This window comes from Hyla sarda, chromosome 2, assembly GCF_029499605.1.
Source record: "Hyla sarda isolate aHylSar1 chromosome 2, aHylSar1.hap1, whole genome shotgun sequence".
Lineage (NCBI taxonomy): Eukaryota > Metazoa > Chordata > Amphibia > Anura > Hylidae > Hyla > Hyla sarda.
The window spans coordinates 29,416,867-29,993,582 of NC_079190.1; the positions used below are offsets into that span (position 1 = coordinate 29,416,867).

General features: G+C 45.1%; 1 protein-coding gene across 9 annotated transcripts; it reads right to left on the bottom strand.

The window, feature by feature from the left end:
• Positions 1–79,810: 79,810 nt before the first annotated feature.
• SLC36A4 (solute carrier family 36 member 4) lies at positions 79,811–392,407 on the bottom strand. 9 transcript variants are annotated; one of them, XM_056561446.1, is made up of 12 exons: positions 392,253–392,407; positions 363,948–364,059; positions 360,831–360,921; positions 358,587–358,675; positions 355,734–355,829; positions 347,158–347,242; positions 343,222–343,431; positions 341,386–341,484; positions 331,249–331,418; positions 326,364–326,533; positions 262,654–262,734; positions 196,461–196,574 (listed from the first exon to the last, which is right to left on the bottom strand). In XM_056561446.1, the coding sequence occupies exons 1-11, from the start codon at positions 392,296–392,298 to the stop codon at positions 262,679–262,681; spliced, it is 1,224 nt and encodes a 407-aa protein (XP_056417421.1). In that variant the 5' UTR covers positions 392,299–392,407; the 3' UTR covers positions 196,461–196,574; positions 262,654–262,678. The 9 variants fall into 9 exon arrangements, with proteins under 9 accessions (XP_056417419.1, XP_056417423.1, XP_056417417.1 ...); XM_056561447.1 differs by lacking the exon at positions 196,461–196,574 and adding an exon at positions 238,351–239,697 and having other exon boundaries at positions 262,654–262,725; XM_056561445.1 differs by lacking the exon at positions 196,461–196,574 and adding an exon at positions 238,351–239,697.
• Between the last annotated feature and the right edge of the window lie 184,309 nt (positions 392,408–576,716).

Genomic DNA, 576,716 nt, shown 5'->3' on the forward strand with positions numbered 1-576,716 from the left:
TCTCTTTGTGCACTTTATGGTAGTTTATACTTTCTTGCAGTGTTATTATTGGGCACTGTATGGCAGTGTTATTACTGTGCACTTCATGACAATGCTTTTATTGGGCCCTTCAAGGAAGTGTTATTTATGTGCATTTTGTGGCAATATTATTATTTTTGGACACCTTATGGCAGTTTCAGTACTGGGCACTTTATGGCAGAGCTATTTATGTGCATATTATTTTTGGACACCTTATGACAGTATTAGTACTGTGCATTTTATGACAATGCTATTATTGGGCATGTTATGGTAGTATTATTGTTGGACACTATTTCATTTTGGGGGGCATTTTATGGCGCTGCTATTATTGGGTACTATATGGCAGTGTTGGGCACCATATGGCAGTGTTAGTACTGTGCACTTTATGACAATGCTATTATTGGGCATTTTATGACAGTATTATTATAAGGCACCTGATGGAAGCATTGATATTGGGCACTTTATGCTTTTCCCGGGGGGGCATGGCATTGCTATTATTGGTTACTATGTGGCAGTGTTATTACTGTGCACTTTGTGGCAATGCTATTATTGGGCATTTTTTGGCAGTGTTTTTACTGTACATTTTATGTCAGTATTATCATCAGATACCCAATGGAAGTATTAATATTGGGCACATTATGCTGTTTTGGGAGCCTTTTATGGCATTGCTATTGATGGGTACTATATGGCAGTGTTATCATTGGACACATAATTGCAGTAATGTTTGGCACTTTATGGCAGTTTTATTACTGGGCACTTAATGGCAGCGTTACTATTTGCCACTTTATGGTAGTGTTATTATCAGGCACCTCATGACAGTTATATTATTGAGATCTTAATGGCAGTGTTACTATTTGACACTTGATGGTGGTGTGCTGTTATTAATGGCCACCTTATGCCAGGCACTTTATGGCAGTGGTGAGTTCTTTATAGCAGCGTTATTATTGGGCAGCATTATTGGGCACTTTATTGTTCTGTTATAATTGGGTAGTTTACTGTTATTTTGTTCACACCTTATAGCAAATATTCAGCATATAGCACGCAGTATATTGCCAAATTATTCAGTTTTTTCACTTATTATTCTGTTGATATTTTAAGGAAGATTCGGGCCGAGACCTGTAGACTGTTTAATACCAAAAATTACAAATGCTATCACCGAATGACAACCTCAGCTCTGCTACTTCTGTGGGAAAAGCCATGGTAAATCTGGGTAGACGTACGTACAAGGGTTTATGCACATGGTCATGTACTGTATAGGATAGATAAATCTAATGTGTATGAACAGCTGTAGACAAAGCCTCAGATGTCCCGCTCTGAAAAAAATGCACTGGACGTTAGAAGGGTTATCCAGGAATAGAAAAACAGAGCTCAGTTCTTTAAAAAATAAGATACAGCACCACCCCTTGTCCTTGGTTGTGTCTGGAATTGCAGCTAGGTTCCATTGAAGTGAATGGAGCCAAGTTGTAATACCACCCACCACCTGAGAATGGGTGTGATGCTGTTTTGGGAAGATATAAGCTCTGTTTTTCCTATTCCTGAATATACCTTCGATAGGCGTTAGCCGGCTGTATAGTTCGGTTGTATTCCTCCATACACATAAATGCTCGGCTTGGGTGACAATTCATGTGTTGCCAATGGGAAGAGGAGAGAAAGCCGCTGCCAATCTCCATCATTGGCATCTTGAGCGTTGGCATTTAACATGCTTGATCTTACTCTCCCCGGACATCATCTGTGGGTGGAGAGTTGGGAGTCCACCATACACTTTAGACCAGTGGTCTCAAACTGTGGCCCTCCATATACAGCAAAACTTCAACTCCCAGCATGCCTGGACAGCCAACGGCTGTCCGGGCATGCTGGGAGTCGAAGTTTTTCAATATCTGGAAGGCCAGAGTTTGAGACCACTGATTTAGAGGGATGGCACACCTACTAGAGGTTTGGCTGACTTTTCTCTAAAATGTATGGGTTTCTTAAAGGGGTTATCCAGGAATAGAAAAACAGAGCTAATTTCTTTCAAAAACCTCTCCCCACCTGTCTCTATGTTGGGTGTGGTTCTGCAGCTCAGTTCTATTGAAGTGAATGGAGCCAAGTTGTAATAACACACACAACCTAGGGACGGAGTTGGAGCTTTGTTTGAAAGAAATTAGCTCTGTTTTTCAATTCCCGGATAACCCCCCCTTTAATTCTACATATGTACTGCTTTATTATATAGGGCCTGTCAACTTGCTGCATGGGTAATGACATGCCTACAGACCTCTCTGACATCATCAACGACCCCCAAAATACTTATATACGTGAATTGTCGGTTATGATTTTACAGCAATTTCAGTCACACAATTGAATAGAACAGATTGTGTTCTTATGTTGTATTATTATGGCACCATGTATGTAAATGTACCCATGTAGTATGCCAAGCCGGCCCATGTTTTTTTTGGTCCGGAAAAGTGATGACCACACATTAGTGTATATTAACCCAAAGCCTGGAGTGGGGCCACATAGAAGAAAAAATATAAAGGACGTACAATACTGTACATGAGAGTAGGATCTGGCTGACAGCCTGGTAGATCACCACTTGTGATGGTCAAATTAGAGACACCTGCGGGTTGGCTCAACAATGTAGTTCATAGCATGGGTTAGGAGCCTGGCACCAAAGAAGTGTAGTCAGGTCACAGGCACAGGGTCAGGAGGCAGGCGGCAAAGTCGAGTCACAAGCTGGAGGTCAAAAACACTAGTATGGCACAAACTCACAAACACTTTCTCTAGGGCACTAAGCACAAAGATCCGGCACCATATTAGGGAGGTGCCGAAATAATATAGAGTCCTCCCAGAGAAGAACCAACTATGGTCGTACTGGCCCTTTAAATTTAGCAATGCCAGCGTGCACCCTAAGGGGAGGGGATGCGTGCACCGGCGAAGGAGGGCAGAGGAACTGCTGGGCGCAGAGCAAGATAAGGGGATGCTCGGGACTCGCATGCGGGCGCATCCCACATAGCGAGTCCCAGAACCGCCGCGGGCACAGGATGGGAAGCGCTCACAGCCGGACGGAATGGCCGGAGTATTGCCCCTAGCAACACCCGGGACACGCGTACGGCCGCGTCCCGCTTTAAATCAATGATCTGCAGCGGTGTCGCGGGGGGATAAATAGCCGATAACTTCTACCGGAATATTGCTATAAGTTATCGGCTATCGGCCCTAACCTACACCAATTATCGGTATCGGCCCTAAAAAAACGATATCGGTCGATCCCTAATTCCTGAGTATTGAACTCTTTTTTGGGGGAGGGGGATTTAGGCCCATGAAAGCTCTTTAGACTCATCCTCTACACTCCAAACTCCATACTCTACTTCTCTTTATTGCCTTGCGCTGCACTCCATGGAACACCGACTACCTTTCTTGTCTATACAGGACTTCCTAATCACAGCGAGAGGATTGGTGACTGAGCAGGGACTTCCCCCTTTCTAGAACCATCTTTACCATGTATGGGTGTATAATACAGTATAATACCCTTGGATATTTACTCTGCCATAATACAGTTTAACTACTAGAAGATTAGAAACCATATGCATTGCTTTTACATACACATTTACAAATATGAAACAATATAATTGTAATAGAATTGCGATACAGTGAAACACCAATAAAGTTCAGGTGTTAGAGGTCGTGTCCGACAATTTGGATAAACATACGTAGTGGAACACTGCATAGAGACTAAGACTTCTTTCTATTGTTTCATCTTCTGTTTGGCTCAAAAATCTGCACCAAGAACAACCACAAAAAGGTATTTCAGTGAGACGACCCCTATCTATTGTCCTTCAGGATATATGGACATCATAGAGGAGGAAGTCCTTCAGCTCCTGACCCCTCGCCGGTCAGAATGAAGAGACATTTTGTTAGAGCTGCCCCCACTTCAGTAGACCCAACCTGTCCATGTATCATTTTTTATGGTTGGCATATAATTCTCCGCATCCCCCTCAGTGTATTAATGACTAATACATTACCAGATATCTCATCGTAACTCAATGAACGAGAAGGAATCAGAAGTTAACATCGCAGCGGTTTTTTATACCATATTTCCTAATATCCATGGCCATTGATGTGGTGCTTACAAAAGACGACAATACTCTACAGTATATCTGTATTACAGTTCTTGGGGAAACGATTGTATCGCGGTTTATTTGAACTATTTTTGTATGCCATAATGTTAATACTGAATGATTTCCCATTAAAGAATGCAATGTCCTTGCTGCTTTTCAGCTGGTCTGTGCTTTTGTGTTGTAAATTCTATCTCAACAAAGCCAAAATGAGAAACCTTTTTCTACAGCGGATAACTGTATAGTGCCTGGTGTAAAGTATTTAATGTACAAATGTGTCCTCACATAAATCTCCTTTAATTTATTTAATGATAGCCCTTGAGATTCCTGACAGTTCTGCAAATGTCATTGTTTGACTAAAAATGACTCCTTACCAAAGAGAACCCAGCTGTAACTCGTGGCCACTAGGTGTCTCATATCTGTGCAATCTGAGGTTCACTGTCTGTTGTTTGGGGAAATCTGTCTCTGGTAGCAGAAACAACAAAACATGAAAGGTAAATCAAGGCTTCCCTCTCATCCAAGGATCAGCACCCAATGTGGACTAAATTCATTATTATTTCCCATTTTTCAAATAATAAAAAAAAAACACATTATAAAATAATGATTATGATCCCGCACATTACAATAAACCAAATGCCAGAATTGGTTTTAGTCACATTATATATATCAGAAAAAAATGTATTTAAAAAAGTGATGAAAAAGTCCCATCTAAACAAAAGGGGTACAAAAGTGGGACCGATATAAAACTACAGATCACAGTGCAAAATGGAGCCCTCATACAGTTCTGTATACTGACAAAAAGGAAATGTAAAGGGGTAATTTTAAGCATACATATTTTGTCAAAAACGTAATATAATAATACAAAAGGTATGTAAACAAACATGGGTATTTTTTTTATTGCAAAAGAAAGATTACATGTCAGTTTTACCGAAAGTCCCCCAAAAGTTGCAAGATTGAAAACACAAAAATAAAAATTTTCTGTGTCCTAAAGGCCAAATAGGCTGTGTATTTAAGGGGTTAAGGCGGTTATCCAGAAATAGAAAAACAGAGCTGATTTCTTCTAAAAAACAGCATTACCCCTGTCCTCAGGTTGTGTGTGGTATTATAACCTGGCTCCATTCACTTCAGTGAAATTGAGCTGCAATACTACATACAGGACAGGTGTGGCGCTGTTTTTGGAAGAATTCAGCTCGGTTTTTATTAATCCTGGATAACCCCTTTAAAGACACAATGTCAACAACACGTGTTGTTGTGAAATGCCGGAGATCTCCCGCCATACATCTCAGGATATTTGGAGTTTAGAGATAAGTTGAGAAAAGACACATCTGTGTTAAAGAAAGTTTTGCAACTTTTTACATAATTTGTGTTAACATTTCTGACCCTTTTTCAGAATCTCTTTTTGCTGGATGTGAATGGAAACATTCTTAAAACTTGAGTTGCTGTCAAGTCTATTGAGCTGTCATTGTGTATTCACACTGAAAGCTAATGTGTAGCTGTAATCTATGTTATTGTTCTGGTTTCCCCATAGACTTTAACAGAGAACACTACTACTTTTTTTTTTATGCAGTTTGCTATTAAAAGTTTTTTTTAGGAAAAGTTCTATCTACCATCAAGTTAAAAGCAAAGCAAAAAAACAAATTTTTTTTCATGCAGTTACGTGACACTTTACTGCCATATATCTATTGTCACGTGTTGTATATATATATAAAAAGTGACAACGCGTTGTGTTTATATATATATATATATATATATATATATATATATATATATATATAAAGTGACAACGCATTTCGCAAAGGATCCCTTGCTTCATCAGGTCAACCTGATGAAGCAAGGGACCCCTTGCGAAACACGTTGTCACTTTTATTGAATAAAGAAGGAATCACTATTATCACACGCTTCCTGCACTTTCATTCTGATACCCTGGACCCGGAAAGAATCAAACCCTCTAAGGTACCCCTTGTGCATCACTTTTCGCTTGCTGGACAAGCACCTGCAGAGTTACTCCAGCATCAGTGCAATTTCGTACCAGACCGACACCTCGCATGTTCGGGATGGATGCATGGCTGCCAGGAGGAGGACTTCCACACTCAACACGCAATCACATCAGTGTTGTTCCTGTTATAGCACAACATTAAAAGGTGAGAGTACACACATCACCAAGCTTTTTCTTTTTCTTTCTTTTTCTCTTTTTTAAATTTTTTTTAATGTTTTTAAATTTTTTTTCCAACCCATATATCTCAGTAACGGCACTTAGATAGCGCCCCCTTTGTTCCTATTTTTCAATTTTTTACTGCATAAATATGCAGAATAAAATTCACATTATTCAAATTCATATGAGTGCCAAGTTTATTCATCTTGTAGAGAGAGAACACATCAGTCAGGGAGGCAGAGAGAACAGATGACAGCACAGGAGAGCAGTAAGGATGAGCAACTTATCACTGCTGGGGCTTAAGTATGTGTGCCACCCAGCTTTACCAGTCTCCTAAAGAGCTCCAATATGGCTGCTTTACCAGACAGATAATCTCTTCAGAAAGTTGGGAATTATTGTCAGCCCTGCACTGTGTACTGTATGCCACACAGCTTTCCCAGTCTTCTGCAGAGTTTCAATATGGCTGCTTTACTAGACAGATATTCTCTTGAGGACACTGGGAAAGCTGGGGAAGTACTGTGAGCCCTGCATTGTTTACTGTATATCAGACAGCTTTCCCAGTCTCCTGAAGAGGCTGCATTACAAGACAAATATTTTCTTCAACTTACTGGGAAAGCTTGGTGGCAGGCAGGACAGAATGTAAGGCTTACAGTACTCCCACAGCTTTCCCAGTCTCTTAAAGGGGTACTCTACCCCTAGACATCTTATCCTCTATCCAGAGGATAGGGGATAAGATGTCTGATTGCGAGGGTCCCGCCGCTGGGGTATGGTATGGTAGAATGCGGCATCCCCCTGTAACGGCTTCCGGAACCGTTAGAGGCCCTCAGGCTAATACCATCCGGACCATGGGGACGTAAGATCGTGACGTCACGACTCCGCCTCCGTGTGATGTCACACCCAGCCCCCTCAATGCAAGTCTACGGGAGGGGGCATGACAGCTGTTTTGTTAAGCAGCCACATATATGGAGTTGCTCCCTGTTCAACAATATGAATACAGTGGTCCCTCAACATATGATATTAATTGGTTCCAGGAGAACCATCATATGTTGAAACCATCATATGTCGAGTACGTATGTCTATGTAAAAATGGTAATTGGTTCTGGGGCCTCGGAACCATTGTATGTTGAATACATATCTCTATGGGAAACTGCTAATTGGTTCTGGGATGACCATTGTATGTGAAGTGTATGGGGAGTGTTTAACAAACCAGGGTGCCTCCAGCTGTTGCACAACTACAACTCCCAGCATGCATGTACAGCCATTGACTGTCTGGGCATGCTGGGAGTTATAGTTTTGCAACAGCTGGAGGCACACTGATAGGGAAACATTGATGTATGGGGTGTATAGTGTGTCTATGTATTGTATGTGATGTGTGACATCGCATACAGTACTTTACAGTTCTTTAAATACCTTCAGGGGGGACAGAATGTCCTCAATTATGATCCTGCTGACAACAGCTCTATAGGAAAGGAAGGGGAGGGCAGCCAGCAGCTCATTGGATGCCTGCAGCAAGATGCTGCAGGCTATTGGCTATAGCTGCACTGGGGGGGCGGGGCTTACACGGAGCTCACAGTGGATGCCTGTATGAGATAGCAGGACAGCATGTGAGTAACAGGAGGCAGAACGGGGCACACGGGGCACATTATACAACTATCTGTCAGTTACTGAAGTTGTCAGCGCTGTCAGATAGCTGTTTGTACGATGGCCCCGACACACAGCAGCATCATATGTCGATGCTGCCTTCAACATACGATGGGCTCTGAGAGGCCATCATATGTTGAAATGATCACATGTCGAGGACATCGTAAGTCGGGGGGTCACTGTATATTCTTACAAGGTAGCTGTCAATCTGGAATTAGAAAATGAAAGCTACCAGAGCTTACAGTAGTTCACACAGTATTATGAATACTGATACATTGGCCCTGATTTACTAAGAGTGTTGCGTAGTTTTCTTTGTGGGTTTTAATTCCCTACAATTTGTTTTCCATGGTATTTACTAAGGTTTCCCTACATTTTGCACTTTTCCCTACATTTTGCTTCTTTTACACATTCTCTGATCTGTCGGGTTTTTCTCAGCTCAAATCCACCACATTTTCTGTGGAAACCTTAGTAAACATGTTGTTTTTTTGTGAAAATGTCAGGGACACGCCCCATTTTTGCAGCCATGCCCCCTTTCCCCGGCGGTCACGCCCCTTTTTTTAGGAATTCTCACTAAAGTGGAAAGTTAGGTTGCATTCACACCATGTTTTTGCAATACAGTTCCTGTATATGTTTTCTATGTGAAAACCATATGGAACCGTATTCATTCCCTCTCCACTGAAAACCGTATGCCAAAAGATGCATCAGGTTGTGTCCGTTTTGCATCCTGTACGGTTTTGTCAGTTTTTTTCCCTGTACCCAAAACCGTAGTCTACCACGTTTTTTGGTCCGGGTGAAAAACTGTATTCAACCGTATACGTTTTTTTTAACATGGGAGTCAATGGGAACCGTACAGAACTGTATGTGCATATGGTTCCATACGGTTTTCACCATACGATTTTTGACTTTGTACAGTTTTTTTTCTTGGAATTTCAATCAAACAATTGAAACTTTATTCAAAATAAAGTGAAAAGTTCAAAACGTATATGTTTTTTTTCTTACAAAACGGATGCAACCGGAAATCATTTTTCAAACCGTATACGGTTTTTAACTGTATACGGGTTGAAATTTGTACACACGTTTTGATACAGTTTAGTCAGGTTCTGAGTAATCCGTTTTTCATAAAAAACCTGATACGAACTGTATTGCAAAAACGTGGTGTGAATGCAGCCTTAGTCTGGTCTTTTTCAATTCTGACGCAAATTCTGGGGCACATTCTGGAGCAGAATCTGGTGCACAACCCAACAAAAGATGTCGGGTTTACAGTAGTAAATCAGGGCAATTGTAACAAACCCACAATCAAGTCCTAAATATTTTTAATGATTTTTAGGCTCTTCTATCTACTGACAAGAAGAGAGAAATCAAAACACAAAGTATATTAAAAAGGTGCAGAATTTTATATTATACAACTCTTAAGCTTCACTTATATTAGATCAGAAAGCCACCATAAAAGGAGTTACCCACACAGTGGGGTCTGGGATTATTAGAAGCCAGTGCAGTTTTTGATGCAGTATTTTCAGCCAAAGCCAAAGGAATAGACACATATTTCTTCCCAATGAATACATTTCTAACACAAAAAAAGAATCCTGTGTATGAAACCACACTTTAAAGACTGTGGATACATTTGAAAAGGGGAAAAAAAAGATCATTATATATGTCTGAATATGTCAGATTCTTCTGACCAGTCCAATTGTACACAGCCCATCTAATTCTCCCCTACAGACTGCCTTGCATCTGTTCTCTTTTCTATCTACAGCCTGAGTGTGCTGCCCTCCATGTACGCTTTCCCCACTATCCAAACTTTGATCTAGTGTGTAATCTCTACTGTTCTCCAACACTGAGAGAGCCGCACGTCTGTCTGATCATTCTATAAGACGCAGTTAGATAGTAGGAAAATTCTACAGGAGACTTTTTAGAAAGTTACATTCAGAAAACAAAGGAATAGTCTATAGCCTTGTAGTAGTGTGGGAGATCAGCTCCGTAGAATCAGTCTAATCATGGCAAAAGAGCACTCAGAGAAAGGGACATGGAACATGGACAAGGCTTCTCTTGTTTATATTTTTTCAGTAACAAATTGTCCAGCACCAACTATACAAAATCTTCCCTCTCTGTACAGGTGACTTGCTACCAGCCACTCATTACAACAGTCACTAAAAATGTGTTAGTCACACTTGGTAAATATCTCCTTTTTAAGGCTGATTACCTCTGGACTCCAGCTCTCATTAAATGTTCTCAGTGCATACTTGGTTACACTTTTTGTAAGTCCATTATTATTCAGCTTCAGCACCTGCGCTGACTTTGTGCCAAAATCTGGATGAAAGGCCCCACTACCAAGCCTACATTTCATCACATAGAAATCCAGACCCAATAAAACTTACCTCTTCTTATACACGACGATGAGTTCACTGTACTCCAATGGCCTCCATAGTCACCAGATCTCAATCCAATAGATCAACTTTGGGAGGTGGTGGAACAAAAGCTTTGTATTCACCTGAGAATTCCCTGTGACATAGTTCACACCCCTTTGTAGTGTCTAGGGGGGGGGGGGGAGATTTGCATAATATTTTAGATGTTGTTCCCAGGCGCAGCCTTATGTCACATCTGAAAAGTGACTCAGTGGATTAATTAAACCCGAGATTAATTTCCCCCATCAGTATTAAGGACATCCCTGTGCCCCGAAAGATCTTTTCAGGACACAAGGATGCCCCGGTTGGCTCTCTCCTGCCCCGCATTACCCTTAAAAATGCAGGGGCTGCCGGGAGGTAGTGCACGCAGGGACGTCACGGCTATAGGAGCGGAGGAGCGGAGCATCGAGGAGGAGGATGGGTGTTGGCCAGCGGTACGTCAGCTTTGGTTGCCCGACCACCGGAGGAGCGGTGGTCTGAGCACTGAGGTGGGGCAGTACACAGACATACAGCCTCCAGCCATACACTGTATATGGCTGGAGGCTGCATGTCTGTGGGGGCCACTGCAAACCTAATGTGGGGGAACTATACTGCAAACCTAATGTGGGGGAACTATACTGCCAACCTAATGTAGGGGAACTATACTGCCAACCTAATGTGGGGGAACTATACTGCCAACCTAATGTGGGGAACTATACTGCAAACCTAATGTAGGGGAACTATACTGCCAACCTAATGTGGGGAACTATACTGCAAACCTAATGTAGGGGAACTATACTGCCAACCTAATGTGGGGGAACTATACTGCCAACCTAATGTGGGGAACTATACTGCCAACCTAATGTGGGGGAACTATACTGCCAACCTAATGTGGGGGAACTATGCTGCCAACCTAATGTGGGGGGAACTATGCTGCCAACCTAATGTGGGGAACTATACTGCCAACCTAATGTGGGGGAACTATACTGCCAACCTAATGTGGGGGAAACTATGCTGAGTACTTAAAGGGGTAGTCCACTGCCCCAGTGTTCGTAATATTTTGTTCTGAACGCTGGGTGCGGGCTGTGGGGGGTTGACACGCCCCCTCCCATAGACTTGCATTGAGGGGGTGTGGCCCTCCCGAGACTCTGGATCTGCCCCTGCCTGTATTGGTAAATGAAGTCACCTGTGAGAATAAAAAATAAATGTTTCGTTTCTCACTGTGTCACAAATAAAGGGCTGCATGTTGAGGTACTTCAAAATATGATTCATATGTGTAAAAAAAAGCACAATGGGGGACATGTATCAAAGATTTTACCCCTGTTTTGTGTGTATTTTGCCCTTTTTTTTTAGCATTTTTTTGCGCACGTTTTGGTAGAGCATGTCCTCCAGATGTGGCTGAATCAGGGTACCTTGGAGTGACATCTATAGTACGCATGGATTTATTAACTGTGTACTTTTCCTTTACACCAAAAATTTTGCCGCAAGAGCTGTTTTTTTTTGCGCAAATATAAGCCATCTTGGACTTAACGTAACAAGATGCTCTAAATCATTGATTCTATTTTCCAAAGAGTGGATTGAGGAGATTACTATATTTACCCGCAATTTATGAAGCTCATTGCGCTTGATTGATAAATTTAGTTCTTCTGCGCATAATTTAGAATTCGGGAAAAGGGGTAAACTGCTTCTACTATACACAAGTAATGATACATGTCCCCCAATGTCTATATACTGTATAAGGGGGAGCAAATAGGAAGGAAATTAAAAATCAACATAGCAAACCTATGTGATGACAAAATGTGCTCAGTGCTAAAGACTTAAGGTTTGTGGAAAGAAGTAAGAGATAAATCAATATTCCTCCCTCTCGGGATAAGCATGGCCAACTCATAGATCCATCAAAGTTCTTTTGTTCAAGCATTTTCTCCCTGACCGCTTCTCTCCGGAGCTGAAGAACATCCTAATTGATACAGAATCTTAATTTACTGATATTCTGATGGGATTCCAGAAAATGTTTAGGGACCGGTGGCCTCAGTGAATTGTCAATTTGCACTTGTTAATACTCCTTCTAAATTCTATTGTGATCCACAAGGGCTCCAATGTCTTCAGGGCAGATAATAGTAGGGCTGGGCGGTATATTCATACCGAATACCGAATTTTTTTGGCTGCACGATATGAATTTTCCCCAATACCGCAATACCGGTTGGGCCCCTCCCCCTCGGGAATGTATTATCAGCCCAGCGCAGCGCTGTCCCCACATCTGCAAAACTACAACTCCCAGCATGCCCGGACAGCCAACGCTGGAGGTCCGCAGGTTTGAGACCACTGCTGTACGCTGTATCCCTATGCCCGGGCTGCAAAAGACACAGAAAATAAACTTTTAACTCACCCACCTCGGAAGCACGCTGGGGACAGTGGGAGGACAGCCGTCAGCCTATCACCGGCCGGAGCGATGTCCTGCCCCGGCTAGTGATAGGCTGAGCCCACTGTCATGTAAGAAGCCGGCTTCTTACATGACAGTGGGCTCAGCCTATCACCGGCCAGGGCAGGGCAATGCTCCGGCCGGTGATAGGCTGACGGCTGTCCTCTCCATCGCTCCGGCCGGTGATAGGCTGAGCCCATGGTCATGTAAGAAGCCGGCTTCTTACATGACAGTGGGCTCAGCCTATCACTAGCTGGGGCGGGACATCGCTCCGGCCGGAGATAGGCTGACGGCTGTCCTCCCCCTGTCCCCAGCGTGCTTCCGAGGTGGGTGAGTTAAAAGTTTATTTTCTGTGTCTTTTGCAGCCCGGCATAGGGATACAGCGTACAGCAGTAGTCTCAAACCTGCGGACCTCCAGCTGTTGCATGCTGGGAGTTGTAGTTTTGCAACAGCTGGAGGTCCGCAGGTTGGAGACCACTGGCGTACAGTGAGTTCCATTGCCGGTGGCCCCCAACAAAGAGGAGGAGGGCAGTGCATGACATCTGTGAGTAGTACCCCGCTGGGCTAATCATTAATTGGGGGGAGCAGAACAGCGCGGGTCACATGATTTGGGGGGGGGAGCCGAACACCGCACGCGGGTCACGTGATTGGGGGGGGGGGGGTTGGGGGGCAGAACAGCGCTGGCGGGTCACATGATTTGGGGGGGGGTGAAAATACCGTTATATACCGTGGAACCGCCGTAAGTTAAAAAAAAATACCGTGATACACATATTTGGTCATACAAAATCCTTAATTCCGCCATTGGGAAGGGAATTCTGGACAAAGAATGAACTACCCAACTGTGACGCACAATAGAGATATATTATTTATGCCTAAATTACTGGGAGATGTTCTTTCAAATTTTTTTCTATATTAAAAATATATTTATTGCAGCAGTACAGCTATGGGGTCCCATAAGCCCCCTACTTGTACCAATATTTACATAGATTACAGTTAAAGAACTGCTGCGTTCCCTTTGAGACATCCTCAATGTTGGTATATCGATGATATTTTTTTGCCATCTGGACTGGGAATACACAATCCTTTGAGCGCTTCTTGGCAGAAATGAATGGTAGAAATTCAGAATTGCAATTCAAAATGTGTTTTTCAATTACTCTACTGACTGATCATAAAACGCTCCGTACATATTATTCCAAGAGCAAACTTATTATAAAGCAAGAACAGAAGACAAGGAGAAATTCAGTCCAGAGCATCCTTCAAGGACCGAGCTACTAAATGTTTACTTTTATCTGTTGATAGTGATGTAGATAGATAATAGATAGATAGATATGAGATAGATAGATAGATAGGCAGTGTGACGTTTTCGGCCTCGGCAGCAGGTGCCGGTGTAGTGAAGAATTTTGTGTCTGGAAGCGTTCTCACACTGCCACTATAGCCGGCCATTCGGGACTTCGTTGCGGCCGGTGATTGGCTGAGCACAGTATGACTCGCCGACCACCAGCAACCAGGAAGAGGATCGCGGCGGAGACCGGAGTAGGTTACCGGAGGCCCCGGGGGAACGAAGGAAGGTATGTACATCTTTTTTTTTTTAATGCTGACAGTATGGGGACAATTTTTATATTCTGGAGTTCTCCTTTAAATGCATAAGAAAAGATCGCAGCACACATAGAATTTAATGAAAAGAGCCTCTGTCCAACTGATAAGCATGGGGGTGGATCAATCATGCTTTGGGGTTGTATTGCAGCCAGCAGTGCAGGGAACATCTCACGAGTAGAAGGAAAAATGTATTCAATAGAATTTCAGCTAATTTTGGATGCTAACTTGATCTGTGAAAAAGCTGAAGTTAAAGAGAGGATGGCTTCTACAAATGGATAATGATCCTAAACACACCTCAAAATCCACGGGGGATTACATTAAGAGGCGTAAACTGAAGGTTTTGCAATGGCCTTCACAATCTCCTGACCTCAACATAATTGAAAATCTATGGATAGACCTTAAAAGAGCAGTGCGTGACAGACAGCCCAGATATCTCAAAGAACTGGAAGACTTTTGTAAGGAAGAATGAGCAAAGATACCTCAAATAAGAATTGAAAGATTCTTGGCTGGCTACAAAAAGCATTTACAAGCTGTGATACTTGCCAAAGGGGACAGTACAAGATATTAACTCTGCAGGGTGCTCAAACTTTTGCAGATGCCATTTTTTTTCGTTTTCTGTTATTTTGAAAGTGTAAATGATGGAAATAAAATCTAACCTTTGTTGACATATTATAAGAATATCTAATCTGTAATTTGATGCCTTTTGGAGATTATTCTATCTTTCCTTGGCTTCTTTATGCACATTAATACAAATTTTTACCTGGGGTGCCCAAACTTTTGATCCCCACTGTAGATAGAGAGACATGAGATAGATAGATAGATAGATATGAGATAGATAGATATGAGATAGATAGATATGAGATAGATAGATATGAGATAGATAGATAGATAGATATGAGATAGATAGATATATATGAGATATATAGATAGATATGAGATATATCCAAATAGGCAGCAGCACACACGAGGTAGGTGAAAAAACGTAGCAAAATTTATTGCATCATCATGCCAGTGTACAGAGAACAACGTTTCTGCGGCCTCTCTGGTCTCTTTCCCCCCAGTAGGTGTAGACAGCAGAGTTAGTCTCCCCCCCCCAGTAGGTGTAGGCAGCAGAGTTAGAGTCCCTGACCCCAGTAGGGCTAGGCAGCAGAGTTAGTGCCCCCCCCAGTAGGTGTAGGCAGCAGAGTTAGAGGCCCCCCCAGTAGATGTAGACAGCAGAGTTAGAGTCCCTTACCCCTCAGCAGGTGTAAGCAGCAGAGTTAGAGTCCCCCCCCCAGTAGGTGTAGGCAGCAGAGTTAGAGTCCCCCTCCCCCCAGTAGGTGTAGAGTTAGCGTCTCCCCCCCCCCCCAGTAGGTGTAGACAGCAGAGTTAGAGCCCCCCAGTAGGTGCTGGCAGCAGGGTTAGAGTCCCCCCCCCCAGTAGGTGCAGGCAGCAGAGTTAGAGCACCCCCCCCCCCCCCCGCCAGTAGGTGTAGGTGGCAGAGTTAGAGTCCCCCCCAGTAGGTATAGACAGCAGAGTTAGTTCCCCCCCAGTAGGTGTAGGCAGCAGAGTTAGAGGCCCCCCCAGTAGGTGTAGACAGCAGAGTTAGAGTCCCCTCCCCCACAGTAGGTGCAGGCAGCAGAGTTAGAGTCCCCCTTCCCCCCAGTAGGTGTAGAGTTAGAGTCCTTTCTCCCCTGTAGGTGTAGACAGCAGAGTAAGAGTCCCCCCAGTAGGTGCAGGCAGCAGGGTTAGAGTCTCCCCCAGTAGGTGCAGGCAGCAGAGTTAGAGTCCCAGCCAGTAAGTGTAGTTGGCAGAATTAGAGCCCCCCAGTAGGTGTAGACAGCAGAGTTAGAGTCCCCCCCCAGTAGGTGCAGAGTTAGAGTCCCCTCCCCCGGTAGGTGTAGACAGCAGAGTTAAAGTCCCTCCCTAGTAGGTGCAGGCAACAGGGTTAGGGTCCTCCCCCCAGTAGGTTCAGGCAGCAGAGTTAGAGTCCCCCCCCAAGTAGGTGTAAGCGGCAGAGTTAGAGTCCTGGGGGGCAGTAGGTGTAGACAGCAGAGTTAGAGTCCCCACAGTGGGTGTAGAGTTAGAGTCTCCTCCCCCCAGTAGGTGTAGACAGCAGAGTTAGAGTCCCCCCCCCCAGTAGGTGCTGGCAGCAGGGTTAGAGTCCCCCCCCCCCAGTAGGTGCAGGCAGCAGAGTTAGAGCACCCCCCCCCCCCCCCGCCAGTAGGTGTAGGTGGCAGAGTTAGAGTCCCCCCCCCCCCCAGTAGGTATAGACAGCAGAGTTAGTTCCCCCCAGTAGGTGTAGGCAGCAAAGTTAGAGGCCCCCCCAGTAGGTGTAGACAGCAGAGTTAGAGTCCCCTCCCCCACAGTAGGTGCAGGCAGCAGAGTTAGAGTCCCCCTTCCCCCCAGTAGGTGTAGAGTTAGAGTCCTCTCTCCCCAGTAGGTGTAGACAGCAGAGTAAGAGTCCCCCCAGTAGGTGCAGGCAGCAGGGTTAGAGTCCCCCTCCCCCCAGTAGGTGCAGGCAGCAGAGTTAGAGTCCCAGCAAGTAAGTGTAGTTGGCAGAATTAGAGCCCCCCAGTAGGTGTAGACAGCAGAGTTAGAGTCCCCCCCAGTAGGTGCAGAGTTAGAGTCCCCTCCCCCGGTAGGTGTAGACAGCAGAGTTAAAGTCCCTCCCTAGTAGGTGCAGGCAGCAGGGTTAGGGTCCTCCCCCCAGTAGGTTCAGGCAGCAGAGTTAGAGTCCCCCCCCCCCCCCCAAGTAGGTGTAGGTGGCAGAGTTAGAGTCCTGGGGGGCAGTAGGTGTAGACAGCAGAGTTAGAGTCCCCCTCCCCCCAGTAGGTGTAGAGTTAGAGTCCCCTCCCCCAGTAGGTGTAGACAGCAGAGTTAAAGTCCCTCCCTAGTAGGTGCAGGCAGCAGGGTAAGAGTCCTCCCCCCAGTAGGTGTAGGCGGCAGAGTTAGAGTCCTGGGGGGCAGTAGGTGTAGACAGCAGAGTTAAAGTCCCTGTAGTAGTTGTAGAGTTAGAGTCTCCCACCCCCAGTAGGTGTAGACAGCAGAATTAGAGTACCCCCCCCCAGTAATTGCAGGCAGCAGGGTTAGAGTCCCCCCCCCAGTAGGTGCAGGCAGCAGAGTTAGAGTCCCCCCCCCAGTAGATGTAGACAGCAGAGTTAGAGTCCCTTACCCCTCAGCAGGTGTAAGCAGCAGAGTTAGAGTCCCCCCCTAGTAGGTCTAGACAGCAGAGTTAGAGTCCCCCCAGTAGGTGTAGACAGCAGAGTTAGTCCCCCCCCCCCCAGTAGGTGTAGGGAGCAGAGTTAGAGTCCCCCTCCCCCAGTAGGTGTCCCCTCCCCCCCCCCAGTAGGTGCAGGCAGCAGGGTTAGAGCCCCCCCCCCCCAGTAGGTATAGACATCAGAGTTAGTCCCCCCCAGTAGATGTACGCAGCCGAGTTAGAGCCCCCCAATAGGTGTAGACAGCAGTGTTAGAGTCCCCCTTCCCCCCAGTAGGTGTAGAGTTAGAGTCCTCTCCCCCCCCAGTAGGTGTAGACAACAGAGTTAGAGTCCCCACCAGTAAGTGTAGTTGGCAGAGTTAGAGCCTCCCCAGTAGGTGCAGGCAGCAGGGTTAGAGTCCCCCCCAGTAGGTGCAGGCAGCAGAGTTAGAGTCCCCACCAGTAAGTGTAGTTGGCAGCGTTAGAGCCCCCCGCCCCAGTAGGTGTAGACAGCAGAGTTAGAGTCCCCCCCCCCCCAGTATGTGCAGGCAGCAGAGTCAGTCCCCACCAGTAAGTGTAGTTGGCAGAGTAAGAGCCCCCCCAGTAGGTGTAGATAGCAGAGTTAGAGTCGTCGTTCCCCCCCCCCCCAGTAGGTGCGGGCAGCAGAGTTAGAGTCCCCACTCCCCCCAGTATGTGCAGAGTTAGAGTCCCCTCCTCCAGTAGGTGTAGACAGCAGAGTTAGAATCCCCAACCCCAGTAGGTGCAGGCAGCAGGGTTAGAGTCCCCCCCCCACAGTAGGTACAGGCAGTAGAGTTAGAGTCCCCCCCAGTAGGTGTAGGTGGCAGAGTTAGAGCCCCCCCAGTAGGTATAGACAGCAGAGTTTGAGTCCCCTCCCCTCAGTAGGTGCAGGCAGCAGAGTTAGAGTCCCCCCAGTAGGTGCAGGCAGCATAGTTAGAGTCCCCCCCAGTAGGTGCAGGCAGCAGAGTTAGAGTTCCCACCGGTAGGTGTAGACAGCAGAGTTAGAGTCCCCCCCCAGTAGGTGCAGGCAGCAGGGTTAGAGTCCCCCCCAGTAGGTGTAGACAGCAGAGTTAGAGCCGCCCCCCCCCCCCCCCAGTAGGTGCCGGCAGCAGGGTTAGGGTCCCCCCCCCCCCACAGTAGGTACAGGCAGCAGAGTTAGAGTCCTCCCCACAGTAGGTACAGGCAGCAGAGTTAGAGTCCCCCCAGTAGGTGTAGGTGGCAGAGTTAGAGTCATCCCCAGTAGGTATAGACAGCAGAGTTAGTCCCCCCCAGTAGGTATAGACAGCAGAGTTAGTCCCGCCCAGTAGGTGTACACAGCCGAGTTAGAGCCCCCCAATAGGTGTAAACAGCAGTGTTAGAGTCCCCCTTCCCCCCAGTAGGTGTAGAGTTAGAGTCCTCTCCCCCCCAGTATGTGTAGACAGCAGAGTTAGGGTCCCCACCAGTAAGTGTAGTTGGCAGAGTTAGAGCCCCCCCCCCCCAGTAGGTGCAGGCAGCAGGGTTAGAGTCCCCCCCCCCAGTAGGTGCAGGCAGCAGAGTTAGAGTCCCCACCAGTAAGTGTAGTTGGCAGAGTTAGAGGCCCCCTAGCAGGTGTAGACAGCAGAGTTAGAGCCCCCCCAGTAAGTGCAGGCAGCAGAGTTAGAGTCCCCCCCAGTAGGTGCAGGCAGCAGAGTTAGAGTTCCCCCCAGTAGGTGTAGACAGCAGAGTTTGAGTCCCCCACCCCGGTAGGTGCAGGCAGCAGAGTTAAAGCCCCCCCCCCCTAGTAGGTGTAGGTGGCAGAGTTAGCCCCCTCAGTAGATGTAGACAACAGAGTTAGGGTCCCCTTCCCCAGTAGGTGTAGACAGCAGAGTTAGAGTCCTCCCCCCCAGTAATTGCAGGCAGCAGGGTTTGAGTCCCCCCTAGTAGGTGCAGGCAGCAGAGTTAGAGTCCCCCCCCCCCCCCAGTAGGTGTAGGTGGCAGAGTTAGAGGCCCCCTAGCAGGTGTAGACAGCAGAGTTAGAGCCCCCCCAGTAAGTGCAGGCAGCAGATTTAGAGTCCCCCCCCAGTAGGTGCAGGCAGCAGAGTTAGAGTTCCCCCCAGTAGGTGTAGGTGGCAGAGTTAGAGCCCCCCCAGTAGGTGTAGACAGCAGAGTCAGAGCCCCCCCCCCCCCCAAGTAGGTGGTGCACCCAGCAGAGTTAGAGTCCTTCCTCCCCCCCCCAGTAGGTGCAGAGTTAGAGTCCCCTCCTCCAGTAAACAGCTTACATTAATGTGGTCTGAAATGGCAAGAGATACTCAACCCCAGGTGCAGTTGTGCACCTACGCTGGGGTGGAGCTTCTGCACTTGTGGTCCATTGCTATGGGCGATCCCCAGCATAATATGCATACAATGGAGGATGCCTGCAGATGGTCACAAGTACCACACTGGCATCCTACACCAGATAAACGTGTGGATGCTGGAAATTTAAATATTAAACTAATGGCAGGCGATCCTCAACCCCAAGTGCAGTTGTGCACTTACGCTGGGGTGGAGTTCCTGCATTTGTGGACCACAATATAGGTTCACTACTGTGGTAGATGTATACAATGACACACTCATCCTCAAAAATAATGTAAATTTGAGACATTAGTCAGTATATCCTTATATGAAGGACATACCTGAGCTCGCACACCAACGCCAAGGTTTCTCAAGTGGTACGGGAGCTAACTCTAACCTACCTGTGCATGATAAGCAAAACCAGGAACCAAATTACAGCAGCATTAGGTCCGACTTGTAGACTGCTCCCCGATTAACTCCAGTGTGACTAAGCAGGACATACATGAAGGACATACCTGAGCCCGCACACCAACGCCCACAGTAGGTACAGGCAGCAGAGTTAGAGTCCCCCCCCAGTCGGTGGAGGCAACAGAGTTAGAGTCCCCCCCAGTAGGTGTAGGTGGCAAAGATAGTGCCCCCCCCCCACCCAGTAGATGTAGGCAGCAGAGTTAGAGCCCCCCAGTAGGTGTAGACAGCAGAGTTAGAGTGCCCTCCCCTCAGTAGGTTTAGGCTGCAGAGTTAGAGTTCCCCCTCCGCTGAGTAGGTGTAGAGTTAGAGTCCCCTCCACCCAGTAGGTGTAGACAGCGGAGTTAAAGTCCCCCCCCCCCCAGTAGGTGCAGGCAGCAGGGTTAGAGTCCCCCCCCCCCTCAGTAGGTGCAGGCAGCAGAGTTAGAGTCCCCCCAGTAGTTGAAGGTGGCAGAGTTAGAGCCCCCCCAGTAGGTGTAGACAGCAGAGTTAGAGCCCCCCTCCCCCCAGTAGGTGCAGAATTAGAGTCCCCTCCCCCAGTAGGTGTAAACAGCAGAGTTAGAGTCGCCCCCCCCCCCCCCAGTAGGTGCAGGCAGCAGGGTTAGGGTTCCCCCCCATAGTAGGTACAGGCAGCAGAGTTAGAGTCCCCCCCCCACAGTAGGTACAGGCAGCAGAGTTAGAGTCCCCCCCAGTAGGTGTAGGCGGCAGAGTTAGAATCCCCCCCCCCCCCCCCCAGTAGGTGTAGACAGCAGAGTCAGAGCCCCCCCCCCAGGAGGTGCAGGCAGCAGAGTTAAAGGCTCCCCAGGAGGTGTAGGCAGCAGAGTTAGAGTCCCCCCCCACCAGTAGGTGAATTCGGCAGAGTTAGAGTCCCCCCCAGTAGGTGTAGACAGCAGAGTCAGAGTCCCCCCCCCCCTCCCAGTAGGTGCATGCAGCAGAGTTAGAGTCCCCCCCAGGAGGTGTAAGCAGCAGAGTTAGAGCCCCCCCCTCAGTAGGTGCAAGCGGCAGAGTTAGGGTCCCCCCCCCCCCCTCCCCTAGTAGGTGCAGGCAACAGAGTTTTCCCCCCTCCCCACTTCCCAGGTTCAAAATAAAAAAAAGTAATGCTCACATGATGTCCCACACAGTGATCTTATCCTCAGCAGCAGGGACCCACATCTTTCTTCCTCCACAGTGCAGGCGCCGATGAGTGACATCATCGGTGCCTGCGCTGCATGGGGGTGGAGGTCATGTCTCCTCTATGTAAGTCACAGATGTCACTCACACAGAGGGGTGCCTTCGCCTGTATGTGTGTGTATCGCACATACAAGAGAAGGCAGTGCTGTCTGCTGGGGATCCGGGACTAGTGTCCTGGAACCACAAGAGCGGCGGCAGCGGGCCCTTTACCTGTCCGAAAGCACTTGTGGGCCCTTAGTAGCTTTGGTGAAAAGGGACATTAAAGTGGTACTCCAACCCTAGACATCTTATCCCCTATCCAATGGATAGGGGCGATAGCCGCGATCTCAGCTGCGGCACCCCAGACATCCGGTGCACAAAGCGAACTTTGCTCCATGCCAGATGACTGGCGATGCGGGGCGGAGGCTTGTGACATCACGGCCACAACCTGCTCATGCCGTCACGGCCTCACCCCCTCAATGCAAGTCTATGGGAGGGGACGTGACATCACAAGCCTCTGGCGCTGCACCCGATGCTCTAAAGGAACGCCGGGTGCAACAGGGAGATCATTGGGGTCCCGCCGCTGGGATAGGGGATAAGATGTCTAGGGACGGAGTACCCCTTTAAACCAGGACCCTTGCAGGTGCCTTCTGGCCTGGAGGGAAAGGGTAGGTTTGTTGGGGGGCCTCTCTCTCCTACAGGAGATGGACTGTATCCTCATGCACATTTATTTTTAGTGTGACATGTTTACACTTTTCTTGCACTTGAGTGATTTGTGTACGTTCCTTGGCTCTTATGTTAGTGCAGTTTAGTGAAGGCGAACAGTTTGGAGATCACTGTTTTAGTCCAAAATTCAATTGAGAAAATGAAAGAGAATACTACATGGCAAGTGACATTATACAACCTCAGTATACACGTGCACTTACATGGATGCCGCCCGCAGGTGGAACTGGAAGAAGTTTCTTCATCCTAGAGGAGAACCAATGCAATCTAATATGTATCACAGCTGAGGCTTTACTACATTTGCATCTGAATCTAAGCAATACACCAAGAGCTAAGCAGAAGCAAACTATCAGGATAAGGGAAGAGATTTTTGCTGTTGATATATTCAGCTCAGAGCCTCCATGTGTTACTACAAGACATACAATTCTTCCTGCGCCAAAGTAAACTTACCATAGAAATTGCATATCTTCTATTTTTGGTCCAGGTTGCAGCTATTTGCATACATTGGCATAAATAATCTCCTTTTTTGAAGAATGTATCTGGAATTCAGGAAGCAGTTGACTTCAAAGCAAATATACATTTCACATTACCGACATGCCTTCACCATATGGTTCCTTTGATATTGAAGAAATGAACATTTCGTATAGATATAAGCCATGTTGTAAATCAACCTTGAATGTACTGATTCCCAAATAATGGAATGCTCTTTTTTTCCGAATTTGTTACTATTTTCTGATTAAAATTTTTTAATTTTTTTCTGATTATTATGGGGGCTATTTTGTTTTGTCCAGTTTTTTTTTTTTTTTTTTTTTTATTACAGCATTTAGAGATATGCTTTACAACAGGCCCCATGGACATAGGAAAGAACAGACTGAAGGTGCCCCATTTGCATGAATGGAAAAGGTGCCTGAGCATGTTCAGTGGCCTTTTCAGAGGTTATTCTAGAGGGAGAGGGGGAGACTGAGCTGTGAGCAACAGTTATTGTGTGCATCTCTTATCTACACATTAGTGTCACCTTTCACTGTAATCTTGACTGTGTTGGACACTGTTGGGAAGTGATTTGTTCAGAACAGGAAGTGTCAGCCTAATTTTAAGTCCTAGTGGCCAATTTGGGGACTGCAATATTTCAGTATTATACTGTGATACCACATATGTTTTTGTTTATTTCTATTTACATTTTCTTTTTTTAATGGGAAAAGGGGTAATTTAAACATTTATTAGATCAAGGTGCATGTTGTAGATGTGCGACCATGTCTGTTTTTTCTCTATTTGAATTAAACATTTATTAGGTGGGGGCTTATTAACATTTGTTAAATTTTTTTTATTTTTTTCTAAATGTTTTTGTCCCTATTACATGCGTTCTTTTGATTGCAAACACTGTTTAATGCCGTACCATAGCATAGCATAGTATCAGTGTTATCGGTGCTCCATTACTTCAGGCTGCTGAGGCTGTCTGTATGATCAAGGTACCAATCAGACATCAGAAAGGCAGGTAAGGACCCTCTGGCCATCATCTCAGCTGATCAGTACCCGGTGATTACCCTGTGGAGGTTGCCCAAATCATCTACCCCCCCACCCCCCCCCCCCCCCCCACCCCCAAAAAAAAAAAAAAAAAAGCATTAACACCAGTAACTTTGACTTTCAGATCCTGCAATCAATGTTGATCACAAGATCTAAAGGGTTAATGCCAGGTATCGGCATGATCCCCAATGCCCCGTCTTAGCAGTCAGTCCTTGCTGCCTGTCCTAATAGCAGCCATTACTCACATCTATGAGGTGAGTGCCACTCCTGCTCTCGCGTCATAGGCTGTTAAGTAAATATAGTTAACTCATTCCCGCCCATGATCTAAATATATGTCATAGAGCGGGAAAGCATTAAACAATAGGTCCTTTGCTGATCACACGTTCCCTTTAAAGCTGCCTCTAAATGAGTGAAGAACCGCCATGTCTGGAAGTCTGATCATCCCATTTCATCTCACGTTTCGGTGTAACATGATATATACTATGTAATTAAATGTTGTATACTATGTAATTATATGTTGTTGTTTTTTTTTTTTTTTATTTTACTTCTAGATTTCCAATAAATTTTAATTTCAGTTTCATACTTTAAAGAAAATGTTATCTAAAATTAAAAAAATGTCATTTAAAAACATGAATGGATACATTTTATATTTAAATTAATTACCTTTGAGTGTAAGTTTCTTTAAGTTTAAAGGATTCTCTCTTTGATGACAACCAAGTAATTTATATCCCAGTTAATGAATTTGTTGCCGAGATTCCCCTCAAGCGACGGCAAATTATTGACTCTTAAAGTTAATAGATTCCTCACAGATTTGCAAAACTTCCATTCGTTTCAATGCAGAGTCACTGTGTGTACTCATGCGAGTCTCTGTTTTTAGGAAATGTCACTCCCTACTAATGGATGTTTTCAGAGATTTGAGATTTTCTTCTAGACATACATACATGTCTAATAGTGTTGCTCGCGAATATTTGCAATGCGAATTTTATTTGCGAATATAGCACTATATATTCGTAATTACGAATATTCGTATTTTTTTTTTTCCCACAGTACACATCACAGTGATCATCCCTCTCTGCTTCCAGCTTGTGTGGTGTAAAGAAGGCTCTAATACTACTGTGTGAGAAAGGTGTGCGAAATTTCGCATATACGAAAATTTGCATATGCTAATTTTCACATATGCGAAATTCTGCTTATGTTAATGTATGCATATGCTAATTTTCGCATATGTAAATTTTCGCATACGCGAATTTTCGCATATGCAAAAATAAGACGAGAATATTACGAATATGCGAATATTCGCGAATATATGACGAATATTCGTCCATATATTCACAAATATTCGCGAATTCGAATATGGCCTATGCCGCTCAACACTAATGTCTAACAGGTTGTGGGAGCCTACGTATAGTAAGCAAAGGGGTCCTACAACTACTGTACCCTCTAAGCTGTCCTGAAATGTTGAAAACCCCAAAACGTCCAACCCACTTTTATTACGTTTAATAACCTTATAAGTATGTAGAACTTTTTTCCTTCCAAATTCCCCATGACCACCATTGCCCAACACAAGCAGGAAAGTAAAGAAAAAATAAGTACAAACTCCCCTGCTTCCATAATTCCCATAAACTGTAGTAGAGTGAGCCTCATACATGGTACCAGTAGGTTTCTCTCCTCTTTCTCCTCCTTACTGCAGCTGTGGCCCACCTTCGAATGCTAATCAGGGTACATTGGACCACCCAATAAGTGAGGAAGTGTTTGGGAGATTAACTTCTAGGTCTCGCTCACATCCTCTTTGTTCCCTACGGTGCATGTGAACATCGGCAAAATTTAAAAATGGGAAGAAAAAATATGCACTCACGAACAGGTCTGGACTCAATTGTATGTGTTACGCCGAGCGCTCCGGGTCCCTGCTCCTCCCCGGAGCGCTCGCGGCATTCTCCTGTCTGCAGCGCCCCAGTCAGACCCGCTGACCGGGAGCGCTGCACTGACACTGCCGGCGGCGATGCGATCCGCATAGCGGGGCGCGCCCGCTCGCGGATCGCATCCCAATCTGCTTACCTGTCCCGGTCCCCGGCTGTCATGTCCTGGCGCGCGCGGCTCTAGGGCGCGCGCGCGCCAGCTCTCTAAGATTTAAAGGGCCAGTGCAATGCTAATCGGTGCCTGGCACAATCAGTGTAATTAGCTCACCTGCTCCAGGCCTATATTACCTCACTTCCCCTTCCCTGCATTGCCGGATCTTGTTGCCCTTGTGCCAGTGAAAGCGTTTTGTGTATGTCCCAAGCCAGTGTTCCAGACCTTCTGCCGTTGCCCCTGACTACGATCCTTGCTGCCTTCCCTGACCTTCTGCTACGTCCGACCTTGCTCTTGCCTAATCCCTTGTACCGCGCCTATCTCAGCCGTCAGTTGGGGTTGAGTCGCTATCGGGTGGAACGACCTGGGGGTTACCTGCCGCAGCAAGTCCATCCCGCTTTGCGGCGGGCTCTGGTGAAAACCAGTAACCTCGTAGACTCCGTTCACCTGGTAAGGCCCACGTCATCACCCCACTGACACAGAGGATCCACCACCAGTATCCTCACAGTACCCGGATCCTGACAGTATGTATGTTTTTTAGCTAACATTTAAAGGGGTACTCCACTGCCCCGGCATCCGGAACATTTAGTTCGGAGCACTGGGTGCGGGCTGCGGGGGTCATGGCCATGCCTCTCGTGATGTCACACTCCCTCCCATAGACTTGCATTGAGGAGACGTGGCGTGATGTCACGAGGGGCATGGTCGTGACGTGATGATGCCCGCACCAAACGTTCGGAACTAAATGTTCCAGCCACTGGGGCAGTGGAGTATCCCTTTAACCGGGCTGAATCCTGATTGATTGTTAAATTGGTGGGGTCAACTGCATGTTAGGACTTTTTCACATATTCGGCAGCCATCTTGGGGCTCTAACAAAGAAGCACATGGTTGGGGGCCATCTTTGTTTCCGTTAGTGTGCACACTAAGCCCCAAAACCATAACAGATCTACAGGAGACATTTGGTGCAGGTGACTGCTACTAAAGGGGATCTACGGCTAAATACATTTAAGGGTTTGTTTACTTTTATTCCACAATTAGATTGTATTTCCAAAGGGTTCGCTCACGTTCTTTTTTGCTATCTGCTATTGAGGCTAGTGGCAGGTTTATCCTACTTATATAGTGCCTACCTTCAGCATCACTATGCGACACTTGTGGACAATTGTTCCATTCAATTAAACATTTGCTTAGATTGTCGAAACACACGATGGATGGGAAGCAGAAGAATCTCTAGGGACCATCAATAAAGTGGCCCTTGCAATGTCTACACAAGTGTTTCCCAACCAGGGTGCCTCCCGCTATTGTAAAACTACAACTCCCACTGGGAGGCACCCTAGTTGGGAAAAACAGACACCATGTTTGCGTCTACCCTTATGCGAGTTAAAGGGGTACTCTGGTGGAAAACATTTTTTTTTTATCAAAAGAAAGTTAAACAGATTAGTAAATTACAATGTGTACTCAAGTAGAAGACAGACATGGTGCACATCTACAATCTTGCACAATGATCCAATTGCTTCTCAGCATGATTTAAAAAACTAACAGGTTGTTAGTATATACGTTTTGATCAAAAAGTACAAAGCCCACTCGCCACGTCAAGGCCACCTATTTAGAGTGGGTCCCTAACGTCCCTAGAATAAAATGGCGTAGCACCGGGCGGCGACCACCACAGCCGCGACACCAGTGCCCACAGGGGGAACGACAGACTGGCAGAGCGGCCCCAACACCACTCAAACCAGTCCATGGGTCGCACCTCCCCGCAGACACGGCGCCACGGCAGCAACGGACGCCGCACAGCACCACACCAGTGTGAACAGGATGTTATAGCACACTATACCCGCCCAACCCTACATAAGTAGTAGTTAGCTACACAAGGGCCATTTCTTTCCTAGCAGCCTCCCAGTCTGACTGGGAGGGCATGGTAAGTGAGCTATTACACCTCGTTCACACTAGTGTGGTGCTGTGCGGCGTCCGTTGCTGCCGTGGCGCCGTGTCTGCGGGGAGGGGGTGCGGCCCATAGACTGGTTTGAGTGGCATTGGGGCCGCTCTGCCAGTGGGTCGTTTCCCCCCCGTGGGCACTGGTGTCGCGGCTGTGGTGGTCTTCGCCCGGTGCTACGCCATTTTATGCTAGGGACGTTAGGGACCCACTCTAAATAGGTGGCCTTGACGTGGCGAGTGGGCTTGTACTTTTTGATCAAAAATGTATACTAACTACCTGTTAGTTTTGGAAATTATGCTGAGAAGCAATCAGATCATTATACAAGATTTTAGATGTGCACCATGTCTGTTTTCTACCCGAATTCATACTGTGTTTTCTATCCTCTCCTTTTTTTTGTTTGAACATGTGCTGCACTCTTCCCCACCCCCTCAGCCCAACCCTATATAAGTAGTAGTTAGCTACACAAGGGCCATTTCTTTCCTAGCAGCCTCCCAGTCTGACTGGGAGAGATTGGTATGTGTGCTATTGTTACGCCGAGCGCTCCGGGTCCCTGCTCCTCCCCGGAGCGCTCGTGGCGTTCTCCTCTCTGCAGCGCCCCGGTCAGACCCGCTGACCAGGAGCGCTGCACTGACATTCACGATGGGGATGCGATTCGCATAGCGGGACGCGCCCGCTCGCGAATTGCATCCCAAGCCACTTACCCGTCCCGGTCCCCGGCTGTCACGTTCTGGCGCGCGCGGCTCCGCTCTCTAGGGTGCGCGCGCGCCAGCTCTCTAAGATTTAAAGGGCCAGTGCACCAATGATTGGTGCCTGGCCCAATCAGTCTAATTAGCCTCAACCTGCTCCCTGCTCATATAACCTCACTTCCCCTTCACTTCCTTGCCGGATCTTGTTGCCTTGTGCCAGAGAAAGCGTTTAGTGTATGTCCATAGCCTGTGTTCCAGACCTTCTGCTGTTGCCCCTGACTACGACCCTTGCTGCCTGCCCTGACCTTCTGCTACGTCCGACCTTGCTCTTGCCTTGTCCTTTTGTACCGCGCCTGTCTCAGCAGTCAGAGAGGTTGAGCCGTTACCGGTGGATACGACCTGGTTGCTACCGCCGCAGCAAGACCATCCCGCTTTGCGGCGGGCTCTGGTGAATACCAGTAGCAACTTAGAACCGGTCCACCAGTACGGTACACGCCAATCCCTCTCTGACACAGAGGATCCACCTCCAGCTTGCCGAATCCTAACAGTAGATCCGGCCATGGATCCCGCTGAGGTGCCGCTGCCAAGTCTCGCTGACCTACCCACGGTGGTCGCCCAGCAATCTCAGCAAATTGCCCAACAAGGACAGCAGCTGTCGCAGTTGACCGCCATGTTACAGCAACTTCTGCCACTACTACAGCAGCAACCATCTCCTCCGCCAGCTCCTGCACCTCCTCCGCAGCGAGTGCCCGCTCCTAGCCTCCGCTTGTCCCTGCCGGATAAATTTGATGGGGACTCTAGACTCGTGGTTTCCTGTCTCAATGTTCCCTACATATGGAGATGTTGTCGGACCAATTTCCTACAGAACGGTCTAAGGTGGCTTTCGTAGTTAGTCTTCTGTCTGGAAAGGCCTTGTCTTGGGCCACTCCGCTCTGGGACCGCAATGATCCTGCCACAGCCACAGTCCAGTCCTTCTTCGCTGAAGTCCGTAGTGTCTTCGAGGAGCCAGCCCGGGCCTCCTCTGCCGAGACTGCTCTGCTGAACCTAGTCCAAGAAACTTCTTCCGTAGGCGAATACGCCATCCAGTTTTGTACCCTTGCCTCAGAGCTAGCCTGGAACAATGAGGCCCTCTGCGCGACCTTCAAGAAAGGGTTATCCAGCAACATCAAAGATGTACTGGCCGCACGAGAAATTCCAGCTAACCTGTCTGAACTTATCCTTTTGGCCACCCGCATCGACAAGCGTTTTTCTGAAAGACACCAGGAGCTCCGCCAGGAAAAGGACCTTGATCTCTGGGCACCTCTCTCCCAGTATCCTTTGCAATCTACCCCTGTGCCTCCCGCCGAGGAGGCTATGCAAGTGGATCGGTCTCGCCTGACCCATGAAGAGAGGACTCGCCGCAGAGATAAAAATTTATGTCTGTACTGCGCTAGTACCGAACATTTCTTGGTGGACTGCCCTATTCGTCCTCCGCGTCTGGGAAATGCACGCACGCACCCTGTTCAAATGGGAGTGGCGTCTCTTGGTGTGAATTCTGCTTCTCCACGTCTCACTGTGCCCGTGCGGATTGCTCCTTCTGCCAACTCCTCCTTCTCAGCTGTGGCCTTCTTGGACTCTGGTTCTGCTGGAAATTTTATTCTGGCCTCTTTGGTTAATAGGTTCTGCATCCCGGTGACCCGTCTCGTCAAGCCGCTCTACATTTCTTCGGTCAATGGAGTGAAGTTGGACTGCACTATGCGTTACCGCACAGAGCCCTTGCTTATGAGCATTGGACTGCATCACGAGAAAATTGAATTTTTTGTTCTGCCCAACTGCACCTCTGAAGTCCTCCTCGGTCTGCCATGGCTCCAGCATCATTCTCCCACCCTTGACTGGACCACCGGGGAGATCAAGAATTGGGGTCCTGCTTGTCACAAACGATGCCTCACATCTGCTCCTCATAGCCCCCTTCCTGGTGACACTCTGCCCCGTGACAAGCTTCACCCTCTGCCCCCCCTCCCCATTCCCACTTCTTCTGGATTACCTGCCGCTGATGTAGCTACCCAGGACTTCTTTTTGTTCCGGAAGGAAACTCAAGAGGCGCCTATGTTCTCGTCTCATTTGAAGGGACAAGGAGACAAAAAGAGGGGGAGACCTAAGGGGGGGGGTACTGTTACGCCGAGCGCTCCGGGTCCCTGCTCCTCCCTGGAGCGCTCGCGGCGTTCTCCTCTCTGCAGCGCCCCGGTCAGACCAGCTGACCGGGAGCGCTGCACTGACATTCACGATGGGGATGCGATTCGCATAGCGGGACGCGCCCACTCGCGAATAGCATCCCAAGCCACTTACCCATCCCGGTCCCCAGCTGTCACATTCTGGCACGCGCGTCTCCGCTCTCTAGGGTGCGCGCGCGCCAGTTCTCTAAGATTTAAAGGGCCAGTGCACCAATGATTGGTGCCTGGCCCAATCAGTCTAATTAGCCTCCACCTGCTCCCTGCTCATATAACCTCACTTCCCCTTCACTTCCTTGCCGGATCTTGTTGCCTTGTGCCAGAGTGTATGTCCATAGCCTGTGTTCCAGACCTTCTGCTGTTGCCCCTCACTATGACCCTTGCTGCCTGCCCTGACCTTCTGCTACGTCTGACCTTGCTCTTGCCTTGTCCTTTTGTACCGCGCCTGTCTCAGCAGTCAGAGAGGTTGAGCCATTACCGGTGGATACGACCTGGTTGCTACCGCTGCAGCAAGACCATCCCGCTTTGCGGCGGGCTCTGTTGAATACCAGTAGCAACTTAGAACCGGTCCACCGGTACAGTCCACGCCAATCCCTCTCTGACACAGAGGATCCACCTCCAGCTTGCCGAATCCTAACAGTTATTACACCTTGTTCACACTGGTGTGGTGCTGTGCGGAGTCCGTTGCTGCCGTGGCGCCGTGTCTGCGGGGGGGGGTGCGGCCCATAGACTGGTTTGAGTGGCATTGGGGTCGCTCTGCCGGTGGGTCGTTTCCCCCCCCTTGGGCACTGGTGTCGCGGCGGTGGTGGTCGTCGCCCGGTGCTACGCCATTTTATGCTAGGGACGTTAGGGACCCACTCTAAATAGGTGGCCTTGACGTGGCGAGTGGGCTTGTACTTTTTGATCAAAAATGTATACTAACAACCTGTTAGTTTTTGATATTATGCTGAGAAGCAATCAGATCATTATACAAGATTGTAGATGTGCACCATGACTGTTTTCTCCCAGAATTCAGATTAGTAAATTACTTCTATTTAAAAATCGTAATCCTTCCAGTACTTATCAGCTGCTGTATGCTCCATAGGAAGTTATTTTCTTTTTGAATTTCCTTTATATCTGACCACAATGATCTCTGCTGACACCTCTGTCTATGTCAGGAACTGTCCAGAGCAGGAACAATTCCCTATAGCAAACCTCTCCTGCTCTGGACAGTTTCTGAGACAGACCGAGGTGTCAGCAGAGAGCACTGCGGTCAGACAGAAAAGAAATTCAAAAAGAAAAGAACTTCCTCTGTTTTATACAGCAGCTGATACGTTTTTTAAATAGAAGTAATTTACAAATCTGTAACCAGTGTATTTAAAAAAAATGTTTTCCACTGGAGTACCACTTTAAGAGCAAACTGTTGAGCTTAGCATCTCGATAAAAACCAAAGCAAATCAAAAGGCTCCAGTCCTAGCATCCTGATAAGACTCATGAGGATCACTGTTCTATAGGATAGTGTATTACAGACAACCCAAATAATGTGCTACAACCCTATTGCATCCTTCACTCAAGCTATGCTATTCAGGATAAGTGTCTGCATTTCACCATCTATAATCTTTTATCTAACTTGATTTGAATGAATAAAATATGTAAATTGGTCGTAGTATCGTATCCATGGAAATTCCTTTAATACCATCCACCTCTCTCATTTATATAGTATATACTCATACCTTAAATTGATTTTACTTGTCTTTCAGTATTTTGAAATTAACCACAGTAGACGAATAGACACGAAGAATAGGGTCTCGGTAACATGCATGGGACTGGTAGGTAGAGGTCCAGTTTTCTGTCAAACGAACAATTGATGGATTTTAATGCAAAATTCTGATTCCACTATAAGTGCGGTATCCAAGTGCGGAACACTCTTGTCCACCTGCCCTGTCGGGTGGATGTCCCTTTATGGTGTCTGCTCTGGTCCACAGCTCCAGGTTACATTATCATGTACAATTAACCTACATATATAGGAACCAAAAGAAAGTAAATCCAACCGTACGGGGACTACAAACACTAGACACAACTTATTTATTCAACGCCCCGCACACAATAATGAAAAACAACAAATGTCTTGTAAATTACAGTATAATAAATTTCATTGAACACATATTACATATAAAATTGATAGCCCCAAATATTCCCATAAAATACAAATACACAAAAGACAAAGTTGAAGTGGGAGTGGTAATTAATAAAGATGGAAATGCAAAAATAAACATAAAACACCACCACTGCGGTACACAAAGACCAGTGAAGGAAATACAACTATTCAGTGCTCAACTATTGCACATAGATCCCCTATATATCCAAGGTCCTTAGTCTTAAGCCATACATCAATAATTACACAAATGCCCATATCATCAACAGTATATTTACCTGGCAACGGTCACTTGTTTTCCCACACCTCACGCTCTTACGCGGGATTCCTCAAACCGGACAAAACTGTATCAAAACGTGTGTACAAATTTTAACCTGTATACGGTTTGGAAAAAATGATGTCCGGTTTTAAGAACAAAACGTATAAATTTTTAACTTTTCACTCCATTATGAATAAAGTTTCACTTGTTTGATTGAAATTCCAAGAAAAAAACGTTTGGTTCGGTGTTCCAAGAAAAAAACTGTATGGTGCAAAACGGGTGGAACCGTACGCACATACGGTGCTGTACGGTTCCCATCTGTTTTTCACCCGGACCAAAAACCGTGGTGGGTTACAGTTTTGGGTAGAGAAAAAACGGACAAAACCATACAAGATGCAAAATGACACCGAAAGTTTTTTCTTGGAATTTCAATCAAACAAGTGAAACTTTATTCACCGTTTGGCATACGGTTTTCAATGGAGAGTCCATGCATACGGTTTTCAATACAGTTTTCACATTGAAAGCAGGTTGTCAGTCATGTCAAGTCTAAAGCTTCAGGGAGAACAGAAGTCTTACGGGCCACATAGCCAAACCACGTATAAAGTGAGTGAAGATCCTCCAGCCACTCCTGTTCATACAAGTCCGCCCTGGCAGTAAGCATCCATATTGGATTCCACTCAGTGAAGTAGCGAAAGTCAGTGATAGTCAGCTTCCAAGTCAAGTCTACCTCAGTCAATTCTCAGTCAGTCCAGTCTAGTCACGTCAAGGTTAGCTAGTCAAGTATGTCAAGTTTAGAACAATTCAGTCGAAAAAGGACTACAAGTACCAGAGTGGCATTAAAGCAACTGTGGTTACCTTCTGCATCCTTTAGCCAAATTGCACTACAACTGAACTGCATTGTCTGTACCATCTTGCTGCAATTCCTTATGTAAAGTTACAAGTGGTTTCCCTAACCTTGCATTTGTGGTATTCTTTAACCGGCCCTTGGCACCGGCAACTGCTTTACCTTGGAGTGTGGTAGGTTAACACTTCTGGCGTCACAAACATTTACCTTTGTTGCACCACCCTATACTCTACAATACATGCCAACAACCCCAGCTCACCACATAAGCAGCTTCTTGGAAGAGGTGTTAAGCCTTGCATGCATAGGGCAAAATGGGGCAATATTGTATTGTGTCAGTGGGTTTAACCCCTCATGGACCTTGCCAATTTTTTATTTTGCGCTTAGTTTTTTCCCCCACTCCCTTTAATAGCTCTTTTTTTTTTTTTACTTACACACCCATATGAGGGCTTGTTTCTTGTGGGACCAATTGCACTTTGTAATAACTTCATTATTATTCCATTATGTGTGCTCCAAAACAAAAAATATTTGTGTGTATTTATATTTGTGAGATGAAATTGAATTAAAGCTGTGACAACGTGCGCTCTGGCCACTCACTCTGGCCGTGAGCACTTTGTCCCCTCTCTTCCCCAGCCGGTGGGGCTGGGATTTGCATCGCAGGACGCGCCCGTATGCAAATCCTAGCCCGTCACTCACCTCAGTCGTCTGCTGCTTCCTCTCTGGCTTCCTAGGGCGCGTGCGTCCCAGAGTTCTTAGATTTAAAGGGCCAGTGCGCCCGTAATTATGTTTTGCACCTGAGTCACACTTATAAGTTTCTGCACCTCCTACATACCCCTGCCAGATCTTTATTTGCCCCAGTGCCATAGTGAAAGCATTATACTGTGTTTCCTTGCCGTGTACCAGACCTTGCATTCTGTGACCTGACTGTGTACCTTGCCGCCTGCCTACTGACCTTCTGCTACGTTCCTGTTTACCCTCCTGTGCCGCCTTCCCTGACCTCCTGCTATCCAGACTACGTCCTGTCCCATCCCTTCTGTACCTTGCATCACCTCAGCCACCTGTGTGGTCGAGTCATGCCAGGGGTAGCAACCTGGGTGCTGCCTGCTGCAGCAAGACCATCCTGCTTTGCGGCGGACTCTGGTTTTCACCTTAGACTCCGCTCCCTGGCACGCCCGTGTCATCTGCCACACAGGTCCAGCGGATCTACTACCTCTCCTGTTATAAAAACTACTGTGGTCCAGCGGATTAACTTCCTCCCGAGTTCCAGTCGACTGCAGTGAGTCTAACAAAAGCATTTTGCAAATTACAGGGGGGGCTTTTTTTTTACACCATTAACTGTGCGGTCAAACTAACATCTTATCTTGATTCTTTCGATCGGTGCAATTACAACTCTACTCAGTTTGTTTAGTTTTTCCATGTTTTACTACTTTTAAATAGTAAAATAAAACCTATATGAAATAGTTTTTATCAAAATGCTAAAATAAAATTGCTGTGTACTTAAGGTCTTAGCTTAATGTGGTAAACCAGCTTGGAGTGGGTCACCTTTCTGTCAAGGGATCATAGAAGCAACCACTGTGGTTGTATAGGGCTGCTTAAAGGGGTACTCCGGCGCTTAGACATCTTATCCCCTATCCAAAGGATAGGGGATAAGATGCCTGATCGCGGGAGTCCTGCCGCTGGGGACCCCGTGATCTTGCACGCCGCACCCCGTTTATAATCAGTCCCCGGAGCGTGTTCGTGTGATGTCACGCTCCGCCCCCCTCAATGCAAGCCTATGGGAGGGGGCGTGACAGCTATCACGCCCCCTCCTATAGGCTTGCATTGAGGGGCGGAGAGTGACAACACACGGGGCAGAGGCGTGACATCACACGCCGCCGGCCCTGTGGTTGCCGGTAATCAGACCCGGAGCGAACACTCTCCGGGGACTGATTATAAACTGAGTGCGGCGTGCAAGGTCACGGGGGTCCCCAGTTGCGGGACCCCCGCAGTCAGGCATCTTATCCCCTATCCTTTGGATAGGGGATAAGATGTCTAAGCGCCAGAGTACCCCTTTAAGAGATAAGATGTCTAAAGCTCCTAAACACGCTTCATAGACCAGAAGTGGGTGCATGGTGCCCTGTGTCCACAAGGGGTTAAGGAAGTACTCTGGAGGAGGGGGGGGGAAATTAAAATCAACTGGTGCCAAAAATTTTTACAAATTTGTAAATTACTTGTATATAAAAATCTCAATCCTTCCAGTACTTAGCTGCTGTATGCTCCAGAGGAAGTTGTGTAGTTCTTTCCAGTCTGACTACAGTGCTCTCTACTGACATCTCTGTCAATGTCAGGAACTATCCGGTGTAGGATAGGTTTGCTATGGAGATTTGTTCCTGCGCTGGACAGTTCCTGACACAGACAGAGGTGTCAGCAGAGAGCACTGTGGTCAGACTGGAAAGAACTACACAACTTCCTCTGTAGCATAAAGCAGCTGATAAGTACTGGAAGGATAAGGATTTTTATATAGAAGTAATTTACAAATCTGTTTAACTTTCTGGCACCAGTTGATTTGAAAAACCAAAAAACGAAAATCCTCTTCAAGAGCTCTGGGCAAGACATTACAAATAACATTAAATACAACTGAGGAGAACATATAACTCTGGTGGAATCCTGACTATATGTTAATTCTGAAATCATACAAACTTCCATCACTCATTTCAAAAATAAAGAAATAAAAATAACACCATATGGAGGTACTGATACATGGCAGACTAAAGCACACATCTAAGCACGCGTGCCATATATTGTCCTATTTATATTATGAGTCTATGCAACACATTTCTTATTAGTGTAGAAACACTAGTCTGCACCCAGCAGCATTTTTAATGTGCCAGCAGCCTAAATCCGTGGAGTGCGGAGCGGGTACCCTGCGATTTTTTAATGATGCATGGCTGTATGCAGTGTTTGCATTGGCATCATACGCCGTTTTTTTTTTCTAAGACAGATGCTCAAAAATGGAATCAATTTGTGAGGAACCTTTTCAGCGTTTATGTCGGGAGCTTTTGCTAACAAGCGGCTGACATATGTTTCACATTATTCTGGATGCGATGGGAAGACCTCAATAGGCTGATTAATCGTACCCTATCTTCCCTTGGCATCCCGGACCAACTGTGAAGAGCCTTTTATATCCATGTAAAACAATGAATATATTAGGCAAAAGCAAATAAGAAATGTGAAAAGTCATTTGTTCCAAGCCTTGAAGGCAGTAATTGAAAGAAATAGAAGGGTTTTACTCGCGGTTTCTCTGCTCCAGGTGTCCGTTGCGATGTAGGGACTCGAGGGACCTCATTATCCATCACAAAACCTGAGCCTCCAACTCTTAGAGGGATTTTACATATGGAGATTCAATGATTTGGTTTCCATGGACTTCTCTCTCTCTAATAATTGTTTTTGTTTATTTTGTATAGAAAGTAGTTTCTTTCGCCGTTATCTGGTTACTCTCCGAGGTTTGACTTGGTTCACTATGGTAGGACAAAGGCTATTTCTGATAATGTCTTGACTTATCTGTCCTTAGTTTCCCACTTGACAGCATGATTTATTGCACAATGGCTTTGGTTGAAGGATAATGCCATGGAATTTGGGCTCATTTACACACCTCCTCTATACCTCCCTTTGGGTTTCTCTTTTCCTTTTTATCCTATTTTGTCTATAGCAATAAAAAATGTATATATATGTATATATATATATATATATATATATATATATATATATATTGAAAGCTGAAAATAAAAGGGGTGTGGCTTAAAAGGTTGGGGTGTGTTTGCAAGTTAGGCCACGGAATGTGGGTAGGGTGTGGCTTGCCAGCCGTACTGACGCATTCACCAGGAGATGCAGAGCGGAGCTTGTGGAGTAAGGTACCAGAAGTCCTATATACTTGCATGGGACTTGAAATAAAAACCCCATCCTTCACATATGGGGGTAGAATAGGGGTTAATTTAACTATTATATATTTTTATTTGACATACAGTATATATATATATATATATATGTCCTAGGTGATAAGCCAAATCCATCCTCAGAGGCCTGAGTCCAGCTGCAGCAGGAGCCTCCCCCCTCTGCCCTATCTGCAGTAAGATAAAAAAGACCATTAAAGGGATACTCTAGCACTAAACAACTTATCCCCTTTCAAAAGGATAGGGTATAAGATCCCGCCACTGGGGCCCCCGCGATCTCTCCTGCAGCACCCCCGTTTTCCACTGCACAGAGCAAGGATCGCTCTGTAGCTGATGACAGCCACCACGCCCCCTCCCATAGACTTGCATTGAGGGGGCGGAGCTGTGATGTCATGATACTCCGTCCCCTGCACCGCCCGTCATCAGCCACAGAGCGATCCTCGCGGGGAGAGATCCCGGGGATTCCCAGCGGCAGGATCCCCGCAATCTAACATCTTATCCCCCATCCTTTTGATAGGAGATAAGATGTTTAGTGCCGGAGTACCCCTTTAAGCTGAAAATGACATGGATTAGCAGGGGATCAACCACTCTGCTTCCCCAAAACTATTAATTTTAGGAACACGTGGAAATTTATGTTATCATTTACTTTACTTACTTACCATTGGTGTCTAGGTTTAGTATTCCACCCCTAGACATCTTATCCCCTATTAATGGGTATGGCCATGACATCACGAGCGGGACATGATTATGATGTCATGAGCCTCCAGCGCTGCACCTGAGGCTCTAAACCAGTGTTTCTCAAGCGCTGTCCTCAAGTGCCCCCCAACAGGTCATGTCTTTCACAGGTGATATAATTATGGCGAGTGGTTCAAGCATCACCACAGATATCACCTGTGAACAGGGGCGTAGCTATAGAGGTAGCAGAAGTAGCAGTCGCAGCGGGGCCCTGGTGCCTTAGGTGGGCCCCAAAGCAGATCTGCCCCATAAGAGACCAGTATTATAGTTGGCATATGGGGCCCTGTTACAGATTTTGCATCGGGGCCCAGAAGCTACAAGCTACACCACTGCCTGTGAAAGACTAAGGAAATCCTGAAAACGTGACCTGTTGGGGGTACTTGAGGACCGCGCTTGAGAAACACTGCTCTAAACGAACGCCGGGTGCAGCAGGGAGATCGTGAGGGTCCCCAGCGGCGGGAACCCCCGCGATCAGACATCTTATCCCCTATCCTTTGGATAGGGGATAAGATGTCTAGGGGTGGAGTACCCCTTTAGATTAAATGAAGGAATAGGCCATATACTGTATTGTGTGCTATGACAAGTTGGTCCATAGCAATGCATTGTGCTGCATGCAGTAACAGCATTTTCAGGTGAAAATGTGTAAAAGCATCTCCAGAACTGGTGTCCGGAAGTTTTTGGTATGAGTTCCCAAGTAGTTTGACCCCATTCCATCGGAAAACCTGTCTGTACAGATATCCTTGTCCTTACCTTCCCTCTTGGCTGGAGATATCTGGAGATGAACGCCACAAGATGACGCTTTGAAAAAGAAAAGTTTTTGTGTTAGTCTGTTGAGTGTTTTTTAGGCTACAGTATTTGCCTTTACTTTAGAATGCACTCAAAAAGTGTAGCCTTATAGCCAATATTTTTACATTTTATTTAATTATTTGTAAGAAAAATATACCGTCTTTTTCGCCCTATAGAATGCACCGGCATATAAGACGCACCCAATTTTAAAGGTGCAAAATCTAGAAAAAAAAGATTCTGAACCCTACAGTGATCTTCAACCTGCGGACCTCCAGATGTTGCAAAACTACAACTCCCAGGATGCCCGGACAGCCGTTGGCTGTCCGGGCATGCTGGGAGTTGTAGTTTTGCAACATCTGGAGGTCCGCAGGTTGAAGACCACTGATATAGGAGGTAATACTCACGTGTCCCCGCCGCTCTGGACCCGTCACCGCTCGTCACCGCTGCCCTGGATGTCGCTCCATCGCTGTCGCCGTGTCCATGTGGTGTCCCCGACGCTCCAGACGTCTTCTTCCCCAGGATCCACGCTCTCCGTCGCCGTCATCACATCACAACGCACGCCGCTCCTATTGGATGACGGGACGGCGTGCGCGACGACGTGATGACGACGAAGGAGAGTGCCGCCATGCAGGGGATCCCGGCATGGAGAAGACACCGAGGAGGCAGGTAAGGTCCCTCCCGATGTCCTGTAAGCTGTTCTGGACGCCGCGATTTCACCACGGCGGTCCCGAACAGCCGGGTTAGTGTCACTTTCGCTTCAGACGCGGCAGTCAGCTTTGATCGCCGCGTCTGAAGGGTTAATACAGGGCATCACCGCGATCGGTGATTTCCTGTATTAGCCGCGGGTCCCGGCCGTTGATGGCCACAGGGACCGACCCGATAGGTGTGTATTCGCTGTATAACACGCACCAACTTCCCCCCCCCCCCCCCCCCCAGTTTTGGGGAAGAAAAAGTGCGTCTTATACGGCAAAAAATACGGTATATATATTTATTAGACAGAATAGGGCTTTTTAATTTCATTTCAGCTCTTAGTGTGTGACCTTTGCACTTTTACTATCCGCCTGCCTGTTCATATCGTAACTGTCTCATCATTGTCAACAACCACCTGCCTATTTGTTACACTTACCATGGTCCCTAACCCAAGATCCTACCTCTGTCTAAATATTTAGCATCACATTGTCTTTGCTATACCCGTCCATCATCATACAAGGCCTCAAGCACACGCCTAAATGAATACAGTTGTAAGGAAGCCGGCTGGTCACAACATGGCAGAACTGGACGTGACCTATTGCAGTAAACTTTCCTATATCCTAACAATGGCTCCCAGTACAATAGAACCAAATAGTATGAAACAGTAGCAAAAAAAAAATAAAAATACATAAAAATCATGTATAAATCTGGGCAGGTACAAATATCAGGAATAGCAGATTACCAATGAGTTATAGGGTCCAAAGGATGATGCATGGAAGATGGAATGAATAATGATGAGAGTCAGGAAATAAAGCAGAAGATGTTGGACAGGGAAAACTATGAAACTGCCACTAGTTAGCTATCCCTAAATTTTCCCTTGATCTAACCCTGAACACTAAACCTAACAATTGACAATACTGACTCTAACTGTCCCTACAAATAACCCTGATATGCAATCTACTCCTAGTTAAACAAAAAGAAGCCACTAGGACCTAAAAAGAGCAATATTGGATAGAAACTAGAAAGAAACTAGAAAATAGAATCAAAAGTTACAACTAGAGATGAGCGAACTTACAGTAAATTCGATTCGTCACGAACTTCTCGGCTCAGCAGTTGATTACTTATCCTGCGTAAATTAGTTCAGCCTTCAGGTGCTCCGGTGGGCTGGAAAAGGTGGATACATTCCTAGGAAAGAGTCTCCTAGGACTGTATCCACCTTTTCCAGCCCACCGGAGCACCGGAAAGCTGAACTAATTTATGCAGGAAAAGTCATCAACTGCCGAGCCGAGAAGTTCTTGACGAATCGAATTTACTGTAAGTTCGCTCATCTCTAGTTACAACTACAAGACACTAGAAATCACATGTAAAATGCCGGAACCAAATGCACAAGGCAAACACTGTAATCCACACCATAATGCAAATGCCTGGGATCTTATAAAAAAAAAGAGAGAGAGGCTAACCAATCAGGAACTTCAAACTAAACTAGCCCTAAGCTAAGCAGTCCTGATCAGCTGATCCTGAGTAATAGATTAACTAAGAGACAGTTACATAGAAAAGACTATTCCTGTTGCTTCTAACAACAGCAACCATACACTGCACCTTTCTATGCCTTAGGGTGTGTTCACACTGCAGAATCTCCGCTCGCAGAATTCCGTGAGCGAAGATTCCATTTGTCGGCCATCGAAATACCTCAGCAGTAGGACCGCGTGGCACTGTGCCGTCACCATTGACGGTTATGCAGTGCTCGGGGACTTCTGCGCAAAGAATGAACATGTGAACATTGCCCCCGGCTGAAATTCCTCAGTGTGAAAGGGTCTCGCAGAAGACCCATTCACACTGAAGTTAAAGTTCCATGTGCGTTATTCCGCGCAGTGTGAACGTTACAAGTGTGTACATACCCTTAGTGTAACAATCTAGAAGAATAAATGGGGCATACATTAATTGCCACTGTGGTAAGCTTGGGGGGTGTAGGGGAATAGGGTGTAGCTGTGCAGTGATGAAAGGGTGTAGCATTAACCCTTAACTGTCGTGATGCCAGGCTGCGGGCTCCTTTTCAAATATATATCCTACCGCCACCCGTCCCAGGAACAATAGGGAGGAATAAAGGATTGTCCGCAACCAGAATTGTAGTAAACTGGAAATAACTTTACTGCAGATTTTATGCAGGATGAAATCAGCAAACAGTCTATACAGAGGATCGGTATTTAGGCTCCTCACAGGTTGGTTGGGACATTGTGGGGAATAAGCTTGGAGGATTTGCTTTACGCTGTTCCACTGAATTTAGGGGTTTTGTTTAGGTTCAGTAGTCATGTAGCATTAGAGTTTGAGTCATGGTTTAGCATGCGGCTGAAATTAGCAGGCTTCAGGCCTAATTTGCTTGTAGATTGGCACAGAACTATTACTGCTTTTGGAGCGTAGGAACAAGAGAGAGATCATTGGGTAACAGCGCCCTTATATTTGAAGGGGCAGGCTCAAAGCTTATTGGTTCCCCAAACCTGTCATTCCTAGCACAAAGGATTGTGGTACATCACATGACTCAATCACATGACCTGAAAGGTCCTTAACTTTAGCATAACACATTTACTATAGATCACATGACCCAAGGTCCTGTAAGTAACCGTTATGTTATAAAACATATTAAATATATACAATAAATTACATTTTGATGAGGTGACTGAGGGTTATCCCACTGAGAGAATTCTAACAGCACAAAGGAACTCTGACTATGGGGACGTACGACATAAGGTACAGGACCATGTCCAGTACCGGGACAGCACACCACATTATAAAGGTATCCATAATAAGGAACCATATGGCAACACACAGCATGCCTATGGCTCCAAATTACACATGTGTGCCGCTGTTACTTTGCATCCTTCAGCCTTTGGTAGAACCTAATGCCAGGGTCCTGGGGCTGCCAAACATGATAACATTTCCCGGAAGGATGGCCCTACTGAATTTTTTCACCGACCACCCATAGAGAATTCAGAGAACATCACAACAATGTAGCAGAATATGCCGCTTCCTAAGACATAACAGAACAAATGTCAAAACTTTATCAGCGTTGCTTAATAACCAGACTTTATTTCAGAGGCCCGCGTCTAGATGAAGCCCCCAGAGGCCGCTGTATAATCGGCATGGCTGATGAATAGCTTATTATGCATTTCAAATACTCATATGCTTGCACATTTCTCAAACACAAATATTCATTGACTCTCGGCTGGTAAATGGTTCCCAACTAGCCCCCAAAAAAAACAGCAGAATCAATGAGGATACATATATTCTGCAGCGTAAGACCTAATGATCCGGCAAAACTAATAAAATGAGATCAGATGAAATGCTGTGTATTCTTTGATGTTAGAGGTTGGCCCTTAAATAATTGTCTCCTGAGGGGTTTTCTTTTGCGAAAGTATTAAATTATCGCTTGCTTTTCATTTCGGGTTCGAAAGTCTTTGGATTCTTATTAATTTAGGCTCCGACGTTAGATTATCTCCTAAGTGTACTCTGTGAGGAGTGAATTAAATAACGTGTTATATAAGTTTAAACTCGGAGAAGAAAGTTCTAATAGATAGTCCTGCTGAGAAGTAGAGACAAGAAGGAATCCAAAACCCGCTATAGAGGGTCAATGGGCTATAACAAAGTGTAGGAGAGTCAGTTCACTAATTTAGAAGGGGATGTGAAATATTCATTCTCTATTCCCAGTATACAGGTGTGTCCACCCTTCCCTTTCCTATAGTTTACTTATTTGACTTTTACTTTGCCTCCAACTTCTCAAGAAAGAGCCATTGCATTCCATTGAGCAATATATGAAATATGGCGCCCCATGGCTATATTGATGGGTTCTATGTCACAGGTGCTGCGGACTCAATAATTGTTCTCAACAACCTAGATAATTGTCAGGATCCGGATAGGTATGCAGCGAGGACACAGGTGGTGGATCCTCTGTGTCAGTGGGGTGATGACGTGGGCCGTACCAGGGGAACGGAGTCTAAGGGGTTACTGGTTTTCACCAGAGCCCGCCGCAAAGCGGGATGGACTTGCAGCGGCAGGTAACCCCCAGGTCGTTCCACCCGATAGCGACTCAACCCCAGCTGACAGCTGAGACAGGCACGGTACACAGACGTAGCAGAAGGTCAGGGCAGGCAGCAAGAGTCGTAGTCAGGGGCAACAGCAGAAGCTCTGGGAACACAGGCTTGGGAACACACTAAACGCTTTCACAGGGCACAAGGCAACAAGATCTGGCAAGGACAGGAAGGGTAAGTGGGTTTATATGTGCAAGGTACAGGTGCAGGTACTGATTGGGCTAGGCACCAATCAATGGCGCACTGGCCCTTTAAATCTTAGAGAGCTGGCGCGCGCGTGCCCTAGAGACCGGGGCCGCTCGCGCCGGGACTGAGCAGACAGAGGACGGGGCAGGTGAGGAGATTGGGATGCGACCCGCGGGCAAGTGCGTCCCGCTACGCGGATCGCATCCCCGCCGGTGACACTAGTGCAGCGCTCCCGGTCAGCGGGTCTGACCGGGGCGCTGCACGGAGACGAACGCCGCGAGCGCTCCGGGGAGGAGCAGGGACCCGGAGCGCTCGGCGTAACAGTACCCCCCCCCCCTTTGGTCTCCCCCTCCTTTTGGAGCCCAGGAACCTATGAATGAGATCCTTGTCGAGGATATTGTCCTTGGGTTCCCAAGACCTCTCTTCGGGGCCACAATTCTCCCAGTCTACGAGAAATTTTTTTTTACCTCTGACTACCTTGGAGGCGAGGATTTCCTTTACCGTGAAGACATCAGAGGAGCCAGAGACAGGAGCAGGAGTGGTGATCTTGGGGGAAAAGCGGTTAAGAACGAGAGGTTTGAGAAGGGAAACATGAAAAGAGTTAGGAATACGAAGAGAAGGAGGGAGAAGAAGTTTGTAGGAGACAGGATTGAGTTGACTCTTGATTTTAAATGGTCCAAGGTAACGTGGGCCCAGCTTGTAGCTGGGAACACGAAAGCGGATGTATTTGGCAGAGAGCCACACTTTGTCCCCAGGGGCGAAGACAGGAGGAGTTCTTCTTTTCTTATCAGCATGTCTCTTCATACAAGACCAGGCCAGTAGGAGCGACTTTTGAGTCTCCTTCCAGATAACAGAGAAGTCCCGGGTAACTTCATCTACAGCAGGCAGTCCAGAAGAAGTGGGAATGGGGAGGGGGGGCAGAGGGTGACAGCCGTACACCACAAAGAACGGGGATTTGGCAGAGGATTCCGAATTTTTGAAATTGTACGAGAATTCAGCCCAGGGCAGAAGGTCGACCCAATCGTCTTGGCGGGAGGAGACAAAATGTCGCAAATAGTCACCAAGAATCTGGTTTACTCTCTCTACTTGTCCATTGGATTGGGGGTGATAGGAGGACGAGAAATTTAATTTGATTTTTAATTGGTTACAGAGAGCTCTCCAAAATTTCGACACAAATTGAACGCCTCTATCCAAGACGATATGCGTGGGAAGCCTGTGAAGGCGAAAAATATGCAGAAAAAATTGCTTCGCTAATTGTGGCACAGAAGGAAGACCTGGAAGTGGAATGAAGTGTTCCATTTTGGAGAAACGATCAACGACCACCCAGATGACGGTGTTGCCATGGGATAAGGGCAGATCCGTAATAAAATCCATGGCAATTTGGGACCATGGTTGCTTGGGGACGGGTAAAGGAAGGAGGAGTCCAGCAGGCTTCTGGCGAGGGGTTTTATCCCGGGCACAAATAGTACAGGCCCGAATGAAATCAGTAACGTCACCCTCTAGTGTAGGCCACCAATACAAACGAGAAATAAGCTGGATGGACTTTTTAATGCCAGCATGGCCAGCTAGGTGAGAGGAATGTCCCCATTTGAGGATCTTGAGGCGAAGGCGTGGAGGAACAAAAGTCTTTCCAGGGGGAGTTTGTCCCAGTGAAGCTGGAGCAGAGGAGACCAGGCACTCAGGCGGTATGATATGCTGCAGAGGGGGCTTCAGATTCGGTGGCATCAGAGGAACGTGAGAGGGCGTCAGCTCTGACATTTTTGTCTGCGGGACGGAAGTGTATCTCGAAGTTAAAGCGGGCAAAAAACAACGACCATCTAGCCTGGCGAGGATTCAGACGCTGAGCAGACTGGAGGTACGAGAGATTCTTGTGGTCAGTGTAAATGACAATGGGGTGTTTGGAACCCTCCAATAGATGCCTCCACTCTTCGGGTGCTAACTTAATGGCTAGAAGTTCACGATCTCCAATGGAGTAATTCTTTTCTGCCGGAGAGAAAGTTTTAGAGAAGAAACCCAAGTAATGTTACGTCCGGTAGAGTTTTTTTTTGAGAAGTATGGCTCCGGTTCCGACTGAGGAGGCGTCAACTTCCAGAAAGAAAGGTCTTGATGGATTAGGTCTGGACAGCACTGGTGCAGAAGCGAAGGCAGTTTTGAGACGATTGAAAGCCTCATCAGCTTGAGGAGGCCATGACTTAGGGTTGGCATTCTTCCTGATCAGGGCCACAATAGGAGCCACAATGGTGGAGAAATGAGGAATAAACTGTCAGTAATAGTTGGCAAATCCCAGAAAGCGTTGGATAGTCCAGAAGGGCGAGGCCAATTTAAAACCGCAGACAGTTTATCTGGGTCGATTTGAAGCCCTTGGCAAGAGACTAGGTAACCTAAGAAAGGAAGAGTGTTGCATTCAAAGAGACATTTTTCCATTTTAGCATACAGGTGGTTTTCACGAAGTCTTTGGAGCATTAGACGGACATGATGACGGTGTTCCTCCAGGTTAGAGGAGAAAATCAAGATGTCGTCCAAGTAAACCACAACACAGGTATATAATAAGTCCCGAAATATCTCATTAACAAAGTGTTGGAAGACTGCAGGGGCGTTGCAGAGCCCAAAGGGCATAACTAGATATTCGAAATGTCCGTCTCTAATATTGAACGCGGTCTTCCACTCATCACCTTTCATTATGCGAATAAGATTATATGCGCCTCTTAAGTCCAATTTAGTGAAAATATTGGCGCCACGAAGACGGTCAAAGAGTTCAGAGATCAAAGGCAGGGGATAGCGGTTTTTGATGGTGATTTTATTTAAACCGCAATAGTCAATGCATGGTCGTAAGGATCCATTTTTTTTAGAGACAAAGAAGAACCCCGCTCCAGCAGGGAATATGGACTTCCGAATAAAACCTCTCTTTAGGTTCTCCTGGATATAGTCGGACATGGCTTGAGTCTCTGGGGCAGACAGAGGGTAGATCCTGCCCCGGGGTGGAGTGGTACCAGGAAGGAGGTCAATGGGGCAGTCATAAGGCCTATGAGGTGGTAAGATCTCTGCTTGCTTTTTGCAGAAAACATCAGCAAAGTCCTGGTAGGCCTTGGGAAGACCCGGTATAGGTGGAACCACAGGGGTTTGACAAGTGGAAGCAGACGTGAGGCATCGTTTGAGACAAGAAGGACCCCAACTTTTGATCTCCCCGGTGGTCCAGTCAAGGGTAGGAGAATGACGTTGGAGCCATGGCAGACCGAGAAGGACTTCAGAGGTGCAGTTGGGCAGAACAAGAAATTCAATTTTTTCATGATGCAGTCCAATGCTCATAAGCAGGGGTTCTGTGCGGTAGCGCACAGTGCAGTCCAATCTCCGTTGACAGAAGCGATGTAGAGCGGCAGCGGCAGCGGCAGCAAGAGTCGTAGTCAGGGGCAACAGCAGAAGGTCTGGGAACACAGGCTTGGGAACACACTAAACGCTTTCACAGGGCACAAGGCAACAAGATCCGGCAAGGACAGGAAGGGGAAGTGGGTTTACATATGCAAGGTTCAGGTGCAGGTACTGATTGGGCCAGGCACCAATCAATGGTGCACTGGCCCTTTAAATCTTAGAGAGCCGGCGCGCGCGCGCCCTAGAGAATGGGGCCGCACGCGCCGGGACTGAGCAGACAGAGGACGTGGCAGGTGAGGAGATTAGGATGCGACCCGCGGGCGGGCGCGTCCCGCTACGCGGATCGCATCCCCGCCGGGGACACTAGTGCAGCGCTCCCGGTCAGCGGATCTGACCGGGGCGCTGCACGGAGACGAACGCCGCGAGCGCTCCAGGGAGCAGCAGGGACCCGGAGCGCTCGGCGTAACAATAATTTTGGTTTTCTCTAATCTTATGTGGGGTATAGGGATATAGTATATGTTACAGTATACTCTGCAGGTGCTATGCTTACAAGTGCTAATATGTCCCCTGAGGACGCTGACATATGTAACAGAAACGTGTTGGAATGATCAGATTTCTATTAGAAAGAACCAGAAGTTTGTGTAGCTCACTTAGGTATGCTATCCTGAGGTTAACTGGATTGGTCTAAATCCCAAAAAGACCTAATAAAGTGGAAGAGCGTATATAATATAGATAATTATATAAAACCAGTCCTCTAGGATAGTGAATAAAAGGGAAGAGAATAGAAGAAAAATAGATGATGTGTAGTCGGTGTGATAAAATGTATGTAGTAATAATAATAGTTTGATAAAGTATCATTAAAAAAATGAAAAAAATTTTATAAATTATAGTTATCAAAAATTCACATTGACCATTAGTTGATAAGTGATAATAAATAATAATAAATGAATGGTAAGGTGCAAAACCTGAATCAAGGATAGCACTTAAAATATAATAAAGATATAAGGATTTATTCACAAAATTAAGTCTCACACCTGGGCAGGGCCCTTGTACCAGATGTTAATAAAATAGAAATAGCAATAAAATGATAACATAAAAATAAAATGTCACTTATAGAGCAACCACCTTAAAGTCATATATATATATATATATATATATATATGAAAAAGTCCATAGATGGATGGGTCCGGAAATAAAATAACGTTATTTTATTTCCGACCCATCCATCTATGGACTTTTTCATATATACAGCCGTTGGCTGTCCGGGCATGCTGGGAGTTGTAGTTTTACAACATTTGGAGGTCCGCAGATTGAAGACAACTGCAGGAGGAGGTAATACTCACGTGTCCCCGCCGCTCCGGACCCGTCACCGCTGCCCTGGATGTCGCTCCATCGCTGTCGCCGCGTCCCCGTCACTCTGGAACGTCTCTGCTGCCGGCCGGGTATCCTCGCTCTCCATCACCGCCATCGCGTCGTTACGCACGCCGACGCAAGTACGCGACGACGTGATGGCGAGGAAGGAGAGAACCGGCCATATAGGGGATCCCTGAACGGAGAAGACACCGAGGAGGCAGGTAAGGTCCCCCCCGGTGTCCTGTAAGCACTAACCCGGCTATTCAGTCGGGCTGTTCGGGACCGCCACGGTGAAATCGCGGCGGTGCCGAACAGCCCGACTGAACAGCCGGGTTAGTGTCACTTTCCCTTCAGACGCGGCGGTCAGCTTTGATTGCCGCGTCTGAAGGGTTAATACAGGGCATCACCACGATCGGTGATGTCCTGTATTAGCCGTGGGTCCCGGACGTTGATGGCCGCAGGGAACGCCGCGATAGGGGTGTAATCGCCGTATAAGACGCACCGACCTTTTCCCCCCAGTTTTGGGGAAGAAAAAGTGCGTCTTATACGGCGAAAAATACGGTATATATGACTTTTGGGCGTCACTGCTTTTCAGCTGGAATAGCCGAAGGAAAAAAAACCTTGCATGATGTATTTTTCTCCCGCTATTCCCCCGACGGCCGTCACACTACGGTGTAACAAGGGTAGTGTGAAAGGGGCCTAACAAGATTATGCAATGTTGTGGTGTATGTTTTGATCCTTGCAAAGGAAGTGATAGGTTTTAGGTGAAGCCAGGAAATTTCGCCGTAGCAGAGTCCCATAAATTTCAATGGGATTCTGCTGCCCTGTGCACACGGGGAAATTTCCAGCATCTGCGAAAAGAAAAGACTATTCTTTTGGGAGATTTCGCTCGGAAATGCATTAACGTCCATGAGACAGCACATTTCCGAGCAGTCCTTGCGCCCAACGGGAAATTCTAATTTGCAGACAGTCCGCAAGTGTTCTTTGTGCAGACTTTCGGCACATTTTATGTCGTGTGAACATTGGCTTAGTCATACTGACATCAAGTGAATATAAAACAACTTAAAGGGGTACTCCGGTGGTAAACATTTTTATTTTTTTTCAAATCAACTGGTGCCAGAAAGTTATGCAGATTTGTAAATGATTTCTATATAAAATCTTAATCCTTCCATTACTTATCAGCTGCTGTATGCTCTAGAGGAAGTTGTGTAGCTCTTTCCTGTCTGACCACAGTGCTCTTCACTAACACCTCTGTCCATGTCAAGAACTGTCCAGACCAGGAGCAAATCCTCATGGCAAACCTATCCTGCTCTGGACAGTTCCTGACACGAACAGAGGTGTCAGCAGAGAGCACTGTGGTGAGACAGAAAAGAACTACACAGCTTCCTCTGAGGCATACAGCAGCTGATAAGTACTGGAAGGATTAAGATTTTTAAATAGACGGAATTTACAAATCTGTTTAACGTTCTGGCATCATTTGATATGAAAACATATTTTTCCACTGGAGTACCCCTTGAAATATATACTAAAAGGCACAATTTTTCTAGTGGGGACCGAACCAAAGACATCTAAAGACATATAAATAACGGCCAACGGCTGTCCAGGCATGCTGAGAGTTGAAGTTTTGAAACATCTAGAGGGCCACAGTTTGAGACCACTGCTCTAAATGCTGCACACACATAGGGAAGAAAAGCTGCACACACATAGGGTAGAAAAGCAGCACACACATAGGGTAGAAAAGCAGCACACACATAGGGTAGAAAAGCTGCACACACATAGGGTAGAAAAGCTGCACACACATAGGGTAGAAAAGCAGCACACACATAGGGTAGAAAAGCTGCACACACATAGGGTAGAAAAGCTGCACACACATAGGGTAGAAAAGCAGCACACACATAGGGAAGAAAAGCTGCACACACATAGGGCAGAAAAGCAGCACACACATAGGGTAGAAAAGCAGCACACACATAGGGTAGAAAAGCTGCACACACATAGGGTAGAAAAGCTGCACACACATAGGGTAGAAAAGCTGCACACACATAGGGAAGAAAAGCAGCTCACACATAGGGAAGAAAAGCTGCACACACATAGGGTAAAAAAGCTGCACACACATAGGGTAGAAAAGCTGCACACACATAGGGTAAAAAAAAGCTGCACACACATAGGGTAGAAAAGCTGCACACACATAGGGTAAAAAAGGTGTACACACAATGGGGTAAAAAAAAAAAAAAGCTGCACACACATAGGGTAGAAAAGCTGCACACACATAGGGTAGAAAAGCTGCACACACACATAGGGTAAAAAAGGTGCACACAACATGGGGTAGAAAAGCTGCATACACATAGGGTAAAAAAGGTGTACACACCATGGGGGAGAAAAGCTGCACACACATAGGGTAGAAAAGCTGCACACACATAGGGTAGAAAAGCTGCACACACACATAGGGTAAAAAAAAAGCTGCACACACATAGGGAAGAAAAGCTGCACACACATAGGGAAGAAAAGCTGCACACACATAGGGTAGAAAAGCTGCACACACATAGGTCAGAAAAGCTGCACACACATAGGTCAGAAAAGCTGCACACACATAGGGTAGAAAAGCTGCACACACATAGGGAAGAAAAGCTGCACACACATAGGGTAGAAAAGCAGCACACACATAGGGTAAAAAAGCAGCACACACATAGGGTAGAAAAGCTGCACACACATAGGGAAGAAAAGCAGCACACACATAGGGTAGAAAAGCTGCACACACATAGGGTAGAAAAGCTGCACACACATAGGGAAGAAAAGCAGCACACACATAGGGTAGAAAAGCTGCACACACATAGGGTAGAAAAGCTGCACACACATAGGGTAGAAAAGCTGCACACACATAGGGAAGAAAAGCAGCACACACATAGGGTAGAAAAGCTGCACACACATAGGGTAGAAAAGCTGCACACACATAGGGTAGAAAAGCTGCACACACATAGGGAAGAAAAGCAGCACACACATAGGGTAGAAAAGCTGCACACACATAGGGTAGAAAAGCTGCACACACTTAGGGTAGAAAAGCTGCACACACATAGGGTAGAAAAGCTGCACACACATAGGGAAGAAAAGCTGCACACACATAGGGTAGAAAAGCTGCACACACATAGGGTAGAAAAGCTGCACACACATAGGGTAGAAAAGCTGCACACACATAGGGTAGAAAAGCAGCACACACATAGGGAAGAAAAGCTGCACACACATAGGGCAGAAAAGCAGCACACACATAGGGTAGAAAAGCAGCACACACATAGGGTAGAAAAGCTGCACACACATAGGGTAGAAAAGCTGCACACACATAGGGTAGAAAAGCTGCACACACATAGGGTAGAAAAGCTGCACACACATAGGGAAGAAAAGCAGCTCACACATAGGGAAGAAAAGCTGCACACACATAGGGTAAAAAAGCTGCACACACATAGGGTAGAAAAGCTGCACACACATAGGGTAAAAAAAAGCTGCACACACATAGGGTAGAAAAGCTGCACACACATAGGGTAAAAAAGGTGTACACACCATGGGGTAAAAAAAAAAAAAGCTGCACACACATAGGGTAGAAAAGCTGCACACACATAGGGTAGAAAAGCTGCACACACACATAGGGTAAAAAAGGTGTACACAACATGGGGTAGAAAAGCTGCATACACATAGGGTAAAAAAGGTGTACACACCATGGGGGAGAAAAGCTGCACACACATAGGGTAGAAAAGCTGCACACACATAGGGTAGAAAAGCTGCACACACACATAGGGTAAAAAAAGCTGCACACACATAGGGAAGAAAAGCTGCACACACATAGGGAAGAAAAGCTGCACACACACATAGGGTAAAAAAAGCTGCACACACATAGGGAAGAAAAGCTGCACACACATAGGGTAGAAAAGCTGCACACACATAGGTCAGAAAAGCTGCACACACATAGGTCAGAAAAGCTGCACACACATAGGGTAGAAAAGCTGCACACACATAGGGAAGAAAAGCTGCACACACATAGGGTAGAAAAGCAGCACACACATAGGGTAAAAAAGCAGCACACACATAGGGTAGAAAAGCTGCACACACATAGGGAAGAAAAGCAGCACACACATAGGGAAGAAAAGCAGCACACACATAGGGTAGAAAAGCTGCACACACATAGGGTAGAAAAGCTGCACACACATAGGGTAGAAAAGCTGCACACACATAGGGTAGAAAAGCTGCACACACATAGGGAAGAAAAGCTGCACACACATAGGGAAGAAAAGCTGCACACACATAGGGTAGAAAAGCTGCACACACATAGGGTAGAAAAGCTGCACACACATAGGGTAGAAAAGCTGCACACACATAGGGTAGAAAAGCTGCACACACACATAGGGTAGAAACATGCGGGATCCTTTTCATGTGTAAAAAAAAATACTATTCAGGACATTTTTCATCCAATTTCCAACACAGGTGGTGAAAAAGTTGACACCTAATAATTTCGACCTAACATATTACTTCTCCAGAACACAAAACCTTTTCAGTGTCTCAGAAAGAGTAAAAACCGACATTGACTTTTGGATAATCACCTGTCTATGGAATGTAATCAGTCCAGGCCCCCGATCCATCATCCTCAATGTCTACCTGCTGAGCGCTCAGACGTCCCCTGATGAACTCACTTCAATTACCAGACATTAAAGGGGTTCTTCACCATAAGGTGATTTTAGTCCGTACCTGGCAGACAGTAATGGACATGATTAGGAAGGATCTGCGCTTGTCTTGGGGCTAAATGGCTATGTTGTGATATTACCATAACACTGTGGTTAGCTTTTTGTGAACTTGTATTTCCTGTTTTACTTTTCTTTTTTTGACTACAAATCCCACAATTCCATTTTCCTCCCTCCCACACATCAGCCACCCCACCCATTGAAACATAAATGAGCTGCAGACCTGTGGTTTTCAATCAGGGTGCCTCCAGCTGTTGCATTGTTTGCAGATTGATCTCTCCACCCATTGAAGCAGACAGGCTCCCTGTCACCAGCTGACTAGTGAGTCAGATCTCGGCCGCATTGCAAGCTGGGAAAAATCTGAGACAACAGTCATTTTGTATGCTATTAAAAATAAATATTGGGGTGAAAATCACAGAAGAATTGTGAGAAAACCGTCACACACAGGAACAGACACTATATTATGAACTACACTAACTTTACAGCCCGTGTAGCATAGTCAAATAAAAAAAATCCTGGAATACCCCTTTAATCTATGCAGAGGCGCCGTCACCCTCATTCCTCTCCATAATCGCCTCATACATCCCCTAATGCTGTATGTATTACCGTGGAAAGAATTACATTTTATTTGAAGGCTCAATAAATATTGTTCAGAGACAATGTGGTACATTGGTTATATTCACAAACACCTGTTACATCCGCTGTCTCTGACCTATATCCCAAGCTCCCTATGTGATACCCCCAACATCTGACCATGGGCAATGTAAAGGGCCTGACAAAATCCTATGACATATATAATGAATAATAAGAAGATTTCCTTATAAAATATGTTTTTTTTTTTTGTATTCCTCTTATTATTTATCTTTGTGTTTGGTTTCCAACTGAATACTTATCAGTATCAGTAATGGACATGATTAAAGGGGTACTCCGCTGCGAGACATATTATCCTCAATCCAAAGGATAGGGGATAAGATGTCTGATAGCGGGGGTCTTGCTGTTGGGGCCCCCGCGATCTGCCGCAGCACCTGACGTTCTAAATAAATGCTGGGTTCCTGCTGCAGTGGTCGTGATGTCACAGTCAATCCCCTTTTTATGTCACACCATGCCCGCTCCATTAATGTCTATGGGAGGGGGGGTGTCGGCTGACATAGACATGAATGGAGGGGGCGTGGCGTGATGTCACGAGGGTGCGTTGCCATGACATCACGATCATGGCCTCAGGCTCCAAGCGTTCTAAACAAAATGTTCAGAACGCTGGAACCCGGGAGTACCCCTTTAAGAAGTATCCTCGCTTGTCTTGGGGCTAAATGGCTGCGTTGTGAGTCCACCATAATGCTGCTTTCTTTTTGTGAACTGGCTATTTCCTGTCAGAGTTCCTTCCCTTCAACTACAAATCCCAGGATTCCTTGTTTGTATGTGTGAGGTCAGTTTTCTCCCTCAGTGGTATGTAACAATGAAAGCACAACAAATGGGGATTGCATATATCCAATTCTTTATATATTCTTCAACTGTAATTCAAACAGGTATGCATGGACAAGAATAAAGGGTAATCACCCAGTGACAAAGTAGTAGAAAATTGATCAGGCACTAGTAGAATTCATCTGCCTCTACTAAGGTCTCCTGTTTATGGCCGTGATCAGTAGCATCTCCAGCGGGATGGAAGTCGTGCCACTCAATGCATCAGAGCACTGACCATCAATACGTCGCTGGAGATGCTACTGATCACGGCCATAAACAGTGAAAGTTCTCCCACTTAAAATGATGAGAGAGGCCTGTAATTTTCATCATAGGTATACCTCAACTATGAGAGACATAATTAGAAAAAAATCCATAAAATCACATTGTCTGATTTTTAAAGAATTTATTTGCAAATTATGGTAGAAAATAAGTATTTGGTCACCTTCAAAACAAGCAAGATTTCTGGCTCTCACAGATCTGTAACTTCTTTAAGAGTCTCCTCTGTCCTCCACTCGTTACCTGTATTAATGGCTCCTGTTTGATCTTGTTATCAGTATAAAAGACACCTGTCCACAACCTCAAACAGTCACACTCCAAACTCCACTATGGCCAAGACCAAAGAGCTGTCAAAGGAAACCAGAAACAAAATTGTAGACCTGCACCAGGCTGGGAAGACTGAATCTGCAATAGGCAAGCAGCTTGGTGTGAAGAAATCAACTGAGGGAGCAATTATTAGAAAATGCAAGACTACAAGACCACTGATAATCTCCCTCGATCTGGGGCTCCACGCAAGATCTCACCTCATGGTGTCAAAATGATCACAAGAAGCACAAATCCCAGAGCCACACGGGGGGACCTAGTGAATGACCTGCAGAGAGCTGGGACCAAAGTAACAAAGGCAACCATCAGTAACACACTACGCCGCCAAGGACTCAAATCATGCCAGACGTGTCCCCCTGCTTAAGCCAGTACATGTCTGGGCCCGTCTGAAGTTTGCTAGAGAGCACTTGGATGATCCAGAAGAGTATTGGGAGAATGTCATGTGGTCAGATGAAACCAAAGAAGTACTTTTTGGTAAAAACTCAACTCATCGTGTTTGAAGGAGAAACAATGCTGAGTTGCATCCAAAGAACACCATACCTACTGTGAAGCTTGGAAGCCTGGGGGTGGAAAAATCATGCTTTGAGGCTGTTTTTCTGCAAAGGGACCAGGACGACTGATTCGTGTAAAGGAAAGAATGAATGGGGCCATGTGTCGTGAGATTTTGAGTGAAAACCTCCTTCCATCAGCAAGGACATTGAGGATGAAACGTGGCTGGGTCTTTAAGCATGACAATGATCCCAAACACACCACCCAAGCAAAAAAGAAGTGGCTTCGTAAGAAGCATTTCAAGGCCCTGGAGTGGCCTAGCTAGTCTCCAGATCTGCAGTTAAAAGTCCGTGTTGCCCAGCGACAGCCCCAAAACATCACTGCTCTAGAGGAGATCTGCATGGAGGAATGGGCCAAAATACCAGCAACAGTGTGTGAAAACCTTGTGAAGATTTACAGAAAACGTTTGACCTCTGTCATTGCCAACAAAGGGTATATAAAAAAGCATTGAGATGAACTTTTATTATTGACCAAATACTTATTTTCCACCATAATTTGCAAATGAATTCTTTAAAAATCAGCCTCTCTCATCTTTTTAAGTGAGAGAACTTGCATAATTGGGTGTTGGCTAAATACCCTTTTTCCCCACTGTATGTCAACTATAAATATAATTAAATCAACCCTAACCCACTCCTATTTGCAAGGGTGGGGGTTGTATGAATTCCCATGCAAGTCTATGGGACTTCCAGGACATCTGCTGTTCAGGACTTACATACATCCTGCCGACTACCAGTAGGTGCAGAAAACAGCTAGTGCCGTGGATGGGATATGAGGGCAAGATATGAGGACGGGATAAGAGGACGGGATATGAGAACAGAATATGAGGACGGGATATGAGGTCGGTATATGATAATGGGATATGAGACCGGTATATGATAATGGGATATGATGTTGGGATTTGAGGTTTAGATATGAGGACGGGATATGAGGTCGGGATATGAGATCAGGATATGAGGACGGGATATGAGAACGAAATAAGAGGTTGGGATATAATAGCGGAATATGAGGATTGGATATGAGGCTGGGATATGAAGTCGGAATATGAGGATTGGATATGAGGCTGGGATATGAAGTCGGGAAATGAGGATTGGATATGAGACTGGGATATGAAGTCGGGATATGAGGATGAGATATGAGTTCGGGATATGAGAACAAGATACGAGATTGAGATATAAGGTTGGGATATAAGATCGGAATATGAGGATGGCATATGAGGGCGGGATATGAGGACGGGATATGAGGTCGGGATATGAGGACGAGATATGAAGACGGAATATGAGGATGTTATATGAAGTTGGGATATGAGGATGAAATATGAGGGCAGGATATGAGGATAGGATATGAGGATGGCATATGAGATCTGCATATGAGGTCGGGATATGAGGACGAGATATGAAGTTGGAATATGAGGACGTTATATGAGATTGGGATATGAGGACGGAATATGAGGGCAGGATATGAGAATAGGATACGAGGACGGGATATGAGAATGAGACATGAGAACGGGATATGAGGACGGGATATGAGGATGAGCTATGAGGTTGGGATATGAGGACGGGATATGAGAATGGGATATGAGGACGAGATATGAGGACGGGATATGAGGACAGGATATGAGGACGGGATATGAGGATGAGCTATGAGGATGGGATATGAGGACGGGATATGAGGATGGGATATGAGGACGAGATATGAGGACGGGATATGAGGATGAGCTATGAGGATGGGATATGACGACGGGATATGAGGATGGGATATGAGGACGAGATATGAGGACGGGATATGAGGACAGGATATGAGGATGGGATATGAGGTTGCGATATGAGGTTGGGATATGAGGACGGGATATGAGGACAGGATATGAGGACGGGATATGAGGACAGGATATGAGGATGGGATATGAGGTTGCGATATGAGGTTGGGATATGAGGACGGGATATGAAGTCAGAATATGAGGACGTTATATGAGGTTGGGATATGAGGTTGGGATATGAGGACGGGATATGAGGACGGGATATGAGGACGGGATATGAGGACAGGATATGAGGATGGGATATGAGGTTGCGATATGAGGATGGGATATGAGGTTGGGATATGAGGACGGGATATGAGGACGGGATATGAGGACAGGATATGAGGACGGGATATGAGGACAGGATATGAGGATGGGATATGAGGTTGCGATATGAGGTTGGGATATGAGGACGGGATATGAGGACAGGATATGAGGACGGGATATGAGGACAGGATATGAGGACGGGATATGAGGACAGGATATGAGGATGGGATATGAGGTTGCGATATGAGGTTGGGATATGAGGACGAGATATGAAGTCAGAATATGAGGACGTTATATGAGGTTGGGATATGAGGTTGGGATATGAGGTTGGGATATGAGGACGGGATATGAGGACAGGATATGAGGTTGGGATATGAGGTTGGGATATGAGGATGAGAGCGTCATTTATGCTCTTCCTCTCCCACAAGGTAAAAAAAGAGGAAGGGAAAATTCTATCCAGCCATTCTATTTCAACTTTTGGAACACAAAGTGAAAATGCTTAACACCCAATAATTTCCAGCCTTTACATATTATCTTCTAGAACACAAATCCTTTTTTGTGTCTCAGACAGAAAATAACTAAAGACCCGGCATTGACTTTGGGATAATTACCTGTCCATCAGATGCAATCAGTCTGGGCCTCGATCCGTCGGTCTCTATGTCTACCCGCTGAGAGCTCCTGTCTACTATTCACATCAATAACCCATTATTTACATATGCAGAGCGCGCTACCACCCTATAACTGACTCATAAAGCCGCAAATGTTTATTATATTTAAAATTATTTGGATTTTCTTTGGAGGTTCACAATTTTTATACAGTAATTTAGCGGTTAACTAACCGTATAGTTCACAAAAGTTGTTTTTCTGAGGATAAAGAGCACAAATTCTTCACCCTCCTAACTCAGTGGTCTTCAAACTGTGGACCTCCAGATGTTGCAAAACTACAACTCACTGCATGCCTGGACAGCCAAGGGCAACAGCCAATGGTAACATTTGTCCAGCCACGTCTTCATGGTTATAGAGGCAGAATTGACTAAATGACTAAGTGATTTCTGCCTCTTTACCCCTGAGGAACTGGCTGGTGCCAAGAAACATGTAGGGGAGGCAAACCCTTAATATATATTTTTAGTGTGTTAGCTAATTAACCCACATAGTTTAGTGTTCTGCAGACACTTGTGAATATGACTATTGGCCGAGAGAAACCACAATTGTTATATTTATATCAATTAAAGTGATGTTTTAATGTTTGGCACACCATTAGTGTGACATTCACAAATAAAGGATATTTGGGAGGCACTCGCAGAGGTGAGGTTACAGCTGTTTCACACCTGTATAGGTGCTTCGCGTGGTCTGACAAAGCACCAGTACAGGTGTGAAATGGCTGTCACCTCATCTCTGTGTGCAATGGTGTCTGGGTCATAACCCAGTATCTGTGATGTTTGCTAAAGCTCATAAAGAGAAAAGATTCTTGCAATTCCCAGTGAGTGCCTCCCAAATATCTTTTTTGATGGGCTTTGGATATACTGCTGTACGCTATGGGATTTGAGACCCACGTGTATGGAAACCTTTCTCGCACCTGTGTCCATACAGTCTCTTAGTCCAGTGTGCTGTGGGTGGATGCTAGAATTTGGTGGTAACTGTGCCAACTGCTTAATAAATGGTCCATAGAGGCTGCACTGCAAGATGGCAGCCTGAGCGTGACATGTGTGGGGAGCGGTGGGTATATCCACAACAAGCATATGCCTGACCACTCAGCAAAACCCAAAGCAAATCCCAAACAACTTTGTATGCTATTATATGTGGATTTTGTTTTTGTAAAGTTTGTAACAAATCCAATACATTTAAAGGGGTATTCCGGGCAAAAAAAATTTAGCCAAAGGATAGGGTATATGGTGTCTGATTGCGGGGGGGGGAGTCGCCGCTGGGCAGCAACCGCATTCTATGTTTCGCAAACCTCCGGGTTTCTGGGATTGGGGACGTGACGCCCCCTCCATTCATGTCTATGGGAGGGGACATTCTATGCGGGAGCTGCGTCTCCCGTTTCCGGGACTGGGGACGTGACATCATGCCACGCCCCCTCCATTCATGTCTATGGGAGGGGGCGTCACGCCCCCTCCCATAGACATGAATGGAGGGGCGTGGCGTGACGTCACGTCCCCAGTCCCCGAAACCTGGAGGTTTCCGAAACTGGAGATGCAGCTCCCACATAGAATGCGGGTGCTGCAGGGAGATCACTGGGGGGTCCCAGCGGTGGGCCCCCCCGCAATCAGACATCTTATCCCCTATCCTTTGGATAGAGAATAAAAAATTTTGCCCAGAATACCCCTTTAAATTGGTTTGCACATCCCTAGTTGCCCCTTTGGAACAGCACCAAAAGGGGATCTGTAGAAGATAGCCATGAAGCCCTTTCAGGCCCCAGGAATCAATGATGTACTTGTACATCTTCCCCTCAATCCCTTTAACAAATCTTCAGATATCCCTTTAGATATGACTTGTGAATGTTCAGAGATGTTTAGGCTCTTCACAGGGGCCCATTTCCTATCTACATGTATTCTCAGGTAGTGCCGAAGTTTACTAATGGAGAAGAGGATATAGTGCGCTCCTCACTTATCCTTTCCCCTCAATTACCCAAACTATCTGGTCTAAACCAAATACATTTTCTTTAGCTATGAGGGAGGCTGGGCTAGGGGGGCTCCTCTCACATACTAGTACTGCTCTACAACAGTATAATACCACAATTACAGAAAACACACACATGACCAGCATATGCTAAAACACATAGGAAATCACAGTATATGGCCATGTTAATAAAACTTAATTACAACACTGCAACCATACAACAACCAACAAATGACTGGAAGCAGGATCTGTACTGGGATACTGCCCAGCCCTTATGATGTACTGCTGTACTGGAACTTGTTGCTATATGTAACCATAGAAATCTGTTTGTGTGCAGCTGACGGTACTACCTGATGCCTACTTTTAACTATACTACCCTTGAAAAAAGCACAGGTAACATATAATCACTAAATTCTGAAAAATACTTATTAATATTGTAACACAAAATGTGAGAAAACAAATATGTATTAAAATACGACACACCACCAACAAAGAAAGCATAAAACCCAACGGAAGGATATACTAAAAATCATACAGTGGACAAATGTCAACACTATGGCTTGTAACAGGGCTAATCCAAAGACTGGTACAGCGGAAAAAAGAACATTAATGCAAAACAAAATAGGAATGAATGTGTAAAAGCTGACCGGAAGGAGAACAAAAAAAGATTGAAAGAAATAGTCAGCAAAAGTATTTGCCGTGTACAAGACCTTACCCAATCGTGCATGTACCACAACGCATGTTTCTCCTCTACTGAGCTTCATCATAAAACGTTTTGTTTTTATCTATATATGTTTTTCTTGTATTTAAGACTATACTTTAAGACTATACTTTCTTGTATTGTTCCCACTATAAAATTTCCAATCAATGGGACTCTGCTGCTGTGGATTGTCTGTGAGGAATTCCAATGCAGAATTCCTCACAGACATTCCGCAGCAGCAGAGTCCCATTGATTTTAATGGGCTTCTACTGCTCTGTGCACACTGTGGAATTTCCGCAGCAGATGTTTCTGCTGCGAAAAACTCGATTCCGGAGTCCACAACACATGTCTATTCTTTCTGCGGACTCCGCACGGAATGCATTGCCTTCTATGGGACAGCGCATTCCATAGCAGTCCTAGTGCCGATGCCGGCATGTTGTGTTGGTGCTCCACATTCAGCGGCAATGTCCGCACAGAGACTTTCAGTGCAGACATTGCCTGTGTGAACATAGCCTAACTGTGAGCTGTGCAATGGCCGACTCCTACTAATGCTTCACCTTGAAAGTCCTCATACCTCTAATGAAAAATAAATAAATATATAAATAAAATAAATAAATTATAATAAAGAACTAACATTAATTATGGCTGCTCTACTACTTGGACAGACCAATTTAGAAAAGTGATTTTTAATTAAAAAAACTTTTAATAACAACCCAAAACCAAGTAAATTCTACATCCTAGTGTGTAAAAACGACTTTGATGTACCTTTATTTAAAATCTATACAACCAGCAAGGAGCCAACGCTCCACGTAATCATGCCTATGGCGACCCTCCCAGCCTTATACCTTTCAAATAATTATTTCAAACTAAATTAAAATGTCCTGCTGTCAAACAGAAAACAGTCAAATCAAACAAGATTTTGCTAATTATGTCTCTCAGTTGTACATTAATCAGCTGCCCGAATACATTCAATAATACACCAGAGCCAAGCAAAAGAATATATTAGAGAACTACGTATGTAGCCATGTACTGGTACAATCCCTATTTACTATAACAACAATTCAATAACACTTTAACCTCTTAAAGAAGTACTCTAGTGTAGGAAAACTTATACCATATCCAAAGGATAGCAAATAAGTATCTGATTGTGGGGGATCCAACCGCTGGGACCCCCTGTGATCTCCTGCACGGCACCTTGGAAGTCCCAGGGAACTGGACATGTCAACAAAGCAGCGACCAACACTCCACTCCATGTATCTCTGTGGTGAGCTGGGGTGATGCAACGATGTAGCAGGGTCTGGTGGTATTAACCCTGTGGGGTAAGGTGTTATTTAACCCCTGATTTGTCGTGACGCCAGGATGTGGTTGTTTTCTGTAGGAGGCCCTGCCGACAAACAACCAAAAAACGGCAGGAAATAATGGAATGTCCACAGCAGGAACTTTTACTTAAACTTCTTATAGAACAGTCTTTACAATTATGCAGTTTCTCTAGAGGCAACCGGGATGCAGGATACCTCACAGGAATGCTGGGACTTGTAGTACAGTGACCCCCCGACCTACGATGGCCCCGACATACGATAATTTCAACATACGATGGCCTCTCAGAGGCCATCGTATGTTGAAGGCAGCATCAATATACGATGCTTTTGTATGTCGGGGTCATCGCATAAACGGCTATCCGGCAGCTCTGACTACTTCAGCTGCCACCGGATAGCCGTTAAAGGGGCCCCGGGTGCTCCGGAGATGGTCACTCACCTGTCCCCGGTGCTCCGGACCGTCCTCTTCGGGATCTCCTGCATCGCTGTCGCTCTCCATTATCATCATCACTTCGCCGTGTACGCCGTCCCGTCATCAAATAGGAATGGCGTGCGCAGCAACGTGATGACGGCGATGAAGAGCGACGTTCCCAGGCAGCAGAGACGGTCCGTAGCGGCTGGGACACCCCGGGGACGCGGCGACAGCGATGGAGGGCGACATCCAGGGCAGCGGTGAAGGGTCCGGAGCAGCGGGGACAGGTGAGTATAACGTCCTATTCTTTTCATTGCTATGGATCCCTCAACATACGATGGTTTCAACAAACGATGGTTCATTTGGAACGAATTACCATTGTATGTTGAGGGACCACTGTATTGAGATTTATGCAGGCCACTGTGCTACTAATTGTATACTTGAGTTGAATAGTAGTCACTAGGAATTGTAGATAGAGCTTGGTAACTCACGTTTTTAGTGGCTGCAGGTTCCTTAGGCTTTGGCCTAGATGAGATGAATTTAGATATATGCTGAGATTGTGCTTGCTTTAGATCCAGGAGATAAGAGAGAAGAGAGTGAATTTAGAGACTACAGCCCCTTATATACTAGGGGGGCTGGACTAAAGCCCATTGGTTGAAAAGCCTGTAGGTCCTGTACCCAGGGAACTCTGGGTACATCACATGACAGTATCACATGACCCAAGAAGGTCCTATACATTTTATAAATTTGTACAACCTTTATACATAATGAACAACACATGCACAATACATTTAGAAGGCATTTATGACATTATTTATATGCATTGGTGTGCATCTATTTATGGTTGCCAGCTTTTCTTTTTGGGTATATATGAAGCTCCGCCCAGCGCCTGAACGGAGGAAGATAACAGGTGAACCGGGCCACGTTATTAAAGGGTTAAGCCATTCAGGACCAGCCACATTTTTATGAGACCTTATTTAGGTTTCATGTCTACTTTTCTCAGAGTGGTTGTCAGCCCACACACAGATCCCGCCGACAAGGTCTTTCATCAAGTTCAATCAGCTTTGGGGACAAGTGCCAAAAGAGCCAACGGGCCCCATTGCAACCAAAGGATAATGTGAGTCCAAGCAAATCCACCCTGGCGTTAAGCATGAACCAAGGAACCCCGTCTGTGAAACTCTGGGCCAGCAGCAGCCATCTCCTTTCTCTGAAGTCTGTGTTTCCCACTTTGTGAAGTTAAGTCTCAGTCAATCAATCTAGTCACGCCAAGGGTCCACAATATCAACTATGGTCCCCAATATTATCCTTTAGCAAAATTGCACTGAAATTAAACTGTTCTGTTTGTATTACACTGCTTCAATTCCTGAAGTAAAGTTCAGAAGTGGTTTCCCTAACCTTGCATTTGTAGTATTCCTTACCCATGCTTGCCACAGGCAACCGCTTCATCTTTGGAGTCTGATAGGTTAATACTCCTGGCATCACAAACACTTACCTTAATCACATCGCCCATAAGCCCGACACCACAGGTATGAAATGCAGCAATATCTTCTTTTTTTTATATTTTAGTATTTTTGCACAATAAAAACATGTATTGTAATAAAATATTTTAATGTTTCTGAAATCCAAGAGCCTGAAGTATGTTTCGTTTTTTCAACAAAATGACGGCTTGTATCTTTCAGAATAGATTTCTTGGTGCTATTTTGGAGTTTTTATCATTTTCTCCACAGGAAGTTGTGTAGTTCTTTCCAGTCTGATCACAGTGCTCTCTGCTGCCACCTCTGTGCATGTCAGGAACTCTCCGAAGCAGAAGAAGTATGCTCTGGGGGATTTGCTCCTACTCGGGATTGTTCCTCACATGGACAGATGTGTCAGCAGAGAGCACTGTGGTCAGACTGGAAGGAACTACACAACTTCCTCTGTAGCATAAAGCAGCTGATAAGTACTGGAAGGGTTAAGATTTTTTTTATAGAAGTAATTTACAAATCAGTTTAACTTTCTGGAACCAGTTGATAAAAAAAAAAAATAATATATATATATATATATATATATATATATATATATAAATAATTCCACCAGAGTTCCCCTTTAAGGTGGACTCACAGCATTAGGTTGAAAAGTGAACTGTATAGTACCGGCTTTTAACACCTTCCTTATGTTGTACCATATAGCACCCAAATAATAAAATCCTACATTGCCAAAATAACATTGCCTAGTCAATAAACTAGGGAATGCAATAATCATTCCATAGTGTTAGTGCACTTAAAGGGGTACTCTGGTGGAAAACCAACTGGTGCCAGAAAGTTAAACAGATTAGTAAATGACTTCTATTAAAAAATCGTAATCCTTCCTGTACTTATTAGCTGCTGTATACTACAGAGGTCCATTGGGGCAGAGCTATGATAAGTAATAGCAGCTGAATTGGAACTTCAATATAATGTACTCCTTTCCTATACTCTACTTCACCAGCGGGCAAATATTCAGTTGGCTTCCCCGAATAACAACACCCTAGCTAAGGTAGAGTCCCTGTTGGAACCCATGCCACTGAGCCCTTCCCCCAGTTACACCCTTGACCTTGCATTTATAGGCCTTTGTGCTTGAAAAGTAAGAAGTCCTCACGATTAAGAAAAAATTCCCAAATTTTGTCTATTTGGCACTGGATAACATGACTATAAAGCTAATAAACACCATTAATGATGTACAGGACCCAATAGCCATCACAGGTTAGAATCTGTAAGGAACGGGTAATCAAAAAACTCTCAGTTCTCCTCCAAGACCTTGCGGCTGAACATGTGGCGGTGATCTGAATATAATTTAGGATAAATAATAAAATGCTCAGCAGATGGGGGTCTCCTGGTTAAGAGATGTTTTGTGGGTCATATAAAGAACACACAACATGCTACATTATTACAGGGAATTAGATGAAATGCTGCACGGATCTATGGGCAAAGTCCAATGAATAAATTACATTTCATGCAAATTTCCTCCTAAGTCGTCTGTTCTCATCTCTACTAATGGAGTCTGTGTTTTCTGACCTTGAAAACTGAAAAATATTAGTAAACTAATGTTTTAGCTAAAGTTACATAAAAGGAGGCACCTACCTGACGGGAAAAAGCTGATCTACTGGAGCAACCTATCTACCCAATGGGGGGAGCTACCTACTCCTCCCCACTTTGATGTGTGTGGCCCCAAATGGTGGAATTATTACTGTTTGTGATCTTTTAGGTTGGAAAAAGGGAAGGATGATGCTAGAAGTACAGAGCCTAATAAGTTTTTTTCTTTTTTGGCAGGTTCTGCAGCGATGAGTTGTGGCTAGAAGAAATCATCATGACGGTCTGGGCCAGATGGATACACATCCGATCAGAGACGACATCACCAGTGAATAACTGCTTATAATAGCTCTGTAAACTACAGAGCTAACATAGATATATAGGTGTTGTGCAATGCTTCTTTTTAGCAATTTTTTTTTTTTCATCGAAAATTATTTGGTAGGGGTGCCCTGCGGCAAAAAAAAAAAATTCTGAGCGGTGCAATTGTTGTGATATACTGGTTTAGTGAGGGATATTTTTCCGAGGGGTGAGTATATTGGGAAATAGGGAGAGATATATTCATCGAGGCCAGGGGGGTGGGGAACAACTACATCAATAATTTTTTTGTTCAGGCAGCATGAAAGTAATGAATCTTTGGTGGTTTCCGTCTGCCCTCCAGACCTTGTTTGATAGATCTGTTCCTATTCTCAAACAGGGAGAGATTTAGGTCAGTGTGGTGGGGAGATGCTGCTAGGGACTTGTGGTTCAGGCAGATGACGAGTTCCCTTTAAAAAATCTCTAGGTAGTAGTTGGGGAATACTAAAAATGAGACTATTCCTAGCACAGCTGCCATGAAAAGAATGGCACACGCTAGTCTGAATAACTTCTTTAACTCAGGTTGGGATAAATCTTCAATGCAGTATCTGTCATACCAAATGAAAAAAAAAGAATGTTACTATGTTTTTACCTGTTACTATGTTTTTACCTATAAGTTTTTTACTTGATTACTATTATTTTTTACTTTCCCTTTTACCCTGCATTGCTTTGTTCTATTAACTGCAGCAGGGGGGGGAGTGTCCTGCAATTATGACATTTGCCAGAACTTCACTGTAAGGAACTTTCATTCTCTTACTTTTTACCCTTAGCAATCCAAAGATCAGCAGCCTCTAGTCTCCCTGTTCTGGATCACTGTGTTTGACAGAGCAGAGGGTTTTAGTTACAAGATCGCCACGTACTAAGATCCCAAAAAATTCATTTCGGTCCAAATTTATTTGTGGCAAATCGCCATTAAAAATGGCTATTTCTGGCCTACAGAGAGCCTCAATAGGGGTGTAGAACATTTTGCCTTACTGTAACACTCATAGGGTGTGCGGGGATAGTGAAATAATACGGTTGTTCAGTATGACATGCAGATCAGAGGTTATTAGAATCACTGTCACAGAGCCGCACAATGACAGGTGGTGGCATCCGTATAAGGAGACCATATAGTGACTGAATGACACAGCCTGGCGTTTGCCGCAGCATGAGGAAAACATATAGTGGCTGAATGACACAGCCTGGAGGTGGCAGAAGCATGAGGAGACCATATAGTGTCTGAATGACACAGCGTGGAGGTGGCAGCAGCATGAGGAGACCATATAGTGGCTGAATGACACAGCCTGGAGGCGTCGGAAGCATAATGAGACCATATAGTGCCTGAATTACACAGCGTGGAGGTGGCGGCAGCATGAGGAGAACATATAGTGGCTGAATGACACAGCCTGGAGTTTGCGGCAGCATGAGGAGAACATATAGTGAATGACAAAATATGGAAGTGGCAGAAGCATGAGGAGTCCATAAAGTGGCTGAATAATACAGCCTGGAGTTGGCGGAAGCATGAGGAGACCATATAGTGATTTAATGACACAGCCTGGAGTTGGCGGCAGCATTAGGAGAACATATAGTGGCTGAATGACACAGCCTGGAGGTGGCAGCAGCATGAGGAGAACATATGGTGGCAGAATAAGACAGCCTGGAGGTGGCATCAGCGTGAGGAGAATTTACAGTCATGGCCGTAAATATTAGCACCCCTAAAATTTTTCAAGAAAATGAAGTATTTATCACAGAAAAGGATTGCAGTAACACATGTTTTGTTATACACATGTTTATTCCCTTTGTGTGTATTGGAACTAAACCAAAAAAAGGGAGGAAAAAAAGCAAATTGGACAGAATGTCACCAAACTCCAAAAATGGTCTGGAAAAAATTATTGTGCACCCCCCCCCCCCCCCCTTTAAAAATTGTGGAAAATTGTTTCAAGCAAGTGATGCTCCTTTAACCCCTTAAGGACTCAGCATTTTTCCGTTTTTGCATTTTAATCTTTTCCTCATTACCTTCTAAAAATCATAACGCTTAAAATTTTCCACCTAAAAACCCATATTATGATTTATTTTTTGCACCACCAATTCTACTTTGCAGTGACATTAGTCATTTTACCAAAAAATCCATGGCATAACAGAAAAAAAAATAATTGTGCGACAAAATTGAAGAAAAAATGTCATTTTGTAACTTTTGGGGGCTTCCTTATCTAAGCAGTGCATTTTTGGTAAAAATGACACATTATCATTATTCTGTAGGTCAATAAATTGAATAAAAATGAATTAAAATGATACCCTACTTATATAGGTTGGATATTGTCGTACTTCTGGAAAAAATCATAAACTACATGCAGGAAAATTTATACGTTTAAAAATGTCCTCTACTGACCCCTATAACTTTTTTATTTTTCCGCATATGGGGATGTATGAGGGCTCATTTTTTATCGGTACCATTTTTGTTTTGATTGGACTTTTTGTTCGCTTTTTATTCATTTTTTAATGGTATAAAAAGTGACCAAAAACAAACTATTTTGGACTTCGGAATTTTTTTATATGTACGCCATTGACCAAGCGCTTAAATTAACGATATATTTTTATAGTTTGGACATTTTTGCATGCGGCGATACCACATATGTTTATATTTATTTTTATTTACATAGTTTATTTTTATGGGAAAAGGGGGATGATTCTGACTTTTATTAGGGAAAGGCATAAATCACATTTATTAACACTTTTTCCCCCTTTTTTTTGCAATGTTATAGCCCCCATAGGGAGCTATAACATTGCACACACTGATTTCCTACACTGATCACTGCCATGCATTAACCTGATAAGGACCAAGGGCGTACCTGTACGCCCTGAGTCCGCTCCCGTTCTATAATGCAGGGCCACGTGAAAGTGAAAGTAAATCACTGCTGGTTAGCTCAGGGGGCTGTTCGTGATGTCCGCGGCAAAAATGCAGCATCCCAAACAGCTGTAGGACACGAGGAGGGTCTCCTAACTTGCCTCCTGGTGTACGATCGCCAAATGACTGCTCAGTGCCTGAGATCCAGGCATGAACAGTCAAGCGGCAGAATCATTGATCAATGGTTTCCTATGAGAAGCCACTGATCAATGTAAAAGATCAGTGTGTGCAGTGTTATAGGTCCCAATGGGAAAAAAGTGAATAAAGATCATTTAATCCCTCCCCTAATAAAAGTTTGAATAAAATGAAAAAAAGTGTGAATAAAAATAAACATATGTGGTATTGCCGCATGCAGAAATGTCTGAACTATAAAAATATATCGTTAATTAAACCGCACGGTCAATGGCGTACGCGCTAAAAAATTCCGAAGTCCAAAATAGTGTATTTTTGGTCACTTTTTATACCATGAAAAAATGAATAAAAAGCAATCAATAAGTCTGATCAATAAAAATGTGGTATTGATAAAAAAAAACTTAAGATCACAGCGCAAAAAATGAGCCCTCATACTGCCCCATATGCAGAAAAATAAAAAAGTTATAGGGGTCAGAACATGACAATTTTAAACGTATACATTTTCCTGCATGTAGTTATGATTTTTTTCCAGAAGTACAACAAAATCAAACCTATATAAGTAGGGAATCATTTTAATCGTATGGACCTACAGAATAAAGATAACGTGTCATTTTTACCAAAATATGTACTGCGTAGAAACGGAAGCCCCCCAAAGTTCCATTTGGTCTCACAATGATTTTTTTTTTTCTGTTTTGCCCTCGATTTTTGGGTAAAATGACAGATGTTATTACAAAGTAGAATTGGTGGTGCAAAAATAAGCCATAATATGGATTTTTAGGTGCACAATTGAAAGCTTTTTTAAAGGAAAGGAGGAAAAAATGAAAGTGGAAAATCCCCTGGTCCTTAAGGGGTTAGCATGGCATTGATCGGTGTTATCGTCGGGATGCTTTCTGTTTCACTTCAGACGCAGCGGTCAACTTTGATTGCCGCGTCTGGAAGGGTTAATACTGGGCATCACCGTGATCGGTGATGTCCGGTATTAGCTGTGGGTCCACCGGGACATTGATGGCCACCGGGACAGGCCCAATATGACGCAGGGTCATCGCATGTCCCCGCATTATATAGCGGGAGTCGGCGCAGGACGTAAATATACGTCCTGCATCATTAGGGAGTTAACAGGAACAAAATGGTACATCACTTAGATGTACGCACAGGTCACACTTAATAGAGGACAATACGCTTTTAGTGCTCTGCTCACCCTAACTGGCTGGCTACTATTAGCTTTTCAGTTGTTGTACACACCAGTGCTGCAGCACACAGTCGCTGTGTACTACACCCAAAATTACACTTTCTCTCTCAATCTCACTCTCTTCCCTGTCAGTGCTTCTAGGTTGGATTTGGCTTGAGGTGAATCGCTGCTGTAAAAATGCTTTTCTGTGCAACACACTGCTCTCTGTCCCTCTCTCTCTGTAATAGAATGCTGAAGTGACTGGCCGCAAGATGGCTGCCGATTATATAGGGCTGGGACATCACAGGGGTGGCTGGCTGCTGATAGGCTGCATGCTGCATGTGATTCAGGGTCATCCCGCTGACCCTTGTTCCTGCCTTCCCAGGATTCCTTGCCCCATGTCCTCACATGTGGATCCACCATTTTAGATGCCCTGGAGCCTGGACCGCACTAAATGGAGTTTAATGAAGAGATTCACGCAATCGAATCGCGGCGATATTCGCATCCGTTGCAAATCTATTTTTTCCTGAAATTCGTACTGAATTCGGATTCGTCAGATTCAATTCACTCATCCTTAGATATGATATACATTTCTTTCCGTAGCATTAGGCACTGAACAGGATAATAAATAATTCAGACTCTATAGCTTGGCTATATCTCCATCCAAGATTTATGATTGCTATGTGCAGGCAGGAGACTGTCAGGCATGTTCTGCTGCTTCTGTCTACACTGACAGTCAGAGCAGAGCAGTTCAGCAAAAAGTCAAATGGAAAAAGCTAAAGTTGTCTTAAAGTGTACTTGTCATTTTAAAAAAAACAACTTTTGACATGTTGGGATTTTAGTGCCAAGACCCCCAGCAATCAGGAGGACGAGCAGGGAAAAGTGTGTGGTAGTGCGCTTCACTCCCCGGCTCACAGCAATCTCCTTTCATTATAAGGGTATGTTCACACGCGCTGATTTTTTAGCGGGTTTTCCGCTGCATATTTGAAAGTGGACGGGCTCTTCTCGGCTGTCGGCAGCAGATTTTCTGCGGCGGAATTTACGCTGCGGAAAATCCGCCACAGTCCCTACTGACTTCAATGGGGCTTGCGGCGGATTTTCCGCAGTGTGCATTCCGCCACGGAAAATCTGCTGCGGACAGCCGAGAAGAGCCCACCCACTTTCAAATGCGCAGCGGAAAACCCGCTAAAAAAAATCAGCGCGTGTGAACGTACCCTAAGTCTATGAGGCTGTCTTGAAAAGCTTCTTCCCGCTCATTCGCCAGGTCGGTGGGGGTCTCAGCACTTTCAACTTTTGATATGTCTGTGTGACACTTCAAAAGTTTTTATCAAATTTCATTTGAAGTGACCGATGCTTAAAGGGGTACTCTGCTGAAAACATCTTATCCCCTGTCCCTGCTGCGGCACCCCTGTCTTTCAGTGCACGGAGCAAACTCCGCTCTGTGCCCGATGACTGGCGATGCAAGCCGCCACACCTCCTCTATTCACGTCTATGGGAGGAGGCGTGACAGCTATGTACTAGCCATCACGCCCCCTCCCATGGACATGAATGGAGGGGTCAAGATGTGACATCACGAATGCGGAAGCTGCAAGCTTTGGTGTTCAAGACGCCACCGCTGCCGGCCCGGAGATCGCAGGGGTCCGCAGTCTTTGGATAGGGGATAAGATGTTTAAAGTGGAGTACCCCTTTAAATGGGCTCTGTCACTTACAAAAACTATTAACATGTCACAGGGACGAGTCAAAAGTTTTCATTGGACCAGATCTCAGTGCTTCATTGGTCCATCAGGAGAACAATCCGGGAGAAGTGCATGGCATTGTTGCTCTCCCCGTCTTATAGTGATCTTTGTCCCACTGTTCCATTACAATGAAGCAGCGAGACAAAGATCGATACAAGTTGGGGAGTAAACATCAATGCCGGGCACTTCTCCTGATTTATTCTTCTGATCAGTGGGGGTCTCAGCACTAAGACCAAGACCGATCAAAACCTTTGACATATCCCTGTGAAGTGACACTTTAATGGGTTAAAGGGGTACTCCGGTAGAAAACTTACATTTTATTTTATTTTATATTTTTTAATCAACTGGTGGCAGAAAGTGAAACAGATTTGTAAATTACTTCTATTAGAAAAAAAACTTCCAGTACTTATTAGCTGCTGAAGACTACAGAGGAAATTCTTTTCTTTTTGGAACACAGAGCTCTCTGCTGACATCACGGGCACAGTGCTCTCTGCTGACATCTCTGTCCATTTTAAGAACTGTCCAGAGTAGGAGAAAATCCCCATAGAAAACATATGCTGCTCTGGACAGTTCCTAAAATGGACAGTGATGTCAGCAGAGAGCACTGTGCTCGTGATGTCAGCAGAGAGCTCTGTGTTCCAAAAAGAAAATAATTTCCTCTGTAGTCTTCAGCAGCTAATAAGTACTGGAAGGATTAGGTTTTTTCTAATAGAAGTAATTTACAAATCTGTTTAATTTTCTGGCACCAGTAGATTAAAAAAAAATGTTTTCCACCGGAGTACCCCATTAAAGGTTTGAATACTAGGGATTCCTAAACCCTATAAGTAACATTTACGCATGGACGGCCGGTTTTAACCTCCCCTCAAGCCTTTATTACCTATGAGCCTAAGAGACCAAGACTTCAACCATTCTTGCAATTTTCTGAAAGATTACATGTTACCCTCTCCTTCTGCCTGACATATTTCCTCTCCACTTGCTTCTTAACATCCATTTAACTCTTGTTTCCTCCGTGTATTCGGATGCCCTGTCGTACTAATAAAATGTGATTCATCTGCTGCGGAATTATTAGCATCATGTTAATGGCTGATCAGAAGAACACGTCCTCTGTACAATGGGGGGTATTTATCAAAGGATTTATGTGGGTTTATTTTTCACGTAACTTTGGCGCAATTCTTTGGCGCAGTGTCTTTTTGCGCCAAAGTTTGGCGCATCTTCTCCACTGTCATTTTTACAACTTTCTCAAAATCACACGGTCCTGTGTGTGACTTTAACTTTAGTCAGTAATTCATCATTTGCGCCAATCGATCTTTGGCGCAATTTTGGCGCAAATCCCGTTGTTTTTTTCCCCGCCAAGAGATTTTGCACATGGAAAACACACAAAATACATTTAAAAAAAAAAAACATTTGTGAAAGCAGCGGCGCCTCCAGGGCTGCTCAATACTATCCTGCGACATAGTTGTCTCTGAGGGACCTTCACCCTCCGTTGAGCCAGCGCTGGACATGGCCACACAGGTTCAGGAAAGGTAAGCACTAAAGAAAGACGCGCGACTAAACTAATATGGGGCATGGAACATCTTAGCTATGAGGAGCGATTAAAGGAGTTACAATTGTTTAGTCTTGAGAAGAGACGTTTAAGGGGGGATATGATAAACGTATATAAGTATATTAATGGCCCATACAAAAAATATGGAGAAAAACTGTTCCAGGTTAAACCCCCCCAAAGGACGAGGGGGCACTCCCTCCGTCTGGAGAAGAAAAGGTTTAGTCTCAAGGGGCGACACGCCTTCTTTACCATAAGAACTGTGAATTTATGGAACAGTCTACCTCAGGAACTGGTCACAGCAGGAAAAATTAACAGGTTTAAAACAGGGTTAGATACATTCCTGGAACAAAATAACATTAATGCTTATGCAGAATTATAAAACTACATCCCTTCCCCTTATCCCCTTACACCCTTCACTTCAATTCCCTGGTTGGACTTGATGGACGTATGTCTTTTTTCAACCGTACTAACTATGTAACTATGTAACCTGCGGACCTCCAGATGTTGCAAAACTACAACTCCCAGCATGCCCGGACAGCCAACGGCTGTCCGGGCATGCTGGGAATTGTAGTTTTGCAACATCTGGAGGTCCGCAGGTTGGAGACCACTGCACTAAAGTAACAAAAAAAAAAAAAAACTACCCAAGTTGAAAATAAAATCCATTTCACATGGTGGCTATAAACCCCACAAAAGAAAATAACACACGTCGCTTGCTGATATACTACAGGAGGGACTCCGAAATGGCTGCTCTACGGGGTAAAATACAGCGCTGGGGGAGATTTATCAAAACCTGTGCAGAGGAAAAGTTGCTGAGTTGCCCATAGCAACCAATCAGATCGCTTCTTTCATTTTGCAGAGGCCTTTTCAAAAATGAAAGAAGAAATGTGATTGGTTGCTATGGGCAACTGGTCAGCTTTTCCTCAGCACTGGTTTTAATATATCTCTGTGGCGATAAGTTCTGTGTAAAAGGCGCTGTGAACAGCTGATTTCAACATTTGAGCCAAAATTATGATAAATGATAAATTTGGCGCATGTCCACGAAAACCAAAGTGAAAAACAAAAGGGTAAAAAGAATCTGTCAACAGGCAAAATTGATAAATACCCCCCTATGTCTCCAGCGGAGATGCACTTTTCTGCTGTGATTCTCCACTCATAAGGCTCCAGATAGGAGCTTTTTCTTTGATGTGGAGACGCCAGAAACATGACAAAGGCTTGGAGAATCTCGTACTCCCAGACTGTATAATCGACCCTACGATAGAGACTGGTACGAGGATTAATGACCCATAAAGTCAACCAAAGGAAGCACTTTGCGTGAGCGCAGATCATCTAAGATTTATCTTTATCAATTATTCTGTTAGAGCTTCACACATCTGAAACCTCAGCATTCTCATACATTTGGTGTATTTATTTGTGCGGGAGAATAACCTAGAGACACTGGGGGACATGTATCATTATTTGTGTACGGTAGAAGCAATTTACCCCTTTTCCCGAATTCTAAATTATGCGCAGAAGCGCAAAATTTATCAATCAAGCGCAATGAGCTTCATAAATTGGGGGTAAATATAGTAATCTCCTCAATCCACTCTTTGGAAAATAGAATCGATGATTTAGAGCATCTTGCTACGTTAAGTCCAAGATGGCTTATATTTGCGGAAAAAAAAACAGCTCTTGCGGCAAAATTTTTGGTGTAATGGAAACGTAGGCAGTTAATAAATCCATGTGTACTATAGATGTCACTCCAAGGTACCCCGGTTCAGCCACATCTGGAGGATATGCTCTACCAAAACGTGCGCAAAAAAAATGCGCAAAAAAAGGGCTTGCGCAAACTTTTGCGCAAAAAAAATACACACAAAACAGGGGTAAAATCTTTGATAAATGTCCCCTACTGTGACCACAGGCAAAAAGCTCTAACAGGGCCCCCAGATGTGTCATGGAAAGTAGTGGTCTCCTCGTATGGGACAGAGGGACTTACTGGCTCCGATCATGAGCTAAGACAAGAAACACAGGGGGGGACAATTCAGCCAAGATGTGGAGGGGAAGCAGAAGTGGAGATGTGATACAGAGTCTGGAGTCAGGCCTTTTGTGCAGTATTTAGAACTCTAGTACAAGTAACTTTTTCTAGTTAAAGGGGTACTCCAGCAAAGTCAACTTATCCCCTATTGACCGGATAGAGAATAATCGCGGGGCTTCTGATCGCCGGGGTCTGACCCGTCCTGGGCGCGCTCTGGCCCCCATTCTGAGAGGGGCGGTAGTAACAGCTGAGACAGGCCCTTTAACTCAGCCAATCACTGGTGGAGTTGGACTCCCATCATCAGTCAATCTCACTCCTATCCTAGTGTGGGGGTCAGAGCAAGGACGGGTTCCAGCAGTCAGACCCTCCACAATCAGACATTTATTCCCATCCTGAACACAAAAGTCCTAAAAAAATGCACCATACACTCCCATGTGCCCCAATGACACCCATAGGGGAGTGTGTACTAATCCTGTCGAGGACAGGGGAACTCCATAAATGAATGTATACAGAGAAATTGGAGTTATAACACCACCTTAAGTATAAACATATAAATCTTTATTGAAAATGTTTTATATAAAAAACATATAGATGCAAAAAAGTGAAGTATTGCAATAGAAATCCAACACAAAAATATCTGGCGGAGAGTAAGAATAGTACATACAAATGAGTACATAAAAATTGTCCACACCCTATATATAGCAATCTATGGAATAAAACAGTTTAGCCACTGTGGGCTATCCATACAAATGCTGCATAATAATACATCAAGATTAACTGGTAATATAATCTAGAACTGGTGTATAGCCAGGTCTGGGAGTGCATAGTGAAATACAATGATATTGGGGACAACATATCTAAGTACTCAATAAAAGTCAATGTGTAACCTACCCATGTGGGATAGCAAACTCTGCGACCGACCCCTACGATCGTTTCGGTTTCCCTTTTTCAAGAGGTACTGACTATGTGAGTGGTGTGGTGGTTTATATGTGTTGCCATAATGGTGTAAATTACCTACAGCGGTGTGGAGATTCCATCGGCGCCTGCGCCATGCCCCGCCGGAACAGAGGCTGGCCCCACTTCCGGCGTCTACGTCCATCTGCGCAGGACCGAGAAACAGTGTTCCCGGGCATGCGCACTGGACTCCAGTCGCTTCGGAGGGCCGCGTCACTAGCGAAGAACACGGCGCAGGCGCACTGGACATCGCACCGCTGAGAAGAATGTCCTAAGTAATCACTGCATTCACTATACACTCGCTTACATACCTGGAAGATCATAAAATATACAAGTGAGAAAAAGACATAAAATCACATCAAAAAATCATATTATATAACAAAGTACAAGAAAAAAACTAATTGTAGCCAATCAAGTGCAAAAATCAAAAAATTAAAAATAAATAAGATGTATAATGTGTGGTAGTGATTATTAAATGTGATACACATGAAAATCAAAACTGTGATCATGTAATCATATAAGTGTCTCAACCACTAAGATATATGGAGCTGACTAATGAAAGATATAATATAATATATAGTGAAATAAATGTGTACCGTGAATACACCAAGCTGCAAGCGAAAAAGAGAGTGCCTGTGGACAAGGGATAAGCTGGCTTTCCCAGAGTACCACTTTATTATCTGAAGTTAACAAATGTAGAGTCCAGCATCTTTGTACTATATCTATATCTTTTTAGATGTTTTTTTTATTTTATTTACAACTGTCTAATAAATGAACATCTATGGGTAAATAAGCTTCAAAGAAAAAGGAAAAAAGACAGGAGGGTAGCGCCTAGCGTAATTCTGTGTAGGAAAATCCCAGGGATCCCCAGTATAGGTGTTGTGCTCACCTTGCTGGATAATTGTATTCATGCACGTAACCCCTCCATATGGGGTACGGACGTATGGATCTCGAGATGCCGCCTGCAAACTGTAGGACCGATCGCCTTCCAAGGTAGGGAGTTCGGTAATCGTGGATAAGTGGAGGCAAGAAAAAGTGTCTTTGCACTGGTGCTGCTGTCATGCGATCCGCATTGGATTCTGTAGGCACAGGAATAGTTCATTAAATGGTTTTATTGTTACATTAAAACAATTAAAACAAAGGACAGAAAGCAAAACGCGTTTCGGGAATATGTTTTCCCTTTCTCAATTGCTAAAAATGGGCTGTGCCCATTTTTAGCAATTGAGAAAGGGAAAACATATTCCCGAAACGCGTTTTGCAGTCTGTCCTATGTTTTAATGTAACAATACAACCATTTTATGAACTATTCCCGTGCCTACGGAATCCAATGCGGATCGCATGACAGCAGCACCAGTGCAAAGACACTTTTTCTTGCCTCTACTTATTGGTAAATAAAGGTATTTTACTACCTTTCTGTGGTTTTTCAAGCTTTACTTCTGCTTCCGATGTAAACTTCCTTCTCTGTTTCCTCCATTGCTGTTACGCCGAGCGCTCCGGGTCCCCGCTCCTCCCCGGAGCGCTCGCAGCGTTCACCTTGTCGCAGCGCCCCGGTCAGACCCGCTGACCGGGAGCACTGCATTAATGTCACTTGCGGGGATGCGACCCGCGAAGCGGGACGCGCCCGCTCGCGGTTCGCATCCCAGTCTTCTTACCCGACCTGTCCTCCGTCAGTACAGTCCCAGCGCGCGCAGCCCCGCTCCCTAGGGCGCGCGCGCGCCGGCTCTCTGCGATTTAAAGGGCCAGTGCACCTCTGATTGGCGCCTGGCCTAATTAGTGCATACACCTGTGTCCTAGCCTATATTACCTCACTTCCCCTTCCCAGCATCACCGGATCTTGTTGCCCTTGTGCCAGTGAAAGTGTTCCTGTGTATGTCCCAAGCCAGTGTTCCAGACCCTCTGCCGTTGCCCCTGACTACGATCCTTGCTGCCTGCCCTGACCTTCTGCTACGTCCGACCTTGCTCTTGCCTAATCCCTTGTACCGCGCCTATCTCAGCAGTCAGTTGGGGTTGAGTCGCTATCGGGTGGAATGACCTGGGGTTACCTTCCGCAGCAAGTCCATCCCGCTTTGTGGCGGGCTCTGGTGAAGACCAGTAACCCCTTAGACTCCATTCCCCTGGTACGGCCCACGTCATCAACCCACTGACACAGAGGATCCACCACCAGTATCCTCACAGTACCCGGATCCTGACAATTGCGTCCCTTCCTGTCAGGTGTACATCCTGTAACAGGCTTCCTGTTCCTGCTGTACACTCTAGCTGGTAATTCAGCCAAATCTATCTCTTCCAATTGGGAGGTTCCTGTGGGCGGAGTTGTACCCAAGAAGGTGTATTCAGTGGGTTATAGAGTTGGCTGAATTTCCAGTTAGAGTGTACAGCAGGAACAGAAAGTCTATTAAAGGATGTACACTAGGAAAGAAATGAGACAGTGAAGACAACTGAGAAGATTGAAACAAAAGCACAAGGACAACTTTATTTACTAACTTACAGTATATTAATTTATTAGACAGTCAGAATCCGGTTATATCATCCTTAGAAGTATGTTCATTCAACAAACTTATCTTTCGGAAAAAGTTGTTCTAGAATTTGCAGTGGATACCATTTCTGCTGTGGATTTGCAGCTTGCATGCTGACTGTTTGACCAAGGTTTAGGACATAGCTTAACTCCATTCAGCGGGGCTAATCCGTATCCAAGCCATGGATTACTGTGTCACGCATTTCGAATCGATAAATCAGTGAAAAACCCCGAACTACGACACCAGTTTAGAAAACAAGGGTTAGATAATTCCACATGATTTTCATGCACATTTGGCCACGAAGTCAACATCAGAATTTGCATTAAGACAAGCAACGAGGCCTTTTTTATTGTTAGCCGTTGTTGTACTATTGCCATAATCCTTTTAGTTATGGTATATAGGTTTAACATTTTGCATCTATAATATATTGCTTTCCTATTGCTCTTCTATCTATTTATATCGGTCATTCCCTGGAGACTGTCAACAAGAAGGCATTTTGAAAAAAGTGAAGACTTCCTAAGCATGACTACTATTCCACTGACATTTATGAGAAATCCAGAGACCTAGGAATACTGAACACAAACCCAAACATATTAAAACTATAGGACCTATAGGCGTCTATAATGATAAATAATTGTGCCTGACATTGTATTAAAGAAAATTGCCTCAATTTACTGATGTTTCCCAACAAAGGTGTGTCTAGCTGACGCAGAACTACAACTCCCAGCATGCCTGGACCGCCAAATATGTCAAATAAAAATATATTAGAGTTTAGAAATGTCCTGATACTGACAATCTCTGCAGTCCGAGAGTTACGCGATCAGGAGATGTACTGGAAGTTCCATGCAAGTCTATGAGACTTCAGGTACATGTTACGCCGAGCGCTCCGGGTCCCCGCTCCTCCCCGGAGCGCTCGCTTCTCTCTCGCTACCGCAGCGCTCCGGGCAGCTCCACTGACCCGGTGCGCTGCGATACCGTCTCCAGCCGGGATGCGATTCGCGATGCGGGTAGCGCCCGCTCGCGATGCGCATCCCGGCTCCCGTACCCGACTCGCTCTCCGTCTGTCCTGTCCCGGCGCGCGCGGCCCCGCTCCTTAGGGCGCGCGCGCGCCGGGTCTCTGCGATTTAAAGGGCCACTGCGCCGCTGATTGGCGCAGTGGTTCCAATTAGTGTGTTCACCTGTGCACTCCCTATTTATACCTCACTTCCCCTTCACTCCCTCGCCGGATCTTGTTGCCATTGTGCCAGTGAAAGCGTTTCCTTGTGTGTTCCTAGCCTGTGTTCCAGACCTCCTGCCGTTGCCCCCGACTACGATCCTTGCTGCCTGCCCTGACCTTCTGCTACGTCCGACCTTGCTTCTGTCTACTCCCTTGTACCGCGCCTATCTTCAGCAGTCAGAGAGGTTGAGCCGTTGCTAGTGGATACGACCTGGTCACTACCGCCGCAGCAAGACCATCCCGCTTTGCGGCGGGCTCTGGTGAAAACCAGTAGTGACTGAGAACCGATCCACTAGCACGGTCCACGCCAATCCCTCTCTGGCACAGAGGATCCACTACCTGCCAGCCGGCATCGTGACAGTAGATCCGGCCATGGATCCCGCTGAAGTTCCTCTGCCAGTTGTCGCCGACCTCACCACGGTGGTCGCCCAGCAGTCACAACAGATAGCGCAACAAGGCCAACAGCTGTCTCAACTGACCGTGATGCTACAGCAGCTACTACCACAGCTTCAGCAATCATCTCCTCCGCCAGCTCCTGCACCTCCTCCGCAGCGAGTGGCCGCTTCTGGTCTACGACTATCCTTGCCGGATAAATTTGATGGGGACTCTAAATTCTGCCGTGGCTTTCTTTCCCAATGTTCCCTGCACTTGGAGATGATGTCGGACCAGTTCCCTACTGAAAGGTCTAAGGTGGCTTTCGTAGTCAGCCTTCTGTCTGGAAAAGCTCTGTCATGGGCCACACCGCTCTGGGACCGCAATGACCCCGTCACTGCCTCTATACACTCCTTCTTCTCGGAAATTCGAAGTGTCTTTGAGGAACCTGCCCGAGCCTCTTCTGCTGAGACTGCCCTGTTGAACCTGGTCCAGGGTAATTCTTCCGTTGGCGAGTACGCCGTACAATTCCGTACTCTTGCTTCAGAATTATCCTGGAATAATGAGGCCCTCTGCGCGACCTTTAAAAAAGGCCTATCCAGCAACATTAAAGATGTTCTGGCCGCACGAGAAATCCCTGCTAACCTACATGAACTCATTCATCTTGCCACTCGCATTGACATGCGTTTTTCCGAAAGGCGTCAGGAGCTCCGCCAGGATATGGACTTTGTTCGCACAAGGCGTTTTTTCTCCCCGGCTCCTCTCTCCTCTGGTCCCCTGCAATCCGTTCCTGTGCCTCCCGCCGTGGAGGCTATGCAGGTCGACCGGTCTCGCCTGACACCTCAAGAGAGGACACGACGCCGCATGGAGAATCTCTGCCTGTACTGTGCCAGTACCGAACACTTCCTGAAGGATTGTCCTATCCGTCCTCCCCGCCTGGAAAGACGTACGCTGACTCCGCACAAGGGTGAGACAGTCCTTGATGTCTACTCTGCTTCTCCACGTCTTACTGTGCCTGTGCGGATATCTGCCTCTGCCTTCTCCTTCTCTACTATGGCCTTCTTGGATTCCGGATCTGCAGGAAATTTTATTTTGGCCTCTCTCGTCAACAGGTTCAACATCCCAGTGACCAGTCTCGCCAGACCCCTCTACATCAATTGTGTAAACAATGAAAGATTGGACTGTACCATACGTTTCCGCACGGAGCCCCTTCTAATGTGCATCGGACCTCATCACGAGAAGATTGAATTTTTGGTCCTCCCCAATTGCACTTCCGAAATCCTCCTTGGACTACCCTGGCTTCAACTCCATTCCCCAACCCTGGATTGGTCCACTGGGGAGATCAAGAGTTGGGGGCCCTCTTGTTTCAAGGACTGCCTAAAACCGGTTCCCAGTACCCCTTGCCGTGACTCTGTGGTTCCCCCTGTAACCGGTCTCCCTAAGGCCTATATGGACTTTGCGGATGTTTTTTGCAAAAAACAAGCTGAGACTCTACCTCCTCACAGGCCTTATGATTGTCCTATTGACCTCCTCCCGGGCACTACTCCACCCCGGGGCAGAATCTATCCTCTGTCCGCCCCAGAGACTCTTGCTATGTCGGAGTACATCCAGGAAAATTTAAAAAAAGGCTTTATCCGTAAATCCTCCTCTCCTGCCGGAGCCGGATTTTTCTTTGTGTCCAAAAAAGATGGCTCTCTACGTCCTTGCATTGACTACCGCGGTCTTAATAAAATCACGGTAAAGAACCGCTACCCCCTACCTCTTATCTCTGAACTCTTTGATCGCCTCCAAGGTGCCCACATCTTTACCAAACTGGACTTAAGAGGTGCTTATAATCTCATCCGCATCAGAGAGGGGGATGAATGGAAAACGGCATTTAACACTAGAGATGGACACTTTGAGTATCTGGTCATGCCCTTTGGCCTGTGCAACGCCCCTGCCGTCTTCCAAGACTTTGTTAATGAAATTTTTCGTGATCTCTTATACTCCTGTGTTGTTGTATATTTGGACGATATCCTGATTTTTTCTGCCAATCTAGAAGAACACCGCCAGCATGTCCGTATGGTTCTTCAGAGACTTCGTGACAATCAACTTTATGCCAAGATAGAGAAATGTCTGTTTGAATGCCAATCTCTTCCTTTCCTAGGATACTTGGTCTCTGGCCAGGGACTACAAATGGATCCAGACAAACTCTCTGCCGTCTTAGATTGGCCACGCCCCTCCGGACTCCGTGCTATCCAACGTTTTTTGGGGTTCGCCAATTATTACAGGCAATTTATTCCACATTTTTCTACCGTTGTGGCCCCTATCGTGGCTTTAACCCAAAAAAATGCCAATCCCAAGTCTTGGCCTCCTCAAGCGGAAGACGCCTTTAAACGGCTCAAGTCTGCCTTTTCTTCGGCTCCCGTGCTCTCCAGACCTGACCCATCTAAACCCTTCCTATTGGAGGTTGATGCCTCCTCTGTAGGAGCTGGAGCGGTCCTTCTACAAAAAAATTCTTCCGGGCATGCTGTTACTTGTGGTTTTTTTTCTAGGACCTTCTCTCCGGCGGAGAGGAACTACTCCATCGGGGATCGAGAGCTTCTAGCCATTAAATTAGCACTTGAGGAATGGAGGCATCTGCTGGAGGGATCAAGATTTCCAGTTATTATTTACACCGATCACAAGAATCTCTCCTATCTCCAGTCTGCCCAACGGCTGAATCCTCGCCAGGCCAGGTGGTCTCTGTTCTTTGCCCGATTTAATTTTGAAATTCACTTTCGGCCTGCCGATAAGAACATTAGGGCCGATGCTCTCTCTCGTTCCTCGGATGCCTCGGAAGTTGAACTCTCTCCGCAACACATCATTCCTCCTGACTGCCTGATTTCCACTTCTCCAGCCTCCATCAGGCAAACTCCTCCAGGAAAGACCTTCGTCTCTCCACGCCAACGCCTCGGAATCCTCAAATGGGGTCACTCCTCCCATCTCGCAGGTCATGCAGGCATCAAGAAATCTGTGCAACTCATCTCTCGCTTCTATTGGTGGCCGACTCTGGAGACGGATGTCGTGGACTTTGTGCGAGCCTGCACTGTCTGTGCCCGGGATAAGACTCCTCGCCAGAAGCCCGCTGGTTTTCTTCATCCTCTGCCTGTCCCCGAACAGCCTTGGTCTCTGATTGGTATGGATTTTATTACAGACCTACCCCCATCCCGGGGCAACACTGTTGTTTGGGTGGTCGTTGATCGATTCTCCAAGATGGCACATTTCATCCCTCTTCCTGGTCTTCCTTCAGCGCCTCAGTTGGCTAAACAATTTTTTGTACACATTTTTCGTCTTCACGGGTTGCCCACACAGATAGTCTCGGATAGAGGCGTCCAATTCGTGTCAAAATTCTGGAGGGCTCTCTGTAAACAACTCAAGATTAAATTAAACTTTTCTTCTGCATATCATCCTCAATCCAATGGACAAGTAGAAAGAATTAACCAGGTCTTGGGTGATTATTTACGACATTTTGTTTCCTCCCGCCAGGATGATTGGGCAGATCTTCTACCATGGGCCGAATTCTCGTATAACTTTAGAGTCTCTGAATCTTCCTCCAAATCCCCATTTTTCGTGGTGTACGGCCGTCACCCTCTTCCCCCCCTCCCTACTCCCTTGCCCTCTGGTTTGCCCGCTGTAGATGAAGTGACTCGTGATCTTTCCACCATATGGAAAGAGACCCAAGATTCTCTTTTTCAGGCTTCATCTCGCATGAAAAAGTTTGCCGATAAGAAAAGAAGAGCTCCCCCCATTTTTGCTCCAGGAGACAAGGTATGGCTCTCCGCTAAATATGTCCGCTTTCGTGTCCCCAGTTACAAACTGGGTCCACGCTATCTTGGTCCTTTCAAAGTCTTGTGCCAAATTAATCCTGTCTCTTACAAACTTCTTCTTCCTCCTTCTCTCCGTATTCCTAATGCCTTTCATGTCTCTCTTCTTAAACCACTCATCATCAACCGTTTCTCTCCCAAATTAGTTTCTCCCACTCCTGTCTCCGGTTCTTCTGACGTCTTCTCAGTGAAAGAGATACTGGCCTCCAAGACGGTCAGAGGAAAAAGGTTCTTTTTGGTGGATTGGGAGGGCTGTGGACCTGAAGAGAGATCCTGGGAACCTGAGGACAACATCCTAGACAAAAGTCTGCTCCTCAGGTTCTCAGGCTCTAAGAAGAGGGGGAGACCCAAGGGGGGGGGTACTGTTACGCCGAGCGCTCCGGGTCCCCGCTCCTCCCCGGAGCGCTCGCTTCTCTCTCGCTACCGCAGCGCTCCGGGCAGCTCCACTGACCCGGTGCGCTGCGATACCGTCTCCAGCCGGGATGCGATTCGCGATGCGGGTAGCGCCCGCTCGCGATGCGCATCCCGGCTCCCGTACCCGACTCGCTCTCCGTCTGTCCTGTCCCGGCGCGCGCGGCCCCGCTCCTTAGGGCGCGCGCGCCGGGTCTCTGCGATTTAAAGGGCCACTGCGCCGCTGATTGGCGCAGTGGTTCCAATTAGTGTGTTCACCTGTGCACTCCCTATTTATACCTCACTTCCCCTTCACTCCCTCGCCGGATCTTGTTGCCATTGTGCCAGTGAAAGCGTTTCCTTGTGTGTTCCTAGCCTGTGTTCCAGACCTCCTGCCGTTGCCCCCGACTACGATCCTTGCTGCCTGCCATGACCTACTGCTACGTCCGACCTTGCTTCTGTCTACTCCCTTGTACCGCGCCTATCTTCAGCAGTCAGAGAGGTTGAGCCGTTGCTAGTGGATACGACCTGGTCACTACCGCCGCAGCAAGACCATCCCGCTTTGCGGCGGGCTCTGGTGAAAACCAGTAGTGACTTAGAACCGATCCACTAGCACGGTCCACGCCAATCCCTCTCTGACACAGAGGATCCACTACCTGCCAGCCGGCATCGTGACAGTACATTTCTTGATTGCTTTACTCTTGGGCTGTGAAGATTACTCGGAAGTTTTAAACATTAAAGGGGTTCTCCGGTGAAAAACCTTTTTTTTTTTTTTTTTAAATCAACTGGTGCCAGAAATTTAAACAGATTTGTAAATTATTTGTATTTAAAAACTATTAATCCTTCCTGTACTTATTAGCTGCTGAATACTACAGCGGAAATTCTTTTCTTTTTGAAACACAGAGCTCTCTGCTGACATCATGAGCACAGTGCTCTCTGCTGACATCTCTGTCCATTTTAGGAACTGTCCAGAACAGCATATGTTTGCTATGGGGATTTCCTTTTACTCTGGACAGTTCTTAAAATGGACAGAGATGTCAGCAGAGAGCACTGTGCTCATGATGTCAGCAGACAGCTCTGTGTTTCAAATGGAAAATAATTTCCACTGTAGTATTCAGCAGCTAATAAGTACAGGAAGGATTAAGATTTTTTAATAGAAGTAATTTACAAATCTGTTTAACTTTCTGGCACCAATTGATTTAAAAAAAAAAAGTTTTTCACCGGAGTACCCCTTTAAACAAGTATGATTTAACTGCCTGGTAGGCAGGCGAGAATAGTTAATGCTGGAGTTGGGACAGGACAGTGAAAGGGAATGGAACCGGTGGGGGAGAGAAGATTTATTGTGGGCTGAGAGAAAAAGACATCAGTGTGGGGGAAGGAAGAGAGCGTGGCAGTGATGCTGCAGAAAAAATGAGCAGCCTATTACTCATGGGGCTTCAAGAGACTGGAAAAGCTGGGTGGCTTGCAATATGTATACCACCTAGCTTGTTCAGTCTAACGAAATGCTCAAATATGGCTGCTGAACCAGACAGAAATTCTTATCAGGACACTGGGAAAGCTTTCCCAGTCTCCTGAGGAGATTATCTGTCTGGTGAGGCAGCCATATTGGAGACATGAAGAGAAGTGACAGATGTCACTTAGCTGCTGTATGTACTGATATGACATTCATTTATTATTGATCTGTTAAAGGGGTTATCCGGCCAAAGAGCAGCACCCGCACTCTATGCGGGGCTGCATCTCCAGTCTTGGAAAGCTCTTTGTTTCCGGGACTGGGGACGTGACATAACACCACGCCCCTTGCGACGTCACACCACGCCCCCTTCATTCACTTCTATGGGAGGGGGCGCCCCCTCCCATAGACGTGAATGGAGGGCGCGTGGCTTGACGTCACGAGGAAGAAAAGAGACTGGAGACGCAGCCCGTTTGGATAAAGGATAAGAGGCCTTTGGCCGGACAACCTCTTTAATTATTGATTATTTAATGGTATTAAAATACCTCCTATGAACCATAAAGCTATAGGCCAAGTGCGCTCAAAGGGGGGGGAAAAATGAAAGGACTCTGTTACTCTTCTTCTCCCACAAGGTTTAGGTAGGGCGACGCCGGGTAGAGACAGGACACCAAGGTCCTCCATTGTCCTCCACAGTGTGGATATTCTCAGACAGACTTCATTATGGTACAGTTCACCATTCTGGCAGATGCCGCATAGTTTTTACATGGTGGAGAGGATGGATTTATTTTTTTTTGTTTCAGCGAGATGAGATATTAGCGTCATGACAGATCATTTAATTAGAACAGATCAAAACTCCTTTTGATGATTTGACAAGGGAAGAGAATAGAACATTCTATACCTCCAAAATAATCCTTTTCATCATAGACACTGGCGAAATATCAGGAAGTTACATAATGTATGCGCTTTTCTACATTTACCGTAAATTAAAAGAACAGTATTTTTGTCTCCCTACGGGTCCTAAATTGTATTATAGGCCAGGCGTCAATCCTGGGGACCTTACATATTGTTTGTTATAAGGACAATAATAGGTGTACCGGTAAAAACCATAGAGGCAGAACATACAACTGCTATGGGGCCCTCAGCCTTGGTTGGTCCCATTTACTTTGCTATTGGATGTCCAAATCTTGGTTGGATTCCCCTCTACAGATGAACTACACTGTCTGCAATGATGCCCGGAGTAGGGCCGTTACTGATAAGGTCACCTATTGGCTGTGGCAGTCACATGACGTCTGCTTCAAAATAGAAGACCTGACGGAACCATGAATGTGGGATCAGCTCGGGATCAAGAGGTAAGTAGTAACTGTTAGTTTGTATTTTAATGTCCAGCCAATAGAAGATGTACTGGAGGCACTCACCAGGTAGACAGTAAAAAAAACTCTACAGGCATCCTATGGTTTTATCCTGCACTTTGTGATATGTATCTCCATCTGAAATAAAGAAAAAAGTTTTTTACTGTCTACCTGGTGTAAGAAAAGTCAGCTTGCTATATGTATTCATATTACTCTTTTCAGATTTTATAGGCCATCTTGTATATCATCCGCCATGTTGTCTATAATCCACCATCTTGCCTATATTCCTTCATTATGAACTAAATATGAACTTTACTAGCAATTATAAGCAGGAAGCCTGTATTCAAGGCCGTAACTGCTGAGTTTGCAGAAGTTTCAAGGTTGTCCAGTTTGCAAACTCTGAAGACACACTTCCTGAACATAAGACCATCTGGTGAAACTACCTATAATCTGGCAGTGTGCCATCTTTGTTGTATGTGTATAAGAATCACACTCAGAAAATCTTGTATACAGCACTGACTCTGTATCATTATTTTTTTTCCATCAGGCCTGATGAATTATTTTTTCAACTTGGCCTCAGCAACATACCTAAAGGAAACCATTGAATTTCCGTGACACTGGTGGGTGCCTCCAGTACATCTTCTATTGGCTATTGTTTGGAACTTTTCCCAGGATATACGGTGGAATCTATGCCTACAGCCCGACGCAGGTCTGGTTCAGCACAGCATGGAAGTATTTGGCACCATTGCCTATTGCTATTTCTCCTGGTGTAAGTGGTTTTTTTATGTATTTGGACCCATAAAAGAATAAAAAACAAATAAAACCTGGATAACCCCTTTAAGAATTAGGACAGGAACCATGGAAATGGTATGAAGGATACAGTAAAAGAAACACCAGGTCCTTCTGCTCTATGTAATAAAACCTGGCTCCAGGGCTGACATACACTATAGGACCTGTGCCATCTCAAGAAGGTGCAGTCAGGTAACAACAGCTTGAGATAATAAATGTGTTATAGTCAGGTGAGATGCTGTGACATCACAAGTGAGTTTCAGTCCATTAAGATGCTGTGACATCACAACTGAGTTTTAGTCCAGTGAGATGCTGTGAGGATGCGGGAATATCACAGCTGTATCCAGACCGGTAACTGCTGTGTCATCACAGCTATTTAAATTCAGTAAACGGATATGACATCACCAGTAGGTTTCTATTTAGTAGGTGATCTGCTGTGACATCACAACTAGTGTCAGTCAGGAAAGCTCAGGGTTGGACATTGATACCATCAACAGTAGCTGGGAAACAAGTAGCTCGTATACTGTTTCTGCACAGGAGACCTGGAGGGTATTGGCTCAGGTAAGGGGCATTAAAGGGGTACTCCGGCGCTAAGACATCTTATCCCCTATCCAAAGGATAGGGGATAAGATGCCTGATCGCGGGGGTCCCGCCGCTGGGGACCACCGTGATCTTCCATGCCGCACCCCGTTAGAACCAGTCCCTGGAGAGTGTTCGCTCCGGGTCTGATTACTGGCGTTCAATGCAAGCCTATGGGAGGGGGTGTGACAGCTGCCATGCCCCTCCAATAGACTTGCTTTGGGGGGGCGGAGCGTGACGTCACACGGGGCGGAGCCGTGACGTCACTATGCTCCGTCCTCATGGTCAAGATGGACTCAGCCTGAGGACCTCCAGCGGTTCCGGAAGCCGCTAAAGGTGGGTGTTGCATGGTAGATCCCGGGGGTCCCCAGCGGCGGGACCCCCGCGATCTGACATATTATCTCCTATCCTTTGGATAGGGGATAAGATGTCTAGGGGCGAATTACCCCTTTAAGTACATACTGGCCCTTTGACATACCAGGAACCTGCGCATTTATGAAACACATGGCCAAAAAAAGCATAATGCAGGCGGAGGAGGATGCAGGGTACCTCTGAAGGTGAGGCAGAGGATCTGGACATCTGCAGATATCAATGACCAGCAGCTACAGTAGTCTGAGAGCTCTAACCTTGGTTTTGCAAGCACCAATATGATCATTGCCTAAAAGTGCCCACAATCCTCTGCTCATGCCACCCAGGCCAGTCACCGTTTGTTGAAACTTGAAGATATTTATTCAACATCCTTTATCCAAATTCTATCTCCTATTTCTCATCCTCCCCTTCCTCAAACTTAATCTTGTCTCATTTAACTGGATGACTGCGATGCAGGGTGGAGGCTTGTGACATCACAGTCATGCCCCCTCAATGCAAGTCTATGGGAGCAGGCGTGACACCCCCTTCCATAGACTTGCATTGAGAAGGCATGATGTCACGAGTGGGGAGCGGCCGTGGGGTCACGAGCCTCCGACGCTGCACCCAACACTTTAAACAAACGCCGGGTGCGGCAGGGAGATCGCAGGGGTCCCCAGCAGCGGAACCCCCTGATCAGACATCCTTTCGATAGGGGTAAGATGTCTAGGGGCAGAGGACCCCCATCCTTTCCTTCCTTTCTGTCTTCTCTCACATCATATAATTCCCCCATGAACCCCCTAATCCTCCGAGACTTGCTCCACCCAAAATATCAGACTCTCAACCACCATCCAAACCTTCAAAAACAACCTATAAACCCATCTTTTCAGAAACCTACAATAACCCTGCTGTCACTGTCCTGCTTTGTGAGCAGTGTCTACTTTTAGCCACTATCCGCTTCTCCATTCCCTTTTAGATTACAAGCCATTATGGACAGGGTCCTGTTCCCTTCTGTATCACTGTGTTGCTCAAAAGGCTCATATTCCCTACACTTTTTTTTATTGTTCTGTGAATATACATTTCTGTACCATACTGTATGTACAGTATCCTAAATGTTTATAGCATAGGACAGGGGTCACTAAATTTAATAAAAGTACATGTTGCAAGTGGGTACCAGGTTCCAGGGAGCACATATCACATCCAGGAGAAGCTGGGTGAGTTCGGGGGACTCAAGGATATAGTTATATCCTTGGCAAGATTTAGCTTGCTAGGGACTTTTGGTAAGTCCTATTTTCAGGCCTGTTTTTTTTATGGGATCACGGAATCAAAGGCGTGTTTGTGGTGGCCCAGTACAGGATGTCGTGTCCCTGTACTTCTCCTGCCCTGTCAGGCAGAATCTATCCATGTCCTCAGGGCCCCCTTTATGTGTTATCCAATATGTACATAAGTTGTATAATAAAATGTACTGTTTCTTTAATAGATGTTACCATGTGATTGTTACCCAGGAGGCCCTAGTGACCATGTGACCCACCAAGTGACCTATGGGCTCCTTGCACAGTCCCCCTATAAATCCAGGGGAGGGGCTACAATCTCTCTCTTAGCTCATTGCTATTCCTGCTGAGGTCCAGCGCAGTCGTCTCAGAGTGTGTCCAGAGCATTGGAGGCCTCAAGCCTAAAGTCTACAGCCACAAGCCAGCTCAAGTAAGCTAAAGTCATCATCTTGTCAGTCAGTCATCAGTCAAGTCAATTGTCTAGTCACCGTGGCCTGCACCAAAATGTCTCTACCTACTGCAAGTCCTAGCAAGCCTGCGAGGTCTCCCTGTGTCACTGGTCACCTCCTTGGGATATTGGCTGTACTGCATAGACTGTGTCATCTGTCTAACCTCAGTAAAGCTACCGTTGTCTTTAAATTGGCGTCGGTGTCTTCATTGCCCCCGTGCCTAGCCCAGGACCAGCGGTATTATCTTCGGATGGTTAAGGCTAAACCACGCCCTGGCGTCACGACAAGAAGGGGTTAATATAATCTGCCCCTTGGGGCATCTACCCTGCATGCACCCCGCTGACACCACATGTTGGTAGTGGGGCCTTTAAACCTCTTTCTGGACCACTCAAGGTTTTCAGATGAACTCCGATCAGCACAGGTGCTGAAGACAGCTCATCACTGGGCTTTAAGAATAGGTGAGAGTCCGTCTGCCTTGAGAGGCTGTGAGAAACTTGATGTGAAGTCCTGAGGTCTGCTAGTCTCTCTTGCGACAACTACAAATTGTGTGAGGTAACACAAGTGAAGTCTTTTTTGTCAGGTGGCTGGAGGTAAGCCTTCTGTATAGTGAGGGCATGTGAATGTGTGTAGGTTGTGTTCAGACACGTTTTGTTTTATTTTATGCCAGTGTGAATACAGCTGTATATTTTTGTTTTGGGCAAAAAAAAAGAGCAGCAGAAGCCTTGTGTTTGAAGTGTGTCACTGCCTCTGATTTATGCCGTTTGCCTATCTCTACCGAGCTAAACTCCAACACACTATAAAATACAAAACAATCTCTATGGATAAAACAGACATAGAAATCATTTACAAGCCTCATGGAAAAAAAAAAAAAAAAAATATGTTATCTTGTTCCAAATTGTTGTATAAGGTGTAATGCCTCCGGCACAGCAAATTTTCCTAAATCCCCCCATTAGACTATTTGTCGCTTCCCACTGTAACGCAGTTTATGTAACTCCCAGCAGGATACAATCATTTACCACCAGCCCGAAAAGCCCCACCAGTGTAACTAGATCCGTTTTGACAGGCAGCTGACCACTTTGATATCAAATCCATGCGGCTTCTATTCGTTCGATGTTTATTAGAAAGAAAAAAAAGAAAAAATTCCATTTACTTAAAAGACTCAGCATGGACTCGGTTTGATAAAATAATTTAAAAAAAAGCTGCAGTGAATATCCCGCAGGCAGGTTTTTAACTTTGAAGAAAAAGTATAACAATCAGCAATAGTCAGATAATGAGAAGCAATAGCAGAAGTTTGCTCCATGCATTGTCTATAATGATAGCTGGAGAGTTAAAGGGGTTCTCCACCATAAGGTGATTTTAGTCCGTACCTGGCAGGCAGTAATGGACATGCTTAGGAAGGATCTGCGCTTGTCTTGGGGCTAAATGGCTATGTTGTGATATTACTATAACACTGTGGCTAGCTTTTTGTGAACTGGTATTTCCTGTTTGAGTTTTCTTCTTTTGCCTACAAATCCCATAATTCCATATTCCTCCCCCGCACACATGAGCCACCCCACCCATTGAAACATAAAAAAGCTGCATCCATTCAAAAGACCTGTGGTTTTCAATCAGGGTGCCTACAGCTGTTGCATTGGTTGCAGAGTGATCTCTCTCCCACCAAGTGATCGCTCCACCCATTGAAGCAGACAGGCTCCCTGTCATCAGCTGACTAGTGAGTCAGGTCTCGGCCGCATTGCAACATGGGAAAAATCTGAGACAACAGTAATTTTGTATGCTGGTAAAAATAAATATTGGGGTGAAAATCACATAAGAATTGTGAGGAAACCGTCACACACAGGTACAGACACTATATTATGAACTACACTAACTTTACAGCCCCTGTAGCACAGTCAAATAAAAATCCTGGAATACCCCTTTAAATAACTGAGGTGAGTGGTGGTATAACACGTGGAACTCCAGCCTCAGATGACAACATGAGGGCCATGTGTAGTAAACATGATATTTATTTGGGCCTCTATGAGGAAAGGTTTAATTGAATATTACCCCCCCCCCCCCCCCCCCCCCCATTTCCCTCCCGCTGGCTACCTTACTTCCTGTTCTCAGCAGTTTTACGAGACACGTTTTATATGAATTAGTCGTGGCAGGGAACAAGAGTGCTGACCAGAGATAATTTAATTTTTCTTTTTGCTCTCAGCACATTAAAGACTTTTTCATGGAGTGACTTGACAGCATAGGGCGGTCATGAAGTGTGAAAATATGATGAGAAGAAATGACTTGTTATGTGTCTGTGTGGTGAGGATTTTTTTGAGATCTCAAGTTAAGCCGAGTACAAACTTTTTGGAAGTCTTCGCATTACAAGGCAAAATGTCCTCGATCGAAGCCAAGATGTGACTGCTACCTCTGTACCCCCTTTCACCCCTTTTATGCTGCTCTGTAAAGATGGAAAAGTCCTCTACCGGGCCCCAACAATTAGATTCCATTGATAGTTCTAGTCTCCTTCTATGTCAGAGCTTTCCAAACTTTTAATGTTGGTCACAGTCTTTTTAGACATGCAAAATTTGGTGACATGCCCCTTGTTATAACACCAATTGCACATATTGGGGGAGATTTATCAAAATCTGTCCAGAGGAAAAGTTGGCCAGTTGCCCTTAGCAACCAATCAGCTCACTTCTTTCATTTTCAACAAGGCCTCTGAAAAATTAAAGAAGCAATCTCATTGGTTGCTATAGGCAACTCAGCAACTTTTCCTTTGCACTAGTTTTGATAAATCCCCCCCATTATGTTGCGCATCCTATGATGTAAGGCTGGGTCCACACTACGTTTTGTCCCATACGGGAGCGCATACGGCAGGAGGGAGCTAAAAGCTCGCGCTCCCGTATGTAACCGTATGCGCTCCCGTATGTCATTCATTTCAATGAGCCGACCGGAGTGAAACGTTCGGTCCGGTCGGCTCATTTTTGCGCCGTATGCGCTTTTACAACCGGACCTAAAACTGTGGTCAACCACGGTTTTAGGTCCGGTTGTAAAAGCGCATACGGCGCAAAAATGAGCCGACCGGACCGAACGTTTCACTCCGGTCGGCTCATTGAAATGAATGACATACGGGAGCGCATACGGTTACATACGGGAGCGCGAGCTTTTAGCTCCCTCCTGCCGTATGCGCTCCCGTATGGGACAAAACGTAGTGTGGACCCAGCCTAAGACGTGATACCAGTATCAGCATTACAAATGTGGCTGCTACCCCCCATTATCATGCCCCATTATGATCCCCTGTACTCTGCCATTGCATTTGTTACTTTCCCTGAGTTCCCCGCTCAGGTGCAGGGGTTCAGTGGATCCCCTGCTCAGGTGCAGGGGTTCAGTGGATCCCCCGCTCAGGTGCAGGGGGTTTATTGGATCCCCCGCTCAGGTGCGGGGGTTCAGTGGATCCCCTGCTCAGGTGCAGGGATTCAGTGGATCTGACAAGTGACGTCCTCTGCGCGGCACTGACGAATGACAACTCTGCACAACTTCAGGGGCATCTCTCATCAGTGCCCGCAACCCTCGATGCGGGACCAAACAGTCCTGCCACACCCCTGGGGACTGCCGGTGAAACACTAGTATGTCATGGCACCCAGTTTGAAAAGTCCTGTTTTATGTAGTAGAGGGACTGTTGGGCTCACTTAAAGGGGTACTACGCTGCTCAGCTTCTGGAACAAACTGTTCTGAACGCTGGAGCCGGCAGCTTGTGATGTAATATCCCCGCCCCCTCAATGCAAGTCTATGGAACGGGGCGTGATGGCTGTCACGCCCCCTCCCATAGGCTTGCATTGAGGGGGCGAGGCGTGACATCATGAGGGGGCGGGGCTATGACTGCACGAGCTCCCGGCCCTGGCTCCAGCATTCAGAACAGTTTGTTCCAAACGCTGAGCAGCGGAGTACGCCTTTAAGCATTAGGGCACCCGTAGAAGCAGCAGTAGCTGTGAAATGTATGTCGTTCCATCATCCTGCTCCTTCCCGTGACTGTTTTTAAAGACTTGAAATAATGAAGCTTTGTATCGGAGATATGCGAGTTTCGTCTTCTTTCCTATCTTCAAAGACTTTGTCAATATTCATGGATAGCTTCTCCGGTTGGTGGATCAAAGCAGCTCTCAAAGATCTCTAATTTTAAGAAGCTTTTTTTTGGGGGGGTGTCATACTCCGGGCCCAACCCCACAAGTAGATCAGTTAAGTAGATCAGTCTTGGCTACTCAACACCAATATTGGTGGGACCTACAGACGAAGAGCCGAGTTTCTTGTATTACAGCTTCCCATAGAGTTACAAGGTGGCACAGAGCTGTATACCTTCCGTGTGCTGTTGTACAAGCTCTTTCAGGTGCTGAATGTATAGAGATATTCTCCTCGTAGCAAAGCAGCTATGGGGCGACACCTCTGTACACATGGAATGCAGTGGTAGCCCATTGAGGTACAAGCAGGACCTGTACATTTGTATAGACTCACCATAACCGCTCTGTACAACCCTGAGGCTGAACATTGCAGAACAAGGTACACGAGACACTTGGACGTTTTTGTTTTGGTAAGGCAGGTACAGTATGAAGGTTTATACTTCTTGCCCATCCCTTGGCCCGGGCAGTGATGGGCAACCACCGGGCCAAGGCTGCTCTTTTTCAGGGGTTGATTAATTTCTGTTTGAAGCCAACATTGTCCAAGCAAGAAATCTATGGTATCTTATAGGGTCCATAGCACAGATGGTTGGGGTATTGATCTACCATATATGAACATACCCTGGATGTCCAACTCAAAGACAAATGGCTTTCAAAGGTCTGTTCACTAAAATATTGTCCCTGGGTCTCAATGAACTTTTTACACCAAAGCCCTACCACGTTCACATGCCATTCCTAGTTCGGGTATTCTCCATAATGAAAGACGTCTTACCTTGTGATGTAAAAAGTTTTTTCCATTTTTTTAACTACAGCATTGTTAAGATTAAGTGTAGTATCTGTTGTACCAAATAGATACCAAATCTGTTGTACCAAATAGATACTGTTAGGTACATTGGGGGGGGGGCATTTATCACTGTAGGTGTAAGGGAAGCATTTTTCGACACCTTTTTTTTGTATGTGTGTGCTGGTAATGTGTAGGAGCACCAAATTTGCCTGGGGGTAGCCATTGAGCTAGCCCCTGTACACCTATTTCACTCGATGGCCGACATTTATCATTGTCTTTAGACTGTTTTTTTGTGTCTAGAAAAGGCACAAAAAAGGTGCAAGCAGGGTTTATTTGCGACCCTTTTTTTGCATCTTTTGGTTTACACATTTCTGCTGATTTTGAGTTGCAATCCACTGATTTTGGCAATACACATGATATGGAAGGGTATTGTGAACTGCACCTTTTTGGGAAAAGTCTCTAAAATACACTAGCCCAGACTTAGGGTACACTCACACGAGCGGATCCCCAGCGTATTTTATGCTGCGGATCCACAGCTGAAGGACCCCTGTATGGTGCCTTTACATGTGCCTGCTCGAAGCGGCAATACACCGCTACGAGCAGACAAACTGCGATGTGCAAGACGCAGGGCACATGCGCAGTATACTCGCACATTGTGGCAGCTCTCAGCCGCGATGTGTGCGAGTACACTGCGCATGCGCGGGGACTTGCACATCGCTTCAGTGTGTCTGCTCATAGCGACGTATTGCCGCTCAGAGCAGGCACATGTAAAGGCACCATACAGCGGTCCTTCAGCGGCGGATCCGCAATGTAAAATACGCTGGGGATCTGCTCGTGTGAACGTACCCCAAGTCTGGGCTAGTGTATTTTAGAGACTTTTCACAAAAAGGCGCAGTTCAAAAAACCCTTCCATATCATGTGTATTGTCAAAATCTGTGGATTGCAACTCTAAATCAGAAATGTGTAAACCAAAAGGCGCAAAAAAAGGCGCAAATAAACCCTGCTTGCACCTTTTTTTGCAACTTTTCTAGACACAAAAAACAGTCTAAAGACAATGATAAATGTCGGCCATAGAGTGAAATAGGTGTACAGGGGCTAGCTCAATGGCTACCCCCAGGCAACGGCAACCTGACTCTCTGGATCTAGCCAACACTATATGTAGACTGTGGTCTTAGTACAGTTACGCCCATTAATATGGCAAACATATCTGTAGCATGGGTTATCACTCAAATTTCCCAGACTCCTGGATTAGGAAGTGAATATCAGGGATGACAGGGGTTACACCGGGGTGGTGGAGCTGAGTAATGCTTATTTTATTTATATTATCCAGTCTTCCCCTATAAAAAAAAAATGGAATGTTACACCCATAAAACCCTCTTAAATCTGTCTTAAAGGGTTACTCCACTACCCAGCATCCAGAACATTGAATTCCGAACGCTTTGTGGGGGCTTCCGTGTTCACTCCCGCCCCCTCGTGACGTCACGTCCCGCCCGCACAATGCAAGTCTATGGGAGGGGGCTTGATGGCTGTCGCGCCCCTTCTCATAGACTTGCATTGTGCGGGCGGGACGTGATGTCACAAGGAGGCGGGCATGAACATGGAAGCCCCCACACAGCGTTCGGAACTCAATGTTCCGGACTCTGGAGAGCAAAGTAACCCTGTATTTTGTTGTTGTAAATTTTGAAAAATCTGTTTAATAAAATAAACAATTATAAAAAATTAAAAAAAATATTCAGTAATACAGTCCTCTGACCCTCTCAGCATGCCATAGTTGAGACCTCCCAGGTTGGAGACCAGTAATAGACCAATGTGAACAGGTCTAATAGGGGGAGAGTTATCAAAACCTGTGTAGAGTAGGAGTAGTGCAGTTGCCCATAGCAACCAATCAGATCGTGCCTTTCATTTTTTCAGGAGCCTTTTTAAAACCGAAAGAAGCGATCTGATTGGTTGCTATGGGCAACTGCACCACTCTTCCTCTCCACAAGTTTTGATCAATCTCCCTCTTTGTCCCCACAATTCCCCTCCATTCTTGCTTTTCATATTTTCAGTACCATAAAGGGTGCATTTCTTAAATGAGATGCTGCAAAACTGGGCTGGAAACCAGCATGATGAAAAAAACTTCAAAGCCCATGGAATGGAAGTGAGAGGGAGGATTATGGAGCAGACGGGAGGAGGAAATGGATCCGCTTCTATCTAGAGGCGACTGATGCAGAATATTGGTAAACCGAAACCAAAGTGTGGGCTCTAGGTCAGTGCAAAATAGGAACTCGGGGTGGAGTAGGGTTGCCACCTTTCTTGCAAAAAAAATTAAAATACCGGCCATGATAATTTGCATAATTAATTATATATGCGTGACATCACAGGATACACATATGCGGGAAAGTTTTGTCCTATTCTGACCCCTATAACGTTTTTATTTGCCCTTATACGGGGATGTATGAGGGTTATTTTTTGCGCCCTGATCTGTAGTTTTTAACGGTACCATTTTTGTTTTGATGTGACTTTTTGATCGATTTTTTTTATTACATTTGGGAGTTGTAGTTAGTTACTAACTACAACTCCCAGCATGCCCTGATACAGTCTGTGGCTCAGCAGCTGCCCCAAATGAAAACTACAACTCCCAGCATATTGGACTATATAGTAGTATGTGGTATAGGTCAGTGTTTCCCAACCAGGGGTGCCTCCAGCTGTTGTAAAATCTACAACTCCCAGCATGTTGGACTATATAGTAGTATATGGTATAGGTCAGTGTTTCCCAACCAGGGGTGCCTCCAGCTGTTGCAAAATCTACAACTACCAGCATATTGGACTATATAGTAGTATATAGTATAGGTCAGTGTTTCCCAACCAGGGGTGTCTCCAGCTGTTGCAAAACTACAACTCCCAGCATGTTGGACTATATAGTAGTATATAGTTTAGGTCAGTGTTTCCCAACCAGGGGTGCCTCCAGCTGTTGCAAAATCTACAACTACCAGCATATTGAACTATATAGTAGTATATAGTATAGGTCAGTGTTTCCCAACCAGGGGTGTCTCCAGCTGTTGCAAAACTACAACTCCCAGCATGTTGGACTATATAGTAGTATATAGTATATTTCAGTGTTTCCCAACCCAGAGAGCCTCCAGCTGTTGCAAAACTACAACTCCCAGCATGTTGGACCATATAGTAGTATATAGTTTAGGTCAGTGTTTCCCAACCCAGAGAGCCTCCAGCTGTTGCAAAACTACAACTCCCAGCATGTTGGACCATTTAGTAGTATATAGTTTAGGTCAGTGTTTCCCAACCCAGAGAGCCTCCAGCTGTTGCAAAACTACAACTCCCAGCATGTTGGACCATATAGTAGTATGTAGTTTAGGTCAGTGTTTCCCAACCCAGAGAGCCTCCAGCTGTTGCAAAACTACAATTCCCAGCATGCCCGGACAGCCAATGGCTGTCCGGGCATGCTGGGAGTTGTAGTTTTGCAACAGCTGGAGGCGCTCTGGTTGGGAAACACTGGTATAATATATGGTACAACATTCCGTGAGTTAGAGGATTACTTAGATAAATACCGACCATTGCATTGCCGGTATTTTTAATATAAAAATACTGTCAGGGTGGCCAAAATACCGGCCAGATGGTAACCCTAGGGTGGAGCCATCACATGTTGCTCATTTCATGGGGCTGTCTGGTTTAGAAAACCCATTGTTACACACAACCTATTAGGAAATGCTTAGTGGGTCTCACATATGGGATCCTTACCTATTACCCGGAGTGGAGTGAAGAAAGTGTCACTCACCCGAATCATAGGATCTTCATCTTAATTACAAATATGTGCAAACATGCAAGACAGGTCACAACTGAGCTGCAGGAGCAATACCTTATGACTGTTTCCTGCGTCTAAGCGCACTTCTTCCGACCGTATCCCACAATACGGATGAGTGGCACTTTCCTCATTCCTCTACTTTTATCGCTGAATGTTTGCTGTGTTACTTAGTGAGCACCCCAGTCAGGATCCGCAGTATTTCCACGACCTTACGGTATGTACATACGCCACGGTAAACTGGCTGTGTTTTTCCACTCATAGCCGCTGATTTTCGAGGCAAGCTGTGTAATACTACATTTTGCCTGTGGTGGCGCTGCAGACGAACATTTAAAGGGTAGCTCCCACCATCCTATTTTTATTTTTTTTGCTAGCCCGTTCCCCCCCCCCCGGTACGGCACTAGCCCGTTCACTCCTCCCCCCCCCCCCCCCGCCTCGCATTCCCCGTTCCCTCATTACACTTGCAGTTACTGCAGAGTCCGGCAGCGGGCGTGCAGGGACAGCGGCGGCGGCGATGTGCGGGAGGAGTGCAGCCTAACTGAAAAAGGACTAACTGAAAATCAGTCCTTTTTCAGTAGCCGTTTTTTTAATGTAAATTAAACCTTTTTAATGAAAAAAAATATATAATAAAAGTATATTAGAGATATGTTGTAATACATAAGTACTACAACATATCAAAAAATAAAGTTGGTGACAGTGTCCATTTAAGTTTTCAGATATCTATACTGAATTATTATATTCATGTTTGGTTCTAGTCATGTAAGAGAAGAGAATTGGAAACTATTAAAGGGGTACTCCGGTGGAAAACTATTTTTATTTTTTTTTTAAATCAACTGGTGCCAGAAAGTTAAAAAGATTTGTAAATTACTTCTATTAAAAAAATATTAATCCTTTCAGTACTTTTTTGAAGCTGTTTACTACAGAGGAAATTCTTTTATTTTTGAATTTCTTTTTTTTTGTCTTGTCCACAGTGCTCTCTGCTGACACCTGATGCCCATATCAGGAACTGTCCAGAGCAGGAGAAAATCCCCAGAGCAAACCTATCCTGCTCTGGACAGTTCCTGACATGGACAGAGATGTCAGCAGAGAGCACTGTGGACAAGACAAAAAATAAATTCATAAAGTAAAGAATTTCCTCTATAGCATACCGCTGCTAAAAAGTACTGGAAGGATTAATATTTTTTAATAGAAGTCATTTATAAATCTGTTTAACTTTCTGGCACCAGTTCATTTAAAAATAAAAAATAAAAAAAAGTTTTCCACCGGAGTACCCCTTTAACTTCTAGAGGACGCAGTGCTTACAGGTACACTCTGGGCACCTGGGACTTAGCACACCAGGACATACCATGTACGCCGTGAGTCCTGCCGCAGCTATGATGCGAGTGTACGATCTGCGCTCGCATCATAGACCGCGGGTACCGGCTGCTATCAGCAGACAGGGACCCGCTGGTGATGGCGGACAACAGCAATGTGATGTGTGATCAATATCGCTGATCTTATCGCCCACAACAAAGCCGGAGGGATCAGATCAGCTAAGATGGTGGCCGGAGGTCTTCTTACCTACCTCCTGCCATCATCATGGGGTTTTCTTCACTGAATTGTGATCGAGCAGATCAGAGAAGTAGATCACCAATAACACTGATCAGTGCTATACCCTATGCATAGCACTGATCATTATCTGCAATCCAAAGATTGCAAAAAAAATAAAAAAGTGGAAAAAAAAGAAAAGAAAAAGATTTAATAAAAGTAAATAAGCCCCTCCTCCAATAAAAAATAAAATTTCGCTCTTTTCCTATTTGTCAAAGAAAAAGTAAGAAATAAAAATAAACATATGAGGCATCATCGCGTGCGGAAATGTCCGATCTATTAAAAGATTATGTTAAAGATTCCGTATGGTGAATGGCGTAAACGTAAAAAATACCAAATCCTAAATTGCTGATTTGAGGTCACATCACATCCTAGAAAAAAAGAAATGAAAAGTGACATTTATGCAAAAGTGGTACTGAGGAAAACTACAGATCACGGCACATAAAATAAACCCTATACAGTCCCGTATACGGGAAAAAAAAAGTTGTAGGGGTCAGAAGAGGATCATTTTAAACATACTAATTTTGAGTTAGAGTTTTTTTTAAAAGTAGTATAAAAATAGAAAAGCGTGTAAAGATGAGTATCATTTTTGTCGTATTGATGGCGCTTACATCTAGTTTCCCATATACCCAAATTATATTGTAATATTGCAATCTTGATTTTTTTTTTGTACCCGCACATATAAAGATTAAAATATACAAGTGCCGTATTGTGCTGTTAATAATTATATATCCTGACCATCCGGTCTATTGGAAAGTGCACCAGTCTATATGATGCAGGGTGTCTGCAGATCCACCCGCAGCAGTGGACTTGGGACATTGACTTAAAATCAGTATGGAATGGCCCCCCTTGACATGTTTCGCTACCGAAGTAGCTTTGTCAAGAGGTAAATGGGCACTGAGTTCCATATTGCCGTGCTGGGGGTTATAAAACCTCCCCTCATGATGTCACAGGAAATGGTCAGGGTCTTTTTGGGTTGCCTGTTGGCAGCCTATAAGTGATTAATTTTGAATTACTGCATATACTCAAGAATAAGCCGAGTTTTTCAGCACGATTTTTCGTGCTGAAAATGCCCCCCTCGGCATATACTCGAGTGAACTCTCCGCCTGTCAATCCCTTCTCAGTGGTCTTCAACCTGCGGACCTCCAGATGTTGCAAAACTACAACTCCCAGCATGCCCGGACAGCCATTGGCTGTCCGTGCATGCTGGGAGTTTTAGTTTTGAAACATCTGGAGGTCCGCAGTTGAAGACCACTGCGGCCTTCGTCATCATCCAGACCCCTCTTTAGTTTTCAACTCACCTCCCCTCGGTGGGAAGGAAGGGTGAGCTGGTCCGGGCCATCTATGCTGCAGGAACCATCCGTTGGGGAGGGTTAGTCGTTCCGGGCTGTCCATCTTCACCGGAAGGCCCTCTTCTCCAATCTGGACTGGTGACGTTGCCTTGACAACGACACACAGGGACGTCCGTGCGCAGCAGACGTCCGTGACGTCCCTGCGTAAGAACGTCCCTGTGCTTCGTCGTCAAAGCAACGTCACTAGTCCAGATTGGAGAAGAGGGCCTCCGGTGAAGATGTACAGCCCGGAACGACTAACCCTCCCCAACGGGCGGTACCTGCAGCATAGATGGCCCGGACCAGCTCACCCTTCCTTCCAACCGAGGGTAGGTGAGTAGAAAACTAAAGGGGGGTCTGGATGATGACAAAGGCCGCAGTGGTCTTCAACTGCGGACTTCCAGATGTTTCAAAACTACAACTCCCAGCATGCCATTGGCTGTCCGGGCATGCTGGGAGTTGTTGTTTTGCAACATCTGGAGGTTCGCAGGTTGAAGAACACTGTTGAAGGGATTGACAGGCGGTGATGATGAAGGGGGGGTGATGACGAGGGGGATGATGACAGGAGGGGATGATGACGGGGTGATAATGACAGGGTGATGATGATGGGGTTCTGGATGATGAAGGGGGGGGATGATGACAGGGGGGAGGATGTATTTCCCATCCTAGGCTTATAGTCGAGTCAATAACTTTTCCTGGGTTTTTGGGGTGAAATTAGGGGCCTCGGCTTATATTCGGGTCGGCTTATACTCGAGTATATACGGTACCTTCCATATATTGGTCTCCTTGTGTGTGTACATCTAGTTTCCCAGCCTTCTGGCTCCTGGTCACTAGGAACAACTTTGATTGTTCTTTAGGCTCCTTACCTCCCTGCAACCCTGAGTGTCTGCTTTTATCAGAACCACCTATAGAATTGTATCCTTTCTTGTAGCCCAAAGGTCCCCAACCCAGTTCTCAAGACCTATTAACAGTCCAGGATTTCCAGGTGGATGCCAGGAGCATTTTGGTTTATTTAGTACGTTTAGATGGGACATCGATCCTTGACCCTCACTGGTGCCTTTTGACCCGGAGGAGAAGAGAAGGTTTATGGGGGGGGGCTCTCCTTTTGGAGAATACTTGTGACAGACTGAATCCTCGTGTACTTTTTTGAGTAACATGTTTGCACTTTTTCTGCACTGAAGAAAATGCTGTCCTTTACTAGTCCCCTACAGACACATTGGCCCTCATTTACTATTGCAAACCCGACATGTTTTGTGGGGTTGTGCGCCAGACTCTGTCGCATTGCGCCAGAAATTCTGTCTGCGCCAGAATTTGCGCCAGAATTGAAAAAACCTGACTAACTCTCCAATTTGCTAAGAAAACCCAAAAAAGGGGAGTGGCTGCTGGGGAAAGGGGGGCGTGGTCTCTGGAAAGGGCCATGCTCCTGACATTTTCACAAAAAAAACTACATATTTACTAAGGTTTTCACATAAAATGTGGTGGATTTCAGCTGAGGAAAACCCGACAGATCAGAGCATGTGTAAAAAAAGGCAAAATGTTGGGAAAGCGGAAAATGTAGGGAAACCTTAGTAAATACCGTGGAAAATAAATTGTAGGGAACTAAAACCCACAAAGAAACCTACACAACACTCTTAGTAAATGAGGGCCAATGTCTTTATTCCTACTTCGAAACCTTTGTTTGACACTATAAAACTTTTTGGTGGGAAAAAAATTTTTACGATTAACTAATGCCAAAAATTTTAACAGATTTGTAAATTACTTTTATTAAAAAATATTAATCCTTCCAGTACTTATCACCTGCTCCACAGGAAGTTCTTTTCTGTTTGAATTTCATTTTTGTCTGACCACAGTGCTCTCTGCTGACACCGCTGTCCATGTCAGAAACTGTCCAGAGCAGGAGAGGTTTGCTATGGGGATTTGTTCCTACTCTTGACAGTTCCTGACATGGACAGAGGTGTCAGCAGAGAGCAACTTTTTGGAACCAGTTGAATGTAAAAAAAAAAAAAAAATGTTTTTCACCGGAGTACTCCTTTAAGTGATACTTTAGGATTTTTCTTGTGTAATAAGGTAGACGTGTGGGCTGCTCTATAGATTTTCCATCCGATGCTACTGTACCTAAGGCTGTGCAGAACATGAAGATATGAACCTATACTGCTGAGCATGCTAAAACAAGACGAACAAGACGAAAGAATAAGAAAAAGACGTACAGTATATGTGAAAGGAAAATGTTAATAAGAAGCCGTCTATTCATCTTATACAAAACATTGCAATAATCAGCGTCCCCTCCAGTCATACACAAGTGCTCCTCTATGGTAATGACTAACAAGGCAGATCTCTGGAGCACTATAGGGCGGGTTTATGTAGGAGGATTCCCTTTGTATTACTTTTCTAAGGTGCTAATGACAAGGACAGAACAATAAGAACATTTCTGCATCCAAGGTTATTAGTACAATAAGTTGAAATAAAGGGAAACTTCTAGTAGAAAAAGTCCATCATTCTTGGGCATTAGTATAACCCTTACTATTATTATAAAAGGGTGGAGTACCCTTTTTTTTTTTTTGCTCTTTATCTCTTGTTAACTTACATTCAGTGGTGTAACGCTCGCACTCCAGCCGGACTTGCCGGCTGTGAGCTCTCTCTGTCCCCGCTGTTGGCGGGGGTTGAGATTCGCATCGTGGGACGTGCCCGCATGGGAGTCTCAGCCCATCACTCACCATCCTCGGTGTCTGTGTCCTGGTGTCCCTGCAGCCCCGGCGCGTGTGCCTTTGCCTTCTAGGGCGCGCGTGCGCCAGAGCTCTTACTCATAAAGGGCCAGTACCCAATTTATTAAAGTGTCTGCACCTGTCCCCTCGTCCATAAGTAGCTTCTCCTCCCTGCTTTTCCTGCCAGATCTTTGGTTGTATTTGCCATAGAGAAGTCCTGTGTTCCTGTGCTCCTGTTACTGTGACTCTGTTCCTAGTTACCCTACCTTCCTTGCACCTGTGTATCTGCCTGACCTTCTGCCTTCTTGCCACATTCTGCCACCCCTCAGCTACCTGTGTGGAAGAGTCCTGCCAGGGCTCTTGTGAAAACCAGCGAAACCTTAGACTCCACTCCCTGGCATGGCTCACGTCATCATCCACACAGGCCCAGAGGATCCACCACCTGCTGTGTCCCGTAACAGTACTATCTGCCGTGATCATAACAGTAAGATCCAACCATGGATCCCGCTGGGGTGCCTTTGCCAGATGTCTTGGATCTCTCCACCGTCGTGGCTCAGCAGTCACAGTAGTTAGCTCGTCAAGCGCAACAGCTGAATCAACTCTCAGCCATGGTGCAACAGCTCCTTGCTGAGCAGCAGCATCAACAGCAGCAGCAGCAGTCATCTGTTCCTGAGCCTCCTCCTGTGCCTGCAACTTCTCCTGGGACCCAGCTTCGTTTGTCCTTGCCTTCTAAGTCTGACGGAGACCCCAAGCTGTGTAGAGGATTTGTGACTCAGTGTTCAGTCCATCATGAACTCATGGCGGATCTGATCCTGACGGAGCGTGCTAAAGTGGCATTTGTCTTCAGTCTACTGTCTGGAAAAACTTTGGCCTGGGCTACTCCTCTCTGGGATCGTAGAGATATGGTCTCCTTGAACCTGTCAGCCTTCCTTGAAGAATTCCACAATGCTTTTGAAGAACCCGCACGAGCCTCCTCTGCCGAGATGTCTTTACTGAACCTCTGCCAAGGGAACTCCTCCATTGTCGACTACGCGGTTCAGTTCCGCACTCTTGCCTCAGAACTTTCTTGGAACGACGAGGCCTTGTGTGCTACCTTTAAAAAAGGACTTTCCCCTCGAATCAAGGATGCTCTCGCTGCACGAGATTCTCCCAATAACCTGAGCGAACTTATCCATTTGGCCACCTGTATTGATGTGCCTTTTGCCGAGAGGCAGGAAGAACTTCTTTTGGAAGAACCTGCCCGAACACAGCGATTTCCCCGACTGGCACCCATGTTCCAACAGCCACCTCTACTATCTACTTTGCCTCCTGCCGAAGAGGCTATGGATGTGGACCGTTTTTGCTTAATGCAACAGGAAAGATCCCGTCGACGCAATAAGAATTTGTGCTTATATTGTGCTAGTCCGGAGCACTTTTTCAAAGACTTTTCTGTACGTCCTTCACGTTCGGGAGAACGCTCTCATCTTCGTAAAGTTGGAGTTACAGCCATTTGTGTGAATATTTCCTCTCCTCGCTTGACCACCCTGGTTCAAGTCTTCACCTCTGCCAGGACTTCTTTCATTGCCTCTGCTCTTTTGGGCTCCGCAGCTAATTTCATGGGTGCCTCCCAGGTCCATAAATACCGTCTTCCAGTGTCTTATCTTGCCAAGTCCTTCTACATCTCTACTGTAAATGGACAAAATCTGAACTGTAAGGTGCAATTTCACACAGAACCCCTCAACATGCATGTAGGAAATTTGCATAAGGAGAAAATTGTATTCTATGTACTACCACAGTGTACTTCAGCGCTTCTTCTTGGTCTTCTTTGGTTTCAACGTCATTCTCCACATCTCAACTGGAAGACCGGAGAGATTACTTGTTGGGGACAATATTGCCAAAATCACTGTCTCGTTTCTCCTGTGTTTTCTTCTGTCAGATGTAAAGTCTTGAATTTGGGACATTCTTCCTCGCCAGTTGGTTACCTTAAAAGATTGAAGATTCCTTGACAGAAGCCTGCAAGTTCCTTACAGCCTTTGCCCATTCCTGAAACCCCCTGGTCTCATGTAGTGGGGAACTCTCTGAGTTCCAAAGAAGAGGGGGAACTGTAACGTTCCAGGGGTAGCGACCTGGGTGCCGCCTGCCGCAGCAAGACCATCCCACTTTGCAGCGGCCTCTTGCTCACTATTACTCCACACAGGCCCAGAGGATCCACCACCTGCCGTGTCCCGTAACAGTACTATCTGCCGTGATCATAGCAAGTGATTTAGTAGTAAAAGAGAAGAGAAATTTTAGTCTATACTTAGGGTGTAACCAGGGCTCAAGTTCTGTGGAAACACATAGGAAAGTAGTTCCTGCACTTTTTCCACAGCAGGAACACCATTGCCATTAGCAGAAGTCATGCAGGACCAGCCGTTGAGTGGAAATCTTGGGTTAGTTCCAACACTTTTTTTCCCCAGGACTTGACTCCTGAATGTAACTATACGGGGTGCAGATGTAGGAGTCACACTGGGGCCCTGGTGCCTGAGGGAGCCCCAAGGCATCTTTGCCCCATAAGAAGACACCCGTATTATAAGTGGCACATGGCAGACCTGGAGCCCAAAAGCTATGGTACGCCTCTGTCTGTAAATATTCTCTTTAATTTGAAGGTAGCATCCTCTCAGCCCCATATAAAACACTTTGACACATTCATGGGTTTGGAGCTCTAAATCCAAACAATGAAGCTTCCTCTGTGATCAATCAACGTATCCCCTATCCTTTGCATAGGGGATAAGATGTCTAGGGGATGAGTACCCCTTTTAGCAGTGTCATACACTTTTTTGGGGGTTGTTGCACTACAGGTTTCTTAGAACTTTTCAGTAAACCAAACTTTTTTGGAAAGTTCTGTGAGCCCGGCGAACCGAAATTTTCAAAAGTTTTCTCAACTCTTATAGGGACATAGCTGTAGGGGGTGCAGAGGTTGTGGGGGCAGCCTAGGGGCCCCACACCAGTAGACCCGTCATAATCGAAGGCCATATCACAGATTTTGCACTGGAGCCCAGGTACTTCACCCCTCTGCTTCAGAATAGTGTCATTTGTCCGTCCACAGCGATGAGTATTGGGATTATTTACTGTAAAGTAGGGAAGATAAGATGCACTTTGGTGATGTTTCTCGGCTTATTGCTTATTTCTCCTGCAGATATTTCTCTATGGAGATCTCCCTATTCTCACAGCTTTTAGCCTTTCTTCTGCCCTGTAGATATTGGCCTTTGGGCCTTCAGGGTCCCTCAGGAAAGCATCTTTCAAGCTGACATTCTCTCCTGAGACAGTCTGCTGACACGCGGATGACAGAGGCCTCGTCCTGCTGTGCAGAGGAGAACACTTCACCTGAGCCTCCAACATAAACCTTAATATTGGTATTTGTGCCGTGTGGACCAGTGCAGTGTCTGACAGGAGCTCTCCATTATTTCTGTGTAACCTTTGACCTGGCGATTACGGCTGACTGTGTCTAAATAACATGGGGTCAACTTGTTCTGCTAACATGGTCACGGCAAATTTCCATTTTCCTTCACAACTAAAAACAACGTTATCACCTTGTCATCGGTTACGCAGTGTTCATAGAAACGTGACATTCAGGATTGCTGACCATCAGTTTTGGTTAGTGATCAATCCGTAGTGTTTATATTAGTTGCACTTTTTCTCAATTTTATTTCTGCATATTTTTTTTGGGGTGGGATTTTTCATAATTGCATCAAAACTAAGCCCTTCTTGTTAACCCTTTGGTGCTATGTGCTGTAAATGTTCTTAGCATCTGCCAGCATTGAACCTTTATGGGGTTTATGGAAGGAACATCAGTTGTGATTGACAACCAACAACATGTGGCAGGGTCAGGACTGGGGAAAATTCCACTCCCGCTCATTGACTCAACAATTTCATTTTTAGAATGAAAATACAAAGAAGCTCCCTTTGCAATTTGATCATCTCCCCCAGAAAAAGCTATCATCGATGGGTTAATAGGAAACCTGTCATCACTTTTGCGATAGGTGAGTCCCTGATGACCTTTCCCCACCCCACCTCCCTGTTTAAGTAAAGGAACAGACCAATCAATCAAGGCCAGCAGGGCAGGCAGAAGCAACTGGGGATAGCCCAGAGAAGAGGTGTAGCTTGTAGCTTCTGGGCCCAATGCAAAATCTGCAATAGGGCCCCATATGCCAATTATATTACTGGTCTCTAATGGGGCAGATGTGCTTTGGGGCCCACTTAGGCCCAGAGGACTTGTGGTCTAGGTGGCATGAAAGCCATGGCTGGTTCCCTTTTAGGGACCAAAAAATACTTCTAATTACTTATGTAATTTAATCTTATGGCCTGAGATGTGCCCTAACATCACCCCAAGCTGTTAAGTCTCTTGTGATATCAAAGTTATTCTTCATTCTGTGATCTTACCAGATGTCTCAGCCCGTGTTGCTCCCTTTTCCCTCTCACAGACACAAAGATTAAGAGATACTGGAGCTGTATCCTCTTTGTCTATTACTTCTACTTACTGTTTTACACTAGGTGGATTTTTCGGGGACTTAGGTTTGCTTACCTTTACAGAAAGCCTGTAGGCAGGAAAAGGTAAGGAGATTGTTACCAAACAGTCTATGGTTACTGCATGCAGTAATTTTTCCGCCATGATGTCCTGTCAATGTATAACGCCCGTAATGAATTACGGGCATATACGGGTGCAAACGGGCAGTTACAAAACCCCATAGGCTGCAATGCAATTTAGTCACGGCCGTCAGGGGTTTTGTAACGGCCGGGTTTCGCCGATATAGTGACGGAACTGGTGACGGAAGTTCCTAAACGGAACTATTTCATAGTGTGAAAGAGGCCTAAGTAATGCATTGTATGGACGTTAGGGAAAGCAGGGCATGGTAGGAAGGAGTTAAAATAAAATTATGCTTGAGATGGTCGACTGGTTTTAGCACCACCTATTGAAGCAGAAATGTAGGTGTAGCTCATTGGTGAGGGTATTAGGTGGGTTTAGCCTTACAGGGGGCAGGGATGGCCTCTCCATGGAGTCCATGCGTAATCCTGGACGGTGCTGGCTTTTCAATGACTGACACTCTTGATTCATTTTGCTTTCTGATATGTAAGTTAGGTGTGCCACTTTCCCTTGAAAAGATGGAGGGTCCGGTTACTACTTTGTCACTTTGTGGAGTGGGCAAGGTCAATCTCAGGCAACTTCAACCCCTCCTTGGTTTGTTATATTTTGCATACCAGATTATGCCTATGGCTTTCAGGTGCTCCGGTGGGCTGGACACTCTCGTTTAGGACTGTACCCACCTTTTCCAGCCCACCGGAGCACCTGAAAGCTGAACTAATTTATGCAGGCTTAAGTCAGCAAACACCGAGTCGAGAAGTTCGTGAAGAATCGAATTACTGTAAGTTCGCTCATCTCTAGTCATACCCATTGGCCAGCTACTTAGGTTTATTAATGGGGAGTTGGCTTTGTCCACTGATGCGACTGGATCGGTGGGGTTTTTTGCAACGAATGGTGTGCAGAAGCTTGAACAAATCACAGAAATAGCTAAAACTATCACTTTATTATAAACAACAGTAAAACCTTATTACTCTATTATCCAAAAGTATCATTAGAAAAGTATAACTCTTCAGGTGAAGATATTATACTGAGTAAACAATGTTCTCCTGATGTAAACACCCACAAATCCCAACGCGTTTCCCCTGATATCATACAACGGTTCATCAGGGGATCACAAAATAATATACAGGAATGGGAAATATACATTAACATACAACAAGACATACATTTAATAGATAAGACATAGCAGCAGAGGGTATATATATATATATATATATATATATATATATAGATTAATCACAAGACAGATATTGAAAATACACTTAGCACTTCACATAGATCACATTGAAATGCTGGAAAGATTGCTTGTAGTTCCTTGGGCTGAACAACTTTTGACCCTATAACAGATAAAAGACAAACAGAACGCGCCACAGAGAAAGACAAATGTAAGTAATGACAAATATGGAGATTTAAAGCATATAAATACAAAAAATTATAATAAATGTAAAAAATTAAAACAATAATAATAATAGGCAACAATACACAAAAATGCACTGATACAAGGAGAGCATATATAATGAACAAATATACAGATGCACACAGAAAGCAGAAATGCAGATACAAGAAAAAGTGAGATACATATGAGCACCAGATTCATCAACATAAATAATATTAACAAAAATGTAAGATTAAAGTTTACCTCCCAGAATTAGTAGATTAGTCCAGGGTATTTTAGAGCTGAAAATAAAAGAACCAAACAAAAGTCCACCATAGGCTCGAGGGAATCGGATAATCCGTATCCTATTATTGCTCTGCAATTCAAATAGAATGCAGAATACTAGATAGGGTATGAGTCAATCAATAATCATGAAATATATCCCCCCTGCACTAAGAAAAGGGCCATAGTACCTCCAAAACGGGTGTCCCGATATGAAGACCACCCCTCACTGCCGATACATGCTTTTTAAATCAGAAAGATCAAAACGTCTTGCTTTCACTAATCAGTGAGACATAGATGGCCCAAGATTCACAAATGCCACCTAAAAACAACAGAATATAGTGACTGCTATATTAAAGGGGTACTCCACCGCCCCAGTGTCCGCAACTTTTAGTCCCGAATGCTGGGGACGGGCAGCGGGGGTCGTGACGTCACACCACTCCCTCTCAATGCAAGTCTATGGAAGGGGGCGTGGCATCCGTCATGCCCCCTCCCATAGACTTGCATTGAGGGGATATGACGTCAAGAGGGGCATGGCCGTGACATCACAACCCCCACACCCAGCGTTCTGAACTAAATGTTACAGACGCTGAGGCAGTGGAGTACCCCTTTAAAGCATAATTGAGCAGACAACCACCACCACCACAAACAAAGTACCTTACCTACAAAACAGTCACGGCATAGGTAACCGATCCAAAAACTGCCCATAGAAAAGTCTTATAGCAACCCCCTTAGCCGCATTAGTTCCATAGAATAGATCTACAATAAGGTAAATGGGGAAAATATGCCAGTACCAAACCTAGGAAGACAAATACATTGTTACGCCGAGCGCTCCGGGTCCCCGCTCCTCCCCGGAGCGCTCGCTTCACTCTCGCTACCGCAGCGCTCCGGTCAGCTCCACTGACCCGGTGCGCTGCGATACCGTCTCCAGCCGGGATGCGATTCGCGATGCGGGTGGCGCCCGCTCGCGATGCGCACCCCGGCTCCCGTACCTGACTCGCTCTCCGTCTGTCCTGTCCCGGCGCGCGCGGCCCCGCTCCCTAGGGCGCGCGCGCGCCGGGTCTCTGCGATTTAAAGGGCCACTGCGCCGCTGATTGGCGCAGTGGTTCCAATTAGTGTGTTCACCTGTGCACTCCCTATTTATACCTCACTTCCCCTGCACTCCCTCGCCGGATCTTGTTGCCATTGTGCCAGTGAAAGCGTTCCATTGTGTATTCCTAGCCTGTGTTCCAGACCTCCTGCCGTTGCCCCTGACTACGATCCTTGCTGCCTGCCCCGACCTTCTGCTACGTCCGACCTTGCTTCTGTCTACTCCCTTGTACCGCGCCTATCTTCAGCAGCCAGAGAGGTTGAGCCGTTGCTAGTGGATACGACCTGGTCACTACCGCCGCAGCAAGACCATCCCGCTTTGCGGCGGGCTCTGGTGAAAACCAGTAGTGACTTAGAACCGGTCCACTAGCACGGTCCACGCCAATCCCTCTCTGGCACAGAGGATCCACCTCCTGCCAGCCGGCATCGTGACAGTAGATCCGGCCATGGATCCCGCTGAAGTACCTCTGCCAGATGTCGCTGACCTCACTACGGTGGTCGCCCAGCACTCACAACAGATAGCGCAACAAGGCCACGAGCTGTCTCAACTGACCGTGATGCTACAGCAGCTACTACCACAGCTTCAGCAGTCATCTCCTCCGCCAGCTCCTGCACCTCCTCCGCAGCGAGTGGCCGCCTCAGGCCTACGACTATCCTTGCCGGATAAATTTGATGGGGACTCTAAGTGTTGCCGTGGCTTTCTTTCACAATGTTCCCTGCACTTGGAGATGATGTCGGACCAGTTTCCTACTGAAAGGTCTAAGGTGGCTTTCGTAGTCAGCCTTCTGTCTGGAAAAGCTCTGTCATGGGCCACACCGCTCTGGGACCGCAATGACCCTGTCACTGCCTCTGTACACTCCTTCTTCTCGGAATTTCGTAGTGTCTTTGAGGAACCTGCCCGAGCCTCTTCTGCTGAGACTGCCCTGTTGAACCTGGTCCAGGGTAATTCTTCCGTTGGCGAGTACGCCGTACAATTCCGTACTCTTGCTTCAGAACTATCCTGGAATAATGAGGCCCTCTGCGCGACCTTTAAAAAAGGCCTATCCAGCAACATTAAATATGTTCTGGCCGCACGAGAAATCCCTGCTAATCTACATGAACTCATTCATCTTGCCACTCGCATTGACATGCGTTTTTCCGAAAGGCGTCAGGAGCTCCGCCAGGATATGGACTTTGTTCGCACGAGGCGTTTTTTCTCCCCGGCTCCTCTCTCCTCTGGTCCTCTGCAATCCGTTCCTGGGCCTCCCGCTGTGGAGGCTATGCAAGTTGACCGGTCTCGCCTGACACCACAAGAGAGGACACGACGCCGCATGGAGAATCTCTGCCTGTACTGTGCCAGTACCGAACACTTCCTGAAGGATTGTCCTATCCGTCCTCCCCGCCTGGAAAGACGTACGCTGACTCCGCACAAAGGTGAAACAGTCCTTGAAGTCAACTCCGCTTCTCCACGTCTTACTGTGCCTGTGCGGATATCTGCCTCTACCTTCTCCTTCTCCACTAAGGCCTTCTTGGACTCCGGATCTGCAGGAAACTTTATTTTGGCCTCTCTCATCAACAGGTTCAACATCCCAGTGACCAGTCTCGCCAGACCTCTCTACATCAATTGCGTTAACAATGAAAGATTGGACTGTGCCGTGCGTTACCGCACGGAACCCCTCCTAATGTGCATTGGACCTCACCACGAAAAAATTGAGTTTTTGGTCCTCTCCAATTGCACTTCCGAAATTCTCCTTGGACTACCCTGGCTTCAACACCATTCCCCAACCCTGGATTGGTCCACTGGGGAGATCAAGAGTTGGGGTCCCTCTTGTTCCAAGGACTGCCTTAAACCGGTTCCCAGTACTCCCTGCCGTGACCCTGTGGTTCCCCCTGTAACCGGTCTCCCTAAGGCCTATATGGACTTTGCGGATGTTTTTTGCAAAAAACAAGCTGAGACTTTACCTCCTCACAGGCCTTATGACTGTCCTATTGACCTCCTCCCGGGCACTACTCCACCCCGGGGCAGAATTTATCCTCTCTCTGTCCCAGAGACTCTTGCTATGTCTGAGTATATCCAGGAAAATTTAAAGAAGGGCTTTATCCGCAAATCCTCCTCTCCTGCCGGAGCCGGATTTTTCTTTGTGTCCAAAAAAGATGGCTCCCTACGTCCTTGCATTGACTACCGCGGTCTTAATAAAATCACTGTAAAAAAACGCTACCCCCTACCTCTCATCTCTGAACTCTTTGATCGCCTCCAAGGTGCTCACATCTTTACCAAACTGGACTTAAGAGGTGCCTATAATCTCATCCGCATCAGAGAGGGGGATGAATGGAAAACGGCATTTAACACTAGAGATGGACACTTTGAGTATCTGGTCATGCCCTTTGGCCTGTGCAACGCCCCTGCCGTCTTCCAAGACTTTGTTAATGAAATTTTTCGTGATCTCTTATATTCCTGTGTTGTTGTATATCTGGACGATATCCTGATTTTTTCTGCCAACTTAGAAGAACACCGCCAGCATGTCCGCATGGTTCTTCAGAGACTTCGTGACAATCAACTTTATGCCAAAATGGAGAAATGTCTGTTTGAATGTCAATCTCTTCCTTTCCTAGGATACTTGGTCTCTGGCCAGGGACTACAAATGGATCCAGACAAACTCTCTCCCGTCTTAGATTGGCCACGCCCCTCCGGACTCCGTGCTATCCAAAGTTTTTTGGGGTTCGCCAATTATTACAGACAATTTATTCCACGTTTTTCCACCATTGTGGCTCCTATTGTGGCTTTAACCAAAAAGAATGCCAATCCTAAGTCATGGCCTCCTCAAGCGGAAGACGCCTTTAAACAGCTCAAGTCTGCCTTTTCTTCGGCTCCCGTGCTCTCCAGACCTGACCCTTCTAAACCCTTCCTATTGGAGGTTGATGCCTCCTCTGTAGGAGCTGGAGCGGTCCTTCTACAAAAAAATTCTTCCGGGCATGCTGTTACTTGTGGGTTTTTTTCTAGGACCTTCTCTCCGGCTGAGAGGAACTACTCCATCGGGGACCGAGAGCTTCTAGCCATTAAATTAGCACTTGAGGAATGGAGGCATCTGTTGGAGGGATCAAGATTTCCCGTTATTATTTACACCGATCACAAGAACCTCTCCTATCTCCAGTCTGCCCAACGGCTGAATCCTCGCCAGGCCAGGTGGTCTCTGTTCTTTGCCCGATTTAATTTTGAGATTCACTTTCGGCCTGCCGATAAGAACATTAGGGCCGATGCTCTCTCTCGTTCCTCGGATGCCTCGGAAGTAGAGCTCTCTCCGCAACACATCATTCCCCCTGACTGCCTGATCTCCACTTCTCCAGCCTCCATCAGGCAAACTCCTCCAGGGAAGACCTTCATTTCTCCACGCCAACGCCTCGGAATCCTCAAATGGGGTCACTCCTCCCATCTCGCAGGTCATGCGGGTATCAAGAAATCCGTGCAACTCATCTCTCGTTTCTATTGGTGGCCGACTCTAGAGACGGATGTTGTGGATTTTGTGCGAGCCTGCACTGTCTGTGCCCGGGATAAGACTCCTCGCCAGAAGCCCGCTGGCCTTCTTCATCCTCTGCCTGTCCCCGAACAGCCTTGGTCTCTGATTGGTATGGACTTTATTACTGACTTACCTCCATCCCGTGGCAACACTGTTGTTTGGGTGGTCGTTGATCGATTCTCCAAGATGGCACATTTCATTCCTCTTCCTGGTCTTCCTTCAGCGCCTCAGTTGGCAAAACAATTTTTTGTACACATTTTTCGTCTTCACGGCTTGCCCACGCAGATCGTCTCGGATAGAGGCGTCCAATTCGTGTCAAAATTCTGGAGGGCTCTCTGTAAACAACTCAAGATTAAATTAAACTTTTCCTCTGCATATCACCCTCAATCCAATGGGCAAGTGGAAAGAATTAACCAGGTCCTGGGTGATTATTTACGCCATTTTGTTTCCTCCCGCCAGGATGACTGGGCAGATCTTCTACCATGGGCCGAATTCTCGTATAACTTCAGAGTCTCTGAATCTTCCTCCAAATCCCCATTTTTCGTGGTGTACGGCCGTCACCCTCTTCCCCCCCTCCCTACTCCCTTGCCCTCTGGTTTGCCCGCTGTAGATGAAGTGACTCGTGATCTTTCCACCATATGGAAAGAGACCCAAAATTCTCTTTTACAGGCTTCATCTCGCATGAAAAAGTTTGCCGATAAAAAAAGAAGAGCTCCCCCCATTTTTGCTCCCGGAGACAAGGTATGGCTCTCCGCTAAATATGTCCGCTTTCGTGTCCCCAGTTACAAACTGGGACCACGCTATCTTGGTCCTTTCAAAGTCTTGTGCCAAATTAATCCTGTCTCTTACAAACTTCTTCTTCCTCCTTCTCTTCGTATTCCTAATGCCTTTCATGTCTCTCTTCTTAAACCACTCATCATCAACCGTTTCTCTCCCAAGTTAGTTTCTCCCACTCCTGTCTCCGGTTCTTCTGACGTCTTCTCAGTGAAAGAGATACTGGCCTCCAAGACGGTCAGAGGAAAAAGGTTCTTTTTGGTGGATTGGGAGGGCTGTGGACCTGAAGAGAGATCCTGGGAACCTGAGGACAACATCCTAGACAAAAGTCTGCTCCTCAGGTTCCCAGGCTCTAAGAAGAGGGGGAGACCCAAGGGGGGGGGTACTGTTACGCCGAGCGCTCCGGGTCCCCGCTCCTCCCCGGAGCGCTCGCTTCACTCTCGCTACCGCAGCGCTCCGGTCAGCTCCACTGACCCGGTGCGCTGCGATACCGTCTCCAGCCGGGATGCGATTCGCGATGCGGGTGGCGCCCGCTCGCGATGCGCACCCCGGCTCCCGTACCTGACTCGCTCTCCGTCTGTCCTGTCCCGGCGCGCGCGGCCCCGCTCCCTAGGGCGCGCGCGCGCCGGGTCTCTGCGATTTAAAGGGCCACTGTGCCGCTGATTGGCGCAGTGGTTCCAATTAGTGTGTTCACCTGTGCACTCCCTATTTATACCTCACTTCCCCTGCACTCCCTCGCCGGATCTTGTTGCCATTGTGCCAGTGAAAGCGTTCCATTGTGTATTCCTAGCCTGTGTTCCAGACCTCCTGCCGTTGCCCCTGACTACGATCCTTGCTGCCTGCCCCGACCTTCTGCTACGTCCGACCTTGCTTCTGTCTACTCCCTTGTACCGCGCCTATCTTCAGCAGCCAGAGAGGTTGAGCCGTTGCTAGTGGATACGACCTGGTCACTACCGCCGCAGCAAGACCATCCCGCTTTGCGGCGGGCTCTGGTGAAAACCAGTAGTGACTTAGAACCGGTCCACTAGCACGGTCCACGCCAATCCCTCTCTGGCACAGAGGATCCACCTCCTGCCAGCCGGCATCGTGACATACATATTCATAAACCTTCTAAAATTTCTTACCCTCAGCACTGTATACGGATATCGCACACTGCAGCTGCCGATCCAGACTGCAGGTGCCTAGTGCTCCTTATGCTCTTTCTTAAATATCCCCCATGTGATCCGGGATTGCACTCAGCAGGGATGCCAAATGCGTCACTTCTGGCCGAAACGTATCATGTGATCACTGCACACTCACTACCAAAATGCAGAAAGTGGAGCTGCCAATCATGTGTGCAGAAGCTTGGCCTTCTGATTGGCGGAAGGAGGGACTTTGCAGGAACCTTACCCTCCTGGAGCTTTTCCCAATTATGGTGGCGGACAGGTGGTTCATCGGAACAGAATCAAATTGTGCCTCAGAGAGGACCTGCCAGAACCTCCTCCTCCTCCTGCTCCCACAGCTGCTAGACCCTTGAGGGAATATGTCCCAGGAGAAGGAATCCATCCGTTGATGGACATTCCGATGTTCTCACCTAACCAGCCTGCAGTGTTCCGTGCAATGCCCTATCCAGTTCCAGCACAGCCGTCTCTGGTTTCCTCACCTGCTGTGAGCCTGTCTCCTGTGGCAACTTCTGTAAGTCGAGATTTGATCTCACCAATCCCCATGGATCCCCTCAGTCCAGGACCAACTGCAACTCCTGACTCCAGCCCTCAAGCTGGTCCCTCTGGGACTTAAAAAACAAGAGATCCGGCAGAAGAGGACATTCCTGAAACCCAAGAAGGTGGTGTTGCGTTGGTCTCAAAGGTCGACACAAGGAAACATACCAATCAGGTATCAAGACTGACTCCATTCATAAAACTCAGTACACATAGTACAGTACATAAACTTCATTAGTGTACATTCATAAAGTCCAGTACACATAACTCAGAAAATATATCTCACAAACAAACAAAGAAAATGAGTCTTAGGGACTGTAACTTGTTCTAAATCAGTCTTAGGGACTGTAACATGTTCTAACACTGTTATGCACTAATGTCATGCACTAATATGTTCTTTTGTCTTTATGTGTTCAGGATGCTCTTCCTTGCCAGAAGGTATTCCTGTAGCTAACTAAAAAAATATGTATCCATTAAGGTAACAGTATGCTTAATTGTTATCTAGGTTTAAAGAGTTCTAGGGGTAAGTGTGTAGTACTGATAGACCCTAGTAGCTAAGGCATTGGGCAGAAAGCCTCAGCAACCCAATCCGCAACCAGTGTATAATGTGAGAAAATAATATGTGGTATAATATTTAATGTATGTCAAAAAGAAAAAAACTGAGATTAACCCCTTAAGGACCGGAGGTTTTTCCGTTTTTGCATTTTCGTTTTTTGCTCCTTGCCTTTAAAAAATCATAACTCTTTCAAATTTACACCTAAAAATCCATATGATGGCTTATTTTTTGCGCCACCAATTCTACTTTGTAATGACATCAGTCATTTTGCCCAAAAATCTATGGTGAAGCGGGAAAAAAAATCATTGTGCGACAAAATTGAAAAAAAAACGCTGTTTTGTAACTTTTGGGGGCTTCCGTTTCTACGTAGTACATTTCTCGGTAAAAATGACACCTGATATGTATTCTGTAGGTCCATACGATTAAAAGGATACCCTACTTATATAGGTTTGATTTTGTCGGACTTCTGGAAAAAATCATAACTACATGCAGGAAAATTAATACGTTTAAAATTGTAATCTTCTGACCCCTATAACTTTTTTATTTTTTCGTGTATGGGGCGGTATGAGGGCTCATTTTTTGCGCCGTGATCTGAAGTTTTTGCATTGATAGGACTTATTGATCACTTTTTATTCATTTTTAAATGATATAAAAAGTGACCAAAAATGCACTATTTTGGACTTTGGAATTTTTTTGCGCGCACGCCATTGACCGAGCGGTTTAATTAATTATATATTTTTATAATTCGGACATTTCCGCACGCGGTGATACCACATATGTTTATTTTTATTTTTATTTACACTGTGTTTTTTTTTTATTGGAAAAGGGGGGTGATTCAAACTTTTAATAGGGGAGGAGTTAAATGATCTTTATTCACTTTTTTTTTTCACTTTTTTTTTGCAGTGTTATAGGTCCCATAGGGACCTATAACACTGCACACACTGATCTTCTATATTGATCACTGGTTTCTCATAAGAAACCAGTGATCAACGATTCTGCCGCATGACTGCTCATGCCTGGATCTCAGGCACTGAGCAGTCATTCGGCGATCGGACAGCGAGGAGGCAGGAAGGGGCCCTCCCGCTGTCCTGTCAGCTGTTCGGGATGCCGCGATTAGCCGCGGCTATCCCGAACAGCCCGACTGAGCTAGCCGGGAACTTTCACTTTCACTTTTAGCCGCGCGGCTCAGCTTTGAGCGCGCGGCTAAAGGGTTAATAGCGCGCGGCGCCGCGATCGGCGCTGCGCGCTATTAGAGGCGGGTCCCGGCTTCACTATGACGCCGGGCCCGCCATGATATGACGCGGGGTTACTGTGTAACCCCGCGTTATATCAGAAGAGCAGGACCAAGGACGTACCGGTACGTCCTTGGTCCTTAAGGGGTTAATTATAGTATGTAGAAGCATCACCGTCATTATACATACTTACTGTCAAAAGTCTATATGTCAGTCAGGATTAAAGTTCAGACATACATCAAATGTCTAATGTCAATAAAATTTTCAGCTATAGTTGAGGTACATGTGATGTACCCAGAGTTCACTGGGTTCAGGACCTACAGGTTTACTGGCGAATGAGCTAAAGAACCAGCAGCCACGAAACCCATGAGTTATAAACCTCAAACCTACAAATCCTGTGTGACTACTAGTCTACTCAAATCTTATCATTAGTAGCACAGTGGCCTGCTTAAAGCTCATTACTATCAGTCCCAGGAAAGCCTGTGAGGAACCTGCATCCCGGTTGCCTCAGGAGAAACTGTTTAATTGTAAAGACTGTTGCATAAAAGTTCAAGTAAAAGTTTCCAGTTATCTCATAAATTCAGCTGTGGACATTCCGTTTATTATCCCTGCCATTTGTGGGCCGGTTGGCGGCAGGATCTCCAATACTAAGCAAACTGCACCCTGGCTTCACGACAATTAAGGGTTAATACCACCAAACCCTGTAATATCATTGCAACACCCCAGACACCACAGTGCAAAAAAAAAAGATAGACAGTACTATAGCACAAACACTTTTGTGTCGGGGGGGGGGGGGGGATTTAGATTTGGTACCGCACATTTGGTGGCCTTAGCCTTGTCCAGCCAATAGACTGTATCTGTCAAACGAGTAGAAGAACGAAAGGATGCACTCATCCGGAATTCTTGAAGATAGGAGACTTTATTAAATTAATCGGTGTATCACACAGGCGGGTAGGCGCAGAGGAGAAACCTCACAGCTACAGGCTGTTTCCTGCGCACAAGGCGCACTTCTTCGGGCTGCTTGATCAGCAGCCCGAAGAAGTGCGCCTTGTGCGCAGGAAACAGACTGTCGCTGTGAGGTTTCTCCTCTGTGCCTACCCGCCTGTGTGATACACCGATTAATTAATAAAGTCTCCTATCTTCAAGAATTCCGGGTGAGTGCATCCTTTCGTTCTTCTACTCGTTTGATGAATATTGGCTTCTGCTTCTTCTGGATTGTACCCCCGGCACTAACCACAGTGAACGTGTGAATAGACTTATCTATTGGGACTGGTCTTAGTTTTGGACAGCAGTGCTGGACTACATTCTTTACGTTTGCTTCAAAAACTGTATCTGTGCAGCTACTACTGTATATAGACTAGTTGTCATATACTTTTCACACACACGAGAAGTATATATACGAGCTGGCTAACGCCCATGACTCTGTTTCTTGGTGCACCGATATGATGTCCTTCATAATCACATTAGATATCAACAAAAAGTGACATTTGCTTGGAACAAATGGAAGTCAGAGCGGCACTAATGTCCCTGTATCTTAATGCAGCAGACTTTCCATTAGCAGGACATGGGTTCGGTGTAATCAGATGAAAGTATTTGTAATTTGCATCATTATGGGGCGCTGCACTTAGAGGGTGTCTTTGTCCTCTGATGGTGCCTAAATACGTGAACCTGTTAATTACACTTTCTATACTGACATTACCGTTTCCCTAGAAGCAATTTATCAATTTATCACACCATGTTCTATAGATCTTTTATACTGGTGTTTTACTGAACAAAATAGGCAGCTAACTCCAAATGGTGTCCTTCAATTAAGTGTCCCTTTTATCTCACCTACATGGAAAAGTTATGCGGTGTCATACTTCATTAGACTACAGAACAGCGTGTAGCCATATAAAGCCCAGTGTGGGTCTCCGAAAAGACAGATGAACATGTGCCACATATATATATGCTTTCATAAACAAGATGGTCGTCATTTTCAAGCTCAATGTAAGGATATAGGGAACTGGAAATGAGAATCAAAGCTCTTCGAGGGTCACATAGGGTCCTCAATAAATAGCGGCTGTGTGGTGAGCTTGAGGGGTAATGGCATTAACAGGGGTGTTGCAGAGTAGTGATGCAGGGTGTAGCATTAACCCTTGATTGTCATGACACCAGGGTGCAGGCTTCCTCTATGTATATGTCCTAACGCCACCCGACCCAGGAACAATAAGGAGGAATAAAGGGATTGTCCACAGCAGAGGTTGTAGTAAACCAAGAACGAACTTTACTGCAGATTTTATGTAAGTGCAGATAATACAGTGACCCCCCCCCCCCCCCCGACCTACAATGGCCCCGACACACGATCATTTCAACATACCATGGCCTCTCAGAAGCCATCGCATGTTGAAGGCCGCATCAACATACGATGCTTTTGTATGACGGGGGCCATCGCATAAACGACTATCCGGCAGCGCAGACTGCTTCAGCTGCCACCGGATAGCCGTTTACGGTGCCCCGTGTGGTCCGCTGACGATCACTTACCTGTCCTTGGGGCTCCGGCGCATCCTCTTCGGGATCCCCTGCATCGTCGGCGCTCTCCATCGTCGTCATCACGTCATCCAATAGGAGCGGCGTCCATAGCGACGTGATGGCGGCGACAGAGAGCGAGGATGCCGGGGAAGCAGAGGCCTTGCCGGAGCGTCGCGGACACCCCGGGGACGCGGCGACAGCGATGGAAGGCGACATCCAGCGCAGCGGTGACGGTCCGGAGCGGGGGGGGGGGGGGTAGGGGAGAGGTGAGTACAACTTCCTATACCAGTGGTCTTCAACCTGCGGCCCTTCAGATGTTGCAAAACTACAACTCCCAGCATGCTGGGTGTTGTAGTTTTACAACATCTGGAGGTCCGCAGGTTGTAGACCACTGTTCTATACTTTACATTGCACGGATCCCTCAACATACGATGGTTTCGACAAACGATGGTTCATTTGGAACGGATTTTGGAACGGACCATCGTATGTTGAGGGACCACTGTACACAGTCTTTTGATAAGAGGACCAAAATATAGGCTCCTCACAGGTTTGCCGGGACTTTGTAGTTGCTTTTGAGTTCAGCAGGAAGAGAGATATGTGGCTTGCTTTGCAACCAGGAACTAAAAGAGACCAATTTAGTGGCAGCAGCCCCTTATATATGAAGGGGGCAGGATCAAAGCTCATTGGTTTGGCAAACCAGTCAGTCCTGACCTAAAGCATTATGGGCATATCACATGACCCATCAAATGACCCATCGCATGACCCAAAGGTCCTTGAACCTTAGCCTAACACAATTATCAACGGTCACATGACTCAAGGTCCTGTACATTATTACACTATGACAAAATATATTAAATATATACATTTTTAAATAGCATTATGAGGCGACTAGGGGTTAACCCACCAGGAGAGGGGCTCTCCCGGTGGGTTAACCCCTAGTCGCCTCCTAATGCTATTTATAAATGTATATATTTAATATATTTTGTCATAGTGTAATAATGTACAGGACCTTAGGTCATGTGACCGCATGGAGGAACTCTGACTATGGGGACTTACGACAAAGGTACGAGACCAAGTCCAGTATCGGGACACCACAGATGGAATAGGTGTCTGCCACCAAACCACGTCCTGCATGAGATAAAAGACATTATAGAGATTGGTTAAATAGAAAGTGAGAAAACTTGGCTTTTCTATAAGGTCCCTGCGCTCTTCTTAACCTCTTAAGGACCCAGGACGTACTAGAACGTCCTGGCACCCTGGGCTTTAAGGACCCAGGACGTACTAGAACGTCCAGGCACCCTGGGCTTTAAGGACCCAGGACGTACTAGTACGTCTTGGTTTTTCTCCGGTCTCTGCTGCGCCCCGGGCAGAGATCGGAAGCGGATGCCTGCTGAAATCCTTCAGCAGGCATCCAGGGCAAATGCCGAGGGGGGCCATGTAGGCCCCCCATGTCGGCGATCGCCGCAAATCGCTAGGGAAATCGCCCCTGCGATCTGCGGCAATACTGGGCTGATCGGGTCTCTGGGACCCGACCGCCCGGTAATTTAGCATGATCCCGGCCAGGACCATGCTAATGTATAGGAGCGAGGTGGCAAGCCGGCCACCTCCTCCTATACCCTGCGATCCGTCGGTTAGTTAACCGACCAATCGCAGGGGGGGGGGAGGGGTTACTTCCTCCCGCCCTGCCCGGCCCCTGGATGTCCGGAGAGGACGGGAAGAAGACCGGAGGACGCGGCGGGGGACGGGGGAGTGCTGGGGACCGGCCCCGTTACTTACCTCGTCCCTGAAGACCCGGATCCAGACGATGAAGACAGCGGCGGCGACAGCGACAGGTGAGTGGATCTTCAGCCGCGGTCGGGCCCTTTACAGCAATGCACGTCACCGTAAAGCGACATGCATTGCTGTAATGGGACCCTGTAAACTACAACTCCCAGCATGCCCAGACAGCCCTTGACATCTGGGCATGCTGGGAGTTGCAGTTTTGCAACATCTGGAGGTCCACAGTTTGGAGACCACTGTGCCCTTCCAGATGTTGCAAAACTACACATCCTCAGCATGCTCTTACTGTCCAGGCATGCTGGGAGTTGTAGTTCTGTAACATCTGGTCCTTCAGATGTTGCAGAACTACAACTCCCAGCATGCCTGGACAGTTTTGGCATACTGGGAGTTGTAGTTTTGCAACATCTGGAGGGCTACAGCTTGGACACCACTACAAAGTGGTCCCCAAACTGTTCTCCTCCAGCTGTTGCGTAACCACTACTCCCAATATGCCCTTCGGCTGCCTGTGCATGCTGGGAGTTGTGGTTTTGCAACAACTGGAGGCACACGGGTTGGGAAACATTGTCTGTTTCCTAACTCAGTGTTTCCCAACCCGTGTGCCTCCAGCTGTTGCAAAACTATAACTACCAGCATGCACTGATAGACCGTGCATGCTTGGAGTTGTAGTTTTGCAACAGCTGGAGGTCCCCCCCCTGTGAATGTTCAGGGTACATTCGTATGCGCAGGGGGCTTACAGTGAGTATCAGGCTGCAAGTTTGCGATGCAGCAAACTTTGCACGGCAGCTCAAACTCGCAGCAGGAAACTCGCTGTAATCCCCCGCTCGTGTGAATGTACCCTAAAAACACTACACTACACCAACACAAAATAAAATAAGTAAAAAACACTACATATACACATTTGTGGTCATTGCTCGAAAAGTTGTTGGAACCTGTAACCTAACAATATTACCATTAAACATACTTAAATCTCTGGATACTTGGAACTGTACCCAAGCACCGAAAATAAACAATGCACATAACAAACAAAATACGGTTGATGTGTGCCCAAAACCGCTTACGGAGGGAAAGCCTATAGAGGGCATGCCCTGTGTATGAATAAGTGAAAGGATTTGAGAATAAGGGGGGGTTTTGGGTGGGTGACGCCAAACGCACCATACGCCCCTAGGAACGAAAGAGGGAGGTATATAAAGCCCTCACCACTCCCACAAATTCAGCCTAATTAGGCTTCCCACTTGTGGTCATTGCGCGAAGAGTTGTTGGAACCTGTAACCTAACAATATTACCATTAAACATACTTACATCTCTGGATACCTGGAACTGTACCCAAGCACCTAAAATAAACAATGCACATAACAAACAAAATACGGTTGATGTGTGCCCAAAACCGCGTACGGAGGGAAAGCCTATAGAGGGCAAAAAAGACAATACATATGAATAAAGGTGCAACTCTATTTTATTTAATTTAAGACCAACACTTTAAACACATTGGCCATTTCACACGAGGGATCAGGTATATACCTGTCAAAACAACTCGAATTCCACCTGCCTAACTTTTTAATGATGTGGGCAGGAACTTCGTGTTTGGAAGCAGCCGACGCCGCTCCAATTCGAAATGAGTGGCCCGTGATGCGACGTGGATCATGGCCTAGGGTTTTAACTAAGGTACGAACATGCGTGAGAAATTGCACCGATGTGAGTGCTGATGATGCAATCGGCAAAAGTGGACTGTCTGCCGATTTGCCTTCCAACATTGAAAAGAGACGTGAAAACACTGCTACCGGACACCACTGATGATCCGTCTGGAAGTACTTGACAACTGCCCCGTGCCTGTTGGTTTTAGTGGATAACAAGGTGAGCATGAAGCCATAACCGCAACGTGAGAGCTGACCTAGAGACAGACCCGGTGACCTATTGTGAAAACGAGTGAATTCTCCAGGCCTAAGAAACCCATAGAATGCTAAATAGATGGCTGCCTTGATCACCGTGCTGACTTGATAACCAAACGGACACGTGTCCAGAAGAGCAGACATGCTGCGAAACAAATCACCCGTGACTGGCAAGCGTGACGGAGGCCTAGGTGCCGCCAATACCCGTACCCCTTTTAGAGCTGCCTTGACTGCGTGTGACGAGTGCAGAGAGCGTGCTTCAGGGTGAGAGAGAGAATGGTAATGCTGCAAACCGGAGAGGTAAAGCTTGATAGTGTTATATGACAAGTGTAGTGAAGTATGGCAAAAACCAACAAAAGCCAGAGCATTGTGAATCGAAATGACAGGTGGTGACCCTACGTTGTGCATGAAAGAAGTGAACAAGGTGATGGCTGAGTCGTAGGCTTGAATGGTGCAAGGGGCTAAAGAAATCCTGATCAAAGAGTTGGCCACTTCTGTGTAGGTATTTAGTCCATGATTAGGTCTTTGAAGAATGGCGCCGGGATGCCGGCAGCTTCTGCGTCTGGACACACCTGAAAGGACACGTCAAATTTAGCTCTGGAAAGCGCATCTGCCGCCAAGTTCTTTGACTCCTCTATGTGTTGAAATGAAAAGTGAAATTTATGATGTAGTGATAACCATGTGAACCGTCTAACGAACCTCATGATGTGCGCTGAGCTAGAACGCCCCTTATTTAAGATGTCAACCGTAGCGGCGTTGTCACACAAGAACCTGACCGTGGTATGAGCCCAGGTGTCGCCCCATGTAAAAGCAGCAGCCACCACTGGGTATATCTCGAACAGGGCTGAAGTCTTGTCGAACCCTGGGACGTCCAATACTTCCGAAGGCCATGAGCTGGCTAACCACTGGTTGCCATGCAACGCCGCAAAGCCCACCGCCGAGGAGTCCGTAACTACCAACGGGGACTGATCTGACACTGACGGCACGAAAAAGGAGATACCGTTTCACTCAGACAGAAACAAGTCCCACATTGCCAAGTCTGCCATGGCCTCCTCACCCAAGCGGACCAAGCCCCGTTGCCCTGACACAGCTGGCAGCAATGCCAAGAGCCTGGAGATTAAGGAACGTCCCTGAGGAATAATACGCATCGCGAAGGCCAGCATACCTAACAAGCTTTGTAGCTCGAATCTTGTGACAGTGCGGTATTTTGCAAATTTATGAATTGTCTGCTGTATCCTAACCAATTTTTCTGAAGGTAGACTGGCCTGCATGTCTGTCGAATACAGTGTGATGCCTAAAAACGTGACCCCTCTGTTTTATGAGGGGAAACTGGAACCCCTAAATCCTGGAACAGACTTCGTAACGACTCGAGGTTGGTGGGGCTAGAAGCCGGATGTTCCAACAGGAGAAAGTCATCCAAGTAGTGGATCATGAATTCACAATTCGCTACGTTCTGTAATACCCAGTGTAGAGCTGTGGCAAGCTGGTTAAATAGCCACGGGCTACTCTTGGCGCCAAACGTTAGTCTTACCGCAAAGTAATACTGCTCCAGCCATTTCACCCCGTACCATTTCCACAGGTCTTCCCTGATTGGCAATAACTTAAAGGCGTCTGTGATGTCAGCCTTGGAAAGCCAGGTACCCCTTCCCAACTGCATGATTGCCTGGATGGCCTGGTCTATAGAGGCATACCTCATGGAGAACTCATCTGAAGGAGTTAGTGAATTGATACTGGGAACCGAAGTGGAATAAGGCGCAGAGAGGTCGTAAATCAATCTTCTTTTATTATTGAACTTGCCCGTCGCCAAGCCCAGCGGGCTCACTCTCCAGACCTCATAGGGAGAACTGTTAAACGGGCCTATAACAAAGTCTTTCTCCACTTCCACCTGTAACAGAGACGACACAATGTCGGGCTCCCCGAGTGCGGACATAAGATTCCTGCACTCAACAGTAAACTGAGATACTGCCACCATGCCTGTGTGAAAACCACTACAGAAACCCGTCACCAGCCAATTGACCCATTCAGGGTCAGGATGACCAGCCAGAACCCGAGCGAGGGCCTGAACCCGAACCCCGACTAGTCATGCCTGACTGCCCCTCAGGGTACAAATTGTGCTGGGATGAGCTCTATAACAATTAAAACAAACATGGAGCAACCGACAGTTACTGTATGTACAAGATGCCAAGTTAAAATTGTTACAATTTGTGTCTTGCCCAGATACCTTACTGGACGGCCCAACCTGTCTACCGCTGAGGAGGACTTCTGTGTTGGTGCACCTGTGACGGCAGGGTTTTTACTGGAGCCAGCCTAGCTCTGCTCATTTATCTGGGAGCACCAGGCAGCCGTGTGCGTATTTGCATTGCAAAGGCTGCAGGACTGGCTTTTTAGCCCGGCAAAATGGTCACAAAACAACTCCGTGTCCACTGCCCCCCAGTTCGTGACATAGTTGAACTGGGCAAAGGCTGCTGCCGCTTTAGCAGCGAACGACTTGTGATATTCATAGAACGCCGTACCCCCATATTTGTAAGCCATTTGAGAGATCTTGTGTAGGTATAAATCTAGCTCCTCCCTGCGCTCAGGTTATGCCGAGCACACCACATCTCTGTACAACCCAAAAGCTATGACGAACTCTATGATGCTCAATTTCCTACTGAGTCGCGCATCTTTACTCTTAAAGACCACCGAGAGTTCGCCACAAGCCACGGTCTTAGTCTCATTGAGATCGTTGGTCGCGATCAACAATGAGGCCAAGTTCACATCTTTCCCCTCCAAGATGTCCTTTTTGATAGCAGCAGGGATGAAGTGTGCTGGTGTGACATTGGGGGGACGCATAGGCGTACCTGAGCTGACAGCCTGTACTGTAGGCGGTACGGGAGGAGCGGAGGTGGCAGGGGCCGATGTGACCTTGTCACGTTCCATCTCGTCCAGTCTGGAGCCGAAAGCTGTCATGGAGGACATCATTGTGTTCATCATAGAATGAAGTTGAGTCAGAGAAGTTTTCATTGTCTGCATGGACAGTGCCTCCTGACTGCCACTTGGGCCAGCATCATAATTCAGGAGATTGTACAGTTCCCCTTTTCTGGCAGATGCCGGGAAGGGAATTCCTTTCCTTCTCAGCTCCTCCATTAACTTGGGGATGGTCCAAGACCGATATGACGGTAGGCTTCCCCTGTCGGAAGCCCTTGCTGGGGTATCCGGTACAGAGAGTGTCTCCTCGATATCGGATGGATTGGACATATTTGTAGGACCTGTCCGGGCCAAGCGGGTAACGGTGGGAAGATTAACATTACATGAATATATATATTCTTTTCTCTTTTTTTTTTTCCAGCTAAGGAGCTAGCCTAGTAAGAAGCTACTGACCTGTCACAGACATAACCTATCACTTGGAGCGGAACCAACAAACGTCTGCTCAACCACCGCTGATTTTAACCTGTAAAACAACGGGTTAAACTGAAGTACCCAACATAAACAACCAACCTACTATCAGACTTACTACAAAGGACTTGAGTACGTGAGTTTAAGTGATCTACCCCAAGCCGAGACCCAGGAGCGTCACAGTGTGTTGTTGCGCTGAAGAAGAGTCAGAACAACACAAGCAAAAGGCACCATCTGAAGATGAGTCAGATACGGTGGTAGCCCTATGCAACTCATAAAACGAAGCATTGTTCTGAAGAAGAGTCAGAACAACCCAGCAGTAGGCCCCAACTGAAGAAGAGTCAGATAACTGGTTAACCATACTGTGACATGTTAGAGTCTACTAGCACCTGACCGACGGACGCCCGCGAACGCGCGTGGCCGTCTCTGCCCGACCATGGCGCGGACACGCCCAGCCGCGGAAGACCGCTCATGCCCGTATACCCCAACATATTCCACTAAAAGTGCTCTGAAGAAGAGTCAGTAGACACTGATATATATATATATATATATACATACATATACACATACATATATACACACACATTACTATTATTTTTTTTTTTACAAGCATGTGTTAAATTAATTAGACAACAAGACTAAACCGTGAGACACAACTGGCCACAATTACCTAAGAAACTAGCCTTCTGGATTTGACTTGAAAACAAGGCAGTAACAGAACAGCACACCTGCAAAAAGACATAATGAAGTACTACAGTTATGTTAAACGTAAGAAGTATGCACGTAGTGAAGTGCTGCTATGATCACCTCGCCGGCAGTGTATACCATCGCCTTCTTGCCCCCCCCCCCCCCTCCCCTAACGAATCCCCCCACCCCCCTCTATCATGACTATACTCCGTCCCCCTAGGCCCATAATCCATTGCTTTATTTAGTTCTTTCTTAATTCACACATATAAAAATGTTTTTTTTTTTTTTTTTTTTTTTTTTTTGCAGCAGTAACATTGGTGAGTGGATGAACATCCAATCCACCAGCAGGCTGCGCTGCTCAGAGTGTTTCAAACTGAAACTTGATCCCTCGGCGTCGCCCCGGCAACCAGACGCTGGAACGACGCCGCGGGAGCAACCAGGAGGCTGGCGGGACCGGAGCAGCGCGAGGCATGTGACCGGCCCACGTGACCCGCTACGTATCCCCGGCAACCGGAACACGCACTGTCCGCGGCGCTACTGGAGCCAAGCGGCGGCCCCAAGTGACGGGCAAACCGCTGCGAGCGCCGTGCTTGCTGACAGGGAGAGGGCCTGCGGGGTTGAACGGGACGACCCAGATCTCTGCCGGCACCGGAGCGTGGCGTACAAGACGCTCGGGAGAGGGGAGCATGAGGAGGTAAAGTGAGCCTACTATGGACCGGGATAACCGGGCTTACCTTCATCTCCGCAACGCCTACTTCGTAACTGGAACCCGACCACGAACCACCACTCCTGACTCCCCGGGACGTATGAGCTAACAGCGGCGTTCAAACCAAACACCGCCAAACGCACCATACGCCCCTAGGAACGAAAGAGGGAGGTATATAAAGCCCTCGCCACTCCCACAAATTCAGCCTAATTAGGCTTCCCACATATGCAACATGCCCCCCAAAAACCATTTCTGAAAAACGTACTCTCCAAAATCCCCTTGTCGCTCCTTCGGTTCTGAGCCCTCTACTGCGCCCGCCGAACACTTTACATAGACATATGAGGTATGTGCTTACTCGAGAGAAATTGGGCTACAAATACAAGTATAAATTTTCTCCTTTTACCCTTTGTAAAAATTCAAAAATTGGGTCTACAAGAAAATGCGAGTGTAAAAAATGAAGATTGTGAATTTTCTCCTTCACTTTGCTGCTATTCCTGTGAAACACCTAAAGGGTTAAAACGCTGACTGAATGTCATTTTGAATACTTTGGGGGGTGCAGTTTTTATAATGGGGTCTTTTGTGGGGTATTTCTAATATGAAGACCCTTCAAATCCACTTCAAACCTGAACTGGTCCCTGAAAAAGTTAGAAAATTTTGTGAAAAATTGGAAAATTGCTGCTGAACTTTGAAGCCCTCTGGTGTCTTCCAAAAGTAAAAACACATCAATTTTATGTAGACATATTGTATATGTGAATAAAATTAAAAAAATATTTGGAATATCCATTTTCCTTACAAGCAGAGAGCTTCAAAGTTAGAAAAATGCTAAATTTTCAAATTTTTCATCAAATTTTGGGATTTTTCACCAAGAAAGGATGCAAGTTACCACAAAATGTTACCACTACGTTAAAGTAGAATATGTCACGAAAAAATAGTCTCGGAATCAGAATGATAACTAAAAGCATTCCAGAGTTATTAATGTTTAAAGTGACAGTGGTCAGATGTTCAAAACATGGCCGGGTCCTAAGGTGTAAAATGGCTGGGTCCTTAACCCCTTAACGACGCAGGACGTATATTTACATCCTGCGCCGGCTCCCGCGATATGAAGCGCTCATCAACGGCCGGGACCCGCGGCTAATACCACACATCGCCGATCGTGGCGATGTGCGGTATTAACCCTTTAGAAGCGGCGGTCAAAGCTGACTGCCGCTTCTAAAGTGAAAGTGACCCGGCTGCTCAGTCGGGCTGTTCGGGACCGCCGCGGTGAAATTGCGGCGTCCCGAACAGCTGACAGGACACTGGGAGGGCCCTTACCTGCCTCCTCGGTGTCCGATCGGCGAATGACTGCTCCGTGCCTGAGATCCAGGCAGGAGCAGTCAAGCGCCGATAACACTGATCAGCATAGGAGATCAGTGTGTGCAGTGTTATAGGTCCCTATGGGACCTATAACACTGCAAAAAAAATGTAAAAAAAAAGTGTTAATAAAGGTCATTTAACCCCTTCCCTAATAAAAGTTTGAATCACCCCCCTTTTCCCATAAAAAAAAATAAAACTGTGTAAAAAAAAATAAACATATGTGGTATCACCGCGTGCATAAATGTCCGAACTATAAAAATATATCATTAATTAAGCCGTACGGTCAATGGCGTACGCGCGAAAAAATTCCAAAGTCCAAAAAAGCATATTTTTGGTCACTTTTTATACCATTAAAAAATGAATAAAAAGTGATTAAAAAGTCCGATCAAAACAAAAATCATACCGATAAAAACTTCAGATCACGGCGCAAAAAATGAGTCCTCATACCGCCCTGTACGTGGAAAAATAAAAAAGTTATAGGGGTCAGAAGATGACATTTTTAAACGTCTAAATTTTCCTGCATGTAGTTATGATTTTTTCCAGAAGTGCGACAAAATCAAACCTATATAAGTAGGGTATCATTTTAACCGTATGGACCTACAGAATAATGATAAGGTGTCAGTTTTACCGAAATATGCACTGTGTAGAAACGGAAGCCCCCAAAAGTTACAAAATGGCGTTTTTCTTCGATTTTGTCGCACAATAATTTTTTTTCCGTTTCGCCCGTCACTTTTGGGTAAAAAGACTAATGTCACTGCAAAGTAGAATTGGCGTCGCAAAAAATAAACCATAATATGGATTTTTAGGTGGAAAATTTAAAGGGTTATGATTTTTAAAAGGTAAGGAGGAAAAAACGAAAGTGCAAAAACGGAAAAACCCTGAGTCCTTAAGGGGTTAAGGTGTTAAAGGGTTACTCCGGTGGAAAAAACGTTTTATTTTTAAATCAACTGGTGCCAGAAAGTTAAACAGATTTGTAAATTACAAGGTAGAGAAAAAGATGGCACTCACCCACTTCAAAGGACTTCTAAAGGTGACTATAATCCTAACTAGTCATCCAAAAGTGCATGTGCATAGCAGTTTTCAGCAAACAGGCAGGTAAAGGCAGGCAAAGACGCCGGGAGACCCAGCGTGCAGGTGGGTCTCCTGGCGTCTTTGCCTGCCTTTACCTGCCTGTTTGCTGAAAACTGCTATGCACATGCACTTTTGGATGACTAGTTCGGATTATAGTCACCTTTAGAAGTCCTTTGAAGTGGGTGAGTGCCATCTTTTTCTCTACCTTGCATTTTTGGAAGATTTCTGCCTTTTTCTGTGAGATTGAGCACCACCCCTAGGACTGTATTCACACTGCACCCAGTCGCGGTTTTTGTTCACTCCTTGCACAGCAGTGCCGGATAGTGTTTCTTTCTGGTTTTACTGAGATTTGTAAATTACTTCTAATAAAAAATCTTAAACTTTCCAGTACTTATTAGCTGCCGAATACTACAGAGGAAATTCTTTCCTTTTTGGAACACAGAGCTCTCTGCTGACATCACGAGCACAGTGCTCTCTGCTGACATCTCTGTCCATTTTAAGAACTGTCCAGAGTAGGAGCAAAGGCTGTCCGGGCATGCTGGGAGTTGTAGTTTTGCAACAGCTGGAGGCACCCCTGGTTGGGAAACACTGACCTTTACTATATACTACTATATAGTCTAATAGTCTAATGCTGGGAGTTGTAGTTTTCGTTTGGGGCAGCTACTGAGCCACAGGCTGCATCAGGGCATGCTGGGAGTTGTAGTTAGTAACTAACTGCAACTCCCGAATTTAAGAATAAAAAAGTGAGCAAAAAGTCACATCAAAACAAAAGTGGTACTGTTAAAAACTACAGATTGTGCGCAAAAAAAATACCCTCATACAGGCCAGTATAAGGAGAAATAAAAAAAATGTTGGGGTCAGAATAGGACAAAATTACCCCCCCCCCCCCCCATATGTGTATCCTGTGATGTCACGCATATATAATTAATTATGCAAATTAGCATGACCAGCATTTTTTTTTGCAAGAAAGGTGACAACCCTACTCACAGCCCCCGCTGTGTGTCTCCTGCAAGCAGGGCCGGATTATCATTGGTGCTCCTGGAGCTCCTGCTCCAGGCCCCGGGCACCCAGTCAAAGAAGAGGGCCCCCGGATGTCAGCTTTAGCATTCTTTTCGCCTTACTACAACCACTGGGCCTCCCCCTGCACTTGGTATCTTCCCTCTACCCGGGACTCTTCTCTGCCTGAGCAGGAGGGGTGAGCACGGTGCAGGCTCTGAGCAAAGGAGAGCACCGCAGAGGTTGTACAACTGACTAAAGTAGGTGTCCCTGCACGTATATATGTGTATGAGCATGTGCGTGTGGATATATGTAAGTATGTGTACATATGTGTATGTCTATGTAATGGGCCTGTATGTGTTACTACTGTGGATGACTATATATAAAGTGCATGTATGTATCTATACTATGTGTGTACGTATGTGAATGTCTATGTAATGTGCCTGTGTGTGTATCTATACTATGTGTGTATGTAATGTGTACAGTATGTGTGTATATGAAGCATGCATGTACAGTATGTGAAGTGTATAGTATGTGTGTTGTGTGTGCATGATGTATGTACAGTATGTAAAGTGTACAGTATGTATGTGTATATGTTGCATGTACAGTATGTAATATGTACAGTATGTGTGTGTATATGTTGCATGTACAGTATGTAAAGTGTACAGTATGTGTTTGTATATGATGCATGTACAGTATGTAAAGTGTACAGTATGTGTGTGTATATGATGCATGCATGTACAGTATGTGAAGTGTACAGTATGTGTGTTGTGTGTGCATGATGCATGTACAGTATGCAATGTGTACAGTATGTGTGTATATGATGCATGCAGGTCATATGGAATTACCCTAGGGGCAGATGACATTAACCCCTTGTATTCGTGATGCCGGGGTGTGGTTTATCCTCAATACTACCTGAAGGTATACCGCTGGATCCTGGGCTAGTCACGGGGGCAATAATGACTCTGATGCCAATTTACGGACAATGGTAGCTTTACTGAGTGACAGATGGTACAGTCTATACAGTGTAGCCGGGCCCACGGAGGTGACCAGTGACTTCGGAGACCTTAAGGGTTTGCTGGGACTTGCAGTGGTTTTGGACAATTTAGTGCAGGCCACGTTGACTTAACAATAGATGACAGAGACTGACTTGACTTGTCTTGATGGATATGCAGGTAAATGGAAAAAAACGGGTAGATGGCGCAAACCACTTCCAACGTCAGATCAAGGTTCAATAGTTCTTTATTGTAGCCAAATACAACGCGTTTCGAGGTCCTAGCCTCTTCTTCAGGTAACAGGCTTACATACATACTCTCTCATAAACACACTCTATTTAAATGAATTTTGGCGCCAAAAGATCGGGACTACAAACCACGCCCCATGGGCGGGGCTTACTTTGAAAAAACTGCCCGGAAGTTTGGCGCACGATATATATGCATATTTGCATAAAATCTCTTTAAAACACTTGTAATAGTAAAACAACAACAATAAAATAGTTACAATAAATGATTATATTGGTGTAAACCATCTTTCCAATACAGGATCGGCTTTATCTTATTGCCGCAACGCTCCGGGACCTGACGTCCCATCGCGCATGCGTAGTTCTTTTTATTTCAGACCGACCGGCGCCTGCGCCGTCTGTAGGACTTTAATGTGAAGCGCGAGTCCGTGGAAACTTATACTGCGCACGCGCAGCTTCTAAAGTTTCCACTGGGAATCGCGAGTCTGCAGATCTTTTACTGCGCATGCGCCCAATGTTTCTGATGCCGGATTATCTTACCCGGACAGATACATGGGCTAAGTCCTCAGATACGGGACCTGCTTGTATTGCTTCTGTGAATTCAAAAAGCAGTCGGCATACAATAAAAACAGGGAAATTTACAAAAACTGGTTGCAATGGTAGTTAGGATTGTGTTTATTAGATGTAATGATTATTAAGGTAGTGGATGTTACTGGTTATAATACTATAAAAAAAAAGTTTTTTTTTTGAAAAGGGAGTAAACAAATCCATTATTCCATTGAATAATACAATATGGTAAAAAGGATACCACTGTGTCCCTTGATGGAACACAAATAGGTGGTCGATATGAGGCATATTTTGGACCACCGTATCCCATGATAGGAAACAGGGAACTTTTAATTTCTAGTAAGTAAATAATCCCAGGTTGCTTTTGTAATGTGGGGTCTATATTAACTGTTCCTAGGGTTCATAATGGGAGGGAATAATCAATTCAGCCTAAACAAATGTGCCATAATCAAGACTAATACTGGTATTGCTATTCGCCCTTGATTTGTTAATTGTATATATTGCCCTCAATAGATCAGATCCATACATTCATTGAGGCCAACCGGTGTCAGTGTATTAAGTTTAAATATCCAGTAAGATTCTCTTCGCTGGGGTCTTTCGAAGCGGTTACGTACTTCTGCTGGAATGGATTCTATGGCTGTCAGTTTAAATGCAGCAAAATTATTATTGTGTATTTCTTGTGCGTGGCGTGAAATGCTATGGAATAAGAAACCTTTTTGAATATTAAAACGATGTTCATTCATCCTCGATCTTAATTGTTGTTTGGTGCGTCCCACATACTGGAGATGACAATCGCATTCCTGAATGTACCAGGTGTTTTTACCGCGATTCTTTTATCCTGATTCGCATCCTTAAGTCTGCTAGGGGCTAACTTGCTTTTTAATGTTGCTGCCCTTCTGAAGGTAAGTTGTGGTTTTTGCGGGATATGTTGGTTTAGAATGGGGTCTTTGAGGAGGATATTCCAATTTTTCTCTAAAATTTTCCTGATTGTATTATGGTTCTCCGAATATGTTGTAATAAAATTATGTTTGTAGTCCGATGATGGGTTGTTGTTAGTGTTTTTTTCTTTTTTGTTGGAGTTTTCCATATTTACTTCAGGTTCTGTAGCACTTCTATTTGTGCGTGATCCCTTACTTAGTGCTCATTGGTAGGCCACTTTTATAATTTTTTTAGGGTATCCTCTCTCGGTAAGACGTTCGGATATAAGGCAACTTTGGATTTTGTAGTCTCTAGTATTCGTGCAATTCCTTCGTATCCGATAAAATTGCCCATATGGGAGGCTTGTTTTCCATTTCCTGTAATGGCAACTTTTGTATGATAGAAGGCTATTGCCATCCACTTTCTTGAAATATGTTTTCGTTATAACCTGATGGTTATTGTTGGATAGCTCAAGATCCAGATATTCTATCTGATTATCACATTTCCCAGTAAGGGTGATGTTGTACCCATTATTATTAAGATGTTCCGTGAATTTATTAAAGTCCTCCTTAGAACCTTTCCAAATAAACAACAAGTCGTCTATATACCTTCTATATAGTAGTATGTTGTTTACCCAAGTGTGATTTTCATATATATGCTCTTTTTCAAATGCGCCCATATATAAATTGGCAAAAGCCGGCGCAAACCTCATACCCATCGCGGTCCCGCGGGTCTGTTCATAAACTTTTCCTTCAAAGGAAAAATAGTTGTGGTGGAGGATGAATCTGATACATTCTAAGATGAACTTTTTCTGGATGGCTGGCATGGAAGGATCTTTCTCCAGCACTTTTTCAATAACTTCCAAGTCTTGTTAATGAGGTATATTTGTGTATAATGCAGGGACATCCAAGGTGGCCCATAGATATTCTGGCTGCCATTCGACACCTCTCAGGGCTTCAATCAGTGATGGTGTATCCTTGAGATAAGATTTTAATTCAACAACATATTTTTGAAGTAAAATGTCCACATATTTGGACATATTACTTGTGATTGAATTAATCCCCGAAATAATGGGTCTGCCTGGGGGGTGGTCCACATTTTTGTGGACCTTCGGGAGATGGTAAAATAATGCTGTTTTAGGATTTTTTATGAGAATAAATTATTTTTCTTTTTTATTCAGGTAGACTAAGCTGTGACTTTATCTTACTTGCAGATTTGTAGACTTGTGGCTACAGACTTGACTTGCGGCCTCCTATGACTCCAGTCACATTCCTAGACTTGACTACACTGGACCTCAGCAACAAGAGAGAGAAGAGACTCCTCCCAGTGCTTTTATGGGGGAGACTTTGGTGGGGTCCCATTGGTCACCCTTAAGTCACGTGGTCTCTGATACCTCCTGGGTAACAATCACATGACAACCGGTGATCACATGTTAACCTTTCTTAAAGATACAACATTCTTCTATAATATACATAACATACATAACATAGGGGATAATATACAATTACAGTAGAACAGATGCAAGGGGGCCCAGGGGACACTGCAGGGAGGCTGCCTGACAGGGCATCAAGGGTACGGGGTAACAACTCCCGTACTGGACAACCACACAGTGATGTAACAGTATAGGGATAATATACAGTGATGTCATAGTACAGGGACAGGACTCAGGAAATACAGTATTTGGGGAACAGAGTCTGAATAAGGAGGACAAATGGGTCTGGAGAAAGGGACAGTGGGGTGATGAGGATCTCTGGAAGAGGACTGAGGGGTTGGAGAAGGATGGAAAAGAGGGGTCTGGAGGAATATGGGTGATGATGTAGGGGTCTAGAGATTACTGAGGGATCTGTGGGAGGACTGAGGATTCTGATGATGACTAAGGGGTTGGTGGATAAGGGGACTGATGGGTCTTAAGGAGGACTGGGGGTGACTGAGTAGTCTGGGGGTGACTGAGGGGTCTGTGGGTGACTGAGGGGTCTGGAGGAGATAAGTACAGGGTTGGGATTCACCCAAACTGAGAAGAAACAGTTTGTAGCAGTATTTTCAGGGGCTTAGTGATTGGAGGGGCTATATTCAGGGGGCACAGTGTCCAGCAGACTCATTTTAATCGTTTTTTTCATATACAGGATAAGGATCTGCTGACAAAGTGAGGAACCAATGATGTCTGAGCATCACACTCTGCAGAAGAATATGTAGTTGGAAGCCACCACCCCATCTGGACCGGATTAGGGAGGAAATGGAAGACAACAGAGAAGACGTCACCTGTGAGTCATTATATCATTGCGTATTCTGTCTGACTAGGTGATCATGGGTGAAACTGTACCCCAAGCTGTGGCTCCCCAACTGTTGCAAAACTACACATCCATAATGCCTGAAGCTCTCAAGGCATTATGGGAGTTGTAGATTTGCAGCAGCTGGAGAACCACTGGAACTGAGGTAATCAATGGGGGTCCCAGCAGATGGACCCCCACCAAAAATGGGCTGCATAGTCTGAAATGCCTATGTGAAGGCTTGTTAATTAAAACATACACATGGGGGGAGAGTATTAGGGATGTGCCTGTGTCGGCATTGGTTTTATTTTTTCGGGGAAGGGGGGCCCCATCATACTAAAGTGCTCCGCCCTCCAAGCAGCCTTAATCTGGCCCTGCCTGAAAGGACCCGTACCTCTCCCTCACAGCTTGCCAGCTGTCTGGGGAGAGTACAGACTATGCTTCCTGGCCTAGCTCCCTCCCTATTAATCAAACACTACGTCAAGGATTCTGCTACCACAGCTAAAGAAAAGCACCCATTCACTGCCTCAGTGCCACATATAATACGGCGCCCAATGGAGCACGCCATAACTGGAGGCTATGTGTCCCCTTTAACAGATTACAATTCTACATGAAGCTTTGTATTGTGAAGCACGTAAGACCATGAAAACAGCTTTTCAGCCCCTAATAAGTAGCTTAGTCATAAGGAATGAAAACGTTGCAGTCACATCCGGCTTCTGGTGCTAGAAAAGTGGTTCTTAACCTGGGTTCGATCGAACCCCAGGGGTTCGGTGAGTCTGTCCCGGGGGTTTGGCGGGGGACGTCGCAACAGGACAGGCAAACCAAGCAACTGCAAACCAAACAAACCGAGCTGGCCCGGGGCGCCGAGCAGAGCCGGTGTTTGCCCGTCCTGTAGCGACGGGGCAATTCCCCCCATTACTATTAACTCCCTGCGGCCCCGCGTTAAGTTTAAAAACGCAGGGCCGCCAGAACATAGCGCACGCCGGGACGTCACTGACGTCCCGTGCGTGCACCCATGGAAACGAAGGCACCGAGGACCGGAGGATAGAGAAGGAGGAAGACGCGCGCTGGCCAGCTTGGAAAGTGACCAGCGGCATGTCATCTTCGGTGCTCCGACCACCGGTCCCGAGACCTACTGCTATAGCCAGAGCGGTGGTGGGAGCACTGATGTGGGCAGTACACAGGCATACAGCCTCCAGCCATACACTGTATATGGCTGGGGGCTGTATGTCTGTGGGGGAACACTGCCTACATCAGTGGCCTTCAACCTGTGGACCTCCAGATGTTGCAAAACTACAACTCTTGTTGTAGTTTTGCAACATCTGGAGGTCCGCAGGTTGAAGACCACTGGCCTACATAATGTGGGGAACTCTGTCTGCCTAATGTGGGGGAACACTGCCTGCCTAATGTGGGAGGACACTGCCATCCTGATGTGGGGAAACACTGCCTGCCTAATGTGGGAGGACACTGCCATCCTGATGTGGGGGAACACTGCCATTGTTGTGAAAATGACATGAGAGTGGCACTTGCCCAGGTAAAGCTGCACATTTCTGAACTGGTCTCTGAAAGACAACAGCAGAAGTCACACTGATTTGCAGTAAATATTCATTATGTTTTTGTGTGAAAATCATGTTTTCATCGTTTTGTTCTTTGTTCTTAATGGTTTTGTTCAGTTTGTGCACCTATGTATAAATATATACTTAAATATATACCTCCTATTAGAGATGAGCGAACTTACAGTAAATTCGATTCGTCACGAACTTCTCGGCTCGGCAGTTGATGACTTATCCTGCGTAAATTAGTTCAGCCTTCAGGTGCTCCGGTGGGCTGGAAAAGGTGGATACAGTCCTAAGAGACTCTTTCCTAGGACTGTATCCACCTTTTCCAGCCCACCGGAGCACCTGAAGGCTGAACTAATTTACGCAGGATAAGTCATCAACTGCCGAGCCGAGAAGTTCGTGATGAATCAAATTTACTGTAAGTTCGCTCATCTCTACCTCCTATGTTTTGAATTTGAAAAAATCATATTTTATTTTTCCAATTAAGAGGGGTTCGGTGAATGCACATATGAAACTGGTGGGGTTCAGTACCTCCAACAAGGTTAAGAACCACTGTGCTAGAGGAAGCCTAATGGCCTATTTGTCACATAAAGACAGCAGTACCATAAATGGAATGGGAGAGCTGGGGGGGGGGGGGGGGGCTTGGTACACACGTTGCATAGGGTTTATCAGATTCAATTTAAAGTCAAGTTACTTTAAACCTTATCCCATATCTGTAGGATAGGGAATAAGTGTATCATCAAGGGTGGGCTCCGAACTCTGAGACCCCCAATCAACCCCAACCCATCTCCAGAACGGGGCCTCTCTCTACCCTAAATGGAGCAGCCTGTCAGCAAACTTTTCATGCACAGGGAGAGATTGTGAGGGTCCTGCGCATATTGGATACGTTTTATAGTAGAGGAGTACCCCTTTAATGCCATAGTTATACCTAAATGCTTATTACTATGTCCTGCGCACAAAATACACTTCATTTTAATTACTAATATCAGTCAAAAACTGGAGGATATGAACGAGAGCTAAAAAATTGCACCAAATGTAGAACATTAAAGGGGTACTGCAGTGGGAAACTTTTTTTTTTTTTTTTTTTTTAAACCAACTGGTGGCAGAAAGTTAAACAGATTTGTAAATTACTTCTATTAAAAAATCTTAATCCTTCCAGTACTAATTAGCTGCTGAATGCTACAGAGGAAATTCTTTTCTTTTTTGGGACACAGAGCTCTCTGCTGACATCTCTGTCCATTTTAGGAACTGTCCAGAGCAGCACAAGTGATTTATAAATCTGTTTAACTTTCTGGCATCAATTGATTTAAAAAAAATAAAATTCCACCGGAGTACCCCTTGAAAGAAGGCCTGCTTAAAGGTGTTGCATCTTGGTTATTAAAGTCCATTTTTATCCTCCATACGTTTCTTGGTGGGTCAGCGCCATGTCAGCCGGTTTCCTGCATTGAAGCCTATTTTTCCATTTACTTGCTTAAAATGATGACATGTATGTTCATAGCTGACTTAATAAAGCCACAAAATGGAACATGCTAATGTCTATTAAATGTGCTAAATGGCTCAGGCAGGGGGCCGGCGAAATTAACCGTCACAAACCACAATCCAATACACAGAATATAATCAAGGGTTAACAACACTGTCTCCTGTGAAAATCCCAAATGCCTCGCATGGAAAAAATGAATAATATCCAATAAGTGAGTAATGTGTGAATTATCGGGAAGCAGCACATCTAGCTCTAATGTTAATCATTGGGCACCGCAATGGGGGAAATGACAGTAACAAGCAGGTAAATGACATAAAACATCACAAAATGTTATATAATGTAAAATATTCACAATGTGGCATAAACAGGATATAAAGTCCATGTAAATGCATTGACCAAGCCAATATGATCAGCAACTGGTCCTTATAGCACGTGATGAAAAGATGCAGAATTCAGCATGTTATTTACTTTTATGTAACAAGGACAGGGCTGTCATTGCTAATATCATTATTATAATAAGATGGATAATCCTTTTTAAAAATAATTTTCAATTTTTTAAATTCTTGGCACGTCTATATGTGACACCAGGGGACTTGGGAATAATCTGGTTTAACCCCTTAAGGACGCAGCCCATTTGGGCCTTAAGGACGCAGACAATTTTATTTTTACGTTTTCATTTTTTCCTCCTCGCCTTCAAAAAATCATAACTCTTTTATATTTTCATCCACAGACTAGTATGAGGCTTCTTTTTTGCGCGACCAGTTGTCCTTTGTAATGACATAACTCATTATATCATAAAATATATGGCGCAACCAAAAAAATACTATTTGTGTGGGGAAATTAAAAAGAAAACCGCAATTTTGCTAATTTTGGAAGGTTTTGTTTTCACGCCGTACAATTTACGGTAAAAGTGACATGTGTTCTTTATTCTTTGGGTCAATACAATTAAAAGGATACCCATTAAAAAATACTTTTCTATCACTGTTGGGCTTAAAAAAAATCACAAACTTTTTTTGTTTAAAATCCCCCTATTTTGAAGACCTATAGCTTTTTCATTTTTCCGTATAAGCGGCAGTATGAGGGCTCATTGTTTGCGCCGTGATCTGTACTTTTAATTGATACCATATTTGCTTATATAAAACTTTTAATACATTTTGTATTAATTTTTTTTTGGGAATAAAATGTTATAAAAAAAAGCAGCTATTTTGGAAAAAAAAATTTTTACGTTCACGCCGTTCACCGTATGGTATCATTAACATTTTATTTTAATAGTTCAGATATTTACGCACGCGGCGATACCAAATATGTATATAAAATATTTGTGTAACACTTTTTGGGGGTGAAATAGGGAAAATGGGGCAATTTACGTTTTTATTGGGGGAGCGGGGTTTTTACTTTTTTTACTTTTATTTTTACACTTTAATAGTCCCCATAGGGGACTATTTAAAGCAGTCATTCGATTGCTAATCCTGTTCAGTGCTATGTATAGGACATAGCACTGATCAGGGTTATCGGTCATCCTCTGCTCTGGTCTGCGGGAAGGCAGATCAGAGCAGAAGACTCCCGGAAGGTAGCGGAATAAAGTGAGGGGACCTCCATCTGCCATGCTGGATGATCGGATCGACGCGGTAGCGCTGCGGGCGGTCCGATCATCCATTTAAGTGACCGCGATGCTGCAGATGCCGTGATCTGTATTGATCACGGCATCTGAGGGGTTAATGGCGGACATCCGCGGGATCGCGGGTGTCCGCCATTACCGGCGGGTCCCTGGCTGCGATCAACAGCCAGTACCTGCCGCACATGATCCGGGCATCGCTCCGATGCCCGCAGTTATGCTTAGGACGTAAATGTACGTCCTGGTGCATTAAGTACCACGTCACCAGGACGTACATTTACGTCCTTCGTCGTTAAGGGGTTAATATAGGATCTGCCATTATAAAGAACCAATTTTTCGCAAGGATTTAAAAAAAAATAATATTTTCACTTGCGCTATTGTTATAATTTGTAATGAAATTATGTTTAAATCGATTCTCTTCATTTGGGCTTTTCATCTTATTTTTTGGCATAAAAAAATTGGATTCTTTTTTTATTTTTACTTTATTATAGGCTGCATGTAACAATTTTTCGGGATATCCCTTCTCCCGAAAACGTTTTTTTTATCACTGCTGATTGCATTTTAAAATCTACCTCGCTAGTACAATTTTTTCTTCTTTACGAACATATTGCCCGTAGTGGAAAATTGGTTCATTATAATGGCAGATCCTATATTAAACCAGATTATTCCCAAGTCCCCTGGTGTCACATATAGATGTGCCAAAAATTTAAAAAATGTATTGGCCCCAAGCAGACTCAAAGATACAGAGAATGAAATAGAGAGAAATAAGGATGAGAGTAGAGTAGGATGATGTGTTCCTTGCCACAAAACCCGTTGTTTGTGTTGTAACATGCTACAGGGTACCAGGATTGATAGTTTTACGTCTTTCCAGGCTAAAAAGAAATTTATAATAAAAGATCTTGTTAGTTGAGGTTCACAATTTGCAATCTATTTATTGATTTGCAGTTGTAATATGCAGTATGTGGGTCACACCGTACAGATGGTGCAATCCTGTATGTGCAAACACAGGTTCAATATAAAAAAAAAACTATTTTTGTTACATAGTGTCTCACGTCCCTTCTCAATTGTTAACAAGGGTGATATGAGTTCTTTCAAATTAATCATACTGGAACAAATTCCGGAAAATTGTCCCAATCGTTACCAACATTTGATTAATCGGGAATCATTCTGGATCCATAAATTGGTCACATTGTCCCCTCAAGGATTAAATGAAACAATTGAGAATGTACGTTGAAAAATATATCCTGACACTCTGTTCACATTGTGCGTTTTTTTTGCTAGAATATACCATTTTAATTTATTCATTTAATTTATTCAATATAGTTCTTATGCCTTTATGTACATGTTTATATTTATTTTTCTTTATAGTGTATATGCACATGTATACTTTTACATATTATATTATTTGTATCTATTTTTTATACATTTATTTTTCAATGTTATTTAGCGTTTTTCTATATACATATGTTTGTATATATGCATGTAATACTTTATAATGTATATGAGATTTTTATTTGCGGCAATGCATGTGTCTGTGTATATGTACATATATATTTTTGTGTATAGTTAATTGAACGATATATGTGGATAGAAATAGATATAAATAAAAATTGAAAATTATTTTTAAAAACGATTATCCATCTTATTATAATAACAATATTATTATCTTCTTATGTACGCGGACACACGAATATGCCGCAACTATTGTGTATATTAATAATCCATTGTTTGGTGTAATGGTATTTGCATGAATATAATTGTATATGTATATATTTTTTATATTTTTATAATTAGTATTTTATTTTTATATTTTGCATTATGCACGCGAAGTACGCTTTTTCTGCATTTTAACATTTTGTATACTATTGTATACTATTATGAAATACTTGAGTCTATTTGTTTTTTAAATTCAGTTTAAAATGTAATAAGGTTCAGGGAAGGGTTAAAGGGGTACTCCGCCCCTAGACATCTTATCCCCTATCCAAAGGATAGGGGATAAGATGTCAGATCGCCGCGGTCCCGCTGCTGGGGAGCCCCGGGATCCCCGCTGCGGCACTGCGCTATCATTACAGCACAGAGCGAGTTCGCTCTGCACGTAATGATGGGCGATACAGGGGACGGAGCCGCGTGACGTCATGGCTCCGCCCTTCGTGACATCACTGCCCGTCCCCTTAATGCAAGTCTAGGCAGGGGGGGCGTGACGACCGCCGCGCCCCTCCCATAGACTTGTATTGAAAGGGGCGGGCCGTGACATCACGAGGGGCGGAGCCGTGGTGTAACGATGCTCCGGCCCCTGTATTGCGCGTCATTACGTGCAGAGCGAACTCGCTCTGTGCTGTAATGATAGCGCAGTGCCGCAGTGGGGATCCCGGGGCTCCCCAGCAGCGGCACTGCGGCGATCTGACATCTTATCCCCTATCCTTTGGATAGGGGATAAGAGGTCTAGGGCGGAGTACCCCTTTAATTCCCCTGTATATAAGACTAACTCCTCCTTTGTTTGTCATGCATGATGAAGCCGCACCTGCGGTGAAACGCGTTGCATTGTTTTAATAAAGCCATCTTCCTATCTACTTGACGTGTCTGCTTCCAGTCAGCGCTATTTAATCCCACCACCTCCAGAAGTCTCCTCCTGCCATAGCCCAAGAATATGTAAGGACGAATATACAATTGAAAATTAAACTTTCTATGTGTGAATGTAATGATGATATATGTGATTACAATAAGTGGACGGATATGTTTATTAGGGAAAACTGTACTTGAGAGGAGGTTCTAGAACCCTGTTGGGGGTATCTATCCTAGATATAAGATGAGGTATGGCTGGTCATGGGGGTATACAGGTTCTGTATGGCTCCTGCAGCACATGTACCCACAGATGTTACGGATCATCGGAATCATCACACCAGCAGTTGGGTTAGTGGGTGGCTCCACGGCAAACATACCTAAATTTAGATCCAGTCCATAGCAGTCTGGGGTTGTTGTTCACGACACCACTGCCAATGTAGGCAACGGTGGCATGCTGTCAACGACAGGACATGTAATGGGCACCAGGACACTAAATTTCCTTTTTGTAAAGTTCCTGCAAATGGTCCAGGAATAACTTCGGCACTGGACGCATGGAATAGGTCAGACCAGAAGAGTAAAACCAGGTCTGTTTAATGTGCAGAGATGCTACGCGTTTTGCTGCGCATGCGCAGCTTCATCAGGCATGTCAATTGGGAGAAGACGATTAACCCTTTACAGGACTATTTTTTTGTTTTGCATAACAACATCAATTAAACATCAGAAAAGTGCATATATAATTAACAACATCACCAAACCTTAAAAACTGCATTATATATATAAATATACATATAAAAAATTAAGAATTCATAAAAATCCACTTCATGCCACATCGGGAGCCACATATGAGGTGTGCAAAACGCGAGAACACGAACCCACACGGTTGCGTTTTGCACACCTCATATTTGGCTCCCGATCATCTTATAGCATGAAGTTGATTTTTATAAATTCTTAGTTTTTTTGTTTTATATATATATATATATATATATATATATATATATATATATATTTAATGTAGTTTTTTTAGGTTTTGTGATGTTGTTCATTATATATGTACTTTTCTGATGTTTAATTGATGTTGTTATGCAAAACTAAAAATTAGTCCTGTAAAGGGTTAATCATCTTCTCCCAATTGACATGCCTGATGAAGCTGCACATGCGCAGTGAAACGCGTTGCATCTTTGCACAGTCCTGGTTTTACTCTCGTGGTAAGGCTTATTCCATGCATCCAGCGCCGAAGTAATTCTGGTATACTTCCAGTCACCTCCTCGAATATATCCACTCCAGGAAGGCTGCGGACAACATATTGTTTCCACGCGCTCTCCATTGTTGTGTGTGAGTTCACACAACCTGTTTTGGTAAGAGGCTGTTGGTTCCCCTCCCCAACCCTCCCAGCTCGAGATGCTTCACACTGAGCATCTTCTGTTTTCTCTTTTTTGGAAATGGTCCAGACAGAGACAGTAATGTGTAATGAAGGGGCCACCTGTGCCTGGATGGTAGGAGCTGCTCCTGTTTGTGGGTGGATCAAATGATCCTTCCTACCATGGTCTGCCTAGGTCGTCTGGAGCCTTGTTTGCATTGTGTCCGTGCTACCCTCACATAACCACTGCTCTAACAGCTTGATCAAAACAGCCCAGATGGAGGGGAATTGGCTAAAAGACCAATCTCAGTCCAACGTTGCGCACCCCCCCCCCCCCCCTCCTCCCTCTCTCACAGTCTGTCAACTGGATAAATTGTCTTTGAGTGCATTATAGAGTCATGTCTAGCATTCAATGATCTCTCACCATGAGGTACATTACCCCAAAAAAGACCAGCATTATAGGGCCGCTAGGAAAGCAGTTTTTTGCAGCAATTAAACATTTCTATCTGGGGTGCATTATTTTTGTCACTGAGTGTAAATGACCAATCTCCCCCCCCCCCCCCCCCCCCCACCTCATCTCCTGATGCCTTTTTAAAGGAATAGCACCTTCTCAGACATATTCAGAGGATATGTCTTAAAAGACTGATAGATGCAGGTCCCCACATACAGGCAGAAAAGTCAAGTGAGTGGACGTAGCTAAAAAAGTAAGTGGAGATAGCAGTGCACATGAATGGCTGCCTCTCCGGTCATAGTGCCTAAATAGCACCGGTTATACTAAAACAGGAGGTTCTCCCCATGGGTGGAACTAGCATCTATATGACATTTACAGCATATCCAATAGATGCCCTGTTTTTGATATCGATGTCTTGATAATTTATGAATTATTAGTACATGGAAGGTGAAGAAGACGCTTTACTTCCTTCTTATGAATTGAGACCAAAATAACCCAACCCGTGCTCGGGTCACTAAAATAAAAAAAGAGTTGTTTTTTTGTGAAACCAAATATTAACACCTTTATGTACACAAACAATAACCCCAAGAAATTAGATGTGTAAATAAATAAATAGATAACTTAGTGTGAAAAAAAAAATGTTTTATTTACCGTATTTTTCGCCGTATAAGACATACTTTTTCTTCCCCAAAACTGGGGGGGGGAAAGTTGGTGCGTCTTTTACGGTGAATATACACCTATCGCGGCGGTCCCTGTGGCCATCAATGGCCGGGACCCGCGGCTAATACAGGACATCACCGATCGCAATGATGCCCTGTATTAACCCTTCAGACGCGGCGATCAAAGCTGACCACCGCATCTCAAGCGAAAGTGACACTAACCCTGCTGCACCGGGAGGGACCTTACCTGCCTCCTCGGTGTCTGCTCCGTGCCGGGATCCCCTGAATGGCCGACGCTCTCCTTCATCATCACGTCGTTGCGCACGCCCCATCATCCAATAGGGGCGGCGTGCGTAGCTGTGTGATGGTGGCGACGGAGAGCGAGGATACCAGGCAGCAGAGACATTCCAGAGCGACGGGGACACCCCGGGAACACGGCGACAGCGATGGAGAGCGACATCCAGGGCAGCGGTGACGGGTCCGGAGCAGCGGGGACACGTGAGTATTACCTCCTATACCAGTGGTTTTCAACCTGCGGACCTCCAGATGTTGCAAAACTACAACTCCTGGCATGCCCGGACAGCCAACAGCTGTCCGGGCATGCCGGGAGTTGTAGTTTTGCAACATCTAGAGGTCCGCTGATGGAAGATCACTGTGACCTATACTTTACATTGTTTTCTAGATTTTCCTCATTTAACCCCTTAAGGAGCCCAAATACACCTTAAGGACCCGGCCATTTTTTGAACATCTGACCACTGTCACTTCAAGCATTAATAACTCTGGGATGCTTTTACCTTTCATACTGATTCCGAGATTGTTTTTTTGTGACATATTCTACTTTATGTTAGTGGTAAAATTTTGTCGATACTTGCATCATTTCTTGGTGAAAAATTCCAAAATTTTATGAAAAAATTGAAAATTTTGCATTTTTTTTAACTTTGAAGCTCTCTGCTTGTAAGGAAAATGGATATTCCAAATAAATTATACATTGATTCACATATACAATATGTCTACTTTATGTTTGCATCATAAAATTGACATGTTTTTACTTTTGGAAGACATCAGAGGGCTTCAAAGTTCAGCAGGAATTTTCCAATTTTTCACAACATTTTCAAAATGGGAATTTTTCAGGGACCAGTTCAGTTTTGAAGTGGATTTGAAGGGCCTTCATATTAGAAATACCCCACAAATGACCCCATTATAAAAACTGCACCCCTCAAAGTATTCAAAATGACATTCAGTAAGTGTGTTAACCCTTTAGGTGTTTCACAGGAATAGCAGCAAAGTGAAGGAGAAAATTCAAAATCTTCATTTTTTACACTCGCATGTTCTTGTAGACCCAGTTTTTGAATTTTAGAAGGGATAATAGATGAAAAATACCCCCAAAATTTGTAACCCAATTTCTCTCGAGTAAGGAAATACCTCATATGTGTATGTCAAGTGTTCGGCGGGTGCAGTAGAGGGCTCAGAAGGGAAGGAGCGACAATAGGATTTTGGAGAGGGAATTTTGCTGAAATGGTTTTTGGGGGGCATGTCACATTTAGGAAGCCCCTATGGTGCCAGAACAGCAGAAAACCCCAACATGGCATACCAATTTGGAAACTAGACCTCTCAAGGCACGCAACAAGGGGTCCAGTGAGCCTTAACACCCCACAGGTGTTTGACGACTTTTCGTTAAATTCGGATGTGTAAATGAAAAAAAAAATTTTTCACTAAAGTGCAGCTTTCCCCCCAAATTTAACATTTTTACAAAGGGTAATGGGAGAAAATGCCCCCCCAAATTTGTAACCCCATCTCTTCTGAGTATGGAAATACCACATGTTAGGACATAAAATGCTTTGCGGGCGAACTACAATGCTCAGAAGAGAAGGAGTCACATTTGGCTTTTTGAAAGCAACTTTTGCTGAAATGTTTTTTTGGGGGCATGTCGCATTTAGGAAGCCCCTGTGGTGCCAAAACAGCATAAAATACCCACATGGCATACCATTTTGGAAACTACACCCCTCAAGGAACGTAACAAGGGGTCCGCTGAGCCTTAACACCCCACAGGTGTTTGACGACTTTTCGTTAAAGTTGGATGTGTAAATGAAAAAAAATTTTTTTTTTTACTAAAATGCAGTTTTTCCCCTAAATTTTACATTTTTACAAGGGGTAATAGGAGAAAATGACCCCCAAAATGTGTAACCCCATTTCTTCTGAGTATGGAAATACCCCATGTTAGGATGTAAAATGCTCTGCTGGCAAACTACAATGCTCAGAAGAGGAGGAGCGCCATTGAGCTTTTGGAAAGAGAATTAGTTTGGAATGGTAGTCAGGGGCCATGTGCGTTTACAAAGCTCCCCGTGGTGCCAGAACAGTGGAACCCCCCACATGTGACCCCATTTTGGAAACTACACCCCTCACAGAATTTAATAAGGGGTGCAGTGAGTATTTAAACCCCACAGATCTTTGGAACAGTGGGCTGTGCAAATGAAAAATTTAATTTTTCATTTTTACAGACCACTGTTCCAAAAATCTGTCAGACACCTGTGGGGCATAAATTCTCAATGTACCCCTTATTACATTACGTGAGGGGTGTAGTTTCCAAAATGGGGTCACATGTGTCGGGGGTCCATTGTTCTGGCACTATGGGGGCTTTGTAAACACGCGGCCTTCAATTCCGGACAAATTTTCTCTACAAAATCCCAATGGCGCTCCTTCTCTTCTGAGCATTGTAGTTCGCCCGCAGAGCACTTTAAATTCACATATGGGGTATGTTCTTACTCAGAAGAGAAGGGGTTACAAATTTGGGGGGGCTTTTTTCCTATTTCCCGATGTGAAAATGAAAAATTTAGGGTAACACCAGCATTTTAGTGAAAAAATATAATTTTTTTCATTTTCCCATCCAACTTTAATGAAAATTCGTCAAACACCTGAGGGGTGTTCAGGCTCACTATACCCCTTGTCACGTTCGGTGAGGGGTGTAGTTTCCAAAATGGGGTCACATGTGGGTATTTTTTTTTTTGCGTTTGTCAGAACCGCTGTAAAATCAGCCACCCCTGTGCAAATCACCAATTTAGGCCTCAAATGTACATGGTGCGCTCTCACTCCTGAGTCTTGTTGTGCGCCCGCAGAGCATTTTACGCCCACATCTGAGGTATTTATGTACTCAGGAGAAATTGCGTTACAAATTTTGGGGGGCTTTTTTTCCTTTTACCGCTTGTGGAAATAAAAAGTATGGGGCAACACCAGCATGTTAGTGTAAATTTTTTTCTTTTTTTACACTAACATGCTGGTGTAGACCGCAACTTTTCCTTTTCACAAGCGGTAAAAGGAAAAAAAGCCCCCCAAAATGTGTAGTGTAATTTCTCCCGAGTACGGAGATACCCCATATGTGGCCCTAAACTGTTTCCTTGAAATACGACAGGGCTCCAAAGTGAGAGCACCATGCGCATTTGAGGACTAAATTAGGGATTGCATAGGGGTGGACATAGGGGTATTCTACACCAGTGATTCCCAAACAGGGTGCCTCCAGCTGTTGCTAAACTCCCAGCATGCCTGGACAGTCAGTGGCTGTCCAGAAATGCTGGGAGTTGTTGTTATGCAACAGCTGGAGGCTCCTTTTTGGAAACCCTGCCGTACAAGATGTTTTAAATTGTTTATTGGGGGGGGGGGCAGTGTAAGGGGTGTATATGTAGTGTTTTACCCTTTATTAGGTGTTAGTGTAGTGTTTTTAGGGGACATTCACACTGGCGGGTTACGGTGAATTTCCCGCTAAGAGTTTGCACTGCGGCGAAAAATTTGCCGCAGCCCAAACTTGAAGCAGGAAATTTACTGTAAACCCGCCTATGTGAATGTACTTTGTACGTTCACATGGGGGGGGCAAACCTCCAGCTGTTTCAAAACTACAACTCCCAGCATGTACTGACAGACCGTGCATGCTGGGAGTTGTAGTTTTGCAACAGCTGGAGGCACACTGGTTGGAAAACCTTCAGTTAGGTTCTGTTACCTAACTCAATATTTTCCAACCAGTGTGCCTCCAGCTGTTGCAAAACTACAACTCCCAGCATGTACTAATCACCGAAGGGCATGCTGGGAGATGTAATTATGCAACAGCTGGAGGTACCCAACTACAACTCCCAGCATGCCGAGACAGCTGTTTGCTTTCTGGGCATGCTGGGAATTGCAGTTTTGCAACATCTGGAGAGCTACAGTTTTTAGACCACTGCACAGTGATCTCCAAACTGTGGACCTCCAGATGTTGCAAAACTATAACTCCCAGCATGCCCAGACAACAAACAGCTATGTGAGCATGCTAGGAGTTGTAGTTTTGCAACATCTGGAGGGATATAGTTTAGAGACCACTGTATAGTGGTCTCAAACTGCAGCCCTCCAGCTGTTGCAAAACTACATATTCCAGCATGCCCAAACAGCTGTCTGGGCATGCTGGGAGTTGTAGATTTGCAACATCTGGATGGCTACAGTTAGAGACCACGGTCTCAGACTGTAGCCCTCCAGATCTACTTACCGGCTTCCGTAGGATCCCGGGAGCCGTCCTCTTCAGACGCACGTGACGCTGCCCGCCGATCAACGTCGCCGCAGCCTCCGGACGGGTAAGTGGACGTCGGCGCCCGGTCCCCTTCGGTTCTCCGTTCTGCCCCGCCTATTGTGGGTGGGCAGGACGGGGATAACGAAAGTTAACCCCCCCGCCCCCGGTCTGCTATTGGTCGTCGCCTCTGACGATCAATAGCAGACCAATAGCAGGGATAGGAGGGGTTGCACCCTCACTCCTATGCCTACAGGGGGATCGTGGGTGTCTTAGACAACCACGATCCCCCTTCTATTCCGGGTCACCGGGTCACAATAGACCCGTATGACCCGGAATCGGCGCAAATCGCAAGTGTGAATTCACTTGCGATTTGCGCCGATCGCCAACGGGGGGGGGTCTGATGACCCCCCTGGGCATTTGCACGGGGTGCCTGCTGATTGATATCAGCAGTCACCCCAGCCCGGTCCCCGCCCGGCGCGCGGCGGGGACCGAAATTCCCACGGGCGTATGGATACGCCCTGGGTCCTTAAGTACCAGGACGTCAATGCGTATCCATACGCCCTAGGTCCTTAAGTGGTTAAAATTGGGTGCGTCTTATATGCCGGAGCATCCTATAGGGCGAAAAATACGGTAATTCATGGTTATAACAACATATTACACATAAGGACCGAGTAAAAAGATAAAAACACAGTATAAAATGAAGTTAATAGTGTGTGTGTATATATATATATATATATATATCATAAAATGTTGCAGTATCTTGTAATACCTTTTTTATTGGACTAACAGCATTTTGTAGAGACAAGCTTTCATTCTTGTTTTCTGGCTCTACTTCTTCTCCTCTTCCCCTTGCTGTCGGGGTTCCCCAGGGATCAGTCCTGGGTCCTCTACTCTTTTCACTCTACACATCTCCCATTGGAAAAACAATCAGTAGATTTGGTTTCCAGTACCACCTCTATGCTGATGACACCCAACTCTATACCTCCTCCGCCAACATCACCCCTGCACTCCTACAGAACACCAGTGACTGTCTCTCTGCCGTCTCAGACATCATGTCATCTTTATATCTGAAACTAAATCTTTCTAAAACAGAACTTCTTGTCTTTTCTCCATCAACTGATACTGTACCTAACCCTGACATTTCCATCTTGGTATGTGGTACTACCATAACTCCCGGGCACAGGCTCGCTGTCTTGGAGTTATACTTGACTCTGATCTGTCTTTCACTCCCCATATTCAGTCTTTTTCACGTTCTTGTCACCTGCATCTCAAAAACATTTCAAGAATCCGCCCGTTTCTCACTACTGAAACTGCTAAAACTCTCATTATTGCTTTGATTCACTCCCGCCTCGACTACTGTAACTACTAATAGGCCTTCCTTTCTCCAAACTCTCTCCTCTCCAGTCCATGCTTAATGCCGCAGCCAGACTCATCTTCCTCTCCAGCCGCTACACCGACGCCTCCTCCCTGTGCCAGTCACTACACTGGTTACCAATTAAGTCCAGAATACAGTACAAAATCCTAAGTCTCACACACAAAGCTCTCCACAATGCTGCACCTCCCTACATCTCCTCTCTCATCTCTGTCTACCATCCTACACGTTCTCTCCGATCTGCTAATGATCTCACACTAACATCTTCTATAATCCGAACTTCTCACTCCCATCTCCAAGACTTCACTCGTGCTGCAACGGTTCTCTGGAATGCTATCCCTCAGTCCCTCAGACTCAACAACATCCATAGTTTCAAACGTGGCCTAAAAACTCATCTCTCAGACAGGCCTATAACAGTCTCTAATTGGCCTCAACATATCCCGAACATATCCCCAACATATCCTCAACATATGCCCAACATATCCCCAACATATCCCCAACATATCCTCAACATATCCTCAACATATCCACAACATATCCCCAACATATCCTCAACATATCCCCAACATATCCCCCAACATATCCCCCAACGTATCCCCAACATATCCCCAACATATCCCCAACATATCCCCAACATATCCCCAACATATCCCCAACATATCCCCAACATATCCTCAACATATCCTCAACATATCCACAACATATCCCCAACATATCCTCAACATATCCCCAACATATCCCCCAACATATCCCCCAACATATCCCCCAACGTATCCCCAACATATCCCCAACATATCCCCAACATATCCCCAACGTATCCCCAACGTATCCCCAACATATCCCCCAACATATCCTCAACATATCCCCACACCTCTTGTTTGAATAGTTATTGTGTAATTTTATGTCCGATACTTGTCTTTGTTTGTACCCCATAATTGTAAGCGCTGCGGAATCTGTAGGCGCTATATAAATAAATAAATTAATTCCTCCCTTTATCAAGTCCAAAGCAAATCTAAGCTCACAAAAGGAAGACACAGGTTACAGCTCACAAATATGCAGGGGTTACGACAATAGATGTGGAGAATTCACACCAAGATGGGCCATAAATTGTCCTGTTATAGGAACACAGACTAAATAGATAAGGATGAGAAAAAGGGGGAGGGAGCCGCCTTACAAAGAAAATCTTGAAGATCACAAGAAAGGAAACACAGCTTCTCAGTGACATATACTTTCTGTCTTGCTGCAAGAGAAGCTTTTGAGCTTAGATTTGCTTTGGACCTGATAAAGGGAGGAATCCCGAAAGCTTCTCTACAAAATGCTGTTAGTCCAATAAAAAAGGTATTACAAGATACTGCAACATTTTATGATTTGCATCACTGGACTAATACGGCTACTCAAATTTACTATATATCTATATAAAACCTGCAAGGAGGGGGGAGCCCGTATAATGTGTCTAATAAAAAGAGGGGTCAATAAATAAGCCTCTATGTATGCTGAGGACACTGCTGTAGATAAAAAAAAGGGGGGGGGGGATAAAAACGTGTGAAAAATAAATGTGAATATACACCGTGGTATAAGTGAAGTCAGCCTATATAGCAGTTTGACAACCATCTCCTTATGAATTGTAGAATAGTGACTGTCAGGTATCTGGGCATGACCGGGTTAACATGGTAGACATTTTATGTCTGTTGAATTGAGAATGAAATGTAACATACTGCTCACAATAACAAGTCAATCCAAGAAATAAACATAGGAGGAAAAAGAAAGGACTAACAATGGGAAACCTGAAATCTGGCTATCTGGGACACAATGTAACAATGCAGCTTCTTAAACTTTGTAACGAAACAATTAGCTCCAGGAGATAAACGCGAAGCTGCACAGGGAGAATTACGTTTCAGCTGTTTCGGCAATAATAAGTTGTGCTGACTTTATATTATCTGGATGCAGGCAGGTCATTGTGAGGCTTTTCACTCAACTCCAATGATGATTCTGTCCCTAGACACATTAAGATTTATAATATTTTACAAATCAATCTGCAACACCCTAGAAGGCTTAAATAAGGAAGCATTAAGCAGACAACATTCATATGCCTGCTATTATTTAGCCATAAATTAAGGATTATTTTGTTTATGATGTTGGGACACGTACGGTGAACAATTCTGCTCTTCTAGGACTTGATGTTGTGTCAAGGAGTTTTTAATTTTTACCTTAAGCCGATGCCATAGAGTTTAATGGAATGTCGTCAATGTAGCGTAACCAAGTATATTCCAATCAGAAATCAGTTGGTTGCAGCCAGAGATTAATATTGTTACCTAAGGACCGTTTCCTTATAGCGCTGCTCAGCTGGTTCATAATAAACAAGGATGCGGGAAAAGATTTGAAGTGGGAATAAAAATCAAGTTAAGAAGTTTCCTGACTATAATTACTAATGTCTTGAATGCTTTATAAGGCCCCTAATGGAGGTGCTTGTACAATCAAGAGCCCCGAAGCCACATCCTGCAATAATCTTGTATGTGAACAGCCATGAAAAACAATATACATCAATTATTTTCATTAGGATCCCTGCCTTGTTTTCCATACATAATAGGATCAAGAGCTTCCAACAAAGAGACACTACAAGTTGGTCAACTTACCAGCTTTAACCCGTTAAGGACCAGGCCATTTTACACCTTAGGACCAGAGCGTTTTTTGCAAATCTGACCACTGTCACTTTAAACATTAATAACTCTGGGATGCTTTTAGTTATCATTCTGATTCCGAGATTCTTTTTTCGTGACATATTCTACTTTAACTTAGTGATAAAATTTTATGGTAACTTGCATCCTTTCTTGGTGAAAAATCCCCAAATTTGATGAAAAAAATGAAAATTTTGCATTTTTCTAACTTTGAAGCTCTCTGCTTGTAAGGAAAATGGATATTCAAAATAAATTTTTTGGTTCACATATACAATATGTCTACTTTATGTTTGCATCATAAAATTTATGAGTTTTTACTTTTGGAAGACACCAGAGGGCTTCAAAGGTCAGCAGCAATTTTGAAATTTTTCACAAAATTTTCAAACTCGCTATTGTTCATGGACCAGTTTAGGTTTGAAATGGATTTGAAGGGTCTTCATATTAGAAATACCCCATAAAAGACCCCATTATAAAAACTACACCCCCCAAAGTATTCAAAATGACATTCAGTAAGTGTATTAACCCTTTAGGTGTTTCACAGGAATAGCAGTAAAGTGAAGGAGAAAATTCAAAATCTTCATTTTTTACACTCGCATGTTCTTGTAGACCCAATGTTTGAACTTTTGCAAGGGGTAAAAAGGAGAAAATTTTTACTTGTATTTGAAACCCAATTTCTCTCGAGTAAGGACATACCTCATATGTCTATGTAAAGTGTTTGGCGTGTGCAGTAGAGGGCTCAGAAGGGAAGGAGCGACAAATGGTTTTTGGGGGGCATGTCACATTTAGGAAGCCCCTATGGTGCCAGGACAGCAAAAAAAAAAAAACACATGGCATACCATTTTGGAAACTAGACCCCTCAGGGAACGTAACAAGGGGTAAAGTGAACCTTAATACCCCACAGGTGATTCACAACTTTTGCATATTTAAAAAAAAATTAAAAAAAAAGAAGATTTTTTACCTAAAATGCTTGGTTTCCCAAAAAGTTTACATTTTAAAAAGGATAATAGCAGAAAATACCCCCCAAAATTTGAAGCCCAATTTCTCCCGATTCAGAAAACACCCCATATGGGGGTGAAAATTGCTCTGCTGGCGCACTACAGGTCTCAGAAGAGAAGGAGTCACATTTGGCTTTTTGAAAGCAAATTTTGCTCTGGGGGCATGCCGCATTTAGGAAGCCCCTATGGTGCCAGAACAGCAAAAAAAAACACATGGCATACCATTTTGAAAACTAGACCCCTTGAGGAACGTAACAAGGGGTAATGTGAACCTTAATACCCTACAGGTGTTTCACGACTTTTGCATATGTAAAAAAAAAAAATTTTTTTACCTAAAATGCTTGGTTTCCCAAAATTTTTACATTTGTAAAAAGGGTAATAGCAGAAAATACCCACCAAAATTTGAAGCCCAATTTTTCCCGATTCAGAAAACACCCCATATGGAGATGAAAAGTGCTCTGCTGGCGCACTACAGGTCTCAGAAGAGAAGGAGTCACATTTGGCTTTTTGAAAACAAATTTTGCTCTGGGGGCATGCTGCATTTAGGAAGCCCCTATGGTGCCAGAACAGCAAAAAAAAAACACATGGCATACCATTTTGGAAACTAGACCCCTCGGGGAACGTAACAAGGGGTAATGTGAACCTTAATACCCTACAGGTGTTTCACGACTTTTGCATATGTAAAAAAAATAATTTTTTTTTTTACCTAAAATGCTTGGTTTCCCCAAATTTTTACATTTTTAAAAAGGGTAATAGCAGAAAATACCCCCCAAAATTTGAAGCCCAATTTCTCCTGATTCAGAAAACACCCCATATGGGGGTGAAAAGTGCTCTGCTGGCGCACTACAGGTCTCAGAAGAGGACGAGTCACATTTGGCTTTTTGAAAGCAAATTTTGCTCTGGGGGCATGCCGCATTTAGGAAGCCCCTATGGTGCCAGAACAGCAAAAAAAAAAAAAAAACACATGGCATACTATTTTGGAAACCAAACCCCTCAGGGAACGTAACAAGGGGTAATGTGAACCTTAATACCCCACAGGTGATTCACAACTTTTGCATATGTAAAAAATAAATACATTTTTTTTTACCTAAAATGCTTGGTTTCCCCAAAATTTTACATTTTTACAAAGGGTAATAGCAGAAAATACCCCCCAAAATTTGTAACACAATTTCTCCCGAGTATGGAAATACCCCATATGTGGCCCTAAACTGTTGCCTTGAAAGACGACAGGGCTCCAAATTGAGAGCACCATGCGCATTTGAGGCCTAAATTAGGGACTTGCATAGGGGTGGACACAGGGGTATTCTACGCCAGTGATTCCCAAACAGGGTGCCTCCAGCTGTTGTAAAACTCCCAGCATGCCTAGACAGTCAGTGGCTATCTGGCAATACTGGGAGTAGTTGTTTTGCAACAGCTGGAGGCTCCGTTTTGGAAACAGTGGCGTACCAGACGTTTTTCATTTTTATTGGGGAGGGGGGCTGTGTAGGGACATGTGTATATGTAGTGTTTTTTACTTTTTATTTTATTTTTTGTTAGTGTAGTGTAGTGTTTTAAGGGTACAGTCGCACGGGCGGGGGTTCACAGTAGTTTCTCGCTGGCAGTTTGAGAAAATTTGCCGCAGCTCAAACTTGCAGCCGGATACTTACTGTAAACCTCGGCCCATGTGAGTGTACCCTGTACGTTCACATTGGGGAGGGGGGAACATCCAGCTGTTGCAAAACTACAACTCCCAGCATGTACGGTCTATCAGTGCATGCTGGGAGTTGTAGTTTTGCAACAGCTGGAGGCTCCGTTTTAGAAACAGTGGCGTACCAGACGTTTTTCATTTTTATTGGGGAAGGGGGCTGTGTAGGGGTATGTGTATATGTAGTGTTTTTTACTTTTTTTTTTTGGTAGTGTAGTGTTTTTAGGGTACAGTCACACGGGCTGGGGTTCACAGTAGTTTCTCATTGGGGGGGAGAAACATCCAGCTGTTGCCAAACTACAACTCCCAGCATGTACGGTCTATCAGTGCATGCTGGGAGTTGTAGTTTTGCAACAGCTGGAGGCACACTGGTTGTGAAACACCAAGTTTGGTAACAAGCCCCAGCATGTACGGACAGCGGAAGGGCATGCTGGGTCTTGTAGTTATGCAACAGCTGGAGGCATACTACTTTGGCTGGGGATGCTGGGGATTGTAGTTATGCAACAGCTGGAGACACACTGGTTTGCTACTTAACTCAGTGTGCCTTCAGCTGTTGCAAAACTACAACTCTCAGCAGTCACCGACAGCCAACGGGCATGCTGGGAGTTGTAGTTATGCAACCAGCAGATGCACCACTACAACTCCCAGCATGCACTTTAGCTGATTGTGCAAGCTGGGAGTTGTAGTTATGCAACAGCTGAATGTACACTTTTCCATAGAAAAAATGTGCCTCCAGCTGTTGCAAAACTATAAGTCCCAGCATGCCCATAAGGGAATGCTGGGAGTTGTGGTGGTCTGCCTCCTGCTGTTGCACAACTACAGCTCCCAGCATGCCCTTTTTGCATGCTGGGAGCTGTTGCTAAGCAACAGCAGGAGGCTGTTACTCACCTCCTGCTGCTGCTCCACGCCGCATCAGGTCAGTCCCTCGCCGCCGCCGCTGCTGCTCCTGGGGCTCCGATCCCAACATTGACGCCGGGGATCGGGGTCCCCAGCACCCGGGGTCTTCAACCCGCACCCGCTCACGTCCTCCGGAAGAGGGGCGGAGCGGGTTGCGGGAGTGACACCCGCAGCAGGCGCCCTGATTGGTCGGCCGGGGAACCGGCCGACAAATCAGGGCGATCGTGAGGTGGCAGCAGTGCCACCTCACCCCTGCTGGCTATGGCTGTTCGGGGCTGTCTCTGACAGCCCCGATCAGCCAGTAATTCCGGGTCACTGGAGACCCGATTGACACGGAATCGCCGCAGATCTCTGGACTGAATTGTCCAGCGATCTGCGGCCATCGCTGACATGGGGGGGCGTAGTGACCCCCCTGGGTGATATGCCGCGATGCCTGCTGAACGATTACAGCAGGCATCGGGCACCGGCTCCCCTCCGGCTAGCGGCGGGGGGGCCTGGAATGGACAGGATGTACTCCTACGTCCTCGGTCCTTAAGGACTCGGAAACGGGGGCGTAGGAGTACGTCCATTGTCCTTAACCCCTTAAGGACTCAGGGTTTTTCCGTTTTTGCACTTTCGTTTTTTCCTCCTTGCCTTTTAAAAATCATAACCCTTTCAATTTTCCACCTAAAAATCCATATTATGGCTTATTTTTTGCGTCGCCAATTCTACTTTGCAGTGACATTAGTCATTTTACCCAAAAATGCACGGCGAAACGGAAAAAAAAATCATTGTGCGACAAAATCGAAGAAAAAACGTCATTTTGTAACTTTTGGGGGCTTCCGTTTCTACGCAGTGCATATTTCGGTAAAAATTACACCTTATCATTATTCTGTAGGTCCATACGGTTAAAATGATACCCTACTTATATAGGTTTGATTTTGTCGCACTTCTGGAAAAAATCATAACTACATGCAGGAAAATGTATACGTTTAAAAATGTCATCTTCTGACCCCTATAACTTTTTTATTTTTCCCCGTACAGGGCAGTATGAGGACTCATTTTTTTGCCGTGATCTGAAGTTTTTATCGGTATGATTTTTGTTTTGAGCGGACTTTTTGATCACTTTTTATTCATTTTTTAATGGTATAAAAAGTGGCCAAAATACGCTTTTTTGGACTTTGGAATTTGTTTGCGCGTACGCCATTGACCGTGCGGTTTAATTAATGATATATTTTTATAGTTCGGACATTTACGCACGCGGCGATACCACATATGTTTATTTTTTTTTTTTTTACACTTATTTTTTTATGGGAAAAGGGGGGTGATTCAAACTTTTATTAGGGAAGTGGTTAAATGACCTTTATTAACACTTTTTTAAAAAAAATTTTTTGCAGTGTTATAGGTCCCATAGGGACCTATAACACTGCACACACTGATCTCCTATGCTGATCACTGGCGTGTATTAACACGCCTGTGATCAGCATTATCGGCGCTTGACTGCTCCTGCCTGGATCTCAGGCACGGAGCAGTCATTCGTCGATCGGACACCGAGGAGGCAGGTAAGGGCCCTCCCGGTGTCCGGTCAGCTGTTCGGGACGCCGCGATTTCACCGCGGCGGTCCCGAACAGCCCGACTGAGCAGCCGGGTCACTTTCACTTGCGCTTTAGAAGCGGCGGTCAGCTTTGACCGCCGCTTCTAAAGGGTTAATACCGCACATCGCCGCGATCGGCGATGTGTGGTATTAGCCGCGGGTCTCGGCCGTTGATGAGCGCCGGGACCGACGCGATATGATGCGGGATCGCGGCACGATCCCGCTTCATATCGCAGGAGCCGGCGCAGGACGTGAATATACGTCCTGCGTCGTTAAAGGGGTACTCGCGTGGAAAACTTTTTTTTTTTTTCTAATCAACTGGTGCCAGAAAGTTAAACAGATTTGTAAATTACTTCTATTAAAAAATCTTAATCCTTCCAGTACTTTTTAGGGGCTGTATGCTACAGAGGAAATGTTTTTCTTTTTGGATTTCGCTTATGTCACGACCACGGTGCTCTCTGCTGTCCATTTTAGGAACTGTCCAGAACAACTGGTGCCAGAAAGTTAAACAGATTTGTAAATTAAGAAAAAATAGGAAAAAGGCCAGCAAGTGGAAGCATACAAACTTGACTTTATTTAGGAAGCCTCCATTAAAAAACCTTCAGGTGGCAGACAAACATGGACATGTAAAAAAATTCAAAAATAGCACATATAGAAAGGGTCCCAAGCAGTAGCTGACGCGTTTCCGATCTATCGATCCTTACTCATAGCTCAATCGAGGATCGATAGATCGGAAACGAGTCAGCTACTGCTTGGGACCCTTTCTATATGTGCTATTTTTGAATTTATTTTACATGTCCATGTTTGTCTGCCACCTGAAGGTTTTTTAATGGAGGATTCCTAAATAAAGTCAAGTTTTTTATGCTTTCACTTGCTGGCCTTTTTCCTATTTTTTCTTGATGTCTGGAGGTAGCCGCGCAAGTCCCAGGTGAGCTGAGATTTTTTCTATTTTTTGCTAGATTTGTAAATTACTTCTGTTAAAAAATCTTAATCCTTCCAGTACTTTTTAGGGGCTGTATACTACAGAGGAAATGTTTTTCTTTTTGGATTATGTCACGACCACGGTGCTCTCTGCTGACCTCTGCTGTCCATTTTAGGAACTGTCCAGAGCAGGAGAAAATCCCCATAGCAAACAAATTCTGCTCTGGACAGTTCCTAAAATGGACAGCAGAGGTCAGCAGAGAGCACTGTGGTCGTGACATAAGAGAAATCCAAAAAGAAAGGAATTTCCTCTGTAGTATACAGCCCCTAAAAAGTACTGGAAGGATTAATATTTTTTAATAGAAGTAATTTACAAATCTGTTTAGCTTTCTGGCACCAGTTGATTAAAAAAAAAAAAAGTTTTCCACGGGAGTACCCCTTTAACCCCTTAACGACGCAGGACGTAAATGTACGTCCTGGTGATGTGGTACTTAACGCACCAGGACGTACATTTACATCCTGAGCATAACCGCGGGCATCGGAGCGATGCCGGCATCATGTGCGGCAGGTCCCGGCTGTGGATCGCAGCCAGGGACCCGCCGGTAATGGCGGACACCCGCGATCCCGCGGATGTCCGCCATTAACCCCTCAGATGCCGTGATCAATACAGATCACGGCATCTGCAGCATCGCGGTCACTTAACAGGATGATCGGATCGCCCGCAGCGCTGTCGCGGCGATCCGATCATCCTGCACGGCAGATGGAGGTCCCCTCACCTGTCTCCGCTGCCTTCCGGGAGTCTTCTGCTCTGATCTGCCTTGCCGCAGACCAGAGCAGAAGATGACCGATAATGCTGATCAGTGCTGTGTCCTATACATAGCACTGAACAGGATTAGCAATCAAATGGTTGCTATAAATAGTCCCCTATGGGGACTATAAGAGTGTAAAAATAAAAGTAAAAAAAGTAAAAGTAAAAGCTTGCTCTTCTGAGTGTTGCTGTGTAACAGGTGGCGTGAAAGAGGAGTTACAAAAACAGGAGTTTGAAAGCAGGAGGTTAAGATCGCTGTGAGTGTTAATTTCTGAACCCACAAGGTCTAAAAAAAAATTTAAGTGTAATTTTGACTGTCTGTTTTTTCCTATACATTTGTGAAATCCCCATAACTAGATGGCCTCCATGTTGGAAAATGCAGTCCAATGTACATCCTGTTCAATGTATGCAATCCTTGAACAACAGTTTGAGGGTGCATATTGTTGTGCGAGGACATAGACTGGGGGGAGGTGTTGTCAAATACTGATACAGAAGGTAAATGGGACATCTTTAAATCAACTCTAAATAACTATACAACTAAATATATACCAAAGGGGAACAAATATAAACGATTAAAACTAAATCCTACATGGCTGACAAATGAGGTTAAAAGAGCAATAAACAACAAAAAATAGCCTTCAAAAAATACAAATCTGATGGGTCAGCTATAACATTTAAACAGTACAAGGAGCTTAATAAAATCTGTAAAAATGTAATAAAAACAGCAAAAATTCAAAACGAGAGACAGGTGACCAAAGAAAGCAAAACTAATCCTAAATATTTTTTTAGATATATAAATGCAAAAAAACCAAGGACAGAGCATGTAGGACCCCTTAATAATGATAATGGGGAGGTTGTCACAGGCGATCAAGAGAAGGCGGAGCTACTGAATGGGTTCTTTAGTTCTGTATATACTATGGAAGAAGGAGCTGACATTGGTCAGGTCAGTGCTGGTAACACATCATGTAATGTACTGAACTGGATTAATGTAGAGATGGTACAAGGTAAGTTAAGTGATATAAATGTAAGCAAATCTCCAGGGCCAGATGGATTGCACCCAAGAGTTCTTAGAGAGGTAAGTTCAGTAATATCTGTACCCTTGTTCATGATATTTAGAGATTCTCTGGTGTCTGGTATTGTGCCAAGGGACTGGCGCAAGGCGAATGTGGTGCCAATCTTCAAGAAGGGCTCTAGGTCTTCCCCAGGCAATTATAGACCGGTAAGTCTAACGTGCATTGTGGGTAAATTGTTTGAAGGACTTATAAGGGATTACATACAGGAATACATAGGGGATAATTGTATTATAAGTGATAGCCAGCATGGGTTTACTAAGGATAGAAGTTGTCAAACTAATCTAATTTGCTTTTATGAAGAGGTGAGTAGAAGCCTTGACAGAGGAATGGCTGTGGATATAGTGTTTCTGAATTTTGATAAAGCGTTTGATACTGTCCCTCACAGACATCTGACAGGTAAGTTAAGGTCCTTGGGCTTGGAAACTTTAGTTTGTAACTGGATTGAACACTGGCTCATGGATCGTACCCAGAGAGTGGTGGTCAATGATTCGTACTCTGATTGGTCCCCAGTTATTAGTGGTGTACCCCAAGGTTCAGTACTGGGCCCGCTGCTGTTTAATTTATTTATCAATGATATAGAGGATGGTATTAACAGCTCTGTTTCTATCTTTGCAGATGACACCAAGCTTTGTAGCACGGTACAGTCTATAGAGGATGTGCATAAGTTACAAGATGACTTGGATAGACTAAGTGTCTGGGCATCCACTTGGCAAATGAGGTTCAATGTGGATAAATGTAAAGTTATGCATCTGGGTACTAATAACCTGCATGCATCGTATGTCTTAGGGGGGATTAAACTGACAGAGTCACTGGTAGAGAAGGATCTGGGTGTACTTGTAGATCACAGACTACAGAATAGCATGCAATGTCAGGAATATTGTCATGTATAAAAAGAGGCATGGACTCAAGGGACAGGGACATAATACTCCCCCTTTATAAAGCATTGGTACGGCCTCACCTGGAATATGCTGTTCAGTTTTGGGCACCTGTCCATAAAAGGGACACTGCGGAGCTGGAAAGGGTGCAGAGACGCGCGACTAAACTAATATGGGGCATGGAACATCTTAGCTATGAGGAGCGATTAAAGGAGTTACAATTGTTTAGTCTTGAGAAGAGACGTTTAAGGGGGGATATGATAAACGTATATAAGTATATAAATGGCCCATACAAAAAATATGGAGAAAAACTGTTCCAGGTTAAACCCCCCCAAAGGACGAGGGGGCACTCCCTCCGTCTGGAGAAGAAAAAGTTTAGTCTCAAGGGGCGACACGCCTTCTTTACCGTGAGGACTGTGAATTTATGGAACGGTCTACCTCAGGAACTGGTCACAGCAGGAACAATTAACAGCTTTAAAACAGGATTAGATACATTCCTGGAACAAAATAACATTGATGCTTATGAAGAAATATAAAATCCCATCCCTTCCCCAATATCGCGCCACACCCCTACCCCTTAATTCCCTGGTTGAACTTGATGGACATATGTCTTTTTTCGACCGTACTAACTATGTAACTATGTAAAACAATAAAGTTAAAAAAAATTGAAAAAACCCCTCCCCCAATAAAAACGTAAATTGTCCCATTTTCCCTATTTTACCCCCAAAAAGTGTAAAAAAATTATTTTATATACATATTTGGTATCGCCGCATGCGTAAATATCCAAACTATTAAAATAAAATGTAAATGATCCCGTACGGTGAACGGCGTGAACGTAAAAAATAAAAAAGTCCAAAATAGCTGCTTTTTTATAACATTTTATTTTTAAAAAAATTAATAAAAATGTAATAAAAGTTTTGTATAAGCAAATATGGTATCAATAAAAAGTACAGATCACGTCGCAAAAAATAAGCCCTCATACCGCCGCTTATACGGAAAAATGAAAAAGTTATAGGTCTTCAAAATAGGGGGATCTTAAACGTACTAATTTGGTTAAAAAGTTTGCAACAGCGCAACAGTAATAGAAAAGTGTATAATCATGGGTATCATTTTAATTGTATTGACCCAGAGAATAAAAAACACATGTCATTTTAACCATAAATTGTACGGCGTGAAAACAAAACCTTCCAAAATTAGCAAAATTGGGGTTTTCTTTTTAATTTCCCCACACAAATAGTATTTTTTTTGTTGCGCCATACATTTTATGGAAAAGTGAGTGATGGCAACGGACAACTGGTCACGCAAAAAACAAGCCCTCATACTGGTCTGTGGATGAAAATATAAAAGAGTTATGATTTTTTGAAGGGGAGGAGGAAAAAACGAAAACGTTAAAATAAAATTGTATTAGTCCTTAAGGTCCAAATGGGCTGAGTCCTTAAGGGGTTAATATGGTTGATTTCTGTTTCCCTGTGCCATTGGAGCCAAATCATAAGTTGGGGAGAGGAGGATAGGGTGGTTGTATTTCAATATGCCAAATGTTTTCTCCTTAGAGCAAATATGCCACCACCAGAGGTGTACCCCGCCTCTATTAAGCACTGATGCAGACTTGGTAAGTTAAAGGGGTACTCCCGTGGAAAACTTTTTTTTTTCTTCTAATCAACTGGTACCAGAAAGTTAAACAGATTTGTAAATTACTTACAAATCTTAAAATCTTACTCCTTCCAGTACTTTTAAGGGGCTATATACTACAGAGGAAATGCTATTCTTTTTGGCTTTCTCTGATGTCATGTCCACAGTGCTCTCTGCTGACCTCTGCTGTCCATATTAGAAACTGTGCAGAGCAGGAGAAAATCCCCATAGCAAACATATGCTGCTCTGGACAGTTCCTAAAATGGACAGCAGAGGTCAGCAGAGAGCACTGTGGTCATGACATCAGAGAAATCCAAAAAGAAAAGCATTTCCTCTGTATTATATAGCCCCTAAAAAGTACTGGAAGGATTAAGATTTTTTAATAGAAGTAATTTACAAATCTGTTTAACTTTCTGGCACCAGTTCATTAAAAAAAAAAAGTTTTCCACGGGAGTACCCCTTTAAACGTGGCAGTGTATGGTAGGAGCTCAACAAGATAGCTGTTGGCAGAATGAGAATCAGAATGAATTTTTGTGTCAGGTAACTTACATATATGGGTTTTGTCCCATTTATGGAGGAATCAGAGTATATACAATAGAAGCAAACAGTATGGCACGAAACAAAGTCCCTGGAGAGATTATGTGAACATATTTGACTGCCACCTGCTGGTACTGGCCAGACAGGGGTTCGGAGTCTTAGGCTAGGTTCACACTACGGAATTTTTCGCCTGCAATTCCGCTTTGAAATTACAGGCAGAAATTCCGCTTACTAAAATGTATTGTATAGTGAATGGGTTTCCGCTTGAAAATTTTAGCCTGAAGAATGGCGTTGCTCATTCTTCAGGTGGAAATACTCGCGGAACACACTGCAGTTGGAATCCGCACTCGGAATCCCAGGCTCCGCATTGTGAACCTAGGCTTAAAGAGGCTCTCCACCATAAGGTGATTTTAGTACGAACCTGGCAGACAGTAATGGACATGCTTAGGAAGGATCTGTGCTTGTCTTGGGGCTAAATGGCTATGTTGTGAGATTACCATAACACTGTGGCTAGCTTTTTGTGAACTTGTATTTCCTGTTTGACTTTTCTTTTTTTGACTACAAATCCCACAATTCCATATTCCTCCCTCCCACACATCAGCCACCCCACCCATTGAAACATAAATGAGCTGCATCCATTCAAATCAGTGTGGTTTTCAAGCAGGGTGGCTACAGCTGTTGCAGATTGATCTCTCTCCCACCAAGCGATCGCTCCACCCATTGAAGCAGACAGGCTCCCTGTCATCAGCTGACTAGTGAGTCAGGTCTCGGCCGCATTGCAACCTGGGAAAAATCTGAGACAACAGTCATTCTGTATGCTGGTAAAAATAAATATTGGGGTGAAAATCACAGAAGAATTGTGAGGAAACCGTTAAACACAGGTACAGACACTACATTATGAACTACACTAACTTTACAGCCCCTGTAGCATAGTCAAATAAAAAAATTCCTGGAATACCCCTTTAAGGTCTATTCACACGGCAGAATATCCGCTTGCGGAATTCCGCCTCAAATTAAAGCCCATAGACTTCTATGGGATTCCGCACTCCCATTCACACTTCTGAATTTCCGCTTGCGGAAATTCAGAAGTGTGAATGGGAGTGCGGAATCCCTTAGAAGTCTATGGGCTTTAATTTGAGGCGGAATTCCGCAAGCGGAAATTCTGCCGTGTGAATAGGCCCTTAGGGTTCTATTAGACAGCCTATGCTCATCTGTATAGACATAATTGATATGTAAGTGTATCTGCTACTACTACTACCTCAATTTATCATATTAATGATGACCATCTCTGTTCAAAACGATAAAAAGGTATGAAAAAAACAACTAATTTTCCAAGGTATGATTGTATACAGTTTATCTACACATATAGAAATAGAACAGGCCTTGTTATCACTGCCTATAACTATAACAGTAATAATTAATAGTATAATATATGATCTATATCAAGATGGCGTCATATCATGTTGAGGACATCTTATACCACATGATAGGGGATACATGTCTCACTGTGGTGGAGAAGGGGGGCGGGTGGTTGATTGGGTCTGCGTGGGGGGTCCGAATGTGTGAATGTGTTCCCAAAAGAACCAAACAGTGATATACTGCACAAAAAATGGCAGAAAAGAAAACTGCATGCAAAAAATGAGAACGTGTGTCGCCTCAAGAAGGCGGAGGGGGATTGTAAAATATGTGGATGTGAATTAAAGGGGTACTCCTCTGCTCAGCATTTACAACAAACATCACGCCCTGCCCCCTCAATGCAAGTCTATGGGAGGGGACGTGACGATGTCCCGCCCCCCCCCATAGGCTTGCAATGAGGGGGCAGGGCGGGACATCATGAGGGGGCGGGGCTACAACGTCACGCGTCACGAGCTCCCGGCTCCAGCGTTCGGAACAATTTGTTCCAAACGCTGAGCAGCGGAGTACCCCTTTAAGTAATGTGTTATTGTAAACAGGGGAGTATATGGAGGGATGGCAGTTATTCCAGAAATGTGAGTGATAATGAAAAAAAAAAAAGGGGGGGGGGGGGGAGTTGAAAAGTGATTAAAAGTTAAAAGGGTACTCCAGAAAGTTAAACGTACTTGTAAATTACTTCTATGAAAAAAAATTTTTTAATCCTTCCTGTAGTTATCAGCTGATGAAGTTGAGTCGTTCTTTTCTTTCTGACCACAGGGCTCTCTACTGACACCTCTGCTTGTCTCAGGAACTGTCCGAAGCATTACAGGTTTGCTATGGGGATTTGCTCCTACTCTGGACAGTTCCTGAGAGGTGTCGGCAGAGAGCACTGTTGTCAGACAAAAAAAGAACAACTCAACTTCAGCAGTTGATAAGTATTGGACGGATTAAGATTTTTTAATAGAAGTAATTTACAAATCTGTTTAATTTTCTGGAGCCAGTTGATATATATATATATGTTGTTTCCTGGAATACCCCTTTAAATGTAAAAACGTAAGTGTTAAGTGGACATAAATCCAGTAAAAAAAAAAAATTGAAGAATGTGTGTGAATGCATGTGAGCTCAGGAACAACCTGGGAAAACTATAATTTATTACTTATATTAAAAAAATATATAAGGTGGTCTCAAAAGAATACAATTGTTAGAAATATAGGGGGAAATTTACCAAAACCTGTGCAAAGGAAAAGTTGTCCAGTTGCCCATAGCAACCAATCAGATCGCTTCTTTCATTTTGCAGAGACCTTATGAAAAATGAAAGAAGCGATCTGATTGGTTGCTATGGGCAACTCAGCAACTTTTCCTGTGGACAGGTTTTGATAAATCTCCCCCATAATTACTTAATTCATGGGCAGCCCATAATAACAAATAATAGACAGGTGATACAGTCTACCTACAATAGGGATTCCAACAGTCGTATTAATAAAATGACAAAGAGGTAATAGATGTAAAAATGTATAAAATCCTAGTGGAGTCAGTAAACAAAGTGCACAATGGTCTCCTAAAGAGATAAAGATGAGCGGATAAACCAGTAATTACACCAGTCCGTCTCCCACAATCCGAGAACAGCACACGGCTAATTCCTGGATCCATGGGGACCATGATGACCTTATGGCAGACCCTGATAGCTGCAAACAGGAACAGAAAAAAAGGAGAAAAAAAGGTAAATCAAGTAAAACAACACACAAGGAAGCATGTAGGAAAGAATAAAATAAGAGGACATATCAGTATATTTGATGCAACCATATTTCCCAATACAAGACATCAAATAAAATCCCATCACATAAAAGAAGGAAACCGCATATAGACACTGGACTGATAAACCTATCATATCCTCAAGTAATCCCCCATTACAAGAAAGTCACGTAGTGTTCATTTAATTTAGTCCATATGGGATTAGTGTGTTGAATCCATATATCCACTAAGTCTTGCGTTGTAAGTGTCTTCTGTCAGTCCCCACCTCTGGGACCCAGTTGTATACAATCAATACCTGTAAATTTTAGCTGACTGCTGGCCCCATTGTGATACCTCATGAAATGTCTGGGAATAGTCTTAAAGGGGTACTCCGGTGGAAAACTTTTTTTTCTTTACTCAACTGGTGCCAAAAAGGTGACAGGTGTTCTCTGGCAAATGCCAAACGTCCTGCACGGTGTTGGGCAGTAAGCACAACCCCCACCTGTGGATGTTGAGCCCTCATACCACCCTCACAGAGTCTGTTTCTGACCGTTTGAGTGGACACATGCACATTTGTGGCCTGCTGGAGGTCATTTTGTAGGGTTCTTGCAGTGCTCTACCTGCTCCTCCTTGCACAAAGGTGGAGGTAGCAGTCCTGTTGCTGGGTTGTTGCCCTCCTACGGCCTCCTCCACGTCTCCTGATGTACTGGCTTGTCTTCTGGTAGCACCTACATGCTCTTGACACTACACTGACAGACACAGCAAACCTTCTTGACACAGCTCGCATTGATGTGCCATCCCGCATGAGCTGCTCTACCTGAGCCACTTGTGTGGGTTGTAGACTCCGTCTCATGCTACCACTAGAGTGAAAGCACCGCCAGCATTCAAAAGTGACCAAAACATCAGCCAGGCAGCATAGGAACTGAGAAGTGGTCTGTGGTCACCACCTGCAGAACCACTCCTTTATTGGGGGTGTCTTGCTAATTGCCTATAATTTCCACCTGTTGTCTGTTCCATTTGCACAACAGCATGTGAAATTGATTGTCAATAAGTGTTCTTCCTGAGTGGACAGTGTGATTTCACAGAAGTGTCATTGACTTGGAGTTACATTGTGTTGTTTAAGTGTTCCCTTTATTTTTTTGAGAAGTGTATATAGTGGCTCCACATAACAAGTAAGTAGCATCATGTTGTTATCCAAGTGTATCCCTTCAAGTTTCCTATAGACATTTGTAGAGTTCTTAAAGGAGAACTCCAGCCAAAACTAACATCCCCTATCCACAGAAGAAAGGATAAGTAGCTGGTCACGGTTAGGTCGACTGCTTGGATTCCCCATGATCTCCAGAATAGGACTCCAACTGTCCGTGAGGAGCGTGTGCGGTCTACAGGTAGATGACGCGCACTATATTCATTTCTAGCGTTAATCTCTATGTGAGCGCCGATGATGCCTGAGTGCTGTACTCTGATCTTTTTGCGCTCCTCACTGAGAGCTGGGTCTGTTTCGGAGATCGTGGGGGGTCCCAGTGATAAGCTAACTATCCCTTATCCTGTAGATAGCTGGAGTTCTTCTTTAATTTAGGATGGCAGAGTTTTAACAATGGGTAACAGGAAAAAGTCAGTAAGTTTAAATACTGGTTTGCAGATGTTATTGGGGCCGGATACAATGGGTCTTTTGGGTGATGTTGTGGCATTCTTATGGATCTTAGTCTACTATTCCAACCATTTCCCATCCTGTTGGATGATAAGGCCTTCCAGCTGTTTCCTGACCAGTAGACCTTGCTTGTTTCAATATGGCCCAAGTTCAGAGCTGGATTGAAACAATGAATTCTATATGTGATGACGATAGCATGCACGGTGTCGTAGTTTCCTAAACCTCTCCTCTTCATACATGCCTTTCGGTTAGATCACCATATTGTCAACTTTGTCCGATGCTTTTAACCTGTTAAGGATGCAGGGCGTACATGTACGTCCTGGTCCTATTACCAGCGTTTAAAACACAGTTACAAGCTAAGCATGCATTAAACCTGGTGGGTCCCGAATACTATCAGCAGCCAGGACATTGTGATTTAATCGCGATGGTCTTGATCAGCTCCGTTGAGCTGCGGGGATGGTTTCACTTTCATTCTAGACTAAAGGGTTAATGCCGGGCATCGGCCCAATTGGTGATGCCCGGCATTAACCCCTTAGTCTAGAATGAAAGTGAAACCATCCCGGCAGCTCAACGGAGCTGGTCAAGACCATTGCGATTAACCCCTACAGGACCCATGACGTAACGTTACGTCCCGGCACCCTGGGTCTTAAGGACCAAGGACGTACAGTTACGTCATGGGCAGTTCTAGTCCCTGCCGTGCGCCGGGCGGGGATCGGACCGGGATGCCTGCTGAAATCATTCAGCAGGCATCCCGTGCAAATGCCCAGGGGGATCATTAGACCCCCCCATGTCAACGATCGCGACAAATTGCAAGTGAGTTCACACTTGCGATTTGCGCGATTCTGGGTCATTACGGATCTATGGTGACCCGGAATGTAAGGGGGATCGCGGGTGTCTAAGACACCCAGGATCCCCCTGTAGAGATAGGAGTCAGGTGGCAGGGGTGCTACCCCTCCTACCACTGCTATTGGTGGTCTAGACGTGACCACCAATAGCAGATCGGGGGCGGGGGGGTTAACTTTCATTTTCCCCGTCCTGCCCTCCCACAATAGGCGGGGCAGGACAGGGAAACGACGGGGACCAGCGCCGAAGATCCACTTACCGATCCAGGCGGGCGACGGAGGCTGCGGGCGACGATGACGTGCAGCTGGATCCGACTGAAGCTAGTGAGTTGCCTAGCAACATCTGGAGGGTACAGTTTGAGACCATTATACAGTGGTCTCTAACTGTAGCCCTCCAGATGTTGCAAAACTACAACTCCCAGCATGCCCAGACAGCTGTTTGGGCATGCTGGAATATGTAGTTTTGCAACAGCTGGAGGGCTACAGTTTGAGACCACTATATAGTGGTCCCTAAACTGTAGCCCTCCAGATCTTGCAAAACTACAACTCCTAGCATGCCCAAACAACTGTTTGCTGTCAGGGCATGCTGGGAATTGTAGTTTTGCAACAGCTGGAGGACCACAGTTTGGAGATCACTTTGCAGTGTTATCTAAAACTGTAGCCCTCCAGATGTTGCAAAACTGCAAATCCCAGCATGTCCAAACAGCAATCAGCTGTCTCTGGAATGCTGTCTCTGGCATGCTGGGAGTTGTAGTTGTGTACCTCCAGCTATTGCATTTTTAAATAAAATAATGTAATAAAAAATAGAAACAATCTTAAGTGGTACCACCACGTGCATAAATGTCCGAACAATTAAAATGGCGTACACATAAAAAAATACCAAAGTCCCAAATTGTGCATTTTTGGTCACTTGTTCATATACCATAAAAAAATGTATAAAAAGCGATCAAAAAGTCCCATCAAAACAAAAATGGTACCGATAAAAACTACAGATCACAGCGCAAAAGATTAGCATATACCCCCGTATGCGGAATAATAAAAAAAAGTTATATGGGTCAGAAGATGACAATTATAAACATTCTAATTTTGGTGCATCTAGTTATAATTTTTTTTAAAGTAGTAAAATAAAATAAAACCTACATAAATTGTGTATCCCTGTAACCATATGGACCTACAGAATAAAGAAAAGGTGTAATTGTTACTGAAAAATGCACTGCGTAGAAACAGAAGCCCTAAAAAGTTACAAAATGGCATTTTTATTTTAAATTTCACCCCACAAATAATTTTTTTTTGTTTCGCCGCAGATTATATTATACAATAAGTTATGTCATTACTAAGTACAATTGGTGACGCAAACAACAAGCCCTTTTATGCATCTTAAAAGCATTATGCTTTTTAGAAGGAGAGGAGGAAAAAACTAAAGTGCAAAAACGAAAATTGGCTTTAAAGGGGTACTCCGCCCCAGGACATCTTATCCCCTATCCAAAAGGATAGGGGATAAGATGTCAGATCGCGGGGGTCCCGCCGCTGGGGACCCCTGGGATCTTGGCGTCAGCACCCCGTTATCATTACTGCACAGAGCAAACTCGCTCTGTGCGTAATGACGGGTGATACACGTCACGGCCTGCCCCTCAATACAAGTCTATGGGAGGGAGTGTGGCAGCCGCCTCCCCTTCCCATAGACTTGCATTAAGGGGGCGGGCTGTGACATCACGAGGGACGGAGCCATGATGTCACGATGTGCCGGCCCCTGTATTGCGCGTCATTACGCACAGGGCGAGTTTGCTCTGTGCAGTAATGATAGCGGGGTGCTGCAGCCAAGATCCCGGGGGTCCCCAGTGGCGGGACCCCCACGATCTGAAATCTTATCCCCTATCCATTGGATAGGGGATAAGATGTCCTGGGGCGGAGTACCCCTTTAAAGGGGAACTCCGGTGGAAAGAAGTGGAAAACAAATGTTTTCAAATCAACTTGTAGCATAAAGTTATACAGATTTGTAAATTACTTCTATTAAAAAAATCTTAATCCTTCCAGTACTTATCAGCTGTTCTTTCCAGTCAACAGTGCTCTCTGCTGACATCTCAGTCCGTGTCAGGAAGTTTCCAGATTAGAAGCATATCTCCATAGAAAACCTGTCCTGCTCTGAACAGTTCCTGACATGTACTGAGGTGTCAGCAGAGAGCACTGTGGTCAGACTGGAAAAAAAAATTCACAAATTTCTCTGTAGTATATCTGGAGCATACAGCAGCTAATAAGTACTGCAAGGATTAAATATTTTTAAATTGAAGTAATTTCCAAATCTGTATAACTTTCTGCCACCAGTTCATTTGAAAAATAAAAAATAAAAATTCCCACCAGAGTTCCCCTCTGAGGTGAAAATAGGGAGTCCTAAAGGGGTTAAACACTATATCCTGTAATGCAAAGCATAGGACCCTGCTTAAATGATCCTGGAGACGTTTCTCAAGTAACTCAGCCATATTTTTTGTGACCAATTTCACAAACAAATCTATTACTAAGAAAAAATGTGTAAACCGGAAAAGGGTTAAACCGGGTAGATGTAGGTAGAAGGGAATCAGGGTACCTACCTGTTTACTGAGTATCCTGCTCATCAAGTAGATCTTGTAGAATCTGTAAAGTTTCTTGTTTTGAAGTTGTCACAGCCCCAACACCTCCTCCTGTGCCTTGGTCAGAGGGGTGTCCCATAGGTTAATTACCATATTGGAGGGACCCTGGTACGACTCCTCCTTTCAGTAATTCTTGTGCCTCCTGTTTGAATCTCAACCATAAGGCTCCAAATTGTGTCTGATATTCCAGAAATCATAGGGTTCCCATCTGGTTGATGAAGTCGTGGTTATTCCTCCCTCTGGGGAGAATAAGGATACTAAGGATGATCTTGTAATTGGAATAGATGTTTATTTTTAGCTATATAACCTATCCAATGGTACGCCCTGTACCCTCTCTGGTACTTTCTGACTTTTGATGTCTCACAGTTCACCTAATGCCTTATAGAGATCCCATCGCTTTTCCCCCTAAAATTCTCGTTTTTTACATGCTCTTTAAACCTGTATGTAATTCACGCATTGTGTGTTAATAAAACCATTTCTATGTCCTATTTGTAATTCTTTCTCTCCTTCTTTTGGTTAACCACTGATGCGGAAATAATCAACTTTACCCGCAAAAGAGTCTGCCAACAAGTACGCTGCCCCACCAAAGGGAAAATGAAGCTGTATGCAAAGCCCAATGAGATCAATATGATGTCCATTTACAGTAATATCCCTGCTCTTTGTAGCCTTATGAGAAAGAGAAGTAGGTCCCATTTGGAGAACTGCCTGAACAAAAAAGCCTTTAGGGTACGTTAACACGTACGCAGATTTGATGCAACCCTGCGATCTCCTGCATGGTGCTCCAGCTATCCTTGTGCATGGAGCGTAGGTCAGCATGTGCCCTTTATGCATCTCTATGGGAGAGCAGAACCGCTGTGCTCATGTATCTCTGGCTCTCCCATAAAGATGTATGGAGGGGGGCATGTCGACCACGGCTTTGTGCAGTAGTCAACACAGCTCCATGCATGGGGAGAGCCGGGGCGCCTGGCAGGAGATCGCGGGGGGTCCCAGTGATGACACACTTATGCCCTATCCTTTGGATAGGTAAAAGGAGATTGAAAAAGGGAGATGAATAGCAGCCGCTATCACAGGTTTCCTGATCAAGTGCACAAGTGAGTGCGTTTTGATTGTGCTCTCCACTATCTCATCCATCCGGTTCCATCCAGGGACGCGCACCCGGTTCTCTTTTGTATATCCTTTGGATAGGTCATGCATTTTCCTACACTGGACTTCTCCTTTTAGGAGAAGCAACAAGAGCAGAGACATTTCTTCGAAGCCTGGGTGACTGATGAAATGCTCAATAACTCTCAAATGGCTAGTGTAAAGCTTCTTCTCGGATCCACAAGAGGATTAAGATGTTAGGAACATAACAAGCTGGCATAGGAAGAAAACATAGCAGAGCATGAAGAGTTCTCAGCACAGCTAAGTTTAGATTTCTGAGCCAATATGTGGTTTAATAGCTTCCAAATCGTGACAGGAACACTTGTCTGCTGTCATACTTTCTCTGTGACAGCTCTGTTAAAAAAAATTGGCTCCTCTTATACAGAGCGCTCCAGATATGATCTATATAGCGCCTGGAATAAATCTGCATAATTTTAAGAGTTATCCCCCATCTCCTTACATTAACTATTACACATTTAGGGGAGATTCATCATAAAATGTTTGTTTTTATTTTATTTTGATTTGCATTATGCACATCGGTGCAGCCATTTTGTCTGAATGGCTATAAAGTTGGTTTTTGAGATTCTCTTGCCAGTAGGCATCTAGAAAGAAAAAACTAAGACAGATAGAATTGACTTCTATGGGAGAGTATTATGAGTATGAAGGTGACACAAAGAGATGGTGTATCCTCCCCTCTAGCCAAAAGTGTTCATACTATTCAATTGTGTTAAAAGTTTCTTGTTTTATCATTGCTTGAAGGGTTCAATTTGTATGTCTGCAGGAGATGTAGACCACTGATCCCGGTGTTTTTGTAGGTGTTGCACTGCTCCTGTTTATTATTTTATTTAGTCTTTTATTTCAAGGAAAGGTAGCTTACCTAGGAGTTCGATCTACATCAGAGAAGAAGTCTTAAAGGGGTACTCCGCCCCTAGACATCTTATCCCCTATCCAAAGGATAGGGGATAAGATGTCTGATTGCGGGAGTCCCACCGCTGGGGACCCCTGCGATCTCCCTGCTGCATCCGGCATTAGTTTACAGCAATGGATGCAGCGCCTGAGGCTCGTGACGTCACAGCCACGCCCCCTCACTGCAAGTCTATGGGAGGGGGCGTGACAGCCATCATGCCCCCTCCCATAGACTTGTATTGAGGGGCATGACCTTGACGTCACGAGCCTCCGCCCCGCATCGCCAGTCATCCAGCAAGGAGTGAAGTTCGCTCCATGCCTCGGATGTCTGTGGTGCCACAGCCGAGATCGCAGGGGGCCCCAGCGACGGGAACCCCGCGATCAGAAATCTTATCCCCTATTCAAAGGGGTGGGGTACCCCTTTTAGTAACAATCAGCTTCTCTGTAGCCTACTCAACCTATGCTAGTGCCAGAGTAGCTGGCGGTCAGCCAAATGTAAGCAGCAAACAAACCTCAGCACTGCAGAGCACGGTAAAAGCAGCTTCCTTTATTGAACAGACATCCAGACAAGATCAACCGGACAAAATGGTTGACGCATTTCGCTGATGTGTCTTGTTTACAACTTATGAGGGGATGTCTTGGTGCTCTAACTTTGGACTGTCCCCTTGACTGTTTATAGAGAGAGCCATACATGTCTTCACAGGTGAAGTGTGTGCATCAGAGAGACCCACTGTGAGATGCTGACTAGACATCAATAAGGTAGACTGTTTGTGGTTGTAAAGAGACCAAAATGCGACTGAGATTGAAAAAAGATATGGAAGTCCCAATAGGTCTGTGCTTAAAGGGGAACTCTGCCCCTAGACATCTTATCCCCTATCAAAAGCAAAATGACTTCACGGCTCCACTCCTCGTGATGTCACATTCAGACCCCTCAATACAAGTCTATGGGAGGGGGTGTGGCGGCCATCACGCCCCCTCCCATAGACTTGCATTAAGGGCACGGACCGTGACATCATGAGGGGGCGGAACCGTGACATCATGATGCTCCGGCCCCTGTATCACCAGTCATCGGGCACAGTGCAAGTTTGCTCTGTGCAGTGATGATGGTAGGGTGCTGCAGCCGAGATTGCGGGGGTCCCCAGCAGCAGGACCACCACGATCAGAAATCTTATCCCCTATGCTTTGGATAGATGTCTAGGGGCGGAGTACCCCTTTCAAGGGGTTATTAAGGGATAGAAAAACAGAGCGACTTTGTTTCAAAAACCGCTCCACGTCGAGTGTGGCTCTGCAGCTCAGTTCTATTGAAGTGAATGGAGCCAAGTTATAAAACCACACACAACCTGGGGAAAGACGTGGAGCTGTTTTTGAAATAAATTAGCTGTGTTATTCTATTCCTGGATAATCCTTTTAAGAGGATGCAAGAAACGGTCAGGACTAAGAAACCAGGTAGTCGACTGTAAAATCCCTCTAAAAGGCCTAAAACCAGGAAGCCAAACAGATTAAAAAGAGAGGGAGGAGTTCCTCTCTGAGAGCATCGAGTGTACTGATGGGAACAGACACCACTAATGAGGAAGAAACATAGGCCTGTTGGTGTGTATAACACACTGTGGTAACCAATACAGATTGTGGTTTTCCAAAAAAAAGAAGCCATTGGTAGGCACTGCCTATGGTTTCTGTACTGAAAAGTACAGCCTTCTCTTTTGATGACTAATCGTAAAGGACAATACTCTCAATAGTTGGGTCTGTGCCATATATCTGAGGGAGAAGAACACCAAATGTCTACTACGTCACATGATATGCCATTGCCAGGATCATTCTCATCATTAGAATAGTTACTATAAGGACAGGGAGGAGGAGCTGAGCCATATCCACCACCTATTGCATTGGTAGGATCCTGTATTATCTGCTACTGTAGCTTAATTGTAATCATTCCAGATGATAAAAATGGGAGGACCAGTGACCATGAAAAAAAAAGATCTCTACAGGAAATGTAAATACAATGAAATATAATCAAAACAATGCAACTTCTTGCTTCTGCTGTAATGGAGTAGAAGACAACCCTATTTGGAGAAGACTTTTTGGGGTAATTACTTGCCACAAGGTTCTATTTCTTATAGGATTTGCAAATAACCTACAATATAAGACATTACTGATGATACGTCCCATGTATACAATGGTAAAATGAAGTGAAAATGTAGGTAGATATGTACATGATATGTATAGTGAACTTCAAACACCATCACCTCTGGTAAACACAAGGAACCCCAGTCCAACATGGACAATGCACGTTTAACAGAATTCACTATTGTTGCTACAGATCTACTGTATATTGCTACAATGTCAAATAGGGGATAAGATGTCTTAGGGCTGGAATACCCCTTTAAAATAAAATCTTTGCGATTGGTCAGTGTGTAATGGCTGTTAATATTTGACCAGAACAAAAAGTAAAAAACATAAAGAACATTCTGCGGGCACCCAAGCATTTTCTGTTTGTCATTTTTCTTTAAGGTTAATAAATTGTAAGATCAATGTAAGATTTATTTGGATGACGTTGCATCTGGAAGCTTTTCTTATTAAGATACTAATATTCTCCAAGATATAACGCTTCAGATTTGGAATCTTTAATGGTGTTTTTGAAATGTAATGGTCGAATGAATAGTTTTTCTGAAAAAGTAATTTTGCCTGTACGTTCCAAGTGCCCTTGAGGAGACTATGCCAGGGAACGTTCATATTAAATGTCAAATAGTTTATTGTTCAGTACGAAATGTTAAAAAGTTTCAGTGAATTATTTCAATAAAAGAAGATTCTGTCCGGAAGAGGCCGTTGATATGGAAAAGTCCTAGGAACTCAGGAATTACTTATTCAATGGTTCAATATCCTTCTTTATTCTGTCCTTTAACTCCCATCAGCATGACTTCTCCTGTGCTGTACCTATCCTGTGGATAATCCCTCCTGCAGACCATCATACGTGCTCCTAACGTTCTCAGTTTTATCAGTACCTTGAAATCTTATTTTATCATGGGTCTTGGCCCATATTGAATCCAACCCCAACCGGTCTGCTAACCTGACTACCTTTGTCACATCACTCTACATTTTATATCCATGGTGACCGGTTCAAAAAGCTAACACAAGTTGCTGTAGAGGTTTGCCTTGAGTGCTCAATAAAAGACATAATCAATACAACTGTCCATGGGTATTAGTTTAGTTACAGTCTTAGAGAACATTAAGTCCACTTATTCTTGGTAATCACTGTAGAAATACAGGTAATTCTACAGGGTTTACATCTTGTTGCAGTTGTGCAGGGACCTCTCTCCTGTAAAGTGTAAGCTCTTATGTACAGGGACCTCTCTACTGTAGAGTGTAAGCTCTTATGGGCAGGGTCCTCTCTCCTGTAGACTATAAGCTCTTATGGGCAGGGTCCTCTCTCCTGTAGAGTGTAAGCTCTTATGGGCAGGGACCCTTCTCCTGTAGAGTGTAATCTCTTATGTACAGGGTCCTCTCTCCTGTAGACTATAAGCTCTTATGGGCAGGGTCCTCTCTCCTGTAGAGAGTAAGCTCTTATGGACAGGGTCCTCTCTACTGTAGAGTGTAAGCTCTTATGGGCAGGTTTCTCTCTCCTGTAGAGTATAAGCTCTTATGGGCTGGGTCTTCTCTCCTGTAGAGTATAAGCTCTTATGGACAGGGTCCTCTCTCCTGTAGAGTGTAATCTCTTATGGGCTGGGTCCTCTCTCCTGTAGAGTATAGGTTCTTATGTACAGGGTCCTCTCTCTTGTAGAGTATAAGCTCTTATGGGAAGGGTCCTCTCTCCTGTATAGTGTAAGCTCTTATGTACAGGGTCCTCTTTCCTGTATAGTATTAGCTCTTATTGGCAGGGTCCTCTCTCCTGTAGAGTATAAGCTCTTATGGGCAGGGACCTAGCTCCTGTAGAGTGTAACCTCTTATGGGCAGGGACCTCTCTCCTGTATAGTGTAAGCTCTTATGTACAGGGTCCTCTCTCCTTTAGAGTATAAGCTCTTATGGGCAGGGTCCTCTCTCCTGTAGAGTGTAAGCTCTTATGGGCAGGGACCCTTCTCCTGTAGAGTGTAATCTCTTATGTACAGGGTCCTCTCTCCTGTAGACTATAAGCTCTTATGGGCAGGGTCCTCTCTCCTGTAGAGTGTAAGCTCTTATGGACAGGGTCCTCTCTACTGTAGAGTGTAAGCTCTTATGGGCAGGTTTCTCTCTCCTGTAGAGTATAAGCTCTTATGGGCTGGGTCTTCTCTCCTGTAGAGTATAAGCTCTTATGGGCAGGGTCCTCTCTCCTGTAGAGTGTAATCTCTTATGGGCTGGGTCCTCTCTCCTGTAGAGTATAGGTTCTTATGTACAGGGTCCTCTCTCTTGTAGAGTATAAGCTCTTATGGGAAGGGTCCTCTCTCCTGTATAGTGTAAGCTCTTATGTACAGGGTCCTCTTTCCTGTATAGTATTAGCTCTTATTGGCAGGGTCCTCTCTCCTGTAGAGTATAAGCTCTTATGGGCAGGGACCTAGCTCCTGTAGAGTGTAACCTCTTATGGGCAGGGACCTCTCTCCTGTATAGTGTAAGCTCTTATGTACAGGGTCCTCTCTCCTTTAGAGTATAAGCTCTTATGGGCAGGGACCTCTCTCCTGTAGAGTGTAAGATCTTATGTACAGAGTCCTCTCTCCTGTAGAATGTAAGCTCTTATGGGCAGGGACCTCTCTCCTGTATAGTGTAAGCTCTTATGGGCAGGTTTCTCTCTCCTGTAGAGTGTAAGCTCTTATGTACAGGGTCTAACTACCTGCTGTCTATTCCATCTAGTTGTCCCCTGAAGTTTAAGGTTTTAGACAAGGAAGGTAACACAGGCGTCAGCAGGTAGAAGATTATCTGAAATGTGAAAATGTATAATTTACTTTCAAGGAAGAACAGACCGAGACTGGAAGAAGATAGGAGAATATGATCGACATTTTAATTTCTAATACAAGTTAAAAATACCAGGATAAAAACTTCATAATAAATACAATATTAAGCCAGTCTCACATTATGTAAAAGTTTACTTTTCTGCATATTGCTCTGACTTTAAAGCATTCTGAATACCAATGTACCATTTTCAAAAAGAGGTAATGTACATGACAATTCTTTCAAATACAGAACAAAATTCCTTTCACACAATAATCACTTGGACCTGAGAGATGTAAAATAATCAAATAGTCATAAAAAAAAATATATATATATATATATATATATATACACACACATATATGTATATTATATATATATATATATATATATATATATATATATATATATATATATATATTTATAAAAATATGTAAAAAGTAGAGTACCAAAAAACATTGACGGATTATTAATCAGACACCGCTCCTTTCAGAATGTAGTCCAGTCCTCAAGTCCTTTTCCCTGGCCAAATAGTCGATTTCACCAAAGGAAACCGTGTCGGGCTAGAAAGGTAGCATTACAAGATGGCTAGTCGTCAGATGAATCCACATCCATGTAATACAGCATAACTTAAATCTTATAAAGTTTATCTCAGTTTCCTTGTTCTAATTCACATTTGGAGGACTGGACATCAGTTTTAAAAAAAGTGGAATAAACCGCTTTAAGGGCTATGTCCACCATGATCTGATCCACCAAACAGTAAAAATGAAGCAACTTTGCAAACAGTGTTGATTAAAATGTCCTATTGTTTTGTTTGTACAGCTACTATGCGAGTCTCCATAGTAACAGACTACAAATGAACCCTGTGTAGTCAAATACCACGGTTATATTGCTATTCATATGTTTTTGCTTGTCTAGCTAATGTAAGTTAGCAATAAGTTCGAAAATAGATGGAAAGGAATATGAGTGCACGATCAGTTGAATTGACAGTCTATTACAGCAGCACACAGGTCTTTATTAATGCAAATATGTAAAAAAAAATTATAACAGGAGAATGGTGCAATCTAGTGCTGTTACCCTTTTCCTGCAATGGTAGGAGAAGGGATTATGCTCACATGGTCGTGTTGCGCTCTGGGCACAACATTGATACACACATATAAAAACATAGAATGTGTCGGCAGATAAGAACCGTTTTGCCCATCTAGTTTGCCCAATATTATGAATACTATGAATAGTCCCTGGCCCTCTCTTATATAAAGTATAGTCTTATACATATCCCTATCTTATATAAAAGATTGCCTAAAGCCTATCTTATATGAAGGATAGCCTTATGCCTATCCCATGCATGATTAAACTCCTCACTGTATTTACAGCTACCACTTCTGCAGGAAGGCTAACCCATTTATCCACTTCCCTCTCAGTAAAGTAATACTTCCTGAAATTACTTTTAAACCTTTGCCCTCTAATGTAAAACTATGTCCTCTTGTGGCAGTTTTCTTCTTTTAAATATATGTGTATAGAAAACTATTCTTCTTGTAGTCGGGAACAGCCAACATCTGATATCAGGACAAAGGACAGGAGTGGTACAGTAGTAGAAAATGAAGAAGAGAATCCCAAGGAATCGCCCCAAAAAATTTGATGTGTCAGCAGCGCTTATCACGAATATTATTAACTGTCAGTGGACAGGTTTACAGAAAACCATAAAGCATTTTATTTGGACTACGCGTTTTGAGAGGTTAAACCCTCTCTTTGTCAGGACCTTCCGATTCTCCAGCGAGCTCTTGAAATTCTCTTCTTCGTCTTGTACACAGGTCTTCATAGAAGCTGTAGACCACAGTTTCCCAACTAGGGTACCTCTAGCTGTTGAAATACACTGCTCAAAAAAATAAAGGGAACACTAAGATAACACATTCTAGATCTGAATGAACTAATCGTATGAAATACTTTCGTCTTTACATGAATGAATGTGCTGACAACAAAATCACACAAAAATGATCAATTGAAATCAAATTTATCAACCTATGGAGGTCTGGATATGGAGTCACACTCAAAATCAAAGTGGAAAACCACACTACAGGCTGATCCAACTTTGATGTAATGTCCTTAAAACAAGTCAAAATGAGGCTCAGTATGGTTTGTGGCCTCCACTTATGCCTCCCGTATGATCTCCCTACCACTCCTGGACAGTCTGTTGGTGGATGGAGCGAGACATGATGTCCCAGATGTGCTCAAATCGGATTCAGGTCTGGGGAACGGGCTGGCCATTCCATAGCATCAATGCCTTCCTCTTGCAGGAACTGCTGACACACTCCAGCCACATGAGGTCTAGCATTGTCTTGCATTAGGAGGAACCCAAGGCCAACCGCACCAGCATATGGTCTCACAAGGGCTCTGAGCATCTCATCTCAGTACCTAATGGCAGTCAGGCTACCTCTGGCAAGCACATGGAGGGCTGTGTGGCACCCCCAAAGAAATGACACCCCACACCATTACTGACCCACCGCCAAACCGGTCATGCTGGAGGATGTTGCAGGCAGCAGAACAATCTCCATGGCGTCTCCAGACATGTCTTCCCCATGTGCTCAGTGTGAACCTGCTTTCATCTGTGAAGAGCACAGGGCGCCAGCGGTGAATTTGCCAATCTTGGTGTTCTCTGGCAAATGCCAAACGTCCTGCACAGTGTTGGGCTGTAGGCACAACCCCCACTTGTGGACGTCGGGCCCTCATACCACCCTCATGGAGTCTGTATCTGACCATTTGAGTGGACACATGCACATTTTTGGCCTGCTGGAGGTAATTTTTCAGGGCTCTGGCAGTGCTCCTCAGAGGCAGAGGTAGCGGTCCTGCTGCTGGGTTGTTGCCCTCCTACGGCCTCCTCCACGTTTCCTGATGTACTGGCCTGTCTCCTGGTAGTGCCTCCATGCTCTGGACACTATGCTGACAGACACAGCAAACCTTCTTGACACAGCTCGCATTGATGTGCTATCCTGGATGAGCTGCACTACCTGAGCCACTTGTGTGGATTGAAGAATCCGTCTCATGCTACCACTAAGAATCCGTCTCATGCTACCACTAGAGTGAAAGCACCGCCAGCATTCAAAAGTGACCAAAACATCAGCCAGGAAGCATAGGAACTGATAAGTGGTCTGTGGTCACCACCTGCAGAACCACTCCTTTATTGGGGTGTCTTGCTAATTGCCTATAATGTCCACCTGTTGTCTGTTCCATTTGCACAACAGCATGTGAAATTGATTGTCAGTGTTGCTTCCTGAGTGGACAGTGTGATTTCACAGAAGTGTCATTGACTTGGAGTTACATTGTATTATTTAAGTATTCCCTTTATTTTTTGAGCAGTGCACTAAAACTCCAAGCATGCTCCGCAGATGTAGAAGAGGTGATATTCTCACCCGTGTTGCACTCTGGGCACAGCACCATTACACACATACAGAATACAATTCTTCTTGAGGTTTAGCACAGCCATTGTCCGATAAAAGGATCAAGGACATGAGCGGTATAGTAATAGAATACAAAGAAGAGAATAAATGAAGAAATGGATGTATCAGTGGCGCTCAACAGCGAATATTATTAACCATCAGCAGACAGGTTTAAAGAAAATTTGGACTACACGTTTTGAGGCGTTGAACCCTCTCTTCATCAGGACCTTACAATTGTTCAGCGATCTCTTGGGATTCTCTTCTTCGTCTTCTACACAGGTCTTCATAAAAGTTGTAGACCAGTCTTTCCAAACTAGGGTACCTCCAGGTGTTGAAATACTACAACTCCAAGCATGGTCGGTAGATGAAGAAGATATGTTTGCCCGTGTTGCACTCCGGGCACAGCACAATTACACACATATAGAATACAATTCTTGCGGTTGGGAACAGCCAACATCCGACAGCCAACAGGAAAGGAGCAGTATAGTAGTAAAGTACAAAGAAGAATTGGATGTGTCAGCTGCGCTCACAGGTGAATATCATTACCCTTCAGCAGACATATTTGAGGAAAATAATAATAAAGTACTTTGTTTGGAATATGCGTTTTGAGAAGTCGAACCCTCTCTTCATCAGAACCTTCCATTTCTTCAGGTATCTCTTGGGATTCTATTTTTAGTATTTTACCCAGGTCTTCATAGATGCTGTGTGTTTCCCAACCAGGGTGCCTCCTGCTCTTGCAAAACTACAACTTCCAGCATACCCGGACAGCCTTTGGCTGTCCGGGCATGCTGAAAGCTGTAGTTTTGCAACAGGCAGAGGTGTGTCAGTTGGGAAACACTGGTCTACAATGTCAATGAACACCTGTTTAGAAAACGAAAAAAGAGAGTCCCAAGAAATCCCTGATGAAGAGAGGTTCAATCTGTCAAAACGCGTAGTCCAAATACAATATTTAAATAATTTTATATAGTTATTTTTTTAAGGGTGGGTTCACACCACATTTCTACAATACAGTTCCCCTATACGTTTTCAATTTGAAACCGTATGGAACCTTATGCTTTAACTCTCCATTGAAAGCTGTATGCCAAATGATGCATCCGGTTGTGTCTGTTTTGCATCTTGTACGGTTTTTGTCTGTTTTTTTTTCCCGTATCCAAAACCGTAGCCTACCATGATTTTTGGTCCAGGTGAAAAACCGTATTCAAACCACATCCGTTTTTTTTTAACATTAGAGTCAATGGGAACCATACAGAACCCTACGGTTACATCCAGTTTGCACCACACGTTTTTTGACTTTGCACATTTTGTTTTCTTGGAATTTCAATCAAACAAGTGAAACTTTATTCATAATAGTGAAAAGTTAAAAACGTATACCTTTTTTTATTCTTAAAAAACAGATGTATGTCTTTTTTCAACCATACTATGTAACTATGTCACTATGTCACTATGTAACCGGACATCATTTTTCAAACCGTATACGGATTAAAATTTGTACCCACGTTTTGTTACAGTTTAGTCCAGTTTTGAGGAATCCGTTTTTCACCCAAAAACCTGTATTGCAAAAACGTGGTGTGAACCCAGCCTAACAAAGACTATTTGCAAAGTTACTTCTTTCATAACAGATGCACGAAGTAGAAAAAAGCCAAACTTGGAGTTGAATTTGTCCTTATATCATCTTCGCAACCTCGGTCTAACTCCAATTTCACTGGGTGTGATATAGATATAATTGAAAGATTTGAAAACTAACCCATAAAATCTTGAGTCAAGTGTTTCGGATCTTCCGTATATCACAGTGTTTTCGGAGGTGACATGAGTTCTCGCAGTAGACTATAGTAGAGCTGGTTTTTCACTGTACATTGTGCGAATAATTCGTATTGTTTTGAAGGAACAGAATGTACCCAGATAAAAAAGTGAAAAGCAGCGAGTTCTATTCTTGATGCTGTCCTCTAATGACTACCTGCCATATTTAAGCATCTTCTCGAATGCACACGTTATTAATGGAACATTTGCAGCTTACAACATTATAGCATTACTATAATTTAGGAAAACTTTCGACACGTAGTCCAGACATGTCAAAAGTTTAAATCGTACCGCGTTGCACCTCTGAGACCCACTACGATCGTGAATTATAGGAAGATTAGCATGTGGAAGCACTTTACTCCCCAGCCGGTTGCCTGACCCGACTGATCTGCTCCTTTAATGAAGTGCATAAGTCGGATCAGTTATCTCCGTCTTTTAGCACCAACCACCATCTTTTTATGCTGATGAAAGGCAACCTGTCATCCTATTCATGCTGCCTGAACCAAAAGTCATCGGGTGGTCTTCGGCAACTTCTCCTCGCCACCCTCACAAGCCCCAATTGATCGATCCTTAACTGTTTTGGGGAGAGCTTTATCAATCAAGGCCTAATGGGGATCACCCCAATGTGGTTCATGCAGCATCAAAGTGATGACAGGTTCCTTTTAATATAAATTTATAACAGCTGGAACTCGGATACAGAGCTCCTAGTTCACTGCAAGGCCAAAAGAGCTTAAAGGGGTACTCTGGTGGAAAACGTTTTCTTTTTTTTTTTTTTTTTAATCAACTGGTGCCAGAAAGTTAAACAGATTAGTAAATGACTTCTATTAAAAAATCTTAATCCTTCCAGTACTTATTAGCTGCTGAATACTACAGAGGAAATTCTTTTCTTTTTGGAACACAGAGCTCTCTGCTGACATCATGACCACAGTGCTCTCTGCTGAACTGTCAAGAGCAGCATATGTTTGCTATGGGGATTTTCTTCTACTCTGGACAGTTCTTAAAATGGACAGAGGTGTCAGCAGAGAGCACAGTGGTCATGATGTCAGCAGAGAGCTCTGTGTTTCAAAAAGAAAATAATTTACTCTGTAGTATTCAGCAGCTAATAAGTACTAGTAGGATTAAGATTTTTTAATAGAAGTCATTTACAAATCTGTTTAACTTTCTGGCACCAGTTGATAAAAAAAAAAAAAAAAAAAGTAGCCCTTTAATGTAATTACTTTGCCTGCCTGCAGTCACCACTAGGGGGAGCTGACTGCATACATTTGTGGACTTAATTTAAATAAACAGTATGCAGTAAGCGCTTTCTAGTTGTGGCTTATGACTTTTCTGTATCATAAAAACCTAAGTCCAGACTAAAATATATTAGTTAATTAAATTGGCCTAAAAGATAAGTTGAAAAGTGGACACTTTTACATAGACATTTTTTATACTTCCATAACAGAGCGAAACTACTGGGCACAATAGCGCCGTCTAATGACAGATCCAAAAAAGGCTATTGTGTGCAACCTGTATCTCTCTAGCTGCTGTGAAAATACAACTTCTAGAACACTGGTCAAGAAAACACTATGGGATTTTTTGTTTTAGCTTATATAGTGCAGCCTAGGCTATTGTTAGACTTATGTAGAGGTTAACGTGTTTGCCTTTTGTCGACCTGTTTTAGCTGATGTGGCAGGCATGAGTATTCAGCCATACTGATTGCAATTCAATCACTGATATGATTTCCTAATGCTGCCTACATTTCCCTTAAATCCCCTGGCTGAGCGTGTGTAGTTTGATCACTTCACCTGGATATTTAAAGGAATTCTGTCACCTGTGTCACCTGCACTAACCTGTCGGTGCTGACAGATAGTGCAGGTGACACTGAAGACAACGGTACTCACATTGTGGCGGGGTTCTCCGGTAATCTTGGCCGTTAGCTCCAGCTCCAGGCACACGACTTGGGGCATGGGCGGAGCTTAGTGACGTGACTGCTGCTGCGAGAGCCAGCAGAGAGCAGCAGTGGCTTGGGGCATTGGCGGAGCTTAGTGACATTACCGCTGCTGCTCCCTGCTGGGTCCCGCTGCTAGAGGACAGCAGCGGTGACGTCACTAAGCTCCGCCCATGCCCCAAGCAGAGTGCCTGGAGCTGGAGCTAACGGCCAAGATTACCGGAGATTCCTGCCACAGAACGTGACAAGGTGAGTACCATTGTGACAGATTTCCTTAAATAGGCTGCTGGTGCTGGAGATCACTCAGGTGAACTAATTAGACTCAGTTGGTTGAGGTCAATTCACATTACGTGGAAGTTTGACACGTTTTCTTAATAAAAGTTTGTCTTTTAAAGAAATATTGTCATGAAGCAACAGTGATTCGACCTAGAAATCATAATTAAGGTGTTCTATGAAGCTTTGAAGTCTTTTGGCTGGGCTCCTACTTTGAATTTTTACTGAATCTTCAAAATTTTTACAGCATTCTAGCTGTTTTTGCAGCAATTTCCTAAAATTGCTGTAAGATTAGGTTCAGACTACGGAATCTCCGGGCAGAAAATTTCCGCCCGGAGATTCCGAGTGCGGCCAGCGCTGACTGAAGGACCGCGCGGACACTGCAGTCTCCAATAGACTGCAATGTATTCCGCGAGTATTTCCGCCTGAAGAATGAGCAACGCCATTCTTCAGGTGGAAATTTCCAAGCGGATTTTCCATTTACAAATTCCGCTTCACAAATTCCGAAGTGTGAATTTGTGAACGGAAACCCATTCACTACACTATGCATTTTAGCAAGCGGAATTTCCGCCTGCAACTTCAAAGCGGAATTGCAGGCGGAAATTCCGTAGTCTGAACCTAGCCTAAAAGTGACATGTCTTTACCATGATTTGAACAACTGTGGGGAAAAAACACCAATATTTTCTGTGATTTTGAAAAAAATTTGAACAGAAAAAACCCCCAACAGATGTAGGAGAGGTGTATGACTACTATATATCCTGATCCCATAGAGATAGCAGCATAATACAGTGGTCCCTCAACATACGATGGTAATTTGTTCCAAACGACCCATCGTTTGTCGAATGCATCGTATGTTGAGGGATCTGTGCAATGTTAAAGGGGTAGTCCAGTGGTGAAAAACCTATCCCCTATCCTAAGGATAGGGGATAAGTTTGAGATCGCGGGAGGTCCGACCGCTGGGGCCCCCTGCGATCTCCTGTACGGAGGCCAGGCTCTCCGGCCAGATAGCGGGTGTCGACCCCCGCACGAAGCGGCGGCCAACACGCCCCCTCAATACATCGCTATGGCAGAGCCGGAGATTGCCGAAGGCAGCGCTTCGGCTCTGCCATACAGTTGTATTGAGAGGGCGCGTCGACCGCCGCTTCGTGCGGAGGTCGACACGTCCCCTTCCCGCGGGCTGTCGGGGCTCCGTACAGGAGATCACGGGGGGCCCCAGCGGTCGGACCCCCCGCGATCTGCAACTTATCCCCTATCCTTAGGATAGGGGATAAGTTGTTCACCACTGAATCACCACTGGACTACTCCTTTAAGTATAGGAAGTTACACTCACCTGTCCCCGCCGCTCCCGATGCTTTCCCAGGGGCTCTCGATGCTGTCCCGCTGCTCCGGCGTCTTCTTCGGGATCCTCCGGCTTCTTCCGCATCTTCTGCAGGGTCCGGGCCTCGCTTTCTGGTGACGTTATTATGATGCTGCGCCAGCGCAGCGTGTGTAGCGACGTAATAACGATGCCGGAAAGCAAGGTCCGGACCCTGGAGAAGATGCGCAAGACACCGGAGGATTGCGATGTGGACCCGGAGCAGCGGGAATAGGTAAGTAAACCTGTCCGGGATGCTTAAACTGCTATCCGACAGCAGCTTAAGCATTTTGCGCTGTCGGATAGCAGTTTATGCGATGGCCCCGACATATAAAAGCATCATATGCCGATTTCATCATATGTCGAGGCCATTGTAGGTCGGGGGGTTACTGTATACTGAGAGCTGAAGGGGAGGTGTATAATTACTATATAGCGAAAGCAGCAGGAGTATACAGATAGAGCTGGAGGTAAGGTGTATAACTACTATAGTGGTCCATCAACATACAATAGTAATCCGTTCCAAATGAACCATCGTTTGTTGAAACCATCGTATGTTGAGGGATCCGTGCAATGTAAAGTATAGGACAGTGGTCTCCAACCTGCGGACCTCCAGATGTTGCAAATATACAACTTCCAGCAACGGCTGTCCGGGCATGCTGGGAGTTGTAGTTTTGCAACATCCGGAGGTCCGCAGGTTGGAGACCACTGGTATTGGAGGTTATACTCACGTGTCCCCGCCGCTCCGGACCATCACCGCTGCCTTGGATGTCGCCGCGTCCTTGGGGTGTCCCCGACACTCCGGGAAGGTCTCTGCTGCCTGGGAACGCCGCTCTCCGTCGCCGCCATCACGTCACTACGCACGCCGCTCCTATTGGATGACTGGACAGCATGCGCGGCAACGTGATGACGACGATGGAGAGTGGCGGCGATGCAGGGGATCCCGAGGAGTACACTATGGTGCCCCGATGACAGGTGAGTGATCGTCAGCAGACCACACGGGGCACCGTAAATGGCTATCCGGTGGTAGCTGAAGCAGTCTCCGCTGCCAAATAGCCGTTTATGGGCCATCGTAGGTCGGGGGTCACTGTATATATCCTGATCCCATAGAGATAGCAGCAGTATACAGATAGAGCTGGAGAAGAGGTGTATAACTACTATATATCCTTATCCCATAGAGATAGTAGAAGCAGTATACAGATAGAGCTGGAGAAGAGGTGTATAATTACTATATATCTTCATCCCATAGAAATAACAACAGCAGTATACAGATAGAGCTGGGAGGAGAGGTGTAAAACTACTATATATCCTGATCCCATAGAGATAGCAGTAGTATACAGATAGAGCTGGGAGGAGAGGTGTAAAACTAATATATATCATTGATCCCATAGAGATAGCAGCAGTATACAGATATAGCTGGGAGGAGAGGTGTAAAACTACTATATATCCTGATCCCATAGAGATAGCAGTAGTATACAGATAGTAGTTTTACACCTCTCCTCCCAGCTCTATCTGTATACTACTGCTATCTCTATGGGATCAGGATATATAGTAGTTTTACACCTCTCCTCCCAGCTCTATCTGTATACTACTGCTATCTCTATGGGATCAGGATATATAGTAGTTTTACACCGCTCCTCCCAGCTCTATCTGTATACTGCTACTATCTCTATGGGATCAGGATATATAGTAGTTTTACACCTCTCCTCCCAGCTCTATATATCCTGATCCCATGGAGATAGTAGCAGTATACAGATAGAGCTGGGAGGAGAGGTGTAAAACTACTATATATCCTGATCCCATAGAGATAGCTGTAGTATACACATAGAGCTGGGAGGGGAGTGGCCTGTGAGCTGCTAGAAAGGATTTTATAGGTGATGTCCATCCTGTAGTTTACAGGAATTTAGCTGGCTGAGAAATGACCACTTCCTCTCACTAGATGACACAGTTACAGTAATGAAACACTGGAATGAAACAAATGGCTCTGCACGACTAGTGATGGTGAGTGTGCATGATCTCAGCAATAAAAAAAACCTGGAGTGCTTTCTTAAACAGCCACAGGTTATAGACCGTTATTTTAAGAGTATAATTAGTTACAATTTACATTTGACTACCCACCTATTATAAAACACACTCACTAAATCTTATAAGGGGTTGTCCTACAATAGCAATTCATCTCCTTTCCATATGATACATGATAAGTGTGTGATTAGTGGGGGTCCGACTGCTGGAACCAACCCCCCCCCCCCCCCCGATCACGAGAACCGGGGCACCACGAGTGCACCTATGTGAATGGAGCAACCGTCATTAAACGTATGTAGAATGTAGGGTGCAGTTCCTACACACAGAAAGCCACATGAGACTATTAAAAAATGCCTATATATATATATATATATACATATATAAAAACATAAAATATATAAGAAACCCCATCTGACAAAGTATTGCTTTTAATAAATAAAGTCCATTCAGCCCTTACAGTACAGAGTCATGTCACCTTCCTCCCAGGTTTAAAGGCACAGGAATATCAATGATCGGATGCGGTTCCTCTTAAGGTGTTCCCATGGTAGTGCTATTGATTTCTTTAAGAGGACTCACTGTGACATTTGCTGCTAACAACAAATGAGTCGGATAGATGATTTCTTCAACCGTCACGTACGTTCCCAGAACGAATCCCACAAATCCAATCACCGAGATGGAAAGGTCCTTGACTATGGTGAGCGGGTGGAGGCCGTCTTTGTAGAAGGTGAGAATTTCCACCAACGGGGGTAGGATTAGGGCTAATGAACTACTGCACACGGCACCCACAAACGAGATCACCAGGTCAAGACGAGGAATGGACACGGCCATGGCACCTGGAGAGAGGAAGGAACACAGGGGATTGATTGGAGCCGAAACACATAATAGTTTTTTTTTTAATTATCGTTTTCATCTGATGACTAAGAGCGCTTGGCGCTTGAAACGCGTAACCTCTGCTGCTCCTTGCATGTCCTTTGAATAAAGACGGTTTTATTGCTATTGAAGCTGGATCCAACTCTACTTTCTTCTCTATAGTTTTTATTTATTTTTCTGTGGAAGTTACAGTGTAAGTCACACTGTGTACCCGCATATCACCATGCTTTCAAAAAAACTGATATAACAGAAAGCTAAACAAAAAGTATAGGGTGTTGATGGTGTAGTTCTGAGATAAGTCATCACTTTTCTATTGGTGTGGGTCTGACTGCTGGGTCCCCCACCAAGCTCTAATTTGCAGTAGTCTAGAAGGTGCTGTGCTACTTTATTTCTTGTTGTCCCCACTTGGTTTTCTCTTAAAGGGGTACGTCACTGGCCAGAGTTCAAAACATTTAGTTCCGAATGCTGTGTGTGCACTGCGGGAGTTAGCCACGCCCCCACACGTGATGTCAGCCCACTCCCCCTCCCATAGACTTGTATTGAGGGGGCAGACTGTGACATCACGAGGGGCGGAGCCGTGACATCATGATGCTCTTGCGTATTGCCCGTCATTATGCACAGAGCAGTGATGGCAGCGGGGTGCCGCAGCCGAGATCACGGGGGGTCCCCAGCGGCGGGACCCCATCGATCAGACATCTTATCCCCTATCCTTTGGAGTACCCCTTTAAGCGGTTAATTATACTGTTTGCCTACACTCGCAATAGCTTTTAACTTCTGACTTTTCAGAACACTGCAGTCCTGGCTTAGAAGGTGGATGGTGCGCGGTGCCAGCTCTGCAGAACATAAGCATTCATAACATTATCTCTTCCCTCTAACAGCCATAGAGGCGGCGAGCAGCTGGACGCTATAGAGCGCGCTAGGAGAATAGATAACAAGCTGTCAGCGTGCGTGCACTTCATAACTATAAAGGGATGTCAAATTCACAGGTGGCCAAGCTTGATATGCACATATATATATATATATATATATATCTGTATGATATTCCAAGTTTCCATTTGGTTCATCACTTTACTATAATGTATGACGCTGAGCTATTAGACACCTACAGTATATGTATGTAGAATTTTAGTTACGTTTTTAACACTTAGTCTGTAGATAAAAAAAAACAAAAAAACTTTTGACATGTTAACAGACGTCAAGTTTTTAACTGGTCAGGGTCTCAGAGCTGCAACCCCCAAGAATCTCTTAAAGGGGTACTCCACTGCTAGACATCTTATCCACTTTTCACCTGGTGTTCTAAACAAACGCTGGGTTCATGCGGCAGTGGTCGTGATGTCACGGCCACGCCCCCTCCATTCATGTCTATGGGAGGGGGCATGACAGCAGACACGCCCCTCCCATAGACATGAATGGAGGGGGCGTGACGTGATGTCACGAGGGTGCATGGTCCTGACATCACAATCACGGCCTCCAGTTCCAAGCCTTCTGAACAAAATGGAGCACCGGAGTACCTACTATAGCCATGGGAAGCACTCTCCCCGGTTCGCTGCTCGGTCTGGCTCTGGCAGGAGACAGGCTCCGGTATAAGTCTATGAAGCCTGGCTCCTTCAATGAATTGGATTGAGCTGTCAGACGGAGAGAGAAGCACACAGACGGTGGGGGTCTTAGTAAAAGTTTCATTTTTTTTTAGTACAATGTTCCCTCAACTTACAATGTCCTGGGGCTACAATATTTTCAACAAAAAATGGTCTCTTCTGGACTTAACATACAATACTACGGACTGTCCAGATTTGTGAAATGTGTCAATGGCTGGAAGAACCAACCAATCAAAATGGGAATTCACTGGTAAAACCCCTGTATTACTGAAGTGCGTGCAATGACTTCACTGTCTGGTAGCGCCCCCTACAGTACAGGGAGGTACTACATGTTCTGTACCCTTTACCTGTGCCAGGGTTAGCTGCTCCTTTGCATCCCAGGTGGGGGCGGCTCCATGTTACTTTTTTGGGACACTGCTCTTTCTTACTGTGGTCAGCGCTTCATGCTGCGGTCCAGCAATTGCTGGCTGCAGTGATGTCCTGCCTCGCCCAGGGATTAACTGGGCTGCAATCTGACACATTAAAGGGGTTATCCAGGAATCGAAAAAAACAGATAATTTCTTTCAAAGACCTCTCCCTGTGTCCAGGTTGGGTGTGGTCTTGCAGTTCAGTTCCATTGAAGTGAATGGAGACAAATTGTAATACCACACCCACAGTGGAGACAGACAGGGAGCAGTCTTTAAAAGGAAAATAGGTCTGTCTTTCGATTCCTGGATAACCCCTTTAAGCCCCGACACTGGTCTTATTCTTGGTGTCAGGGCTAAATACATCAGATTGCCGGCCAGCGAATCACTGGCCGAGGCAGGACATTGTTTCGGCCATCAATTTCTGGGCTACAGCATGAAGCAATCACCATGGGGAACCTGGAAGAGGACCGCACCGGGGAAAATATTTTATTTTTAATTTTTTTTTATGCCTGACAGAATGGGAAATGTGCTTAAAAGCCTCCCTATCTCAGCGTTCTCCTTTAAGTACCAGAGCTGATACTACAAAATGTTCTTTTTAGAATTCTTATGTTATTGGTTGGAATCCTTATGCAGTTAAATTTTTTACTTTAATACCATGGCTATGGTTTTGATATGGAACTCAAGCTACATCCACATCTTTATTTTTTTTCCAGGTTTCTCTTGAAGTAGAAAAGGCGAAACCTTCTCCAGCGCTCAGGAACGTCTTGTGAATCCCGGAGTCAGAGGCTTACAGCAGTTATGGTTTGATAAATGGATTTACATTAAACTTCTCAATGACATTCTCCCCGCTTAGCTGCGATAACACTACAACAGGCTGTAGGCGCATGGGCTTGACAAGATTTCCACCATGCAAAAAATGTTCTGATGGCGGGCATCCTCCAGACAAGCCTTTACACGAGCGGGATGTATGATTTATTACAGCTAATCATGTGGTGATGGTTGGAGCTACTGATGCACAATGATCTAGGACACCGTGATATGCAGCATAATGTCTACTAGAAGAAGGCAAGGAAGCCACCAAAAATCAGTGCACACACACATATACGGGCCACTTTATAACGTTCAGCTCTTCAATTGCATTTTAACACAAATATCTAGTCAGCCAATCACATGGCAACAATTTAAAGCATTAAGGCATGCAGACACGGTCAAGACAATGTGCTGTAGTCCAAAGCAAACAATACAATAGGGAAGAAAGGGAATTTAAAGTGTTATCAACCATAAGGCGATTTAAATACTAGACTTGTGCACTAGAAACATTTTTGTTTCGTTTTATTTCATTTTTTAGTTTTGGAAAAAAATTTCGGTTCGGTAATATTTTCGGTTTTGATTTTTCGGATACATTCGGTATTCAGGTGTTTGGTTTGATTTTTCGGATACATTCGGTATTCGGGTACATTCGGTAAATCTTTTTTGGACTTTTTTTGGACTTTTTTATAAAAATTTTGTAGGGTACCATAAAAAATAATAATAAAAAAGATACAGTAGTGATGGAAAAAATTTGTATCTAACCAAATGTATCTTTTTTATTATGAAATGTTTATTAATTTTTAAACAGGGATCAATTTATGTGAGCGGGTAAAGTGCTAAAAATGTAGCCGACAATAATAAAAATGTAGTGTGTGCGTGTTTTTCCCTTTTTTTTACATTTTTTAGGTAGTACTTCTACTCCCAGCATGGAACACACTCTTCCATGATGGGAGTAGTAGTTACCTGTACTAATTGACAGATTGCAGGGGTCCCTTGCGATCCTCTTGTATAATGTATAGATGCGGCGGCTGCTCTTCTATCGTCCCCTGCACTCACGTATATGTACACATATTCATATTTCCCGCAGAGCTGTGATTGGCCAGATGGTTCCAGCCAATCACAGCTCTCTGTGAGAAATAGGAATATGTGTATATATACGTGAGTGCAGAGGACCACAGAAGAGCGGCCGCCGCCTCCATACATTATACAGGAGCATCACAGCGGGTGTCAGGAGTGATACCCACAGTGATCTTTCCTTTACTACAAGTACTACTAATCCCAAAATGGAGTACACTCTGCTCCATGCTGGGAGCTGTAGTACCTGCATTAATAGACAGATCGCAGTGGGTGTCAGAAGTTACACTCGTTGCGATATGTCTATTGATGCAGGTACTACAGCTCCCAGCATGGAGCAGAGTGTGCAGAGTGTGCTCCATGTTGGGAGTATTAGTACCTGCAGTAAGGGACAGGTCACAGCGGATGTCACTCCTCCTGACACCCGCTGCCATCGTCCTGATGTGAATGTCGGGATCAGCTGTTCTCTGGGCTACAGAGCCGGGAGAACAGCTGACGCTGAGCCGTAGGTATACATCGTATATCTACTGCCCAGCAAGAACTTACAGTGAGCCTGCAATGTATATACAGTATACACATTGCTGGCTCACTTAACCCCTTGCTGAGCTGCTCGCTATGTGCAAGTCCAGCAAGGAAACAGTGTAGGTTAACCCTTTGGGCGGTATACACTATATACAGCTATCTATAGATAGCTGTATATAGTGTATACAGAAGACGAAGTCCGCTTACTTCCCTCGAGTACCGGGCAGGTCCGTATAGTGCTGCCCCCTAGTGATGACATCATTAGAGGCGGAGCTACAGAAGGGAACTAGGCTAGTTAATCTGAAGCACTGTTCACATTGTCCGTTTTGTATAATGTGAACAGACCCTTCTGGCAGTGTCTACCCAGACAGGGAGACGCCAGCTGTTGCTAAACTACAACTCCCAGCATGCTGGGAGTTGTAGTTGTGCACCAATTGGTGGCTCCCTGTTTCGGTAGACATTGCATCATGGGTGCTCTCCCCAGCGGACAGCGCCAAAAATGTCAATACCAATTTTTTGCCTTCGGCTGTCTGGGCATGCTGGGAGTTGTACTTCAGCAAAAGCTGGAGTCTCCCTGTCTGGGTAGACACTGCCAGAAGGGTCTGTTCACATTATACAAAACAGACAATGTGAACAGAGCTTCAGATTAACTAGTCTTGTTCCCTTCTGTAGCTCCGCCCCCTAATGACGTCATCACTAGGGGGCGGAGTTACACGTACCTGCCTGATACTCGAGGGAAGTGAGCGGACTTCGTCTTCTGTATACACTATATACAGCTATCTATAGATAGCTGTATATAGTGTAAACCGCCCAAAGGGTTAACCTACACTGTCCAGCAGTGTAAGTTAACTCTTTCCTTGCTGGGCTTGCGCATACTGTATACACATTGCAGGCTCACTGTAAGTTCTTGCTGGGCAGTAGATATACGATGTATACCTACGGCTCAGCGTCAGCTGTTCTCCCGGCTCTGTAGCCCAGAGAACAGCTGATCCCAACATTCACATCAGGAGGATCGCAGCGGGTGTCAGGAGGAGTGACATCCGCTGGGATCTGTCCCTTACTGCAGGTACTAATACTCCCAACATGGAGCACACTCTGCTCCATGCTGGGAGCTGTAGTACCTGCATCAATAGACATATCGCAACGAGTGTAACTTCTGACACCCACTGCGATCTGTCTATTAATGCAGGTAATACAGCTCCCAGCATGGAGCAGAGTGTGCTCCATGTTGGGAGTAGTAGTACTTGTAGTAAAGGAAAGATCACTGCGGGTATCACTCCTGACGCCTGCTGTGATGCTCCTGTATAATGTATGGATGCGGCGGCCGCTCTCCTATGGTCCCCTGCACGGCCGTATATATACACATATTCCTATTTCTCACAGAGAGCTGTGATTGGCTGGAACCATCTGGCCAATCACAGCTCTGCGGGAAATATGAATATGTGTGTATATATACGTGAGTGCAGGGGACCATAGAAGAGCAGCCGCCGCATCTATACATTGTACAAGAGGATTGCAAGGGATCTGTTAATTAGTACAGGTAACTACTACTCCCATCATGGAACATTGTGTTCCATGCTGGGAGTAGTAGTACTACCTAAAAAATTTTTTACTGTATCTTTTTTATTATTTTTTTGTTATTAAAATGAATTCTTTACGTCAGTTTACGGATAACAAATGCATTCGTTATTTTGCTATTCGTATTATCGTGGCTTTTTGGGAATGGTCAAAATATGTTTTCGTGCATTTGGATCGGTCCGAATGCCCGAAAACGGTAAAATTCGGTAAATTAGACATTCGTGCCGAACCGAATTGCACTTACCTGGCAGACAGTAATGGACATGCTTAGGAAGGATCTGCGCTTGACTTTGGGCTAAATGGCTATGTTGTGAGATTACCATAACACTGTGGCTAGCTTTTTGTGAACTGGCTATTTCCTGTTGAAGTCCTGTTACAAACAAGAAAACATGATTTCTTGGTGTAAGTGTGAGGTCACTTTTCTCACTCCCACACATCAGCCACCCCACCCATTTAAACACACCTGTGATATTTTCCATGAAACAGATCAGTGTTTTCTGACCACGGTGCCCCCAGCTGTTGCTAAACTACAATGCTTCCCTGTGGAGAATGATCTTCCTCCCACTCAGTGGTCACTTCACCCATTGAAGCACAGACATGCTCCCCCTGAACACCTGACTAGTGATGTAATGTCTCAGGGCGCACTGTAACCTGGGAAAGCCTGAGGCAACACTCATTTTGTATGCTGTTAAAAATAAACATTGTGGCAAAGATCACATAGGAATTGTCGAAACCACCATGTAACACAGGTACAGACACTATATTATGAACTACACTAACTGTACAGCCCCTGTAGGATAGTTAATAGTCAGCATTTGTTTTTTTGTTTTTTTACTTTTACCCCATTTACTGCACGAAATGCTTAACCTTTCATTTTAAAAGTCTGGATATGTCCGCAAGCAGCGTTTTCAAATGTGTTTTATTTTTATTTTTTTCTAAATGGGAAAAGGGGCAATTTTAATTTGCATTAAGGAGTAGCTTATGTGTGTTTTAAAACCTTTTTGTTTTTGAAGATTTTATATATATATTTCAGATCAGTCTGTTTTAATTGAGAAGGAATTATGATTTTTACTTAATTTCACTTGTTAGTTTAATTTTCACTGCTACTTCATAATTGGAGATATTTAGCATCCGAATAGAAGACGGTTTTATTAATGTTATAGCGGCATGCTGTGAGGATTGCAGGGAACATTGCTTTATCATGCTGGTCTCCTCCTGTAGAAAATGAGGAGCTCTGAATTAATCTCATGGCTTTTATCTCTTCCACCGGAGCAGAAAACACGATGACTTACACAGTAAATGAGGCTGACAATGTCATACAACATGTCTCCTCAGGTGATGGACACTTTGGCATTGAGCTGAATATATTCTGTGCCATACTATACAAAGCCCTCATAGGACAGCTGACCAAAGAATGTCTAGTCAAATACTCAATATAATATGGCCGGTATTAGGAGTATAGTTCCAATGTCATTCCACATATAAAAATGCTGGTGCCAAGGAAAAAGCATTTCTCCTAGTGGATACCATTAAAAATATCCAAACGTTGAGGATTAAAAGCCCTTCGTCTTATGGTGAGTTTCACATTAAATGGATAAAGAATGTTATGGGACAACTACAAATTACACCCACAGGAGCTTTGAAGTCAACATATTCTATCTAGATCTATAGGCATGAATATGAAGTTGGTTACCAGCAGAATAGTGAGTACAGCTCTGGAGTATAATACAGGATATAACTCAGGATCAGTACAGGATAAGTAATGTAATGTATGTACACAGTGATCTCACCAGCAGAATAGTGAGTACAGCTCTGGAGTATAATACAGGATATAACTCAGGATCAGTACAGGGTAAGTTATGTAATGTATGCACACAGTGACCCCACCAGCAGAATAGTGAGTACAGCTCTGGAGTATAATACAGGATATAACTCAGGATCAGTACAGGATAAGTAATGTAATGTATGTACACAGTGATCTCACCAGCAGAATAGTGAGTACAGCTCTGGAGTATAATACAGGATATAAATCAGGATCAGTACAGGATAAGTAATCTAATGTATGTACACAGTGATCTCACCAGCAGAATAGTGAGTACAGCTCTGGGGTATAATACAGGATATAACTTGGGATCAGTACAGGATAAGTAATGTAATGTATGTACACAGTGACCCCACCAGCAGAATAGTGAGTACAACTCTGGAGTATAATACAGGATATAACTCAGGATCAGTACAGGATAAGTAATGTAATGTATGTACACAGTGATCTCACCAGCAGAATAGTGAGTACAGCTTTGGAGTATAATACAGGATATAACTCAGGATCAGTACAGGATAAGTAATGCAATGTATGTACACAGTGACCCCACCAGCAGAATAGTGAGTACAGCTCTGGAGTATAATACAGGATATAACTCAGGATCAGTACAGGATAAGTAATGTAATGTATGTACACAGTGACCTCACCAGCAGACTAGTGAGTACAGATCTGGAGTATAATACAGGATATAACTCAGGATCAGTACAGGATAAGTAATGCAATGTATGTACACAGGGACTACACTGAAAGAATAGTGAATGCAGTTCTGAAGTATAATACAGGATATAATTTAATATTAGTACAAGCTGAGCGACACAATGTAATTACAAAGTGACTCATCTCTTTAAATTAATTATTTCTATATATAAACATAAAATCATATTCAGGCGAAGTACAGCCTGTTTTAAGCTAAAATACTTATGAAAACCTGCTACTTCTGGAAATAGTTTGTTGTCACAACATCACCTGTCTTTTATGGGACATTGTCCTAGGGACTAGATCACTCTGCGTAGCATCTTTCACTCTAGAATAAGGGAAATAGATTATAAAATAATTACAGGTTGCTTTCTTTATAAAATGTTGTGTATTATTTCCCGAGTTGGGAATTTAAACCTAAAACAATAAGCTTGGATATTTGCATTTTGGTATTTGCACTACTGACAGGCACCGAAGACTACTAATGTGTATGTGAATGAGCCCGTAATTATGGTAATAGGATATGTCTGACCATATTGACTTCACATCCACACTATATTACGGTTATCGAACTTTGCCAAAGAATTTCGGCAGCTTGGGACCCAGATCATAAAGTGGCCAAGAAATAGTTATGAGCACTGGATCTCCAAATATCTACTCATTATGTAAAATATTCTCATTACTATTTAGGAGGCTAGAAACCAAGTAGCTATGTTCAGAAAAACATTCTTCTATGTTAACCCCTTCCCTACAAAATCAATTTTGCAACCATTTTAAATTTTCATCCTCACCTTAACAAAAGCCATAATTATTACTGTTTTTTTTTCTACATATATAGTTACATTAGGGCTTGAATTTTTAAATTGGGCCATTTACTGTGTATAATGTACTGAAAAAACTATTAAAACCCGTATTTTAAATTATATGTTAATTGGGATTAATTGAGAAAGTTAATAACTATTAGGGGAAAAAAAATAAAAAAAATAAAGAAATACCGTATTTTTCGGCATATAAGGCGCTTCGGCATATAAGACGCACCTAATTTTATAGGATAAAAATCTAGAAAATAAAGATTATGAACCAAATACAATGTAAAGTATAGGACAGTGATCTCCAACCTGCGGACCTTAAGATGTTGCAAAACTACAACTCCCAGCATGCTGGGAGTTGCAGTTTTGCAACATCTGGAGGTCCGCTGGTTGAAGACCACTGGTATAGGAGGTAGTACTCACGTGTTTCCACTGCTCCGGACCAGTCACCGCTGCCCTGGATGTCGCCATCCATCACTGTCCCCGGGTTGTCCCTGTCGCTCCGGAACGTCTCTGCTGCCTGGTATCCGCGCTCTCCGTCGCCGCCATGATGTCGCTACGCACACCGCTCCTATTGGATGACGTGACGGCGTGCGCGACGATGTGATGACGACAAAGGAGAGTGCCGGCCATGCAGGGGATCCCGGCACGGAGCAGACACCGAGGAGGCAGGTAGGGTCCCTCCCGGTGTCCTATAAGCTGTTCGTGACGCCACAACAGCCCGAATGAACAGCCGGGTTAGTGTTATTTTCGCTTCAGACGCGGCGGTCAGCTTTGATCGCCGCGTCTGAAGGGTTAATACAGGGCATCACCGCGATCGGTGATGTCCTTTATTAGCCGCGGATCCCGGCCATTGATGGCCGCAGGGACCGCCGCGATAGGTGTGTATTCGCCTTATAAGACGCACCAACTTTTTCCCCCCAGTTTTGGGGAAGAAAAAGTGCGTCTTATACGGCGAAAAATACGGTAAATAAAAAGGTAAAAAAAAATCAAAGAGGCTATATATAGGATTTCAAAAAACCTGGAGGAAATTGTTATTTTGAGAGATGTGTTTTATTGTGGGGGTGTTTTCCCCATCGTCACCCTGTATTGGGGAAGGTGGGGAAATAGCTGTGGTGGGTATGGATGAATGTGATTTGAGTTGTCTGTATCCTTTTTATTTTATAATATTAAAGATCAATTAAAAAAAATATATTATTTTTTTTTTTTTTTTTTGGTAGAATGGAAAATAAAAAACCTGCCAATTTTTTTTAGGAGTTTCAGCTTTACAGCATTCACTGTGCAGTAAAAATGCACATTAAAGGGGTACTCCGTCCCCAAGACATCTTATCCACTATCAAAAGGATAGGGGATGAGATGTCTGATCGTGCCCCCCCCCCCCCCCCCGCCATCTCTTATGCAGCACCCCCCTATCCCAGCTGCACGCAGCGCTGGAGGCGCAGTGTCTGAAGCATCACGACCACGGGGCCGGAGTATTGTGATGTCCCGCCCCGCCCCCTTAATGCATCTATCCGGCATCTGATGGACCAGTCTGGGTTTGGCAAATGCCGGGAGAATGCTACAAGCCTGGCTACACTGTGCAAAGTGCGAAGTTTGGAGGACATTGAATAATGCTATGGGGGTGTTTTTCAGGGGTCTTCATAGGCCCTTTAATTCCCGTGAGAAAATCTTACAAATGATTTTCTGGATGGAAAAAAAAATTAAAAATTCTTACAGACACCACCAACATGTTCAAGAAAGTCTAGAAGGCAATGTAACTGCAAAGTGTGTGTGTGTGTGAGAGGGGGGGGGGGGCAACTCTTTATATTAATGCCCATAGATCTAGAATGGGATGTCCTAAAAGCTCCATATTATATTGAGTATTTGACTAGACATTCTTTGGTCAGCTGTCCTATGAGGGCTTTGTATAGTATGGCACAGAATATATTCAGGTCAATGCCAAAGTGTCCATCAGCTGAGGAGACATGTTGTATGACATTGTCAGCCTCATTTATAAGTCACGTTTTCTGCTCTGGTGGAAGAGATAAAAGCCATGAGATTAATTCAGAGCTCCTCATTTTCTACAGGAGGAGACCAGCATGATAAAGCAATGTTCCCTGCAATCCTCACAGCATGCCGCTATAACATTAATAAAACCGTCTTCTATTCGGATGCTAAATATCTCCAATTATGAAGTAGCAGTGAAAATTACACACAGTGAAATTAGCTAAAATAATAAAAACGCCTCCTCATCTTAAATAGACTCATCTGAAATATATAATGGGGAAAATAAATTCAAATTAAGATATTACATGAATAATTTTGCATGAATTTCAGAACATGTTACAAATAAAAATCTGAACAGTGTTGATTCCATATATATTCACCTCCCTTACTTTGAAACCCCTTACAAAGATCTGATGCAACTAATGGCCTTCACAAGTCACATTATTAGTAAATAGGGTCTACCTCTCTGTAAATTGAGCTCAATACAAATACACCTGTTCTGTGAAGGCCTCAGAGTTTGTTGAAGAGTATTACTGAACAAACAGCAGCATGAAGACCAAGGAGCTCACCAAACAGGGATAAAGTTGTGGAGTAGTACAAATTAGGGTTGGTAAAAAAAATGCTTAGGCCTCCAATGGAGTAGTATAAACTATTGTATAATACTTGGGCAGTATTCCTATTCTGGGCTCAGCTGTTTCTTTTAAAGACTTCTCCAGCATATAAAACATGGCCTGAGCCTAAAATGCTCTTTTTGAGGAAGTTTGATTTATATAATGAATCCATCTGTGGGGTAGGAAGTAACTAGCTTCTCCTTAGACATTGGTCTCAATTAAAATAAATATAGTAACTACTACAGAAATGCTCCTAATATAGATTTTCAACATAGCAATAACACACATTGGGGCCGATGCAATTCAAAAGAGTAATTTTTAGAACTATGCTTGGTTGGTATTGTTAGGGCTCGGTCCGGTTCTGGTTCGACCGCAATCATGAGTGACTGTCGTTGTCCTAATTGGAGATAAGTAGCTGAATGCCAGCAAGAGGAACTGACACCAGACACAGAGTTGGTGTAAACTCCTCACTCAGCCGAGTTTGGAGCGCACACTGGCTTTCTTTTTTCAGGAAACACACTGTTAAATAGGGTTATGTAAAGGGGAGGGTATGATTCAATGTATAGGATAACTTGTCCTTTTGGGATTGGTTTTGCAGCTATATAAAGCAAGCTTCCTGTTTATGTCGAGAAGATTATTGGCGTGTCCGTCATGTCCTTCAGTTGAGACATCCAATTGGGACATCTTCTTGAGACATATATTTCAGTTAGAAGTCACATCTTTTATAGTATTGTAAATCTTCTCCTTTATTCTTGTGTCCAGGCGTAGTCCCAGAAACAGGCACCATCTTAGCTACTAGCAATAGCAAGCTGATAGCTTCATGAGGGTAATGTTTTTCCTGTTAGTATAGCAAGCATCTCATAATATCTTTAATCAAACATAATCATCATCCTTATCAGTATATGAATTGCTTTTATTTTACTGTTTTATGGTTTGTTCATATGTACAGGATCTGATGCATATTTTGTGCAGCGGATTTTGCTACCCATTAAAAAAATGGTAGCAAAATTAGCTGCAGAAAATATGCAGCAAAAACATGTGAACGTACCTTTAAAGGAGAACTGTACTGAAAATGATTCCTTTTCCTCTGTGCCCAGGCTGCAAAAACTAAAAAAACAAACTTTAACCTACCTTCCGACATTCCCCCGATATCGGTGTCCCGGGCTCCGGTGCTGGTCTTCTTCCTTGCTTCCTGGGGACGGTGTGTCATACTCTGCTCAGCAAATCGCCAGCCACAGCAATGTCCCACCTCGGCCAGTGATAGACTGAGCGCAATATCATGTAACGAGCACGGGCAGCAGGTAGAAGGCGGGGCCCAGGCTCCTTACATGACAGTGCGCTCAGCCTATCACTGGCCGAGGCGTGACATTGCTGTGGTCGGCGATACGCTGAGCGCATTATGACTCAACATCCCCAGGAAGCAGGAAGAAGACCAGCACCGGAGGACTGGGACACTGATATTGGCACAATGTCGGAATGTGAGATAAAGTTTGTATTTCCAGTTTTTGCAGCCTGGGCACAGAGGTAATAGAAAAAAAATCAGTACAGTTCTCCTTTAAAAAGCATTCTCAATTAAAGGTTTTCAATAATTACGTCCTCAATTTGTTTTTCAGTGGGAGTCTATGGAGGACATTAGCAACTTTATGGCATCTGTTTGGACCATTTGGGAGATTTCTCCAGCCTATATGTTCAACGTAATGTAAAAAGTTTGCATGAACACAGCATTAGATGTTGAGTCGTGGTAAAGTAACAAACATACTTTCCACAATGTGATGCCAGCAAACTGATCATCTCAAAATCTCATAAAGGTGTTCCTTTAGATATCTGCTAATTCTTTCTTGACTGTTTCTTTTCATCTATTTATCTGCCAGCACCTAGCGTTGGCAGCAATGTAGCATAACATTTTGACATCTGAGATATAGCAGATAAAAGGTTTTAAGCAGATTTTCGAGAGAAGAAAACCTAAATCCATTGAATATATCGCCCACTGAAATGTTGTCCAAAAACACAACCATTGTATAGTACTGTACAAAGCTGACTAAATTATAAACTAGTCCCATGGTTAAATACTAACTTACAAAAGTCCCATCCATTTTAGGTACGGGCCCCCTTACACTAATAATGGAGTAAACCAGGGGCTTTTGTAAAAGGGCCAGCGATCAGCCGACAAACCCAGCAAATGCCCAGAAATTCATAGCTATTGGCTGTGTAAACAGGTGATGTGCAGCCTATAATGATGAATTTAAAGGGCTACATGACCAAGCAGCCAAAAGAGCAATCCAGCCTTGTTAAGGCTTTGTAAATGAGCACAGATCACCCAGACGGTCTCTTGTTTTCCGCAACCAGTCGGCCTATTTAATAGGCCCCTGAGGCAACATCTATTTTTAGTTGTCCTGATCCCCATCATATTGGATTGTTTTAAGTAACAGGAGTCAATACAAAGAAGTCAATGAAAATTGCACATATTCAAGGCCATCTCATGTAGTCCCACAGGATGCCTTGGGACTGTGCAAGCCGATGTTGCTGTCTTACTGTGGACATTAAAGCGATGGTCGGTGTATTCATAGGGGAAAGCGTCTGATTGCATGAGGGAGTCCAACCACTAAGTCCCCCCTTAATCTTCTGAACAGGACCAAGCTCTCTGAGATGAGCGCCTGCTGCAGATGGCCCGTGCTCCATTCATTCTCTATGGGAGTAACAAAGAGAGCCTAGTGCTGTACTCGGGCATCTCCAGGGCTACCATAGAACTAAATGGAGCATGTGCCGTCTGCAGCACTTGCTCCTCTCAGAGGGCCAGGTCCAGTTCAGGAGATCACAGGGGGTCCCAGCGATCAAACCCTGGGATCAGACACATAGCTCATACCCTGTTGATGAGGGGTGAGTTGTTTTTACCGGACAACCCCTTTAATGTAGTAGGTTTAGTGAGCCCATTTACAGACTTACATGTCCATCAATGTTTAAATTCAGAATTCTAATCTAGTAACAAACAATAGGCATTCTATGCCATTTATCAAACTTTTTCTTGTAGGCTGCATACTACTTTTTTGTATGGGACAGGAAGGAGGAGACTTAAAGTACCTTATTCCTTTGCTACCTTTCTGCTGATGTTAGCTCAGGAGTAGATAGATAAAATGATCAATATAGGATTAGAAGCTGCTTCTGTCTATAGTTAATAAATAGTTAATAAAGTCCTGTGATTACAGCAGCCTCTGCGTTGTTAAAATAGGCTACCTGCTCTGTAAATAGGGCATTGACAACAGCTGTACACAAACAGGGCTACATGTGAAGAGGCTAGCGGGCTTGTAGTATCAGCGAATGGGCTGCTACATCACTATATGCAAGCAGTCCGCGTAGTCCTAGTGCTGCACCAGGGATCTCTGACAGAAATTGCATGCAGAGATTCTGCAGTGTGAACCTGGCCTAATAACTTCCTGTTAGTAATTCAGGCAGCTGGTTATGTGAAAGGAAAGTTCCTCAAAACGTACTATATATGAGGATCTAAGAACATTGTGACATTTAATTGTTCACTGGCATGCATAAAGGGTCAGAAATCTGCTTTAAAGTGTTTTTTTTTTTTTACTGACATGAGAACTGAAGAAAAAGAATGAAGAAAAAATGAAATATTTGAGCCCAAAAGAGAAAAAAAAAAAACCTTCTATACGAAAAGCATACCACCAGGAGAATTTTATTAAATATGATTTATTATCATCTGGGAATATTCCGCATTAAATTCAGCACACTGTAAAGTCACAGGGAAAGAATTCTCTTTGGTTCTTATGTTATTCCATGACGTTTCTTCATTGAAAGATATGTGGAGTGCTCTCAGCATGAAAGGAAGACTTCATAGAATAACATAATAGCTGCGGAAATGTCTTTGCTGCCCAACTCCTCATCATTCCAAGAATCGCTTGTGAGAGCGCCGAGTAATGTCATATTTAGAAAACTCAGAAAACTAGGTCAGAAGTAATTGCTTTAGAAGAGACTACAGGTGTTTTACTAGAATGCTGAAATTTGGCAAATTCCAAATAATTCTGTATAAAAAAGGAAGAAAGGAGCCATGTGTTTTCATGTAGGGTTTAATTCGCTTTTTTATCCCAGCCAAGTATTCATGAAACATATGGTGGTGTTTGGCGGGGCTTCTAGAACGCTATGAAAAATAACAGGTCATGATATAGAGGACTAGTGCTAACCTTAAAGGGGTACTCTTGTGCTTACACATCTTTTCCCCTATCCAAAGGATAGGGGATAAGATGGCTGATCGCGGTAGTCCCGCCGCTGGGGACCCCCGTGATCTTGCACGCGGCACCCCGTTTGTAATCAGTCCCCGGAGCGTGTTCGCTCCGAGTCTGATTACCGACGACCATAGGGCAGATGGCGTGTGACGTCATGCCTCCGCCCCCGTGTGACTTCACGCTCCGCCCCTCAATGCAAGCCTATAGGAGGGGGCGTGACAGCTATCATGCCCCCTCCCGTAGGCTTGCATTGAGGGGCGGAGCGTGTCGTCACACGGAGGCGGAGGAGTGACGTCACACGCCGTCGGCCCTGTGGTCGTCGGTAATCAGATCCGGAGCGAACACGCTCCGGGGACTGATTACAAACGGGGTTCCGCGTGCATGATCACGGGACTCCCGCGATCAGGCATCTTATCCCCTATCTAAGCACCGGAGAACCCCTTTAAGGCTTTACTTTACTCGTGTCAATTACAGTTAGTGTTGGGCGACCATGTGAAATAATTTTCGAGCACCTTTTCTTAAATGGGTACTGTCATATTCAAAAACTTTTTATATGTTGTACATTTTGGCAAAACATTGACCTTCTAATAAACTTCATAATGATAGCTCCTTTTTATAGATATCCTGGCTTATAAAAAAAGACCTCTAGGGGCCCCCCATTAGAATTGAGCGAACCTGTAGTAATTTGGTTAGTCCCCAACCTGGCGGATCAGCCATTGATTACTTTAGTCATAAATTAGTTCAGCTTTCCAAGTGCTCTGGTTGCCCTGCCTTGTCATCCTGGACTTTTCTAGGCTACCGGAGCACTTGAAAAGCTGAACGAATTCATGCAGACTAAAGTAATCAAGGGCCGAGCCACGAGGTTCATGATGAACCTAATTACTGTAGGTTCTCTTAACTCTAGTCCCCATACCCTCCAGAACATAATCTTGTCTGGCCGCAGCATCATTTTTTCCCAGCCGAAGCAAAGGCAGGGAATAAGTACAGGAAGTGAGGGCAGGATTAGCACTCCTCTGTGCTCACTCCTGTCCTATCAGACTGCAGCATGAAAAAAAGAGAGGCGAGGGTTACAGAGCAGCCTGCTGTGGTTGGATGGAGAGACCCAGCACAGCAAAGCAGACTCAGGGAGGTAGAAAATGCATGGTGAGTGAGGACGGCTCAGTGCTTGCATCGGACACACCTTTTTCTTAGCAGTGGATGTCAGAATGAGTGAGCAGCAGAAAAAAGGGATTTATGAGCCAAATACAGAACCTAGACACATAAAAAAAGGCATGCAAATAATCTGCATGAATAACATATATACGTAAAAAAAAAAAAATCAGTGATGATAGGTACACTTTTTACACTATAACACTAGTCAGACCACACATTTAATATGGTTTAAAGAAACGCACTGGGTTTTTGTTTGCCTCTAGTGCAAACTCACTACCAGCATTCTAGCAGTGTAATTCAGCTCACTTGCATCCAATGGCGTAAATACCATGGCGGCAGACTACCAGGGCCTGCCCTACAATGGGTCCCGTTGGGGCCATGGTCCCAGGTGGCACTTTTCAAGGAAGGCACTTTGCACTGGGGCTCCCTAGGGAAAAAAAAATGTGTGTGCCACTGCACTGCCAGTCACTGTTTTAAAGCGTCTGTGACGTAGCCCGAGCTGCCCAATAGGCAGCCGGCACTGTAGCCACTTTAATTCAGTAAGCTGTGGCGGGGGCTGCCGGGACTGACGAAGGATGCACTGAGGAGCCGCACAGGAAGACATCAGTGAAGTCCCTTGTTGGTAGAGACGCAATCCTGCCTGCAACAGTGCACCTGAGCCTGCTGAGACACAGGCCAGGTGAGATTCAAGGAATAAGTAAGAGTTAATTAAAAAGGCACAGGGGGATTGGGGGGGAGGGGGGTAATGAAAATGGCACAGCACAGGGTCACAGAAAGAAAAGGGCAAATATACACCTGACCTTTCTGTTCTGGAGGACAAAATCAGATGCCATAATAGAAGGTCCATTTGTTCTATGTATGCCTCTGCTTGCATCCATACAGTATATCTTGAACCCAACTGTGTTATGTGATCCCCAGTATGACAAGCATTTTACAAGATCTTTGTATGTCCCTCTATGCATTAAGTGCTGCTGAAGAGATAATTTCTACCTTAAAGGGGAAAGGAGAGCAGTGATAGTAGATACGTTCATACAGTGACGAGTGAAGAGTTATTTAACTCCTTTGACTCTCACGGCTTGTCTTATCTGAGCGGATTCTCTAGTGTGCCCTACAAGGTTCAGCCTGAGCCTGCACTCCTGCGTATAAGATGTAGAAAGGCTGAAGCTGCATCTCATATGATGTTCTACAGTGTGAGTTATTGGATAAAAGAGCTATGTCACTGATTTCTCGCCTGCTGTAATCAAGAGCAAGTGCAGTGATGACACTCTGCCCAATGAGATGCATCAAGGGAAATGTGAGCTTTATGCGTTCACACGTCAGAATTCAAGAGGAATTCGAGCAGAAAAATTACGTCCGAAAAATCAAAATTTCATTTCGCGCGGAAAGGGGGAAGAAGGAAGGGGAGGGCCAAATCGGCCATTTTATGATTGTGCTAGTCAGAAATTAGAGCTGCAAGTGTTATATAAGCCCCAAAATGTCCCGAAAAAAATCTACCAACAAATTACAAGTTGATGTGGCCGACGTGTAAAAAAAAGGGTGGAGTGTGGGGTAGAGAATGGGTGTCATCCTTTTTCCATGGGCTGTCTCTTCTACATGGGCTGTCTCTTCTACATTTTTCCGCGTGAATTCCATGCAGAAACGATCTCGGGCGTAACATTTTTCCCATTGACTTCAATTGAATTCTGCTAGCGGATTCCGCTTGAAGAATGAACATGCTCTTTCTTCAAGCGGAACAGAATTAAGCGTCGGAATTCCGCTAGCGGAATTAACGCTGTGTGAACAGGACAGCGGAAATTACATTGAAGTCAATGGCAGAGGAGATGGCAATTCTTTTGGAGCGGATAATTCAAGAGGAATTACTCCAGTAAATTCCTCTTGAATTCCGACGTGTGTACGGGCCTTAAGAGAACCATAATAGAGGGGGAAAAGGAATCACGATGGCACACAGCCCAATGTGTGCCACATTCCCAAAAACAGGTATACATAAGGCACACACAAGAGCCCCTACATTATTATTTAATATTTTTTATGCTATAATATATAAAAAATGGACACAGTTTTTTTTTACTACGTGTGAGCCGAAAGAACCTTAATAGGGTACTCCGCTGCTCAGCGTTTGGAACACTGTTCCGAACGCTGGAGCTGGCTGCGGAAGCTCGTAATGTCATAGCCCCCTCATGAGGTCACCACCCAACCACTCAATGCAAGTTTATGGGAGGGGGCGTGACATCGTGAGGGGGCAGGGCTATGACATCACAAGCTCCCAATGCTGGCTCCAGTGTTCGGAACAGTTTGTCCCAAATGCTGAGCAGCGGAGTACACCTTTAAGAGAACAGGAGTTCTAAAAAAACAAAAAAAAACAACATAGAAGAGTGCCTCCATAAGTACATAAGTAGCTGACTTAATTCAAAGCCAAATAAAAAAGGTTGTAGGCCAGTGTCTGCAGTAAGAGCAAAATACTATGTGAGAATTTTGATCAGAAGACTGTGGAGAAAGTTTACTAAATCATCACCACTACAGAGGTGATCAATACAGACATGTGGTTAACATAGCTTGTTAAATGATCAATACATAAACACTCTCCAATATGGCCTCATCTCCAATAGGAGATGAGGATCCTCAACAGGATTAACTATGATGTCTCAGATTAAGGTATATGAAAATGCTTTATCTAAATGTGAACATCCCAAGGTCGTAGGACATGTAATTGGATTTAGATTCTAAATTAAGCTGATATAGTTTTCCCCTAGAACTTAAGACAATACAGTTGGTACTTTAGACATCCAGGTATCCAAGCTATGATAGTCAAGTAGGTTAAATATCTCAACTTTCTCATAAATACCATGACACAACCTCTGATTACAGTTTCAACAGTTCTACAGTAATGAGAGGCAAGTAACCTAAAAGGGGTACTCCGCTGTAAAACATTATTTTTTTTTTAAATCAACTGGTGCCAGAAAGTTAAACAGATTTGTTGCTGAGAAGCATTAAATCAAGGTGCATGTTGTGGATGTGCGACCATGTCTGTTTTTTCTCAAGTTGAATTCAAATTGTGTTTTCTATCCCCTCATTTTTTTAGTTTTTGCTTGGTCTGCACTCTGCCCCTCCCCCTCAGCCCAGGCCTATATAATTGGCAGGAAGCTGCAATAGGGCCCTATTCCTCCTGGCAGCCTCCCAGTCTCATACTGGGAGCACATGGTGAGTGAGATTTTTACATCTGTTCCCCCTGGTGCAGTGCTGATTGGCGTCCGTTGCTGCTCTAGCGCTGTGTCTGTGGGTTGGCGCGGCCAGGGGACTGGTTTGAGTGTCATCGGGGCTGCTCTGCCAGTTAGGTCGATCCCCCTGTGGGCAATGGTGTTGGGGCGGTGGTGGTCGCCACTCAGTGCTGCGTCATTTTATGCTAGGGATGCTAAGGACCCACTACTTACAGGTGGCCGTGACGTGGCTAGTGGGCTTGCACTTCATGATCATAAAGTACATAAAGTACCTGTTAGTTAAATAAAGGTTGCTGAGAAGCATTAGATCATTGTGCATGTTGTGGATGTGCAACCATGTCTGTTTTTTCTCAAGTTGAATTCATATTTGTAAATTACTTCTATTTAAAAAATCTTAACCCTTCCAGCATAATATGCTCCCCAGGAAGTTATTTTTCTTTCCAAAAGGATAGGGGATAAGATGTCTGATCACGGGGGTCCAGCTGCTGGAGACCCCCGCTATCTTGCATGCAGCACCCATCTCTGGGAGCTGCACGCAGCGCTGCAGCCTCGGAGTCTGACAGGTCACAACTACGGGGCTGGAGTATCATGACGTCACGCCCCCACAATGCAAGTCTATGGGAGGGGGCGTACTTGGAAATGGACATTTCTGCTCTTCCGGTGTCATGTCTGTCTTGGTCTGTGTTCAGACATGGTTATTGGATTTGGTTGTGTTTTAGCAGTGATATGTTCCCCGGTCAGGGAATAGTTAAAGCCTTTGGCTTTATATCCAATAGCTCTTAGGGTGTGTCTACATAAGGTGTGCCCAGTCTAGCTTCTGGGCTGGTGATTACAGATCGACATCTTGACTTCCTGTCTTGCTGCTAACATGCTGGACATGCTACTTTTGGTGAAACACTCCTTGTTTGAGCTTTTAATCTACTATCTCTGTTTTAGCATGCACCTTGCATTTATCTTTGATATGTTCTGTGTTTTTACCCATGGTTAGATAGCATGCTCATAGTAGATTTTAATCCATTTTTGTATAGTTTGTTTTAGGATTTGTATGACCTTTCTGCTATGTATCTGTTCACGCTGTGTTTTCTCTTGTATCCGTTTTCTGTGTTTCTATATCTAGATATCCCTGTTACCGGTCCATGGGGACTCTGGGAGATTGATCCTGTGTCTACTGAAGGTTTTCTGAGGGATTGCGATTATTCTTTTTAGCAATAGATCCCGTTTAAGTTTGTGTGGGGGACTCAGAGGGTATTGTTATTCCTGTGTTTACCGGAGGTTTTCTAGGGGATTATGCTATATTTCTGTTTGTTCCTGGAGTCTGTTCAGACTCATCCGTTTTCCTGTCTTGTGTTCAGTGTGAATAGTGTTCTATAATTATATCCTGTTGTATCAGTTTTTCTGAGTTGTAACTAGGTATCCCTGTTACAGGCCCATGGGGACTCTGGGAGATTCATTCCTGTGTCTACTGGAGGTTTAGGGATTGTGATTATTTCGGTTTAGCGATAGATACCGTTTTACCTTTGTGTGGGGGACTCAGAGGGTATTGTTATTCCTGTGTCTACCGGAGGTAGTCCAGGGGATTATGTTATATTCCTGGAGTCTGTTTAGACTCATCCGTTTCTTTGTCTGGTGTTTTGAACTCTATATGTTTATTAGTTCTTTATTCTGATCTTTGGAGTTTTTTTTTACATGCACTGATCATAGGCTACATGATCACTTAGCTAGTGTTTTCCTCTGTGCTTTACCATTGGTCTATAGTGTGCTCTGTGCAGTTCACTGATCTGTGTCCTCTGAACTTATAGTTATTATAGAGTTCTATGTTTCTGTTATGTTTCTGGTTTGTGACCGACTGTTTATTAGTATGTATTTTTAAGGCCACTGCACTTTAGCTCAGGGAGGGACTTTTTAGGGTGGATCCACTGTTTAGGGTGGATGGGCAGATGGGCAAGTAGGCAGGGAAAGCGGTTTTAGAGTCAGTTTAGGGTTCACTCTCCCTGTCCCCTGGTCGGTCCCTGACATCAGTTTTCATTTTCTGCAACGGCCCTGGGCTGCATAATTTCTCATCACTTCCATGGCAATTAGAACTAAAAGGTGGGGTCAGACCTGTTGGCCTCTTTTAAAGGGGAATTGTTCTTAAGTTCATTGGCTGGTTGTCAAGGTACATAGCTTTCCTGTTCCTGTGCATTGCTCTTGACTACCGTTTGTTCCTGAACCTGACACAGGAGGCGATACCTGTCTTCTGACTCCTGGTTATGTAATTGATTATGCTCTCATCTTATCCATGTTACATCTTGGTATTGAACCTTGGCTCCATTCCAAACCGGTACTACAGCATCATGGCTATTATTATTATAGATGAGCGAACTTACAGTAAATTAGATTCGTCACGAACTTCTCGACTCGGGAGTTGATGACTTATCCTGCATAAATTAGTTCAGCTTTCAGGCGCTCCGTTGGGCTGGAAAAGGTGGATACAGTCCTAGGAAAGAGTCTCCTAGGACTGTATCCACCTTTTCCAGCCCACGGGGGCACTTGAAAGCTGAACTAATTTATGCAGGATAAGTCATCAACTGCCGAACTGAGAAGTTCGTGACGAATCAAATTTACTGTAAGTTCGCTCATCTCTAATTATTATCAATCCGTAACTATTCTGGCAATCACGTCTCATTGCAGGGAATAATGGTGAACACCATGGGATTCCTAAGACTTTCCACCCTAATCTAGTCAGTGTCCAGGGATAACAATTTAGAGAATTCACACCTCTGGTACAAGATTGTAATAGTACAACCAGGCCATTGATTCCAGAAGCCCTGTCTGGTCTACTCTGCTACCTGTAGACTTCTATGAACTGTCCTCTTGCACAGTATAAAGTTAGCATTGATTCTTATCTTGGACTGTATCTCAATAAATTTCATCACAGATATGCTTACTTCTCAGGGCTTCACTGTCCGAGTAGTGGTGCATCAATTTTTTTAATAAATATTCCTTGCTATGTTCCCTTGTCTGGATGAATTTCTGGTTCTTACTGGCTCAGACTTTCTTCATCGGCCTCCTTGGATTATTTCAGATTAAGAAGTTCTTAAAAGCTCTACGTAAATCCTTGAAAATTACCCTAAACATTTCCTCTGGGCACCATCCACACAGCAATCATCAGACAATGCTCTTCAGGATAACTGGTCCAAACGGTTACCTTGGGCAGAGTCTGTTCACAACTCGGCACGAACTTCTCGGCTCGGCAGTTGATGACTTTTCCTGCATAAATTAGTTCAGCTTTCAGGTGCTCCCGTGGGCTGGAAAAGGTGGATACAGTCCTAGAAGACTCTTTCCTAGGAATGTATCCACCTTTTCCAGCCCACCGGAGCACCTGAAGGCTGAACTAATTTACGCAGGATAAGTCATCAACTGCTGAGCCGAGAATTTCGTGACGAATCGAATTTACTGTAAGTTCGCTCATCTCTATTCACAACATATATTCGGAATATAATTTTTCACAGTCTATAGATGAATATGAATATTCTTCGGAAAGGCAGAGGTTTACAAAAATTAGGGGTCTGTTACTGCTAAAGCCAAGAAGAGTGTTGATAAGCATCAATGTCCTAATTCCAATACAACATCAAGGAAAATAGCCTGGTTGTCTAAAAGAAAAATCTAGTTAAACAGTTCTGTCTTTCAAGCTTCCGTAGGACATTCTTAGCACTAAAGCAGATTAACCTGGTTCTGTTCTATCTAAAGATACCATCATCTATCAATTGCCCCAATAGTTCTAGATTTCCTTTTTTGCCCTATGATCATCAATTGATTTTCTACAAAACACCTTCTGCCTCTGTCCTTGATTTCCCTGCTAAGCCATAAATTAAGAAAATTCCACATTGCAAAGATTGAAAACACTCATCTTGTTCATTGGAAATGATATGGTCCTAAGAAAAGATGTTGCGCACCCAAGGATGACATTTATGCTTTACTACTCTTCAAAAAGTTCCAAGTTTAGCTTCTTCTTAAGCCTTTCTAAATAATTTTGGAAAGGGAAAGCCCTCTTCCTTTCCTTACCCAATGAAAATGTCATGTCCCAGTGAGGTTGATGTACCTCCCGACAACCGGACATACCAGATGTTTTTGAAGGGTCTCTGGGGATTGAGGCCACAATGCTTCCGACTTCTTTTATATCAGGAACCTCATCCTGATATAAACTGAATGTTTTTTTAAGACACGCACACCTCTCCTAGCTCCTGTATCTGTATGTTACTATTGACTACTGCTTGTTCCTGATACTTACCTTTGCCATGTATAACCTAGCTACTGCTTTCATATTATCATCTGGCCTGTCTTTTCTTCTGGTGGCAACCCTGGGCTGTGTTCCAATCTATGCAACCACTGAATCAGTGCTACTGCTGCCAATATGGATTCAGGATATTCTGGCAGCAAAGTCCACACCTCCTTATAGGGGTTAAGAGGAACACCAGGGTATCCCGTAGACACAACACCTCAGTTTAGCCAGTGCTAGATTATGGTTTCAGAGAATTTACATCTCTTAAACCTTAACAACTATAATATATAATTTTACTATGTTTTTTTTTTATTTTTTTATTTATAAATAATCGATTTATAAACTATTTAACCATTTTAGATCTTCAGGGGACAAAAAAAGTGTTAAATATAAGTTTAACAAAAGGTTTAAAAAATTTCCATATCATTTGCCATATTCCTTTTCCCAATTTTCATATACAAACATGTAAACATAATAAACATATTTGGTATCGCCACATGCATAATTGCCCGATTAAAATACAACATAATTTATCCAGTATGGTACATGGCATAAATGCAAAGTAAAACACCAAACCCCAGAATTGCCTTTTTTTGATCACAGCATATCCCAGAGGAAAAGTAAAACAGCCCTCAAAAAGTCAGATCAATACCACAATGGTACCAATAAAAACCACACAGATTATGGCACCAAAAATGAGGTCTCATAAAGCCTGCTATATGAAAAAATAAAGTTATAGGGGTCAGAAAATGGCATTAAAAAAAAAAAAACTAAATAAATAAATATAAGTTTAGAATTTTTCTTCAATTGTATTATTATTTTGTACACTGATGATTATATTATTTGGTTTGAGAGTGACTTGTTCCTAATATTTTCTATCTTTAGATTTGGCATATGCCCTGTGTATTTGGGGTACATGTTTTTTATGCGTTAGGGGTTTTGTCCTTGTCTGTATTGTATTTGGATTAAAGGAGTTCTGTAGTGAACGTGGGACCCCCCGTGATCTCCTGAACAGGGCCTCGTTGGAAAACATTTTTTTCTTAAAACAACTGTTGCCAGAAAGTTAAATAGATTTGTAAATTACTTCTATTTATCTTAATATTCCCAGCACTTATTAGCTGCTGTATACTACAGAGGTAGTTCTTTTCTTTTTGAATTTCTTTTCTGTCTGACAACAGTGATATTTTTTTTTGTTTGCCCTATATTTTATTTCCAACAGAAGATTATAGCTTATGATGTTCCCCTTAATAATTGTCTGAATCACAAAATCTTCACTAATGATGCCTTCCCAGAATACAGCGGAAATTCACCTACAGATGTTCCATTCACAGATACAGTATATTTCGCATCAAACTGCAGGGGGATTTATACGTATTTAGTCAACAATTAAGAGTGACATCACATATGGGAACTCAAAAGCCTCCCGCAGTTCTGAAGCCTTGCCGTACACTGACAGAAACATATGTTACTATGAAGTTCTCGGAAAAGTGCTTGGGACGGCAGAACATTTACCTAATAGCATCAGCTTGTCGGGTGTTCCATAAAAGGACCTTCAGATATTATTTTGGGTTTGTCAGCAAGGCAGGAAAAGAACACAGTGCTTCCTACTCAACCCCCTGACATTGTGAGACTCAGAGGTACGAATGAATAATATTCCGCTCACCGTCCCTACCTAAGCGATTCCCAGAAGAGCTGATTGGCAATTGTTACTCTACAAAATATGTTCAATTTCTACTGATCTTTACGTTAAAGTAAAAATCTGGGCTTTTTCAATTGACTTGACTATGTCTGGAAATGCTCCGAATAGTGGTGAAATCTGCTCTGCTCATAAAGCAGGCACATTTCCTTCTTCTGCATGAAAGAAATCGGTAGTGACAGAGTTTGTCGCCTTTCATTAAAATTTTGTTGACAAGTGTCACCTTCAGTGGTTTATGGACATTTTGCACATCAATTGTATAAATAAGACCTGAACACATTATCAACCTCATATCCATGTATCCATTAAAAGTACAAACGTGGGACAGAGTATCATGACTCTCTTTATGTAATGTTGCATAAGGGTAGGGTCACACACAGCGCATCCGCATTATACTTTATGCTGCGGATACGTTGACAGCAGTCAAAGAGCAACCACAAAGTATACTCCCTGCTGCAGCCAGATAGCTCTGTGTGTCCACTTGTGACTGCAGGCGGAAAATCGGCTGCTATGAGTGAACATACAGAGCTTCCTGGCCGCAACAGGGAGCTCGCTCTGCCATCGCTCTGCGACTGCCGTCAGCGCATCCGCAGTGTGAAGTATGCTGTGGATGCACTGTGTGTGACCGTACCTTAAAGGGGTACTCCGGCCCTAAGACATCTTATCCCCTATCCTTTGAATGGGGGGATAAGATGCCTGATTGTGGGGGTCCTGCCGCTGAGGACCCCCACAATCTTTCATGCAGCACCCCACTATCATCAGCCTCCTGCCCCATGATCGTGATTCAGCAGACCCAGAGCGATGTTCGCTCCGGAGGCTGATGATAGTGGGGTGCTGCATGAAAGATTGCGGGGGTCTCCAGCGGTGGGACCCCTGCGATCAGGCATCTTATCCCCTATCCTTTGGATAGGGGATAAGATGTCTTAGGGCCGGAGTACCCTTTAAGGATCTATTCACATGTACAGTATCCAGCACATACTTGATGTGCAGGATTTGACGCTGTAGATTTGATGTTGTGTTCAGCCAGTCAATTGGGTTAAGACCGTCTGACAGATTGAGAAATAGGTCAAATTGGAATAAAACACTCCATAACTCTTGAACAAAAAGGGGAGGACTGTTGTGGATGGATTGACAAACCGTAAAAAGGTTTGTGTTCAGCCCCCCCCCCCCCAAGGGAATCCATACATATCAGTACATGGGGATTTCAGAAATGACCACAGTTCCTCTTTAAACTGTTTTGCTATAATGGTGCATGCACGGTAGAACGGCTATCCGATTTGCAGCTGCAACTTGTCCCCCCTCACTTTTGCGGCATATACAATCCACAACCAAGAAACTATGCAGTATGCAACAACTCTCTCTAACCACAACCCAGTTAAAGGAGATGAATTTCTGCCTCCAGAAAACGGCTGTGAAAAAAAGATACACAGAGCAGCAGGGGTTATTGTATTTGATAATATCCTCTGTGAGTATAGAGAAACACGGGCAGATAATGTGATTTATTGGTGCGCGGAGACAACCCCAACTGCAGCGCCATGGAGAAGGAACAGAAGCATGTGACTCCAGGCATTTAACAGCCAATTGAGTCTGGTTACCTGGGGCATAATAACTTTTTGAAGACATATGAATACTAGCTACAATTGCAATTGAAGTCAATACGCAGCGCACAGATCAAGGCCCGATCATGCACGGCACTGAGGCATCATTAATTCAAGAAGATTATTTCCAGCACACTGCTGTCCGAGAACTGCCTATAGTATGAAACAAAGGATGTCTTTCTTTTTTTTCCATTTCCACTTAAGAGGGAAGAAAAACCAGGAAGACGATTATGATGCGGCATAGAAGAAGATGGAAAGATAAAGTTCTAAATGATTAAACATAGGATTTTTCACAGCCGCGGGGGATACATATGCATTTTTTAAACCTAGAGGTGTGAATTATTTTGGAAATAATGCGTACAGACGCAGCAGGTGCCGTTGTCATCTAGGCATTAGTACAGCTATTTGACAAGTAATGCCTTTCAAAGCAAGAGACACGGCTTTCCTATTGGTGCCACAAGAAGACGCTGCACTGTTGTAGCTGTAAGCCATTTTAGGATGAGTTTTTGGCAGATTGCTGACAGAGATAGAAGGTTTACATACTAAAGGGATGATAAAATGTAACAATATAGTTGCCCTCACTCTGTCACTTTACAGCATTGCATGGATGATCCTGAATCAGTCTATTCGGACAGGGGCTTAAATGGGTATTCCAGCCATAGACATCTTATCCCCTATCCAAAGGATAGGGGATAAGATGACTGATCGAGGGGGGGGTCCCACCGCTGGGCCCGACCCCCCACTGGGCCCCCCTGCAATCTTCATGCAGCACCCGACATTCTTTGCCGAGCTGCTGCACCAGTCTCGGAAACCTCTGCGTTTCTGGGACTGGAGACGTGACATCACGCCACTTCTATGGCCGGAATACCATTTTACATTTTCTGTCCTACTGCTGAAAGGGCAGGGGGGGGAGGCTCCTGCTGCAGTCAGACTCAGGTAACAGCTGAGGAGGAGTGGATTGATGATTTCCTGGTGCACACTGAGAAGATTTCTTTATAGATTTCTCAGTTTAAATTGTAATATAAAATAGGATAGGATCAAAGAAAAGGAGATTAAGCAAGGAAGACCTGGGCTATTTTTATTTTCATACTGCATTTTGTGAATCTGTCATCATTGTCACCTGCACTAACCTGTTGGAACAGGCTTGTAGTATGAGTGACACCAATGAAAATGGCCTTTACCTTTCTTTGCTCCATTGGTTCATAATGCTCATGTTTCCCTGGAGTAGCCTCGGAAGTGGCACATGCACAGTAACTGACTAATGAAAGCTGCAGGCAGAAAGAGGTATATGAGTATTTATAAGACTTGCCAGACAGAGGTCGAGGCGGACTGGACATCAGGGTGCACTTGGGGCTTCGGGAATTACAAACAAACGGAACGAAAAAAGGTAAAGTCCATTTTCATCAGTGTTACCAGCATTACAAGCCTGTAACAACAGGTTATTGTGGGTGGTCCTGACGATAGCCTCCCTTTAACCTGTTTCTACAGTCTAATAGTGCGGGTGACAATGATTACATTTTGTCTTTACCTTTTTTCCCTTCGTGCCTCCATTCATGAGATATGCTCGATAAATATTATTATTTAAATAAGGTGGCTTGGTGCACTCAGGTTGTTCCCTGCTTGACAATGAGTGGCGGAGCACAAACTAAATAATGCACTTAATTTTTTGGTGAAAAATGTTTACGCTAGTAGGGGAATTGGTCCAACGCTAATACAAAAATGTATGTTCAATCAGACAGGACCACTGGACAGACCTAAGGGCCTTTTGCTGCATGTGGCCCACTAAAGGATTTCTGCTACACACAACCATTATGCTGTGATGTCAAGAAAGGTCCTAGTCGTCCCCCCATTTAGTTTCGCTACCATCCACCACTGATACTGCCCTTCCTCTCCTGTGAGGGTCTCCCCCCCCCCCCCCCCCTCTTTTTTTTTTTTTTTTTTTTTTCTAGTCTCCCTTCCTTTGCTTTGGGCTCCTTCCTTCCCTCTCCTCTTTCCCCCCCCCCCGGACTATTCTCTTTGGGTCTTTGTGGCATCCTTTACCCCCACTCCCCCTCTCCCTCTCAACTCTATTCCGACTGCTTCTGCTCGGTTCCTTCCCCCTCCATTCTCCCCTTTTGTGTCTTGTCTATGTGTGGTTCTTTTCCTTTTCTTTTTTGGTTTACATTGGTAGTGTATTAGGCCTCCCAACCAGCCTGACCCATTTAGACTTAGGTTGTAATATGCTAGTTTGAGTGGCTGGGGCCTGGTTTGGATGGCATTGGTTCCAGCGATTGCCTACTCTAGACCCTTAAATGGACACTCGAATGAGACATCGCTCCCCACCACGTTGGCTAGATGTCCTTGATTGTTTGTTTATTTCTTTCACATTGTCAAAGGTTCCCCCGACCTTGCTAGTTATACGTTATCCCCGCTGTCTCTCTCTATCTGGCCTTCACCTATGGCATCATGGCCTACGTCAGTGTACTGCATTGACTGGGTCTTACTAGCCTGCCTATTTAGTACTATCCAGCGCATGATGGTGATTGTTTATACTTCAGTACTGATTGCATGGAATCCTGATACCAGCTATCTGTATTCGATTGCCCGCTTCTACCGCCCTGGGGCGGATGTTGTATATGTTATCAATGTTTAATAAATCTTTTGAACCGTAAAAAAAAAAAAAAAAAAAAAGAAAGGTCCTAGTCTCTTCCTTGACATCATGGTGCACGGGATGACATCATGAGGCGCCCTGTATGTGCAACTCCATGGAGAGAGGAACTAAATGATAAGCCAGACCTGTTGTGGGTGCAGGAGGATAGGATGGAGTTGCCTAATCCTCATCTATCTATGCAGGTGTAGGGGAGGGTCGCCATAAAGCAGCGCAGTCAGTGAAGCCCAGCATCCGATTTGTGTGTCTTTGTTTATTCCAACAGCAGCATACAAAGATAGCAACTGCTAATATGAGACCAAATAGGAATAAAAGGAGAGCACGCTGGACTTTTTGCTATTTTCTTTTTGAAGTTGGCTGGATGTAAGCCCATCTGGCAAGTCTGTGCATCTGACTTAGCTAATCCCGGTGTGGTCTTGCTAATAGTATTTAGCATTTATGGACATGTCAAAAGTTTTTATCAGTTGGGGTCTGAGTGTTGAGACCCTGACGCACGCTTTTGTCTCTGCTCTGTGTGTAAGCAAGACTGTTCCATAGACTTCCATTATGAGACTATTATTAGATACAGAGCCATAAGAGAACGTATTAAGCGCGCACTTCTCCTGGCTTGTTCTACTGAGCCCTCAGACTCCAAACTGGATGGATATGCTCTTTATGTGTTATTTTAGCCACTATCAGAGTGGATGGACTGCAGGGACCGATGAGGAGATTTTTTGTACTCACCGTAAAATCCCTTTCTCGTAGCCTACATTGGGGGGGGGGGGGGGGGGGGGGCGGACCTATAATGATTGGTATATGCTCTTGCCACTGGGAGGCACTGACACTAGGAAAAAAAAGTTGTCTCCTCCCTGGCAGCCTATAGCAGCCAACTGGAAGAAGTGAGGTAAATCAGTTTTGTCACAAACCAGTAGAAACCAACAAAGAAATATGTCCGAAGGACCCTAGAAAAGAATCCCGGATAAAAGAAAACAATGACCCGAAAAGAATATCCGGACAAAAAAATGAAGAAATGGGTGGGTGCAGTGTTCGCCAATGAAGGCTACAAGAAAGAGATTTTACAGTGAGTACATTGGGGGACACCTATACTGATGGGACTTACCAAAGCAGTCCCCTAGGGTGGGAATAATAACCACCAGCAAAAGGGAATCAGTCCCGAGACCAAACCCACTTGTCCTTAAGGCCTGTGGATAAGACCTCAGGCCAGAAAAAAACGAAGCCTAGAAAACCGAACTCCCGGAAGATCCCCAGTCCATGGAGATGGACTGGACCCCAAAGGAAGGGACCATCCTTTGCAGAGACTCTAAACCTATGATCCTGATAGAGAGACAAGAAGGGGCCAGAGCCATGCCAAAAGGAGGTAGAAAATCAACTCTAAGGAACACAGAACCAGACAGAGGGCTAGTCCGGTTGGGAAACAAAAATGGAAAATGGCACAACAAAAGGACCCCATCCAGAGTCAACCGATTCAAGAGAGCATAGCAAAATAAGCTGGGAGAGCAGTCTACGTCTGAGCAGAAGGCGAGCACAGAAGGTGGAGGCCCGAACATCACCGGAAAAAAGAAATAGATTGAAACAGTATCTAGAGGCCTGGTGCGGAAGATCGAAGATCTGAACATCTGCAGACCCAAAACCCCTATCCAAGAGCCTGCCACCAGCACCTCGGAGGTGACATAGCTCAACTGGTGTAATCCAGACAACCGAAAAGCCCTCCATCTTGAGAGAACATGGACCCCGAATAAGATGGAAAGGAATAATGTCCAAGAAGAAGCGGAATGTCCAGAAAAGGGGCATCCCGGAACACCAAAGCGACAGACATAGGAGCTGGAGGTTCCTGAGTCACCTGGAAGATTGACAAAGAAGAATAAACAGCCAAAAAAAGAGCGGAAGACCCTGAAAAGGAGTATCCCGGAACACCAGAGCGGCCAACATTGGAATTGGAGGTTCCCGAGTCTCCTGGAAGACTTACACCCAAAGGGGTAAGGAAACCCAACGTCCGCAAAACACTTCAGGTGACAAACATCCGTGCCGAGACAGAAGAAGTGCGGTACAGAAAGACCACCCCATAAATGAGATCACAGAGAAATCTGGGCAGGACTGCTACACATGCCTGAGACTAGGGCTGGGCGGTATGATAAAATGTGTGTATCACGGTATTTTTGTACCTTTTGGCGGTTCCACGGTATATAACGGTATTTCCTCCCTCCCCCCCAATTAATTATCAGCCCAGCGCTGCCCCCATCAGGGTACATACTCACATGTCACCCGGAAGCACTGCCCTCCTCGTGCTGTTTGTTGCGGCCGCCGGCGCTGACACTCTATACTGTGCAGTATCCCTATGCCCAGGCTGCAAAAGGTAAATAAAATAAACTAACGCATGTTCCGACATTGGCCTTACTCTGGGGACGGAAACGTTGGAGAGCCGTCAGCCTATCACCGGCCGCAGCGATGTTCCGCCTCGACCGGCGATAGGCTGAGCCCACTGTCATGTAAGGAGCTCTGGCCGGCTTCTTACACTACAGTGGGCTAAGCCTATCACCGGCTGAGGCAGAACATCGCTGCGGCCGGTGATAGGCTGCGGCTGTCCGACGTTCCCGTCCCAAAGAAGCAGATGAGGCCGATACCGGACTACCGGGAGGTAAGATAAAGTTTATTTTTTGCAGCCCGGGCATAGGGATACAGCATAGGGATAGCACATAGGGATACCGCACAGTATAGGGATACCGCACAGTATAGAGCAGTGGTCTTCAACCTGCGGACCTCCAGATGTTGCAAAACTACAACTCCCAGCATGCATGCTGAGAGTTGTAGTTTTGCAACATCTGGAAGTCTGCAGGTTGAAGACCACTGGTATATAGTCTCAGCGCTGGCGGCCGCAACAAACAGGAGGATGAGGAGAGCAGTGCTTGCGGGTGATATGTCAGTATTTACCCCGATGGGGACAGCGCTGGGCTGATAATTAATTGGGGGGAGGGCAGAACAGCGCTCGCGGACAACATATGATTAGTTCCCCGATGTGGGGACAGCGCAGCGCTGGGCTGATTCATTCATTCCCGAGGGGGAGGGGCCAAACCGGTATTGCAGTATTGGTTAAAATTCATATCGTGCAACACAAAAATGTCAGTATTCGGTATGAACCGGTATACCGCCCAGCCCTACCAGAGACCTCAAACATCACTAAGGTCCAAAGAACCAGACGACAAGGCATGCCACAGCGTCCCAGGATAGAGTCCAAGACAAGGAGACCAACCGGTCCAGGGCCCCAGCGGACCAGAGCACTCCGAAGCAACAACCCGTCAGGATGGGAACAGAGGGGGGAAAAACAGGGAACCCAGGCTCTGGGCACAGGGAGGCTACTCTAGAAAACTGTGGTGTCAGTGTAGCCCAAATGACACTGTCAAAAGAGAAGGATGAGCACACCCTACCAGGGAGATTGTACTGAGGGGGGAGGAGAGCAATGGCAGGACCCAAACGACAAATGGTGGCTAGACCAGCTGACACAGAGCCACACATGATAGCAGAAACTCCTCCAACAGAGGGGGGTGCCAAGGCTGCCTGAGCAGCAGTAGATAACCAAGAAACGGGAAGAGAACCAGGCTGCAATAGTGGGCAGTAAGCACACAGGCAGAGACAGCAAAAAGCTCTTCTGAATGCTGTCAACAAAAAATATGGGCCCAGCCAGATATCCCACATATAAAGTGGGAAGAGAGAGATGGCTCCATCTCTGTAGTAGAAAGCGACCAGCGAAATAGTCTCCCTAATGGAGGGGCAAACAAGGGGTGGTCGAGATGAAATACAGGCACTGACCATGCCAAGCCCCCTGATCCCTGGAAGGGGGGTTGTCAAAGTGCACTAGGCACTGTAGGAGCAGGGACATGCTGCCCTGCAGCAACGGACAAAGTATTTGGTGGACGTAGACCCCAGGAACTCTGCGAGAACATATCGAGGAACCAATTTGTGTCCCCAGAGGGATCGGAATCCTGGACCTGGGCAAAGATACAAAGAAGTGACTACAAATGCATAAGAAGAAGCACACACACACACACACACACACACACACACACACAGCAACCAACAATGATGAGAGGAACACCCCATCTGGGTGAAACCCCTGGGCCAGATGGGCACCAACGGAACCAGACTGGTCATGTGTAAGGCAACCGAGCAGGTGCCTGAGCCACCCTGCACTGGAATTCAGGAAGATACCTGGTGGCATAAGGGGGGGGGGGGCGTTGAACTGTCTGACGCCCCTCCAGGCCCCATGCCAGAACAGAGGTGCTCAACCACCGCAGACTTGTGGAAACAAGATTACAGGAAGGTCCAAGGCACACCGCACCGACAGAAGGGAAGGTGGGCTCTACACGTGCCAAGACCTAACACATGTAGACATGGATACCTCACTAAGTAGTGAGGAACCAAGACTGCAGAAACGAAGGAATCACAGACATACAAAGTCCGGCAGTATGAAAGACAGGCTCAGCACCCAATGATGTGTCACAAACCATGCCCCTAGCAGACCAACGTGGCACTCTTAGAAGGGGGAAGAGAGAGTGCTGCCGTTGCCGTGAAAAGCCATGGAACCTGTAGGAAATGCCCTCACCTGTTCTCCTAATGGTGCCCCACACCAGGACTGCTGTTGCAGATGCAAGAGATGAAGGAGGTTTGTGGGTCAGGAAACATGCACACACAGTCTGATTGGTATAACAGGTTCAATGAACCCACAGAGACACACTTCGTGGACTTTCACATGGAAAGTGAGTCACCGGCATGCAGTCATGGGAGCAGCAGGAAAAGGGGGAGGTGACCTGGTGGATTAGGAACCCTGCAGACACAGTCTGACTTTATGGCATAGGGACCATGGCCACAACGGGTCCCACATTTAGAACCACACATTGAAAGTGTCTGGCTGACCGGATTTCTGAACGCACAGGATCACTCCTTCGAACCCTCCCACAGAAAGAGGGGTATTTGTGTGCGGCTCATCCGATGGGCGACCTGGTGGTGCCGGAGACCATTCAGACGAACGTCTGTCTGATTGGCATCATCCCTGTGCACTTGCAGGAACCCTCGTCCAGAGTTCTGCCACTCAGAAAGGTACGGGAAAACACAGCCAAGCACGTGGCAGCCAAGTGGATAGAATCCTCGTCACCCTGGGAGATCAGGAAAGGCTGAGGAGCCCTGGAGTGCATCCCTGTCGCCCTGAAAAGGGTCGATTGGACACGTCGGGTCACTTCTTCGGACCCTGCGCCCTAGCAGTGGGACCGTAACTCCTGAAGGGTGACCTAGAGGTGTAGAAGACCATGAAGACCACTGTCTAACTTACTGGCACAGGGTCCATTTGTACCGATAGCGACACCCTTCTTGACTTCTCACATTAGAAGAGGAGTACAGGAACTCCAGCCAAGCATGCGGCAGCTCCATGATGGGAGATTGGTAGCGGCAGAAACCGTGAAGACAACAGTCTGGCTTATCAAGAAAGTACATCCCCAGCCGCTGGCCAGTGGCAATAAGGGGACAAGGGCCCAGATTAAATAAAACTGTGCCCAATTGTCGCATATGGAGGGGTGGGGAGGCCTGGGGCCATGAATAGTATCCCTGCCATCCTGGCAAATCAGGGAAGGCTAAGGAGCCGTGGATTTTATCCCTGTCGCCCTGCAAAAAAACCATTGTACACGCCGGGTCACTGGCGGCAGAGGAAACCACGCAGACCACTGTCTGTGGTATTGGGTCCAGTCCATGTCCACGTAGGAACACATGCTTGAAATCATCGCACTAGAAGTGGTGGTGGGGGGGGGGGGGTATGGTCCAGCACACTAGCCACAGATTCCGAAGACAAAATTGATGCCACTGCTGTTTACCAGCACCCTTTCGGCAATAAGGACCACATAGCAGACACTGGATGCCCAAAGACACAAGAGAACGAGACACCTGGGAAAGGCCCTCAGCTAAGGTCAGGGATGCGGATGCATCTGCAAGGGCATTCAACCGGCGTCTCGCCCTGGGGAAGGGGCTGGAATGCGGCTGTGGGTGCGGCAGACATGTCATGGCAGAAATGCCAGGCACAATATCCCTGAGCTGGCGAAGAGACCTTTGACTCTTCAGGTCATAAGACAGGGGGGCGGAAGTAAATAGTAAATCGGACCCCAAAAATTAAATTTTCCCAGACCGGAAACTCGGCAAGATTAAACCGGTAAAAAGCAGACATTACAACAAAGGGCTGCAAAAGCTGTTTGCCGCCACAAGGGGAAGCCAAACAAGGGACCGGAAAGTAGGGGCTGCAATCTACTAAATTGCCACAAGAACATGGACTGAGAAACAAAAGATTTTTTTTTGTAAATAAAGAGTGCAGGAAGCAGTGCGCTGCGCAGGGACCCCGAGGCCGGAAACTGCCGAACCCCCGGGGGAGAAGGGTCAAGAACTGCAGACAGAACACCCCCAACCCCCGCAGCGCACCCAGTCACTGCCAAGCAGGGACCAGCAGATATCACACGCGCCGCGGGGAGATGCCGGAGCCGTAAGGCGGGCCCCATTGGCCAAGCGCCTCCCGTCGCCCTGGGAACAAGGTGAGGGGCTGATCATGTGAGGTGCATAATGGCGCAGATGAAAGGAAAGTGAAAGTGCGGGCAGCGAAAAAGGCGGCCGGTAGAGGAGCAGAGCTTGCTATCTACACATGTACAGCACCACTGTACGGCAGGAGAATGAGCCGCCGCACAGCCCACCGAGCCCCCACACCCGAGAGCCCCAATAAAAAATGTCAGGGATATCCCCCAATGACAACCCACAATAATCCTTAGGATTAACCTGTGTCAGGGAAAAAGGTGGTGGGGCGGTGGAGAATTGCTGCAGGCATGGTACTGTCGGTAGCCTGACCCGGAGGCCACAAGGCTGGCCCAGCACAGCCATGTATGATGGCGGTTGAGGAGCAGGCACTGGGGAAAAGGGACCCAAGGATGGAGAACCCTAGCGGAGTACAGAAGGGGAGGGGGGGGGATGTTAGACATACTCACCAACAGACCCCATCTTCTCATACTCACCCAGGCGTCTTCAACCAGCTTATGGCCTCGCTGCATCATACCAGGCTAAGATAGTGGGGCGAGCAAGGGCAGTGGGGGACCCGGACCCAGGGTACAACCTCCAGGTGCTGGCCTTTGGCGATAAGGGGTTGACGGTCCATACTCTTATGTTCCGTGCCCCTTTGTCGCATATGGGAAAACAGGTAGCACCATACTCCTGAACCCCCACCTGAAAAAGGGAAACAAAAAGGAGCCCTTACTAGAAAATAATAAAAAAAAGACCAGGTCTGGAGAGCACCAGGCCTGTGTCTTGCCTCCTACTGACACTAGCCTAAACCGATTACCTCACTTTCAGTTGGCGGGTATATCATGCTAGGGAGGAGGCAACTTTATTTTTCCCTAGTGTCAGCGCCTCCTAGTGGCAAGAGCATATACTCATCAGTATAGGTGTCCCCAATGAGAAAACAAAAGAATTCAAGAAAAAACTAATGTAAGAAAACAGTGAAAATTGCAATAAATGATGTGCCGTTATGGAAGAATTCAGAAAAAAAAATTATAATAATTTACACACATATATATTTGCACATTTATGTCCTCAGCTTTTACCGATGTATAGTTCACAATTATGATGCACTTTTTATTGTAATTGGATGTTACTGTATGTAATTGATTGTACACTCTTTGGGCTATATAAAGAGCCCCTAAAATTCATTGGAACATGCTTGAGAAAGACGATGTGAGATCATTGAAACATTGCACTTTTTTGTACTGTGCTGGGGATGAAATACATTTTCACCTGGATTTGTTACAATCAGTGTGCTGCGGACTTTTTCCTTGGATATACTACTTTGGATTCCTGACCAGGATCCAGATAATGGCGAGTGCCTATAAATGTATTTTTTATGTGGACGTGGATGTGTTGTTCTTTCCTTTCTTTTATAAGATATAGATATAGATGAGAGAGACAGAGAGAGAGAGAGAGAGAGAAGAGAGAGAGAGAGAGAGAGAGTCAAGAAAAGGTCAGATTCATGTTTCTATTTGTGCCCCAGTGGCAAATGTGCTGACTAGAAGCAATAACCCCGAACTCTAAGCAGGAAGCCATAAACCCCGCTACGGGGGGAGATAAATACTGATTTCCATATCTGTGAAATTACATGTGCATTGCAGAATATAATTGATCCCCTCCCCCCATTTCTTGATACTACCCTCAACTATTGTATCAGCAATTTAACGTACAGAAGGTCAGGAGGATAGAAGGATGTCGTTCAGCAACATAAAGCGTTTAATAAAAAATGGTGGAATTACTTTCGTTTTGCTATTTTCTTTTCCATTGATAGCTATGTATCATTTATGATGCTTAAAATCATATAAAATGCGACCATGTTCAAACGGCACAAACATGTCATCGCCTTAAAGAGAATCTGACAGCTACTTTGCCAACACTAAATCCAGAATACTGGGTTATAGTGCGAGAGAGACATTCACTAGGTGCTGCCTTTTTCTTGTAAATATTTTTATTCCTAATGAAGGGGGTTGGGCCGACGGGGGATTTTGAAGGAGACAGGGAAACTCTGCCTGCCAGCTCCTGGCCTCCAATGCGCACGGACAGATAGTTTGGGGGAATTAGCTGTGAGATTTTCTTTAAAGGGAGTTTCCCACATTGGTGGTGGTCCAATTGCTAGTAATGTGGTAAAATTGTGAACTTTGGTAAAACATTGAATCCACATCACTGCTGGTGATGTAAGATCAGCTGTTTAACCAAGTTTTGGGCTACTGCACAGGTGCAAGCACACGTCCATCACTGCTGTGCTTGGCAAAACTGACATCACTAACAGGCAGAAGCAATAGATGGCAGAGCCGTTCTGCTCATTGTGCTTCTGAAAGTCCTGTTCTTGCCTCCTAGTGATAAGCGCATCAAGGGGGGGGGGGGGGGGAGTAGTTTCAGGAGAAGCATGATGAGCAGTGTGTGCTTGCGCAGTAGCAGAAGCTTGGCTGCACAGCTGATCCGTCATCACGAGAAGTGACTATTTTACCAAGGTTCACCCCCCCAATACTTAATGTAAGAATGCATTACTCATTTAGCTCTAGTATTCTATTATTGGTTTTACTTACACACCAACACCCTTGAAGCAGTGCAGTAGTTCCATGCACAGCAGATACGCAGAAAAATTTCCAAAGAGACCTTTCCATTTTTTCGGACTGGCAAACATCATACTTAAAAGGAGAATCTATCAGCTGTATTTGCTGCAGACACTATTGGATGGCTGTTAGGATATAAAAGCAAACTAAAACTTTCTTAGAGTTAATGGTGATTACCAAAGTTATAAAATTACCTTTTAATTTCTCGGCTAAGTGTCAAAGAGGTGGAGCTGAGCCGTTCAAGTTCCACACTATCTTGCTCACCCCGTGACGTGTTGAGGGGGGGGGTCAGTGATGTCACAAGCCTCCGCCCCGCTTCGCCAGTCATCCGGCATGGAACGAAGTTCGCTCCATCCATCGGATGTCTGGGGTCCGCAGCCAACATCGCAGGGGTCCCCAGCAGTGGGACCTCCGCGATCTAGGTAAGATGTCTAGGGGCTGAGTACCCCTTTAAGGCCCAGTCTAGGTAACATCAGGCTAACAATTTGGTTCTTCAGAAAGGAAATACAGCCTTTGGTATATTGTTGATTCTGTACTCTAACACCACTTCATGAAAACACAGCTAAGACTCTTCACACTGGTATTTTTGCATTTTCATTGGGACTTCAGGTATTTTGGATCTGGCATGCTGTTTCTATAATGGCACCATTATGAACAGAGGCTATGACACTAATGTGAACACTGCCCTATCCATATCTGCCAATCTCCCGTTTGTACAGATCTCTCATGCATTGTACAGTATATTCCGTATGCTTTGCTAAGCTATTCTCACATTTGTATTGTGTTTCTATCTTGTTTTGTAGTGAACAGCATAGCCCTATGAAATGTGTTGGCTTAATATAATGTACTGCTAATAATTCTAAAAAAATTCAGTTTTCTTGTACTCGTAGAATAGTGAATAGTTTTGCCCTGTCTTCATTACACCGTGCAAATCCTTGTTCTTAGAGCCCTGGTTGCTTTGAAAGCTACGCCCGCATATCATACTGCTCTGAAAGCTTCTATTGACTCTAAAGACTCGACAAGATACACTCAATTTAACTTGTATTGAATAAACATTATTAAAAGATCGGGTTTTCTAGTGCTGTCATTTCTGCACAATCGCTTTGCAAGCTCGTATTATGTTACAGCTATTTTACCATTAAGTGATGAGGACATCTAATGCACTAAAGGTAATTGTTATATGAAGGTCTAACAAGCTGAAACTTTTCAAGTGATAGTAGTTACATAGCTTAATATGGAAAACAGAACAATCACCACAAACAATGAACAATATAGTCAAAAGGTAATGAAGTGACCAAGAAGAATAGGAAAATGGAGATGACTAATAACATCCCCCCCCCTAACTGTTGGAAGCCGCAGTACGTGAAATGAGCGGATGGTTGGAGGTTCTATTCTTCTTCTCCCAGGTGTCCCTCTTCACCTACTTACAGGTGCCATTTTTCTCAACCCATCACTATTGTGTCCACGTTCCTTGGCTTATCACAGTGGTTGGAGCCTGGTGTCAACATGGTGACTAATAGCAGGCAGTAAGGTGCAGCCAACGAGAAGATAAACAGCTGGAACTCTTTGCATAAGGCTCTGTTCACACTATAATCATGTCCTCTCATTACAACACAGCCATGACTCAGAATGGGGCCCAGCAGACTACACAGTTCTTGCTGTCAAAATACTGAAATCCCTGATGCGAAAGTAAATAGCATTGACGTGAACAAAGTATGCAAAACAACAAGACTTGTGCACACATTCAAGACTTTTGCACACCAGAAAACTGACCTACCAAAAATTTAGATAACATATAATGAAATATCATATAAAACATGATTTTAATAATTAAATACAGATAAAAACATACACAGGAGACACACAAATCATAGGGGTAATAGCAAGTATAAGGTGAAATAAACGTAGAATGGTCTATATGGTATATGTGCAGTTCATATACGTGCAAACCCTGTATGTAGGAAAAGCATGTGGAGTGCTCTTCAGTCTGCACAAGGAGCTTGAGCATGCTGCACAACAGCATTAGGTGACGAGACCTCCGGCAGTCATTTGCACTTATCGGACCCCCGTGACTGTACAGGGTGGGATGCAATAAGCCCAGCCGAAACTCTGTTTTCACTAAAGATGCTGTGATCGGCATTGATCACGTTATATATAGGGTTAATGGCAGACCTCAATGTGATCGCTGAGTTCGCCATTATTGGTTAGCAGCCAGAGTTCACCTGCCATGTAGTTACCGCAGCTCCTGCACTCACTTCATAGCTATGTTGCATATGTGCGGCACTGTATGTGAAGTTACTTGCTTCAGTGATGCATATTTACAGCACATGTCCTTAAGGGGTTAATAAATTACACCCTCCCCACATTTTTTGTACACCAGCAGTAACAAGTAGAGTACTGCCCCATATGGAGCTGAATAGTTTTCAAATCTGGCGAAAAATTTGAAACTAGAAACCTTTTATTGGACGAGAGAAGAAAAGGACATTTTTGAATGTTTAGGTATTGGCCATACAAAAGCACACATTTGTGGGTGGAATTGCTCTTTAATCCTCTATCTTTGTAAACAATACCACTTAAGACTACTTCCTAGTGCCACTCCATCAATATAGTTAATGCAGAGATACTTCCGAGTACTCGTAAGTCCTCGGTGATTCCATTGTAATGGATAACCCGCTACAGAGATTATAAACCCTTTTCGAAGACAAGCGATAGAACACAATCGTCCCGCAGTCTAATGAACTACTTCTTACAGAAGGATGTCTTCTTCTGGAGTGTTTTCACATGAAAGGTCACAGTTCGTCATCATCTGCTTCCTTCACAAAGCTATCACAAAATGCAGGAACTTGCTGCGGTTTATCCATGGCTGCTACCATCGAAGAACTTCAATTACTTTCTCTGGGACCGAGAATTTAGGAAATGTGAGTAAATGTTGGACAGCGCTCCAGGCATCTGCTCGTAAAAGATTATCACTGTAGAGGCGGAAGGCAGACGGGATTATAGCCGCAGTGATTAACATGTTTTTCTTTATTATTTGCATATGACTGAGTGAAATATTTTGTCTACGCAACGTCTGGCAGAGGTCGGTCGGCTTCTGTGTCCGCCGGTCTTCTAAGTACACGGTGATGAAATATGACTCTGCAATGTGCAGCGCGTCACTCAAAGGATTGTAGAGAAAGGTTTCAGAATTATCAGTGGCGGTACAGACATACACGCCCAATTCAATCTACTAGGTTACCAGGAGACAAAGTAAAAAACACAGGAATGACAATGTTTGCTGTTGTTCTCTTTATACTGCACTGCACATTTGCTATAGTGAAATTTTGAAAAGTTTTGTAATTGGAGGAAAGCAGGTTTTGTGAATATATAGTCAACACAGATCATAGCAGTAAAGCAACATCAATGCCAAAAAAGAGGTCTAATTTAGCAAAAGGGCAAACCATCAAAATGTGATTAACCCCTTAACGACCCATGACATTAGAATTCTTGTATTTTAACTTTTTTCCTCCTCTCCTAAGAGCCATAACTAGAGATGACATAAGTTACAGCGACTCGATTTGTCACGAACTTCTCGGCTCCGCAGTTGCTTACTTTAGCCTGCATAAATTAGTTCAGCTTTCAGGTGCTCCGGTGGCTGGAAAAGGTGGATACAGTCCTAGGAGAGAGCTCTAGCCACTGGAGTACCTCAAAGCTTAACTAATTTATGCAGATTAAAGTCAGCAACTGCTGACCCGAGAAGTTTGTAACGAATCGAATCACTGTAACTTCGCTCATCTCTAGCCATGTAATTTTTCCATCTACTGGGCCATATAAGGGCTTGTTTGTTAGCAGGACCAATTGTACATTGGAATGACATCCTTTTACTATAAAATATTCAGCGAAACACAAAAAATATTGTGATGTGAGATAAAAAAAAAATTAATAAAAAATTTTTGCAATTCAGTGTTCGTTTTTGCACCCTTCATGTGTGGTAAAATTGACATGTCTTTATTCATCGATAATACCCAATTTCTTTATGTTTTACAAATTACAGATTTAAAAATGATTTTTATGATAGGAGGGGTTTATTTATATTTTAATTTTTTTTTTTATGTTTACACTTTTATTTAGTCCCCCCCCCAGGATACTTGTATGAGCAACCATTAGATTGCTCAAACAGATCAATGCTGTACATATATATTGAACTGATCCTTAAAAATAAAAATAGTTATGTAACAACATTACATAAATTTATTAATTAGAGTACCTCTTTAATCCCACCCCTTTTAATTCCCCCCCATAAAATGAAATAACCCAAATATAGGTCACACAGTTCACGTAATGTCCTACAAGGGATATGTCATGAAGATAAAATGCCCTATTAGGGCAAATGAACTGAGTTGTCCCCTCTTCTGGTCCTTCCAATATAAGACAGCATTAAGGGGGGATCCTTATGGATTGTAAACCAGTTTTTTTAGCACATAAAAAAAAAAAATTCGGCACAACACAAAAGTTTATTTTGTACAACACACCTTTTCAAATGGTTTACACTCATTCAATGATTCATCTAGAATTTTCCGTTGTCACGGAGCTAATGGGTGAGCTAGTTGCTATGATTCTCTAAACACTGCACACACATACCAAAGGGAAATCATGCTACTCAATATTTTTTTAGCACCTCCTCAGAACTAACAACAGTATAGAGGACAATATAGAGGAGTATGCAGCAGTGTAAGCTGATAATCAAGCACTGGAGTAAGATATAACACTCACAAGAGCATTCAGTGGCTTGTGTGTGTGTCTCTGACGCACGTGTGCAGTTTCCTTCTTCTCCTTTCCTCTACAGACTTCTATGGGCAGCATGTAATCTTACCCTGAGCTAATAGTCAGTTTCCTCTTTCAAGATTATTATTTTTTTTTTTTTGCGTGATTGAGGAGTTAAGGAGGGGAGAACCCTTATAAGTAAAGAAAGAGGCATTTCCTTTAGTTAGACGTGTTTCTTTGTGTTTCAAATTTATGCAAAATTTGTTAAAATGTGTTGAGACCGTATAAGCTCATAGCAACCGAACTAGGGTCAAATGCAAAGTTAATTTACAACAGGGTGAAATTATGCACTAAAACTATTAAACAATAGTTTAATTACATAATGGTGTGCAAACCACGGAATAAGGAGTACTATATTTCTGCTCTTATTTACCCCGAAATGTGTTTGGTTTAGAAGCTCTGGACATTTTTATTCAGCACCCTATTTCATACTTGAAAAGAAGTTTACCACTGCTGCTGCATTTTATTTTCTATTTTATTCAGTTTTTATCTGAACTCCATTTTCCTGCTTTAGAGATCTCACCTGTTCTGCTTGCAGACTCGAATACCATTGTATGTCTGGGACTTTACAATCTACAACCACTGCTAGCAACAGCAGGCCTAGAAAACCATCACAGCTTGCTCAATAAGCTATACCTGCTATTAGCTTGCTAAGGACGGAGCCACTTACAGAGTTTAAAAGTTCAGCCCTCCCGATCAGCTGACCCGTATACATCACACCTCACTGAAAATCTGCCGGAGCGAGCGGCGGCACTGAAAAGCGTCTCCAGTCAGAGGGACGCGGTAAATGCCATACCAGCAGCCGAATTGCATCGAGGCACAAGTCGGGTTGGGTGAGTGGCACTGTGGTCCCCTCCCATGGACATGAATGGAGGGGGCGTGGCGTGACGTCACATCCCCAATCCCGGAAACCCAGAGGTTTTTGAAACTGGAGACGCAGCTCCCGCATAGAATGCCCCCTCCCATAGACATGAATGGAGGGGGCGTGGTGTGACGTCACGTCCCCAATCCCGGAAACGCAGAGGTTTCCGAAACTGGAGATTCAGCACCCGCATAGAAAGCGCGGGTGCTGCAGGGAGATCGCGGGGGGTCTCAGCAGCAGGTCCCAGCGATCAGACATCTTATCCCCTATCCTTTGGATAGGGGATAAAATGTTTTTGCCCGGAATACCCCTTTAAATTAATACATGCATATTTATTCAGGTTTATGACTGGGCACTTAAACATAAATGTACTAACCTCAGTAGCAGGTTCAGAATTCCCATTGTAATACTATTGTATGTATGTGAAAAATAGGGGTGCTAAAATTTTATATGCATTGCACAGCCGTAGGGCCCTGCGGTCAGCAAAGTAATTTTATTATTTTATATTCTCTTACTACGATTGTCCTTTTAAATAACTAACATTTATTCACGAATTGACGTACTGTGATTTTCCAAAATCCACCATACATCAGTACTCTGTACAGATGGTGAACTGAGGACTGGGAAATCTTTATTTTATATCATTTTTTGCCACTCTTTGGATGTAAGAGTGTCTCAGTTAATCTCGCACATTATCTGTTGTGAGCTGCACATAAAGTTTGCTAATTCATTTAGATTTGGATTAAAGGTTAAGCTTTAAGAGAACATTAAAGAGTAGCAGAACCATTGCACCAGCAGTTAATACAGTAACCGGATGTGGCATCATGATAAGCTCCTAAACGGTTCTAGTAAAACACTGGTCTCTTGATATGTACATGAGAGATAGATGCTTACGGCTCCTCTTCTACGTAAATGCTCCTCTGAAACCTGGCCATTTTATTCTCTGCTTCTTGCGATTAGACTTTGCCAGGACCCCATAATCCCAACCAGAAATTTAAGCTCACAATCTACTTCATCAAAGGGTATGTCACTGACCGGGTGAAGGAAGATAACACCACCATAATGTCACAGTACGTGTCTTGTGTCTGCAGACTTCAGATAGTCTTATTTGGAGCTCCACAAATCGGGCAGATTACGCACTAATTTATCTAACTATAATAATACGCTTGTATCACTGCACTAATGCCTTGTAACACAGTTTGCTTATTACACATATAGGAATAAAATGTCTGTCTTGTAGGCGGAAAGTTGTGATGACTCACAGAGCTGTTTAAGATTGTTCCAATTTCCACAGAAGATTTAGAAGGGTTGAAAGCAGGACCTAAAAGTTGAAGGGGTTTTAAGAGACTTTGGGCAAACCCAACTTTTTAGAGAGGTAGATTTGGGTGTCATCACCATAGAAGTGGTACCTGAAGCCATGGGATTCTATCATCTGTCCCAGGCCAAGGGTATAGATAGAGAAGGGTAGGGGCCCCAGGAAAGAGCGAACAGTGAGAGGGCGAGGTAAGGAGATGGAGTGTGAATGAGAAACACTGAATGTGTGGTTGGTGAGGTATGAGGAGATCCAGGAGAGGGCCAAATTTGTGATGCCTTGGGATGAGAGAGTTTGTAACTAGAGAGAGTGGTCCACTGTGTCAAAGGCAGAGGAGATTAACCAACAAAAAACCCCAGGAGGTGCCAGGGCTACAATTATGTCACAACAACATTAGGGGAAACCCAAAAAAGGGGTGCCCTAAACTAGGTCCCTCCCAACTAAAATATAACTTTTTATCATTATGATTAAAATTGAATGTAAACTATTAAGGTGCAGTTAGCAAAAATGTCCATAAGATGTCAGGACCAATCAGTGATTAAAAACACAGTCCCAGTTCTCTTGTAGTGTAACTGACAACCACGCTGTTAGAAATGGGTGCTCTATAATAGTCTGGCCCCTTCTAATAGCAGCGCTATTGTTGGTTGCGTGTGAGGAACCTGTGGTACTGCAATTTAAAACCTAATATAGCCTATGCCTTTTAACGTTTCACTGGAACCCCAGCTTCATCAGAAAGGTCTATTAGCCACAGAGCTTTCTGATGAAGCTGGGGTTCCAGTGAAACGTTAAAAGGCATAGGCTATTTTAGGCTTTAAGTTGCAGTACCACAGGTTCCTCCCTCGCAACCAACAATAGCGCTGCTATTAGAAGGGGCCAGACTATTATAGAGCACCCGACTCTATTTTTCCGTGTATGAGGGGTCATTTTTTGCGCCGTGATCTGAATTTTTTAACGGTACCATTTTTTGCATTGATAGGACTTATTGATCGCTTTTTATTCATTTTTAAATTATATAAAAAGTGACCAAAAACGCACTATTTTGGACTTTGGAATTTTTTTGCGCGCACGCCATTGACCGAGCGATTTAATTAATTATATATTTTTATAATTCGGACATTTCCGCACGCAGTGATACCATATATGTTTATTTTTATTTACACTGCGTTTTTTTTTTTTATGGGAAAAGGGGGGGTGATTCAAACTTTTAATAGGGGAGGGGTTAAATGATATTCACTCACTTTTTTTTTGCAGTGTTATAGCTCCCATAGGGACCTATAACACTGCACACACTGATCTTTATCATTGATCACTGGTTTCTCATAGGAAACCAGTGATCGATGATTCTGCCCCATGACTGCTCATGCCTGGATCTCAGGCACTGAGCAGTCATTCGGCGATCGGACAGCGAGAAGGCAAGTAGGGGCCCTCCTGCTGTCCTGTAAGCTGTTCGGGATGCCGCGATTTCACCGCGGCTATCCCGAACAGCCCACTGAGTTAACCGGCATGGTTTCACTTTCGCTTTTAGCCGCTCAGCTCTGAGCGCGCGGCTAAAGGGTTAATAGCGCGCGGCGCCACGATCGGCGCTGCGCGCTATTAGCGGCGGGTCCCGGCTTCACTATGATGCCGGGCCCGCCGTGATATGATGCGGGGTTACCTTGTAACCCCGCGTTATATCACGGGAGCAGGACCAAGGACGTACAGGTACGTCCTTGGTCCTTAAGGGGTTAAGTCAAGTGCACAGGTGGTGAGGCTATGTTCACACAGGCACAACAAGCAGCATGCCATGGCGTTCTCTGAGCCATGACAGAGTGGGGTGGGCAAGCCTTAAAGGGGTAATCTGGTGGAAACATTTTTTTTTTTTAAATCAACTGGTGCCAGAAAGTTAATAAACAGATTTGTAAATTATTTATATTAAAAAAAATCTTAATTCTTCCAGTACTTATCAGTTGCTGTATACTCCAGAGGAAGTTGAGTTGTTCTTTTCTGTCTGATCACAGTGCTCTCTGCTGACACCTCTGTCCATGTCAGGAACTCTCCAGAGCAGGAGAGGTTTGCTATGGGGATTTTCTCCTATTCTGGACAGTTCCTGACATGGACAGAGGTGTCAGGAGAGAGCACTGTGGTCAGACAGAAAAGAATCATACAACTTCCTCTGAAGCATACAGCCGCTGATAAGTACTGGAAGTTTTGAGATTTTTTAATAGAAGTAATTTACAGATCTGTTTAACTTTCTGGAGCCCATTGATATGAAAAAAAAAAAAAAAATGTTTTTCACCGGAGTACCCTTTTAAAGCTCAAAAAAACTTCAATGGGAGTTTCAGCTGTTACCCCTGCTCCTATTAAAGTCAATTGGGGGGGGGGGGGTAGTTTTTTGACTTGGAAATAGATCAGATTCTATATGCAGGTCTCCTGTCACTTCTTGATCAATAGAGAAGGGGGCTGTACTCTTTCCAGAGACTGCAAAATTCAACATTTCTCAAAACTGTCAACATTTCTGTGCCAATTATCTTGCATTTTAGCTGCCCCGTCCATACACACAATACAAGAATGAAGTTTGTGCCCCCAATATGGCCTCCACCGGTAAAAGTTTTGAAGACTAACAAGCATATTTCCTTCTCCAGACATCACCTAATTAGTGAAATTAAAATCTAATGCATTAAACATTCCCTTTAAACCCAGTTCTATAAAGCAAATACACAACAGGGTTATTTTACTTCTAGGTCAGTTGTGATAAATGCTTTTCTACCTACCGTGTGCAGGTTTTTTTCCCACTATTTTTTATATTGTATACCCAACACTATAATGGCAGATGATGTGCAGACCAAGCTATTTTTCCCTCTTCATTATAGGTCTCTATTTTGTACATTACTTTATTGATTTTAGTGGACTGTGACCAATTCTTACTGGTGAAATAAGATTCATAGTTTCTTTTTGATATATATAATTGTATCCTTGCTCGGTTTTCTTTTCATTTAAAATCTAATAAAAGAACTTCTTACCTTTAACGGAGAAAAAAAACATTGTTAGTTAGATGTAATGGTCTGTTATGTAATTTCACTATGTAACTATAAAGTGGAATTTTAGGCCAGCAAATAACTGCTCGAAACTCAACCACCTCCTCTCAATGTCACTTCTAAGAACACACCGCCACAACAGAAGTAAAAATCAACCCCTAGACATGAGGTGAAAGTCAGATTTTGGAGGGTCTGGCCAATTAACGTGGGAATCTTTCCCAATGGTTGAGTCCGGTATGTTAGATCTTAATATGCCAGGATTCTTTGTCCCTTTGGAAGTTATGCCACTGGTGAAAACCATGCCTGGGGTCAACACCCTGCTATCAATATAAGCCAAAGGCTTGTCGCCAGTGAGACCATTTTTAAGGGAAATCTGTCATCAGTGTCACCTGTAGTCACGATCACACCCTATCGGTCCAGCCAAGACGCTAGAGAGAGGGTGATGGTGCAAGGGTTAAAGCCACCAGGCCTCTGGGTATTCACTACTAGTCCCAGCAAGTAACCAAATTAACCAAATTAAGCTCTGTTTCACCAGAGCTTCCTTCAGAAAGGTGAGCTCCTATATTTAGAGATCGAAGACCAGAGCTGATTAATCAAACATTTAATCTGAAAGAAGGTATCACAGTGCTAGGTATAAAATAAACAAATGAAAAACAAGTTCAAAAAATATATAAAAAAAAGAGTTCAGCAAGACAAGTCCAGAAAACAAGAAGAAAGTCCTTACAGCATAATGGTATAGCAGTCCTTGTGAGTGAGAGTCCAGCTATATCTTAGGATGTCTTGTCAGCTTTTGCCACAGGCTTGACCCAAAGGTTTGCCCAACATCTCAGTTTTGTAGTGGCTTTTTAGGAGGGAAAAGGGAATTCATCTGTCTCCCTGATACTGCCCTGGATACTGCCATCCTTAACACTGATAACAACCATACTTACCTGGTCCCGCTCCATGCTACGGTTCTCCTACTAGCCTTCATATATACCATTCCGGGGCCGACTTGGAGCATGGGCGGAGCTTCTTGATGCATCTCTTCTGGGTCCTGCTGTTAGCAAACAGAAGCGGTGATGTCAGGAAGCTCGGCCCATGCTCTAAGTCGGCTCCGGAATCGAAGATCTGGAGGAAGATAGTGGGTGAACTGGAGCACGGAGCGGGGACAGGCAGTATGGTTGTCATCTGTGTCCCCTGCACTACCTACCTTAGTGCAGGTAACACTGGTGACAGATTTCCGTTAAATGGGCACTGGCAGATACAAACATTTTTCATATTGTACATCTTGGAAAAACATTAACCCTTCTAATATACTTCATAAGAAAATTTTATTTCTTTTTTATAGAAATTATGGATTATAAAATCATGGCTTTGTCCAAGCTGAAGCACTGGCATGGACAAAGTCCAGTAAGTGAGGGTGGGCTAGCACTCCTCTGTGTTCTCTTCTGTCTGATAGGAAAGGAGAGAGCACAGCAGAGTGCTATCAGACAGGAGAGAGCACAGAGCAGTCCTATCAGACAGGAGAGAGCACAGAGGAGTCCTATCAGACAGGAGAGAGCACAGAGGAGTGCTATCAGACAGGAGAGAGCACAGAGGAGTAATATCAGACAGGAGAGAGCACAGAGGAGTAATATCAGACAGGAGAGAGCACAGAGGAGTCCTATGAGACAGGAGAGAGCACAGAGAAGTGCTAGCCTCCCCTCACTTACTGCACTCTGTCCATGCCTATGCTTCAGCTTGGACAAAGCCATGATTTCTATAAAAAGGAAACAAAACTTTCTTAGGGTATGTTCACACTGCAGAATCTCCGCTCACTGAATTCTGAGCGGAGATTCCGCATGTCGGCCGCCGCTGGAGGTACTCCGGTGGTAGGACAGCGCGGCATCGCACCATTGACGGCTATGCAGCGCTCACAGACTTCCACGTGGTACAAATTCCACAGTGTGAACGGGTCTCGCGGAAGACCCATTCACACTGATGGTAACGTTCACTGTGCGGAATTCCTCTCACGGAATTCTGAGGGAATTCCGCAGTGTGAACGTATTCTTATGAAGTATATTAGAAAGTTTAATGTTTTGTGTTTAATTTTTAAATGAGCAAAACTTATATTTAAAGGAATAGTCAGGTATGGACTATTCTTATTCTATCCTGCCCGGGCTGCAAAAAGTGAAAATAAACTTTCACTTACCTTCCTATGTTCCCCCGGAGCTCCGCTACAGTGGATCGGTCGGCCGGGCTGTCTTCTTCCTACTTCCCTTAAACCCAGAACGTCATACAGCGCTTCAGCCTATCAACGGCTGCAGCAATGTCCCGCCTCGGCCAATGATAGGCTGAAGCACCGTGTGACGTTCTGGGCTAAGGGAAGTAGGAAGAAGACAGTTCGGCTGACCAAACAGCTGTAGCAGAGCTCTGGGGGAACGTAGGAAGGTAAGTGAAGGTTTATTTTCACTTTTTTGCAGCCTGGGCAAGATGGAATAAATATAGTCCGTACCGGACTATTCCTTCAAGGCAAATATAGGAAAGAAAAAAGAAAACTGAGAGGACAGCGCCTCGTGTAATTCCGTGGGTATTATATCCCACACGACCTCCGTGTGATATGCGCTCACCTGGGGGTAAATCTTGATATATGCGCATCACCCCTCCGTGTGGGGTCAGACGAGAGAACTCGGGCTGCAGCATGCAGAGTCTGGCCGAAACACTCAGGCAGAGGTCGGCAAAGGATATGGAGATATTGGAGGTAAAAGATGTTCTGCGGTGGCTCTGCCTTTCGGAGACCAAGTTCACTTTCAGTCCGGTTTGAAACAAAGTATTCACATTTATTAGTGCATACATGTGGTGCACAATCATGCAAGACGCGTTTTGGGGTTAAGTTATCCCTTTCTCAATTGCAGAATAAAAGAGGTCTTTTATTCTGCAATTGAGAAAGGGGTAACTTAACCCCCAAACACGTCTTGCATAATTGTCCACCACAAGTATGCACTAATAAATGTGAATACTTTGTTTCAAACCGGACTGAAAGTGAAATTGGTCTCCGAAAGGCAGCGCCACCGCAGAACATCTTTTACCTCCAATATCTCCATATTCCTTTAAAGGGATGTCCCATCAGGACAGCCTCTTTTCCAAATAGAGACCCATTGGCAATCGGGTGCACCCCAGAGGTCCAGCACCTGATTTCCCCAACAGTTATTGCCAGAGTTGGCTGTCCGGGCATGCTGGGAGTTGAGGTTTTGCAACATTTGGAGGGCAGCAGTTTGAGACCATTAAACAGATATTTTAACCTATATATTTTCCCGAAGTTGGAAGCAATTGTTTCTGCATTCTATTTTTGAATTCCCTAAAGATAATTGTTCCATAAGGAAAGATCAAGCCTCTCCCCTGTCTGACAGCTGACAAAAGAAATGAATATGCATAGAGAGTTAAGTACTTCTATTAGCTCTGACCTAGTTGCAAGGAGAACATTATTAGACTGTGCCTTTTGAACATTTAGAAGTCACGGAGAAGCTTGAATGTTTCCTGGCAGGTATAGAGGTGTTGGATTATATGAATGGAGATTTTGGCACGAGTACATATGTTTGTGTATCATTAGTCTTGAATTGTATCCTAATGTCTGCTACACAATCCTCTCCCATCCATCTCCATTTACCTTTTCCATTTTTGACAAATAGAATTCTACTTAGCAGGATCATTGGTCTCTGTGGGGAATCGTAGCACACGATAAAGTGAATTACAATAACTAATGTTCCTGGGTTAATAGAGTGCTTGCATACAAACACACGAGAGAGTCGCGTAACCACTTCATGACCGAGCAATCTTTTATGATTATAACGAAACATACCATATATTGGTAAAAATAGTCTATAATTTTTATGCATTATTTGCTAAACAATCCAAATTACTGCATTATTTAATCTTTTTTTTTTTTTTTTTGAGCATTATTAGCTTTACAGAAACCATCACTACAAAAATTTTATATTTTATTTCAATTTTACATCTTTATAAATATTTAAAAAAGTACAAAGGTAAGAAACCACTTTGGTCTTCTTTCTGAACAATCTGGCAGTCAACAAAGGATCCTGCAGATCTACAGCTGCTTGTAAAGCAGGCAACCTATACATTAATATATATCCTTGCAGACATAAAGGGATACTCTGTCCCTAGACATCTTATTCCTTATCGAAAGGGCATGGCACTGCAGCGTTCTCGGCGGCGTTCTGGACACGGAATCTTGGAGCTTCAGTGTTTGTGACATTACGCAACGCCCCCTCCACCTAGTACATAGTCTCCTCCCACAGACATCAATGAGAGTGGTGCAAAAACTGCAAAAAAGTGGTCTGCTATGGCGCTGCCTTATGGAGATCGAAGTGAAGATTCAGTCTTATAAATAAAATCTCATTTATTGTTATATAAAAGGAGATGCAGACATGCAAAACGCGTTTCGGGAGATAAGTGCCCCCTTTCTCAATTGCAAAAATACAGTATAAATTGAGATTGCAATTGAGAAAGGGGGAACTTACCCCCGAAACGCGTTTTGCATGTCTGCATTAGGGATCGACCGATATCTGTTTTTAGGGCCAATACCGATAATCGGTGGAGGCTAGGGCCGATAGCCGATAACTTATACCAATATTCCGGTATAAGTTATCGGCTATTTATCCCCCCTCGACACCGCTGCAGATCATTGATTTAAAGCGGGCACTTTAAATCAATGCACTGCAGTGGCTTTTGCGGTGCCATAGGCTGCCGCCGCCGCCACCCGCTTCTCTCCCCCTACCTGTCAGGGTGGTCCGGGCCATCCTTCCTTCCTGTAGTGTCCGGCGGCATTCCGGGTGGAGGGTGAACCGGTCCGGGTTGTCCTTCTCCGGGGGTCCTCTTCTCCACTCCGGGAAGGCTCCGGCCTAGTACGCTGCATAGACGCCGCTGCGCAGTGATGCCCGTGCGCAGCGACGCACCTGACGTCACGGCGTAGCGGCATCTATGCAGCGTACTAGGCCAGAGCCTGCCCGGAGTGGAGAAGAGCTCTATTTGGTTGTTTGGCCACGTGGTGGGACCCAGAACGAGAGGAGAGCCATTTAGATTTCAGGACCTCATTATATGAATTATAGGCCGCACTCCATGCCTGGAATGGATTTTCGCTGTCAGAACCATACTGTACCCCCACAAGTCAACACTTTATCAAACATACTCCCTAAAATATATTCATCTACAGGCTTATTGTGCATGTGGGTCACAAAGTTTATGTCAGAGAGAGATTTGAATGGTATCTTTTCCACAAAATTTAGATTTTCTTTTAGTAACAACATACTATGATGCCGTGTTCAGCACCAGTACAGTTTATAACAGCAAAGGGTCACTGATTCCCAGGATCCTGTCAGCCCTTGTTTTATTCATCATGGAATAGCTCAAGTACACTCCAAATACAAAAAAAACTCTGCCCATGCCACCATAAAAAATTTCTGCTTCATATGGCATGACATAGTCCTAATAACTGGAGAAAGAGAAATATTTATAACTGTATCATTTGGTTCAAAATGTGAAAAAAAATATCATTTCAGATTACTTTTATATATGACATATTGGACCTCACGGTACACATGTAGAAAAATAATGAGAAGGTTCTGTTTTACATTTGTGAGGTATTACCTCACGGTATACATGTAGAGGTATAATGAGAAGGTTCTTTTAGATTTTTGAAGTTTTACCTCACGGTATACATGTAGAGGTATAATGAGAAGGTTGTTTTACATTTGTGAGGTATTACCTCACGGTATACATGTAGAGGTATAATGAGAAGGTTGTTTTAGATTTGTGAAGTTTTACCTCACGGTATACATGTAGAGGGATAATGAGAAGGTTGTTTTAGATTTGTGAAGTTTTACCTCACGGTATACATGTAGAAAAATAATGAGAAGGTTCTGTTTTACATTTGTGAGGTATTACCTCACGGTATACATGTAGAGGTATAATGAGAAGGTTCTTTTAGATTTTTGAAGTTTTACCTCACGGTATACATGTAGAGGTATAATGAGAAGGTTGTTTTACATTTGTGAGGTATTACCTCACGGTATACATGTAGAGGTATAATGAGAAGGTTGTTTTAGATTTGTGAAGTTTTACCTCACGGTATACATGTAGAGGGATAATGAGAAGGTTGTTTTAGATTTGTGAAGTTTTACCTCACGGTATACATGTAGAGGGATAATGAGTAACTGAAAAGGGATATGTGTTATGAGGAGCAATTGGATAATGAAAAAAAAGAGGAAAAGGGATGAATAATGGGGATATGAAAATAAATTAATAATCAAGGGATGTATGGAACAATTTGAAACATTCCCTGATACAGAGAGCAGGTTTCTCAGGGCATGTGTTGCACTGATAAGGGGTTTCTCTCCGTCTCCCCTGATGGGCGCACACCCGACATCTTTTGAAGGGTCTGGCTTTTTTTGGGTAGGGGGTATTTCAGCGGGGAAATGTTGGCCTGGGACTATACGGCTAGCCCAACTAGTAGAAGGCTGCTCATCCCTTCCCCCTGGGCCTGGCCTAGTAACAAAAAATCTTTTATTACCTTTTCTTGGAAATCAAGATATGTTCCTTGATTCCCAGATTTTTTGAAAAGGATAAAAGAGTTACAGAGGGCCACCTGCATGAGGTATATGGACAGTTTTTTATACCACACGCGGGATTTCCTTACTGCATTGTATGGTTGCAGTAACTGGTCCGCCAGGTCCACCCCACCCATGTATTTGTTGTACTCCTGTACACAGGTGGGCTTGCGGACAGTGGAATTGGTGTGCCGCACTGGAATGTCCACACAGGTGTCAGGATGTATGGTGGACAACATACAGACATCCTTCTTGAACTTAAATTTTACAAAAAGCATTACCTCACTACAGAGGCCCCTGATGTCCCCACGCCTTAACTTTTGGCGAACAAGCGGTTTGGGGAGCTCTTTCTGATTTCGCCGTATAGTGCCACATCCAACTGTTTTTCTTCTGGCCAGACTCTGATATAGGGGTACACTTGTGTAATAATTGTCCGTGTACAAATTATACCCCTTGTCCAAAAGGGGATAAATTAGTTGCCACACAACTTTTCCAGCAACATTGAGGGAGGGAGGACATTCAGGGGGGCCAATTGACTATCTTCCCCTCATAAATCTTAAAGCTGTGGGTGTACCCAGATTCGCTCTCGCACAATTTGTACACTTTCAATCCGAAACGGGCCTTTTTGCTGGGTATATATTGGCGAAAGCTTAGACGCCCCTTGAAAAGAACAAGGGACTCATCTATAGAAATATTTTTTTCAGGGGTGTAAATCATAAATTTTTCATTGAAATAATTGACCAGTGGCCTTATTTTATATAGCCGGTCAAAGTTGGGATCTTCTCTTGGGGGGCACTGTGAATTGTCATAGAAATGAAGAAAGCGTAATATCGCTTCAAAACGCCGGCGTGACATCACAGTGCGATACAAGGGGGTTTTGTACAGAACATCTTCCGGCCAGTATGACCTCAGAGTTGGTTTTTAATAATGCCCATATTCAGGATGAGCCCCCAAAATTTAAAAATCTCTGCCTCATCCACTGGGTGCCACACATTCGGCCTAGCATATTGGGAGGTCGGATGGGATTCGATAAATTGCGTGGCATAGAGATTAGTATGCTCAATCATAAGGTTTATGAGCTGCTGACTGAAATTTTTTTTTTTTAAAGTCAGTCTTCGTAAACCCGTCCACATTCATATGGATTCCCACATCGGAAGTGAATTCCGGAATCCGGGTTGAATAGGATTCTGTGGGAACCCAGTTACGGACCGCAACGACAGGTCTTCTTTCCCTGCGCTGTTCCTCAAGCTCCTCATCGCTGCTATCACTGGAGGACGGAACAACAAACTCCTCCTCCTCACTTGCACTCTCGTCCGAGCAGAGTATAGCAACTGCCTGCTCCGCAGTGTAGAGCCTGCCGGACATAATTCTGATATGTAACAACCCCAATCTAATATAGGTAATTACATTTTTTTTAATTTATTTTAGAAACACTAACGATAAAACTAACACTAAATAACGCTAAAACCCTAAACTAATATAGATATATTTTTTTTGTGCTTTTTTTTTCTAAAACGCTAACGCTAAAACTAACACTAAATAACGCTAAAATCTAGAACCTAACTTACGCTAAAAGATTGTTCCCTAACTAGACCCTAACTTTCCACCCCTAACACCCTACACCTAACCTAATGCCATACACCTAACGCTATATACCCCGCTAGCTAACTACAATACTATCTACATCTACATATATATATATATATATTTTTTTTTTTTTTTACTTTTTTTTTAACTTTTTTTTTTTAACAAAAAAAAAAAATGAATGAATGAAAAAAAAAAAGGGGGGGGACAGGGACTGAATGGGAGGGGTAGTGGGGTAGTGGTGCTTTGTGCAAATACACTGTAAAGAGGTCTGGAGTGATTCCTCTCAGACTCTCTCATACACTGATCTCCCTGGCACAGCTCCGATCTCCTTCACACACGCTCAGAGAGTGAAGGAGTTCAGAGCTGCAGCAGAGAGCAGCTGACGGCGCCGAGAATGGATCACTGTGATTGGTCTCATGGGGCAACCAATCACAGCGATCCTGGGGCGAGGACCGCTCTGATTGGTCCTCGCCCCGCTAGCAGTGACACTCAGCTGTTAGTAACAGCAAGTGTCACCGGATTATCACCGCTGTCACGGAGCGGTGAAGGACAGAAGCGCCGGTAATAGATCGCTGTGATTGGTCAACCAATCACATCGATCGTGGGGCGAGGACCGGTCTAATTGTCCATGGCCCCACTAGCAGTGACACTCAGCTGTTACTCCGGTGTCACCGGATTATTCACCGCTCTCACGGAGCGGTGAAGGACAGAAGCCCTCACAGCGCCGGTAATAAATCGCTGTGATTGGTCTGATGGGGCAACCAATCAAAGTGATCGTGGGGCGAGGACAGGTCTGAGTGTTCCTCGCCCCGCAAGCAGTGACACTCAGCTGTCAGTAACAGCGAGTGTCACCGGATTCTCACCGCTGTCACGGAGCAGTGACAGTTAGAAGCATGGACGAGTATAGACGTCCAGGTGCCGGAACGCCCGCCAGCCTGGACGTCTATACTCGTCCGTGGTCATTATCGGGTTAAGGGGCACTCCAGGGAACTAAACCCATAGCACATCCTTTCCTTCTAACCAACCTACGTATTTGTCTAACTATCATTCATTAGCTATATAGAGCAGTTTCCCTCTTTCAGCTGTCACATGTAGGGAGTGAGAGAAAGATGTCCTATTCAGATCCTGCTTGCCTTTGTGTAAACCCCTCACTGAGACCTAGTCCCCACCCTCCTGGAAGACAAACACCACATGATTTCTAGCTTCACAGCCACATCTCCCTCTCCCTGTGTGAGGAAATTGTGGCAGAGAAGCCCAGTGAAGATTCTCAGTCACAACTCAGCAGTCAACACATAACACTGCTCTTTTCCTGTGTAGATCTGATCAATGACTACTGCCATTAAGAGCATAGCATGATTTATTTCTGGTGAAAGTAATTGGCTGGCAGCCATTATACAGAGCTGTACTGGCTTCTGGGAGTTGTAGTCTGGGCTACAAGCAAGGAAAAAGGATATTAAGGAGACTACAGGGGCCACAAGCGCTGCCAAAACCATATGGATAACTACAGGGGACACAGAACAGGTATTGTGGGGACTTTGGGGCATTTTTATTTTTCTTAACTTCCCCAGAGCACCCCTTTAAGCAAGAATGGATTGTCACTAGTTAGGATTTGGTTGAGACACCAACATCCAGTATGCCAGTACAAACTGCAGAAGTTTTGGAACAGTACATGCATTTGTCTTTAACCCCTACAGGACCCATGACGTAACGGTACGTCCCGACACCCTGGGTCTTAAGGACCAGGGACGTACATTTACGTCATGGGCAGTTTTAGTCCCCGCCGTGCGCCGGGCGGGGATCGGAGCGGGATGGCTGCTGAAATCATTCAGCAGGCATCCCGTGCAAATGCCCAGGGGGGTCATCAGACCCCCCCATGTCGGCGATCGCGGCAAATCGCAAGTGAATTCACACTTGCGATTTGCGCGATTCCGGGTCATTCCGGAATGTAAGGAATGTAAGGGGGATCGCGGGTGTCTAAGACACCCACGATCCCCCTGAAGCGATAGGAGTGAGGTGGCACGGGTGCCACCCCTCCTATCCCTGCTATTGGTGGTCTAGACGCGACCACCAATAGCAGATCGGGGGCGGGGGGGTTTACTTTCGTTTTCCCCGTCCTGCCCTCCCACAATAGGCAGGGCAGGACGGGGAAACGACGGGGACCGGCGCCGAAGATCCACTTACCGATCCGGGCGGGCGTCGGAGGCTGCAGGCGACGGAGATCGGCGGGCGGCGATGACGTACGGCTGGATCCGACGGAAGCCGGTGAGTTGCCTAGCAACATCTGGAGGGTACAGTTTGAGACCATTATACAGTGGTCTCTAACTGTAGCCCTCCAGATGTTGCAAAACTACAACTCCCAGCATGCCCAGACTGCTGTTTGGGCATGCTGGAATATGTAGTTTTGCAACAGCTGGAGGGCTACAGTTTGAGACCACTATATAGTGGTCCCTAAACTGTAGCCCTCCAGATCTTGCAAAACTACAACTCCTAGCATGCTCAAACAACTGTTTGCTGTCAGGGCATGCTGGGAATTGTAGTTTTGCAACAGCTGGAGGTCCACAGTTTGGAGATCACTTTGCAGTGGTCTCTAAAACTGTAGCCCTCCAGATGCAAAACTGCAAATCCCAGCATGTCCAAACAGCAATCAGCTGTCTCGGCATGCTGGGAGTTGTAGTTGCGTACCTCCAGCTATTGCATAACTACATCTCCCAGCATGCCCTTCGGCGATCAGTACATGCTGGGAGTTGTAGTTTTGCAACAGCTGGAGGCACACTGGTTAGAAAATACTGAGTTGGGTAACAGAACCTAACTGAAGGTTTTCCAACCAGTGTGCCTCCAGCTTTTGCAAAAGTACAACTCCCAGCATGCACGGTCTGTCAGTACATGCTGGGAGTTGTAGTTTTGAAACAGCTGGAGGTTTGCCCCCCATGTGAACGTACAGGGTACATTCACACAGGAACGCTTACAGTAAGTTTCCTGCTTCAAGTTTGGGCTGCGGCAAATTTTTCGCCGTAGCTCAAACTTCTAGCGAGAAACTCACCGTAACCCGCCAGTGTGACTGTACCCTAAAAACACTACACTACACTAACACCTAATAAAGAGTAAAACACTACATATACACCCCCTTACACTGTCCCCCCAATAAAAATGAAAAACGTATTGTATGGCAGTGTTTCCAAAACAACAACTCCCAGCATTTCCGGACAGCCACTGACTGTCCAGGCATGCTGGGAATTTAGCAACAGCTGGAGGCACCCTGTTTGGGAATCACTGGCGTATAATACCCCTATGTCCACCCCTGTGCAATCCCTAATTTAGTCCTCAAATGCGCATGGCGCTCTCTCACTTTGGAGCCCTGTCGTATTTCAAGGCAACAGTTTAGGGCCACATATGGGGTATCTCCGTACTCGGGAGAAATTGCACTACTAATTTTGGGGGGCTTTTTCTCCTTTTACCCCTTAGGAAAAAAAAAAGTTGGGGCTACACCAGCTTGTTAGTGTAAAAAAATAAAAAAAATTACACTAACATGCCGGTGTTGCCCTTTACTTTTTATTTTCACAAGCGTTAAAAGGAAAAAAAAGACCCCCAAAATTTGTAACGCAATTTCTCCTGAGTACGGAAATACCCCATATGTGGGTGTAAAATGCTCTGTGGGTGCACAACAAGGCTCAGGAGTGAGAGGGCACCATGTACATTTGAGGTCTAAATTGGTGATTTGCACAGGGGTGGCTGATTTTACAGCGGTTCTGACATAAACCCCCAAAAAAAAATACCCACATGTGACCCCATTTTGGAAACTACACCCCTCACGGAATGTAATAAGGGGTACAGTGAGCATTTACGCCCCACAGGTGTCTGACAGATTTTTGGAACAGTGGTCCGTGAAAATGACAAATTTTATTTTTCATTTGCACAGCCCACTGTTCCAAAGATCTGTCAAACGCCAGTGGGGTGTAAATACTCACTGCACCCCTTATTAAATTCTGTGAGGGGTGTAGTTTCCAAAATAGGGTCACATGTGGGGGGTTCCACTGTTCTGGCACCACGGGGGGCTTTGTAAACGCACATGGCCCCTGACTTCCATTCCAAAAATTTTTTTTCCCCAAAAGCTCAACGGCGCTCCTTCTCTTCTGAGCATTGTAGTGCGCCAGCAGAGCACTTGACGTCCACACATGGGGTATTTCCATACTCAGAAGAGATGGGGTTACAAATTTTGGGGGGTCTTTTCTGCTATTAACCCTTGCAAAAATGTGAAATTTGGGGGGAAACACACATTTTAGTGAAAATTTTTTTTTTTTTTTTACATATGCAAAAGTCGTGAAACACCTGTGGGGTATTAAGGCTCACTTAATTCCTTGTTACGTTCCTCAAGGGGTCTAGTTTCCAAAATGGTATGCCATGTGAGGGTTTTTTGCTGTTCTGGCACCATAGGGGCTTCCTAAATGCAACATGCCCCCCAAAAACCATTTCAGAAAAACGTACTCTCCAAAATCCCCTTGTCGCTCCTTCGCTTCTGAGCCCTCTACTGCGCCCGCCGAACAATTTACATAGACATATGAGGTATGTGCTTACTCGAGAGAAATTGGGCTACAAATATAAGTATAAATTTTCTCCTTTTACCCCTTGTAAAAATAAAAAAATTGGGTCTACAAGAACATGCGAGTGTAAAAAATGAAGATTGTGAATTTTCTCCTTCACTTTGTTGCTATTCCTGTGAAACACCTAAAGGGTTAAAACGCTGACTGAATGTCATTTTGAATACTTTGGGGGGTGAAGTTTTTATAATGGGGTCATTTGTGGGGTATTTCTAATGGGAAGACCCTACAAATCCACTTCAAACCTGAACTGGTTCCTGAAAAATAGTGAGTTTGAAAATTTTGTGAAAAATTGGAAAATTGCTGCTGAACTTTGAAGCCCTCTGGTGTCTTCCAAAAGTAAAAACTCATCAATTTTATGATGCAAACATAAAGTAGACATATTGTATATGTGAATCAAAATTTTTTTTATTTGGAATATCCATTTTCCTTACAAGCAGAGAGCTTCAAAGTTAGAAAAATGCAAATTTTTCAAATTTTTCATCAAATTTTGGGATTTTTCACCAAGAAAGGATGCAAGTTACCATACAATTTTACCACTATGTTAAAGTAGAATATGTCACGAAAAAACAATCTCGGAATCGGAATGATAACTAAAAGCATCCCAGAGTTATTAATGTTTAAAGTGACAGTGGTCAGATGTGCAAAAAACGCTCTGGTCCTGAGGTGTAAAATGGCCTGGTCCTTAAGGGGTTAAAAGTAAAAAAAAAAAAAAAAAAACTTCATGCAATGCATATAATTGTTATTTAGTAACAATGGAAACATCTGACTAAAATGTAAAAACAATAAAGCAGCAAACTTTGTGAAAATCTAAATTTCTCAGTCTCAAAACAAAATTCATCCTGTATTTTCTCACTAGCCATAAGGTGCATCAGTAACGAAAAGCATGAAAAGATTTAAAAAATATTTATATTATGGACAATATTCAGTATTTACCAGTCATAGTAGGTATGAAAACACAATACCTAATCAGTGCCAGCCAAAGTGCCTCATCACAATACCAACTACAGTGCTCATTATACTGCTGTGCCCCATCACAATACCAACTACAGTGCTCATTATACAGCTGTGCCCCATCACAAAACCAACTACAGTGCTCATTATATGGCTGTGCCCAATCACAATACCAGCTACAGTGCTCATTATACGGCTGTGCCCCATCACAATACCAACTACAGTGCTCATTATACTGCTGTGCCCCATCACAATACCAACTACAGTGCTCATTATACTGCTGTGCCCCATCACAATACCAGCTACAGTGCTCATTATACTGCTGTACCCCAACACAATACCAGCTTCAGTGCTCATTATACGGCTGTGCCCCATCACAATACCAGCTACAGTGCTCATTATACGGCTGTGCCCCATCACAATACCAACTACATTGCTCATTATACTGCTGTGCCCCATCACAATACCAACTACAGTGCTAATTATACGGCTGTTCCCCATCACAATACCAGCTACAGTGCTCATTATACTGCTGTGCCCCATCACAATACCAACTACAGTGCCATTATACGGCTGTGCCCCATCACAATACCAGCTACAGTGCTTATTATATGGCTGTGCCCCATCACAATACCAGCTACAGTGCTCATTATACTGCTGTGCCCCATCACAATACCAACTACAGTGCTCATTATACTGCTGTGCCCCATCACAATACCAACTACAGTGCTCATTATACTGCCGTGCCCCATCACAATACCAACTACAGTGCTCATTATACTGCTGTGCCCCATCACATAACCAACTACAGTGCTCATTATACTGCTGTGCCCCATCACATTTGCTGAACACAGTGCAGTCAGCAGTCATGTAGGAGGGAAGCATCCAGGCAGTGTCTGTTGTAAGTATAGGGGGTATGGATAAAAGGTCAAGGCAAAGAAGACACTAGAAATTACTATGCTGTGTGTATAAGGTCTTTGCGATTTGACTGTTCAGAGACTCTCACGGTAAAGCACATTCTGCTTCCGCACAACTGCTCTGCCAAGATCTTAAATGCATACACAGCTCTAGGTCAACTTCACCCTGTAATATGAATTGGGACTAGCAGATGCAACAGCAGATTTTAGCAAAATAAAAAAGTCCAATCGTCCAAAAAATACAATAGTCTTTGTACTGCATGATCATCAAGCGTAGTCAGTCTTCTATGACAGAGCCTCTTTAACAAATACTTGTGCACAGCTTATCTGGAATCTTAATATTACATTCTTGTATGGCTGGTGACCTACAGGGAGTTCTAGGCAAAGCTGATATGTTAATGTGGTTGTATATTGAAACAAGCCCAATGATCAGCGGTTTATCAATGGTTTGTATTCATAAACTATTAGTGATCAGCTTTTATTATTTTTATGGTATATGCTGTGGTCACTGCATATACCATAAAAAATGAATAGAAAACAGATCAGAAAGTCCCATCAAAACAAAAAATTACCCTCATATACCCCTGTATACGGAAAAATAAAAAAGTTATAGGGCTCAGAAGATGACAATTTTAGACATACTAATTTTAAGTAGTAAAATTAAATAATACCTATATAAATTGGGTATCCTTATAGTCATATGGACCTACAGAATAAAGATAAAGTGTACTGAAAAAATAAACGGAAAACCCTCAAAATTTACAAAATGGTGTTTTTTTTATTTAACCCCAAAAATAAGTTGCTTTTTTTTCGCCACAGATTATGTTATAGAATAAGTAATGTCTTTACAAAGTACAATTGGTGATGCAAAACGAAGAGTTATGATTTTTAGAAAGGGTAGAGGAAAAAACTAAAGTGCAAGAAGGAAAATTAACCGGGTCCTTAAAGGGGTATTCTGCCCCTAAACATCTAATTCCTTACACAAAGAATAGGGGATAAGATGTCTGATTGCGGGTGTCCCGCTACCCCCCGCACCCCCCATCGCAGGATAAGATGTCTAGGGGCAAAGTACCTCTTTAAAGCAAAAAAAATGGGCTGAGTCCTTAAGGGGTTAAAAGGAGAGGACAAAAAAAAATGAAAACATAAAAATGAAAAACTGTTGCTTCCTCAGGGAGTTAAGAGCAGTATAATAAAACAAAAGCTATGTAAATGTGAGTGTCATTATTGTACTGATAAACAGAATAAGATAGCATGTCGGTTTACTGTAAATTTCACTGCATAGAAGCAAATTTATATTTCCTGGGTCGTTAAGGGGTTAAAATTAAAATATACATTTTCTATAATGCAGAGATATAAAATAAGATATAAATCCTCAATCAATGACAGGCCATTACATCTAAGAACTACACTCCGGTGGTGATATGGTGCCAATATCTCAGCATGCCTCCTCTTTTCATCTCGTAGCACTTAGACAAAGTCACCTCCTTGGCAGCCATCATATCCATGAATGAATGATGTTTATTCATGAAACCAATAGGAGCGACCTGTAGAGAAACTCACCCTGCAGAGATGCCGTCAATACGCGCTAAGACACACATGAAGACTCATCACGCAGATTCAGTAGGTTGTAATCTAAGAATACTGAGGGAGGAAACATGGAGATACGTAATTTCGAATATCCCTAAGTAAATTACATTTCGTAGAACAAACACAAAGAGAAATCATTCCAACTGGATTAATTCGAGAATTAAAAAAAAATAAGAAAAAATTGACCATTCAGAAGGAAACGGCACCACAATCATCGCTCTGACGCATGCTTTGTGATAAATTTTGCTCATCTTGCTACATTAGACACTTTTTTCTTTTTTTTTACGTTGCCTCTTACTTTACACCAAAAGTAATGGTGCACACAGTTAAAGTGTAAGGCTATGTTCACATGTCAGAATGCCGGCGCTAGGACAGCTCGGGAATGTGCCGTCTCATTAACGGGTATGCATTCCGTGCTGAGTCTGCAGAAAGAATGGACTTAGCCCAACCATCCTAATTCATTATCATTATTATTAATAACTTCCATTTTCAAAAAATTCAGGCAATTTGAAGACATTTTCAAATATACTTTATTATGGGTTTTGGCCCACTTCTTTATGAAGAATTAGCTTAAAGGGGTATTCCAGGCCAAAACTTTTTTTTATATATCAACTGGCTCCGGAAAGTTAAACAGATTTGTAATAAAGTCTGACTGGGAGAGTATGGTAAGTGAGCTTTTGCATCCTGTTCACACTGGTGTGGTGCTGTGCGGCGTCCGTTGCTGCCGTGGCGCCGTGTCTGTGGGGGGGTGCGGCCCATAGACTGGTTTGAGTGGCATTGGGGCCGCTCTGCCAGTGGGCCGTTTCCCCCCCCCCCCCCGTGGGCACTGGTGTTGCGGCGGTGGTGGTCGCCGCCCAGTGCTACGCCATTTTATGCTAGGCATGTTGGGGACCCACTCTAAATAGGCGGCCTTGACGTGGTGAGTGGGCTTGTACTTTTTGATCAAAAATGTATACTAACAACCTGTTAGTTTTTGATATTATGCTGAGAAGCAATTAGATCATTATACAAGATTGTAGATGTGCGACCATGTCTGTTTCCTCTACCTGAATTCAGATTTGTAAATTACTTCTATTAAAAAATCTTAATCCTTCCAATAGTTATTAGCTTTTGAAGTTGAGTTGTTGTTTTCTGTCTAACTGCTCTCTGATGACTCACGTCCCAGGAGCTGTGCAGTTCTGATGGGGATATTCTCCCATCATGCACAGCTCCCGGGACATGACATCATCATTGAGCAGTTAGACAGAAAACTTCAGAAGCTGATAAGGATTAAGATTTTTTAATAGAAGTAATTTACAAATCTGTTTAACTTTCCGGAGCCAGTTGATATATATAAAAAAAGGTTTTGCCTGGAATACCCCTTTAAGCAGGTCCCCTCCCCCTGATTCCTAAACAGTAGCTGTGAACTACATCCAATGCCCTCTCCTTATATAGCTTTACCCGATGCTGTACCTGATACTAGAGACAGAGAGCACCGGGTACAGAATCTGTTAAAGTGCCCGTCATTTCAAAATACATTTGGCATGTAACAGAGGCATGTCAAAAGTTTTAATCGTTTGGGATCTCTGTGTGTCGTCATAGCCCCACCCCATCATGACGTCATGCCCCACCCCTCAATGCAAGTCAATGGGAGGGGGCATGTCGGCTTTAACGCCCCCTCCCATAGACATGCATTGAGGGGGAGGGGAGTGACGTCATGAGGGGCGGGGCTATGACATCACGAGCTCCCGGCGCCGGCTCCAGTGTTCGGAACAGTTTGTTCCAAACGCTGAGCAGCGGAGTACCCCTTTAAGTGTGAGCTTCTCTCTGCTCATTTTGCTGATCGCTGGGGGTCTCAGTACTGAAAGTTTTTTGTTTTTTTTTAAATCACAGGGACACTTTGAAGGGCCATTCCTATAAATGTATTGATGGCTTCCCAGACCTCCTGGCCTCTTTGTGGCAGCCAGAGGTGATTGGAAAGCAGAAACCAGCAGAATTTGGTGAGTTACATAATTTGCTCCCAATTAGTTCAATGAGAGCAGCGTAATAGTGTGGAACCAAGAACTACGCTGCTGACTGATTCCGGGAGTTACACTCATGGCTGTTGGCACCCCTGAAATTTTCCAAGAAAGTGAAGTATTTCTTACAGAAAAGGATTGCAGTAACACATGTTTTTGCTAAACACATGTTTATTCCCTTTTTTATTGGAACTAAATCAAAAAAGGAAGGAAAAAAGCTAATTGGACATAATGTCACCAAACTCCAAAAATGGGCTGGACAAAATTATTGGCACCCTTTACTTAATATTTGGTTGCACACTCTTTGGAAAAAATAACTGAAATCTGTTGCTTCCTATAACCATCAATAAGCTTCTTACACCTCTCAGACGGAATGTTGGACCACTCTTTATTTGCAAAATGCTCCAGGTCTCTATTATTGGAAGGCACCTTTTCCCAACAGCAATTATAAGATCTCTCCACAGGTGTTCAATGTAGCAAAAACCTCCAAACTCCACAAGGACTTGAATCGGCGCAGAATGGATGAGGAACAAGATCACTAGGCCACTAGATCACTTCTTGTTCCTCATCCATTCTGCGCCGATTCAAGTCCTTGTGGAGTTTGGAGGTTTTTGCTACATTTGCTACACCGTTGCGGTGGTGGGACTGGCTGCATTGTGGAATACCTTTTACAGTGTTGTGCCTGACTTTGCACAACCTACTGGGTAAGCGCATCCGATAATATCGGCTTAGTTATATTACCCTTTTGATGCACTATGGAGCGCTTCTTGTCTTTTTACACAGGTGTTCAATGGAATTTAGATCTGGACTCATTGCTGGTCACTTAAGAACTCTCCAGTGCTATGCGTATGTTTGGCGTCATTGTCCTGCTGGAAGACTCAAGATCTCGGACGCAAACCCAGCTATCTGACACTGGGCTCTACAGTGCGACCCAAAATCCATTGGTAATCCTCAGATTTCATGATGCCTTGTACACATTCAAGGCACCCAGTGCCAGAGGCAGCAAAACAACCCCAAAACATCATTAAACATCCACCATATTTCACTGTAGGTACTGTGTTCTTTTCTTTGTAGGCCCCCTTCCATTTTCTGTAAACAGTAGAATGATGTGCTTTACCAAAAAGCTCTATCTTGGTCTCATCTGTTCACAAGACATTTTCCCAGAAGGATTTTGGCTTATTCAAGTTCATTTTGGCAAAATGTATTCTTGCTTTATGTCTCTGTATCAGCAGTGGGGTCTTCCTGGGTCTCCTGCCATAGCGTTTCATTTTATTTAAATGTCGACGGATAGTTCATGCTGACACTGATGCTCCCTGAGCCGGCAGGACAGCTTGAATATCTTTGGAACTTGTTTGGGGCTGCTTTTCTACCATCAGGACTATCCTGCATTGACACCTTTCATCAATTTTTCTCTTCCGTCCACGCCCAGGGAGATTTGCTACAGTGCCATGGGTTGCAAACTTCTTGATAATGTTGCGCACTGTGGACAAAGGCAAATCTAGATCTCTGGAGATGGATTTGTAACCTTGAGATTGTTGATATTTTTCCACAATTTTGGTTCTCAAGTCCTCAGACAGTTCTCTTCTTTCTCTGTTGTCCATACAACTTCTCTCCTTTTTATCTGCTTTCAGGTGTGATTTTTATATTGCCCACACCTGTTACTTGAGTTTAAAGGAGCATCACATGCTTGAAACAATCTTATTTTTCAACAAATTTGAAAGGGTGCCTATAATTTTGTCCAGCCCATTTTTGGAGTTTGGTGACATTATGTACAATTTGCTTTTTTTCCTCCATTTTTTTTTGTTTAGTTCCAATACACACAAAGGGAATAAACATGTGTATAGCAAAACATGTGTTACTGCAATCCTCTTCTTTGAGAAATAATTCATTTTCTTGAAAAATTTCAGGGGTGCCAACATTTACAGCCATGACTGTATGTAAAAAGTGTAGCTCATGGGGCTATGCCATGCGGGGCATGGTGAGGCACAGCTCTCGCAGGCTTCAGTGACGTTGCGTCTGGTTGGCAACGCCCACTTTCGCCTGCTGGGAGCTCACACAGTGTGAGCAAGGGTAAAGCTATGATACAAAGCGCAGAAAAAAAATTTAAGGGCAGGAGGGGTGTTAGGAGTAGTTAGGGAATATAATATGAGTTAGTTTAGAAAATATGGTTTGATGACAGGGACTCTTTAATTTACTTTTGACCTTGTTTCCCCTCTAATAGGTTTTCCTTTGAGAAGTGGCCAACTATGAACTGTGCAAATGGTGTTATAAATGTACTTTTTATTCTTCCAATTTTAGGCTAGATTGCAGGCCATTTCTCCATTATTTTAGCCGGAATACACCTGAATTTGGGCCAGTGTAATAATTAGCAGAACATTTAAGATTAGAGCAAATAATCTCCAAAGAGTGATAGAGAAAATGAAACTCCTCGCAGAATCATCCAGCGCATCTCCCCACTGTAATTGGTTCCTGCATTAAAACCCTAATCCATTTTGTTTTGTCTTTCATGACCACTTTCGTGTACTTTTTTAGAGAACTACTTGTTTCTTTATAAATCCGTTCTCATTAAAATTACTATTACTTTTTCCCTCCTGGTGCTCTGACCTGGATAATGGAAAGGGTGAAATTTTTTAAATGCAATTTTATCCTAGTTCTTTGCATGATCAAAAAGTCACTGAAAATGGGCCAAGTCTTAGACAAAGAAATATGCCAAGCTGCCACTTAAACTTATATGTCTCTATGTATCCTTTTGTATGGTTTAAAGGGGTTATCAAACGTTTTTGAAAAACTTATATCCTGCTGGAGCTGAGGAAGAAATAGAGAAAAAAAAAAACTATACTGAACTAGCCCCGATCTACCACTGTTTTCCCGCAGCTCCCATTTGGTATTGTTCGGTCTCCCTATTGTCTGTTTTCTTCCTTCTGACAATCACTGGCCACAGCTGCGTCTTGTTTTTGCCAGTGATTGGCTGAGGCAGCAGGTCCTGCACCCAGCGATCGACTCAAAAGTAGGAAGAGGACAGCAGACCAGGGGACTGGACGAAGCCGAATGGGAGCTGTGGGAGAGTGGTTTCAGAACCTGCTTTGCTTGCATAGTATAAACATTAGTTCCCTGCACAAATTAAAAAGAAAAAAAATTCTGCAAGCTTAATGGCTTGGCACTACTTAACTGACGTTGACTAAGGAGTAGGACATAGACTGCAACAAGATAGACACATAACAGCAGAGATTGGGAAAAGCAATTTGGCACTCTTTATCTGGGCAGGGTCAGATCCAAAAACTTTTTATATATTGTTACTAATGAAAATTAAAGACCTTTTGTAATATGGTTGTTTAAAAATTTTTGAATATTCAATAAAGAAAAAGGCATCTGAAAATCCCACCACTAGGGGTCCCCTAATATACCGTATTTTTCGCCATATAAGACGCACTTTTTCATCCCCAACACTGGGGGGGAAAAGTTGGTGCGTCTTATACGGTGAATACAAACACGACCCGCGGCTAATACAGGACATCACCGATCGCGGTGATGCCCTGTATTAACCCTTCAGACGTAGCGATCAAAGCTGACCGCCGTGTCTGAAGCGAAAGTGACACTAACCAGGCTGAGCCACGGTGAAATCGCGGCGTCCCGAACAGCTTACAGGACATCGGGAGGGACCTTACCTGCCTCATCGGTGTCTGCTCCAGGCACGGGATCCCCTGCATGGCCGGCACTCTCCTTAGACGTCGTCGCGCACGCCATCCCGTCATCCAATAGGAGCGGCGTGTGTAGCGACGTGATGACGGCGACTGAGAGCGTGGATCCGGGGGAAGAAGACATCCGGAGCGTCGGGAACACCACAGGGACGCGGCGACAGCGATGAAGCGACATCCAGGGCAGTGGTGACGGGTCCGGAGCGGCGGGGACACGTGAGTATTACCTCCTACCAGTGGTCTTCAACCTGCGGACCTCCAGATGTTGCAAAACTACAACTCCCAGCATGCCCGGACAGCCAACGGCTGTCCGGGCATGCTGGGAGTTGTAGTTTTGCAACATCTGGAGGTCCGCAGGTTGAAGATCACTGTTGGGTTCAGAATAATTTTTTTCTAGATTTTGCACCTTTAAAATGGGGTGCGTCTTATATGCCGGTGCGTCCTATAGGGCGAAAAATACAGTACTTCATAAGGAAATGTTATTTCCTTTTTATAGAAATGATGGTTTATAAACAAACAAAAAAACAAACAAACAGGAAAACTAGGGGTTCCCATACCATCCAGATCATAATCCTGTCCAGCTACAGCATCATCTTTGTCTCAGCTAAAGCACAGGCAGGGACAAAGTCCAGTGAGGGCGGGACTCGCACTTCTCTGTGATCACTCTTGTCCTATCAGACTGCAGCAAGAAAACAGAGAGGAGGGGTTATAGAGCAGCCTACAGCGATTGGATGAAGAGACTCAGCACAGCAGACTCAGGGAGTAAGATGAGTCAAGACACGCCCCGTCCAAAGCACAGAATGACCAACCAAGTGAGCAAAAGATAGAAGGTATTTGTGAGAAAAATTTGGTGATATAACAATTATATGCCAATTAGCTCCCCATCCAGAAGAAATAAGGTTCTCTAGTGCAGTGGTCTCCAAACTGTGGTCCACCTATTGGAGGTAAATTCCCTGTCCAATTTTGTGTTCCCTATACTTACAATGGCCTCAGGTTACAATATTTTTGGTATTTTCTGGACCCTTTTAACTTGAGACTATGCCCAACATACATTGCTACGGACTATCCAGATCTGCGAAACGTGTCAATGGCTGGAAGAACTAACCAATCAGAATGGGCATTTTACTGGTAAACCCCTGTATTACTGAAGTGCATGTTCTACTGTACTGGGAGGAATTACATGTTCTGTACTCTTTACCTGTGCCAGGGTTAGCTGCTCCTTTGGACACCAGGTGAGGGCGGTTCCATGTTACTTTTTTGGGACACTGGTTGAGCTTTATCAAAACCTGTCCAGAGGAAAAATTGCTGAGTTGCCCATAGCAACCAATTAGGTTGCTTCTTTCATTTTTTAGAGGTCTTCTCAAAAATGAAACTTTTCCTCCGGCCAGGTTTTGATAAATCTCCCTAATGTAATGTACAGGACCCTGAAGAAGCTCCTGTCCTCTACATAGACAATGATTTACAGCTTCCAGCAGATCTTTCTTACTTTTATATATAAGGACTTAACTTATCTGTATTAGTTATCATCTTATTTTGATTTAGTCATCATTTTTTCCTATTTTTGGATGACATTTTGAGGCTTCAGAATCCATTACCAGGTTTCCATAGAGTTATAGTCTCAACATACAATGGACATCCTGGAACCAAGTAATACTGTATCTTGAGGGACCACTGTACAGGAGACAGTGGGGAGATTTCTCAAGACATGTGCAGAGGAAAAGTTGCCCAGTTGCTCATAGCAACCAGAGTGCTTTCATTTTTAAAACTCAAAACTGAAAGAAGCGATCTGATTGGTTGCTATGGGCAACTGGTTAACTTTTCCTCTACACATGTTTTGATAAATCTCCCCCAGTTTCTTTAAGAGTTGAAATAAATAACTTTATCAAGGAAACATTATTGCTTGGCCTATATGCCAAGCAACATCCTCACTAGCAATATCAGTATCAAATCCCCCAACACAGCTGTGAGGAGCGAGGAGTTACAATTGTTTAGTCTTGAGAAGAGACGTTTAAGGGGGGATATGATAAATGTGTATAAGTATATTAATGGCCCATACAAAAAATATGGAGTAAAACTGTTCCAGGTTAACCCCCCCCCCAAAGGACGAGAGGCCACTCCCTCCGTCTGGAGAAGAAAAGGTTTAGTCTCAAGGGGCAACACGCCTTCTTTACCGTGAGGACTGTGAATTTATGGAACAGTCTAACTCAGGAACTGGTCCAGGGATGTGGAAATCCTATAGCCCGACGCCCGGGACAAGTAGTTTTGGGTGCCAGGCAGGTGAATTGTTTATAGATTTAGCCCTGTATCGGGCTAGCAGGGACAGACCGACGCCCCCCTTATTTTTCTTTAATGTCGGTGTGAGGCGCAGGAGCCCATGGAAGTCTACACCTCACACCGGCACTCAGAGTGTATGGAGGGGGCGGCAGCCTCCAGCTGACTGCAGAGCCCCCTCATTTCCCCTCCCGGAGGATGGACGGAGCTCAGAAGACACAGCAGGGTGAGAGAGAGGATGTAGACAGCTCCGTGCACAGCTCCATCCCCGCACACAGCTCCCCCCTCCCCGGCTCTGTCTAGACAGGACCTAATCCACCACGGGGAGGTTGCTTGTTTGCACGGGGACAACACAAAGCAGGGGGGAGGGGAGAGAGGAGAGGACGGAAATCTCACCTCACACCGGCCGGGACTACAGCTCTGATGTCCACTCATGGCGGCTCAGGTGAGGAGACCGAGAATACAGGCGGCGGCAGGAAGGGTGGTTGTATATGTATGGTGTAAGTGTATGTGTGATGTGTGTATGTAATGTATGATGGGGGGGCAGCGGCAGGTGTATGTATGATGTGTGCATATGTATGGTGTATATCAGTGTTTCCCAACCAGGGTGCCTCCAGCTGTTGCAAAACTACAACTCCCAGCATGCCCTGGGCATGCTGGGAGTTGTAGTTTTGCAACAGCTGGAGGCACCCAGGTTGGGAAACACTGGTGGATACGTATGGTGTGAGTGTATGTGTGTATGATGTCTATGTGTGATGTGTATGTAATGTATAATGTGTGTATAATGTCTAAGTGTGATGTGTATGTATGTGATGTATGATGTGGGGGGGGCAGCGGCAGGTGTATGTATGATGTGTGCATATGTATGGTGTATATGTATGGTGTGAGTGTATGTGTGTATGTAATGTATGATGTGTGTATATGTATGATGTATGCATATGTATGGTGTGAGTGTATGTGTGTATGTAATGTATGATGTGGTGGGGGCAGTGGCGGAGGTGTGTGTATGTATGATATGGGGGCAGTGGCTGGTGCATGTATGATATGTGTATGCATGAATGTTTTGTATAGGAGCAGACGGGCATTAGGGCAGTTGTGCCATCTAATTTTATTTATTTTTAGTGGCCCCCGCACTAAATTGCACCCCCAGAATCCCGCCCCCTTCATACTCACCCGCCAACCAAGAGCCCCACGGATGCACACAAACACGCCCGAACCAAAACTACAACTCCCAGCATGTTGGACCATAACCTAAACTGTAGAACTATAAAGTGCAACATGCTGGGAGTTGTAGTTTTGGTTCGGCTCAGCTGCGGTGCTATAGGCTGCATCAGGGCATGCTGGGTGTTGTAGTTACTAACTGTAATTCCCAGTATTGCTTGACACAGACTATGGCTCTGCAGCTGACACGAATCAAAACTACAACTCCCAGCATGTCCCACAATAACCTTAACTATACTATACAGTGCAACATGCTGCAACACCCACACATCCATAGGCTGTATCAGGGCATGCTGGGAGTTGTAGTTATCTAGTAACTAAATGCAACTTCCAGCATTTTCTGACACAAAATGCACCACACAAACTGGAGAAGCAGAACCCCCCCCCCCCCCCCCAGTAACACATAAGTCCCTATTGAGACTGAAAAAAAGTGATTAAAATATTGTAAAAAAGTGCGTATACATGTGAATAAGCCCCTTTCCTAATAAAAGTTTCCAATTTCCTTTAAATAAAAATAATGTACAAAAATAAACATAAGTGGTATCGCTGCATGTGGAAATGTCCAGACTATTAAATTATAATGTTAATTAAACCGTACGGTGAACGGTGTAAATGTAAAAAAATAGTCCAGAATTGTTCATTTTTGGTCACTTCAAATTTTTTATAAGGATCAAAAAGTTACATCTAGACTTTTCTGGGCTTGTCTCGGGTGTAAGAGGAGCTACAGCTCTCCGGCCGCTAATATCCCGGCATGCTGCGATCACCTATTAACCCATTAGATCACCGCTGTCAGCAGTGTCTAAAGGATCTTATATCCATCCCTGGTGGTCTAGTGGGGGGGGGGGGATCAGACTATTTTGGTGGAAATTATTTTATCTGCCAGGACAAGTGGATTTTCTTGAGGGACAAGTAGATTGTGTTCCGCTTTAGTCCCTTGGACAAGTAGTTTTTTTTTTTTATTTCCACACCCCTGTGGTCACAGCAGGAAAATTTAACAGCTTTAAAACAGGGTTAGATACATTCCTGGAACAAAATAACATTGATGCTTATGAAGAAATAGAAAATCCCATCCCTTCCCCAATATCGCGCCACACCCCTACCCTTCAATTCCCTGGTTGAACTTGATGGACGTATGTCTTTTTTCAACCGTACTAACTATGTAACACAGGAATAGAATGGAAGAAAAGATCTCAACAACATTGACTGTTCAAAAAGTTTTCTTTCAAGCACCTAGTTTAATTTCGAACAGTACTTTTCATAATCTTTATATTTAAATGGACACAATCAGATGCAAAAACTTTTTATAGGTTGTTACTGACGAAAATTAAAGACCTTTTGTAAATAATATGGTTAAAAAAAGTCTCCTGAAAATCCCACCACTAGGGGTCCCCATACCTACTGGGACACTAACCAGTCCTGCAACAGCATCAGGCTTATCTATGAGTTATGGACAAGAGAGGACTCATAGACAAGGCTGCATAAGCAGACACACCAATCACCTCCTACCACCACAAAGAGGGACAAGCCCCCTCCCACACCAATCACCTCCCACCACTACAAGGGAGGGACACCCCCCCCCCCTTTTTTTTTTTTAGCCCTTTAGTGAGACACAATTCGGATTCAACAGAAAAATAATGTCCATAACTTTCGGGCAGTAGGAAGAGATTCTGTCACCAGATCTACCCTTGGCATTATTATTAAGTCACTAAAGTGTTCCTTATGCTCAGTAAATTATTCAGATGGTTTAAACTGTGTGAACTGCAATACAACTCCAATGCCACTGGTAGACAGTGACCAGACCATCATGTTCATGGCCATCAGCAGTCTTCATTCATACTGCTCCTCACCAGCCAGCCATCATGGGATCGTCCGTTCTTCATCTGGCAGCCCCCCCCTATTGTTCCTTGAAGAGTTGGGGGGGGGGGGGGTCGAAACGCGTAGGGATATGCATCTTCTGACTAGTCAGCGAACTGATAAATATTGATTCTTTATCTGCTCACTGTGTTACCTGTGTTTGTGAGCTACCTGTATGGGATATTGACCCCAAGAGAAGAATCACATTTTCAGAAGTATAGCTGTCATCTTGACACTTTTCACTTTATGCTATACTCCATCTTTTGTACCTTATGAATACAAGATGTGTACATATGGATCTGTGTATATATTGTGCACATAACAAAAACAATTTACACAGACACATTTGGCTTTTTCTATTTATTGTGATCCAGGAGTAGGGTCACCCCTCCCTATCCTCCTAGCCAGACAGGGCACCCCAGTGAGACAGTGAGCCCCTATCCTAATATTTCCTCATTGTAGGATTAGTTAGGGCTTGATAGGGTTAGGCTCCGGAGCAGGGCAGCCCTTGTCAGGGCGTTCACTCCACCTAGGGGTAGGAGTAGTGAGAGGGCAAGTACGTAGGGTAAGAATAGGTAGGGGCACTTCACATCAACTGCCCATGCCATCCCCCCAGGACCCTCCCTATGCCGATCCCTCCCTCACACCCATCCTTTATTTAGGTGATGGTGTATGCTATATTTTGCTCTTTTTGACATGACATGCTGACTAGTGGAAAAGTATCACATTTGATACTTAAATTGGTTCTAGTGCAGCACTTTTGTGTGGCACCATTTTGGTGCCTGGTTGATGGTATTGGACCATTTGGATCCGTTTTTAAAGTGCTTAAAATAAATGTTAAGTTTTAGTGTTTCAGTGAATATTTCTTGACGGGTACACTAATTACAGTCCTGATTTTTTTCTCTGTGAGTTGTGTCACACTCCAAACTCAACTATGGCCAAGACCAAAGAGCTGTTGAAGGACACCAGAAACAAAATTGTAGACCTGCACCAGGCTGGAAAGACTGAATCTGAAATAGGCAAGCTTCTTGGTGTGAAAAAATCAACCGTGGGAGCAATTATTGGAAAATGGAAGACATACAAGACAGCTGATATCATAGTAGTCTTCTACACAGCCAGATATGCAATATTTAATGTAGCCAACAAAGTACAACATAGCCATCAATATAGTCTACTTTATAGCCATCAATGCAATATTATGTGTAGCTATCACTGTAGTCTTCTACATCAGAGGTCTTAAACCTAATTCTTAAAGCCCACCAACAGTACAGGATTTATTTTTTCCCCTTTTCTATTCCAATGGACTATTTAAACGGACTATCTAAAAAAAAAAAAAAAACAGGAATAGTTCTACATAGCCATCCATGTAATCTACCATATGGTTATCTATATACTATTTGTTGCCTATAAAATAGTCTTCTACATAGCCATCAATGCAAAAACAAGATGTGCAGAGTTTAAACAAGAGATCTAGCAAAAAATTAATTGATCCACAGGATAGGTGATAAGTAGCTGATCGCTGGGGGTCCGACCGCTGCCCTTGGCGGCAGCTTTCTCAGGAGTCAGCAATCGGACCCTGCGGTCAGCTACTTCTCCCCTATCCTGTGGTCAGGGGATTAGTCCATTTTTTCTGGAGATCTCCTTTAAGCCCAGACAGATGCAATAAAATCTCAAATGCTTTATTTTTTCATTTTTAAAACATTCTAAAATTTCACAGGAAAATGAATATATTACACATTTCAGGCATCTTCATTTCCTTAGGTATATTTTGACTAATGATATGAGAACGTATGAGTCATGTCATTTGTTAACTTTCCTGTGATGTCTGAAAGATTTAACGATAGAGCACTTAACGTCTCTGTCTATGCTGGATCTGAACACATCTTATAATACATTAGTGTTGTCCTTCATCTGATTGATGCCCTAAGGCTAGGTTCAGACTACGGAATCTCCGGGCAGAAAATTTCCGCCCGGAGATTCCGAGTGCGGCCAGCGCTGGCTGAATCGGTCGGCGCTAGGATCGCGCGGACACTGCAGTTTCCAATAGACTGCAATGTGTTCCGCGAGTATTTCCGCCTGAAGAAAGAGCAACGCCATTCTTCAGGTGGAAAATTCCAAGCGGATTTTCCATTCACAAATTCTGCTTCACAAATTACGAAGTGTGAATTTGTGAACGGAAACCCATTCACTACACTATACATTTTAGTAAGCGGAATTTCTGCCTGCAATTTCAAAGCAGAATTGCAGTCGGAAATTCCGTAGTGTGAACCTAGCCTTATGGAGGCTGAAGGTGAGCAAAACCAACCTGTATATTCTTTATAGCCATTACAGAGAGTCTGAAAGCTGGTTCAACCGCACCAAATCCAATTATACAGGGTTATAGGGGGAGATTTATCAAAACCTGTCCAGAGGAAAAGTTGCTGAGTTGCCCATAGTAACCAATCAGATTGCTTCTTTCATTTTTCAGAGGCCTTATCAAAAATGAAAGAAGCGATCTGATTGGTTGCTATGGGCAACTCAGCAACTTTTCCTCTGGACAGGTTCTGATAAATCTCCCCCATAGTTCGGGTGAACCTACATAAAATGTTGTAGCTACTCACTCCGATCCATGGTCCTGTAGTAGACAGAGCCTCCATTGCTAATTTGCTCCTTTGCGCAATGTAGACAGGAGCCGTCTCTCCGAGCTTCCCTGACTCCCCTTTGCTGTGATATGCCCGCCATCCCTGAATATGCATATCCTCTTCACAGCGGTCACATCATAAGGAGGTTAAAGCCTATGCTCATTTGAACGCTCTAAAGAGGATATGTATATTTGGAGCAGGGCGGGCATATGGCAGCAAAGGTAAGAGAGGCAGGGAAGCTCAGAGAGCTGGCTCCCGGCTATATTGTAAAAAGGAGCACATCTGCATATTAGCATCGGAGGCTCTGTGTCTACAATGGAATTACGGATTGGAGTGATACATAATTTTACTCAGGTTCACCCAAACTATAACCCTGTGTAAGTTTCGGTGAACCAGCTGTCAGATTCCCTTTAATGTAGACTCCTATGTAGCCACCTATTTTTACCGATATATCTTTTTTTTTTATTGATATATTTTCCACTTATTATTTTCTTAATTCCTTCAGTCAGGGATTGGAGGGGGAATAGAGTCAGAGGCACTCATGAACCCTTAAAGAGACAGGCCTCGTGTGGCCCTCCTAGACGCACCAGACACTGAGGCTGGATGAGACAGTGCGGAGGGAACGGTCCAGAGCCTGCAGCGAGGGGGGGAGCAGTGCGCGCTGTTCGGCCAAGGTAAGCAGCGGAATGTGGTACACACTGAGGGATGCTAACTACCAGCATTACATTTTATTAATCTTTCTCTTTAACTACCGTACATAGCAGAGAAGGCCAGACTGACGTCTTCATTACAATAAATATAAAAAATAGCTTAAAGAAGCTAAATGCTTAAGACTATTACACAAATCGTGAAAGCAAATAAATAGAACAGCCATTTAGCAGCTGGTTTTCGAGCTGGTGAAGAAATAGGTGGATGACCTCCCGTACTCCTCACTCTCATCACAGGACCCAGAGGACTTTTAACCAATTTCAGCTTGGATTCCTAACAATGGACATCACTCAGGTCTACACCGAGAACGAATATCAGCAAGGAGGAAGGCAGAATTGAATCAAGAAACTAATTAAACAATGGTAAAAGGTCACTTACTCCAGTAAACAGACTTCAAAATTAGAAATAAAAAGGTTTAACCCTGGGCCGAGGTTATATTTATCGTAAATAAAAATATTAAACTTTTCAGTAGGAAATAGGTTTTGCCAATATATTTAAGAATTTTTTACCAAATTTTAATAACAAAGAAGCTTTACTTCTGTTTTACATTGATTTAGGCAGTTAATATCCTCCATAGCACTTTGTGCAAAGTTAAAGTTTTTTTTAATTTTATTTTAGGTTTTCCTTGGCCTTCTTTCCTTCTTTTCATTTCGGCTTTTCCTGAGTCAAAATTAAATGACACGGCTGTGAAGCTGATAAAAAGTTTGGGAACTGGTGCATAAGTTTTATCCCCCCTGCTGTGCTCTGCAAGACATCTCATACTTTGAATGAGGGAATTTGATGTGTCAAGCTAAATGTCATATTAAAGTCAATTGAGCGGGGACACTTAGGCAAGCATTTTCAGCATGAAAACTATGTTATGTTATGAACAGCACAGCATATATAATGGAACATTTCGTAAATATATTCGGAAACTAGAATTTTATGCAGCTGTTGGTAGATAACCAATGCAGCGTTTATAGTTTAGGGACTACCTCTTATTAAAACTACGTTTTTGGACAAAAAGAATAATATCGTCTTGAAGTTTACCTGTCATATCCCACAAAAAAATAAAAATAAAAAAAGCACACAAAAGCTATATGTTACTCAGTACCTAATACTGATCATGCATACATATTTTTATGTGTGCCTAGCAATTATATTTCTCACACAAATAGCTTCTTTCTGTTGCTCCCTTGGTTTGTTATCCTGTGCTTTGGAGGGGACATGTACCTCATACTGCATGACTTTTTTTTGAGAGTGCTGGGTCTCTCCATCCAATCACTGCAGGCTGCTCTGTAACCCCTTCCTCTCTATTGTCATGCTGCAGTCTGATAGGACAGGAGTGAGCACAGAGGAGTTGCTAGTCCCACCCTCACTTACTGGACTTTGCTCCTGCCTGTGCTCCAGCTTGGATAAAGATGATGCTGCAGCCAGACAGGATTATGTTCTGGATGGTATAAGTGGTCTTCTTTATGATTTTTATAAAAAAAGGAAATACAATCTTCTTATGAAGTATATTAGAAAAGTTAATGTTTTGCCAAGATGTGCAACTTATAAAGTTTTTAAATCTGACAGTGCCCATTTAAATCTTTTAGGACACACATAATGAGGGAGCTCTTAAAAAAGGACCTGTGGCCTACCCCAAAAAAGTGACAATTTAATATGATTAAAGGAGTAGTCCAGTGGGGACCCAGTGGTGAACAACTTATCCCCTATCCTAAGGATAGGGTATAAGTTTGAGATCACGGGGGGTCCGACCGCTGGGGCCCCCCGCGATCTCCTGTACGGAGCCCCGACAGCCCGCGGGAAGGGGGCGTGTCGACACTCTATGGCAGAGCCGAAGCGCTGCCTTCAGCAAACTCCGGCTCTGCCATAGAGATGTATTGAGGGGTCGTGTCGGCCGCCGTTTCGTGCGGGGGTCGACACCCGCTATCTGGCCGAAGAGCCTGGCCCCCGTACAGAGAGATTGCGGGGGGGGCCCCAGCGGTCGGACCCCCCACAATCTCAAACTTATCCCCTATCCTTAGGATAGGGGATACGTTTTTCACCACTGGACTACCCCTTTAAAGGGGTTGTCCAGTAAAAATGATCTTATCCCCTATCCAGAGGATAGGGAATAAGTATCTGATTGTAGCGGGTCTCGCTGCTGGAACTCCCCGTGATCTCCAGTATGGGGCCCTGTCTTTCAGATAGAGCATGTACTGTAGACGGTACATGCTCTGTTCATTTGTATGGGAGGGCTGGAGATTCACAAGTGCGGGATTTCTGTATCTTCAGCGCTCCCATACAAATAAATGGAGCGCATACCATCTACAATACACACTCTGAGAGCCGAGGTCCAGTTCAAGAGATCGCATGGTGTCCAAGTGGTCGGACCACCTGGGATCAGCTACTTATCCCCTAACCTGCTAAGCCCCTTTAAGGGGTACTCCGTTGCTCAGTGTTTGGAACAAACTGTTCTGAACGCTGGAGCTGGCGCCGGGAGCTCAAGACATCATAGCCCTGCCCCCTCAAGACATCATGCCCCGCCCCCTCAAAGAAAGTCTATGGACTTGCATTGAGGGGGTGGGGCATGATGCTTGGGGCTCCTGCTTGCAGTCCTGCTTGCAGATTGTCTCCTGCAGCAGCCTGGCAGAGACAAAAATTAGGAAATGTAGGTGGGACCTCAACTCAGCACAGTGTATAGAGTGTATAGTTTAGAGGGCTGAGGAGGGGAGGGTGCGGTCTCAGCCACCAATCACAGAACATCTCACACTGAAATCCTCTGAGCTGTGTGTAGCAGAGTAAGGAAGGAAGTTCTCCTCTGTATGGCTTCAGATGATGTCACGCCCACTAGGTAACGCCCCTTCCCAATCTGTGGAGCTGACAGACTGAGCAGAAGATACAGAACAATATCAAGGTAAAAAAATCATAAAAAATAAAGGCAGGGGTCATTTATTATGACAGGGGAGTGAACAGGGAGGATTATAAAATGTATCAAGATCATGACAGGTGCTCTTTAATGTTCACCATTAGAAAGGTTAAATGGGTACTCTTCCAAAAAACATCTTATCCCCTATCCAAAGGATAGGGGATAAGATGTCTGATGGCGAGGGTTCCAATGCTGGGGACCCCCGTGATCTCCGGCGCAGCACCCCAGTCATCTGTGCACGGATTGATCTCCACTCTGTGCCGGATGACTGGTGACAACAGCCACCACGCCCCATCCATTCATGTCTATGGGAGTAGGCGTGATGTCACAAACAGGAAAGCTCCTTTTAATAAAGGATAAGATGTTTTTGGTGGAGTACCTCTTTAAGAAATGAGTGTGATATAGTTCCTCCTATTCTGTAGTCTGAACTTGGGTCCTCTCCTTTTGAGAAAATGCAGTCTGCTGAATGCAGAACACAGCAAAATGGAATTGCAGTTAATATGCACGATACGCTTCGAGTCCTGTGGCATAAGTGTCCATCTAGCTTAACACTAGCACGTCGAATGGCATTTTCAATCTGTTTTATAACAATAAGAATAGCATTTATAAATGATTATTATACTTTGCAGAAGGGCTCACAAAAAGTAATTGGATGAACTGAAATGCTGGTCTTGGAATCTGTGGTCAAATGTATTTAATATAACATTTTACCTGACTGTGCAATTACAAACTAAAGCGTAAAAGGTTCGCTGGTCTCAAACTTCTAATCTCTATGGCAGTCGTGTGCTTTTGGAATAAGTCAGGAGAGGTGAAAAAAAGTGTTTTTTAGATAAACAAGCAAATTATATTTTATGATAGTTAAATAGGCACTGTCAGATTCAACTGGATAAAGAGGTCCAGCACAGCACAGCAGACTCGGGGAGGAAGTGAATGCCAGGTGAGTGAGGGTGAACTCAGTGCTTGCCTTGGACGCACCCCTTCCTAAGCAGTGGATGTCCGAATGAGTGAGCAGCTGAACAGAGGGATTTGTGAGCCAAATATAGAAGCCTGACACATAAAAAGGACATGTAAAAGATCTGCATGACCTAGTGAGTAATATATATATATATGAATTGTTTCCATGATATGATAGGTACGCTTTAAGCAAACACAGCTACAATTAGGCTTGTTTCAGACTACGGAATCTCCGGGCAGAATTTCCGCCTGGAGAATCCAAGTGCGGCCATCACCGACTGAATCAGTCGGCACTAGGACCGCGCAGACACTGCAGTCTCCAATAGACTGCAATGTGTTCCGCAAGTATTTCTGCCTGAAGAAAGAGCAACCTCATTCTTCAGGCGGAAGTTTCCAAGCAGATTTTTCGTTCACAAATTACGCTTCACAAACTCCGAAGTGAGAATTTGTGAACGGAAACCCATTCACTACACTATACAATTTAGCAAGCGGAATTTCCACCTGCAATTTCAAAGCGGAATTGCAGGTGGAAATTCCGTAGTCTGAACCTAACCTTACTGAACAAGCTGCCAACAACTGCCTAAGGAGTAACATGATTACTATTAACCTATAGTTCTGATAGTTTACCTACCCTGGATAGGCATTCACACAATCCCCAGCTTTCGCTACATTTTACCTTCGAAGGCCTAAAAACAGCATGGTATATATTAAAATAAAAAACCTTGAAAAATACTTATCGGCCTTAATATTATCTCATGACCATAGCACTCGGGTGTAACAATTGCAGTAACAGGGGGTGCGATCACAACCAGTCCCGCAGGAGAAAGGGATCCCCGGGGGAGCACAGCTCTCAACTGCATGTGTGTCCTTAGTATGCACACTCAGTTCTAACTGGTGGTTCTAATCCCATTATGTCACAGGAGGCAGCTGGGATTTGCATTGGGAGTAATGCCTCTATGTGACGCTGCCGGTCCTAGGAGCTCTTCACAGAGGAAAAAATAGGAGCTGTACAGGAATGGAGTGCCAGGAGCTGTGTGGGGGAGTGGGGCGGTTTGGGCTCGTGATGGGTGAGTAGATTTTTTTTCTTCTGCTCACGGGGCCTAACAACTATATGGTTGCGCAGTGCGAGAGCATAGAGAAGGGCCTAACTACTATATAGGGACACAGCGTGAGGGCATATGGAAGGGCCTGGCTACTATATGGGGGTATATAGAAAGGCCTAGTTACTTTATAAGGAGAAGAGTGTGGAACCACATGGAGCCCTAGCTATTATATAGAGGCACAGTGAGGAGGAACATGGAGGTGCCCAACAACTATATGGTGGCACAAAGAGATGCATGACAACTACATGGGTACAGAGTGTGGGGACCAAATTATATGGGGGCACATAGAAGGGACTATCTACTATAGGGGCACAGGGGACCTAACTACTATGTGGGGTGGGGTGCGCTTTGGAGCACAAAGTGGGTACTGTTGCTGTGTGGGGCAATACAGATGGGGAGTCCCAGAGCTTCTGCAATACCAGGGCAGTATTGCAAAGACTACTCATTCAGCAGGGGAAATGACTATATTGTCAGCTGCCATAGGGGGAAGGAGACTGATTCTGTCTAAAGCCTGCAACACGAGTTAGTAATAGCACTAATGAGGACACATGGAAGCAACAATGGTATAAAAGGTTATGCCAGAACCAACGCAAACTATTTAAAAACAGTTATACGCAGTATTTCTGGACGGTTAGTATAAAAAGGATTTTGGCTGCTGCCTAAACTAGGTTATACTGGTTTTGCAGCCTTCCAGTCAGAATACACTGAAAAGTATAAAAATTGCTGCAAATTGACTGTTCGATAACATTATCAAGTCAAAAATTGTTCCCGACTCAGATTACTTAAAAAAGATTATGCTATTCGCTGTCCTCATTTAAAGACAATGACAAATCATATAAAATTACTTCCTGCCGCGTGTATTGAACCAAAAGAATGCTTATTGCGACATCAAGGTTACACAACATCTATAATAACTTCAAATAAGCACGTACATGGACTCTAATATTGGAAAACTGGTGTCTGTCAATGCAACTATAGTACAGTCACACAAGGTGCCATGCAGAAGTACAGGCACAAAACAAGGTTCCCCTTGGTATATGAGGTGACTTCTGTCCTCTCACTAAGCCGGGTCACACTACGAGAAGGGTCCCCAAAATATACAGCAGCAACACCAGTATCAACTAATCTAGAAAGAGTTGTGTTCTTTCGGAAATACAGTAGCAGAATTTATTTGTTAATATACAGTGCCATAAAAAGGGGTATTCCCTACTTAAATAGGCAATGTCATTTGCATAGATTAATAGTACAGTGGTCCCTCAAGTTACAATATTAATTGGTTCCAGGACAACCATTGTATGTTGAAACCATCATATGTTGAGGACCATAACTCTATGGAAACCTGATCATTGGTTCTGAAGCCCCCAAAATATGATCCAAAAATAGGAAAAAGTGAGGATTAAATAAAAATAAGTAGATAACTAATATAGATAAAGCAAATCCTTCCATATAAAAGAAAGATATGCTGGGAGCTGTAATCACTGTCTATTTAAGTGTTTCCCAACCAGGGTGCCTCCAGCTGTTGCAAAACTACAACTCCCAGCATGCCCGGACAGCCTTCGGCTGTCCGGGCATGCTGGGAGTTGTAGTTTTGCAACAGCTGGAGGCATCCTCTTTGGGAAACACTGGTCTGTGTAGAGGACAGGAGCTTCTCCAGGGTCCTGTAAAGAACATGCAAAAAAATTTCCTAAAAAAAGAAAAAGGAGCCGTCATCACTTGATGTCCAAAGGAGTAGCTAACCCTGGCACAGGTAAAGAGTGCAGAACATGTAATACCTCCCTGTACTGTAGGGGGGCGCTACCAGACACCAGTCACTGCATGCACTTTAGGAATACACGGCTTTTACCAGTGAAATATCCAATTGGTTGGTTCTTCCAGCCATTGACACGTTTCGCAGATTCCATTAGCATTGAATGTTGAGTCTGGTTTCAAGTTACAATGGTCCAGAAAAGACCATTGTATGTTGAAACTATTGTTTGTTGAGGCCATTGTAAGTTGAGGGATCACTGTACAAGTAAATATAATAAACTTTGGAATATATCTTATTAGACAAAAATGCTTCTCTCTTGTCTTTCTCCTGTTATTAAGCTTCTTCCTTCTCTCCCCTCCTGCTGCTGAAAAAAAAAAAAATATATAAATATATATATATATATATATATATAATTATTTTTATTTTTTTTTCCAAATCAGCTCACCTTTGTCCTGAGTCTGCAAGACAAGCAATACAAGCCTATAGAGGGGGGAAAGAAGCTCCACCCAACAGCTTTGGGAGAACTTAAAATTATTGATGAACCGTGCAGAGCAGAAATCTGCTGGTCCTTATGTACACACATTACAGTCAATCCTGAAGAGTCAACTGAAATGACAGGTACACTTTAACCTCTTAAGGACCAAGGACGTATGAGTACGTTCTTGGTCCCGCTCCCGTGACACAACGCGGGGTCCCACGGTGACCCCGCATCATATCACGGCGGGCCTGGCGTCATAGTGAAGCCGGGACACCCTCTAATAGCGCGCGGCACTGATTGCGGTGCCGCGCGCTATTAACCCTTTAGCCGCGCGCTCAAAGCTGAGCCACGTGGCTAAAAGCGAAAGTGAAAGTTGCCGGTTAGCTCAGGGAGCTGTTCGGGATCGCCGCGGTGAAATCGCGGCATCCCGAACAGCTCTACTACAGGAGGAGGTCTGCTACCTTCCTTCCTGCAGTCTGATCGCCGATTGAATGCTTCAAGCCTGAGATCTAGGCTTGAGCATTCAATCGCCGAAAACACTGATCAATGCCTTCCTATGGAGATGCATTGAGCACAGTTAAAGATCAGTAAATGCAATGTTATAGCCCCCCCCCCCTATAGGAGCTCTAATACTGCATAAGAAAAGTGTAAAAAAAATCATTAACCCTTTGAATTATCCCTTCCCCTAATAAAAGTTTGAATCGCCCGGCATTTCCCCCCCAAAAAAAAAAAAAAAACGGTGTAAATAAAAACAAAAATAAACATATGTGGTATCGCCGCGTGTGGAAATGTCAGACTTAAAAAAATATACCGCTAAATAAATCGCACGGTCAATGGTGTACGCGCAAAAAAATTCAAAAGTCCAAAATAGCGTATTTTTGGTCACTTTTTATATCATGAAAAGATTAATAAAAAGTCAGATCAATGCAAAAATGGTACCGACAAAAACTTCAGATCACGGCGCAAAAAATGAACCCTCATAGCGCCCTGAACACGGAAAAAAAAAAAGTTATAGGGTTCAGAAGATGACAATTTTAAACGTATACATTTTCCTGCATGTAGTTATGATTTTTTTCTGAAGTAATACAAAATCAAACCTATACAAGTAGGGTATCATTTTATCCGTATGGACCAAGAGAATAAAGATAAGGTGTAATTTTTACCGAAAAATGTACTACGTAGAAACGGAAGCCCCCAAAATTTACAAAATCGCTGTATTTTTTCAATTTTGTCGCACAATGATTTTTTTTCCCGTTTCGTTGTAGATTTTTGGGTAAAATGACTGATATAATTACAAAGTAGAATTAGTGGTTATGATTTTTTAAAGGTAAGGAGGAAAAAACGAAAGAGCAAAAACCGAAAAACGCCTGGTCCTTAAGGGGTTAAAGGGGTACTCCGCTGCTCAGCGTTTGGAACAAACTGTTCCGAACGCTGGAGCCGGCGCCAGGAGCTCGTGACTTCATAGCGACACCCCCTCATGACGTCACACCCCGCCCCCTCAATGCAAGTCTATGGGAGGGGGCATTTGTTTAAACACTGAGCAGCGGAGTACTCCTTTAAATGATCTTTTCCCCTTTCCACAGGGTCCTCATAGTGGGATATATATTGTAGAGTCTGTGCAAAGTGCAATATGGTTGACAGAGTCAAGAACGCCACTGGGCTGTAGGATGCCTGACTGTTTGGATGCTGAGCCTTACTAAATGTTGAATATGTGAAAAAAAAAACAGGTTATGATTAGTTATACCACCACTGGTGTGGTGCTGTGCGGCGTCCGTTGCTGCCGTGGCGCCGTGTCTGCGGGGGAGTGCGGCCCATAGACTGGTTTCAGTGGCATTGGGGCCGCTCTGCCGGTGGGTCGTTCCCCCCTGTGGGCATTGGTGTCGCGGCGGTGGTGGTCGCCACCCGGTGCTGCGCCATTTTATGCTAGGGACGTTAGGGACCCACTCTAAATAGGTGGCCTTGACGTGGCGAGTGGGCTTGTACTTTTTTATCAAAAACGTATACTAACAACCTGTTAGTTTTTGATATTATGCTGAGAAGCAATCAGATCATTATACAAGATTGTAGATGTGCGACCATGTCTGTTTTTCTACCCGAATTCCCACTATGATTAGTTAAAGCCAAGAGAGAGGTGGGTACTTATTTTATGTTTTTTTGTTTTTTGCTTTAATTTTGGGTTATATGTGGAAATGTTTCAGTGGGTGCCACTGGCAATTTTTCACACATGCAGCTTACAAATCTATTTCTTCCTGTTTTTATAGTAGGGGATTTTATGGTAAAACAGCTCCAGAAACACATGAAGGAGGCCACAGGGCTAGGGTACAGTATGTCTATTTATCTGAATAATAACAGTACACACTCTCGGTCAAATACAAAAAAAAAAACTGAATCCATCGAGGATCAACACAACAAAAATATCCCGGGGAAGAAGTTTCTATTAGTTCCAATTAATATTCTGTACGAACCATCTTGGTTCTTATCTTGGTGATTCACAGGGGGGTAAAATTGCTCATATTCTGGTTAAAAAAAAATAAAAAATAAAAAAAAACAGAAATACAGTGAATTATACAGAGCAATGCAGACTACTATACAGTGTACGTGAATGTACAATTCCCCCCTTTGTTGTAGAACACATTCAGCCCCCTCCTTGATATTACAGGCATGGACCGCCGCAATTGACAATTTAGTTTCTGGTTGAGAGAGATACTGGTGTAGTGTAAGCGTTCTGAAATATAAATGCTTTATATGTAAATGTTGACAAATTGTTAGAGGAATTGCTCACTTAGGCCTGGGCTTACAGTCATTTGTAGCACAGTACATTGTGTTCCATTGTTCTAAGGATGCTTCTGTGAGGCATAGAACACATTCATAATAAGTTCTATTCTACTCAAACAAGCAGAGGAGTCAATATGAACGCAGAGCTCAAGTGTTAATATGATAGGTGGGGCAGTCAAATGGTTTTTTGGGGGGGAATATTTAAAGTGAATCTGTCGGCACTGAAGCCTGTTATGAACTGTTGATATGACTAGGTAGCTAAGAACACAGGTATAAGCTTTATTGTAGCTCTGTGTGGCCAGACATTTAAAGTGTATCCGTCATATCACAGAATAAAAAACAATGCTTCTATATGTTAGTCACTAGGTCATGTAGACGCTTTATGTGTCTTTTGTTTTTTGTCTATTTTCTATATTTGGCTCACAAATCCCTCTGTTCTGCTGCTCACTCATTCTGACATCTACTGCTCAGGAATGGGTGTGTTCGAGGCAAGCACTGAGCCCGCCCTTACTCACCATGGCTTCACTTCCTCCCTGAGTCTGTTGTGCTGTGCTGGGTCTCTGTGAGCACAGAGGATTGCCAGCTTCGCCCTCACTTTGTGGACTTTGTCCCAGCCTGTGCTTCAGCTTGGTAAAAGAAAATGCTGCAGCCAGACAATAAGGACGGCATTTAAAATGACACAAAATGGCAAAATCACCATATATACAGAATGTTTGACAGACTTTCCACTTAGTAGTACATGCTGTAGACCTCTTCATCTTCATAATTCACTACCAGTTGATTTAAAAAAAAAATTGTTTTCCACTGGAGTACCCCTTTAATTTCAAGAAATCTGCTAATTCACCTTACTCTTTCCCTTACTTTTCTACCCTCTCCACTTCTAGAACACCCCTACATGAATTTGTGTTGAGGCTGCTGTAATCACGTCTTTTTTTATTTTATTTTTTTATTTTGTCTATTTAAAATGACAGTTTAACAATACATCGTATTTATCATTCATATATATAGCACTGTATTGCCATTAAACCCACCCATCCCTCCCCCCATACCATCCTGAGAAAAAAACACCACCTTAAAACTTAATAACTCAAATGTTTTCATACTTTTTTAAATTTCTTTAATCCCTTTTTGGATTGTTTTGCCAACTCTTTCATACACAAATATCCTTCTAATAAGGGTGTCCCATTCCTCCAACAGTGGACTCTCTGTTCGAAACCATTTATGTAAGATAATGACCTTAGTATAGGTTAAACATTTTATAATCAGTAGTTCTCTATTCCCCATCTCTGTCATCACAGGTCTTTGTTAACATTCTATTAAAAGAAAAAATTGTAATTACCCTTCTGGGATACTGAAATACTTACAATAAAAATTGTTTTAGTAACAGTATTTCTCTCTGCGCAATTATTCCTGTCAAAATGATGAATACTATAAGTCAATGGGGTCCGACAGGTGCCAGTTGAGTCCAATTTTTGATGGCTCGGTCACAACAGACTGGAATCGAATTTGCAATGCAGAGGGGAAACACTGAAATATCTATGTCTAGTCAAAGTCCAGACCTCAATTCAATTGAGAAGCTATAACAAGACTTATAGGGGTACTCTGTTGGAAAACAAATCTTTTTAAATCAACTTGTGCCAAAAAGTTCAAACAGATTGGTAAATGATTTTTATTTAAAAATCTTTCTTAAACCTTCCAGTTCTTCTCAGCTGCTGTATACTACAGAGGAAGTTGTGTAGTTCTTTTCTGTGTGACCACAGTGCTCTCTGCAGACACCTCTGTCCGTGTCAGGAACTGTCCAGAGCAGGAGCAAATCCCTATAGCAAACCTCTCCTGCTCTGGACAGTTCCTGACATGGACAGAGGTGTCAGCAGAGAGCACCAGGGTCAGGCAGAAAATAACTATACAACTTCCTGTGGAGTATACAGCAGCTGAAAAAATACTGGAAGGATTAAGATTTTTAAATAGAAGTAATTTACAAATCTGTTTAAAGGAGTACCACTCTGCCCCTAGACATCTTATCCCCTATCCAAAGGATAGGGGATAAGATGTCAGATTGCCGCGGTCCCGCTGTTGGGGAGCCCTGGGATCCCCGCTGCAGAACCGCGCTATCATTACAGCACAGAGCGAGTTCGCTCTGTGCGCAATGACGGGCAATACAGAGGTCGGAGCATCATTACGTCACGGCTCCGCCCCTCGTGACGTCACGGCCCGTCTCTTTCAATACAAGTCTATGGGAGAGGGCGTGGCGGTCGTCACGCCCCCTGCCATAGACTTGCATTAACGGGACGGCCTTGATGTCACGAGGGGCGGAGCCATGATGTCATGCTGCTCCGTCCCCTGTATCACCTGTGCTGTAATGATAGTGCGGTGCCGCAGCGGGGATCCCAGGGCTCCCCAACAGCGGGACTGCGGCGCTCTGACATCTTATCCCTTATCCTTTGGATAGGGGATAAGATGTCTAGGGGCGGAGTACCCCTTTAACTTTTTGGCACCAGTCGATTTAAAAAAGATGGTTTTCCACCAGAATCCCTTTAAAAGACTACCATGCTCAACACAATTCACCTAAGCTATTGAGGTTGAAGCAGTTTTGCCTGGAAGAATGGTGAATACTTCTTCATTATTGTCACAATAAAAATATTTTCCACCTTCAAAAGTGATCAATATGTTGCAGAAGGGTAGGGTCACACGTGCCGTATGTTGCTACATATTTTCTTTGACATCAATGGGTAGGAAAAAAAAATGCATCAAAATGCCTCACGTATGACCCTATCCCTAAATCTCTTTTAATTCCAGGCTGTAATACAACAAAACCATGCATTGGAAATCATTTTCAAAACAGCAAAATAATATACTAAAAAGGTATCAATTATTTTGATCAAAATGCAAACAATCCAGTAGTCAAGGTATATAAGAGATCGAAACCAGGTACAGAAAGAGAATAGTACCTGAAACACCGTATCTGGTTTTCTGACTGGACCTAAAACCGTAGTATACTACGGTTTTAGGTCCGGTCACAAAACCGGATACGGGGCAGAAATAAGTTGACCGGAGTCAAACGGTGACTGGTTGTCCCATTAAAGTCAATGGATCTTAGCGCCGGTCCAGCTGGGGTACGGGAGTGCACAGTTTTCAACCTCCCCCAGCCGTAGCCTGAAAACGTGGTGTGCATGCACCCTAAGAGGCATAAAAGTTTAAAATAATATAAATAAATTAAAATAAAATAAATTAAGTACTGATACTGTTACAAGGGGAAATGTAATTCGCATTAAAATGGCCATGAGTAATTCTCAAAAAAAATTATTATAATTTATATATATATATATATATATATATATATATATATATTTTTTTTTTATAAAAATAAAAACTATGCACACGCTTTAAAAGAGAAACTAGATCTTTAATTAAAGCGCTAATTAAAACTACACTAAAAAACTTCCACCATCATCACGTTATATAGTCCCCAACTTGCTTCCATAAATATGAATAATAACCAGAACTCATGAAAGCAATCAAAATATTTCAAAGTCCAAGTAAATGAGAGTCGATATCGCTGCCGCATTAATGACTCGTCCTACGAATGCTTCTCCGTTTCATATACGCCAAGGTTTGTTTGTTCTTTTCCGCCCAAAACTAACCAATGACTTTTACATTTATTTCAGAGTCTGCAGTTTATTTAGCTGATCCTCGTATCAAGAAAAATGAAGCGGAGAAACGTTCAAACAGTGTAATTAACTCGCAGTCACATTTAGCTGTTTATCCCATTATTTTTCACATTACTTTGTGTACTTTAAATATTCCTAAAGGACTTACCTGTCAGCGGGGTCTGAACATTTACCCATAACTAGCCCTATCCAACTCACTGGCTAAAGGGGTACTCCGCTGCTAGACATCCCCTATCCATTGGATAAGGGATAAGTTGAGATGTCTGATCACGAGGGTCCTGCTGCTGGGGCCCTCCGCGATCTTTCGCAGCACCCGACATACTAAACAAATGCAGGGTTTCTGCCGCAGTGGTCGTGACATCACGGACATTACACCCCCCCCCCCCCCCCCCCGCGACATCACGCCCTCTCCATTCAAGTCACGCCCCAGCCCATAAACATGAATGAAGGTGGCGTGGCGTCACAATCACAGCTTCCGGCCCTGAGCGTTCTGAATGGAAAATATTACCATATATACTCGAGTATAAGCAGCGTTTTTCAGCACGATTTTTCGTGCTGAAAACGCCCCCCTCGGCTTATACTCGAGTGATCTCTCCGCCTGTCAATCCCTTTCAGTGGTATTCAACCTGCGGACCTCCAGATGTTGCAAAACTACAACTCCCAGCATGCCCCGACAGCCATCGGCTGTCTGGGCATGCTGGGAGTTGTAGTTTTGAAACATCTGGAGATCCGCAGGTTGAAGCCCACTGCGGTCTTCACAATCATCCAGACCCCCCCCCCCCCTCCTTAGTTTTCTACTCCCCTCGGCGGGAAGGAATGGTGAGCTGGTCTGGGCCATCTATGTTGCAGGGACCGTCCGGTGGGGAGGGTTAGTCGTTCCAGGCTGTCCATCTACACCGGGAGGCCCTCTTCTCCGCTCCGGGCCCGGACTAGTGACGTTGCCTTGACGACGGCGCACAGGGACGTCCCTGCACATGAATGTCCCTGTGCGTCGTCGTCAAGGCAACGCCACTACTCCGGGGCCGGCCCGGAGAAGAGGGCCTCCCGGTGAAGACTGACAGCCCGGAACGACTAACCCTCCCCACCGGACGGTCCCTGCAGCATAGATGGCCCGGACCAGCTCACCCTTCTTTCCCGCCGAGGGGAGGTGAGTAGAAAACTAAAGGGGGGGTCTGGATGATGACGAAGGCCGCAGTGGTCTTCAACCTGCGGACCTCCAGATGTTTCAAAACTACAACTCCCAGCATGCCCGGTTGTAGTTTTGCAACATCTGGAGGTCTGCAGGTTGAAGACCACTGATTGAAGGGATTGACAGGCAGTGATGATGAAGGGGGGGGGATGATGACAAGGTGATGATGATGAGGGTGTTAATGATGGGATCTGGATGATGACAGGGGATGATGTATTTCCCACCCTAGGCTTATAGTTGAGTCAATAACTTTTCCTCGGTTTTTGGGGTGAAATTAGTGGCCTCTGCTTATGTTCGGGTCGGCTTATACTCGAGTATATACGGTAAATAAATTGTGACTATGTAGATAAACATTGAGATAAAGGGTGAAGAAAATTACCATTTCCCAAGATATGTGACAAAAACTAAGAATACTAAAAGCAAAAAGTTACTCTGACCTGTTTCCACTAGGCTGCCTCGGCAATCGCTGACATCAACAAATTATGGAAAAGAAATAGAAACAAAACAAAGTTTGTTTCTTCGAGACTAATTGTTTTTCACAGATTTTTTTTTTCTAGTCTTGGATTAGAAGGCAAATTCTGTCTCCCATGATGCATTCTGATAAGGAAGCTGACTTCAATAGGTGTTACATTATTTTATCAATTAGCTATGTAATCTATCATTTATAGTAGTGGTTCCCAACCTTTTTCTACCCGAATACCCAACCCAGTCAATTTCCAAAAATTGTAACCCCCCCCCATATTAGTGACATTTTTAAAATATAGCTGTTATTTTAAATGTATATGCTTTTCTTTACTCCATATCCTCTCCCCAGGTCTCCCTGATCATCTCACCACCATAGTACACAGTGTGAAAGCACCAGCAGAATAGCGAGTGCAGCTCTGGAATTTAGGGTACGTTTGCACAGGTGGATTACCCGCAAGTTTCCTGCTGCATGTCTAAATCATGGCAGGTGTTCCACGGCGGATTTTTTTTGCGGCCAAATTTTCTCAGCAAATTACATTGACCTCAATGGGGTCTGCTGCAGATTTTCTTGTGTGAACATACTCTTATCCTGTACTGATCCTGAGTAACATCCAGTATAAGTCATGTAATGTGTGTAAACAGTGACGGCAAAGCCCCCACAATGCAAGTCTATGGGAGGGGGGCATGATGGACGTTGCGCTCCTCCCATAGACTTGCATTGAGGGGGCGTGGTCATGACATCACAAGTGGGGCATGGCCATGACATCACAAGCCTCCGCCCCGCATCACCAGTCATCTGGCACGGAGTGAAGTTTGCTCTGTGCACCAGATGTCTGGGGTGCAGCAGGGAGATCGCGGGGATCACCAGCGGCGGGACCTCCGTGATCAGACATCTTATCCCCTATCCTTTGGATAGGAGATAAGATGTCTAGGGGCGGAGTACCCCTTTAAGTGATCTGTAACTAACTGGTAGCTTTGGGTCAAGACCAACTACTGGTTCATAACCTATAAAATGCTTAGCGGGAAAAACTTTAAAATAAATGCACCTCACGCTGAGTTTACACAAGGATATGTTTCTTGAAAACACACAAAATGAGAGATTAAAGAGATGGACACATGACACCTGATAGACATATTGGCCCTTCTGCTTACGCAGCCTTAGAATCTGATTAATTGCCTGCAGCATACAGTGTGTTATTTGAACAATGAAGGTCACATTTGCATACTGAACCTGCACGCGAGTCCTGGTAATGTGTATGCCTTGGCACAACCCAAAACATAGGCGACATTAAACAGATCTGCCATTACTAAAATTGAAAACCTCTGAGGTTACATTATTCTCTAATGTCACCTAAACCTGGTATGACCTGTCATTGTCCTCCTGTTTTGACTACTTAAAAGGATGGGAGCTCTCCATGTCAACAGAAGAGACAGTACGGTACGAGTCTGCACACAGAGGGTAATTGTAGACGTCCGATCCCTTTCCGCCTGTCACATATTCAGGGCCAGATCACGTCTTCATTAACAAGCCATGTCACCTATGACACATTGTACCCAAACCTAATTGTTTCCTGTAAATTTTATTCAAAAGAAAATTAATTAAGCTGGAGGGAAGGCTCCAAGAAAAAAAATAGACACATCACAAGGCCTTCTCTAAATCATCAGCAGGTATAGGTGGAAGTCTAGAAACTACAGGAATTTATTCACACACTTAAATGGGCACTGTAAGATTCGAAACTTTTCAGATGTTGTAACTGATGAAAATTAAAGACCTTTTGTAATATGGTTGTTTATTTATTTGGGGGGGGATATTTAAAGGATAATAGAAAAGCAGAGCTAATTTGTTTTAAAAAAAACGCTCCCCGTCTGTCTCCAGGTTGGGTGTGGTTCTGCAGCTCAGTTCCACTGAAGGGAATAGAGCCAAGTTGTAAAACCACACACAACCTAGGGACAGACATGGAGCTGTTTTTGAACAAGATTAGCTCTGTTTTTCTATTCCTGGATAACCCCTTTAATAAAGAAAATGGCTCCTGAAAATCCCAATAGGGGTCCCTTTACCTATTGGGACACTAACCAGTCCTGCAGCAGCGTCAGGCTTGTCCATGAGTCATGGACAAGAATTTATAGAAAATCATGAATAAATAGATAATACCGAATACAGTGCAAGAAAAGTGTACTATAACTAAAGCAACAGTATTAAAACATAACTTTAAATAAATATATTAAATGAATCCTCCCTTGTGTAGTGATAAATTAATTACCTAAATCTATACAATGATCCACCATAACTTGATGGGCCAGCTTAATGACCAAAAATGGTAGACAAAAATCATGTGTATACTAGAATGACTACAACAATAGCGGACAATTAATATGACTCTCATAGACCAAGAAAGAACCACTAACTTATAGGTTACCCTTAGGTAAACCCAATAAACCCTTATTTACCATACACCCTAATGGCGATAAAAGTGCAATCTTTATTAATAATTCGCACAAAAAAAAAATATTTTTAAAATCCCAAATTGCCAAATGATCCTACTGGATACAAGAGTGATTAGACCAGCCGGTCTTAATTAATATTCACATCACACAGAGGTGCTAGGTGCCTGCAGTGCACCCGCTTAGGTGATGGATAAAGGACATTGGCATTTGTTTAAAAAAAAAATCAAACGGCCCCCCTCAACATGTTTCGCTACCAAGAAGTAGCTTTGTCAAGAGGCCACCTCTGATGAGTAGACACACCAATCACCTCCCACCACAAGGGAGGGAAACGCCCCCTCCCACCCACACACCAATCACCTTTCACCACAAGGGAGGGACACGCCCCCTCCCCTGAGAGGATTTCTAACACTGTGAGCTAATGAAAAGAGGGATTTTTTATAATAAATATAGGTAATAAAGGAATACAAATTAGATGTACATGGTCAGGATTAGGAACAGAGTATCATACTTTTTTTTGTGGGATCTGACAGGCTTTAAAGTGTACCTGTCATTTAATAAGACTGCTAAAAGTTTTGATAAGTTGGGGTCTGGATGATCAGACCACCACAGATCACTAGAATGAGCCAGAAGAAGAGTTTGGCTGAGGGCTTCTCTTCCTATCTTGTTACAGAAGATTGGCTCAATAGACTTTCTATAGAATCCTTTTCCTACAGCAAGATGGGATAGCAGCGCTCATTCTAATGATCGTCGGGGGTCGGAATACCTAAACCTCTACTGATCAAAACATTTGAAATGTCTCAGTGAGACAAGAGTCCAGAGACGCCTCGCATCTCTTCATGCCCAATTTTAAGATAACGGTCCAGCATGCACACTGCTGCTTCCTTCTCTAAGGGGCAATGCATACTAAGCAATATTCGCCCGACATTCTGTGTGCAGCAGGTGACGCCATAATAAGTGGACAAAAAAATATTCACAAAAAAAAAATGGACATAATAAGTGGACTAAAAAAATCCACTAGCCAGATCAAAAGAAACTTTCTCTGAAAAAAAAACTGCCTAAAATATCATACTTTATTACTATAACAATAAAAACCTCATAAATATCAAAGATGGTTCTTATGACATGAATAGGATCATGTCACATAAAATAATATGCACAGCGAGATATATTAAACACATGCGAGTGAAGAAAGAAGAGAAACTCACTTATAATGTATAATGTTTGTGAATCCTCTCCGTGGTGTCCCGGCTGACCGTGTTTTGGATAAGATGGTGCAGAATCTTTAAAGCATACAATTATTAAGATCAGAGTAAAAACTCTCCCTAAAAAAGGGGGCATCCTTATTAACGAATCACTGTCTCTCACGTGTGTTCCTGCAGAAATGGTAGATGCACTGTCCATATAAGAAAGGAATAGGTATAAGGTTATCCTTCATATAAGATCGCGATAGGTATAAGGTTATCCTTCATATAAGATAGCGATAGGTATAAGGTTATCCTTCATATAAGATAGGGATAGGTATAAGGCTATCCTTCATATAAGATAGGGATGGGCATAAGGCTATCCTTCATATAAGATAGGGATAGGTATAAGGCTTTCCTTCATATAAGATAGGGATGGGCATAAGGCTATCCTTCATATAAGAAAGTGATAGGAATAAGGCTATCCTTCATATAAGATAGGGATAGGTATAAGGCTATCCTTCATATAAGATAGGGATGGGCATAAGGCTATCCTTCATATAAGATAGGGATAGGTATAAGGCTATCCTTCATATAAGATAGGGATGGGCATAAGGCTATCCTTCATATAAGATAGTGATAGGTATAAGGCTATCCTTCATATAAGATAGGGATAGGTATAAGGTTATCCTTCATATAAGATAGGGCCAGGGACTATTAATAGTATTCAGAATATTGGGCAGACTAGATGGGTCACATGGTTCTTATCTGCCGACACATTCTATGTTTTATGTTTGGTTGTAATATAAAAACAATAAAAATAAATCTCAACACGACTAGAAGTCACATTTATAATGCTGTGTGAAGTCTGCAACAAGCCAAACATGTCATGTAAAATCAGGCGGCGACGCGCTCGGCGTTCATATCTGACCCCGTATACTGTGAAGAGGGTGACAGGACACGACACAATGACATCTCTAAATATTAAGAGTCTTGTGAGGATGAAGAGCAGACTAAGAAAGAAAACACTGGAGAACAAAAGGATTGTGGGGGATTTGCGCACACTTGTAGGGTAAGCCAACGTACAATAAAAGATCATTACTTCATCTTGTAGAGCTGCTTGGCGCCAATTCACTTGTCACGGGGAAGCAAGATGAGCAATACCTGCGCTTCTTTGATCAAGGGAATCGTGTGGACAGCTCTAAATGGATTGCCGGGGTCTGTGCGCATCCTTTATCCATCAGCAATTCATTTGTTGTTGTTCTGAGCTGTCAAGCTTTTGTGCAACAGCTTAACTTGTTATGATGGCAGCGCGTCTTTCAACCCGAACCGTGGCAGAAGATGTAAGGGACGGGGGAAGGGAACGCTACACTTTACTGATGAAAATGGACTTGGATACTCCACACTTTCATCCAAAATGCAATTAATATCTGTCTGTTCTAAGTTCAGTCGCAATGGTTTAAAAATAAATAAAAAATAAACAAGACGACACCAATGACATAAATAGGGTTCCAAAGTTTTTAACCCCTTAACATCACAGGACGTACATGTACGTTCTATGAACACTTAGATACTTTAAAACTAGCTCAGAAGCTGATGTCTGGCATTAGCGGTGAGCCCCAGCTGCTATCAGCAGCTGGGGCTCACCGCTAATGCCATACATCAGCTATCAGGCTGATGTCCAGCATTAACCCTCTTGGATGATGTGATCAAATTTTATTGCGGCAGCAAAAAGCCCAAAAATAAATTGTAGCCAGAGGGACCTTTGTGGGGTCCCAATCAGCTAAGATGGCGGCCGGAGGTCTCTTACTCTCCCTTTGTGCGTTCCAAAAAGCAGGGTGCCCATAACAGCAATCAAAAAGTCCCATCTAAAACAAAATGGTATAGATAAAAACTACAGATCATTGTGTTATTGGGGTCAGAATAAGGCAATTTTAAAGGGGTACTCCTCCAGTGGAAAACATTTTTTTTATTTTTTTTTATCAACTGGTGCCAGAAAGTTAAACAGATTTGTAAATTACTTCTATTAAAAAATCTTTACCCTTCCAGTACCTTTTAGCAGCTTTATACTACAGCAGAAATTCTTTTCTTTTTGAATTTCTTTTTTGTCTTGTCCACAGTGCTCTCTGCTGACACCTCTGTCCGTGTCAGGAACTGTCCAGAGTAGCATAGGTTTGCAATGGGGTTTTCTCCTGCTCTGGACAGTTCCTGATACGGCATCAGGTGTCAGCAGAGAGCACTGTGGACAAGACAAAAAAGAAATTCAAAAAGAAAAGAATTTATTCTGTAATTTATAGCTGCTAAAAAGTACTGGAAGGGTAAAGATTTTTTAATAGAAGCCATTTACAAATCTGTTTAACTTTCTGGCACCAGTTGATATAAAAAAAATGTTTTCCAATGGGTTTCCAATGCGGAATTCTGCAAAATATAAGTCCAGTTTAAATTATGCTAAATTCCTTTGAATCCCATTCAGATTCCACGGAATCCCATTGAAGCTAATTTCGGAGGAATTCTGCTGCATTTCCGCCACTCTGTTCAGAAAGCTTTGCTGAATGCAATTTGTGCGGAATTGTGGAGATTCCGCCACGTGAACATAGCCATAAGGTGCTGGGGATGATAGCAATAGCTACAGTGTCTCCATCCGAAACTTTCCTAGGCACATGAACACGGTGCAGGCTCGGCTACTAAACCAAAATTAATATTTAGGAAAATGCATAGACTCCATCAACTTAAATAAGACAATGGCAACTAAACACTACCAATGGGGTTTGACAAGCTTCACACTTCTTCATCATGCATATAAAACAGGGTATCCCGGGGACAGTACAGTGGTCCCTCAACATACGATGGTAATCCGTTCCAAATGGACCATCGTTTGTTGAAACCATCGCATGTTGAGGGATCCGTGCAATGTAAAGTATAGGACAGTGGTCTACAACCTGCGGACCTCCAGATGTTGCAAAACTACAACACCCAGCATGCCCGGACAGCCGCTGGCTGTCCGGGCATGCTGGGAGTTGTAGTTTTGCAACATCTGGAGGTCCACAGGTTGAAGACCACTGATAGAGGAAGTTGTACTCATGTGTCCCCGCCGCTCACCGCTCTTCACGCTGCCCTGAATGTCGCCGTCCATCGCTGTTACCGCGTCCCCGACGCTCCGGCAAGGCCTCTGCTTCCCCGGCATCCTTGCTCTCCGTCGCCGCCATCACGTCACTACGCACACCGCTCCTATTGGATGACGGGACGGCGTGCGCAGCGACGTAATGACGATGATGGAGAGCGCAGAGGATGCAAGGGATCCCGAAGAGGACGCGCCGGAGCCCCGAGGACAGGTAAGTGATCGTCAGTGGACCACACGGGGCCCCTTAAACGGCTATCCGGTGGCAGCTAAAGCAGTCTACACTGCCGGATAGACGTTTATGCGATGGCCCCGACATACAAAAGCATCGTATGTTGAAATGATCGTATGTCGGGGCCATCGTAGGTCGGGGGGGTCACTGTATATAGTTCCGCAGGGTGAAATTATAAAAAATAAATAACTCATTCCAAGCCTCCTCACACACACAGGGTTCCATTCACACTATAAAGGTTGCAAACTCTCAACGTTGCAATAAAGGACAGTGTAAAATAAACAGAATGACATGCTAAAAACACTCCACTGGACAGTAGAATTTTGGAGTCTGTAGGGAGTCCTGGTGCACGAATTTCTACTAGTTACAGATCTCAGAGCAGGAGTTCGGCTGTCTGCAATGTCAATAACCTTGACTTTCTTCTTGGTATAGTAAGTGAAGGGTAGAGATATTATAAGGTTATGTTCACACGGCAAAAAAATGTGCAGAATGTCCGCCCGGAAAACACAGGCGGACATTCCACACAATTGCATTTCTGTCGGACGCAGAAACCGGTTCATTGTTTCTGTTGATGCGGAAATCTGGCAGATGTTTCCGCCATGTGCACAGTGCAGCAGAATACCATTAAAATAAATAGGACTCTACTGCAGCAGAATTTCCAAGCAGAATTTTTCTGGTGTGAACATGGCCTTAGAGCAGTCTTTTCAGCGTAACTCCGGTTATTCAATGGCGATAATGGAAAATCTCCTCACATTTACCTTTCTGTCTGATTTTTGGCAATCACCATCAGCTGCAGTTTGCTTTTACACCCTGACAGCTTTATAACCGTGTCACCAGGTTCTATCCTACACGTTCTTCATCATACAATGCTTCCTACAATGCCCTTATGCCCTCCTGCCTGTCCTCCATAGTGATCTATAACCAGTTTAAAACTCTCCCACACTAATTAGGGCCTAGTCGTCGAATGGACATGCGGCCTCCCATAGTAGTGAATGTGCCCCCCGGCTATTGTTTTCCTACTCACACCAGCTGATTAGACGTGATTGACAGGCAGACACGCTCAACATCTCCGCTGTTGTCACACGCAAGCCCAGAAACAGCGATCTTCAGGTTAAGGGTATGTTCACACTAAGGAATTGGAGAGGAATTTCCACGAGTAATTCTTATTGCTTTTTCCTCTCCAAATCATTCAGCAGTGAAAACCCCCATAGAGCTGTGCAGAATTTCTGCCCCTCAGTTCACACTGAGGAATTTCCTCAAGCAGAATTCTGACGAGGAAGTCTGTTCCGCTTGAAGAAAGAACATGTTCTTTCTTTCAGGCGGAATCAGCGTCTTACTCCCATAGAGATCAATGTAAATTTTTTTTTTTCAGTCAGAATCATTTCCACGCGGAATTTCCGCATGAGAAAAAAAAGAGGATAATATAGATATTATACTCTTCTCCTCCTCGGCTTGAAATTTTCCGCTCGAATTCCGCACGAAATCTCTGTGAGTTCTTGTGGAAAAGTAACAATATTTTGAGGCAGAACATTTCTGCTTGATTTCCGCCCCAATTCCTCATTGTGAACATACCCTAAAGATGACTCCTGGCGTCTACAATGTGCAGTCCCAGAGTGAAGATGAAGCCACAATGTAACTGAAAAAGCAGTAAGAATGCCTAGGGAGATCGTCAAGTAATAAGTTCCCATTAAAGGGGTTCTCTGCCCCTGGACATCTTATCCCCTATCCAAAGGATATAGGATAAGATGCCTGATGGTGGGGTCCAGCCGCTGGGGACCCCGCGATCTCCCTGCCGCACCCGGCATTCATTTGGCATCGGGTGCAGTGCCGGAGGCTCGTGACATCACAGTCACACCTGCTCGTAATGTCACGGCCACGCCCCATCAATGCAAGTCTATGGGAGGGGGCGTGACGACATAGACTTGCATTGAGGGGGCATGGCCGTGACGTCACAAGCCTCGGCCCCGCATCGGCAGTCATCCGGCATGGATCGAAGTTCGCTCCATGCACCGGATGTCTGGGGTGCCATGGCAGAGATCGCGGGGGTCCACAGAGGCGGGACCCCCGCGATCAGACATCTTATCCCCTATCCTTTGATATCTAGGGGCGGAGTACCCCTTTAAGCCTTTTTTATCAGGAACAACTTGCATACTGTACCACTATATTTTTTGTGGCACAAAAAACAACAGTTTCTCAGTCTCCAGCAGTTTAAATCGAGGAGAGGGGACCCCAGAACCAAAACCTAAGTGAGCCCTGCACTTAGTGCTAGGTACAGCCCCTCAGATGGGTCCTTGTGTTTGTTTTCTCGGTCAATGACACTTATTCTAACAGTGGGTTTGCACAAGTTCCATATAAAGGGGATGGGAAGAGTCCTCATAGTAGCTGCATAAGTTTTCGTTATATTATGTATGTCCTTGGCAATCTTTTTACCAAATCTTCTATATATTAACATGCCTTTTTAGTACAGATCTATTTTAAGATAATATAGGCCATGTTTATCAAATTTTTTTCAGGGCAGTGGGGGGTGGAGGGGTTGTTACTGCTCAAAAACATATCTGACATCTGAAGTGACTGTTTATGTTAATAAATCATGCCGCTCGTAACCTTATAAATCCTAGGTTGGTTTTTCTTTTTTTTTGGGCAATTTTGCAAAATACACTTTCCGAATTATTAACAAGCTCATTTGGCCATTAGTGCTCCGAGGGTTGTTCATCTGACTGGAAGCCACAAAATCATCCCTAATTGCAGCGATTTCTGCTGTCCCGGATTCCTAAATGAATGGGTCTTCGAGACGCACATCTTTTTCTATTCAGACTCTACATATTTAGGATTCGATAAGAAATTATTTTAAAAAAAAAAAATGCACAAAATGGGTAAAATCATTCCCCACTTATCTGTTAAGATTGTAGGTTGTGATGAGGGCCCCATTGGCTGTACTGTAGAAATATAACACTTTTGGAACATGTTATACAAGGTTTACTTTATTGTGCCTTGATCCAGATTTGCTATTATAAAACATGAAGCTGTAAAGAGTTACTATCATTAAAAACTACTTTTGTTGATCAAACAAGTGAAAAGTTGTTGAACGCACAAAGTCTCACTGCAAAGACAAGCCACAATTGTGAGTTTTAGCCAAGAAAGCAGGCGGCATTGCGCTTCACTTCCTCGTGGGCCAATTTCTCTGCGTAGAAGTCCATGGATGGATACCGTATTTTTCGCCGTATAAGACGCACAAACTGGGGGGGGAAAAGTCGGTGCGTCTTATACGGCGAATACACCTCTATCGCGGCGGTCGCTGCGGCCATCAACTGCCGGGACCCGCGGCTAATACAGGACATCACCGATCGCGGTGATGCCCTGTATTAACCCTTCAGACGCGGCGATCAAAGATGACCGCCGCATCTGAAGGGAAAGTGACACTAACCCGGCTGTTCAGTCGGGCTGTTCGGGACCAACGCGATTTCACCGCGGCGGTCCTGAACAGCCCGACTGAATAGCCGGGTTAGTGCTTACAGGACACCGGGGGGGACCTTACCTGCCTCCTCGGTGTCTTCTCCGTTCAGGGATCCCCTGTATGGCTGGCGCTCTCCTTCCTCGTCATCACGTCGTCGCGTACGTGCGTCGGCGTGCGTAACGACATGATGGCGGCGACGGAGAGTGAGGATACCCGGCCGGCAGCAGAGACGTTCCGGAGCGACAGGGACACGGCGACAGCGATGGAGCGACATCCAGGGCAGCGGTGACGGGTCCGGAGCGGCGGGGACACGTGAGTATTACCTCCTATGCAGTGGTCTTAAATCTGCGGACCTCCAGATGTTGAAAAACTACAACTCCCAGCATGCCCGGACAGCCAACAGCTGTCCGGGCATGCTGGAAGATGTAGTTTTGCAACATCTGGAGGTCCGCAGGTTGAAGACCACTATTGGGTTCAAAATCTTTATTTTTTTAGATTTTGCCCCTAAAAATTGGGTGCGTCTTATACGCCGGTGCGTCCTATAGGACGAAAAATACGGTATATGGATCTCTCTGCCAGCCGGGGAGTGGAGCGCAATGCCGCCCACCTTCCTGGCTTATAAATCATGATCGCAGCAGATCTCAGGAGTGAAACGCAATTTGATCAACAACCTTTCACATGTCTGATCAACATGTTAGAAGTAGTTTTTAAAGGACAGTAGCACTTTAAGGGAAAATGTATCACTCTATTTTCACTGTTAAGTTATTCAGAGGTGATCCTGTCCTATGCACCTATAGCCCCGTAAGGACATTGGATATAAATGTAGGTCCTTGTGCCCTGTAACGCACCAGAAAGTACATTTATGTCCTGTACATGGAACAAGCACAGGAGCTGCACTCGCTTTATGCATGGCAGGTCCAGCTGGTATCAGCAGCCAGGGACCAGCTGGTAATGGCGGATCTGTCAAGATGGCAGCCAGAGGTCCCCTCACCTGCATCCCAGCGGCTCATGTCTGCTGCTCTAATTTGCCTTCTAGCAGACCAGAGCAATAGATTGTCAATATTACTGATCAATATTATACACTGCTCAAAAAAATATAGGGAACACTTAAACAACACAATGTAACTCCAAGTCAATGACACTTCTGTGAAATCCCACTGTCCACTCAGGAAGAACACTGATTGACAATCAATTTCACATGCTGTTGAACAAATGGAGCAGACAACAGGTGGAAATTATAGACAATTAGCAAGACACCCCCAATAAAGGAGTGGTTCTGCAGGTGGTGACCACAGACCACTTCCTCAGTTCCTATGCTTCCTGGCTGATGTTTTAGTCACTTTTGAATGCTGGCGGTGCTTTCACTCCAGTGGTAGCATGGGACGGAGTCTACAACCCACACAAGTGGCTCAGGTAGTGCAGCTCATCCAGAATGGCACATCAATGCAAGCTGTGGCAAGGTTTGCTGTGTCTGTCAGCGTAGTGTCCAGAGCATGGAGGCACTACCAGGAGACATGGAATAGGCTGTAGGAGGGCAACAACCCAGCAGCAGGACTGCTACCTCCGCCTTTGTGCAAGGTGGAGCAGGAGGAGCACTGCCAGAGCCCTGCAAAATGACCTCCAGCAGGCCACAAATGTGCATGTGTCCACTCAATCGGTCAGAGACAGACTGCATGAGGGCCCGACGTCCACAGGTGGGGGTTGTGCTTACAGCCCAACACCATGCAGGATGTTTGGCATGTGCCAGAGAACAACAAGACTGGCAATGCACCCTGTGCTCTTCACAGATGAAAGCAGGTTCACATTGAGCATGTGACGGAGTCTGAAGACGCAGTGGAGAACGTTCTGCAGCCTGCAACATCCTCCAGTATGACCGGTTTGGCGGTGGGCCAGTGATGGTGTGGGGTGGCATTTCATTGGTGGGCCGCACAGCCCTCCATGTGCTTCCCAGAGGTAGCCTGACTGCCATTAGGTACCGAGATGAGATCCTCAGACCCCTTGTGAGACCATATGCTGGTGCGGTTGGCCTTGGGTTCCTCCTAATGCAAGACAAAGCTAGATTTCATGTGGCTGGAGTGTGTCAGCAGTTCCTGCAAGAGAAAGGCATTGATGCTATGGACTGGCCGCCCATTCCCCAGACCTGAATCCGATTGAGCACATCTGGGACATCATGTCTCGCTCCATCCACCACAGACTGTCCAGGAGTTGGCGGATGCTTTAGTCCAGGTCTGGGAGGACATCCCTCAGAAGACCATCCACCACCTCATCAGGAGAATACCCAGGCGTTGTTGGGAGGCCACACACACTACTGAGCCTCATTTCGACTTGTTTTAAGGACATTACATCAAAGTTGGATCAGCCTGTAGTGTGGTTTTCCACTTTGATTTTGAGTGTGACTCCATATCCATTGATAATTTGTGTGTAATTTTGTTGCCAGCACATTCAACTATGTAAAGACAAAAGTATTTCATACAAATAGTTCATTCATTCAGATCTAGGATGTTATCATCTTAGTGTTCCCCTTTTTTTTTTTTTTTTTTTTGATCAATCTGAGGATTGCTATGTATAGTCCACTGTGGAAACAAAGTAAAAAAATAAAAAATAAAAAGTTTTAATAAAATGTGTATAAGCACCTTCCCCAATAAAATGAAAATCCCATTTTACAAAAATAAGTGTAAAAAAAATAAACAAATTAAATAAACATATTTGGTATCGCCGCATATACACAAAAGTGGTACTGATAAAAACTGCAGATACAGATCACAGCACAAAAAATGAGCCCTCATACAGCCCTGTATACAAAAAAAATGTAAAATAGTTATAGGGGGTCAGAATAGAGCCATTATAAAAAATACTAATTTTGTTTAAAAAGTTTGAGAGGATTTTTTTTTTTTTTTTTTTAAATAGTACAATAACAGAAAAGCATGTAACCATGTGGATTATTTTAATTGACCCACAGAATAGATAGAACATGTCCTTTTTACTGTTTAAATGCACTGCGTAAAAACTAATCCCTCCAAAAGCTGCACAATTTTGGGTTTTCTTTTCAATTTCCTCACAAATTTTTATGGTAAAATGAAAGGTGTCATTAAATTTAGAATTGGTCATGCAAAAAAGAAGCCCTCATATGGGTCTGTAGATGGAAAAATACAAGAGTTATGGCTCTTAGAAGGTGAGGAGGAAAAAACTAAAATGCAAAAATGAAGTTGGCTTGCTAAAAGGGGATCTCCAGTGGAATATATATATATATATTTTTTTTTTTTTATCAACTGGGGCCAAAAATTTAACAATTTTGTAAATTACTTCTATTTAAAATTCTTAATCCTTCCAGTACTTATCAGCTGCTGTATACTCCACAGGAAGTTGTGTAGTTCTTTTCTGTCTGACCACAGTGCTCATAGCATAGCAAACCTCTCCTGCTCTGCACAGTTCCTGACATGGACAGAGGTGTCAGCAGAGAACACTGTGGTCAGACAGAAAAGAACTACACAACTTCCTCTGTAGTATACAGCAGCTGATAAGTACTGGAAGGATTAAGATTTTAAAATAGAAGTAATTTAACTTTCTGGCACCAGTTCATTTTATGTACCTGTTCACAATGGGCGTGACCTAAATCCTGAGGAATGCAAACCAAACACCCAAGACAATTGTAAATGAGGGGTCTACACCCTATTCCAAATTATTATGCAAATTCTATTTGAATGTCACAGATTCAATATTTTGTATTTCAGTGTAACTCATGGATGGCATTGTGTCTCAGGGCTCTTTTGATTACTGAAAACAATCTCGGACACCTGTAATAATTAGATTGCCAGGTGAGCCCAATTTATGGTAAAACTACTAAAGGTGGGTGTTCCACATTATTAAGCAGACACCATTTTCAAGCAATATCGGGAAGAAAACTGATCTCTCTGCTGCCAAAAAGAGTGGAATAGTTCAATGCCATGGACGAGGCATGGAAACATTAGATATTTCACAAATACTTAAGCGCGATCATCACACTTTTAAGAGATTTGTGGCTTATTTGGAGCACAGACGGGTTTGTGCAGATAAACCCCTCTGTGCGGAAGAATTCTGCCAGATCCATGCATAGGATCAAGAAAGCAACTGCTAAAATATGATCACATAGCAGCAAACAGATATTTGAAGCTGCTGGTGCCTCTGGAGTCCCACGGACAACAATGTGTAGAGTCCGCCAGAGTCTTGCAACGGTGCATAAACCTTCTATTTGGCCACCACTAACCAACGCTCACAAGAAGAAATGGCTGCATTGGGCAGAAAAGTACTAATTTTCAAACAGTCCTGTTCACTGATGAGTGCCATGCAAACCTGGATGGTCCAGATGGATGGAGTAGTGGATGGTTCGTGGACGGCCACCCTGTTCAGCAAGGCGGTGGTGGAGTCATGTTTTGGACCGGAACAATGGGAAGAGAGCTGGTCTGCCCCTTTAGGGTCCCAGAAGGTGTATTGGAGTTTCTGACTGACCACTTTCTTCCCTGGTACAGAAGGAAGAACTATGCTTTCCGTAATAAAATCATCTTCATGCATGACAATGCACCATCTCATGCTGCAAAGAATACCTTAGCATCAAAGGCTGCTATGGGGTTAAAAAGGAGAGAAAGTCATGGTGTGGCCTCCATCCTCCCCTGACCTCAATCTTTTTGAGAACCTTTGGAGCATCCTCAAGCAAAAGATCTATGAGGGTGGGAGGCAGTTTACATCCAAACAGCAGCTGTGGGAGGCTATTCTGACATCTTGCAAACAAATTCAAGCAGAAACTGTCCAAAAGCTCACAAGTTCAATGGATGCAAGACTTGTGAAGCTGCTATCAAATAAGGGTCCTATGTTAAAATATAACGTGACCTGTTAAAATGTTTAAAAAGCTAAAATGTTGTTAAAAGATTGATTGAAGTAGCTTTTGATTTCAATAAATGCTGCAAACACAACAAATGACAATTTTCAGTTCTTTACAACCTATAAAGTGTTTTGAAACTTTCTGTCCGTAATAATTTGGAACAGTGCATTGTAAGTTCGTTATGTTTAAAAAAATACTGTTATCATTAGGAGGTTTGTTCAATAAGATTTGAATTGTACTCTTAATAGCTGATAGCATGATAATTATGCTGACTGTTATTTACATTTATTATTTAAGTAAATGAGAAAAATATAATTTGCATAATAATTTGGAAAAAAGGGTGTATGTGACCTTGTCCCATAAATTAAGACGTGCTTATTCTATAATAGATTCACAGGATTTACATATTTGTATATGTTCTACTTAAGCTGCCTTAAAGGGGAACTCCGGTGAAAACAAATGTTTTCAAATCAACTGGTGCCTGAAAGTTAAACAGATTTGTAAATTACTTCTATTCAAAAAATCTTGAGCCTTCCAGTACGTATAAGCTGCTGCATAAAACCGAGAAATTTGTGAATTTATTTTCTGACTGACAACAGTGCTCTCTGCTGACACCTCTGTCCTTGTCAGGAACTGTGCAGATTAGAATAATATCCCCATAGAAAACCTCTCCTGCTCTGGACAGTTCCTGACACGGACAAAGGTGTCAGCAGAGAGCACTGTTGTCAGGCTGGAATGAACTTCACAAATTTCTCTGTAGTATATCTGTAGCATACAGCAGCTGATAAGTACTAGAAGGGTTAAAAACATTTTTTTTAAATAGAAGTGATTTACAAATCTGTTTAACTTTCTTGCACCAGTTACAATTTCCCCTTTAAATCTGGAGTTAGCAGTGAGCCGTTCAGCCGCTTTACTTTAGCGTGGGTGTTCAAAAATCTTTTTGCACTGTCAAAAATCTTGCCAAAAACCACAATAGAATACCACAATAACTAAAAACTCTTCATTTTAGTGTCAAAACATGGATAGCTGAGCAAAAACCATGGTTGTGTTGTTGCTTGGACTTGTCGCACATCAATCCACCTTGAACAAGCCACACAGAGTTCTCTTCTTTTTGTTTATCTTCGAGAAAAGACATATATAGATAGATAGATAGATATATTTACACGTGTATAAAGCAAAGACAAAAACATAATGACAATGGAAGCAGCAATTAAACGGTATACACTGTATGAGTGACTGAAGAGTGAAGGCCTTTGTTATGTAAATCTGTGGGAAGCTACGGTTTTGGAATTACTCAAGGCTGTAAAAGTGCGGAAAACAACATAAAGCTTAAAAAAAAAAAAAAAAAAAAAAAAAGATTCAACCGGGCAGAAAAAGCCTATTGTTCTAAAATGTCAATAAAGTAGAAAAGCGCTAAACAAAAAGATTTTATCTATTTTCTAAAAATTTTTCTAGAGATAATAACTTCCTCAGAATGTTCTACCAGTCCGTAAACCCCTGGTCTCCAGAATGTGGTTCTTCAAGCTGTCATAAATATACAACTCCCATCAAATATATTTAAAGGGGTACTCCGCTGCTCAGCATTTGGAACAAACTCTTCCGAACGCTGGAGTCGGGAGCTTGTGACGTCATAGCCCCACCCCCTCAATGCAAGTCTTTGGGAGGGGGCGTGACATCTGTCACACCACCTCCTATAGACTTGCATTGAGGGGGCGGGGCTATGACATCACAAGCTCCCGGCGCCGGCTCCAGCGTTCGGACCAGTTTGTTCCAAACGCTGAGCAGTGGAGTACCCCCTTTAAGTGTCCATTTTATATCATTTTCCATTTCTGCACATTGTATTATACTCTCCTTATTCCCGGGTAGAGTCCTTTCCAATGGTGTCACAACTCTGTGCGCTGAGACCCCGACCCAAGAGCAAGTAAGTAGATGTTGGGGATGGTCTGGGTTTTTGCATTTATTTTCTAGCTTGAGATCTGCCTTCATTCTTGGCAGTAGCCTTGAGGTACAAATCCATTTTAGGGTCTTAAAGGGGTATTCCAGGAATTTTTTTCTTTGACTATGCTACAGAGGTTGTAACGTTAGTGTAGTTCACAACATAGTGTCTGTACCTGTGTGTGACGGTTTTCTCACAATTCTTCTGTGATTTTCACCTCAATATTTATTTTTACCAGCATACAAAATGACTGTTGTCTCAGATATTTCCCAGCTTGCAATGCGGCCGAGACCTGACTCACTAGTCAGCTGGTGACAGGGAGCCTGTCTGCTTCAATGGTTGGAGGGATCAATCTGCAACTAATGCAACAGCTGGAGGCACCCTGATTGAAAACCACAGGTCTGCAGCTCATTTATGTTTCAATGGCTGGGGTGGCAGATGTGTGGAAGGGAGGAAAATGTAATTGTGAGAGTTGTAGTCAAAAAGAGAAAATTCAAACAGGAAATACTAGTTCACAATAATATACCATAGTGTTATGGTAATTTCACAACATAGCCATTTAGCCCCAAGACAAGTGCAGATCTTTCCTAAGCATGACCATGTCTGTCTGCAAGGTACGTACTAAAATCACCTTATGGTGGAGAACCCCTATAAATTATTTTATTCATATTTAACTTATTTAGGGATCTAGTGACCCACTATTATAGGGGCCTTGTCTAGGGTCTGAATTGATTTAAAGGTGTGGAAAACATATATATTTTTTTTTTAAATCAACTGGTGCCAGAAAATTGAACAAATTTGTAAATTACTTCTATTTGAAAATCTATGGGGATTTGCTTGTACTATGGACAGTTCCTGACATGGACAGAGGTGTCAGCAGAGAGCACTGTGGTCAGACTGGAAAAAACTCCAAAAAGAAATACAACTTCCTCTGGAGCATACAGCAGCTGATAAATACTGGAAGGATTAAGATTTTCTTTATAGAAGTAATTTACAAATCTGTTTAACTTAATGGCACCAGTTGATTTGAAAAAAAAAAAAAGTTTTTTAAAGAGGACCTTTGGCCAACCCCAAAAAGTTAAGATTTACTATAAAGAACTAAATAGCTCAGGGATCTGCAATCACACGCCTTTTTACAGTGTCTTGATACGCCCTCCCGTTCCGGAGATATAAGGGTTTATAATTTGTCTGACAATTCAGGGAATCAGTCAGATGGGTGTGAACTTCATTTTAATAATGGGGGTGACTACCAGGTGATGGGCGGGTTTATACAGTGGGTTTGAAGGTTGCACATTTTGGGGCACGTATGACTAGTACCCCTCCACCTGTCCCTGAATATGCAACATTCGCACCCCCTGACTGTATAATCCCGCCCATCACCTGATTAACTCCCATTATTTAAACAAAGTTCACGCCCATGTGACTCATTGCCTGAAATGTCAGACAAACTGTAAATCCTAATATCTCAAGAACAGAAAGGGGTATCAAGAAACTGCAAAAAGGGGTGTGATAGGGACACCATAAGCTATTTAACGATAAGGCAATCTCATCTTGTTGGGTTTAGACACAGGTCCTCTTTAAGGGATAGGAATAATGTTGGGAATCTTTTATTTAGTTATTTATTTTTTTTAGGACAAGTATCATGTTAAAAAAACGTATCCCCTATTTGAAGGATAGAGGATTGTTTTAGATCGTGGGGGCTCCAAGAGTTGGCACCCCCCACCCCACCCGCGATCAAATGTTTAGACCACCGGATCTCCTTTACAGCAGTGCGTCACAAAGCGGGGGCCGCCACGCCCCCTCTATATAGTTCTATGGGAGAGCCAAAGATTGACCAACGGCTCTCCCGTAGAGCTATATAAAGGGGCGTGGCGGCTCCTGCTTCGGGTGGGGTCGTGACGAGCCGCTGTAAAGGAGAGTCGGGGGTCTAAAAAGGAGATCGCGGAGGGGCCCCAGCACTCGGACCCCCCGCGATCTAAAACTTTGTATAGGATATATGTTTTTTTTTACATGATACTTGTCCTATAACTTTGTGTTAAAAAAGTGCAGAACTCCCATAGTATATTACAGCAAGTGATAGAGCAGCCACAATTCTTTCGCTGACAGATTTATACATAATCCAACATAAAAAACCTAGGAGACATATAACCGCTTTGTAAAAGTTGAAGTGGTACAGAACATAATATGCCTGTGTGCATTCTGGTCTTGTCGTAGGAAGAGGAGGGAGGGTCATTATGAACTATTTCAGTGCGTCTGAATAAAACAAACAATGTACTGTTACAGAAGAGCACAGAGCTTAATAATAAATAAATTAACAATACATGTACTGTTGTAAAGTCACACTGCCCTATGCAGCCACATCTAAGTAATTCTATAATATATACTTTTTTTTTCCCCCTGTAATTACATTTAATATTTTCCGATAAAGTTACCGTATATACTCGAGTATAAGCCAAATTTTTCAGCACGATTTTTCGTGCTGAAAATCCCCCCTCGGCTTATACTCGAGTGAACTCTCCGCCTGTCAATCCCTTCTCAGTGGTCTTCAACCTGCGGACCTCCAGATGTTGCAAAACTACAACTCCCAGCATGCTGGGAGTTGTAGTTTTGAAACATCTGGAGGTCCGCGGGTTGAAGACCACTGCGGCCTTCGTCATCATCCAGACCCCCCCTTTAGTTTTCTACTCACCTCCCCTCGGTGGGAAGGAAGGGTGAGCTGGTCCGGGCCATCTATGCTGCAGGGACCGTCCGATGGGGAGGGTTAGTCGTTCCGGGCTGTCCATCATAACCGGGAGGCCCTCTTCTCCGCTCCGGGCCAGTCCGTGCGCAGCAGACGTACCTGCGCATGAACGTCCCTGTGTGTCGTCATCAAGGCAACGTCACTAGTCCAGGGCCGTCCCGGAGCAGAGTAGAGGGCCTCCCGGTGAAAATGGACAGCCTGGAATGACTAACCCTCCCCACCGGACGGTCCCTGCAGCATAGATGGCCCGGACCAGCTCACCCCTCCTTCCCACCGAGGGGAGTTGAGTAGAAAACTAAAGGGGGGGGGGTCTGGATGATGACAAAGGCCGCAGTGGTCTTCAACCTTCGGATGTTTCAAAACTACAACTCCCAGCATGCCTGGACAGCCATCGGCGGCATGCTGGGAGTTGTAGTTTTTCAACATCTGGCGGTCCGCAGGTTGAAGACCACTGAGACAGGCGGTGATGATGAAGGGTGGGAATGATGATGGGGGGGGGGAAATGACGGGGGTTTGGATGATGACAGGGGGGATGATGTATTTCCCACCCTAGGCTTATAGTCGAGTCAATAACTTTTCCTGGGTTTTTGGGGTGAAATTAGGGGCCTCGGCTTATATTCGGGTCGGCTTATACTCTAGTATATACGGTAACTGCTGCCAGGAACCAAGAATCCTTCTTCCCCCACCCACCTATCGAGAAAACCTTTCCCACCCGCTAATAGCCCTTCTCACATCACTCGCTCTCTCTCGTGGAATATCTGCAGTGTGGATGTGCCCGTAGGCTATGAGGAGACATTTTTTGGGGGCCAAACTGTACAACTTAAAAAAAAAAGGCTATTTGTTTTTTTTGACATTTTTTACAGAAATAAAACACAGCCTTTTTTAAGACACATATTTTGGGATTGGACTATAATCAGTGTTTCCCAACCAGGGTGCCTCAACCAGCCCAGGCTGTCTGGGCATGCTGAGAGTTGTAGTTTTGCAACAGCTGGAGGCACACTGTTTGGGAAACACTGAGTTAGATGCCTCCAGCTGTTGTAAAACTACAACTTTGGCTGTTCAGGCATGCTGGGAGTTGTATTTTGCAACAGCTGGCATCCTAGATGTAATACATAGGGCTATATTTTGGGACATTGACGACCCAAAATGCTTTACAAATTATATAGTCATATTTCACATAAATAGCTGAAAGTAAGGACACTGAATCTTGAATTTTCCAGCAATTAAATTAAGGTACATATTGAACTCAGAAAAGTAAATAAAAAGGGCTGGTATTGAGACATAAACATCCATTGTTGGTCTGTTTTTCATTCCCAAAAAATAGAATAAGGACACAATTTGAGAATATCTCAATAAGACTTGGCAGCAATAGTTTGGTACATGAGAATTCTGAATAAAATTAGTAAACGACTATGGAGCTCAGTGACCTATTGTTTTTACACAAAGATGAGACCTGAAAGGTCTACTCTATATACTCGATATATACTTGCAGTAAGCTCTGTACAATAATAATATATATTTTTTTATTATTATTATTATTATTAACAACTACAACAACATTATATTAATATTAATTATTATTTATAATAATTATTATATAGTTATTAATAACGATTACTTATTATTATTGCATGAATTATATTTTGATTCCAAAATAACATTTCAATTAATAGTAAGGTTGTAATCTATATTTATAGAATGTATTGTTTTCTAAACAGTCCAGATACAGTGTTTAAAACCGCGAAATTAGGCAGAATGTCATCTGGCGCCCTCTAGTGTTTTACTAACAACTGGATAATTGTGTTGCATTTAAAATGAAAGAGTACTTACCGGTCAATAAAAGCTAAACTTTTGGTATAGGAACAAAAAGCTTTATCGGTTCGAGTCTTAGTGTTCAGACCCCAACCAAACACGGAATGAGTACAGAAAGTAGACTAGGACAGACCCATAGATTGACATTATGAGTTTGTCCTGATCACATGACACAGCATGCACGCCTCCCGGCTCATTATTGTGATTAGTGGAGGTCTGAGCACTCAAGACACCGTCCAATCAAAATTTTTGATAAGTCTCTACGGCACAGAGACATATTAGAGAATAATGTAGAGGTTGTTGTGTATGCCTTGTGCTTACCTGTTTTGGCAGATGTGGCAGGCGTTAGTTTTCAGTCATACTGCAATTCAATTTTCAAATAATTTACTAATGCTGCCTACATTTCCCATAATTCCTCTGGCTCTGCAGAGAGATGGTGTTGAGTCTTATCAATGCACCTTGTCATCTAATTATCTGGCTAGACTCCAGTAGCTGAGACTCATAAGTGGGTTGAGGTCAGTTATCTTCAGTTTTGACGTTATATTATTCAAAGTGCATTGTGGTTCAAGTGATTTGACATCTGGGCTGTACATACACGATCAGGGACGAGCACAGAGATTTTGGGGGGCAGGGGCTCAAGTTAAAAAAAAGAAAAGGCACTTATAAAAAAAAAATCTTTGTAAATACCATACATATCTTAACACAACACAATTCCTGAGGTAAGGGACCTCCAGCAATCATGTCAGCTGAATGAGATCTGCATCCAATCAGTGAAGGCATTATAGGGCAGGTGCATTAGGCTAAGTTTCGACATGTTTTTTTCTGGCCCCAAAAAAACGCAAGAAAAAAAAAAAGCTGCATTTTTCTGTGTTTGGCGTTTTTTCTGCCGTTTTTTGCCTTCGAGTGGAAATTGCTTTTTTGGCCCCTTTGACTGTTTTTTTTCAACATTTGGGTACCAAAAAAAAAAAAAGGATGCAGTAGGGATGGGGAAAAAAATACGTATTTAACTAAATTTATAATTTTTAGAACGAAATTTTAATTAATTTATAATCTGGGATCAATTTATGTGGGCAGGCAGGGAACTAAAAATATAGCCGAAAATAATAACAATTTAGAAAGGGACCATTTAAATGTATAAATACTATATTTGTAAAAATTTATTTTGTTAAAATTTTTTATTAGTAAGGTCTTAATAATGTGTTTAATAGAGTGTGTTTTTGACATTTTTTTTTTCCCTTTTATTTTTTAGGTAGTACTACTCCCAGCATGGAACACAGTCCATGATGGGAGTAGTAGTACCTGAACTACTAGACAGATCGCCCTAGGTGTCCCTCCTGACACCTGATGCGATCATCCATAATATAGCAGAGTTGCGGAACGGCTCTCTACAGCACTCTGATCTCTGTACTATACACCGGCCAGTGATGAGAATAGAAATTCACATCACTGGCCGGTGTATAGTACAGAGACCAGAGTGGTGATTGGCTGAATGGTGGCAGCCAATCACCACTCTGCTATATTATGGATGATCACATCGGGTGTCAGGAGTGACACCCGCTGTGATCTTTATTTAACTGCAGGTACTACAGGCACACTCTGCTCCATGCTGGGAGCTGTAGTACCTGCTGCATTAACAGACAGATTGCAGCGGGTGTCACTTCTGACACCTGTTGCGATCTGTATATTAATGCAGGTACTACAGCTCCCAGCATGGAGCATTGTGTGCTCCATGTTGGGAGCAGTAGTACCTGTAGTTAAGGAAAGATCACAGTGGTTGTCACTTCTGACACCCACTGTGATCCTCCTGTATAATGTATCGATGCGGCGGCCACTCTTCTATGGTCCCCTGCACTGCCGTATATATACACCTATTCATATTTCCCGCAGACAGTTGTGATTGGCTGGAACCATCTGGCCAATCACAGCTCTCTGCAGGAAATATGAATAGGTGTATATATACGTCAGTGCAGGGGGCCATAGAAGAGCGGCCGTCCGCATCTATACATTATACAGGACGATTGCAATGGGTGTCATATAGTGATACCCGGGACGATCTGTCAATTAGTACAGGTACTACTACTCTCATCATGGAACAGTGTGTTCCATGCTGGGAGTAGTAGTACTACCAAAAAATAAAATAAAGAAAAAAAATGTTTAAAAAGTTAAAAACACACACACACACACACACACACTTTATTCGATACATTATTAAAATACATTACTAATAAAAATAAAAAAATGTATTATAACAAATATATTATTTTTAAATTTAAATGGCCCCTTTCTATATTTTTATTATTGTCGGCTACATTTTTAGTTCCCTGTCCACCCACATAAATTGATCCCTGTTTAAAAATGAATAAATATTTTGTTATAAAAAAGATACATTTCCTTAAATACAATTTTTTCTATCATTACTGTATCATTTTTATTATTATAATTTTTTAATGGTACTCTACAAAATTTTATAAAAAAATAAAAATAAAAAATAAAAACGGATCTCCATCACTTTTTTGGATTGCTAAAGAATAAAAACTGCTGGCAAAAAACGCCAAAGTTAAAACCCACATGTCGTTTTTCTTGGCATTTTTTTTTACTCATTAGACTTCTATGGGAGAAAACCACCACGATTTACAGGGGGAAAAAAACGCCATAGGCTCAACATGCTGCGACTTTGCAAAACTGCCAAGGACTGAAAAATGCAAAGTGGAAAAAGAATTTAGCGATTTCTCATTGATTTACAGCTAACACCTGGCTGCAGGGTTTTTTCAATGAAAAAACGCCATGGGGGCCAATTTGGCGTTTTTTGGGGGAAAGCACACCAAAAAAAATACAAGTGGTACCTTAGCTTTAAAAGGGCAGGGGCTCAAGCCCCCTTTTGAGTCTGTGTGTACACGTCCCTGTAATAAAATCACAACTCGGAGGAGTGTGTGCAGAACAGTTCCCAATGGTTAATTACCGTATTTTTCCCCCTATAGGACGCATCGGCATATAAGACGCATCCTATTTTAAAGGTGCAAAATCTAGGAAAAAAAAGATTCTGCACCCAACAGTGACCTTTAACCTGCAGACCTCCAGATGTTGCAAAACTACAACTCCCAGCATGCCCGGACAGCCAACGGCTGTCCGGGCATGCTGGGAGTTGTAGTTTTGCAACATCTGGAGGTCCGCGTTGAAGACCACTGGATAGGAGGTAATACTCACGTGTCCCCGCCGCTCCGGACCCGTCACAGTTGCCCTGAATGTCGCTCCATCGATGTCACCGCGTCCCCGGGGTGTCCCCGACGCTCCGGACGTAGTCTTCCCCGGGATCCATGCTCTCTGTCGCCGTCATCACGTCGCTACGCACGCCGCACCTATTGGATGACGGGACGGCGTGCGCAACGACATGATGATGTCGAAGGAGAGCGCCAGCCATGCAGGGGATCCCGGCACGGAGCAGACACCGAGGAGGCAGGTAAGGTCCCTCTCGGTGTCCTGTAAGCTGTTCGGGACGCCACAATTTCACCGTGACGGTCCCAAACAGCCCGACTGAGCAGCCGGGTTAGTGTTATTTTCGCTTCAGACGTTGCGGTCAGCTCTTATCGCCGCGTCTGAAGGGTTAATACAGGGCATCACCGCGATCGGTGATGTCCTGTATTAGCCGCGGGTCCCGGCTGTTGATGGCCGCAGGGACCGCCGTGATAGGGGTGTATTCGCCGTATAAGACGCACCAACTTTTCCGCCCCCAGTTTTGGGGAAGAAAACTGCGTCTTATACGGCGAAAAATACGGCATGTTGACTCTTTTAATGTGTTCAAGCTATGCATATTATAGAGTTGAGCGATGGAAAACATATATAGTAATATCGGTCCCGTGTCTGTGGATTTTTATTTTTCTACAGGGGAGGAAAGGGATATCCATGTTTTGAATTGGTTCACACAATATATTTAGTTAAGCCGCCTATCAGATGAATGAGACAGAATGGGGTCATTTCACAAGACTGATTTCAGAAGTAGTATAAAAAAAAATGTATATAAAAAAAAAAAAAAAAAAAAAGTAGATCTCCCTTTCATTTCCCTCTGCTGCAAATAATTGAATCCATACTTCGCAGAGTTTAAAAGCTTTTGCGGAAAAGAGCGGAAAAAAGAAGCCCTGACTTTGAATGGTATGATTCCAAGTGAGCCGGTTTTATCATTCATCCACAACACAAAGGAATGAAAATTATCAAAAGCGAGAACATCCAATGTTATTGGACTCGTTTGGAAAAAAGTCTGAAAATAATATAGTATAAAAAAAAAATACAGATTGGAAAAACTTCCAAAAGTAAATAAAAAAAAATAAAAAAATTAACTAGCAAAATAAAACTCCATTTACTGTGGAAAACATAAAACATTTCCTTTCATCTCTTCATAATCTTCATAACCCACGTAAAAAGCCTTAAAACGGAAGAAAAGAGTTTAAATGGCGAATTGATTCTCGTTTTTACACCTTAACCCTTTTATCAGCATTCATCAGCGCTGCATTTAGAGGTTATTTTCATATGCAGTTTTTTTTTTTAGTCTGCAGGTATTTTTTTTTTGTTTATTAGTTTCCAGCTCAAAAGAGGCCTTTTGCGTTTTCCGCTGCGTATTTAAAAGGGGCGGGCTCTTCTCGGCTGTCCATAGCAGATTTTTTGCGGCGGAATTTACGCTGCGGAAAATACGCCGCAGTCCCTACTGACTTCAATAGGGCTTGCGGCAGATTTTCCGCAGCGTAAATTCCTCCGTGGAAAATCTGCTGCCGACAGCCGAGAAGAGCCCGCCCCTTTTAAATACGCAGCGGAAAACCCGCAAAAACTAAGAGCGTGTGAACGCACCCTAAAATCAGTGTCAATTGTAAAGGACTCGTTCACATGGGCGGATTTACCAGCAGAATGTTTCACGCTGCGAGCTTGAATGTGGGCAGGCTGAAACATACTGTATCTCACAATAAAATCCACCTGTGTGAACGAGCCCTAAGGGTGCATTCATATACATGGAATCCGCAATTGCGTAATGGCAATCTGCAGTTGCGGATTTTACAAAGCAGTTAGAGGTACATAAGAATTGCCTTTTAAAATCTGCAGCAGATCCAGTGTATGGTATTGCACCCATATGGCGTATTTTGTTGCGTATTTGCTGCTGTGTATTTTCTTTCCCATTGAAATCAATGGCTAGCAAAATATGCAGTTGATTTTGCTTCCCATTGACTTCAATGTGCAGCAAATACGCAGCAAAATACGCCATATGGGAACGTACGCTAAATGTGATAATTGTTTTTTTTTCTTTTTTTTTGTATGGGCCAGTTTTCTAGGGGGAAGGGGAGAAAAGAAAACCATTGTACAACTGTTTCCAAACTTTTTTTTTTTTTTACACAACTTATCTCTGAGTTTTTTCCTGGTGGGCGCTACAAAAAATTAGCTTCAAGCATTGATAGATTTCCACCAAAGTTTTAATCTTGGGGTAAACTTTTGGAACTTTATCATAAATCACTATATATGTTGAGCATGTTGCAGTGAATTGTGGCACAATTTTAAGCAGCCTTCAAACTGAAAAAAATGTGCGACTTTTTGCGAGATGTACGTAGCTCACACTGACTTTAGCTTTTTAACAGGGTCTATATTATGTAAGGAATTTATTAAATGCAACTTTTAATGTTTTACTGCAATAAAAAAATATCACATGCTGACGCCACAGAGGAGGCGGTTTATTTAGAAGGTTAAAGGGGTTCTCCACCATAAGGTGATTTTAGTACGTACCTGGCAGACAGTAATGGACATGCTTAGTGTCTGACCGGGGCGCTGCAGAGAGGAGAACGCCGCGAGCGCTCCGGGGAGGAGCAGGGACCCGGAGCGCTCGCGGCGTTCTCCTCTCTGCAGCGCCCCGGTCAGACCCGCTGACCGGGAGTGCTGCACTGACACTGCCGGCGGGGATGCGATCCGCATAGCGGGACGCGCCCGCTCGTGGGTCGCATCCCAATCTACTCACCTGTCCTGTTACCCGGCTGTCACGTCCTGGCGTGCGTGGCTCCGCTCTCTAGGGCGCGCTCGCGCCAGCTCTCTAAGATTTAAAGGGCCAGTGCACCACTAATTGGTGCCTGGCCCAATCAGTGTAATTAGCTTCCCTGCTCCATGCCTATTTAAACCCACTTCCCCTTCCTGTCCTGGCCGAATCTTGTTGCCTTGTGCCTAGTCAAAGCGTTTCCAGACCTTCTGCCGTTGCCCTTGACTACGTACCTTGCCACCTGCCCCGACCTTCTGCTACGTCTGACCTCGCCTCTGTCTAGTCCTCCTGTCCCACGCCACTCTCAGCAGTCAGTGAGGTTGAGCCGTTACCGGTGGACACGACCTGGTTGCTACCGCCGCAGCAAGACCATCCCGCTTTGCATACCAGTAGCAACTTAGAACCAGTCCACCGGTATGGTCCACGCCAATCCCTCTCTGACACAGAGGATCCACCTCCAGCCTGCCGAATCCTGACACTTAGGAAGGATCTTTGGGCTAAATGGCTATGTTGTGAGATTACCATAACACTGTGGCTAGTTTTTTTTGAACTGGTATTTCCAGTTCGAGTTTTCTTCTTTTGACTACAAATCCCATAATTCCATTTTCCTCCCTCCCACACATCAGCCAACCCACCCATTGAAACATAAATGAGCTGCATCCATTCAAAAGACCTGTGGTTTTAAATCAGGGTGCCTACAGCTGTTGCATTAGTTGCAGATTGATCCCTCCACCCATTGAAGCAGACAGGCTCCCTGTCATCAGCTGACTAGTGAGTCAGGTCTCAGCCGCATTGCAACCTGGGAAAAATCTGAGACAACAGTCATTTTGTATGCTGTTAAAAATAAATATTGGGGTGAAAATCACAGAAGAATTGTGAGAAAACCGTCACACACAGGTACAGACACTATATTATGAACTACACTAACTTTAAAGCCCCTGTAGCATATTCAAATAAAAAAAAATTCCTGGAATACCCCTTTAAGTTTAGTTACAGTGTATTATATGATTTATCAATATAGCAATGATAAGGAATTCAGCAAACTGGATCAAGGTAAAAATATCTTCTTTATTAGACAAAGTTAAAACGTAGTCCACATGACATGTAGAAATGCGCAACAGCCTGACGAGTTTTGATCCACAGACCTTAATCCTGTCTATGATTAAGGGCTGTGGACCGAAACAAGTCAGTTGTGTGGACTACATTTTAACTTTGTTTACTAAAGAAGATATTTTAACTTGGATCCAGTTTGCTAAATTCCCTGTCACTACTATATTGATCTACTTTAGGCTACTGTTCCTGTCCATTAGTGCAGACACCTACCAGGAAAAGTGTAAGAGCTGGTTTTGATTTTTGTTATGTATGATATGATTCATGTACTTTCTGCGCACAGAACATAAAACAGACGAAGCTTCATACTAATGATTTATTACAGGGCTCTCAATAGCTTTTGCGACATACGCTGAGCACAAGAAACTGAGCAAATGATCGATTTCCCCCCCATGTTTTTTCATCTTCTGGTTCAGAGACGTGCGCAATTTTTTTTGTGAGAGGTAAGCTCTTTTAGTGTATTTATTTTCTGTTTTTGTTGTTTTATTTCTTCTGATCTAGATGCCATCATCGGGTCCTGGACAAATCAGATTCCAGTGGCTACTCAAAGACCTGTAGAACGAAAATAACGCAGCAGCCGTGGCCGGGCATGTACAAGGCAATGGAATCATTTTGCGGTCTTGCAGACCATGAAACGGCTCCATTGCCTCGTGCACACACGGCCATGGCTGTAGCCTTATTTTCTTTCTACTCTGCCGGAGAGTATCTTATTTTAATAGATTAAAATAGAGAATTACATATTAGAGGCGAGTGCCATTTATGCCATTTTCTCTAATTTATATTTCTGTAAATATTTTCAATTTCCTGATTTCTTATTTTTCAATGGTTAAACAGTGTCTCCTTAATTTTGAAATCATTACCCCCAAACCACCATTCCATAAAATGTGACATGCAACATACAAAAGGTTGAGGACCTCTGCTATAGAAGGTAGATCAAATACTCTGGATTATCAAAAGATCGGATGGGGGGGGGGGGGAGAGAGGAGAGAAAGTTTATCATTGGTTTTACCCTTTGTTTATCTTTCAAAAAAAAATAAAAAATAATAACATTTTCAGCAATGGGTGATTTGTGCAAAAATAATGCTACTTTTTCATTTTCTTTCAAGAATTGGGAAATTGCAAATATTTGCCACCACATTTTGAAACTCGCTTGGTAGATCTACACTTATTAGCTATTAATGAAGAACGTGAACCTCTCTGATAAATAGGGAGGAAGTACACGAAACACGCCTGAAGCATATGAGGGGAAAAAAGAAGTTAGACAAGAATGAATTCTCTCAAGTGCCAAAAACTTACCTGTGGGGGTAAAAAGCTTTTTTACAAAAATCTTTAATACAGTGGCCCCCTTACATACAATGGCCCTGATATATTGTTTCCACTTATGATGGGATCTCAGAGCCCATGGTAAGTTGAATACAGAATAAACTTACAATGCTATGTTGGGATCATCAGCAGCTCCCTGACTGCCGCTGGGCTGCTCAGTAAGGTCCCTGTCATGTCGCCGCTGCAGCCGACACCCCAATGCACATCCAGCAGAGACACAGTGAGAGGTAGGTATTCACGTGTACCAGGCTGTCTGCACAGTTTCCCAATCTGGGCCAACCCCTCAATGACCTGCAGGAAGAACAGCAGGAGGATTGGCTGGTGGTGCAGGGCACTGATCCAATCACCAGACTGAGCCGTCCTCCCTCTTCCCCACATCAAAGGGACATCACAGACCCTCGAGGTCCAGCATTACTGTAAAGTGAAGAAGGTTTGCTGCAGTGTAGAAGTCCAGTCCCAGCAAGCTTTGAAGTCTCCCACCCAGACCAAGATGCTGTCCCAGTAGGTACAGTAAAGTTCAAACACACATACAAACTCACACATACACCCCACACTCTTTTCCCATTCCTGTGCCCTGATTGCTGCAGACCCTTAAAGGGGTAATCCGCCCCTGGCATCTTATCCCCTATCCAAAGGATAGGGGATAAGAGGTCAGATCGCCGCAGTCCCGCTGCTGGGGACCCCGGGGATCGCCGCTGCGGCACTCCGCCATCATTACTGCGCAGAGCGAGTTCGCTCTGTGCGTAATGACTGGCGATACAGGGGACGGAGCAGCGTGACGTCATGGCTCCGCCCCTCATGACATCACGGCCCGTCCCCTTAATGCAAGTCTATGGCAGGGGGCGTGACGACCGCCACGCCCCCTCCCATAGACTTGTATTGACGGGGGTCGGGTCGTGACGTAACGATGCTCCGGCCCCTGTATTGCTCATCATTACGTGCAGAGTGATCTCGCTCTGTACAGTAATGATCGCGGGGTGCTGCAGCAGCGATCCCCGGGGTCCCCAGCAGCGGGACCCCGGTGATCTGACATCTTATCCCCTATCCTTTGGATAGGGGATAAGATGTCTAGGGGCGGAGTACCCCTTTAAGTTCTGCTGGAATTTGTAGTACTCCTTGCAGTTATGAAGCAGTTCTTTTTAAAGTGGAAGTCCAGCGTTGTTCTCCCGCCTCTTCAGCAAAGTTTGTCATGGAAAGATGTTGGACATGATGGAAGGCCCTGACGCAGAGGCAACCGTACAGATGTTCACCGAGTTCCAATCACAAGCCCTTTTGTAATTATTAGGGCTCGTGCACGGGACTCGCTAAGCATCAGTACATATGCCTCAGTAACCCACCCGTAATCATGTTCAGCACCTTTCCATGACGATCTTCACAGAACAGATGGGAGAGATCCCAACAGTCTAGAAAGTTTCTAGCTGCTCCCTTTAGACTCAAAAGTAAGAACGTGGTATATTTGCACTATTTTTGTGCTTATTTTTCTTCTTTCTTTAGGTTCTTTTACTTTAGGATGACATTTTGGTGGCTTCAGAACCAATTACCAGGTTTCCATAGAGTTATGGACTCACAATGGTTTCAACATACAATATTTTTTGTTCCAGGATGACCATTGTATGTTAAGGGACCACTGGACAGTGATCCCTCAACTTACAATGGCCTCAGGTTATAATATTTTCGGTCTTTTCTGGATAATTGTAAGGCTGGCTTCATATCACGATTTGAGTGTCTGCTGCACAGATACGATTTCAGAAGCACAAATCGCCTGAAATCGTATCTGTGCACGATACGGAGCCATTAACTATTATGGGGCTGCGGACCCAATTGTAGTCTGCTAGTGACTACGATCTGGTCATTTTCTCAGCATGTCAGATTTTTGACACGGACTGAAAATTTGTGATGTGAAGCCAGCCTAACTGTAAACCAAACTTCACATACAATGCTATGAACAGTCCAGATCTGTGAAATGTGTCAATGGCTGGAAGAACCGACCAATCAGAATGGACATTTCACTGGTAAAACCCCTGTATTACTGAAGTGCATGCACTGACTGGTGTCTGGTAGCGCCCTCTACAGTACAGGGAGGTATTACATGTTCTGTACTCTTTACCTGTACCAGGGTTAGCTGCTCCTTTGGACACCAGGTGAGGGCAGCTCCATGTTACTTTTTTAGGACATTGTGTTCTGTGCAGGACCCTGAAGAAGCTCCTGTCTAGAGATGAGCGAAATTACAGTAAATTCGATTTGTCACGAACTTCTCGGCTCGGCAGTTGATGACTTATCCTGCATAAATTAGTTCAGCTTTCAGGTGCTCCGGTGGGCTGGAAAAGATGGATACAGTCCTAGGAAAGAGTCTCCTAGGACTGTATCCACCTTTTCCAGCCCACGGGAGCACCTGAAAGCTGAACTCATTTATGCAGGATAAGTCATCAACTGCCGAGCCGAGAAGTTCGTGACGAATCAAATTTACTGTAAATTCGCTCATCTCTACTCCTGTCCTCTACATAGACAGTGATTACAGCTCCCAGCAGATCTTTATTACTTTTACATGTAAGGATTTGTTTTATCTGTATTAGTTATCTACCATATTTTTTGCCGTATAAGACGCACTTTTTCTTCCCCAGTTTGGAAGAAAAAGTGGGGGGAAAAAGTCGGTGCGTCTTATACGGCGAATACACCCCTATCGCGGCGGTCCCTGCGGCCATCAACGGCCGGGACCCGCGGCTAATACAGGACATCACTGATTGCGGTGATGCCCTGTATTAACCCTTCAGACGCGGCGATCAAAGCTGACCGCCGCGTCTGAAGGGAAAGTGACACTAACCCGGCTGTTCAGTCGGGCTGTTCGGGACCGCCGCGATTTCACCGCGGTGGTCCCGAACAGCCCGACTGAATAGCCGGGTTAGTGCTTACAGGACACCGGGAGGGACCTTACCTGCCTCCTCGGTGTCTTCTCCGTTCAGGGATCCCCTGTATGGCCGGCACTCTCCTTCCTCGTCATCACGTCGGCGCGTACGTGCGTTGGCGTGCGTACCGACGTGATGGCGGCGACGGAGAGCAGAGGGGACACGTGAGCATTACCTCCTATGCAGTGGTCTTCAATCTGCGGATCTCCAGATGTTGCAAAACTACAACTCCCAGCATGCCCGGACAGCCAATGGCTGTCCGGGCATGCTGGGAGTTGTAGTTTTGCAACATCTGGAGGTCCGCAGGTTGAAGACCACTATTGGGTTCAAAATCTTAATTTTTTTAGATTTTGCACCTATAAATTGGGTGCGTCTTATACGCCGGTGCGTCCTATAGGACGAAAAATACGGAACTTATTTTTCTTTAATCCTCACTTTTTCCTATTTTTGGATGACATTTTGGTGGCTTCAGGACCAAATGACCAGGTTTCCACAGAGTTATGGTCTCAACATACAATGACGGTCCTGGAACCAATTCATATAGTATGGTATGTTGAGGGATCACTGTATAAACATAAAAGTATCTTCTCCTATAAAATGTAGGGGGCGCCTCAAATGAATGGCTCTCCTTTCTGGCTCCTAAAATCGTAGTAGGGCATACAGAGAGAAAGTGCCTTTATAAGACAACCCTATACAAGTATAGGGGGAGATTTATCAAAACCTGTCCAGAGGAAAAGTTGCCGAGTTGCCCATAGCAACCAATCAGATCACTACTTTCACTTTTGAAAAGGCCTCTGAAAAATGAAAGAAGCGATCTGATTGGTTGCTATGGGCAACTCAGCAACTTTTCCTCTGGACAGGTTTGGATAAATCTCCCCCAATAGAGTTTTCCCATCCTATCAGATGACTTCATCAAAAGGTCAATTCTACTCACAGGTTGCACAGACCAGCAATGACCTGACGGCGAGCTCACAGGGCAGCTTCCATTTCTTGGACACTCTTGAGGTAACCAGCGGCAGGATGATTTCGGCGGGAACATAATACTGAATTGCATAGGTCACAAAAATCCCAAAGCAGTAAAGAGCCTTCACCAGCTGATAAAGCCTGAAAGAGAGCACAAGGAAGGTCAGAATTACAGCAAGTGGTCCTAAAACACAGCATACAGTGGTGGTCTCCAAACTGCGGACCTCCAGATGTTGCGAAACTACAACTTCCAGCATGCCCGGACAGCCAACGGCTGTCCGGGCATGCTGGGAGTTGTAGTTTCGCAGCATCTAGAGGTCCAGGGTTTGAAGACCACTGGCATACGGGGTAACTGCACTACAAAACAGACCCGAAAATCCTTTCCATTATTTTAGCACTCACTTTTTGGGAAATCAATATTAACACTTAACCTTTCATCAAAAAAACTTTTGATATATTATAGATTAATGTATGCAGAATAACTTTCCAATAGTAGGTTATTAAAAAATATGCTTCTTTCTATTTAATTTTCCACTTTGAAAAAAGTCTCCCTACCAGCCCTTTTTTTTAATAGATTTCAGACTCATGCAGGAGTCCTAAATCTCAGACTGCAGCCGGGACACCGACAAGCTCAGGACTGCTCCCTAGCAGTGAGCAGTGCTGTTTGTCTGTGTTCCGGCTGCAGTTTGAGATTTAGGACTCCAGCATGAGTCTGAAATCTATTAAAAAAAAGGGCTGGTAGGGAGACTTTTTTCAAAGTGGAAAATTAAATAGAAAGAAGCATATTTTTTAATAACCTACTATTGGAAAGTTATTCTGCATACATTAATCTATAATATATCAAAAGTTTTTTTGATGAAAGGTACCCTTTAATGACTGGGCCAATTTTAGTTTCTGCTCATAATTTTTCTTTTTTTTTTTTCTTTCTCTACTAAAAGCGCAAATGTAACTTTTTATTTTTCAGTCTACCAAGCCGTATAAGGGCTTTTTTTTTTTTTTTTTTGGGGGGGGGGGGGGGGGGGGGGACTAATTCTACTTTCTAATGAAACATAAAAATTTAAATAAAATAAATATATAATAATAATCTAAAAATTTTAATCTCCAGGACCTTTTCCCACCCATTGTTTGTTGTACTCTGGTGCCTCCATTTTCTATCTTATATATTTTTGATTATAAATGATCTATTTCTTTGTTTAATAAAGTTTAACATTTTTAAACTCTATTATCATTTCCTCTGTGCACAATTTTTTTCTTTGTATTGAGTGCACTACTACTTACTTTTATGTAAGGTATCTCTTTTTTCGGTGTTCATCTTCTTACATGTGTATCATTTAGTGGGCCATTACATGTACACAATTCTAGTAAAAGTAATATTTTATACTAATATATATATATATATATATATATATATATATATATATATATATATATATATATAATATATATATACCTCATAGGATGAATTATTTAGTCTTATTCGTATATTGATTTTCACCTAGGGAATTCCTGCCAAGTCACTGTAGGGGGTGACGGCATATCTTGGTTCCCCTTTCTCTTGTAATTTTTTTGGGGAAAAAACAAAACATCATTTTGGAACTTTTGGGGAATTTTGACTTGAAATTGTGCAAGTTACAGTAATACTGACATGGTATCTGTATTCTTTAGGTCAGTATGAGTAAAATCAATTAATATCGGTTTCGACTTAATATATAAATTTTTCCTAAAAAATGGTTTTATTCTGGCCTCTATAACTTTCTCATTATTCAGTCTAAAGGTGCTGTGGCAATTTTTTTTGGGTGCTGTGATATGTATATTTCATCAGTACCACTGCTTTAGATCGGACGTCTTGATATACAGTCATGGCCGTTAACGTTGGCACCCCTGAAATTTTTCTAAAAAATGAAGTATTTCTCACAGAAAAGGATTGCAGTAACACATGTTTTGTTATACACATGTTTATTCCCTTTGTGTGTATTGGAACTAAACCAAAAAAGGGAGGAAAAAAAGCAAATTGGACATAATGTCACCAAACTCCAAAAAATGGGCTGGAAAAAATTATTGGCACCCTTTCAAAATTGTGTAAAAATAAGATTGTTTCAAGAATGTGATGCTCCTTTAAACTCACCTGGGGGAAGTAACAGGTATGGGCAATATAAAAATCACACCTGAAAGCACATAAAAAGGAGAGAAGTTCACTTAGTCTTTGTATTGTGTGTCTGTGTGTTCCACACTAAGCATGGACAACAGAAAGAGGAGAAGAGAACTGTCTGAGGACTTGAGAACCAAAATTGTGGAAACATATCAACAATCTCCAGGTTACAAGTCCATCTCCAGAGATCTAGATTTGCCTTTGTCCACAGCACGCAACACTATCAAGAAGTTTGCAACCCATGGCACTTGTAGCCAATCTCCCTGGGCGTGGACGGAAGAGAAAAATGTATGAAAGGTGTCAACGCAGGATAGTCCGGATGGTGGATAAGCAGCCCCAAACAAATTCCAAGGATATTCAAGCTGTCCTGCAGGCTCAGGGAACATCAGTGTCGGTGCAAACTATCCGTCGACATTTAAATGAAATGAAACGCTATGGCAGGAGACCCAGGAGGACCCCACTGCTGACACAGAGACATAAAAAAGCAAGACTACATTTTGCCAAAATGAACTTGAGTAACCAAAATCCTTCTGGGAAAATGTCTTGTGGACAGATGAGACCAAGATAGAGCTTTTTGGTAAAGCACATCATTCTACTGTTTACCGAAAACAGAATGAGGCCTACAAAGAAAAGAACACAGTACCTACAGTGAAATATGATGTTTTGGGTTGTTTTGCTGCCTCTGGCACTGGGGGCCTTGAATGTGTACAAGGCATCATGAAATCTGAGGATTACCAATGGATTTTGGGTCTCACTGTACAGCCCAGTGTCAGAAAGCTGGGTTTGCATCCAAGATCTTGGGTCTTCCAGCAGGACAATGACCCCAAACATAAGTCAAAATGCACCAGAAATGGATGACAACAAAGCGCTGGAGAGTTGCATCATAAGTATGATTATATAATACTTAGTGATTATGATTATATGCAACTTTAATTCTTTTACTCAAACTAATTTATATAATTTAACCGGATATGACTATGCAATCTCCTTATAATTTTTCTATTCAATTTTATAGATAGATAAACCTATAATAGTATTGAGTGTTTGTTCGATTCTAATTCTATACGGATATGATACATTGTTTTGTAATGTTCTTTTGGCCGGTTTTTGTTTCCTTTGGCCAACATTTCTTGCAAAAATTTTCTCAAAAAACAATAAAAATCATTTAAACCTGAAGTGGCAGCAATGAGTCCAGATCTAAATCCCATTGATCACCTGTGGAGAGATCTTATAATTGCTGTTGGGAAAAGGCGCCTTCCAATAAGAGAGATCTGGAGCAGTTTGCAAAGGAAGAGTGGTCCAACATTCCGGCTGAGAGGTGTAAGAAGCTTATTAATGGTTATAGGAAGTGACTGATTTCAGTAATTTTTTCCTAAGGGTGTGCAACCAAATACTAAGTTAAGGGTGCCAATAATTTTGTCCAGCCCATTCTTTGAGTTTTTAGTTTTTTTTCCCTCCTTTTTTGGTTTAGTGCCAATACACACAAAGGAAATAAACATGTGTATAGCAAAACATGTATTACTGCAATCCTTTTCTGTGAGAAATACTTCATTTTCAAGAAGAATTTCAGGGGTGCCAACACTTACGGCCATGACTGTATGTATGTATATACATACACACACACCGTATTTTTCGCCCTATAGGACGCACCGGCGTATAAGACGCACCGAATTTATAGGTGCAAAATCTAAAAAAATAAAGATTTGGAACCCAATAGTGGTCTTCAACCCTCGGACCTCCAGATGTTGGAAAACTACAACTCCCAGCCAATGGCTGTCCGGGCATGCTGGGAGTTGTAGTTTTGCAACATCTGGAGGTCCGCAGATTGAAGACCACTGCATAGGAGGTAATACTCACGTGTCCCCGCCGCTCCGGACCCGTCACCGCTGCCCTGGATGTCGCTCCATCGCTGTCGCCGTGTCCCCGTCGCTCCGGAACGTCTCTTCTGCCGGCCGGGTATCCTCGCTCTCCGTCGCTGCCATCACGTCGTTACGCACGCCGATACACGTACGCGACGACGTGATGATGAGGAAGGAGAGAGTTGGCCATACTGGGGATCCCTTAACGGAGAAGACACCGAGGAGGCAGGTAAGATCCCCCCCCCCGGTGTCCTGTAAGCACTAACCCGGCTATTCAGTCGGGCTGTTCGGGACCGCCGCGGTGAAATCGCGGCGGTCCCGAACAGCCCGATTGAACAGCCGGGTTAGTGTCACTTTCCCTTCAGACGCGGCGGTCAGTTTTGATCGCCGCGTCTGAAGGGTTAATACAGGGCATCACCGCGATCGGTGATGTCCTGTATTAGCCGCCGTTGATGGCCGCAGGGACCGCCGCGATAGGGGTGTATTCGCCGTATAAGACGCACCGACTTTTTCCCCTCAGTTTTGGGGAAGAAAAAGTGCGTCTTATACGGCAAAAAATACGGTATATATATCTAGCAGTGTACTACTGTAATGTTCTTGTTTGTAATTTGTTAGTGTACCAGTACTTCTGTCCATATCATGTGCCCCCTGCCCAAATGATGAGCCTTGTTACATTCTCTCCAACAGTATCACAAAACATCCTTATTAAATAACTGTAGAATATGTAGAAATGATCTGAGGAGGAGCTGATGGCTTATATTGCATTACATATTAAATGTTCTATGCAAGAAAAAAAAAAAGAATCACACAATGATTTCTAAAAGATAAGATGAATAAAAGGCACTCACCAGGAATCTTGAGGAAGGTTTAGAGTAATGCTGCCTTTGATTTTGTCTCCAAAACTCAGGTACCCCACTGTGGCCAGAGAGATATACAGAACTGTCACTATAGCCATTCCAATGTTCAAGGCGCGGGGAAATTCTCCCTTTTCTTTCATTCGGTTTTCCAGGGGGAGAACCTGTAATACAAAGAATCAACAAAGAAAGAGAATAATGACTTGTTTGAAATTACATCCTATGTGAAATACCATCTGTGAGAGGGTTATATGTTCCCTTAATATTCAGTATTAAAATATCTATTAGCCATAAGATTAAAACCACTAAAGTAAATAGCATGCAATGACTGGTGACAATGGCCCCCGCCAAGAGGTTGGGGGCTATATATTAGGTAGCAAGTGAGTAGTCAGTTCTTGAATTTGACGGGATAGATACAGGAAAATTGGGCAAATGTAGGGATCTGAGTGACTGTAACAAGGGATGAAATGTGATGTCTACATAACTGGGTCAGAGCATCTCCAGAACGGCCGGTCTTGTGTTCCCAGTATGTAGTGGTTAAAACCTACCAAAAGAAAACAACCAGGAACAGGCTCATGGTTCCCCAAGGCCAAGCCTGTTCTGATCCCACAGAAGATTTACTGTAGCATAAATTGTTTAACCCCTTAAGGACATGCACCGTAAATGTACGGTCCTGCCAAGATTAACTTGCAGTGTCCGGGGATCACCACATCACCGAATGATCAGGTGATCAGGCCAGGATGGCTGCTGTTCTCTAACAGCAGTCACTTCGGCAAAACGCCCAGGGACCCCCCCTTGTCTGTGATCGCCGTAATTAGCCGGTCAATTCTGAGGCAAGAAAACGGCGGCGGTGGGAGGATTTGGGCAGGAGGTGGGGGCTGTGTGCTGTTGCATAAGTGCGACTCCCAGTATGCACAGCAAAAGGGCATGCTGGGAGTTGCAGTTATGCAACAGCTGGGGCATACAACTACAACTCCCAGCATGCCCTCTGGCTGTCTGTTCATGCTAGGAGTTGTAGTTATGAAAGAGCTAGTGGCACTTTTTTCCACTGTATATTGCATAACTACAACTCCCATCATGCGGGGAGTTGTAGTTATGTGAATTCAGTTGTTGCATAACTAAAACACTCAGCATGCCTTTTGACTGTCCGGACATACTGGGAGTTGTAGATATGCAACAGCTGGAGGAACCATGTTTGGGAAACACTGCCCTAGGGTATACAAATCCCTAATTTAGGCCTCAAATGCACATGGAGCTCTCTCACTCCGGATTTCAAGGCAACAGTTTAAGCCCAAATAAGGGGTATCTCCCTACTCGGAAAAAATTGCGTTACAAATTTTGGGGGCTTTTGCTCCTTTTAACCCTTATGAAAAGGGAAAGAATGGGAGCTACACAAGCATGTTAGTGTAAAAAAAAAAAAATCAGTAACATGCTGGTATTTCCACAAGAAGAAAAAAGGAGAAAAAGATCCCCAAAATTTGTACCGGAATTTCTCCCGAGTAAAGAAATATTTCATATGTGAACATAAAATGCTCTGCAGGTGCACTACATGGCTCAGGAGTGAGAGCGCACCATGTACATTTGACGCCCAAATTGGTGATTTGCACAGGGGTGGCTGATAGTTGCAGCAGTTCTGAGAAATACACAAAAAAAAAAAATAGGACCGACATGTGACCCTATTTTGGAAACTACACCTCTCAAGGAATGTAACAAGGGGTGCATCTACACCCCACAGGTGTCTGACAGATATTTGGAACAGGAGTGTGTGAATACAAAAAAATAAATGTTTCATGTTCACAGCCCAGTTTTCCAAAAATAGGTCAAATGCCAGTGAGGTAGAAATGCTCACTGCACCCTTTGTTACATTCCTTGAGGGGTGTAGTTTCTAAAATGGGGTCACTTGTGGGGGGGTCCACTGTTATGGCACCATGGGGGTTTTGTAAATGGAACAAGGCCCCCAACATCCATTACAGCTAAATCCTCTCTCCAAAAGGCCAATGATGTGCCTTCACTTCTAAGCCCTGTTCTGTGCCCGCAGAGCACTTTACGGCCACGGCCCTTTGATGCAGGTCTAGACTTGCATAGACTTGAATTAAGGGGGTGTAGCCATGACGTCACGAGTGCGCCCCGCATCGCCAGTCATCCGGTACGGAGCGAAGTTCACTCCATGCACCAGATGTCTGGGGTGCCGCAGCTGAGATGGCGGGGGTCCCCAGCAGCAGGACCCCCACGATCAGACATCTTATCCCCTATCCTTTGGATAGGGGATAAGATGTCTAGGGGCGGAGTACCCTTTTAAATTGGTATTACGGCCAAAGACATCTTATCCCATAGCCAAACGATAGTGCATAAGATGTCTGATCATGGGGGGGAGGGGTGCTCCTAGGACCCCTCAGGATCTCTATGCGGGGCTGCTGCTCTAGTCTGCCATCACGCCCCCTCCCATAGACATGAATATAGCGGGCATGATGTCACGAAGGGGTGTGGTGTGACGTCACGTCTCCAGTCCCAGAAACACAGAGGTTTCCGAGACTGGAGCAGCAGTCCCGCATAGAACGCGGGTGCTGCACGGAGATCGCGGGGGGTCCCAGCGGAAGGCCCCCCACGATCAGATATCTAATCCCCTATTCAAAGAACTTTGGCCAGAATACCCCTTTAACGCCAATTGGTAATGTCATTAATACAGCCCAATGAATATTATCAGGAAAATACTGGTTATGTTCTAGCCTCTCTGTACACATATGATCGCAGATGAATAGAGCATTCACTGTGTTATGCAGAAAGTGCCAAAGGGACCGATGAGGCTGCTCCCAAACTATCAGACGCTATCGATATTAATGGCCTAAGGTGCCATTTAGCAGAAAGGAAACCTCTCTCAATTAATTTGCCGCCATTCTTTTCCGCTTTACTGGGATAGAAAGGCTAAATGTGTATTATTCCCCAAGGCCGATCATCTATCAAGTGACAGCGTGCTGTAATATAGGGAGGTTAAAGAGGACTGTGCCAAGATGAACACGCAGGGCTAGGGTTCTGTAGGAAGATGTGGGCCGATTTACAAATGATAAATGTAATGTCATGAAAGTCAACAAAATGAGAGCTGCTTTTTTTTTTTATATTACAGCAAAATAGTTAGTAAAATATAATGTTTTAAAAAAAAATAATAATAATTCACACACCACCATCAAGGTGTGATACTGAAGACGTCTGATGCTTCCTGTCACAAGAGAGAAGTTAACCATCATGGAAACTTTCCAATATTTATAAAAAAAAGAAATAAAATCTAAGCCAGAAGTAGGAATGTTATTTCTTAGTAATAGTTGTCAAAACTTTGCACTTCTTGTAAGTGTTGTAAATAAATTAGAATTTCAATAAAAGAGCAAGCTACAAGTAAAGTGCGTAACGTTTCAGTTCCCCCACGATCATACAATTATTCTGCGGATGGAGCTTAAGCTTACAAGTACCAGAGTTCCCTTTAAAGGGGTATGCCGGATTGGTCTCGCAATTCTTAAGTGCTCTTTGCCCCGATGTTCATTTTTAGCAGCATTCAAAATTATTGTTGTCTAAGGTTTTCCCAGGTTGAAGCACAGCCCGAGACAATACATCACTAGTCAGGTCTTAAAAGGGAGCGTGTCTGTGCTTTAATGGGTGGAGCGACCCCTGGGTGGGAGGGAGATCAATCTTCACAGGGCTGCAGGGAATTGTAGCTCAGTTGTGCTGCAAAGGGTGGGGTGGTTGATGTGTGGGAGGGAGAAAAGTGACCTCACACTTACAAACAAGGGATCCTGGGACTTTTAGTTGGAGGGAAGGAACAGGCAATAGCCATTTCACAAAAAGAAAGCAGTGTTATTGTTAACAGTGACGTCACGACACCGGCAGCCCGCACCTAGGGGGACAAAATGTTAACACTGGGGTAGTGAAGTACCCCTTTAACTGACTGTGAACATGGTATTGCTGTTGCTGCCAGAGGGGCTGGTATTCCAGAATCTGATTTACTTGGATTGTCAAGCGCAACCATCTCTAGGGTTTATAGAGAATGGTCTGAAAGAGAAAATATCAAGTGAGCAGCAGTTGTGTGGAGGAAAATGTCTTGTTAATATCAGAGGAGAATGGGAAGACCAGTTTGAGATAACAAAGGCAATAGTAACTCAAATAACCACTGGTTATAAGCAAGATATCCATATTTCCATCTCTGAACGCATAACACGACGACCCTTGAAGCAGATGGGCTACAGCAGAAGACGACCACTCCAGGTGCCACTCCTGTCAGCTAGGAACAGGAAACTTAGGCACCAAAATTGGACAATGGAAAACTGGAAGAACGTTGCCTAGTCTGATGAGTCTCTATTGCAGCTACAATATTCAGATGGTAAAGTCAGAATTTGGTGTAAACAACATCAAATACGTGGATCAATCCGGCCTTGTAACAAGGGTTCAGGCTGGTAGTGGTGTGATGGACATTTTCTTGGGCCTCTTAGTACCAACTGAGTCTTGTTTAAATGTGACAGCTTATCCGAGTATTGTTACTGACCATGTCCATTCCTTTATGACCATAGTAGACCCATCTTCAATAAGGTCACTGGACTCCAATGGTCTTTATAGTCAGCAGACCTCAGTCCATTAGAGCAGTTTTAACTTTTGATCGGGTCCCAATTCAGCTGGGAAGTTGGCTCAGGAAAGAAGAGAAAAAGGCTGATAATAAACCAGTTAGAGAATAGCTTCTCTGACAGACTTTACTGATAGCAGGGCATTTCAAGAGGCTGTAAAAGATAAACTAAAACCTATAAAGAAAGTTTTTTTCTGTACAAAAATAATCACAAAAGCAAGAATGAAAATTCATTCAAAAAGGTAACCATATGCTTTAATGGCTAGGGACACCTGTGACATGAAAGAAAATGATCCTTTACAAATGTTAATGCAAATTCATCCTATCTGTTGTGTGAGCGGTCCTTCATGCATGCTCTACATACTCTCCACATTCCATACAGTTGTGTACAACTACCTTCCTGCTATCTGTGAAAGGCGGAGCAGAAAACCATCAGAAACACACATCTCTCTGACATTAGCCTTGCATCTTTCACCCTGTCGTCAATGGTTATGTGATGACAGGAAGGCATACAAACTGGGCACGCATGCACTGCTTCTCTGCTACACCCAGAAATGGGACCAGAGCGGCTACTCAACAGTGGCCCTCTATCGAGGAATAAGAGGTGTCTACAATCTTCTGCATAAGCTTACATCTATGTATGTGTGATGGCAGTAAGGGCAGTCCGTACACATGTTGGCTAGGATCTTGTAGAAAGAGTAACGAATACTGTATTTATAAAGGGGGTGTAGCACAGGGCCAATGTGGGCATTAATAACAGTGCACCGAAGTGTCACTACTATTCAAATGGAATCTGTAACAAAAGGCCCCATATGGAGTCTCCAACACAGATGTGAACATAGCCTTACATGCACTCTGCAGAAGCAAAATTGTATGAAATCTTTAATTAAATGAACAAAAAAAAAGGTGCCTAGTCCTTAAAAGGAGTTATCCCAAGATTACAAGTTACCATCTATCTATAGAATAGGGGATAACTGGCTGAATAATGGGAGTCCACCAATCACGAGACTGTAGCAGCCTGGTTAGGTGTGCAATGAGAACATTAAATAGTGGGGACCCTGGCACTGGAACCCCACCAATAGGCAAGTTATGGCCTATTTTAGCAACTTACTGATGCAGACACTAACTCTTCCACTATTTCCCTAGTTCATCCCCAACGAAGATGTAACAGAGACATTTTAAGAGTGTTAATACATCGGAAACCGTGAAAGTATTGTGCTCAGACTCTTCATAAAGGACATGAAATGGATGTCTCTGGAGGACAGATTGAAAGACAGTGGGAAGCCTGTCTGAGGAGCTCCACAATGCGGGACCTATGGCCCTGTAAGATTTCAAAGCTACAGGCTGATTTATTGTAAAAGGAAAGTAAATAAAAAATAAAGAATCTCTCAAGTGGAGGAAGGCCGAGGCTCTTAATTTTTTTCTCCTTTTTACAAGTTACATTCGAGCACTGATGTCAATGTTCCTTGAAGAGACTTTTAGAAATCGCGAACACAGAGGTCCCGGAAATGTGCCTTTTATCAATTGAAAGGAAAATGCAGCAATTTATCACGGCAGAGAAGGGAGCAGAGGCCCGCGGCTGTTGTCGAGTTGCACTTTTTCCAATGGTAGATTTTTGAAAAAGTAAAAAAAATAAAAGTTTATTTTCTGGCTTCGTCTCTAGTTTGAAGCAAAATATCCATGCAAATTCCGTCTACTGTCTGTGAGTATAAACTCTCTAGACTCTTTGTATGCCTGCGGGTATTGACACTACGTGTTATTTGACGGTATGAACATTTGTCTATACTCCACACACATTCAGAAACTAGAAGAGATTATACACAGATGTTATCTCCTGTACTACAGGACCACAACAACATGGCTATGGCTGCTTTCCTTCCCAAAAAAATAAAAGCTGCCCCACCTGTTTGCAGGTTGTGTCCACTACTGCGGTTCAGCTCTACTGAAGTGAATGGCCGGAAACGATGAAATACCTCACACAACCTATGATCAGGTATGGTGCTATTTTTGAAGGTAGCCATGGCTAATCCTGTATATATAAACCCAGTATTCACAAATCAGTGTGCCTCCAGCTGTTGTAAAACTACAACTCCCAGCATACCTGGACAGCCAAAGGTTGTTTCAGGTAACTTTTCAGGAATAGTTGTATGGTGTGTGCATAAAAAGAAGCACTATTTCTGGCCATTATATAATTTTATATGGTATTTTTCACCAGTTTCTCCCTCTGCAGGTTCCATCTCTAATTTTAAGTTGTTCCTGAGTAAGTGTGTGGATACTCTCTGTTATGATGTCCCCCATACACTGCACACACAGAAGAGGAGATCCTGCTCCCCTGTATCTCTACAGCACACCTTCAGTAGAAGACTGGCTGCTATGGTGACTCCCATACACTGCACACACAGAAAAGGAGATCCTGCTCCCCTGTATCTCTACAGCACACCCTCAGTAAAAGACTAGCTGCCATGGTGACTCCCATACACTGCACGCACTTAAGAGGAGATCCTGCTCCCCTGTATCTCTACAGCACACCCTCAGTAGAAGACTAGCTGCTATGATGACTCCCATACACTGCACGCACAGAAGAGGAGATCCTGCTCCCCTATATCTCTATAGCAGTGCTCCCCAACCAGGCGGCCTCCAGATGTTGCAAAACTACAACTCCCAGCATGCCTGGACAGCCTTTGGCTGTCCAGGCATTCTGGGAGTTGTGGTTTTGCAACACTTGGAGGCACCTTCGTTGGGAAACACTGCTCTATAGTATACCCTCAGAAGCAGGAGACTAGCCTCTATAATGTCTTGCATACAATGCACACTCAGAAGAGGGGATTCATCCTCCATATCTCTATAGCACACCCTCAAAATCAGCAGTAGCAGCTGCATGGAGGACATTATAGACCAATACTGAGCAGTGTAAGCTGTGAATCCAGCAGTAGGGATGAGATATAACACTTTTTAGATCTTACTGTAGCAGTTTCTAGAAACAAGTAATTGTAAGGTACTGTCATATACTTGCATCAATAGAACAAAGTTTTGTGTAAAAAAAGATTTCATATAATTTTAAGTATCCACACAACAGTAATAAACTTTATTATTTTTTACTAAATGCGTTATTCTTTTTTTAACTGCTTTACCTCTTTATTTTAAACTTAAAGGGGTACTCCTCCCCTAGACATCCTAAGGATAGGCATAAGATGTCTGATCGCGGGGGTCCTGCCGCTGGGGATCCCCGCAATCTCTGCTGCGGCATCCCAGACATAAGAAGCACGGAGCGATCTTTGCTCCGTGCCGGATGACTGGCGATGCGGGGTGGAGGCTCGTGACGTCATTTTCATTCCCCGCTCTTGACGTCACGGCTGCAGCTCCTAGGCTCCCATCCATCCGCACTGCACCACCACCCTCCATTCATTTCCTTTTAAGATTATAATGGCATATACTAATGGTATGCTACCATAACATTATAAGGCCTTGTTCATATCAGAACCTGAGGGTCAGGTCAGGTCCTCCATCAAACCAGGTCAGTCAGGTTTTCATTTATTTAGTAGAACCTGACCAGACATTTATTTTTGTTTGTTCAGGTTACGCTAATCAAATTGATTCTGTAAGAGATCACACAGTGCTGGGAAACAGAGATCTCTGGACGCGTTTCCCAGCACTGTGTGATGTAACCTTTTAAAAGGGAACAAAGAAGAAGATTTTACCATATATAATCACTTGGCAACGCATTATATAAGATAAAATCTTTATCCTCACCATCCCCGGGGGACATTTCTGCCCTCCAGGGATGGAGAGGATATGAAGTTATAAAGTGTCCCCCCTCCGCCCCATAAGTAGTCCCCTGGTATACTTACCAGGTCCCATCATTATAACAGAATTGACACTCCCTCAGAGTGATTGATGGCCGGCATCATAAGTAGACGGAGCAGAGTGATGAAGCAGGCTGTCAATCATGCCCAGGGAGTGTCACTATGGCCGGAGCGATGGGAGTATAGCTCCCCTCCCGGGAACTACTTATGGGACGGCAAGCATTGGGACTTTATAAAATTATATCCTCACCATCCTTGGGGGGGCAGAAACATCCACCCAGGATGGTGAGAATAAAGATTTGTACCTTATATAATGTTTTAAGCATTCTATATGGTGAAATCTACTGCTTGGTTCCCTTTAAGCAATAAAATACAGAAGGAGTCATTTTAACAAGAGCGCTGGATTAATCTTCTTTCGTTTTCTACTACGTGTTACACATGTGGCCGGTGTGGATCTGTGTGCCTGGAACACTAGGAGGTGAGCTGGTACCCTGTTCATTACTACTAGATGTGAACTAGGGAAGCACGATTTATCGCAAAAATTATCAAATCTATTCGCCATTATTGAGACAACGTGTCTGCAAATTCTAGCGATTATTACTTAACATTTGAATTTCGACGGTTACCTGGCCCCAGACCGTGTGTATGTGTGGTTGTATGTGTGTAATATGGTGCAAGGGAACAGGGGGGGGGGAAGTCATGCTTACCTAGTCCAGGTACACAGTAGGTCTGCTATAGAACCAGTTGTCCTCTGTGTGTTTCTGGTGACTTCTCTGTGCTCCTGCCAAGCAGCTGGTTTAAAGGAAAACTTGCGCCGCCGTTTGCCCGCAATTGTAGTTTTAATCTCTGTGTATATCCTGCTGTAACTGGCATGGGCGTGGCTTCTGCGGGCTAACTGGCACCGACCTCAGCGCCGCTCATGAATATTCATCCCCCAGTGGGAGGGGGATGAATATTCATGAGCGGCGCTGACTTCAGTGCCAGTAAGCCCGCAGAAGCCCTGCCCGTGCCAGTTACAGCAGGATATACACAGAGATTAAAACTACAATTGCGGGCGAACGGCGGCGCGGATCAGACCAAGGTAGAGCTCGTTTTAATCAGCGTCTCCCGCACTATCCACCAATACCTGTGGATAGCGCAGGAGAAAATATGTGACAGTTTTCCTTTAAGTACCTTCCCACTCAGCCAATCAGCGGCCTGCATCCGTGTCATGTGTCGGGACATTGATTGGCTGAGCAGGAAGGTCCCGTAAGTGCAACGAGCTGCTTGTCTCTGAAGAAGGAAGCAAAGAGAAGGCACTGACAGACCTAGGGGGGACCGGGACTAGGTAAACATTGGTTTTTATATGTTTTTCCCACATGCCACGGCACCATATTAAAGTGGAGAGACATGAAATGGGGGAGATGTAAAATGGGGTAGTGGACATGAAATGGGGGAGATAGACATGACATTGGGGATAGAAATAAAATGTGGGGTGGATAGATGTAAATGAGGTAGATTGACATGAAATGAGAGATGGGAACATAAAATACGGGGGACAGACGTGAAATTTGGGATAGAAATTAAATGTGGGGATTGGACATGAAATGGGGGGACTTTGCCATTTCTTTATTATATCGCAATCACATGTGGAAATCGCAATATTTACCTACATAATCAGAATCGTGCAGCCCTAATACGAACATAGCCTAGATAGGGAATAATAATAAAAATGTTTAAACTCACCACTCCGATCCCTTCAAAAGCAAATATGGCTGTTCCAAAAAACAGCGGATACTTCTTCCAACTGGAGACCAAAGGGAGAGTACGAAGATCGGAAATATTCTGAAGACGGAAACAGTTGTGAAAGTTAAAACTAGTCCTATTATGTATCTGTATGAAAATTTACACAACTACATTTATTATTGCTGCATCTATGATTGATGGGGATCCAAACTGAGGGGACTATGATCAAGGGATCCCAGAGCTACTGTAGGTCATTGCTGCAGGTCCTAGCCTCACACTAAGCAGAGAACTGCAGCCATTTCCATTCACTTATACCAGTATTTCCCAACCAGGGTGCCTCCAGCTGTTGCAAAACTACAATTCACAGGGTGCCCAGACAGCCAACGGCTGTCCGGGCATGTTGGGAGTTGTAGTTTTGCAACAGCTGGAGGCACCCTATTTGGGAAATACGGACTTATACTGAGCTGCAAATCCCTGAACAGTAGGTGGCCGACAGCATCGCTGTGCAGGAAAAGACAATAAATTCACTGTAAATGCTTAGAATTGGAATTGCTCCTTTTACAAGCAGCGAGCTCCGGCTTATCAGTTCCCTGCTGAAAGTAAAATGACACAATTTACAGTGACAGTAAAGTGTTTTTACATAGGACTGCAGGTAAAATAACTTTCAACTTACAACTGACCATAATGGTCAGCAACCTGCTAAATCTTGCTTCAAAACAAACCATTCCTATGGAACGTGCTTGTGATGTGGATACAGACAGAGCAGAGATGAATTTCTCATCTAAACATTATGTACGTTTATAAGAACAGTAGGTGAGACACTCGCCAATGTTGAACGTATGTTTGTCTTTATCCTATATAAAAAGGTACAAACACAGTGACCTCACCAGAAGAATAGTGAGAACAGCTCTGGAGTATAATACAGGATATAACTCAGGATCAGTACAGGATAAGTAATGTAATGTATGTACACAGTGACCTCACCAGCAGAATAGTGAGTACAGCTCTGGAGTATAATACAGGATATAACTCAGGATCAGTACAGGATAAGTAATGTAATGTATGTACACAGTGACCTCACCAGCAGAATAGTGAGTACAGCTCTGGAGTATAATACAGGATATAACTCAGGATCAGTACAGGATAAGTAATGTAATATATGTACACAGTGACCTCACCAGCAGAATAGTGAGTACAACTCTGGAGTATAATACAGGATATAACTCAGGATCAGTACAGGATAATGTCTGTACACAGTGACCTCACCAGCAGAATAGTGAGTACAGCTATGGAGTATAATACAGGATACAACTCAGGATCAGTACAGGATAAGTAATGTAATGTATGTACACAGTGATCTCCCCAGCAGAATAGTGAGTACAGCTCTGGAGTATTATACAGGATATAACTCAGTATCAGTACAGGATAAGTAATGTAATGTATGTACACAGTGACCTCACCAGCAGAATAGTGAGTACAGCTCTGGAGTATAATACAGGATATAATTCGGGATCAGTACAGGATAAGTAATGTAATGTATGTACACAGTGACCTCACCAGCAGAATAGTGAGTACAGCTCTGGAGTATAATACAGGATATAACGCAACAAGATCACTCAACATTTTAGGTTCTGTTTACATGTGTGTCAGAGACACCAGAGTGGAACAGAAGCCACAAATCAGATGTGAACAGAGTCTGAAGTGCATAAAACTGTTTACACCATTTTACCCCCTTAGAGTTTCAAAGATGTCCTTAGATAAAACACCACTGTCTAGAGAAAGTAATGCCTTATATAAGTTTTAGCTAAGTGAGAAGACCGGAACGGCTGCACTTACCCGCATAACGTACTGATAAATGATAACAAGACTGACGGCCATGGAGACATTGGCTAAAAAGGAGCAGACAGACAGGCTCTTCAAGTCCCGGATGAAGACTAATGGTATGATGAAGGGAAGGAAGGACAACATGTACAGCCGCAGATCAAGACTCCATCTCCCTCCTGGTCCTGGGTGCTGTGGAGGGCTCTCAAATGAAGCTTCAAAAACCTGCAAGAACAGCGCATTCTTATTACAGGAGAAGTCACAGAGGTCACATATCACTATCTGGGCTTTTTATGGGATGTAACTTTTTAGTCTGAAAGTAAATGGAATCTTAAAACGTAATGGTGTCTAAGGTGGAAAACTTAACAACCCTGTAGCGTCCTTACACTCACCTTTAAGTTAGAAAGAAGAACAAGGGCTGGATGATGGGCACCCGGATTTACTTGGGAAAGATCTATATCAGTGGACCCAACTAAAACTCCCATCAGGCCCTGAATGCCAAAGTGGTCACCATTCTGAGTGCATGTGGCCAACCAGATGATGCAAAACTATAAGGCCAGATTCAACCTATGGATTTTCTAGGTAGAGTTTTTCAGACATCGGCATTAGGACTGCGCGGACATTGCCAATCCCGATAGATGGCAATATATTCTGCACGGTATTTCGCCCAAAGAAGGAAGAAGTTCATTCTTTTAGCGGAAAAATTTATTTGGAAGCGCTGTTAAAATTTTGTAGCGTGAACCCGGCCTCAATCTTATGTTCTAACAGCAACCACGTGCCAAGGCATACTGGCAAATGTAATCTAGCAACATTGATACCGGTGGTTTACCGGATGTATTAAAAGGCTTTATTTGTTTTATCTTATTATTTCGTGGCAGCCCGGGCACATAGGGATTAAAAAAAACAATTGCCAGAGTTAAATGGTGAACCAAGCACAAGATTTTAACCATACGTAACGCTTGGCAAACAGTTATACAGTGGGACAAAAAGTTATTTAGTCAGCCACCAATTGTGCAAGTTCTCCCACTTAAAAAAATGAGTGGCCTGTAATTTTCATCATAGGTTATACCTCAACTATGAGAGACAAAATGAGAAAAAAAAAATCCATAAAATCACAGTGTCTGATTTTAAAAAACGTATTTGCAAATGATGGTGGAAGATAAGTATTTGGTCAATAACAAAAGTTCACCTCGATACTTTGTTATATATCCTTTGTTGGCAATGACAGAGGTCAAATGTTTTCTGTAAGTCTCCACAAGGTTTTCACACACTGTTGCTGGTATTTTGGCCCATTCCTCCATGCAGATCTCCTCTAGAGCAGTGATGTTTTGGGGCTGTCACTGGGCAACACAGAATTTCAACTCCCTCCAAAGGTTTTCTATGGGGTTGAGATCTGAAGACTGGCTAGGCCACTCCAGGACCTTGAAATGCTTCTTACGAAGCCAATCCTTCGTTGCCCAGGCAGTGAGTTCGGGATCATTGTCCTGCTGAAAGACCCAGCCATGTTTCATCTTCAATGCCCTTGTTGATGGATCAGTCGTCCTGGTCCCTTTGCTGAAAAACAGCCCCAAAGCATGATGTTCCACCCCCATGCTTCACAGTAGGTATGGCGTTCCTTGGATGCAACTAAGCATTCTTTCTCCTCCAAGCACGACGAGTTGAATTTTTATCAAAAAGTTCTACTCTGGTTTCATCTGACCATATGACAGTCTCCAAATTCTCTTTTGGATCATCCAAATGCTCTCTAGCAAACTTCAGACAGGCCAGGGCATGTACTGGCTTAAGCATGATTTGAGTCCCTGGAGGTGTAGTGTGTTACTGATGGTAGCCTTTGTTACTTTGGTCCCAGCTCTCTGCAGGTCATTCACTATGTCTTCCCATGTGTTTCTGGGATTTTTGCTCACCATTCTTGTGATCATTTTGACACCACGGGGTAAGATCTTGCGTGGAGCTCCAGATCAAGGGATATTATCAGTGGTCTTGTATGTCTTCCATTTTCTAATAATTGCTTCCACAGTTGATATCTTCAACCAAGCTGCTTGCCTATTGCAGATTCAGTCTTCCCAGCCTGGTGCAGGTCTACAATTTTGTTTCTGGTGTCCTTCGACAGCTATGGTCTTGGCCATAGTCGAGTTTGGAGTGTGACTGTTTGAGGTTGTGGACAGGTGTCTTTTATACTGATAACAAGTTCAAACAGGTGCCATTAATACAGGTAACGAGTGGAGGACATAGGAGACTCTTAAAGAAGAAGTTAAAGGTCTGTGAGAACCAGAAATCTTGTTTGTTTGTAGGTGACCAAACACTTATTTTCCACCATAATTTACAAATAAATTCTTTAAAATCTGACAATGCGAATTTATGGATTTTTTTTCTCATTATGTTACTCATAGTTGAGGTATACCTATGATGAAAATTACAGGCCTCTCATCTTTTAAAATAGGAGAACTTGAACAATTGGTGGCTGACTAAATACTTTTTTTGCCCCACTGTATATGGTAAAATCTTTATCCTCACCATCCCCGGGAGACATTTTTGCCCCCAGGGGTGATGAAGATATGAAGTTTGCAATTTGCCCCTGCAGCCCCCATAAGTAGACCCCAGGGTTGGGATGCTATACTTACCAAGTCCTGTCACTCCGGCCATAGGACGCCCCCTCGGCATGATTGACAGCACAGCGTCATTGCTGCCGGACCGTCGGGACTTGGTAAGTACAGCTCCCAAACCAAGGGACTGCTTACAGAGTGGCGGAGGTAATTACAAACTACATATCCTCACTATCCTTGCAGGCAGAAATGTTCCCCGGGGAAGGTGAGGACAAAGATTTGACCATAATTATGGGTTCCCTTAATTTTTTTATACATACACATATATATATACACATACATATATATATACACACACACACATAGATAGAGATATATATATATATATATATATATATATATATATATATATAGATAGATAGATAGATAGAGAGAGAAAGAGAGAGATATGATATATAGAGAGAAAGAGAGAGAGAGAGAGATAAATATTTATATATTATATATATATACATACATAGAAACAAAAGCAAGCTGCCATCAAAAACATGCACATTATATAAATTTTATATTTTTATATAATGTTAGTAATACAGAGGGTGATAATATTTTAACATGCTATGAATGTACTGTAGATCTAGAGTCAATATTAAAGTGGCTCCGAACAGCGATCGGCTATCTCCGAGAGTTCCATAGAGCAGTGATCTCCAGACTGTGGCCCTTCATCATTGAAAAACTACAACTCCCAGCATGCCCGGACAGCCAACGGCTGTCCGGGCATTCTGGGAGTTGTAGTTTTGCAATAGCCGGAAGTCCAAAGTTTGGAGACCAGTGCCACAGAGAATAAATGGAGGTGCGCATGTTCATCTCACTACTACATTCGGGAGATCATGTGGGGTCCCAGAGGTTGGACTCCACCACTCTCCAATCAGATCCCTAACCTTTCAATAGGGCATATGTTTTTTGGCGCTGGAATACCCCTTTTTTTTCCCATACACTGCACACAAAGAAGAGGAGATCCTGCTCCACCTTATCTCCATAGCACTTGAGCAGCAGCATAGAGGACATTACAGAGTAGTACTTAGCAGTGTTTTTGATCTAGCCATCACAATTTAGTGCTTTTGGATCTCACTTAGAACCCCCCCCCCCCCCCCCCCTTTTCAAATAATCCAGAATTTGTATTATTATTCTCTATACATATGATATAGTAAGAGTAGAAAGGTGGTGTAGGCCCTAAGGTGTGTGCTCTCCCTATAATCCGGCCCTGGCTATACAACCAATTCCTTACTGGCGGATAGAAATTTTATCTCCACTAGTGCATTTATATTTCTCATTTTATTCTTTGCATAAGTCGAAATTCTAGACTCTCTTAGGGAAGTGATGAACAACTTTTTCTGGGCTGGGTACTCACTTGTCTCACGTTCTCCGCCAGGAAGACGAAATAAACACTGCAGAACCCCAGCTGCGTTGCCACCAAAGCAAAATCAACAATGTTCCTGCAGGCAAAGCGATCGGAGAAAGGGAGGACAAAATTAATAGAATTCACAACTTGACAAAGCCGATGACTTATTTAATTATCAGGCAGCCCGGGAAGTCACTGCTATCAGTATGTATGACATCTATGAGCAACAATCGCCTAAAGCACAGCACCACCTTCCAACATCACTTTACAGTTTAAATCTTTACACAGAGAGGTTTTTTACTATATAAATACTTTATGCTTTATCAGGCTTATAGAAATCTTGTGTTAGGTTGTGGATTGTGCTCTAGTTGCATCTAAATTAGGCTAGGTTTATACTGAGGAATATCAGAAATTCCGGTGCAGCATAATCCCATAGGTAATCCTTTCTTGCAATATTTTTTATTAGTTTATTGTTATTGTATTAGATTGCTTGTCGTGTCTTATGACGGGTTAATCAGGGGGGGTGGAATATCTACAGGGTGGGTGAACCACTCCCCATGATATAAATATATCACACAAGAAAACGTCCGGCACTCGGGAAGATGCAGGTAAAACTTGTCAATGGCTTTATTCACACGCTTAAAGGCAGGACACAATCTGACACGTTTCGCACGCTCAGGTGCTTAGTCGTGATCTACGACTAAGCACCTGAGCGTGCGAAACACGTCAGTTTGTGTCCTGCCTTTAAGTGTGTGAATAAAGCCATTGACAAGTTTTACCTGCATCTTCCCGAGTGCCGGACGTTTTCTTGTGTGACCTCTATTAAGCCGGGAGCGGTACCGGTGTCCGTAGCACGAGATCGTGCAGTGAACGTGAGAGTGGTGAGCAGCCTTACCTTGTCTGCATATATATATATATATATATATATATATATATATTCTGCAGAAAACGGATCCATGCCACCTTCCTGCATTTTCAGTTTATTTTATGCATGGAGAATAAAATAAAAGATTTTATTCTGGAATTGTGTTGGACAACGAAGAGGAGATTCTGCTCCCCTATATCTCTATAGCACATCCTCAGCAGTAGACTGGCTGCTATGATGTCTCCCATACACTGAAAACACAATGAAAAGGATCCTGCTCGCCTGCATCTCTATAGTGCATCCTCAGAAGCAGGAGACTAGCCTCTATGATGTCTCTCAAACACAGCACACACAGAAGAGAACATCCTGCTACCCTAGAGCTCTATAGCTTACCATCAGCAGGAGACTAGCTACTATAATGTCTCTCATATGCTGCACACACAGAAGAGGGGATCCTGCTCCCCTATACCTCTATTCCACACTCTCAGGAGCAGGAGACTAGCCACTATAATGTCTCTCATATGCTGTACACACAGAAGATGGAATCCTGCTTACCTCTATTCCACACTCTCAGGAGCAGGAGACTAGCTACTATAATGTCTCCCATATGCTGCACACACAGAAGAGGGGATCCTGCTCCCTATACCTCTATTCCACACTATCAGGAGCAGGAGACTAGCCACTATAATGTCTCCCATAAACAGCATAAACACACAAGAGTCTTCATATCCCTACAGCACACTCTAAAGGGCAAAAGACTAACTGCAAAGATGTCTCCCATACACTGCACACAAAAGAAGAGGAGATCCCGCTCCACTTTATCTCCATAGCACTTGAGCAGCAGCATGGAGGACATTACAGAGTAGTACTTAGCAGTGTTTTTGATCTAGCCATCACAATTTAGCCCTTGTGGATCTCACTTAGAACCCCCCCCCCCCCCCCCCCCTTCTCAAATAATCCAGAATTAGAATTATTATTCTCTATACCTGTCGGTGGTTTTATCATTATGACTGATTAGCGTCCGTGTATAACGAAAAAGCTTAAGTGTTAGTTGCAGACAATACATCCCCTTTACAAATCCGAACCTATGCATGATCCATATGAGCAGTATCAGAACCCAGGGGCATAACTTGTACCTTTTGGGCCCCAATGAAAAATGTGCAAAGGGACCTACGTCTACCTACGTCTACCATTTAGAATACTGGTAACTAGTGTTGAGCGGCACAGGCCATATTCGAATTCGCGAATATTCGCGAATATATGGACGAATATTCGTCATATTCGCGAATATTCGCATAATCGTAATGTTCTAGTTTTATTTTCGCATATGCGAATATTCGCGTGTGCGAAAATTAACATATACAATAATTTGCATATACAAAAATTAACATATGCGAAAATTAGCATATGCGAAAATTAGCATATGCAAATTTTCGCATATGCGAAACTTCGCACACCAGTCTCACACAGTAGTATTAGAGCCTTCTTACACCACACAAGCTGGAAGCAGAGAGGGATGATCACTGTGATGTGTACTGTGAAAAAAAAAACAAAAAAAAAAAAAACGAATATTCGTAATTACGAATATATAGCGCTATATTCGCGAATTCACGAATATGCGATATTCGCGAATAAAATTCGAATTGCGAATATTCGCGAGCAACACTACTGGTAACTTCTTATGGGCCCCCCCAGTCACAGGGCACCAGTGCGACTGCTACCTATGCACCCCCTATAGTTCGGCCCCTGTCAGAACTCATTCTTGATCCTCTCATCTTGCAAGATCTAACTTCACCTCAGCAACAACATTTCGAAGGAAACTCTTCTACAAGCAACGCAGACAGAAAGCAATTACGCATCATTGTCTTCTTCGCCATCACTGTCAGCGCACTTTACAATAGCTACGAATGGATCAAACAGCGGCGAGAAAACAAGGGAGCTACAGTAAACTCCGGCACTGAGGTAACACAAGGGGGTGGGGGGGGGGGGGGGGTGCAGGCAGCTAAAATATGAACACAGAGTCTTCAACAAAAGACTCCGTCTGGAAATTGCCTTCGGGAATTAGACAAAACTATTGTCTGTAATGTCACCCGAGTTTTATCAACGCGGCAAATAATCACGGAGGCGAGCCGCCGCGCCGGGGCTGGAGCCGGGAGATACTGTATCTGCTCCGGTAACCACTCATAATGAGGGATGTGCTAATGTATGGCAAAAAGGAGGCGAACAAAAAAAATAAATAAAAAATAACTCGCTGGTTATGAAGAAAGAAAAACGATAAAGGAGGAGGAGGGCGCCGCGTGAAGTGGAATAAGAGATAGGAACAGCATATAGAGAGGTGCTGGCAGGAAATAAATGGAAGTGAGCGGAAACAAAATAAACCCCTATAATGTAAGCAGAGAAATAAGATGAAAATACTCCGCGGTTTGTCGGTAGAGTTACTGCATACATGCGCCAATCTAAATACCACATGAAATGTAGACCAGCTATGACTGGATATGTTTTTGTTGCAAAACTACAACTCCCAGCATGCCCGGACAGCCGTTGGCTGTCCGGGCCTGCTGGGAGTTGTAGTTTTGCAACAGCTGGAGGCACCCTGGTTGGGAAACACCGTCTTAACAATGTGCTGGTGAAGCTAAGGGTCCATTCAGATGGTGGAATCAGTCGGCACTAGGACCGCTCGGACACAAGTCTTCTCAGTAGATGGCAACGCATGTCCGAACGGATTTCCCATCTTTCAGCGGTGTCCGGAATCTGAATTTTCTTCCCATTAAAAACAATAGGAGGCTGCAGCATCGGAGTTGCCCAGCGGACTTTTTTCCTGCTGGATTCCGTGGTGTGACTAGGCCCCAATAGTCCGGATTCGGGCAGAAAGAAAATCTGAGGTGGGGTCCGAGTGCTTGAGTCTGGCACGGATTGCTAAAACAGAGCGTAGAGTGTACAGATTTAAAGGTGGTATTCCAGAATTTATTTTTCTTTAGCCCATGATGCCAAGTTTTTAAAGGAGTAGTCTTGTGAGTTATAACTTATCCCCTATCCAAAGGATAGGAGATAAGTTATAGATCGTGGGGGGGTTATAGATCGCAGGGACCCTCCGCGATCTCCTGCACAGGGCCCTGGTAGTCTGCTGGAAGTGGCCGTTCCGGGCCCCGCAGGAAGGAGAGGCCGGCACACCCCCACCATGTATCTCTATGGGGTACATGAAGGGGAAGTTTTGGCCAACGCTCCGTGCAGGGTCGGCACGCCCCCTTCCCCGCGATCTATAAAACTTATCCCCTATCCTTTGGATAGGGGATAAGTTATAAATCACCAGACTACTCCTTTAATACTGTGTAATATGCTTCAATTACCTCAAAAACCTGTGTAGAGGAAGAGTGGTGCGGTTGCTCATAGCAACCAATCAGATTTAGTCTCATTTTTGAAGAGGACTGTGAAAAATGAAAGAAGAGATCTGATTGGTTGCTATTGGCAACTGCACCACTCTTCCTCTACACAGGTTTTAATAACCACACCAATGAGCCTATGAATTTATACACCACAACACCGCAGGAGAAATGCTAGCACAGGCTTCCAGTATCCGTATACACTACTATATACTACTATATACACCGCAGGAGAAATGCTAGCACAGGCTTCCAGTATCCGTATACACTGCTATATACTACTATATACACCGCAGGAGAAATGCTAGCACAGGCTTCCAGTATCTGTATATACTGCTATATACTACTATATACACCGCAGGAGAAATGCTAGCACAGGCTTCCAGTATCCGTATATACTGCTATATACTACTATATACACCGCAGGAGAAATGCTAGCACAGGCTTCCAGTATCTGTATATACTGCTATATACTACTATATACACCGCAGGAGAAATGCCAGCACAGGCTTCCAGTATCCGTATACACTGCTATATACTACTATATACACCGCAGGAGAAATGCTAGCACAGGCTTCAAGTATCCGTATACACTACTATATACTACTATATACACCGCAGGAGAAATGCTAGCACAGGCTTCCAGTATCCGTATACACTGCTATATACTACTATATACACCGCAGGAGAAATGCTAGCACAGGCTTCCAGTATCTGTATACACTGCTATATACTACTATATACACCGCAGGAGAAATGCTAGCACAGGCTTCCAGTATCCGTATACACTGCTATATACTACTATATACACCGCAGGAGAAATGCTGGCACAGGCTTCCAGTATCCGTATACACTGCTATATACTACTATATACACCGCAGGAGAAATGCTAGCACAGGCTTCCAGTATCTGTATACACTGCTATATACTACTATATACACCGCAGGAGAAATGCTAGCACAGGCTTCCAGTATCTGTATATACTGCTATATACTACTATATACACCGCAGGAGAAATGCTAGCACAGGCTTCCAGTATCTGTATATACTGCTATATACTACTATATACACCGCAGGAGAAATGCTAGCACAGGCTTCCAGTATCCGTATACACTGCTATATACTACTATATACACAGCAGGAGAAATGCTAGCACAGGCTTCCAGTATCCGTATACACTGCTATATACTACTATATACACCGCAGGAGAAATGCTAGCACAGGCTTCCAGTATCCGTATACACTGCTATATACTACTATATACACCGCAGGAGAAATGCTAGCACAGGCTTCCAGTATCTGTATACACTGCTATATACTACTATATACACCGCAGGAGAAATGCTAGCACAGGCTTCCAGTATCCGTATACACTGCTATATACGACTATATACACCGCAGGAGAAATGCTAGCACAGGCTTCCAGTATCCGTATACACTGCTATATACTACTATATACACCGCAGTAGAAATGCTAGCACAGGCTTCCAGTATCCGTATACACTGCTATATACTACTATATACACCGCAGGAGAAATGCTAGCACAGGCTTCCAGTATCCGTATACACTGCTATATACTACTATATACACCGCAGGAGAAATGCTAGCACAGGCTTCCAGTATCCGTATACACTGCTATATACTACTATATACACCGCAGGAGAAATGCTAGCACAGGCTTCCAGTATCCGTATACACTGCTATATACTACTATATACACCGCAGGAGAAATGCTAGCACAGGCTTCCAGTATCCGTATACACTGCTATATACTACTATATACACCGCAGGAGAAATGCTAGCACAGGCTTCCAGTATCTGTATACACTGCTATATACTACTATATACACCGCAGGAGAAATGCTAGCACAGGCTTCCAGTATCCGTATACACTGCTATATACTACTATATACACCGCAGGAGAAATGCTAGCACAGGCTTCCAGTATCCGTATACACTGCTATATACTACTATATACACCGCAGGAGAAATGCTAGCACAGGCTTCCAGTATCCGTATACACTGCTATACACTACTATATACACCGCAGGAGAAATGCTAGCACAGGCTTCCAGTATCTGTAGTTTCAGGTGCTGCACATCTCATATCTTCACAGCATAGACTATTGCCTTCAGATGACCCCAAAGATAAAAGTCTAAGGGGGTCAGATCGGGAGACCTTGGGGGCCAATCAACTGGCCCACGACGACCAATCCACTTTCCAGGAAACTGTTCATCTAGGAATGCTCGGACCTGGCACGTTCCCTGAGTTTTTCCAGCAAGATGGTGACCACCACATTATGGGTGTCAGGTCCGAACATTCCTAGATGAACAGTTTCCTGGAAAGTGGATTGGTCGTCGTGGGCCAGTTGAATGGCCCCCAAGGTCTCCCGATCTGACCCCCTTAGACTTTTATCTTTGGGGTCATCTGAAGGCAATTGTCTATGCTGTGAAGATACGAGATGTGCAGCACCTGAAACTATGGATACTGGAAGCCTGTGCTAGCATTTCTCCTGCGGTGTATATAGCAGTGTATAGCAGTGTATACGGATACTGGAAGCCTGTGCTAGCATTTCTCCTGCGGTGTATATAGTAGTATATAGCAGTGTATACGGATACTGGAAGCTTGTGCCAGCATTTCTCCTGCAGTGTATATAGTAGTATATAGCAGTGTATATGGATACTGGAAGCCTGTGCCAGCATTTCTCCTGCGGTGTATATAGTAGTATATAGCAGTGTATATGGATACTGGAAGCCTGTGCCAGCATTTCTCCTGCGGTGTATATAGTAGTATATAGCAGTGTATATGGATACTGGAAGCCTGTGCCAGCATTTCTCCTGCGGTGTATATAGTAGTATATAGCAGTGTATACGGATACTGGAAGCCTGTGCTAGCATTTCTCCTGCGGTGTATATAGTAGCATATAGCAGTGTATACGGATACTGGAAGCCTGTGCTAGCATTTCTCCTGCGGTGTATATAGTAGTATATAGCAGTGTATACGGATACTGGAAGCCTGTGCTAGCATTTCTCCTGCGGTGTATATAGTAGTATATAGCAGTGTATACGGATACTGGAAGCCTGTGCTAGCATTTCTCCTGCGGTGTATATAGTAGTATATAGCAGTGTATACGGATACTGGAAGCCTGTGCTAGCATTTCTCCTGCGGTGTATATAGTAGTATATAGCAGTGTATACGGATACTGGAAGCCTGTGCTAGCATTTCTCCTGCGGTGTATATAGTAGTATATAGCAGTGTATACAGATACTGGAAGCCTGTGCTAGCATTTCTCCTGCGATGTATATAGTAGTATATAGCAGTGTATATGGATACTGGAAGCCTGTGCCAGCATTTCTCCTGCGGTGTATATAGTAGTATATAGCAGTGTATACGGATACTGGAAGCCTGTGCTAGCATTTCTCCTGCGGTGTATATAGTAGCATATAGCAGTGTATACGGATACTGGAAGCCTGTGCTAGCATTTCTCCTGCGGTGTATATAGTAGTATATAGCAGTGTATACGGATACTGGAAGCCTGTGCTAGCATTTCTCCTGCGGTGTATATAGTAGTATATAGCAGTGTATACGGATACTGGAAGCCTGTGCTAGCATTTCTCCTGCGGTGTATATAGTAGTATATAGCAGTGTATACGGATACTGGAAGCCTGTGCTAGCATTTCTCCTGCGGTGTATATAGTAGTATATAGCAGTGTATACGGATACTGGAAGCCTGTGCTAGCATTTCTCCTGCGGTGTATATAGTAGTATATAGCAGTTTATATGGATACTGGAAGCCTGTGCTAGCATTTCTCCTGCGGTGTTGCTATCAGTGTGTGAAGAGTGGGAGAAGAGGGTTGCATTGACAATCCAACACAATGGGCAGCACATTGAACACATTTTATAAGTGATCAGAAACATGTAAATAACTCATGAAAGAATAAAGTTACGTTAAAACCAAGCGCATCATTGTTTTTCTTGTGAAATTCCCAATAAGTTTGATGTGTCACATGACCCTCTTCCTATTGAAAAAACAAACGTTGGATTCTAAATGTCCGACTTCAAAATAGCCGCCATGGTCACCACCCATCTTCAAAAGTTTCCCCCCTCACATATACTAATGTGCCACAAACAGGAAGTTAATATCACCAACCATTCCCATTTTATTAAGGTGTATCCATATACATGACCCACCCTGTAGAGCTGACAAGATTCCATTACATTTTTAGATGTCTGGTCTGGTTTTCCCCAGACAAATAATAGTTTGTAAAACATAAACAAGACCACCTACTGGATAAATAACTAAAAACAACACTCTTTTTGAATTGCGAACCATACTTACTTTCCTGCTGAGGCATATTGCTGGAGGCATTTTACAGGTCCCACTTCCAATGCGAGCCCGACTGTCTCACTGTAGCCTAAGTTTGCTTTTTTGTACCTAAAAATGACATTTACATAAAAAAATAAAAAAAAATAAAAGTGCAACTGGCATATCATAAAAGTTATTGGCACCAGCTTTAGAGGCATCAGGATGGTAATAAGGGATCATAACAGGCAACAGAAGGAAGATCTGCTGACACATAAGGAGATGACAGGTTCTGCAAATTAGCTTTTCTCCAGAACAGTGTTTCCCAGTCTGTTTTCAGCGGTTTCAAAACTACAACTCCCAGCATGCCCAGACAGCCATAGGCTGTCTGGGCATGCTGGGAGTTGTAGTTTTGGAACAGCTGGAGTCACACTAGTTGAGAAATACTGTTCCAAAAAGGAAAGTGCTGTATCTCTCTACTGCCACCTATTGGTAGCTAACTTAAAAGACAACGTCTGACCCATAAAAGGGCCTTGATACAGTGGTCCCTCAAGTTACAATATTAATTGGTCCCAGGACGACCATTGTATGTTGAAACCATTGTATTTTGAGACCAGAACTCTATGGAAACCTGGGAATTGGTTCTAAAGGCACCAAAATGTCATCCAAAAATAGGAAAAGGTGAGGATTAAACAAAAATAAGTAGATAACTAATACAGATAAAACAAATCCTTACATATAAAAGTAATAAAAGATCTGCTGGAGCTGTAATCACTGTCTATGTAGAGGACAGGAGCTTCTTCAGGGTCCTGTACAGTAAACAGGGTCCTAAAAAAGTAATGGAGCCGCCCTCACCTGGTGTCCAAAGGAGCAGGTAACACTGGTACAGATAAAGAGTAAAGAACATGTAATACCTCCCTGAACTGTAGGGGGCGCTACCAGACACAAGTCAGTGCATACGCTTCAGTAATACAGGGGTTTTACCAGTGAATGCCCATTCTGATTGGTCAGTTCATTGACAAGTTTCACAGATCTGGACTGTCTGTAGCATTGTATGTTGGGTCTGGATTCAAGTTACAATGATTCAGAAAAGACCATTGTATGTTGAAACTATTGTATGTTGAGGCCATTGTAAGTTGAGGGATCACTGTATATAAGTAGGGGTCAGTACAGAGCAGGGAGCTGCATGGCTGTGTGAAATGTCTTTGTCTTAGGAATGAGGAGATCAGCGTTTCTTATGGGGAAGGCTGCCAAATCCTATAGGTCAGGCAATACTTTATTTCTGATATAAGTGGGTCCCACCTCTGGGACCAACAAGGGGTCCTAAGGATCCCTCTGACCTGGTGAGGTGGCTGTTGTCCACTCTCTGAGAAGTGAATGGAGAAAGAGAGAAAGAAAGAAAAAAAAGTGTAAAAATTAAGAGTGAGTGAAGAAAGAGCGTATGAGAGTGTACAGGAAAGAGATAAATGTGAAAAAATAGTGTAAGAGAGTGTGAGAAGGAGTAAAATAGTACTAGAGAGAATGAGATATAATGTTTTTGGGACTAATTTTATGTGTTAGAGATTGTCAATAAAGTGTACCTGTCACAAAATCAAAAAGAAAAAATGCTCCAGCCTTACTCTTTAACTGGGGCTGATCTTGTCTATCATCCTTTTAGGACTCCTGATTCCCTTGTTTATGTTGCTCACACTACATGCAGTTCACAGAGGAGGAGGGAGCATTCCCTTACTTGCCCTCACATATCATGTGGAAATGTCCTCCCTCACTTCAGATAACAACTGGCTGCTCTGTACACAGACTCTGTTACACCCCACCCCCCCCTCACACAGCAGGATGACTGACAAGCCGGGAGCCTGCGAAGAGCCCTGCTTGACCCACCCACATCTCCTGTCCTAACCGAGACAGACAGGCAATAGCTGCAGGGACAAGACAGTGGTCTGGACAGTAGAGGGACTTCTTGTGGTAAGAGATCTAGAGCATTTTCTCACCCTGAAATATACCAATTTTTCAACCACTTAATATTACAAATATACATATGATATTATCTACATTATATAAAAAGTTTATTCTAATGACAGTACTCCTTTAAATGCAGATTTTATAATTAATAAATAAAAATTACAAGAATTAAAGTGTTAAGTGTCATTTGTAAAATTGTTTGACATGTCAGGAATGCCATGTCAGAACTTTAGATCACACCGGGTCTCAGTCCGCTGCGACCATCAGTAATAGAAGGGGGAAGTGTGTGGTAGCACACTTCAATCCCCAGCAAGGCGGCCGATCCCAATGATTACAGTAGATGGGCTCCATTGTAATTAGTTTGATCAGGTGGCCGGCCAGGGATTGACACATGCTACCGCGCACTTAAAAGGGGTACTCTGCCCATAGACATCTGATCCCCTATCCTTTGGATGTCTGATTGCGGGGGTCCCGCCGCTGGGGACCCCCACGATCTCCCTGCTGCTCCCGGCGTTCGTCAAGAGTGTCGGGTGCAGCACCGGAAGCTCATGAAGTCATGGCCACACCATCATGCCCTCTCCCATAGACTTGCATTAAGGAGGGGAATGGCCGTGAAGCCATGAGCCTCCGCCCCGTATCACCAGTCATCCAGCACGGAGCATAGCTTGCTCCTTGCACCGGATGTCTGGGGTGCCAAAGCCGAGATCACGGGGATCCCCAGCGGCCAAACCCCCACGATCAGACATCTTATCCCCTATCGTTTGGATAGGGTATAAGATGTCTAGAGGAGGAGTACCTCTTCACTCTGCTGTTACTGACTATTGCAGCGGACTGAGACCTAATGCAAACAAAACTTTTTATATGTCTGGAAGAAATGTTAAAAGTTTTTACAAATAAGACAAAAACACGCCAAATAGGTGCCAACCTTACCTTTGGCATAAAGAATGGCTGCAGCGAACTAGTATGTTCATACAATGAATGGAGACAATGCCGAAAAATAGAAGGCTCACTGGTCCCAACTGAAAAGGGAAACATTTAACAACAGGTCAATGTATACCAATATCAACTCTTTAGGTTGCCGTTTCCCAACCTATGGTCATCACAGGATGATGAAAAAAGTGTTCTGTGTATTAGATATAACATCCAAAAAAAAGACTTGGCTTGAAACAGCACACCAGAGGGAACTTACTGCACACTGTTTAATTGATATACTGTACAGTATGCAGTTAGCTCATCAGCTCACCCTAGTGGTAGCTGAAGTTAGCCAGAATTGCATCTTTTAAAAGGGGTACTCCACTGGCCAGTGTTCCGGCTGCGTTTGGAACATTTGGTTCTGAGCGCTGTGTGCGTGCGCACTGCAGGGGTTGGCCACAACCCCCCGTGCTGTCAGGCCGTGCCCCCCCCAATGCAAGTCTATGGGAGGGGGCGTGACGGCCGTCACGCCCCCTCCCATAGACTTGCATTGAGGGGGGCACGGCCTGAGGTGACGAAAAGTGTGGCCGACCCCCGCAGCGTGCGCAACATTTAGGGGGAGATTTATCAAAACCTGTCCAGAGGAAAAGTTGCCGAGTTTCCCATAGCAACCAATCAGATCGCTTCTTTCATTTTTGAAAAGGCCTCTGAAAAATCTAAGAAGTGATCTGATTGGTTGCTATGGGCAACTCAGCAACTTTTCCTCTGGACAGGTTTTGATAAATCTCCCCCTTATCAAAAATCAACCGGTACAGGACTTGTAACCTAAGATCTACATAATAAAAGGAGGACATTCGCTCTCAAGTGCAGAAACGTCTTGGAAGAAGAACAAACAAAATAACTCTTGGAAGAATCCTTATATCCATTGTCAAGGCCACAATGAAAATCAAGACCGAACAAGCATATAAATTCACATTATAAAGAGGAATGAATAGGAATTCACAGGTAATTGAAAACCGAGCATTGTATTGTCTGCTGAATGGATCAATAAATCTCATACATCTCCGTGCAAAGCTAGAAATGTACAACAAAGCAACATGACTGACTGAGCAATGCAATGGATCAAACCCATAGAGTCAAGTCAAAAGCCTAAAACTAAAAAAAAAATATGTATGAGTAGTTGTGTATTTCTGGGGTTCTTTTTTGTCTGACCACAGTGCTCTCTGCTGACACCTCTGTCCATATCAGGAACTGTCCAGAGCAGGAGAGGTTTGCTATGGGGATTTGCTCCTACTCTGGACAGTACCTGACATGGACAGAGGTGTCAGCAGAGAGCACTGTGGTCAGACAAAAAAGAACTATACAACTTCCTCTGGAGCATACAGCAGCTGATAAGTACTGGAAGGATTAAGATGTTTAAATAGAATAAATTTACAAATCTGTTTAACTTTCTGGCACCAGTTGATTTAAAAAAAATATATAAATTTAAGGAGTACCTCCTTAAGTAAAAACAAAAAAGTAACTATAATTAAAGATAGTATTTTTGCAGCCGTTTTTTGGCCCTGTTTTTTTTTAGCATTGTTTTGGGCTATAGCAAATGCTTATAAAAATTACAACCGTAAAATTACTTTGTGCTTAAACAACGAGCTGTTTTACTTATAGATTCAAAAGAATTGTCACACAGACATTAAACCCCCCATATTTTGAGAGGGGGGGGGGGCATGTAGCAATAAAGTATAAACACTGTTAGAATCAAAACCCTAAGCTGCTATTCAATTATATTGAAAACTATTTTTGGGGTGACCACATGTCCTCTTTAAAAAGGGGTTGTCCAGTGACAAAATTGTTTTATGCATATTTGACTGTGGGTGCTGTAAACATTAAAAAGATGTCATACTCACCTATCCCCTCTCCCCGCTAGTCACCTCTGCACCCTGACGGAGACAGGACACCTCTGCGGCCATTGATTGGGTGAGGGGCCATGTCCTGCAGTGATGATGCGTTCCAGGAAACAGCGGCGACAAGCGGGACCAGGAGCAGCTGAAATGGCAGCTGAAGAGGATTGGGGGTAGATGAGTACACCCCCAGCCAAATAGAAAAATATTCTGCCCCCAGGACAATTCTTCTTTTTTTTATTTTTATATATATATATATTCACAAAACAACAACAACTTATCAAAGTACAGAGAATATAAAAAATAGACTAAGCCTCTCTCATATTCCCTAAAATTCCCCATTTCCCATGCACAGAAAAGAACTTACCAGAATTCCAGCATTTTTCACAGCAAGAGGAAGCCCGAGAAGACCGGTACCTATGTTTCCTTTTAAAACATGTATCAATGTCTGGACAAACCTGAGGTAAAAGAATGCATGAGAAAAAAAGACAAAAAAACATCAAATCCAATTCTAAATACAGTCAGTCCACCATGTTTTATTTATTCAATGCATTCAAAATGTTGGAAATAGACTTAACGGGGTACTCTGGTGGAAATATATAAATTTTTTATTTATTTATTTTTTAAATCGACTGGTGCCAAAAAGTTAAAAACAGATTTGTAAATGACTTCTATTTTAAAATCTTAATCCTTCCAGTACTTATCAACTGCTATAACCTACAGCGGAAGTTCTTTTCTTTTTTAAATGTCTTTTCTGTCTGACCACAGTGCTCTCTGCTGACACCTCTGTCCATGCCAGGAACTGTCCAGAGTGGGAGCAAATCCCCATAGCAAACCTCTCCTGCTCTGGACAGTTCCTGAAATGGAGAGCAGAGAACAGTGTGGTCAGACTGGAAAGAAATTCAAAACGAAAAGAACTTCCTCTGTAGTATACAGCAGCTGATAAGTACTGGAAGGATTAGGATTGTTTAATAGAAGTAATTTACAAATCTGTTTAACAATCTGGCACCAGTTGATTTTAAAAAATAACTGTTTTTCACCGGAGTACCCCTTTAATTAATTATGGCCTCATTTAGTGTCTGCAGCTTCTATATAAACCCATAGGTCACCGTAGTAACAGACTACACACAACGTCTACGCAGTCTGATCCTGATAATCTGGAAGTTGTATAGTTGAGAAATATTTCAGCTACAGTTCTTGCTGCAAATCTGCAGGGATTCTACGGCAGAATCACCATACTCTACATATGTCACAACTAGAGAGGAGCGAACTTACAGTAAATTCAATTCGTCACGAACTTCTCGGCTCGGCAGTTGATGACTTATCCTGCATAAATTAGTTCAGCTTTCAGGTGCTCCGGTGGGCTGGAAAAGGTGGATACAGTCCTAGAAGACTCTTTCCTAGGTCTGTATCCACCTTTTCCAGCCCACCGGAGCACCGGAAAGCTGAACTAATTTATGCAGGATAAGTCATCAACTGCCGAGCCGAGAAGTTCGTGACGAATCGAATTTACTGTAAGTTCGCTCATCTCTAGTCGCAACGAAACGCAACCCTACACCCTGGTGAGGAATCAGCATTGTAATTCTCTGGCACCAGTCCCTGAAGCGTCCTCATTTATCAGAGCCGAACGTTTTCACTACAAAACACTATCCACGCGTGTTGTACTGTACGTGGCTGCGCATCTGTGGCCGACACCTCACTTAGTTACGTGGATCTCTGCGGAGATTACACTGTTATAGTGATCCCTGTGCATGACACTACGTCACATGACCTGATCAGTGAACCATATTACAATTCCATTGTACTGTACGCATAGAATACTACAACCCCCAACATGAACCAAACCACCGGACATGATCAATACAATTCTTTATTAAAGTATTGTATTGATACAAGCCCCAACTACTGGATATGCTTCCTGTATATAGTGATAGAATTGTATTATGATCATGTCCAGTGGTTAGGTCAGTGTTTCCCAACCAGGGTGCCTCCAGCTGTTGCAAAACTACAACTCCCAGCATGCCCGGACAGCCTCCGGCTGTCCGGGCATGATGGGAGTTGTAGTTTTGCATCAGCTGGAGGCACCCTGGTTGAGTAACACTGGGTTAGGTCATGTTGGGGCTTGAAGTGTACTGCGCATAGAGTCTAATAGAATTGTATTTTGGCAATATCGGGTGACTGGTTCATGTTGGGGGTTGTAGTGCATAATGTACAGAGTATAATAGAATTGTATTATGGTCCCGTCCACTGGTCGGTCATGTTGGGAGTTGTAGTGCTCACTGTATAGAGTCTTGGAGAATTGTATTATGGTCACTACAATCCCAAAATGATCAACCAGTGAACAAGATGACAATACAATTCTGTTATACTCTGTACATATAACACTACAACCCCCAACATGACCTGGTTACTGGACACGATCATAATACATTTCTATTACTCTTTATACATAGAACACTACAACCCCCAACATGACCCGATCATCTGACATTACTATAATACAATTCTATTACTCTTTATACATAGAACACTACAACCCCCAACATGACCCGATCATCTGACATTACTATAATACAATTCTATTACTCTTTATACATAGAACACTACAACCCCCAACATGACCCAATCACCTGACATTACTATAATACAATTCTATTACTCTTTATACATAGAACACTACAACCCCCAACATGACCCAATCACCTGACATTACTATAATACAATTCTATTACTCTTTATACATAGAACACTACAACCCCCAACATGACCCAATCACCTGACATTACTATAATACAATTCTATTACTCTTTATACATAGAACACTACAACCCCCAACATGACCCGATCCCCTGACATTACTATAATACAATTCTATTACTCTTTATACATAGAACACTACAACCCCCAACATGACCCGATCACCTGACATTACTATAATACAATTCTATTACTCTTTATACACAGAACACTACAACCCCCAACATGACCTGGTTATGGGACACGATCATAATACAATTCAATTACTCTTTATACATAGAGCACTACAACCCCCAACATGACCCGATCACCTGACATTACTATAATACAACTCTATTACTCTTTATACACAGAACACTACAAAAGGACCTGGTTACTGGACATGACCATTATACAATTCTATTACTCTTTATATATAGAACACTACAACCCCCAACATGACCTGGTTAATGGACATGACCATAATACTACAACCCCCAACATAACCTGGTTACTGGACATGACCATAATACAATTCTATTACTTTTATACATAAAACACTACAACCCCTAACATGACCTGGTTAATGGACATGACCATAATACATTGCTATTACTTTTTATACATAGAACACTACAACCCCCAACATGACCTGATCACCTGACATGACCATAATACATAGAACACTACAACCCCCATCCCGGCACCATCTAATGACAGGGAGGCTGAGATGGATTGCTGTACATACGTCAGGCCGTCATGGTTGCTGGGTTGATAATCTCGCGGAGCAGTCTCATCCTCATCCTCATTCCCATCAGAACTTCCTTCGTCTCCCATTAGAGGCTTCATTACTTCCATGTCTGCGGAATAAATCACAGGTACAGGAGTGAGCGAGATCCCACAATCCTCCTCCTCACAGATATGTTAATGGAGGCGACATATTTCCATATAGAAAGGCCACACACCATCCACCTATTCACCGCACCACCAATCATTACACAACACGAAATTGAAAAACCAGGGAGAAGGGGATATCTGGGGATTCCATATTGCTTTTGGAGGAAAGTTCAGATATTAGAAAAGAGATTAGTACAATAACTTTCTCAAGGGGGTCAGAAGGCTTTTTAAGATTACAGTAAATTAAGTAATATGGGGCCAGGCAGAGCTTGCAGAGGGCCTGGACGTGAGTGGCATAGTGCGGGGAAATTCAGTAGGGGCCGGGGTCCTCCACATAGTGCTGCAGCACATTTATTCTACCATTTTGTCAAAGTTCTACAAGTAAGGTTAAAGGGGTATTTCAAAGGATTAGGGGATAAGATGTATGATCACAGGGGTCCCACCGCTGGGGACCCCCGCGATCTCTGTGCAGCCCCCAGCATGCTGCGCTGCCTCTGAGACGGGGACGTGATGTCATGGTCACGCCCTCTAGTGATGTCACACCACGCCCCCTCCATTCATGTCTATGGGAGGGGGCGTGACACAAGTCATGGTCACTCCCATAGACTTGAATGGAGGGGCGTAGCGTGACTAGGGTGTGTGGCCGTGACATCATGTCCCCGTCTCTGAGGCAGCGCAGCATGCTGGGGGCTGCACAGAGATGGCGGGGGTCCCCAGCGGTGGGACCCCTGTGATCATACATCTTATCCCCTAATCCTTTGGGTAGGGCATAAGATGTATAAAGCCGGAATATCCCTTTAACTATGTCTCATGAAAACAACCACTATACACATGTCCTGTTATCGTATATGAACAATATAGTTCATGTTTCCCACTCAAGACCCCTGCTTTATACGAGCCAGAACAAAGAGAATATCCATAGGAGTAGTTCCTGCCCTGGAGGATCCATGAGGTCCTTCTACTACATCTGAATGGCCAGCTTGTAATACTATATTTCCCCAGTAGAGGCCGCTGCAGTGGAAGTGTCTGGCTGACTACCCTTGGAATCAGGAGCTGGATTTGCAGCAATCAGCTGATCCCTCATAGTGCTAAACAGACAACCACCAAGGTAAGCAGTCAGCTGTTCCAGTCTCCTGACACCATTAGGACAAAGTGACACATGGTACCTTTCATACATTTGTCTGTACCTCCATAACATAGAAAAATACTTATTCCCTGGTGCAAAGAATCAAAGAGGCATATCCAAGCCCATGAAGTGCCGAGGCGGGAACATCTCCTTGCTCCCACTCCCTCTCCGTTTCCAAATCTTGCACATGGACACAGTTTGTATGTAGAGCACAGGAACGAGATTTGGAAGCTGAGGCCTGATTGTTGATCAAGTAGGAACCGCTGGAAGCCGAGCCCTGTTTCCAAATCTCTCAGCTGGAAGCCAAGCCCTGTTTCCAAATCTTGCACATGGGCACAGTTTGTGTGTAGTGCACAGGAACGAGATTTGGAAGCTGAGGCCCGATTATTGATCAAGTAGGAATAGCTGGACCTGTTTCCAAATCTTGCACATGGACACAGTTTGTATATAGAGCACAGGAACGAGATTTAGAAGCTGAAGCCTGATTGTCCATCAAGTACTTGATCGACAATCAGGCCTCAGCTTCCAAATTTCGTTCCTGTGCTCTACATACAAACTGTGTCCATGTGCAAGATTTGGAAACAGGGCTTGGCTTCCAGCTGCATGTCAACCAAGCAGGGAATGTCAATCAAGCAGGGTGGGAGGGGAAAGAGTAGGCAATCCAGCCCTCAGCACTTCAGGGGCTTTGAAACGCCTCTATGACGACACCAGATAATAAAAGCAATTTTAGGTAATGGAAGCACAGACAGATATATAAGAGGCACCATTGTGTCTCCTTCTCCTAACAGTGTCAGCAGTTTGGAAGTGGATTTCAGCTGACAGATTCCCGTTAAAATTGCACTTTACTCCAGATAAATCATTTTAGAATTCTAAAGCTTTCTCCTATCTGACAGAGTTCCTTTCAGAGAGTTCTGGGAGAATTCGATCCATAAAAACATTACAAAGAGACAGGTAAGGATAATTTCATACTGCATGAGCAGTTAAAGAATACCTGTCACCAAACTAAAAATTTGTATATATATTGTTCTTTATGTAATTATAAGACACTTTGCTATTTACTTGCTGTTAAAATTCTCAACCTTTAAATGTTTTAAATGTGATTGAAAAAATGGCCACTAGGTGGCTCTGTTCTGTTCCCTGCGCAAGTCATTTAGTTTGGTTCTCCTCCCAGCCTGGCAGGAGACCAAACTCAGGAAATGCGTGTGGGGCATGGTGAGGCACAGCTCTCACAGGCTTCAGTGACGTTGCACCTGCTGGGGAACGCCCACTTTCTCCTGTCGGGAGCTCACATAATGTGAGCAAGGGGAAAGGTAGGATACACAGCTTTTTATAGCTCAGAAGAAAACAGCAGGAGAGGTGTTAGGAGTAGTTAGGAAATATAATCGGAGTTAGTTTAGAAAATATGGTTTGATAACAGGTACACTCTAACAAAGGGTGTGAAAACACCCTTAGCTACCCGGGAAGGGAGGTGGGGTCCTAAGATCATTACGCTAAGGGGTTCCAAGTGGCCACCACTAAAATTCAGAAAATAAATCTGGGTAAGCAATTAATACAAGGGCTCATTCACACTTCTGTATTTTTTATCTTTATGATTTCCACTTGGAAAAAAACAAAAACAAAAAAAAAAACGGTGACAATGTGCAAAGGTGCATACCTTGTGCCGTGTGAGGTGTCACTAAGCCTAAACTCCGAAATTCCCATTGAACAAATATTAAAGGGGTACTCCACTGGAAAAAAAAAAATGTATATCAACTGGTGCCAGAAAGTTAAACAGATTTGTAAATTACTTCTATTAAAAAATATTAATCCTTCCAGTACATATCAGCTGCTGCTATGATCCACAGGAAGTTCTTTTCTTTTTTGTATTTCCTTTCTGCCTGACCACAGTGCTCTCTGCTGACACCTCTATCCATATTAGGAACTGTCCAGAGTAGGAGCAAATCCCCATAGAAAACCTATCCTCCTCTGGACAGTTCCTAAAATGGACAGAGGTGTCAGCAGAGAGCACTGTGGTCAGGCAGAAAGGAAATTCAAAAAAGAAAAGAACTTCCTGTGGATCATAAAAGCAGCTGATAAGTACTGAAAGGGTTAAGATTTTTTTTTATAGAAGTAATTTATTAGTTAGCGCCGCATGTAACTAATAGTTTATCTACACAGGGTGCCTCCAGCTGTTTCAATACTACAACTCTCAGCATGCCCTGACAGCCAATAGATGTCAGGGCAAGCTGGGAGTTGTAGTGATGAAACAGCTGGAGGCACCCTGTGTAGATGAACTAAGGGCGGAAGTCCCCCCCCCCCCCAGCAGGCATCAGTGACGTGGTGCCAGCTGGGGAAGTCTGCCTGGTAGTAAGCAAACTGCCAGGCAGACAAAAAGGCATTTTTAATATAGTAAAAATAAAAATTAAAAGCAGGGAGGGGGTTAGGGATAGATTGGAAATAGGCAGGGACAGAAAAAAAAATAAGATGGTGGGAGCTACTCTTTAAGCAAAAAATTTTTAATTTTCGATTTTTCGTCCATATCTGCATTCTCTATAGAAGTCATAACAACTTGTACACAGCACTTTTCAAAAGTCTGGTGAGTCACAAAAAAAACCGCGTGTGGGGTTTCTTAGGGGGTAGGAGTGGTCTGAAATATGTACAGAGATTGGAAAAGCCAAAAAATAAAACGGATATCATTTTTATTATTAATTATTATTTTTATTTATTATTATTATTATTATTATTATTATTATTAATGCATGCACATTGTGGGCATAGATTTCATTTTCTGGCCTTTTAATCAATTTAGTGAAAAAAGTATCGCTCTTTTTTTATTAAGTGTAAGAACCGGCAGTGTTGGTAACACGAGCCATTGATTTCTCTGCATGAGACGATCAGGAGTCGGCATGGGATGAAGTCACAACAAAAAGCCAAAAATTTACAAGAAGCAAATGAAATAAGAGAAGATGAGAGAGCTCTGCCGCGCGCTGCACCGATCAACACCAGAAGGTTAGCGGCTTCAAACATCTTCGCGGCAAAGAGACTTGTAAAACAGACCGTGTTCTCTTCTCCCCGGGTCGGGGCCCCTGCTGTGGCTTCTTGTTATACTAATAAATATTTTCTGCTTTTTATATATTCCCTTGAAGAGAAGTCTACAGATCTCACATCAACCTTTGATACTGGACACCAAAGAGCAAGTAATGTCTCAGGCGATTCACATGGTGCTCTGCAGTACACGCTCTGCACACTGTATCGGATACCCGAGGAGGGTAGTGATCTCTACTTGTTAAATCGTCCTTATCGCTGTCATTTTAGAGAGCGCCCCAGCGCTCAATATTTAAAGGGGTACTCCACTGGCCAGCATTGGGAACATTTAGGGGGCACTGGAAGTCTGCAATGCCCCCTCAACGCAAGTCTATGTCCGTCACGCCCCCTCCCATAGACTTCCATTGAGGGGGGGGTGGCGTGACATCACGAGGGGGCGTGGTCGACCCCCACAGCGTTCGTAACTAAATGTTCCGAATGCTGTAGATGGAAGATGGAAAAATAATAATAAAATAATAATAATTTGTCCTAGGGATATATATAAAAAGTTTTGATTGGTCGAGTCTAGGTGTCCAAACACCGACCAATAACAAAAAAACAGCAGAGAGAGAGAAGCGGGCAGCCACTAATTGCACACTTCTACTGGGCCAATTTTTTGCGATGGGTCAGGGTCTGAACACTCAGACCCCGACCGATTAACTTTTGATATGTCTCTATGATAAACCAAAAGTAGTTTTTTCTCATGACTGTGCCCATTTAGTGTAAAACACCTGACATTTGGCATCTAACTTAGTGTAAGGCGTTTGAAAGGATCAAAACTTTGTTTTCCCAGTCATGCTCCTGCATTGATATGTTGACAGTCATTTCCTTCATTTATTCTAATAGTTTACATTTTTATTATTATTCTTATGCCGCAGTCCTGTGTGGAGGGATCACAAAGCCATGAGCATTGCTAGGCTCGCATCTGATAAGTCTACCGTAATTACAGCACATGTGGACCCGCTGTGCCACCTAAAAAGGTTGGGCTTTAGACCACACCCAAAAGGTGATGAGAGAGAGACCGACAGAGGAGAGACAGAGAGAGAGACCGACAGAGGAGAGACAGAGAGAGAGACCGACAGAGGAGAGACACACACAGAGACAGAGACACAGAGAGAGAGACCGAGACACAGAGAGCGAGAGAGAGAGACCGAGACAGAGCGAGACATAGAGAGAGAGACAGAGACACAGAGAGAGAGACAGAGAGAGAGAGACAGAGACACAGAGAGAGACAGAGAGAGAGAGAGAGACAGAGACACAGAGAGAGACAGAGACACAGAGAGAGAGAGAGAGACACAGAGAGACAGAGAGCGAGACAGAGACACAGAGAGAGAGACAGAGAGAGAGAGAGACAGAGACACAGAGAGAGACAGAGAGAGAGAGAGAGACAGAGACACAGAGACAGAGACACAGAGAGAGAGAGAGACACAGAGAGAGAGAGACAGAGACACAGAGAGAGAGAGAGAGAGAGAGAGAGAGAGAGAGAGACACAGAGAGAGAGAGACACAGAGAGACAGAGACAGAGAGAGAGAGACACAGAGAGAGACAGAGACAGAGAGAGACAGAGACAGAGAGACAGAGACAGACAGAGAGAGAGACAGAGACAAGACAGAGAGAGACACAGAGAGAGAGACAGACACAGAGAGAGAGAGAGAGAGACACACACAGAGAGAGACACACAGAGAGAGAGACAGAGACAGAGACACAGAGAGAGAGACAGAAACACAGAGAGAGAGAGAGACACAGAGAGAGAGAGACACAGAGACACAGAGAGAGAGAGACAGAAACACAGAGAGAGAGAGAGAGACACAGAGAGAGAGAGACACAGAGACACAGAGAGAGAGAGACAGAGACAAGACAGAGAGAGACAGAGACACAGAGAGACAGAGAGAGACACACGGACACAGACAGAGAGAGAGACACACGGACACAGACAGAGAGAGACACACGGACACAGACAGAGAGAGACACACGGACACAGACAGAGAGACACACGGACACAGACAGAGAGAGACACACGGACACAGACAGAGAGAGACACACGGACACAGACAGAGAGAGACACACGGACACAGAAAGAGAGAGACACACGGACACAGACAGAGAGAGACACACGGACACAGAGAGAGAGAGACACACGGACACAGACAGAGAGAGGCAGACACAGACAGAGAGAGACACACGGACACAGACAGAGAGAGGCAGACACAGACAGAGAGAGGCAGACACAGACAGAGAGAGGCAGACACAGACAGAGAGAGGCAGACACAGACAGAGAGAGGCAGACACAGACAGAGAGAGGCAGACACAGACAGAGAGAGGCAGACACAGACAGAGAGAGACAGACACAGACAGAGAGAGGCAGACACAGACAGAGAGAGGCAGACACAGACAGAGAGAGACACACGGACACAGACAGAGAGAGGCAGACACAGACAGAGAGAGGCAGACACAGACAGAGAGAGACACACGGACACAGACAGAGAGAGGCAGACACAGACAGAGAGAGGCAGACACAGACAGAGAGAGACACACGGACACAGACAGAGAGAGGCAGACACAGACAGAGAGAGGCAGACACAGACAGAGAGAGGCAGACACAGACAGAGAGAGGCAGACACAGACAGAGAGAGGCAGACACAGACAGAGAGAGGCAGACACAGACAGAGAGAGGCAGACACAGACAGAGAGAGGCAGACACAGACAGAGAGAGACACACGGACACAGACAGAGAGACACACGGACACAGACAGAGAGAGGCAGACACAGACAGAGAGAGGCAGACACAGACAGAGAGAGGCAGACACAGACAGAGGCAGACACAGACAGAGAGAGGCAGACACAGACAGAGAGAGGCAGACACAGACAGAGGCAGACACAGACAGAGAGAGGCAGACACAGACAGAGAGAGACACACGGACACAGACAGAGAGAGACACACGGACACAGACAGAGAGAGACAGACACAGACAGAGAGAGGCAGACACAGACAGAGAGAGGCAGACACAGACAGAGAGAGGCAGACACAGGCAGAGAGAGACACACGGACACAGACAGAGAGAGGCAGACACAGACAGAGAGAGGCAGACACAGACAGAGAGAGGCAGACACAGACAGAGAGAGACACACGGACACAGACAGAGAGAGGCAGACACAGACAGAGAGAGACACACGGACACAGACAGAGAGAGGCAGACAGACAGAGAGACACACGGACACAGACAGAGAGAGGCAGACAGACAGAGAGACACACGGACACAGACAGAGAGAGGCAGACACAGACAGAGAGAGACACACGGACACAGACAGAGAGAGGCAGACACAGACAGAGAGAGACACACGGACACAGACAGAGAGAGGCAGACACAGACAGAGAGAGACACACGGACACAGACAGAGAGAGGCAGACACAGACAGAGAGAGACACACGGACACAGACAGAGAGAGGCAGACAGACAGAGAGAGACACACGGACACAGACAGAGAGAGGCAGACAGACAGAGAGAGACACACGGACACAGACAGAGAGAGGCAGACACAGACAGAGAGAGGCAGACACAGACAGAGAGAGACAGACACAGACAGAGAGAGGCAGACACAGACAGAGAGAGGCAGACACAGACAGAGAGAGACACACGGACACAGACAGAGAGAGGCAGACACAGACAGAGAGAGGCAGACACAGACAGAGAGAGACACACGGACACAGACAGAGAGAGGCAGACACAGACAGAGAGAGGCAGACACAGACAGAGAGAGACACACGGACACAGACAGAGAGAGGCAGACACAGACAGAGAGAGGCAGACACAGACAGAGAGAGGCAGACACAGACAGAGAGAGGCAGACACAGACAGAGAGAGGCAGACACAGACAGAGAGAGGCAGACACAGACAGAGAGAGGCAGACACAGACAGAGAGAGGCAGACACAGACAGAGAGAGACACACGGACACAGACAGAGAGACACACGGACACAGACAGAGAGAGGCAGACACAGACAGAGAGAGGCAGACACAGACAGAGAGAGGCAGACACAGACAGAGAGAGGCAGACACAGACAGAGGCAGACACAGACAGAGAGAGGCAGACACAGACAGAGGCAGACACAGACAGAGAGAGGCAGACACAGACAGAGAGAGGCAGACACAGACAGAGAGAGACACACGGACACAGACAGAGAGAGACACACGGACACAGACAGAGAGAGGCAGACACAGACAGAGAGAGGCAGACACAGACAGAGAGAGGCAGACACAGACAGAGAGAGACACACGGACACAGACAGAGAGAGGCAGACACGGACACAGACAGATTCATCCACTTCTCTACTTAGGTCCAAATTGGCATGTTAAGCCTAATCCAGATTCATGAATAGTGTATGCAGCCGTTACACAATGGCCCCGGTATATTACATGACCCTGCAACAGGCAACAAGTGTGGACCCGCTGTGCTACCAAAGTGGTTTGGCTTTGGGCCATGCTCGGGAGTGAAGTCTAAGCATCCTTTATGTATTTACCATTCTGATGGGTACCAGGTTGCTTCACACCCATGGTCCCGGTGTTGTTAGCGGGTGGCTCAGGGGGACCACATGGTACTTGTGCGTGGAACCAGTGGGTCAGTCAGAAATAGTTACTGGTACGAGTTGTACACAGGGGAGTCAGAACGATGCCCAGGGATAAGGCAGAGTTAAAGGGGTAGTCCAGTGGTGAAAAACTTATCCCCTATCCTAAGGATAGGGGATAAGTTTGAGATCGCGGGGGGTCCGACCGCTGGGGCCCCCTGCGATCTCTCTGTACGGGGCCCCGGCTCTCCGCCAAGATAGCGGGTGTCGACCCCCGCACGAGGCGGCGGCCGACACGCCCCCTCAATACATCTCTATGGCAGAGCCGGAGATTGCCGAAGGCAGCGCTTCGGCTCTGCCATAGAGTTGTATTGAGGGGGCGTGTCGGCCGCCGCCTCGTGCGGAGGTCGACACGCCCCCTTCCAGCGGGCTGTCGGGGCTCCGTACAGGAGATCGCGGGGGGCCCCAGGGGTCGGACCCCCCGCGATCTGCAACTTATCCCCTATCCTTAGGATAGGGGATAAGTTGCTCACCACTGAATCACCACTGGACTACTCCTTTAAAGTGAAATACAGTCCAGGTTAACAACAGGAGAGTCAGAACAGTATATGAGAGGTCAGGCAGAACCAGAAAACAAGCAAAGGTCAGGATACACAGAATATCAGGATCACACAACTTTGCTAGGAACTCAGGGAGCTAACGATAATTAGGCACAGCAAGTTGGGTGAATCACTATTAACTAGCCATGCCAAATTAGGATAGGTGGAGGAAAAATGTAATATATGCATAGAAAAAGGCAGCTAGTGGGAGATAAGCCAGGGACCGGCGCCGGTGAGTGACGGGCAAAGTCGCCTGCTGGCTTTACATTCCCTATTAGCTTGGCATCCTGACAGCCCCTTGTCAAGTTTCACCTCTTCATGCCTGGTATCAGTATAGGCAGGAAAGTATGGTTAGACAGTGCCTGCAACATTTACTCTTCAATGATAATAGTGCTTGACAACTCCTCCCCACACAGGAAACTTATTCCTTCATTGCCTATAATTTTTTTTTAAAGTCTTTTATATCTGGTGACATTAAAATTTGTTTTTATTTTTTATTTTGTTATGAACTAAAAAAAGATAAAGACAAGCTATAAAGCCTCTGGGCCTCGTTCAGATGAACAGATTTCCACAAACTGTTCTAGCCTCGCTCCTAAGGAAGCACAGCCGGAACATTAATCGCAGCGCCGTCTCCTCCACTGGTAACATTAGCAGCAGAGACACCTACACATCTGGTCGAACCAACCTTTACTAGCTGCTGATGTAAAGTTTCAAAGGAATCATATGGAGTTTTGGGATATTCTGCTTATCATGTGCACAAAAACAAATGTGTTTTCTTCCTTCTCTTCAATCATGTTTCACATGGTGTTATAAATTGCAAGATATTGCGATAGTACAAGGCCTCAATCTGCTCTGGGACCTACTGGACTATAGTTCTATTCCTCCTAATCCTAAATCCACTACATGATCTTGTAGGTTAAAGGGGTACTCTGCTGCCCAAGCGTTCAGAACATTTTGTCCCGAATGCATGGAGCAGCACGGCAGGGTCGTGACATCAATACCACGCCCCTCGTGATGTCCCGCCACGCCCTCTCAATGCAACTCTATGGCAGCCGCCACGCCCCCCTCCCATAGACTTGCATTGAGGGGGTGTAGCGTGACCTCCCGAGGGGAATGGAAGCCGCCCACACCCAGCAGCCTAAAAGAACGTCGGGTGCTGCACAGAGAATGCGGGAGTCCCAGCAGCGGGACCGACGCGATCAGACATATTATACCCTATCCTTTGCATGGGGGATAAGATGTCTAAGGGTGAAGTACCCCTTTAAAACAAGAAAAGGTTGATGTTTTTTCCAATTTCAATGGAATACAGAAGCCAGACCATTATGCTAACACATTTTAGAGTCCTAAAGGGAATTTCTCTCCCAAAACACAAACACCACAATACTGGTGACCACAGTAATACACGGTAACTATTGTTTTAATCAACTTCAGATCTGTCATAGTGATAGCAGAAGTTTTTTCTATTAGTCGGGGTCCAGGTCAGGACACCCTCACAGAAAGGACAGAAGCACTCAGCTTAGCACTGTGTCCCTTCATTTCCATTTAGCTCTGCGCCGTTCCCTTCGGAGAATAGATAAAAGCAGTTTTTGGATTTCTAAAATATTCAAGACCATGTCAAAAGGAAAGTTGAGCAGAAATCAACAGGCAAAGTGCGCAGCGTATCGTTGAGATGTTTGTGTACTTCATAGGGGTGACCGACTGTCATACGCGATGGCTCCCTAGATCATCACACCAGTAGTTGGGGCAGGGTACTACTCCCCAATGAAGGCAGGATTGAAGTGCTCACCATGAGGCCTAAATAATACAACCTGACCATTGTCAGGTGCAAAACAAAACATGAATTTGTTGCTAAAGACAATACAGTTGCAGTGCAGAGCATTAGAGGTTTCTCTTTTACAACACTCCTGCAAACAAATGTGACAATGGCTAGAAACGCAGTGGGCAACGTGACACCAAACTTCCTTCTGCTAAGGACCTAAAAGTAGTCGAGACCAAAAGGTGTGTAATGAATGTGCCACCTTGTTTGGGTGGTGAATGAAGAAAGTGTCGGAGCTGCTCGTCCTTATTGGTGGATCAAACGATCCTCTCGACTGGTGGCCTGTCTGGGTCGCCCAGAGCCTGCTTGCCATGTGTGAATGTCCAATCAGCTTGGTTAGAACAGCCTAGATGGCAGACAATTCATCAAAAACAACGTCCACAGCAGAGTACACTCAGCACTGCTAAAGTATGCCTACTGAGAAACGGATGATCCACACATGTACTCCCAATCCTGGATAACGTGGAAGAATAGAAGCAAAATACCCTTTGGAGAAGGCGCTGCTGGTGTCCTGTGTAGATGGGAATGACCAGGCCAGAGAAGGATGTATCAACCAAAGCTGGACCAATTTATCGGAAAAAAGGCAGAAACAGGATAACGCGTTTCTGAGAACAGCGCCCCCTTCCACAGATCAGTGTTCACTGATCTGAAGAAGGGGGTGCTATCCCCCAAAATGCGTTATCCTGTTTGTTACTGCTTTTTTTTTTTTTTTTCTCTTAAAATAAATTGGTCCAGCTTTGGTTGATACATCCTTCTCTGGCCTGGTCATTCCCATCTACACAGGACACCAGCAGCACCTTCTCCAAAGGGTATTTTGCTTTTATTCTTCCACATCTTCCATCAGGACGGGCTGGTCCTCTCCTGCACCCTGGGCCCAGCAGCTGCCTCCAGTATATGTGTTTATAACCCCATTTGTGGGTTGATATGCAAATGTTTTGCTCGCTCAAGGTGAGCACCCACTACCTACGGGCAATGTATGCCCACTAGTGTATGGTATCACTTTGTCCCTCTTCTCTTGCGGTATCACACTAGGCGCCTCTTTGTCGGTCTCCATTTTTTCTTTTCTACAGACAATCCTGGATAAGGTAAGCCTAGGGTGCACAACTGATCCATCCAATTCAGAAATATCTAGATACAGTTCATAATAAAGAACAAATCAAGGCACTCATCACTGCTCCACAAGTGTATTTTATGCACGATACAGGTGACACAAAAACAGAAGCGGGACAGACAAACGAACAAGTAGGGGGTGCTTCTGGGGCGACTGTGCCGTTTCACACAATCCTGCGCTTCGACTGGCCCACGCTAATTCATTAAAAACACCAACCTGATCATCTCTAACCAAGGCGTATACTAACCAAAAGTGGTCAATGAGATACTTTTTTTAAATTTTTTTATAAGGCATTGGAGGAAGCACTTTTACGCAAGACTCTCTGTTAAATCAGATCACATCCTTTTCAAATCGGCCTGAGAAATAACTGTATGCTGAGTTTTGGAGCAATCCAACATTTCCATCTGGACATGTACTTTTTGTCAAAGAGTGTATTTAGAGCAGCTGAAAGAGTAGGCTTTAAAAAGGGGTACTCCATCACCCCAGCGTTCGAAACATTTAGTTCCAAACGCTGGGTGGGGGCTGAAGGGGTCGTGAGGTCACACCACGCCCCTCAATGCAAGTCTATGGGAGGGGGCGTGGCAGTTGCCACGCCCCCTCCCATAGACTTGCATTGAGGGGGGGTGGCGTGACATCACGAGAGGCGTGACCGTGACGTCACAACCCCAGCTGCCTCCCCCCAGGAACTAGATTATCCGAACGCTGGGGCAGTGGAGTACCCCATTAAAACTCAGACATGTCCTTCCAACACTAAAGAAGTATATATCCTGTTTTATTCTCCTCCCCACTCCACCAAACAGAACAATTTGCTGGACACCATGACTACTATATTTATTACTAGCTGAACACCCGGCGTTGCCCGTTTTTTCCTTCCTAATCCTTGTTGGGGAGGAAAATAAACAAAGGAGGAAGCTTTTGACTTCATATCCAGTCTTCATATATTGTTGTCATATCCCAACCCCATATCCCATCCTTATATGCCGACCTCTAATCTCAACCTCCTATCCCGTTCTCCTATTCCGACCTCCTATCCCGTCCTCCTATCCCTTCCTTCTATCTCGACCTCCTATCCCGACCCATAATATGTGTACCAGTTATTGAAATATCTCCAGCCGTACGGAAGTTATGTGGGAACATACATTTCCCATTGATTTGCATGGGACTTTAAACAAAAACCCCGACCTTCACAAATGGGGGTAGTTAAGGGTTAACTTAACTATCCTATATTTTAAGTGGACATATAAGTAACATGTGACCAAGTATTATCAAAATATCTCCAGCCGTTTGGAAGTTATGCTGTAACATGTATTTCCCATTGACTTGTATGGGACTTTAATCCCTTAAGGACCCGGGCTTTTTCCGTTTTTTCATTTTCAATTTTTCCTCCTTAACTTTAAAAAATCATAACTCTTAAAAATTTTCACCTAAAATTATATATAATGGCTTAATTTTTGCGTCACTAATTCTACTTTGTAATGACAGTCATTTTACCCAAAAATCTACGGTGAAACGGGAAAAAAAATCAATGTGCGACAAAATTGATGAAAAAACACTATTTTGTACGTTTTGGGGGCTTCTGTTTTTACGCAGTACATTTTTTGTCAAAAATGATACCTTATCTTTATTCTGTAGGTCCATACGGTTAAAATGATACCCTACTTATATAGGTTTGAATTTGTATCACTTCCGAAAAAAATCATGAATACATGCAGGAAAATTTATACGTTTAAAATGGTCATCTTTTGACCCCCTATAAACTTTTTTATTTTTCTGTTTTCAGGGCGCTATGAGGCCTCATTTTTTGCGCCGTCATCTGAAGTTTTTAGCAGTACCATTTTTGTTCTGATCAGACTTTTTGATCATTGTTTATTCACTTTTTTGTGGTATAAAAAGTGATCAAAAATGCGCTATTTTGGACTTTGGAATTTTTTTGCGGGTACGCCATTGAACGAGCGGTTTAAAAAGCGGCATATTTTTATAATTCGGACATTTCCGCACGCGGCGATACCACAGATGTTTATTTTTATTATTATTTACATAATGTTTTTTTTTTTTTGGAAATGCCGGGTGATTCAAACTTTTATTAGGGGAAGGGATAATTGAAAGGGTTAATGATTTTTTTACACTTTTCTTATGCCATATTATAGCTCCTATAGGGGGGGCTATAACATTGCATGTACTGATCTTTAACACTGATTGATCCATCTCCATAGGAATGGATCAATCAGTGTTTTCGGCGATTGAATGCTCAAGCCTGGATCTCAGGCTTGAAGCATTCATTCGGCGATCGGACAGCGCAGGAGAAGGTAAGAAGACCTCCTCCTGTGCTACAGCTGTTCGGGATGCCGCGATTATACCGCGGCGATCCCGAACAGCTCCCTGAGCTAGCCGGCACATTTTACTTTCGTTTTTAGCCGCGCGGCTCAGCTTTGAGCGCGCGGCTAAAGGGTTAATAGCGCGCGGCACAGCGATCAGTGCCGCCCGCTATTAGAGGCGGGTCCCGGGTTCACTATGATGCCTGGCCCACCGCGATATCATGCGGGGTCACCGTGTGACCCCGCGTTATATCGCAGGACCGGGACTCATGACGTACGCATACGGTCCTTAAGAGGTTAAACATAAACCCCGCCCCTGGCAAATGGGGGTGAGTAAGGGTTAAATCACCTATCCTATGTTTGTTGTAGACATATAAGTAACATGTGTGCCAAGTTTCATGGTAATATCTTTAGCCGTTTGGACGTGATGCTGGAACATACACACATATATATACACACTCACACATTGGGGGAGATTTATTAAAACCTGTCCAGAGGAAAAGTTGCCCATAGCAACCAATCAGATCGCTTCTTTCATTTTTAACAAGGCCTCTGCAAAATGAAAGAAGCGATCTGATTGGTTGCTATGGGCAACTGGGCATCTTTTCCTTTGCACAGGTTTTGATAAATCTCCCCCATTGAGTTTTATATATATACTGTATATAGACTAATAAGCTGCAGAAGATAGGGGGTGGTTTGGCTATAGTATTAAAGTGATGCAGACTTTGTGAAGTGAAGCGGTCTGATGTTTTTTATGTTGAACACATCATTTTATATAGCAGATGGTCCATTGCAATCTGGGGAATGGACATTGGGATGGAAATGATCAAAATGAAACACAGCAGAACACATAACACATGTTTCTGAACACTTTATAATCATTGTTGAGAATATTATTGCTGCCATTTATCACTGTCTATGCACAATTTCATACACTGGAGGTACTCTGGTGATATTGTTGTTGTTTTTCATTAATTTTTTTGCTTCCCCCCCATAACTTCTGTTTCATCAGATGATTTATTTTTATCAAATAAATGAAGAATCTAAATCAGAAGCTAAACATTATGTAATATTCAGACATAAGTCACAAACTGCATTGTTGCTCATCTCTACTCTCAGTATGGTGGCCTATTCGGGTTGCTTTTGCCCCGTTTCGGCCTCATCGGCAAAGCAATAGTTAAAAGGGGCATAGACTTTCACTGAGAGGGTGGGGCATGACATCATGAGGGGGCGGGGCTGTGACATCACAAACCTCCGACCCCTGCATCGCCAGCCATCAGGCACGAAACGAAGTTCGCTCCATGCACCAGATGACAGGGGGTGCTGCAGGAGAGATGGCGGGGGTTCCCAACGGCCGGACCCCTGCGATCAGACATCTTATCCCCTATCCTTTGGATAGGGGATAAGATGTCTAGGGGTGGAGTACCCCTTTAAAGGGGTTAACCAGAACTGTAAAAACATAGTTGATTTCTCGGTATTACAACTTGGTTCTATTCAATAGAACTGGGCTGCAATACCACACAGCAACTGGGGACAATAATGGCACTGTTCCTGGAAGAAATCAATGTTTTTCTGATCCTGGAACTCACTGAGTGAACTCTGTTTCTGATGGCTTATGATCCGCTATATAAACCCAGTTAGTTATCTCATTCACTGCCTGAGTGTCACAGTTTAAATGGACACTGTCATTAAAATGAATTTTTGCTATTACACTCCTTATGGTAAACAAAAAAAAAAAAAATCAAATCTTTCTAATGTACTTTGTTTAAAAAAAAATTACAAAAATTAAATTTTAGATATTTTGTGTTTAAAAAAAAAAAGCTGCCACTAGGTGTCTCCCTACTTATCCAGAGCACATTTCCCCCTATCTCTTGCACAGACTTTGGACTCCTGTGAGCCTGGCAAGTCCAAAATCAGGAAATGCAGCCTGGAGTGCTGAGGGGATGGGGGGGTTCAGCCTTAGCCAATCATAGCTCATCTCACACTGAACTGCTCTGGGCTGTGTATAGAGTGTGGGAGTTCTTCCCTGTATGGCTTCAGATGATGTCACGCCTGCTGGGTAACACCTCTTCCCAGTCTGTGAATCCGACTGAGCATAAAATACGGAGCAATATCAAGGTAGGAAACTAAAAAATAATAAAAATAAAGGCAGGGGGTGGTTTATCATAATGGGGGCAGTGAACTTGGAGGATTATAAAATTTTACAAGATCATGAGAGGTACTCTTTAACCTATGCTCTAGTTCCATCCAGATTCCGCACCCTGTGGACCTATCGTTCCAAGTTTGATTCCAAGTCTTTTTTCTTATTTGTTTCAAGTGGTCTTGATCTGGCTTTCTTCTTGAATCTGGTGCCGATATTCAGTCTTGTGTCTTTGAGAGCCGTCACTGTGCCGCCTTCTTCTTCTAGCTCCACGTCCTTGGTGCCTATGCTTCTCTTCTGATCTGGTGTCTGTCCTATCATCCTGGCTACGTCCAGCTGCCATGATGTCCATTCTGCAGACCTTCTCAGGATCTTCTTCAGACTCCAGGCCCCAGTCTGGCCATCACCAACCCAGTTGCCACCTCAAGGATCCAAACTCTTGCTTAGAGACTATTCTGTATATCAAATATAAATTTGCTTCGGTTTTATGTCTTCAGTATCGATATAATAAATGCAACCATTACAAGAACAAGGACAGAACTAACATAGAAGCCACTAAAGCTCTAAACTCAGCTGTAATAATGGAAAATTCTTTAATGGACCATGTCAGCCGTGTTTGGTAATACATTTCAATGTTCAGAAATAACTAATCCTTCATCTGAAGAAGTTCGTACGTCTATTTCTATCCTACAAGAATCGTCATTAATCGACTGTGAGCCTCTGTTGGGTTAGATGTTTAAGTAGCTATATATCAACGTAATGCTTCAGTAGTCAGTTGTTGGCTTGAAGATGGAAAAGTAGTTTATTACATATGGCAGGAGAAATATAAAGAAAGAGTGAGGACTCTTGAGAACTCTAAATTTTACTGCAAAAGCACCATAAAACAACCCAGAGCCTGGATAAAAAAAACTGGAGGAAAAATGTACTGATCTTAAAGATAGATCACGTAGTGTGGCAAGGAAAGGGTGTATTTCCCTTGATAACTCTGGAGAATCCTCCACCTGTGGCCTGATTAATGAGGTATCAGGAAGGGGAAGTGTGTTTAAAAGGAAAGGAAACAGAACAGTTGTGGCTCTGCCTGGGATACAGCCTGTTGCTGTAGGGGGGAGACACTCGGGCCCTGTTGAGGAAGCACACAGCTGGAATCTGTGAGTGGCCCCAAGTGACAGTGTGAACTGTGAGTAAAACAGGTTGCAGGGGCACATGTTTTATGCTGGCTGAGGGTAGCTCACCAGTTAGTAGTCAGGGCATGCTTACATGTGTAGTCAGTGACCAGACAGTCTAGGACCTTGGTTTGTTCCTGAGTTATGTTTTTTTTTGCCTGCAACCTGTGGAAATAAAGCTGGCGAGGTGCCAGACTTGTATGCTGAACGGTTGTCTGGCGAGTTATTGCGAGGAAACGTGTCCCATGGCGAGTTATTGCGAGGAAACGTGTCCCGTGGCAGTGTCCAGGACGATTCCAGAGCTAATCCCTGAGATGGAATGTCACAGTAGATATAAATAAATAATTTGAGCTCAGGAAGTATTACTTTAGAGAGAGCGTGGTGGATGTATGGTATAGCCTTCCTGCAGAAGTGGTCGCTGCAAATACAGTGAAGGATGCAATAGATAGGGATAGGCATAAGGCTATCCTTCATATAAGATAGGGATAGGCATAAGGCTATCCTTCATATAAGATAGAGATAGATATAAGGCTATCCTTCATATAAGATAGGGATAGACATAAGGCTATCCTTCATATAAGATAGGGATAGACATAAGGCTATCCTTCATATAAGATAGGGTTAGGTATAAGGCTATCCTTCATATAAGATAGGGCTAGGTATAAGGCTATCCTTCATATAAGATAGGGCCAGGGACTATTCATAGTATTCACAATACTGTGCAGACTAGATAGGCCGAGTGATTCTTATCTGCCGACATATTCGATATCAAGGGTGGTGCTGTGTTTTGGGAGTTTAAAGGGGTACTCCAGTGGAAAACACAATTTTTAAAATCAACTGGTGCCAAAAATTAAACAGATTAGTAAATTACTTCTATTTAAAAATCTTAATCCTTCCAGTACTTATCAGCTGCTGTATGCTCCTGCTAACACCTCTGACATGGACAGAGGGGTCAACAGAGAGCACTGTGGTCAGACAGAAAAGAAAAAGACAACTTCCTCTGTAGTACACATAAGCTGATAAGTACTGGAAGGATTAAGAGTTTGAAAAAAAGAAGTCATTTACAAATCTGTTTAACTTTCTGGGACCAGTTGATTTAAAAAAAATAAAATATAATATGTGTGTGTTTTCCACCGCAATACCTATTTAATGGGGTACTCCAGCACTAAGACAACTTATCCCCTAGCCAAAGGATAGGGGATATGATGCCTGATCGCAGGGGTCCCGCCGCTGTGAGAACGAGTAAATGGGCTAAATCATTAGAAGCGACTTTCGTGAGAAGACGGATGTTGGGACATAGTGAATTATAGTGTGAGGGCCTATTATATATCCCTGTACATCAACAGGAGCTGCGGGATGGCTTTAGGCAGTTCTGCTTCTTCACTATGGGTTGTGTGTTCTTTAGTGTCTCTTTCCACACAACAAATTGTGCCGCTGGTTCTACTACCATGATCCCTGCATGGCGTCCATCTATGTGGTGGACCAGACAATCTATGAGGGCACATACAATGTAGATCTCTTCCTTTTGAAGCAAATTTTATGTGAAGGAAAATGAACTACCAACGCTCCGGGTCTGATGACTCAGGATCACGGGGCCGGGTCCTTGTGTGACGTCACGCTCCGCCCCCTCAATGCAAGCCTATGGGAGGGGGCGTGGTGTCTTTCATGCCCCCTCCCAAAGGCTTGCATTGAGGGTGCGTGACCTTACACGGGGCAGAGCTGTGACGTCACGATACTCCGGCCCCGTGATCCTGAGTCATCAGACCCGGAGCGTTGGTAGTTCTGGAGGCTGATGACAGGGGGGGTGCAGCATGAAAGATTGCAGGGGTCCCCAGTGGCAGGACCCCCGCGATCAGGCATCTTATACCCTAGCCTTTGGATAGGGGATAAGATGTCGTAGCACCGGAACATCTCTTTAAAGGAGATATCTTAGGGCAAACAAAAAATGTTGTGTCTGCTTTCAGATTAGGAGAAGCAAAATTTTGGAGCCATTTTCCTTCACATAAAATTTGCTTCAAAAGGAAGAGATCTACATTGTATGTGCCCTCATAGATTGTCTGGTCCACCACATAGATGGACGCCATCCAGGGATCATGGTAGTAGAACCAGCGGCACAATTTGTTGTGTGGAAAGAGACACTAAAGAACACACAACCCATAGTGAAGAAGCAGAACTGCCTAAAGCCATCCCGCAGCTCCTGTTGATGTACAGGGATATATAATAGGCCCTCACGCTATAATTCACTATGTTCCAACATCCGTCTTCTCACGAAAGTCGCTTCTAATGATTTAGCCCATTTACTCGTTCTCACAGGGTTCACTTGTCATTCACTTCTCAGAATCATTACACTGTCAGCTTAAAGTGTTTCGAGCAGAGATGTCCAGATGTCACCTGCGTCTGAAAATCATGTAAGATTAACTCTGCATCTCACTTTCTATGTCTCTGCACATATCATATTAAATTAGAGGGTTTGTCCACCTCTGGGCACCATTTTAAAGTTTTACATACAGTTAAGGCTGAGTTATCTCTTACAGATCCTAAGCTGCATCCTGTATTATACTCCAGAGCTGCACTCACTATTCTGCTGGTGAGGTCACTATGTACATACATTACATTACTTATCCTGTACTGATCCTGAGTTATATCCTTTATTATATTCCAGAGCTGCACTCACTATTCTGCTGGTGAGGTCACTGTGTACATACATTACATTACTTATCCTGTACTGATCCTGAGTTATATCCTGTATTATACTCCAGAGCTGTACTCACTATTCTGCTGGTGAGGTCACTGTGTACAGACATTACTTATCCTGTACTGATCCTGAGTTATATCCTGTATTATACTCCAGAGCTGTACTCACTATTCTGCTGGTGAGGTCACTGTGTACATTACTCAGGATCCTGTACTGATCCTGAGTTATATCCTGTATTATACTCCAGAGCTGCACTCACTATTCTGCTGGTGAGGTCACTGTGTACATACATTACTTCTCCTGTACTGATCCTGAGTTATATCCTGTATTATACTCCAGAGCTGTACTCACTATTCTGCTGGTGGGGTCACTGTGTACATACATTACATTACTTATCCTGTACTGATCCTGAGTTATATCCTGTATTATACTCCAGAGCTGTACTCACTATTCTGCTGGTGGGGTCACTGTGTACATACATTACTTATCCTGTACTGATCCTGAGTTATATCCTGTATTATACCCCAGAGCTGCACTCACTATTCTGCTGGTGGAGTCACAAGAAGTGCTACCTTTTCTACCCTATCTGTCATTTTAGGAGGTTGGTTTGGAGTGTTTGTTAGGCCATCACCCTCATTTTAAGAATCCCATACTCTTGGAATATGTATAATGAAACCACCACAACGCTGAATATATATTTTTGTTTACATTATATGACCCCCCCGCAGCCGCGGATCTACAGATAATTGCTCATTAGCGCTCATAACCAATTCTCAAATCACAGAACCTCAGACAGATAAATCCGCCATAGATGAGGAAATACTCGGAATGAAAAGTATATTAATAGATGAACACACACAGCAGGGCCGGGGAGCCAGAATCCACATGGGGATATTTAATATGGACAGGAAGACTTAGGACTGTATACAGAAATGTTACAGAACTATATACACGTACAGGAAATCATTATACACTATAAAGCAAAAGGAAAAAGAAAAGGTAAAGTAAAGCATAAAACCGACATCTCTACAGGTAATGGGAGAGATTTATCAAAACCTGCGTAGAGGAAAAGTTGCCCAGTTGCCCATAGCAACCAATCAGATCGCTTCTTTCATTTTTCCCCAGGCCTTCCTAAAAATGAAAGAAGCAAGCTGATTGGTTGCTATGGGCAACTTTTCCTCTGTACAAGTTTTGATAAATCTCCCATAATGTGCTTAGTAATGGGCGGTATATATACCGGTTCATACCGAATACCCAAATTTTTGTGCTGCACGATATGAATTTTAACCCATACCGCAATACCGGTTTGGCCCCTCCCCCTCGGTAATGAATGAATCAGCCCAGCGCAGCGCTGTCCCCACATCAGGGAACTAATCCTATGTGACCCGCGAGTGCTGTTCTGCGCCCCCCCCCCCTACAATTACCGTATTTTTCGCCCTATAAGACGCACTGGCGTATAAGACGCACCCAATTTATAGGTGCAAAATCTTAAAAAAATAAAGATTTTGAACCCAATAGTGGTCTTCAACCTGTGGACCTCCAGATGTTGCAGATTGAAGACCACTGCATAGGAGGTAATACTCACGTGTCCCCGCCGCTCCGGACCCGTCACCGCTGCCCTGGATGTCGCTGTCGCCGTGTCCCCGTCGCTCCGGAACGTCTCTGCTGCCGGCCGGGTATCCTCGCTCTCCGTCGCCGCCATCATGTCGTTACACACGCCGACACACGTACGCGACGACGTGATGACGAGGAAGGAGAGCGCTGGCCATACAGGGGATCCCTGAACGGAGAAGACACCGAGGAGGCAGGTAAGGTCCCTCCCGGTATCCTGTGAGCACTAACCCGGCTATTCAGTCGGGCTGTTCGGGACCACCGCGGTGAAATCGCGGCGGTCCCTAACAGCCCGACTGAACAGCCGGGTTAGTGTCACTTTCCCTTCAGACGCGGCATTCAGCTTTGATCGCTGCATCTGAAGGGTTAATACAGGGCATCACCGCGATCAGTGATGTACTGTATTAGTCGCGGGTCCCAGCCGTTGATGGCCGCAGGGACCGCCGTGATAGGGGGTGTATTCGCCGTATAAGACGCACCGACTTTTTCCCTCCAGTTTTGGGGAAGAAAAAGTGCGTCTTATACGGCAAAAAATACGGTAATCATTATCCCAGCCCAGCGCTGTCCCCATGAGGGTACTACTCACATGTCACCCGCATGCGCTGCCCTCCTCGTCCTGTTTGTTGCGGCCGCCGGAGCCGACACTCTATACCAGAGGTCTCCAACCTGCGGACCTCCAGATGTTGCAAAACTGCAACTCCCAGCATGCCCGGACAGCCAACGGCTGTCCGGGCATGCTGGGAGTTGTAGTTTTGCAACATCTGGAGGTCCGCAGGTTGGAGACCACTGGTCTATACTGTATCCCTATGCCCCGGCTGCAAAAAAACAAACAAAAATAACTTCAACTCATCTCCCATTGGTCCGGTACCGGCTTCACTTGTTTCCTGGGGACGGGAACGTCGGACAGCCGTCAGCCTATCACCGGCCGCAGCGATGTTCCGCCTCGGCCGGTGATAGGCTGAGCCCACTGTCATGTAAAAAGCTCTGGTCGGCTTCTAACACGACAGTGGGCTCAGCCTATCACCGGCTGAGGCGGAACATCGCTGCGGCCGGTGATAGGCTGACGGCTCTCCGACGTTCCCATCCCCAGCGTAAGGCCAACGTAGGTGCGTTAAAGTTTATTTTGTTTACCTTCTGCAGCCCGGGCATAGGGATACACTATAGAGTGTCAGCGCCAGCGGCCGCAACAAACACAATGAGGAGGGCAGCGCATGCAGGTGACATATGCGAGTAGCATCCCGATGGGGATGTGGGCTGATAATTAATATGGGGGGGCTAGGAAATACAGTTATATACCGTGGAACCGCCAAAAGTTTAAAAAAATACCGTGATACACACATTTGGTCATATCGCCCAGCCCTAAATGTGCTTATTGTTTAGAAAAGTGAATAAAGATCCTTAGATCCTCCCATAGACTTGCATTGAGGAGGTGGGGTGTGACGTCATGAGGGGCGGAGCTATGAAGTCACGAGCTCCCGGCGCCGGCCCTAAGTGTTCGGAACATTTTGTGAGCAGCGGAGTACCCCTTTAAAGAGGGGTACTTTACTGGGGTACTCCGCCCCTAGCATCTTATCCCCTATCCAAAGGATAGGGGATAAGATGTCAGATCCCCGGGGTCCCGCTGCTGAGGACCCCCGGGATCGCCGATGTGGCACCGCGCTATCATTACTGCACAGAGCGAGTTTGCTCTGTGCGTAATGACGGGCGATACAGGGGACGGAGCATCATTACATCACGGCTCTGCCCCTCGTGACGTCACGGCCCGTCCCCTCAATACAAGTCTATGGGAGGGGGCGTGGCGGTCATCATAGACTTAATGCCATAGACTTGCATTAAGGGGACAGGCCGTGATGCAACGAGGGGCAGAGCCATGACGTCACACTGCTCCGTCCCCTGTATCGCCCGTCATTACGCACAGAGCGAACTCGAGATCCCGGGGGTCCCCAGCAGCAGAACCCCGACGATCTGACATCTTATCCCCTATCCTTTGCATAGGGGATAAGATGCTAGGGGCGGAGTACCCCTTTAACCCATTCAGGACATCCAGTGTACAGGTACGCCCACGGCATCTATCCCCATAGAAAACCTCTCCTGCTCTGGACAGTTCCTGACACGGACAGAGGTGTCAGCAGAGAGCACTGTGATCAGACAGAAAAGAACAACTCAACTTCCTCTGGAGCAAAGTACTGGAAGGATTAAGATTTTTTATATAGAAGTAATTTACAAATCTGTATATTTTTCTGCCACCAGTTGATTTGGGGGAGAAAAGAAAAAATTTAAAAAGAAAAATTCCTCTGAAATACACCTTTAATGCTCTAAAAGTTACTGTTTCTAAAATGTCGCTTTTTCATACAAATATAGATGTGAATTTCCAGGATTTCTTCGATGATACTTGAAAATCATTAATTCTTTAAATGCCGCTTTGCAGAATACATATTTGTAACACATATATATTTACTATAATCTACATCATTTTTTATAATCTACATATACACAATATGGCAGCAACATGACCAAAGTGCAGGATTATTAAGCCGAGTCCCATATAATGAATGGACAGGAGTCCATAATGTGATGGCAGAATAGTGACAGATGATAGGTGTAGTAGTGTCCAACAAAAAGGGGGGGAGAGTGACCGGGGATGATGACAGTAAGGACAAGTGATAGATATAAGGGAGCAATAAAACAGAGGGTAGGGAGTAGTCACATGATGGGAAGTGACTGGACAAAGGTAAAGAATAGGGGACAATAGGGAAGGGAAACGGGGACCAGGACAGATAAATCAGGGATGTGGAATTCCTATCGCCCGATGCCCGGGACTAGCAGTTTTGGGCGCCGGGCAGGTGAATTTGTCCGGCCCTTAGCCCGGCTTCAGGCAAGCAGGGCCGGACCTGACAATTGCGGCGGCGATCTGCAGTCTGTATGAAGCGGGCTCCCGACTCCTGCCCGCTCCATACTCTGACGTGCGGGGGGAGATGAGGGGGCGTGGCTTCTTGCTCCCCGTGCAGACCTGCGTCCTCTGCCTTCACTCCCCCCCAGCTGTAGCTTCGGAGAGCTGAGGGGAGGAGGCACGTCTGCACGGGGAGATGCATGCGGCGCTCTGCAGTCTGTATGGAGCGGGCTCGGGATTCCTGCCCGCTCCATACTCTGCAGCTCCCGGCTGTTCTCAGTAGCCGGGGGTCGCCGCTTATAGCCAGCATGCAGCGATCGCCGCGGCTGGCTATTAACCCTTTAGATCGCCGCTGTCAAAGCTGACAGCGGCGTCTAAAGGGACATGTGAACGCTCCCTGGTGGGCTAGTGGGGTGGATCGCCCCCCCGCAGCGCGATCGCAGGGGGGCGATCCACTATGGAGGTCGCCGGAGGACTTACCTCTGCTTCCTCCTGTCCCGGCTCTGTCATTGATAGATCCTGGCTGGACCAGGCTCTATCAATGGATCCCAGAGCAGACAGATTAATAGAGTTCAATAGAATCTATTCATCTGTCTGAGGAATCTAACGATTCCTCATATAAGTCTAATAAAGTGTAAAAAAAAAATAGAAAGTTTTAATAAAAGTTTGAAAGACACATTAACCCAGTGGTCTTCAAACTGTGCCCCTCCAGATGTTACAAAACTACAATTCCCAGCATGCCAGGACAGCCGTTGGCTGTCCGGGCATGCTGGGAGTTGTAGTTTTGCAACATCTGGAGGGCCACAGTTTGAAGACCGCTGCATTAACCCCTTCCATGTTAAAAGTTCAAATCACCCTCTTTTCCTATATAAAAACATAATAAAAATAAACATATTTGGTATCGCTTCGTGCGTAATTGTACAACCTATTAAAATATAACATTATGTATCCCGTACGGTAAATGTAATAAAAATACCAAACCACAGATTTGCAATTTTTATAATATCCCAGAAAAAAAAGTTAAAAAGCGATTTAAAAAGTCAGATCAATACCAAAATGGTACAGATACAAAAAACAGATTATGGCGCAAAAAATTAGCCCTCATACAGCCTGGTATGTGAAAGAAAATAAAGCTACAGGGGTTAAAAAATGGCAATTAAAAAAATTTGAAAAAGTTCAGAATTAGTAAAACATGACGTAAACGATACAAATCTGGTATCTCTGTAATCAGGCGCCTAAAGTATAAAACTAACATGTTACCTCAACCACAAGGTAAATGGCGCAGAAAAGAAAAACACCAAATCTGCTAAATTATCTTTTACTATTTCAATTTCACTTCCCCAAATATATATATATATATTTTTTTTTTTTTTTTTTTTTTTTTTCTGGTTCAGAGAATATTATTGAAAAATTAAAAGGTATCATTATAGTAGGTAGTTATGGCTATTATAGGGCGAGGAGGAAAAAATGAGAGCGTAAAAGCAAAAATTGGCGACAAGTGGATCGTCAGGAGGGACAAGTAGATTTTGCTCCATTATAGTCCCGTGGACAAGTAGTTTTTTATAAAATCACATCCCTGTAAACCACATCCCTGTAAATGTTATAACAGTGAGGAGCAGAAATACAACAAACAGGGCACCCACACAGCACCACCCACACAGCACCACGGGGAGCGCCCACACACCACCACGGGGAGCACCCACACACCACCACCCACACAGCACCACGGGGAGCACCCACACACCACCACGGGGAGCACCCACACAGCACCACCCACACACCACCACGGGGAGCACCCACACACCACCACGGGGAGCACCCACACAGCACCACCCACACAGCACCACGGGGAGCGCCCACACAGCACCACGGGGAGCGCCCACACACCACCACGGGGAGCACCCACACACCACCACCCACACAGCACCACGGGGAGCACCCACACAGCACCACGGGGAGCACCCACACACCACCACGGGGAGCACCCACACAGCACCACCCACACAGCACCACGGGGAGCACCCACACACCACCACGGGGAGCACCCACACACCACCACGGGGAGCACCCACACACCACCACGGGGAGCACCCACACAGCACCACCCACACAGCCCCACGGGGAGCGCCCACACAGCCCCACGGGGAGCGCCCACACAGGCCCACGGGGAGCGCCCACACAGGCCCACGGGGAGCGCCCACACAGGCCCACGGGGAGCGCAATTGACACAAGGAGCACTGACACATCACCAACTCACATTGTGCACACACTCACAGTACACACTGACACTGTACACACTGACTGCACACCCTCACAGTACACACTCACACTGTACACACTGACTGTACACACTCAAACTGCACACACTGACTGTACACACTCACATTGCACACACTCACACTGCACACACTCACAGTACACACACTGCACACTCACTGTACACTCACACTGCACACACTGACTGTACACACTGACAGTACACACACAGTGTACACGCACACACTCACACTGTACACACTGACTGTACACACTCAAACTGCACACACTGACTGTACACCCTCACAGTACACTCACTGTACACACTAACATTGCACACACTCACATTGCACACACTGACAGTACACACACTGCACACTCACTGTACACACTCACACTGCACACACTGACTGTACACACTGACAGTACACACACAGTGTACACGCACACACTCACACTGTACACACTGACTGTACACACTCAAACTGCACACACTGACTGTACACCCTCACAGTACACTCACTGTACACACTAACATTGCACACACTCACATTGCACACACTCACAGTACACACACTGCACACACTGACTGTACACACTGACAGTACACACACAGTGTACACGCACACACTCACACTGTACACACTGACTGTACACACTCACACTGTACACACACACTGACAGCTGACACCTGGAGTAAGTGACATAGGAAGCAGTGACAGGGTGACAGCAGGGGGCGCTGTAAGTCCGCTGCTCTTATCATTACTGCAGCCCCCTAGTGATTGTCCGGTTCCCCGGTGTCTCCTACCTATCTCCTCCCCCCGCTGTAATAAGTCGCCGGTCGCTGGCTTCATCTTTTCCGCCTCCGGAGACTCCACCACATCCTCCACTGCCTATTAGTCCACACTGCGCAGCCGCAGAGTCGCCGCCACACCCACCTCCACGTGTGCGCTCACAACAACCACGCCCACTCACACCCCACTAACCTGTCATAGTAAAGAATAAGTGGGAACGTGGCTCCACCCACCATGACGTCACGAGCGCTCACCAGGACTCCCACGTGGTGGTGTTTCTGTCAGTACGAGGTTGTGCTTGGCGGTGACGTCACCGAGTCATGTGACTAAACCCCGCCCCATTTCTTTATTCTATGTAATAGTGTTCTATTATAGATGCCAGGACGGTCTAGTCAGGAGGAAGAGCAGTAAATATAAGAAGGGAAAGGCTGCTGTGCAAAAACACAATTATAAACTATGATACCTTGTGCATATGCAGCTCCGGTAAACATTTATGTGTTTCTATGGTAACAGACTACAAACAAAACTAGTGTAGTCTGATCCAGAAGTCTTATTCCATTCTGTAAATGTTTTTTGGTTAAAGGGGTACTCCGGCGCTAAGACATCTTATCCCTTATACAAAGGATAAGGCGGAGCGTGACATCACACAGGGGCGGGGCCTTGACATCACAATGCTCCGGCCCCCGTGATCGCCAGTCATCAGACCCGGAGCGAACAAGCTCCGGGGACTGATTGTAACAGGGTACTGGATAGGGGATAAGATGTCTTAGCACCAGAATACCCCTTTAAAGGAAAACGGTCACCAGTTCACTATAACCCAATACACTGGGACCAATGCGGGGTCTCGGACTGCTATACCTACCTGCAGTCCGGAGCCCCGGAATCCCCTGAAGGAACACCCTTCTTCCTGCGCTCACTTGCGCTCTCAGGCGGTCCCGCCGGCTAGATTTAAATATTCATAAGTGCTGGTCACATGAGCGCTCAGTAGGCACTAGCGCACACATTACAGCGCTTATGCATGTTTAAATCTAGCCGGCGCGACCGCAGGAAGAAGGGGGGACCATTGGAGGATCGAGCATACGGACTACAGGTAAGTATAGCAGTCCGAGACCCCGTGTCTGTTTCCTGTTCACCCGCACTATAATTCAGTGTATGGGGTTATAGTGCCGGTGAACAGGTGACCGTTTTCCTTTAACAATGTATCCCTTTCCATAGTATAGGCACAGTGGTCTTCAACCTGCAGACCTCCAGATGTTGCAAAACTACAACTCCCAGCATGCACGGACAGCCGTTGGCAACTCACCATCTTCCGTATGATCCAGGGAGCCGCATCGCCGTCCTTTTCTTCTTCCAATCGCCGCCTCCGATGGGTAAGTGGACTTCAGCGCCGGTCCCCTTCGGTTTCCCCGTTCTGCCCCGCCTATTGTGGTAGAGCAGGACCAGGAAAGCGAAAGTTAACCACCCCCCGCCCCCGATCTGCTATTGGTCGTCGCTTCTATACGACCAATAGCAGGGATAGGAGGGGTGGCACCCCTGCCACCTCACTCCTATCCCTTCAGGGGGTGTCTTGTACAACCCAGATCCCCCTTATTTTCCTGGCCACCATAGACCCATATTACCCGGAATCGCCGCAAATCGACAGTGTGAATTCACCGGGGATTTGTGGCGATCGCCGACATGGGGGGGACTGATGACCCCCCCCTGGGCATTTGCAAGGGGCGCCTGCTGATCGATACCGAAATTCCGAAATACACGTACGTCCTTGGTCCTTAACTACCAGGTAGTTAGGATGTAAGCATACGTCCTTGGTCCTTAAGGGGTTAAAGGGGTACTCCACTGGGTACTCCAATTTATTTATTTTTTTTTAAATCAACTGGTGCCAGAAAGTTAAATAGATTACTTCTATTAAAAAATCTTAATCTTTCTCCTACTCTGGACAGTTCCTAAAATGGACAGAGGTTTCAGCAGAGAGCACTGTGGTCAGGCATAAAGGAAATTCAAAAAGAAAAGAACTTCCTGTGGATCATAACAGCAGCTGATAAGTACTGGAAGGATTAAGATATTTTAATAGAAGTAATTTACAAATCTGTTTAACTTTCTGGCACCAGTTGATTTAAAAAAATGTTTTTCAGTGGAGTACCCCTTGAAGGCAAAGCATCCAGACAAGGAGAAATCGTGTTCATAAACAGCATCAGAACATCATGGCGAATGCTCTTTCAACAGATCTTGCACAACAAGCTTGGCACTGCCCTGGGCCCTGCATGACCAAAGACCACTATGTTGCGCTCCCTGAATTGTGCTGCATCTCGGCTAATGTGAGTAACTGAGATTGCGCTGCAAACCCCAAATGGCTGTGACTACAACATGAGAAACGTAACAATTCCATCCAGGATGAATATGTGCGTGCGGTAATTTCGGGGTCGCAGTGTGACCCCATTTAGTCGCAAATCAGCTCAGCTCCCCCCTTTGCAAGAACGAAGGGCACGGACAGCTGTGGAGCAACAGCAACTTTTAAGAACACATGTAGAGAAATCCAGCGCAAAACGGCATCATAAAATGTATGGTCACAGGTAACTACAGGGTCACAGGTAACTACAGGGTCACAGGTAACTACAAGGTCACAGGTAACTACAGGGTCACAGGAAACCACAGGGTCACAGGAAACCACAGGGTCACAGGAAACCATTCATTTTATGAAGCCGTTTTAAGGGTTTAATAAACCACCTAAAGAGCAAGAACTGATTTGGTCTGGATTTCTCTCTGTGTGACCACATTTACTTACATTAGCTGAGATTCAGCACGATTCAAGAAGAACAACATGGCGATCTTTGCGCAACCCATTTTTGCCATTTAGCCTTAAACTAATGCTGTCACCTTGTTCTTTATACAGTAATAGTCACTGCACACAGATAAACAGTGATCTTATCAAAGCTACCTATCAGTAATAGGACTCCACATAAAGAACGTGTTCAGTCTTTGTGCGGACACAGAAATGGAACTGGAACAAATAGAACAAAAATAAAAAGAAATGGAACATCTAGCACAGAAATTCCGCCGTGTGCACAGTGCAGCAGTATCCTGTTGAACAGGACCACATATACTATAACAGTGATCTTCTCAGTGCTGTCTGTCAGTAATAGCGCCCTCATATATTATAACAGTGATCTTCTCAGTGCTGCCTGTCAGTAATAGCACCCACATATACTATAACAGTGATCTCCTCAGTGCTGCCTGTCAGTAATATCACCCACATATACTATAACAGTGTTCTTCTCAGTGCTGCCTGTTAGTAATAGTGCCCACATATACTATAACAGTGATCTTTTCTATGCTGCCTGTCAGTAATAGCGCCCACATATACTATAACAGTGATCTTCTCAGTTCTGTCTGTCAATAATAGAGTCCACATATACTATAACAGTGATCTTCTCAGTGCTGCCTGTCAGTAATAACGCCCACATATACTATAACAGTGATCTTCTCAGTGCTGCCTATTAGTAATAGCGCCCACATATACTATAACAGTGATCTTCTCAGTGCTGCCTGTCAGTAATAGAGCCCACATATACTATAACAGTGAACTTCTCAATGCTACCTGTCAGTAATAGCGCCCACATTTACTATAACAGTGATCTTCTCAGTGCTGCCTGTCAGTAATAGCGCCCACATATACTAGAACAGTGATCTTCTCAGTGCTGCCTGTCAGTAATAGAGCCCACATATACTATAACAGTGATCTCCTCAGTGCTGCCTGTCAGTAATAGCGCCCACATATACTATAACAGTGATCTCCTCAGTGCTGCCTGTTAGTAATAGTGCCCACATATACTATAACAGTGATCTTCTCAGTGTTGCCTGTCAGTAATAGCGCCCTCATATACTATAACAGTGATCTTCTCAGTGTTGCCTGTCAGTAATAGCGCCCTCATATATTATAACAGTGATCTTCTCAGTGCTGTCTGTCAGTAATAGCGCCCACATATACTATAACAGTGATCTTCTCAGTGCTGCCTCTCAGTAATAGCGCCCGCATATACTATAACAATGATCTTCTCAGTGCTGCCTGTCAGTAATAGAGCCCACATATACTATAACAGTGATCTACTCAGTGCTGCCTGTAAGTAATAGCGCCCACATATACTATAACAGTGATCTTCTCAGTGCTGCCTGTCAGTAGTAGAGTCCACATAAACTATAACAGTACTACTGACAGGCAGCACTGAGAAGATCACTGTTATAGTTTATGTGGACTCTACTACTGACAGGCAGCACTGAGAAGATCACTGTTATAGTATATGTGGGCGCTATTACTTACAGGCAGCACTGAGTAGATCACTGTTATAGTATATGTGGGCTCTATTACTGACAGGCAGCACTGAGTAGATCACTGTTATAGTATATGTGGGCTCTATTACTGATCAGGGGTGTGAATCGCCAAGAATTTGGCGATTCGATTCGAATCGCGATACCAGTGTGGCGATTCGATATATCCCGATATATCGCGATACCGTCTAGGTGACGATACATCGCGATATATCCCGATACATCGCCCACCTGGGAGCATTCATAGATCCCAATAGACGCCGCTGTCAGCTTTGACAGCGGCGATCTAGTACTCCGGTGCTCACTTTTCTCATGTTATCCCGTCCGGGCTGCAAAATAAAAGAAAACGCACTTAATCTTACCTGCCAACGAGCCCTCGGAGCTCCGGTACAGGTGTTGGGTCCCCGGGCTGTATTCTTCTTACTTCCTGTTAGCCCGGCACATCACATGGAGCTTCAGCCTATCACCAGCAGAGGCGGGACATCGCTGCGGCCAGTGATAGGCTGAAGCTCCGTGTGACGTGCCGGGCTAACAGGAAGTAAGAAGAGTACAGCCCGGGGACCAAACACCTGTACCGGAGCTCCGGGGGCTCGTTGGCAGGTAAGATAAAGTGCGTTTTCTTTGCTGGCTATTAGCGGCGGCCCCCGGCTACTAAAATCAGCCGGGGGTCGCATAGTACGGAGCGGGCACGAGTCGGAGCCCGCTCCATACACCCAGAGCGACGCCGTGTCAGATCCGGCCTGCCCGGCTCCACAAATGTGGAACTTTTATCTCCTGATGCCCAGGACATGCTGTTCCGGGCGTCAGGAGATAAAAATTCCACATCCCTAAAAGAATCGATTCAAGAATATTTTGAATCGATTCAGTATCGGCAAATGAAAAAATTGCGATTATCGCGAGAATCGATTTTTTCTTACATCCCTATTACTGACAGGCAGCACTGAGAAGATCAGAGTCCACATATACTATAACAGTGATCTTCTCAGTGCTGCCTGTCAGTAATAGCGTCCACATATACTATAACAGTGATCTTCTCAGTGCTGCCTGTCAGTAATAGTGCTCAAGCAGCCCTGTATGCAGAAAAATTCGAAATTATAGGGTCAGAATAGGGCGATTTTAAACAAACCTATTTTAGAAAAGCATGTAATATGGGGATCATTTAAATCGTATGGACCTACAGTGCACTGCAAAAGAACTAAAATCCTCCATAATTTGCAAAATTGCAGTTTTCTTTTCAATTTCCCCACAAAATTATGTTTTTTTGGTTGCGCTGTATATTTTATGGTAGAATGAAAGTTGTTATTACAAAATACAATTGTGGTGCAAAAAATCAAGTACCATATGGGTCTGTGGATGGAAAAATCGAAGAGTTATGACAAAAATCTAAATGTCCTGTGTCCCCAAGGGGTTAAAACTCTAACTCACTCCCCACAATATCTGTTACTGGTTCCACACTGGTTAGGCAGGATATATGAGCTGTAATTGAATACGTATCTCCCCCCTTGATACATTCCCCTATTACCTTCTTCTTTTTAATCCATTGCACAGAGCCCATGCACAGCACAGACTTACTATGGATCTTCCAAGACCTGCAATGACATCATCAGGAGTCCTAGCCTATAGGAGCCATCGCAGGTCCTAGAAGGTCCATAGTAAGTATGCTAGTGCTGTGTATGGGCTCTCTGCAGCTTGGACACCTTTAGGGTTATACTAACACTACTGTATTTTGCCACGATTTGCTCAAAATGCAGTAGTGTTAGTAATGCCCTAAAGCTTTTTAGGGTCCCACTTTTGGATGGGGGCCCTGGGCAACTGCCAAGGTTGCCTCCCCAAACGCCGGCCCCACTGCTGAGCCACTTACCGGTTTGGCTGTGGGTCAAAGTAGCAAAATATTCCCCTGGATAGGACCCCACTGTGGCCAGTGACTGGCTGAGCCTGCAGGTCCTGTACTGAGTGCTTGTTTCAGAAGCATGAAGAAAGCACAAGATCAAGGGACTGGACAGAGCTGAAAGAGGATCAGGGATAGGTAGGTAAAGGCTCTATTGTCTATTATCACCTGGCCCTAGGTAGATCTGAATGTTTGCAAAAAGCAGACTAAGCCATATAAATCTGACATCCAGGGGTCAAGTCCTGGGGAAAAAAAAGGGTGGGAACTCACCGAAGATTTCCACTCAAGGGCAGGACTCCTGCTAATGGGAACAGTGTTCCTGCTGTGAAAAAAGTGCAGGAACTCCATTCCCACAAGTTCCTGCAGGACTTTCGCCCTGCCGATATAACTAAAAATATTAACATTAAATAGCATAAAAGTAATGCCCCATGTATAACCAAACAAGAAGAAGTTTTTAAACCTGAAAAAAAGGGGTCATAAAGGGGGAACTGTCCCTGTCATGAACCGGTTACAGAATTGTTCATAAGAAAATGATTGCAGATGCCGCTGTATATATAGAGATGATGATATACACAGAGCGGGTGACATCTGCACATCACCTTAATTCCAGGAGACATTGTGGAAATATCCAACCTGTCATCTCACTGTATGCGAGCGATAATTCGTATGTGTATGATGTATGCCCTTCAGGTAACCCAAGGTCATACACCGGTCACCGCTATAATCCGCCATAACCAATGACATGACCCCCCGGTGACCATGTACCCGCATCCCTGCAGCTGTTGTTAAAAGCCAGTCATGTATTGACTTATTGAATAAACTGTTCACCTCATATCCAGTGTACTCATCAGAATACGACACACACTTTACTGAAGAGAAATATACAGCTCAAAGTGCTGCATATATATGTGTGTGTTATAGTGGTGTTTATATATGTGTGTGTTATAGTGGTGTTTATATATGTGTGTGTTATAGTGGTGTTTATATATATGTGTGTGTTATAGTGGTGTTTATATATATGTGTGTGTTATAGTGGTGCCTATATATGTGTGTGTTATAGTGGTGTTTATATATATGTGTGTGTTATAGTGGTGTTTATATATATGTGTGTGTTATAGTGGTGTTTATATATATGTGTGTGTTATAGTGGTGTTTATATGTCTTATATATGTGTGTGTGTTATAGTGGTGCTTATATATGTGTGTGTGTGTGTTATAGTGGTGTTTATATGTCTTATATATATATATGTGTGTGTGTTATAGTGGTGCTTATATATGTGTGTTATAGTGGTGTTTATATATGTGTGTGTGTTATAGTGGTGTTTATATACATATGTGTGTGTTATAGTGGTGTTTATATGTCTTATATATATGTGTGTGTGTTATAGTGGTGCTTATAGCTTATATATGTGTGTGTGTTATAGTGGTGTTTATATGTCTTATATATATGTGTGTGTTATAGTGGTGCCTATATATGTGTGTGTGTTATAGTGGTGTTTATATGTCTTATATATATATGTGTGTGTTATAGTGGTGCTTATATATGTGTGTGTTATAGTGGTGTTTATATGTCTTATATATATGTGTGTGTGTTATAGTGGTGCTTATATATGTGTGTGTGTGTGTTATAGTGGTGTTTATATGTCTTATATATGTGTGTGTGTTATAGTGGTGCTTATATATGTGTGTGTGTGTGTTATAGTGGTGTTTATATGTCTTATATATATATATGTGTGTGTGTTATAGTGGTGCTTATATATGTGTGTTATAGTGGTGTTTATATATGTGTGTGTGTTATAGTGGTGTTTATATACATATGTGTGTGTTATAGTGGTTGTTACGCCGAGCGCTCCGGGTCCCCGCTCCTCCCCGGAGCGCTCGCTACACTTCCCTCACTGCAGCGCCCCGGTCGGTTCCACGGACCCGGGGCGCTGCGTTACCACCTCCGGCCGGGATGCGATTCGCGATGCGGGTAGCGCCCGCTCGCGATGCGCACCCCGGCTCCCGTACCTTACTCGCTCCCCGTCAGTTCTGTCCCGGCGCGCGCGGCCCCGCTCCCTAGGGCGCGCGCGCGCCGGGTCTTTGCGATTTAAAGGGCCACTGCACCGCTGATTGGTGCAGTGGTTCCAATTAGTGTTTACACCTGTGCACTTCCCTATATCACCTCACTTCCCCTTCACTCCCTCGCCGGATCTTGTTGCCCTAGTGCCAGTGAAAGCGTTCCTTGTGTGTTCCTTGCCTGTGATTCCAGACCTTCTGCCGTTGCCCCTGACTACGATCCTTGCTGCCTGCCCCGACCTTCTGCTACGTCCGACCTTGCTTCTGTCTACTCCCTTGTACCGCGCCTATCTTCAGCAGCCAGAGAGGTTGAGCCGTTGCTAGGGGATACGACCTGGTCACTACCGCCGCAGCAAGACCATCCCGCTTTGCGGCGGGCTCTGGTGAAAACCAGTAGTGACTTAGAACCGATCCTCTAGCACGGTCCACGCCAATCCCTCTCTGGCACAGAGGATCCACTACCTGCCAGCCGGCATCGTGACAGTAGATCCGGCCATGGATCCCGCTGAAGTTCCTCTGCCAGTTGTCGCTGACCTCACCACGGTGGTCGCCCAGCAGTCACAACAGATTGCGCAACAAGGCCAACAGCTGTCTCAACTGACTGTTATGCTACAACAGTTACTACCACAGCTCCAGCAATCATCTCCTCCGCCAGCTCCTGTACCTCCTCCGCAGCGAGTGGCCGCTTCTGGAATACGACTATCCTTGCCGGATAAATTTGATGGGGACTCTAAGTTTTGCCGTGGCTTTCTTTCCCAATGTTCATTACACTTGGAGATGATGTCGGACCAGTTCCCCACTGAAAGGTCTAAGGTGGCTTTCGTAGTCAGCCTGCTGTCTGGAAAAGCCCTGGCTTGGGCCACACCGCTCTGGGACCGCAATGACCCCGTCACTGCCTCTGTACACTCCTTCCTCTCGGAAATTCGAAGTGTCTTTGAGGAACCTGCCCGAGCCTCTTCTGCTGAGACTGCCCTGTTGAACCTGGTCCAGGGTAATTCTTCCGTTGGCGAGTATGCCGTACAGTTCCGTACCCTTGCTTCAGAATTATCCTGGAATAATGAGGCACTCTGCGCGACCTTTAAAAAAGGCCTATCCAGCAACATTAAAGATGTTCTGGCCGCACGAGAAATCCCTGCTAACCTACATGAACTCATCCATCTTGCCACTCGCATTGACATGCGTTTTTCCGAACGGCGTCAGGAGCTCCGCCAGGATATGGACTCTGTTCGCACGAGGCGTTTCTTCTCCCCGGCTCCTCTCTCCTCTGGTCCCCTGCAATCTGTTCCTGTGCCTCCCGCCGTGGAGGCTATGCAGGTCGACCGGTCTCGCCTGACACCCCAAGAGAGGACACGACGCCGCATGGAGAATCTCTGCCTGTACTGTGCTAGTACCGAACACTTCCTGAAGGATTGTCCTATCCGTCCTCCCCGCCTGGAAAGACGTCCGCTGACTCCGCACAATGGTGTGACAGTCCTTGATGTCTACTCTGCTTCTCCACGTCTTACTGTGCCTGTGCGGATGTCTGCCTCTGCCTTCTCCTTCTCTGCTGTGGCCTTCTTGGACTCTGGATCTGCAGGAAATTTCATCTTAGCCTCTCTCGTCAACAGGTTCAACATCCCGGTGACCAGTCTCGCCAGACCCCTCTACATCAATTGTGTAAACAATGAAAGATTGGACTGTACTATACGTTTCCGCACGGAGCCCCTTCTAATGTGCATCGGATCTCATCACGAGAGGATTGAACTGTTGGTCCTCCCCAATTGCACTTCTGAAATCCTTCTTGGACTTCCCTGGCTTCAACTCCATTCCCCAATCCTGGATTGGTCCACTGGGGAGATCAAGAGTTGGGGGCCCTCTTGTTCCAAGGACTGCTTAAAACCGGTTCCCAGTAAACCTTGCCGTGTCCCTGTGCTTCCTCATGTAACCGGTCTCCCTAAGGCCTATATGGACTTTGCGGACGTTTTTTGCAAAAAACAAGCTGAGACTCTACCTCCTCACAGGCCTTATGATTGTCCCATTGACCTCCTCCCGGGCACTACTCCACCCCGGGGCAGAATCTATCCTCTGTCCGTCCCAGAGACTCTTGCCATGTCTGAATACGTCCAAGAAAATTTAAAAAAGGGCTTTATCCGTAAATCCTCCTCTCCTGCCGGAGCCGGATTTTTCTTTGTGTCCAAAAAAGATGGCTCTCTACGTCCTTGCATTGACTACCGCGGTCTTAATAAAATCACGGTTAAGAACCGCTACCCCCTACCCCTCATCTCTGAACTCTTTGATCGTCTCCAAGGTGCCCATATTTTTACCAAACTGGACTTAAGAGGTGCTTATAATCTCATCCGCATCAGAGAGGGGGATGAATGGAAAACGGCATTTAACACCAGAGATGGACACTTTGAGTATCTGGTCATGCCCTTTGGTCTATGCAACGCCCCTGCCGTCTTCCAAGACTTTGTTAATGAAATTTTTCGTGATCTACTATACTCCTGTGTTGTTGTATATCTGGACGATATCCTGATTTTTTCTGCCAATCTTGAAGAACACCGCCAGCATGTCCGTATGGTTCTTCAGAGACTTCGTGATAATCAACTCTATGCCAAAATAGAGAAATGTCTGTTTGAATGCCAATCTCTTCCTTTTCTAGGATACTTGGTCTCTGGCCAGGGACTACAAATGGACCCAGATAAACTCTCTGCCGTCTTAGATTGGCCACGCCCCTCCGGACTCCGTGCCATCCAACGTTTTTTGGGGTTCGCCAATTATTACAGGCAATTTATTCCACATTTTTCTACCATTGTGGCTCCTATTGTGGCTTTAACAAAAAAAAATGCCGATCCCAAGTCTTGGCCTCCTCAAGCGGAAGACGCCTTTAAACGACTCAAGTCTGCCTTTTCTTCGGCTCCCGTGCTCTCCAGACCTGACCCATCTAAACCCTTCCTATTGGAGGTTGATGCCTCCTCAGTGGGAGCTGGAGCTGTCCTTCTACAAAAAAACTCTTCCGGGCATGCTGTTACTTGTGGTTTTTTTTCCAGGACCTTCTCTCCGGCGGAGAGGAACTACTCCATCGGGGATCGAGAGCTTCTAGCCATTAAATTAGCACTTGAGGAATGGAGGCATCTGCTGGAGGGATCAAGATTTCCAGTTATTATTTACACCGATCACAAGAACCTCTCCTACCTCCAGTCTGCCCAACGGCTGAATCCTCGTCAGGCCAGGTGGTCTCTGTTCTTTGCCCGATTTAATTTTGAAATTCACTTTCGGCCTGCTGATAAAAACATTAGGGCCGATGCTCTCTCTCGTTCCTCAGATGCCTCTGAAATTGAACTCTCTCCTCAACACATCATTCCTCCTGACTGCCTGATTTCCACTTCTCCAGCCTCCATCAGGCAAACTCCTCCAGGAAAGACCTTTGTTTCTCCACGCCAACGCCTTGGGATCCTCAAATGGGGTCACTCCTCCCATCTCGCAGGTCATGCGGGCATCAAGAAATCTGTGCAACTCATCTCCCGCTTCTATTGGTGGCCGACTCTAGAGACTGATGTGGTGGACTTTGTGCGAGCCTGCACTATCTGTGCCCGGGATAAGACTCCTCGCCAGAAGCCCGCTGGTTTTCTTCATCCTCTACCTGTCCCCGAACAACCTTGGTCTCTGATTGGTATGGATTTTATTACTGACTTACCCCCATCCCATGGCAACACTGTTATTTGGGTGGTCGTTGATCGATTCTCCAAAATGGCACATTTCATCCCTCTTCCTGGTCTTCCTTCAGCGCCTCAGTTGGCTAAACAATTTTTTGTACACATTTTTCGTCTTCACGGGTTGCCTACACAGATCGTCTCGGATAGAGGCGTCCAATTTGTGTCTAAATTCTGGAGGGCTCTCTGTAAACAACTCAAGATTAAATTAAATTTTTCTTCTGCATACCATCCTCAATCCAATGGACAAGTAGAGAGAATTAACCAGATCTTGGGTGACTATTTACGACATTTTGTTTCCTCCCGCCAGGATGACTGGGCAGATCTTCTACCTTGGGCCGAATTCTCGTATAATTTCAGAATCTCTGAATCTTCCTCCAAATCTCCGTTTTTCGTGGTGTACGGCCGTCACCCTCTTCCCCCCCTCCCTACCCCCTTGCCCTCTGGTCTGCCCGCTGTGGATGAAATTTCTCGTGATCTTTCCACCATATGGAAAGAGACCCAAAATTCTCTCTTACAGGCTTCTTCTCGCATGAAGAGATTCGCAGATAAGAAAAGAAGAGCTCCTCCCATTTTTTCCCCTGGAGACAAGGTATGGCTCTCCGCTAAATATGTCCGTTTCCGTGTCCCGAGCTATAAGTTGGGACCACGCTATCTTGGTCCTTTTAAAGTTTTGTGTCAAATTAATCCTGTCTCTTACAAACTTCTTCTTCCTCCTTCTCTTCGTATCCCTAATGCCTTTCACGTCTCTCTTCTTAAACCTCTCATCCTCAACCGTTTTTCTCCTAAATCTGTTCCTCCCACTCCTGTTTCCGGCTCCTCGGACATCTTCTCTGTCAAAGAGATTTTGGCCTCTAAAAAGGTCAGGGGAAGAACTTTTTTTTTAGTGGATTGGGAGGGTTGTGGTCCAGAAGAGAGGTCCTGGGAACCTGAGGACAATATCCTGGACAAAAGTCTGATCCTCAGGTTCTCAGGCCCCAAGAAGAGGGGGAGACCCAAGGGGGGGGGTACTGTTACGCCGAGCGCTCCGGGTCCCCGCTCCTCCCCGGAGCGCTCGCTACACTTCCCTCACTGCAGCGCCCCGGTCGGTTCCACGGACCCGGGGCGCTGCGTTACCACCTCCGGCCGGGATGCGATTCGCGATGCGGGTAGCGCCCGCTCGCGATGCGCACCCCGGCTCCCGTACCTTACTCGCTCCCCGTCAGTTCTGTCCCGGCGCGCGCGGCCCCGCTCCCTAGGGCGCGCGCGCGCCGGGTCTTTGCGATTTAAAGGGCCACTGCACCGCTGATTGGTGCAGTGGTTCCAATTAGTGTTTACACCTGTGCACTTCCCTATATCACCTCACTTCCCCTTCACTCCCTCGCCGGATCTTGTTGCCCTAGTGCCAGTGAAAGCGTTCCTTGTGTGTTCCTTGCCTGTGATTCCAGACCTTCTGCCGTTGCCCCTGACTACGATCCTTGCTGCCTGCCCCGACCTTCTGCTACGTCCGACCTTGCTTCTGTCTACTCCCTTGTACCGCGCCTATCTTCAGCAGCCAGAGAGGTTGAGCCGTTGCTAGGGGATACGACCTGGTCACTACCGCCGCAGCAAGACCATCCCGCTTTGCGGCGGGCTCTGGTGAAAACCAGTAGTGACTTAGAACCGATCCTCTAGCACGGTCCACGCCAATCCCTCTCTGGCACAGAGGATCCACTACCTGCCAGCCGGCATCGTGACAGTGGTGTTTATATGTCTTATATATATGTGTGTGTGTTATAGTGGTGCTTATAGCTTATATATGTGTGTGTTATAGTGGTGTTTATATGTCTTATATATATGTGTGTGTTATAGTGGTGCCTATATATGTGTGTGTGTTATAGTGGTGTTTATATGTCTTATATATATATGTGTGTGTTATAGTGGTGCTTATATATGTGTGTGTTATAGTGGTGTTTATATGTCTTATATATATGTGTGTGTGTTATAGTGGTGCGTATAGCTTATATATGTGTGTGTTATAGTGGTGTTTATATGTCTTATATATATGTGTGTGTTATAGTGGTGCCTATATATGTGTGTGTGTTATAGTGGTGTTTATATGTCATATATATATATATATATATATATATATATATATATATATATATGTGTGTTATAGTGGTGCTTATATATGTGTGTGTGTTATAGTGGTGTTTATATGTCTTATATATGTGTGTGTGTTATAGTGGTGTTTATATGTCTTATATATATATGTGTGTGTTATAGTGGTGCTTATAGCTTATATATGTGTGTGTTATAGTGGTGTTTATATGTCTTATATATATGTGTGTGTTATAGTGGTGCTTATATATGTGTGTGTGTGTGTGTGTGTGTTATAGTGGTTTTTATATGTCTTATATATATGTGTGTGTTATAGTGGTGTTTATATGTCTTATATATATGTGTGTGTTATAGTGGTGTTTATATATATATGTGTGTGTTATAGTGGTGCTTATAGCTTATAAATGTGTGTGTTATAGTGGTGCTTATATATGTGTGTGTGTTATAGTGGTGTTTATATGTCTTATATATGTGCGTGTCTTATAGTGGTGCATATATATGTGTGTGTGTCTTATAGTGGTGTATATATGTGTGTGTTATAGTGGTGCATATATGTGTGTCTTATAGTGGTGCATATATATTTGTGTGTCTTATAGTGGTGCTTATATATGTGTGTCTTATTGTGGTGCATATATGTGTCTGTCTTATAGTGGTGCATATATATGTGTCTTATTGAGGAGCATATATATGTGTCTTATAGTGGTGTGTATATATATATGTGTCTTATAGTGGTGCATACATATGTGTCTTATAGTGGTGCATATATATGTGTCTTATAGTGGTGCATATATATGTGTGTGTGTTATAGTGGTGTTTATATGTCTTATATATATGTGTGTCTTATAGTGGTGCATATATATGTGTGTGTGTCTTATAGTGGTGCATATATATGTGTGTATCTTATAGTGGTGTATATATGTGTGTGTTATAGTGGTGCATATATGTGTGTCTTATAGTGGTGCTTATATATTTGTGTCTTATAGTGGTGCATATATATTTGTGTGTCTTATAGTGGTGCTTATATATGTGTGTCTTATTGTGGTGCATATATGTGTGTGTCTTATAGTGGTGCATATATATGTGTCTTATTGAGGAGCATATATATGTGTCTTATAGTGGTGCATACATATGTGTCTTATAATGGTGCATATATATGTGTCTTATAGTGGTGCATATATATGTGTGTCTTATAGTGGTGCATATATATGTATCTTATAGTGGTGTATATATGTGTGTTTTATAGTGGTGCTTATATATGTATCTTATAGTGGTGCATATATATGTATCTCATAGTGGTGTATATATGTGTGTCTTATAGTGGTGCATATATATGTATCTTATAGTGGTGCTTATATATGTATCTTATAGTGGTGTATATATGTGTGTCTTATAGTGGTGTATATATGTGTATCTTATAGTGGTGCATATATATGTATCTTATAGTGGTGTATATATGTGTGTCTTATAGTGGTGTATATGTGTGTCTTATTGTGGTGCATATATGTGTGTCTTATAGTGATGCTTGTATGTGTGTCTTATAGTGGTGATTCTATGTGTGTGTCTTATAGTCCAGAATAAGGCTGGGTTCACACTACGTTTTGTCCCATACGGGAGCGCATACGGCAGGGGGGAGCTAAAAGCTCGCGCTCCCGTATGTGACCGTATGCGCTCCCGTATGTCATTCATTTCAATGAGCCGACCGGAGTGAAACGTTGACCACAGTTTTAGGTCCGTGGTTGACCACAGTTTTAGGTCCGGTTGTAAAAGCACATACGGCGCAAAAATGAGCCGACCGGACCGAACGTTTCACTCCGGTCGGCTCATTGAAATGAATGACATACGGGAGCGCATACGGTCACATACGGGAGCGCGAGCTTTTAGCTCCCCCCTGCCGTATGCGCTCCCGTATGGGACAAAACGTAGTGTGAACCCAGCCATAGGGGACCTTCTTGACTGTCTCCTTGAAGGGTCTGGGGGACCTCTCCTGTCCTGTATTAAACAATGTGAATGGACACTGTATAATGCAAATCCCATGTGATGGTGCAGCAGATAAATTGAACATCTACTTTCAAGTTTCTTCATTGATTACAGCTAAATATCAAGGATCCTAACAGAGCCCTTCTAACCCTTCTATCATTTAAAGGGCTACTCTGGGAAATTCAACTTATCCCCAATCACAGAATAGCAGATTAGGGTCTGATCATGTAGGGGTTCAGCTGCTGGGACCCCCAGAGTCTCCTGTATGAAGCCCAATAGCTTACCTGTCCTCGGCACACAGTGGCCCCCACCTTACTAGATAAGCGGGAGTGACGGTCAATTAGCCAATCACTGACTGAGCCACTGTTTCCTCACTGACTGAGTCACTGTTTCGGCCAGTGATTGGCTTAGTGGATCGCAACTCCTCATCTTGGAAAGTGGGAGCCATTGCACTGCGAGGGAAGGTGATCAGACATTTGGATAGGGAAAAAGTTGACTTCCCCGGAGTACCCCTTTAAATGATAATACTCCATAATGACAAAGTGAAAATAGAATGTTAGAAATCTTTGCTAATCAACTGTAAAGAAAAAACTAAAATCTTGAAGTGACATAAGTATTCAGACCCATTACTCAGGAATTTCAGGTCTCTACAAAGATACTCAATTGGGTCAGGGCTTTGGCTGTGTACCTCAAGACATTCAGAGTAGTCCCAAGCCACTCCTGTGTTGTCTTGGCTGTGTGCTTTGGGGCATTGTCTTGTAGGAAGGTGAACCTTCGGCCCAGTCTGAGGTCCAGAGCTCTGTGGTTCAGAATTTTATTAACAGGCATGCTATTGGGCAGGTGATGGGCAGTGCCTGGTTTCCTCCAGACATGATGCTGCCCCCACCATACTTCACTGTAGGGATGGTATTGAGCAGGTGATGGGCAGTGCCTTGTTTCTTCCAGACATGATGCTGCCACAACCATGCTTCACTGTAGAGATGGTATTGGGCAGGTGATGGGCAGTGCCTGGTTTCCTCCAGACATGATGCTGCCCCCACCATGCTTCACTGTATGGATGGTATTGAGCAGGTGATGGGCAGTGCCTTGTTTCTTCCAGACATGATGCTGCCACAACCATGCTTCACTGTAGAGATGGTATTGGGCAGGTGATGGGCAGTGCCTGGTTTCCTCCAGACATGATGCTGCCCCCACCATGCTTCACTGTAGGGATGGTATAGAGCAAGTGATGGGCAGTGCCTTGTTTCTTCCAGACATGATGCTGCCACAACCATGCTTCACTGTAGAGATGGTATTGGGCAGGTGATGGGCAGTGCCTGGTTTCCTCCAGACATGATGCTGCCCCCACCATGCTTCACTGTAGGGATGGTATAGAGCAAGTGATGGGCAGTGCCTGGTTTCCTCCAGACATGATGCTGCCCCCACCATACTTCACTGTAGGGATGGTATTGGGCAGGTGATGGGCAGTGTCTGGTTTCTTCCAGACATGATGTTGCCCCCACCATGCTTCACTGTAGGGATGGTATAGGGCAGGTGATGGGCAGTGCCTGGTTTCCTCCAGCCATGATGCTGCCCCCACCATACTTCACTGGAGGGATGGTATTGGGCAGGTGATGGGCAGTGCCTGGTTTCCTCCAGACATAATGCTGCCCCCACCATGATCACTGTAGGGATGGTATTGGGCAAATGATGAGCAGTACCTGGTTTCCTCCAGACATGATGCTGCCCCCACCATGATCACTGTAGGGATGGTATAGGGCAGGTGATGGGCAGTGCCTGGTTTCCTCCAGACATGATGCTGCCCCCACGATACTTCACTGCAGGGATGGTATTGGGCAGGTGATGGGCAGTGCCTGGTTTCATCCAGACATGATGCTGCCCCCACCATGATCACTGTAGGGATGGTATTGGGCAAATGATGAGCGGTACCTGGTTTCCTCCAGACATGATGCTGCCCCCACCATGATCACTGTAGGGATGGTATAGGGCAGGTGATGGGCAGTGCCTGGTTTCCTCCAGACATGATGCTGCCTCCACCATACTTCACTGTAGGGAAGGAATTGGGCAAATGATGAGCAGTACCTGGTTTCCTCCAGACATGATGCTGCCCCCACCATGATCACTGTAGAGATGGTATTGGGTAGGTGATGGGCAGTGCCTGGTTTCCCCAGACATGATGCTGCCCCACCATTCTTCACTGTAGGGATGGTATTGGGCAGGTGATGGGCAGTGCCTGGTTTCCTCCAGACATGATGCTGCCCCCACCATGATCACTGTAGGGATGGTATTGGGGAAATGATGAGCAGTACCTGGTTTCCCCCAGACATGATGCTGTCCCCACCATGATCACTGTAGGGATGGTATTGTTACGCCGAGCGCTCCGGGTCCCCGCTCCTCCCCGGAGCGCTCACTACACTCTCGCTCCCGCAGCGCCCCGGTCAGATCCACTGACCGGGTGCGCTGCGATACTGCCTCCAGCCGGGATGCGATTCGCGATGCGGGTTGCGCCCGCTCGCGATGCGCACCCCGGCTCCCGTACCTGACTCGCTCTCCGTCGGTCCTGTCCCGGCGCGCGCGGCCCCGCTCCCTAGGGCGCGCGCGCGCCGGGTCTTTGCGATTTAAAGGGCCAGTGCACCAATGATGGTGCCTGGCCCAATCTTCCCAATTACCTTGATTAGTTTCCACCTGTGCACTCCCTACTTATACCTCACTTCCCTTGCACTCCCTTGCCGGATCTTGTTGCCATTGTGCCAGTGAAAGCGTTCCTTGTGTGTTCCTAGCCTGTGTTCCAGACCTCCTGCCGTTGCCCCTGACTACGATCCTTGCTGCCTGCCCCGACCTTCTGCTACGTCCGACCTTGCTTCTGTCTACTCCCTTGTACCGCGCCTATCTTCAGCAGTCAGAGAGGTTGAGCCGTTGCTAGTGGATACGACCTGGTCACTACCGCCGCAGCAAGACCATCCCGCTTTGCGGCGGGCTCTGGTGAAAACCAGTAGTGACTTAGAACCGATCCACTAGCACGGTCCACGCCAATCCCTCTCTGGCACAGAGGATCCACTACCTGCCAGCCGGCATCGTGACAGTAGATCCGGCCATGGATCCCGCTGAAATTCCTCTGCCAGTTGTCGCCGACCTCACCACGGTGGTCGCCCAGCAGTCACAACTGATAGCGCAACAAGGCCAACAGCTGTCTCAACTGACCGTGATGCTACAGCAGCTCCTACCACAGCTTCAGCAATCATCTCCTCCGCCAGCTCCTGCACCTCCTCCGCAGCGAGTGGCCGCTTCTGGCCTACGACTATCCTTGCCGGATAAATTTGATGGGGACTCTAAATCCTGCCGTGGCTTTCTTTCCCAATGTTCCCTGCACTTGGAGATGATGTCGGACCAGTTTCCTACTGAAAGGTCTAAGGTGGCTTTCGTAGTCAGCCTTCTGTCTGGAAAAGCTCTGTCATGGGCCACACCGCTCTGGGACCGCAATGACCCCGTCACTGCCTCTGTACACTCCTTCTTCTCGGAAATTCGAAGTGTCTTTGAGGAACCTGCCCGAGCCTCTTCTGCTGAGACTGCCCTGTTGAACCTGGTCCAGGGTAATTCTTCCGTTGGCGAGTACGCCGTACAATTCCGTACTCTTGCTTCAGAATTATCCTGGAATAATGAGGCCCTCTGCGCGACCTTTAAAAAAGGCCTATCCAGCAACATTAAAGATGTTCTGGCCGCACGAGAAATCCCTGCTAACCTACATGAACTCATTCACCTAGCCACTCGCATTGACATGCGTTTTTCCGAAAGGCGTCAGGAGCTCCGCCAGGATATGGACTCTGTTCGCACGAGGCGTTTCTTCTCCCCGGCTCCTCTCTCCTCTGGTCCCCTGCAATCTGTTCCTGTGCCTCCCGCCGTGGAGGCTATGCAGGTCGACCGGTCTCGCCTGACACCTCAAGAGAGGACACGACGCCGCATGGAGAATCTCTGCCTGTACTGTGCCAGTACCGAACACTTCCTGAAGGATTGTCCTATCCGTCCTCCCCGCCTGGAAAGACGTACGCTGACTCCGCACAAAGGTGAGACAGTCCTTGATGTCAACTCTGCTTCTCCACGTCTTACTGTGCCTGTGCGGATATCTGCCTCTGCCTTCTCCTTCTCTACTATGGCCTTCTTGGATTCCGGATCTGCAGGAAATTTTATTTTGGCCTCCCTCGTCAACAGGTTCAACATCCCGGTGACCAGTCTCGCCAGACCCCTCTACATCAATTGTGTAAACAATGAAAGATTGGACTGTACCATACGTTTCCGCACGGAGCCCCTTCTAATGTGCATCGGACCTCATCACGAGAAAATTGAATTTTTGGTCCTCCCCAATTGCACTTCCGAAATTCTCCTTGGGCTACCCTGGCTTCAACTCCATTCCCCAACCCTAGATTGGTCCACTGGGGAGATCAAGAGTTGGGGTCCCTCTTGTTTCAAGGACTGCCTTAAACCGGTTCCCAGTACCCCTTGCCGTGACTCTGTGGTTCCCCCTGTAACCGGTCTCCCTAAGGCCTACATGGACTTTGCGGATGTTTTTTGCAAAAAACAAGCTGAGACTCTACCTCCTCACAGGCCTTATGATTGTCCTATTGACCTCCTCCCGGGCACTACTCCACCCCGGGGCAGAATTTATCCTCTGTCCGCCCCAGAGACTCTTGCTATGTCTGAGTACATCCAGGAAAATTTAAAAAAGGGCTTTATCCGTAAATCCTCCTCTCCTGCCGGAGCCGGATTTTTCTTTGTGTCCAAAAAAGATGGCTCTCTACGTCCTTGCATTGACTACCGCGGTCTTAATAAAATCACGGTAAAGAACCGCTACCCCCTACCTCTCATCTCTGAACTCTTTGATCGCCTCCAAGGTGCCCACATCTTTACCAAACTGGACTTAAGAGGTGCTTATAATCTCATCCGCATCAGAGAGGGGGATGAATGGAAAACGGCATTTAACACTAGAGATGGACACTTTGAGTATCTGGTCATGCCCTTTGGCCTGTGCAACGCCCCTGCCGTCTTCCAAGACTTTGTTAATGAAATTTTTTGTGATCTCTTATACTCCTGTGTTGTTGTATATCTGGACGATATCCTGATTTTTTCTGCCAATCTAGAAGAACACCGCCAGCATGTCCGTATGGTTCTTCAGAGACTTCGTGACAATCAACTTTATGCCAAGATAGAGAAATGTCTGTTTGAATGCCAATCTCTTCCTTTCCTAGGATACTTGGTCTCTGGCCAGGGACTACAAATGGATCCAGACAAACTCTCTGCCGTCCTAGATTGGCCACGCCCCTCCGGACTCCGTGCTATCCAACGTTTTTTGGGGTTCGCCAATTATTACAGGCAATTTATTCCACATTTTTCTACCGTTGTGGCTCCTATCGTGGCTTTAACCAAAAAAGATGCCAATCCCAAGTCATGGCCTCCTCAAGCGGAAGACGCCTTTAAACGGCTCAAGTCTGCCTTTTCTTCGGCTCCCGTGCTCTCCAGACCTGACCCATCTAAACCCTTCCTATTGGAGGTTGATGCCTCCTCTGTAGGAGCTGGAGCGGTCCTTCTACAAAAAAATTCTTCCGGGCATGCTGTTACTTGTGGTTTTTTTTCTAGGACCTTCTCTCCGGCGGAGAGGAACTACTCCATCGGGGATCGAGAGCTTCTAGCCATTAAATTAGCACTTGAGGAATGGAGGCATCTGCTGGAGGGATCAAGATTTCCAGTTATTATTTACACCGATCACAAGAACCTCTCCTATCTCCAGTCTGCCCAACGGCTGAATCCTCGCCAGGCCAGGTGGTCTCTGTTCTTTGCCCGATTTAATTTTGAAATTCACTTTCGGCCTGCCGATAAGAACATTAGGGCCGATGCTCTCTCTCGTTCCTCGGATGCCTCGGAACTAGAACTCTCTCCGCAACACATCATTCCTCCTGACTGCCTGATCTCCACTTCTCCAGCCTCCATCAGGCAAACTCCTCCAGGAAAGACCTTCGTCTCTCCACGCCAACGCCTCGGAATCCTCAAATGGGGTCACTCCTCCCATCTCGCAGGTCATGCGGGCATCAAGAAATCTGTGCAACTCATCTCTCGCTTCTATTGGTGGCCGACTCTGGAGACGGATGTCGTGGACTTTGTGCGAGCCTGCACTGTCTGTGCCCGGGATAAGACTCCTCGCCAGAAGCCCGCTGGTTTTCTTCATCCTCTGCCTGTCCCCGAACAGCCTTGGTCTCTGATTGGTATGGATTTTATTACTGACTTACCCCCATCCCGTGGCAACACTGTTGTTTGGGTGGTCGTTGATCGATTCTCCAAAATGGCAAATTTCATCCCTCTTCCTGGTCTTCCTTCAGCGCCTCAGTTGGCTAAACAATTTTTTGTACACATTTTTCGTCTTCACGGGTTGCCCACACAGATCGTCTCGGATAGAGGCGTCCAATTCGTGTCAAAATTCTGGAGGGCTCTCTGTAAACAACTCAAGATTAAATTAAACTTTTCTTCTGCATATCATCCTCAATCCAATGGACAAGTAGAAAGAATTAACCAGGTCTTGGGTGATTATTTACGACATTTTGTTTCCTCCCGCCAGGATGATTGGGCAGATCTTCTACCATGGGCCGAATTCTCGTATAACTTCAGAGTCTCTGAATCTTCCTCCAAATCCCCATTTTTCGTGGTGTACGGTCGCCACCCTCTTCCTCCCCTCCCTACCCCCTTGCCCTCTGGTCTGCCCGCTGTGGATGAAGTTTCTCGTGATCTTTCCACCATATGGAAAGAGACCCAAAATTCTCTCTTACAGGCTTCATCACGCATGAAGAAGTTTGCTGATAAGAAAAGAAGAGCTCCCCCCATTTTTTCTCCTGGAGACAAGGTATGGCTCTCCGCTAAATATGTCCGCTTCCGTGTTCCCAGCTACAAATTGGGACCACGCTATCTTGGTCCTTTCAAAATTTTGCGCCAGATCAATCCTGTCTCTTATAAACTTCTTCTCCCTCCTTCTCTTCGTATTCCTAATGCCTTTCACGTTTCTCTTCTTAAGCCACTCATCATCAACCGTTTCTCTCCTAAACTTGTCTCTCCCACTCCTGTCTCCGGTTCTTCTGACATCTTTTCTGTAAAGGAGATACTGGCCTCCAAAAAGGTCAGAGGAAAAACCTTCTTTTTGGTTGACTGGGAGGGCTGTGGTCCTGAAGAGAGATCCTGGGAACCTGAGGACAATATCCTGGATAAAAGTCTGGTCCTCAGGTTCTCAGGCTCCAAGAAGAGGGGGAGACCCAAGGGGGGGGGGGGTACTGTTACGCCGAGCGCTCCGGGTCCCCGCTCCTCCCCGGAGCGCTCACTACACTCTCGCTCCCGCAGCGCCCCGGTCAGATCCACTGACCGGGTGCGCTGCGATACTGCCTCCAGCCGGGATGCGATTCGCGATGCGGGTTGCGCCCGCTCGCGATGCGCACCCCGGCTCCCGTACCTGACTCGCTCTCCGTCGGTCCTGTCCCGGCGCGCGCGGCCCCGCTCCCTAGGGCGCGCGCGCGCCGGGTCTTTGCGATTTAAAGGGCCAGTGCACCAATGATGGTGCCTGGCCCAATCTTCCCAATTACCTTGATTAGTTTCCACCTGTGCACTCCCTACTTATACCTCACTTCCCTTGCACTCCCTTGCCGGATCTTGTTGCCATTGTGCCAGTGAAAGCGTTCCTTGTGTGTTCCTAGCCTGTGTTCCAGACCTCCTGCCGTTGCCCCTGACTACGATCCTTGCTGCCTGCCCCGACCTTCTGCTACGTCCGACCTTGCTTCTGTCTACTCCCTTGTACCGCGCCTATCTTCAGCAGTCAGAGAGGTTGAGCCGTTGCTAGTGGATACGACCTGGTCACTACCGCCGCAGCAAGACCATCCCGCTTTGCGGCGGGCTCTGGTGAAAACCAGTAGTGACTTAGAACCGATCCACTAGCACGGTCCACGCCAATCCCTCTCTGGCACAGAGGATCCACTACCTGCCAGCCGGCATCGTGACAGGTATTGGGCAGGTGATGGGCAGTGCCTGATTTCCTCCAGACATGATGCTGCCCCACCATTCTTCACTGTATGGACGGTATTGGGCAGGTAATGGGCAGTGTCTGGTTTCTTCCAGACATGATGTTGCCCCCACCATGCTTCACTGTAGGGATGGTATTGGGCAGGTGATGAGGAGTGCCTGGTTTCCTCCAGCCATGATGCTGCCCCCACCATACTTCACTGTAGGGATGGTATAGGGCAGGTGATGGGCAGGGCCTGGTTTCCTCCAGCCATGATGCTGCCCCCACCATGATCACTGTAGGGATGGTATTGGGCAGGTGATGGGCAGTGCCTGATTTCCTCCAGACATGATGCTGCCCCCACCATGATCACTGTAGAGATGGTATTGGGTAGGTGATGGGCAGTGCCTGGTTTCCTCCACACATGATGCTGCCCCCACCATGATCACTGTAGGGATGGTATTGGGCAGGTGATGGACAGTGTCTGGTTTCTTCCAGACATGATTCTTAGAACTGAGGCCAAAAATGTTAATATTAGTTTCATCAGACCAGAGAATCTTGTTCCTCATAGCCTGAGAGTTACTTTTTTGCATACAGGTATATGTTAATGTGGTATGGGGTATGAGGTAGGGCAGATGGAATTACCCTAGGGGTAGATGGCATTAACCCCTTGTATTTGTGATGCCAGGGTGTGGTTTATCCTCAATACCACCTGAAGGTATACCGCTGGATCCTGGGCTAGACACGGGGGGGCAATAAGGACTCCGACGCCAAGTTATGGACAACGGTAGCTTAACTGAGTGACAGATAGAACAGTCTATATAGTCCAGCCAGGCCCACGGAGGTGACCAGTGACATCAGAGACCTTAAGGGCTTGCTGGGACATGCAGTGGATTTGGACAATTTTAGTGCAGGTCACTCTGACTTGACAATAGATGACTGTGACTGATTTGACTTGAGACTGACTAAGCTGTGACTGTGGCTTACTTGTAGCTTGTGGCTGCTGGACTTACTTGAGGCTCCTATGGACTCCAGACACACTCTGAGACTTGACTGCACTGCAACTCAGCAGGAAGCATAAGAGCAGAGCTCAAAGAGACTCCTCCCAGGGCTTATAATAGGGGAGACTCTGGTGGGGTCCCCATAGGCCACCCTTAGGTCACATGACAATTGGTGATCACATGTTAACATTTCTTAAAGCAATAACACTCATATACATTTTACAGTATAGCACATGGCAGAAAATATATGTACATAAGGGGACAGGTGTCGGGGTAACAACTCCCGTACTGGGCCACCACATTAATGATACACTTAGCCTTGGTGACAGATTTATTTTATTAACCCCTTTAACCTGTCATCTGTCTTTCCAATCACTGATAATCTTTCCCCTAGTCATTAATCCAGGGTTGCTCTTATTTATACAGTGAAGCCGTAGAATTTCACACAAATCTATGTATTCTGTTTACCATTTCTATTCAATCTTTCTTCTATAGTACCAAGTGTGACAAAAGCTGCACATTGTATTCTGTTACCCATCATTGTGAAAAGAAACAAAACCAGGCGTGTGGTGTTATATCTATCTAATCACAGCATGATATAAATCAGATTGAATAGAAATACAGTCCATGGCTGCGGTGACACATATGTGCGACATGTGGCAGGACACCTGTAGGCACCAACAGAAGAAGTACAAGCTGGGCTATCAATGGAGATGATCACACGTTTTATGGTGTTAAAGGGAATTTATCAGCAGATAATGATAATGTATTATAATACATTTTAATTAAAACATTTTAATGTGGTTATTAAAGAGGCACCCTGCTTCTAGACATATTATCCCCTATCCAAAGGATAGGGAACAAGATGCCTGATCACGACCATGTCCCCTCGTGATGTCATGCCACACCCCCTCCATTCATTTCTATGGGAGGGGGGATGGAGGGGGTGTGGTGTTACATAACAAGGGGCATGGTCGTGACGTCACAATCACGGCCTCTGTCTCCAAGCGTTCTGAACAAACTGTTCAGAATGCTGGAGAACTGGAATACCCCTTTAATATAAAATTATTTGCTAAAAAAACTACCAGGTAGAAGTCCAGCCTTGCAGTTTTCACTCTGGCTGCTATGTGCACACCATAGACAATAATAGATACCCCTTGTTTTTGACAAATCACTTAACAGCTGAGCAGTATAGACCGGCGAAACCTAATTTTTTCCAAAAAGGAATATATTCTTTCATATAAAAAAAAAGTTTTTTTTTAATAGGCTTCACATCCTTGTAAGGTTGGGTTCACACTACGAAATTTCCAAGTGAAATTCACTTGGAAAATACTCTTGGAAATTCCAATGCAGCAAAGTCCCAGAGTCCTGGAATCAATGGGATTAAGCTGGCCAGTGCACACTACGGAATTTTAGCTTTTTAGCGCCAGGCCTGTTCTCAAATTGTGTGTGGTATTGCACCTCTGTTCCAATGAAGTTAATGGAGCCAAGTTTTAATACCACATATCTGATGAGAGGCGTTGTGCTGTTTTTAGAAAAAATGTGCTCTGCTTTATATTGCTGGACAACCCCTTTAAAGGAGATCTGTGGTGTATAACACTTATTTCCTGTACGGGGTCCAGGCATTGCCATGGCTGTGCTGTATTGGGGGGGGTTGGCGTGTAGTTGACCTCAGTGGGTAGGGCAATTACATGCCCCGCTCCCCCACCTTACAGCTCTAGGGGAGAGGCTGGGACGCATGAACGCTGCATCTCCGCCTCTCCCATAGAGATACATGTAGGGGGTCATGCTGTGGCTCACATGCCTCCTGCATAGGAGAGCCACGGCAGAGTCGGGGCCCAGAACAGGAGAGTGCGGGGGGTCCCAGTGTTCCTGCAGATAGGGGATAAGTGCTATACACCGCAGATCTCCTTTAATACTTTGTTCCATTACCTGGTGACATATAAAAGAGTAAATTATTATGTTACAGTGACATTTTACATGCCTCTGATTTTCTGTAGACCCACTCTGTAAAACTGTCAAATAACAGTGCTACAGCTCAATATTTTGGATAGAATGTCATACCCGGTTCTGACATCAGAAGATCTTCCTGACAAGAAAACTTTTATGCCTACCCCACTGTGGGCATTTAAATAAAAAAAGGCAAGATTGATTTTTATATCTAATCCAATTGTTTCCCCTTACTGAGCTATCTTCCTGCCAACCACCCCATGCTTACTCCAACTTCTCCACCTAGAATAAAGCCAGAAAAACAGGTTGGGTACCAGTGAAGTTGGTGAAGGTGAAAATAATTCATTAATAAAATCACTATGACCAAGCTATTAGGGTCCGATGAGTTCTGTATATACTCGAGTATTAGCCGTTCAGAATATAAGCCGAGGCCCCTAATTTCACCTCAAAATCCTAGGAAAAGTTATCTACTCGACAATAAGCGTAGGATGGGAAATACATCATCCCGGTGAAGATGGACAGCCCGAAACGACTAACCCTCCCCAACGGACGGTCCCTGCAGCATATATGGCCGAAGATGGAGGGCCCGGACCAGCTCGCCCTTCCTTCCCACTGAGAAAGCTACAACTGGGGAGTTGAGTAGAAAACCAAAGGGGGGGGGGTCTGGATGATGACGAAGGGATTGACAGGCGGTGATGATGAAGGGGGAGGGATGATGACGAGGGTGATGACGACGAGGGTGATGACGACGGGGGTGATGACGACGGAAGTGTTAATGACGGGGGTCTGGATGATGACAGGGGGGGGGATGATGACATCATCCAGACCCCCGTCATTAACACCCCCATCATTAACACCCCCGTCGTCATCACCCTCATCGTCATCACCCTCGTCATCATCCCCCTAGTCATCATCCCTCCCCCTTCATCATCACCGCCTGGCAATCCTTTCGTCATCATCCAGACCCCCCCCCCCCTTTTGTTTTCTACTCACCTCCCCAGTTGTTGCTTTCTCAGTGGGAAGGAAGGGTGAGCTGGTCCAGGCCGTCCATCTTTGGCCATGCTGCAGGGACCGTCCGTTGGGGAGGGTTAGTCGTTCCGGGCTGTCCATCTTCACCGGGAGGCCCTCTTCTCCACTCCGGGCCGGCCACGGACTAGTGACGTTGCATTGACGACGACGCGCAGGGACGTTCGTGTGCAGCAGACGTTTGTGACGTTCCTGAGCATGAACGTCCCTGCGCGGTGGCGTCAATGCAGCGTCACTTGTTCGGGGCCAGCCCAAAGCGGAGAAGAGGGCCTCCCGGTGAAGATGGACAGCCCGTAACGACTAACCCTCCCCACCGGACGCTCCCTGCAGCATACATGGCTGAAGATGGATGGCCTGGCCCATCCCCTCACAGCTAAGCCAGAAGCATTTTTTTCTCCACTCGAGTATAAGGCGAGGGGGGCGTTTTCAGCAAGAAAAATTGTGCTGAAAAACTCGGCTTATACTCAAGTATATGCGGTACTTCTCTTTGATACAAAGGGGGCATTAAAATGACTGACTGCTCATCCATCTAGCAGCTATAGTGAGATTATAATATAATTTTCCTGAGCACAAAAATAACTTGTACCCCCCTGACACAAATTAGTTTTTATACATATGTTGACCAGCTCCAGTGTCATAACAAAAGTACAATAGGCACCAAGGCTTTGGTCCCATCCCCCCTCCCCCCAATGCATTATAACTAAAAATATTATCCCTCTCTTCAACACATACACCTTCAGAGTATGGTTTGCCAGTGATGCACCTTACTAGCATATACAAATACTATTCTTTATACATAACTGATGCTTTGTGAGAGATTACAGTGCTACACAGTGCCAAACTGCTGCTATGTGAGAGATTACAGTGCTAAACTGCTGCCTTGTGAGAAACTACAGTGCTACACTGCTTTTACGTGTGCGTTTTAGTGGCGTGGGCCTCCCCCACCCTCCCCACCACAGCATGATCTGCATACAAGCAAGGCAAGGCTTCAGAGTGCTGCTGTTTTTACTGGATGGCCATAAGGTACTGTGACCACTCTACCCCATCCAGGCTTGGTCACAGTTGCACCCCCTGTGACCATGATCATTACACTCATGACAAGCACAAAGTATACACTATTGAGGATAATGTGCGTCAACGAAAATGTCCATTTCTACATATATAAATGTATTTATTGTTTGCTCTTTGTCAGTATTCCTATTTTTTTGCTAATTTACACCTCACAAGTTTTATAATAGGATCTAGATGTTCATTATTCCAGCCAAATTGGGAAAATAAGGTCACATTTAACACTGGCATAAACTTAGCCTCGCTGATGTCATTGTAGTGTAATTCTTTTCCCTTTTTACAAAAAATGGTTCGCGTGAAAAATGGAAAACTGTTGTATTCTGGCATCTCAATATTGTAATAATCAGTATCATTGTTGTGAGTGTTAATATTATGTCATAGGCTGTTCACAGAGCGCTATTTTTGCCACTATTGTTAGTTTAGAATGATCTTGTAACAAATACATGTTAGCGAAGTGACAGCGAAAAACGCAACAGGAAAAAAAATTATGAATGAGGATTTTTTAATTTCTATCCATCAATAAAAGCATATACTGTATAATTTAAAGGAAAGGTTTCAAAGTGAAAATATACTCCAATCTTCAGGCCTAATGTTATAGAACATAAGGAGCTGAGCAAATTATATATGCAATACAGAACAATCTGCAGGTAACTTGTTATAGAACAGGAGGAGCTGAGCAGGTGATACATACAATACAGTACAATCTGCAGGTATCATGTTATAAAGCAGGAGGAGCTGAGCAGATGATATATGCAATACAGTACAATCTGCAGGTATCCTGTTATAGAGCAGGAGGAGCTGAGCAGATGATATATACAATACAATACAATCTGCAGGTATCATGTTATAGAGCAGGAGGAGCTGAGCAGATAAATACAATACAGTACAATCTGCAGGAATCATGTTATAGAGCAGGAGGAGCTGAGCAGATGATATATACAATACAGTATAATCTGCAGGTATCATGTTATAGAGCAGGAGGAGCTGAGCAGATGATGTATACAATACAGTACAATCTGTAGGTATCATGTTATAGAGCAGGAGGAGCTGAGAAGATGATATATACAATACAGTACAATCTGCAGGTAACATGTTATAGAGCAGGAGGAGCTGAGCAGATGATATATACAATACAGTACAATTTTACATATATAGAAAGAATAAACAGAAAGATTATATTATATTATACAAAAAGATTCACTGTTGAGTAAAAGGTATTAATACAAGTAAAGACACCTCTACATGTGCAGTATCACTTTACTACAGACTTCCAATCTAAGTTGCGACGCATGCGCAAACTGACATCAGTGCTGCGGCAGCGGAGTAGTTCCCCGTGCGCAACATAGGGCACATGTCCATGATAGAGATGGCCTCACGGGCGCATCAGTATGGGATCGTTAGCGGTGCTGACTATCAGGATTGACGTAAGTGTTTACTAACAACATCATTGGGGAATTAGATCTAGTGACCCAGGAAGCAATTGGGGTCACTACATTTGTATTGGTACGAGATGTTACAGAGTACTACATTGGTCTATGACCATGGGCAATTGCTGATGAGGTCATAGAGGTGTCTATAAATAGCCCCTCTGCCATTACCACTATTTGCCTCTTGAGAATGCCAATGTAACGGCGAAACATGTAGAGGCTGGCAATATAGCGTTTGTATTTTAATATCCAGTGGAACTCTAGGTATCTGCAGTACCTGTTCAATTGGGAGTGTACATCTCCACAGACATACATACTTTACTGTCTCATCTGGAATCAGATTTAACTTGGTTGCTGTGTTTATTGTTTTATTGTGCATACCAATAAAAGTTTAATTTTAGGGGGATATTAAGAGGGGTGTTTTACTCCGGGCTGCGACCCAGGGGTTCAGTAAACTAGTAATTGAGAGGGCCCCCTATACCTTTTGGGTCATTGATATATGTTAAGTCCTATGCAAGTATTATTCCTTATGATCGACAGGGACAGATAGTAATTCTTACTATAGTCAAAATAAAGCCAAAACAAAAAAATGATTACAGTCTCCCGACTGTACAGTTAATTAAACTTACTCTTTGTTTATGTTTCCGTGTGGAGCATGAAAGAATGTCTCACATGTAGAATTTTGTTTTTATAATTATATACTGTTATGTTTTATTTTATTTTTTTTAGTATTTTGAAAATCCAATAAACATTATTTAACCGCAAGTATATGGGACTTCCAGTACCTTCCACCACAAGCTCCGCTCTGCATCTCCTGGTGAGTGCGCCAGTCTGGCTTGCGAGCCACACACTCCACACACACCATTCCCATCTTGCAAAGCCAGGCCCACCCTTAAAGCCACATCTCTTTTATTTTCTTGCCATTTTTGTGTCTGGCTTTCAAATCATGCCCACTCCCATTAAAGGGGTTCTCCACCATAAGGTGATTTTAGTACGTATCTGGCAGGCAGTAATGGACATGCTTAGGAAGGATCTGCGCTTGTCTTGGGGCTAAATGGCTATGTTGTGAGATTACCATAACACTGTGGCTAGCTTTTTGTGAACTTGTATTTCCTGTTTGACTTTTCTTTTTTTTACTACAAATCCCACAATTCCATTTTCCTCCCTCCCACACATCAGCCACCCCACCCATTGAGACAAAAGACCTGTGGTTTTCAATCAGGGTGCCTCCAACTGTTGCATTAATTGCAGATTGAAACCTCCACCCATTGAAGCAGACAGGCTCCCTGTCATCAGCTGACTAGTGAGTCAGGTCTCGGCTGCATTGCAAGCTGAGAAAAATCTGAGACAACAGTCATTTTGTATGCTGTTAAAAATAAATATTGGGGTGAAAATCACATAAGAATTGTGAGAAAACCGTCACACACAGGAACAGACACTATATTATGAACTACACTAACTTTACAGCCCCTGTAGCATAGTCAAATAAAAAAAATCCTGTAATACCCCTTTAAGCTGAGGTTGAGCTATGAGGACAAAATATGAGGACAGGATATGGGGACAAGATATGAGGTTGGGATATGAGGTCAGTATATGAGGTCGGGATATGAGGATGGGATATGAGGTTGGGATATGAGGTCGGGATATGAGATCAGGGATATTAGGTCAGGATATGAGGACGGGATATGAGGTTGAGATATGAGGATGGGATATGAGGTCAGGATATGTGGTCTGGCTATGAGGATGGGATATGAGGACAGTATATGAGATCAGGCATATGAGGTCAGGATATGAGGTCGGGATATGAGGATGGGATATGATGATGGGATATGAGGACGAGATACGAGGACGAGATATGAGGTTGGGATATGAGGACGAGATATGAGTTCAAAAGCTTTCTCCTATGTTGCTTTTCTTCCCCAACAAGGATTAGGGGGGGGGGGGAAACTGCAATGCCTGGTACTCAGCTAGTTATAATAAAAAGTATATAATACATCAAACACAAAAGTTATGGCTCGTGAAAGACAGGGATGGAAGAACAAAACCACTTTTGCCGAAAATAGCCGCAGAAGGAAGGGGTTAAGTATCAAAACAAGTAATAGAGTCAAACACAATGAGTAAAGCTTCAATTCTAAAGTAGAAAAAGTGGTCGCCAGACAAAGCCACGTAATGGATTCTATAGCAAAATAAATAAATAAATAAAACATAACCTTTCATTTAACAGAACAAATGATACGACCATGAATTCTAATTGTTCCAGCAATTCAATGCTTTCGGAAGCATGGTATCATGGTAAAAGCTACTTTAAAGTTAGTGACTCCAACTATTTTATAAAGAAACAAAATAATATTGTAGGGTATGTGTTGGTGATATATAATAATGCAGTTCGTACATAGCCAGCACGGCACTGCTTCCCTATCTGAGTATAGAACGATGATGAAATGGCAGACTTGGACTAGGAATGCTGGAGGTGGTGCTCTGATTGACAATAGTGCATGAAGACGTTTCAAAAGAGCAGGAAAATAATCGGCAACTCACCGCAACCAGCTGAATGAAATCTTCTTTTATTTCATGCTCACAAATATGTTACATGGGAAGAGGGCAGTGGGGGGACACAGGATGGCGACCAAGCTCCGTTTCGCATGGTGATCGTGATTCCTCTGGCAATCAAAAAATGTTTCAGTATCTTGTAATACCTTTTTTATTGGACTAACAGAATTTCCGTCATATCTAGGGCTCCGGCCAGACATGCTGGCCGTGACCGCTCCCCTGCTCCGTCCACCTCTGCCGGTGGGGCCGGGGTGCGCCTGAAAGCGAATCTCGGTCCGTCACTCATCTTCACTGTCTCCTGTCCCTTCTGTGCTCTTGCATCACCGGCGCACATTTCCCTGCCTCCTAAGGCGAGCGCGCACCGTGCTCTAATATTTAAAGGGCCAGTGTGCCCTTGATTATGGTTTAAGGAGTATTCCCACGTATGTAGGCTAAAGAAGATATGATCCTATAGGTGCTTCACCCGTGGTCGGAAGGTCTTTAGGGAAAGAGCAATTGAAGTGCTCTCACAGGCTCCATGCAGATAACCTGCTCTCAGCCTGGGAACAGTTTATCTGCATGGAGCCTATGAGAGCACTTCAAGTGCTCCTTCCCAAAGGACCTTCCGACAACAGGTGAAGCGCCTATAGGAGCATATCTTCTTTTACCTACTTACGTGGGAATACTCCTCGCCTGACCGACCTGAGATCACCTCTGGACTGGATAACTCCTGGCTGCACCCTGGCTACCTGCCCACTGAGTTGGGCGAGATGCTACACTAGATGTTGTGCTCTTAGTACAACACTATAAGGTTAGCAGAACCAAGTATTTACTCTTGATCTACTGTGGTGGAGTAACAGCACATAGTTGCGCATTATTGCTTGTCTTTTCTCTTTTTTTCCTATCTACAAGTACTTGATTATGATTTGCACCTGTAACTCCCTTATAAGCATGTGCACCTCCCACTATTCCTTGATGGATCTTTGTGTGCCCTGTGCCCAAGAGAAAGCATTCTTTATATAGCCCTACCCGTGTTTCTGACCTACCTGCTCCGTGACCTGACCATGCTCCTATGCCGCATGCCTTCTGACCTCCTGCTACGTTCCTGACCACGCATCTGTGCCGCCTGCCCTGACCTTCTGCTATCCTGACTACGAGTTGCCATAAACCTCTTGTGCTACGTTTATTCTCAGCAACCTGTGTGGATGAGTCGTACAAGGGGTAGCGACCTGGGTGTCGTCTGCCGCAGCAAATCCATCCCACTTTACAGCGGGCTCTGGTGAAAACCAGCGGCTCATTAGACTCCCCTCCCTGGTATGGTCCACGTCATCTTCCACACAGGTACAGTAGATCCACTACTGCCGTCAAGCAAAAGACACAGGTTACAATCTTACAAATATGCAGGGGTTAAGACAATAGATGTGTAGAATTCATACTAAGATAGGCCATAAATTGTCCTGCTATAGGAATATAGACAAGTAGATAAGTGTCAGGATCCGGACTGGTATGCAGGGAGGACACAGGTGGTGGATCCTCTGTGTCAGTGAGGTGATGGCGTGGGCCGTACCAGGGGAACGGAATCTAAGAGGTTCCTGGTTTTCACCAGAGCCCGCCGCAAAGCTGGATGGACTTGCTGCGGCAGGTAACCCCCAGGTCGTTCCACCCGATAGCGACTCAACCTCACTGACTGCTGAGTCAGGCGCGGTACACATGGATTAGGCAAAGGCAAGGTCAGACGTAGCAGAAGGTCGGGACAGGCGGCAACGGTTCGTAGTCAAGGGCAACCGCAAGGGTCTGTATACACAGGCAATGGACACACGGGAAAGCTTTCACTGGCACAAGGCAACAAGATCTGGCAGGGACAGGAAGGGGAAGTGGACTTTTATAATGTAGGGAGTGCTAGAACTAATTGGGCCAGGCACCAATCAATGGTGCACTGGCCCTTTAAATCTGAGAGACCCGGCGCATGCGCGCCCTAGAGAGCGGGGCCGCGCGCGCCGGGACTGAGCAGGAGGACGGGGCAGGTGAGAAACATGGGGCGCGATTCGAGAGCGGGAACGTCCGTGCCTCGGATCGCATCCCCTCCCGTGACATGGGAGCCCTGCATGCAGAGGAACGTCGTGAGCGCTCCGGGGAGGCAGCGGGACCTGGAGCGCTCGGCGTGACAATAAAGAAGAAAAAGGGGGAGGGAGGGGTTTTCTCATGATTATCTATTTAGTCTTTCCTGTTCCTATAGCAGGACAATTTATGGCCTATCTTAGTGTTAATTCTATGTATGTTTTGTATGTATTGTATGTTTTTTTTTCTTTTGTGTTATAAACATGTCTACATCTACACTTTACAGCGACATTTACATTGATGTATAGATATAGATTGTACTTTCCATCGTTGACTATGTAAGTAATGACTATGACTATATAAGTTATGAGGGTCAAGGATGTTCATTAATAATCCAAGAACTGTGACCAGGTGCCCCTGGAATGTGATCTTTTATATTTACTGTTCTTGAGTAAACAATCTATAACATTATAAAAGCTTCTAATAAATGGACATTACTCTCATAGTGGAAAACATAGCAGCTCTATGAGGCACGTCACTGCTGTTACAGGATCCTCAGAGGTTGGAGTCATAGTTGAGAAGGCATGGACGTAACATCATGAACACCTTCAACAAAAATTTTGGAACATAAAAATCTTATGATTGTTTTGTTCACCATTATGTACCATGAGGTCATAGTACAGGGTGCGCCATTTATATGGATACACCTTAATAAAATGGGAATGGTTGGTGATATTAACTTCCTGTTTGTGGCACATTAGTATATGTGAGGGGGGAAACTTTTCAAGATGGGTGGTGACCATGGCGGCCATTTTGTAGTCGGCCATTTTGAATCTAACTTTTGTTTTTTTTCAATAGGAAGAGGGTCATGTGACACATCAAACTTATTGGGAATTTCACAAGAAAAATAATGATGTGATTGGTTTTAACGTAACTTTATTATTTCATGAGTTGGTTTCTGACCACTTATAAAATGTGTTCAATGTGCTGCCCATTGTGTTGGATTGTCACTGCAACCCTCTTCTCCCAATGATGTCATAATACAAGGGTAATGGGTACTATGATGTCTCAGTACAGGAATAATGTATACATTGATGGCGCAGAACATGAATAATGCACACAGTGATGTCCCAGTACAGGGATAATACACACATTGATGTCACAGTACAGGATGTCACAGTACAGTGATAATACACACAGTGATGTCACAGTACAGGGATAATACACACAGTGATGTCACAGTACAGTGATAATACACACAGTGATGTCACAGTACAGGGATAATACACACAGTGATGTCACAGTACAGCGATAATACACACAGTGATGTCACAGTACAGCGATAATACACACAGTGATGTCACAGTACAGGGATAATACACACAGGGATGTCACAGTACAGGGATAATAAACACAGTGATGTCACAGTACAGGGATAATACACACAGGGATGTCACAGTACAGGGATAATATACAGTGATGTCACAGTACAGGGATAATACACACAGTGATGTCACAGTACAGGGATAATATACAGTGATGTCACAGTACAGGGATAATACACACAGTGATGTCACAGTACAGGAATAATACACACAGTGATGTCACAGTACAGGGATAATATACAGTGATGTCACAGTACAGGGATAATACACACAGGGATGTCACAGTACAGGGATAATACACACAGGGATGTCACAGGACAGGGATAATACACACAGTGATGTCACAGTACAGGGATAATACACACAGTGATGTCACAGTACAGGGATAATACACACAGTGATGTCACAGTACAGGGATAATACACACAGTGATGTCACAGTACAGGGATAATATACAGTGATGTCACAGTACAGGGATAATGCACACAGTGATGTCACAGTACAGGGATAATACACACAGTGATGTCATAGTACAGGGATAATACACACAGTGATGTCACAGTACATGGATAATATACAGTGATGTCACAGTACAGAGATAATACACACAGTGATGTCACAGTACAGAGATACTACACACAGTGATGTCACAGTACAGGGGTAATACACACAGTGATGTCACAGTACAGGGATAATACACAGTGATGTCACAGTACAGGGATAATGCACACAGTAATGAGCCGACCAGAGACACTAGCTCTCTCCGGTTGGCTCGTTGAAATTATTGGCTTATTGCAGGGGTCAGGCAGAGATATGGGAGGATGCCTTTTTTTTGTATACAAAGTAGCAGGTAGGATCAGCACTGACATGCACTTATGGAGCGCTATGCAGACTGCTAATTAGTATAAGCAGGTGGTATCGGCTGTGGTGCTCTTTTTTCGTTAAAGGTGAGCAAATACAAATCTGTAGTAGATAAAGTGAAGGGCACTCACGGGTCGTTCTGTGCAGATTTCTTTATTTTCAAGTGCTTAAAACATAAGCGGGACTGTTCTGGCGTCCCGCTTATGTTTTAAGCACTTGAAAATAAAGAAATCTGCACAGAACAACGACCCGTGAGTGCCCTTCACTTTATCTACTACAGATTTGCCTTTTTTTGTCAAAGTGATTTCAATACGGTATTGCTAGAATTCCAAAACCATCATGTGTGCACAGGTCTAACATGTAAACGTATTATCTATTTACAAAACACAATGAACCAGTCATTTAAAAGATGCATAGATTATATATCAGGGATGGCATTGGTTGACATGAGTGATGTTTGTCGGCTGTGACTTATCCCCTTTAAGAGTTTATTATAAATGCAGAGTTCTCCTTATACACAAATTAAATCACAATCCACCTGACGTCTTGAGGAATAATTGTTTTCACTGGACTATATTGCCTATCTCTGGTGTTCAGAAATGTCTAGAGATGAGCGAAGTTACAGTGATTTGATTCGTCATGAACTTCTCGGCTCGGCGGTTGTTGACTTTATCCTGCATAAATGAGTTCAGCTTTCAGGTGCTCCGGTGGGCTGGAGACTCTCCTAGGACTGTATCCACCTTTTCCAGCCACTGGAGCACCTGAAAGCTGAACTGATTCGCTCATCTCAAGAAATGTCATTGAGCATCACTGGAAAAAACTTGGAAGATTTATCAAGCTCCGTAGTAGATTTTTTTTTTGCGTAAAAAAGTTGCACGTATGTGAGCACATGCGACTTTTCTATAGGTGCTGCTGTTTTTTTACTTTGCAGTGGTCGCGTATTTATCAAATGCCATAGTCACTATTTATGAAGAAAAAAAGTTGCATCTCCATTTAAAAGTCGCATATGTATTCCAGGTCCAACCTGGCTTACAGAAAGTGCATACGTCTGCAGAAAAGGACATTAACACCCACTATAACAACTGTTCTTGTTCTGCATCATAAAACAAAGCTACTACATTAAAGGAGTAGTCCAGTGCTGAAAAACATATCCCCTATCCTAAGAATAGGGGATAAGATTCAGATCGTGTAGGGTCCGACCGCTGGGGCCCCCCGCGATCTCCTGTACAGGGCCCTGGCAGCCGGCGGGAAGGGGGCGTGTTGATCACCGCACGAAGCGGCGGCCGACACGCCCCCTCAATACAACTCTATGGCAGAGCCGGAGATTGCCGAAGGCAGCACTCCGGCTCTTCCATAGAGTGTATTGAGGGGGCATGTCAGTCGCCGCTTCATGCGGTGGTCAACACGCCCCCTTCCCGCGGGCTGCCAGGGTCCCGTACAGGAGATTGCAGGGGGCCCCAGCGGTCGGACCCCCCGCAATCTGAAACTTATCCCCTATCCTTAATGTTAATTATAGAAAAAAATTAATTATATAACTAATAACTAGGTTGTTTGAAGGTTGAAAATACACACTGCACACCTTGTTAATTTTAGGACGCGTACATGCTGGCGTACCCACTCAATTTTAAAATGAATGTTGTGTTAAAGGAGAATTCCCGGAATTGGAAAAATAATACTGCCGGCAGTAAAAAAATAAAGAGGTACATACCTTCCTTCGCTCCTCCGGTGCCTCCGGTAACCGGCTCCGGTCCCTGCCGCGATCCTCTTCCTGGTTGACGGTGGTCGGCGAGTCATACTGCACTCAGCCAACCACCAGCCGCAGCGAAGTCCCGACTCGGCCGGCGATAGGCTGAGCGGCAGTGTGACGTTTTGGGCCCTGGCAGCAGGTGCCGGTGTAGTGAAGAATTGTGTGTCTTGAAGCGTTCTCACACTGCCGCTCAGCCTATAGCCGGCCGAGTCAGGACTTCACTGTGGCTGGTAATTGGCTGAGTGCAGTATGACTAGCCGACCACCGGCAACCAGGAAGAGGATCGCGGCGGAGACCGGAGCGGGTTACCGGAGGCCCCGGGGGGAGCGGAGGAAGGTATGTACATTTTTATTTTTTTACTGCCGGGAGTATGGGGGACAATTTTCCTATTCTGGAGTTCTCCTTTAAAATAGAATAAGGCACAAAATAATTGTGTAAGAATTTTTACAGACTACGTAAATAACCCATATGCGGCACTAAAATTTTTCCTTAAAAAAAAAAAGAAACATCCATAGTAATACAGCTTCATGCACATTTTGGGGTGGGTAACGTACTGAGCCATTTATTTTTTATTTTTTTATTTGTGGCTTCACTATTGTTTATGTGCCTGCTGGTGCTACGCGGTCTTCCTTCCTGACGTAAACTCCGGCCTCAGCGCAGCGACGCAATACTCCGCCCACCAACATCACAAAATGCCGGCTCAAAATTAAACAAAAAAGCCTCCAGAGTACAGATATTCATGGTGCGGCATAGTATGTTTTTAATATTTTTGAATTTCTGAGGAGGGTGAATGGGTTGTTACGGGATAGTTGGAGGAGTGCAGATATTTAGTGCCAGGCAGGTCAGTTAGGGTTTCACCCAATGCGTACGTAAGCAAAAGTAAGTTAAAAAAAATAATTGTCATATAAAAGCCATACGTTTGTAAAGAAGGATAAATCTCCTTCTTAATATTTACTCTACATTCCCAAAGTGGAGCAATGATGAACGTTTCTGAGATCTACTTCATTCATGCTTGGAAGAATTGTAATTTGTTCTCTCAGAAGTCATTGCCCGTGGGGCTGCCAGTCCGTTCAGGTCATAAATATTGATTTCATTCCCCGCGGTTCTAAGAATTATTCCTATAGGTTTCTCTGCAGGTGGCTAAAATTTGAGACACTTGCGAGATTTTGCAAATTGGGGCTCTATGCTGGGTAATAGGATCATAACACTTTTTATAGATCTCCATTTTTTACTGTTTTAACAAATACATACTTGTTTACTTGCCTATTTAAAGGGGCACTGAGCAAATGCATACATGTCTACTTGCCTATTTAAAGGGGCACTCCACTGCCACAGGGTTCAGAACATGTTGTTCTGTGGGCTGTGGGGGTCGTGATGTCACAGCCACGCCCCTTGTGATGTCACACCACGACCCCTCAATGCAAGTCTATGGGAGGGGGCATCGCCCCCTCCCATAGTCTTGCATTGAGGGGACGTGGCATAACGTCACGACCCCCATTGCCCGCTGTACCCAGCATTCGGAACATTTTGGAGTACCCCTTTAAATCAATTTCTTTAAAGGTAAAACAGCATATATAGATTAGGTTTTCAAGATTTTTAGAAGGGGTATTCCAATATCCGATTGGAGATCAATAAGACACGTTTTTTGCATGATTCACCCCTGACAGGAAGTTGTTTAGTCCTCTCACTGACAATGTGCTACTGCCTCAGCAGCGTCCCAGCTCTTGCCTCGGTTGTCAGGAGACGTGGCTGGATCTTTCTTGTTTCTTTCTGTCATCTCGAACCAGTCTGCCCATTCTTCCCTGACATCAACAAGGCATTTCCATCCTAGTAGATCTGCAGTGTAAGAAATACTCTGGCACCAACAACCATGCCATGTTCAAAGTCATTTATAGGAAACCTGCCCTGTCCCCTCTCCCCTATAAGCCACCTAGTACCTTGTAAATGTAGGGTACAGCATTCAGACTCCATAAGCTTCCTCCAATGCCACACTATGCTTAAAACACTTTAATAACGTACAATATGGCAGGCTTTGCATGAAGTTCCTTGTGATTATCAAGTGTGAGAGGCCGGTAGGAGTGCCGGGGCAGCAGGACTACATGCGCTCTGGCTCTGCCCCAGTGCCTACTTACCCAGCAGCAAGGAGCTGTGCCCTACATCTACAATGTACTGGGGAGGGCTTACAGAGGTAAGGGACCTGACAGGTTGCCTTTACATGCCCTTTCTTTTCCCATTCTGATGCTCGGTTCCGGCAAGTTGTCTTGACCACGTCTACATGCCTAAATGTACTGAATTGCTGCCATGTGATTAGCTGATTGGCTATTTGTGTTAACAGTAGAAGAGTTTAGATATAAATCTCCTTTATAGTCTGCACTTGAGGAAAGTCTTGATGAATAAATGCTGCAGCATAATCACTTGTCTCCCTCTTTGGCTTCAGTAATATGGGAACACGGCCAAAGTGCAGACCGCATGGAGCGGAGCCGCATAAAAATCTTATTCTCTGTGAGATTTATTGGCCGACCTATCACATTTGCAACCTGTGCAGCTGCATTGAATTCAATGGGTAAACATCTTTAGTTTATTCTACGACCAGAATTATAAACTTATAAACTCTGCACTTGTTGGGATCCTTTAGTCTGTGGTGAACCACTGGTTTAAGGGCGGGACTATGGGTGTAGCGGTGTGAGTGGTGGGATCAGATGGTATTAACCCCGGGGGGCTGGATGGTAGTAACCCCTAGTGTTCGTGGTTTTCGGGTTCCGGAGCACCACACTCCCGGATTCCCCGCTATCCCAATTGCTAGAAGTGAAATGAGAGTCCACAACCAGTAATGGTCTAACGGAGGCTTTACTGAGTAGAAGACATGTGTAATTATCTTCACAGCTAAGGCCAAAATTACCAGAGATGTGACCCAGAGGACCTCATAGCTTGCTGGACCAATATACTTGTAGTTAACTTGACTTGAGATTGGACTTGACTTGACTATATGCAGGACTTGACTAATTTCAGTGACAGGAGACATAGACTTGAGACTTACTGGAATGACTGTAGCTTTTGGGGTCTTCCAGATGCTGATCACTTGCACTGAGATCTCTGGTGGTGGCTGTCTCAGCAAAGACTTAGATGGAAGAGCAAGAATTGCAATGGCCACCCCTTTATATAGTGGGGGGCTGGACTAAAGCCCATTGGTCAAACTGTGGGTCATAGGTTAAGCTGGTGCTCTCTGGGAGAACATGTGACAACAAATCATGTGACTGCATAATATTACATGTGACAGACTTACACAGGTCCTTGAGACCTCCCACAGGTCATCTATACTACCTATATATAGAGATCCTGCCTAGGCATTAAAGTGATATACACACCTTTATAAAACCAACAGGGGAGCCCCCCGGTCACTGAGGGTCTCAACCTGACAGAGCCTAAGGGTAGTACTTGTACTGGGACATCACAAGTCCTAACAAGTTATTTTATTTTTTTTTCGTTTTTTTTTGGGGGGGGGGGGGGGGGTGTTGGATCATTTTAGGGGGCGTTTACTTCTAACAAATGTCTGGTTTGCAAAGTTCATATTTCCAGCAATAAGATACCAAAAGCTTTTTTTGTTAACATGTAAATGAGGCTCAAGTGCCCAGAGGGTGTTCCCCAGAACAGGAAGAGCGCAGGGTTTACCAGCTCATCTAATCTTTTTCATTGCCTCTGTGCCTGCTGGCATACACCTTGTCTGTCTTTGATTGACAGCAGGCATGTGGGGTGGTGAAAATGAGGAGTTGGGCTCGCTAACCCTAGGCTCTTGCTCTGCTAGGAAATGTCCCTTGGGGCACTTAAAGCGCAACTGTCAGGAGAATTTACCCCCTAAAACTATGCCCGGTATGTAAAAGCAGGTTGGGAGTGTAATGCAGCCATACCTTTGACTGCTTCATCTTTATCATTCTAGAAAAAATCCTTTTGTCCAGAGTCAGCTACAGTCAGATAAACGTAATGGGGGGTCCGCAATGCCCTGGGGCCGCCACACCTTTCTCCGTTACTTCAGCTCTGGGACCGCTGTGGGATTGGCTGCATGCACTGCATAGGGTCGCCACCTTTCTTGCAAAAAAAAATTCCGACTGTGCTTATTTGCATAATGAATTATATATGCGTTAAATCACAGGATACACATATGCGTGGGGAAATGTCCTATTCTGACCCCTATAACTTTATTATTTCTCCTTATACGGGCCTGTATCATTTTCTGCACCCTAATATGTTGTTATGAATACTACCATTTTTGTTTTGATGTGACTTTTTGATCACTTTTTTTTAATTATTAAAGGGGTATTCCAGGAAAAAACTTTTTTTTTTTTTTGATCAACTTTCTTCAGAAAGTTAAACAGATTTGTAAATTACTTCTATTTAAAAAATCCTAATTCTTCCAATAAGTTATCAGCTGCTGAAGTTGAGTTGTTATTTTCTGTCTGACAACAGTGCTCTCTGTCTGACATCTCTGTCCGTCTCAGGAACTGTCTGGAGCATAAGAGGTTTGCTATGGGGATTTGCTTCTACTCTGGACAGGTGTCATCTGAGAGCAGTTGGACAGAAAAGAGCAACTCAACTTCAGCAACTGATAAGTACTGGAAGGATTAAGATTTTTTAATAGAAGTAATTTACAAATCTGTTTAACTTTCTGGAGCCAGTTTATATATATATATATATATATATATATATATATATATATATATATAAAATATATATATATAAAGTTTTTCCCTGGAATACCCCTTTAAATTTGTGAGTTGCAGTTAGCTACGAACAACAACTCCCAGCATGCCCTGATACAGCCTGTGGCTCAGCAGCTGCCCCAAACAAAAACTACAACTCACAGAATATTGGACAATATAGTAGTATATAGTATAGGTCAGTGTTTCCCAACCAGGGGTGCCTCCAGCTGTTGCGAAACTACAACTCACAGCATGTTGGACTATATATAGTAGTATATGGTACAGGTCAGTGTTTCCCACACCAGGGGGCATCCAGCTGTTGCAAAACTACAACTCCCAGCATGCCCGGACAGCCAACAGCTGTCCGGGCATGCTGGGAGTTGTAGTTTTACAACAGCTGGAGGTACTCTGGTTGGGAAACACTGGTATAGTATATGGTGCAACATTCCAGGAGTCGGTGGATTGGTTGGAGGTATGTTTAATATAAAAATTCTGGCAGGGTGGCCAAAATACCAGCTGTGCCGGTAAAATACTGGCCAGGTGGCAACCCTAGCGCTGCGGCGCGCAATGAGATGTCTAACCAGACGCTCGCGCCAGATGCTTCTTGCCTTAATACTTGTGTGTGGTGCCAAAGGCAAAGAGCTTGTTCACTCTTTGATAAATCTCCCCCACTGTGCACATGAAGCCTAAAAACTGCTTCCTACTGTCTATTAGATGCATATAAGGGACTGAGGTAATGAATTTCATACAGTATCTCTAGGGGTACTTTTACTGTTCTCATAATGGGGTTTTCATAGGTGGCAAAAGCCTTGGGGTACTTGCAACAAAAACATTTAATTTCACCTGTAAAGTCATCATCTGAGATAAACTGGAACCATTAAAAACTATTAAAAGGTGTATAAAACCCTTAAAGAGTACCTGCCATGATCTTGTTAAATTTTATAATCTCCCGGTTCACTGCCCCCATGATTGGGATTTGAGACAGTGCTGGTGTAACTGGTTGGGTCCAGTAGTGGGTGTGTAGTGAAGTGGGATCCCTAAGATTGGGATCCATAAAAACGATACTACCCATCTTGATGGTTACAAGAAAAGGTCTGGAGGCCGGCCTTAGAGTGACCTTGTGGCTCCTGATGAGGAATGTAGCCAACTATGAATTATTTTGAAAGGAAAACCAACTAGAAATCAGAGCCCTTCTGTCTCGTTCACACGGCGGAATTTCTATCAGAAACAGGCGAAAAAAGTTCTTCTCTTTTTGAATGTCCTTTCTGTCTGACCACAGTGCTCTCTGCAGACACTCTTTTTTTATTATAAAAGTACAAAACTTATACAAAAACACAAAACAAGCTTAACCAGCTATAACATAAATAAGAAATACACTGGTACCAAAGAACAAAAACAAAACCCTGCCTAACCGGCCAGCCCGGCTTTACAAAAATCTAAAATATGCCAACCCACCTAACCGAACCAAACAACACACTCACACGCATACCAAAAATGAACATAAAAATAGCGCTTGGCTTATCAAAATATGAAAATAAAATTTAGCACTACCTGGCTACAACTCAAAACCATCCATATTCGGGAAACACAAAAAATAAAAAAAATTAAAATAAAATTAAAATTAAAATAAATAAATAAATAAATAAATAAAAAAGCACAACTTGGCTTAGCAAAATATAAACATAAACATAAAATTTAGCACTACCTGGCTACAAAAAAAAACAAAATTTTAAAAAATATATATTTTACTAAAATAAACAACGTAACAACATGATAAAATCAAGTAAACCACATAACATAATAACTGGTCCGACTGCCATGACTACTGTAATGCTGTAATATAGAAAAAAAAAATGAAAACAATATATAAACAACATACATACAAAATCACATGAACATAACAATATAGTATTTAACTAAAAATAAATATATATACACTAAAGAAAACCTACAAAAACAATAGAAAACCCTACCAAAATCCCTACACTAAAACTGTACCCTCTCCCACACCACCCCTCCTGCACATGGGTCAGAGTCCATACCGTTCGTACACAAAGTCCTGTCCCTAACTGACCCATGTCAGGTCCCCAAAAGAAAAGCAAAACACCACCACCCACAAATACACCCTCCCCACCTAGCACTCCTCCCAACCAACTTACACACAAACTTATACACACTAACATATACACACTGAACCAAAACCACCTAAGGCCCAAGTTTGGTCGCCTGTAAGCCCTTCATACCATATCAGCTTAAAACAAAACAAAAAGCTAGCGTGTGCATGCATTAACCCACCACCAGGAAGAAGGATGGCAGACTTGATACATCAAAATAATTTTAAACTCTTTCCCTAACTCCCCCCTACAATTTTCCCTAATTCTATCCCTCCATTAAAACTGACCCTGCTCTCACCCTATCACTATCCCTATAACACTGCCCCTAACCAAAATAAAGGTACTCTACCTAAAAAGGTCTAGTACCTAGGGCACATCAAAAGAAAAACCTCTCCACAGGAGAGAAGCCCTACTGGTACCAAGACTGCCATACTCCAAAGACCTGATCTTCCCGAGGTCACCAGTGATGTTCCTACAGACCTCCACCTCGGAGAGGATTTTCTGTTGGGTCGACACTAAATCATCAGAGTTCCTGCACTTCAGGTTGTCCCTTACATATAGCTTCCCCTGAAAGCAGCGCCAGGCCAAGTCCCAAAACTTCTGGGGGATCCTTTTCATGTTTAAAAGATACAACCCCACCCTCAGATCCCGACCTGGGCAGTCCCTGAGCGCCAGAGGCTTCTGGAAATGGGTCAACAGAACCCGTTTGTCAAGGAACTGCCTTGACTGGGTCCTGATCTCCCACACTCCCAGACCCCACCGACGTATCGCCTTCAGAGTCGGGGTAGCGTAAGCCGGAAGATATCCATGGGGCGTACGGAGGTCCTTCACTCGCCCTCCTCTCTCCCATTCCTGGAAGAAAGGCCGAAACCATTCCCTGCAGGAGAGTACCCACGGAGGAGCCCTCTCTTTCCAGAGGTTTGCGATGTTAGCTTTCAAGAAGGTGTTCGTAAAGAACACCACAGGGTTTACCATAGATAAACCCCCTAGTCTCCTCGTGTGGTACGTAACCTCCCTCCTGACTAGGTTCATCCTGTTCCCCCATAACATTTGGAAAAACAGGCTGTAGATCCTAGTGTAGTAAGCCTCTGGCAAGATACATACGCTGCCCAGATAGATAAACAAGGGGAGCAGGTACGATTTGATCAGGTGCACCCTTTCCCTGAGGGTCATAGACCAACCCTTCCACTGGTCCACCTTCTGAGCGGCATCCTGGAGCTTACCATCCCAGTTTTTGGTGGGATAATCATCCTGGCCGAATGTGATGCCTAAGACTTTTGCTGATTCTTGGGGCCCTGGAAGGGTGTCCGGGAGATCAAACGTGGGATCCCCCCCTCCCAGCCAGAGACTCTCACACTTATCCCGGTTGATCTTAGACCCGGATGCCCCCGAGTAGCGGTCCACCTCCGACATCACCACATCGACCTCCTTCTGTGAGGAGACGAAAATAGTGACATCGTCAGCGTACGCCACCACTCTCTGGGTGACATCCAGCTCCGCCAGACTCATCCCGACTCCCGCCAACGGCCCACAATCTACCCTCCGGACGAAGGGATCGATTGCGAACACGTATAAAAGGGGGCTCAAAGGACAACCCTGACGGACTCCGGACCCCACCTCAAAAGAGCGGCCAGACCAACCGTTCACCAGCGGGAAACTCTCTGCCCCTGCATACAAGATCTTAAGCCAATTAACAAAAGTACTCGGTAAGCCATATCTCAGGAGGACGGACCAGAGGTACTCGTGGTTCACCCGATCAAACGCCTTGGCCTGATCCAGGGACAGCAAGTACCCCTTCCAGAAACCCGCACTACTCCGCTCCACTGCCTCCCTGACACTAAGGACAGCACTTAAGGTGCTTCGGCCTGGAACAGAGCAGTGCTGAGTCCCCGAAAGGAGCCGGGGTGCAAACTTCACCAGCCGATTAAACAGTATCTTGGCCAGAAGCTTCCTGTCCATATTGAGAAGAGCTATGGGCCTCCAATTCTCAATTCGGCTGGGATCTTTACCCTTTGAGAGAAGAATCAGGGCTGACCTCCTCATTGACTTCGGCAGAGTGCCCGAGGAGAGACACTCATTGAATACCTCAGTCAAGAGGGGAGCTAAAGACTCCTTAAAGGTCCTGTACCACTCGGATGTTAAGCCATCCGGACCTGGCGACTTCTTAGGGGCAAGCCCCTCAATCGCCAGTCTCACTTCCTCTTCCCTGATTTCTTCTGCCAAAACAACAAGAGAGGGGTCTACCCCTGGCTCAGGAATGGTTTCAGCCAGGAAAGTTGACATCCTGTCTCGATCTAGATCCTTCCTTACCAAGAGGTGCGAGTAGAGCGATCTGACGACCTCCAAGATCCCTGATCTGGACCGATTCAGAGATCCCGTACTATCAATCAGTCCTGAAATGACTTTACTACTCACTGACATCTTACAGTTTCTGTAAGGTTCGGGCGAGCGGTACTTCCCGAAATCCCTCTCAAAAACCAAAGATGCGTGCCTATCGTACTGACACCCCATCAGCAAGGATTTCACTCTGGAGATATCCTCTCGGCTACCTCCAGTCGAGACGAGAAGCTCGAGTTTCCTCCTCAGAGCCTGATACAAGCGATACCTGTTCAGGGACCTGAGGCTCGAGAGCTGGCGGAAGAACCCCGCAACCCGCTTCTTGAATATCTCCCACCACTCCAGCTTATTACTACAAAGATCCAGTAAAGGTACCTGACTCTCAAGAAAATCCTCAAAGGACTGTCTTACCTCCGCTTCCTCCAGGAGGGACGAATTCAGCTTCCAATAACCTTTTTAAATCCGGGGGGTCTCTGAAACATTCAGGGAAAACAAAATCATACAGTGATCGGAGAACTCCACCTCAACCACGGACACTGCGGAAGAGACGGCTTCTAGACCTGCGACTACCTTGATGATAGGTGAAACCTGCGTGGCCCGAGGGGCTCCGGATGTGGGCATCCTCTAGGCGAGCTTCTCTAGCTATGCTAATCAGTGCCACACTATCGCAAGTCAGCGGACCATTGGAGCCTCTCCTATCTTGGGACCTCGTGACATTATTGAAGTCCCCTCCAAAGATCACCTGCCGACTCGTAAAAAGAAAGGGCTTAATCCTCATAAAGAGATCTTTACGGCCCCGTTTAGTTTGCGGGGCGTAGATATTAATGAGTCGGAACTCCTGTCCCTTCATGAAGACATCTAAGATCAGGCACCTCCCCATTTCTAATTCAATAACCCGTCGGCAGTCAACAGGAGCGGTAAAAAGGACTGCCACCCCACTATACGGCTCAGCCGCAAGAGACCAGTGGGAGGGCCCATGCCTCCACTCTCTTCTGGCTTTTACCAGAGAGGCAAGATCTGACAACCTGGTCTCCTGTAAAAAGAAAATGTCAGCTTCAACACGGCCGAGAAAATCAAAGGCTGCAAATCTAGCCGTATCCGACTTTATGCTGGCACAATTAATAGATGCCAGCGTCAATGGGGTGAGTGCCGCCATACAGGGTTATTTCTTTTTCCCCTTCTTTTTAGCCCCCCCATCCCCCGAAGACGACGAAAGGGCAGGACCACTCTTACATCTTTTTTTAGACTCCGATTGGTCCATAAGGTCCCAGTGTCCGTCCGGCCCCGGTCTAGCCCTGCCCTCTGAGGAAGGTGCCTCGACAGGACAGGGCCCAGTTCCCCCCAGAGGCTCTTTGTCCCGAGGCACCCCGCCCTCACCTTCCCCCTCCAAGGAGGGGGAGGAGATGGTATCGAGGACGAGGTACCGGTTTGACAGGTCAATCAGAGGGGGGGCAGCCAGGCTTCCGCTTTGGACCTGGCCCGTAGTACCAGGAGCTTCAGAGGGCTCTGACCTCTTCTTTCTCCCTTTCCTTTTGCCCTTTTCTTTCTTTTTGGGCCTCACCCCACTCTCCTCATCCACACTTTCATAGTGGGAGGAATCGGAAGGGTCGGCCATATTGCTTTCCTCTCTGTGAAGTCTCCTGATCTCCTTATCCAGCACATTCTCCACCAGGGCTTCAGCAGTTACAGGACCAGCTTCAGGAGCAGGGACTGAAGCTACCCCCGCCACCTGGGCACTCTCCAGCTCCCTACTCCTTCTACAATTTTCCTCCCGCCTTAGTTTGGCAGGGCCCTTTTTCCTCCTAACTAGCCCTGTTGCGCCCCCATCCCTGCCCGTACCCTCCCCAGCCGAGGCAACTTCACAGCTCTCCTCAGCTGGAGCGGCCGCTGCATGGGCGAAGGCGCTAGGACAACGGCTGAAAGGGTGTCCGAGGACACCACACAGGTGGCACCGGATCTGCCGACAGGATGCGGCCAGATGACCCACCCCACCACACAAAGCGCAGACCTGCACAGTACAGGCTGCGCTAAAGTGGGTGGGGCTGCCACACCTGTGACAGACCTTAGGCTGCCCCTGGTAGAAGACCTGGATCCTATCACGTCCAAGGAAGGCGGCTGACGGAATGTGGGCAACCGTACTCCCTGAACGCTTGAGTTTGACGTAAAACGTCCAGGCCCCGGACCAGATCCCGTGCTCATCCAAGTTTTTCTTGGGCATGTCCGTCACATCCCCATACCGTCCGAGCCAGGTCATGATATCATAACAAGAAAGTGACTCGTTACGGGTCCAAACAGTCACCTTCTTGACAGCATTCTGACGGGAAATCGCCTTTACGGCGAACTCCCGCCAGCCGGGCTCGTTTTTTGCCACTTCGTAGTTTGACCAGAAGAGTTCGAGACCCTCTGGCCGAACGAAACTGACATCAAACTCAGACGAACCGTAGGGGTGGATCAGGGCAAAGATGTCACATGCCCTGAATTCCATCTGGAGGAGGAGCTCAAGCACTTTAGCGCGAGGCGGGCACGCATCCTCGCCCCTCCAAATCAGACGGACCACATTCCTACGGTTATTGTCCTGCCCGGTTGTCGGGAGGGACCAGACCACCTCCCTATTCCGCTCTCGGAAAGCCCCCAAACCGTGCCTCTCTATCCAGAAAGACAGGTCGACCTCACCCCTCCGCTCTACCTGGATCGACCTGTCACCCCTACGCAGAGCCTCCAGGAGGCGCTGTTGCAAGTGGCCTCCAGAGCCGGCCGGAGATGGGAACCCCCCTGAACCCCCGGCAGCGACATTAGCATAACTTCTAGGAGCAGTCACTACCGGGGGGCAGCCGGACCAGACCCAGACCCATCAGTACAGCCACTCACACCACTACCCCCATCTTTATTCCCATCCATACCAGACTTCCCATTCTTACCACTACTACTCCCACCATCATTCACTCCACTTACACTCCTCACATCCACAGCTCTACTACACTCAGCATTCTCACATCCTCCACTCTTTTCCTGCCTAATGGATTCTGGGCTGGCTGGGACCTGTAGTACTGCTGGTCTTATTATGGTTTTCTGTGCTGGTGTCGATGCTGCTGCTGCCGCCGTCGACACTGATGACTCCTCCTCCATATGCGATGACCCCTCCTGAGTCTGGGGCTGCCCCTCAAAGTGCACCCCAGCTCCTCCCACAGCGCCATCGCTTGGTTTGCCTAACCACACAGGCTCTGCAGGGGATATCGGTGCCCGGACACTCCCCCCCTCACAGAGGAGTGCCCCACAGCACCCACAGAACACACAGTACTCGGGGGACCGCCCACCGAGCACACAGACACTCCACTCTCCGCCACCGGTGCCCGGACACTCCCCCCCCCCCTCACAGGGGAGTACCCCGTAGCGCCGGTAATGCCCACAGTTCTCGGGGAACCGCCCCCCGAGCACACAGCAGCAAAACTCGCCTCTGGCACTGGGACACGCCCCCCACCACCCTGGGGCGGCCCTGCAGTGCCAGAGCTGCCCACCATGAGCCCATCCTTCCCCTCCCTACCGGCAGGATGGGTGTGCTTTACAGCTATTGCGTCCGCAGCCTTATCTGACGCCATGCTGTACCCCCCATGCTGGCTCCGTTCCACTACAGAAACGGAGTCTGGCAGTCTGGGGGGCCCAGCAGCCTGAACCAGCTTTGCAGCTGGCCCTGACTGCTGGAAAGGGACAAACATGTACTTTACTGTATCCTGAGTCTTCTGCTTCTTACGCTTTACTGCCACATCATCGCACTGGTCATCTCCAAAGGTAAAGTTCTGGAGGTGGGCTGGGGACTCCTGCATAACAATCGCCCTCAGTAATCCCCCAGCCTCACTCTCCAGTTCATCCTCCTCGCTCTCACTTAATGGAAGCGCCACCTGGGCTGGCTCTATGTAGCTGTCCTGGGTGTTATAGGGAGTAGCTACAGGCAAGGCATCCATTTCCACCACTTGTGCTCTTTCTCCCACATTCTCCTCCTCCTTCTTCTTTATGCCTTTACCATCCACACTTTCTTCACCGCCACTACTCTCCCCATCATCCACCTCCACCTTATCTGGGGATTTCATGGCGGCAAACCGGTTGTTGTTCTGAAGCTTCTCCTTGAAGAGACCGCTCCCCTCCAAGATCTCTGCTCTCCTCTCCTCCAGCTGCACAATCTCAGCCTTCAGTGCTGAGATCTTTCTTCTTAGCTCTGGTCTGCTCTTTTTGGGCGCAGTGTTCACCAGATTCTGAGCCCCTTGCAGATCTTGTCTGGCCAACTTCAGCTCCTTGCCACAGCGATCATATTCAGCAAACCGCGCGGCCATGCGGGAGCAGTAGGTGGCGCTGGACTCCTTGGGCCCTCTCTCTGCCCACAACTCCACACTTCTCCTTCTTGCTTTTCTTTCACCAGTCCTCTGGCTGGCAACCGTTGCCGGGGGTGCAGAGCCTGCATTGCTGCAGACTCTGCCAGATCTTCTCCCCCTGGCCGGAATGGCTGTTGCTGTTTGCTCTCCACCCCCCGCCAGCCTTGAAGAACGGGAGGTGGAGGCCAGGGACGCCATGCAGGAAGGCTCTCCCGAGGAGGCTGCCACACTCCTGGGGAGGCTGATGAAACACCTGCTCTGGTCTGCTGGAAGTCTCTGGAGCACACACAAAGAGACACACCCGAATGAGCTGCACACTGAACTGCTCTGAACTACAGGAAGTGCTCTCTGCTGACACCTCTGTCTGTGTCAGGATTTGTCCAGAGCAGGAAAGGTTTGCTATGGGGATTTGCTCCTATTCTGGACAGTTCCTAAAATGGGCAGAGGTGTCAGCAGAGAGCACTGAGGTCCTGACAGAAAGGAAATTCATCGCGTACCTCGCGCCACGCCTATCCGACGCTCAGTGGCTTTGAATAAAAGCCTTTTCTGCAGTCATGAAAGCCGCCAAATTTCAGGTAAAAATATTGCTATACCCACCACCTGCACACAGTGCAACGGCTGTGTGCAGGTTATTGCACCAAAATTTCATGACAGCTGTGCTTTATAAGGCCAGGTTCACACTCCGGAATCTCCGGGCAGAAAATTTCCGAAAAGATTCCGCGTGCGACTGAATCAGTTGGCGCTAGGACCGTGCGGACACTGCAGTCTCCAATAGACTGCTGTGTGTTCTGTGAGCAATGCAATTCTTCAGGCGGAAATTTCCTATTCGATTTTCAGTTCACAAATTCCGCTTCAAAAATTCCGAAGTGTGAATTTTTTGAACGGAAACCCAATCCCTACACTATACATTTCAGCAAGCGGAATTTCTGCCTGCAATTTCAAAGCGGAATTACAGGCGGAAATTCCGTAGTGTGAACCTAGCCTAAGGGGTTAAGAACAGGGTCTAAAAAGGAAAGGATTTGCCAGGTAGATGACAAGATCTTAGAGACAAATATCAGCTGTTGAATACTAATTTATTCTTGACTGTATTAACAGAAATGTTCATGCTTTAGTACCACCTAAGGTGAATGTACCCACCAAGTTTTCTTGCAATCCTTTGAGAACTGGAACTTCCAAGATGTTTTGTTCCACTGGGATCGAAAACAGCATTGTATAACATTCTTCCATAGGTATTTATTTAAAACTTTTTTTTTTTTAAATAAGTTTCTTCTGCAGCCTGTATGTTTTCACCCTATAGAGCTGCCTGCTCTGTTTTGTTCAGAGTAAAATTAATCTAAAGAGTTGCCTGATGGCTTGGTCTCCAGCCCATCTCTCTGCTCTCCTGAATTATCTTTTAAACTGATTTATGGCCAGATGAAAGACAGTACACAGTACAGTACAATATAATAGATAGTTCACTGGCATAGACATATTCTCCCATAAAGAGGGGTGCACCCTGTGGCAAAGTCCTGAGTGTAAGTGCCAACCGAGACCTAGTACAAAAAGAAGCTTAGAATTAAAGTGTTTAAATAAAAAATGCTCAAGTCAGTGTGGTGCAATACCCTAAGACCTGTATGCATAACAATAATCATGTCTTTATATGTAAAATACATTTTTTTGCACTTCTCTTGAAGGCTGGGAACCTTTCTTTAGAGCCATGCTGAGCATCTAGCACCCCTCCCCTCCTTGCCATGAGTTCTGCATAAACATGTTTACATTTGCAAAGCTTTGTGCCTAAAGTGCATGCTCTATATAACTCTAATGCAGCCATGAAAAAATAAACATGTTTACATTTTCAAAGCTTTCTGACCAAATGCATGCTTTATATAACCATAAAGCAGCCATGTGGAACCTTTATGGTGCAAATACACAAGAAATAAGTTCATTAAATGACTAAAGAGAAACCATTTAGCAGGTCAGCAAGCTGTCTGTGTCTCACCGGCATTCAGCTCACGCTAGTGAAAGCTGGATTATACACTGCACTGAGGCACAGCAGCAAGATAACCACAAGCCCCAGGTCCATTTTTTTTGTTGCTAGGACCGAAAGGACTTTGTTACCAGGGTTTGTTTGCAAAATTAAAGAGACAGAGACCCCTCGTGGACGTTTTTTTTTTAAACATTTTTTCACAGCTTTAGCAGTCAAACATTTTAATGAAGTATATTAGGAAAATGCTTGGTTTTTAAGGAAGTATTAAATGAAAAAAAAAAAGTTGTTTCTAACGACAGTAATGCTTTAAATATGAAGAGGCATATTTATCATGTGGCTACACTGGAAACGCATCCATGTGGTAAAGAGTGTGGGTACGCGTAAAACACGTCCAGACCACGTTAGCTCCAGTCCAGGGAGGGCCCCCTAATCAATGTCCCATGTCGGAGAGGAGCAGTGTCCTGTGTAGTTTGTTTCACTGTCCCGTGTAAGAGGGACTATATAGGACACGTACATGCAGAGCAGCAGTGGGCCCTCCATCCTCCAGCGGGCCCCGCTTTAGCCAACTTTTCTTGGTGTTATTGTCATCTTTCGATGGACTGCATCCTGGTGCACTGTTTCAGTAGCAATGCCATAACAGACAGCAATAGTTGCATTGAGTTTACTTCTTCATTACATGTTCATTGGAGCCTGAGAATATCTAGATGACATTTGTGCATATTTCTTTTCTCCTGCTTGTAAAAAGTTACGCCTTGTTTAAAGGAGTACTACCGTGAAGAAAGTTAAACAGATTTGTAAATTACTTCTATTAAAAAAAATCTTAATCCTTCCAGTACTTTTTAGGGGCTGTATTCTACAGAGGAAATGTTTATCTTTTTGGATTTCTCTTATGTCACGACCACAGTGCTCTCTGCTGACCTCTGCTGTTCATTTTAGGAACTGTCCAGAGCGGCATATGTGTGCTATGATGATTTTCTCCTGCTCTGGACAGTTCCTAAAATGAACAGCAGAGGTCAGCAGAGAACACCGTGCTCGTGACATAAGAGAAATCCGAAAAGATAAACATTTCCTCTGTAGTATACAGCCCCTAAAAAGTACTGGAAGGATTTAGATTTTTTAATAGAAGTAATTTACAAATCTGTTTAACTTTCTGGCACCAGTTGATTAAAAAAAAATTGTTTTCCATGGTAATACCCCTTTAATGAAAGTTACAGTAATTATTTCCAATATACCACCTCACTTTCCTGGTCTATACTGGAAATGACACAGGAAATAACCCCCATATACAAAACTTTCAGTAAACAAAGAAAAGAGCTGTAAATAACGTCACGATCGCTGCCGCCATCGCTGCTCTTGACATTTTGTTTTCAAGGACATTGGATATTCCATTTACCGAGAATCCAACATTCAATAGAAAACATCAGGTAAGATTTACTTTATGAAGAGCTATTATAAACCATGGTCGACAATGTACAGATTCTTGTTCTTCAACACTTACCGTGCGATTTGCTAGGAACAAATTGCTGTGGGGGGAAAAGTACAAGTTGAAGCTTCCTAGGAACTCCTAAAGAGATGAAAAGTTAAAATTGTAGTTAAATAGGCAATGTCATTGTAACAAACTATGCATTGATCAATATTACAAGCGAATATACGAAGGAAGTTTGTAACGTATCGTATGAGAAAAAAATGCTTCTTTCTCATGATATCAAGCCCCCCTCCAAACTGTCTTGGTTGATAAGATGAATCTTCAGCTCAGCGTGAGATCATATTACATGCTGCCAGTACAAGTTTATGGAAAAGGAAGGGGTGAGGAGGGAGATGGGGAGGAGTGAGTGCAGAGACCAGAAGCGACAGAGAGACTGCAAAGAGTATAGAATTATTTACAATTTAAACTGTTCACTACTGCTCTTTAATGCCTGCTAATTCTGAGGGTGTGTATGAGATAGGCATAATGCTGTCCTCGATATACTGTAAGATAGGGCTGGGCGGTATGGCCAAATATGTGTATCGCGTTATTTTTGTAACTTATGGCGGTTCCACGGTATATAACGGTATTCCCCACCCCCCAAAATTAATTATTAGCCCAGCGCTGCACTGTCCCCATCGGGGTACTACTCACGTCACATGCAAGCGCTGCCTACTGGTCCTCCTGTTTGTTGCGGCCACTGGTGCTGACACTCTCTATACACTGCGGTATCCCTATGCCCGGGCTGCAAAAGGTAAACAAAATAAACTAATGCATGTTCCGACGTCGGCCTTACGCTGGGGACGGGAATGTCGGAGAGCCGTCAGCCTATCACCGGCCACAGTGATGTTCCGCCTCGGCCGGTGATAGGCTGAGCCCACTGTCATGTAAGAAGCTCTGGCCGGCTTCTTACATGACAGTGCGCTCAGCCTATCACCGGCCGAGGCGTAGATCGTGATAGGCTGACGGCTCTCCGACGTTCCATTCTCTGGGAAGCAAGTCCAGACCGACGGGGAAGGTGAGTTAAAGTTTATTTAGTTTACCTTTTGCAGCCCTGGATACAGTATAGAGCAGTGGTTTGCAATCTGCGGACCTCCAGATGTTGCAAAACTACAACTCCCAGCATGCCCGGACAGCCAACGGCTGTCCGAGCATGCTGGGAGTAGTAGTTTTGCAACATCTGGAGGTTGAAGACCACCGGTATAGAGTGTCAGCACTGGCGGCCGCAACAAACTGGAGGACGAGAAGGGCAGCGCATGCGGGTGACATATGTTAGTAGTAGCACTGGGCTGATAATTAATTGGGGGGGGGGGGGGGCAGAACAGCGCTCGCGGGTCACATATGATTAGTTCCCCGATGTGGGGACAGCGCAGTGCTGGGCTGATGATTCATTCATTCCCGAAGGGGGAGGGGCCAAAACGGTATTGCGGTATGGGTTAAAATTCATATCGTGCAGCACAAAAATTTCGGTATTCGGTATGAACCGGTATACCGCCCAGCCCTACTGTAAGGGTCAGGGACTATCAATAGAATTTAGAATATTGGGCAGACTAATTGAGCATAATTGTTCTTAACTGCTGACACATTATATGTTCCTCCTCTTCTGTGTGTGTGCAGAGAATGAGACATTATAATTGTTAGGCTCCACCCACCAGCTCAGGGACAACGGAAAACTAGAGATGGAGTGAAAAACTGGTGATAAATGCCATATATAACCAATATTATGGCCAGACATAGTGATCCTCATGTACACATAGGACAGCTTATCCTGAAAAGTGTCCTGAAGTGACAGGAATACTTGAGTTTGTCAACCTTGAAGGATCATTTTTGATTAGCTGGCTACCCCCAATAAATTCTAATCACACTGGGGGAGATTTATCAAAACCTGTGCAGAGGAAAAGTTGCCCAGTTGCCCATAGCAACCAATCAGCACGCTTCTTTCTTTTTCATGAAGGCCTGTGAAAAATGAAAGAAGCAATCTGATTGGTTGCTATGGGCAACTGCACCACTCTTCCTCTGCACAGGTTTTGATAAATCTCCCCCATAATGTCCTGCTGATTATGTCTTTGTCTTTCGGCCTTTTTTGTCCAACTGTGCCAGGACAATACCAGAGGCATTACTGGGTCAGGCGAGGGAGCAGCAGCTCCTGAGCCAACTAAGTATTAACATCATCATGGTGATGTCATCAGGTGGCACAGTACATCATGATGAGGCTGATCCTACACGGATCGACAAAGCATTCTCCACTGTATGTGTGGGATCAGCGTCTCTGCGCATGGGATGAGGGGCATCCCAGTCAGTCTAAGGGTGCGTTCACACTACGGAATTCCCGCGGAATTCCACGAGCGGAATTCCGCGGTGTGAACTTAACATTAGTGTGAATGGGTCTCCGCGAAACCCGTTCACACTGCGGAATTTCAGCGGCGGACAATTCTTTGAGCGGATTCCACGAGCACTGCATAGCCGTCAATGGTGATGGCTCAGTGCCCCGCCGCCCTAGTGCTGAATCATGTTCGGCAGCGGCCACCAGGCGGAATCTCTGCTCGTGGAATTCAGCGAGCGGAGATTCCGCAGTGTGAACGCACCCTTATGGTGATGGGGGGTGGGGGGGGGGGGGGGCTTTTGGGCCCCAATGGCATGGAGGCTGGTCACTACTGGAACCGTACTAATTGCTACAGCTTGATTAAAAAGTTTTTCTGGATCCTGCCAATTTGTGTATAAACAGCATTGAGCTGTTTACTGACGCTGAGCATGTACACTTAACTTCTTTGATCAGCCACAGCGAGGCCTGGTCTGAGTGGAACCTGTCCTGTAAAACCGCTGTATGTTTTTTCCCACAGTGCAGCAGCTCAGTTTCAGGGTCTTGGCAGTCAGCCTTGGTGTAGTGTTGGGGGGCTCCTGGGCCACAATGGCATAGGGGTTGGTCACTACTGCAACTGTACTGGTCACTAATGCTGGAGTAAAAAGGTTCTTAGGATCCTGCCCATTTGGAAGGTTTTTGCTATGTTGGATGTGAACCAGACTGCTTTTTTTTTATTTTCCCTTGTCGTCTGCCCCGACCTGTATGAGCTTCATGAACTCGGCCAGACCTGATCTTGTATAAAAAAACTTCTTATTATGAATTCTGGTCTGAGCTGATGGCCTACAGCTCTCTCTCTCTCATAATCCCCAAAAAACACACGCTTGGCCTCAACTGTGTTGTGAGCCATTAGTACCCATATAGACAGGCCCTGTAATGTACCGTATTTTTCGCCGTATAAGACGCAAAAAAGGGGAAAAAGTCGGTGCGTCTTATACGGCAAATACACCCCTATCGCGGCGGTCCCTGCGGCCATCAACGGCCGGGACCCGCGGCTAATACAGGACATCACCGATCGTGGTGATGCCCTGTATTAACCCTTCAGACGCTGCGATCAAAGCTGACCGCCACGTCTGAAGGGAAAGTGACACTAACCCGGCTGTTCAGTCGGGCTGTTCGGGACCACCGTGATTTCACTGCGGCGGTCCCGAACAGCCCGACTGAATAGCCAGGTTAGCGCTTACAGGACACCGGGAGGGACCTTACCTGCCTCCTCGGTGTCTTCTCCATTCAGGGATCCCCTGTATGGCCGGCACTCTCCTTCCTCGTCATCACGTGGTCGCGTACATGCGTAGGCGTGCGTAACAACGTGATGGCGGCGACGGAGAGCGAGAATACCCGGCCGGCAGCAGAGACGTTCCGGAGCGACGGGGACACGGCGACAGCGATGGAGCGACATCCAGGGCAGCGGTGACGGGTCCGGAGCGGGGAGGACACGTGAGTATTACCTCCTATGCAGTGGTCTTCACTCTGCGGACCTCCAGATCTTGCAAAACTACAACTCCCAGCATGCCCGGACAGCCAACGGCTGTCCGGGCGTGCTGGGAGTTATAGTTTTGCAACATCTGGAGGTCCGCAGGTTGAAGACCACTATTGGGTTCAAAACCTTTATTTTTTTTAGATTTTGCACCCATAAATTGGGTGCGTCTTATACGCCGGTGCGTCCTATAGGATGAAAAATACGGTAAGTAATAGCATAGCTGGGATGCAAAACATGCTAAACCTGACTCTGTATCACATGACCAAGACAAGCTTACAATGTAAGTCTACTGAATTGTCTCAGTTGCCAACACTGAGAGCAGGGAGCGAACCATTCAGCTGTGAACTTCTCTCCCCATATATTCCAGCAATTGGCCAGGGTCTGAATACCCAGACCCTGACCGACCATAACTTTTGACTTACAGTACATAATTTTTGACTGCAAATTCCCTATTTTAGGGCCATACAATCCCTACGATCAGCCAGTGAACAAGCATTTGCTTGTTTGTTAGCTGATCAATGGATTATTTACATAGAGAATGGTTGCGCACTTGTGACCAATATTCTGGCTGGGAACAAGGGGTTGTCATCCCTCAGAAATGATGGCAAACTAGACATTCACCTTTGATTGTATTTGTATCTCCTGCTTTCTCAAGAGGCATTCCATGATAATAGAGAAAATACATTGTATGATGTCAAGTTGTTTTATGTCTAGCCCTATTGTCAGGATCGGCAGGCTGGAGGTGGATCCTCTGTGTCAGCGAGGGATTGGCGTGGACCGTGCTAGTGGACCGGTTCTAAGTTGCTACTGGTTTTCACCAGAGCCTGCCGCAAAGCGGGATGGTCTTGCAGCGGCGGTAGCAACCAGGTCGTATCCACCGGCAACGGCTCAACCTCTCTGACTGCTGAGATAGGCGCGGTACAAGGGAGTAGACAAGAGCAAGGTCGGACGTAGCAGAAGGTCAGGGCAGGCAGCAAGGATCGTAGTCAGGGGCAACGGCAGGAGGTCTGGAACACAGGCTAGGAACACACAAGGAAACGCTTTCACTGGCACAATGGCAACAAGATCCGGCAAGGAAGTGCAGGGGAAGTGAGGTTATATAGGGAAGTGCACAGGTGAAGACACTAATTAAAACCCATGTAACTATGTAATTAAAACCCATGCGCCAACCATGCGCAAATCGCAAAGACCCTGCGCGCGCGCGCCCTAGGGAGCGGGGCCGCGCATGCCGGGGCAGCACAGACGGGGAGCGAGTCTGGTAAGCGGGTCGGGATGCGCACCGCGAGCGGGCGCATCCCGCATCGCGAATCGCATCCCGGCTAGAGACAGCGGGGCGCTGCGAACAGAAGAACGCCGTGAGCGCTCCGGGGAGGAGCGGGGACCCGGGGCGCTCGGTGTAACACCTATACTATTAATGTACAGTGACCCCCCGACCTACGATGGTCCCGACATACGATAATTTCAACATACGATGCTTTTGTATGTCGGGGCCATCGCATAAATGGCAATTCGGCAGCGCAGACTGCTTCAGCTGCCGCCGGATAGCCATTTACGGTGCCCCGTAAGCTCCGGTGATGGTCACACACCTGTCCGCGGCGCTCCAGGACGTCATCTTCGGGATCCCCTGCATGGCCGCTGCTCTCCATCGTCGTCATCACGTCGCCGCGCACGCCGTCCCGTCATCCAATAGGAGCGGCGTGCGTAGTGACGTAATGGCGGCAATGGGGAACGACGATCCCAGGCAACAAAGATGTCCGGAGTGGCGGGGACACCCCGGGGACGCGGCGACAGCGATGGACGGCGACATCCAGGGCAGAGGTGACGGCGTGGACAGGGGAGTACAACGTTTTTATATTTAACATTACACGGATCCCTAAACATACGATGGTTTCAACAAACGATGGTTCATTTGGAACGGATTACCATCGTATATTGAGGGACCACTGTAATGTATTTCTAGCGCTGTTTCATTTTTGGGACTCTTGGAACCGTCCCAATGTTTGTATTGTTCATATTTTTGAAAAATCTAAATAAAGATTTGATTAAAAAAAAAAAAAATGATGGAAAACTATAATTATAATCAGACCCCCTATCTTTTGATCTGTCTATATTTATTTATTTTTTATGCAATGCAGAATGATTCTGAATAATTTTGGTATACTATTTTTTTTTTTTTACTACACCAATGTACTATAGAATAAAGTTCTAAACTGAGTTGCTTATTAACCAGTATGAACAACTTTTGTTCATTTTATAAAATAACTTAACATAATACATATATCATTTTGTAGAGATATGAACAGTTAATCTGTAACAAATGAGTTTTTGCAGAGAACCTAAGAATTAAGATATCATTGATTATTATCTGCATTATAACATCAAGGCTTGCAGATTACAGCTTTGATTTTGGGAACATAAAGAATATCTAGGCCACATCTATTAGATCCTACCAGCGAGAGGCAATATACACTGTTATCTGTGCAGAAAAATGCCTTTAATGTTTCATCCGCTTGTTTTATGGCACCTGTGCCTTGTAATACATCCTACAGTCTATCTATATAAGCACGGTCAGGGTTACAATGTAAATTACATTGTATCTCAATCTTATGGAAAGAACGCTGCAGGCATTTAACCAATCTGATGGAGATCATGTCATGCCGGCAAGGTGAAAAATTTAACACACGTTTGCTCATAAATCATAACTTAGCTGAGATCGCTATCACTACTATGGTGTTTCTCTAGATCAGACTACAAGCTTGCTATGAGGCTCGTGAGCTTAAAGGGGCACTCCCGTGGAAAACTTTTTTTTTTAAATCAACTGGTGCCAGAAAGTTAAACAGATTTGTAAATCACTTCTGTTAAAAAATCTTAAAGGGGTACTCCGCCCCTAGACATCTTATCCCCTATCCAAAGGATAGGGGATAAGATGTCAGATCCCCGTTGGGGAGCCCCGGGGATCGCCGCTGCGGCACTGCGCTATCATTACAGCACAGAGCGAGTTCGCTCTGCACGTAATGATGGGCGATACAGAAGACGGAGCATCGTTACGTCACTGCTCCGCCCCTCGTGACGTCAGGGCCCGCCCCTTTTAATACAAGTCTATGGGAGGGGGCGCGGCGGTCGTCACGCCCCCTGCCATAGACTTGCATTAAGGGGACGGACAGTGATGTCACGAGGGGCGGAGCCATGACGTCACGTGGCTCCGTCCCCTGTATCGCCCGTCATTACACACAGAGCGAACTCGCTCTGTGCTGTAATGATAGCGCAGTGCCGCAGCGGGGATCCCCGGGGTCCCCAGCAGCGGCGATCTGACATCTTATCCCCTATCCTTTGGATAGGGGATAAGATGTCTAGGGGCGGAGTACCCCTTTAATCCTTCCAATACATTTTATGGGCTGTATACTACAGAGGAAATGCTTTACTTTTTAGATTTCTCTGATGTCATGACCACAGTGCTCTCTGCTGACCTCTGCTGTCCATTTTAGGAACTGTCCAGAGCAGCATATGTTTGCTATGGGGATTTTCTCCTGCTCTGGACAGTTCCTAAACTGGACAGCAGAGGTCAACAGAGAGCACTGTGGTCATGACATCAGAGAAATCTAAAAAGTAAAGCATTTCCTCTGTAGTATACAGCCCCTAAAAAGTACTGGAAGGATTAAGATTTTTTAATAGAAGTAATTTACAAATGTGTTTAACATTCTGGCACCAGTTGATTTAAAAAAATAAGTTTTCCACAGGAGTACCCCTTTAATGTTCCCAGGTCCCACCACCCGTATTTTGCTCCGTACTTCACTTTTTGTGCAGACATTGGAACGTTTTATTTATTTATTTATTTATTTTTTACAAAACCATCCAAAAACAAGACTTTACTAAACTGTTGCTCTTTTATATTTATTGGGGTCCATGTTGGTAAGCAATGGACATACTGGTATTATGGCTTCTGCTCATAATGGAGGCCATGATGTTGTGACTGATTTATTGGTGACCAATGGACATCACTGACCTATGAATCAGACTCTGTTCACACTAGTATTATGGTTCCTGTCTATAATGTAAGCCATGATTTTGTGACACATTAATTGGTGACCAATGGTCATGACTGTCCTATGTTCCAGACCAGTGGGGCAGCAATAAATGTAGGGGCCCCCCTGCAGTGGCATAGCAGGGGGGGGGGCTGTCTAGGTGGGGGCCCATAGGTCTGCTGGTATATTAACGCCTTAAGGACCAAGCGTTTTTCAGTTTTTGCACTTTCGTTTTTTCCTCTTTACCTTTTAAAAATCATAACGTTTTCAATTTTGCACTTAAAAAACCATATGATGGCTTATTTTTTTTTGTGTCACCAATTCTACTTTGCAGTGACATTCGTCATTTTGCACAAAAATCTACGACGAAAAAAACATTGTACGAAACAATTGAAGAAAAAAGCCATTTTGTAACTTTTGGGGGCTTCCGTTTCTACGCAGTAAATTTTTCAGTAAAAATGACATTTTATCTTTATTCTGTAGGTCCATACGATTAAAATGATACCCTACTTATATAGGTTTGATTTTGTTGTACTTATGGAAAAAATCATAACTACATGCAGTAAAATTTATACATTTAAAATTGTCATCTTCTGACCCCTAAGTTTTTTATTTTTTAGCGGACGGGGTGGTATGAGGGCTCATATTTTGCACTGTTATCTGAAGTTTTTATTGGTACCATTTTTGTTTTGATCAGACTTTTTGATCGCATTTTATACATTTTTTTATGGCATAAAAAGTGTCCAAAAATATGCTATTTTGGACTTTGGAATTTTTTTTGCGAATACGCCATTGACCGTGCAGTTTAATTAATGATATAATTTTATAGTTTAGACATTTACGCATGAGGCGATATATGTTACAGGAATCAGCTGGGGGCCGTCCGGTATGACGCGGGCTCGAGTCGGGAGCCCGCACCTTACCCAGTTAACGGCACATGGACGAGTATAGACATCCATGGTCGTTAACAGGTTAAACATACTGGCAATGCAATGGCCGGTATTTTTAATATAGGTTGCTCCATCCAAATTGTGTGCCACTGACTCCCATTATGAAGACAGTAGCTGCCGCTGGTCACTGTTGTAAGGTGGCTGTGGCGCGGCCCGCGCTGCAAAAAATGCAGCTGGCATTGCAGTCACTTTAAATCAGTGAGCTGTAGTGGGTGCTGGGACTGACGAGTGACGCAAGTTACTACAACTCCCAGCATGCCCTGATATAGCCTATGGTTCTGCAGCTGCCCCAAAGCAAAACTACAACTCCCAGCATGTTGCACTATATCAGTTTTTCCCAACCTTTTTTCAGCTAAGGGCACTCCTCGTAAATATTTTTTTCCATGGGGCACCCCAACCAAATAATTTTCATGTAAGACAAAAAATAATTAAAAAGAAGCAATGCACAATACCTATATGTGTTGCCTATATAGATTACAGTGCTGCTATATGCAGGACTCACAGATGACGTCTTCTGTGATTGGAGTCATTCACTTTCCCTTTTCCTGGCCCAGGTCACCAACAGTAATAATTCTGCTGTTAACCACTTGGGAATGCAGGGTGTACAGGTACGCCCTGCATCCCGAGTCCTTAAGGACCCAGGGCGTACAGGTACGCCCATGGGAATTTCGGTCCCCGCCGCTCGCCGGATGGGGACCGGACCAAGATGCCTGCTGATATCAATCAGCAGGCATCCCAGCACAATGCCAAGGGAGGTCCTGAGGACCCCCCATATCGATGATCGCCGAAGATTGACGGTCAATTCAGACCGGCCATCTGTGGCGATTCCGGTCATTGGGGTCACATGTGACCTGATGACCCGGAAAAGGAGGATGATCAGTGGTGATACACCACCAATCATCCTCCGATCTGTCATGGGAGGTGGCAGTATATGGGGAGGGGTGAGGAGAGCAGGAGCATGTTTCCCCATTCTGATCAGCACAATTTTGCATCTGGTGCTGAGCAGGATGGAGCCCCATGCTGCATCTCCCGTTTTACAGTGTAAAAAGTGCCATCTGGCATTGCTCATTGCGATTAAGGACAGCTTTAGTTAGGCAGAGACAATATATTACTCATTTAATAGCAGATAAAGAGCTCTGACACCAGTACTGCAGCAACTTTGTTGTAGGGATCTAAGACATGTCACTTGTCTGAGCCTAAGTGACCCCCATAGAGCTGTATGTGCTGTAACCTTACATACTCTGATGTAGCAGTGCTGATATATACATCTCCTACCCCAGAAAGTGATTGCAGCGCACAGCAGAGACGAGTCAGTGATCGGCTCCCATGATCCTCCCCCCCCCCCCCCTGTAAACAAGTAAATTTCCTTCTGTCTCAGCAGAAAGCAGATTGTGAAATGTCCGGAGCTCCCATTACATACACAGACAGCGGCTCCTGGCTCGCCTGCGCTCATAGCGTTCTCCGGCCTCGTCCAGGTGACAGAAGGTGAGGGGCAGCTCATGTCCACTGCAGGACGCTAAGTATCTCCTCCTCCTGGCGCTCCCCATTGTCAGCACCTCAGCTTCTAATCCGGTTGCACAACTCCACCAAGTGAAGGGACTTGCTGCAGCACATGGGGACTGGGAATACGCTGCTGAGCATGTGTGGTGTCCCGGTACCGTATTGCATACCGTACCTATTGTAGAGGTCCCCAAAGTCAGAGTAACTACGTTCAGGTAGGGTTCCTCAGGTGGGACAGCCCCTAGTCGCCTCTCCTAAAGTCTATCTTTAATGTTAATATATATGTATATATTTAATAATTATATATATTCTATAGTAATGTATAGTACTTACCTTGTTCAGCGTCGCATGACCTTTGGTCATGTGACCATGCTGGTAACCTCTATGGTATGTTGGAGGACCTTAGGAGGTCCTTGGGTCACGTGTTACCCACAAATCTCTGTAATGGTGATTGACATCAGTATGGATCAATTAGCATTAGTCCGGCCCCTGCCCATATAAGGGAGCTGCGTCCAATTATCGCTCTCTTGGGTTGCTGCTCTCGTGAATGCCGGACTACAGGACGGTGCTACGCAGCTTTCAAAGACACGCTAGGCCTCAAAACCACTGGCCTCAGCGCTAGGCCTCAAAACCCCCACCCAAAACCGTGAGTTCAAATCTAAATCCCCACTAATGCTAGCGTGACTACTGGACCACAACTAACCCCTAAATCCAGTGGTGCAACGCATAGTACCAAAAGACTCTTAATGCTAAAGTCCCAACCTTTGTCAATCTCCAAGGAAAGCTGTTGTTATACTCAGAGACGGTTGTATTATTGAAGCTTGCAGAAAATCTTCGGTTGTGGACAATCTACTCTTCTTATCTATCTCCCTATCGCTCTTGGGAAGGGTGGCGGTAGGAAAAGCGTTATTGAGGAACCCCCACCCTGGCATCACGAATAGAAAGGGTTAACAAGCACCCTTTAATTACTGCACAGCTACACTGCCCATACCCTACATCCCCCAGGCTATCACACATGTGTGGTGGCTGGGTGGTGCAGGTAATAGTGTAGGGTTTGTTGGTATTAACCCTATGTTGTCATGATGCCAGGATGCGGTTTCCTTAGGGTGATGGTCCTACTGCCAACCGTCCCAGAAACGGAAGGGAGAAATAGTTGAATGTCCACAGCAGATATTGATGAAAACCGGAATAAACTTTACTGCATATTTTATGCAACTGCAGGTAACAAAACAGTCTTTGTATAGAGGACCGTAATACAGGTTCCTCACGGGTTTGCTGGGACTTCTAAGTACAATGAGCTTTTGTTTGATAGCCACTGTGCTACTTGTTTGAAGACAACTGAGTTGCAGTAGTCACACAGGATTTTAGTAGTTTTGAGCTGGATGACTCACGTTTTAGTGGCTGCAGAAGATAAGGCTTCAGGCCTAGCTTGAATTGATGATGAGATATGAGATGTGCTTTCTTTAAGTGCCAGGAACAAGAGAGAGAATTTAGTGGCAGCAGCCCCTTATATATTAAGGGGGTGGGACAAAGCTCATTGGATAGCCAAACCTGTCAGTCCTGACCTCTGGAACTCTGGGTATTTCACATGACCCAAAGGTCCTTAAACCATAGCATGACATAAATTAAAGGCACGTGACCTCTAAGGTCCTATACAGAGGTATCCTAGATTAATTACATATATACATTAAATATTACCATATTAAGAGGCGACTAAGGGTTAGCCCTTCAGGAGAGCCCATTAGCATGGAGGGACTCTGGCTGACGGGACTCCAGACAAAGGGACAGGGCCAAGTCCTGTACCGGGATACCACACATGTTTGCCATGGCAGACAGTAGAAAGAGCTGCCAACAGTGGAAAGCACATGGCCCTGCAACTCTCTCCCCCAAGACCACTCCCCCTATTTTACCTGGCAGCTGAACGGAGGATCCTCTCCAGCGGGAAGCGTTCCATGTTGTGGGCGGTACATGCTCAACTGACTAGGATGCTGCCCACCCGATGACCGCTCGGTACAGCGTCATGGCTCTTACTGCCAGCCAGCGGGCTCAGTTGCCGGCCAGCAGGCTAAACATTATTACAAAAAAAAAGGGACTGGCAGCAGCGGGTTCCGCCAGGCATGCGGGCCCTCTCCTAGATGGGGCCCCCACGCAATGCGTCCCAGCTATGCCACTGTTTCAGACTCTGTTCACACTGATATTATGGCTCCTGCTTATACTGGAAGCCATGATGTTGTGACAGATTCTTTGGTGACCAATATACATTATTGACCTATAAATTATGCTCTGTTAACACTGGTATCATTGCTTCTGCCTATAAAAAAGAAACAAGCCATGAAAATGTGACAGATTCATTGGTGATTCATTTATTTCTATTATTATTATAAGGTTTTTGTTATTTTGATGACAATAGTGCTGCATGCTCAATGATTATTATCAAAACTGACAGAAACACGAACACCCATTGGAATGTCATAGTGCAGATGTAAGTCCTAGAGCAGAGAAATACCTCCGGGCAACCTCCTCACTAAGGTATGTTTACAGTAATGTAGATTATTTGTTCAGATTATGCATAGAAAATCTGGTGCCAAAATACAGTCTATGGTAAGTGAGTTGGTTTTTCAGAACCCCAATTATGCATCATGAGAAACATCAACACACATTTTAGGGCTTGCTGCAGATTTTAAACGTGTAATCCAACATAAGGTGACTTTAGTACTTACCTGCCAGACAGTAATGGACATGCTTAGGAAGGATCTGTGCTTGTGTTGGTGGTAAATGGACATGTACTTTGTCCCCCGTCAGGCTTTGTGTGAACTGACTACTTCCTGTTTGTGTTCCCTCCCTCCATATACAATCTCCAAGATCCCTTGTTTCTAGGTGGGAGGTGACTTATCTCCTTCCCACACACCGGTCACCCCACCGATTGTAGTACAGCTAGGCTCCCTTCCATGCGTGTTCGAAACTACATGACTAGGTGATCTTATAACTGCTATGGCCTACCTTTCCCATAACCACCACCAACCACCTCCCTCCATGACCCCTTACCTTAAAACATGACAAGACAAGGTGTTTGTGTTAACAGGCCACAGCAGCCCCTTTAATAAATAACAACCAATTATAACATTGTGAACAACAATTGTATGAACGTCATACATAAACCATTAAACATTTAACCGTAGAAATGTCCCTATCACAGGAGGAGGACCTGAAAGCACTATTACCCAACTTATTATGGGGCCTCACTTGCCCCTAGCCGCAAGGCACCTGCACAGGGACACCGTTTGTGAGGCCCCTCAACCGTCCTGGGACCCATGTCCCCTTGATGACTTCTCCATCGGGCTGGGAACCGCTCCCAGCCCACCTCCACACTCTCTTCCATCACCATCATGCCATACCAGGTGCCTCCAGGTCCCACTCCTGCCCCCACCACAACGGCGACAAGTGACCCCCCCCTCACTTGTCCCCGTTCCGCCACAAACCAAGGGCTCTAACCACCGCTTCCTTAATCTCCAGAAGCCACAAATCCATCCCAAACACATTGAGATGGATACCATCAAAAGCCATGAACTCGGGAGCTCCGCCTTCCAGCTCCCGGTGGCGCACTACCAGGCCCCCATTCCGCGCCACAAACTTGCCGACCACCTTATTAATCTTGACCCTAGCCCTGTTCAAGGCAACAACCGAACGGGCCTGCCGCCACTTGCGTCTAGGCACCATCTCCGACCAAACGACTACCAGGCCAGGGAAGGAGGACCACGACCACAAGAGGTCCAATTTAACATTCCGAATCAAGTCCCGGGACCTCCGAACCCCCAAATCATTACCTCCAAAATGAATTACAATAACACCTGGAGCTCTGTCCAGCTGGACAAAAAACTGGACCCTCGCCAACAACTCAGCCCACCGCATTCCACTCTTCCCCAGCCAATGAACCTACCCTTCAGTGCTAGCTAACCCCAATTGGCGACCAGCCGGCAGCACCCCGGCCCGCACCCCACCTCGCACCACATAAGAGTGCCCGACGATCCAGATCAATCCTGGGCCGGCATCTGAAACGACAAAGACAAACACAATACAAACAACAGCACACCAAATACATGCATCACACCAAATGAGGACGAACATACAATTGAAACCTCTCCGACTCCCACCTCCCGATCCGCCTAATAACCTCAGGACCCAGGCCCCACCGAGACGCCTCAGTGGCCGCACCAATACGGAAGGAGTGAGAGCTGTATCCCTCCGCCGCGCACCCAAGTGCCGCCAAACATTTCCGAAAACCCCCAATAAACTGATAACGCGACAAAAAACTGCCGTCCGCATGCAGCAAAAGAGGACCTACAACCCCCCCCGGACCTCCAAAAAGGCAGTATAACAAAAAAACGGACACATAGGCGAGCCCATGCAAGGCCACCAAATGAACAGCCATACCACGATCAACCTGATCCGTCTTTGAATGTCGCAAAAAACACCGCAACACCCCCTCGACAAGACAAACATCCGAAAAAAGTAAACCCCCAACACGCTTGCAACTAGGAGCCACCAGTTCGGAAATACGAAACGCACCAAAAAATGCCAGCACGAAAGCCAGATGAAACAGACGACATTCGTAGTCCGAAAAACAAATCCCCGCCAACGCCACCCCCAACTGCCCCAAAAGCGAAAAAGACCCCCTGATGCCACACATCCCTGACCACCGCCCCCCTCCGGAACCCCCGCAGCGCCTGACGCGCCAAAAACGACTTAGTCACGTCAGGCAAACCCCTAACCTTCAACCAAAAAGCCAACGCCGACATCCGCCGACTAATACCCCACGGCGACACGCCCTCGCAAAACGCCCTACCAACGTAAAACAAAAGAGCCGCCTCCCAGTCAGAAGAGGCAACCGCAATGGACAACTGCCCCACCAGCTTTTCCCAATCCGTCCACCAGCGCCGCTATGACACCGCCGCTATGTTGCCTGGCTCACTGACCGACAGACAAAAGCAAGCGCCACCTCTAGACCAGTCGCCACAGCCATTCCGGGCACGGAACACCGGTCTCCTCGGCATCCAGCACCAATACCTGAAAGCGGTCCCACTGTAAGCGAGAGAGAGCGTCAGCCACCGAATTATCCACCCCAGGCACATGCAACGCCACCACGTGGGAATTAAGTTCCAACATCCTCAACACCAAGTGTCGCAGCAGCGTAACCACCGGCTGCGAATTCGCCATCTGGTTGTTTATGGCTAAGACCACTCCCGAGTTGTCGCAATGAAAGCACACCTTCCTATTGCGAAACAACTCGCCCCACACCACCGCCACCACAATTGGAAACAGTTCCTGACTCTTCTAATGCCAACGGCCATTGCCCCACACACAACTGACCCTGAAGGTAAGCCCCAAAACCACAGCCCCCCGCCGCATCAGTATATAAGTCCAAATCCACGCTGGACACCGACCTCCCCATCACCACCGACCGACTGTTGTACCTACCCAAAAACTCCAGCCACACCCCCAGGTCAGCCCTCAGACCCGCCGAAAATCGCACATAGTGGTTTGGTTTAGTGACACCTGCCGGCAAAAGACCCTCCCCATGGGCATGATCTGGCACGCAAAATTGAGATGGCCCAACAATGACTGAACCTCCCGCAGTTTTAACTTGCGCACCCGACATGCCTGCGCCACCAATTCCCTCAGCTCAACCAACTTGTCCTCAGGCAGCCGACATTCCATGGCCATAGTGTCGATAACTATGCCCAAGAATTTTACAGAAGTCGCAGGGCCCTCCGTTTTATCCGGAGCCAACAGGACACCAAACCAGCCCGCCAGCCGCTCTATTTCCTGCAACAAAATGGCGCACACCCTAGATCCAGCCGAACCCAAGAAAAGAAAGTCGTCCAAGTAGTGCAACACTGAGTCCAAACATGACTCACTCCGCACAACCCACTCCAAAAAGGAGCTAAACTGCTCAAAATACGCGCAGGAGATGGAGCAGCCCATGGGCAGACACAAGTCCACAAAAAACTGAGCCCCCAACAACTCAAAACTGTCCGGGTGTACTGGCAACAGACGGAAAGCCGCCTCAATATCCGTCTTGGCCAATAAGGCCCCCTTGCCGTACCTCCAGACCCAAGACAAAGCCGCGTCAAAAGAGGTATACGACACGGCACAAAGCGCTTGTCAGGATTCGGCAGGCTGGTGGTGGATCCTCTGTGTCAGTGAGGGATTGTTGTGGACCGTACCGGTGGACCGGTTCTAAGTTGCTACTGGTATTCACCAGAGCCCGCCGCAAAGCGGGATGGTCTTGCTGCGGCGGTAGCAACCAGGTCGTGTCCACCGGTAGCAGCTCAACCTCACTGACTGCTGAGACTGGCGCGGTACAGCAGGACAAGGCAAGAGCAAGGTCGGACGTAGCAGAAGGTCAGGGCAGGCAGCAAGGGTCGTAGTCAGGGGCAACAGCAGAAGGTCTGGAACACAGGCTTGGAACATACACAAAACGCTTTCACTGGCACAAGGCAACAAGATCCGGCGGAACCAGGAAGGGGAAGTGGGTTTTTATAGGAGGACACAGGTGCAGGTACTGATTGGGCCAGGTGCCAATCAATGGCGCATTGGCCCTTTAAATCTCAGAGAGACAGCGCGCGCGCGCCCTAGTGAGCGGGGCCGCGCGCGCCGGGACTGAGCGGACGGAGGACGGGGCAGGTGAGGAGACTGGGATGCGAGCCGCGGGCGGCCGCGTCCCGCTACACGGGTCGCATCCCCACCAGAGACAGTGCAGCGCTCCCGGTCAGCGGATCTGACCGGGGCGCGCACGGAGGTGAATGCCGCGAGCGCTCCGGGGAGAAGCAGGGACCCGGAGCGCTCGGCGTAACAGTACCCCCCCCTTAGGTCTCCCCCTCTTTTTATCTGCTTGTCCCTTCATACGAGACGAGGCCAGTGGGAGCGACTCTTGAGTCTCCTTCCAGATAACGGAGAAGTCCTGGGTTACTTCATCTACGGCAGGAAGTCCAGAAGAAGTGGGAATGGGGAGGGGGGGCAGAGGGTGAAGCTTGCCACGGGGCAGAGTGGTACCAGGAAGGAGGCTATGAGGAGGTAAAATTTCTGCTTGCTTTTTGCAGAAAAGATCAGAAAAGCCCTGGTAAGCCTTGGGAGGGCCCGGTAAAGGTGGAACCTCAGGGGTTAGACAAGTGGGAGCAGATGTGAGGCATCGTTTGTGACAAGAAGGACCCCAATTTTTGATCTCCCCGGTGGTCCAGTCGAGGGTGGGAGCATGACGTTGGAGCCACGGCAGGCCGAGAAGAACTTCAGAGGTGCAGTTAGGCAGAACGAAAAATTAAATTTTTTCATGGTGAAGTCCAATGCTCATGGGCAGGGGTTCAGTGCCGTAGCGCACAGTGCAGTCCAATTTTTCTCCGTTAACAGAAGAGATAGAGAGCGGTTTGACGAGACGGGTTACTGGGATACAGAACCTATTAACAAAAGAGGCCAAAATAAAATTTCCTGCAGAACCAGAGTCCAAGAAGGCCACCGCTGAGAAGGAGTTGGGGGAAGGAGAAATCTGCACAGGTACAGTGAGACGTGGAGAAGCAGAATTCACACCAAGAGACGCCACTCCCACGTGAACAGGGTGCGTGCGTGCGTTTCCCAGACGGGAGGGACGAATAGGGCAGTCCACTAGGAAATGTTCGGTACTAGCGCAGTACAGGCATAAATTTTCATCTCTGTGACGAGACCTCTCTTCATGGGTCAGGCGAGACCGATCTACTTGCATAACCTCCTCGGCGGGAGGCACAGGGGTAGATTGCAAAGGATTCTGGGAGAGAGGTGCCCAGAGATCAAGGTCCTTTTCCTGGCGGAGCTCCTGGTGTCTTTAAAAAAAACGCATGTTGATGCGGGTGGCCAAATGGATAAGTTCAGACAGGTTAGCAGGAATTTCTCGTGCGGCCAGTAAATCTTTGATGTTGCTGGATAAGCCTTTCTTGAAGGTCGCGCAGAGGGCCTCATTGTTCCAGGATAGCTCTGAGGCGAGGGTACGAAACTGGATGGCGTATTCGCCTACGGAAGAACTCCCTTGGACAAGGTTCAGCAAAGCAGTCTCGGCTGAGGAGGCCCGGGCTGGCTCCTCAAAGACACTACGAACTTCAGCGAAGAAGGACTGGATAGTAGCAGTGGCAGGATCGTTGCGGTCCCAGAGCGGTGTGGCCCATGACAAGGCCTTTCCAGACAGGAGACTGACCATGAAAGCCACCTTAGACCATTCAGTGGGGAATAGGTCCGACATCATCTCCAAGTGCAAGGAACACTGGGACAAGAAGCCACGGCACAACTTAGAGTTCCCATCGAATTTGTCAGGTAGGGACAAGTGGAGTCTGGAAGTGGCAACCTGCTGCGGAGGAGATGGTTGCTGCTGTAGAGGCAGAAGCTGCTGTAGCATGGCGGTGAACTGCGACAGCTGCTGTCCTTGTTGGGCGATCTGTTGGGATTGCTGGGCGACCACCATGGATAGGTCAGCGAGACTTGGCAGCGGCACCTCAGCGGGATCCATGGCCGGATCTACTGTCAGGATTCAGCAGGCTGGTGGTGGATCCTCTTTGTCAGTGAGGGATGGGCGTGGACCGTACCGGTGGACCGGTTCTAAGTTGCTAATGGTATTCACCAGAGCCTGCCGCAAAGCGGGATGGTCTTGCTGCGGCGGGAGCAACCAGGTCGTGTCCACCGGTAGCGGCTCAACCTCACTGACTGCTGAGACTGGCGAGGTACAGAAGGACAAGGCAAGAGCAAGGTCGGACAGAGCAGAAGGTCAGGGCAGGCAGCAAGGGTCGTAGTCAGGGGCAACAGCAGAAGGTCTGGAACACAGGCTTGGAACATACACAAAACACTTTCACTGGCACAAGGCAACAAGATCCGGCGAAATCAGGAAGGGGAAGTGGGTTTTTATAGGAGGACACAGGTGCAGGTACTGATTGGGCCAGGCACCAATCAATGGTGCACTGGCCCTTTAAATCTCAGAGAGCCGGCGCACGCGCCCTAGTGAGCGGGGCCGCACGCGACGGGACTGAGCAGACGGAGAACGGGGCAGGTGAGGAGACTGGGATGCGAGCCGCGGGCGGGCGCGTCCCACTACGCGGGTCGCATCCCCACCGGAGACAGTAGTGCAGCGCTCCCGGAGGTGAACGCCGCGATCGCTCTGGGGAGGAGCAGGGACCCGGAGCGCTCGGCATAACAGCGCTGGGTAAATAGCATCATTCACCGACCCCCCAGCCGGATGAGAGAGGTGGTGAATGAGGCAAAATTTATTGGGCTCCTTCTTGGGCACCAATCCAAAGGGGGACACCCGCAAGCCGTCCAACGGAGGCGACTCAAATGGTCCAGCCATCCTACCCAACGCCACCTCCTTCAACAACTTTTCTCTAACCAACTCTGGGTGGGCCAAAGCTGATGCCAAATTCTGCACCGCCCCATCCCCTGACTGAACCCCCGTAAAGGGAATGCGGAAGCCATCCGTAAACCCAGACCTCAACACCTCCGCCGCCTGACTATTTGGGTAACTGGCGAGGAAAGGTTCCATCCTTGCCACCTGCACCGGGGTCGCCCCTCTGCTGGTCAGCCTCTCCCTGCTTGCCCTTTCCCTTCCGGAAGCAACGGACAAACCGTAGCCACCCCACCCCCCCCCACAGCTGGAACACTTGTGCCTGAAACGGCACTCTGCTCCGAACTTGCAATTCCCCTCATTGAATTGCCAACACACCCCTTTTCCTGCTCCCGCCGACCTCCCCGTCCCTGACCCAACTCCCCCGGCGCCATCCCGAAAGGACTGCAATACAGTCACGCTGCGAGGAGCCGCCATAAGCCGCATCCACAGCCCGATGTCCTTATGGTCCCACCGCAAGTCAGGGCGCACCGCCATCCGCTGCCTGAACTGTTTGTTGTACCGCAGCCACGCCAAGCCCCCATAGACCCGATAAGCCTCGCCCACTGCATCCATATAGCAAAAGAGGCCGGAGCAGTGCTCAGGCTCCTTTTCCACCACTACCCTGGCCAAAATCGCAAAGGCCTGAAGCCAGTTCGAGAAGGTCAGCGGAATCAGCCAATACCGCGGACGCTCCTCCTCCAGCCAATACGGCCGAAGGACTCACCTGCCGGCAGCGCGATGAAGGGGAGGATGCTGGGGACAAGCGCTCCGGCTTGCGAGAACACCGGCAGCTAGCCCGGAGCCCAGGCTCACTCACCGGCAGTGCAGCAGAAGCAGAGAAAGCAGGAAACTGCTCTGCAAACCACTGGGGCCCACGAAGCAGCGCCTCCTCCCTCACCCTCCGCAGGATCTCCTCCATTTCAGCCATCAGGTAGGGAGCGTCTGCACGTGTTCACTTCTTCTTCCCTACTGACCTGACTACCTCTTCCTGGCCAATTACCCCTCCTAACTCCTCCCCTTCCTCTCTCTAATTTCCCGCCCTACATTGTTAACCCCTACTCCGCTGTATAATCCCCCTGTCATGTGCCCCTCCAGTCCTATGCTATCCCTTCCAGGGCTTCCTATTCCCTGCAGCCCTGTGGAGAATGATCTCCCTTCCACCCAGCGGTCACGCCACACTTTGAAGCACAGATAGGCACTTTTTAAGTAATGTCAAGCAAATGTAATGTCTTAGGCTGCACTGCAACCTGGAAAAAGCCAGAGACCACACTAATTTTAAATGCTGCTAAAAAAAGGTCAAAGATAACAATTGTGAGATCACCAATCAAACACAGGTACAGAAACTATAATATGAACTGCACTAACTTTACAGTCCCTGTAGCATAGTCAAAAAAATACATCCTGGAATACCCCTTTAAGGAGGCGGATTTCAAGTTAAACCCGCTGTCAAGAAGGCATCAAAACCACTTTTATTAAAACTGAAGAAAAGTACAATAATATGATAAAATATATAGAAGTAGCAAAAATGTAAACACTATATAGTAAATGGCAACAACCTTATGTAAATTTCTACAGCATTATATCCTGAATTGTTTTGACCATAAAGAGACCAATATTCATTCAACTAAAATATGGCATAATAGGTAACTCTAATGCTAACTTTTCTGTGACTCCATAATTCTTACCACTGAGAAACACATGGCACTAGATTGGATCTAACTTCTCACCAATAACCTCGGTTTCCCTCACACAAAGTTCTAGTTATTTGGGCCTCTCCTTCACAGAAGCCTACAGGCCATTTAATCTAAGCAGATTCCATAGATCTGTGGCATTGTTCTTGGTGAACCGGCCCAGGGGTTATCTAGATAGTATAGTTAAAAAATAGACATATGTCCATCAAGTTCAACCAGGAAAGTTATATTATTCTTTCGCTAGATCTAAGGCAAACTTACACTAAACAATGGTATAGAGAGCAAAATGCGATCGTATAAAGGCGCTGTCCCTCCAAATAAATTACCCAATGGTATGGTAAAGTAGAAGAGCATTTAATGAGCACAAATCAACACGTTTCAGGTACAGGGATCGGACTCTTCATCAGGACAGTGCAAAGCACTGTCCTGATAAAGGTTCAGATCCCTGGACCTGAAACGCGTTGATTTGTGCTCAGTAAATCTTCTTCTACTTTACCATACCATTGGGTAATTTATTTGGAGGGACAGCGCCTTTATACGATCCCATTTTTCCCTCTATACCATTGATGCACCTCCAACCCAGGATTGATTGTGGCTGCAGTTTCCGTCTGTGGATTGATTTACACGCTAACAGAGGTGTTGTGCTCTCAGCATTTCCATTACCAATCTGACATAACTTAGCCCATACGTGCTTCACAGGGCGCGCATCCTTTTTCTTTTTTTCCTAAACTTACACAAAAGATAGTGTAAGACGTAGCAAGGGTGGACAGGTCTTTATAGCTCAGCAGGTGCTGTGAGAACAGCAGCATGCCAAATTCAGTATAAAGGCAGGATCAGGAACACAGGTACAGCAGACAGACCTGATCAGGAACTCAGGTACAAAAATCTTATAATATACTTATATGGAGTTGACGTCACTCCCACCTATAAATGTAGTTATGATGACTCATGACAGTTCATTCTATCCAGGAGAACACATTACGGTGTTCATCTGCCACAGTTCAATTTTCCCTGTTTACTAGTTTTTCCTACTTTATACCCCCTCTCCCTTATTATTTCACCCCACTTTATATATTTGTATTTGTGATTGATATGTACACAATGTATCACATATGCTTCTTAATATGTCGTACACTCAATCATGAAGCAATAGAAATCTGTCACTTTGTAAATTAATACTTACCTTATATGTTTGACTAATTATATGTTGGTTAAAAAAATTATTTGAAAAGGAACTCAGGGTTCAAGGGCCTTAGCAATGCAGGCAACACAACCTTGCTGATGCCTCAGGCAACAGGTGTAGCAGGTTTATACAAGGAGAGCCAGGCAAGGATTGGAGGAGGATCCTTTAGTGAGTGCACAGTGTTTCAGCCAGTGCTTGCGGACCCTAGAGGACCGAGCAGGAACTGCAGCAGGAGACAGTCCAGGAATACCAGAATGCACAGCATATACCTGACAGAGAAATTGTCGCCTGAAGCTGGTAAGAACCAGGACACATTTAACACTGGTGGTTGTGTAAGAAACAGTCATGTATTGTCCCCAAGTTTCATTACTCTGTTTAAATTGTGTTAAAATTCAATGTATCTGCGTTTCTGTGTTGCTCTGATCACTTCCTGGTTTTCTCTCCTCCCTAACTGTGCTGTTGTCGTGCAACAAAGCCAATGCAGCAGCTCAGTGTTAAAGGGGTACTCTGGCGCTAAGACATCTTATCCCCTATCCAAAGGATAGGGGATAAGATGCCTGATTATGGGGGTCCCGCCGCTGGGGACCCCCGTGATCTTGCACGCAGCACCCCGTTAGAATCAGTCCTCGGAACGCGTTCAAACACATTTTGGGTACCAAAAATAACTGCCAAGATGCAATTTCCACATAAATGGAAACACGCCAGAAAAAACAGCAGAACCCAAGAAACGCAGGACAAAAAAGCAAGTAGAAACTTAGCCTTACTACCAACAGTAAGAGACTCCCAGTACTGTCGAGGTACCGGACAGTAACTGTAAAATCCTGGATTTCATCACACTCCAGTATATACACTCTGAAGGACGAGTGCCAAGGAACATCTGCTATAGAACTCCATTATATCCAACTGTTTTTTTTCCCGCCTGCTGGGGAGGACTTTATTGTTGCAGATCTTGCGTTGCTGACAGAGAAAGACAACATCGGGCCCCACCGTGCACTTTTAAGAACTGTAAGAGGTCCACTTGGACTACTGGGATAAGAGGGGTGTGCACACAATTGTGAAGATCAGGGTCAGTTTGGGACAGTTTGTGGGATTATTGTTTTTTGGGTGTCCACACTGCAAATATGGACGTGAAAGGTGAAAATTGTTGTACGATTTTACTTGAATTGCTTACGTTATTCTGAAGGTTTTGCTTGACTTTACCTCTGTTATCTCACCATTAACCTGCCTTTATTAATCTATAGTAAATAACATTTTTTGAAGGGGTACTCCACTGCTCAGCATTTGGAACAAACTGTTCCGAACCCTGGAGTCGGCACCGGGAGCTTGTGATGTCATAGCTCCGCCCCCTCATGACGTCACGCCCCATGCCCTCAATGCAAGTTTATTCAATGTATCTGCGTTTCTGTGTTGCTCTGATCACTTCCTGGTTTTCTCTCCTCCCTAACTGTGCTGTGCTCCTCCCATAGACTTGCATTAAGGGCATGGGGCGTGACATCATGAGGGGGTTTTCTCTCCTCCCTAACTGTGCTGTGCTCCTCCCATAGACTTGCATTAAGGGCATGGGGCGTGACATCATGAGGGGGCGGAGCTATGCTGTCACAAGCTCCCGATGCCGAACGCTGAGCAGTGGAGTACACCTTTAAACTTACCCACTGTGTACATACTCTTTTCTGGTCGCGGAGCCAAACCCCCGGCCTTGCACACTATCATCTGAAGTTGAGGTGGAAGCTAGACATAGTTTTCCTCTCCATGGATCTGTCTTAAAATTAAAGAAGGTGCTTTTGTATTTTTTCATTCACACCACTCAAAAGAGTTGTGGCCAGGCATTAGAAACCCATAGACACCCCCCAATCAGAGAATGGCTTCAAATGTTTGCAGAAATTAAATGAATGGGGGATGGAATGGATGCAAATTCTGACCTGGACAAATATACTGTATGGACAATGGGGGAGATTTATCAAAATCTGTCTAAAGGAGAAGTTGCTGAGTTGCCCATAACAACCAATCAGATCGCTTCTTTCATTTTTCAGAGGCCTTTTCAAAACTGAAAGAAGCGATCTGATTGGTTGCTGTGGGCAACTCAGCAACTTCTCCTCTGGACGGGTTTTGATAAATCTCCCCCAATGTACTGGGTCCCACCTCCTACTCATTGAGTTCAGGTGTTTTATTTAGTTCTATTGCTGAAAGTGTATAAAATCCAGTATCTACCAATGCAGTTGGTGATAGAATTGGCCGTCCTATGTAGCTCACTGATACCAGCGCGGTGCTGTAATAGGAGCCACAACTGCAACTGAGTCCGGTCCTGAATTTTTTTTTTCCTCCTAGATCTTTTACCATCATCTATAAGAGATATTATTAAAGGGGTACTCAGCCCCCTAGACATCTCATACCCTATCTAAAGGATAGGGGATAAGATGTCTGATTGCGGGGGTCCCGTTGCTGGGGACCCCCGCAATCTCCTTGCTGTACCTGGCGTTTAGTGTGCCAGATGCAGCTACGGATGCTCGTGTTCGTCCCGGCCATGCCCCCTCAATGCAAGTCTATGGAAGAGGGCGTGAAGGCCGTCACGCCGCCTCCCATAGACTTTCATTGAGGGGGCATGGCCGTGACGTCATGAGCGGGGCATGACCGTGACGTCACAAGCCTCCGCTCCACTTTGCCAGTCAATCGACAAGTTCGCTCCATGCACTAGATGTCTGGGGTGCCCCAGCCAAGATCGCGGGGGTCCCCAGCGACGGGACCCCCACGATCAGACATCTTATCCCCTATCCTTTGGATAGGGGATAAGATGTCTAGGGGCAGAGGGCCCCTTTAATGCTCCAGCACCAAGACATTTTGGACAATTGTTACTCCCAACTTTGTGGGAACAGTTTGTGTTCCGCTCTTTGTGGTTCCAGCATCACTGTGCCCCACTGAACACAGCAAGGTGCATAAAGACATGGAGGGGGCGTCTGCCTGTCAAAGGCTAAGTTTCCACTTGGTTTTTTTTTCTGGCAGTTTTTGAGCCGAAGTCAGAAGTGGATCCATAAGGGAGAAGTGTAAGTCCTTCCTTTATTTTTCCTATTCCTTTTGAATACATTTCTGTCTTTGGCTCAAAAACTGCAGTGGCAGATATCCAAAAACTGCCAGAAAAGAAACCAAGTGGAAACTCAGCCTAATAATTAAAATAAAAAAGCAAAAATACCAGATACATACTATGGTTCTCTATACATCTTTTAAAGGGGTACTCCGGTGCTCCAGCGTTCGGAACATTTTGTTCAGAACGCTTGGAGCCAGAGGCTGACGTCACAGCCACGTCCCTTCATGATGTCACACCACGCCCCCTCCCATAGACATGAATGGAGGGGACATGACGTGACCTCACGACCACTGCCACAGGAGATCGCGAGGGCCCCAGCAGCGCATAGGGGATAAGATGACTAGCAGCAGAGTACCCCTTTAACGTGGAAAGACTTACATATTCATAATTTCAGAAAATATTTAACGGGCCCTACTTGCCAACATAGCACAAAACAAGATATACTACAATCAATATGGCAATAAACTATTCCTGGATGTATGGGTGACATATTTACAGTATAAAAGCCGTATGAAGGGACATAGTGCTAAAGTAATACCTGTTTATGCTCCCTCAGCTCCGACCTCATAAACAGTTATTACTTCAGCATGGGGGCATTTATTCTGCCTATATATAAGTTACCACAGAGAGACAGGTTTATTATCATATTGATTTCAGTATTTTGTGCTATGTAGGCAGGTAGTGTACATTAACTCTTTCTATTAAATTCTGTGGAATTACAAGGATTGTATGGAAAAAATAAATAAATATACATACTGTATATCTATATATACACATACAGATGTAGAAAAGTTAATATGGTTTTCCTATCTTGTTACTTGGCTTTTTTGGGCCACCCCTGGCCTGTCTGCTGGTCAGGAAAGTGAAAGCAGCAGAAGAAGGGAAGTTATGCCTTTTTATAGGAGTTGAGCAAACACCGTACTCTGCTTCTGTAACTCCAGGAGTTGTGTACACAGCATGGCTCGTGGGGCTAAGCCATTTACGCAGCTCCCATTACAGTCTATAGGAGTTATGAAAATTGTGGGACTTCCACGCTTTGGCTGCTTTCGGCTTTCTTAACTACTGACAGTGTGGCAAGGAAAGGGTGTATTTCCCTAGCTGATCCTGGAGGAACCTCCACCTGGGGCCTAATCAATGAGGCAGGGAAGTCTGTTTAACCCCTTAAGGACTCAGCCCATTTTGGCCTTAAGGACTCAGACAATTTAATTTTTACGTTTTAATTTTTTCCTCCTCGCCTTCTAAAAATCATAACTCTTTTATATTTTCATCCACAGACTAGTATGAGGGCTTTGTAATGACATAACTCATTATATCATAAAATGTATGGCGGAACCAAAAAACACTATTTTTGTGGGGAAATTAAAAAGAAGAACGCAATTTTGCTAATTTTGGAAGGTTTCGTTTTCACATTTGCATATAAAAAACTTTAAAAAAATAATAAAATGTATTAAAAAAGTAGCAATTTTGGACTTTTTTTTTTTACGTTCACGCCGTTCACCGTACGGGATCATTAACATTTTATTTTAATAGGTCGGACATTTACGCACGCGGCGATACCAAATATGTCTATTAAATTAATTTTTTACGCTTTTTGGGGGTAAAATAGGAAAAACGGACGTTTTACTTTTTTATTGGGGGAGGGGATTTTTCACTTTTTTTTTACTTTTACATTTTTTACATTTTTTTTTACAATTGAATAGTCCCCATAGGGGACTATTCATAGCAATACCATGATTGCTAATACTGATCTGTTCTATGTATAGGACATAGAACAGATCAGTGTTATCGGTGATCTTCTGCTCTGGTCTGCTCGACACCTGAGGGGTTAATGGCGGACGCCCGCGAGATCGTGGGCGTTGGCCATTGCCGGCGGGTCCCTGGCTGCGATCAGCAGCCGGGATCAGCCGCGCATGACACGGGCATCGCTCCGATGCCCGCGGTTATGCACAGGACGTAAATGTACGTCCTGGTGCGTTAAGTACCACCGCGCCAGGATGTACATTTACGTCCTGCGTCCTTAAGGGGTTAAAAGGAAGTCAGACAATGTAGTCTGGGCTCTCCCCAGAAGACAGCAAGGTGGCTGTAGGGGGGAGGCAGGGGTCCTTGCGAGGAGCACACAGCCAGGGCTGTGAGTGACACCTACAACAGTGAAGTGGACAGTCTAGGATTTTGGTTTGTTCCTGTCTTATGTTTTTATTTATCCTGCAACCTGTCTAATAAAGCTGGCAAGGAGCCAGACTGGCAGAAAGGACTTGTTGTTTGCCAGTTTATTGTGAAGAAACATGTCCTGTGGCTGTGTCAAGGACTATCCCAGAGCTATCCCCAGGGTGAAATCCTTACAGTAAATGTATATGTATATATATATATATATATATATATATATATCTACAGTAACCCCCCGACATGCGATGGCCCCGACATATGATCAAATCGACATACGATGGCCTCTTGGAGGCCATCGCATGTCGATGTCAGCATCGACATACGATGCTTTTATATGTCGGGGCCATCGCATTAACTGCTATCCGACAGCGCAAAATAGCAGTTTAAGCATCCCAGACAGGTTCACTTACCTATCACCGCTGCTCCGGGTCCACTTCGCGATCCTCCGGTGTCTTCTGCATGTTCTCCGGGGTCCGGGCCTCGCTTTCCGGCGTCGTTATTACGTCCTGTGCACGCCGTGCCGGCGCAGCAACGTAATAACGTCACCAGAAAGCGAGGCCCGGACCCTGCAGAAGATGCGGAAGAAGCCAGAGGATCCCGAAGAAGATGCCGGAGCAGCGGGACAGCATCAGGAGCCCCTGGGACAGCATCAGGAGCTGTGAGGACGCGGTCCGGAGCGGCGGGGACAGGTGAGTATTAAATGCACTTTTTACATTGCACGAATCCCTCAACATACGATGGATTCGACAAACGATGAGTCGTTTGGAACGAATTACCATCGTATGTTGAGGGACCACTGTGTGTGTATATATATATATATATATATATATATATATATATAGTGTCAAGTTAATGAAAGGGGGAGGCACATAAATAACAATACAAAAATAAAAAATGCTGCTTTCTTCCAAAAACAGCACCACACTTGTCCATGAGTTGCATGTGTTATTGTAGCTCCACTTCTTTGACCTGACACAACTCATGAACACTACAGGTTCCTTTTTGGTAATCTTGTATAACCCCTTTACTCCTTAGCCTGTTTTGAACTTAAAGGGGTACTCCGACCCTAGACCTCTTATCCCCTATCCAAAGCTGGGGACCCCCACAATCTCGGCTGCAGCACCCAAGACATCCAGTGCACCAAGCAAACTTCGTCCGTGCCGGATGACTGGCGAGGTGGGGTGGAGGTTTGTGACGGGTCACGTCCCGCTCATGATGTCCGTGAGGCCCCCTCCCATAGACTAGCATTGAGGTGGCGTGGCAGTGACCATCACGACCGGGGTGCGGCTGGTGCCCCAGGAGCACCTGAAAGCTGAACTAATTTATGCAGGATAAAGTCAGCAACTGCCGAGCTGCGAGGTTCGCGCAGAATCGAGGTACTGTAACGTCCCTCATCTCCAGCAGGACCCCCACAATCAGACATCTTATCCCCTATCCTTTAGATATCCTTTATACATTAGTATAAAATTTTGATTGATATATTCAGCAGTTTTTGAGAAAAAAAAAATTAGCATTTTTCTAGTTTTTTTTACATTTTCTGCTTGTACGACAAATAGTCATGCCGCACCAAATTAATGATTAATTCCCATCCACAATGTCTGCTCTGTGTTCCCATCATTTGATAAACATTCTTTTTAGAATGTTGGAAAATTTGTAAGTTTATCAGCAATTTTCCAGCCCGGCGGTGCTGTGACAGTTTTAAAATCATCAGGTATATGTATGTAGTGATATGGCAAGTCAGCCCTCATCACCACACACATGTATTGCAGGGACCTGATATTGAGGGGAAAGTGGCGGGAAGAGCAGACAGGTCACATTGTGAGAAGAAGATGGCAGGAGTCTAATAACGCTATAATGACCGCTCTCCTCCTCAGATCATTGTCCGAGAAAGGAGCTTGGCCAGAAATGACGTAGGACGCCGGCATCCCAAGAGCCTAGGCTTTCCTGAGAAGGACCCCCATTCCTCATACCCTCGCCTGGTATCTGGCAGAAGCCTTGGTGCAGTATTCCGGTGCCCCGGAGGTGGAGAGAAGTCATTGCGATTAGCTGCTTCCGCCACACTGTATTCTCGGCGTGCGGCGTAGAAGCCGCAAGACCTGGTTCCTGGGGAGCGCAGGTGGAGGTCCGGACGGGCTGAGCTGCGGCAGAGCTCACCGCGTTTGTTTTCTATCAGCGGAGAAACAGGTGAAGAAGCTGCCTCCTGGGCCGAACGCCAGGTATCGCCACAGAGGGGGTGAGTGATGCTTTATGTCTCAAATTAAGCTGTAATATTCACTATTAGGCTAGCACTATGCTATGAATGGACTACAGACGTGAGTAAGTGGAGTGCTAACCCTATATAAGTGAACAAAACAGCTGGCAAACGGGGGGGGGGGGAGACGAGGACACATGGCAGCAGCAGCAGCTGAAAGACGGGCTAAAGATCTGGCTATCCAGGAGGCTGTGGTAGCTGAAACAACATTAGGGGACTTGAGGAACACAGTGAGGAATTTGCAAATGAAAGTGTAGAAGTCTCACTCTCATCAAGGGAGCAATAAGGAGCCTCTAGATCATTTACAGTGGAAAATGGATTTTTAAAGGATGCTGGATTTAGATCCTAGGATTTAGGCGGTGCTACAATCGAATAGCCATGTAATTGATGGAAATTCTGCTACATTAATATTTGCACCCCCTGCATGCCATCCGGCGGGAATAGAGGCCAGCCAAAATGCAGTCGTAAGTGCAAAAAGAGATTATGCTACCTCTGTTATACAGGATAGGATTCTCCACTATAAGGACAAGGAGACTATCATTTGTAAGGCTAGAGACTTCCGAGACTTGCAATTCAATGGTGCTCGTATTCCGCTTTTCTCAGATTACTCCATGGAGGTCCAAAAACTCAGGACCAGGTTTAAAGATGTCAAAAAGAGGCTCTAGCAGCTGTCCCTGCCATATGCTATGCTGGATCCAGCCCGATTAAGAGTTGTGGCTTTTAACTCTACATATTTCTTTGACAGTGCAGAAGACGCATGTGACTAGTTAGATATGAATGAAGGACCGAAGGACCATTATGAGCATTCATCCGTTATTAAACATCCGTTTTCTGTGTAAAAACAGATGTATAATAACGGATGAAATAACGGGTGCTAACGGCTGAATAAATATTCATCTGTTAAGACCCGTTATAACATCCCTCATGTATGGCCGTTTTAACACCTCTACCTACAGACTCTCACAGCCATGACTACTACTACTCCCATCATGGAACAGACTTCTTTCCATTATGGGAGTAGTAATTCTGCAGGAGTCTGCCGGTGGCTGGGGAGGCTAGATTAGTGTTTTTACTACTACCCCCATCATGGAACAGACTCTGTTCCATGATGGTAGTTGTAGTACCGGGGCTGAGGGACTGATCGCACCGGGTCTCACTTCTGAGACCCAATGCGATTAGAAGTTATTAAACAGGGGAGCTGGCGGCATGCTGCACTCCCTTGCGATGTACAATGTATTTACTTTCATTTTTAATTCCCCGCCTGGAGCCCTGAGTGTCCGGTACTGAGAAGCCATTCAGGACTCCCGGTGGGGTTTTCAAATAGAAGTGCTGCTGTGGAGAAAGATATTTAGAATCATAAGCCCCCCAGCAGCACTATGAATGAAAAGTATTCTACAGCAGCGCATCTGGACGGCGCAATGTGCTGCTGAAAGAATACTTGTCATTCATAGCGCTGCAGTGGCATCTGTATATAGATGCGCTGCAGGGGTCAGACATATATCCATATGTCTGCCCCCCACAGCGCTTCTATAATTGCAGCGCTTCGCAGCGCTATGAATGAAAACTATTTTACAGTAGCGCATCTGGCTAACTTCCCCAAATCCCATTATAATTTTCTAGAAGCAGAATTGAACAGGCAGTCAATGTATCCTCAAACAATAGAGCACCTGGTATAGACGGTTTCCCAGTAGAGATCTATAAGAAATATGGTGATGTTCTCTTATCAAAACTTATGGACCTCTTTAATCAATCATTTAATGATGGTTTCTCACCATCATTGATGTGTGAGGCTATTATTTTGGTTATATTAAAAAAAGGGTAAGGATCCCTTAACTCCCTCTTCTTATAGGCCCATTTCCCCGTTGACAAGGGATGTAAAGATATTGGCTAAGGTCTTAGCTTCACGGTTAAATAAAGTCATTGCAAACTTGATACATCCGGATCAAACTGGTTTTATTCCAACCAGATCAACATCAACAAATATCAGACGGCTTTTTTTTAAGTCTACAGGTTCCTCCGGACTCCCCCGGCCATATTTTCCATAGATGCACAAAAAGCAATCGACTCAGTAGAATGGCCTTGTCTTTGGGCGACTCTGGAGGCCCAAGATTTATTTCTTGGATTCGGCTGTTATATAAAGACCCAGTAGCTCGCATTTGGGTAAATGGGCAAATCTCTCAGAGTTTTCCATTGTACCACGGAACAAGACAGGGGTGTCTCCACTGTCTCCTTTGTTATTCGCTATTGTAATGGAGCCCCTGGTGGAATTTATTAATGCTCCCCCAGAGATAAGAGGGTTCCAGTATGGAGACTATTCAAATAAGATCTCGCTATATGCGGACGATGCTCTATTGTTTTTGAACAATATGGGTTCGTCACTTAAAGGGGTACTCCGGTGAAAAACTTTTAATCAATTGGTGCCAGAAAGTTAAACAGATTTGTAAATGACTTCTATTAAAAAATCTTAATCCTTCCTGTACTTATTAGCTGCTGAATACTACAGTGGAAATTCTTTTCCGTTTGAAACACAGAGCTGTCTGCTGACATCATGAGCACAGTGCTCTCTGCTGACATCTCTGTCCATTTTAGGAACTGTCCAGGGTAAAAGGAAATCCCCATAGCAAACATATGCTGTTCTGGACAGTTCATAAAATGGACAGAGCTGTCAGCAGAGAGCACTGTGCTCGTGATGTCAGCAGAGAGCTCTGTGTTCCAAAAAGAAAACAATTTCCGCTGTAGTATTCAGCAGCTAATAAGTACTGGAAGGATTAAGATTTTTCAATAGAAGTAACTTACAAATCTGTTTAACTTTCTGGCACCTGTTGATTTAAAAACAAAAAAAGTTTTTCACCGGAGTACCCCTTTAAGGCTGCTATAGATGTGATTACCTGTTTTGGCGACTTCTCTGGAATTGCCATGAACTGGGAAAGTCGTATATATTGCCTTTGGATAGATACGTTTCCCATATAAAGGTACTAAGTACTTGGGTATAGAAATAACATCTTTAATTTATGAATATGAAAAACTAAATATAATCCCCTTGCTGAATCGTATTAGGAGCAAAAGTACTGCATGGCGAAAACTAAGTTTATCTCCAGTGGGAAAACAAACCTTATTAAAATGATCCTGATGCCAAAGCTGCTATACTTTTTACATACCGTATTTTTCGCCGTACAAGACGCACTTTTTCTTCCCCAAAACTGGGGGGGAAAAGTCGGTGCGTCTTATACGGCGAATACACCCCTATCGCGGCGGTCCCTGCGGCCATCAACGGCCGGGACCCGCGGCTAATACAGGACATCACCGATCGCGGTGATGCCCTGTATTAACCCTTCAGACGCGGCGATCAAAGCTGACCGCCGCGTCTGAAGGGAAAGTGACACTAACCCGGCTGTTCAGTCGGGCTGTTCGGGACCGCCGCGATTTCACCGCGGTGGTCCCGAACAGCCCGACTGAATAGCCGGGTTAGTGCTTACAGGACACCGGGAGGGACCTTACCTGCCTCCTCGGTGTCTTCTCCGTTCAGGGATCCCCTGTATGGCCGGCGCTCTCCTTCCTCGTCATCACGTCGTCGCGTACTTGCGTCGGCGTGCGTAACGACGTGATGATGGCGACGGAGAGCGAGGATACCCGGCCGGCAGCAGAGACATTCCGGAGCGACAGGGACACGGCAACAGCGATGGAGCGACATCCAGGGCAGCGGTGACGGGTCCGGAGCGGCGGGGACACGTGAGTATTCATCCTATGCAGTGGTCTTCAATCTGCGGACCTCCAGATGTTGCAAAACTACAACTCCCAGCATGCCCGGACAGCCAACGGCTGTCCGGGCATGCTGGGAGTTGTAGTTTTGCAACATCTGGAGGTCTGCAGGTTGAAGACCACTATTGGGTTCAAAATCTTAATTTTTTTAGATTTTGTCCCTAAAAATTGGGTGCGTCTTATACGCCGGTGAGTCCTATAGGACGAAAAATACGGTAACTCCCCAATCCAGTTATCATTTGGCCTTTCACAAGAATCAACACCCAATTCTGAGATCTGATCTGGAATGGGAGAAAACCTAAATTAAAATGATGTATACTCGAAAAAACTGGAATCATTTATCACTTTATAAAAATTATGTAATTTTTATTGACATATAATTGTATTAAAATAGGAGGATATCCACCCAGGAGGGGGATGACATTAAAAACATAGTCACTCTGATATCATATAAAGTGCCTTGGTGCATAACACATGGCAGAGCTTAATACAACAGATACATAGCAGCAGATAGGTGTAAGCAATCATATAGTGCAAACAATGCAAACAGTACAATGAGAGGTATATACAGTGGTCCCTCAACATATGATATTAATTGGTTCCAGGAGAACCATCATATGTTGAAACCATCATATATCGAGTACATATGTCTATGTAAAAATGGTAATTGGTTCTGGGGCCTTGGAACCATTGTATGTTGAATCCATATCTCTATGGGAAACTGCCAATTGGTTCTGGGATGACCATTGTATGTGGAGTGTATGGGGAGTGTTTAACAAACCAGGGTGCCTCCAGCTGTTGCACAACTACAACTCCCAGCTTGCATGTACAGCCATTGACTGTCTGGGCATGCTGGGAGTTATAGTTTTGCTACAGCTGGAGGCACACTGATAGGGAAACATTGATGTATGGGGTGTATAGTGTGTCTATGTATTGTATGTGATGTGTGACATCGCATACAGTACTTTAAATACCTTCAGGGGGGGACAGAATGTCCTCCATTACGATCCTGCCGACTACAGCTCTATAGGAAAGGAAGGGGAACAGCTCATTGGATGCCTGTAGCAAGATGCTGCAGGCTATTGGCTATGGCTGCACTGGGGGGGGGGGGGGGGGCGGGGCTTACACGGAGCTCACAGTGGAAGCCTGTATGAGTTAGCAGGACAGCATGTGAGTAACAGGCGCAGAACGGAGCACACGGGGCACATTAAACAACTATCTGTCATTTGCTGAAGTTGTCAGCGCTGTCAGATAGCTGTTTGTACGATGGCCCCAACACACAGCAGTATCATATGTCGAGGCTGCCTTCAACATACGATGGGCTCTGAGAGGCCATCATATGTTGAAATGATCATATGTCGGGGCCATCATAAGTCATGGGATCACTGTACTTAGCCATACATAGTTTGTCAACAGGCGCAGAATACCGTAGCGACATTTCGGCAAACCTTTGTCGAGGGGTGGTGTCCTCCCAGCAGGCATCACTATTTATGCTCCCACAGGCCAATCACATTATGCCATGACAATATATTAATTATCTTATACCTGGGTGCAGTGTTGTATCGACGCTCACGCCGCCTCACATCCCGGGCCATTGACTTCCAGAAACTGCATCACAGAGTCGGTCAGCTGACTGGATCACATGACGCAGCGTACCCTGAGTCACATGAGCCGAGGCCAGCGTGTGCGCACTTCACTGAACTCAGTACTTTGTGCAAGCAAAGTTTTGTTAACCCTGGAGCCGGCTCCATATAACCCAATGTATAAAACTTAGCACAAATACAATGACCCCCCCCCCAACCTACGATCATTTCAACATACGATGGACTCTCAGTGGCCATCGCATGTTGAAGGTAGCATCAACAAACAATGCTTTTTTATGTCAGGGCCATCGCATAAACGGCTATCCGGCAGCGCAGACTGCTTCAGCTGCCGCCAGATAGCTGTTTAAGGTCCCCCGGTGAGGTCCGGTGAGTGTCACTCATCTGTCCCCGGCGCTCCGGACCGTCCTCTTTGGGATCCCCTGCATCGCCATCGCTCTCCTTCGTTGTCATCACGTCACCGCGCACGCCATCCCGTCATCCAATAGGAGCGGCGTGCTTAGTGACGTGATGACGGCGATGAAGAGCGACGATCCCGTGCAGCAGAGACGGTCCGAAGTGGCGGGGACACCCCGGGGACGCGGCGACAGCGATGGAGGGCGACATCCAGGGCAGCGGTGACGGTCCGGAGCGGCGGGGACAGGTGAGTATAACATCCTATACTTTTCATTGCACGGATCCCTCAACATACCATGGTTTCAACTAACGATTGTTCATTTGGAACTAATTACCACTGACCACTGTTTAATGAAGACATGATTACACAAATAAATCATATGAATGCATAGAGTGTAGCTGTGAGGAATGTGAATGTTGTGACAGTGAGGGGTGTGATGTATGGTGATGGAAGCAATGTCAAAAAAATGTGTGTGGATATTAGTAAGTGCAATTAGGCGTTGTAATGTGAATCAGAGGTGTGCATGATTGTAAGTGCGGTGTTCATTGGTATGATATGCATAGTAGTGCACAACTACTGGCAAGGGGAAAATTACATAAAAACCAAGGCCGACAAAAACAATAATGATGAAGATAGAAGTAACAATAGTGGAGTTGATAATGAATATTAATAGAAATGGTAATGGCCATAATACTACTGGGGATAAACACAAATAGATAGTAATGAAGAAAAAATGTTATAAAAATAATTATAAAGAAGAGTGTAACTGAATAATGCTAATAAAAATAAAGATGATATTGAAAATAAAAAGATAAAAAATGATAAGTGAATGTAAATAGGAAGATAAAATTAAACAAAGTGAAATAAAAGTTGATGTAAATGTTAAAAGTAATAAGAAAAAAAAATTACTTAAATGAATAGAGATAATAATAATAAGAGAGAGAGAGAGAGAAATTCTTATTGGCGACAAAATTAAAAATAGAAATAGATAGGAGATTGTGACAGTGGTGAAAAAATACTGAATAAAGATAACTGGAAAATCATAGAAGCAAATAGAAATAAATGTAAATGGGTAAAAGAGGTAATAGGTGAGATGGTCCAAAGGTAGTCAGTGTAGGTGCAAAAAAATATGTGTATAAATAATTAATGATAACACTAGATGATTCGTGAATACGCGTGCGTGTATGCCCCACAATATAGGGAGCACACACACGCCCACGCACAGCTGTGTGCATGTAAATACAAACAATAAGTGATGCATTAAGTGCCAAAAAAGACATACTTAATTGTATATATAAAAAATATATTAAAATGGTGGTACAATAAAAGCAAGCATGAAAATTGAGGGACCTCTTCCTGTCAGACCATGGTGGCATCGAGATGGATCACGTCCTCTTTTGGGCGCGGTACATCGATGTCCTCATGGTCTGGCAGGGCAACTTTAATGTCCATTTATTTGTTTTTGCATTTTTCTATTTAGGTGTGTATTCACACACTAGTTTGTTCAGAGCAGTTTGCTATTCTACTTGAGTAGGGAATAGTTAATGCTCTGAACGAATGAGAAACTCGGATGATACTATTTTAACCAGAGTTCTCCTGCATTCTGGTGCTGGTTATTGAGTGCAATACTACTATGTCTGCCTGAGCATTTACCTTGATTTACCTTGTATTTATCTTGTCATTTTATCTGGGTTTTTATCCATGTTTATATAGCATGCTCCTTGTATTTTAGTCTGTGTTACATTAGTTGGTTTTAGGATTATGTTTGTTCGTTCTGCTCTGTCTGTGTTCACACTGTGTCTGAGTCTAGCTTGTATCCTGTGTCCTATATTTATATCCTGTTTGGTTGATCTGATCTTTGTCCTTTGTACTTGTGTAATGTCCGTTTATTTGTTTTTGCATTTTTCTGTTTAGGTGTGTATTCCCACACTATTTTGTTCAGAGCAGTTGGCTATTCCATCTGGATAGGGAATGGTTAATGCTCTGGACAAATGGTAACTAGGGTATGTCTATTTTAAGCCAGACTTCTCTGCAGTCTGGGCTGGTTATTGAATACCTCAGTCTAGAATGTCTGTGTGTGCTATACACCTTCAAGACTGCTTGAGCTCGCACCTTGTATTTATCTTGCAATGTTATCTGAGTTTTAGCCATGGTTAAATAGTCTTGTTTATTGTAGATTTTAGTCTGTGTTATATTAGTCGGTTTTAGTATTATGTCTGTTCAGCTTTGTCGGTGTTCACACTATGTCTGAGTCTTGCTTGTTACCTGTGCTCTGTATTTTATATCCTGGTTCTGTGTCCCAGTGTAAACAGTGTCTTATATTTATATCCTGTTTGGTTGATCTGATCCTTTGTACTTTGCTTGAGATAGTTCTTAGTAACTTACCTGTCGAGTTTAGTGTTTTGGCTCTCAGTTCTTCTGTTTATCCCCTTCATCTCCTGGATTCTGCTGTATACTCCTATTATGCCTTGTCTTGTTCATTTTATCATGTCTGCCGTTAATCTGATATCCGGTTTATGAACTGTTTGTTAATTCACTATATTCTGCTCTGTTTGTGAGTTTATATTCTGCCCTGTTAGTATTTGTATTTTGTCTGGTATATCTGGTTGTCTAGTAGTTTCTATTTCTGTTCTGGTCTGTGACCGACTATGTATATTATGTGTTTTTACTAGGGATCGACCGACTATCGGTATGGCCGATATTTTCGGCTGATAATCACGATTTTGGGCATTATCGGTATCGGCAATTACCTTGCCGATAAGCCGATAATGCCCCGCCCCCCACACCGCCCCGACCGCACCGCGACCGGCCCTAAAAAAATGATATCGGTCGATGCCTAGTTTTTACGCCATCGTTTAGGATGGATGGGCAAGTAGAGGTGTTTTGGGGTCAGTTTAGCGCTCACTCTCCCTGTCCCCCCCCCCCCCCAGTCGGTCCCTGACAGAATAACCAGCCATCCAAACCTGCCCAGGTGCCACTTTTTAAATTTTTCTTCCTGAATCCTGTGTAAGTGGACCAGACGCAAGGACCTCTTCGGCCTGTCTGCTGCAGTATGGCATTCCTCCATTCCTGAGCCAAGCATCTGAGTTCAGGTGGCAATGGTTTTTATAAAAAAAAAATTCTGGTATGTTTTTATGCTTGTTTTGTGTTTTTAGAGGGTCCGGTGGCCCCTCTTTAACCTCTTAAAGACCAAGGACATATGAGTACGTCCTTGGTCCCGCTCCCGTGATATAACGCGGGGTCCCACGGCGTGCCCGGCGTCATAGTGAAGCCGGGACCCGCCGCTAATAGTGCGCGGCACTGATCGCGGTGCCGCGCGCTATTAACCCTTTAGCCGCGCGCTGAAAGCTGAGCCACGCGGCTAAAAGTGAAAGTAAAAAGTGCCGGTTAGCTCAGTGGGCTGTTCGGGATAGCCGCGGCGAAATCGCGGCATCCCGAACAGCTTACAGGACAGCCGGAGGGTCCCTACCTGCCTCCTCGCTGTCTGATCGCCGAATGACTGCTCAGTGCCTGAGATACAGGCATGAGCAGTCAAGCGACAGAATCATCGATCACTGGTTTCCTATGAGAAACCAGTGATCAATGTAAAAGATCAGTGTGTGCAGTGTTATAAGTCCCTATGGCAGCTATAACACTGCAAAAAAAAGTGGAAAAAAAAGTGAATAAAGATCATTTAACCCCTCCCCTATTAAAAGTTTGAATCACCCCCCTTTTCCCATAAAAAAAAAAACACAGTGTAAATAAAAATAAAAATAAACATATATGGTATCGCCGCGTGCGGAAATGTCTGAATTATAAAAATATATTGTTAATTAAACCGCACGGTCAATGGCGTATGCGCAAAAAAATTCCAAAGTCCAAAATAGTGCATTTTTGGTCCCTTTTTATATCATGAATAAATGAATAAAACGTGATCAATAAGTCCTATCAATGCTAAAATGGTACCGTTAAAAACTTCAGATCACGATGCAAAAAATGAGCCCTCATACCGCCCCATACGCGGAAAAATAAAAAAGTTATAGGGGGCAAAAGATAACAATTTTAAATGTATTAATTTTCCTGCATGTAGTTATGATTTTTTCCAGAAGTCTGACAAAATCAAACCTATATAAGTAGGGTATCATTTTAACCGTATGGACCTACAGAATAAAGATAAGGTGTCATTTTTACCGAAAAATTTACTACGTAGAAACGGAAGCCCCCAAAAGTTACAAAACTGCGTTTTTTTTTTTTTTTCAATTTTGTCTCACAATGATTTTTTTTTCCGTTTCACCGTAGATTTTTGGGCAAAATGACTGACGTCATTACAAAGTAAAATTGGTGGCGCAAAAAAGACTACTATGTCTGCTTGAGCATTTACCTTGTATTTATCTTGTCATTTTATCTGGGTTTTTAGCCATGGTTATATAGCATGGTCCTTATATTTTAGTCTGTGTTACATTAGTCGGTTTTAGGATTATGTTTGTTCGTTCTGCTCTGTCTGTGTTCACACTGTGTCTGAGTCTTGCTTGTACCCTGTGCTCTGTATGTTCTATTCCTGTTTGGTATTCTGGAGTCTATTCAGACTCATCCGATTCTAGTCTAGTGTTTCATGTATTATATTTCTGTTTCCTACTGGGTCAGCATTTTGTCCACACGGTGGAGTGTGTCCACTGGCCAGTAGCCTATTTGGCTTTATTATTAATGGCTACTCCTATAGTGGAGTGGGGAGTTGTTTGTTTGTTCTGTGTCCCAGTGTGAACAGTGTCTTATGTTTCCTTATCAGTTTGCCTGTTTATACTCTCCCTGTTCCGCCAGTCGGTCATGACAGCGATGAGACTCAGTTGGCTCAATTCATCTCAAAATTAAATGCCAACGATGAGAACATCCATGTTACTTATAATTGTCATTGTGATCGCATAGACTTCCTGGATATAACTGTGATTAGAGATCGATCTGGAGTCATCCATACCGATATGTATCAAAAACCAACATCGACCAATACCTATTTACATGCATCTTCTTTCCATCCCCAGCATATGATAGAAGCTGTACCCAATGGACAGTATTTGCGAGCCCGTTGGATATGTTAATCAGAAACATCATTCCAAATTCAGGCCAGAGATTTAAGGGGAAGATTCTGCTAAAGAGGCTATAGTCAACGTAGTTTGAAAAGGGCATACAAGAGAGCGAGCACCACCCCGAGACAGGAATTACTACAACCAAAGGTGAGCATCAAACATTCACAACCAGTGAGATTTGTCACCAATTATAATTCACAATGGAAAAATATGCAGAAATACTTGGAGAAATACTGGCCCTTATTAAAGGGGTACTCCGGTGAAAACCTTTTTTTCTTTTAAATCAACTGGTGGCAGAAAGTTAAACATATTTGTAAATTACTTCTATTAAAAAAATCTTAATCCTTCGAGTACTTAATAGCTGCTGAATGCTACAGAGGAAATTCCTTTCTTTTTGGAACACTGATGACATCACAAACACAGTGCTCTCTGCTGACATCTTTGTCCATTTTAGCAACCATGCATAGCAGATGTATGCTAAGGGCAGCATGGTGGCTCAGTGGTTAGCACTGCTGCCTTGCAGTGCTGGGGACTTGGGTTCAAATCCCACTAAGGACAACAATAAATAAAGCGTTATTATTATTATAATAATGTCAGCAGAGAGAACTGTGCTCGTGATGTCATCAGAGAGCATTCCAAAAAGAAAAGAATTTCCTCTGTAGTATTCAGCAGCTATTAAGTACAGGAAGTATTAAGATTTTTTAATAGAAGTAATTTACAAATATGTTTAACTTTCTACCACCAGTTGATTTAAAAGAAAAAAAGTTTTTCACCGGAGTAACCATTTAATGACTGATTCATTCTGAAAACAATACATATGACCATGGGCAGGCATCACAGCGAGAAAACCAAGGAATTTGAGAGACATATGGTGAAAAGCGAACATTTTTTGTTCCAGAGGTGTGAAATGTGGATGCTCACCATGTGGACACTGTGTTGCATGCCCTAATGTTAAAAACACTGAAGTCTTCTCTGATTCCCTAGGCACAAAGGAATACCGTATCCGTTCAACAATAACAATTGAAGGTTGTTATTTTTTTATGAAAAAACACCAAGAAAAGCGCCAATTCTGCCACATGGTGTTTTTTCGGTTAAAAAACGCTGCGCCAGATGTTAGCTGTAAATCAATGAGAAATTGCAAAATTCTTTTTCCACTTGGCATTTTTCCGTTTGGAATTTTTTAATCCCTTTGGTGTTTTTTCACTCTTTTTTGGCGTTTTTCTGCTCCTTGGCGGTTTTGCAAAATCCCAGCATGTTGAGCCTCTGGAATTTTTTCCCTGAAATCGTGGCGTTTTTCTCCCATAGAAGTCCATGGGAGTAAAAGAAAACGCCAAGAAAAACGTCATGTGGGTTTTAACTTTGGCCTTTTTTCAGGCGGTTTTTATTCTCTTTTGGACTTTAGTGATCCAAAAAAAGTGATGAAGATACCTTTTTTAATAAAATTTCGTAGGGTACCATTAAAAAAAATAAAATAAAAAAAGATACAGTAGTGATGTAAAAAATTGTATTTAACGAAGTGTATCTTTTTTATAACAACATTTTATAAATTTTTAAACAGGGTTCAATTTATGTGGGCGGGCACTAAAAATGTAGCCGACAATAATAAAAATGTAGTGTATGTGTGTTTTTCACTTTTTACTCTTAATTTTCTAGGTGGTACTACTACTCCCAGCATGGAACACACACTGTTCCATGATGGAAGTAGTAGTACCTGTACTAATTGACAGATCGCCCTGGGTTCCGTTGCAATCCTCCTGTATAATTTATGGATGCGGCCGGCCGCACTTCTATGGTCCCCTGCACTGAAGTATATACACCTATTCATATATCCCGCAGAGCTGTGATTGGCCAGATGGTTCCAGCCAATCACAACTCTATGTGGGAAATATTAATATGTGTATATATACGTCAGTGCAGGGGACCATAGAAGAGCTGCCGCTGCATCTCTACATTATGCAGGAGGATCACAGCAGGTGTCAGGAGTGACATCCGCTGTGATCTTTCCTTAACTGCAGGTACTACAGCTCCCAACATGGAGCAGAGTGTGCTCCATATTGGGAGTAGTAGTACCTGCAGATAAAGGGGTACTCCGGCGCTAAGACATCTTATCCCCTATCCAAAGGATAGGGGATAAGATGCCTGATCGCGGGGGTCCCGCCGCTGGAGACCCCCGTGATCTTCCACGCCGCACCCCGTTAGAATCAGCCCCCAGAGCGTGCTCGTTCCGGGTCTGATTACTGGCGATCACGGAGACGGAGCATAGTGAGGTCACGGCCCGCCCCCTCAATGCAAGCCTATGGGAGGGGGCGTGACAGCTGTCACGTCCCCTACATAGGCTTGCATTGAGGGGGCGGAGCGCGACATCACACAGGCGCTTTTTCTTGCGGTTTTTTTTTCAAACAAAAAAACGCAGGACAAAAAACCAAGTAGAAACTTAGCCGTACTGAGATGGAAGATCTCAAACCTGTTGCCCGTCATTTTGCCAGATACCACAATTGTGGCCACTCACAATTGTCAGTGGACCTCGGAATTAGAAATTGCATAAATCTTAGCTCACAAAGAGCCGGTGGATCTGGACCCTTGACACAGTGCACCCTAAAGGCTTAAACATCATACTACCCTTTGCTCCATTTGTCTGACTGTTTTGTCTCTTCCAGTAGGTACCGTATTTTCGCCATATAGGACGCTCCGACATATAAGACGCACCCAATTTTAAAGGAGGAAAATCTAGAATGCAATGTAAAGTATAGGACAGTGATCTTCAACCATCGGACCTCCAGATGTTGCAAAACTACAACTCCCAGCATGCCCGAACAGCCAACGGCTGTCCGGACATGCCAGGAATTGCAGTTTTGCAACATCTGGAAGTCCACAGGTTGAAGATCACTGGTATAGGAGGGAATACTCCCGTGTCCCCGCCGCCCCGGACCCGTCACTGCTCGTCACCGCTGCCCTGGATGTCGCCCTCCATCACTGTCGCCGCGTCCCCGGGGTGTCCCCGTCGCTCCGGAACATCTCTGCTGCCCGGCATCCTCCCTCTCCGTCGCCGCCATTGCGTCGCTACGCACGCCGCTACGCACGCCACTCCTATTGGATGACGGGACGGCGTGCACGACGACGTGATGACGACGAAGGTGAGCGCCGGCCATGCAGGGGATCCCGGCACAGAGCAGACACCGAGGAGACAGGTAAGGTCCCTCCCGGTGCAGCCGGGTTAGTGTCACTTTCGCTTCAGACGCGGTGGTCAGCTTTGATTGCCGTGTCTGAAGGGTTAATACAGGGCATCACCGCGATCGTTGATGTCCTGTATTAGCCGCGGGTCCCAGACGTTGATTGCCTCAGGGACCGCCGCTATAGGACAGGGTTTTAATGTGTATTCGTCGTATAAGACACACCAACTTTTCCCCCCCCCAATTTTAGGGAAGAAAAAGTGCATCTTATACGGCGAAAAATTCGGTAAATTGTTTTTAAAGTGGTTTTAATTTGATTTCATATATATCGTGATGTCTTATTTTTCTATTCCTATTTTAATCCCACAGGACCGTATATGTATTGCCGTCAGATATGCTATGCCAGTTCCAGCTAACCTCTACAACCGTTGAAGTTCCATCCACCCATCTTCACCTTCCGTTTATAGGACTGTACTAATACTCAATATCATGAAACTCTGTAGGAAACGCCATTGTGTCATCACCACATTTAATGCACAATATACATACATATCTTCACAGGCTTATTAGTAACCATTTTGCTTTCTCCCGCACATGTGTATACACGTACTGGAATCATAAAAATATTCAGCTCTTCTTAATGCACAAGCTCCTTTTGTACATATTCACTTTTTTCATGTGTGTTTTCACTTTTCGTTCTTGCTTTTATTGTACCACCATTTTTTTTACATTTTTTTTTTTCAATTCAAAAGAGATTTTATTGAGAACACAATAAAAACAGTACACAGAGTAGTGCAAAATGTAACTGGGAAACACACAAAGGTCCAGGGGCCAGGGAAGGCCCAGAGGGACTAATAGCAGAACAACAAGGTCATCAAAATAGGCAGCATATCAAGCATACATTGCGATTCATATGGAAAAGTGAAGAAAGTAGCAAGACAAGGAGAGGAGTAGCAAGGCAAAGAAATAGGGTGCCTGGGGGCACCTATAATGGACTGCAGGATTGCAAAGAAGAACAAGCCAAGAGGAAGGGCAGGGTACTAGATCATGCTACTTCTAATACAAGAAAAGCGAGCAAACGCAATACCAAGGATAGGAATGCACAAGAAGGGACAAACAATAGAAGAGCGAGAAGGGAAAGGAGAAGTACAGAGAGAGGGAACAGAGAAAAGACACAGGAGGTAATCACAAGGGAGGGAGGGCCAGACCACAAACAAGGGGGAGGACCGGCTGAGCACGCGCCAATCCATCACCCTAGCTTCTAGAAGCTATGTCAGGGTTCTATACCTACCAGAGGAGCAAAACAGAGACCAGGGGAGCCAGAAGGCTTCCACACGGGCCGCATCAGAAGGAAGGGTAGTTAAAGGGGTATTCCAGGCCAAAACTTTTTTTTTATATATCAACTGGCTCCGGAAAGTTAAACAGATTTATAATTACTTTCTATTAAAAAATCTTAATCCTTCCAATAGTTATTAGCTTCTGAAGTTGAGTTGCTGTTTTCTGTCTAACTACTTTCTGATGACTCATGTCCCGGGAGCTGTCCAGCTCCTATGGGGATATTCTCCCATCATGCACAGCTCTCGGGACGTGACAAAATCATTGAGCAGTTAGACAGAAAACTTCAGAAGCTAATAACTATTGGAAGGATTAAGATTTTTTAATAGAAGTAATTTACAAATCTGTTTAACTTTCCGGAGCCAGTTGATATATAAAAAAAAGTTTTTGCCTGGAATATCCCTTTAATAACTCTTCCATACGCCGAGTCTGAGCGACCTCCGCAAACCATTCCTCAATGGTGGTGGTGGGGGGGGGGGGGTCTGGAGATTTCCATTTCCTGGGGATGACAGTCTTGGCTGCCTGAAGAAGGTGACATGCAAGGGATCGCTTATAGCTAGACTGTGCCATCGGGAACATAAACAGCAGGACGGCTTCTGGGGTATAAGGGATAGAGACATTCGACACGTCAGAAATCACTTGGAGAACCATTCGCCAGAAGGGGGCCAGCGCGGAGCAATCCCACCATATATGCGTCAACGTACCCACTGCAGTTCCGCATCTCCAGCAAGTCTCGGGAACCAAAGGGTACCAGCGATGAAGCAGCGCTGGGACGTGGTACCAAAGGGACATCATTTTAAAGCAGGTTTATTGAGCCTTGGTGGCGACTACGGCCTTATGAGTAAGGAAGAAACACCTGGCCCATTCCTCCTAAGAGAATGATTTACCCAACTCCGCTTCCCAGGCGAAGCAATAAGCCGGCAGGGAGAGAGATCTGTGGGAGAGTAATAGATCATAGAGAATGTAAATGCAGTGTCTAGGGTACGATGAGGCAGTGCAAATGCGTTCAAAAGGTGTCAGTTCCCGGTGCAGCCCAAAATGAGCAGGGAGCGAGGAGTAGAAGTAGCCCAGTTGAAGATAGGCAAAAGGGGCCCGTCGGGAAGACAGCCTCTCCAGAAGCAGGTCATCCAGTGGTTTAAGCTGATGCGCAGCTAGCACGTGACAAAAGCGTAGAGGAGCAGCTAAGGAGGCACCAAAAAAAGCCCCCTCTGAGGAGGCTCCGGACAGGAAGCCTGGGTGATCCGTAATCGGTAGGAGGGGACCCTGGCGATCAATGAGGCCACCACCCGACCTCACAGAGTACAGAGAGGTAAGAGTGTTGCGTGTGGAATAAGAAGTCGGGTAGGAGGCATGTAGGGCAGAGGACCAGGTCCAAGGCAAGGTGGCCAGGGCCTTGGGGCAAACATCTTGGGCCAGGCGGACCCGCAGCTTAGAAGTGGAGTTGTGCTACCAGTCAAGGACACGGGCATGCACACAGGCAAGAAAGTATAAACGACAATCAGGCTGTTACGCCTAGCGCTCCGGGTCCCCGCTCCTCCCCGGAGCGCTCACGGCGTCTCTCTCCCTGCAGCGCCCCGGTCAGTCCCGCTGACCGGGAGCGCTGCACTGTCATGGCCGTCGGGGATGCGATTCGCACAGCGGGACGCGCCCGCTCGCGAATCGCATCCCAGGTCACTTACCCGTCCCGGTCCCCTGCTGTCATGTGCTGGCACGCACGGCTCCGCTCTCTAGGGCGCGCGCGCGCCAGCTCTCTGAGACTTAAAGGGCCAGTGCACCAATGATTGGTGCCTGGCCCAATTAGCTTAATTGGCTTCCACCTGCTCCCAGACTATATCTGCTCATTGCCCCTGCACTCCCTTGCCGGATCTTGTTGCCTTGTGCCAGTGAAAGCGTTTAGTGTTGTCCAAAGCCTGTGTTACCTGAACTCCTGCTATCCATCTTGACTTCGAACCTTGCCGCCTGCCCCGACCTTCTGCTACGTCTGACCTTGCCTCTGCCTAGTCCTTCTGTCCCACGCCTTCTCAGCAGTCAGCGAGGTTGAGCCGTTGCTAGTGGATACGACCTGGTTGCTACTGCCGCAGCAAGACCATCCCGCTTTGCGGCGGGCTCTGGTGAACACCAGTAGCCTCTTAGAACCGGTCCACTAGCACGGTCCACGCCAATCCCTCGCTGACACAGAGGATCCACTACCTGGAAGCCGAATCGTGACAGTAGATCCGGCCATGGATCCCGCTGAGGTGCCGCTGCCAAGTCTCGCTGACCTTCCCACGGTGGTCGCTCAGCAATCGCAGCAGATTGCCCAACAAGGACAGCAGCTGTCGCAGTTGACCGCCATGTTACAGCAACTTCTGCCTCTGCTACAGCAACAACCATCTCCTCCGCCAGCTCCTGCACCTCCTCCGCAGCGAGTGGCCGCTCCTAGCCTCCGCTTGTCCCTGCCGGACAAATTTGATGGGGACTCTAGACTCTGCCGTGGATTTCTGTCTCAGTGTTCCCTGCATATGGAGATGCTGTCGGACTTGTTTCCTACAGAACGGTCTAAGGTGGCGTTCGTAGTGAGCCTTCTTTCAGGAAAGGCCTTGTCTTGGGCCACACCGCTCTGGGACCGCAATGATCCTGCCACAGCCACAGTCCAGTCCTTCTTCGCTGAAGTCCGGAGTGTCTTCGAGGAACCAGCCCGAGCTTCTTCTGCCGAGACTGCCCTGCTGAACCTGGTCCAGGGTAATTCTTCAGTAGGCGAGTACGCCATCCAATTTCGTACTCTTGCTTCTGAATTATCATGGAATAACGAGGCTCTCTGCGCGACCTTTAAAAAAGGCCTATCCAGTCGCATCAAGGATGTGCTGGCCGCACGAGAGATTCCTGCCAACCTGCAAGAACTTATTCATTTGGCCACCCGCATTGACATGCGCTTTTCTGAGAGACATCAAGAGCTCCGCCAGGAAAAAGACTTAGATCTCTGGGCACCTCTCCCACAGTCTCCGTTGCAACCTACGCCTGGGCCTCCCGCCGAGGAGGCCATGCAAGTGGATCGGTCTCGCCTGACCCAGGAAGAGAGGAATCGCCGTAGGGAAGAAAATCTTTGTCTGTACTGTGCCAGTACCGAGCATTTCCTGGTGGATTGCCCTATTCGTCCTCCACGTCTGGGAAACGCACGCACGCACCCAGCTCACGTGGGTGTGGCGTCTCTTGGTTCTAAGTCTGCTTCTCCACGTCTCTCGGTGCCCGTGCGGATTTCTCCTTCAGCCAACTCCTCCCTCTCAGCCGTGGCCTGCTTGGACTCTGGTGCCTCTGGGAATTTTATTCTGGATTCTCTGGTGAATAAATTCCGCATCCCGGTGACCCGTCTCGTCAAGCCGCTCTACATTTCCGCGGTCAACGGAGTCAGATTGGATTGCACCGTGCGTTACCGCACAGAACCCCTCCTGATGTGTATTGGACCCCATCGCGAAGTGATTGAGCTCTTCGTCCTCCCCAACTGTACCTCTGAGGTCCTCCTCAGTCTGCCATGGCTCCGGCTTCATTCTCCCACCCTTGATTGGACCACCGGGGAGATCAAGAACTGGGACTCTGCCTGCCATAGGAAGTGCCTCTCCCCCCCTCCCAGTCCCGTCAGGCAAGCCTCAGTGCCTCCTCATGGCCCCCGTCCTGGTGACACACTGCCCCGTGCCAGGCTTCGCCCTCTGCCCTCCCTCCCCATTCCCACTCCTGCTGTACTGCCTGCCGTTGAGGAAACCCTCCATTCTTTCCCGGTGTCCTCATCCCAGGGGAGGCAGTTACCGGACAAAGAAAAGGGGAGACCTAAGGGGGGGTACTGTTACGCCTAGCGCTCCGGGTCCCCGCTCCTCCCCGGAGCGCTCACGGCGTCTCTCTCCCTGCAGCGCCCCGGTCAGTCCCGCTGACCGGGAGCGCTGCACTGTCATGGCCGTCGGGGATGCGATTCGCACAGCGGGACGCGCCCGCTCGCGAATCGCATCCCAGGTCACTTACCCGTCCCGGTCCCCTGCTGTCATGTGCTGGCGCGCACGGCTCCGCTCTCTAGGGCGCGCGCGCGCCAGCTCTCTGAGACTTAAAGGGCCAGTGCACCAATGATTGGTGCCTGGCCCAATTAGCTTAATTGGCTTCCACCTGCTCCCAGACTATATCTGCTCATTGCCCCTGCACTCCCTTGCCGGATCTTGTTGCCTTGTGCCAGTGAAAGCGTTTAGTGTTGTCCAAAGCCTGTGTTACCTGAACTCCTGCTATCCATCTTGACTTCGAACCTTGCCGCCTGCCCCGACCTTCTGCTACGTCTGACCTTGCCTCTGCCTAGTCCTTCTGTCCCACGCCTTCTCAGCAGTCAGCGAGGTTGAGCCGTTGCTAGTGGATACGACCTGGTTGCTACTGCCGCAACAAGACCATCCCGCTTTACGGCGGGCTCTGGTGAACACCAGTAGCCTCTTAGAACCGGTCCACTAGCACGGTCCACGCCAATCCCTCGCTGACACAGAGGATCCACTACCTGGAAGCCGAATCGTGACACAGGCAGACCCGCTCCTCCAGATAATTTAGGTCTGGAAAGCAGGAAACGATTCAGGCGAGGCCGTGTCGAAGACCAGACGAGCAACCCAAAACATTGCTGTAGCAGGCGCCAAAAAGAGGCAGGGAGATGAATAGGGATGGTCTGCAGGAGATAAAGCAAGCAAGGTAGTAGGTTCATTTTAATGATGGCCATCCGACCAAACCAAGAGAACTCCCTCCTATTCCAGGTAGCAAGATCAGCACGAAATTGTGCCAGGAGGGGAGAGAAATTGAGGGAGAACAGTTGAGAAAGATCGGACGGCATCTTTGTCCCTAGAGAAGTAATACTAAGTGGGGGCCAGGCGAAAGGGAAACTTGAACGGAGAGAAGCTTCTGTATGAGCCGGCAAGGAAACGTTGAGTGCCTCCGATTTTGAGAAGTTAATTTTAAAATCAGACCATAGGCCAAACTCCCGGAGGCGGGCCATGAGATTGGGCAACGACACAACGGGGTCTGTGACGTATACGAGAAGATCATCCGCAAAAGCGGAACATTTATATTCATTGGCGCCAACTACAACCCCGTGGATATCGGGGTCTGCTCTGATGTTTAAGAGGAGGTGTTCCATCACCAGCACATACAGAAGAGAGAGGGGGCAGCCCTGGCGCGTGCCATTATAGATAGGGAAAGGGTTGGAGAGAGAACCATTCATCTTCAAGGGGGCCGTCGGGGAGCAGTAAAGGGCCATAACCCTAGCTGTGAATTGAGGACCAAACCAAACATGTTGCAGGGTTTGTGACATGGAGGACCAGGATATGCGATCAAATGCCTTTTCCGCATCAAGGGAAAGGACCATCATAGGGAGGGCTTTAGACCTGGAAAAATGAATAAGATCGACAGTCTTGATAGTATTGTCCCTGGCCTCCCTCCCTGGCACAAAGCCCACTTGGTCTAGATGTATTTAGGAGGGAAGAATAGAATTTGGAATAGATTTTTAAATCACCATTCAGGAGGGAAACGGGACGGTAACTCCCACAGGATTGGGGGTCTTTACCTGGTTTGTGGATAAGCACTACATGGGCCACCGTAGAAGAGGTAGGGATGGGATTAGAAGGAGAAATTGAATTAAAGGCCCGCAGCATAAAAGGGGAAAGGGAATCCAGAAGGGTTTTGTATTTGGCTGTGAACCCATCAGGGTCGGGACTTTTCCCACCCGGTAGATCCTTGACCACCATGGCCAGTTCCTCTGGGGGGAAAGGGGTCTCCAGCACCTCCATGGCCTCAGAGGAGGGGGAAGGGAATGGGGACGGCATGGGCAGTGGAGGGGAAGGAGGGCGGGGAATGTTAGAAAGATCAGAAAGAAAGGCCAGAAAAGCAGAAGTAATGTCCGGGGTAGAATGCATCACTGAACCCGCCTGGCTACGTATACAGGGGATATGAACGTGAGCTACCCTTGTGCGAAGCACCCTGGCCAGCATGCGACCACTTTTATTTCCATATTCGTAGAACCGGCTCCTGCCTATCTGGAGCCAACGACCCCAGGATTCCTCTAATAAACGTTTAACCTCAAGTCTGGCTAGCTGCAATTCCCTGAGGATGGAAGGGGAAGCGCTTATGGGATAACTCCAGAGAAGAAACCAGGTAAAGAGCATTACGAAGGGTCTGGGCCCTGGCCCGTTTAAGTCGGGAGCCATGTTTAATAAGGACACCCCGAAGGACACACTTGAGCGCCTCCCATTGGTAAAACGGAGCCATGGCGTCAGAGGCATGATCGTCCCCAAAGGCAGAAACAGTCGCGGTCAGGTCAGCCATACAGAGAGGGTCGAGAAGCAAGGATTCATTCAGCCGCCACGACCAGGCCGACCTAGTCAATGCCGGGAGGTGGAGAGAACAAAAAACTGGGGCATGATCTGACCACAGAATGTTGCCAATGGAGGAGGATGCAACCCAGGGTAAAGCAGAATACTGGATCGGAATATAATCCAGCCTACTGTAGGACCCGTGCGGGGAAGAGAAAAAACTGTAGTCCCTGTCTGAAGGGTGGTACAACCGCCACACGTCAGTCAAGTGTAAGAGAGCAAGGGCACGCTTTACGCGTTTAATGGCAGTGTAGGACAGACTGGCCCGCCCTGTAGAGTTATCTAACGTGGGGTCCAGAGTTAAATTCAGATCCCCGCAAAAGACCACAGTACCTGAGACTACAGGTAGAACCGAGTCAACCAGGTTGACCAGGAAGTCCACCTGACCCTGATTGGGCACATAAGCATTAATAACTGGAAGAGTGGTCCCCCCTAGGGAAAGGCGTAAGACAACAAATCTTGCCAGGGGTCTAGGGTAACATCAAGGATTTGGTTAACCAGAGATTTATGGAGAGCTATAGCCACCCCATTAGCGCGCACCATCGGATTATTGGCACAGAACCAAACCGGGTAGTACCTATTCTTGAGGGCAGGGACATGACCTGACATAAAATGAGTTTCTTGGAAGCAAGCAATGTGTACCTTACGCTTGTGGAGATGATGCAGAATCTGCGTCCGTTTCGCCGGAGCATTAAGTCCCTGCGGCAACGTTGAGGCAACGTTGAGTTCCGCCGCCGAGGACATCAGAGCAGAGAGCGCGCACCCAGCTGGGCACCTAAGAAAGGAAGAGGGTTAAAAACAAGACACAGACACACACGGGGGAGAGAAGAGGGGAGAGAAAAAGTAGGGAAGAGGGAAGAGAAAGGGAAGTGAGAGAGAGAAGAGGAGAGAAAGTGAGCAGAGACAAGAGAAAGAAACTACAAAAACCACAGTAGCTCCACTACCGCAACTCAATCTAAGAGAGATGTGGTCCAAGACCAGGGAGACGAACGTCGGGAAAGAAGCCCGGCAGTGTCTCCACCCTACAGGGGGTAAGTAGGAAACCAGTAAGCCCAGCACCCCTAACTGAGCCTAACAGAGCAGCCAGAATGGAGAAGAGACCTCCAGGAGAATAGCCGGAGCAGCAGGAGAAACATAAAAAAAAGGTAGAGACCGGAGAACCCTGGAGAGGAAAACAGTAAAACAAAAGCAGGAAGGAAGGGCATAAAGGAAAGTGGGAAGGGAAAGAGAGGGACCAAGAGAAAGGAAGGAGAGGGTAGGAGAGGACATGAGAGAAATCACAAGAGAACTCTCCAGGAATCAACGTAAACCTAAAAACCTGCCCCTATTCAGGGGACTGCTGAATAAGCCTCTTGGAAGCTAAGGAAGTGAGGGACGGCCACTTTGGCAGGGAAAGGGAGGAAATGTCCAAGTCCTGGAGAAAACCTGGGAGGTCATATGGAGAGCATAGGGTGTAAATCCTGCCATCCTTCCGGACCGTAAGAGCAAACGGGAACCCCCAGCGGTAATTCAGACCCTGTTCACGCAGCACTTCCAGAAGCGGTCTGAGAGCAGCACGCTGAGCCAAGGCAAGGCGGGACAAGTCCAGGAACAGCTGTACCTCGATGTCCTTGTAGAGAATTTGGTGCCAAGAGCGGGCCACTCGCAGGATATCTTCTTTAACAGCATAGAAGTGTACTCGACATATGACATCCCGGGGGCGTTTATCATCAGGATGAGGAGGGCGAAGGGCGATCAGCGAGGTCCGCAGCAGGAGATGAGGGAGCCGCCATCTTGCTCGGCGGCAGTGAGGAGCCTCGGCGCGGCTGTGAGCTTGTAAAGTAGCCGGTAAGGTCCCGCTGGGGAGATGCAGGTCGGGTCTGGGCCTCTTTACGGTGCTTTTTACGGGTGTTGCCCATCAAAATCCCCTGGAGTTCTCTGGAATAACAGGGGTGCAGGATCGGAGCTCAGGCGCGCACGTCCTCACAAGAGCATGGCTTGCCACGCCCCCATTGTACCACCATTTTAATATATTTTTTATATATGCAATTAAGTATATGTCTTTATTGGCACTTAATGCATCACTTATTGTTTGTATTTACATGCACACGGCTGTGTGTGGGCGTGTGTGTGCTCCCTATATTGTGGGGCATACATACACACGTGCACGCACATTCACGAATCATCTAGTGTTATCATTAATTATTTATATACATATTTTTTCACCTACACTGACTATCTTTGGACCATCTCACCTCTTACCTCTTTTACCCATTTACATTTATTTCCATTTGCTTCTACGATTTTCCAGTTATTATCTTTATTCAGTATTTTTTCACTACTGTCACATTTACGCTCTCCTATTTCTATTTTTAATTTTGTCGCCAATAAGAATTTCTTTCTCTCCTATTATTATTATCTCTTTTCATTTAAGTAACTTTTTTAAATTTTTTCAACTTTTATTTCACTTTGTTTAATTTTATCTTATCCTATTTACATTCACTTACCATTTTTTATCTTTTTTATTTTCAATATCATCTTTATTTTTATTAGCATTATTCAGTTACACCGTTCTTCATATTTATTTTTATAAAAATTTTTCTTCATTACTATGTATTTGTGTTTATCCCCAGTAGTATTATGGCCATTACCATTTCTATTAATATTCATTATCAACTCCACTATTGTTACTCCTACCTTCATCATTATTATTTTTGTCGGCCTTGGTTTTTATGTAATTTTCCCCTTGCCAGTAGTTGTGTACTACTATGCATATCATACCAATGAACACCGCACTTACAATCAGGGGCATAGCTAGAAATCATAGGGCCCCCTACCCCTTGACGACCCGCTTCCCCAATTCCTGACAAACTCCATACCCGGCCTCGACAGTACAAAGATAATAATGACTTACAGGCATTAAGCCCAGGCATTTTAAAATAAGCAGCCCATTTTTCTGGTGGGGGTCCGCCTGCTTAGACCCCCACCAATCACCTTGGTTCAAGTGGCTCTCCAGCTGTTATAAAGCTACAACTCCCATTGTGTCTGGAGATCATAGAGCATTATGGAAGTTGTTGTTTTGCAACAGCTGGAGAGCCACAGATTGGGTCAGACAGAACACACAGTGATATCAGTGTTCTGAGTGACATCTCAGTTGTCTTCTCTTTCTCACCAGGTCTTCTTCCAGCTCCATCATCTCTGCAGAGTCTGACACCCGGACATCATTGATTCCTCAGCTTGTCAGCAGATCCTCATTCTCTATATAAAGACATTAAAGGGGTAGTCCAGTGCTGAAAAACGGATATCCCCTATCCTTATGTATAAGTTTCAGATCATGGGGGGTCCGACTGCTGGGGCCCCTTGCGACCTCCTGTATGGAGCCCCAGCTCGCTGGCCAGATACCCGGTGTCGACCATTGCACGAAGCCCCCTCAATACATCTCTATGGCAGAGCCGGAGATTGCCGAAGGCAGCGCTCCGGCTCAGCAATAAAGTTGTATTGAGGGTGTGTGTCAGCCGCCGCTTTGTGCGGTAGTCAACACGCCCCCTTCCGGCGGGCTGTTGAGGCCCCATACAGGAGATCACAGGCGGCCTCAGCGGTCGGACCCCCCGCAATCTGAAATTTAGGATAGGGGATACGTTTTTCAGCACTGGACTACTCATTTAATCATTATAATCCTGCCAAATACTGTGTCCCCTGAATATAATACTGTACCCGCTGAATATAATACTACCACCCACTGTACCATCTAAATAAATTATTGCTTCACACTGTACCCCCTGAATATAATACTTCCACCCACTCTACCCTCTAAATATAGTATTGCTACACACTGTACCCCGTGAATATAATACTGCTACCCACTGTAACCCCTGAGTAAAATACAGCCACAAACTGTACCCTCCAAATATAACACTGCCTCACACTGTTTACATAATAATAATACTGTCACACAGGGTTTTTTCTTAGTTTAGCTGAATCCCACCCCTGCACTGTCCTCCTCCAGGCTTCTCTGTCCCCCCCCCCCCCAGGACCCCTAAGTCTTTACCCACGACCCCCCTGGCCCCCCATCCTCAGTCTCCTTCTCATGACCTCATACACCGCCATCCAGCTCCCCCCCCCTGCACCCCATCCTCAGTCTCCTCATCACCTCATACACCACCACCCAGCCCCCCCAGTACTCCATCCTCAGTCTCCTCATCACCTCATACACCACCACCCAGCCCCCCAGTACCCCATCCTCAGTCTCCTCATACACCACCACCCAGTCCCCCCTGTACCCCATCCTCAGTCTCCTCATACACCACCACCCAACCCCCCCCATACCCCATCCTCAGTCTCCTAATACACCACCACCCAGCCCCCTCTGTACCCATCCTCAGTCTCCTCATACACCACCACCCAACCCCCCCGTACCCCATCCTCAGTCTCCTCATACACCACCGCCCAGCCCCCCGTACCCCATCCTGTCTCTTCATCACCTCATACACCACCACCCAACCCCCCGTACCCCATCCTCAGTCTCCTCATACACCACCGCCCAGCCCCCCGTACCCCATCCTGTCTCTTCATCACCTCATACACCACCACCCAACCCCCCGTACCCCATCCTCAGTCTCCTCATACACCACCACCCAACCCCCCCCCCCATACCCCATCCTCAGTCTCCTCATACACCACCACCCAACCCCCCCGTACCACATCCTCAGTCTCCTCATACACCACCGCCCAGCCCCCCGTACCCCATCCTGTCTCCTCATCCCCTCATACACCACCACCCAGGCCCTCCCCGTACCCCATCCTCAGTCTCCTCATACAACACCAGCCAGCCCCCCCGTACCCCATCATCGATCTCCTCATACACCACCAGCCAGGCCCCCGTACCCCATCTTCAGTCTCCTCATCACCTCATATACCACCACCCTGCCCCCCGTACCCCATCCTGTCTCCTCATCACCTTATACACCACCCCCAGCCCCCCCATACCCCGTCCTCAGTCTCCTCATCACCTCATACACCACCACCCAGCCCCCCCAGTACTCCATCCTCAGTCTCCTCATCACCTCATACACCACCACCCAGCCCCCCCAGTACCCCATCCTCAGTCTCCTCATACACCACCACCCAGCCCCCCCCGTACCCCATCCTCAGTCTCCTCATACACCACCACCCAACCCCCCCCCATACCCCATCCTCAGTCTCCTAATACACCACCACCCAGCCCCCTCTGTACCCATCCTCAGTCTCCTCATACACCACCGCCCAGCCCCCCGTACCCCATCCTGTCTCTTCATCACCTCATACACCACCACCCAACCCCACCGTACCCCATCCTCAGTCTCCTCATACACCACCACCCAGCCCCCTCTGTACCCATCCTCAGTCTCCTCATACACCACCACCCAACCCCCCCCGTACCCCATCCTCAGTCTCCTCATACACCACCACCCAACCCCACCCCCATACCCCATCCTCAGTCTCCTAATACACCACCACCCAGCCTCCTCTGTACCCATCCTCAGTCTCCTCATACACCACCACCCAACCCCCCCGTACCCCATCCTCAGTCTCCTCATACACCACCGCCCAGCCCCCCGTACCCCATCCTGTCTCCTCATCCCCTCATACACCACCACCCAGGCCCTCCCCGTACCCCATCCTCAGTCTCCTCATACAACACCAGCCAGCCCCCCCGTACCCCATCATCGATCTCCTCATACACCACCAGCCAGCCCCCCGTACCCCATCTTCAGTCTCCTCATCACCTCATATACCACCACCCTGCCCCCCCTGTACCCCATCCTGTCTCCTCATCACCTTATACACCACCCCCCAGCCCCCCCATACCCCATCCTCAGTCTCCTCATCACCTCATACACCACCACCCAGCCCCCCCCCCCCCCAGTTATGTGGAGCCGTCTCCACATAACCCAATGTATAACCCTTAGCACATATATAATGAAGACTTGATTACATAAATAAATCATATAAATGGATAGAGTGTAGCTGTGAGAAATGTGAATGTTGTGAAAGTGAGGGGTGTGATGTATGGTGATGGAAGCAATGTCAAAAAAATGTGTGTGGTTATTAGTAAGAGCAATTAGGGGGTGTAATGTCAATCAGAGGTGTGCATGATTGTAACTATAGAGGTCGTAGGGGTCGCAGGGATCGCGACCGGGTCCCATAGCCTGGGGGGCTTTATTTTTATTTTTTTTATTACCTGAGCGCCGGCCCTTTAAAAATCAGCCGAGGCTACTCTTACTGCACTATGTGCTAAACACAACATCGCTGGTCAGGAACACTTTAGGGCAAGACAGATTTTATCGTTTTACAATTCTGGGCTTTCTCGGGGAGCGGTATTTCTACCTACTCCCTTTGAACGCCATATGTTATATAGTCCAGGTATGTCTAGGCTCGACTCTCACAACTACTCAATGGAGGGACTGTGGCGCTGTCGTTAGCAGGGGTAGCTGGCAAGTCTCCCTGGTGGAAACTTCTTTACGTATTTCATATGTAAGCACCGTTCATATAGAGTACCGACACTTCTCCATTCTATTTACCCCCAGGTTTCCCCACTTTGCTTTTGCGGCTGTGATCAGAGAGGCACTTTATATCACACTTGGTGGGGTTGTCCAATTGTAGCACGGTTGTGGTCACGTATTATAACTCTATTGTCCTCTATTCTTCCATGTAGTGTGCCACGAACCCCCTCTTTTTGTCTTTTGAGCCGCAAGCCATCTAGAATGCAATTTAGACCGTTTAAGCTATCTCAGTTCATCATACTAGCTACACGTATTCATATTGCAGCACAATGGCGGACACCTACCTTACAATTTACCGCAGTCATAGCGAGAGTCAATACCATTATGTTGAATGAAAAACTGTCTGCTATAAGGGAGGATAGGGTTGACCACTTTAACTTGGTGTGGGAACCTTGGTTCTCGTCTTCCTACTGCCCTGATGTTCGCCACTCCTTTTCTCTTTATTAGGGGTTGCTGTGTGGGGGGTGGGGGGGGGGGTGTCAGGGGGTGGGGGAAATGGGGGATTTGTATTGTCTTTGTAACTACAGTATTTATGCTCCTGTTGTACTCTATGTTATGTTTGTATGCTGACATTACCATACCACCTTCTTGTATCCTTATCCTTGATGTCTTACTACATTGATATGTCTTACCCATGACCGCTCTGTACCTGGTTGTTATGTTCTTGTTTGGTCTCTCGACCTGTTCTTCAATTATATTGTATAATTTTTATTCTGTCAATAAAGCTTCACTGTTTGACGGTTAAAAATCAGCGCAGGGTCAGGGGCATGATGGGAATAGACGTGCTCCGCGCAGGTACGCACGCATGTCAGCTCAAAGCCCCTGACGCATCCCTGCCTCTGACCCTGTGTTACCGATACCAGGCAGAGGCAGGTGCAGCCGCCCGCCCGCCCCACATTTCTGCAGTGAGAAGATGAGGAGACATAGGACGAGCTGCTGGAGGGGGGTGCTGGGGCCTGGGGGTGATAAATTCATGAGGAGATCGTGGATGGCGGATGGGGGTGTGTGTGTTAGTTATTCATTGATGAGGAGTCTGAGACTGGGTTGATTCATGAGGAGACAGAGGGCGGGGGGAGCCTGAGTGATTGATTGACTGACTTATGAGGAGACAGAGGATGGGGGTGTGGGGGTTATTCATTGATGAGCCAGGGGGGATTGATGAGGAGACCATGGATGGTGGGGGTCCTAACACTGAGGAGACTGAGAATGGGGTGCAGGGGGGATTGACTGAGGATGGGGTGCTGGGGTGATTGACTGAGGATGGGGTGCTGGGGGGGTTGGACTGGGTGGCGGTGTATGAGGTCATAGGGGGCAATAACACTGCACACACTGATCTTTTACCCTGATTTTTGCAAAGCCGTAGCTTTGCATGGATCAGCGTTCTAGGGGCTCAATTGCTCAGGCCTGTAGCTCAGGCTTGGAGCAATCAAACGCCGATTGGACTCGACGGAGCAAGGTAAGGGGGCCTCCGCTCGCATCCTAGCTGTTCGGGACATCCCAATTTTATCATGATAGTCCCAATTAGCCCGACTGAGCTGCCGGGAAGCTTTAACTTTCGTTTTGGACTCAGTGATCAACTTTGATAGCCACGTCTGAAGGGTTAATAGTGCACGGCACAATGATCTGTGCCGCGTGCTATTAGCCCAGGGTCCCGGCTATCATTAGCAGCCTGGACCGACCCGGTATGATGCAGGGTCACGACGTGACCCCGTTTTAAATACCGGGGCCGGGCTCAGGGCGTACAGGTACGCCCTGTGTCCTTAACGGTTAAGCTCTGCCATGTGTTATGCACCAAGGCACTTTATATGATATCAGAGTGACACCTATGTTTTTATTGTCATCCCCCTCCGGAGTGGATATCCTCCTATTTTAATACAATTATATGTCAATAAAGATTGAATACTTTTTTTCATAAAGTGATAAATGACTCCAGTTTTTTCGTGAATACATATTGTATCAAGGAGATCATTGAGCATGCTATATGGGGGGTTATTACGTGTGATTTTATTACCATTTATAATACTACTCTTCTACCCCCAATGGTCTGAGATTTAAGCGTGTATCTAAATTAAACCTAGAATATTTACAGCGTCAGAAACAGGATGGAGGGCTGGCTTTGTCCAACGCAAGGTTCTATTTCCTCGCAGCTCAATGTCAGCATCTCAGGGGTTGGGTTAATTTAGATGCCTCCAATTCTAATATGGCCATTGTATCAAGAACACTTTCTGTTAACAACTTAATAATGGCTCTAGAGAGAAATGAATTTAAGAAGAAAAAATATTTTCTCCTCCCAACTTTTAATTTAATACATAAACTCTGGAACAAAGTAAAACAAATTAGGGGAGTGGGCAAAATTAATGAATATACCCACTATGGGACAATCAGCCTCTCTCTGAACTAAATAAATTGGAAGGTTTTGATAACTGGAAAAGGGCGGGGGTGGTCTGGTTAAAATATATTTTTAAATCTGGTAGTTTCTGATCTTTCACAGATTTTCATGAGGATTTCCACTTACCCCGTGAATCGTTCTTTCAATATTTTCAGTTAAGGCATGTGATCTCAGCAAAAGCAAACTCCATTAACTATAACTACTGATTCAGTTCCACATTCAATATTAAAAGAAAAGAAAAAATTGGGGTTTATTTCAAGAATATATCAATTATTAGCTATAAAAGGCTGGTTGATACAATCAGTACCGGCATTTCTTCAACGGTTACTCCGCCCCTAGACATCTTATCCCCTATCCTGGGGACCCCCTGGATCTACCATGCAGCACCCACCTGTAGCAGCTTCCAGAACCACTGGAGGTACTCAGGCTGAGTCCATCTCGACCACCGGGATGGAAGATCGTGACGTCATGACTCTGCCCCCGTGTGACATCACACCCCGCCCCTCAATGCTAGTCAATGGGAGGGGGCGTGACAGCTAGTCTATGGGGATAAGATGTCTAGGGGCGGAGTACCCCTTTAAAGCAGGCATTAACGGAGATCAGTTGAAATCCATCCTCAATCATGTCCCAAGTTAAGCTTTAGGGGAAGGGGCTAGACTGACACAATTATATATTCTTTACAGAACATACCAAACCCGCCCTTCTTTTTAAAATTGGGTATGGAAAAGATGCAAAATGCCCTCAATGTCTGCATGATTCTGCAGATCTCAAACATATGTTCTGGGATCTCCCATATATTCAAATATACTGAAAACTAATAGAATACATTAGGAATGTATGGGAAATCAATATACCTATTGAACTTAAAATTTGTATACTGGGATATTTTGACAATTTACAGGCACCGGATCATATTAAAATAGCTCCTGGTAGACTAATATAGAACGCTAGAAAATTAATAGCCCAGTTCTGGAAGGACCGGAAACCCCCAATTTATTAAAGGGGTTATCCACCATAAGGTACCTACCTGGTAGGCAGTAATGGACATACTTAGGAAGGATCTGTGCTTGTCTTGGTGTTAAATGACTATGTTGTGAGATTACCATAACACTGTGGATATCTTTTTGTGAACTGGTATTTCCTGTTTGAGTTTTCTTCTTTTGCCTACAAATCCCATAATTACATTTTCCTCCCTCCCACGCATCAACTACCCCACCAATTGAAACATAAATGAGCTGCATCCATTCAAAAGACCTGTAGTTTTCAATCAGGCTGCCTACAGCTTGTAACGGGTCTCGGCAGGTGGTGGATCCTCTGAGCTGGTGTGGATGATGACGTGAGTAGTGCCAGGGAGCGGAGTCTAAGGTGCCGCTGGTGTTCACCAGAGCCCACCACAAAGTGGGATGGTCTTGCTGCGGCAGGTGGCACCCAGGTCGCTACCCCTGGAATGACTCGTCTACACAGGTAGCTGGCCGGTGGCATGGCACAGAAGGAGACTGGCAGGACGTGGCAAGATGGCAGAAGGTTAGGGCAGGTAACAAAGGTGCAGGGTAGGTAAGGTAGCAAGGAATAGGTACACGGTAACTGGGACACAGAACTTTCACAATGGCACTAGGGCACCAAAGATCCGGCAGGAGCTGATATTTAAGGACAGAGGACAGGTGTAGACACTTGATTAATAGAGCACTGGCCCTTTAAATGAAAGAGCTCTTGCGAGCACGTGCCCTAGGAGGCAGAGGCACGCGCGCCGAGGCTGCAAAGACACGGAGAGGTGGAAGTAGAGGGAGGTGAGTGACGGACTGGGATTCGCATGCGGTCGCTTCCCACTATGTCAATCCCAGCCCCACCGGCAGCGGGGACTTAAGCAAAGAGCCCTCCGGCCGTAGCGCAGGTTTTTCCTGCTGTGTTAAGTGAAAACGGTTCACTTCCATAACCGCTTCGGCAAGAGGCAAAGTAGAGAGTAGGGGTGGATGTTGGAACACGGGGGCCAGACGAGGTAAACGCTGTGTTCAGGCAGGTTCTTTTTCCAAAGGAAGTTCCTCCTGCCTTTCAGCAAAACGCACATCAATTCGAGTGGCTAAATGGATAAGTTTGCTTAGATTAGCCGGAGAATCTTATGCAGCGAGAGCATCCTTGATTCGAGAGGAAAGTCCTTTTCTAAAGGTTGCACACAGGGCCTCGTCGTTCCAAAAAAGTTCAGAGGCAAGAGTGCGGAACTGAACTGTGTAGTTGCCAATGGAGGAGTTCCCTTGGCAGAGGTTCACTAGAGCGGTCTCGGCAGAGGAGGCTTGTGCGGGTTCTTCAAATGCATTGCAGAATTCTGCAAGAAAGGCCGACAGGTTCAAGGAGACTGGATCTCTACGATCTCAGAGAGGAGTAGCCCAGGCCAAAGCTTTTCCAGACAGTAGACTGAACACAAACGCCACTTTAGCACGCGCCGTCAGGAACAGATCCGCCATGAGTTCATGATGGACTGAACACTGTGTCACAAAGCCTCTACACAGCTTGGGATCTCCGTCATACTTTGAAGGCAAGGTCAAATGAAGCTGGGTCCCAGAGGAAGCTGCAGACACAGGAGGAGGCTCAGGAACAGGTGGCTGCTGCTGTTGCTGCTGTTGTTGCTTCTGAGCGGCAAGAAGCTGTTGCATCATGGCTGAGAGTTGATTCAGTTGTTGCGCCTGACGGGCTAACTGCTGTGACTGCTGAGCCACGACGGTGGAAAGATCCGAGACATCTGGCAAAGGCACCCCCATCAGAATCCATGGCCGGATCTTACTGTAACATGTCGCGGCAGGTGGTGGATCCTCTGGGCCTGTGTGGATGATGACGTGAGCCGTGCCATTGAGCGGAGTCTAAGGTGCCGCTGGTTTTCACCAGAGCCCACCGCAAAGCGGGATGGTCTTGCTGCGGCAGGTGGCACCCAGGTCGCTACCCCTGGCACGACTCGTCCACACAGGTAGCTGGGAGGTGTCGTAGCACAGAAGGAGACTTGCAGGATGTGGCAAGATGTCAGAAGGTCAGGGCAGGTAACACAGGTGCAGGGTAGGAAGGTAGCAAGGAACAGGTACATGGTAACTGGGATACAGGACTTTCACTATGGCACTAGGCAACCAAAGATCCGGCAGGGAAACAAGGGAGGAGCTGATATTTAAGGACAGGGGACAGGTGTAGACACTTGATTAATAGAGCACTGGCCCTTTAAGTGAAAGAGCTCTGGTGCCGGGGCTGCGAGGACACGAGGGAGGTGAGTGACGGGCTGGGATTGGCAAGCGGGTGCATCCTGCAATGCGAATCCCAGCCCTGCCGGCAGCGGGGACATAAGCAGAGAACGCTCACGACCGGCGTGTCCGGCCAGAGCGCAAGCGTTACACAGCTGTTGCATTGGTTGCAGATTGATCTTTCTCCCACCAAGCGATCGCTCCACCCATTGAAGCAGACAGGCTCCCTGTCATTAGCTGACTAGTGATGTCAGGTCTCGGCCGCATTGCAACCTGAGAAAAATCTGAGACATGCTATTAAAAATAAATATTGGGGTGAAAATCACATAAGAATTGTGAGAAACCCATCACACACAGGTAACTATATTATGAACTACACTAACTTTATAGCCCCTGTAGCATAGTCAAATGGAAAAAATTCCTGGAATACCCCTTTAAGAAGATGAAGAAGGTAGTGGCATGGGAGAAAGCTATATATTGTACAAGGGGACTGGTAGAGAAATTCACTTTGATCTGGATAAGGTGGATACACAGATCATGATGCTGGTATTGGATTTAGAGAGAAGAAGGTTCCCCCTTATATCTCTTTTTTTTTTTTTTTTCTTTTCTTTTCTTTCTTTCTACTTTCTCTTTTCTTTTAATATGTATTAAGGCTTATGGAGGCCCCGGGCCAGCAAAGCAAGTTCTGGAAGCCTGCAATAATATGTTTTTCTTGTTGCTAGATAGAGCATATACTTAAATAATTTGTTGATTAATGTATAATCAAAGTATTGTATACATGTCTATTGCTTTGAAATTCTGTAAGGAAATGCAATGATTAATAAATGTTAAAAAATGAAAATAAAAAAAAGGGGGAAGTTGTGTAGTTCTTTCCAGTCTGACCACAGTGCTCTCTGCTGACACCTCTGTCTGTATCAGTAAGTGCAGGTTTGCTATGTTGATTTGCTCCAACTCTAAATAGTTCCTGACAAGGACAGAGGTGTCAGCAGAGAGCACTGTGGTCAGACTGGAAAGAACCACACAACTTCTTCCTTCCTCTGTAGCATACAGCAGCTGATAAGTACTGGAAGGGAGTAAGATTTTTTTATAGAAGTAATTTACAAATCTGTATAACTTTCTGGCACCAGGTGACTTGACAAAACTTTTCTTCCTCTGGAGTATCCCTTTAAATATTGTTTCTGCAATTCTACACAAATAAATTATCCGTCCATCCTACCCTTGAGAAAATCATAGCATGTCTTCACGTTGCTGCTTAAGTATTAATTGTCAAGCTATATAATCTTTTAATAATCACTTTGTATTTCCATGAATAATATAAAGCCCCAAATAAACAATAACATTTAATAAATGCAAAACATTAAATAAAAAATCAGGGAAGCAATCGGCAAACATAATTTCCTGGAAATAATGAGTTTGTTTATGGAAATGAATGCCACTTATTAAACTGACTCAAGCGGTAAGGCGGCCCGTGCGGGGAGGCAATTAACAGACGCTCCACATGCGTTATCACAAAGATAACATATGTTATTGGAAACCTTCTTATTATATGTCATTATTAATGTATGGACGGCCAGAATCATTCATCATCTGGGCTCCTTAATCCTCCTTAAGACACCAGCTATTCTCCTCGATAAAACCACATGCATAATATATGTGTGGGCATAAGGGACTGTATACTACCATTGGTGTTTATGTCCCGCGACTCCGCATGGCGTCATACAGTCAAACACTCCCTGAACTCCAGAATGTCAAAAGTCATTTCTAATTAAACACAAAAACCTTAGAGATATATAAAAAAAAGGAAAATTTGAAGGCGCAAGAGCAGAATATAACACTGTTGGCTGCAAGGATGTAGATAATTTGGCTTTTGTTATTGAAGCCCAGGCAGGAATCCACTCAGGGACTGAAAGTTTTTAACAGAACCTTGATAAGCAGAGAAAACTGAATGGTAAACTGTCTTCTAACTGGGTTTTGAGTGAAGCATTGTGGGTTGATAAAGAGGACACGTGGTCTCTTTGTGAAAAAGGAGATAGTGGCATGTATAGAGAAAGGAGGGGCTGATCACATACCTGTCACATACCTGTGACCCGAGATATAGGGCTTGTCAGCCCATCTGACGAACTCTGCCTATACCTATGGGGAAAGGGGGGGGGGGGTAACTATGCCAATACCTATGGGGAAGAGGGAGGGTGGGTAACTCTGCCTATACCTATAGGGAACGGGGGGTGGGTAACTATGCCTATACCTTTGGGGAAGAGGGAGGGTGGGTAACTATGCCCATTCCTATGTTGAAGAGGGAGGGTGGGTAACTCTGCCCATACCTATGGGGAACGGGGGGGGGGTAACTCTGCCTATACCTATGGGGAAGAGGGGGGGTAACTCTGCCTATACCTATGGGGAAGAGGGGGTAACTCTGCCTATACCTATGGGGAAGAGGGGGGGGGGGTAACTCTGCCTATACTTCTGGGGAAAGGGGGAGGGGAGGGGGGGTAACTGACTATACTCATGGGGAAAGGGGGAGGGGGGGTAACTCTGCCTATACCTATGGTGAAAGGTGGGGGAAACTCTGCCTATACCTATGGGGAAGTGGGGGGTAACTCTGCCTATGCCTATGGGGAAATGGGGGTTTAACTCTGCCTATACCTATGGGTAAAAGGGGGTTTAACTGTGCCTATGCCTATGGGGAATGGGAGGGTTAACTCTGCCTATACCTATGGGGAAAGGGGGGGGGGCTCTGCTGCATATACCTAAGGAGAAAGGGGGGTTAACTCTGTTCCTATACCTATTGGGAAGTGGGGTTAACTCTGCTGCCTTTACCTATGGGGAAGGGGGGTTAAGTCTGCTGCCTATACCTATGGGGGAAGGGTGGGGGGCTAACTCTGCTGCCTATACCTTTGGGGAAGGGGAGTTAACTCTGCTGCCTATATCTACAGGGAAGGGGGTTAACTCTGCTGCCTATACCTATGGGGAAGGGGGGGCTGCCTAACTATATACCTGGATGCCTAACTACTTACCTACATACCCAGCTACCTATGTACATACCTGGCCTTCATAAATGGCTGCCTAACTACCTAGCTAACCCTCTACCTACCTTGCTTGTCACCTACCTACATATCTGGCTTCCTGATCTACCTACCTAGTTACCTATTTACCTGGCTACCTACCTACCTGCCCTTTTACTGTGCAGGACACCAAGGATTATTACAGTTTGTGGGTCTACAGATGGAAAGATTGTGTAAAGGACGGGAGGGCACTGGAAAAATGCAGAGTCTGACATGTTTGTTCTTGTCTGACATGTTAAGAGATCTACATGGCGGTCTTATCCGGATGGAGAAGAAAAGGAAAGAGGACGCCGCTGATCAGAAAAGACGTAATTGTGAGTCCCAAATTGTAACAGTAATCACTTATATGGTATACACATCATGTGTACAGCTGATATCTACCGCCATATGGTCCTGTATATAATCACTTATATTGTATACAGATCCTTTATAGTATACTGGTCTGTGTGTAGTGGTTTTATTCAGTACAGTATGGCGGTATTATCCAGTTATTGTGTGGTGGTTTATATTTACTCCTTGTATACCAGTATTATTGGTCATGGAAATGTAACTACGTTAAAGTGTTTCTTACATATATAAATTTTAGTTTATTGTGTGTGGGATTTGGGTGGAATAAGGGCATGGCAGAAGATTGAAGAGCTGCCGAGCCCAGCAGGGGCCCTTGCCTTTTTTTGGTCCGGGGGCCCCGAGTGTTGTCAGTCTGCCCCTGCACGTCCCCTTCATGTATCTCTACGGAAGAGCCAGAGATACATGAGCACACGAGCTCTTGGCCATTATGGGCTGGTTTCTCCACTGTATTTTAGAGACTTCTCATCGTGACCCTGCAATCTTCTTGTTTGTTCCTACTATGTATGTTTTTTGTGACACTCAGCAACTTCTTGGCTTGAGCCTAGCATCTTCTGCCATTACTGATGCCACTTCTGTAGCCACTTCTGTCTACCACATCATCAGCGTAGAGTACCACATAATCACCCATCTGTTATTGCCCCTAGACTTCTTTTTTTTACTCATAGTTGACTGAAACAGCCCTAAAGGAGAAGATGTTTGAAAAACTTGCTTTTGAAAACATGGCATCTCGTAGCCAAAATGAAGGTTTCTGAACTTTTCAGTTCAACAAATCCCACTTCTAAACTATGGAGTTTACACATCTATTTTCTTCATTCTATGCTCTACTCGGCACTGGGTGCTTCTATTACTTTGGACACTGGGCATTAGTTCTGTAATTCTGCGGCTCCCATGTCTACTTTTTACACGAGCCATTTCCACTTGATTTGTGACAACGTAATCACTGGATAATAAGGAGCACATTTCCCCATTCAGCCTATAGTATAATATGTACAATTGCTCTACGCTATCTGTAAAAAGTGATAATTAAAAGATATGTAAATGCATCTGACAACATAAAGACACAATAAAGCTGCATCTTTCCAGTCCACCTAATGGAGAAGGATAATTATTCCCATCAAGCATCCTGTTGTATTGTTCACAATGTACTTCGTGATCAGACAGAACAAGAAAAATAAATGCCTTTTCTATTGATTTAAAGGAGAAATTTATCATCAAGAAAACACAAAACAAAAATGACAGGTCCCACTTACACCTTTTCCCAGCTGTTATCCATCACTTATTCTCTGGGCTCCATCTCATTGTCCAAGAATCATTCATTGCTTCTCCCCTATTCTCAGAAACTTTGGGGAATATGTGTGTGGTCAATGCATTATATGATCCACCAATGAATCTTTTGTCATCTTATATACTAGTCACCAATATGAACACTGTAGAACACTGCCTACATTAAAAAAATAAAAAACTTTGTCATGTTTTAAAGGGGTACTCCACTGGGCATCGTTTGGAACATTTAGTTTCGAACGCTGTGTGCGCGCTGCGGGGGGTCGGCCATGCCCCCCTCCTGGTGTCAGGCCACGCCCTCTCAATGCAAGTCTATGGGAGGGGCTGACTTTATAAAGACTGATCTTGACTGACTTGACTAGGACTGACAAGACAGACTTCACCCCGTAAGTAGCTTACCAGGTTTTGACTTTCACCTGTGGGGCACTGGATTGGTAGAAACCTGGCTGCGTGGTAGGCCTTGGGTCTACTCAGGACAACAAACACTCTCTCTAGGACTTGACTTTACTGTAGCTAAGCAACAACTCACAAGCTAGCTCTTCCCAGGGGGAGACTCTGGAGGGATCCTATAGGTCACCCTATAAGCCACCTGATCACTGGTACCTTCCTTGGTCACAACACTTAGTACCAGCATTTAAAGGCATAACATCATATGTACATTGCATTAAATAATATAAGGCACTTGTTAACCATTTAGCATACTCAGCTTAAGTGGGAACTCAGGGGACACTGCAATAGAGTCCGCCAGACATGACAGCGAGGGTACAGGGGTGCAACTGTACTGGGCCACCACAAACTCCCCTTCTTAACAACAGCTGTCCTCGGAACCCAGTCCTGGAGGGTGGATGAATATAAAGTGGCCACTGAGGACCATGAAACAACAGAACAGTTCCTGATGCATTTGCACCAATGTCCTTCACAGGGCTGATGAACTGGGGAAGAGTCCATGTGGCATTACAATCATCGTCCTTACATGCTCCATCTTTGGGGATTTGAAAACTGGGATAATTGGAGATGAAAATATATTTGAGATCCTTTTTCCCACAGCAGCCAATCATAGCTCAGCTTTCACTTTACCAGAGCTTATTAGCTGAGCTGTGAATGGTTGCTGTGGGAAAATCCCTCTAATTTTTCTCTCACACAGTTTGATAAATCAAGCCATTAGCTCTGTCATTTTACGTGCCACTTACGTCTTTCAGGAGAACTCTCTGGCCACAAGAGAACCCTGTGCATAGTGGACACGAAATAATAGACATTAGACATGTGTTGACTGATGTGGACTGAATACATGGCTATTTAGCTACAGTCCTGACTAAACATGTGATATTTGACTATGTCAGATTCACACAATATACTATGTACATTACTGACTATCTGTACATAAAATGAGTTATTCTACAATGAGACTAATAACTTTTATTCACATGGGTACTTTACTCTCTATACCTAGCAGGTAATTGTCTTGTGGGGACCTTTGGGATCTGTGCAGCACCACCTCTGGAGAATCAGGAACTGACGGAACTTCGGAAACCTCAGCAGGCTCTTCAGCAACACAGGAGACGAAATCTGTTCAGGAGTTGCTGGATTCGGGACCACTAATACATGAGCTGGAGAGGTTGGAGTTATTACTGGCACTCTGGGGGCAGGCACATGAGCTGGAGCCAACGGAGATGGAACAGGAGCTGGCGTGTTGACTAATCTTGGCTGGACCAACCCAGGTGCTGGAGGCAAACAGATGAATGATGGCTGACTTGTGGAGAACATAGGGAAATCCATAGATGGATGAATCCCTTCACCAGGAGGAACATATTCCCTCGCGGGTCTGACATCTGGAGGAGGCGGTGATGGGAGTATTGGTAGATCTGCCTTTAGGCAGATCTTGATACATTTCGGTGGATGTCTTGTGACTCATACCCAGGCTTCTGAACTTCGTAAACATCCGACTCAGGTTAGGGTATAGCCATCACCGTGTAGGGCTCCGTTTCCCAGATGGAATCCAATTTGTACGTTCTTGGGAATTTTCGTAACCAGACTTTGTCACCCACCTGGAGTGGTTTGGCTGTGGCATGGCGGTTGTAGTCATTTTGCTGCCTTTGTCGGGCCTCGCCCATCTTCTTACCAACAATTTCTTTGGCCTCTTGAATCCTCCTTTGATGATCAGAAACCCACTCAAGGGATGCTTGAGAAGAATTGTTGATCAGGGTTTGCAACCCGAATGTCCGATCTTTAGACAGTTGCCCGTGTCGTCCCATCATCCCAGTGGAACAGTGCACAGTATTGTTGAAAATCTCCAGCAACTCGGGTAGCAACCAGGGCCATTCCTCTTGTTGTGACACAGGCTGTTAGCAGCATGTGAATGAAGAATTGATTGATCCGCTCACAGAGCCCATTTCCTTGAGGGTGATAGGGGGTGGTTCGGAGTTTCTTGCAGTCGTGGAATTGACATAGTTCTTGGAAGAGTTGGGCCTCAAAGGCCGTTCCACGATCAGTTAAGACAGATTGAGGACATCCAGGGGCTTGCACCCACTTAGAGTAGAACATCTGGGCCACCATCTTGGCTGTGAGATCTTTGATGGGTACAACGACAACCCACTTGAAGTAGTGATCCACCATGGTGAGAGCATAGGTATATCCGGACCGGGTAGGAGACAACTTCACATGGTCTAGGATGACCAACTGGTTGTCTCTGTCACTCTGGATGGAGTGGAGAATGTGTCGGCAGATAAGAACCATTCAGCCCATCTAGACTGTTCAATATTCTGAATACTATCAATAGTCCCTGGCCCTATCTTATAAATAAGCAGCTGAATGTACAAGAAGAGTTTACGGTTTATTCATGTGTCACATTTATTGGTGATATGGGCATAACAATGAGAAAACCGTGATGTGTGCATAAGCCTTGATGTTCTGTTTAGACCAGTGGTCTCAACCTGTGGCCCTCCAGATGATGCAAACCTCCAACTCCCAGCATGCCAAGACTGCCATTGGCTGGGACCTTTGGGGAGTCAGGCCAGGCCTAGATTGTCTTATAGGACCAGTGGTGTCAAACTGTGGCCATTGAGATGTTGCAAAATTTCAACTCCCAGCATGCCTGGACAGGCAACAGCTGGGACCTTTGGGGAGTCAGGTCGGGCCTAGATTGTCCTAGTAGACCAGTGGTCTTAAATAGTGTTGAGCACGAATATTCGTAATGCGAATTCTTATAGCGAATATCGTCACTTCGCGATTTCGCAAATATTTAGAATATAGTGCTAAATATTCGTAACAACGAATATTCGTATTTTTTTTGTTTTGTTCACATGCAAATTTTTATGTGAATTTTTCATGCAAATTTTCACACAAAAAAAAAGTGAATGAACATAGCGAATATGTGAATTTCGCGAACATAGGATGAATAATCGTCAATATATTCACGAAATATTGCGGAATTCGAATATGGCCCCTGCTGCTCATCATTAGTCTTAAACTGTGGCCCTCCAGATGCAGCAAAACTTCAACTCCCAGCAACAACTGGAGGGTTGTCACGATGCCGGCTGGCAGGTAGTGGATCCTCTGTGCCAGAGAGGGATTGGCGTGGACCGTGCTAGTGGACCGGTTCTAAGCCACTACTGGTTTTCACCAGAGCCCGCCGCAAAGCGGGATGGTCTTGCTGCGGCGGTAGTGACCAGGTCGTATCCACTAGCAACGGCTCACCTCTCTGGCTGCTGAAGATAGGCGCGGTACAAGGGAGTAGGCAAAAGCAAGGTCGGACGTAGCAGAAGGTCGGGGCAGGCAGCAAGGATCGTAGTCAGGGGCAACGGCAGAAGGTCTGGAAACACAGGCAAGGAACACACAAGGAACGCTTTCACTGGCACTAAGGCAACAAGATCCGGCAAGGGAGTGCAGGGGAAGTGAGGTGATATAGGGAAGTGCACAGGTGAACACACTGATTGGAACCACTGCGCCAATCAGCGGCGCAGTGGCCCTTTAAATCGCAGAGACCCGGCGCGCGCGCGCCCTAGGGAGCGGGGCCGCGCGCGCCGGGACAGAACAGACGGAGAGCGAGTCAGGTAGGGGAGCCGGGGTGCGCATCGCGAGCGGGCGCTACCCGCACCGCGAATCGCATCCCGGCTGGCAGCGGAATCGCAGCGCCCCGGGTCAGAGGACGTGACCGGAGCGCTGCCGCGGGGAGAGTGAAGCGAGCGCTCCGGGGAGGAGCGGGGACCCGGAGCGCTCGGCGTAACAGTACCCCCCCCCCTTGGGTCTCCCCCTCTTCTTAGAGCCTGAGAACCTGAGGAGCAGACTTTTGTCTAGGATGTTGTCCTCAGGTTCCCAGGATCTCTCTTCAGGACCACAACCCTCCCAGTCCACTAAAAAAAAATTTTTTCCTCTGACCTTTTTGGCAGCTAAAATTTCTTTGACCGAGAAGATGTCCGAGGAGCCGGAAACAGGAGTGGGAGGGACAGATTTGGGAGAAAAACGGTTGAGGATGAGTGGTTTGAGAAGAGAGACGTGAAAGGCATTAGGGATACGAAGAGAGGGAGGAAGAAGAAGTTTATAAGAGACAGGATTAATTTGACACAAAATTTTGAAAGGACCAAGATAGCGTGGTCCCAACTTGTAGCTAGGGACACGGAAGCGGACATATTTAGCGGAGAGCCATACCTTGTCTCCAGGGGAAAAAACGGGGGGAGCTCTTCTTTTCTTATCCGCGAACTTCTTCATGCGTGATGAAGCCTGTAAGAGAGAATTTTGGGTCTCTCTCCATATGATGGAAAGGTCACGAGAAATTTCATCCACAGCGGGCAGACCAGAGGGCAAGGGAGTAGGGAGGGGGGGAAGAGGGTGACGGCCGTACACCACGAAAAATGGGGATTTGGAGGAAGACTCAGAGACCCTGAAGTTATACGAGAATTCGGCCCATGGGAGGAGATCTGCCCAGTCATCCTGGCGGGAGGAAACAAAATGTCGCAAATAATCACCCAAGATCTGGTTAATCCTTTCTACTTGTCCATTGGACTGGGGATGATATGCAGAAGAAAAATTTAATTTAATCTTGAGTTGTTTACAGAGAGCCCTCCGCAATTTAGACACGAATTGGACGCCTCTATCCGAGACAATCTGCGTAGGCAACCCGTGAAGACGAAAAATGTGTACAAAAAATTGTTTAGCCAACTGAGGCGCAGAAGGAAGACCAGGAAGAGGGATGAAATGTGCCATTTTGGAGAATCGATCAACGACCACCCAAATAACAGTGTTGCCATGGGATGGGGGTAAGTCAGTAATAAAATCCATACCAATCAGAGACCAAGGCTGTTCGGGGACAGGCAGAGGATGAAGAAAACCAGCGGGCTTCTGGCGAGGAGTCTTATCCCGGGCACAGATAGTGCAGGCTCGCACAAAGTCCACAACATCCGTCTCCAGAGTCGGCCACCAATAGAAGCGGGAGATGAGTTGCACAGATTTCTTGATACCCGCATGACCTGCGAGATGGGAGGAGTGACCCCATTTGAGGATTCCGAGGCGTTGGCGAGGAGAAACAAAGGTCTTTCCTGGAGGAGTCTGCCTGATGGAGGCAGGAGAAGTGGAGATCAGGCAGTCAGGTGGAATGATGTGTTGCGGAGAGAGTTCAACTTCTGAGGCATCCGAGGAACGAGAGAGAGCATCGGCCCTAATGTTCTTATCGGCAGGACGAAAGTGAATCTCAAAATTAAATCGGGCAAAGAACAGAGACCACCGGGCCTGGCGAGGATTCAGCCGTTGGGCAGACTGGAGGTAGGAGAGGTTCTTGTGGTCGGTGTAGATAATAACAGGAGAACTTGATCCCTCCAGCAGATGCCTCCATTCCTCAAGTGCTAATTTAATGGCTAGAAGCTCTCGATCCCCGATGGAGTAGTTCCTCTCCGCTGGAGAGAAGGTCCTAGAGAAAAAACCACAAGTGACAGCATGCCCGGAAGAATTTTTTTGTAGAAGAACAGCTCCAGCTCCCACTGAGGAGGCATCAACCTCCAATAGGAAGGGTTTGGAAGGGTCAGGTCTGGAGAGGACGGGAGCCGAAGAAAAGGCAGACTTGAGTCGTTTAAAGGCGTCTTCTGCTTGAGGGGGCCAGGACTTGGGATCAGCATTTTTTTTGGTTAAAGCCACGATAGGAGCCACAATGGTAGAAAAATGTGGAATAAATTGCCTGTAATAATTGGCGAACCCCAAAAAGCGTTGGATAGCACGGAGTCCGGAGGGGCGTGGCCAATCTAAGACGGCAGAGAGTTTGTCTGGATCCATCTGTAGTCCCTGGCCAGAGACCAAATATCCTAGAAAAGGAAGAGATTGGCATTCAAACAGACATTTCTCAATTTTGGCATAGAGTTGGTTGTCACGAAGTCTCTGAAGAACCATACGGACATGCTGGCGGTGTTCTTCTAGATTGGCAGAAAAAATTAGGATATCGTCCAGATATACAACAACACAGGAGTATAACAGATCACGAAAAATTTCATTGACAAAGTCTTGGAAGACGGCAGGGGCGTTGCACAGTCCAAAGGGCATGACCAGATACTCAAAGTGTCCATCTCTGGTGTTAAATGCCGTTTTCCACTCGTCCCCCTCTCTGATGCGGATGAGGTTATAGGCGCCTCTTAAGTCCAATTTAGTGAAGATGTGGGCACCTTGGAGGCGATCAAAGAGTTCAGAGATGAGGGGTAAGGGGTAGCGGTTCTTAACCGTGATTTTATTAAGACCGCGGTAGTCAATGCATGGACGTAGGGAGCCATCTTTTTTGGACACAAAGAAAAATCCGGCTCCGGCAGGAGAGGAGGATTTACGGATAAAGCCCTTTTTTAGATTCTCCTGGACATATTCGGACATGGCAAGAGTCTCTGGGGCAGAGAGAGGATAAATTCTGCCCCGGGGTGGAGTAGTGCCCGGGAGGAGGTCGATAGAGCAATCATAAGGCCTGTGAGGAGGTAGAGTCTCAGCTTGTTTTTTGCAGAAAACATCCGCGAAGTCCATATAGGCCTTAGGGAGACCGGTTACTGGAGGAACCACAGAGTTACGGCAAGGGTTACTGGGAACCGGTTTTAGACAGTTCTTGGAACAAGAGGACCCCCAACTCTTGATCTCCCCAGTGGACCAATCCAGGGTAGGGGAATGAAGTTGAAGCCAGGGAAGTCCAAGGAGAATTTCCGAGGTGCAATTGGGGAGGACCAAAAGTTCAATCCTCTCATGATGAGATCCGATGCTCATAAGAAGGGGCTCCGTGCGGAAACGTATGGTACAGTCCAATCTTTCATTATTTACACAATTGATGTAGAGGGGTCTGGCGAGACTGGTCACCGGGATGTTGAACCTGTTGACGAGAGAGGCCAAAATAAAATTTCCTGCAGATCCAGAGTCCAAGAAGGCCACTGTAGAGAAGGAGAAGGCAGAGGCAGACATCCGCACAGGCACAGTAAGACGTGGAGAAGCAGAGTAGACATCAAGGACTGTCTCATCTTTGTGCGGAGTCAGCGTACGTCTTTCCAGGCGGGGAGGACGGATAGGACAATCTCTCAGGAAGTGTTCGGTACTAGCACAGTACAGGCAGAGGTTCTCCATACGGCGTCGTGTCCTCTCTTGAGGTGTCAGGCGAGACCGGTCGACCTGCATAGCCTCCACGGCGGGAGGCACAGGAACAGATTGCAGGGGACCAGAGGAGAGAGGAGCCGAGGAGAAGAAACGCCTCGTGCGAACAGAGTCCATATCTTGGCGGAGTTCCTGACGCCTTTCGGAAAAACGCATGTCAATGCGAGTGGCTAGGTGAATAAGTTCATGTAGATTAGCAGGAATTTCTCGTGCGGCCAGAACATCTTTAATGTTGCTGGATAGGCCTTTTTTGAAGGTCGCGCAGAGGGCCTCATTATTCCAGGACAATTCTGAAGCAAGAGTACGGAATTGTACGGCATACTCGCCAACGGAAGAATTACCCTGGACCAGGTTCAACAGGGCAGTCTCAGCAGAAGAGGCTCGGGCAGGTTCCTCAAAGACACTTCGGATTTCCGAGAAGAAGGAGTGTACAGAGGCAGTGACGGGGTCATTGCGGTCCCAGAGCGGTGTGGCCCATGACAGGGCTTTTCCGGACAGAAGGCTGACTACGAAAGCCACCTTAGACCTTTCAGTGGGAAACAGGTCCGACATCATCTCCAGATGCAGGGAACATTGGGAAAGAAAGCCACGGCAAAACTTAGAGTCCCCATCAAATTTATCCGGCAAGGATAAGCGTATCCCAGGAGCGGCCACTCGCTGCGGAGGAGGTGCAGGAGCTGGCGGAGGAGATGACTGCTGAAGCTGTGGTAGTAACTGTTGTAGCATAACGGTCAGTTGAGACAGCTGTTGGCCTTGTTGCGCTATCTGTTGTGACTGCTGGGCGACCACCGTGGTGAGGTCAGCGACAACTGGCAGAGGAACTTCAGCGGGATCCATGGCCGGATCTACTGTCACGATGCCGGCTGGCAGGTAGTGGATCCTCTGTGCCAGAGAGGGATTGGCGTGGACCGTGCTAGTGGACCGGTTCTAAGCCACTACTGGTTTTCACCAGAGCCCGCCGCAAAGCGGGATGGTCTTGCTGCGGCGGTAGTGACCAGGTCGTATCCACTAGCAACGGCTCACCTCTCTGGCTGCTGAAGATAGGCGCGGTACAAGGGAGTAGGCAAAAGCAAGGTCGGACGTAGCAGAAGGTCGGGGCAGGCAGCAAGGATCGTAGTCAGGGGCAACGGCAGAAGGTCTGGAAACACAGGCAAGGAACACACAAGGAACGCTTTCACTGGCACTAAGGCAACAAGATCCGGCAAGGGAGTGCAGGGGAAGTGAGGTGATATAGGGAAGTGCACAGGTGAACACACTGATTGGAACCACTGCGCCAATCAGCGGCGCAGTGGCCCTTTAAATCGCAGAGACCCGGCGCGCGCGCGCCCTAGGGAGCGGGGCCGCGCGCGCCGGGACAGAACAGACGGAGAGCGAGTCAGGTAGGGGAGCCGGGGTGCGCATCGCGAGCGGGCGCTACCCGCACCGCGAATCGCATCCCGGCTGGCAGCGGAATCGCAGCGCCCCGGGTCAGAGGACGTGACCGGAGCGCTGCCGCGGGGAGAGTGAAGCGAGCGCTCCGGGGAGGAGCGGGGACCCGGAGCGCTCGGCGTAACAAGGGTTACAGTTTGAGACTTTAGAAGGTATTGCATTCTAATTATAATTGCTCTGCTGTTTGTTATACAGTATTTTGATATATTACAGCCTTACAATTCACTTTACTTTCTGATTTTAGTACATGAACTGCCATCTATACACCTGCCAGACCTCTGTGTATGGATATGTGGTGGCCCGGTACAGGAGTTGTACCCTCGCTGCCCTGTCAGGCAGCCTCCCTTCAGTGTCCCCTGGGCCCCCCCCCTGCACCTGTTCCCTTTTTATATTCATTTGCATAAATGTTATTCAGTGTATTATGCTTGTAAAGTGTTATGTCTTTCAGAACAGTTCTCATGTGATTGTAACCCAGTGAGGTATCAGTGACCATGTGACCTAAGGGTTACCTATGGGACCCCTCCTAGTCGCCCCCATAAAAGCCCTGGGTGAAGCTAGCTCACTCTCTTATGCTCTTCCTGCTTATGCTGAGTTGCAGCAAGGTCAAGTCCTAGGAGTGTGTCTGGAGTCCATAGGAGGCCTCAAGTCAGTCAAGCAGCCACAAGTCTACAAGTAAGCTACAAACAGGGTATAGTCAGTCCCAGTCAAGTCAGTCGAAATTATCTTATATCTAGTCAGAGTAGCCTGCACCAAAATTGTCCAAGTCCACTGCAAGTCTCAGCAAGCGCTAAGGTCTCTGAAGTCACTTTTCCTCCTGTCTAACTCAATAAAGCTGCAGTTGTTCCGTAACTTGGCCTCTGAGTCATTAATGCCCCCGTGCCTAGCCCAGGATCTAGCGGCCATACCTCCGGGTGGTATTGAGGATAAACCATGCCCTGAAGTCACAAACACAGGGGGTTAATGCATCTACCCCTAGGGCAATTCCATTTGCCCTTATGACACCCTCTACCACCGATATATGAGGGTAGGCAGGCTAGGGAGTACAGCTAGGGGCTGTTCACACCATGCTGTGGGTATCTGTTGGGATAACATCAATAGTATTCTGCGGCGTCCTCATGGCATAGCCATAGGGGTCAACAGACCAAGCGGAGTCCCTACTTGTCACTACATTTTCTCTATTTTACATCAATATATGATCCTTCTTATGTAAGCACAGTGCAGTCAGCCATAGGCTGATCTGCTTTATATTGAATTTTAAAGTGAATAGGTAACCACTGCAGTGCAATGACGGGCACATTGGTGGGGGTTGGGAGATATTGGCATAGTGGCTGGACCAGAAGATCAGCCTGGCTTCTTCATTTAGGACAGACCGAAGAGGAGAGAGTTTGGAGAAGGTAGGATCCATTCATAAAGAGTCGAGATGAGAATATATCAGAGCAACAATAAGAGCTTTAGCTGTTTCTACCATAAGAAAAGAGCAGATTTAGGAAAAAATTTTGAGATGCAGGTTTTATATCAGTGAAATGAATTGAATGTGGGGTATGATAGACAGAATATACTTTAACACAATCCCAAGGAGGAGTTAAAGCGTATCTGTCAGATCCCACAACAAAAAAAATGAATGTTACTCAGTACCTAATCCTGACCATGTACATCTATTTTTTATGCCTCTATCACCTATATTTATTATAAAAATCCCTCTTTTCATTAGCTCACTGTGTTAGAAATCCTCTCAGGGGAAGGGGGAGTGTCCCTCCCTTGTGGTGGTGGGAGGTGATTGGTGTGTGGTAGGAGGGGGCGTGTCCCTCCTTGTGGTGGTGGAAGATGATTGGTGTGTGGGAAGAGGGACGTGCCCCTCCTTGTGGTGGTGGGAGGTGATTGGTGTGTCTACTCATGCAGCCTTGTCCATCAGTCATCTCTTGTCCATGACTCATGGACAAGCTAACGCAGGACTGATTAGTGTCCCAGTAGGTATAGGGACCCCTATGAGTGGGATTTTCAGGGGCCGTTTTCTTTATTAAATATTCAAATTTTTTTAAACAACCTTATAACACAAGGTCTTTAATTTTCATCAGTAACAACAAAAAGTTTTTGGATCTGACAGTGCCCATTTAATAGTAGTAGCACACAGTGAAATGCAATTATCAGTTTTATGTAGATTAATAGATGGTGGAAACATAAGAAGTTCAGTTTCAGATATTGAGAAGACATAATATTAGAGACAGCGGACAGTCAGTGGTGTTTTCCGGCTATACTAGGTATATATATCACCTATTTAAGAAGCAAAAAGCGGTGTCTAGTATACAGTACTGATGTGAATAAAGGTCTAGTGGTGCATTTATACAATATTTACCAAAGAGAGAAAACAACCATTATAATGATCAAAGCATAGAGTAAAATTGTCTTTATTAACCCCTTAAGGACCAAGGACGTACTGGTACGTCCTTGGTCCTGCTCCGGTGATATAACGCGGGGTTACACTGTAACCCCGCATCATATCAGGGCGGGCCCGGCGTCATAGTGAAGCCAGGACCCGCCTCTAATAGCGCGCAGCGCCGATCGCGGCATCGCGCGCTATTAACCCTTTAGCCGCGCGCTCAGAGCTGAGCCGCGCGGCTAAAAGCAAAAGTGAAAGCTGCCGGTTAACTCAGTGGGCTGTTCGGGATAGCCGCGGCGAAATCGCAGCATCCCGAACAGCTGACAGGACAGCGGGAGGGCCCCTACCTGCCTCCTCGCTGTCCGATCGCCAAATGACTGCTCAGTGCCTGAGATCCAGGCATGAGCACTCATGCGGCAGAATCATCGATCACTGGTTTCCTATGAGAAACCAGTGATCAATGATGAAGATCAGTGTGTGCAGTGTTATATGTCCCTATGGGAGCTATAACACTGCAAAAAAAAAGTGAAAAAAAAAAAAAAGTGAATGAATATCATTTAACCCCTCCCCTATTAAAAGTTTGAATCACCCCCCTTTTCCCATTTAAAAAAAAAAACACAGTGTAAATAAAAATAAACATATATGGTATCACCGCGTGCGGAAATGTCCGAAATATAAAAATATGTCATTAATTAAACCGCTCGGTCAATGGCGTGCGCGCAAAAAAATTCCAAAGTCAATTCAATTCAATAAGTCCTATCAATGCAAAAATGGTACCCTTGAAAACTTCAGATCACGGCGCAAAAAATGAGCCCTCATACCGCCCCATACATGGAAAAATAAAAAAGTTATAGGGGTCAGAAGATGACAATTTTAAACGTATTAATTTTCCTGCATGTAGTTATGATTTTTTCCAGAAGTACGACAAAATCAAACCTATATAAGTAGGGTATCATTTTAATCGTATGGACCTACAGAACAAAGATAAGTTGTCATTTTTACCGAAAAATGTACTACATAGAAACGGAAGCCCCCAAAAGTTACAAAACGGCGGGGTTTTTTTCAATTTTGTCGCACAATGATTTTTTTTTCTGTTTCACTGTAGATTTTTGGGCAAAATGACTGATGTCATTATAAAGTAGAATTGGTGGAGCAAAAAATAAGCAATCATATGGATTTTTAGGTGCAAAATTGAAAGAGTTATGATTTTTTAAAGGCAAGGAGCAAAACACAAAAAAGCAAAAACGGAAAAAACCCTGGTCCTTAAGGGGTTAATCAAAGAATGACATACAGTTTAAAAAAGTGTAAAACTCAACAAGGGGTATAGAGAAAACAGAGATGGGTACTGAGGAAGGGGAGAGATACTAGTGGGGTTTAGCAAGCGTATACTCCATGTAGCATGCATATAAGATCCACACGTAACAGACTCAAAAGAGAAGTATGTACACTGGTGGTTGGACACATGGACGGACCTGTATTATCAGAACATGCAAAACTGTGGACATGTGTCAATGTAAATGCCAAACCATGAATCAACCATATCATCCTAAGTAGGCAGTGGATCATCTAGATCCATACTGAATAAAATGGCAAGTGCACTTACACCAAAAGGATAGAGACTGATAGGGAAATACCTATAGGTCAAGAAAAAACCAGCAACCAAACATGCAAGCAGAGTATACACAGCGATCAGTGTCTCCCCAAACCCCAGTTAGCCACCACACCTCCAACGCGTTTTGCCGATCAGGCATTGTCCACGAGTGGTGGGCAACAGGTGGGGATGGTATTTATGTAAGGGGGAGCCAATAGAATAGAGATATTGAATGGTACACACCTGAAGGTAAGAATCAGCGCGAGCACACCTGTGTATGTGCGCCGGTGTCGGCGTCTAATGTGACTTCCTGTACTAACCATACCTAGAGGTACGTCACACATACACAGAAGCTCTGTAAATATGGCCGCCAGTGTGCTTTTGTGGTGTCCCGGTACAGGACCTGGTCCTGTCCCTTCTCTAAGGTCCCCCGCAGCTAGAATCCCTCCATGTCCATAGGGCTCTCCTGTAGTGCTTACCCCTACTCGTCTTAAGTAAAGTGTGTACATATTAATTTAATGTATAGGAAATATATGTACAGGACCTTAGTGGTCTTGTAATACACAGTTGTAATGTATATAATGCTTAAGGACCTTTGGAGGTCATGTGATGTACCCAGAGTTCACTGGGTTAGGACTTACAGGTTTGCCAACCAATGAGCTTTTGCCCAGCCCTTTTAATATATAAGGGGCTGCAGCCACTAAATTCTAGTCCTTAGTTCCGGATTATCAAGCAAACACAACATCTCAGCATCAGCATCAATTCAAGCTAGGCCTGAAGCATAACATCCAGCAGCCACAAAACGTGCGTTACCAAAGCTCAAACTACTGAATCCTGTGTGACTACTATCAGCTCAAATATTCTAAAATAGTAGCACAGGGGCTAGCATCAAAAGCTCATTGCTTCCAAGTCCCAGCAAACCTGTGAGGAACCTGTGTACCGGTTCACTCTTGAAAAGACTGTTATGTTCAATACCGTTGCATAAAATCTGTGTTCGCATCTATACATTATACAGGACCATAGGCGTGCGCACGGGGTGTGCCGGGTGTGCCCAGGCACACCCTAATCAAGCCCAGGGAGGCATCCGAGGCCACCATGAGCAGCCCGCAGAGGACCCCCCCGTCACATTCGGGACATCCCTGTGTCCCGAAAGATCTTTTCGGGACACAAGGATGTCCCGGTTACCTTTCTACAGTGGCCCCGTGTTAACTTTCAAAACGCAGGGGCCGCCGGGAAGTAGCGCACGCAGGGACGTCATTGACGTCCCGTGCGTGCGCCCATAGCAACAGAGGAGCGGAGAAGGAAGGAAGGAAGAGGATGCGCGCGCCGGCCGGAATGGTAAGTGACCAACACGAGCTGGTGTGGGGGAAACTATGTGGAGGAAACTATACTGCACCTAATGTGGGGGAAACTATACTGCACCTAATGTGGGGGAAACTATACTGCACCTAATGTGGGGAAAACTATACTGCACCTAATGTGGGGGAAACTATACTGCACCTAATGTGGGAAACTATACTGCACCTAATGTGGGGGAAACTATACTGCACCTAATGTGGGAAACTATACTGCACCTAATGTGGGGGAAACTATACTGCACCTAATGTGGGGGAAACTATACTGCACCTAATGTGGGAAACTATACTGCACCTAATGTGGGGGAAACTATACTGCACCTAATGTGGGGAAAACTATACTGCACCTAATGTGGGGGAAAGTATACTGCACCTAATGTGGGGGAAAGTATACTGCACCTAATGTGGGGGAAAGTATACTGCACCTAATGTGGGGGAAACTATGCTGCAACTAATGTGGGGGAAACTATACTGCACCTAATGTGGGGGACTATACTGCACCTAATGTGGGGAAAACTATACTGCACCTAATGTGGGGGAAAGTATACTGCACCTAATGTGGGGGAAAGTATACTGCACCTAATGTGGGGGAAAGTATACTGCACCTAATGTGGGGGAAACTATGCTGCAACTAATGTGGGGGAAACTATACTGCACCTAATGTGGGGGAAACTATACTGCACCTAATGTGGGGGAAACTATACTGCACCTAATGTGGGGGAACTATACTGCACCAAATGTGGGGGAACTATACTGCACCAAATGTGGGGGAACTATACTGCACCTAATGTGGGGGAACTATACTGCACCTAATGTGGGGGAACTATACTGCACCTAATGTGGGGAAACTATACTGCACCTAATGTGGGGGAAACTATACTGCACCTAATGTGGAGGAAACTATACTGCACCTAATGTGAGGAAAACTATACTGCACCTAATGTGGAGGAAACTATACTGCACCTAATGTGGGGGGACTATACTGCACCTAATGTGGGGGAACTATACTAACTGTGTGTATGTGTGCGTATATATACATATATGCACGCGCGTGGCGTGAGTTTGTGCTTTAGGGTGCACACCCTAATGCAATAGGCTGCGCACGCCTATGTACAGGACGATCACAGAGGTGTCGCTAATGAAGAAATTTGTTATTTAGAATCGAAGTTCGGATTCGGTCCGAATTGAATTTTTCATGAAATTCGAATGAATTCGACTTCTTCAGATTCGATTAGCTCATCTCTAATACCAGGTGTAAACACAAGTACAATACAAAATATAGCAAAAACAGTACAGAATAGTGCAAGGGATTAGGCAGATTCGTGGGGGTGCTGGGTATTGGCATCCCACCAATTTACTATTGAAGGCCTATTCTGTTTATAGGTCATTAATATTTATTTTTCCCAGGAACTCCCTTTAAATATTTTAGCTAGGTAAGCCTAGTGCAGGCAGTAGAGCAAGAAGAATAGAGGATCTCGGAGACTTCTGAATGTTTATTCACAGTGGTATTTTTCTGAAATTCTTCAATACTTTTAGGCTATTTGGCTGTGACTGTCATTTTGATGCTTCCTTTCATTGGATATGAAGTTAAATGTCATTACTCAAATGGCTTTTTGCTCATTTTCCCTCCTATCTCATTCTACATGGACCGTAAATCTTTCTCTACACCTTTTATACATTCCTTATTTTCTTTTCCAATCGATGTACCTGACACATCCGTCCGGGCAGCACATTTGCTCAGAAATATCTCGGTGCCAGATATCTAAACAGAAGAAGGAGACGTAGAACAATCCTGTGTTCTTCTCCATCTCATCTGTATGTTATACGGCTCTACCTATTTCGCACGCTGAGGAAAAGTGGCAGAAAAGTTGGCAAATGTTGAATGTGATAAGGTTCTTGCTTCCCGTAGAAGCCGTGATACTGGCTGACCGGTTGTGTTATTGTGTGGAATACGCAGCTTGAAATGTCATTGGAAGATGGCACAGACGTGAAGTGTTGTGTACGGAGGAGTGTGGCTCATAACTACAGGCTTGGCACAGTATTGGATGTGCTATATGACCATCTGTCTTCAGTGCCAAGACCTGTCATTTTATCAACATCGTATTTAACCATTTAATCTCTTCCTGCAAAAGCTGGGTACCAACCAACGGGACCCAGAAGAGTTATTCGGCTAGGTTTGATATGGATTTTATCAGTGACCTAGTAAATATCTGACCCCTTTCCAAATTCGTTATCAGAATGCATGTACAAAAGTAAATCAAACGGACACTCTGTCAGGTGTGAATACTTCTCGAACTTTATTTGGCAGTTATCCAGTTATATAGACATTGCAATTAGCATATGTTCCCGCCCTCACTAGGGAGGTGTGTATAGCCTTGCCATACCATATAAGGCATGCCATTCTCTTAGGTATTTAGGCGTTGGCTAGAACAAGAAATTCCTCTTACACGAAGGGAATGGGGAAAGAAGGGAGCAAAACAGCATGGAGGATGGGCTTTGTCAAATAATCCTCTTATACTGTATATATACAGTGGTCCCTCAACATACGATGGTAATTCGTTCCAAACGACCCATCGTTTGTCGAATCCATCATATGTTGAGGGATCTGTGCATTGTAAAGTATAGGAAGTTACACTCACCTGTCCCTGCCGCTCCGGACCGCGTCCTCACCGCTCCCGATGCTGTCCCAGGGGCTCCCGATGCTGTCCCGCTGATCCGGTGTCTTCTTCGGGATCCTCCAGCTTCTTCCGCATCTTCTGCAGGGTCCTGGCCTCGCTTTCTGGTAAAGTTATTACGCTGCTGCGCCGGCACGGTGTGCGCACTGACGTAATTACGACGCCGGAAAGCGAGGCCCGGACCCTGGAGAAGATACAGAAGACGCCGGAGGATCGCGAAGTGGACCCGGAGCAGCAGGGATATGTAAGTGAACCTGTCCGGGATGCTTAAACTGCTATCCGACAGCAGCTTAAGCATTTTGCGCTGTCGGATAGCAGTTAATGCGATGGCCCCGACATATAAAAGCATCGTATGAGAGGCCATCGTATGTCGATTTTATCATATGTCGGGGCCATCGCATATCGGGGGTTACTGTATATATATATATATATATATATATATATATATATACACACACACACACACAATCATGCCAGAAAATGTTGGCACCAAGTATTTCTCACAGAAAAGAATTGCAGTAACACATGTTTTGCTATACACAAGTTTATTCCCTTTGTGTGTATTGGAACTAAACCAAAAAAAGGAGGAAAAAAGCAAACTCCAAAAATGGGCTGGACAAAATTATTGGCACCCTTTCAAAATTGTGGAAAAATAAGATTGTTTCAAGCATGTGATGCTACTTTAAACTCACCTGGGGCAAGTAACAGGTGTGGGCAATATAAAAATCACACCTAAAAGCAGATAAAAAAGGAGAGAAGTTCACTTAGTCTTTGCATTGTGTGTCTGTGTGTGACAAACTAAGCATTGACAACAGAAAGAGAAGAGAACTGTCTGAGGACGTGAGAACCAAAATTGTCGAAAATATCAACAATCTCAAGGTTACAAATCCATCTCCAGAGATCAACATTATCAAGAAGTTTGCAACCCATGGCACTGTAGCTAATCTCCCTGGGCGTGGACGGAAGAGAAAAATTGATGAAAGGTGTCAACGCAGGATAGTCCAGATGGTGGATAAGCAGCCCCAAACAAGTTCCAAAGATATTCAAGCTGTCCTGCAGGCTCGGTGAACATCAGTGTAAGCGCGAACTATCCGTCGACATTTAAATGAAATGAAACGCTATGCAGGAGACCCAGGAGGACCCCACTGCTGACACAGAGACATAACAAAGCAAGACTACATTTTGCCAAAATGAACTTGAATAAGCCAAAATCCTTCTGGGAAAGCGTCTTGAGGACAGATGAGACCAAGATAGAGCTTTTTGGTAAAGCACATCATTCTACTGTTTACCGAAAATGGAATGAGGCCTACAAAGAAAAGAACACTGCACCTACAGTGAAATATGGTAGAGGTTAAATGATGTTTTGAGGTTGTTTTGCTGCCTCTGGCACTGGATGCCTTGAATGTGTACAAGGCATCATGAAATCTGAGGATTACCAACCGATTTTGGGTCAATCTGTACAGCCCAGTGTCAGAAAGCTGGGTTTGCATCCCAGATCTTGGGTCTTTCAGCAGGACAATGCGGGAGATTTATCAAAACTGTCCAGAGGCAAAGTTGCTGAGTTGCCCATAGCAAACAATAAGATTGCTTCTTTCATTTTTCAGAGACTTTTTCAAAAATGAAAGAAGCAATCTGATTGGTTGCTATGGGCAACTGGGCAACTTTTTCTCTGGACAGGTATTGATAAATCTCCCCCAATCACCCCCAAACATATGTCAAAAAGCATATAGAAATGGATGGCAACAAAGCGCTGGAGAGTTCTGAAGTGGCAGCCATGAGTCCAGATCTAAATCCCATTGAACACCTGTGGAGAGATCTTAAAATTGCTGTTGGGAAAGGGTACCCTTCCAGTAAGAGAGACCTGGAGCAGTTTGCAAAGGAAGAGAAGTCCAACATTCCAGCTGAGAGGTGTAAGAAGCTTATTGATGGTTATAGGAAGCAACGGTTTTCAGTTATTTTTATTTTTAAGGGTGTGCAACCAAATATTAAGTTAAGGGTGCCAATAATTTTGTCTAGCCCATTTTTGGAGTTTGGTGTGACATTGTTACGCCGAGCGCTCCGGGTCCCTGCTCCTCCCCGGAGCGCTCGCAACATCCTCGCTACTGCAGCGCCCCGGTCAGATCCACTGACCGGGTGCGCTGCGATACCGCCTCCAGCCGGGATGCGATTCGCGATGCGGGTGGCGCCCGCTCGCGATGCGCACCCCGGCTCCCGTACCTGACTCGCTCTCCGTCGGTCTTGTCCCGGCGCGCGCGGCCCCGCTCCCTAGGGCGCGCGCGCGCCGGGTCTCTGTGATTTAAAGGGCCACTGCGCCCCTGATTGGCGCAGTGGTTCTAATTAGTGTGTTCACCTGTGCACTCCCTATGTATACCTCACTTCCCCTGCACTCCCTCGCCGGATCTTGTTGCCATCGTGCCAGTGAAAGCGTTTCCTTGTGTGTTCCTAGCCTGTGTTCCAGACCTCTTGCCGTTGCCCCTGACTACGATCCTTGCTGCCTGCCCCGACCTTCTGCTACGTCCGACCTTGCTCTTGTCTACTCCCTTGTACCGCGCCTATCTTCAGCAGTCAGAGAGGTTGAGCCGTTGCTAGTGGATACGACCTGGTTACTACCGCCGCTGCAAGACCATCCCGCTTTGCGGCGGGCTCTGGTGAATACCAGTAGTAACTTAGAACCGGTCCACTAGCACGGTCCACGCCAATCCCTCTCTGGCACAGAGGATCCACCTCCTGCCAGCCGGCATCGTGACAGTAGATCCGGCCGTGGATCCCGCTGAAGTTCCACTGCCAGTTGTCGCCGACCTCACCACGGTGGTCGCCCAGCAGTCACAACAGATAGCGCAACAAGGCCATCAGCAGTCTCAACTGACCGTGATGCTACAGCAGCTACTACCACAGCTTCAGCAATCATCTCCGCCTGCTCCTGCACCTCCTCCGCAGCGAGTGGCCGCTTCCAGCCTACGACTATCCTTGCCGGATAAATTTGATGGGGACTCTAAGTTTTGCCGTGGCTTTCTTTCACAATGTTCCCTGCACTTGGAGATGATGTCGGACCAGTTTCCTACTGAAAGGTCTAAGGTGGCTTTCGTAGTCAGCCTTCTGTCTGGGAAAGCTCTGTCATGGGCCACACCGCTCTGGGACTGCAATGACCCCGTCACTGCCTCTGTACACTCCTTCTTCTCGGAAATTCGAAGTGTCTTTGAGGAACCTGCCCGAGCCTCTTCTGCTGAGACTGCCCTGCTGAACCTGGTCCAGGGTAATTCTTCCGTTGGCGAGTACGCCATACAATTCCGTACTCTTGCTTCCGAATTATCCTGGAATAATGAGGCCCTCTGCGCGACCTTTAAAAAAGGCCTATCCAGCAACATTAAAGATGTTCTGGCCGCACGAGAAATTCCTGCTAACCTGCATGAACTCATTCATCTAGCCACTCGCATTGACATGCGTTTTTCCGAAAGGCGTCAAGAACTCCGCCAGGATATGGACTTTGTTCGCACGAGGCGTTTTTTCTCCCCGGCTCCTCTCTCCTCTGGTCCTCTGCAATCCGTTCCTGTGCCTCCCGCCGTGGAGGCTATGCAAGTTGACCGGTCTCGCTTGACACCTCAAGAGAGGACACGACGCCGCATGGAGAATCTTTGCCTGTACTGTGCCGGTACCGAACACTTCCTGAAGGATTGTCCTATCCGTCCTCCCCGCCTGGAAAGACGTACGCTGACCCCGCACAAAGGTGAGACAGTTCTTGATGTCAACTCTGCTTCTCCACGCCTTACTGTGCCTGTGCGGATATCTGCCTCTACCTTCTCCTTCTCTACTATGGCCTTCTTGGATTCCGGATCTGCAGGAAATTTTATTTTGGCCTCTCTCATCAACAGGTTCAACATCCCGGTGACCAGTCTCGCCAGACCCCTCTACATCAATTGTGTTAACAATGAAAGATTGGACTGTACCGTACGTTACCGCACGGAGCCCCTCCTAATGTGCATCGGACCTCATCACGAAAAAATTTAGTTTTTGGTCCTCTCCAATTGCACTTCCGAAATTCTCCTTGGACTACCATGGCTTCAACGCCATTCCCCAACCCTTGATTGGTCCACAGGAGAGATCAAGGCCTGGGGTACTTCTTGTTTCAAGGACTGTCTTAAACCGGTTCCCAGTACTCCCTGCCGTGACCCTGTGGTTCCCCCTGTAACCGGTCTCCCTAAGGCTTATATGGACTATGCTGATGTTTTTTGCAAAAAACAAGCTGAGACTTTACCTCCTCACAGGCCTTATGACTGTCCTATTGACCTCCTCCCGGGCACTACTCCACCCCGGGGCAGAATTTATCCTCTGTCCGCCCCAGAGACTCTTGCTATGTCTGAATACATCCAGGAAAATTTAAAAAAGGGGTTTATCCGCAAATCCTCCTCTCCTGCCGGAGCTGGATTTTTCTTTGTGTCCAAAAAAGATGGCTCCCTACGTCCTTGCATTGACTACCGCGGACTTAATAAAATCACGGTAAAGAACCGCTACCCCCTACCTCTTATCTCAGAACTTTTTGATCGCCTTCAAGGTGCCCACATCTTTACCAAACTGGACTTAAGAGGTGCTTATAATCTCATCCGCATCAGGGAGGGGGACGAATGGAAAACTGCATTTAACACTAGAGATGGACACTTTGAGTATCTGGTCATGCCCTTCGGCCTGTGCAACGCCCCTGCCGTCTTCCAAGACTTTGTTAATTAAATTTTTCGTGATCTCTTATATTCCTGTGTTGTTGTGTATCTGGACGATATTCTGATTTTTTCTGCCAACTTAGAAGAACACCGCCAGCATGTCCGCATGGTTCTTCAGAGACTTCGAGACAATCAACTTTATGCCAAAATGGAGAAATGTCTGTTTGAATGTCAATCTCTTCCCTTCCTAGGATACTTGGTCTCTGGCCAGGGACTACAAATGGACCCAGATAAACTCTCTGCCGTCTTAGATTGGCCACGCCCCTCCGGACTCCGTGCTATCCAACGTTTTTTGGGGTTCGCCAATTATTACAGACAATTTATTCCTCATTTTTCCACTATTGTGGCTCCTATCGTGGCTTTAACCAAGAAGAATGCCAATCCTAAGTCCTGGTCTCCTCAAGCGGAAGACGCATTTAGACGGCTCAAGTCTGCCTTTTCTTCTGCTCCCGTGCTCTCCAGACCTGACCCATCTAAACCCTTCCTATTGGAGGTTGATGCCTCCTCAGTGGGAGCTGGAGCGGTCCTTCTACAAAAAAATTCTTCCGGGCATGCTGTTACTTGTGGTTTTTTTTCTAGGACCTTCTCTCCGGCGGAGAGGAACTACTCCATCGGGGATCGAGAACTACTGGCCATTAAATTGGCACTTGAGGAATGGAGGCACCTGCTGGAGGGATCAAAATTTCCAGTTATCATTTACACCGATCACAAGAATCTCTCCTATCTCCAGTTTGCCCAACGGCTGAATCCTCGCCAGGCCAGGTGGTCTCTGTTCTTTGCCCGTTTTAATTTTGAAATTCATTTTCGCCCTGCCGACAAGAACATTAGGGCCGATGCTCTCTCTCGTTCCTCGGATGCCTCGGAAGTAGAGCTCTCTCCGCAACACATCATTCCTCCTGACTGCCTGATCTCCACTTCTCCAGCCTCCATCAGGCAAACTCCTCCAGGGAAGACCTTCGTTTCTCCACGCCAACGCCTCGGAATCCTCAAATGGGGTCACTCCTCCCACCTCGCTGGCCATGCGGGCATCAAAAAGTCCTTGCAACTCATCTCTCGTTTCTATTGGTGGCCGACTCTGGAGACGGATGTTGTCGATTTTGTGCGGGCCTGTACTGTCTGTGCCCGGGATAAGACTCCTCGCCAGAAGCCTGCTGGTCTCCTTCATCCTCTGCCTGTCCCCGAACAGCCTTGGTCTCTGATTGGTATGGACTTTATTACAGACTTACCCCCATCCCGTGGCAACACTGTTGTTTGGGTGGTCGTTGATCGATTTTCCAAGATGGCACATTTTATTCCTCTTTCTGATCTTCCTTCAGCGCCTCAGTTGGCAAAACAATTTTTTGTACACATTTTTCGTCTTCACGGTTTGCCCACACAGATCGTCTCGGATAGAGGCGTCCAATTCGTGTCAAAATTCTGGAGGGCTCTCTGTAAACAACTCAAGATTAAATTAAACTTCTCTTCTGCTTATCATCCTCAATCCAATGGGCAAGTAGAAAGAATTAACCAGGTCCTGGGTGACTATTTACGGCATTTTGTTTCCTCCCGCCAGGATGACTGGGCAGATCTTCTACCATGGGCCGAATTCTCGTACAACTTCAGAGTCTCTGAATCTTCTTCCAAATCCCCATTTTTCGTGGTGTACGGCCGTCACCCTCTTCCCCCCCTCCCTACTCCCTTGCCCTCTGGTTTGCCCGCTGTGGATGAAGTAACTCGTGATCTTTCCACCATATGGAAAGAGACCCAAAATTCTCTCGCATGAAAAAGTTTGCCGACAAGAAAAGAAGAGCTCCCCCCATTTTTTCTCCCGGAGACAAGGTATGGCTCTCCGCTAAATATGTCCGCTTCCGTGTCCCCAGCTACAAATTGGGACCACGCTATCTTGGTCCTTTCAAAATCTTGTGCCAAATTAATCCTGTCTCTTACAAACTTCTTCTTCCTCCTTCTCTTCGTATTCCTAATGCCTTTCATGTCTCTCTTCTTAAACCACTCATCATCAACCGTTTCTCTCCCAAACTTGTTTCTCCCACTCCTGTTTCCGGTTCTTCTGACATCTTCTCCGTAAAGGAGATACTGGCCTCCAAGAAGGTCAGAGGGAAAACTTTCTTTTTGGTTGATTGGGAGGGCTGTGGTCCTGAAGAGAGATCCTGGGAACCTGAGGAAAATATCCTAGACAAAAGTCTGGTCCTCAGGTTCTCAGGCTCCAAGAAGAGGGGGAGACCCAAGGGGGGGGGGTACTGTTACGCCGAGCGCTCCGGGTCCCCGCTCCTCCCCGGAGCGCTCGCAACATCCTTGCTACTGCAGCGCCCCGGTCAGATCCACTGACCGGGTGCGCTGCGATACCGCCTCCAGCCGGGATGCGATTCGCGATACGGGTGGCGCCCGCTCGCGATGCGCACCCCGGCTCCCGTACCTGACTCGCTTTCCGTAAGTCTTGTCCCGGCGCGCGCGGCCCCGCTCCCTAGGGCGCGCGCGCGCCGGGTCTCTGCGATTTAAAGGGCCACTGCGCCCCTGATTGGCGCAGTGGTTCTAATTAGTGTGTTCACCTGTGCACTCCCTATGTATACCTCACTTCCCCTGCACTCCCTCGCCGGATCTTGTTGCCATCGTGCCAGTGAAAGCGTTTCCTTGTGTGTTCCTAGCCTGTGTTCCAGACCTCTTGCCGTTGCCCCTGACTACGATCCTTGCTGCCTGCCCCGACCTTCTGCTACGTCCGACCTTGCTCTTGTCTACTCCCTTGTACCGCGCCTATCTTCAGCAGTCAGAGAGGTTGAGCCGTTGCTAGTGGATACGACCTGGTTACTACCGCCGCTGCAAGACCATCCCGCTTTGCGGCGGGCTCTGGTGAATACCAGTAGTAACTTAGAACCGGTCCACTAGCACGGTCCACGCCAATCCCTCTCTGGCACAGAGGATCCACCTCCTGCCAGCCGGCATCGTGACAGACATTATGTCCAATTTGCTGTTTTTCCTCCCTTTCTTGGTTTAGTTCCAATACACACAAAGGGAATAAACATGTGTATAGCAAAACACGTGTTACTGCAATCCTTTTCTGTGAGAAATACTTGATTTTCTTGAAAAATTTCAGGGGTGCCAACATTTATGGCCATGACTGTACATCCATTACAATGCCCTCTTAAAATGACTATTTTACCTTTCCCTAATTTTCATTATCCTAACTCATCTGCCCACAATGTGTTTTCTCAAATGCTTCACTGTACTTTAGAAGACCCATGGATTGTCCATGGACCCCCTTAGCCTCAGACTTTACACATATGGAGTCATATGCTGTCCCTATGGTTCACTGGTTTTATAGAGGGCATTGAGGCTCTGTAATGGGGTAAAGGCTTCATCTGTAGTCTTGAAGTCCAAATTCGTCATCACTGGTGTGGCATTCTCGACAGCCTTCTCACACATCATCTTTAAGCAAGGCAAGACACAGCACACAACAAAAGCAAGGATTATAAGTATGGTTATTTCTATTTGGGCCAAAGTCTTTTTGCACCCTCCCATCAAATCAAAGTATTGATCCCAAGGGTCTGAGATTCCAGAATTCTTTTTAAGTTCTACTGATAGGTCTTCTAGCTTCTTTATGGCTATGGTTACTTTACCATTGGGTCCTGTATTGGCTGGGATATATGTGCAACAGGTCTCCCCAAACATTTTTCCACTAACACCATGTCTAATGCCATACGATTTTGGAATGTCATAGTAAATGTGGCACTTAGTTGTTCAGCCTGACCTTTGAGAGCATCCACTGAGAAATGTATGAATCTCTGCTGGTTATAATAGATATAATTAATCCATTCTAGATTCATGTTTATAGAAATCTAGGGTATTATAGACTCAAATCCAGCTTTTACTTGATCTCTAGCTTTTACTCCTATAGCATCAATATACACATGAGGGTCAAGGCTCCCAGCAGGGGCTGCATGTTCACTACTGGAGTGTGGTTTGGGTTCCTCTGTAGGTTCGGTAGTGAAAATGTGTATGGGCATAAGAGCCTTGACTAATGTGCATTCTTTTGCTCAATTCCCTTCTCATCGGGTTCTGTGCTTCATATCCCCAAGTATCCCATACCTTACCGTGGTTAACATTTACTCATCCCACTGGCTAGCCTATCCTTTCCATATTTTTACACCAAGTATTCCTTTTCCTTATAACATTATCACCCGCTAAGATGCTTATTTCACCCCTCTATTTGTACAGGACACCAATGTTCACTCACTGATTCTCCTCATACAACGTCACATCTTATCAATCCGGTGTGATTATCTTTCACTCTGCAACAACCATGGTTATGTAAAGACATAGATTTAACAGTTATCAGAGAATATATAGATATCAGGCCATTAGATCAATTAGTTATCTTTCCAATCATTTCATGATGTTTATAAATGTTTTGCTCAGTCTTCTTTCTTTTATCAGTTCATTAAGTCCATTTGTTTGCACAATTACACTATAAAAACTCAGGATTCACAGTCATTTGCAACATCCCGTGCAAATTCTTCTAGCTTCATCTCTATAGCGGTCAGATAAATCTGTACGGGATCATCATATGTAAGCGTCTCTTTCCTCACTTATTTCCTGACACACACTCAATCATGGGTTTAAGGAAATGGGTAACAATTACAGAATCTGAACTAGGCACAACTTTAAAAAAGGTTCTTAGTTATATTCTTTACTGTTTATGGTTAGGGAATCAGTACAGTCAGACAAGGACATTCTTATATTGGTCCACCTTATGCAGTTACATGAAGTCTACTCATGGTCTCTGAAACAGGTAAGATGATTATGGAGGGTGTTGGTGGTACCTCACCTTTAATGTTTTACCTAGGTCATAACAGATGTAAATAATGAAGTCTATACAAACCTTCTTTCTGTATTGTTGAATCCTGAGGCCACCCAATGTACGTACATTAAAACACACATAGCTCCCTTCTGCTTAGTGTATGGGGCTGTGGTGTGGCAGGGTGTGAGGTGCAGGGCAGATGTTGTTACCCTAGGGGCAGATGGTATTAACCCGTTGCATTTGTGATGCCAGGGCGTGGTTTAGCCTATAACCACCTGAAGGTATACCGCTGGATCCTGGGCTATGCACGGGGTCAGTGAAGACACCGACGCCAAGTTACGGACAATGGTAGCTTTACTGAGGGTAGACAGTTGGTAAAGTCTATAGAGTTCAGCCAGGGCCCAAGGAGGTGACCAGTGACTCAAAGACCTTTAGGGCTTACTGGGACTTGTAGTAGGACTAGGCAATTTAGTGCAAGCCACATTGCTTGACAATTTGACAGAGACTGACTTGACTTGACTGATGATGGACAAAGCTGTAGGTTTAGCTTACTTGCACTCGACTGTGGCTGCAGGACTTGACTTGAGACCTCCAATACTCTGGACACACACACTAGGCACAACTGACCTCAGCAAAGACTTGGTGTAAATGAGAGAGAGAGGCTAGCTCCTCCCAGGCTTTTATGGGGGAGACTAGCAGGGAGCCCATAGGTCATTCTTGGGGTCAGCTGGTCATTGGTACCTCCTGGGTAACAATTACATGGTATAACTTGTTAAAGGTACAATACACAGCATAATGCATAACATATTTACAATGGGGGAAACATTGCAGGAGGCCCTTGGGACACGGAGAGACACTGCCTGTCTGGGCAGGGAAGGTACGGGGTAACACCATCCTCTACTGGGCCACCACAGGGCCAGATATGTTACCATGGGGTACAAGGCTGTTGGCACAAACAGTTTCTTACCAACTCTTCAGATGCCGTCTTTGCCCCATACCTCCTCTTTCTTCTTCCACTGGTCTCTCTCAGCATGCATTGTTGGTTCCTGCAAGAGACCTAACTAGACAGATCCACACTCCCCATCCACCTGTACACTCTGTACCATAACTGTGGGCAGACAGGAGCACTGCAGCCTGGGCAGCCTTCTCCACCATCCAGTCCCCTTGGCTTCTGGGGTTGTCTCCTTCTTGTGGGTCTGATCTTTATGATGGCCACCTTCTCTGGCAGCTCTAGGAGTTTGAACACTTGAACTACAAACTACAGATTCTACATTTCATTGGTTTGCCCAAGGACTGTGGAAAACCTCTACTCCAAAAGTGTACCTGTACTCATTATGTATTACCTTCAGACAACTTACACATCTTAGTGAATATCTTCAACTTTATTCTCTGAACCAACAGCTCAGATTGAGTGGTTTATAGAAGTAGAACTTTATTCTGTGTGTGGTCACCATATATCCTGTCTGGTGTATTACATCTTTGCATCACCTGGAGCAAGCTTACATTTACAACACAGCATCAACCATGGATTCTCCGATATCCTACCATGACTCTTGAATTTTTTACCTCATAAGTTCAAGACAGTCAATCATAATCTGAGAGTAGCAAAGCTACAAAAGAACGGTTTTCTTTTCAGCATCTTCATATTACACTAAATTATCATTATAAAGATATCCACTCACAATTTGTGTTATTCTAATAAATGTAATGTAGAATGTATAGGTACTGTATATCATATTGGTATACATATATTATGGACATAATCAATTTCAAACAGTAGATATATATGTTTTCTTTCAAGTCTAGTGTGACTTTGTGTGTTAGGAGAAGAGGTTGTCATTCTCCCTATAAGGCCCCACCTTTCTCCTCCCACTCCTCTACATCATTGGTCACGGCCCTTTTGAGTCAGGGTTTTTGCCTTCCCTCAGTTTTGATCAGTCATCAGTAACCCTTGAATGTCTAGTAACTGACTGGATTCATGTCACTTTACAAGAAGACATACAATACACATGTGACATGTAACAATACTGACATGTACAAATACTCAACGTACAACACACAGGGCCCAACACACATTCTCACCAAAATTATACAGTGCTCTTTAAAAATTGGACAAATCCCCTTGTGCATTGTTTATAATCAAATATTCATTAGCTGATTTAAGTAATACTTATCAGTTAAATAGTGAACACTTTTTTCTATCTTTTATTTTATTTTTCTTGGCCAAACTTTTTCTCTTGTTACTCCTATAATATAATCAGACAATTAATCGCATTTCCTGATACACTTCATTTTTGGCATCCATCCTGCGCAACTGTGAAAACAAAATTAATGAAATATCATCAAGTAGGTTCAATTAATACCACATGGGTTTTCTTTTGTTCTATACCAATCTAAAAAGGATCCATTACAACACAAACACTTACATAAACAGCTTCAACCATGTTTCACTCAGCTTTCCTAGAGACCTACCACACCCTCTGCATTCCATAGCACTAAGCACTGCTCATCATTATCTTCACTTTTACCCTCACCATTGGAAAAAACAACTGTCTCCATTCATAGAACTGCTCTATTTAACATACCATCAACAGGCTACCAAAACTATGTCTCCACATCAGTGTTAATTTTATTGCCTAATTATTTTGATTATAATTTTAGCCAACAATTCCATTGACTGTGATTTAACTATAACAATTTAGATGACTACAATATAACTAGATCAAATCATAATTTGCTCTCAAGAATCACACTGCTTTATATGACTGTATATAACAGTGCTGTATATGAATACTTCTGTCTATCAAGCAAACTACAAACCCCTCTCTTTTTCTAAAATAGCTAATATTAATCCATGGACACAATTAAGACATCATATGACACATATACAATAAGTTGCAATGGGACGGGTCGCGGGAATATGTTATTGTTGGAGAGTCCCGTGTCATTCCTTCTGGTATACATTCTGTCCTAGACACGCCTTCCTGCAGTGTCTACTTATGACAGTATAACCGGTGTCATGCGCCAAAATCGATTAATATCCTCTCTCACAGACTTCTGGAGGAGCGATCATTAGTTTACTCCGAAATTCAATCCCCCGGGAGACCCAGTCCCTCCCAGGGATCCCGCTTATTCACTCACTCACACTTCATACACACTCAGGTAGCAGATAGTTACTTATGACAGGATCAGTTAAAAGACTCTGGGCAAGAATTTATGTTACCTGTCTGCTGGCCGTGAGACAGTCAACTAAGGCACAGAGACAGACCAAACTGGAGACAATGGTTGGTACTGGCTAGGTTACAAGAAATGTTTCCTACCATACTCTTGGAGATGATCGGTCGGCTGTCTTCGTCCCATCTCTTTGGTCCAACTCAATGCCTTGTGTTGCGACTGCCTCTCGGTACAATAACCCAGAGTCCCTGTTCGGGTGCCAAAACTGATATGGATTTTATCAGTGACCTAGTAAATATCTGACCCCCTTCCAAATTCGTTATCAGAATGCATGCACAAAAGTAAATCAAACGGACACTGTGTCAGTTGTGAATACTTCCCTAACTTTATTTAGGTGTTGGCTGGAACAGGAAATTCCTCTTATACGAAGGGAGGGGGGAAAGAAAGGAGCAAAACAGCATGGAGGATGGGCTTTGTCAAATAGTCCTTTTATACTGCATTTATAGATATATATATATATATATATATATATATATATATATATATATATAGCAAAATTCCAATCTGAAGCAAAACAGCGGCACTCCAGCCATTTCAAAACAGCGGCACTCCAGCAGCAAAATTCCAATGGGAAGCAAAACAGCGGCACTCCAGCAGTTTCACCCACCATATGGGTGAATAAAGGAGATAATTTTCTTCTTGAAACTGCTGGAGTGCCGCTGTTTTGCTTCCCATTGGAATTTTGCTGTTCATTGTACCTGTGGTCGAGGTTGGAGCCGGCTGAGCACCAGCATTGATATACTATAGCTGGAAGCCTTATCACGGTGCTCCTTCATCATTTTATTATCTATATATATCCCTCCCCCTTTCTCACAGGTGGCGTTTTAAATTGTATATGGATCCAGCATGTCACACAGTCAGAGGCTATATGCCCAGCAGAGGTGAGTTGGTATCTGAGCGTTAGGCTCAGAATTTGTGCTCCCCGTGGTGGATGTGGGACACGTTTTGATCCAAAAGTGCGCTAAGAGCCTAAATTTTTTGACCAATGTGTGCTGCTGCAATCCTCTTTTTTGTATAACATATATATATATATATATATATATATATATATATATATATATATAGAAAAGAAAACGTCCGGCACTCGGGAAGATGCAGGTAAAACTTGTCAATGGCTTTATTCACACGCTTAGGCAGGACACAATCTGACGCGTTTCGCACACTCAGGTGCTTAGTCGTAGATGATATATATATATAAATTGGGTGTAGAGCAGCACCTCCAAAACAGCAAATGAAATAAATATGGTGCAGGCAGGTCTCTGGGACCCCTGTCCTGGGTCCAAAAGGATACAGGAACAAAAGGATGACTGCAGCACTCCAAAGTATCAAAATAAAAAGTGACTTTTATTCCATGAACAGGCAAGTGCAATGTTTCGGTGTTCTCACAACACCATGCTCAAGCCCGAGAGATGGCTTGAGAATGTTGTTGTGAGAACACCGATATGTCGCACTTGCCTGTTCATGGAATAAAAGTCACTTTTTATTATTGATACTTTGGAGTGCTGCAGTCATCCTTTTGTTCATATATATATTGTGCCTCCAAGGCATCGGAAACTGTCCATTTGGCATGCAACGTATCTGTGCTCAGACAGGTATGAGCCCCACTAAGTACTGCAGTCTTAGACACTTATTCCCTATCCCCAGAATAGGGGATAAGTGTCTGATGACAGGTGGGGTCCGACTACTGGGACCCCCCGCGATTGTCCACACTGCCCCTCCATACAGCTGTAAGGGAGAGGCAGGGACGCACAAACACTGCATCTCTGTCTCTCCCATAGAGATACATAGAGGTGGTGTGGAGGCACAGATGGGCCCCCCGTACAGCAGATCACGGGGGTTCCCAGCATTCTGACCCCTCTGCGATCAGACACTTATCCCCTATCCTGCAGATGGCTGCAAATCTCCTTTAACCCCTCTAACGACCACAGACGTATATTTATGTCCGTGGCCGGCTCCCGCTCAGAAGCTGAGGGGCCCTTAATATCTGCGGGGTCCTGGTTGCTATCATCGCCAATCGTGCTGATGTCCGGTATTAACCCTTTAGACGCCGCAATCAAAGTTGATTGCGGCATCTAAAATGGGAGAATATGCTGCCGGTTAGCTCAGCGGAGCTGTTTGGGTGCGGTGAAATCCCGAACAGCTGAGAGGACAGCAGAAAGCTCCCTACTTGGCTCCACGCTGTCTGATCGGCATTTGATTGATCCAGGCTTGAGCAATCAAGCACAGATAACACTGACCAATGCTATGCTATGGCATAGCATTGATTAGTGCCTACAATCAGTGTAATGTATGTGGGGGATGCAAAAAAAGTGTAAAAAAATGAGTTAATAAATGTGATTCAACCCCTTCCCTAATAAAAGTTTGAATTTCCCCCCCCCCTTTTCCCATTTAAAAAGAAAAACTGTGTAAAAATAAATAAAATTAAACATATGTGGTATCACCGAATACGCAAATGTCCGATCTATTAAAATATATTGCTAATTAAACCACACGGTGAATGGCGTACGCGCAAAAAAAATTAATTTTGCGAGCGTATACAAGCTTTAGCCTAGACTGAAAAGCCGGAGTCAAAACCCCCAGAAAAAAACATGTATTTATGTATGTTGGCATTTTTTCTGCCATCCCCCCCAAATTCTTCAATAGACTTGACTGTAACAAGAACAAAGCAGGGGATAAAATGCCAAATAAAAAATACCTATACTAATACAGTGACCCCCTGACCTACGATGGCCCCTACATACGATCATTTCAACATACGATGGCCTCTCAGAGGCAGCATCAACATACAATGCTTTTGTATGTCGGGGCCATAGCATAAACGGCTATCCGGCAGCGCAGACTGCTTCAGCTGCCACTGGATAGCCGGTTAAGGTGCCCCATGTGGTCCGCTGACGATCACTTACCTGTCCTCGAAGCTCCGGCGCGTCCTCTTCGGGATCCGCTGCATCGTCGCTGCTCTCCATCGTCGTCATCACGTCGCTGCGCACGCCATCATCCAATAGGAGCGGCGTGCGTAGCGACGTGATGGCGGCGACGGAGAGCGAGGGTGCCGGAGAAGCAGAGGCCTTGCCGGAGCGTCGGGGACACCCCGGGGACGCGGCAACAGCGATGGAAGGCGACATCCAGGGCAGCGGTGGCGAGCGGTGATGGTCCGGAGTGGCAGGGACACGTGAGTATAGCCTCCAATACCAGTGGTCTTCAACCTGCGGACCTCCAGATGTTGCAAAACTACAACTCCCAGCATGCCCGGACAGCCGTTGGCTGTCCGGGCATGCTGGGTGTTGTAGTTTTGCAACATCTGGAGGTCCGTAGGTTGTAGATCACTGTCCTATACTTTACATTGCACGGATCCCTCAACATACGATGATTTCAACACACGATGGTCCATATGGAACGGATTACCATCGTATGTTGAGGAACCACTGTACACATTCAGCACCATTTGCTTAAAATGTGGCACTGGTTATTTGATTCAGATATTTCATTGATGATTTTTACATTATTAGTACATTGCTCTCCTTTAAAAGGTACCTTTCATCAAAAAAACTTTTGATATATTATAGATTAATGTATGCAGAATAACTTTCCAATAGCATGTTATTAAAAAAATATCCTTCTTTCTATTAGATTTTCCACTTTGAAAAAATGACCACTAGGGGTCTCCCTACCAGTCCTTTTTTATAGATTTCAGAGTCATGCTGGAGTCCTAAATCTCAGACTGTAGCCGGGACACAGACAAGCACAGCACTGTTCCCTGGCAGTGAGCAGTGCTGAGTTTGTCTTTGTTCCGGCTGCAGTTTGAGATTTAGGACTCCTGAATGAGTCTGAAATCTATAAAAAAAGGACTGTTAGGGAGACCCCTAGTGGTCATTTTTCAAAGTGGAAAATAGTAATAAAAGTATCAGTGAATAGCATTATTAAGAGGTGAGATGTCTCCTTGTAAGTTTAGGTTGTTTCTGGCAAAGCGTCTACTTAAAAAAATTTTTAAGCATCCCGACCATATGTGACGGCACAGAGAAATAGGGGGAGATTTATCAAAACCCGTCCGGAGGAAAAGTTGACCAGTTGCCCATAGCAACCAATCAGATCGCTTCTTTCATTTTTCAGAGGCCTTTTCAAAAGCGAAAGAAGCGATCTGATTGGTTGCTATGGGCAACTGGTCAACTTTTCCTCCGGACGGGTTTTGATAAATCTCCCCCCATGGACCTGGGTGCTTTTTAAGGTGTCCTTCATCTTCTTTCACTCCACAGTAGTCATTGGCGGTAAAATAGTGAAATGGTGTGTTTTGGGCCGGGGCGTGCGCTAGATTTTCGAAACTCCAGGCACCACTTGAAAATCTGTTGCAAATAGCACTGTTTGTGGTGCTATTAAAACCACACTACTAAATATACAAGTCTTTAAATATGTCACCCACTGTTTTTTGTGGGGAAAAAACACCACAAAAAAAATACATCATGGAGGAGGAAAATGAAGGGGCAGTTTTTGTGTTTTTTTTTTCAGGCCAAAAAAAAAAAAAGCAAAACAATAGAGGTGTCGATTTGCAGCCTTAGGTTATGTTCACACACGGCGGACATGGTGCGGATATTCTGCAATGGCTTACTGAACCGCAATGGATTTTACATACCGTACATTGATTTTTATTTTATTTTTTTGTGGTGCAGAAATGCTACAGATTTTCTATTGCGCAAATCATGTGAACGTACAGATAATGTCACAGGATGGAGATTAGCGCTATAGGAGTAAGGGGGTTGGGGTACTGTTACGCCGAGCGCTCCGGGTCCCCACACCTCCCCGGAGCGCTCACAGCGTTCTCCTATTCGCAGCGCCCCGGTCAGACCTGCCGACCGGGTGCGCTGCGATAATGTTCCCAGCCGGGATGCGATTCGCGATGCGGGACACGCCCGCTCGCGATGCGCATCCCGACTCGCTTACCAGACCCGTTCCCCGTCTGTGCTGTCCCGGCGCGCACGGCCCCGCCCCTTAGGGCGCGCGCGCGCCGGGTCTTTGCGATTTAAAGGGCCGGTGCGCCACTGATTGGCGCATGAGGTTTTAATCAGTACCTTCACCTGTGCACTTCCCTACTTATACCTCACTTCCCCTGCACTCCCTTGCCGGATCTTGTTGCCATTGTGCCAGTGAAAGCGTTTCCTTGTGTGTTCCTAGCCTGTGTTCCAGACCTCCTGCCGTTGCCCCTGACTACGATCCTTGCCGCCTGCCCCGACCTTCTGCTACGTCCGACCTTGCTCTTGTCTACTCCCTTGTACCGCGCCTATCTCAGCAGTCAGAGAGGTTGAGCCGTTGCCGGTGGATACGACCTGGTTGGTACCGCCGCTGCAAGACCATCCCGCTTTGCGGCGGGCTCTGGTGAATGCCAGTAGCAACTTAGAACCGGTCCACCGACACGGTCCACGCCAATCCCTCTCTGGCACAGAGGATCCACCTCCAGCCAGCCGAATCGTGACAGGTACATTACACCAACTGGGCCCTCTATGGGCAAGGTTGGGTTCACTTAAAAAGTATACACTGACATACCAGGAGAAAAAGAGAGAATGAAAAAGTAAGAGAGAGAAAAAGGGTTAAAAGACTAGTCCTAAAAGGAAAATAAACCCTGGTGTTTGCGCTGTATCCTGGTTCCTGAGCTTGTGTACAATAAATAGACATTAACAAGGTATTACACATTATGAATAATAGAAAGCATTCTAATTACACGGCCCTAATATATCTGGTGCCAGACTTAATCATCTACATAATTATTATTGTTATTATTATGAGAATTGGATAAATCCTTTCACGGTAGGAGAAACAAATGTGTGTTAAACTAAATCATGAATATTCACGCACAGTAATATCTATTTGGGATCTGATATATGAAGAGACTCGGCCCGTGCTGGATGATCTATCTGTTCCTCAGGAACAATCACATTTATAAACATCTAATAATCCTATAAACATGTCCAATGTAATTATAGTGAGACTTATAGAGTGTACAATGATTTTATCTTAAAGTCACAGTAACCATAAAACTGTGTCTTAAAATACAGCTTTATACGAAGTCCAGCTGTAACGACAGCGGTTGGGAGCTTACCAGGCCAAGCCATGTACTCCCTCTGCAGGCTCCATACACTGGCTGTCACCATCCAATCTCTGCCAAGAACCACCTATATGAGAACACTCCTCCCTTACTATGGTGCCTGACCAATAGTGTAGTTTTTCTACAGCGAAGGTGTCTAATCTGTTTCTGACCTGTGTCCCTGTATTTGACCCTAGCCTGTTTTTTCCGGACACAGAGAGAAAAACTTACACCGCCATTATCAAACATTTGACTACAATATTAATACCTCAAACTTTGATCTAATGAACATATCCTCTGATTCTATCTCAAAACTCACCCTTAAACCTTTATATCAGTTTTACAACAATGGCCCTCATTTACAAAGACTGGAGTGTCGGTGAGGTTTTTTATTCAGTGTACTCGTCTTTTTTTTCCTTGTGATTTACTAATTTGTCGCCCAAGTTCCCTTTCTTTCTGTCGCAGGTTTTTTTTTCTGTCGCACAAAATGTTTTCTGTGCGACAGAAAAAAGTCTCTGCAAATTCTGACTACATTAGTGCTTGTACTACTACCCCCATCATGGAACAGGGTCTGTTCCATGTTGGGGGTAGTAGTAGAGGGGCTGAGGGATTGATCGCACCGGGTCTCACTTCTGAGACCCGATCTGATCAGATGTTATTAAGCAGGGGAGCGGGCGGCGTGTTCCGATCCCCTGCAATGTACTGTAAACTTTCATTTTTAAATTCCCCACCAGTCCACCAGGAGCCCTGAATGTCCGGGACCGAGGAGCCAATCAGGGCTCCTGGCAGAGTTTTAATATAGAAGCGCTGTGGTGGGCAAAGATGTATAGAATCGCTGGGGGGGTATATATCTGGCCCCTCCAGTGTTTCTATGTATCTTTCCCCTACTGCGCTATATCAAACTTAGTGCCCGCTGCGCTTGAATAAATGTACTGCCCCCCCAGCGCTATTATAAATCTATATTGACCCCCGCTGCGCATATACTGAACCCCGCTGCGCATATTTATATATATATACTGACCCCCACTGCGCATATTTATATATATACTGCCTCCCCCAAGATGCGCATATTAATCTTCATCTTCTACCTCCCCTGGCTGCCAATGAATGAAAACTCTATTAGCGGGGGAGCGGAGGGCTGCTGCCCGCTCTCGCTGCTAAGAGTTTGTCATTCATATTGGGAAGCAGCTGCATATCATGCTGTTGGGGTCAGGCACATGGATATATATCTGACCCTCACATCATACATATACAAATGCCGGCTCACCGCTATGAATGATAAGTAAGCTATTAGGAGCAGCAGCGGAGCCTCCTCTCCCTGCACTGCTTTACTTGTCATTCATAGCGGTGAGCCGGCATTTGTATATGTATGATGTGAGGGTCAGATATATATCCATATGTCTGACCCCCACAGCATGATATACAGCTGCTGCCCGCTATGAATGACAAACTCTTAGCAGAGAGAGTGGGCAGCAGCCCTCCGCTCCCCCGCTAATAGAGTTTTCATTCATTGGCAGCCAGGGGAGGGAGAAGATGAAGATTAATATGCGCAGCTTGGGGGGGGGGGCAGTATATATATAAATATGCGCAGCAGGGGTCAGTATATGCGCAACGGGGGTCAGTATAGATATATAATAGCGCTGGGGGGGCAGTACATTTATTCAAGCGCAGCGGGCACTAGGTTTGATATAGCGCAGTAGGGGAAAGATATATAGAAACGCTGGAGGGGCCAGATATATACCCCTCCAGCGATTCTATACATCTTTGCCCACCACAGCGCTTCTATATTAAAACCCTGCCAGGAGCCCTGATTGGCTCCTCGGTCCCGGACATTCAGGGCTTCTGGTGGGGAATTTAAAAATGAAAGTTTACAGTACTATGCAGAGGATCGGAACATGCCGCCCGCTCCCCTGCTTAATAACATCTGATCAGATCGGGTCTCAGAAGTGAGACCCGGTGCAATCAATCCCTCAGCCCCTCTACTACTACCCCCAACATGGAACAGACCCTCTTCCATGCTGGGGGTAGCAGGATTTACTCCATTTTGAGTAATTTCCCGACAGATCTGAGCTGTTGGTTTTCTGTGAAACAAAACTCACAGGTTTTCCTGTGAGTTTTCTTCACACTCGGAGGGTTTTTTCTCTTTTTGTCGGGAACACGCCCCTTTTGTAGGTTTTTTTTTTCACTCTGAGTGATTTTGATTTTGTCGGCTTGTGCGCCAGATTCTGGCGCAAATTCTGGCGCAGACAGAATTCTGTCCCAAAACCCGACAAAATGTGTTGGGATGCTGTTAGTAAATGAGGGCCAATGTCAACAATGGAATTCAACACTCCAAATGGGAAAAATAATTAAATCTAATCATTTCTAACTATGAATGGGCTCAAGCTCTCAAATCTCTTAAGGCCACATCGTTTATAGGTCACAGAGAACAGTTTTTCAAAATGATGTCTGTGTTATTACATTCCAGCCAAATTACATTACATGATCCCTTCTCACTCCCAGTTATGCTGGAGAGGATGTGGCTCAACAGGTTATATAAGGTTGGGTTCACACCACGTATTTGCAATGCAGTTTTTTTTCAGGTTTTTGATTCCTCAAAACCTGACTAAACTGTATCAAAACGTGTGTACAAAGTTTTATCTGTATACGGTTGAAAACCGTATATGGTTTGAAAAGTGATGTCCGGTTGCATCCGTTTTTTAAGAAAAAAATGCCTACGTTTTGAACTTTTCACTCCATTATGAATAAAGTTTCACTTGTTCGATTGAAATTCCAAGAAAAATAAACTGTGCAAACTCAAAAAAACGTATGGTAAAAACTGGATGGAACCGTACGCACATACAGGTCTGTACGGTTCCCATTGACTCCCATGTTAAAAAAAAAAAACGTATACGGGTCAATACGGTTTTTCACCTGGACCAAAAACCGTGGTAGGCCACGGTTTTCTGTCCAGAAAAAAAAAAAGTAAAAAACTGTGTGGTGTGAAAAAACGGAGACAACCGTATGCAATATGGTGTTTTGAATGGAAAGTCTATGGCCAAGGTTTTCTGTACAGTTGCATACGTTTATTTTTTGTTTTGTTTTTAAACGTATCCAAAAACTGTATAGAAAATCGTGGTGTGAACCCACCCTTAGCTATATCTTCTGAACTTGTCCTGCACTCCATGCATTGAAAAAAGGTGTAGATGAGCTTGGACAATTAATAACACTCTAATCAGTTTCCTTATCCAACAAACTTGCACTATTAAATATAGGCCTACACAACGCAAATTTCAGGACACCATTATGTCACATATTGATAGCAGTTGCTTAGTTGCTTTTATGAGACATCATATGCCGGGAAGATGAACAACAGACTGTCCTGCGAGTTAAAATGGAGAAGTTGGACGAAGCATTACCCTGTGAAATAAATATCTCCAGCCGTTTACCTACATCGTTCTTATTGCAATGTACATGAGTTTTATGTTTTTACCAAGGTCCCTGAAAATATTGTACTGTATATGATATCCCATTGAGAGTTATTAGCTTACTGTATGCCATTATTTATACTCATACTTGTATTTATTCTTACATATACAGTGATCCCTCAACTTACAATGGCCTCAACATACAATAGTTTCAACATACAATGGTCTTTTCTGGACCATCATAAGTTGAAACCAGACTCAACATACAATGTACAGACAGTCCAGATCTGCGAAACGTGTCAATGGCTGGAAGAACGGGCATGGGCATTCACCGGTAAAACCCCTGCATTACTGAAGTGTATGCACTGACTTGTGTCTGATAGCGCCCCCTACAGTACAGGGAGGTATTACATGTTCTGTACTCTTTACCTGTATTACTGAAGTGCATGCACTGACTGGTGTCTGGTAGCGCCTCCTACAGTACAGGGAGGTATTACATGTTCTGTAGTCTTTACCTGTACCAGGGTTACCTGCTCATTTGGACACCAGGTGAGGGCGGCTCCATGTTACATTTTTAGGACATTGCATGTACTGTACAGGACCCCGAAGAAGCTCATGTCCTCTACATAGACCAGTGTTTCCCAAGCAGGGTGCCCCCAGCTGTTGCAAAACTACAACTCACAGCATTTGGCTGTCCGGGCATGCTGGGAGTTGTAGTTTTGCAACAGCTGGAGGCTCCCTGCTTGGGAAACACGGACATAGACAGTGATTTACAGCTCCCAGCAGATCTTTCTTACTTTTATATATAAGGATTTGCTTTATCTATATTAGTTATCTACTTTTTTTTTTTTAATCCTCACTTTTTCCTATTTTAGGATGACATTTTGGTGGCTTTAGAACCAATTACCAGGTTTCCATAGAGTTCTGGTCTCAACATATAATGGTTTCAACATACAATAGTCGTCCTGGAACCAATTAATATTGTAACTTGAGGGACCACTGTACTAGCTTATATTCACTTATAATTGGTACATTCATTACGAGATACATTCCACAAACGATTCCATGGAACATGACGAGATGAGAGAGGGGAGGACCACAAGATCCGGATTCATAATAATAAACCATTTGCTGATGCATCATAAGTATGATTATATAATACTAAGTGATTATGATTATATGCAACTTTAATTCTTTTACTCAAATTAATTTATATCATTTGACCGGATATGACTATGCAATCTCCTTATAATTTTTTGATTAAATTTTTTAGATAGACAAACCTATAATACTATTGAGTGTTTGTTTGATTCAAATTCTATACGAATATGATACATTGTTTTGTAATGTTCTTTTGGCCGGGTTTTGTTTGCTTTGGCCAACATTTCTTGTTCTAAAAATTTTCTCAAAAAACAATAAAAATAATTTAAATCAGACTCTACCTCAAAGGAATTCTGTAGTGAAACATAACTTATCCCCTATCCAAAGGATAGGACACCCCCGCACAGAGCGGCAGCTGACATGCCCCCTCTAAGTATCCCATAGAGATGCATGGAGGAGGGCGGAGGTTTGAATGGCTGCCTTCGGCAGACTGCTGGGGCCCTATTCAGGAGATCGCGGGGGGTCCCAAAGGTTGGACCCCCCTCAATCTATAACTTATCCCCAATCCTTTGGATACTGCACTACTCCTATCCGAAGGGATACTTCGGTCCTTAGACTTCTTATCCCCTATCCAAAGGATAGGGGATAAGATGTCTGATCTCTGGGCTGGCACCGCAGCATTCTGAACACGGAAGCTTGGAGCAGCGACCTCCCGTGATCAGACATCTTATCCTCTATCATTTGGATAGGGGATAAGATGTTTAGGAGCAGAGTACCCCTTTAAGCCTTATCCTTCTGTACCTTCTGAGACACTTATCCTTCTGTCAGTATGCTTTTCCAGTGCAGAACCCGCATTTTCAACCCCCTCTGTCTGCTGATCAAGCCTGCTCATCCTCTATATTCATTTCCCAATACCTCCATACAGGTCACATCTGATGCACTACCTGCCCCTTTATACATCTCTGTCCTAAGGTCCTGACCATTCCCACACATATTCTCAAGTACAAATCCTGAACCCTCCATAGATCTTTGTCTTAAGTTCTTAATACTACTTATACAATCATTGATTCACAATCTTTCTGTAATGTCTGTTTATTTGTTTTTGTATTTTTATGTTTAGGTGTGTATTCACACACTAGTTTGTTCAGAGCAGTTTGCTATTTTACCTGGATAGGGAATAGTTAATGCTCTGAGCGAATGAGAACTCAGGTGGAGTTATTTAGCCAGAGTTCTCTTGCATTCTGGGGCTATTTATTGAGTGCAATACTACTACTATGTCCGTTTGTGCAATATTTTGACTATGTCTGCTTGAGCATTTACCTTGTATTTATCTTGTCATTTTATCTGGGTTTTTAGCCATGGTTATATAAAATGCTCCTTGTATTTTAGTCTGTTACATTAGTCGGTTTTAGGATTATGTTTGTTTGTTCTGCTCTGTCTGTGTTCACACTGTGTCTGAGTCTTGCTTGTACCCTATGCTCTGCATGTTATATTCTTGTTCGGTATTCTGGAGCCTATTCAGACTCATTCGGTTCTAGTCTAGTGTTTCATGTATTATATTTCCGTTTCCTACTGGGTCAGCATTTTGTCCACACGGTGGAGTGTGTCCGCTGGCCAGTAGCCTATTTGGCTTTATTATTATGGCTCCCCTATAGTGGAGTGGGGAGTCCAGTTTGTATGTTCCGTGTCCTAGTGTGAACAGTGTCCTATATTTATATCCTGTTTGGTTGATCTGATCTTTGTCCTTTGTACTTGTACGTGCTTGTGATAGCTCTTAGTAACTTACCTGTTCAGTTTAGTATTTTATGGATGGATGGATAAGTAGGCAGGAAGAGATGTTTTGGGGTCAGTTTAGGGCTCACTCTCCTTGTCCTCTGGTCGGTCCTTGACACTTTCATCTCACATATCATGGAATTGAACTCCTAATACATATCCACATTTAATCTCCCACCAACAACCTGTCCCCTCGATTTCCTGCTACTCGCTCCTCACATAATCTCCAAATTTTACTTGTGCATGCCCTATATTCTGGAAATCAATATTCCAACACCTCAAACTCTCTCCCATTAGCCATTCAAAAGTGCCTGAAAACAAGCATTACACTGAAAGCTCCAATACACCATAAGGGTACCTCTTACTGTCTCTCCACCCTTATCTTGTAGGATGTAAGCCCTCCTGGGCAGGGCCTTCTCTCTTCAGTGCCAGTCTGTCACACAGGAAGAGTACTGTACTTCCACATACTTATAGTTAATATAATGTATGCAACTTCTCTGTATTTGCATTGTATAACAATTTAATGAATTTAGGCATTTAGAAGTGGTCAAGACAACTTGCTGAAGTTCAAACCCAGCATTAGAATGGGGAAGAGAGAGGATTAAAAAGGGGACTGTCAGATACAAAAACTATTGATATGTTGTATAGCATGTATAACCAACAGGTTTTGCAATTGCTTTCATTAGAAAATTTTCAGTATTTCATTCTGAAAAAGCCAGTCAAACAACTGCCCCCCCCTGCCTGCTTGGACACATACCAGTCCTGCTGTGTCCATGCATCATCACCTATGTCATGGACACTTCCTTGATTGACAGCTGTAAGTGCAGGGCTCAGAGCAGGAGAAAAAATCCTCCCACTGTCAGCTTGTGTCCCGCTACTGTCAGTGAGGACAAGCTGGGGGTTGTAGTTTTGCTAATGCTAGGGGAGATGTGAGCAGACAGCATACTGAGGGAGGGGGCGGAGACCTGCACAGTGAGGCCACGCTCCCTCCCTTTGAGAGGAATTCAGACTTGTGAGCTAAATTAACCCCTTAGGAACGCAGCCCTTTTTCACCTTAAGGACTGAGCCCTTTTTCGCAATTCTGAACACAGTCGCTTTACAAATTAATAACGCGAAAACGCTTTTACCGAATATTCTGATTCTGAGAATGTTTTTTCGTGACATATTCTACTTTATTTTGGTTGTAAATTTTCACCGTTACTTGCATCCTTTTTTGGTGAAAAATCCCAAAATTTCATGAAAATTTGGAAAATTTTGCATTTTTCTAACTTTGAAGCTCTCTACTTGTAAGGAAAATGGATATTCCCAATAAATTAAATTTTTATTCACAAATACAATATGTCCACTTTATGTTGGCATCATAAAATGGACACATTTTTGCTTTTTGAAAAAATTAGAGGGCTTCAAAGTAGAGCAGCAATTTTCAAAAATGTCATGAAAATTGCTAAATCTGAAGGGACAGATGTTACAGAACTACAACTCCATTTGGGCACCACTGTAACAGTGGTCTCCAAACTGTAACCCTCCAGATGTTGCAAAACTACAACTCCCATCATGCCCAGACAGCCTTTGGCTGTCTGGGCATGCTGGGAGTTGCAGTTTGGCCCTCCTAGTGGTTGCCACAGTAAAGATCACTTTACTTTCACTTTCAATCCCCCCCCCCCCACCGTAGTTTCCCTACCTGAGCCGGGATCCAGCAGTCTCCAGCGAAGATCGGGGATCCCCAGGCATCTTCTCCTGTAGGTACTGGCCTCCATCTTCTGTCCATGTTCCCAGGGGTGGGCAGAACAGAGGGTTGCCATGGCAACCCACTGTCCTGCTCTGCCATTGGTCAGAATCAGTTCTGACCAATGGCAGGGGATAGGAGGAGATCGCAGCACTGCGACCTCACTCCTAGCCCTCAGGATGATTGGGGCTGTCCCTGACAGATCCGATCATCGCTATTTTCCGGGTGATTGGGTCACCAGAGACCCAATCAGCCTGGAATAGCAGAAAATCGCATGTCTGAATTGACATGCGATTTTCTGCGATCGCCGACATGGGGGGGTTTCAGGACCCCCCTGGGCGATGTGCCGGGATGCCTGCTGACTGATTTCAGCAGGCATTCCGGTCCGGTCCCCAACCGGCTAGCGGCGGGGACCGGAATTCCCACGGGCGTATGCATACTCCCCACGTCCTTAAGGATTCGGGATGCAGAGCGTATGCATACGCCCGGTGTCCTGAACAGGTTAAAGGTGTAATAAAAAAAATTAATAAAGATGCTAGACACATAAAAATTACATGTACATGGTCAGGATTAGGTTCTGAGTGATATATTTAAAAAAAAAAAAAATGTTGTTGGATCTGAAGGGTACGCTTTAAGTGACTTTGAATGTGGCATGGTTGTTGGTGCCAGAGGAGCCGGTATGGGTATTTCACAAGCTTCCAATCTACTGAGATTATCATGCACAACCATCTCTCGGGTTTACAGAGAATAGTCTGAAAAAGAAAAATTATCTAGGCAAGAGCAGTTGTGTGGAAAAAATTGCCTTGTTGATATCTGAGAAGAATAGGCAGACTGGTTTGAGATAACAGAAAGGCAACAGTAACTCAAATAACCATTTGTTACAAACAAGTTCTCACAACATGTCCAACCTTACAGCAGCAGCAGGAGACCACACCGGATGCCACTCCTGTCAGCTAAGAACAGAAAACTGAGGCTACAAATCACACAGGTCACCAAAATTGGACAATGGAAGATTGAAAGAACATTGCCTGGTCTGATGAGTCTGGATTCCAGCTGTGACCTTCAGATGACAGGGTCAGAATTTGGTGTAAACAACATGAAAGCATGAATCCCTCTGGCCTTGTATCAGGTTCAGGCTGGTGGGGGGACATTTTCTGGGCACACTTTGGGTCACTTTGTACCAATTGATCATGGTACAAACACCACAGCCAACCTGAGTATTGTTACTGACCATGTCCATCCCTTTATGACTACAGTGGACTTCTGATACTTCCAGCAGGATAATGCCCCATGTCACATGACATCATTTCATACAGGACAATGAGGTCACTGGACTCCAATGGCCTCCACAGTCACCAGATCTCATCCAATAGATCACTGCTGGGATGTGGTGGAACCAGAGATTCTCATCATGGCCGACAAATCTACAGCAACTGTGTGATGTCATCATGTCCATATGGAGGAACTGAGTGATGTCATCATGTCCATATGGAGGAACTGTATGATGTCATCATGTCCATATGGAGGAACTGTGTGATGTAATTATGTCCATATGGAGGAACTGTGTGATGTCATCATGCCCATATAGAGGAAATGTGTGATGTCATCATGTCTATATGGAGGAAGTGTGTGATGTCATCATGCCCATATAGAGGAAGTGTGTGATGTCATCATGTCCATATGGAGGAACTGTGTGATGTCATCATGTCCATATGGAGGAACTGTGTGATGTCATCATGTCCATATGGAGGAACTGTGTGATGTCATCATGTCCATATGGAGGAACTGTGTGATGTAATCATGTCCATATGGAGGAACTGTGTGATGTCATCATGCCCATATAGAGGAAATGTGTGATGTCATCATGTCTATATGGAGGAAGTGTGTGATGTCATCATGCCCATATAGAGGAAGTGTGTGATGTCATCATGTCCATATGGAGGAAGTGTGTGATGTCATCATGTCCATATGGAGGAACTGTGTGATGTCATCATGTCCATATGCAGGAACTGTGTGATGTCATCATGTCCATATAGAGGAACTGTGTGATGTCATCATGTCTATATGGAGGAAGTGTGTGATGTCATCATGCCCATATAGAGGAAGTGTGTGATGTCATCATGTCCATATGGAGGAAGTGTGTGATGTCATCATGTCCATATGGAGGAACTGTGTGATGTCATCATGTCCATATGCAGGAACTGTGTGATGTCATCATGTCCATATGCAGGAACTGTGTGATGTCATCATGTCCATATAGAGGAACTGTGTGATGTCATCATGTCCATATGCAGGAACTGTGTGATGTCATCATGTCCGTATGGAGGAACTTTGTGATGTCATCATGTCCATATGGAGGAAAATCTCCAAGGAATGTGTACATAACTTTGTAAAAAGAATGCCAGGGAAAATAAGGGCAAAAGGGGTTACCCCAAGGACTAACAGGTTGTACCTAATAAAGTGGCCATTGAGTATACAGTGGGGGGGAAAAGTATTTAGTCAGCCACCAATTGTGCAAGTTCTCTTAACTAAAAAGATGAGAGGCTGTAATTTTCATCATAGGTATACTTTGACTATGAGAGACATAATGAGAAAAAAAATTCATGAAATCAGATTTTTAAAGAATTGATTTGCAAATTATGGTGGAAAATAAGTACTTGGTCAATAACAAAAGTTAATCTCAATACTTTGTTATATACCCTATGTTGGCAATGACAGAGGTCAAATGTTTTCTGTAAGGGTGCATTCACACAGAGTAAATGAAGAGTAATTCACGCTGAAAATTTTACAGACGGAAATGTTTTTTTTTCGCGGGAAATTCGCACGGACATGGGGGAGAAAAAATTAAGGATTTTCAGCCATTTCTGTGCAAATAGCGCGCAAATAGCGTGCAAATTGCCCTCGAATTGCGTGCAAATTCCGCGCGAAAACGATGTCGGGCGGAATTTTTTTTTTACCATTGAATTCAATTGATTTCTGCTAGCGGATTCCGCTTGAAGAGTGAACAGGCCAGCAGAAATAACATTAACCCCTTAAGGACTCAGCCCATTTTGGCCTTAAGGACTCATAACTCTTTTATATTTCCATCCACAGACTAGTATGAGGGCTTGTTTTTTGCGCGACCAGTTGTCCTTTGTAATGACATCACTCATTATATCATAAAATGTATGGCGCAACAAAAAAACACTATTTTTGTGGGAAAATTAAAACTAAAAACGCAATTTTGCTAATTTTGGAAGGTTTTGTTTTCACGCCGTACAATTTATGGTAAAAATGACGTGTGCTCTTTATTCTGAGGGTCAATACGATTAAAATGATACCCATTATTACATACTTTTCTATTATTGTTGTGCTTAAAAAAAACTTCAACTTAACTTCAACTTAACTTTTTTATTTTTCCGTATAAGCGGCGGTATGGGGGCTCATTTTTTGCGCCATGATCTGTACTTTTTTTTGATACCACATTTGCATATAAAAAACTTTTAATACATTTTTTATAATTTTTTTTTAATAAAATGTATTAAAAAAGTAGGAATTTTTGACTTTTTTTTTTTTTTTAGTTCACACCGTTCACTGTACGGGATCATTAACATTTTATTTTAATAGTTCGGACATTTACGCACGCGGTGATACCAAATATGTCTATAAAAAACAAAAATTACGCTTTTTTGGGGTAAAATAGGAAAAAACGGACGTTTTACTTTTTTATTGGGGGAGGGGATTTTTCACTTTTTTTTTACTTTTACTTTTACATTTTTTAACATTTTTTTTTACACTTGAATAGTCCCCATAGGGGACTATTCATAGCAATACCATGATTGCTAATACTGATCTGTTCTATGTATAGGACATAGAACAGATCAGTATTATCGGTCATCTCCTGCTCTGGTCTGCTCGATCACAGACCAGAGCAGGAGACGCCGGGAGCCGGACGGAGGAAGGTGAGGGGACCTCCGTGAGGCGTTCTGAATGATCGGATCCCCGCAGCAGCGCTGCGGGCGATCCCATCATTCATTCAAATCGCGCACTGCCGCAGATGCCGGGATCTGTATTGATCCCGGCACCTGAGGGGTTAATGGCGGACGCCCGCGAGATCGCGGGCGTCGGCCATTGCCGGCGGGTCCCTGGCTGCGATCAGCAGCCGGGATCAGCCGCGCATGACACGGGCATCACTCCGATGCCCGCGGTTATGCACAGGGCGTAAATGTACGTCCTGGTGCGTTAAGTACCACCGCACCAGGACGTACATTTACGTCCTGCGTCCTTAAGGGGTTAAAGTCAATGGGCAGAGGAGATGTGCATTAGTTTGTAGCGGAGAATTCAAGAGGAATTACTCAAGTAAATTCCTCTTGAATTACTCCGTGTGAACGCACCCTAAGTCTTCACAAGGTTTTCACACACTGTTGCTGGTATTTTGGTTCATTCCTCCATACAGATCTCCTCTAGAGCAGTGATGTTTTGGGGCTGTTGCTGGGCAACACGGACTTTCAACTCCCTCCAAAGGTTTTCTATGGAGTTGAGATCAGGAGACTGGCTAGGCCACTCCAGGACCTTGAAATGCTTCTTACGAAGCCACTCCTTTGTTGCTCAGGTGGTGTGTTTGGCATCATTGTCATGCTGAATGACCCAGTCACGATTCATCCTCAATGCCCTTGCTGATGGAAGGAGGTCTTCACTAAAAATCTCATGATACAAAGCCCCATTCATTCTTTCCTTTACATGGATCAGTCGTCCTGGTCCCTTTGCTGAAAAACAGCCCCAAAGCATGATGTTTCCACCCCACCCCGTTCAGGAGATTGTGTGTGTGGGGGGGGGGGGGGTCCCAGTGCTTGCCCCAACCCCCAAGGATTTATAAATTATCCTCTATCCTTTGGATAGGGGATACGTTATTTTTCACTACAGAACACCTTTAATTTGTTGCTCTCTCCTGTTGTATTAATATGACATGGTCCTTCTACTTTATAACGTGAACCATGATCAGTCCAACATCACAATTGTTGTTTAAACACAATGATGGGAGATTTATCAAAACATGTCCAGAAGAGCTGCTGAGTTGCCCATAGCAACCAATCAGATCGCTTCTTTCCTTTTTGAAAAGGCCCCTGAAAAATGAAAGAAGCGATCTGATTGGTTGCTATGGGCAACTCAGTAACTTTTCCTCTGGACGGGTTTTGATAAATCTCCCCCAATGATAACTCTCATGTATAATGTGTTTGGGTAATTTGTGTTATTTCGAGCAGACGTTATACTGTATTACCTGGAATTTGACTGCCACCTAGTTGCGACTCTACGTAAGTGCAATATTTATATAAATACCAGAATAGATTTTGCGCAGTTATTTGCGTCCTTGTATTGTTGACATATCCAGCCCTGGTGGAATCCATGCGACCCTCAACTTAAACAAGACTCCCAGTCCCATCACTGACCCCACAGCCCCACAGCATGATGGAACCTCCACCAAATGTTACTGTGTTGTCTTGGAACGCTGTGTTCTTTTGACGCCGTGCATAACGCCCCTTGTTATGACCAAGTAACTCCGACTTTACAGCAACTTCTTTCAAAATAAAACTGACTTGTCCAAATGTGTGTTTACATACCTGCTGACCCAAACACCCGATTATTTATAAATGAAAATCATGGAAATTGTCAGAGGTGCCTGAACTTGTGTATACGACTGTATTTATACAAGATTACATAGGAAAAATTCAAACATAAGATAGATAGAGAGATGGATAGTAGACAGATAGATAGATATGAGATAGATAGACAGACAGATAGATATGAGATACATAGATGGATGGATAGATAGATAGATATGAGATGGATAGATAGATAGATATGAGATGGATAGATAGATATGCGATAGATAGATAGATAGATAGATAGATAGATATGAGATAGATAGATATGAGATAGATAGATATGAGATACATAGATGGATGGATGGATAGATAGATATGAGATGGATAGATAGATAGATAGATAGATAGATATGAGATGGATAGATAGATAGATATGAGATAAATAGATATGAGATAGATAGATAGATATGAGATACATAGATGGATGGATAGATAGATAGATATGAGATAGATAGATATGAGATAGATAGATAGATAGATAGATAGATATGAGATACATAGATGGATGGATAGATAGATATGAGATAGATAGATAGATATGTGATAGATAGATATGAGATAGATAGATAGATATGAGATAGATAGATAGATAGATAGATAGATAGATATGAGATAGATAGATAGATATGAGATAGATAGATAGATATGAGATAGATATGAGATAGATAGATATGAGATAGATAGATAGATAGATATGAGAGAGATAGATAGATAGATAGATAGATATGAGATAGATATGAGATAGATAGATAGATAGATAGATAGATATGAGATAGATAGATATGAGATAGATAGATAGATATATATGAGATATATAGATAGATATGAGATAGATAGATAGATAGATATGAGATAGATAGATATGAGATAGATAGATAGATATGAGATACATAGATGGATGGATAGATAGATAGATATGAGATAGATAGATATGAGATAGATAGATAGATAGATAGATAGATATGAGATACATAGATGGATGGATAGATAGATATGAGATAGATAGATAGATATGTGATAGATAGATATGAGATAGATAGATAGATATGAGATAGATAGATAGATAGATAGATAGATATGAGATAGATAGATAGATATGAGATAGATAGATAGATATGAGATAGATATGAGATAGATAGATATGAGATAGATAGATAGATAGATATGAGAGAGATAGATAGATAGATAGATAGATATGAGATAGATATGAGATAGATAGATAGATAGATATGAGATAGATAGATATGAGATAGATAGATAGATATATATGAGATATATAGATAGATATGAGATAGATAGATAGATAGATAGATATGAGATAGATAGATATGAGATAGATAGATAGATAGATATGAGATAGATAGATAGATATGAGATAGATAGATAGATAGATAGATATGAGATAGATAGATATGAGATAGATAGATAGATAGATATGAGATAGATAGATATGAGATAGATAGATAGATATGAGATAGATAGATATGAGATAGATAGATAGATAGATATGAGATAGATAGATAGAATACATCTTACACTTCTTACAACTTCCAGCCTCAATCCATAATAATGATCACTGAGGATACTCCGGCTCTGAATACAAATGATAAACAAGTAACGAGTAGATTATGTTATACTGCGTCTTTATTGCTGCACATATTCTTCATTACAGCTACACGATCAGACAATTAAAAAGCTGAGTTAATTAGGTTTTTCCTGGAATTTTATTTATTCTGCAAATATAAACAAGCAGAAGAATTAAATTTATTATTGAGCTATTTATTATTTTAGAAATTATACATTTTATTTTAAAGAACAGGTGCACTAAATAACATAGAATATTCAGGATCATTGGCTGCAAGAGAGAACACAGCAGCAGTGGACTGAGCGGTCAGTCAGGTAAGTGACCAAGGGCCAGGGGCCCATATACTTCTATCTTCTGCCACCCACTGACCGCAGGGCTACTAAGGAACCTCTGTGTTACAGACCTTGCCCAGTTTCCATGCTGGTGGATGCTTCTGTGGTGTCCCAGTACTGGAGAGGGTTCTGTCAGGTAAACATTGCTTCAGGTGCCTGTGCTGGGCCCTACTGCACAGGTGATGCCTTAAAGGAGTATTCCAGTGTAAAACAATTTTTTTTTCATATTAACTGGCTTCAGAAAGTTAAACAGATTTGTAAATTACTTCTATTAAAATATCTTAATCCCACCAGTACTTATCAGCTGCTGAAGTTGAGTTGTTCTTTTCTGTCTGACCTCAGTGCTCTCTGCTCACACCTCTGTCTGTCTCAGGAACTGTCCTGAGCAGAAGAGGTTTGCTATAAGGGATGGCTCCTACTCTGGACAGTTCCTGAGACAGACAGAGGTGTCAGCAGAGAGAACTGTTGTTAGACAGAAAAGAACAACTCGACTTCAGCAGCTGATAAGTACTGGTAAGATTAAGATTTTTTAATAGAAGTAATTTACAAATCTGTTTAACTTTCTGGAGCCAGTTGATATGAAAAGAAAAATCGGTTTTCACTGAAATAACCCGTTAATATTCCTTATAGTCTTTCCCCGTTGATTTGTAATGTTTTACACTGTATCTTTAATAAATGTAAAGGATATTGTTACGGCGAGCGCTCCGGGTCCCCGCTCCTCCCCGGAGCACTCACAGCGTTCTCCTACTCGCAGCGCCCCGGTCAGACCCGCTGACCGGGTGCGCTGCGATAATGTCCCTAGCCAGGATGCGATTCGCGATGCGGGACGCGCCCGCTCGCGATGCGCATCCCGACACGCTTACCAGACCCGCTCCCCGTCTGTGCTGTCCCGGCGCGCGGCCCCGCTCCCTAGGGCGCGTGCGCCGGTTCTTTGCGATTTAAAGGGCCGGTGCGCCACTGATTGGCGCATGGCTTTTAATTAGTATTTTCACCTGTGCACTTCCCTATATTACCTCACGTCCCCTTCACTTCCTTGCCGGATCTTGTTGCCATTGTGCCAGTGAAAGCGTTCCTTGTGTGTTCCTAGCCTGTGTTCCAGACCTCTTGCCGTTGCCCCTGACTACGATCCTTGCTGCCTGCCCTGACCTTCTGCTACGTCCGACTCTGCTCTTGTCTAATCCCTTGTACCGCGCTTATCTCAGCAGTCAGAGAGGTTGAGCCGTTGCCGGTGGATACGACCTGGTTGCTACCGCCGCTGCAAGACCATCCCGCTTTGCGGCGGGCTCTGGTGAATACCAGTAGCAACTTAGAACCGGTCCACCGACACGGTCCACGCCAATCCCTCTCTGGCACAGAGGATCCACCTCCAGCCTGCCGAATCCTGACAGTAGATCCGGCCATGGATCCCGCTGAGGTCCCGCTGCCAGTTGTCGCTGACCTTACCACAGTGCTACCCTACATCCTACACTGCTACCACAGCTTCAGCAACCATCTCCTCCGCCAGCTCCTGCACCTCCTCCGCAGCGAGTGGCCGCATCCAGCCTCCGTTTATCATTGGCGGACAAGTTTGATGGGGACTCTAAACTTTGCCGTGGTTTTCTTTCGCAATGTTCCCTGCATTTGGAGATGATGTCGGACCAATTTCCAACTGAAAGGTCAAAGGTGGCTTTCGTGGTCAGTCTTCTGTCTGGGAAAGCCCTGTCATGGGCCACACCGCTCTGGGACCGCAATGATCCTGTCACTGCCTCTGTACACTCTTTCTTTGCGGAGATTCGAAGTGTCTTCGAGGAACCAGCCCGAGCCTCTTCTGCTGAGACTGCCCTGCTGAACCTGGTCAAGGGTAATTCTTCAGTAGGCGAGTACGCCATCCAATTCGGTACTCTCGCCTCCGAATTGTCCTGGAATAACGAGGCCCTCTGCGCGACCTTCAAAAAAGGCCTATCCAGTAACATCAAAGATGTGCTGGCCGCACGAGAAATCCCTGCTAACCTGCATGAACTTATTCATCTTGCTACCCGCATTGACATGCGTTTTTCCGAAAGACGTCAGGAGCTCCGCCAGGATATGGACTTTGTTCGCACAAGGCGGTTTCTCTCCCCGGCTCCTCTCTTCTCTGGTCCGCTGCAATCTGTTCCTGGGCCTTCCGCCGTGGAGGCCATGCAAGTTGACCGGTCTCGCCTGACACTTCAAGAGAGGACACGCCGCCGCAAAGAGAACCTATGCCTGTACTGTGCCAGTACCGAACACTTCTTGAAAGATTGCCCTATCCGACCTCCACGTCAGGAAAGACGCACTCCGATTCCGCACAAAGGTGAGACACCTCTAGGTGTGAACACTGCTTCTCCACGTCTTACTGTGCCTGTGCGGATTTCTTCTTCTAACTTCTCCTTCTCAGCTGTGGCCTTCTTGGATTCCGGATCTGCAGGAAATTTTATTTTGGCCTCTTTTGTCAACAGGTTCAACATCCCAGTGACCAGTCTCGCCAGACCCCTCTACATCGCCTCTGTTAATGGTGAAAGATTGGACTGTACCGTGCGGTACCGCACAGAACCCCTCTTAATGTGCATTGGACCCCATCATGAAAAAATTTAGTTTCTGGTACTTTCTAACTGCACCTCTGAAATTCTTCTTGGACTACCGTGGCTGCAACGCCATTCCCCTACCCTTGACTGGACCACCGGGGAAATCAAGAACTGGGGTACTTCTTGCCACAAAAAATGCCTTATGTCTGCTCCCAGTCCTGCCAGTCAAAACCCTATGGCTTCTCCGATACCAGGTCTCCCCAAGGCCTATCTGGACTATGCTGATGTTTTCTGCAAAAAACAAGCAGAGACTTTGCCTCCTCACAGGCCTTATGACTGTCCTATTAATCTCCTCCCTGGTACCACTCCACCCCGGGGCAGGATCTATCCTCTGTCTGCTCCGGAAACACTTGTCATGACGGAGTACATCCAAGAGAATTTAAAAAGGGGATTTATCCGCAAATCTTCCTCCCCTGCCGGAGCAGGGTTCTTCTTTGTCTCCAAAAAAGACGGTTCCTTACGACCTTGCATTGATTACCGTGGTCTTAATAAAATAACTATAAAAAACCGCTATCCCCTGCCTCTTATCTCGGAACTCTTTGATCGCCTACGTGGCGCCAACATCTTTACCAAATTGGATCTAAGAGGTGCATATAATCTCATCCGCATCAGGGAAGGGGACGAGTGGAAGACTGCGTTTAACACCAGAGATGGACACTTTGAATATCTGGTTATGCCCTTTGGGCTTTGCAACGCCCCTGCTGTCTTCCAGGACTTTGTAAATGAAATTTTTCGTGATTTACTATATACCTGTGTTGTGGTCTATCTGGACGATATTTAGATTTTTTCTTCTAACCTTGAAGAACACCGCCGGCATGTCCGCATGGTTCTTCAGAGACTCCGGGACAATCAGTTATATGCTAAGATGGAGAAATGTCTTTTTGAATGCCAATCTCTTCCCTTCCTAGGATACTTAGTCTCTGGCCAGGGACTCCAAATGGACCCGGACAAACTATCAGCCGTATTGGATTGGCCACGCCCCTCCGGACTCCGAGCTATCCAAGGTTTCTTGGGGTTTGCGAATTACTACAGACAATTTATTCCACATTTTTCCACCATTGTGGCTCCAATTGTGGCCCTAACTAAGAAAAACGCCAATCCTAAGTCCTGGCCTCCTCAAGCGCAAGAGGCGTTCAACCGTCTCAAAACTGCCTTTTCTTCTGCTCCCATACTCTCCAGACCTGATCCATCTAAACCCTTCTCACTGGAGGTAGACGCCTCCTCGGTGGGAGCTGGAGCTGTACTCCTACAGAAAAATTCTTCCGGACATGGTGTTACTTGTGGTTTCTTTTCTAGGACCTTCTCTCCGGCGGAGAAAAACTACTCCATTGGTGATCGAGAACTTCTGGCCATAAAACTGGCCCTCGAGGAATGGAGGCACCTGCTGGAGGGGTCTAAATACCCAGTTATTATATACACTGATCACAAGAATCTCTCTTATCTTCAGTCTGCCCAACGGCTGAACCCTCGCCAGGCTTGGTGGTCGTTGTTCTTTGCCCGTTTTAACTTTGAGATTCATTTTCGCCCCGCTGACAAGAACATTAGGGCTGACGCCCTATCTCGCTCCTCGGATGCCTCTGAAATAGAAACCTCCCTGCAACACATTATTCCTCCTGTCTGTCTGATCTCTGCTTCCCCAGCTTCCATCAGACAAACTCCTCCCGGAAAGACCTTCGTCCCTCCACGCCAGCTCCTCAGGATTCTCAGGTGGGGACACTCCTCACATCTCGCCGGCCATGCTGGCGTCAAAAAATCCGTCCAGCTCATCTCTCGTTTTTATTGGTGGCCTACCCTGGAAGCAGATGTTGCTGAGTTTGTTCGGGCTTGTACTGTCTGTGCCCAGGATAAGACTCCTCGCCAGAAGCCTGCCAGTCTTCTTCATCCTCTGCCTGTTCCTGAGCTACCATGGACTCAGATTGTTATGGACTTTACTACTGACTTACCTTTATCCCATGGCAACACAGTTATTTGGGTGGTTGTTGATCGTTTCTCCAAAATGGCACATTTTATCCCTCTTCCAGGTCTTCCTTCTACGCCACAGTTGGCGAAACAATTTTTTGTGCACATTTTTCGCCTTCACAGGCTTTTTACGCATATTGTCTCGGATAGAGGCGTTCAATTTGTGTCGAAATTCTGGAGGGCCCTCTGTAATCAGCTTAAAATCAAATTAAACTTCTCGTCTTCCTATCATCCCCAATCCAATGGGCAAGTGGAGAGAGTTAATCAGGTTCTTGGTGACTATTTGCGACATTTTGTTTCCTCCCGCCAGGATGACTGGGCCGATCTCCTACCATGGGCCGAATTCTCGTACAATTTCAAAGTCTCTGAGTCCTCCGCTAAATTCCCATTCTTTGCGGTGTACGGCCGTCACCCTCTTCCCCCCCCTCCCCACTCCCACGCCTTCTGGTTTGCCCGCTGTTGATGAGGTGACTCGGGACTTCTCCAACATCTGGAAAGAGACTCAAAAATCTCTCATACAGGCCTCATCTCGGATGAAAAACATGCCGATAAAAAAGAAGAACCCCTCCTGTCTTTTCTCCTGGAGACAAAGTGTGGCTATCCGCCAAGTATATCCGCTTCCGTGTCCCCAGTTATAAACTGGGACCACGTTATCTTGGACCTTTTAAAATCAAATGCTAAATCAACCCTGTCTCCTACAAACTCCTTCTTCCTCCTTCTCTCCGTATTCCCAATGCTATTCATGTCTCTCTCCTTAAACCACTTATCCTTAACTGCTTCTCTCCTAAGGTTGTTACTCCTACTCCTGTCTCCGGGTCCTCCGACATCTTCTCGGTTAAAGAAATTCTGGCATCCAAGACGGTCAGAGGTAAAAGATTTTTTCTTGTAGATTGGGAGAATTGCGGTCCGGAGGAGAGGTCATGGGAACCTGAGGACAACATCCTTGACAAGGACCTTATCTATAAATTTTCGGGTTCTAAAAAGGGGGGAGACCCAAGGGGGGGGTACTGTTACGCCGAGCGCTCCGGGTCCCCGCTCCTCCCCGGAGCGCTCACAGCGTTCTCCTACTCGCAGCGCCCCGGTCAGACCCGCTGACCGGGTGCGCTGCGATAATGTCCCTAGCCGGGATGCGATTCGCGATGCGGGACGCGCCCGCTCGCGATGCGCATCCCGACACGCTTACCAGACCCGCTCCCCTTCTGTGCTGTCCCGGCACGCGGCCCCGCTCCCTAGGGCGCGTGCGCCGGTTCTTTGCGATTTAAAGGGCCGGTGCGCCACTGATTGGCGCATGGCTTTTAATTAGTATGTTCATCTGTGCACTTCCCTATATTACCTCACTTCCCCTGCACTTACTTGCCGGTTCTTGTTGCCATTGTGCCTGTGAAAGCGTTCCTTGTGTATCCCTAGCCAGTGTTCCAGACCTCCTGCCGTTGCCCCTGACTACGATCCTTGCTGCCTGCCCTGACCTTCTGCTACGTCCGACTCTGCTCTTGTCTAATCCCTTGTACCGTGCCTGTCTCAGCAGTCAGAGAGGTTGAGCCGCTGCCGGTGGATACGACCTGGTTGCTACCGCCGCTGCAAGACCATCCCGCTTTGCGGCGGGCTCTGGTGAATACCAGTAGCAACTTAGAACCGGTCCACCGACACGGTCCACGCCAATCCCTCTCTGGCACAGAGGATCCACCTCCAGCCTGCCGAATCCTGACAGATATCTGTTAGGAGGTATGATGCAGCGTACCCATGTGACCACGACTGCTCCTAGCTAGGCCATATATATAGTTTAGGGGGGAGGAATTATCCAGTTAGTTTTTTTTTTTGTCTGAGTGCAGAGCTCAGTATGAGCTGCAGTGTGGATAGGAGTCAGCAGGAGTGTGAGGTGATTCAAGGGAAACTTTATTCTGCAAGCGTTCCCTGGCCAGGAGGAGTTGGAAATTCCTAGCTGTGGGCACAGAAACCGGTGAGTCATCCGGCCACAAAGTGCTAGTTTGGGATAGATACGGTGGAAAGCCTCAGGCAGCTGGATCCCAAGGGTTAGTTCATACCCAGGCGGTGTAGCTTTTATTGGACAGTAGCAGAACCCTAGTCAGCATGGCAGGCCTCAAAATGAAGTCTAAAGTCCCAAGTCTGCAACAAGTAAAGTCAAGTGGGTGTAAAACACTACAAGTCCCAGTAAGTCTACAGGGCTCCCAAGGGTTACTCTGCATCTCCTCTACTCTAATCTAAGCGCTGTGAGGACTGTAACAACTACTCCTGCCTCAGTAAAGACGGTTATCCATAACCTGGCATCGGTGTATTTATTGTCCCTTGCCGGAACCAGGAGAAGCTGTGGTATCCTCAGACAGTGTAGGTTAATGGTGCCCTGGCGTCACAAAGTGATACATCTAACTACCCTGAGTGACGAACAGGACCCATACACCCTGCACCCCAGTCAGTAGCATTATTGGCCGCCATACTTCTTTTCTTCCTGTGGTTTTCAAAGGGTTTTAAAGCAGACACAGCATGGTTTTTGGCATGGAAGCGAATGCGGTTTCTGTGCCAAAAACTGTGACCACTACTGTGAATATGACCTTACAGATTAAGGTCCCTGAGTTGGACCATTTCCAATATCTGCTACAGTGTGAACTTTCTACAATAAATAGACATATTTTAAAGCAGTGGTTCTTAACCTTGTTGGAGGTACTGAACCCCACCAGTTTCATATGCGCATTCACCGAACCCCTCTTAATTGGAAAAATAAAATATGATTTTTTCAAATTCAAAACATAGGAGGTATATATTTAAGTATATATTTATACATAGGTGCACAAAATGAACAAAACCATTAAGAACAAAGAACAAAACCATGAAAACATGATTTTCACACAAAAACATAATGAATATTTACTGCAAATCAATGTGACTTCTGCTGTTGTCTTTCAGAGACCAGTTCAGAAATGTGCGGCTTTACCTTGGCAAGTGCCACTCTCATGTCATTTTTGCAACAATGGCACTGTTCCCCCACATTAGGCAGGCAGTGTTCCCCCACATTAGGCAGGCAGTGTTCCCCCACATTAGGCAGACAGAGTTCCCTCACATTAGGCGCAGGCAGTGTTCCCCCACATTAGGCAGGCAGTGTTCCCCCACATTAGGCAGGCAGTGTTCCCCCACATTAGGCAGGCAGTGTTCCCCCACATTAGGCAGGCAGTGTTCCCTCACATTAGGCAGGCAGTGTTCCCCCACATTAGGCAGACAGTGTTCCCCCACATTAGGCAGGCAGTGTTCCCCCACATTAGGCAGGCAGTGTTCCCCCACATTAGGCAGGCAGTGTTCCCCCACATTAGGCAGACAGTGTTCCACCACATTAGGCAGGCAGGGTTCCCCCACATTAGGCAGGCAGTGTTCCCCCACATTAGGCAGGCAGTGTTCCCCCACATTAGGCATACAGTGTTCCACCACATTAGGCAGACAGTGTTCCCCCACATTAGGCAGGCAGTGTTCCCCCACATTAGGCAGACAGAGTTCCCCCACATTAGGCAGACAGAGTTCCACCACATTAGGCAGGCAGTGTTCCCCCACATTAGGCAGACAGTGTTCCACCACATTAGGCAGGCAGTGTTCCCCCACATTAGGCAGACAGAGTTCCCCCACATTAGACAGACAGTGTTCCACCACATTAGGCAGACAGTGTTCCCCCACATTAGGCAGGCAGTGTTCCCCCACATTAGGCAGACAGTGTTCCACCACATTAGGCAGACAGAGTTCCCCCACATTAGGCAGACAGTGTTCCACCACATTAGGCAGGCAGTGTTCCACCACAATAGGCAGGCAGTGTTCCCCCACATTAGGCAGGCAGTGTTCCCCCACATTATGTAGGCCAGTGGTCTTCAACCTGCGGACCTCCAGATGTTGCAAAACTACAACTCCCAGCATGCCCGGACAACCAATGGCTGGCCGGGCAT

Coding starts and splice junctions, on each gene's coding strand:
- SLC36A4 (XM_056561442.1), bottom strand. CDS start 392,298: ATGAAGCCAGCGACCGGCGACTTATTACAGCGGGGGGAGGAGATAG. Junction 360,922..363,947: donor AGCAACCATGACGGCCTGAC/GTATGTACAGCA, acceptor CTTTTACCTCAG/GTTTGTCCAGACATTGATAC. Junction 347,243..355,733: donor CAATATGCCTCAGCAGGAAA/GTAAGTATGGTT, acceptor CTTTGCCTGCAG/GAACATTGTTGATTTTGCTT.